The following is a 549,404-nucleotide window of genomic DNA, read 5'->3' on the forward strand; positions in this document are numbered from 1 at the left end:
CAAATAAGATATAGTCCAAAACTTCTAGAGGGCACCAGGTTGCCTACCCGTAAAGGACGCTTAGGCAGTGTGCCTATGTGCTTACATGATGGGAGCTGTAGTTCCAATCATCTGGAAGGCACTGGGCTGTCTACCCCTGGCATATTGCAGGTAGCGTATAGCCATCGTGAGTAGTTGGACAATGGTAGTCTCCTCCGTGAAGGTTTAATCCCCTTTTAAGCCTGCCCAAGTTGGTGGCCAGGACTCCCATCTTGTGGTAGCCATTCATTGCCATAGTTTAACTATGTGCAGGTTCAGCAAGGTGGCTGCATCGTGTGCCCCTTAGACCATGTGCTGAGAGGCTGTCAATCACTGGACCAGTGGAGGCTGGTGGCTCTGATTTCGGTGGGGCTATAAATCCATCCTGGGTTTCAGTCAGAACCAGCCAGACTTCTAAAGGCGCTATCCAAGGTGCTGGACCCCATAGGTTCAGAGCACCTTGGATGGCTCCTTTAGACGTCTGGCTGCTTCTGACTGAAACCCAGGATGGATTCATAGCCCCACTAAAATCGGAGCCACCAGCGTCCACTGGACCGGACCTTGGCTGAACGGGAGCTGCGGTCTGCCTAAGCAGCCACCCAGCCTTGTCAGCCTGCGCAGGGGCTGAGGAGGCTCCGCCCCCGTCCAGCCACAGCAGAGACTCGGGAAAACGCTCAAGTTGGGCAGGAGGCTGAGGGGAGCGGAAAGTCATTCGCCGTTGGCTGTACGAGAGCGTCAATCACAAATTCGCGCACAGGTTTCCTATTGGAAGAGAGTGGAGAGCCAATTGAGGGCTGGCTCCGCCCATTCGAGCGGATGACGACGCCTCCAGAAACGGGAGGGGGCGGTGCTTCGGCTGCCGGCGAGGGAAGCTGTTGTTCCTTCCGGCTGCGCGCGGAGGGTTGTCGCTTTCGCCTCTGTGAGTAACGGGGCCCTGGGCGGAGCTAATCGGGGGGGGCGGCGGCGGCGGCGGCGGCGGCGGCGTTCCGCGTGCGCGGTGTGTAGTGTGCGTCAGTCAGTCAGTCAGCTAAACTGAGGGGAAGGGGGTGGTTGCTTGGTTGCTGTGGGACACCGCGAAAGTGGAAGGTGTGTAAAAGTCCGCCACGGGAGAGCCCATGGCCACAAGTTCCTGCGTCAAAGGTCCGTTGTTTCTTGAGCGTCGCTATGGACCGGCTATGGAGGGCTCGCTCGCTCTTGTCACCCGGGAGACTTGCTTTCCGACAGCCACTTCTTGGAGTCGTGTACTAGTTCTCTGAGCCAGCCCTCGTGGCTTCCCGTATGTACAAAACAATGGGGAAATGTTCAACGACTTATAATCGAGGAACTGGTGCAGTGGCTAAAATGTTGGACTGGGAGTCGGGAGATCCGGGTTTTAATCCCCACTTGGCCGTGGAAACCCACTGGGTGATTATGGGCCAGTCGCAGACTCTCAGCCCAACCCACCTCACAGGGTTGTTGTTGTGAGCATAAAGTGGAGAGGAGGAGGATTTTATGTACGCCGCCTAGGGTTCCTTGGAGGAAAAAAGGCGGGATAGAAATGTAATAAATTAATAAATAAACTCAAAAGGTCACATAGTCCTGTTTTGCATGGTTTCACGGGAATGAACAAAATACATACTGAATGCCCCACATTTTAAAAAAGCCTTAGTCCACCCATCCCTGCAGCTGTCAAGAGGCAGTATTTTAAGTGCCATCCTAAACCTACTTTTATGCTACAATCCAACTGAATTCAGTGGGGCTTACTTCCTAGTAAGTTACTTTAGGACTGCAGTTTTAGCTCATTTGCAAAATGTGTGGGCTCGGAATTTAGTCCCATTAATTCCAGTGGGGTTTATTTCGAGTTATTGTGGTTTTGCGGGTTACTTTAATGCTAGTTACTTTACTGTGTAATTGTAAATATGTTTACTTGGTAGCAAATCCTGCTGTGTTAAGTGAGATTTAGATGTACTTTCTTACCCAAGAGCTCCACTTAATTAAATGCGGCTTACTTCTGAATGGGTGCTATGGGATTGTACTGTCAGTTTATGCTGTTTGTAGCTCAATACTGTATCCATGTTTATTCAGAAGTGATTGCCAAGTGACATTTATTCTCGATTGAATGTGCGTAGGCTTTGGTTTTAGGCTGCATCCTATACACATGAGTGATATTAAACCTTGATTTTCTGTAATCTTACTATTGAGTAAAGTTGCACAGGATCAAGCTTAAAACAAGACTATGGCCTAATGTCTCTTAAATCACTGGCCCTGTTCAGACAACACACTAAAGTGATGGTTAAGCATTTTGAACTAAACATTACGGCTTAGCCATGAATCATGACTTAGTGTGTTGTGTGACCCATTCCTAACTATGGTGGTTACATAACCACACTTTAAATACGCTCACTAACCACTTAATAAAAAAGGTTTAGGGACCTAATAATGGCTTAGGTTGTCTGAACAGGCCCAGGGCAATAACATGGCAATTATGGTGTGGTACTAGATGTACCTTCAAAGTATTCCCTGCCCTCCTCTTTAATGGAAAAGTAGAATGTCAAACTGTTTTAGGAACAGTGTGTACTTTCTGTGTGTTCTCTATTTTTGTGTATAGATTAACCATGTACAATGATCTCACTTCTGCGAAAAAGTGTTGGCAAAGAAAAGGGGGAAAAACCCAATTGGGTAGGAATGTATTATAGATCCATTTGTCAGTACCAAAAAGATGGAGAATTCAGGTAAACAAAATAGAGCGAAAGTGTCAAAAATTACATACCTAGATCCCTTTTCCCAGGTTGTGGCTGTTTTAAACTACTTATACGGTAATTGGGAAATCTATCCCTATTTTCAGTGTTGTGCCAAATCCACCCTACTGACCATGTGAAGATTCCACCTCTGACTGTCCCTTTTATTTCAGGTTGAAAGAATGCTGTGGGGGCGTTCCACCAACCCAGGCTCTTAATTTTCCCTATGTAAGTAAATTCTTTCCTCATTCATTCTGAGAGGGAGATTTTTCTTGTTTGAGTAGATCATTTGAATAGAATTAGTTTTGAAAGTTAGATGTTAATGTATTTTGAGGTAAATCCGAATTCTGCTTAACGGTGTGATTACAGTATAGAGGACGTGGAAAAATAGAATGAATTTTACTTTGGATCAAGTAGTGGACCTGGACGATGAGTTTTTGTTATTTTCTAGTTTATGTGTTAAATGCAATTTACCCACTTCGGCTGAATGACAGTACTTGCAATAGCAACACTTGCTGGAATCTAGGTTTGGTCTGGCTACTTTTACAGTTTTGTTTTGTTGTTGTTTATTCGTTCAGTCGTTTCCGACTCTTTGTGACTTCATGGACCAGCCCACGCCAGAGCTTTCTGTCGGCTGTCGCCACCCCCAGCTTCCCCAAGGTCAAGTCTGTCACCTCCAGAATATCATCCATCCATCTTGCCCTTGGTCGGCCCCTCTTCCTTTTGCCTTCCACTTTCCCTGGCATCAGCCTCTTCTCCAGGGTATCCTGTCTTCTCATTATGTGGCCAAAGTACTTCAGTTTTGCCTTTAATGCCATTCCCTCAAGTGAGCAGTCTGGCTTTATTTCCTGGAGTATGGACTGGTTTGATCTTCTTGCAGTCCACGGCACTCTCAGAATTTTCCTCCAACACCACAGTTCAAAAGCATCTATCTTCCTTCGCTTAGCCTTCCTTATGGTCCAGCTCTTTTATGGTCCAGTTTTAGAACCCCCATTATTGTTGGAAACACTCAACCCACAATCCATGTATATAAATACTTGGTATCAGTAAATACGTGTGATAGTCAGGGTCTAAGACAGGAATGGAATAGAGAATTGAGAACATCCTAGTTTGCTAAATCTGAAGTTTCTATGGATTTTAGGCTACACCTCATTCAGCAAAAAAATCTTGTTTTGGGTTTATTGGACTCCACAATGCTTTTTTTAACAAGGCCTTGTCTAATTGTTGGAGATGTAATGCACCTAATATTTCTTTTATTCAAAGGTTTTGGCAATGCCTAATAGTTGCCTCCTTTTGGGAGGATACAGATAAATTTTGTATTTGCACAGTCTTTAATATTGAATGATGTGCATGTCTTCCTAAACTATTTACCGGTTTCTTGGAGGTTAACGTAAGATCAGCGCAAATGGATTTTCCAAGCTCTTATGGATAGCCAAAAGACTTACATTATTATGTTGGAAGGATCAGTGTTCACCCCCCATAATGCAATGGACTGAGGATCTAACAACGCTATCAGCATTTGAACGAGTGGTATATACGCGCCACTCACAAGTGGATAAATATATGGATAGTTGGTCTGCTTTTCTTGAAACCGATGCATAATTTCCCTCCACTTTCTTTTAAAGAATGTTGGACTTGATGGCTTATATTTTTCTATTTATATGCATGTAATTTTTGTTCTTTTTTCATTTTCTTTTTTTACAAATTGTTTTCTGTTAGTTTTGTTAAATTCACAATAAAAGGAAAAAAGATTAATAAAACCCCCCAATGTGATTAATAATGCAGTTCTACCAAATTCCAGATGATGGCCAATATGGGCCTTCTAAATGTAAATAAAATCCAGTAGGGGCATGATGGAGGAGATAGTCCAATACCTTCTAAAAGTATTCCTGCTTACATTTAGCGCTCCTGATGATTGTGAAGAAAAAAACTAGAATAATGTAAGGCTTTTTGTAGAGGAAAGTAGAAAGGATGACTACTACTAATAAATTCTAAGCTTTTCCTCATATTCCATGTGCTTCGGTTTTGGTTGTTGTTGATAGGAGTATGACATACTACTTTGCTTTTTGTTTTAGACGTTTTGCTATGAGTAATCCAAAGATAAAGAAGAACAATGTCCTAGAGGTTACGTTTGTGGCAGATGAAGATGTTCTGAAGCACATTTCTGAGAGTGCAGGTATGGATAGCTTGCATGTAGAAACTGCCTTATTTTAATATTAAAATGTGGTACTAGGTTTCAGTACTTGGGATTTCCCTAAAAATGTAATGAGTGACCTTCAGTTGCCTTAAATGCCTTTAAAGGCTGTAATCCTAGGCACACTTACCTTGGGGGTAAAGCCCATTGAGTTGAATGAGTCTTACTTCTGAATAGACATGGAAAGAATTGCGCTGTGAGTTACTTAATTTTAAGAACAACCATGACCGCTTTTTTTCTTTCAGAATATATGTCACATTACGTACCCCAAGATTTGAGTTGGTTTGGAAATAGACCAAGACTCTCAGTATTTCATTTGTTTCTTGAAGGAGTTGACTAGACTTTCCCCCATTGATGGTGATATCCTATGAGGTCAGGATAGCCTTTTTGTAGTATTTAGAAATCTTAGGATTGCAAGTTAATAATAATGAAAACTACATTAGTGGGGAAGCCTTTCTTTAAGGGCCATTTTCTCTTAGTTCTGCTACCTTGTCTTCAGGTACCTATAACAACCAAATCCTCCCCATAGTACCAACCTTCAGAACTTTTGGTTGTCTGTTCTTAATTTAAAAAATCCTTATGGATTTAAGTAGCTCCCTTAGTATTTTGGTAACTATTTCAGTGTTCTGTTAATTTAGGGTGACCATATGGAAAGGAAGACAGGACTCCAGTATCTTTAACAGTTGTATTGAAAGGAGAATTTCAGCAGGTGTCATTTGCATGCATGCAGCACTTGGTGAAATTTCCCCTTCATCACAACAGATAAAGCTGCAGGAGCTATGCTGGAGAGACCAGATACAAAAGAGGGCAGTGCTCCTGCAGCTTTAACTGTTGTGATGAAGAGGGAACTTCACCAGGTGCTGCATGCTTGCAAATAACACCTGCTGAAATTCCCCTTTCAATACAACTGTTAAAGATACAGGAGCCCTGTCCTCCTTTCCATATGGTCACCCTACAACGTGAACTGAACTGAATAAAGACTAAATAGAAAAGAATGTATCAGTATAGTGGAGTTTACTCCTGAGTAAATAATTATGCTGTTAAATATATATCCAGAGCGGGATGGGGAACATGATTTTCATCGAACCAGGAGAATGGTTTATGGTTTTTGTTTTGTTTTACTTTAAACTTTATTGTTGCACTTCCAGGTCCTAAGGTTCGGAAGAACAAAGCTTCACATACGCTTGATGTAAAAAGATGGGTGAAAAACACAGAAAACAGCTCAGATGATGAGGTCCAGGATAATTTTGAAGAGCAAGATTATGTGTCTGTCCTTGGCATAGATGCTCAAGGTATTTATGTTAGAAATATCTCATTTTGGGAAAGCCATCACTGCTGCAGCCATAATCATGTGGAAATTTGCTAAGAAATTACTGTTTAATATTGATATCAAGACATTATTGTAAGGGTTGTTCCACTCATTTTCATGTTTAAGTTTAAGCATTGTTTGCACATTTAATAAATAAAATATTTTAATAAGTTATTTGCTTCTCAGCAGATAATTGTTATGTCCTGCCTCCAAACTTGCCTCTTTTGGGGATGTGTGTGTGTGTGTTTTAGAGTCTTTGAGAAATGGATCCAGTGCCGGTGGAGGTGATGTCTTCTCGTTCCAAACGCCAAAACGTTCTAACAAGATGGCAGAGATGGGTATGTGTTCTGTTCTGTTTTAGTCTTTGTACTCTTCACATCATTTATATCCACATGACTTCCTATTCTATTAAAAACTTAATATGAAAGTAAGTCTTTTTGATACTGTACATCCAAAGTCTGTTGGTGCTGTTGAGTATCAAAATCCTGGGATATGAGCATGATTTAAGCCACAGTCCTGAGAACCACATGACTAATCTTGTGGGGCTACTAGTGAGGCTTTTGACTTCTACTTCAGAACAGCAGCATTTCCCTTCTCATGGCAAGCTGCTTCTAAAACTTAGGAGAGTTTCAAAAAGAATTGTGTTTCAGCATGGTAGACGTTGAAGTTCAAATTTTTAAAAGACAGAAGCCGAACTTGATGTATATAAGCCTTTAGTATCTCTAAATACATCTGTACTTTGCTTTTTTAAAACATGCTTGTGGCCACCTCCTTCTGGTTATCTTGGTCTTTTCCGGATATTTATATTTTACTGCTTGCATTGTCTTTGATACTGTATCCTGGTTTCACCTCTTGCACTGTAATTGCTTGTAGATACTGAATGTTGAAGTTGTTTTAACCTTGTATGTTACAATGTTTGACCTATTCTGTATATCGTATTAGTGTCTTGTGAACGTGCTTCTTTAATCCGGTATATCTCTCTGTTCAAAAGCCTGTGAGCTGGCTCACAAACCAGGAAGGAATGTAAAACATGACAGCCTGAAGAATCTTGAAAAGGAAGCAAGCACTCCTACAAGCAGCAAGAGTAAGTTTTACTGAAATAACTTAAAAGTTATCGAAAAGGTGCATTGTTACTTGACTCAAGGAAATGTGAAATTTGTTTCTTTTCTTTTTTTTTTTAAAATCAAATTCTAATGAAATTATGCATAGTACATCCCTTCTGGGGTTGTATTTAGGATTTCTATTGATAGAGTCATTCTGAAATAGGGAAGGAGAATTAGCTAATGAAATGTTAGGAGGGGAGTAGAAGCAAAGGGAGAAGGATACAGGGTTTGGGGAAGAAACACAAATGTGCTGAGTGAAGAAGTCCTATTTCTTGATCAATGGGTGCCTGAGACAGAATTCGTCTGGCTTGTAAATGTTTCGCAGCATTTGCCTGCACTTTTTTTTTAGTCATAGCTATGTGATTGGGCATCTAGCTGTTTGAAATGAAAGTCAGGGTCTTGGAACTCCATATTTGAGTTATACGTGGTATTTATAGCATGATGATTGCTATGCAGATTCCTAAGACTTCAGTCCCATTCCAACAACGTGCTTTTCCAGTTGCAGAATGATATTCTACTACAGTTCCCATCACTCAATTATTGAATGAATGTTGAGTGAATGGCTCAGAAAAAGGGATTGCATGCCAATGATTCCAGGAAAAACACTGTCTGGCTGTTCCTGTAGGTGTGTAATTTCTTGTCTGAGCTAGCTGTATATAGACATAAATCTATACAGACATTATGTCTCTGTATAAATATACACAGGTATTCAGCTTGAGGGGATAATATATTATTTGAAGGGATCAGATAAGACTCAAGAAGTATTTGTGGGCTAGCACATGCTTGTTCAGAAGAGACTCTAAAAGTAGACCTGTCATGGCAGAAAACTCCCAGTGCTAGATACAGAATTATAGTTCTAATATAATTCTGTTAATAGTACCATATAACTTGGTCCCAGGTTATTATATGTAAAGAGACAATGATGAATTTGTTAGCCACATAGAAAAATGAGCAGATTGTCTCAAGTTCAAACTATCTGCAATTTGCTCTGAGATGTGCAGTAAGATGTCTGATGCTAGTTGAGGAAGTAGAATTTATTTACTTATCTACTGCATTTCTATACCGCCCAATAGCTGAAGCTCTCTGGGCGGTTCTGAGAAATTAAAACCATAAAATGCAACTAAAGTGTAAAATTTCAACCACAATATAAAAGTACAACCAGAATAAAACTGAGCAGCAATGGAGACATATAAAATACATATTTAAAATAGCAAGTTAAAAGACTAGGATGGAAAGATGTTAAAATACTGGGAAAATAAAAAGGTCTTCACCTGGCGTCGGAAAGAGTATAACGTAGGTGCCAGGCAACCCTCCCTTGGGAGCTCATTCCACAGTCGGGGTGCCACAGCAGAAAAGGCCCTTGTCCTGGTAGCCACCCGTCTCACTTCCTTTGGCAGGGACTCGTGGAGAAGGACTCCAGAAGATGATTTTAGGGCCCAGGCAGGTACATAGGGGAGCAAATGTTTGTGGGTACTGGTAATTTGTGATACAGCCTTTGTTTAATTTTCAGAATACTCTGCTTCAAGCAAAGGCCAGGAAGAGGTGAGTGGCAATTTTGGGTTTTTAAAAACAACAACCATTGCGCTTCAGAAAGAGAGAAGGAAGATTTTTCCCTTTCTATTTAGAATCATGTCTACTGAGGTGATATAGTGCCATAGAGGGCTATTAGAGGTTGCTTTGCACATTTTGCATTGGCTCTGTTATCTAGTAAAATGCTTAGTAAAATGCCAAATATGTTGAATCGTTTGCTTCCAGTTGCTATTGATCCTAGAGTGGTATTCGGTAAACACTACTGCTTTAGTTTTGATCCTTTTTTTTTAGTAACTCATAATATCAATAATATATTTAATCTAGAGTAAAGGATTATAATCCAGGGATTGGCGTCAACTAGCAAAAGAACAGATGTATCTTTGTGATAAGATACGCATCATATATTGCAGCAGAATAGGCTTGTCTTCTATACTGTTACTTTGATTTAGCGATGATCTTGCAGGGTAGTTGAAGTCAGAGGATTTAAGTGAAATGTTACCTCAGAACTGACCACCAGCTTGGATTTGCCATGACCCAGCAATTCTATATGAGCTGCCCAAGTCTTAAAATCATTGTCTGCACTTGCTCCATTTTTAACAGATTTCCAGTAGGCAGTTACCAAAGACATGGCCTAATCTAGAACAGCCAATCTAGACAGTGCCAAAAATACTCTAGGCCAAGTAATATGAGATTCCGCAACTAGATTCTGCAAATTAATTCTGTTTTTGAATTTAAACGATTATCTGATTAGAAAGCAGAATGTTGAAACAGACGAGATTTCGATTGAAAATAAGATATAATATGCTTGCTGTTGTTAACAGAGCCAAAAGAATGAGTGTGTGTCAACGACACCTTATAGACTCAGAAAAAGAATTACAGGTAAGGGGAAACATTTGCAGTCAACTCCTGTTAACGTAGTGGTGACATTTTATAACAGGTGAATTCGTTCTTATATCCTGTCTCTTCAATTCCAGTATTAAAAGTGTTTCCATAAGGGATCTTTTCACATTCCCTTCTTGGAGCTTTAATGCTAAATCCAAAGTATGTAAAAGCAATATCTCATGCAGGCACCATCTTGTGTTCGAGATTTTGCAGTTCTTCGCTCAAATGAACTGTTACCCAAGCTGGCTTCATTGTGTAGGTTACCAGTGAGGACCATGGGTGCAATGGTGCTTGCAATTGTGTTGAATTAGTACATTGAAACTTAAGGAAATTCTATATTGACTTCCCCTCCAATGGGTTGATAGAGATGTGAAGGCCCAGAAAAATCCTGGAAAAATTCAGGAAAAAACCTGAAACACACACACTGGGGGGTGGGGGGGAGGGGGGAAGCGTTTTTACATCTCTAGGTGTCTGTCCAGGAAGCTGTTGCCCAGGGAGTAGGGGGGTGGATCTGTTCCTTTAGATCAGCCTTCCTCAACCTGGGGTGCTCCAGATGTGTTGGACTACAACTCCCAGAATGCCCCAGTCAGCTCTGGCTGGGGCATTCTGGGAGATGCAGTCCAACACATCTGGAGCGCCCCAGGTTGAGGAAGGCTGCTTTAGATCATAGTCTGACTTTAAAGACCAAGTGCAGCTAGTAATACAACTTTCTCAAATGGGTTAGATTAATTGAAGTAGACTAATTCTACAGTGTTTGCCTGTTGAGTATTTTAACTTTAGACTGAAACTGGGTCAGTTGTGGCTGGGTTTGACTACATTATAGCAGATTTCTTGTATCTATTTAGTCATTTGCCACGTCGCCATGTGCAACAAGTGTACTGCAGTTGATAGCAGTGTCTCTTTTTTTTCCTGCTGGATCAATCCAGCTGGATCAGACCAAAGGCCTTTCTAGTCCACCGTCCTGTTTCCCACAGTGGCCAACCAGACGCAACTTGTATTCTTGACTGCCTCTTAACAAACTTTTCCTTTTCAGCATCAACCATGTGCTCTGATAGTGAAAGTGATTATTCTGCTTCATGCTCTGAAGAAGAAGAAGAAGAAGAAGAGGAGGACAGTTGCAGAGAAACTGCTGATGGAGCTCTCCATCCAGAAATGCCGGCTACAACCCAAACAACAAATGCTTCGGTTAACAAAGAAACACCAGCTAAGAAACTGAAGAAAGGCACTCCTGTAAGCATGATTACAGTCTTTTTCCATAGCAAACTAAATAAGGAATAATGTCTTTTAAAGGCAGATATATGTTTTACTAGCTTGGACCAAGCTGAATAATAATAATAATAATAATAATAATGATGTATTTCTTACCCGCCTCTCCATTTTGATCGAGGCAGGGAACAACAGTAAATATAAAATACATAAAACTGAATTAAAACATAATATACATTGTGAAAACATCCTAAAATCATTTAAAAAACATTCTAAAATTACACTGGATAGGCCTGCCGGAAGAGATCAATCTTAATAGCTTTCTTAAATGCTGATAGACTGTTAAGTTAACTCTGCAAATAATTTCACTATATCCCTTTTGAAAAGCATACACTGGAAATACCTGTTCTGCAGTGTCTCTTTCGGCCTGTCAAGTCATGGGGTATTAGCCAAGATTTACACACAAAATATTCAAATGAAATCCTAGATATCTTTACTCATAAGTAAGTCCTACGTAGGGTTGGCGCAAGCATTCAGCTGGGTCTGTGAGGGCAGTGGAGCCCTTTGTGTTCGACCCTCACGGACCCAGCCAAACGCACCCAGCGTAGGGGAGGACCCACATCCAAGCCCTCATGAATGTCTGCAAGCGCTCAGGTACAGAAGCACCCTGGGAAAGCGTGCTTTCCAGAGCCTCTGGAAAGTGGGCAATTCCCCTGGGCAGGCTAATGATGGCCATCTTTAGCGTGCCCGGGGAATTGCTCACTTTCTTTGGCTCTGGAATGCACGCTTTCCCCCCACTGCTCCAATTGGGGCCTCAAAGGCCCCGATTAGAGCAGTGGGGACAGGAAGTCATGCTTTCCAGTACCTCTGGAAAGTGTGCAATTCCCCCAGCCATGCTAATAGTGGCTGCCATTAGTGTGGCCGGGGAAAATGCGCACTCTCCAGAAACGTGCAGCCCCCTCTCCGAGCCAATGGCGGCCTTAAAGACCCTCAACGCAAGGACACCCTTGCATTTAATAATTCCATTGGTGCAGGAGGGAGGAAAAAGCACAATTTACGGAGCGTGTCCACGAGCAGGGGTGCGAGCACTCCTGGGGCAGGCCCCGGCTGAGCTCACTCAACACTAGCCCCGCTATGTCTAATGAGGAATTATTTCTTGGTAGACGACCTCTACACGTTTACCTGGGAGTAGCTTCCATTGGATAAGGCTTTGTTCTGGTTTACTCTATCTGTCTACGATGAGATTTGTCATATTTTTTGTAAGGCATTTTTTGACTAAGGCATAAAAATGATAGTAGGACAGGGGTTGCTGAGTTTTGTCTTAGCTTTCTCAAATGTATTTAAACAACAACACTCTTGGCCCCTTCCAAAAAGGAATTGAGACCAAAAATGTTGCATTCTTCATTCTGACGAAATTCAGGTAAAAATTAAATAAATTGGAGAATATATCAAGCGGTCGATTTTTTTCTAAAAACGTTTAGTACATATGCAAAGATAACAGGAAGACAAGTAGGCTTTCTCATATCATAGTGCATTAGATATGAAGGCATTATTCATGCTAAAGAATCAAAACTTTAATTTGACTTCTGAGCACTTAGAAGGTGATTTCTTTTCCCCTTCCATCTTTTTCATCCTATTAGACTTTGTTCTGCTTTTGCAGAATCAGTTCTGCACTTCTTTAGTCATCAGCCTAGATTCACAACCCATTATTTTGGCAACAAGAGAGACGGTCTTTTCGGTGGTGGCTCCCTTAGTTATAGGATGGTCTCTCTGACGAGGTTATCTTTCCAGTACCAGGTTAAAACTGCCCTCTTCTCTCAGGCATTTGGCAGCGTACAAACAGTTTTAAATTAGGCATTGGATTATCTTTGCCTGATGGGTTAACAAATTGTTTTTAGATTACGTTGTCTATGTGTGTCATCTTTTTAATATGTTTTTATGTAAAAGCCTTTCTTTTTGTACTTTGTATAATGTGTTTTAATGGTTTTTATTTTTTTATGAATTGCCCAGTGACCTTCAGCTATGGGGGGTGGCATAGATACGTAATAAATGAAATGAAATTATTTTGTTCCCCAGTTAAATGTATACAGAATGATGCTTGTTTGTGTGTGTCTTTTCTCAGAGCAATTTGGTGGAAGAATATTTTGAAGCACACAGCAGTTCCAAAGTTTTAACCTCTGACCGAACACTTCAGAAGCTGCAGAAAAAAAAATTGGATCAGGTGCAGTATGTGCCAGGAAGGGGCTGTTTGTACTAGAATTTTCTCTTGAGGTCATTGTCAAGGAATCTGCTAGCAATTGTCACTAGGCTTCTTCTTGGTAGGGCCAGGTGGTTGTGGGTGAGGGAGGACGCATGAAAGAAGACACAGACACCAGAGCATTGGGTATAACTAGGGCCTCTTTTATTGAATAATTCTGTTAATCCAAACCTCCCCGGATCTGAGTGTGACAGTGCGGGAATCTCACATCTACTCAGGCCTACTGCCTGCCAAAGGGCGAGCCACTCTCCAGGCAAGAAGCCGTTTCACCAGCTCCCTGCCTGTACGACACTCTGAGAGTGTGGAGAGACCATCCCACTGCACCCCCCGCCCACTGCCATAAGGGACAGTGGGTAGATGCAGTCAGTATGGTCTCCAACTGCACACCATAGCCTGACTCGCAAGCCGCACAACCCCGAGGAGCAGGTCCTCTGGCTATGCAGCTCACCGCCAAGGGTGCCAGTGGGCTCACCGTCCCTGTCTTAGGTTTAGATTCCCGCACCTTCCTGCTCACAAATTAACCTACTTATATCCCAGATCGCCCTAACGCTCCTAGTATGAAGTAGGCGAAAACCACATTGTGGGAAAAATTCCTACTTAACCCTCCTTCCAAAAGGAGCAGCTGGCTAATCCCAAACTAGGAACGGGCGGGAGGGAGGGAGCCGAAAAACCAAAAGAGGCCGAGCCTCGGGCGGTGCGGCTTTTATAGCCGCAGCACCGCCCTAAGCACACGAGGCTCGCACCCGGAGCCACGTGAGTTCTTGCTCCTTTCCAGCCCCTCCCAACCCACAACCGTTGCTTTCCCGCCCAAACTTTCAGGTTGGGCGGGAAGCATATTTTTGTAGTTATAACTCCTTTTGCCTTACTAGTGTTGTTACAGCTTGAGTTTTAAAATGCTGCCAATAGAGAGGAAAAAATTGGAAGAAAAAGGCTAACATCAGGTGTATGTAATGTGTATTGTCAGTTTTAGAACAGTTCAGCAGGCTTCTGCTCCATTTCTCCTTTTTTTTTTTATTAAATTTTTATTTTCTACAATACTTAAACATACACCATTACAATTAAAGAAAACAACATACTACATAAATGTTGATTAACATTAATATCGTATCTATATAACATAATCAAACTTAACATATACGTGCACCCCCCCACCTCGGGATCTCATTCCTGATTCCAAAATCTCATACTTTCTTCGGCTGGCGGTTTCCCACTTCCCTTAGAAAACACAAATATTAGGAACTGTTTCCAGATTCCTTCAAAATAATTTGTTTTAGCTATACCTCTTCTCAATTTAATATTACAAGTCAATTTATCATTAATAGCTATATCCCAAACTTCTTTGTACCATTCTTCAATACAATAATCTCCTTGAATCTTCCAGTTCCTAGCTACAATCAATCTTGCTGCAGTCAGCAAATTCGTTATCAATTCCTTAATTTCTTTTTTACATTTTAAATCTTCAAATAGTGACAGTAATGCAACTTTTGGTGTTCGTTCTATCTTCATTCCCACAATTTCTTCAATCTCCAAAAACACCATCTTCCACAATTTTTGTACATATTTGCATTCCTACCACATATGTAAATACGTTCCTTTTCCCCCACATCCTCTCCAACAATTTGCTGAGTGCTGATTTTTTATCTTATTTAATCTAACCGGGGTTAGGTACCACCTCCATATAATTTTAAAGTAATTCTCTTTTATTCTCACTGACATATTTCTCAACGCTCTTAGAAACTGCTCCATTTCTAAGCACAATTGAAAGTGCTGGTTTTAATTCTTAGACCCCTAAATGGCTTTGGGGATCTAGATATTTTAGGATTATTTTCCTGTACATGAACCTTTTTGATAATAGGGACGTGTAATTTTGGGAATTGAAAACACTAGCATTGGGGTGAGTGGGATGAGGGGAATAGACACTTTGGGCAAATTGAAATATATGCTATACCTCCTTACCACACCTAAATGAACTTTATTACTTTTAACAACATAAAATGCATAATTTGTAATTTAGGGTAGCAATCCTATAGGATTGTTTGGTTACTGGGCTTTGAGTTCGAGACAAAGCCGCTCCCCTCCTCTTCATAGCTGGCGTGATTTTGGCTACATCTCCATGCTCAGAAATGGAGCATAGAGACGAAGAAATGGGTGGGGAGGAGACTGGGGCTGCAGCTATATGACTTTCCCTATGGCCACCCCAGCCTCCTTCCCTCCCCCTCCGCAGTGCCACTGCTAGACAGGCAAAACCGCCCATCTAGCAAAAATGCATGGCAGTTGGGGAACAGAGCCAAAGATGGCCTCTGTGTACCATCTCCCCTGCACTGAACACATGTCAACCTCTGGGTTTAGAGGCTGCTGACTATCCTCATAGGATGCCCTTAGTTAACTGTAACATTGTTCTATTTGGCATATTTATTACCTTTACAGAGCAATCCTTTGCACGATTACTCAAAAGATCTATTCTTACTTTAGTGGAGCTTATTCCCAGGTAAGCGCACAAAGGATTTTAGCCTCAAAAGTATAAATATGTTTGTATAAATGTAGCAGTGTGTCTGTCTACAGTCATTTGAGGAGAGAGGGGAAAAGGTTGACTATGACAGAGATGCAGGATACTTGCTTTCAGTATCTCTAAAGATATCCGTGGAGGATGGCCAGGATCAGATCCTTCTAATTGCCCCATAAATGTCCATATTCATACAAAAAGAAACGCCTTGGGTGCGAGAACATGCTGCAGAAAAAAAAGCGGTATTGCAGGAATCGAATCATAGACTTTAAAATAGTAGATTATTTCATTATGCAACACCCTCTGGATCGTCTAAATCAGTGGTTCTCAACCTTCCTAATGCCGCGACCCTTTAATACAGTTCCTCATGTTGTGGTGACCCCCAACCATAAAATTATTTTCGTTCTTCTCTACACGATCCATCGTCATGGGATGGTTTGCTAATGAAAATAATACATAACAATAGCTTTAATAATACAAAAGATGATACATGACATAGTTCAGTCAATACAGTTTCCTAAGACCATCGGAAATATGTGTTTTCCGATGGTCTTAGGCGACCCCTGTGAAAGGGTCATTCGACCCCCAAAGGGGTCCCGACCCACAGGTTGAGAACCGCTGGTCTAAATCAACAGTAGCCATAGTGTTAGCCAAGAAATTAGGTGTCAGTTGTCATAGCATGTTTCAAGACCCTGGTGGGTCATAGCTGTATTAGAAAAGTTAATCCAACAAACGTCTTCTTAAAAGACAAACAAAATCAGATACCTTCTTTTCAGCGTGGCAAAAGTTTATTTTACAAGTAAGTAGACACTGGAAGAACACCACCATCACTCTCTGTCCATTTGTGGAAAAATACAAGAAACAGCATTTTTTTAAAAAAAGTTACATGGAGGGGGAGTTGGTGGAAATTTCCTCCCTTCCGTTTGTGGAGGCCTCCCCTGGATCAAAATCCTTCCTCAAACAGAAGGGCAGCATTGGACGCAACCTATTGTAATTAAGAGTTTTCTGAGTATATAATTAATTAGATGTATATTGAATAATTTCCCTCAGTCCTTCATCCTGCCTAATGACTCATTCTTTCCCTTCTTGATCCAGGAGTCCCTGCAAAATCTCTTGAACAAAGTACCAGTTGCATTTGAAGCTGAACGTGAAGAGTTAACTAAGCAACACGAATCTCTCTTTTACAAATGGATGTTGCATTTGCAGTAAGTATCCCATAGGTTTCTGTAAGAATCTGCAATATACAGTGTTCTACCAGAACAAATTGGAATTGCAATTAAGTAATTGTTTCATGGATAGGCTGGAAATAGTTCTCATCGGAAAAACATGCATTTTCTTCATATGATACAGTTAACATATTTTCTGGAATTGAGGTCTTCATAAACAAGAACCTCATGCAGAGGGTGATGTAAATGCCTCCTATCCTATTTTTTAAACAGAAAGGAAGTTGTCATGTACTAAACATTTCTAAAGGTTCTGTATAACAGAATAATATATGGGATGAAACAGATCGCACAAGTCCATTGATGTCACTCCCCTTTAAAAGAATGTCGGGATTCAGCCTTTTACACCACCTAGGTCATAGAACGCCATTCTTCTAAAGACTGTGACCTAGGTGGTGTAAAAGGCTGAATCCCGACATTCTTTTAAAGGGGAGTGACGTCTTATATCTTATATCACACATGTGTGAGAATTGTAAAGTTAGCCCCAGTAAACCTGCAGGGACTAAACAGCAGCCCGTTGAAACACGTTTGGCCTCTTTCTTTGAAGTTTTAGACACACTGTGATCTGTGCAATATGCTATTGTACTTTTAATGTGATATTATTGTTAATCTTTATTTTAATTTTTTGTGCATTAAATATTATGGTTTCATTGTATATATACCCTTAACTTTTGGTTGAGCACTGTGTTTTTGTTTGTTAAGGACTACACCTTTTTTTTTGTTATCTGTGATTCTGCAGACCTTAAGTGTGCAAATGTTGGATAAAGCATCACTGTGTAGTGACAAAAGATAGTGGCCTGGCGTGGATTGTTTAGAAAAGTCCTGAATAGCATATGATCTGGGGCAGGGGGTGGAAGCATCCCCTCTCTGCTTTTTTGTGGCCTGCCAAGGGATGGGTTTATCAGCCATTAAGTATGGTTCATCCAGTAGCTAAGAGAAGTAGCCTTGGTGACTGCTCAGAAGCCTTACATGCTATATTTAGCATTGCTAAACACACACACACACACACTCCTTTGAGCCCAAATAAAAATGGCACTGGAGGCAGAACACTTTTAGCAGTATATCAGCCTCCCAGTTTAAAAAAATCTTAAGCTATCAAATAAAAATTGGAACACAAGGAGCCTGGTAGGTCCCAATGGAGGTATCTGTGAGCCTGTTGGTGTCCACGGACTCCATGTTGATCAATGAATCATCTTTTAAGTTATTGAACAATGAGTCATCTTGTTTTAAGAAAGCTGGGCTGTAATATGTAACAACCTATTGCTGTAGTTTAAGTGGATTTTGCAGTTACTAATTTCCAGATAGTGGGCAAGGAACCACCAATAGAGAAGGTTCATGCAACTTGACTGAGAGTCTTAAGGAAGTGCTGCCAGAGTGACAAGGAGATGCATCCCTCTCCCATTCAGTGATTGTTAATTCTTACTTATTACCCCTGATTGGCAGGTAGGTGTATGTTAATCTATTCATTTTACTGCCTCCAACTTCAGTAGAATAACAATTTCTCCCTATTTTGGAATGGCTTAATAGTGGCCAATGTTACCTATTACAGTTTAGGTATATGCTTGCAGTGGCTTGAGTTGTAAATTCTCCGTTGGAAAGCAGGATTGATAATGCATGAATGAATGGATGAAAGGGCCAAAGAACACATTTGGTAGCAAACACAGAATTCCCAATCTTGGGTGTGCTACTGATGTGCAAATTGCTGGTGCTGTGTTGGTGTTGCACAGGGGAGCAACAGCAGGAAGGGTAGGGTTGCCTAAGCTCCCCCCCCCAAAAAAATTTTCCTTTGCAATTGCTCCGCTTTTCCGTACTTAACAAGCAAACATGTTTGAACTCCAGCTTGATGAAAAGTCGTTGTGGGAAGGGGTTGCAAAGGACAAGTAGCAGGGGAAGGGATAAGTACCCTCACCTTGCAGCCACCATTTTTCCCCTACAAATGTCTCTGCTCCCTCTCCCTCTCCTGCTTTGCATGTGGGTAGCAATCATGAATACCATGTTGCCACTGAGCATGTAATTCTGGATTTACAGGACTGGAAAGTGACCAGAGTTTCTCCAAAGGTACTAAATTTAAAATATCATCATCATTATCATCGTTACTGTTTAGGAATAAAGACATAAATAAAAAGTTATGTTGACAAAAAACAAATGTAAATATAAAAAAACCTTTCAGTACGCTGACTTATAATCTTCATGGACATGTTCTTTCTTTTTTTCAGCCTGGGGTTCAACATTGTGCTATATGGTCTAGGTTCAAAAAGAGATCTGTTGGAGAATTTTCGCATTTCTCTTCTTCAGGATTCTGCTCACATCGTTGTGAATGGGTTCTTCCCCAGCATCACTGTGAAATCAGTAAGCTAAAAGAGAAATATGAGCATGCATTCATTTGAAGAAGGGATGGGGAATCTCAAACCCATGTGCCTAATCTGGCCTCTGGAGCCTCCTTGTATTCCTGGAGGAGGGGGGAGGAATTTGGCCCCCACATGAAAATTGTTTCCCATCTCCAGATTCATTGAATAGATTTTCCAATTTGACTACAACTGTGGCTGGTAATTTAGAAGTTCAATTTATAGGAAAGGGAAAGCTTCTATAAGCAAATTGCATTAGTTTGGAACTGGGAGAAACTACATGGGTTTATACTGTAATTGAATGCTTATGAAAGCAGCTGTATGTGTGTGTTTTTCCCCCCAGTGCCTATTGCTTTCAGTGAAGGAATTTTGTAATGTGTTTGAGTAGATTTCATAGTCAGAGGTTTATTTTTAGGCTAGGCTAGCTCTCTTTTAAGAACCATGCTTTTAAAAAAAAAAAGTATTAAAGGAAGATGGTGACCTGTCAATTTTCTGTGTCAGATTCTGAATTCCTTAACAGAGGAGGTGTTGGATCATGTGGGTACTTTTCGCAGCCCCCAGGATCAGTTGGACTTTATTATGAAACGATTTAAAGAAGGTAAAGTAGATGGGCAGATACCTTGTAAGTGTGGACTCCATGTTAAAATAGCGTGGATGAGTTTAGCGGCAGGCTGATTTTCATTCATTCATTCGTTCTTTCATTCATTTATTAATTTAAAAATGTATATCTTGCCTATTCCCTGAGAGGCAATTCAAGGTAGATAACAGACTATCAGCAATATTTAAGACAATTTTCAAAACCAAAAATAATAAACAATAAAATGAACAGTTTGTAAAGACAGTAGTTAACGCTAAGGGCTAAAACCACTCTTGAAACACATTTTTAATCAAATGCCTTTTTGGAGATGGTGTGGCTGTCTGTTTGGGGCTTGAGTCCTGGTGAGAAATTGCTGGCTCAGACCCTCCCCCCCAGATTCCAGTCCACGGATCCCGGGGCTTGATTGACTTGTCGCGTGACAAGTTGGGCAAGCTTGCGGTTTTCTGCCGCCCGGCAACCCCTCGGTAGGAGTCCCACACCTGTTGCCAAGCCCTTTCAAGGAGAAAACAAGGGCTTGGCAACTGGTGTGGGAACAGGAACTGTTCCCACATCTGGCAAGCCCTTGTGCTCTCCTTCTTTGCAGTGTGCAGCTTGCGGCCGAGAGGGAAGCTGTGAGTGGCATGCAGGGCGGACAAAGATGAGTTCGCCCATACCTGTTTCCTACAGTGCCACATTTTTACATACCACTTAAACAAGCACAGTATCTGTGCCTGAGAAATCTCTGTTGGCAGAGCATCCCACAACATGGGCACAACAGCAGAGAAGGCTCTAGAGCTGGGATGGGGAATATGTGGCCCTCTGGATGTTGTTGGATTGCAAGTCCCATCAACCTCACCAATTGCTATGCGGATTAGGGCTGATGGAGGTTGCAGTTCACCAACATTTGGAGGGCCATCGGTTCCTCACCCTTGCTCTGGAGCTTGTGACTACCCGCTTTGCTTCATGATGATGGGAGATCTTGAAGTAGTGACTCAGATAATGATCAGAGTATCCATGGAGGAATATATGGAAGAAGGCAATCTTTGAGTTACTCAAGCCAATTGGGGCTTTAAAGATTAACACCAGCACCTTGATTTGAGCCAGGAAACAAACTCAACTAAAACAAGTTGCACACCTACTTCCGAATTGGTAATCTACCAACCAATGGTACGTTTGTCTTGTCAGGATTAATTTTCAGTTTAATGTATATTCCCAATATATTCAATGCAATGTTGCTAATGATGTTTTGTGTGTGTGTGTGTGGGTAATTCAGCCTAAATGCACTAGAAAATTATAGATCATGGGATTGCTTCAGTAGGCTTTGAGGCATTGTCAGAGGTCTACAGATTGTGGATGGGCTTTGTAGCCAGGCCTTATTCTTCACTTGCCAGCTGTGAAGTCCAAAACCACCATGATCTTGCAACAATATTATATGCATATCTCATTACAAATATTGTATGATGGAGATATATAAATCAGGCTGTAATCCTATAGCAGTTTATGTAGGAATAAGTCTCATTGAAATCAATGTCACTTACTTTTGAGTAAAGATGCGTAGGATTGCATTCTTGGGCTTTATATAGGTCATTTATCATGTGAAGTTTCTTCTTTACTTTAACCTGTGATTTATTCCACAGTGTTTGACAGGTTTCCCCCCTTTCAAATGTTTTGAACTATTCTTTCCCCCTTGCACACAACTAAATGTTTTATATATATTCAAATATTAAACAGTATTTATGTTATTGTTTTCAAAATGTGGATTATGGCCAGTGAGGTGCCTATTTTGATCTTATGTTTACGAAATTTTACACAAAAATGTAGAAAGAATTAGTGGTTTTTCAAGCCAATGCCTTAGGAAGGTGGCACCTTGGATGATAACCAATGATGTCTGTTTCTGTCAGTGGAATGTGAAGGGAGTGATTCATCCTGCACACCTTCAAGATCTGATCCAGAGGGTTGGTGGCCGGCCAGAGCAGATCTAGAGGTTATGGGGAGCTGCAATGGTGAGGAGAGAAGAAGAAAGTCCACTCTTACAGAAGTCCACTCATGCAAAGTTGGATTTTGCCTTTTCAGAGACTAAACTTCTTTGTGGCATGACTGCAGTCTGAAGCGTACTTACCTCAGAATGAACTTCATTTCTTCTTACTTTTGAGTACATAGGTTCAACTTGTATAATACATTGAGTTTTATAAAGAACCTTCATCCAACTGAAAGGCAACAGTCAGCTTTTAAATTAGGAATGCAAACACTCTTAAAAAGAACTGTTACCATTTCAACTGCAAGCTGAAGTAGGAGCCCAAACAAAGAAAAGGATAGAGAATCACACTTCTGCTTGATTTGTTTTCTCACTCCCTCTTTTATTTCTAGAGGGGAAGCTGTGTTAAACTGTTGCAGTGAAAACAACAAAGGCTAAGGTACGCTGCCTTGGGCTCTTGGAGGAAAGGCAGGATATAAATGTAACAAATAAAATAAATAATTCAATCTGAATGCCTTTTCATCTTTATTTGAAAGTTCAGAATATATGATTGTTCAGTTGTTGTTGTTGTTGTTGTTATTGTTATTATTATTATCATTATTATTATTATATTTTTATCCCGCCTTTTGCCCAATACAGGGCCTCAAGGCGGTCTTACAAAGTTTAAAACATACATTATAAAAACCTAGGAAAAGAAATGTAAAACAAAACAAAAACAAAACCTTTAAAATACACGGCAAAATTACAAGTCCTTAACATAGATGGAGGACCAAATTACTCTCCAAAGGCCTGCTGAAACAAACAAGTTTTTGCCTGCTTCCAAAAGCCCATCAAGGAGGGAGCCAGTCTAGCTTCCCCAGGAAGAGAGTTCCAAAGCACTGGAGCAGCCACCGAGAAGGCCCTCTCCCATGTTCTCACCAAGCGTGCCTGTGAAGATGGTGGGACTGAAAGAAGGGCTTCTCCAGAAGATCTCAAAGCACGGGCAGGCTCATAAGGGAGAATACGTTCTTTCAGTTTTCCCAGGCACTTACAATAAAGATTGATTGGTCTGAATGCTTCCATCATTGGAGATGATGAGCAGCCACAAAGAGTTTGTCAGCATTGGATTGTTCATAAGACTACAACTGGGAGCCTTCCTTGACACTGTATTTTTGACCTTTGTTAATACTTCATTTCCTTTGCCAGATCCTTCCTTGGAACTCTATCTGCTCATCCATAACCTAGACAGCCAGATGCTGAGAGGAGACAAAAGCCAACAAATCCTGGGACAATTGTCATCCCTCCCCAACATCTACCTCATAGCCTCTATTGATCATATTAATGCACCACTCAGTGAGTTTTTAAGCATTTCAGATATGTGTGTGTGTGTGTGTGTGTGCGTAAAATTCATCTTAAAGTCCAGGCAGTAGTAACATCTGCCCTTGTACAAGTGTAATGCAGATGTTACTATTGATAGGCCTTTAAGATGAATGGGTGCAGATGTCATTCTTAACCATTGTTACATATTACGTCTGAAACTGAGCTTGCCCGCAAATCGTGGTTTGTTTTGGTCTGACAAAGCAGGCTGACAAACCAGTTTGACAATGGTTTGCAAAACACAGTTTGTGCTAACTATGGTTCCTGTTATATCTGAATTCTCAAACAATTTACAAACCTTAGTAAAAACCAATGCCACACCATTGAGATGGAAATAGCTCCACCTTAAGAGGCTGTTCCACTTTAGAAACAGGAATGAACTTTTACAAAGTTGAGTACTGAGCAGATGGGAACCAAAAGCAGGCAAATAGCTCTTAAACAGCCTTCCCCCAAACTATTGGCCATGCTGGCCGAAGATGGTGGAAGTTGTAGTCCAGTCCATCTGGTGGGTATCAGGTTGGGGAAGGTTGCTCTAAGCCACAGTTTGCCTGTTGTATGCCCGGAAGCTCAAATTAATTTCCCTTTTCAGATGACATGCTAAGCCACGGTGGTTAATCATTTTGAACTAAACATTATGGCTTAGTGTGTCATGTGAACCATTCCTAAACATGGTGGTTACATAACCACGGTTTAAACACACTCACCATTTGCTGCAAAAGTGTTAGCAGTCTCACCATGGCTTAGTGTGTCATCTGAGTAGGCCCATGGTGTGAGTTCTAAACTATTGTTAGCACAAACTGGGATTTCACGTTACATCTGAACTCTGGCCCATAGTATTAATTTTATTACAATACACTCTAAAACAGATCATAGTTGGACTCCTTGACCCTTCAGTAAAAGCCACAGAGAATTCAAATAAATGTAGTAGATGCTGTACAAAGCCAGGATGTTACTGTAGCCTGGTGATATTGGGTGTAGGCCCTATAGCCCTACTTTCACCTTTCTTGCATGCAAGTTCAACATGACCTCCTCTCATTAGAATTGAATTTTATATTTTTTAATAATTAATTGTATTTGTCATCTTCTCTTGTAGTGTGGGATCAGGCGAAACAAAGCATGTATAATTGGCTATGGTATGAAACAACCACTTACAGTCCTTACATAGAAGAAACATCCTATGAGAACTCCCTCTTGATACAGCAGTCTGGGTCTTTGGCTCTGAGCTCCCTCACACATGTTCTCCGTAGTCTCACTCCTAATGCAAGGTAAGACATTCTTGTCAAGAGCATGGAATATATTGGAAACCGATGAGCCCTTTTCTACATTACAAACAGAAATAAGACACCTGAATGCTGCATTTCCTTGGTGCCTCAGAATTAATGTATTTTAATTCTGTCACAACACAAAATTCAAATTATATTTGTCCCAACATATCTGATGTAGACCACACATCTTTCCCTGTAATATCATAGATCATATCTTAATCATGTTCTTTACAAATTATCTTTTCCTCCCCTTTGTTCGCTTACAGAGGAATTGTTTAAACATACACGGTGCTCACAGAGTGCACACACAAAATAATTGGATGAATTCGCAAGTCCAAATTGGCATGACTGAATTTTTAAAACATCCCTCAGGAGAGAATTCAAATTTTGGAAACTACCACTTGGTTAAAAATCTGGATTTTCAACAAAGATTTAAAGAGGGCAGAGCAGGGACATTTATGCAGCAGGGAGTTTATTCTGATGCTGAGTAGAATTGCAAAAGAAACTGCAAGACCCAAGAACTGCGAAATAATTTGAAAAGTGCCCATGTATGGATATAACCCTTTTTATTTTCCTCCCATTTTGGTTGATAAAAATAAGTTCATTTCTGGTCTTGTTTAAATACATTTATTGGGTTCTTTTTCTCCTCAGGGGAATTTTCAGGCTTCTGGTGGAGTATCAGTTAGAAAATAAGGATAACCCCTCATACCCAGGTAACTAATGTACCAGTTGTCATGAATTTTCATTTCTTCTTCCTGGAGGCCAAAGAACCAATGAGCTAGTGATGCTCAGACAAGAATTTTGTCAAGGGCATGGATTCTGAACATGGTGCCTATTCGTATGGAATTTCTCTTTTACGGCAGGCAATTTAGTAGCCTTGGTATAGAACAATCTCTGATATCCCTCCATTCACTCCCAATTTAGCGGTAAGCCATAATTTGCCATTACAATCAAAACACAATAAGAACTGGATTTGTAATTCTGGTTTGTGAGAAAACTATTGTTTGGACAAGCCTTGGTTTGTATGGTTAGCTACTGAACCAGAAGTGAGAAGAGAAATCGGACTCACTGAGTGCATATAAATCCCTGTGGTCTGTTGTAACTTTCAAGATGAATTTGAACATGGTGCCTTGATTTGCATTCTGATGCTTTTTTCTCTCTCTAGTCCTAGATTACATTTGATGAAAAAAGTCTTAAGATGTTTTGATAATCTTCCCTAGGCACTGTAGTGAGAAGGCAACTCTGCTCTTCAGTTGAGCAAGTCTTTATTTTTTTTAATGCTAGGTGTTTTTCGGCTTCTCTTCCCCTATAGGGCTTTCCTTCCAAGATTTCTACCAACAGTGTCGGGAGGCCTTTCTGGTCAATAGCAACCTAACTCTTCGAGCTCAGCTCACAGAATTCAGGGATCACAAGCTCATTCGGACCAAGAGGGTGAGCGAAGTGCTGTTGTGTGTTTGACGTGTTAACATGGCTGACTAACCATGTTTCTGCTGTGAAAGAAACTGGGACGAATGACTCTGGCTCCATGGCAAATGTCAGTAGATCTACCAATAGATTTGTGTGTGTTTTAAAATCAAGATAGAAATACAATTTGTGTAATACGTATTCCATTCAGATAAGCCAAATGTTGCTGATTCTCTGTGCAACTTGCATCCAAAGCTAGGAGGGTAAGCTGTTTTCTACAAATTTCTGATAGGATATTTGTTCATGTGCTTCTAATTTGAGGAAACAAATTGTTATCAGTATATTGAAACTCTCCTTCCTGCATAAAAATATTTCCCATACTTATGCCCCAGATGAACTAATCTCCATGATGTTCTTGTTTTCAGGGTTCTGATGGAGTCGAATATTTATTAATTCCTGTGGATAATGGGACCTTGACTGACTTTTTACAAGAAAATAATGACATTTGAGGGCTTTCAAGCATCTAATGGCAACTGTTCTCAGGAGCTGCTGGAATACTTCCTTCAGTGTAGCCAATTTTCAGGTCTCAGGAGTCTTATCTACCTGTAATGATGGAATAAAGTGTTGTGTAAGCAAAGCCAACTTTTAGATCCGTCTAGATCTGCTCAGGTTTCCATTTGTATGATGCCTTCCTCCTGTCTATTTCTTTACAAAGAAAACGTCACCCATTGATAGTAATGTGCCTTCTGCTCGAAAAGAACTAATTTGAGAACTTTGTTGAAAAAGAAATAAGTTGTTCTTGTAGAAAACTTAGCTCTTTTCCACAATGGATGAATGTTATTGGTCTTTAAAGGTGGGTGCTGTGAGATTGAGTGATTGGGGCAGAGAACTTCTTGAACTAGAGTAAAGCAAGTTATAAATATCAGAGATCCAAGATTGTGGCTAGTTTATTAAAATGTCAGTTTTAATTGGGCACAAGGGAGGCTTTCTCCCTAGAATACAAGCCATCGTAAAGTTTAAATCTAAACTGGCAACAGTTTCAATAAAAGTGGTTAATTTTTAACACCAACTTTCTTAATGACATTAGAAATTATGATACATGTTTTTAAACACTGAATAAAAATCGTATGTAGTTGTAAAATAGTTGTTTTTGTTTGGTTTTATTATGTCATATCAATAACCAACACTGTTTACTAGTCCTAGGGAAGACCTATTCTTGAAACTTTGAAAGAAATGAACAACCAAGCATGAATGCATTAAGCAAAGCAATATAGAAACAGAAAAGTTTCCTGTAGCAGATAGTTTTATTATATACCTATTGCAGGAGGCAGGGCTGTGACTGAGAAAGTGTGGTTACATGCATCCTGCAATGCAGCCCAGTATTGTTAGTCCTAGCTGGCGGAAGTTGTGTGTGTTAAAGTAGTGTATGACAATTCTGCAGTGTCATCCAGTTTTTTGGTGTTTTAGGGAAATGCAGAAGAGTTGTGAACTAATTGTAGCAGCAGTGCAATTTCTTAATGGTTAGAGCCAGCTGTTGTGATATTCACCCAAATTACAACCACTGCTACGCAGCTTTGCCCTCCCCACTGGAAAAAATCCAAAAATCATCTTATTATATTTCCCTTTCTTGATACTGCTGGGGGAGTCTGCTCATGTCTGCTTCCGGTTGTTCACCATTTGAAGTGTGGCTGGGGATCATACTTAAGTAACATAAACTGGAAAATCAGTAGAATCATAGAATAGTAGAGTTGGAAGGGGCCTACAAGGCCATCGAGTCCAACCCCCTGCTCAATGCAGGAATCCACCCTAAAGCATCCCTGACAATGGCTGTCCAGCTGCCTCTTGAAGGCCTCTAGTGTGGGAGAGGCCATGACCTCCCTAGGTAACTGGTTCCATTGTCGTACTGCTCTAACAGTCAGGAAATTTTTCCTGATGTTCATCTGGCTCCCTGTAACCTGAGCCCATTATTCCATGTCCTGCACTCTGGGAGGATCAAGAAGAGATCCTGGCCCTCATCTGTGTGACAACATTCAAGTATTTGAAGAGTGCCATCATGTCTTCCCTCAATCTTCTCTTTTCCAGACTAAACATGCCCAATTCTTTCAGTTTCTCTTCATAGGGCTTTGTTTCCAGACCCCGATCATCCTCGTTGCCCTCCTCTGAACATGCTCTTCTTAGTCTGTGCTAAGTCTGTGCTTCTCCTTGCACTGTGCAGGGGTCCAACATCTTTTTGGAGATTCAGGGGAACCGGTTATCGTGCTTGGTGCTGCGCAGGAATTCCAGGGCCTCTGGCTAATCCACAGGTCTATAAAGGAGCCTAGTTCAACCTTGCTCCAGAAATGCACCCTAACCCTCAGCTGATGCTTCTCTCCCTCCAACTTGGACAGAGCCCCAGATGCTGCAAGAGCAGGTGCCTGCAATGGCTGCACAGAGGGATCCTGTGAGGGGTAGTGAGGACTTTGCATCGGCCTCCTCCATGGGATCCATGGTGCTGTTTGGGGATCAAATGGCTCCAGAAACCAAACCTGGGGATTCCTAAAGTACTTATTTCTGGGCTGAATAATTCCCCCCACACACACCACCATGGCAAAGTTATTACAGGGGGGGGAGTATAGATTAGGGTTTGGGGGACAATGGTGGGAACATTTCACCAAAAAGGGGTGGGTTAATTTTGGTCTCTAGTCATTGCACAAATGATGTTTTACAGATGGCAACATGTTAAGGCATTGCAAAGGTGCTTTTTTCATTGAACAGTGGTCTGGGAAATAGTGCAGTAGTGGGGTGGAGGGCTGGCCCCCTAAAGACACTGCTGAATCTGGCAGGATAACAAGCTCTTTCAAGGTCGCTGTGCAGATGACACATAGGTGGCTCACATGGGCAACAAAAAACTTTGCAAACAAGTGAAACTGTGAAAGAGCATGAGGAGTTAAGGGAGGAGACTGCTAAGGAAAGCGGGAGAGTGCAGGGTTTTTTTGCTGCTCTTGCCAAGCTGCTCTGTAGATTATCACCATAACCCACAATGAAATTGCTGTCTGGGTTCAGATGGATGTCAACCCATCGGGGATAAACTAACCCCTAGAACAAGCTAGGGGATGTCAGAACAGTTTGTTGCCCAAAAATAAGCCACCCTGTGGGAAGCGTCCCATGTTCAGATGACATGATAACCCGCTGTGGCTTGTCACCCATGATAGGTTGTCGTTTCGTGCGAACCTAGTCACTAGGTTCAAATTCACCCTCCTGTGGTTGGCCTTGGACTAAACACTAAAGGACCCCATAGAGTTGTTGTGGTAACATAGGAAAATGCCACATCTGCTGCTCAAAAGTATAAATCTGAAAAATGCAAGTGTTCAGAATTATATGAAATAAAAATAAACACCCCAACACATCATTTTCTCCACTGTATAAAGAAAGTCAAGTTTTGAAAATAGGTTTGTCAGCCAGCTGTTTATTCATTTCCAGGCAGGTTGTCACCAACATTTCAGAAATCAGACGGTATCCTTCTAGCCCATTTTTCCTCTTGTCTTTGTTATATGTCAGGATACCTTTTGGTGTTCTGGACTTTGTGCAGTGGCCTTTGTCTTCTTCTATGCCACCTGAAGGGGGTCCCGATCTCTCTCAGAAACTACGACATAGATCTTGTCCCCCAGGTGTGCAGCCAGCACTTGTTGCAGCTCCACCAGAAAGCCTCGTTCAGTGTTGCTGTGTTCACACAAAATCACCGTTATCCCCTTGGAAACTGCATCCAGTACATCATGGTGGGACATCTCTCCTACCAATACAATCCGGATGAGACAGTTATGAGAGGATCTGAGGCACATCACTCGTAATTCATTAAGACAGAGAAGAGTCAATAGTCTTGTGTTGTTTTTATCTTATTTAAGTGGTTCTGGGAACCTTTTTGGTTGAAGGGTGGGGTCAAACTGCTTAAAATCCATAAAGTAAATAAATAGCTGTAGTGACATGAAAATGTATAAAGTACAGAAAGTTCTTGGCTCAGCTCAGCCAAGTGGAGTGCCAATGCTAAACAGTGGAGTTTTACTGCATTCAATATATTTTACTACACATAGTGGTTAGAGAGATGAACTGGGACTCGGGAGACCGGATTCTAGTCCCCATTTGGCCATGAAACTCTTTGGGTGACTTTGGCCCAGGCACTGACTCCCAGCCTATCCTACTTCCTAGGCTTGTTGTGAGGATAAAATGGAGAGGAGGAAGATGGTGTTCCTTGGACAAAAAAGGGCAGGATATACATGTAATAATAAATTAAAAAGTAAGAGAAATACAGCCACATTTCCCATCCATCACTGGGCACGCAGCCTGAGGAGGTATTGCAGGAAACACAAGGCCTTGGGCCTGCCTCTCAAATCCCCATTCCATTCTCTGTGTCCGTGCCACGCAAGTCACTTTGGTGTCCACTTTTGTGCCCTTTCTCCCAGACCTAAACTAGGCAGGTAAACAAGTTTTTTCCCCTGTATGTTTTACTGGCTGCTGATTTTTCTTTTAATACGAAAAAGAAAAGCTGTTTGTGCAAGAGAAGGGTTTTTCAAATTGATGGTTCATTCAGACAAGTCTAGCCACTGAATGGTACTGTGCAGTTACGTAAAGTCACGTGCCTCCCACATTGATCCGGCCATTATTTACACCCGATGTTTCCCCTTCTAGATCCCAGGACAGCTAAAACAGGTTGTTGTTTTTAGCAGGCAGCTTTCAAACATTATGTTGTTTAATACACATTTTTACCTGTGAGATAGAGATCACTTTCTGTGCCACGCAAAACACTAGATCCTGAACCAGCACAAAGCGCCACCACCTTCACCTGGGACTCTACAAAACAGGAATCGCTATAGTTAAACGCTGCCATATGTAGCCCTCTTTGCCTGTCAGGGCTGCATATTGCAGTTGGCATGGGTTTAGGAGCCATATGCAGGGGAGCATGGCCTGGGGTCCCCCTCAGATTCTCCCTGACCCCACATACGTCTCCACCCCCAGCAGCACTTTGTGACCTATGAGAAGCGCAATTTTAATAAGTCGACCGTGTGATCATGTCTGTCATTGGGGACTGTCGTCCCCAACACGATCACTCTTCCCACTCAACCTGCCAGCCGTTTGACAGGATGGGGAGATGATATACACGAGTGGAATAATTTCTGCAGGCTCTCCAAGACAACTGTGCTTAGTTTGGTCCCCACGATCTCCATTGAGAGGAACTCTTATAGAAAAGCCGGGACAGAGCTTCCTATGCCCGAGGCAGAGAACAGCTGCCTGTCAGAATGGACAATATTGTGCTAGAGCAGCCTTCCTCAACCTGGGGCGCTCCAGATGTGTTAGACTACAACTCCCAGAATGCCCCAGCCAGCTGGCTGGGGCATTCTGGGAGTTGTAGTCCAACACATCTGGAGCGCCCCAGGTTGAAGAAGGCTGTGCTAGAGAGACCAACGGTCCAATTTAACGTAAAGCAGCAGGCTATAGCACAGAGGAAAGATCATGTGAACAAATGAGTCCTTAAAGAAACGTATTAGCTATATAGATACACGTTTTTCTATCACCTTTGCCATTATGGGAAAGAATTCTAATAGTTTTTCTTTTAAGCTGACAAAAAAACCCTGTCCAATTCAGAAAACATTTCAGTTCGCTCCACCTTTGAATTATATTTAAAAAAATAGAGAAGTTTGGTTGCTGATCAACTCTGAAGCAGTTCCAGCCACTGTAAACTAGTTTTATCCATTTCACTCCAGAACAGATCAAATTGATTCATGCCACTGAATTCAATGGGAGTTGCTTCTGAGTTGAGTACTCTTAGAATTAAAAAAAAGTATGCCCAAGAATGGATTCTCCAGCTTTAGAGGAGTAAGAGGTATTAAAACAAATTACCAGAATAAACTACCATACTCATCTCCTCCTGCTTCAGAATTCAAGCACTGAACCATTTTTGGGAAGGAAATAGGACAAGTCTGTTGCCAATATCTGTCTCAGGTCATGAGAAAATACAATAAATACTGTACCTAAGGATTTCCCTGCTCCAAGAGCTAGGCGAACATGAGACAGTTTTAAGTGGCTTTTCACTTGCTCAATCAGGACAGATAAAGAAACCGGCTCCTTCAGGGTGCATAAGCGTCCCATTCCAGTATCTTCAAGTAGAGGCTAAGAAGAGGCAGAGATTAAAGAGTTACTGTGGAAGTGCTTAGACACGTGTAGCTCCTTCATTCAACAAGTGATGGATGTCCATAACAGTCAGTTTCCATAGATGATACTCTATATTAGCTATTTGTCATTGCTTTCCACCCCTTTAAAACCCACCTACCATTTGTGCTAAGAACTGTTGCATTTGGCTGCCAAACCTTTGCATAATTACTTAAAAGCAAGCCTAAGTAAACATGCAAGGTGAACATGCTTACTTCCAAGTAAATATTTATTAGTTTACCATATTTATATACCACTCCCCACTGAAAATTTCGGAGTGGTGTACAAGATAAAATGAAAATAAAAACAGAATAAAACACTTAAAACATGTTTAACTCTCCCATAATTCTGAGAATCTCAGGCCCAGTTGATATAGTTTTAAGTTCCTCCACAATGGGGCTGTTCAGACAACACACTAACCCACAGTCAATGGTTGAGTGGGGTTGTTGTTGAATTGTGAGTTCTGAACATCTGCAGGGTGGCTTGTTAACCACGCAGTGTGGCTTATTTTCTTGAACAAGCCACCTTGAGAACCCATGGTTTGTTGTTGGGTTTTTAAGGGTGTAAACAAGCCAGATTGCATGGTTAATGACCTACCCTTCAGACATTCAGACAACCCTAACCCACGTTTCACAAACAACCTTATTAGCATGTTGTCTGAATAGCATGTCTCAATTTGTCTTCAATCATGTTTGTCCTTGATCGTACTCAACTTGTCTCTGGATATTGTCATAGTTTCCCACCCACCATTTCTCTTACTGCAGTAGTATTTTCCCCAAGCCAATAATCTAGTGAGAATCACTGCTGGTAAAGCTGCCATTGTAGCCAATATCTTTCAGCTAGAAAGGGAGCAGTTCCAGGTTGACACCGTCATTCTGTCCCCTTACACCACTGTATCTTGGTTATTTTACTTTTCACAGCTTTTGGGTAGACCCCTTTCTCGAACACAACTTATGCCAAAGACATACATCTGTACAGATGTGCTTTACCTTCTGTAATGATACGATTTCAGTCTTTTGGAAGAGAAGGCTGTTCTGGGAAAGTAAGGCCATCACTTGCAACAAGGCTTGCTGGGTACAGTTCAAGCTGACTCGTGTCTGCTCTTCTCCCTCAACCCTTGGAAAAATTATGATGTTTTTTTAAATTAACATTTGTTCTGATCTATTATGCTTAGAGTGAACAACATGAAAATGTTAGGTCTAGTTCTCTCGAGTATGGGTGGGCAATTTGAGACTTTCCAGATGTTTTGGTCTAAAACTTCCTCAGCCCTCACCAACAGTGACGGATAATGTGACTCTGTTCAGATGACACTCTAAGCCAGTGGTCTTCAACTGGCCCAGACCCACCTTGGACTCCCAACCTGCAACATGGGACCCACGTTCATAATTTCACAATTGCCCAATATGGTGGTAATAGTTTTGCTGGGACCCATCTGGACTGATCTTGCAACCCATTTTTGGGCCGCGACCACTAGGTTGAAGACCAGTGCTCTAAGCAACACATGTTGCTTACAAGATATTATGATAAACCAAGCCGATCAGAAATGTCTCTGAATTGGATACTGAATTAAGGCGCAATCCTATTCAGCTGGGAGTTTGTAGAACTTTTTTCTGTCTATACATGCATAGGATTGCACCTTTACTGAATTAAGCCAGCTGTTTAAGCCTATGTATGATATTTAAGAATATGTTACTTCATACTGTCTTTACTATTCAAATTAAGAATCAGAGATGGGCTTCCTTCTACATTATGAAATCATGTACCTTTGTTTTTGCGTGCTCCTAACTTTCAGTTATGCCACAGAGATTTCCTGGTAAAATGCTGCCTGCTCACAACTATCCTCTTAATATGAATACACACACCCAACTTAAAATATGAGTGCCTGATATTTTGGCTACCTGAAATTTGTCAGCAAGAAAGAAAAAAAGCCTTTGGTAGCCTCCAACCATACCTGACAGGGTGAGTTGTGATGAGCGACACCTCTGACATCTCACGCAAGCTGGACAAAACTGCTTCTAGGTTTTCTGCAGAGCAGGCACTAAATTCAACCCGGTAAGACCCCTCTGTAGGGTGAGCAGAAGCGACAGCAGGTTGCAGAGGAACAGAGCTGCAGGCACCTTAGACAAACAAAGCAACACCTTCAACGATGCACACAACACACCTGGCAAAGATTTAGGTTCCCAACAACCACAGTAAATGACATTTTTACCTGTGCCATTTAAAAAACAAATAGATTGGTTCCATTTCTTTACAGTAATTCGTTTGCATCAGCGCTATATATAAGTATCTGAAGTGTTTTATACGCCTAAACAAATAGCAGGCATGATTAAGAGTGCAATATTATGCCCTTTTAGGGAAGAGAGAAAAACAACCTCCCAGGGTTTCCCAGACAGCCATGCAAGACTTTTCCATCTAAATATCAACCTGCCTGATCACTGAGGGCATGCTCCTAGTGGTTCCACATAGACCTACTGTTCAATTGGAGTCCACCAGGGGAAGAGCCTTCAGTGTGGTGGCCCCATTCCACTGGAATTCCCTGCCTGGGGAGGTCATGCAGGCACCAATGTTGTATTCCTCCCGGCGCCTCCTGAAAACATCGTTGTTCCAGGAAGCCTTCCATTAATGACCACCCCTGGTTTTATTTGCACTTTGTTTATTTTAAAAATGTACTTTTTATATGTTTTATTCTTTTTTTTTCAATTTCTCCAACACTCTGAAATTCTTGAATGGGGAGCGGAATATAAATATTGTAAATAAATAAATAAATAAATAAAACATCCACAGGATTGTACCTTAAATGATTAATCATGATTAAAAACAGCCAGTTAGTGTTGCACTTTAGAGTGTTGGACTGGGACTCAAGAGGCAGCTGGACAACCATCTGTCAGGGATGGTTTAAGGTGGATTCCTGCACTGAGCAGAGGGTTGGACTCGATGACCTTATAGGTCCCTTCCAACTCTACTATTCTATGATTCTAGTCCCTACTCTGCCACAATGCTCACTGGATGACTTTGGCCCCGTTCAGACAACACGCTAAACCATGCTGCTTAACCACAAAATGGTTAACGGAATGCATTAACCATTTTGTGGTTAAGCAGCATGGTTTAGCGTGTTGTCTGAACGGGGCCACAGAGTTAGTCACTGACTCTCAGTGGCACCTATCTTACAGGGTTGATGTGAGAATAAAAGGAAGCAGGGAAGAATCAAGAATCCTTGAAGGAAAGGTGGGGGATATAAATTAACATACAAAAATAAATAATATTAAATGCCAAATAAAGCAGTTAGTTACAGCCTTGGAAGTATGTCCACAAAACTTAGTAGCCCACTTTTTTTAAAAAAAAATCACTAGCTTGCAGTGGGCTGGCACAGCAGGGGCTGAGGGTTACATTCCTCCAGTAGCAGCCTCCTGCATTTTCAGGGCAAGGAGAAGAGTGTTTCCTTCCCCAGGTAGCTCTCTTCAGTTCTATGCTGGGTTCAGAGCAGAGACAGAGCACTCCACACCATCCCTCCTCCAGCAGTGTTCATTTACACATATCTTTAAGTTACCTACATGGAATTCCTTTTCACCTGTCAGGCTAGTGCCTAAATACAATGCTCAATTTGTATCACTTAAAGGTATGTGTAAAGGAAGACTTGCTGGTCAGATCCTTACTAACTTTCTCTATTGTGTGCTTGTGATCTTTTTACATGCAGTGCGTTTTGGATACAAAAGAACATTCAGGCATGCAATTGATCTCCATCCCTACATAGTGTAGAACAGTACAGAAGAGCTGTACCATATGCTTTCTCCAAGGAGACGTAGATCAAATGGTGGTTGGACATATTTCTAATTCTTAGGCAGCAGCGCTTTAGAGAATATAAATTCCTAGATGTCAAGAGCACATAGGAATTTTTCAGAGGTTTGCGTAGACGTAACCTACCACAATCCAAACTATTGGAGGAAAGGGGGAACTTTGTGTACCGAAATGGATGGGTGTGTGTGATCCCAGTCCCTTAAGCCTGGTTTTCTCATCTGTTTTCTGCTTTCAATGTCCTGCTCTCACCTTTTCTCTACAAGGCAGATATATGGTTTCCCTGACCCAGCCATCCATTTGTGACAACAAAATGAAGACCAGTGGTCTTTCCTAAATTTGCATTTTGTTGGTGTTCTGCATGGAATTTAGAAGGGAAACTGTGGATTCTGTTCTTTATTAGCATGGACCTTATTATTTTTGCATCAACCCAGGGGCTCAGTCCCAGGGGCTTCCTAGCCGGTTCCCAGCAAAGCCCTTCGGCCCCAATGATATCCTTCCTGGCGCTCCAGAGACAATCAGCTGCTTTCTCCAGGGAAGCACCCAGCACTTTTCAACAACAGAAAACAGCAACTTTAAAACATTAGGAAGACCAGAAGCATAAACTTTTAAAACACAAGTGCGATTTTTTTGCTTTTCTTGACATTTGCTTTGTGCCAATTCATAATTCTTGAAACGTATTTTATTTATATCTTCAAACAGGAATGTCTTACCAAGTCCCTTGGCAAGCCATTTATTGACTCCATGAGGTACAGCATCATAGGCTGTATGGGGAGAATAAATGCCAACTCTGTTTTCCAGAGCTCGGATCACCAGACGCTCTTTCCAGGTTTTCCAGGTTATGCGTTTAAGGGGCTGGAAAATGGGTGGGTGGTAGGAAAGAATGAGACCTGCTTTCTTCTGCAACGCCTCCTCCATCACTTCCTCTGTTAGGTCATTGGTCAGAAACAGGGTACTGACGGTATGGGGAGGACTCGGCTCAACCAGCAGCCCCACATTGTCCCAACTTTCAGCCAGCGAGAGTGAAGCAAAATTATTTAGGGAAGAAACCAGAAGTTTGAGATCCATGAAGGATCGCAAAGTCAAACCAATCACAGGCTCTACACGCAAGAGGCGACGTGGGATCAACTTCAGGCAGGACAGTTGCATTCAGATTTCTAAAGAACCCAAAAGGCAAAAACAATTAGGAATATCGAGATGAAACATGCAATGCAGAAACAATTTGAAGTTGGCTGGTTGAAACTAACGATAGAATCCATCATGAAATTTAGTAAATACTACATTGCACTTGCTGCCCTCATAACAACATTCACACTTTTAACAAAGTAGCAATTTCTGAAGTCTTTTTTTTTGTAGTAGAGGAAGAATGCATCCCCCAATGCAAATTTATTATCTCCCAGTTACTCTATCACTACATTCCCTCTTCAATCATATTGTTTCAAAAACACTGGTAGATGTAAAAGCTGTTAACGCTGGGAAATATTAGAGCTACTTTAAAAAACCTCAACAGGTTTAAATACAAAATAAATCACAAGAGATCAAAATTCGAGATGTATTTTCTCTCACACAATAATGCTTGAGAAGTAGCCTATGAAGTGCCCAATAACTGCCACACACGTTATGTTAAACACCCCCCCACACACACACATAGATTAGAATTATTGGTTATTTCCCCAAATTTGGAAATTTCCCTCCTGGATTTTGTGAAAAATACAACAATCAAGGATGCAAACAAATGTACACTCAGCTGTAAATCCCACTGAACTCAATGGACTTTCTGAATAAACACACATAGGATTGGATAACTGATCCATTCTAGAATTAACTCCCTTCCCATTTATAGTTACAGAAGAACAACACAAGGGATTTAGAGATGGAGAAGTTCTATGATCACTTCCCCCTAACTGAAAGTATGGACCACGGGCACAGGGAGACTAAGAAGGCATGTGTAAGCAATAATTTAAAACAACAACTATACAGTAGGAGGCCTTTCAGTTTCTATTTTATCAAATTTCTGGCTAGAAGAAAGAAGTTTGATAAAATAGAAACTAAAATGTGTCGTTCAGTAGTTCCGCCCTCCATTACCTGTAGTCCAAAATATCTGGAGGACACCAATTCCCAGTATTCTTGACCACTGTGTGGGGCTGATGGGAGTTGAAGTATCTGCAGGGCACCAAGTTGGGAAAGGCTGCACTAGTTCCTCTGCCCTCCATTTCCAATACCGAGATAAAAGCAACACCACAGTAGAGGTTTGTGTAAGCACTTCATATGCTCTAAAACACTATGTACACACGTGCACACACTATATATGAAGTGCTCCTCGAACATTATCTCTATAATGTATATGTACACACATACGGATTACGGAGGGAGACTACTACACATATATTCCAAACAGTCCGGAAATATTGTGCTACTAAATCTGGATCCATGCTAGACTTATTACTTAATTGTATTTTAGTTCCCTCCAACCCATCGCCTTGTGCAGCCCCTTTTTATGCATCTTTCCTGGGAATCCAACGGGAATTACTTCCAAGTACGGGTGGATAAGCTTGCAATCTTCTAGTTCATACTATTTTATAAAGATCAGTTATAAAATAAAGGAGTATCTCCCCCACACACCCCTTCCAGCTTTTTCTTTCCATTCTACCCAACAACCAGCATTTTTTTGCAGGGTTCATTTTGCCCCCACCGGGGAAAAATAGCCATCTTGCCACTAAGGACTCTTAACAGTGCAATCCTATACGTGTCTACTCAGAAATAAATCCCACTGATTTCAATAGGGATTACTCCCAGGTAAATGCAGATTTTCTTAACAAGCCGCTCTCCAGATATTTTGAACTTCAACTCCCATCAGCCCTATCCAACATAGCCAATGAGCAGGACTGCTGGGAGTTGTAGCCAAATAAATAAATAAAAATCTGATGGGCACTAGGTTGAGGATATAGGATTGCAGCCCACGGGTTATATAATCCTACTTAGAGCAGACCCATTGAAATGAAAGGAAGAGAGTTTAGACTAAGGTTGCGTACAACCCTAAATTGGCGCGCGATGTTTGCAACTCTCACCGCCAATTCCTGCTCGGGGCCTCGCCGCTCCTCCTCTTTCGGCGTCGGCGTCCGGGGCCGGAAAGAAACCCTTCGGGAGCAGACCGCGTAGATTCGAGGGCCGGGCGAGCGAGCTTTCGTCGCTCTGTGGCGGCGGCGAGGAGGTAAAGGCCACGTTGGGCCTCAAGACGCAAAAGTGTCCCCGGGTCTCGTCGCCTTTGCTGGCTTCTTAACAAAGCCTTTAATGGTTAAGTTCACTAAGATGGCACATTGTTTTAACTGTTTTAATGCTTTTAAATTGGTTCGTGGTTTAATTTGTTTTTGCTGTGTATGTTTATTTTCTACTGTATTTATTTATTACATTTCTACACCGCCCAATAGCCGGAGCTCTCTAGACGGTTTTATCTCTGTATGCTTTTATCTGTACGCCACCCTGAGATCCTAATGATATGGGGCGGGATACAAATGTTTTAAATAAATAAATAAAATTATGCTTATTTGCACAGAAAACGTTTCCCCCTGTCCCCCCTCCCTCGGTCCCGCCACCCCTTCGTTACACTTAGCGGGTGGGGGTGTTAAAACGTCCTCCTCCATCCCTGGAAGCAAAACAAAGCTCGGGTTGCTGTCTGTAGCAATACACGAGGAAGGGAGCTAGTTGTAGAGTAGACATGATAAGCACCAGGCGGGTTTATATGAGTCTATGGCAGCCTTCCCTAATCTGGTGCCCTGTAGATGTTTTGGACTTCAACTCCCATCAGCCCAAGCCACCGTATTCAGGAATGTTGGGAGTTGGAATCCAAAATGGCTGGTGGGCGGGCTCGAGCACTGTGGTTCAGATATTCCTGCAATAGAGAGGTGGGCCAATACTATTTTATACTGCAAGTGTGTGTGTGCCGTTTTTAATATTCCCCGCATTATTAAAAAGAAAACAAAATCAATTCTGTAATTTGAAACAAGAACAGCACCATACCCTTCTGCTCCACTCATAATTTTTCTATGACTGTGTTTTATGGGCGCTGCTTTTAAGGAGTAATTGTATGCATGTTTAGACAGAAAAAAGCACTATAAGTTTCAGTATTCTCCAGTTAGCCATGCTGGGTGTTGTAGGACTTTTTCTTCCTAAGCATGCATAGGATTTCGGCTTTTGTTTGTGAAGATTCATCTTCCTCGGTTTGTTGATATGCTGTATCTCTGCTGCTTTCCACAGTGTTGTTTTGTAAGAAACCTTCAGACCAGTCTGCTGCCTGTTCCTAGCCAACACAGATGGTGAGGCTGGTTGCTTGGATATCTTCTTATGCAACTGCTTGCAAGATATTTCTTGGAAACTAGGTAGCTGTCCACCCACAAATATTCCCCCAGTTTAATATCATGCCAGTGCTTCCTTGTGTCAATGCTTCTCAATAAGTAACTCTTACAACAGCCCTGTAAGGTAGACTGGTGGGGCAGAGGAAAGGACACATTTTAGTAACTTGTCAGACTTCTTTCTTACGCCACAACAAGCAAATGAACTGAAAGACCACCTAGTAAGTTCATGGCAGAAGTGAGATTTGTTCTGTATCTCTAGCTGGCCCCCGTGCCACTGCCCAGGCTGTTCTATGTAATGCAGGAAGCTTTCCACTTCATTGGCATCTCGTAAAACATTATATACATCACAAAAGGGAGTCTGCCTTTTTTTTAATATAGAGTCACTGATGCTCCATCTCTCTCTTTTATTTATTTGTATTTATTTTATTTATTATTGCATTTATATCCCGCCTTTTTTCCTCTAAGGAACCCAAGGCAGCATACATAATCCTCCTCCTCCTCTCCATTTTATCCTCACAACAACCCTGTGAGGTGGGTTGGGCTGAGAGTCTGGGACTGGCCCAAAGTCACCCAGTGAACTTCCGTGGCCGAGTGGTGACTAGAACCTGGATCTCCCGACTCCCAGTCTGACACTTTAGCCACTACTCCACACTGGCTCATATTTTTGCTACGTGAACATGCAATTCTTAAATTAGTTGTGATTAATTTGTCGCATTGATTTCAATGTGTTGGATCCAGGTTTAGGCACATGCTGACAAAAGTGGACTTCCCTGCCCCCTCCTCCCTATTGTAGCCCCTCCACCCCCCGAAAATGCCACACAGAGGGTCAGAGGACCCTGCTGAATGATCACCAAAGATTTAGCAGAGGCATCTTCTGTGAATAGAGTTCTTCTGTCTGTGGAAGGCAGATCCTGAATCCAGTCCATTGGGTGTATTCTACATGTGACTAAGGGCGTTACTAGACGAGGCTCTAGCGCGCGTTACCTTCCGCAGTCACGTCGAGGCTTCCAGATGACGTTCACGAGGATCCGCCGTTATCCTGCGGCGAAGCCTCTTTCTCCCGACTTTAAAAAAGTGAGTTTTAGGGCGCCTTTTCCTGCCGTCCCGCGGTAATTTGGAGTACGTGTGGGAGGATGTGAGGTCACTGCGGTCCGCACTGGGCAGGAAAAGGCGTGCTAAGGGGGAGTGGTCAGCGGCTTCGGTCAAGCCGCCTCCGCCATTTGCGCGCAGTCTGCCAGCTGGGGCAGCGCGGCGGAGCGTCTTTTTTTTTTTACTCACCCACTGATAGTTTGCGCAGGAACGGAGGAACGGAAAAGTGGCTAGTGTGCTGCTGGGGTGTGTGGGGGATGGGTGGGGGATGTGCGCCTGTTCTAGTGGTTTTTTTTTATTTCCCCAGTGACAGTTTGCGCAGGACCGGAGGACCGGAAAAGTGGCTGGTGACTCCTTGCGGTGGGCAGCTACCGTGGCCGCATAATGGCGGTGCTGTACGCTGCCTGTTAGTGTGGGTACCAGGCTGGCAGAGGGCAGAGCTGTTTGTGGGCTGCTGCCATGGCTACGGCCAGATGTGGGTTGGCTCCTTGGGATGGGGCAGAGGGCACAGAGGCGATCATCGCCGCCGACACCTCAGAGGCATGATGGGAGATGTAGGCACAGAGTAGCCATGCAGACGATTGACCTCGGGTCATATGACACCCGCCACGACCCCCATCAGGAAGTGAGCGCATCAATGTTGACCCTCAACAGCACTTCAGCTGGCACTGGCACTGCCGCCGTGGAAGGCACTGCGGCGGCATCGCTGACGGCTGCGCAAGTTTGCGGTCTTTCGGACGTGCGCAAACCGTGCAGCGAGCGAAAAAAAAAGCCGCGGCAATCAGGCCGGTGTGGCTGCGCAACCGTGCTCGCGGCGGCGGCGGCACAACCGGCGCAAACTTCCGCCACAAATCGAAGGCAGGTGTGGAGCATGAGGCGTCACGGCTGAACGGGAAAAGCCGCTTTCACCGCTCCTCAACGACGGAACACCCGGTAGGTCTAGCAACGCCCCAAGTCTGGATCCATCCTATTGTATGCATCTATCCTGAGCTGGACATTGGAGGTGAGGGTGGGTGGAGGGAAGCTAATTAGATATAAAAATACTTTACATGGGAAAGGAATGCTAAATACAGAGCGTTTAGACATTTCAGTCTCTCTGCATTTTAAGATTGAGCACTTTTGTTTGTGCTGATCTGCTTCCACTAAAGGCCAACTATTCTGGCTTGGCTTATGTCTATTTGGCTGCTTTTTTTTTTGCGGGGAGGTGTTCTAGAAATAAAATAGTTTAATTCTTCTCTTTCCCCCTCCCCAGGCTGTGACACTTCACACTGATGTGGGAGATATTAAAATAGAACTCTTCTGTGAACGGACACCCAAGGCTTGTGAAGTAAGTATAGAAACATCAAAAGGGTTAACTGAAATCATTTGTTTGTAATGCAAGCAGCCTCTTCTCCTGTTCAGATTTTACAAACCAAATTGTAGTAGGGGTGTAGTTAGTAAAACTTCCTTGGAGCCCACTAGATGAGCCTTCCGCAATCTGATACCCTCCAGATGTTTTGGACTTCAGCTCCCATCAGCCCCAGACAGCATGGCCAATGGTCAGGAATGCTGGGAGTTTTAGTCCACAACACCTGGAGGGCACCTGGAGGTTGGGGAAGGCTGAATTAGACTAAGCACCTCCTTAATAGGCATTCTATGGTAATTGACAAAGGTGTTTATTTACTACATCATTTCTTTACTGCCTAATAGCCAAAGCTCTCTGGGTGGTTCACAAAAATTAAAACCACAAAATACAGGATAAAATACAATATAAAATATAATAGCTTAAAACTACAATATAAAAGTGCAAGCAGAGTAAAACCTAGCAACAGCCCAATGCCTTTTATATTTGCTAATCTAGCTTCCTTTGTGGGATTCTCTGTTTTCATAGTAGTTTAACTAGATAAAATAAACTGTCTCTGGCTAGTTCTGACTTTTTGTGGCTCTGCATTGAATATCACTTTCTATCCATTTTAATTTCCCATTTTTATTTGCATGGTAGTGTCACTTTGTATTGCTAAGGTACTACTGGCAGCACGCAGTCACCTTTTCTAAAAGAGTTTCACTGCACTCCAAACATAATGCAAGATGACTATTACTATCTAACATATAGAAATGTAAGACGAAAGGAAGGTATGATCCTAGGTATCTCTGGTTCACCATATACAGTATACTAGAGAGTTCATTATCTTTTTTTAAATCACTAGTATTTATTATTAACATTTTTCCTTCTCCCTCCTAATCCTCTTTGCTTTTGTGCTGTGACTTTTAGATTGTAAGCCTACAGACAGGGACTGTCTTATTTCTTATATTTGTAAGCTGCCTTGGGAGCCTTTTTGGCTAAAGGGTGGGATAAAAATGCTATAATAAATGAACGAATAAAACAATAAACATTTGTATACTGTCTTATCTACTATAAAGCCATCAAGGTAATGTACAACAACAACAAAAATCAGATCACTTCTTAGAACTTAATAACACAGATGTGCCTCTAAATTGTAATAAATAAATCCTATATAGAATAACAAAAGTAGAATAATTCACTCCACTATGTAAAATATATTCCTCTAACAACACTGCTCATAGCCTATTAGCATTCCTTGTAATGTTCTGCAGCTTATTTCCAAATTAATTTGATTGACCTTTGTCACTTTCAAATGCATTCTGTCTTCCAAGTGACAAGGTTCTGAGACCAGTGAGGTTTACCTTATTGACTGAGGTGTAGATCTGATTAACCACAGCTTCCCATCTTCTCCAGACCAGGAATTATGATTAATCTTAACTATAGTTAGTTTAAATAAGATTCAGAAATTACGGTTTGAAGTTGTCTTATATGAAACTAATCATAGTTAGTGTTAACTACGGTTTCTCTGTCTGACCAAGATAACAAACCACAGTTAACCAGAAGCTTCCAGTCTTTCTCCTCAGTGCAGGAGGACAGGAGGAGCATGTGAACCAAGGAGGAGGCTGGGCTTGTTCATGTTTCGCTAAATCATAGCATGACGTCCATATGCAGCCATTATGTCTACACAGGGCCTTGGAATGTGTACGTCTCTAACATATTGGTTATTGCTGCTGGTTTCCTTTTTTTAAATTAGAATTCTGTTTCTATCTCTAGAATTTTCTGGCTCTCTGTGCTAGTAACTACTACAATGGCTGTATTTTTCATCGGAATATCAAAGGCTTTATGGTCCAGACAGGAGATCCAGCAGGTAATTCCGTCTGTTAAAGTTAGATCTCTTAAACCAAGGGCACACAACCTTTTTTGGCCCCAAGGGTCACATGTGATGCATGCACATACATACGCACACATTTACGCATGCATATCCACACATACACATGTATGCCCATCCTCACAATCCTGATATAGATTGCTCTTTCTTCACTGCTAGCAGTACCAAGAAAAGAACAATCTGTGTGAGGATCACTGGGAGAGTGATGCAATTTCCCCCCAAATAATTAGTTGCTAGCTTGAATTTTAAAAGGTATTATGTCATTAAGGCAAATCAAGGCAACAGGCTATATCACTGTCATAATACTTTGCATTTCCATAGAGTTTTAGTGTACAAACCACTTCATGCACACTGGCTGAATTCAGACCTCACATTTCCATTCCTCCAGTTCATTGGCACCAGCCCTGTGCTGTCACATGTGTTGCTTGATACATTACTCCTTGGTCTGATGAAACCATTGTTTGCTTTCGTTGCTTATAGGGAGTAGATTTCAAGAATAGTGGCTTGTCTAAGGGTAGTGAGTTAATGATGGAAGGGAGATTTGAATAGCTAAGGTGCAATCCTGTGCATGTTTTGACTGGCTGGGAAATGCTGGGAGCTATAAGACTTTTTGTCTAAACATCATAGGGTTGTGCCCTCGGTCTCTCAAGCACTTCTGAATCACTCATATGCAACAGTGCTGTGAGACTGATGAGTAAACACTCATCTGCAGTCATCCACAGAGCAGCAAAACTTATCAGGAAATGTCAGTGGCGTGGATTCTATTGTAGTTTCTCCGATTTTGTTATGCTTTTGCATTGGCTCAATACACTGCTGTCCAGCCTAGTGATTCAGAACATCCTGGTACTGTTATTTGGGGGAAAGGAGTGGTTAATTTCACTGGCTATTTTGATAAAATGTTGCTGTCTGAAACAGCAAATATCTCTAGTTTCTCATTCTGCCAATTTGGTGTTTTGTTGTCAGTGCTATCCGGATGTCTCCTTTGTGCTGCCTTGTTGTATGGATAAAATCCTTTGCCCACACACAGGCTGGGAACTTTTCAGATGAAAGTGTGGTTCCTTTAAAATCAGCGGTAATCTTTGGTGGTTAGTACTTAGTAACTATAACAAGTTCTAAACTGTCTGAAAATTGCCAACCAAGAAGAAATCTAGGGGGCTGGGGCATTGTTTGAAGGCGCATGATTCAGGAACCTGGCTGAATTTAAGCAAATCTACAGGGGAGTCCACCTGGAAACACTACATACACCACTTTGAGTTCAGTGATGATAGACTGTAAAGTTATTAGTTTATTAAATGAATAGTTTCTGGAATGAAGGCATAATTTAATTTAATCCTATGTCCTTTCATCTTTCTTCCGCCGCCCCCAGCTCGTATGCCCTGCAACATGGTCACATTGCTATTAAACAAGTGCTGCTCAAGCGTCCATGTTTTTAATAACTTTTCAGCTCCTTGCTAAACTTAAAGTGGTGATATGTTTCTGGGCATGCTTTCTTTAAATTAAACAAACAAACAATTATTGTCTGTCTTCTTTAAGATCTTGTGGACTACTGAGACCTGGGGCTCATCTACACCAAGGAGGATATTCCACTATGAAAGCGGTATATAAAAGGCAGGAGCCACACTACTGCTTTATAGCGGTATTGAAGTGCACGGACAACTGTTGGGGCCCATTGACACATACCATACACCGCTTTCATACCCCTTTTATAGTGCTATATCCTGCTTGGTGTAGATGTGTCATGGGTCCCAACAGTTGTCAGTGCACTTCAGTACCACTGTAAAGCAGTAGTGTAGATCTTGCAGTGCACTTCAATACCGCTATAAAGCAGTAGTGTGGCTCCTACCTTTTATATACTGCTTTCATGCTGCTTTCATAGTGGAATATCCTCCTCAGTGTAGATGAGCCCCTGGTTGCTGATTGACGAAACATTCATATGTGAATCAAATGAAAACGTTGAGATGGCTGCTCGTGGCATCATCTAGCTTGTGGCACCGACTAGATGCATCTCTGTCATTAAATTCGGATCTACAGAAGTCCCCAGGTTTTGGATATTCATGGTTGCCATCGCATCTATGAATGATAGCTAGTAAGCCAAGCCAAAATCTATAGATTTGTGTAGATCAGATTGTAAAGGCACAGAAGGATCTAGTAGGTCCCAGGTCTTCTCTACATTTAGTGAAAATCCTGCAGCCTTACCGAGGCTTTCTCTTCTGGAATCTTCATGCTTTAACGATCAACAAAATACATGCGCTTCCTCCCCCGCCCCCGATTTTGGCTGATTCCCTCTCAGATGTTTCAGAGATACCGCCAGCAGATGGCAATGTTTTATCATGCGATTCGGGTTTATCACTTCATTTTTGGTGATTTTTTAAATGGCGGATTAGCCCTTGAAAACAACATGAGAGGCACTGGAGGATGACGTCGTGTAAAGGACCTGCGAACATCTGTGAGTGAACAATCACGAGTGCATGATCACTGCCTCATGCAGAGATGCTCCTAGTGTGCTATATTATGTTATAAGCACTCCTCTCAAACTTTTCAATCAAGAACTAGCCTCAGTAGTTTCCAAGAACTTAAAAAGTCTTCTAGCATGTTCAGAGAACTTGGGGATAAGTGTGGTGTCTTCTCTGATTTACACTGAGATTTGGAGAGAGAGGAAACAGCAGGAGCCTGTTGGACTGCTCAGAAGATTTTTTTTTGTTTTCTTACCTTTTTTCTAATCCCAGCACAAGTGAGAGAAGACTTCTCCACTTTGCTGAGTCTTTGCAGTTTTCTGAGAACTTGGGGAAGATGGTCTTTTTGTGCTGGACGTGGAGAAGGGTCACCACTGGTGACATGGTGGCTGGATTTGGAGCCTGGCTAATGTATCTAACTACTTCACTCCCCACCCTGGTTCTTTCAGGCTCTGGAAAAGGAGGAAATAGCATTTGGGGCAGAAAATTTGAAGACGAATACAGTGAATACTTAAAGGTATGTTTTTTCCGCTATCCATTGCAGTTTCTTGAATTTGTTGTACATCGCCTTGAAGAGGAAATCACTCTGAGCTTAAGGCAACTGTGTGCCTATTGCAGATCGGGTTGCTCACCTTTTCTCCCCCTCTCTGGTGAAAGGGTTGTGCCCCCCTGGCACGGTGCATTGCAGCCTTCTCCAACATGGTGCCCTCCAGATGTGTTGGAATGCAAATCCCATAATCCCCCAGCCACTATGTTGGCTGGGAGGATTATGGAAGTTGCAGTCCAACACATGTGGAAGTCACCAAGTTGGAGAAGTCTGGTATAATGGGAATTGGATAGATTTGTTATCGCAAGGCTGGGTAGATGATTTAAAGCCTTCAAGGGGTTGTTGTTAGCATATAAAGCCCTTGGGACCAGGTTAACTTAGGGACTTTTTCACTCCTTATGTCCCTGCCCAATTATTAGATGGAGCACTTCTGAGGGTGCCCCAAGCTCCTTAGGTTCATCTTAGGAGCACTTCTGTTAGAGCATTAAATGTTGCAGCACGCACCCTCTGGAACACTTTATTATTTGATATTAGATAGGCCTCCACAGTTCAGACATCTTCTTAAAACTCATCCCTTTACAGAAGCTTTCCCTGAAGTGTGCCTTAGCCACAGAACTTGCACTACATGGGAACATAGGAATCTGCATTATACATTGGTCCATCTAGCTCAGTATTGTTGGCACTGACTTCCAGCATCTCTCCAGGGTTTCAGGCAAGATTCTTTCCTAGCCCTACCTGGAGATGCTCTACCGCCTCCCAAATAAACTAGCTAGCTACCTGTTAGCTTCTAGACTTAATTGAAGGTCCTGGTACCAACTTTTAAAGGTCTCCAAGGCCTGAGACCTGCATAACTTTATGACTGGCTCTCCTGAAATACAACCTCCCTCCCCTGAGCCAGTTAAGATCTGCTTTGGATACCTTACACCATGTCAGAGCTGGGAAAGGGTAGCAACACACACTACCATGCCAGGAACCTGATTCATGGACATATAAATATGTTGCCTGGATTTGATTTACTTTATGGTTCCTAACCAAAGGGGGACTCAAGGAAGCAAAAAAAAAAAACCCTATTAAAATGAGGAGTTGCTCCATTAGTGCCTGAGCTGTGACAGCTCAAAATGATAATAGTCCCAAACTGCTCATATTGAGGTATGAGGATAGAGTATAAATCAAAAGGATATTTTTGTCTGGCAAAGTAAGCAAACAAACCCAGAGATGGAGCAGGGCCAGATAATGTAGTTTAATGTTATTAGAGGCAATATGCTATGTACACCAGTTGCTGGGGAACATGGGTGGGATGGTGCTATTACACTGATGTCCTGCTTGTGGGTTTCCTGTGGGCAGCTGGTTGGTCGCTGTGTGAACAGAATGCTGGGTTAGATGGATCCGTGGTCTGATGCAGCACGGCTTTCTTATATTCTAATGTTCTTAATGTTTTACATTGCCTTGAGACCATCTGGTAAAAGACAGGATAGGGATGCTATAATTCTTTTTTAAAAAATGAGGGTGAGGGTTTTTTTCTTTTGTGTTTCCCCCCCTTATTTATCTGTTTCTCTTTTAGCACAGTGTTCGTGGAGTTGTTTCCATGGCAAATAATGGTCCAAATACAAATGGATCTCAGTTCTTCATCACCTATGGCAAACAGCCACATCTAGACATGAAATATACAGTGTTTGGGAAGTAAGTAATACATTGTTGAACCTGATAATGTGAATAATAGGAAGATAGCATTTAACAGCTTTCCTGAACCTAGTGACCTCCTTATGTTTGGGACTACAAGTCCCATCATCCTTAACTGTTAAACATGCAGGCTGGACTTATAGGGACTGTGGTTTAAAATATCAGGGGGGCACATAGAGTTGGAAGGAGACTTATGGGCAATCTAGTTCAACCTTTCTACTTCATGCAGGGAATCCAGACCTACAACCACCCCAATAGATGGCTGTCTATCCCAATCAAAATGAGAATCAGGGTTGTTTGGAGTGGGGGCATGTGCCATGTGCCCCCAGCTCTTTTGAGCTGCACATCATCGTTAATACAAACCTGCTTTTTCCCCGAGCTCAGTAGCCTTGCATTGACTGGAAGACCTGTTGACTCACTTGCTCCACAGACAAATAGAGGTGTAGTCTAAAGGCAGCAGCCTTTTAATCTGTAGGGGGACACTGCAACATTTCCTTCCCCGCTCTTATTTTTTTTGTCACTCCCTGCCTTTCTACTCTCCCCAATCCCATTATACCTGCCTATAGCATCTAATGGAAAAGCCCAATATAAAGGCATCTGCGACGGCACCGACCTTATACAGAAGGCCTTGCCTAGCACACCCTCCTCAAGCCAAGCACTACCACTTGAACAACCTGAGGGTAGGGTAAAACACAACCTTTTCCTCATATGAGAGGGTAAAGGCTAGAATCTGGAAAGGTTTTACTGTGTATGTAATAAACTGAAATATATGGTTTTATGATAGTAACTGTAGAGCAGGTGATAAAGCCAAGCAGATGTGTGGTTTGAGGTAACAAAATAAAATATTTAGTTTTGTTTAACAGATCTTAGTTACTTTAAATGCAAGTTAACCTGCTTAATCTACTAGTTCTAAATTCAAAACAGTAATCTTAAGTCTCCTAAAATCTTATCTCCATTCACTCTCCACACCACTGGACACTCCAAACTAACAAACCCTAACTCCTTAACTAACCCAAAATCTCCTCAGCCAACCTATTTATACTCCTCCCTCCCCTTCTCTCACAGCATCATCAGCCACACCCACTTAGTCAAACATTCGCTAGACCAGAGCTTTCCAAACTTTTCATGTTGGTGACACACTTTTTAGACATGCATCATTTTGCGACACAGTAATTCAGTTTTACTAGCAAACCGAAGGTTAAACTGACTCCTTATAAGAGATACGGACACATACATAAATTGTAATAACGAAATGTATGGGGACACAACATATCTCACGAAAACCTTTCATTTATATTTTTAAAAATATATGATTTGCAAGATAATAAACATACATTTCCAAGACTTTTCACATTGAACCAATTTTGTCGAGCTGCGATCGAGCAGCGGTTGAGACAGTCTTCTTTAAAAAAAACTGGACCCATGGAATTTCTTGAATGCGTCACTTCAGGTGCAGCCGTGTCACCGGAAGTGACGCGGAATCAGCTGTTTCGACCCGATTATGCATACTGCACATGCGCAGTACCTGTATGATCCCTCGACCATGGTGTGCATACACGGATACGAAGGAAGGGGCATATACTAGTGCACCATACTAATTGGCACCTTTGCTGCGTAAAAATGCATGCAAGTTGGTATTGCTTATTCCACATAGACTCAGAGGTTTCTTGTTACGTTCGCGTGACACACCTACACACTAACGTGTCGCGACACACAGTTTGGAAAGCTCTGCACTAGACATACAAACTCAGACGTACCTAAGGGACAGACAGGTGGTATCGCCACAGCAACATATGTTTAATAGCTAACAAAGATATATATATATGGGCTGTAGATAGGAAACTACCCAGATTACAGTGCCAGAAAAAACACTATGCTTTCCATATAACGTGTAGTTCTTAATGGGACCAAGAAACTGGCAAAAAGTATTATTCTAATGTATTTGCTGCTTTACCCTGCTTTGAATATTCCATGTAAGAGCTTCAGAATTACATGCAAGTTAGATCTTTTTATTTTAAGCTTTGCATCTTACATGCCCAGGCCTGGGAGCTTGTTTGAATTGGAAGGGTAAAGGACAGAAAAGGCTCACTGTGAAATATTGATATTTCATACGGTGTCTCATTTTACTTATTTAGGATTGAAGCCTTAATATTCTCTTCATAACGGTAGAAATGACTATATAGGGAATCTAAGTCCTAAGGCTGTATTTGATACAAATCCTTCTAGGTTGCTGAGCATTTGTAATCTAAAATGTGTGCCTTTCTGTGCAGGTTCTCATGACTATTCCATTTTTCTCTCCTAGAGTTATTGATGGCTTGGATACCCTGGATGAGTTGGAGAAACTGCCAGTGAATGAAAAAACGTTCCGCCCCCTTAATGACGTCCACATTAAAGATGTTACAATTCATGCTAATCCTTTTGCATAAAAGCTGCAATGTGGCACCGTAGATTCCTGAAGGACTGGTTCAAATGAACTCCTGATGGGGGACAAACGGAATTAAGGACTTCCCAGGCTTTTCTAATTTGCACATTCCACCGGAGAGAAAAGCCAAATTCTAACATGTGAAATTGTTTAATAAAGGTGGGGATGGGGGGCAGGCATATTGTAGAAATAAATATATTTTTAATATTTTTAATCAAAGTCTGTTTTTCTTGTTGAGGTCTTGATATATTAGCTACTCCTTTGATATACATTGATCTGGTTTGCACAAACAAAATAAGCCACTGTAGCCCCTTCATCCAGCCATGCCACCTGCCCAGGCCGTAATTGTGGAAATTGTGCTGGCGCGCTCTGCAATTTAAATACGCTGTGGTGACTTATTTTGATTGTGTGTATTTGGACCATTACATGCAGACTGCCTCCTCTGTTTCCTTTTCAAGACTTGAAGTGGTTGACAATTGCTTCCAATGGGTTAAAGGTCTCACAGCAGAATTGCAATCCCACCCCCGTAAGTGCCTGCACCATGGGCATCTGCCTCATTTATGTGAGTTGACACCTAAGCTAATATCATAATAAAAACAAAACAGTAAAAGGCTAAATAAAGGCTTAATAAATCCAGGTAGGATGAGGCTAGGGCTGTGATTATAGCAATGGTGCCATGGAGGTGGCGATTCTCCATTTCCCTATGGGCTGTTTTTGCATTTAAAAACAAATCATGCTGATCCATGAGTAAAAAAAAAAAAAATCCAGGCAAACAACCCAAATCCGTAGTTAGGCAATAGGTTTATTGGGACCATTCAAAATACCTCATAAGATTGTGCAAGATTTTGAGTTCACATAGACGAGTGCAGCTGGGTTGTTTTTTTCCATGTGCCTTGGAAAATACCATTTAACTGTTCAGAGTGGAATTAAACCCACACAGGAAAATAGTTTCCTACCACCTGGTTATATCTTGAAGGTTCCATATACTGTATGACCCAACTAGTAGGACTTAGGTCAGCCTTCCCCAACCAGGTTCCCTGCAAAAGTGTTGGGACTTCTAGAAACCACCAGCCAGATTCTGGCAATTGTAGCCCAACATATCTGAAGGGTAGTAGATCAGAGAAAGCTGACTTAGGTAATACTATACAATTTGGTTTCAATAGCCTTTTTTACCTAGTTCACTGTCAAGGTTTTTCAAGGCACTGACAAAGAGAGCAGTGAGACACTAGCAACAGCTTTATTGTCCGCAGCGAGACAGAGTTAGCACAGGTGTGGGCAACTCCAAAAGGAGAGGAGAGGGCCCCAAAAGCAGTTATGGCAGACTTTTATACTGTGTGGTAAACAATCTCTTTTCTGTGAGAACTAACGAAATACAATTATGAACTCGGATTAGAAGCCTGTATTCCATTGTTGTTTTTAGATAAGTCCCTGAGCGTGCCTGTCAGTTCTTTTTAGTATACACTGTTTCTACACAGAGCATTATGATTTCAGATACATTAATCAACATAGTAAATTCCATTTCAAGTTCTTTCAAGTACAACACAACCTCCATTTTTACTTCCTCTCACATGCACTACGTAACAAACAAAGTCTTTGCGCATCCTATGTGCAAAGAGTTTGTCCTTTCTAGTGTCCTGCATGTCTTATCAACAAGTTCAGCACATTCCTTTCTCACTCCATTTCTCTACAACAAGAAGTTATTCTCCATTGTATCCCGTTGCTACCACATCACCTATAATTAATTTCTAATGTAAAAACTGTGATGCTTTCTTTTTATTTCTACTCTCTGCTTAAGAATGTTTCGGCCAGGGCAAGAAAGGTCTGAGGTGCAACCAGCACTTGGGTCAGCATTTGGTTTCTTTGTCCCATGAAGACCCTGTTTAGATGACACGCTAAGCCATGGTGGTTAAGCACTTATGATTTAGCTTGTCATGTGAACCATGACTTAGCATGTTGTGTGAAGGAACCATTCCTAACAATGGTGGCTACATAGCCAGTTTAAACATCATTACTAACCATTTGCTGCAAAAGGGTTAGCAGCTTAACCACGACTTAGTGTGTTGTCTGAAAAGCCAATGCTAGGTATTTTGTGATGCTTGCAACAGCAATGGCTCATTCAGTCTGCAATTACCATTTTGAAATTGAGTGTACTACAGACATTATGGTCACAAGATCCTGCCTAATCTTTGAACTTTTCTGTTTCCTCCCCCATCCCTTCTCTTGTACCATCCATCTAACTTGATGAAGAGTTCTGGAGAACTTAAAAGCTTGCACAGTCTTTTGTGGCATTTTGATTGGTTGTTTTAATAAAGATTGCTGGATTTTGGATTTCCCTTCTGGATTTTTCCCATCTAAATTACCATACAGGTGTCCCTTGTTTTTTCCGTGTTTCTCTTCCAAGGAAAAATTCGGATTCAAAACATATATCACGTTGCAGTAAAAGGTCACTTTAACAGTCAGTGGAGGCTGGTGGCTCCTATGTCAGTGGGGCAGTGAACCCGCTCTGGAATTCTAAAGGAGGTATCGAAAGTTTTGAACCCTATTCCCAAAATGGGTTCCGCACCTAGAATTGCTCCTTTAGAGTTCTGATTGGCTCTGACTGAAACCCAGAGCGGATGCATTGCCCCACTGACCCAAGAGCCATCAGCCTCCACTGCTAGTGGTCGAATTCTCCGCTCGGGCCCCTTCCCAGGCTGTACAGCTGTGCCGCGGTCTTAAGTGAAATCGGAACCTTCTAAGCTAGCCTAGATTTCGTTACGTAGATCTATGGTGGAGAATTCGCGGCACATTGCGTCACTCGAGGGCTGGGTCATAGCTGCGCATGCGCATCCTATGTGACGACCTTTATTTTTCCAGAAGGTTCTTGTCCGGCGCCATTTTGTCGCGGCAAACATTGTAGCGGCGGTTGCTGGGAGAAGACCGAGAGAGCGGTAGCTGAGAGAGAGCCTGCGAAGTGGCGACGACTCCGAAAGGAGCCGTAAGTCTGCGGCGGGGTTATATCGGGGGCGGTGGGAGTGTGGAGGACGGAGAGGGGATGTTAGTGCCGTGAGTGCCTCAGGTAATAGCTTGTCTCTGCTGAAGTAAGGGGGAAAGGCCTCCGGCTGGACGGGTCTCTCTCCCCCCCCCCTGTGCTTTTCCCTGTCTGGAGGGGAGGGGGGCAAAATGTCGTCAACTCGACGTCCCTCGTTGGCTTATGAGCCGAACTTCCTCTGCCCGTCCGCCATGTTCTCCGAATTCCTTTGCTGCGTCCAGATGGTGAGGAAATGGCTTCGGTGCCCCCTCCCCCCACCTTTGGTGCTATCGCTGCCAAGATGCGGCCCTGTCTCTCTCCCTCCCAGGGGACTGTTAGTAGGGTGGCGGCTTCGCGGGGACCCTGGAGATCGACTGTGCTTGTGTGCCACTCCCGCCCGAGCCTTGTCTCCTTGCTCCCCTCCCAATTGCATGTGCTTTGTTTGTGCGCTCTCTGATTAGACGCGTCGAGGGAGAGAGTGTGGAGCTGGGGCTCGAGGTAGGATTTTAGCGTTGTTGCTCGCCTTACACTATTTTGTTTTTAAAAGGTTATCCTATTCATTTGAGAGTACGGGGGGGAATATGCCGTGAAGGGGTGGGCAGACTTGAGGCTCGCGGGATCTACTCTGTTTTTTCCCTGGAACCCCAAGAACCATTACAGCCTGGTAAAATTAAAGAATTCTGCGCCCAGGAATTCGGTTTGGTTCATAGTCCTTCCACGCAAAAAACCCACTTACGGTTATTCCAAGTTTACTTCGTATCAGTAGAGAATTCATTGTTACTATTGTTATGCAGTTGGAAATCAGAAAACCTTGCTGATCTGCTGAAAATTGCCCAGATATCTACGATCCAGATTTAACCTTCTGCTCACCCCATATGTAATGCAATATAGTAACTTTTTTAACGTGTTATAAATGTTATTTTATTTTTGGTATTTTGGATCTAACAAATGTGAGTGACTTGAGCACTGAATCATGGAGATGTGGAATATAAATGCTTTTAGTAATTTGGTAAACCATGATTTTAAGCATATAGCTTGTAGTCCCAGAGCCAGGCAGGATTTATTTACCTCAGCGAGTGCAAAAGCTTAGTGAATATTTTTTATTTTGCCCACCCCTGTCCTAAAAAGAACTAATTTAGCATGTTTATTTTACTTTTAATTAGTAGTAAACAAGGCTATGAAAAAACTGTTATTTTTTTTGTTCTAATACACTACAAGTACTTGATTTGAAATATTTAAAGGGGGAAATTAAAGCAACTAATAGTGATACCTATAGCTCAGAAAATGAGTCTGATTAAATTTCATGCATATTCATTGAATCTTGGGGGGCCCTTTTTCTCAGTTCTTTTTATGGTAATGGTTGCTTTATGTCTTGACACTGGAGGACTAGTGAAGACATAAATAATTTTCTTTGTTACTAATGGTGGTTTCTTCTGTTGTTTTTTAAAATTGTTTTTTGCCTGCTCCTTATAAACTTGCTGAACCAAAGAGGTTCCTTACAGTTCAGGTGTTCCTAACACTTCAAGGAGGTTTTCGCTCCATTTGTTATCAAATAAAAGTAAATTTGTAATAATTGTTTGAATACACTGTACTTTTAATATATCAAATGTAATAATTTTATTCCAAACCAACTTGGACATAATTACATTTTATGTTCCTAAAGTAACAAAGTGACTTTCAATCTGTAAAAAGTGCTAATATTGCATTATTTCAATTTCCCCTAAAATTTCCGTTTCCTCCTGAATAAAACTGTCGTCCGTCCGTCCCCATGGCTTCAAAATTACCGGGAATTTTACTTCTCAAGTAATTACAAAAGGTATTTCTCATTAAATTTGAAACATTTTAGGAAAAAAATAATCTCTGTAGCATAAACGGGCGAGAGGTTATGCATATTTAAATGTGGCAACTACATAATAGCGTAGCAGCCATATTGGTGATGTCATCACGCAGCCCCCACCACTGGAATTTTGTAAGACTCACTTTTCTGAGACACTTACATAAGTAAACAAAGAAAATCACTAAGCTTTTGCACTCTTTGGGTGAATAAATCCTGGTCTGGCTCTGGGACTATTGAAGATATATTTGGCAGGGCTAAGTAGCATTATGGATAGTGAAGAGAAAATGAAAACAGGAAGTAAGGGGATGATCCCCGAAGAGAAGAAATCCAACTTTGAAAATCACAAGCAAGAAGGGTTTTTTTGTTTGCTGATTTGATTGCTAAATAGTTTTTCTACTGAAAATCATTACATAAAACACAACCACTAAAAGAGTAGTAAAGTTAAATGGCACAGCAACATGTTTAAAGTTTTTACAGCCCATCTAAAGCAGGTAGAGAGGGAAGCTGTTGGATCCCCCCAGGGAGAGTGTTCTGGAAGATGTCCTACCACCACCAAAAAGGTTCTGTCTCTTGTGCTTAGCAATTGCATTTCCAGAGCCCAGGGGCATAAGAGGCTGATCTTAAAGCTTGGACAGGCTGACATAGATGAAGGTGGTCCATAAGCTAGAGAGAAAAGAAGGGGACTCAAAGCAATGATGTGAGCAGAAACGTTTCCAGTGCTTTATTTTTCCACGGAAAATGTTTTATAGGTTCATTTGTTAAAAAAAATAAAGAAAGAATGTAAGCCATTATTAGTTAAGCTTGGCAGTTTCAAAGTCATAATTGTTTTTCAGGTGATTATCCTTAACAAGTATGCAAGAGAATACATATATGTCATTGAAATACATATGTCCCAGAGCGAAATGGAACTAATAAATAGCGACAGTGAAACTTGAGGTGCCCTAGCAACCTTAGTGGAAGAGAGTTGAACTTTGTTGAACTAGATTATTGGTTGTCAGCATATCATGCACAGTTCTTTGGGTTGCTAAAATTAGTTTGTCAATAGTTTGCTTTAAGTGTGCTTTACTAAAGTGTGCTTTAATTCCCCCCTTTAAATATTTCAAATCAAGTACTTGTGGTGTATTAGGTCAAAAACCCCAGTTTTTTCATACCCTTGTTTACTAATTAAAAGTAAAATAAACATGCTAAATTATTTCTGTTTAGGACAGGGGTGGGCAACTTGTGGCCCTCCAAATGTTTTGGTCTGCAGCTGCCATCAACTCTAGTCAGGATAGCCAGTGGATGATGGGACTTGTAGAGCAAAATCTCAGGAGGACCACAAGTTGCTTGTCCCTGCTGTAGGGCATCAGGACATTTTCCAGTACAAACAGAACATTTTCCTATGAATATTCACCTAATTTTTAAAACAACCTGAAAATTTCCCTATGCAAATGATCCCATGCAAATGTAACGTCATTTACATTGGAAATTTGTGCAGTTCCAAACTTATCTGAAAAAACACATCACTGACTCAAGCCCATAGCCATTGTCTATTTTCATTTGTCTTGCTAGACCTCTATGGTCTTCATTTGATGTCCTTCTCTGCATTGCCCGTTATCTCAAAAGATATGATTGGTGGCTATTAAGGAAAGGGTGTTTTATTCATGGTAACCCCAACTGTAGAATGCTCTCTTCAGTGAGACTTGCTGGGTGCCTCATATAGAAGAGTATACTTTTAAAATCAGTGAAACATTGCTTCCATCGAATGCATTCAAGATCTAGATGTTAGATAGTTGAACAGTAGTCACTCAGATTAATCCCTTTCTATTTGTGGGATTATACTTGGTCTTGTAGGCTTATGTTTGGCGTATATACAAGAGGTAATAGCTTTTAGAAGTTGAAATCATAAGGTGTAAACATCCAATAATATATATTACTAAAGCATAGTCATGTTAAAACTGTCAGACATGCAAATTGCTCAAATACGTTGGCAGGTTTACTATCTACTATATGGAGGATGGTAAAGTGTAGTGTTTTTGCATTTGTATTAGTGCCTCTTACACAGAATTGGGTGGTAATACTGATGGAGTGGAGAGTAAGAGTAGCAGTGTTCATGGTGCTTATCGGATGTGTGAAATGGAGATTGCAATTGCTGTGTTTTGTTGGGGATCATAGCTAATAGTGTGACATTGTTCTATGAAGTTATGTCTTCCAAATATGTGCGGTCACTTACATAAGCATGTGGTATCATTCAGCTTCTCTGGCATTATTGGTTATGCTTAGGCTGTCATAGTGGTTCTGAATATAATTACTAAGTATATTGAGGCATTAAGTAGAGCAAAATGTAGTTGATCAAGTTTTGCAGATAAAAAATGGCCCCTAAGGAGGAAAAAAGTTAAGTGGAGAGAGTTAAATCCTACATTAGAACCATGTGTTTAAAATATGCAAGCTTTCAATGAAGATTTCTGTATTATGCAAAAAATTTACACACTGCATTATGAATACTGGTTGGACCTAATACTGCCCCTATGCTTTTTAGCACATTCTATGTTTCAGTGTGGAGCCTCATTCAGAAACTACACTTGGCTGTGGTAGAGTTGAAGTTATTTTTCACCATGATTAGTATATTTTGCTACAACACCTAGTAGAGCTTGAATAGGAGGGTTTTGTGTGTATTTTCAGGAAAGTAGGTACAGATGTGCTGAAACTGCTCTATGTCTGTTCTCTGCATTGCATACTCATCTATACTGAAATAGTTACTATTGACTTTCTGTGTTATATATTCATAATTGTATATGTATGTATTACAGATGCGGTATTCCAAACGAACAGACTATTCTGATTGGGATGAAAAACAATGTTGGGATCCCAAAAAAGGCAGCAGCCATCATAAGAGAAAAAGACCATCCTACAGCAGTGCACATGAGAGCAAGCGCTGTAAATATAATCACACCCAAACTTACGATAGGTATGTCATTTTCTTCCCTTAAGTTTATATCTCAAATGTTAACTTTGAGTTCATTAAAAATAACTTAAGACTTCAATTCCTTTATGTGTATTTTGAAATCAGGCATAAGTTTCATGAATGACAACTGCAGTATTCTGCATTACAGTGAGTGGTGTGTGTTCTCTCCCCCCCCCCCAGCCTTTATTCAGATGCCAGCTCCTTACATGAAAGAGATCACCATGAACGATGCTATGTAGAAGAATACAGAAACAACTATAGTCAACTGTCTGAAACCAGGCACCATTGCAGAGACAATGAAAATGGTTATCACAATCACAGTAGCAAGTCATCGGGTCATAGCGGCAGAAGCAGCTACAAAAGAAAACACAAGACTCATCATAGTAAATCACATCATTCACACACGGTATGTATGATTTAGAAACTGAATATGATTATAAATGTTTGTATAATTTGGATAAAATTAACACACAGAGGAGTCGGAGATATATTTTAGCCGAGAATTATGTGATTCTTTGTTAGATCTTGTGTTCCAGAAATGGGGTAGTATTTTGCAGAATGATTAGCATTACTTGTTTATTAGACAATATTCCACTGATTTTTTAAAAATGCCTAAATTAGACATCTGTTGAAAGTATAGTCAAGATGCACCGTGGTGTATTTTCCTCTTAGGAAAATCAATGACTGCAAATTATATTTGTCTTTTATTGCTTTTCTGAGATAAGACTTATTAAAAATATAAAAATGAAGTGGAATAAATGCCTTATGAACAAATATGGATGCGTATTTAAATATTAGATGTTAAATTGTTTTTATGGGTGTAACCCTCTCACCTTTATGGAATAGACAGACAAGGGAGACATCCCAAATCAGCAAGCGTAATCTTGTATGGAAACTGGTTTCTGTGCACAGATCTGCCCTACCAGGCTAGTAGATTTCTCCTCATGGGTGGGATTTGCATGTTTAGTACACTTGGATCATCAGTTGATGGACTTGGAGCAATGTTTCTCTTCCCCACTCTCCACAAGTGATCACCACTGTCAGAGCTGATGGTGCTGATCATCTGTTGAGCAAGGGAGGTGTCTCTACAAACACAGCAGTGAGTTTCACATAACTGGGTTTGGGTTCAAATGTATAATGCACAGAGCTCTTCGACTGAAGTGGTGACTATGTAGTTAAGAACGTTTTGTGAATTCTGACATTACTCATACAGCCTTTAATTAATTAGATGCAGGATGTACTTCAAACATTTTAAACGTTTTAAACCAGCAAGACTTCTTTGTAGGCCAGTAAATTCCAACACTTGTCATGTAACAGCATTAAGCAGAAGAAATTTTAATTGCAAATATTAAAATATGATTCTTCTAGTGAACCTTATTTTTGAAAGCATATATATTGTGTGTTGTTGCGTTGCCACTTGAAGTACCTTATCTGAAAATCTGTTCCTTGCCATGTTTTTCTCCTGTAACCTAAACTATGTGCCCTGTGAAATTCTGGGGAATTTGAAATTGTTCCTGCCAACCGTTTGTGGCCTGGCGCGTATCTGAATGCCTGAATATCTCCCTGCTGAATGAATTTCGTATTCTGCCCTGAATTCACTCGGGTTTATTGATTGGCTGGATGATCTTGGTGCCGCGCACTTGCCGTTACCAGAGGAATCACCGAAGGAAAAGATCGAGGAGTGTAGAGGATGATGAGGAGGGTCACCTGATCTGTCAGAGTGGAGACGTACTAAGTGCAAGATGTATAGAATATTTTTCAAAACTTATTCACTTTTCCGATAGAATAATTTCTTTTAGATAAGAAGTCAGGAGTCTTTGGAAGTCCTTTTCTTTCTTTGGTTTTTGTTATGTGTTTTTTCTTTGGGGGGTTATTTTTACATAGAAGTTAAAACTTAATTGGAACTTCCTGCATAATAAACAAAGCTAATCTAGAATGAGATAGGCATAATTGTCTTGAAGAGTTGTCCAATTAAATATTTTAAAGATGTCTAGTTACACTTTTTACATAGCGGCACAGCCTAGAACATAGCATGGTGTGTTGAATAATGAAAATTTGTCACTGCTTGTATAACTGATTTCCCCTCCTGTTTTAGATGAAATTGTCAGTACTCTTGGTGAAGGTGCTTTTGGAAAAGTTGTGGAATGCATTGATCACAAAGCGTAAGTAATAACTTTTCTATAAATGTCTGCACTGCAGCAATCTCCAGTTCATGGGATTGTGAAGTCTTATTTTTGTTCTTTGCTGCGCATTATAACTGGAACTCGCTACCATAACACCTATGTGGTGCCACATCTCCTCAAATCCTTCCAGAAAATCCACCTTCTATGAACCTTTTGGCTTAACCCCTTAGTTCTCTTCTCCCTTGACTTGAAGCAAAGGGGCATTAACTATATGGACTGCATTTGCACATATTTGTCCCCCTTTTCTCTCACTGAAGTTTAGGTTGTAAGTTCCCTGGATGGGGCTTGTCCTGTTTTGTTACTTGTAGGGTATGTATATTGATTGTGCTGGAGGAATAATAATAAAACCCGGACCTGCAATAAAACGTTGCAATGTGGAACATTCCTGTTGAGGATACTCCCTTCTCACTATGGGTTCATCTACACCAAGCAGGATATTCCACTATGAAAGCAGTATATAAAAGGCAGGAGCCACACTACTGCTTTATAGCGATATTGAAGTGCACGGACAACTGTTGGGGCCCATTGACACATACTATATACTGCTTGGTTTAGATGAGTCCCTGGTTTCCCACATTTCAGCATGCTAGATCTTCCTTGGCCTGCTTTGGTGTCTGTGTGTGGGGGAGGGGGATTGTAAAGATTTTTTTTGTACTTCTGCAAACTCTGAGGTTTCTCTACTCTGCAGATATGTCACTTTTGAGCACGGGTATTGTTTTGGCCACATAAAGAGCAGCACTGGGAGCAGTTGGGATTACTATTTGTATATACAAATGCCATGATTTTCCTTGAAAGCAGTGTTCATTTTATTAAGTCTATTTCTTGGGGTTCAGTAAGGGTTTTCATTCAAGATAATTTGGTAAAAATACTGTTAGGCAAAATACTTACTAAACTGAGTATAAAAAATGTAATAGTTTTGAGTTGTATCCAACCAGAACTACCAGCAAAACAGAAACCACTGGCATAATGGTTCCCTACCTTCTTCAGCCTAACCCCATTACATTTGCTCCAGAGGCCTGATGGGCCCTCCAGAGCAAATCAGGAATGCAGGCAGGCAGCTGTCTGGGGGAGAGCATGGGGGAAGTACTGTCATGTGAGCGGAAGCTTGCTCATGTTGGATTTAATCCCTTATGTGTTCATTATTGGTTCTTAGTAACTTTTAAGGCAAATAAAACTAGTTATTCATTTATTGTGAGAGAACTATATTGCTACTCCATGAAGTACACTGATCTTCAAAACTTTTATTTTTTCAGAGGCGGTAGACATGTAGCTGTAAAAATAGTAAAAAATGTTGATAGATACTCAGAAGCAGCTCGTTCAGAAATACAAGTGTTGGAGCACTTAAACACATCAGATCCAAATAGCACATTGTAAGTATACAGTAATGTGATGTACTTAGAAGTATTGGCATGTTTTTTGTGACTGCCTTTCAAGAAAATGTTAAGATTTAAAACTAAACTGTGGACATTAAATGGTGTACTAAATACTTCCTGTCTTTATCTCATTTTGAATTTAGATTTGTATGCTTCTCAGTTGTTTTTACACATAGCCCTCTATTTTGTGACATTTTCTGAATGACATTATTGTAATTTACAGTCGCTGTGTCCAGATGTTGGAATGGTTTGAACACCATGGCCATGTTTGCATTGTGTTTGAACTGCTGGGACTTAGTACCTATGACTTTATTAAAGAAAACAGTTTCCTGCCATTCAGACTTGACCACATCAGACGAATGGCATACCAGATTTGCAAATCTGTAAACTGTAAGTACATATATCACATACTCTAATTCAATTTCTATGCTGTCTCTAAGGCTAAAAGAAACTATTTAAGGAAAAATATAATGTAGTATATCTGTCTACTTGTTTTACAAAAGAAAAATCTTATCTGATATTGGCCCCACAGTCTGAAAAGCAAGTAAATATTAATAATATGAAAAACTGCCCTAAATTAGAAAGTCTGTCAGCACTTTTGGCTCCAACTTTGATGGGAGGAATAGAGTGACAATTGAGCAATAACTATTGGAGTAATTTGATGGTTTTTCTTTACAGTTTTGCATTTAAACCAACTAACTCATACAGATCTGAAGCCTGAAAACATACTATTTGTGAAGTCTGAATACACAGAAGAATATAATCCCAAACTGGTAAATCTAATCTCTTACATTTAAAAAAGTTTTTACGGTTGGTTCTTTTTGCTAATTTGCATAGTAATGTAGGGTATATTTCAGAAACGTGATGAGCGCACCCTGAAAAATCCAGATATCAAAGTGGTTGATTTTGGAAGTGCAACATATGACTATGAACATCACAGTACTCTTGTTTCTACAAGGCATTACAGAGCTCCTGAAGTTATTTTGGGTGAGTAATAAAGATTTCAATTTAGTTCAGAAAATCACTGTACTTGAACAAAGATTCTAGCGGCACCTTAAGAACTTAACAAATTTATTCTTGATATAAGTTTTGGTTATCTATAGCATACTTCATCAGAAGCTTGGAAGTATTTTGTGTTATTTTTAGTACCTGCATTAACTTCATCTTTATGTTAGAATTGGTGTTCCGAGGCAAACTATTTTGACTCTTCATTTGTAAAAATATTTCGAGCATACTTATATTTTCTAAGTTCAGCTTGAAATCAATAACATCTAAAATTTGATGAATAAAAAGCCTACATAGTCTAGATTTTTCAATGTTGCTAATTAAGTATAATAGCTTTTTTCCCCCTCCTCACAGCCTTGGGATGGTCACAACCATGTGATGTCTGGAGTATTGGCTGTATTCTCATTGAATATTATCTTGGATTCACAGTATTTCCGGTATGTGCTTACAAAATAAAAGGTTTATAAGGACAGTGGTGATGATTCTTATTGAAAAGACACAATTGGCTTTTTTGATAAAATTTCTGTCACACATTAGTGCTGGGTTACAGCTAGTGTAAAGTTGGGATTTAATGCATTACCTGATAATTAAATTTATATTTAATTGAGTTATATTAATTATGAATTGAATTAAATTTTACTTTATCTGGCAGTGTGTATTTGAACTTTACTTTTGTGTAAAGGTTTTCGGCTTCAGGTCTGCACCAGGACTTTGACCCTTCTTCAAATGGCAGACCTAAGTGTCGCTTTTGAAATTGACTAAATCAAGCTCCAGAGAAAGCAGTTGTTGAGAATATGGGAGTCCAAAGCCCTGGGTGGTGTGCACAATCTATGTCTGTTCAGTGGCAGTAGAGTCCCACTAAGTTGCAGGAACTGTAGAGAGCAGTTGTTTTGCTAGAATAGTTTGTTTGCCCCCTCCTGCAAAAATGAGCTTGCTTTCCTCAAAGCTGTCAGAGTAACCAGAAAACAGCACATGCTCCAACAATTGGCTTTATCTACTGAATAACTTTTCATTTCGTGGAATTTATCAAGACCGTTCTGTGTGTTTTTCTTTAGACACATGACAGTAAAGAGCACCTGGCAATGATGGAAAAGTTACTGGGGCCATTACCAATTCACATGGTCCAGAAAACGAGGTAAACAGTTCAAACCTTTTTCTTCTCAGGCACCCTAATCTCCCAAAGTATAGTTGTTCAGGCAGTCTCTTCACTGGTAAATACTGTTGTTTAGTTTAAATAAAAATTTATTGCTCTATAGTTTTCACTATATAATCTTGAAAATATTATGAAGCCATGCTTGTGACAACTAAGTAGAATAGACTGGGAATGCATTGGGTTGTTTGGTAGCATTTTGTTGCCTCATTTTAGAGGGAAATTGAACTCTTACATAATGTCAATTCTGGTTGCATATAGTTCAAAAATGCCAGTACAGCTCTTCAGTCTGCCACTCTTAAAATTCCCTTCAAGTAATTTAACTTTGTACATGTCTAGAAAACGCAAGTACTTCCACCATGACCAGTTGGATTGGGATGAACAGAGTTCTGCCGGCAGATATGTTTCAAGGCGTTGTAAGCCACTGAAGGTAAGACATGTCACTGCATGAACAGAGAGAAGCCTCGCCTACACCTGATTTGTTTAGAGTTAGAGGGTGATAACTCCTTTTGTTCTTTCCATCCCCAGGAATTCATGCAATGCCATGATTCTGACCATGTACACCTATTCGATCTCATACAGAAAATGTTGGAGTACGACCCTGCCAAACGAATTACGCTTACAGAAGCCTTGGAGCATCCCTTCTTTTCCTCGTTAAAGGAGAAGTTTTAAATAACTATAGTTCTCTGTGTTATTAAAGACTGTGTCAGTCAAAAAAACAAATGAGTTTTCATAAATATTTATTTTGTAATTAGCTTTGTAAATTTCTTTTCATATTGTCTTGTTCAATTAATAGCTCTTGAAATAAAAAAGTTTGTGAGTAGTGTTTGTTAATGCTTTAATAATTCCCTTTTTAGTATTGCATATAAACAAAGCTATTCTATACTCTTTTTTAAAAAGCCTCTACGACCCGGCATGCAGCCAAAGATAGGGGATGGTGGGAGGTGCAATTGGAGAGGCAGGAGCTTAGTTTTACATTATTAATAATGATGTATGAATTGTTGGATCTAATAATTAATGCGATTGTTGCTCCCACAGTGCTGTAAACCTTCATAATGGTGTTGGGTTTATATTGCACTTCAACTAAAAGTAAAATTTTAAAATACCTTGTATTAGGAGGCAACAAGGCCTCGCCAACTTCTATCATAAAAACAGCCTTTGCAACCTTAAACTGCATAGATCTGTTAATGTTTGTGCTAAAGATTCCTGGCCATTAGTGCAAGTGGGGAGGTCCCTTCCTCACAATCACATGGTAGGAAGGGACTGAACAACTCACCCTAAATGTAGGGGCTATGAAGGAAAGAAGGTCTCTGAAACCCTTTCCCATTAGCCACACTTAACAAGGGAGGCAGGCAGCACGATGAGGCTGAGTCTGCAGGGTGTCTTCCTCAAATGGGTAGCGGTCAATCCATCTCCCTCTATATTTATGGGGAATCCTCTACTCTGGATTTTCTTAAATCAAGGTGGCAGTGTGCCAGATTCCCCCCCCCAAATCATTCTGTGATTTGTTTTCCTCTTTTCTTTTCTTTACTTTACAAAGTCAGAGTGAATATATATGCAAGGCCCTCACCAAGTAACCCGAGCCTTTACCACCACTTTGTTGTTAGCTCCTTGAAATGCAAAGAAGTTGGAAGAAAAACATGGGCTCTTGATTCATGTCCAGCAGGAAGTACTTATTTCCAAGCGGAAGAGTTTTAGTCATTTCCCTTTAAGAAACCTCTGCTCTGGGGCCCCCAGGAGTACCATTGGGTACACACTCTTAATACCTACCAAGGTCCCATCATCCCATTTAAAAAGCAACCAGGTAGCTGCAAAGTGCCTGAGCCACAGAGTGAGGATGACAATGCAAGCTTTTGGCCCATGCACTGAAATGTTTTAAAGAAAAATCAATGCACTTACCACACTGAGGTTTTAATCTATTGCACTGGTCTATCGTGCAGTTTTGACTACCTGCAGCAGAAAGACTCAAAACTAGATGTGCAACAAGACAGTAGCTTTGCCTTAGTATCTACTTCCAACTAAAGGAGACCACATGACCTAAGCATTGTTTACACCACTTATTCCCAGTTGACTTTCTTCATCACTAGAGAACAGAATTGATAATTTTCCTCATCCACCAAGGCCCACTTCAGACTTTTCTGTATTGCATATACATAAGGTATGGAGAAGCCTTGGCCATCTCATATGTACAAAGACAAGCGTAGCACATATATATGCATGTACAATGCATATTTAGCAAGTTTACTTTCATCTCTTTTCAGTAAGGGAATGTCCTGGAAAGGTAGCATCTCACTGCACATAAGTTCCTGAATATGGTGGCATGCCACACGGCATATACGCTATTATTAGGAGGCCAGCTATGAATTGATATTTTCTTTTCAGGGTATAATTTTGGGATTGATCTAAAATGCAGGTGTTAATTATGACTATTTTACATATTAAATACTTGAGCTAGAATCTTCAGAAAGTATTCTAGCCCACTGTAGTGTTGCTCAGTATTAAAACTAATCACTGCAAGTGTGAGGTTTTTTTTGTATAAATTACTTCACCATATTTCCACAAAGAGCAAGGAAAAACTGTTATACTGAAAAGCAAAATAGATATTGTAAAAGAGAATGTGCATACCTAATAGGTTTAGTCTCTGCCTAAGACTGTACAAGAATACCAGAACCAGGAAGCTGAAAGCAAGGGGCTGATAGTGTGATGACTTCAAAATCCATCACTCTTGTTCTGAGTCTAGTATCTTTCACACAAAATCACACAAATATGGCCTCTTGACTTTGGATACTTGTACAGTTTAATTTGCAAACAGAATTTTTATAACAAATTTCATTTTCCAAATCATGTCTACTTGTAAACTTTTATAGAAAACCCAGGGATAAAATGAATTTTAAGTTGTGGAAGGCCTTAAATTATGTTACAGTAGAAAATACAGGAGGTAGAATGTAACTGAAAGGACTAATGCAATGTTAGAATCAAATCTATAGCTCCTGTAAGCTACTAACACATGGTTTTAAAAACCTAATTTCAGTGCTTTCTAATGACCATAGAAAACACAAACATAAATTTGCCATGAGAGCCCTTATATCATGCTTGATACAGGGAGGTAGGATGTAAGAATTAGAAGGACACGAGACATGACGTTTTATCTACAGCTCCTGTTTGCTTTACTGTTGACTGCTTGACAACTTAGTCACCTTCTTCAGTTTCAGACTCAGACTCTGAAATAAATAAAAAAGTATTTCATCATGACAATATGTTCAAAATTCTAGTTTCTTATAACAATCATCAAATTATGTTAGGCTAACTTACCTTCTTCAGCATTCTTGAGCCATTCTACGAACTTTTTCATTTGTTCCAGAAAGACACTCTTTCCTTTGGCAACGTGTGCATCTTTATACCATTTCAGGATGGGTTCTTCACTTAACACCTCAGCTGTTGAAAACAAAAGTGCTGTCAGCACATGAAGCCTTTTTGTCACTTCATACAGTATAGCTTGGCAAATGGATGTGAAGTCTCTTTGTGCATTTTCTAGCATAGAAGTGTGTGAATGCAAATGCACACTACTGGCTCAAAGACATTGTATATGTTGTGCATCCTAATGAGGCTTGATATTACGCAAGTTAACAGTAAGGTATCCAATAACTCAGATAAGCCACTTAGCTATCAAAATAAAAACCTTTCCCTTCCTAGATTAAAAAAAACTGCTGGAAGACACTACTGTAGCCTTTGCTAAAGGCAGATAATACACAATTGGAGCAAACCTATCCAGCATTATGAAATGTATTTAAGCAGATGTAGTATGTTAAGACTAAGGCATGCTCCTTTGGCAACAGCTATTTGAATATGCTCATTATTTGAACACATTTACTATCTTCAGGAGAAAAATTATAACACGTTGCTAAACTGGGAGGTGTTTTTTACCTGAACTGTTGGTCCTTCAATAAGCTATAATGCTTAAATGTCTCACCAGTCTGGTGTAGCATAGGGCAAACAGACTGAGCTGCGAATCATGGAGCCCTTGGTTAAAATTTTGCTTCTGCCATGAATTTACCAGGTTGCCTTAGGCAAGATGTTCTTAGACTCTGATTTGCCCAACAGGGCTGTTGAAAGGATTACAGCTAGATTTTGTGAAGTGATTTGAATACTTGAAACTGCTTTACAATGATTTTATTATCTATTAAGTTATTTTTTTATCAATCACACACCTCAGTTTTCCCCACTGCACTGGAACTATGCATACAAGAGTCCATTCATTTCATTGTAAGCAAGTAGGCAGTTCAATTTAGAATGTAAAACTGCCAAACAAGCAAGCAAATGTGGAATAGTATAAGTGGAGTTGCCCATAGTTACCTTCTCCCTTGCCTTTAGTTACCCCATAAAGAGCTGTAACTTTTAAAAATCTAGATTTTGCAAAGCTTTATAGGATAAATACCTCATATGCCATTAGTGGAACCACAATGAAGATGCCAAAGAGAAAAAATATCTTCATGTGTTAACAAACTGAGGGGGAAATTATTATATTTATTTGCATCCTGCCTTTTGCCCAATACTGGGCCTCAAGGCGGCCTGAAATGTTCGAACTGCTCAAAAAAGCCCACCACACACACACACACACACAGAATCCTGGACAATTTATATTTCATGCTACATCCTTATCTGGACAGACACAGGCTAACTACATTATCCATGCTGATAACTTCTCATTTGGATTACTGCAATGGGGCTGCCTTTGAAAACTGTCTGGAAACTCCTGCTGGTGCAAAATAGGGCAGCAAGATTACTAATGGGGACTGGCCAACGTGACCATATCAAGGCAGTACTTTTCCATCTTCACCAGCTGCCAGTCCCATTTCTGGGCCCAATTCAAAATGCTGGTATTAACATTCAAAGTCCTGGTACTGTATTTTAAATTTTGGCATTGTTGCCAGGTTCTATTGGGTTATTTTATTTTATACTCTACTTTTAAATTGTATTTTATTGTGTTGTATTATATTAATTGTTATGAATGGCCTATAGAGCTTTGGCTATTGGACCCTATAGTAATAAATGAGTAAATAATATATAACACAATAAATGTTCTGCAAGACATTAACCAGCCAGAGCAAACTCAGTAGACTGAACAAAGCTGATGACCAGGGACAAAGTGATTAAAAAGTAGGCTAAAAGTATTGTGACTTTAAACAGATCAGTTACTGTAGTGGCTTATTAAGTACTAGCTACTTAAATTCTGGTGTTGCCCCACCAACCTGTACAGGAATAAATGAGTGGCATCTGCAGCTTTCTGCCTACAGATAGAGGCTGTTAAGCATCAGAAGCAACAGCTTACATTTTGAGTTCCAGTGGTATCACATGTTTAGTCAGGCACCCATGTGTGTTCAATTGATTCAATTACCTTTGTAGAAGAGCACCACTATTTTCTGGAAGGCTTTCATGAAGTGGATGTTGTCATAACAGTACTCCTGAATCTTGAGCAACAGAGTCAGTTCGGACTGACCTTGGGTTGTAAAGGCAGCAAGAAGAGGGCTGTATTGCTGTGAAAATTACAAGAACAGTTACATACATGAAAGCCACTATTTAAGCCAAGGAACAGCTTCCAAAGAAAATACTGTAGGCCATTTCCCACTTCAAGGTGAAGCAGTGAACTCCAAATGAGTTTCATCTAAGCAAAAAGTTTAGGTAATGAACATTTTGGTACACCATTGTAGCAGCAACATTTAGCCTCCCTGTATGCCAGATATAAAATGGATTGCCTCTATTTTAACTACCACCCGTTGCTAAACCTTATTTCAACCCAAACATCAATAGGAAGGGAACCAGTTTAACCCTTGCACCTGTAGTCTCCCCCACAAACCCCTTCATTTTCTGCTATATAGCTGAATGGCTGCCCTTTCCTTGCGATGGGAAAGACTAAAGCACTGTACATGGTTTTTGTTATGGGGAGAGGAAAAACTAGCTTTCCATTTTGATACTAGATGACTCACCAACTGTTGACCAAATCCCCTAGTTAAGATGCAACACCAAACCACTAGTGATACGTGAATGAGCCTTTGAAGACCTTTGGGTGTGCGCTATGCACCCCACCCTCCCATCTTGGTGTGCTAGGTCAGAAAAATGGCACTATTGGGGGTGTTGGGAGCCCTGATGCAAGGAGAGAAGTGTGTGAGTCTGAGAGCCCTTTCATATTCATTCCTGTGAGAGGAGTTCTACGGATAAAATTCAGGAGCCAGGCCAGGATCTAATAAAATGGTGGGCTGGTTCAGACAATATGCCAAACCACATGTGCATATATAGATATAAACAAGCAATGCAGCGCAAATGATTCAGGCAACCTCTAGGACCTCTCCCCCACTCCCTGCCAGTCATATCGAGTGGTTTGCTAGCATTACATATAAAACAAACCTGTCGTCTCTCAATCCACATAACTATTAGTTGAGCTGCTTGCTCATGTCTCAAGTATACTGTCAGGAAGATGCTTAACCAATAGCTAAGGTGCTACTAGCAAAGAACTGGCTAGGTGACACAGTTAGATATACACCAGTTAATTGGCTTAAAATGTGATGTATTAGAAGTTATACGTTCAATCTGTTGCACAACAAGATAGCCCACCATGGGTTATTTAACCCACACTGAGGGTGTGGTGCTTGCAGCTACCATTTTAAACGTGCAATCCCTACGTCAGGGTTGTCGTCTCATGCAAACCTGGCAAACATAGGTTAGGTGAAGAGTAAACAAGACAGCTTAACAATTAAACACTCAAATAATTTATGGTCTGTTTTAGGGTTATGTGAGGTTTGTTTAGCCCTCACACAACCCTTGCTTGCTGAGTTTGCATGACATGACAACTCCTGAGTGGTGGTTGGATATGCAATATGGTGCCCCTGGGCACTGCAGCTCATCATGGGTTGTCCAAACTCGAGCACTGTAACATTTAACTTGTTGATAAAGGGCATATACGCTTCCAAATTCTGCTGCCAGAAAGCATCTTTTTTATGAAAGAAAAAGGCACAAGGAAGAATGTCTGAGTGTCATTATTTAAGGGAACTCCTCTGAGAACCAAGTTTCAGTTATCACCGACCTAACTGCAGTACCCCACCGCACCACATTCTCTTTTACAAAGATTTAATGAGCATTAATATTTTCAGAGATCCAGGAGTTCAGCATTTTAAAAAGAAAAAAAAATGAGCCTTAAATTGTATTCAGGCTGCATTTTAAACAGGTTTACTTTGAATAAAGCATAAGCCTTTATTAAATTAGGAGAATCTCATACAGAATCAATTAGAAAAATCTAGATCTCATTTTTACACAGCCTGTTTTCTGCCTGTTAAGATCAGTAGCACACTATTATATAGTACAGTATTTCACACAAATACCGATAATATATGCTTCTTTATATCAGGGGGATTGGACCTCTTTCAGCCTGAGAGCCGAACTCAGTTTTGGTGAAGCTCCTGGGGGCCAAATTCCAGTGGTAGGTGGGACCAAAGTGACAGAAATACCATATTTTAGCATAAACCTCTTAACGCCAGTAACTAAGCCTTAAGACACACGTTTTAACCTTTTAAAATGGGGAAAAGCATGTGCAAAAGCCAAGGGACCACCAAATAATCGTTGGTTGAGGGAAGGTCAAATTTGGCCTGCAGGTCCAAGGTTCAACACACTCTTGGGTGTACATAACTAACTAACGCGCAAATACCTTCAAGTGCTTGATGGCTTGTTCTGCTACTAGCTCCTCTTTTTTGTTCCATTCCACAGTGCTCATTACACTAGACCAGATGATGCCTATCACGGTCTGTTCTGATATGTTGTTTTTCTTCATTTCTTCCTTGACATACAAGATGATCTAGACAAGCAATTGTAGTGAATTTTAATCTCTCACATGTATTGACAAGCTTTGTTTTCAAATACAGCTTACCTCAGCCTAGAAAACAGCTTTGTTTGACAATAAGTAACTATTTCAGAATATCATATTGGATATATTTCCTACAGAACACTTGCCAAAGTTGAACACACCAACTGTGGATATTAAACACAATATATGCCTAATGCAGTAGTTACAAATTCTTAGGAAGCAGGGTGGACCAGGTTAGCTGTGCCACAAGCCCTTGTCAAGAAAATAAAGATGACCAAGACTTCCTTTTGAACTCAGTAAGCCTTCATGTTATCTGCTTGTGCTAATGAAACACATCCTTGTAAAAAGTACATGAGTGCTACTGTAGGCTCAACCAGCAAGTATAAACACACCATCACCAAGGGCAGGGCCAGTACACAGACAGTTTAGCCTTCTGCTTCAGCCAGAAATAATATGGTGCAACAGCAGCATACATCCTTCCTGCCCATCACACAGATGAGTGCCTAACTACACAGAAGCTCATTTGGACTGCGCAAAAACAAGTATATACATGATTGGGCCCAATATGGAACATCTGCTTCACACTGTGGTGCACTCCGTCCTGGCCTCCTTGGAAGAAATATGTGGCTCCAAGTGTGATAAACACAATTGTATTATTTATAATACAGTGAGAAAACTAGTCTTGACAGTACATTTGTGTGTGCGTATTCAACTGTTCTTTGCTTGTGTTCCTAATCTTAACTTTCGTTAATGCTCGCATAAATAATATGCCTGCAATGATCTTAAAGACTTAGGACAGAAGTAGGAAAACCTTGTTTGGATATTTGCTACCCTAATTTGCTAAACATCAATAATTTAGATTACATGGACATTTGAACGAAGTTAACCAGCCAGACACATTTAGTATGTCTTAAGACTGTAACAGCAAAATTCATACATCACTTGAGCCAGTTAGGAAGTCATGCTTTTCTTGCTTAACATCAGGTACTTCTGTCATTTAAGTCACTAAACCCAGTTAAGATCTTATGTTGACAAGCTATGGACAGAGATGGCAAGTGTACTTACATCCTTAAATGGATCCCCACGTGACATCTGCTCTTGAAGTTCTTTCTGCAGTTCTTTACGAGCACCTATGCACTGCTGGTTCCGGACATACTCAGATAGCTCCTTCAATCCTGCATCAGTGAAGTATTTTGTGAAGTGTTCAAGGCTTTGCTTGTTGGCTGGAAAGAGTTCCTGAAACATTTATATCGATTATTTGCAGACTGCACTATGTATCTGAAATTGTTCCATTTTCAACATTAAAAAGGGGGCCATCTTATTTACTTACCATCAGCCTGTTATCCATGTTGACTTTACGAAGGCTAGCAGCCACTGCATTGATGTCTTTTTCATTTATCCATGATTTAAACAGTTTTACTGCAAAGGCTGCTGAAACACCTGCATGAAGAGTTGCATGGTTATTACTGAGAAGTGGGGCCATGCTTAATCCTGTTCTTTTACATGCTTCCCAAGTCCTGTTCCCAAACTGCTAGACGATTTTGATAATGAACCTGAGCTCCATACACAATCACTTACTGAAGACTGTATTCAAGATTACATGTAACTCTAATGAAGCTGTGTGAAGACTGCACTGGAGTATAAGTTTGGAGGTTCTGGCTTATAACCAGAACAAGAGCAGTTAGTTATAGCGGTCATTAGGGGATTTGGAGCTAAATGCCATCAATACGCTGATGACACGCAGCTCTATCTCCCTGTGACAACTGAATCAGGTGAGGCTGTGCAGGTCCTGGACCAGTGCCTAGACTCAGTAATGGGCTGGATAAGGGCCAATAAACTGAGACTGAATCCTGGCAAGACGGAAGCCCTGTGGGTGAGTGGTTCCCGAGTCCGGGAGACAGGCTCATTGCCTGTTCTGGATGGGGTTGCACTGCCTCTGAAAGAACAGGTTCGTAGTTTGGGGGTACTCTTAGACCCATTTCTGTCGTTGGAGGCTCAAGTAGCTGCCACAGCTCGGAGTGCCTTTTACCATCTTCGGTTGGTTCGCCAACTACGGCCTCTCCTGGACAGGGATAGCTTGGCCATGGTGGTACAGGCATCGGTAACCTCAAGATTGGATTACTGCAACGCGCTCTATGTGGGGCTGCCCTTGAAGCTGCTCTGGAAGCTGGAGCTAGTGCAGAATGCTGCAGTTCGGCTGTTGTCTGGATCTGCCCCTTTCCAGCATGTAACTCCTCTGCTGAGGGAACTGCACTGGCTGCCTATTCGCTACCGGGCCAGGTTGAAGGTTCTTGTACTTGTGTACAAAGCCCTAAACAACTTGGGACCAGGATACCTGAGAGAGCGCCTTCTCCCTTACCAACCTGCCCGGTCACTGAGGTCATCCGAGGGCCTGCTCCTGGTGGTTCCACCTAGATCCATCCTCCGATTGGAGTCCACCAAGGGAAGAGCCTTCAGCGTGGTGGCTCCCCTCCTGTGGAATTCCCTGCCTCTGGAGGTCAGGCAGGCGCCGACCTTGTACTCCTTTAGGCGCCTCCTGAAGACATCTTTATTCCAAGAAGCCTTTCTCTAACATGCAGCCTTGGATTACTGTTATTGCTTCTTTTAAATTTTGTTTTAACTGTTTTTATTCATTTTACATTGTACACCGCTCCAAAATTTTTCAATGGGGAGCAGTATATAAATATTCTAAATAAATAAATAAATATATTATGCTAGTAAAAGAATTACAAGAGTTGGGATTATTCTGCTAGCAGATGCACAGCCAACATCAGAGCAAGCACTAGTGCAAGCAACACCTAGTATAATGAAGTTGTACAGTGATTTGTGCAACCGCTTGCACAATCGGAAGCAAAGTATTTGACTTGACTCTCGAACAAGGACAGAAACATGGTTTCTGCAAGCAGTAGCTTTGTGCTAGCAAAATGATACTCCTGGACACAACCCAGAATTTCTTATCTAGCACAGATAAGAAACCAACCAAGAATCTTAAAACTTAGATGGAATGTAAATAAAGCTTTGGATATGTTGGTCAAAGGAATACACTCAAACTAGGAAGTGGGGCAGGACCTCGGTGAGAAAGCAAAACCCTCTTGGCTCCTAAGGCCATTCTTCTCATGCCCTCTCTACATTCCCATTTGCTTCTTTCCAAGTTCCCACATTACTTGAAAATCTGAATCTTAGAAGCAATTTTAGGTTTAATTCAAATTTATAATCTGTATTAAGACTATGGATGGAATCTAATGAAGTTTTCTGTTGACAGAACTGCTTCCATCTGTGGAAAGGGGGCTATTTTCCAGTCTCCTCTGGAGCCCTTCCCCTACACCCTCATAACCTGCTCTATGGATTGGGGCTCTCTAGAGCAAGTTTTCTGAAGGGAAGGGGGACCACAGGAGAGAAAGCCCTGTTGAGCTTGCAGCCTTCCACCTGACTGATGATGCATTGTGCTATACAGCACCAAGCATTCTATGTTGTCATGCAGAGGTCAACACTGGTTTCAGAGCAGATTGTTCCAGGGAATCCTTCTCCTAACCAGATTAATACAATTACCTTCTTTAACTAGATTCTCATTATATAAGCTGTTGAGAATTGACGCGTTAAGTGTCCCATTGGCCAGAAGAATACCCGTCAGCATGGCCAATTTATTCCGCTCAGACTCTGAAAAACCTTTCAAGAATAGCAGCAACTGCAAGAGGAAACACAATTTAATCAACACTGTGAAACAAGCAAGGCACTGAAATAATTTGTGGACGCTATTATGCTATGTAGATCAGCCTTCTCCAACTTCGTGGACTACAATCCCCATCATCCTCAGCACAAGCCAAGCAGGCTGGGGTTGATGATAATTTTAGTCTAGCACATCTGGAAGACACTAGGTTGGGGAAGGATGACTGCAAGGAATTTATTCCTAGAAGCAACAAGAGACCACCACAGGGAGGCCTCATTAAAATGAATGAAAATCTTATGCTAAGTACTTAAATAGCCACTCCTCTGGGTGCCAGTGAACAACAATATTCTCCAAGCAATCAGAAAAGGAAACATTTATGAACTGAATGAAAGTAGATACTTTTTCCAGGAAAATACATAACTAGAAGAAGTACATGAGAGCAGGCAGACTAGTAAAGTATTTTAGTAACAAGAAACTTGTGGATGTATTTTCAAGACTATGATGCAAAAAACTAATCCTAACTTTCAATACCTTTTTGACTTCATCCTCAAAGCCTTTTTCCAGGTATTTGTAACGCCTGATCAGCTTGTTAAAGACCTAAAAACAAATATTAGTGATTAGCTTATAGAAAATAAAGTACTCAAACAGCAGTTCTTTATAAATGCCACTCCCCTTTTCAAGCTATTATATTAAGAAAGATAAAAACCAACCTGAGCAAATGCTTGCATTGTTTCTAGGTCTTCTTGTGCAGCGAACACACAGACATCTGTGTGCATCATGTCATCTGCCAATGTACCACCTGGGGCTATTAAGAAAACGGTATTTAGATTACAAGAAAAATTACTACCATCTGAGACTCAAGTCATTTAGTCTGCAAGCGAAAGCCATTTAGATTTCAGGGACAAATGGACCAGGACCAATATCATTCCCGTTTCTAATAATTAAGAACCCCATATTTTACAGGCAGGTTAACTTTAAAGGAGTACACTGAATGCCAACTGGTAGCTTTGCTCAGGCCAAATCTGTCCTGGGCCATCAGTTGCTAATAGCTACCCAACATTATCAATTATGTATTTTGTTTAGCACATCACAACCACTGTCAAATATTACATATACTAATGAGAAGTAAAATGCCGTTGCCTTTGGTGATATAAATGCTGCATAAGCAGTAGCAACTGAGACAGAACTGTGACCAATGCACATTTACAGTTGCGTTTGTAAACTCAAGGGCTAATCAAAGGACACTTACCCAGCATTCCGCCAGCCACCAGAATGTCAAAGAGTGTCTCTGCATAGCGGCGATAATCAAGTTTTGCTCCAGAAGCATCAAGGAATTTTGCTACTGCTTCCAAGTCACTGCCAGTTTCATTTAAGCCTTGAATAATACAGTCCTGAAACTGAGTGGGGTCAAACCTCTCTTTTTCATCTGCAATAAATAAAGAGTACTGTAAATGTTTTTGAATAGAAAATCAGAATACAATGTGGATATATTCAATTCAACTGAGGATCTAGTGGATTGAAAGAAGGTCCAGGCAGGAAACCTTTCTTCCCTTAAAATATAATTTGAAAGACTGAGCTGAAATTACAAAATAGCGTGCCAAATTGTGCTGATTCTCTAAACAGCAGAAGTGGGCAGCAGAGGCCTGCTGGGGAGTAACACTTCCTTTGTAAGTGTGGACTTACCATCAAGTGGTATAGCCACACAGCACCCAAAGAAATGCAACACAGTTTTGCATACGCGCATCTATTTCAGCACAATGGGATGCAATGTGCAGCTGACTTAGATGCTACAAATTCAACCACTGTCATTTAACGTGTGCACCGGGGAAGCAAATTACATGGAAAATGGCTGAAGGAATAGTAAGCCTATGCTGCCCAGGCCAGTTTAAAATTACTGCAGAGATATCTATAAACTTTGGAAAAACCAATCAGGCCGCTTAAAAGCTGTTGTACTCCTGTTTTCCTTTCTGCAATATATATTGTTCTGAATACTTAGATTCAATGAAAAACTTTCCGTAAAAACACTGTGGTTCCTATTCAACGCAGTTACCAAAACAAAAAGCTAATACAAAGTTTATCAACCAAAATGAAATGGCTCCATTTGGGTCTTTGGCATAAACCTTTGATACTCCTACATGCCATCAGCACATTAAAACCAATTGTCTAATCGTACTGCCCAATGTTCAGGTTCTGGAAGTCAAGAACAGCACTCATGACTAAGCAAGCACTAAGCTCTGTTTCAGCTAACTCTCACTCCAAGTTTAAGAATTATTTCTACCTCTACATCACTTGCAACTCATTATATTCTGATCCCCCACCAACTCTGGAAAATAACCCCCTCCCTCGAAAGCCTCACAGGAGCTCTCTAAACTCAGCTATAAAGAAAGCTGCTAACTTCATGGGCTTGACTACTCAAATATGATGCTCTCTTCCATAAGAGCTTTGAATAACCAGCCTCCCAGTTTCAGGTAAGTCACTGATCTTTACCAGAACACAAGAGGATCTGTTGTTGTTAACACTAATGCAAAATAGAAACAAAACTGGAGGAAAGGTACAGCAAAATTATTCTTGACAGAAGAGTTTTACCACTCTTAGGAATCACAGCAATTTCTTAAACCAAGAATATTTGAAGACAGTAGTTAGTTACAACTGAAATCTTAATTTCTGATTTAAATTACTACCAGGCTAAAATAGGCCAAATTTGTAATAATACTCATGGGAATTACTAAGCCATTACTAATTCATTGCTACTCAAATTCTGAAAAGATAGCAAAGAAGCAAATTCTACTGAATTGAGTTCCAAGTAATCCAAGAATTTGGGGGCATGTCCTCTTTGAACCCTTAAGATAATGAACATTTGTTACCTAGGGACAATACCGAAGTACTATGTTATGTGAGCTCATATGGCAAACCACATTTAAACAGCAATACGAATTTGAGAAAAAATTCCCAACCCGAAGTAGATCCATTCGCATGGGGAAAACTTCAGTCTGCATCAGAAAATGTCCTGATGCCCTAGAGTAGGGGTGGACAACTTGTGGCCCTCCAGATGTTTTGGCCTACAACTCCCATCATCCTTCACTATTGGCTATGCTGGCTAGAGTTGATGGAAAAGATAGGCGAAAATGTCTGGAGCGCCAGAAGTTGCTCACCCCTGCCCTAGAGAGATCTAATCTGGCATCTTTATTATACTCATATTTAGTAAACAAAGCAAAGAAAAGCACCCCATGCTAATTTTTAGTCCGAATACCCAAATATTTCACCTGAAATATTTGAGGAAAAACATTAAAGCACTCAAAGGGATTCAAATGCTATATTATGTAAGGTTTTTTTTAGATTGGAATACTTGCATAAATTTAAAGACAATAATATATACTTCCCTTGCATCGGCTAAATTTAACAAGAACAAATAGGTACTGAAAGTGGTTAATACACTAAGGGCAATTCTTTGCTTGTTTAGAAAAAGTGTCCTGAACTCCCAGCATTCCTCAGCCAGCCAGGGGAATGTTGAGAGTTGTAGGACTTCTTGCTGTCAAAACATGCATAAGATTGGACCCTAATTAATTTTATTAAACCCAAGAACAGTGCATTATATACTGGCAAACATTTATATATTTCAACAGTGTTCAACCCTGTTCCACTAAGGTCGCTGTCACTATTTATTAGCTCATTTCACTATGAAACATGTATATTCCAATGACATATACATATTCTCTTGCACACTAGAAAAATATTAATTATAACTCTGAAACTGCCAAGCTTACCTAAATATTGAATTTGCAATTTATTTTCACTAATAAATGTATAAAACAGAATTTTCTCCCTGGAAAAATAAAGCACTGGAAACATTTCCATTCCACACCACTGGATTAAAGCAGAAGAAAACACTACTACAGACCTATTCCTATTCCCAAATTCCATTTCCACCTACTAACCATCTGTCTGTTCACTGGAATTCCTCCCTTTACACTCAATAGACACATTTCTCAGTCATTTGAGCTTCAACAGTAAATAATTAGACTACTCTAAAATATCTGTATCATATATAAGCTGATACGGTTAAACGACTGTTAATCAATTTTCAGTTTAGAATATCATATCAGCTTAAGATTGCTGTTTTTATGCTTTCAATTTTTTGTATATTTTTTAATGTTCACTGTTTTTAGCTATTGTAAACCGCCCACAGAGCTTCGGCTATGGGGCAGTATATAAATGTAATAAATAAGATAAAAGCTAGAATGCCCATCACCACAAAAAGCAAAACTGTAGATGGATTACAGTAGCAATATCAAATAGATTTTTAAATATTTCTGCTAATCTAAATATCAGAACTTGGGTAGCTGCAATCACTTTTTCTAATGTTATGCTGGTATGAAAGTTTCATATGCTACATCTTAAGTCATGTGAAGCTACATCTTAAGTCTTGATCCCAAGTTATTTAATCATTGAAGAAAAATTGCATCAGAATTATATTTTAAATAATCAACCTTCAGTTTAAAATATCTAATCGGCTTAAGCTACACTTCCCTCCCCACAATGTGCTTAGTAAATGCCCTGACTTCTATTGAAGCGACAGTAATTATGCTTAACATAATGACAACCTAAAAGATTGTGTTCCTGTGCATTCCAGCATGCGACATGACCAGTGCTATGCACCATGTGGAAAGACTATATATAATAAGACCCTCTGCAAGTCTGGACACTTAGTTCCCATGTTTGAAAGCTCAGAATGACCTGCTTATAATGCCAAATCTATATTTAATAAAATCTCTCCCCAAATCCTCTAGCCAGGTGTCGAATCTCCATGGAATTTGGAACTATGGATGTAACTTCGGAATGAAATGCTTCCTGAAAGTATACTCCTTTTGAGTATAATCTATGGTTGACCCCAAATCCTCCAGTACCTCTCTCCTACTCCAACTTCATGTTTAACAGACTCTGTTCACCTGAGTGTGTTTTTTCTTTCTTTCCTTACAAGAAGATCCAGTGAATTTCATTAACACTACCAGAATGAAGCCAAAGGGGTAGGTGGCACTTAGGCTACCAAGTCCCTGGCAAATCAGCCTCTCCTTTCCCAAAAACTGCTTTGTTGAAGTGTGAAAGAGGAATAAAAACTCATTCATTTCCTCAAATGTTTTTCTATTAACTTTTGTAAATTTAATGAACAAAGCGTGCGCAACCTCAAAAAGTGAAAACATTACTTTCCAGATAAATCTATGAGTGTGTTCTTGACTGATTCAAAATCCATGACTGGGAGGCAGGGGATAACAGATTCACTGAATCATTAGCTTTAAATGTATATGTAATTTTCTACCTAAAAATCTAGGTAGAATAAACAAATTTTATTGTTTCAAGTGTCGGCCACGTGAAGGGAACAAATAAATTGCAAAGAAATTAATACTGTTACTATCACTATGCACATGTAAGCCACAACTGCCCTAGCAGGAAAAAAGATTCAGCGATCAAGAATCAGTCCTGACGGCTCTTCTCCAGCCATCGATGCAGCTTCCTATGCTTGGCACTGTGCATGTGCACATAATGCAGGCTGCTTGCTCCAAGCCAAATTTTCACAAACTCAGTCACATTCAGACGACACTTTAGGCAACGGAGGGGGGAACAGGCAACACTCAGTACGTTATGCTGCCTGTACTCCCCAGGTGACATGTTGTCCCACCCACCCTTGAGTGGCTGGAACTCCGACTGGAACTTCCGGCTGGCTGTTGCTCCTCCTCCCAGGGCTTATCCCACCAGGCATTGCAAGTTCTGCTGGCTGTAGAGGAGAGGCTGGGGCACTTTCGGCCACTCCTGCTGTAGGACTCTATGGGCTTCTGAATAGCGCACTCAACACGTGAAATTAAGCAACGGAGCCTGCCATGTGACACAATAAGCAATGGGTCTCCGGATAAGCAATGGAGCAGCCTGATGTTTTTCTCCATTGCTTAATTCAAAAAAATAGTACACCATCAGTTGTCTGCTTTCCGATAAACAACGCAACAGGCCACTGCCTATCAACCGTTGCTTATTGTGTTGTTCGAACCCACCCTCTCTCTCTCTCTCAGGTATCCATTTGTACTAAATTTTAAAAAATAAGCAAGCAGACACTTGATTAGGCTTACCTCTTTTCCTAGTTTTAAAACGCTGGCCTGATAGCGTTGGCTTTTGCTGCTTTTGATTATTCATAAAAGACACCCTGTGGAAAGAAAGAAATTCAAGATGTATCAGTTAAGTAGATGATCCCCTAAGAGTTGGAGGAGAGTTCACTTAAAGCATCTGCTAGCTATTGGAAACACAATAAAAACACATCATAATGCTTTCCTATAACACAAGAGAAATATATGAGGGTTTGTTTTTAGTTCAAGTATTTTTTTTTCTATTTTGATACGCAAGCTAAGATAATATATATTTGAAAACTGATACTGAGATACACAACTATACTTATATAGTGAATAGTAACTATGGACTTGAAACCACTAATTTATGTAGTAGCCAGAATGGCAGCAGGCTCATTGCAGGAAGACTCAGAACTGCCACATCTAAAGTTGGTTTGAATTAAAGAATTCATTTTAGACCAGAGTGGGCGTTTGGAAGATCTCACCCTCATTTCCGACTGGGAAAGAAGCCATCTGCTTATTTTTCATAGAACTGTACTTCCCTGGAGAAGCATAACATCCACTACAAGTATACAGAGTTCCAGTTCTTTTGTCTTCCACTGACACTCTGGGCTTTTGGCTAAGAACACAGACCGTATTAACTTATCGTTGGGAATCACCTTTCCTCTCAGTCTTATTATGATATATACTATAGCAAAGCTGAAAGGCAGTGTGACCTAGCATTTTGTGTACTTCTCATTGTGGGATTGGAAAGATAAAGTGGCCAAATCTTTATGGATAGAAGACTATGTATACTAAGTGTATTAAAGTCTTTTCTTAATTTATCCTGTCTTTGATATCTCCCTTAAGTTTCTCTTCTATCAGAATTCATTGGACAAGTCAGCCTTCAAACCGTGATTCCCCATTAGCAACCTGGAAGAAAGAGATCAATGAAAATGTGTAGAGGGAGCTTTTTAACCAATGGTTGGTTATTTGGCTGAAATAACCAATTCAAATAACCAGCACGTTGCAGAGTCGGCTATTTGAACCACCACTGGTTATCATGTTGCATGGAGGAAAACCATTGGTTATTTCCTAGGCCACTGTTCGTTGGTTATTTTGTCAGCCACAGAGTCGCAAGCCAAGAGCGGTCAAAGCAGCAATGGCCACTCTAGTCCAGCAGGTAGGATAGATTTTTGGCAACAATAGCTGATGGGATACTAGCAGGAGAATTGAGGGGGGAGAGAGGGCGGGGGATGATTGAGTCAACTAAGCGTGGACTAATAGTCAACTCAGTGCTGATCCTAATCCACACCAGGGCTTATTTATTATCTTGTGTGGGGAGTACCTCTAGATAAACAATTGTTGATTTGATTGTTACCCCACTGTTGACTACTGTGTGTTCTGAACACAGCCATTAAGTTTTCCCCTTCCTCCCTGCATTTTACAAGAGAATTTTCTTCTCCCTTTCCTGACTGGTTCTAACCCATTTGTCCAAATATACAAATTGGGCCAACTGTGGTTAGAGCAAACAAGGAATTGCTTCCAAACCATGATCAAAAGTGATACCTTGGAGATAAGATTGTGTGAGAATGGAACTTAACAGTTTTCAGTTGTTAGAACTGAACAGCCTGGGGCAGCACTATTACCACCATGCCACAGATTTTAGGGCCAAGGCCAAGAGATTTATACTTAGCAAGGCCTAAAAATGAAATGAGAAGTGAACTTAACTTTGAATCTGGTGACCTCCAGCTTCAGAATTTGTGTTTTTTTTACTACTCTGCACCAGTATAAGATCAAGTGAAGCCAGGATTTCAGTTTCACTATCCACCCAACACTTTTGGGATAAAAGTAAAAGACAACTCAATCTAAGTCATTAATACTCTATAGTAGCTTCCCCACCTAAAGCCCTCCAGTTGTTTGAACTATAACTTCCAGCATTCCTGACTACTGGCCACGCTGACTAGGGCTGATGGGAGTTGAAGTTCAAAACATCTGGAGGGCATCAGGCTGGGGAATGCTGCTCTACAGTATATCCCATATCGCAAAAGGACTGGATCAAGATAATTATGAGTGGATTTCCTTTGTCCTACTGCTACTTCAATCTATAATTATAGGTAATAAGCGAGGATCTTAATTGGATTTTGCACACTGCAAATAGACAAGCTGAATATGCTAATGATTCAGAATTAACACAAAATACAAAAGACAGCCATAATGGCAAACCTCACAGGAGGAAGAGGAGGGCTGGAAGGTAGGCAGCAAAATGTATGGCTATGCTTACCCAGGAATACATCAAAGATCAAATTGCAAAAGAGGTGTATTTTAAATGGGCATCTGCTCTCCTCCCCCCCCCCCCCAGGCTGAAATCCTATGTACATATCCCTGGGGGACATATGCAGGGGGACTATATTCTGGGTAAATATGCTTAGATTAAATGGGCATCTGCTCTCCTCCCCCCACCAGGCTGAAATCCTATGTACATATCCCTGGGGGACATATGCAGGGGGACTATATTCTGGGTAAATATGCTTAGATATATGTGCACGTGAAGAAACACAAAGTGGGGCAAAATGTTCTCCTGCCAGAGTTTCCACATCTCAGGATATGACCTGAAATTTTAAGGCCAGGCCAAAAATTCTCAAATTAGAACATTTGAGCTAAGGGGTGTTTGGTGGCAATAGAGGGAGTGAAACGCTTTCTCCTCTTTCATATATAGGGGTCAGGCTTGGAGAGAGCCAAAACTCAGCAGTGCTCCCAGAGCACTCTTGGCTATTAGCAGCCATTCCTTCCCCACAAACACACCTTGGAGCAATGCTACATGGCCATTTCAGGACAATCTTGGGAAAGCAAAATGAAAGCTGACAGGAGCACCAGTGAGTATCTTTTTCCCAACCCTCAAAACCACGAAAAAACTGGGTTTTTTTTTTTTAAAGCCCATTAACGGAAGTGGCAAGTTTCAGCCCAATGCTATTTCAGGGTTTCAGCCTCCTTCTAAGAGTCTCCAGAGACGCCCTGATAGGGGAAGAGTGGTTGTTTTTCACCCAGCTCATTGTAATACCTAAAACTTCCGCCTTTCCCTACCATGTCCTTTCTGGCCGGGGCGGGGAGAGGAGGAATGTCTGATAAGGAGTCACGAACACTGACAGTATATAAATACACACACATACATGTATATATACACACTGGAGGGAGGCGAATAACCCTTTTCTAGAATTCAGCTTGTACGGAGATTCCCCCCCCCCCATTTTAAAATCTAGTCACCATCAGTTTCCTCCCCGCCCTAGACCCAGTGAGCCTAAGGCGACTTGGCAACTCTTTTCCCTCCCCTCCCTAAAAAAAAAGGGGGGGCGAGAGGCCGGCTGTGTTGGGCTCTTCCCTTCTTCTTCCTTCCCCCAAGAGGCTCCGCCTCGTGTAGGTACCTCATCCGGAGAAGGGAGAGGGGGGGAATAAATAAAATAAGAGCAGACTCGCCCCCGCCCGCCCCTTCTCTCCTCGCGGCCGACCCACCGAGCCCTCCGGGCGGAGGCGACCGCTGGAAGCAACGGCCAAGGGAAGGAAGGAAGGGAAGGGGGAGGGAGTCTCCCGCAAGCGCCGCCTCAACCAGGCTCGAGTCCCGCGCTGCCCCTCCCGGTCGCCGCCTCGTTGTCGTCCTCCTCCTCCGTGTCCCCCTCCCTCTCCCGCGGCGTCACCCGCTAACAGAGGCCGCTGCTTTGTTACTCGCGAGGTCAGGCCAGGCCGCGCCACGGGGGAGGGGGGGGGAGCAGGCCCTGCCAGCGCGGCCGTTACAGCCCGGCCTCGCTCCACCCGCACCGCCCAGTCGCCCGCACCGCCGCGACGCGTTCCCCCGCCCCTCCCCGCGCCTTCCATCCAGCCACCCATCTCGAGCCTCACCGACTTTTAAGGCAGGAAAGGAACGTCCAAGGAGCACGAGCTTTAACGGCGACGCGAGGAGGAGGACGGAGAGGCGGTCTGAGGCGGTTGTAGCTTAAGTCTCCTCCTCCTCACGCAAGGAGTGGAAACAACGCGAGAGCACGCACGGGCCCCGCCCAGCTGGGAGAAACCATCCTCTGCCAACCGTTCACGCGACCGGGAGGGAGAGAAGAGAAGTGGATCGTGTGGCCACCGTGCATGTGGCACGGGGGAAATAACGCTGGCTGGGTACACGCGAAACTGTCTCTTCTTCCTTCGCAGCGGAAGGCTCCGGCGCTCGCTTCACGTATAACGATGCAGTGGGGAAAAATGTTTGACGGGGCTCCCCTTAAATTCCTTTTGGAAATGGGTTCGACCGGATCTCCTTTCCTCTCCCCCCCCCACCCCGACAACGTCATGTGGCTGGAACAAATCCTCAAAAGAACCCCCTCCCCGGCAAATGGATGCGCCCAGCTTCGTACCCGAAGTATCTCGTGGCGCAATCGATTCAGCTGGAGTAGGGGAGTAGCATGACTGGAAAGTTCAGCTGCTTTTTGCCGTAGTCCTAAGAAAGTACAGAATGAACGGGTGTGTGTGTGTGTGTTTTTGTTTCTCCCCCGCGTCCGTCTGTTTTTCATGTGTCGTTAGAGTGGAAATAATGACAGCTTGCAAAAGAAAAAAAGGGAGAAATCCAGGATGTTATCGTTGCTGTGATTTCGCCCCTTTCCATACCCACCCCGCAAAATAAATAAATAAATAAATAAATAAATAAATAAATAAAAAAAGGCGGAAGCTCGTGCTTTCGTTAAACTGAGGCCTTGCAGTTTGTGTGTAAAAATAATAGCCTCATGCTTCCTCCAATGGGACTAGGCGTATAGCAAGTTCTGTGTTGCAGATGTGGTGTGACATCCCCTGATTGCGCAGGTGGGGCTGAGATTGGGTTACAGCCGCTGTGCAATGTGGTCCAGTGCTAGTAGACCTGCTGCTGCCAATTAGCTGGTTATATTTTTCAGTTGGCCACCTCCTATTTCACTGTGGTGCAATATTATCACATAACATAAGAATTACTGTCGCTATTTTCAAAGCATGGCTGTGTTTGCCTATTGCAGCAAAAACAGTCTTGTGGCATCTGAAAAACTAGCAAATTTATTCTGGCAAAAGCTTTCATTAGCTATAAACCACTTCATCAGATTCATGGTGTATTCTAGAAAATTTCAGGTTTATATATGATCAGTGAGGGATCAGGTGAGAGAATTGTAAAACAGTGAAGGCAGAAGGAGGCACTTAATTTCCTTCTGGCCTCACAGTTTACCGTTTGTTAGTTTTTAAAGTGCTACAAGACTCTGAAGAAATACTGTGTATGGCAACTTACCTTTTGCATTTTTGATAGCGTAATGAAATACAAGTTAATTTGCTCCTTAGCTCTCCAGCAGCCAGGGGCAAGCCTAGCAGTAAAGCAAAACGTTTTGTACCAGCTGCATCACTACAGGCATCTTCAAACAGAAATACAAGCACTCACCAGTTCTAAAGGGCACTGACTAGTGGTGGGAGAGTGTCAGAATAGGACCAGGGAGGCCCAGACTCAAATTTTCACTAATGGAACTCATTTGGTGATATTGACTCAGTCATATACTCTCAGAGTAGACACATTGACAGGGGAGATGCGGTGAACATTGTTTACCTGGACTTCCGAAAGGGGAGAGGTCCTTTTATGTATCAGTAACGGGTTAAAGAACTGAAAGCTGAGAGTAGAAATAAGTGGTGAATTCTCCCAATGGAGGGAAGTAAATAGTGGGGCCGCTGTAAAGAAGGCAAACTCCATGTTAGGCATTATAAGAAAAGCAATTGAGAATAAAACATGCTGTAGGGCATCTTTATTTCAAGTGAATCAACATCTTCAGTCAACAGAACCTGGATTCTCTTAGACCGGAAACTATACCCAACGCTCTTCATAAACACCACTAAGGCCATAGCTAGACCTAAGGTTTATCCCTGGAGCGTCCTGGGGTCAAACCTGTTCATCTAGGTGACACACAGGGGATCCAGTGCTCAGGCAGGGGCGAACCCTGGATGATCCCAGGATAAACCTTAGGTCTACCTGTGGCCTAAGATCCTGTTCAAAAGTCATGTTAAACCATGGTGGTTAAGCCCTATTTGCTAATAAAAAAAGCCTTAATCCCCATGGTTTAAGGTCTTCTGAACAGGGCCTAAGGCATCACTAATAATCCTCCTTCTATACAAAATCCTTTTCCTCCACTCTAGCTGGGATCCAATCTACATGTTAAATGCTGTTGTTGCTTATCTTGAAATTGGCTGAGTTCAAACAACATGCTAATCAACGGGGGGGGGGGTGTAATAAGAAGTGGTTAATACGCTAAAGGCAATTCTTTGCTTGTCCTTTGCTTGGTCATGAACTCCCAGCATTCCTCAGCCAAAAATTGAAGTCTCCTCCCATGTATTCTCAGTCAATTCCAGATCAGCCAGCAGGGGAAAATCGGTTCCCTTAATGGTCCAGGGTGCCTTCGTGTACAAGTGCACCCATTGCCATGCCTGTGCACTGGTTCCAAGGTGCTTCCACAACCCAAAATCGAGATTCAACTCTTCAAGGACTTTCTTCCCAGAATCGTGGTTGGTGGTGGTGGGAACAAACGTTCAGGAGGGTAACATTTACATCAGCTGCTGGGGAACATGGGAGGGAGGGTGCTGTTGCATCGTGTCCTGCTTTGATGGTCCCTGATCGACAGCTGGTTGGTCACTGTGTGAACAGTGTTGGACTTGGTGGACCCTCGGTCTGATCCAGCATGGCTCTTCTGTTCTTAAAGGTTCTTTCGCTCCAGATAGGGCCACAGCTGGCATCCCAGCCTAAGCTGGTAGAATGCACTCCAGGACACTGCAGCCAGCTGGGCTTCCCCAGTTAGCACAGAGCCCAGGAGGGCCCCCAGACTGCACACTTGGTCTTTTAGGAGGAGTGCAACCCCATCTAAGACCAGTTGTAAACCTCCATCCGAAATTGTTGGTTTTCCAACCTACTGTTTTCCGTCTTGTCTGGATTAAGTTTCAGCTTGTTCACCTTCATCCATCCCAAAACAGCCTCCAGAGGTCAAGAGTTCCAGAGCCTCCCTGGGAAGTGCAGATGGAAACGAGAGGTAGAGCTGAGTATCATCTGCATTCTGAGGACACTTCAGCCCAAATCTCCTGATGACTTTTCCAGTGGTTTCATGTAGATGTTATAAAGCATGGGGGACACAATAGAACCTCACAGCACCCCACAAGAGTGCTGTTAGCCATGGGGTGGAACCAAAATCCCCCCAGCACCACCTTCTGAGACTGCTCCTCCACAAAAGGCTGGAACCACGTTAAAGCCATGCTTCCCATGCCTACTCCAGGTAAACGCTCCATGGTTGATGGTATAGAAAGCCACTGAGAGATCCAGAAGAACCAACAGGGTTGCACTCCCCTCATCCATTCCCCCTCATAAGTCATCAACCAGGGTGACCAAGGCTGTTCCTGTCCCATAACAGACCTGCAATCTGATTGGAATGCATTTAGATAATCCGTTTCATCCCAAACGGCTTGGAGTTGGGAGGCCACAATGTGCTCCAGCACCTTGGCCAAGGAAGGCAAATCTGACAGAGGGTGATAGTTATCTGAAACCATAGGACCTAAATTTGGTTTCTTCAACAAGAGCTTCACCACAGCTTCTTTTAAAGTTGCGGGACCTCACCAGACTTCAAGGAGGCATTTCCAACCTCAGAGGTCCAGATATTCAACGCAGCTCCGGCAGTTTTCAAAAGCAGAGAGGGACAAGGATCTAAAAGGCACATAGTAGGCCTCAGTCCTCAAAGCAGTTTGTCCACATCCTCAGGTTGCACAAGCTGAAAGGTATCCATAACATGACTGGATGGTGCACCAGCCCCATCCGTTTCAGACTTGGTCAAGACCATGGGGAACATGGGTGGCAGGGTGCTGTTCCACCATATCCTGCTTTGTTGGTCCCTGGTCAACAACTGGTTGGCCACTGTGAACAGAGGTCTGGACTAGATGGACCTTCAGTCTGATCCAGCATGGTAATTCTTATGTTCTTATGCTCTTAAGTTGGCATGAATATGAGTGATGTTCAGAGCAGGTCTTTGAGGGTTCAAGTTGTTGTGCTCCAAAGCCTACACCTAAGAGTCTTTAACCGCATGCAAGAGCTCGGCTGGATGACACTCAGCAGATGCAATGGTGGCAGAGAAGTAGGATTTCTGCACCGCCATCAACACCACGGAATAAGATTGCAAAGAGATTCTTACCTGTGTTCAATCGTATTTGTTCCAAGTCTTCTGCCATTTGTGCTCTAATCATCAACATTTCATCCTCTCAGCTCGTCATAGTACCAAGGAGCTGACACAGTTCTACGACTAGGTTGAGGAGGTTTGGGAGTATCAATAGCCCAGGTAATCTTTTAATTCCTAGTGGTGACCAGGACTTCAGCAGGAGTTCCTGGTGCCTGCCTGCAGGAAAATCCCCAAGGGACCCCCACAATGCCTCTGGATTCATCAACCTGTGGTGGTAGAGCATCAAATTTGGTCCCCCAACTTTGCAGTGGACACAGGTGGCCTGAAGGTCAAAATTGATCAGATGATGATTTGTCCATGCCAAAGGAGTCACTACAAGCTCCCTCACCCACAGATCATTTTCTCCCAATCCAGCACAAAAGAGCAGGTCCAAAGCATGTCCTGCCACATGTGTTGGGCAAGATTAGGGTGACCATATGAAAAGGAGGACAAGACTCCTGTATCTTTAACAGTTGCATAGAAAAGGGAATTTCAGCAGGTATCATTTGTGTATATGGAGAACCTGGTGAAATTTCCTTTACATCACAGCAATTAAAGGTGCAGGAGCTATGCTAGAGTGACCAGATTTAAAAGAGGGCAGGGCACCTGCAACTTTAACTGGTGTGATGAAGAGGAAATTTCACCAGGTTCCCCATATATACAAATGACACCTGCTGAAATTCCCTTTTCAATGCAACTGTTAAAGATACAAGAGCCCTGTCCTCCTTTCCATATGGTCACCCTAGGCAAGATATTATCTTAGACAGGACTGTAGTTGATATAACTGCCATGAAAACCTCAGCTGCTCCTGACAAAGTAGCCTCAGCATGAATATTAAAGTCCCCCAAGGCCATAAGCCTCATGACCACCTCCATCAGCTCAGGCAGGGAGACCGTTGGGTAGCAGGGAGGGGGGTACCCCAACAGAATCCCTGTCCAATCTCAGGCGCCCCACAGCAGGTACAGACATTCAAAACAGATCCACTGTTGGATGGGGCATCTCACCAGGGGGATTTCATGGCTAAGGAGGATTTGAACCCTGCTCTCTCACATCCTGGCCCGAAAAAAATGCTCTGAGTCTGTAACAAAACTGGGCAGGTTTGTAAGGAAGAAGGCACTTGTTCAGGTACCCAGCCCCCAAATCTTTTAGGGCTTTGTGCGCTAGGACTAGAACCTTAAACCTGACCGGTAGTGAATTGACAGCTGGGACAGAACCCTCAGCAAAAAAATATCCAAAATCATACTTGGTTGATACCTTGATTAGGATCTTCCAAGACTGCACTCTTTCCAGAACTCTCCATCAGGGTATGTTGGAAGAAACAATTTTTTTAAAAAGTCTGCAAATATGACCAGCTGCTGTGGGAATGAGATGGGAGTTCTAAAATGGGGTTTGGCAGTTTGAAGGAATTGTGGCCACAGACACAGATCTTTTAAATGAATATTTTTGCTTTGCTTTGAATAATTAAGAGCACAATTTAATGTTGCATAAAGTGGGGTGGGGGCTTGGAAGTCATTACATGTGAGGAGCGGCTCCTGCCTCCACCACCTTTCAAGTCCTCACGGTTTCCTTGAAGGAAGGAGGCCTTGAAGGCTTCTCCCCTCCTTGCAAAGAGGGGTTGGAGGCCAAGCCAGTAAAGGGGGGGGGAATCAGCCCTTGATGGCACAACCAAATAATTTGGATACATAACAATAGGGTGACCATATGAAAAGGAGGACAGGGCTCCTGTATTTTTAGCAGTTGCATAGAAAAGGGAATTTATTATTATTATTATTATTATTATTTATTTATATAGCACCATCAATGTACATGGTGCTGTACAGAGTAAAACAGTAAATAGCAAGACTCATTTGTATGCATGTCGCGCCTGGTGAAATTTCTTCTTCATCACAACAGTTAAAGCTGCAGGAGCTATACTGCAGCTATACTGTGACCAGATTTAAAAGAGGGCAGGGCACCTGCAGCTTTAACTGGTGTGATGAAGAGGAAATTTCACCAGGTTCCCCATATATACAAATGACACCTGCTGAAATGCCCTTTTCAATACAACTGTTAAAGATACAGGAGCCCTGTCCTCCTTTTCATACAGGCACCTTACTAACAAGCACGACCCAAAAAGCTAAATTGTCAGAGCTGAAAAAGACACAAGGGAAAAGATGGCGATACTACTAATCCACACTACGAGTTCTGGCCTTGACGTGCTCCCAGTTCAGAGGGGACTGTTCATCTTACCATGGTTCTCAGCTGCCTCTCTCCCCTCTCCTCCAGAGGCAGCAGGGAAATGGGTTTTTTTAATACAATATTGCGACTCCTTTTTAGAGACATTCAGCAGAGTTAAAACAAAAGCATAACAGAACGAGAGCTTGACCACACCACCGGCACGCGCAAAGCTAGCTTAGAAAAGCAAACAAAACACTCTCCTTTGGGAAAAGGTAGAAACATGGTTTACTCATGAGTATTCTTGCATTTACAACAGGCAGGAAAAGCTTAGCATTGGTTCAGTCCATTTCCACAACACAGAGAAGTAGAGACAGAGACTGAGTTCGGACAACATGCTGGAGGGGTGGGGTTAATAGGAACAGAATGGAGGGGGAGGGTAATAGGAACAGAACCACTGATTAGCGTGTCATCCGAACTCCGCCAGAGAAAAAGACCGGGTGAGGAACAGGAAGTAGGAAACAGGAAGCCACATATAGGCCATAGAGTCCTTAGACTAGCAAGGCCCACACATTTACTAGCTAAAGGCCCAACTGTCCCCTTCCTGGGACTTGCAGGCGAGGTTGTAAATGTTCCCCAAATCTCTTTGGGGAAGTCAGGGAGTAGGCAAAAGAAGCCATCAGCTCCGTCTTCTCCAGGAGGCTAAGCAGGCTAGAAAGGATGAAACCAACAGCTCCTTCTGGCTGGGCCAGGAGGTCTCCCAACTAGGGACTTGGAAGGGGCTAGAACAAGGAGGAAGGCGAGGGCAGGCCGGGCACCAAGGCTTAATGTGGATTTCTGGTGGCCTGAACTGAGTGCCTCGCAGAGAGAGGGAGGGAATCCAAACAGAGTCTTTGGGGCGCCTGGAGTGCGGCTGCAGTGCGCCCCGAAATCGATGCTGTAGACGGTACCTTAACTGTTCCAAGAGGAGGAGGAGGAGGAGGCCCCGCATCGCCCCTCACGGGGACGGGGTGAAGAGTTGCTGGGCCCGGCGGCTTCGCCGGGGAATCGGCTGCGTCCTTGGCGCCGCCCACCTGCCCGCCGGCCTCCTGTTGCCGGCGAAAGAGCCACCCGGGCCCACCTGTGTCGGAGAGCTTGGCGGAAGAAGCCGCTGCCGGCTTCTTCCGCCGAGCTCTATGACCCAGGTGGCTCTTTCGCCGGCAACAGGAGGCCGGCGGGCAGGTGGGCAGCACCAAGGACGCAGCCGATTCCCCGACGAAGCCGCCGGGCCCAGCAACTCTTCACCCCGTCCCCACGAGGGGCGATGCGGGGCCGCCGCCTCCGCCTCTTCTTGGAACGGTTAAGGTACTGTCTACAGCATCAATTTCGGGGCGCACTGCAGCCACACTCCAGGCGCCCCGAAGACTGTGTGTGGATTTGCCCAGAGAAGGGACTTCACACCTCATTTCTCACTTTCCCCTTTCTCTCTTTTCGACCGAGGAAGCTGCAGGACTGCAAAGGTCCATTCAGCTTGGAGGGGGAGGAGCAGCTCCCAAGGAGGGTCTGTACCACCTGCAGGCCCTCCACGGCTGTGCTGCTGCCAGAGGTGCCAAGTCCATCCGCTGGGGCTGAAACCTCCGGAGCAAATGAGACCGTTTTGTTAGACTCAATAGGAGAGATACAGCAAGTTTGAGCGTTAGAGAGAGTTCGAGTGAGTTATTGGTCAGTTTTAGAGTTAGTCGGTTTTGTTAGGATTAGTTAGAAAGTTATAGATCATTATTAGGATAAGTTTAAAGGTTAGATACAGTTAGAACAAGTTAGAGGATTACAGTTAGTTCTATCGTTTTTAGAGGGACTTAGAAAGTTAGAGATAGTTGTTAGACTAAGTGAGTTAGTGGAAGGGAGAGTTGGGGCGTGGAAGGAGACATGGCGTCCTTCAAGATGGGAGTACGATTTTTATATTCTGCTTCTCAACCTAGAGGGACTCTCCTTCCCTTTTCCTGGCCAGGTTAAGATATGGAGTTATACAATAGAGGATTATAAGGGCTTTGGGGGTCACAGGGCTTTTTCCCTGGCTCTGTTTCAGAACTCCTGCAGCTGCCCCAGAGTGGGGCTGGAAGGGTTTTCGTAATCCTACCTTAGAGCCCAGGGTAGCCTCTGTCAGCCATCCATCCTTTAGCACACAAGCCATACAGCCAGGGTAGTGTTGAACACTGCCTGGTGTCCCCTTTCCTCACTTTCCCCCTTCTCTCTTTTAGGCTGAGGAAGCTGCGAGCCTTGTTCCAGCCAGACAAGGTCCATCCTGCTGTTAGCAAGGAGAGCAGCTCCCACGGGGGCTCTGTAATGCCTGCAGCCCCCGCAAGGCCCTTCTGGTGGCCCTGCTGCTGCTGCCAGAAGAGCCGAGTCCATCCGCTGGGGCTGAAACCTTCGGAGCAGGGGGTGGCCCTGGACCCGTGCTCCCTGCGCCGGAGGCTGGAGGCGATGGACAGGAAGGCTGGAGTGGAGGGTTCAGGTGAGGTGACGCCCAGGGCTCAGGGGGAGTGCTGGGGGAAGAAGGAGGCATGCTGGGAGGCCAAAGGCCTCAGAGGAAGCTGCAGCCTGTCTTTGGAAGATGGAAAGACTCACGTGTTCCTTCTTCTATCACGTTCACAGGCACCATGGATTCCACCACCTGCCTACCTCCAGTCCACGGTGATAAAGACTTTGCCCAGCTGCTGGACGCCATCACGGGGTTCACCCAGCAACTGAGAACTGGAGAACAGGTACATGTAGCTTAGTGACGCTGGTGGCTGGTCCCTCCAGGGGCTGCTAGGGCAGAGGGCGTAGTCACCCCTGGAGAGTGGGATGGAGGCCACTGCATCGCCTCTTTTCCCGACCCTCCACGAAAGGTGAGATGCCTGGAAACAGCATTGCGAGGGGTGGAGAGGGGGTGGCACCGTCCTCCTAACCTTAGAGACACCCAGACCCCAGGAGATTCCACAGCAGGCAGCAGCCCAGAGCATCTACAAGGGACACCCTGACAGGAAGGCCCAGCAACCTCCTTCCCTAGCTAACATTCTTGCCCATTTCTAGAATTTTGACAGCAAGGTCACCTTCCTCCGTGCCTTAATCCCATTGAGCAGGGTCGTCCGAAAAATGGCCCTGGGACTTCCCTACTCCAAGGAGGAACTGGCCCAGGCAGTCATGGTGAGTGAGATGCAGGACCCACCGTCCCGTGGGGAGATTGGGGGGATTTCCCTCCTGGGGCTTGAGAGGACTGGGACCCTCACCTTTTCCCTTTTGACCCCCCCCAGGTGGCGATGCAGTCCCAGGCAGGAGAAGCTCTCCCACCCTTTATTTTATCCTGCAGCATGAACGCCATATACAATCTCAGGTAACACGGTGGCTTGTGGGATCTGCGCCTGCTCACAAACTGGTCTCCTTAAGCTCGCTCAGGGTTTCTTTTGTGAAGGGGGGAGGGGCGATTTTGGCCGGAGAGTTTCCGGAGTTGTACGTCATTTTTTCTGTCTCAATATAAATAGAATTGGGCCCAAATAGTATCTATTTTTTAAAATGACTTTAGTTGACGTTGGATGAGGTTCTGAGCCCATCCACCTGGCTTCCTGTCCTGAGGGTGGGCCAGGGATAGAGAGGCTTCAGATGCAGGCACCTCCTCCCCCCTTCTCCCAATCCTCCAGGCTGCCCCCTTTCCGCCCTCCCAATTCTCTTCCGAAGTTGCTCTTGCTCAGAAACTGGAGCCGTGGCAGTGGTTTCCATGGGGGCTGGGACGGAGACGGGTGGGAAGATCCTGTGATCTAGGGGGGATCCGCACGTCGTACCCAGAGCGCTTCTATGCGACCCCAGTGCACCCCAAAAACAATAGTCTAGCTTGCCTGTAAAAGAAACGAGGAAGAGAAGTCCTTGCTGGCGCCAGCGCTCTCCGCCCCGCCTTCTTTCACCGAGCTCTCCTCGCCGGCTGGCGGCAAGGCCTTCTCTTCCTCGTTTCTTTTACAGGCAAGTTAGACGATCGTTTTTGGGGTGCACTGGGGTCGCATAGAAGCGCTCTGGGTACGACGTGCGGATCCCCTCCAGGTCCACTCCTCCACGCCCATAGCTCCTCTGAAGGGAAGAGGGGTGGAAATCCAGGTCTGATGGGGAGATGCTCCAGTCTCTTGATCGTTTTAGCTGCCCTTTTCTGCCTTTTTCCCAGCTCTACAGTATATTTTCTAGGTGTGGTGACCAAAACTGCACACCGTCTTCAAAGTGTGATGGCACCATAGATTTGGATCAAGGCAATAAGTTAATGGTCGTGGTGACCGGCAGCCATCCTGGAAGGCCCCCCGTAACGATACGGCTGGGGGAGGGTTATTTCCAACAGAGGCTCTTGGACCAGCCTGAACAACAGCTCCACCCTCTCTCACCAGAACTGATTCCTTTTCCTTTTCTTCACCCAGCCAAATCGGACCAGCCTTCAGCCAGGAGATGGAGACCCAGATCCTTCGGTTGGCTCTCCACGAGGTTCTCAGCCAGCCCAGGGATGGAGCAGCCCCTTGGCATCAGGTAAAACCTGGACCAATGCATTAGTGCTGGGACAAAGGCCGTTTCCTGGCCCTGTGGTGGCTGATCCTTCCTTGAACTGAAGTTGCGGAGATCTGCTTTATACTCAGGGGAGCAGATGTATGTTCTGCAGGGCAGGCGGGACGGGGGGGTCCACGTTCCTTTCCTGCAGCATCTGTCCATGGAATTGTTTCTGGAAGGAGGGTTCCTTAGAGAAAGGGAGTTATAGGGCATCCTATGGGTCAGGGGAAGGCAAAACCTTGAGGCCTGCAGGCCCATCTGGTGCTCCTTTGACCTAAACCGAGAAGGGGAAAGGGGCTCCAGGCCAAAACGGGGCAGGAGGGAGGAGGCCTTCTTGCCCACGGTTCCTTGGTGTGGCGTGAGCTCGTTCCACTCTCAGGCCGTCTTTCATCAGGGCCCGCTGTCCCCTACCTCTGTTGAAGACAAAGGGACAGTGTTGCTCCAGTGGCTTTGTAGAGGAGGAGGGAGGGGGATTTATGGGCACCCATTGGTGCCACGTTGCTGACCCCTACTGTAGCCTATTCAGCGACATGTCTCCTTGGCGGGGGAGGTCCTTTGGTGTCCACACCCTACTGTAATGCTCTCTTTCTTTTCAGCGCCTCTTCAAACCTTACGGTTTTGAGATGGCGCAGCGGATGCTGAGAGGGTTGCTGACCGGGGAGCCAACCGTGGGCCACCTCCTCTATATCTTGGAGGTGAGTGGGGATGCAGCTGGGATTTCATTTTTGCTTGCAAGACACGTGAGGAAGCCCAGCTTGAAGGTCTGAATCAGAGCGGGCAGATCCTGCAAGCATTTTGAGCGGTTGCTTCCTTCCACAGCACATCCACTACTGGATTCGATCGAGGGATCTAGTGGAGCGGTGGAGGGCCCTAAGTGCTGCCAGCAACCTGATCCACTTTGCCCTGGGGCTCCAAGAATTGGATGTGAGCATCCCCACCTGCTGGCATGGCTGGAGCCCTGGACTGGGACTCTAGGAGACTCCAAAGAAGTGGACTCAGGCTGCTCTTGGAGGGAAAAGCATCATTTCCTCCTTACAATTGGGAGCAGGGAGAAGGGCAGAACCCAAATCAGGGCCACCGGAGGGGGAGGCAACACATTACAGCTCTCCCATCCCAATGCCAGGGGCCCGTTGGAGCTTCCGCTGAGGGCCTGTCGTCCTTGCAGATTTATAGGATGGAGCCCCATTGAGGCAAAAGGTCAAACTGAGAGAAAAACCCACCTTGTTTTCTTTCCCTCCAGATGTCTGGAGACCGCCCAGTCCTTGGCCGCCTCATGGCCGAGGTCAGAGGCCTCGTCCATGACGAGAGGGAGGAGCTCCAGGAGCAGGCCAAGGAGGAGGTCTGCGCCTATGAAGAGCTCCTCCTTCTCCAGAGGGGTAAGTCGGCTGGGAAGAATGGCCATGCGGGGGGAGGCTCCTTGCTGATTTCCATGGGGTGATAAAGGAAAGGGGGAACCACGGCCTTCCCTGTCCCAAGACAATTCATTAGTTCCCCCCCCTCCTCAGCTCTCCACGTCCTCCCATTTTGGGAGGAGAGATTCCCCCACTAAGGCTAAACAACGTCTTTCACTGATCCCAGTGATATGTCCTTAGTGAAACGCCCCCGAGCACCGTAGCTTTTAAACGTGACCTCTGCTCCTCTCACTTCTGTTCTCTTCCATCCAGATGCCGCCATCATTGCAGACCTTGAGAACACACCGATGCAGACGAATTTGGGGCCGGCACGAGCGCTCTTGAACTGGCGTCGCTGCAACAACCGCCTTGTACTGCCGGACATTGAACGGGGGAGCCTGGTGGTGATGTCACAGGGCTATCACCCTTCGGGGAGCCTTTTCTGGAAACCACCCGGTCCTTGGGAGGCTTGTGGTGGAATTGGGAGCGCTCCTCAACGACGGGCGAGAGAGGAGCAGGACAAGGCAGCCCCCAGGCCCTATGATCAGCTCCTTCTTCTGCAGAGGGGTAAGGAGGCTCGGAAGGCTGAAACCAGCAGCCGCTCCTGGCTGGGCCAGGGGTCATCCCCAATGGGGACTGGAAGCCTCCCTTCTCACCAAGCCCATGTGGTGTCTCTCTGCTAGGGCTCAGCATCTCCGAGGACCCCTGGAGCAGAAGAGCAAATGGAGGCGAAGGAGTTGACGGGTTCTGGAGCCAAGGGCCGAGTGGGCGAGGTGAGGGTCACCCTCCAGGGCGGCCGTCAATATGGCTGCAGGGCGATGCTGCAGAGACGTCTCTTGCTCTTCTCCCGTTAGATTGGTGCGGAAGGGACTAGATGAGGCCGGGAGTGCAGGGCAGGCCAGTGTCCAGGCTCAGCTGGATGGGGCACGTGCAGAGGGCCGCCTCACAGCCAAGAAAGGGTTTGTCATCCGAGTAATTGCAGTGGCGGGGAGCTTCTCTCAGGTGGGGGCAGCAGCGTTCAGAGGAGATCTTGGGGTTGCCGCCTCTCCTGAAGGAGAAAATGGCCGCACTTCAGTTTGTGTGTCTTCCCAAGCACTGATCCGAGGGACGCTGATCGAAATGCCCTCCGTGACGTTTTCACCAATGAAAGTGACGGAGCAGATCCTCACAGTCACCTTCCTAAATGGAAAGCGCAGAGATCCATTTTATGCTCAGGGTGGGGGGCAGATGTCTGTGCCCCAGGGAAGGCAGGAAGGGGCACAAACCCATGGAACTGGACCCAGAAGGAAGGGGGTTATCATGGCTTTCTCTAGGCTGGGGGTAGGCAAAGCCTTGAAGCACATTAGATGCTTTGAGACAATGTCCCCAGCATAACTGGTGCGGTAAGCTGTTCAGAGCTCCCCCTTCCCTGGATCCTCCTGTTTCTCCCCCAACCACCACCACCACTTGCCCCTCCAGTGACTAGAACAGAGGTGGGCCATGAGTTCCCCTCCCACATTCGGGCCGGAAGGAAGGAAGGAAGGGACCTTTTTGGCCCAAGGTCCCTTTGCGCATCAAGCGCTTCTTCCCTTCTCCAGCCCCTTTCCAGCTGGGCCCCCTTTCCTCCACCTCTTGGACAGCTGAAGGAACAACATTGCCCCATTGCTGTCATCAGAGGTGGGGCGGGGGAAGGCTGCCTCGTGGGCATCCGTGGGGTGGTGGTGTCTTGGGGGCCACGTTGCTGACCCCCTGCGATCACCTATTGCCTGTCCGGCAGCCTTGGCAGCGGGGATCCCTCAGCATCTACACGCTGGCCTAAAGACCTCCTTCCTGTCTGTATGTCTTCAAACCCTCCTGACAGGGGAGGCAACCGTGAGCCACCTCCAGTCCTTATTGGCAGTGAATGGGGGAAGGAGGTTTATCCTGCAGGGAAGAATCTGAGGGAGAGCCTGTCACGCAGCCTGCAGCAGGACAAGCGGACATGGGCTGATGGATACCCAGCCAGAGAGAATCGGGGGTCAGGGGGAGCCCGCATTCAGGTCACTGTGGCAGGGCCAGGGGTTAAAGCCCCCTAACGCCCCCTCCCACAATGCCGGGGTCCCATTGCTGAGCGTGATTCCTGCACTGTCTGCCTTCCGCATTTGCACTCGAGGGAACACCGTGTGATCAGGGCAAGGTGTCATTTGCAACTCTAAGGCACCCGGGTCTGTAGTTCCCCAGCTGGCCACGGGGCCTTGGCTTTCGTTTCATCCCATTTTCATTGCCTTCCAAATGCAAACAGGACAGCATCCTGTTTGGGCCTGCTCCATATAGCCCCGAAGCGGAGAAGGCGGAGGGCCTGCCCTCCCTGTGGATTTACCTGCGCATCAATGGAAGCAAACAGAGGAACGGATAGAGCAATGTGGGTCGAGCTCCATCTTGTTTTCCTTCCCACTAGGTATCTCCAGAGGCCACCCATTCACGTCATGGCTGCAGGACAAGAGCTCTGTCGTCAGGCCGAGGAAGACCTCAGCTCCGTTCCTCAGCTCCTTCGAAGGCCAGTAAGGATGACACCAGCAGCAAGGGGGGTGCGTGGCAGGAGCAGCAGTTGCCGCCGGCTCCTGGCTCTCTGCCTGTTGAGATTGGAAGCGATAGCAGTGGTAGCAAGAGGAGGACGATCAGGAGCAGCTGCTGAGAGGGTAGACTGCCTGAGGGAGAGGAGCCACGGAGGGGGCCTTTCCTACGGCCCTCCGAAAACTGGAGCCAGCCCTGGTTGAGGGTGTCTGTTGAAGAGAAACGGGTGAGAAGACGTGAATTGGCTTGCTTGGTCTTGGGGGTGGGCGGATGGGGTGTCATGGAATATAGGCCTCAGGGGAAGCCTGGGGCTAAGGTGCTGGATCTCTGCAGGATTCCGGGGGGGGGGGGTTCTGGGAGAGGAAAAGGAGAAAGGGCCCCCTCTTGCCCTGCCTACTTACTCCCTGGAAACCTCCCTCTCCTGACAGAAAGCAGTAAAGGGCTCAGATCTGCTGCTGCCAGCCAGCCCCACACCTCATCGCAGAGGCAGGGAGGAAGGGGCAGCTCCCGGGGGAGGGAGTGGTGAAGCCGTGGCTGGAGGCTGACACGGCAGACCGGCTGCGCTCTCGGCCTCTAACTGCTCTAACTGTCTCTCCGCAACGGCCAGGGACCTCTTTGCATTTGGAACGCTCCGTCAGCTCCGCCCTTTAAAGGTGTATCGCTCAACCCACACGCTATTAGACTCAATTTATATTGAAGTGGGAAACTGCCCAGGAAGGCCAACACAGTCACATTGGACTTCAAAAGAGGAAACTTCTCTAAAATGAGGGAACTGATGGAAAGGAAGTTGAAAGGGGGAGTCAAGAGGGTTGAATCCCTTCCAAAAGCACCATAACTTTCCGAAAGGGTATGAAATGGTCCTTTTTAGCCCAGCCAATAACAGTTATCTGGTCTCCTGAGTGCTGCAGTCTTCCAATGATGCCTGTGGCCATGTTTTTTGAAACCCAGTTTTGGAAGGTAAAGCGCTGCAGAGTTGCTAGGCGTGATGGCTCTATCTTGTTTTGTGGACTGGAGGCAGTAGATCTCTCAATAGCAGGAGCTGGGAAAAGGCAGCAGGAGGGTGCTGTGGGTCCCATGTACTTCCTTTACTTATGAGATGGCTGAGGAGTGTCCTGTCTTTCATGGTGGAATCCTCTTTCTGACAGCCTGTAGCCTCCCTGGCTTCCCACATTTCCCACCCAGAGGAATTGATTCCTCTCCTAGGGCTTTTTAGATCAGGAAATGCAGGCAGGGGTAGAAAAAAAATCTCCAGATTTTCGGCTTCAACTCACAGCTTTCTTGACCATCAGCCATGCTGGCAGGGGCTTCTGGGAGCTGATGTCCAAAATAGCTGGAGTTCTGCCAGCTGTCTGGGCCACCTGTTTTACCATGAACCTGCCCAGGGAAGAGGCCGTGCAGGAGAGTCCCTTTCGGGGGTGGCACACAGAGGCCTCTTGGCCAGGCAAGCGCAGAGGTGTTTTCTCCTGGGCTGCTCCCAGATTGTGGAACCGTTTCTCTCGAGAACTAGGACTGGCCACCACTTGGGCCTTTGGGGCCTTTTGGAGGGGCAAAAATATCAGGATGCTCTTAAGAATCAAGGGCCCGGAAACAGGACTAAAGATGAACAAAAGACGTCCGATACATGACTGAGAAGGAGCCTGCTCCAAGGCAGCATGAATTGCAGGACACGAACAAGGAGGCACAAATGTTTGGCTCCCGACATGAACCTACTCGTACACTGCGCTCAACATCTAAGGTCCTCCTCTGAGTGCCTACTCCGAGGGAAGCTTGGAGGATGGCAACAAGAGAGAGGGCCTTATCAGTGGTGACCCTCAACCATGGAATTATCTTCCTGATGAGGCTTGCCTGGTGCCAACACTGTTACCTTTCAGGTGTCAGGTCAAGACTTTTCTATTCTCCCAGACATTTAACAGCTTTTAACAACGCTAAGTTTGTTTTCTAACGAACTGTTGTTTTGAAATGGATACTATTGTTTTTATACTGTTGTTTTTATGTTTCTGATAGTTTTTAAATTTTGCATACTTTTTAAATGTTTACTGTTTTTAACTTTTGTAAACCGCCCAGAGAGCTTCAGCTATGGGGCAGTATATAAATGTAACAAATAAATAAATATAGGCCTAGAAGCCATGTTTGGTGTTTTGGTAGTCAAGCTGGGTGGGAAGGAGGACTTTCCCTTGGAGCAATAGCCTGAGATGCAGGATGGCCATCCTTCTCAATGGTCAAGCGCTGACCCCAGGATGCTCATGCCACCAGCTACATGCCAGTCGTAGAGATTTCTGGTGGCCGAAGCTCAGTGCATGGTATAGCGTGAGACGGACCTGCACAGGCCCGTTTCTCACTTTGCCCCTTCTCTCTTTTAGGCTGAGGAAGCTGCGAGCCTTGCTCCGGCCGGGCAAGGTCCATCCTGCCGTTAGCAAGGAGAGCAGCTCCCACGGGGGCTCTGTAAAGCCCGCAGCTCCCGCAAGGCCCTTCTGGTGTCCCTGCTGCTGCTGCTGCCAGAAGAGCCGAGTCCATCCGCTGGGGCTGAAACCTTCGGAGCAGGGGGTGGCCCTGGACCCCTGCTCCCTGCGCCGGAGGCTGTTTGAACTGAGCTGGCAAAGGACATCTTGCAAAGGGCTGCCTTTCCCCTAGGAGCAAGAACTGCCAGTGCCACCCCTCAACTCATGGTTGCTCCCAGGAGTTCAAAGCGAGCCTGGAAAGTGCGTTGTTTTCCAGATGTTGGGAGTCGTTGGCCTGGGAATGGCAGGAGGCGAAAGGTTGAGGGCCGTGCAGCTGAAGAAGGGGATGGAGATGGAGAGGTCAAGACGGAGGTGCCAGGCGATCCTGCGACAGCGGATGAGATCCCAGCGCCCGCTGTCAGATGCTCATCTCGACCCAATGAACGCATGCCAGATCAACGCCTCCCCTGCCTTGCAAGGTCGGGACCACCCAATGAACCCTTCACTTGGGAAGAGATTAAGGAAATGCATAGGCTGAAGCCAGCCGGTGGAGGGAAGCAGCCCAAAAGGAAAGCGAGGCCCTGTACAAGAGCGAGGTGGCCATCCTAACTACTGCACAAGCAAGAAAGCCAGGAGATTCAAATGGGTCTCCGAGAGGAAGGAAAGTGCAGAAGGTGAAATGGAGCAATGCAGGGCGATACTAGCGGCCAAATGTTTTTCTGCAGAAGGATGGCAAAGACTTTGATGAAACCTTCAGAATATTGCATCCCAAAACCACATTTTAAAAAATCTACACAAGATCAGTTGCTGCCTTAACTTTTGAACTAAAATCTATTGATTTTTAAAAAAGGACACGTTAAGGTTTTGAGGCCTTTACCCTAGGGAGGTCATGCAGCACATTCAAGCTGGAGAAAAGGAAATGGAATAGTGGTTGTTGAGGGAGGGACATCCCAGAGTTGGAACCCATGGTTGTTTAGCCACAGCAGGAGTGAATGGATAGGGAGCCAGTGTGCTCACTCACATCCCATTCATTCATTAAACAAACAAACCCTGTGTTGTTGTGAAGTCTGAACCAGGTCTATACATAGTTGTCCAGTGTTATTATTTCCATACTGTAATTTCACAGAGGTTGATTCTGAGAGATAATAACTTATGACAGCCCCTCAATGCAGTTGTGCCCTTCAGTGGAGACCATCCCATTGTCTCCACAGTACAGATTGAGTGTGGAGGTGGTGTCATGACTGAAAGATGGCAGGTTTATGACAATCCTGTTGATATCCATATATTGTAGGTTAGGGATTGGTAGTTAAAACCACCCTATATTATGATATCCATTTTTCAGTTGGAGGCAGATATTCTAATAAAAGGCTTTAAGAATTGCCAGTCAGTTCAATCTTTATTAGTTAAATATAGTGCCACACAGATGCAGATAACTCCACAGTAATACCTTGCAGGATAGTTATGTCTGTATGCAGACAGACAAAAGAACAGTTACATAGGATATTCAGATATTTCACAGAAACTTATTTTGCTTTGGTAAGAGTACCCATGTTCTAAATCACCTGCAATCATCATACATTTGTGCTGAAAATAATCAGGATTGTTAAATAACAGCTTGAAATGCATTTTTGGAAGGTTCTGTGCCTGCACTTGGTCATTTCTATTGATTGATGTTTTCTGTTTGCAGCAAAATATATCCCCCATGAAACATACCTTAGTTGCTGTAAAGGTAGACTGCTAAGTCTATCACACCCTCAAAACCCAAAGCCAACCTTCACCTGCATGCACCAGCTGACCCATTGTACCTGTGCCTCCCTAGTAGAGTTTGATGAGAGCTAAATAATACTGGGAGCCAAGGAGCAAAGCCCTATGCATGTTTCGTTAGAAAAAGTCCTATTAAGTCCAATGGCACTTACTGCAATGTATGTGTATAGGAGGGGTGGGGGGCATGTGGCCCTCCAGATGTTTTGGGGACTGCAACTCCTGTCAGCCAACATATCAAATGGTGAGGGATGATGGGCATGGTAGTCCAACAACATCTGGAGGGCCTCACATTCCCCATTCCTGGTGCATCTAGAACATTCCACAATAAATGTAGCAGCTCAGTCAACAGCTTTTACATGAGTGCCTTGTACACAACAATCAGTTTATAGCATTTTATATAGCTATAAAGACATCAACATATTTGCCAAACCTCAGTTTAGTACTTCATTTCCCACTCCTATACCAAGTGTACATCTGCAGAAATTCATAGGCAACTGATAACGAAGGATTTATCCTAGCATATATAAAAACACTTTTAAAATTGTGTAGTACAGCTGAAATGAATACCTTTGTCCAACAGTGTTCTGTGATTAGACTGTGATTGTTCCTTTGATTAGGCTTGGAATCATAAATTAACAGCTTACTAACGCTGTAATCGTACACACATTCACCCTGGAGTAAAACCCACTGTAAGGCAATCAGCATCTTAGAATTTAAGAAGAAAAAACAGAACATTAGTCTACTTGAATAGCCCATGGCTTGTATGTGCCAGGTTTGTCCTTTGGTATCTAAAAAAACAAAAATAAGAGAGAAAGAGAAATATGTTAATGTGTAATTGAATATTAGGAAATAAAAGAAAATCAAATGATATTGAACATCCAAAACCATTATCTTATCCCAATTCCTCACATACATTGTCTGCTAAGTTTGCTGATGACATCAAATGCCATGGTTTCTATGAATGGAAGGAGCCATTCCATTCCATTCCATTCCATTCACAGAATTCCAAGTCTATGGTCTTTCCTCTGCCACTGACTTGCTAAGTGATACTGGGCATTTCAAGTCTTTGGCCCCGGTCAGAAGACACCTTAAAGCACGGTTTTAAACATGGTGGTTAAGCCAGAAAAACAGGCGGTGTTCAGAAGACACCTTAAACCATGGCTTTATTCACCACGGTTAAAGTCATGGTTTAAGGTGTCTTCTGAATGCAGCCTGGCTTTCTGCCTTAACCACCATGGTTAAAGCCATGGTTTAAGGAGTCTTCTGAACAGGGCCTTTGTCTTTTTTTGTTTTTGCCCTGTGCAGACTTGTCTTGTACTGATACAGACAGGATGAAAGGACAGAATTAATGGAAGAGAGGGTTACCCCCACGCCCTCAACAGGTCTTTACCATTTCTGTAAAGTGATCGGCACAGGCCATGCGAATCCTCTCTATGTTCAGAGGACTGTCCAGTGTGAAAGCGCCATTTAAGCCTCTTTCCTTCCGAGCAGCTGCCACCGCATCCCTTATGGCAAAAAACACAGAGGACGCCAGGAACAATCCAGCCTCCCCCACACCCTGTAGTAAGATGAAGACAAAAACAAGCATTTGTTTTGCTATTTCTTAAAACTCCTAAGTGAATGAATATTGTTTGCATTTATCCCCAAGTCAGCCGTATTTTTCTCTTGCCCCCTACTTCAGCATGATCACCAACAGAAGGCACTGAGTATAGATATGGGCTCTGTGAACAATTTTTTAAAAGTATGGGGAAGAGACTGGAATATTGAAATGAAAGAGGAGGAATGGTCTTATTTATTTATTTATTACATTTATATCCCACCTTTTTTCCTCCAAGGAACCCAAGGTGGTGTACATAATCCTCCTCCTCTCCATGTTATCCTCACAACAACCCTGTGAGGTGGGTTGGGCTGAGAGTCTGTGACTGGCCCAAAGTCACCCAGTGGGTTTCCATGGCTGAGTGGGGACTAGAACCCGGATCTCCCGACTCCCAGTCCTACACCTTAGCCACTACACCACACTGAACTTTATCTTTGGATGCAATAAGTCCATATCAGCCATGGTATCGCACCCCTTTGAAGATTTCTTATATGTCTAGGAACAGTTCTTCTAAATGCTGGCAGGGATGTGATATGGTGGGGTCTTTCCGATTTTTGGGTCTCGGATATTTGGGACCAAGTCTTTTTGGAAATTTCAAACATAATGGGAACAACTATAACTAAATCTTCAGAACTAGCACTTCCAAACTTATTCCATGGCCAACATAAAAGCCTATTACATAAGGAACTGATGGGATATCTATTAATAGCAGCACGAGTGCTTATTGCCAGATACTGGAAAGATTTACAAGGAATCTCAATAAATGGTACAATAAGGCATGAGGAGTAGCGCTAGTAGAAAAACTGACTCAAAATTTACATATAGCAAAAGGACCAAAAATAAATAAAAATCAGATACATTTGCTGCTGAGTGGGGGACTTTTATTACATATATGAATAAAGATAGTAATACGCATCTAGTCCCAAAAGCCTTCAGAAATATTTGGTTCGCTTAAGATATAATCATTCCTTTAAATACAGCGTCCATGTTTATATATTGGCATGTGTATATCCCCCTAAGATTTTTGTTTTATCTTTCATGACCATGTTTTGTATTAAATCTCCATATGTTGGTTGGATTACTGTGGAATATTGATGTTTTCTCTCCCCACTTTTTCTTTCTTCTTTTTTCTTTTCTCTTTTGTTTCTCTCTCTGCGTGTGTATATATTTTCTGGGTTGTTTTTATTGTATTTCATGTATATTGTCAAAAAAATATTTGAAAATTAAAAAAGAAGATACTTTTGGTTCAGATACCACAATACAAGCTATAATACTACAGCCCAGCCAGTAGCATGGGCCATTTGCCCTCTCTTAATTTCTTAGGCTGCAGCCCTATATACACATACTTGAAGTAAGTCCCGTTAAACTCAATGAAGTTTACTTCTCAATAGACACATATAGGATTGCACTGTTTATTTTCTTAGAGTGCTATACAACACTATTGGTATTTGCATCATATTAGTCAATGGGGAATTTTACTGCAGTAATTTATCTTTCAGCAGCATAATATGTGAACTGTTTTTATTTGTAAGCCACTGTGGTTTGATTTTGTCATAGAAAGGCAGGATATAAATGCCTCAATTTAAAAAAAAATGTGGTTATTTACTAGTAGTTGTATTAAAGCTCAACATAATTAAAGCAATCTTAAAAGCTAACATTTTACAGGTACATAAACCTACCCATACACATCTAAGGTCCTCCTCTGAGTGCCTACTCCGAGGGAAGCTCGGAGGGTGGCAACAAGGGAGAGGGCCTTTTCAGTGGTGAAATGATCTCCTTGATGAGGCTCGCCTGGCGCTAACACTGTTATCTTTCAGGTGCCAGGTCAAGACTTTTCTCTTCTCCCACACACTTAAAAGCATTTAGCAACACTAAGTTTGTTTTTTAACAGGCCCCAGAATTGTTGTTTTTAAATGGATACTGTTGTTTTTATCCTGTTGTTTTTATGTTTCTTTAAATTTTGTATATCTTTTTAATGTTTACTGTTTTTAACTTTTGTGAACCGCCCAGAGAGCTTCGGCTGTGGGGCGGTATATAAATGTAATAAATAAATAAAATAAATAAATAAATTAGATGTTACAGAGAGGAACAGAGGGCATGCCAAGCAGCTGCCACTTTAAGTACAACGTCTAGTAGGGCACTAAGGCAGAATTTATATTACCCATTCCAACCACCACCACTCAGTCACAGGATGGCCTTTAGTCACCTTCTGCTAAATGGGCATGTATGCACTCCTGGATCACAAATTGTTCTGCTCCATCAGGAAATCTGTAATCTGCCCTGGGTGACAGCTCAGGCAAGGACGCATGACGTGGGGTAAGTGGCTGGACCATGTTTGGAACTAAGGTCAGCGATCCTGGAGCTAGAGAACTAACACATTCTGGGGACAACTGGCAAGCTTTTATATTCAGGCCAGGAGAGTCTTTCTGGAAACTCCGCCCCCTGAGGTGCGGCATCTGGTTGTTAAAGGGCCACCAGCCTTATTCTGTAAGTGTTTGCTTCTCTTAGGGAGGGTTGGTCACTTCTCAGGGTGTCCCTGTTCATTAGAGGAGTCTGAGGTCCACTCCTTGAGTCTGGGAAATCGCACCTCCTGGGCATTGCAGCGATACGATATGAGATCTGAGGCAGTGGGGTTTAGAAGGACAGGGGACTGGTTTTGGTGCCTCTCCAGAGTCACTGTCACTGGAGCCTTCAGTCTCACAGGGGTCTGGGTCATGACGTAAATGAGTTCAACATGTGATCAGTTCCCAGGTGAGCCCATCTCAAACATTTTAAAATAAATAAAGAGCTTCTTTGAAAAGCTTCCTTTGTTTCTGTAAATATTTCCAATTCCAGTAGAATTTCTCACTTGTAACAGGAATTGTCTCTACTCTTGATGCCTTTACTTTACCATGAATGTTTAATTGTGTCTCACGCAGATTCAATGTAATCCGACCAGTCTTTATAGGTTATCCAAACATCTCACCCATTTACCTTGGAGGAGTAGATTGCAATTGGGTTTCTTGAGTTTGGCAGCAAGTAGGTTCTAAGCTGTTCTGGGACATCACAGACAGCAGGGATTTTATACGTGTCCGGACCCAGTGTGTACTCCTGTCCCTCTGGGGAGAATTTTAGTTCCTCTAGTGTATAAAGTCCAACTCCCTGAAGAAAGGCACCTTCAATCTGAGGGAATAAAAATACATGGTTTCCATTTTTCCTATGTTTCTGCTAGGAGATCAAGCTTTTATAATTCTAGTAGAGGCTGCAATCCTATCCATATTTACCTGGGAGTATGTTTTATTGAACTAAATTGTGGAGTAGGCACGCATAGAAAGTGATATTGAGCTGGTCCTTTTCCTTCTGTTGCATAGTGGTGAACCTGGCTTTATAATTAAATACAGTCCTTTATTTGGACAAACATCGACCTGGTTCACATGATCACTATAGTTTAAACAAACCATGGCAGATCGTTTAAGCTATGGCGTGTGTTGGTAGGTGCCAGGCGCCCACCCGGCCACAGCTAGCTGTGTCATCTGAACCTGGGGAGCATGGCTTGTTGGAAGGGGAAACAACCCTCAAATAACCCAAGAATAGTCCATGGGTTTTTGAGGGTTGTTTCCCCCTCCAACAAGCCATACCACCCAGGTTGAGACAATGTGACAAACTGTGCCTGGGATGGTAATTAGACAAATGGGACCTAGTACACACCACAGCTTGAACATGTCACCGTAGCTCGTTTAAGCTGTGGTGATCATGCGAACTGGACCACACTCTCCTTTTGATCTGTCAGAATTGACTGACATCTGGGATGCATCCAGATGGACCATTCTCAGTGCTAGTATTCAAAAGACATTGTGTAGTTACCCCATACCCGTGTATTACAAATGAAGATGATGATGTCTGGACACCTCATGAAATTCTGTGAATGTGGCAGGGCACTTCCACTATAAAAGCTTTATCTGAAAACCCCCTAAGTCAGGGCAAATGTTATAGCAACATACTCAAAATATTGATATGAAGTCACCTCACACTAGTTTGGAAGTCCCTTCTTAGCCAACCCACAAAATCCCAAGACTTGCCAAACCTAAGAATTTTTCCACAACATTATTTTTTCTTGCAGTAAATGCGTATTTGCTTTCCATTTATACCCCGGGCATTCAACTGCCCTACACACCTATACCAATTTGTGAAAGTTATTTACTCCACCCTATCTTTACCATTTAAAATTTCTTTGGCAGTTCAGTTCCATCACAGGATCAATCATCTAGCCATACTTAGTGAATACCAGCAAACTTCTTTGTGCTCTGCCATACTGCCCTTTCTAAACCTTTATTATTATTATTATTATTATTATTATTATTATTAGACTATATACTTCATCTCTTTTTCACTGGAGCATACAATTATTATTTTTTAAAAGGAGCATGAAGGTGGTTGTTTTTTATCTCCCTGAAGCAAATCTATCTTCCCTTCCCATTAAATGCAGGCAGGATGAATTACACTCTCGTTTGCAGGAGTAGGCAAGGCTTCCCCAAGCTGGACCTTAACATGTTTTAGGCCACTTCTCCCATCAGCCTCAGCCAGCATGACCAATGAGGTGGAGTGATGGGAGTTGTAGTCCATAACATCTGGAGGGCACCCTGTTGGGGAAGGTTATACTTTCCCTGACAGTCTGGCATGGCAAAAACAGGGCCTCTACCTTAAACATCCATTCCTATAAATACTACTGCACGGACTGGGCTGCTCCCCTTCGGATCCTAAACATGCAGGATTTTTTGTCCATAGTTCTCAGCGAGTCCATGTCTGCAGGAGCCAATCTCAGCTGCTGCTATTGGCCCACCCAAGCATTACATCTGCTGTCAAGTTGCCAGTACTAATTTTGCTGTAACTTCAGGCTGGGGTGGGGTGGGGTGAGGGAGCAGCATCTCAGGCCCGCAGGCCAAATCCACCCCTTCTGGTTCCCAATCTAGCCCTCTTGGCCACGCCCCCTCTCTTGACCTCACTTCCTTTCCACTGACCACTGATTGCTAGGTGGTTTCACAGCTTTGGCATGTCCCCCCCCATTGTAATGATGGGATGTATTCTGGCTCTTTGGCCCCAACCCCTTTGACCTTCAGCTCCCCCCACCCCTGGAAAGAGGCCCCCGAGAGCTTCAGTTTTGGCCCTCAGGCTGAAAATGTTTTGACACCCCTACCTCAGGCTCCAGGGCCGGGTAAAGCTGGTAGTAGGCCCAGGCCAGATGGGAAATGTAGGCTCTATTTCAAACTGCTCATTAAGAATTTTTAAATCAGTTCTAAAAACATATGAACCAAAAAGATTTATAAAAAAAGGTAATGGCAAGCACTTGTATCGAAGATGTATATAAGACATCACTTCTTCACATTCAGAAATGCTTTATGTGCTTTTCTTTGGGCAAATTCATCATCAACAACAGAAAAATCAAGCAACTTTGCCCAGGGGGACTCAGAGTAGGCCCTCCTCAAAATCGTAGGCCCATGCCAATTGGCCCCACTGCCCCCCACCCCCGCCCAGCCCTGTCAGGCCCTTCACCCACCCACCCTACCTCACTCTTCATCAGAAGCAAAATGCACACATGCACCAAAGCAGAACTAGGAAAGAAAAAGTGTAGAGAGGATCCGGAAACACAAGATCACGTGGTATGACAACACGTTCTTGAATATTTATTGTGGACACCATAGCACAAGAGCACTATTATAGCAACATGGAAAGAAAAATGCCTTGAAGATCTTTTAAACAGGTGATGCTGTAAATATTTTCTATTTTCTCTTTGCAATCATGAGGACTGGAAACTTGTTCTTACATTCCTCTATGTTCAGTGGTGCAACTGCCTGAATATAATTACACTAGCAATTCATAGGGATTAATTAGGATGACCATATGAAAAGGAGGAAAGGGCTCCTGTATCTTTAACAGTTGCATAGAAAAGGGAATTTCAGCAGGTGTTATTTGTATATATGGAGAATCTGGTGAAATTCCCTCTTCATCACACCAGTTAAAGCTGCAGGAGCTGTACTAGAGTGACCACTTTAAAAGAAGGCAGGGCACCTGCAACTTTAACTGCTGTGATGAAGAGGAAATTTCACCAGGTTCTCTATATATACAAATGACACCTGCAGACATTCCCTTTTCAATACAACTGTTAAAGATACAGGAGCCCTGTCCTCCTTTTCATATGGTCACCTTAGATTAATGTGGTGGGGGTGGGGGACGCTACCTATTTTCAATGAAGCTGTCAGGCTTTCATTTTGCAGTATGGATATAATGGCCCCGTTCAGAGAACACGCTAAACCATGCTGCTTAACCACAAATGGTTAACCATTTTGTGGTTAAGAAGCATGGTTTAGAGTATTGTCTGAATGGAGCCAATATATGCTAAACAGGCCACATTAAAATCTGTGCTGGGAAAGAGCAACCCCCTTGACATAGGTAGGACCAACCTTCTGTCAGGGATGCTTTAGGATGGATTCCTGCATTGAGCAGGGGGTTGGAATTGATGGCCTTATAGGCCCCTTCCATTCCAACTCTACTATTCTATGACTGCTTCAGCAGTGCCATAAACGGGGATACAAATCAGCCATAAATCTGGTGTATATTGTTTGGGTTTGCAATGAAAGTAATGTATGCAAATCAGATGCTAATGGAGGTTTTCCAGCTCCCTCCCTCTCCCCCTTGCACATTCCCTCCCCCATTGTAAAAGACCAAAATGCTTCACCTAAGGCTTCATTATTGGCAGTAAATGCTTTAAGCTAAAACCGGCTGGTATTCTTGGTATTTGGGGCATAGCCCTTTTGCCTTTGGCCCCACTCACCAGCGGAATCGGAACCTGAGAGTTTCTCTGAAACTGAATTTGGCACAAAGGCTGAAGGTTGCATTAGGTGGGAGTAGAAAATCGCACTTTTGACACTGGAGCAAGGTTTACGGGAGGAAGCACTCTAGGAATAAAATGCAAATGGGGCTTCACGTCTTTGATTTTTGTGGAAGGTCGTGAGCTACTTGCTTGCAGCTGGAATAATGCCCGGGTTCAAAATTCCTGGTACATACCTGTCCTATGTCGATACCTGGATTGATGCTGAAACAGGCATCCATGACAATGTCTGTTCGGATGTTCTGTTGCACAAATAAAGCTGTCATCAGTACATCTTTTTTATAACCAATTAAGAAGAAGAAGAAATTAGGACTATGGATCCCCAAACCCATAATATAATAATGATGTACCTACAATCAGCACCAAGAGGGGATCTACACGTCGTACCGAAGGCGCTTGCGTGCGCCTCCAGTGCGCACCCAAAAGCCTTCAGTACGACGTGTAGATCCCCTCCCAGTCTCAAAACGAATCCTAGCACATTTGAAAATATTTCAGGAATCCTGAGTTGGACGGAGACCCAACTTTTGAAGTCCCTGAATATGGGTGTATCGGCTGATTTCCTAGGCTGACAGGAAAAAGACAGCTTTGGGGCTGGGAGGAGATAAAATTAGAAGACTGATATTTTTATGGTGATACTCAATCTATTTCTTGCATATGGAAGCTTCCAGGTCTATTATGTTCAAGATAGTCCAGAGTTAAAATATAGGAAGAATCATATTCCAAGCAGCATCATACAAGGAGAAGCCATACATTAGTGCAGAGGTGGGAAACAGTTTTTGGAGGGTGGGGGGGATGACCCCTAACTAGCATTGGCATTGCTGCCACCACCACCATCTCCATTGCTACCACCACCACCTGCCCACCCATTGCCGCTCCGGTGTCATCTGCCCACCCCGTTGCTGCCGCCCTGCCCTCTGACTCACTCTGAGGAGGTCAGGCTCTCTGAAGAACCAACAAGAGAGAAAGGCACTAAGAATACCAAAAAACGTACAAAAAGAATCCAGAAGAGAAAACATTGTTAAGTGCCAGAAAAAGCTTTAATGAGCCTGATGTGTTTCAAAAAGAGATTTCCTTCCTCCAAGGCCACTAGCATATCTTAAAAAGCCTTGCTAATGCTTCCTCTTTCGAAACTGCTTGAGCGTCTCGGCCAGAGAAAGCAGCCAGCACAGCTTTCCAGAGCCAGGCCTTTTTGAAAGGGTGTCCCTGGAGCTTGCCCACAGTTCATAGATTTGCTCTACCCTGTGGGGGTATGATGACAATGCCTGGCTCCAGATCAGAGATCAATGCTTTATGTGTGTATGTTCTGTGTTTTAAATTTTTAAATTTTGTATACTTGCTTTTATCTCAATTTTAGAATTTCTGTAAAGCACCCAGAGAGCTCTGGCTATGGGGGCAGTATATAAGTGTAATCAATCAATAAATCAGACCTTTTCCCTTCTCCAGTACTGAGAGCCACTTCTCTCAGGGCTAGTACAGGGGAAAGGGCTACCTCTGATCAACAGCAGAGGTGAAGTATGCCATTTCTCCCTGCCTAGCACTGAAAGCGGTTCTCTCAGTGCTGGGCAGCAGAGAAAATATCTTAAACCCTTTTCCTGTTCCAGCACTAAGAAAGGGAGCCATTCGTGCTGGGCAGGGGGAAAAAATGCCCCACCTTCAGTTGGTCTGCCTGGCTCCAAAGTGTCTGAACACAGGGAAAGAGAACCACCAAACCACCTAGAGGGTGTCTATACACTCTGTTAACTCCATAGTGGCTGCGCAGTGGCGCTGTGTTGTTTAAATGACGCAGACACCAACTCACAGCCATATCGGGATCCACCACCCCCCCCCAAATCTGCGCCATTTCAAAGTGCTGATTTACAGTGACTTTTACCTTTGTTCTGAGTTATCCAGTGGGCATTGCAAAAAAGCTCAAATTGGCTACTGAAGGTGGCAGAGAAAGAGTGGCTGAGTCTTTTGTGGTTGTTGACGGGAAAGCGCAGGAACGCAGGGTAGGTGGTGGGCTTTTCTGGCCGGACAGCTCATGCTCCCTCTGGCCCCATTGAGTTTTATCGATTTAGCCTCGCAGCAGAGATGCTGTGGGCTTTTGAGCTGATCCCCTTCCAAAACGGTGTTGTATAGACAACAACAACAACAACAATGCACACACACACCCGTAACCTATGAATTGGCAAAGAGGTAGAGATGCTCACTTCTTACCTTATGGTCACCTGTCAGGCAGTCAATCTCAGTCTCAGAACACGAAGCACCAAAAACAAAGTATGGCAATGGATGACCTTCTCCTTTCTCCCAGTCCATATAGGTGACATATCCTCTAATGAGAGAGAGAGAGAGAGAGAGTCCTTTAGATGTTAGATTTCAGCTTTAGTACAGCATTCCCAAGCAGGCCCAGAAAGGACTGAAATACTTGAATGCTCTTAACTTCTCCAGCATAGGATGGGAAGTCATAAGAACCTAAGAAGTGCCCTGATGCTGGATCAGACCAAGGGCCCATCTAGTCCAACACTCTGTTCACACAGTGGCCAACCAGCCACCGGCCAGGGATGAACAAGCAGGACATGGGGCAACAGCACCCACCTGCCCATGTTCCCCAGCAACTGGTGCACACAGGCTTACTGCTTCAAATACTGGAGATAGCACCCAACCATCAGGGCTAGTAGCCATTGATAGTCTTTGCCTCCAGGAATTTATCCAACCCCCTTTTAAAGCCATCCAGATTGGTGGCCATCACCACATCTTAGGAAACTTGTTGGTGGATGGACAACCCACTGACACAACAGGTGGCTTTGTACTCTATTAAATAGTTCAGCAGCTGAACCCTAGCAATTGCTGGAGTAACCGTCAGATCGGGTCCGAACACGCAGGACTCCTTATACTTCAAACCACAATAAACAACTAGCAATTGCACATCCAGTTTATAAATGTTAAAACATTTTTTTTAAATAAACAAACAGGTTTTAAAATGTGAAAATAAACCACCAGTTTTAGTCACAAAAATGAATATGTGGCAATGCTATTTTTAAACTGCCAGAACCAATCAGGGGCAGACCAAAAACAACTCTCAGAGATGAATAAAGATTAATTTTCAGCTTCTATGTCGAGCAACCAATCAAGCCGCATTAATAAATGTAATTGCTTATTTTATCTTGTCCTTTACATTGATATCCAGTTTCAACAGATCAATAAACTCTTTAATCTTTCTCCTTTGGATGCTCTGTTAATTGCCCAAACAGAGATCTTAATTAAGGCTACTCTGCCAGCAAGTTTCTTCCTCATATGAACGGACCATGGACTCTAGCACATTATTATTATTATTATTATTATTATTATTATTATTATTATTTATTTATATAGCACCATCAATGTACATGGTGCTGTACAGAGTAAAACAGTAAATAGCAAGACTCTGCCGCATAGGCTTACAATCTAATAAAATCATAGTAAAACAATAAGGAGGGGAAGAGAATGCCAACAGGTACAGGGTAGGGTAAGCAGGCACAGGGTAGGGAAAAACTAACAGTAGAAAGTAACAGTAGAAGTCTGCACAACATCAAGTTTTAAAAGCTTTAGGAAAAAGAAAAGTTTTTAGTTGAGCTTTAAAAGCTGTGGTTGAACTTGTAGTTCTCAAATGTTCTGGAAGAGCGTTCCAGGCGTAAGGGGCAGCAGACGAAAATGGACGAAGCCGAGCAAGGGAAGTAGAGGCCCTTGGGCAGGCGAGAAACATGGCATCAGAGGAGCGAAGAGCACGAGCGGGGCAATAGTGTGAGATGAGAGAGGAGAGATAGGAAGGAGCTAGACCGTGAAAAGCTTTGAAGGTTAACAGGAGAAATGATTCACTCTGCTCAATACCAGATATTTCTTCTACCTTTTCAGGAAAGGTCTTCCAGTTTCACCAATGCAAAAAGAAGTACATTCTAAACACTCGATTTTGTTGTTGTTGTTGTTGTTGTTATTATTATTATTATTATTATTATTAATAATAATAATAATTTACATTTCCATAGCCGAAGCTCTCTGGGTGGCTTACAAAGATTAAAACACAGAACATTAAAAACAGATATACAAAATTTAAAACCATAAAAGCATAAAAACAGATTACATACAATTTCCATCTATTTCGGGTCAGTTAAAAACTCAACATTCGCTGTTAAAAGCCTGGGAAGAGAGAAAAGTCTTGAACTGGCTCTGAAAAGATTATAATGTTGGCGCCAGGCGAGCCTCATCGGGGAGATCATTCCATAATTTGGGAGCCACCACTGAAAAGGCCCTCTCTCTTGTTGCCATCCTTTGAGCTTCGCTTGGAGTAGGCACCTGGAGGAGGACCTTAGAAGATGTTGAGCATAGTGTATGGGTAGGTAGGACCTTTAACTGCACACTTTATCTTCAACACAAATCACCCAGCATTTCTTATCATACAACCAAATCTTCACAAGATTTTTCAATGTTACCAGGGTTACAAACACCATTAGCATTGATATTACAACAGTCAATGTTCTTCTGGGCTTCCCATACAAATCCATCAGCCACAAAGCAGGTAGTCCTTTGAATACCTCACACCCCTGACTGCTAAAATGGCAGCCTGTAATCTGCCAATTTTACTGCCTTTCACTTTGATTCCTCAGAGTATTTAATCATGGCTACCACAACAGCTTCCTGAAATATATTCTTTACAACTTGCCTTTTCACAAGCACAGGGTGTGCAGAACTACTATTCAACAGTATGCCCCTTTTCATAGGTTTCCTATATGACCTTATTTCTAAGGGCTCATCTACACCAAGCAGGATATTCCACTATGAAAGCGGTCTATAAAAGGCAGGAGCCACACTACTGCTTTATAGCGATATTGAAGTGCTCTGCAGGATCTACACTACTGCTTTATAGTGGTGTTGAAGTGCACTGACAACTGTTGGGGCCCAGGACACATCTACACCATGCAGGATATTCCACTATGAAAGCGGTATGAAAGCGATATATAGTATGTGTCAATGGGCCCCAACAGTTGTCAGTGCCCTTCAATACAACTATAAAGCAGTAGTGTAGATCCTGCAAGGCACTTCAATACCGCTATAAAGCAGTAGTGTGGCTCCTGCCTTTTATAGACCGCTTTCATAGTGGAATATCCTGCTTGGTGTAGATGAGCCCTAAGTGTCCATTACAAATCCTTAATTCCACATCCAAATAGGGAAACCAACCAACTTCATTTGGCTGTTCCTGTGTTAACTTTATACTTTCATACAGGATAAAATGGAGAGGAGGAGGACCAGGTCAGCCACCTTGGGTTCCTTGCAAGAGGGGGGAAAAAGGGATATAAATATAATAAATAAATAAATAAATAAATATTACCTATCCCATTCATTGCATCAAGCTCTTTATCTGCTTCTATCGCTGTATGCGTTATAATTATATCATCTATACAAGATGACGTCACAATCATTACACCCGTTTTTCCATTAATGCAAATAATGGGCACCTGAGGAAAACAGTGTAGCCCCTTGTCCCAAAATATAAATGTGGTTGGCATTGTACAGCATCCCGGGTTTGGGATTTACTTTAAATCACACAATCCAAATCCATCATCTGTGATACCCAAAACGACTTATGAAATGAGAATTGATTCCTTACTTGAAGTAGCCGGTAGCTGAGAGGCTGATGCTTTCTTCATACGCTTTTTCAATCTGCAAGAGGCACATTGTGAAATGGCATTTCTGGAAGATTTTTTTTTTAAAATGTGACAATATATTTTTACATAAAATGAAACAAAATGGGGAGCATTTAATGGAGAAAAAGGTGGAAGAAGCAGTGGGAAAACCCTGTGCCTGTTTACACTTCCCTGTGCCTGTTTGCATTCTCCTTCCCTCCTTATTGTTTACTACAACTTATTAGATTGTAAGCCTATGCGGCAGGGTCTTGCTATTTACTGTGTTATCTGTACAGCACCATGTACATTGATGGTGCTATATAAATAAATAATAATAATAATAAGGAAGGCCAGGAGTGGAATGTGATGATGTCTGGACATCCCACCTTCCAATACAATTCTGTGAATAAACCAGGGTAGTCATGTGATAAAGCCTCATGTGGAAGCACCCACACCGTTGCACAGTGGCTTCTTGTGGTGGCCTCTGTCCAGGCCTAAGGTATTAACCCTATAAGCATCCCACCTAGGAAGAAGCAGGTGTCTTCTTTGTCCTGTGAAACCAGTTATGAAAACAGCTAGACAGCAGTTATGTGGCCCACATAAGGGCAGCCCCCACTGATCTTACAGTCTATCACACTGCTGGGCAGGAAACCCACAAAGAGCTTCATCCCACATACCTGTTTCCCTCGAATTATCCCCTACAGTGCTAAGCTGTCGCCGTTGCTGTTGTTGTTGCTACCGGGCGGCTAGATCCTTTGCATACCAGGAAATGGGTTTAAGGGGGGAAATGTAAAAAAAAATCATAAAAAATCAACAGATGACCCAATCTGATTCAAATTTGGTATGCTTAAAACTCTCCTTAATATCTATTATTGTGCCAATTTTGATGTCTTTATCTTTAAAGCTTATGCAGATGTAAGCATTTGTTTATTTTTTCTTCAAATCCTGCTCCTGCGCCCCAGTGGCCGATCGGAAAACAACAAATTATACACTCGAAAACTAGTAGCAAAATATTGCACTCCTTTTGGTTAAGAAGCGCAATTAAAGCAGGACGCCTGGGAGTACTTCACAATAAAAGCAGATTATAACCTGGAAAACTTCGGAGTCCTTTGCATGCAATTTGCAGTGATTGCACAGTGTAACGCTGGTGTGATAAAGCATAAAGGCTAACATCTTTATGTTTAGAATCCAGGGCTGCTTTCAGATGAGGCTTTCATTGTGCATTCACATTTATCCATGGAATTTTACAGAGGGGTCCAGACAATGTTCCCTTCTGTTCGTAACCCCCAAACCCCATGCCTTTTCATTGATAGTGCTAAGAGCCCTCTGTTGGAAGCACCCTAGATTGCTGAGGTTGCATGTTTGTTGGGTGTCCAAAACGTAGTAAGGGCACTCCTACAATGGGCTCACTAATAAAATTATGTAAGTCCACCTGTACCAAGTTAGGCAGCAACAGGAAGTACAACGTAGAAGAGGCACTTCCTGTTATGTAGATTCTGAGCTGCTATCATTGTTTTGGTGTGATGTTAATTCTGATTCCAGTGCCTATCCTAATAGTATGTATGTTTAGACTAGAAGACATTGGAATTTCCCTGAATATGTGATGCAAATAAGATCATAATTGAGTGTTAAAATAGAAACGGTGCCGGGTGGGGGAGGGAACAGGGTAGAGGGATAAAAGGTGAAGCTTGAAAAGAAAGTACTTTTGTTAAAAATCTTGGTTGAAAGAAAAGTTTACTGTATTTTGTAAGTTTGTTTGTATATACAGTATATTGGAAACTTGATAAAAATATATAATACTTTGAAAAAATATATAGAAACGGTGCCTACCCAGTCCTCCCATTTGCCCTCCGGATTTTCTTTTATTATTGGCTCTAGACGCTTCCGGAGAATTTGGCAAGCATTCTGTGGAAACAGGTGGAAACAGAAAACAGGACAAATGACTAAGCAATGATAAAAGCAACTTTAGTTTTAAATTGTTCTTTTAATGATTGTACTGTGGGATTGCCATCCCAGTAGGGCTCCTGTGTCTTTAATGTTGATCTGCTTGTCATGCAAGAATTCAACAGGTGGAGCTCTTCCCAGCGCAGAGCAGTAATGATGCCAAACATATTTTTAGTGTCATGTGTGACAACACACCAAGATGTGCCACAGAAGACTGCGATGCTGCTCACTGGACATTCATTATACAATAAAAGTAAGCTGAGCTTATGTTTACAATGAGGAAAAAAACAGCTCATAGAATCACAGAATCATAGAATAGTATTTATTTATTTATTTATTTATTTATTTATTAATTACATTTTTATATCGCCCAATAGCCGAAGCTCTCTGGGCGGTTCACAAAAATTAAAACCACAGTAAAACACCCAACAGGTTAAAACACAATTACGAAATACAATATAAAAAGCGCAACCAGGATAAAACCACACAGCAAAGTTGATATAAGATTAAAATACAGTTAAAACAGTAAAATTTAAATTTAAGTTAAAATTAAGTGTTAAAATACTGAGTGAATAAAAAGGTCTTCAGCTGGCGACGAAAGCAGTACAGTGTAGGCGCCAGGCGGACCTCTCTGGGGAGCTCGTTCCACAACCGGGGTGCCACAGCGGAGAAAGCCCTCCTCCTAGTAGCCACCTGCCTCACTTCCTTTGGCAGGGGCTCACGGAGAAGGGCCCCTGTAGATGATCTTAAGGTCCGGGTAGGTACATATGGGAGGAGGCGTTCCTTCAGATAATCTGGCCCCAAACCGTTTAGGGCTTTAAATGTCAATACCAGCACTTTGAATTGGGCCCGGACCTGGACTGGCAGCCAATGAAGTTGTAAAAGGACTGGCGTAATGTGATCTCGCCGGCCAGTCCCTGTTAATAACCTTGCTGCCCTGTTTTGCACCAGTTGAAGTTTCCGGACCGTTTTCAAAGGCAGCCCCACGTATAACGCATTGCAGTAATCCAAACGAGAGGTTATCAGAGCATGGATAACTGTAGCTAAGCTATCTCTGTCCAGATAAGGGCGCAGCTGGTATATCAGCCTAAGCTGATAAAAGGTGCTCTTTGCCACTGAGTTCACCTGTGCCTCAAGTGACAGTTCTGGATCCAAGAGCACCCCCAAACTACGGACTCGATCCTTTAGGGGGAGTGCAACCCCGTCCAGGACAGGGCAAACATCACCTCTCCGGACAGAAGAACCACCCGCTAACAGTACCTCCGTCTTGTCTGGATTGAGTTTCAGTTTATTAGCCCTCATCCAGTAGAGTTGGAAAAGGCCTACAAGGCCATCGAGTCCAACCCCCTGCTCAATGCAGGAATCCACCTTAAAGCACCCCTGACAGATGGTTGTCCAGCTGCCTCTTGAATGCCTCCAGTGTGGGAGAGCCCACAACCTCCCTAGGTCATTGGTTCCATTGTCATACTGTCTAACCGTCAGGAGGTTTTTCCTGATGTCCAGCCGGAATCTAGCTTCCTGTAACTTGAGCCCATTATTCTGTGTCCTGCACTCTGGGATGACCGAGAAGAGATCCTGGCCCTCCTCTGTGTGACAACCTTTCAAGTATTTCAAGAGTGCCATCATGTCTCCCCTCAATCTCCTCTTCCCCAAGCTAAATATGCCCAATTGTTTCAGTCTCTCCTCGTAGGGCTTTGTTTCCAGACCCCTGATCATCCTTGTTGCCCTCCTCTGAACACGCTCCAGCTTATCTGCATCCTTCTTGAAGTGTGGTGCCCAGAACTGGACACAATACTCAAGATGAGGCCTAACCAGTGCCGAACACAGGGGAACCAGTACCTTGCGCGTTAATGGAAGCTATACTTCTATTAATGCATCTCAAAATAGCATTTGCTTTTTTTGTGGCCCCATCACACTTTTGGCTCATATTCAGCTTGTGATCTACAACAATTCCAAAATGGTTCTCAGAACATGCGTTCAGCCACTGAGCTATGGTCCCTCCCTGATGGGAGCAGACAGTGGAAGCCTGGAAAGATACAATGTTACTTTGATGGTGGAAAGTGTCACACCTTGTATTTTGGCCTGTCGTGCTGCTGTGAAAGGCACAGCAACCCTGCTAGACAAAGGTGGCAGGTGCATAGCTCAGCGGTAGAGCGCAGGCTTCAATTTCTGGGAGGGCTAGGAAAGACTCCTGCCTGAAACCCTGGAGACCCATTGCTGCCAGCCAATAATATTGGGCTAGATGGTTCAAATATAAGGCAGTTTCCTATGTTCCTAGGTTAGGGTGACCCTATGGAAAGGAGGACAGGGCTCCTGTATCTTTAACAGTTGCATAGAAAAGGGAATTTCAGCAGGTGTCATTTGTATATATGGAGAACCAGGTGAAATTTCCTCTTTATCACACCAGTTAAACCTGCCCTCTTTTAAATCTGGTCACTCTAGTATAGCTCCTGCACCTTTAACTGTGGTGATGAAGAGGGAATTTCACCAGGTTCTCCATATATACAAATGACACCTGCTGAAGTTCCCTTTTCAATACAACTGTTAAAGATACAGGAGCCCTGGCCTCCTTTTCATAGGGTCACCCTATATCCCAGGTGGCAGCCCTGGCTTTGGGATTTTCCATGATGCCCACAAACCAGCTAGAGAAAGAACAGAAACATACAAAGAGAAAAAGTTCCGTCACATTTCAATGGGATTTAAAACAGCAGCCAAACAGAAGCACTCTAACCTGGACAGCTTTCCCGTTGCATTCTGTGCCAACTGATCCTGAGGTGACAACTGCATTGGGTATTGAGGCTGTAGTTGTTTCGTAAGGGTGTAAATAAGACAAGGGTATCTTTAATTCATGGCTGGCAATCTATTTGTTTAGAAAACAAAGATATTACCATTACTAAAACGAGTTGCAGTACATTCTCAAGCTGAAAGGGAAAATAACATTTGTGATTACCATTAACACATATATAACTTGTTAGAAAATACAACTGGAACTTATCTGCATCTGTAAATGCAGATCCCAAATGAATAACAGATACACAATTGCACTGATAAAACAGTCGAGCTTTGCTTCGTATGCAGGTATTAGAATGTTTTTGTCTTAAGTTACCTGTAACATCTTAGTGTAAAGTCCTTGTCCCAGTTCACATCCACCATGAGAAACCAGCACTGACCCATCTAGATAGATATGAACCAGAGCTAAAGCCTACCGAAAAATAGAAATGATTAATCTTCATCCATGAAATCAAATCATGCTATAATGTGATATAGGATTGGAGTTCCCAACACAGGGCCTGTGGGCACCATAGCACCCATGAACACCTCCAGTGGTGTCCACGAAGAGGTCCCCAATGTGGTGCCCGTGCGAACCCACAAAACCATTTGATTTATATGTTTCTCTCATTGCTATAATTATGAGCTCTATCACACCAGCGTTATACTGTGTAATCACTGCGAATTGCATGCAAAGGACTCCAATATTTTCTGCCTTATCATCTGCTCTTACAATGAAGTACTCCCATGTGTCCTGCTTTGATTGCACTTTATCCCCCCCCCAAAAGCTACGTATTTTGGACCACGGAAAGTGTGATTCTTTTGTTGTCCTCCAAGCAGCCACTGAGGGCGCAGAAGGATGATGAGAGCAGAGTCGCCCAGCCGCCTCTTTCGGCAGCCCCCAAGTGAGCGCTGTGGAGCCCTCCATACTGAAAAGTAAGCATTCTGGCACTCAGGAAGGCACTTACTTTTGAGTAAACTTGCTAACAGCTCAATCCTATCCCTGCCAGTCACAGAAATAGTAAGCTCTTTTGAAGTTGCATTTGCTAGTGGGTGGGTGGGTGAGTAAAAGCGTGCATAGAAAAAGTAGAGGGACCCTGAGGGAGCTTCTCTCCTTTTTTCACCCCCGCCCTCCCCGTAAAGAGATTGTCTTGCCAGCGCGAAGTTTCCTTCCTCTCCCTCCTCCGCCGCCGCCGCCACCAGGGCAGAGGTGGATGTATAATGATGGTGTGGTGGAGCTAACAACAACAACAACGACAGCTTTCATACACTATGGGATAATTCGAGGGAAATGGGTAGGTGTGATGAAGCTCTAAGTCTACTTTTTTAGAAGTCTATTTCTAGAATATCAAAAACTTACTTGGTGATAATGTGTTTCAGGAAATCCAACTGAAAACTTCATGGGAATGATTGCAATACCCTTCTTCTTCCAGTAGCTTTGTTTGTTGAACTCCTCAGCTGCTTTTCGCCTTCTGTAATAATCAGACCTCTCCAGGCATTTTTTCCAACATACAACCAGATTTCTGGAGTCAAACTCTTCTTTATAGGGAGTTTCAGCAACATTTTTGTACATGTTCATCTCTCTGACCTTCAGGGAAACCACACAAGATACTGTTAGTTGTTCCAAATTCTTAATGAGCCATCATATATATAATGATTACGCATCCCGTGAAGAAGGTTTGCAATCAAAAAGGGTTGATTCAATAACCACTAGATAAGGCTGCCCCCTCTAACAGCTTTTGGACAGGCAAAAAATCAACAGATCAAGTTGCCCATCACTCATGCTGGAAAAAAATACATGATGTCATGCAGCAGCTAAAGCACAGGAGTCATGTCAACTGGGGAAAATGATGGCAACCTTACATCTGGGCTGGAATAGTATATGTAGATATGGATCCAAAGGGACCCATGGTCAGAGAATGATGGTAGGATCAGCCAGAGCTGGCCCAAGACATCTCGTTGCTTGAAGTGAAAGACAAAATGGTGCTCCAGATTCCATGTACAGAAACAGAAGCCAACCGGACTGGCAGTTGAATCTTATTTCAACATTTGTTGAAGAGTTTGCTGCATAGTACTACAGAAAACACAAACCTAGCACTCAACTCCTGGGTTTTAATGATGAATTTATATTTTTTATATATATTTTTCTAAACAAAATGGCCTCAGAAGGGTATGGTTCCCACTACACTAAAATGGTTCCCACTACATCTTCCACTACAACTGACCAAAAAAGTAGCATACAATTAATGTTGGAGTTTGAATTACATTTTTTTAAAAAAGTTTGAAGGTAGTTGTAAATAAAAGTTGTTTCCCTTCTTCCCTTCTTCAATCTTTGCATTTCCAGCCTCGCAGGTAAGAACCAGACAGGGAAGAGGCTTAGTTAGGCCAGAGCTCACCTAGCTACTTAGACAGAGACATTAAGTCCTAGGGGACCCATATAGTGTTCCAATGCCTGTGTGGGGATTCCTTTTCAGGTGATCTCCTACCTGCAGGCTCCCACTATTTTTCATTGCATGTAGGGGTGACGTCAGCATCTGGCAGCCTTGGGCAGCTGCCAGAACCCCAGTCCCCAACCTAGTGCCGCTCTGGGGCACTGTGGGAGATTAAAAGCATTGCTAGACCCAGTGCTGCCACTACACATAGTTAAGCCCACTAAGGTAGAGCCAGTGTGGTGCAGTGGTTAGAGTGTTGGACTGGGAGTCGGGAGATCCGGGTTCCACCCATGGAAACCCACTGGGTGACTTTGGGCCAGTCACAGACTCTCAGCCCAACCTACCTCACAGGGTTGTTGTTGTGAGGATAAAAATGGAGAGGAGGGGGAGGATTATGTAGGCCGTCTTGGGTTCCTTGGAGGAAAAAAGGCGGGATATAAATGCAACAAATGAATAAATAATAAATAAGATATGTGTCAATGGGCCCCAACAGTTGTCAGTGCCCTTCAATACCGCTATGAAGCAGTCGTGTGGCTCCTGCCTCTTATATACCACTTTCATACCACTTTCACAGTGCAATATCCTGCTTTCTGTAGATGAGCCCATAGTGTGCATAAGCTCCTTCCGCGCAATCGGTCTCCATCCTGCTGCTCTCTGAAGCTGCTGGTTTTCCACAGGGGATTCCTCCCCCACACCCCGCTTGCCTCTCTTAATTTTTTTGGCCACCTTGAGGCCCAGTATTGGGCAAAAGGTGGGATACTACTACTACTACTACTACTACTACTACTACTACTAAGGTCCACTGATGGAGGAGGAAGGGACCCCTGAATTGAGGAGCTGGCCCTGCCTGATTGCATAGACTCAATCACCAAGACTCAATCACCAAGGATGTGCAGAATTGCTGGCCTTGTTCAAAAGACAACAATGCCAGCAACACCTTGTTAAAGCTGTAAAGCCAAAACAAGACAAATTGGCTGTGCCAATATTTATAGTTCCAAACGTGTTTCGAGAACATCTCTTTATCAAGGGCAATTCTTATTTCATTCACAATTTCCAAATACGTAATTCCAAATGAGAATTGCCTGCTTCTAGTTCACACATGGAAGGTTAAACCCCTGGTGCAGATGACCTTTTTGTCTTAGTTCAAAAGCCCTGAAGAGTAGCCTATAAGAAAGGCCTTTTTCTAAGTACAAGTAGCTAAAGTACAAGACAGCCTTGAAGGACAAGCTGTCACTACCAATATCAGAACTTTTCAGGAATCTGTATTTGAATCTGAATTATTCTAAAGCTGCCCCTCAGTGCCCCTAATCTAGAGAAAGTGAGTTGACCTTTATTTCCATTGAAAACAACTTTCCCTGTACTTCAGCCAGATAAATATGAAACATTTCACTGGAAAAAGTTAGTTTAAGCATGCCCCGGATTGTGCAACTAATATGGATTATGCCTGCAAGCCAAAGTTTTACCACCTGGGGGAGCATAAACATCATTTAAATATAAAGATGGAAATGTCCTGGGCTGCTTCCAAAGGAAGCATTTATTGTGAAATCACGTCCACAGAATTTTACTGGGGGTCCAGACAATGACACCTTCAAATTTGTATCTTCCCTATGTTTTATGACTGCTTCTTCCATCTTTTTTCTTAACAGGAAAAAAAAAACATTAAGAAAGGAAAGATGAATAGTCGCACAATGCCTTTTAATTGTAAGTGATAGAAGCCCTCTGTATGGAAGCAGCCCTGATTAAAATAAATTTGCCTGCTGAAGGATGATGAACAGAAAAGAATATCCCAAAAGTTGAAGAACGGTTATTAAGCGGTATATAAATTCTCCAAATAAATATATAAAGGTGTGCCCTGCCGTTTATTTTTGCTCTTGGATTTGTCATGAGTTTGGGGTGTGTGACCATTTGAGGAACACGGAGTTCCCAATCCTGTTTTCCCTCATAACGCTAAGTGGGTGGGTGTTTATCCCCTACAAAGACCTCTCTCGTAGGACTTCCCCTGCTCTAGCCAGAAAGCAAGACTGGAACTAAGCCAATTTGGCTGTGGGCATGGTGGGAGAAATGGGCTTGGGGCAGAGAACTGGTAGGCACATGAAAGGGTTCAATAGCACCCCTCCTTTCAGCCAAATTTGCCCCTGCAAGTGGAAGCTTGCATACTGGTTGATATTGGTTGTTGGGAATATGGAGTTACCAAGATAAGGTGTGGTTCTCTGCTAACATTATGACAGAGGCCACGATTGATCTTCCTATTGACACTTTATTTATTTATTTATTTATTTATTTATTTATCTATTACATTTTTATACCGCCCAATAGCTGAAGCTCTCTGGGCGGTTCACAAAAATTAAAACCACGAAGAACATAATAAAACAACCAACAATGTGAAAACAGTTTGTCAAAAATATGTGATAATTCATTTTATACCCCTTAAAATGTTTCCTTCATTTTCATACAATAAAAGCCTTTAGCAGCTCCATACAAACTATGAATCTGAACATTCTGGGTCTGACTACAATACAAAATCAACAGATAAAAATGCAAAAACCCAGAGAGAGCAAGGAAAAAAACACCACCTGATTCTGATGTGTGTTCAACAGTTTATTGAACTCATGTTCCATTTGTTTAAAGCACTGGGCGCCCATAAGAATCTGTGTTGTTGTTTTTCTTGCTGATTATAAGGACAAGATTTTCATTTTCTTTTTTAAGAAAAAGAGTTAATACGATTTTATACATTCCACTGGTTTGATAAAGTTAACTATTCCTCTGGATTTTTAAAACACGGATTCCCCCCCCCCCACACACACAGCTGAGAGTGTAGAAAATGGAGGATCTGTTGAATAAAAGAACCAACGTAAAGAGGCAATCGGGTATACTCATATATGGTATACTCATATATTTACCTCGTCATGTGGCAAGCCAAGGTGATCTGCCACAGCTGTTACCCATGTTTCTGCACAAAGACCTGCCTGTGGGAATCCAAACCCTCGAAATGCAGTGTTTGATGGCAAATTGGTCTTGCAGGCCCTTCCACGGGTTCGGAAGTTGGGGATGTCATATGCGTTTGGGCACTTCAGCACAATATATTCGATTACCTAATGCACAGATAGATAATAAGCTTCTTAACTAGTCTGTGTCTCATGGAATCTGCAAAAAAGAACTGCAAAAACCCATGAATTGTGCACACCTGAACTGTATTCGGGAGTTGAAAAGCAGCCTCATCTTATCATCCAAGTGGGCATTGCATAGCCCACCCCAACAAAGCAGTCTTGCATATGGGGTGAAGGCCTACATTCCCAAATCAGGAATTCATTATTTAATGAGAGGAAATTCTTCACATCCCGTGGTCTCAAAGTCTTAAAGTGCAAATCCACTTACTTATGCCACTGAATGCAGGGGAGATTTACTTCTTTTGGACTAGGCTATAAGTCTTGTAATCAGGGCTACTTCACGTTGTGTTGGTAACTTCGAAAAGCTATTTGCTATATCATGCTGGAGTCATGGGCAAACCGAGTGCCTGCCTAAGTTATGCCTAAGGATGTTTCACACAGGGCAGGAGACAAACATGTGTTTTTATGGATGCCTATGTGGGGCATGGTGCTAAGCTGGAGAGTGGCTATGAGGGGAGGAGCTAAGAAGCTGAACCACAACCAAATAATTCCTTGGTTTGCATCTCATCTCGCCATGCAGTTACTGTGTAGCCTTAGACAAGCCAGTCACAGCTCCTCTGCAATATGGAGTAATAATACTGGCCTACCTTATGGAGTTCTTAGTCAGGGCTACAACTGGATAGGCCATGGGAAGCACTTCAAACATTCCACACGTGATGGTCAAGGGCCACAGCTCAGTGGCAGAGTGCAGGGACTGCTTGCAGAAGGCCCAAGGGTGCAATCTCTGGCTTCTCCAGCAAAGACTCCTGTGTCCATCCTGCTCCTGGGAAGCTGCTGACCATCAGTGTATGCAGACTTCAGACTTGCCAGATCTACTTTGTTTTTGACAACCCCCCCCAAAAAAATCTACCAACCAAAGCCTGGGGCAAACATATAGGGTGCCTCTGAGCACATTTTGAACCCAGGAATTTGTTTTCAGTATCAGAACTAAATCAGCTCAAAAGTTCTCTCCTGGTTACTCCAGGCTTGCTTCATTTCAACAGCTTAATTTCACTGCCCAAAGCCATTTTGTTATTGCTGCTGTTCAACAATTTGGACTCAGAACCCCTTGCTGATCATCCAGAGATGCTGATCCACCTTCTGCTTACCCTTGGTGAAGACAGTTCCGAGCTATATGATGGACCACTGGTGTGATCTAGTGTAAGGCAGCTTCTTCTATTTTCAAGAGCTTTCAATCTAAGGCAGTGATGACCCTGGAGACAATGCGTGATGCTGCATGGTCTCCAAGGGGGGATCTACACTACTGCTTTAAAGCGCTTTAAAGCACTTTATAACAGTTTTGACAACTGTTGGGGCCCAGGACACACTGCATATACAGTTTTCAAAATGTTTTCAAAGTGCTTTAAAGCGCTTTAAAAGCAGTAGTGTAGATCCCCCCAGGTTTAGGGTCCACATGCAAATGTATCCATGCACGTGCGCACACCCACACCAAGTGAACCGTATGAGGTTATCTCAAGGGTGAGGGGGTGGAGAGTACAGGCAGTAGGGGATTCTGTGGCAGTGGGGTTTTCAGGGTAGGTTTTGGAAGCTGCAATAAAGGCCTTGGGGGGCTGCATTTCGGCCTTTAGGTTGTGCATCCATGATATAAGAGATTCTAGCTATATTAGACCAAATGAAAAGACATTCATTTCCAAAAACTAAGAATTACACAAACTATTAAAGATTGCGCTGTGTGTTCTGAAAGAAAGTATCCAAGCTACAGATGCATTTTTGCATCAAATAGTAAAAATGAATAAATTACTCTTCAGCCATTAGCTAAGAATGAGTACAATTTCATTTCATTTTCCATCCATGAATCCACTGCAACTAAGAATCTTACCAGTTCAGACTCATCCAGTGTACAACCACCATTTGTGTAGAACTCAAGGTCAACAGCTGTGATTTTACCATCATTCATGAATCCTACCTAAAGATACAAAAGCATAGAAATTTGACATATTAAGCTCATCCTTCAATCTTTGAACTCTATGGGAATGTTTCTATGAGCTCCCCCTCCCCCCCAAAAAGGCAGACTTTACTGCATTATTAAGCTCCTCTTTATCACATTTAACACATAGTTTAAGAGCCTGTCTCAGAATACTTATGTCATAAGGTACAAAAGTTTTGATTATCTGGATATCTTACTGAAGTTGTGGCATCTCCAAAACTGCTGGTCTTACATGCAGCTGCTGGGACATTTAGAAGATGGCAGCCCCTCCAAACATGTACATTGGGTGCTATATAAATAAATAAATAAATAAATAAATAATAATAATAAACACTCCAGCAGTCGTGCTTAAGACAGGCGTTTTTCAAGACCCCACAACTTTTGTAAGGTATCCGGATGGTCAAAACTTTTGTACGTTTTGTTGTAAGTATTTTGACATGAGCTCTTGGACTTCATCGCGTCCGAAGGAGCTTTCTCACAAAGCCCATAACGATAAAGCCCATAACGATAAATCTGATCCACCCCAAATAGTTCATCTCGGGATCTAAGGAATGATGCCATACAAAAAAAAAAGTAAATAAATTCAAATCAAGGATAAAAAGAAGAAAAGGAAGAAAAAACACAGGATAACTTAACATTACCTCTGATCTGAGTAAGCACATTAGTTGACTAGTATAGGCATAGCAATCCTCTGGTGCCTGGGTGTGGGTGTGGGTGAAATCTGGTGCAGAGTGACCACCTTTTCCTAAGCCCTGCTGGCTTGTTGCGGTCAGAGTGCGAGATGGAAGGGTGCCTTTTAGTTAGGGTTTTTGGCCTGTTTCTGCTTCCTCTCATTGTGGTCAACGAGAGGGAATTAACTATGCCATCTTTAAGGCTGGCATAGTTAAGGGCTCCTTTTGGGGGTATGTCAGGGGAACCCAGGGGCTTAGGATGTTCAGTCACCCCCTGACATGCCCCCCAAATGCCCTGCTTCCCTCCCTCACATAATGTTGGTATAACCCTGCCAACGGGACACCTATGTCCACATCTGATGGAGCCTCATCCAGCCTTTGACCAGATTTAGGACTGTGCCCTTAGTAGAGACATCTTTCAGTAAATATTTTAGCAGTCTTAACTTAATTTTATCATATGTCTTGATTGAAATTATGCTAAAAATCACGCAGCCAATGGGCAGGACATGATTCTGACATCACGAATTAGAAAAATGGAGGCAGGAGCCACGACCCGGTGATCCGAAACAGGCTTGGCATGCAGAAGATTCAGCTCCTGGCATCTCGGGTGCCAGAGCTACAAGCACCTCCCGACACCCTGGAGATTCACTGCCACTCATTTACTTATGGCGTTTATATAGGCTGCCCAATAACTGTACTTTGGGATGAAAGGATCCTTTTGGGGTAGCGAGAAAGAGAAATATTAAGGACTTCACACAGTAGACATGCAAATTCCAGCATGGGGGACTCATGATGGAAGCAGAGCTCAGTGGAATCAGTATTGCTCACTTTATATTTTCCCCAAACAGGATGTCGACCTCCAGGTATGATCATGTCATCATCTCGCTCCATGATAAAACGAACTGGACGGCCAGTTCTAAATCAAAACAAACAAAGACTTCTATTACCTTCAAGGTGAGCTGCTAAGAGTAATAAAGCACAGATGCTGAGATGTATTGAGTTATAAATATGCCTGCTCTATCCCAAGTTGTAAGGATATTGCCACACTGGGCCCATTCAGAAGACACCTAAAACCACAGCTTTAACCATGGTGGTTAAGCCAGAAAACCGGGCTATGTTCAGAAGACATCGTAAACCATGGCTTTAACCATGGTAAATAAGCCTTTTTGCTTTATTCACCATGGTTAAAGCCATGGTTTAAGGTGTCTTCTGAATACAGCCTGGCTTTCTGACTTAACCACTGTGGTTAACGCCATGGTTTAAGATGTCTTCTGAACAGGGCCACTTTCTGTTCATTTGAGGTAGGCCACCACTCCCCTCAGCCTTTACTGTCTGCTTGCATTTCCTTTGTGCAAGCTTATATTCTTTCTGTTCCCCTGTCCTGCATTGTTTGCAGCAGACTCTGAATAAAGGGACTAACCAAAAAGCAAGTTAATGATGCAGACAAATGCTCACGTACACAGATTTCAGTCCAACGGTGTTCAGTCTAAGGCAAGAGTGGTTAAGATAGCAGGCAGAGTCAAAACACAATGAGGCAGTCAGATACTACACAGTTGAGAAACAGGGTCAGGAAGGAGTCCAGGCGTCAGGAGCATGGAGCATCAATCACATGGCAAGGTCCAGGAGGTAAGGTAGAAAACACTGGGGTGGGAAGAATGTCGTTTCCAGCTCTGGCTCGGCAGAGCCTTCTGAGCCCTACCCAGGGTTCAGCCACATTATTATTATTATTATTATTATTTATTTATTTATATAGCACCATCGATGTACATGGTGCTGTACAGATAACACAGTAAATAGCAAGACCCTGCCGCATAGGCTTACAATCTAATAAACATTACACTAGGGCTCTCTGGTCAGAGCTCTACTCATAAGGAGTGGCTTTCTCCTGAGGAGTCCTTTTTCGCAAGTGGGCACTGCTTTGCCTGGCCATGGACTGAGCCTGTACCCTCAGGCACCAGAATGTTCAGGGTCTGGGTGGTGGCTCAGCATTCCCCTCTGACCTGGAAGCAGAACTTTCCACCTTTTGAAAACCGCTCTCCTGAGGGCCCAGAACTGCTTTGGGCTGCCCCAGGATCCCTGAAGTGTTTTGTTCCCCAGAGACATTTGGTTCCAATGGCAAGACTTCCATTTTCTGAAGGAAGTCTTCTCATCTCTAATAGCTTCCTTGGCAGTATGTGTTTACTATGCTGGTGACCTCTTGGCCTTTGTGCTACCTTTCCTGATTTGCATTAAGAAGCTGTTGTCCATTCTCTTTGGAAGCTAGGGCACATCTTTAAAACTGAAATGCAAGAGATTTCATACTTGAGCTGGACATAAAATCATAGATACTGGTTACACTTACTTGTGTGCAGCCACTGCTGCTGCTGAGGCAAAAAATGAAGGTTTTGATGACTTTCCCCCAAAAGCTCCTCCAACTCGTCGTGTGTGGCACATGACCCTATTGGACTGAACATCCAACACTTTCGCCACTAATTGCTGTAAGAAAGCATTCCCAGATATTTGTCCATATCATTTACACATGCTCACTCCAGCTCTGCACATTTAATTTTACCTTTCTGCAGTTCTTGTACATACTCATTGCCTCACATTACCTTTTGCAAGCTCTCATTGCACAATTTCATCTCTACATCCATAGGGATATATCTGGATATATATGCCATGTATACAGCACAGTGTATCTGGATACAGTGGGCTACATCTAATGATATGCAAGTCAACGTCCACTTGTGCAATGGAATGTCCCATTCCTCTCCTCTCCACCCTCCCTAAATCTGTTATGAAGTGCCTATTTGTCTTTGTACAAGCTCAGCATTTCAGAAAACTCATCCTTCCTCAGGGGCTACCTGGGGCCTGTCTTGACAATGGCGCACTGGCACTGTGAGCCCCCCAAACCCCATGGTTTCGCTCCTCTGGAGTTGCGCCATGCTATCCCCATGTGCAGGAGTGAGTGCGGGGTTTATATGGATCATCATGGGATGGGGGGGAAACGCCACTGTTGCCTGTCCCTCCCTGGCTTTGCTGAGAACTTTCCTCCAGTAAAAGGGAGTCTCTTCTCCCCATTCCAGAAGCAGTGCAGGAGCGTTCCAGTGGCCATTCAGCTCACTGGCCTGCCAGCCCACCCCCTCCTCCCTGCCTGGGCAGTCAGCAACCAATCAGGGGTCACCATCCTTCCAGCCACACCTCCACTGCGACCCAAAGCATGGTGACAGATGCCGACGTGTTGTCCTCATTGCGCTCTGGACAAAAAAGTCTGGGTAAATCCCCAACTTTTTTGCTTCTGGGAGAAGCCCCAGGATGCTTGTGCAGTGGCTTCTGCATCATAGAATTGACGCTGCACCACCGCGCACCCACCCCGAGGCTTTCATCACGTATAGACAACCCCATGCATTAGTCAAATAAATTCCTTACCACTGCAAATCATTAAGTACATGGACGTTTCCTCCTTTCCCCGTTCCCACCACCACCACCACTGTTGTCTGACCAAACAGGTTTTGCAGATTTTTGAAACGCTATTTCCCAAACACCACTGTTTGACCCCTCCAGCCTTAGGCTCATCCCAGTCATTAAAAATTAGGAAAGCGTGGAGGCAAAAGGATCTTGATTTACCTTGGAAGAGATTAAAGCAGAACCTGTTACAACATATTTTGACCAGATGCTGAACAGCAGTGAATGATATTCCTTTGTTATACATTATCCTCCTCTTTAGTCATTAAATTTTGGATTGAAGGGTAACAGAAGTCATTTTAAACAAACAAACATTCAGGGCTGCCTTTAATGATAGTTTGGAAATTGCAAGTGGCTGCCGGAATGCTGACCGGTGCCCGTATAATGAGGGCTGGTGTGAGGAGTTGGCATCGTTGGGCAGCTACCAAGGCACATCCAGAGGAGGAGGCCCACGGCCAGTCCCTGAAGCCCTGTCACTCCTGCTTCCCGTCTTTGCTGTCACTGCCTCCCTCCCTAAGGGTGTATGGGCAAGCAGTAACAAGGGCAAAGAGGAGAAGCAGCCTCCCCGTGACTTGCCGTCTTCCTCTGGGCAGCGGTGCAAATTGAGCCCAGTAGGGTGGGAGAGATGCATGGTTGTGACAGTGGCAAGGATGTTAGGGACCCACTGATGGCATCCTGCCCAATGGGCAACCGAGTGTGGAGCTGGCATGGCATATCACTTTGATCTTAGACCAGGGGTGGGGAGCCTCTTTCAGCCTGAGGGCTGAATTCAGTTTCAGAGAAGCTCTCAAGGGCCACATTCCGGTGGGAGCAAAAATATATTTTAAAAAATGCCATCATATTGTTTTATTGCTGCTTTCTACACAGTTTTATTGCTGCTTTCTACATAGTTTTATTGCTGCTTTCGACATAGTTTTATTGCTGCTTTCTACAACTTGGTCCCCCTCCAGATGTTTTGCACTTCAACTCCCAGAAGCCCCAGCCAACATGGCCAATGGTCAGGAATGCTCGGAGCTGTAGTTGAGAACATCTGGACTGCGCCAAGTTGGGGAATGCTGTTTTGTTGGATTAACTAAACTTTTGAGAATGTGTTTTGATGTGTTTAATTGCCTTATCGTATCTGGTTGTTGTTGTTTTTAACTTTTTTGTAAACCGGTTGGTGACAAACACTGTAGAAATATGGAGTACACATTCAACTCATATTTATATAGTTATTGTTATCATTAACATTGTTAACAACCAATTACTTCCAGTTTAGGACCTTTTGGTATCAGCGGGTTGTGGGTCATCTGTTAGATGGCTGGTGCTAAAACCATGGCAAAGAGTTCCCCTTCTGGTTGTCAAAGATCTGAGTCCTGCCCTCACCTGTACTTTCGCAGGATCCTGGGTAGATGAATAGACATCCATTTCGTTATCCTCTTTCCTCGGAATGACAAACACACTGTCTGTTTCTAGGTAAAAATGTTCCTGCCCTCCAATGTGGATCTCTCCTGTTAAAAAACAATTGCATCCAACACCACGATTTGTACCTCATCATACTGCACACTCCCTCCCATGTCTCACCCTGTAGCCTTGGGGCTGTCTACATGCAGGAAAAGCCCTGCAGTGGCTGTGAATATTGTAAAGGAAAGTAGGTAGACTGTACTGGGTACAGGCACATGGGTGATGTAGTGTGGGAAGAAGGTTTTTTTAAAAAATTAACTTTTATGGCACCGTAAACGTCAGGGACAAAGGGCTGGGGGCAGCACCTGGCAAAGGGAGGGTAGCATGATGGAGGCTGGTGCCGAAAGTACCGGACCTTCTCTGTCAAATGGCCTTTAGTGAACGGCCAGGCCAAGGGAGGTGTGAAACCGGGCTGAAGAACAAAGCCGAGGAGGGAAGGGGGGAAGAGCCAAGGAGAATTATAAGGCGGCGGGGGGGGGGGGGGCTTCCCTAGGCCCGGGTTGTCAGCGGCTGGCAGAGGATATGCAAGAACGAGAGAGGTGCGCTGGGCCCAGCGTAAGTTAAGCACGTTAAGTTTTTATTATTTTAGCCATTACTGGGTTCTTATGCTATGCATGCTTTTATGATGTTTTAGTAGCTGTATTCCCATGTATCAGCCCTACCCTTAGTCTAAATAAAAGTCTTATACCTCACTTCGGTGAGCTTCTGGCGTCTTTGTCCTGGGCCCGTGCTAAATCCGGTGAAAGCTGGCCAAGGAACGCAGCCTACCTTCCCTTGCAAATATGACCCAGCCACAACTTTGCAGCCAAGGTGGTGGTGGGGCTTTCACATGAAGCTGTGCATTGAAAAAGTCGGGGACTTATCCCAACTTGTTCAATGGGAGCGAGGTCAGTACAGCTCTTCCGCCGTTTGTCGTCGCTCCAGGGCCTATCTGGAGCCAGTCCCTGGTGGAAGGTGACCAGTGATTGGGGTAGGGTATGGGTGGGGGGAGTTGCCAACCCAGCAGGCACGTGATGTGGACCTTGGGACCAAAAAGGTTATGCACCCATGATGTAAATAGATCGACCGGATCTGCCCCGTAGGGGGCTTTGCTGCCATGTCTTTAGAGACCATCCAGTGCTGATAGCACCTTACCTTCAATGACATTGTCAGCAGTCCGAAACGCATTTTTAACGTTTCCTTTTTCTACTTTCCTTTCTTCTGTGAGGTATGAATTATGCTTAATTGCCTCCTGTGATATAAGGCAAGATTTAGCATTCAGTCCTCAAAGGACATTGAAAACACGATATTAGCAGCCGCAGCAGCCCCACCACCATTTTTGTGATTCTTTAAGATGCGTTGATATCCTTTCTTAACTGCAGCGAGGAGCTGGGACCCGCGCACGGAGCACAGCACTCTTCAGGAGCACTGCGCCCATGGGGTGTGTGGTGGGGGGAGCAGGGATTTTTTTTTTTAAAAAAAAAACCCTCTTACCTATTGCACATGATGCTTCATTCCAACAGCTAAGACCAAACGGGAGGGAAATGCCACCCAAAATTTTACAAACAAGTTGCTAAGTTTTACCTTAATGGTCAGAATCAGTTCCAGGTCTTGATACTCGATTTTCACTTTTCGCCTGGCTCTCTTTGCATGTTCATAGGTCTCCGCAACCACACCGCAGATGATGTGTCCAATGTATATTACCTGCATGAGACCCAACAGGCATAAACGGAGGGGATTTCATCATGCAGGACAGCGCCAGCATGGTTTTGCTCTGCCCCGATACATTTTGTCCTAAGGGTGTGCTTTTCAAACCAAGTTCTAGGGATGGTTGTTTGGAAGTTTCTCAAGAGGTCTGTAGTGAGGAGGTCAGTAAAGGCAAGCAAACGTTGCTGAACTACAGCATGCCTACCAGTTAGCCAGATGCATGAATTGCCGGAAGAGAGGAAATGCATCACCCAAAAAGAGGGCAAAGGAAGACGTGGGTATTCATACGTTTGGCATATACTAATCATATGTATAGATGGAAATAATAATTGCTACGATTTATACGATACAATAGTGGAAAAGACTGTGCTGTCTAAGTGCTCACTGTCTTCTGTCCAGGCAGGGCCGGGCAAAGCTGGTAATAGGCCTGGGCCAGATAGGAAATGTAGGCCCCATTTTAAACTGCTCATTAAGTATTTTTAATCAGTTCTAAATACATAAGAACTAGAATGATTTTTTTTTAAAAGGTAATGGCAAGCACTTTTATTCAAGATGTATATAAGACATCACTTCTTCACATTCAGAAATACTTTAAATGCTTTTCTTTGGGCAAATTCATCATCATCAACAACAGAAATATCAAGCAACTTGATATTCAGAGTAGGACCCCTCAAAATCATAGGCCCAAGCCAACTGGCCCCACTGGCACCCCCTCTGCCTAGCCCTGTATCCAGGAGCTCACCGTGGAAGAACAGCTTCAAGGCTCCAGTTGTTCTCCCTTCTTTAAATCAGACTTGGACTGAACAGTCCTTCAAATAGAGGACTGTAAAGCAGGACATGGCCACCCTACAACCACAACAGACCTTCCTCTTAAATATACATCTGCAGGGTGTTGGGCATGTTCTAATATGCAGTCCCAGTTTATGAGAGGCAATAGTAATTCCTGACCAGGGCCTCATTTGAACAGAATGTACACCCTAGAACAGAGTTCTCTGCAATGCACGATAGACAAGTTGACATACAAGAGGCTCCCAAATAAAAACCATGCTTGTGTGAAGTTAATACCATGATCAGAAATGTACCTGTTTAAATGGGAAATTTCCACCCAGGAGCAGAGAAATTACTCTGGTTTTAAGTTAGTTGCTGTTTTTAAAGGCTGCATATATTTTAGGTAAAAATAAGTATAGGAAGACTGAGAAACAAATATTTGACTTTTGAACAGTTCTTCTTAATACCTGACAGACAACAATTGAATATTTGTTTTGTGAGGTAAAGTTTGATTATACAGAGTAGTGGTTAAGAGCTTGTGAATTTGGAAGTCCACAATTCAAATCTCATTCCTGCCATGAACTCAATAGCAAGGTTGGCACTACCATTAGGCAGGGCAAGTGAAGAGGCCATGTTGGGAGGCGTCGGCAAAAGTGTTGGAGGACAGAGCTATATGTGCCACACAGCCTGCCCTACACCCTCTAAGCTAGCCTGCTGCCATCAGGTGCACTGAAGGAGGCTGTCCCATCACCAGTGCTGAAGAAAGATTCAATTATCAGTCTGGTTTGGTTTTAGACATGGAATAGAAGCGGTGCTATCTTGTTCTTTGCCTCAGGCAGAAAAACATCTTAACCCGACCATGCTGAATACGTGACTTTAAGCATCTCAGCCCCTCCATGTGGTATGTTGGGATAATGTAATATTGACCTACCTTACAGAGTTAGCCTCAGGATTTCTAACTGCCGGATTCTATCTCTAAGGTTAGTAGCTTAGTGGTATGTGGCTTAAACACTCTAAAGAAATATATAGATGCTAATTAATAAGTATTCAAGTACAGGATAAGAATAAATGTGTCCTTGACAGAGAAAAAGTAGATTTCAGACACAATCCTATACCTCGCTACCTCAGAGTAATTCCTGTTAAATTTAATGGGACTTACTTCAGAGTAGATGTGTATAGGATTGTCCTGTTAGAAGGGAAAAAAACAAAAAAACAAGAAGTACCTCATCTTCAGCAAACACTTCCTCTTTGCCATCACCATTTTCCCCTGGAATATCATCAGCTGTTACTACAGCAACTACCCCTGGTTCATTCAAGGCCTCTGATACATCAATGGATCTGGGAAGGAAAACAAACAAACCCCAGAAACATTACAATATGGGCCACAACCAAAGATGAACCCTTGAATTCATGTGCCTATTTGTGTTTATCTATTACAAACACCCAAGGACAAAAATAAACACAAACTTTCCCCAAGCTAATTGGTGAGAGGTGACTGTGACACAGCTTTGTATCATCTTACCCAAGGGCTGTCTATATGTGAGGAAAGCCCCACAATGGCTGTCAATCTGTGCTGCATAGTTATATGATGCAGTTGTAGCTTCGCAGCCACTGAGGGGCTTTCCCGTGAAACTGTGCTTTGAAAAAGTCGGTGACTTACCCTGACTTTTTCATTGGGAGCAAGGTCAATACGGCTCTTCCGCCAACTGATGGCGTTCCAGGGCCAATCTGGTGAGCAGTTCTGGTGGAAGATGACCACCAATTGGTTGCCTTCCACCAAGAAGAGGGTGGGGGTGGCGGCACCGGTACCCGGATAACTGCTGGAAACCCCATGCTCCCTACTTGGCATTGGGATTACCCAATGCCACCCTGGGTGAGTAAAACCAGGGGTTTTGGAGGGAGGTGTCACCAACTCAGTGTCGTGAAGACAGCCCCCCAATACCTACATTAATGGGAACCCTCTGAATCCTCCTAACCAGAGTGAAATTCTAACTCAGGAAGAAGGTAGGCCCCCACATATGATATGATATAGGATCCTTCCCTCACCATTAAATAATGTACTTGCCTCTTCTTCATTAAAGTGAATGGACCACCAATTCAGAAATATAACCCAATGCATTCACTGTGTTCACACGTAATGACCATTCATTCATTGTTTAACCCCTGAATTGTCAGAGTCATGCACAAGCAAATATGCTGCCTCTCCACACTCGTTACATCGGCTGTGCATCCGCTTTGGAAAACAACCTAGGAATGTTACCCCATTCTTGAGTTGTTAGTCATCACGTCCAAAACCAGCACTTTGGGTTGTTGAGGGTTAAACAATCCAAAATTTGAACCTATGGTTTGTTGTTGGGTTAGAACTCTGGGTTGCTTAACCCTTAACAGACCAGAGTGCTGCATTTGGATGTTGCAGCTAACAAGCCAGGGATAGTTGTTAGCCGTCTCCAAAGAAGAGGTGGCAGGCACAGCCTAGACAATTCATGAGTTAAATAGCATGTACACCCTATCAAACTGTGGCTCCTTGGGAACATCATTCAGTGTTAAGCACCCAGGCCAAAAGACATGTCAAATAAAAAAGTCAAAACATCTGAGGCATTCTTAGGCCTGCTGTAGTTTATTTAATGGTCTGTAAATACACACACACACACTCACGAACTTGTTGAATTGTTTATAGTTGTCACTGATGTTTTAGTTGTTTTATGAAGTGGTTGTATTTTAATGGAAAATAGTTTTTGGGCACAGTCCTATCTTAATGATTGTAAACATCTGAACTTGGGGGCTTAAGATCACCCAAAGCAGAGGGGGAGGAGTAGAAGAGGCACTTCCTGTCCTCCTGCTCTGAATTTTCGCTAGACGGGCTTTTTTGCCCATCTAGCTGGGGAGTTTCGGAGGGAAAGGAAGGAGGCTGGAGAGGCCTCAGGATAGCTCATATCCTGGACTCTCCAGTCTTCTTTCCTCCCTACCCACTGAAACACCCCCTTTCCTCATCCTCATCATGTTCCCAACCTCTAAGAATGAATGCTTGTCTTTGGAGAGCAGCTGGTGCAATTCTTTCCATGCCAGTTGCGATGAGGAGGGGAAGGGACTTGAAATGCTGATTTCCCCCTCCGAGTTTGGAGCATTTTCTCTGACCTCAGATCTGGGAATTCAAAATATTCTATGGTCCCTCAGACGCTGACTAAGGCCCATAGGATTGCTCCCTTAGCTATTTTAAATTCTGTTGTAAGTCACCTTGAGTCTTTTTTGGGCAAGTCAGCCAAAAAATAATAATCATCTTTTGATTAAAAAAAATTAAACTAAAAATTAATTGTCTAAATATTTATTTTTCCTGCTAACACAAATAAAAGGCTAAATGTAGAGACCCCAAGACAATAATCACAAGGTAGGCTGGGCCCACCTTTGAAATGACTGAATTCTACCCCAGCTGTCCTAACCAATACAGAGAGGCAGGAGATACGGGTAGGTCTGGTACAGAAGCTTTGAGGCCTGGATGCACTGAGTAAGTACAGCCAGTGGCACCAAATTGTATTCTCCTCTGATATAAAACAACTGGGGACGTACTGAGCCTCCTTGACCTACATTTCATTTGTAACCATTCCTTCATGCTTGTCCCAGCCCACCCCCGAAACAAAACAAAACAAAAATTTGAGACATCTTCTCAAGCGGAGAAAAATATGCCCCCCTGCGGACAGCTGAATTGCTCTCTCACACCCAAGGGCTCCCTTTTCTTACTTACAGAATCTTTGCATGGGCTCGCGTGCTAGTGACCACAGCCATGAAGAGCTGTCCGTCCGCTGGAGCAATGTCGTCAATATAAACAGCTTCACCAGTGGCATGCTTAATACCAGATTGGTGCATGACGGGGCGCCCCACTGGGTCTTGAGCAGGCTGATGAGGGTCTACGTCCTGTCACATAACAGAGAGTCATTCATTTTATAGAAAGTTCATTAGATTACTGGGGAGTGTGACTCAATATTACTCAGAAATTCCTACTGAAATTCTACAGTGACAACAAATTGAGGGCTCCATCACACCAGCAATTTATCACACTCTCAACATACCTTGTGTGTGTTTTTGCAGCACAGTACTCACATGATGTCGTCCCTGTCCTGCGCTAATCTCGCCTCTTCCCCTCCTTTTTTTGTCTTATTTTGGAACGGGGAAAGTCTGTTTTTCCTCCCTCCTTGCGCATTAAAGCCACTCCTTTGTCCAGTGTATTGCTGCCCTTGCGCTATATCGGACCATCCCCTTTTTGTTGGGGTCATGTGTATTGGAGGGCGGTCCCACTGACAAAAGAGGAAGGAGGGAGGGGCAGTTCTCCGTTGCACTGCTCAACCATGAAGGGGGAAGGAGAGAAGGCTGAACACCTCGCAGAACAGGCAAGGTCATATCAGAAAAATGTATTAGAAAGGGGATTTAAATCCAGGGCTGTTTCCAAACAGGTGGCTTCTAACGCAAATAAATCAAAGCCAATTGCAAGTGTAATTACACTTGACTTTGCACACTATCAGAATAAGCACCTAGTGTGGAAGCAGCCCAGACCTACTGGTTCCCTAACTAATCATCTATCCTTTATCTCATGGCTGGTAAACTCAAGTATTCCTTTTACACAAATGCTGGTAAATTCATCACTTTGAAAACAAGATGTTTCTTTTGAAAATAAGCCATATTTGGCATTAGCTTTATTAAATATATAAAACTGTTTCATTGCCGTTCTGAGTCAGGGCATCATCAGATGGGGGGGATTTTCACATTCCCCTACCATCACTATGGTCTCCAGCTGCTGTCCCACAATAGCTATGAACTCTTTATTATTTATTATTTATTATTATTTATTTATATAGCACCATCAATGTACATGGTGCTGTACAGAGTAAAACAGTAAATCGCAAGACCCTGCCGCATAGGCTTACAATCTAATAAATCATAGTAAAGCAATAAGGAGGGGAAGAGAATGTAAACAGGCACTGGGTAGGGTAAACAGGCACAGGGTAGGGTAAAACTAACAGTGTAAAGTCCAAACAACATCAAGTTTTAAAAGCTTTAGGAAAAAGAAAAGTTTTTAGCTGAGCTTTAAAAGCTGCGATTGAACTTGTGGATCTCAGATGTTCTGGAAGAGCGTTCCAGGCGTAAGGGGCAGCAGAGGAAAATGGACGAAGCCGAGCAAGGGAAGTAGAGACCCTTGGGCAGGCGAGAAACATGGCATCAGAGGAGCGAAGAGGACGAGCGGGGCAATAGTGTGAGATGAGAGAGGAGAGATAGGAAGGAGCTAGACCGTGACAAGCTTTATAGGTCGACAGGAGAAGTTTATATTGGATTCTGAAGTGAATTGGAAGCCAATGAAGAGATTTCAGAAGTGGAGTTACATGGTCAGAGCGGCGAGCCAGGAAGATGATCTTAGCAGCAGAGTGGTGGACAGAAACCAGTGGACTGATGTGAGAAGAAGGAAGGCCAGAGAGAAGAAGGTTGCAGTAGTTCAACCGAGAAATAACCAGTGCATGAACAAGCGTCTTGGCAGAAGAGATAGACAGAAATGAAGGAGAGAAAGTAGCAGCATCAATGACTACATGGCCCATTCAGTGGGCATTTTTATTGCGCTGCTTTGTTTTTTAAAAAAGTAAGTCGGATTTTCTGGGTGTCTTTTTGCAACAGAAAACTGAACGGAAGGAATGGGAGGCATGCGGGAGGTGGATGGCGTCATCTAAAGGACACGCGAAAACCTTTGAATGGGCAGTAACGAGCGTGCGATAAAGCACTTGTCTGATAACGCTCTCAGTCCTCATTGTTTTCCTGTGTGGTGTTACAGAAATACACATTCAAGGTTGCTTGCTTTATTCTAATACGAATATTATCCTTCAGGATCGTGCTCATAAATCCTCACAGGACTTCTCTTCAGCTATTTCCCAGAGAAGCATGAAATGAATGACAGTACTATGATCACATGAAAGGCCCCAGTTACTGCACTTCTGTCTATTCATACAGACATCCTCTGCTAGTAAACTGTATAATCTATACCATGAAGACTTGAAGTTACATGTAACGCCATAGGGAACATATCCTTGCTCTAGCAGTGTGAAGTATCAGCCCCTGTCACCCTGAAAGGAAAGGAAAGGAACCTCTCATGCAAGCACTTGAGTCATTGCTGACTCCTAGAGGGACGCCTGCTTTCACTGACGTTTTCTTGGCAGACTTTGTAGCGGGGTGGTTTGCCATTGCCTTCCCCAGTCGTGGTTCCCTTTCCCCCAGCTAGCTGGGTACTCATTTTACCGACTTCGGAAGGATGGAAGGCTGAGTTGACCTGAGCCAGCTGCCTGAGAACCAGCTTCTGCTGAGATCGAACTCAGGCCGTGGGGAGAGTTTCGGCTGCAGTAACTGCCGCTTACCACTCTGCGCCACACGAGGCTCTGTCACCCTGAAAGCCACAGGTCTTTAGGTTGACTGCTACTGGGGTGGCTTTCCCCGACCTGGTGCCTCCAGATGTTTGAGACTACAGCCAGCAGTCCCAGCCAGTAGGGCTGATGCCCAGGGATGATGGGTGCTGGAGTCTAAAACATCTGGAGGAAACCAGATTCTTTAATCGTCTCTGAGGGGGAATCTTTTGGGTGGGAATTGCCTTCTTATCCATGGATGCGCTACTGCCAAACATGCACAATTTTGTAGATACGTCTACATGGGAGCACATACTCCCTGTGGTAATAAAAGCCAATGATTTCTGTAGTAAGAGAAGGGTGACTTAATATGATAGCACTTAATTAATGTCAGTTAAGAAAGATAACACTAATGTTATATGTGGAAAAAATGCTATGAAGAAAAACGTACTAACCTGGTATATTTGCATGCCCTGGGGTGGTTTCTCAATGAACTCACCTAAGGCACTCACATATTTCTTTGGCAAGTCAGGATACTTGGATGGATACTAAAGGAAGATAATTCAAGATCTTGTTTTATATATTATACCAACATTTTTAAGGCTGAATTTTGTGGAGAGCATCGCAGGTCCCAAAACAGAATGGCTGTGTTCAGATGTAACATTAAACCATGGTTTAGATTTATGAAAATGAGCTCAGCCTCACCACAGCTCACACACTCCCCATTCCCCTCTCCTCCTCTGGTAAACTAGTGAAGAGAAGACTGGGAGCTTTTGCTTCCATTTTAGCTTAATCACAGTTTATTGTCTTCTCCAAACCCTAAACTGTGGTTAATCTTAACTATAGTTAGTGAAAACGAGCCAGTTTCATGAACTATCGTTTGAAGTTGTCTTGTTTCCATTTACCACAGTTGATTAACCACAGTTTGTTTGGGATTGGACAACACAGCAAGCTGTAGTTATCTAAAATGGAAGTGGAAACTTCTGATCTCGTTCTCACTGACATGCAAGAGCCGGAGAGGGGAGTGGAAGGAACATGTGAACCTGGGTGGAAGTTAAGCTCATTCTTGTATTGTATACTGTTACACCAGCCCCATATGAGCTTGCTTTCAGTTATTGAAAGTAATCATTGCGAGTGGATAAGGGGGAAATAAAGAGACAAGACACACAGATATGGTATCAAATTGGGCCACATTTATTCAATTAGATCTGCAAAGGACTAACTGGGTGGGCAGCTAAACTCAGCCAGCAACTAGCTGGGCTGTTATCGGGTGAAAACATTCCATTCCTGTCCAGATTGCCACTGACAGGACGGCCCCTTTTGGGGAGGGGAGGCCTTCCCGTGTTACTCCCTCCCGGTCCATAAAACACCAGATGAATGAGGTGAGTTGGCTGGTGTGGCTCACCTATCACCATGACGGTGCCCCAGAATGCACACCATCCCTGAATTCCCTCATCGTGCCCGCCCACCAGCCTGACTGAAAATTGTGACCGATTAACCTAAGGAAACAACAAACTTCAAATTAGCCTAAGATGCTCCTGCCCCACTTACATTGGGCCCGTTCAGAAGACACCTTAAACCACAACTTTAACCATGGTGGTTAAGCCAGAAAGCCGTGCTGTGCTCAGAAGACACCTTAAACCATGGCTTTAACCATGGTGAAAAAGGCAAAAGGCCTTATTCACTCTGGTTAAAGCTGTGGTTTAAGCTGTCTTTTGAACACAGCCTGGCTTTTTTGCTTAACCACCATGGTTAATGCTGTGGTTTAAGGTGTCTTCTGAATGGGGCCAGTGTGGAGTAGGCAAAAAGTCTCCCAGCCAGCCAATAAGACTAAGAGCCAAAAATTCCTACTTGGTCCCCAAAAGGATGACCAACAGAAGGCCCAAACTGCATACAGGGACGGGAGGGAGGGAGGGAGCCCCAAGGATTAATCTGTCCCTGCATATCCCTTCCACAGCTGGTGGCACCACTTTGCCTCCACCAATGGGGGTAAGCCAAGTGTCCCGTTCTTTCCCCTCAACGCAACGGCCCCTCGCCTAGGCAAGCTAGACACGTGGGGGTGGCATTTGTGAGGGGATGAAGGGGAAATAAAGAGACGAGACACATAGTTATGGTATCTCACAAAGGCAGGGCTGATCCACACAGAGCAGCTCTCCATATCACCTGACCTTTGAGGAACTGAGTGAACAGACAATGAGGACAAACCAAGAGCAGCCATCTTTCCACTCGGCTATGCAAGATGACTGTTATTTATTACCTTGTTCTTTAAACCTTGTAGCACTTCCAGATAGAATCTGAAGAAGAAGCCGACAAGCAGCGTGCGTCTGTACTCCACTTTCCCACCTACGGCTGAGGGGGAGAGGATGATTTCTTCAAGAATTAGCCTGCAAGCTTCATCCAGCATCTGCTCATTCCAGTTACTAGGGGAAAGTGATACAGCCAAGCACTCTTATTTTAGGAAAGTGTAAATATAGACAGAGTTTTGATAGGTGGAGATTAACCTCTCCAACTGCACATATCGAAGTCAAGAACATTCCAGCTTTACAGGTTATTTATTTATTTTAAATATATTTTATACCCTGCCTGCCCACATATACAAACAAATGGCACTCAAGGCAGGAAAAATGGCACTCAAGGTTAGGATAGCCAGCAATGGTGGTGCTCTTTTGGATCCCGTCAACAGAGCAGGGCTCCTGAAGTTTTATCTGTGTGATGAAGAGGGGATTTCACCAGGTGCTGCATGCATAGAAATGGCACCTGCTGAAATTCCCTTTTCCATACAACTGCTAAAGATACAGGAGCCCTGTCCTCCTTTCCATAGGGGTCACCCTATTTTCATGGGATCTGCATAGGCCACGACTTGACTTATTTGGAATAATGAATTAGGGATATTAGAGTAATTTAATCCCAAATGGGTAAGGTTATTTGAGTATGGAAGATTTTGCCTCAGTTTAGAGAATTATACTACATGGCACATAACCCAGTGATTCTCTGGGTCCACAAAATCGTTAAATAAAAACGCTTGACAGAAAATGGATTTTTAGCAAATTAAATCATTCTCTGAAATCTTATTGCAGATTCATATACATGGAAGTTGACATTCCCCCTTCTCTCCCTTCCCTATGAACTTTAGTGTGTTTGTCGTGTCCGTCTGTCCGTCCCCCCCGCCAGAACAACATGCTGAGCTTTTAGGAAGCCCTTTTGAAATGAGGAAGACATTTGCGCAGTCCACCTTAACCCTCAGCTCTTTTAAAAGAGTGTTTATGACAGACAAACGATTGTTAAAAGCGGGAATGCCGCTCCTCCCTATGGAAGGAGTTCATTGTCCAGCCAAGAGTCAATGTGAGATGAACAAGCAGGTAAGATTCCAAAAAAACCCGCCGCATTTATTTGATGCAGTTGCCTCAAGCCCTTATAAGCAAGGAAGTATGAGCCCCCTTCTGTGGTTACAGCAGTTATTTTATACACGTTTGATCTCTCAAGGCTCAATCTTGTTGCTTTCTCTTTCAAGGCATGGCGACGTGCCAAGATTTCTCGGTGGAGAAATGATATTTCTAGCTTTCGCTTAGCAACCACAAGACCACGCTCAACCTTCTGCTTGCTGTAGCTGTTTTTCAGCTACGCACTTTGAACTACTTTTATGTAGAGTTAAATTGAAAGTTATTTTCCCATCGGTTATAGGTGACCGACATCTGTGTAGTTCAAAGACTTAGTTACATTTTCCCACAATCCGATGCTGATTGTATCTGTTCCCGCAGCAGAACTGAAGCCAATAATAAGACAGATCTCCCCCTGCCCCGAAGCGTCTGATCTGGGGTGGGTGGGGTGTCTACGATGCTGCTTTGCAACTGATTCCCTTGTTCCTGGGGCAGGAACAATAAATGCAGACAGCAGGAGGGAGTGCTGATTATCCGGTCAAATGACTGCAGCACCAGTGGTTCTTTGGCTCTTCAAGCCCATTCCCTGTCCCCTGCCCTGTCTTCCTGCACTTACCCTGGGCTTACCCTGAGAAAAAGCAGTTTCGGGTCTAGTAGCCTGATGTGGCTGCGAGTTGGCGGCATATAAACAACGGAGCACCACTGCGCAGCCATGACGGTGAAAATATACCACATAGACTTACCCCTGAAAGGTTGGGGAATCCTCTGGAGCATATTTGGGGGCATGCAGGGAGAGGCAGAGTGAGGAGAACAAGGAGAAATCCTGTTGTGCGAGTGGAAATCTGCTTGTGTGATGTTGGATGGGCCCTCATTTGTACGTACAGAGTTTCATCTTCCTAGCTTGTTTGGAAGATGGTTAGAAATAATCTATATCCTGCTTCCCGACCCCTCCCCGACCCTCCTTAAGTAGTAGCTGTTTCGATATAATGCCAAACTCTACCATCATCATCATCTTACCTTCCTATGAGCTTCTGAGAGGTGACCCTTGCGCTCAGTGTTGTACAGCCAATGCCTCCATAAAAAATAGCCAGGTCCTCAATGACATCAGTGCCCGGCTGGAAAAGGACTTTCATGGAGGAAGTTGTCACCGAAAATGCATTTTTCCGACGCTCAGCCTGTCGGAAGGCTGACACAAATTCATCCTGGCAGGACCAAGAGGGTGAAATCTGGTTATTCCCACTCTGCACTAGTACTGCTTCACTGAATTGCTTTCCAAAAAAAACAGGTGAAGCTTTAAAGCAAATCCACACATGAAGACATTCTTATCTAGAAGATGCTTCCAAGTTGGAAACAGGGCCAAACTACAAGTGACATTATTCATGGTTCTTAAAGAAGAAAAAGCAGCCTGCATGGGATTGGGGCAGATTACTTGCAGGCCCGTGGCAACATAGCTTTTTTTCTGCAGAAGATGAAGAGCAGCGATGCCTGCTCCCGACTGCACATCCTCAAAATCTGTTCTGAAGGGGGGGACCCTCTGGACCAGATCTGGGAGGTGTGGGGTTTGCAGGGGGGAAGGGAAAGTCCCATTGCGTGAGTGGAAGTCTGTTCTTGTGTTGTTGGATCATGCCCTAGGCATTGATTCCTCATCTTCTGTGCGCCTTTCTCTCTCTCACTAGACAACACTTGTGCCACTTCCTAAAAAAAGTTGACGACTTCCAGCTGTCCTTTCAGTCTTGCTGTAAGCAAATGAGAGGCGCAACGCCTGTAATATCACACATTCAAACATGGGACATTCAGCCATCTGAGCTATCATTGTCTAGAGAGAGACTTTTTTTTAAAAAAAAAGAATATTATTATTTTATTTAAATTACTTATATGACTCTTGTTATCATAAGATATTGTAAGTGGGTTACATAAAAATACATAAAATGCAATATAAAAATATGTATTTTTCCAGGTGGACAAATACTGCATTCTTGGACATACGTTGCGTGTCGTTTATGTACCTGCATGGTCTGATTTTATGGTGGGATTTTGATGCAGAAATCTTTCCCAAACAAAGAATACCGTGATGAAGAAAGCAACTTGAGGTTTGGGTTGAAGGGAGAGGAGAAGCACACTTACTTCCTTTGTGAATGGTATAAAAACTGAGACGATAACCTCATTTGGAGCAAGGTCTGCCTGAGGCTCTCGTGCAAGGAATTCATCATTCAGTGGAATCTGTCGTGTTCCATCTGATAGAACAAAAAAGACCCTTTAGAGAACGTGCTTTACCGATACAGATGAGATCTTATCTACCCCGAGTAACAGAAAAAAGACAGCAGGACATATACTCTGTATCTATATGAGATCTACACAGTTAGACCCCCGTAGGTCTATGATATTGATTGACCCAACAGAAGCACTTGTACAAAGGGTGCTGGCAATGAATTCTTCTAGCTGTTCCAGATTAGTAAACTGTGACCTCTGCTTCTAGTGTGGTCAAGGCAAGATCAAACGTGGGCAGGATCTACACTACTGCTTTAAAACGGTTTATAACAGTAGTGACAACTGTTGGGTCCCAGGACACACTCCATTTACAGTTTTCAAACCATTCTCAAAGTGTCATATCCTGCTTGGTGTAGATCTGGCCCTGCATGCTTGTCACAGTGGAGGCCCTCTTGACTTTTGCCATTTGATAAATACAAAGGAATTTTACTTACTTATTATTTACTGTTTTTCAGTCCTAGTGACAGTTCTAGGTACAACCTGAAACTATCACAACACTTGTTAGAGCTTGATTTGAATGTCTACAGCCTCCTCCACACTCCATCTTAAGTCTATGATGAAGTGCAGACTCCATGGTTTCAACGCCAGCTAGGTTTCTCCTCCTCCACTACTGCTACCATCACCACCCCTTTGGCTTTGTTTGCCACCTAGCTTGAAGAAAAGGTCTGAAGAAATGAAAAGCTTGCACACTATTTTTTAATTATTATTATTTTATTTTACCTTTAAGTTGGCCTAATAAAGGCATTACCCTAGTACGGATTTTAGAGTTCATTTGTTATAACATTATCCTGGATTTTATGGAGAAAGAGTTAGTTGGTATGTTTTTCTTCTCCTCACTCTCTCCAAAATTCTACGGGGGCGGATCTACACTACTGCTTTTAAAGCGCTTTGAAAATGTTTTGAAACCTGTATATGCAGTGTGTCCTGGGCCCCAACAGTTGTCAAAACAGTTATAAAGCACTTTAAAGCAGTAGTGTAGATTCCCCCTAGGAGGACATCAAGAGGAAGGAAAGCAAGGACATTACAATCTCTAATGCCTTCTAGGATTAAGATTTGGGTTTGCAGGCTAGTTTTCCACATTTGGGGGAAATTGCAGGGGTCAGCATACCAGGAGTGCAATGGATGAGCCTCACCATGGGAAAACCACCTTTGTGATCATGGTGTCTCCCTTGCCATGTCCCCCCGCCCATCCTACACTGGAACTATTGTCACTACACAGCCAGGTGATCACTCACGTGCATCACCTTCCAGTTTATTTTTTCCATGGATGCACCTCAATCCACCAAAGATGACCCACTCAGAATGGAAACAGGTTACCATGTGCAAATAGCCTTTCTGGTTGAATACTGTGCTAGCAGAGATGTGGAGGTGGGGGGGACGAGGGAGGGAAGCCATAATCTAGCACTCTCAAGATTTTTGACCTTGATTCAGGGATCCAAACATGAAGAAATGGTGTGTGCACCCGTTACTGAACAGATCTGTCAGCTCTGACATTGATGATCACCTGTTTGGGTACAGGGCAGCTTGAGAAGCTGAGTTCTCCCTCCCCCTTAATGGGGAGTGACGAATTGTGGGGGTGAGCAGGCTGGCAGCAAAGCAAGAAAGCCTGGTAAATAACAGCTGTGCAGCGCCTGCTTCCTAGGAGGGGGCTCCTGAGCCAAACAACGTGATGATGGGATGGGGCCAGAGGGCAGACCCAGAAGAGTGAGATTTCTCCTTTGTTCTGCCTCCAGGGCCTGAGGCCTCAGGCTCCCACACTGGCGCTCCTTCCTGGCACCTGCATGGCAAGCAGCGCCAAAGTGGAGCTGCTGCTGGCTCCGGGATGAGCACCAGGGAGGGGGGAGGAACGGGGCAGCTGGCTCTCCTCCCTATGCCTGCCCTGTTCCTCTCCCCCTGTTTTTTTTTAATCTGTAGATGTGAAGGTTCACATCTACAGATTAAAATAATAATAATTTAAAAAAACCTGGGGCAGGGGGGAAGCAACAGGGCAGCCAGAAGAGAGGGACGCGCAGTCCCTGAACTGGCCTGTGGCGACCAATAAGAGGGCGCCATCAGCTGTGGCACGCCTCCGCATAATAATAATAATAATAATAATAATAATAATAATAATAATAATATATTTATTTATTTCTTACCCGCCTCTCCCTTTGGATCGAGGTGGGGCACAACATTAGAACAGGAATCAATATATCTTAAAAAATTCTTGATTTTACATTGATCTGGATAGGCCTGCCAGAAAAGGCTAGTCTTTAAAGCTGCCTTAAAATCACATAGAGTTAATTTTACGAACCTCTTCCGGCAGGCCATTCCACAATCTGGGGGCGACAGAAGAAAAGGTCCTCTGGGAAACTGATGTCAGCCTAGTTTTAGCTGACTGAAGTAAGTTCAGCCCAGAGGACCTGAGTGTGCGGGGCGGACTGTATGGGAGAAGGCGATCCCGCAGGTAACCTGGACCCAAACCATTTAGGGCTTTACAGGTAATAACCAACACTTTGTACTTCGCTGGAAACTAATTGGCAGCCAGTAGAGTGATTTTAATGTTGGGGTAATATGCTCACCTCTAGATGTACCGGTGACCAGCCTGGCTGCCATATTTTGAACTAGTTGAAGTTTCTGGACTAGGCACAAATGTAGCCCTATGTAGAGTGCATTGCAGAAGTCAAGCCTTGAGATTACCAGTGCATGCACTACTGCCTTTAGGTAAGTGCCCAACCTTTTTAAAGTGGCGTTTAGGGGGTTTGCCCCGGGATGGCTTCAGGATAGTGGCTGCATCATTTAGATGACCTGCCGCCACTCTGAATCCACTCCAGGGCAAACCTCTCATCTAGACAGGATCCAGTTCAACCTGAGGCTCCCAAAGGCAACCTCTTATGCGGCTCCAGGATTGCAGTTGCTAACTTAACCCACTACCAGTAGTAAGATACCTTGCAGTGGCAGAAGTAGTGGCCAGTTAATGGGGCTGGGAAGGAATTTTACCTGCACGCTAATTGGCAAAGACCGTGCAGGGGTTTTGCCTTCCCCATGGCAAGATTAATTCCATTGTAAACAAGTTCATCTGGACTATCAGTAATTTTTTTGTGGATGCTCCATTTGATAACATTTGTCACAGCTTACGTAGGTGTGAAAGGCATTGGGCTGGATCCACTGGTGAGCGGGATTGGGCTCCCTGCTCCCCCACATTGAGGATTCCCATAAGGGATCTCAGGGACATGGCGCCAAGACCAGACCAGCATGGTAGCAGAAAGGGGTTCACATTAGCAGTCTGCTGGCCCTTCCAATCACCACCAGTGCTCCTGGCATGCGGGCCAGAGGAATTGGTCAGCAGGCAGGCTGGGCGATTACAGGATCCACGCCCTATGCCACCGCCAAGCCTATTCAAGTGAGTCAAAGTTGTGGCCAATTTATGATCCCAGCTATGCCTGAGTCTACTTGTTCTCATCCCTCAGCCAGCCGGACCCAATTTGGTGTTGCCCACACAGTCACAACTGGCCTGTAGCCAATTGATTATACAGAAATGCCAGCTTTATCTACTGAAATGCCTCGTTTATATCTGCAATTGTTATTTCAATTTTATCTGTCTACACCCTTCAGACATGTACATAACAGGGAGTGTTGCCTTTTACCTATGGATGCCAGATTGAGAATAGTTTTCCCAGCTGCCAATACAGGGTTCAGATCCCAGGCTGATCCTCTGCTTACAATGTGACCTCCTAAAGACTAAGAGAAAATATCAAAGACAATACCATTTATAGCTCTCTTGAGTTTTGTTTTGTGCACATCTTGTGAAATAAGAGAAATAGATTTATTCAACAATAACTGAAGTTTAAATACTTTAAAACGACCACACCTGTATCTTGGCATGAAAGAGAATTCAAAAAATCAACATCTCTTCAATCTAGGCTATCTCCTATTTCCCTCACTTTTTCAAAGCTAGATGTTTAGTGACACCTTTCTGTGTATTTTTGCCTTCCTGCCCTGATATCATTCTACTTCAAACAGGGGTATCTGTATGCTGTGGAGGGTTGTGGGGAGGACCCAGTATTTATGCCTCATACATTTTCTTATCCAAGTGTTTCATTCCTTCTTTGTTCATTTGCTTAGTCATTACTATAATTGTGGCTATGCTAGGATGGATACCTGCAGTAAAGTTAAGCATTATAAAAACCTAATTGATTTAAATAGGAAAACAAGGGGATAAACTGGACCTGACACAGAAATTCCGTGTCTCTTTTCCCTAACGTTTAAATATGAAAAACAGACTTGAAAGGCTGACATCTGGAACGGAAGAATGATTTGCATACATGTGTTGGGGGTGAGCAACTTCTCCTCCTGCCCCTTTCCAGCTAAAAAACACATGCACGCTGCTTTTCTCCCCATGGGGGAAAAGATGGATGAATAAAATGAATACGACATAAAGGTTCTGATATTTGACTGGACTGTGTAATTTGGCATGAATGAGGCTCCTGAGACTTTCCCATTGCTCCTTGTAAGGTCTCTCAATATCAAAGAGTCCCAACTACCAGGTTCAAACATGTTGATTGGGACTTACAGGATTGTGTCCAGTCCTCATACTTGGAATGGGCACCATGAGCATGGTCAGATGCTTCTCCAGCATAAGTTGGGGGAGATGAGAGTGAGGAATTAGACAATGTTAGGGATAGAACTGAGTCCCATTGACAAGTGTCTCCTTGTTTTCTCCCACAAACGTTCTGTTATTGCCAAACATTGCCCTTGAGTGATGTGTCTGGCAGTTCTCGGGTATGGAGGAGGAAGCCCCTGGGGGATGCTTAGCAAGACTATCAAGGCAGTTGATAGGGAAAAATGTGCCTGGGTGAACCCTACTACCATGTTCTCCAAAGGTAACTCTAGAGTCTGGAATGGAAGGCAGGCCTGTGAAGACAATTATACAAGGTAATCTATTCCTTGGGAAAAGCAATCGTGTGGAAAACCTACAGCCAAATTCCTGATCTGTTCTCCAGCGAGAGTTCTCAGTTGTTTCAACAGAGTATGGTAAATCTTTGTCGTCTCCACTGGGAGGTCTGGGACCACGTTTAATAAGAAGTCTCTCAGCTGGGCCAAGTGGGTGGCTGCACCTATCACGATGCCTGGAACAAAATTATTTTCAGTAGAGGAAAAACACAACTGGCACTTTTAGTAAGAGTCACAATCTGCAGCCACAGCTGGTGTTAGGACTAGCATGTGCCAGATAGACAAAGTTAGAAATGTACATTCATGAAACATCTTCTAAATAATATAAATGAGAAAAATAGTATCCATATGTGTGTGTGTGCTATCTATCTATCTATCTATCTATCTATCTATCTATCTATCTATCTATCATGATCCTAGTTCAGCCAAAGGGAGTCATGGCTACATTCTGTTGAAACTTGTAACCATGAAATTCAATAGGACAATGCTTTTCCTTCCCATGATCTAAGAATTATTGCCTCTCCCTGGGGCTATCTTTACACAGGGAAAGCCTATGAATCTGTGTGGCATCAGTAATACGATGCAGGTGCAGCTTCACTTCCACCTTGGGGCTTCCCTGCAAAGCTGTAGATTGAAAAAGTTGGGGACTTATGCCGACTTTTAAAATGGGAGAGAGGTCAGTATGGTTTTTCTGCTATCTGATGTAGCTCTAGGGCCAATCCGGGAGGCAGTCCCTGGCGGAAGGCGACCAGCGGTTGGTCGCCTTCCACAAGGAAGATGTCAGGGGAGCAGCTCCAGTACCCAGATGGCTGCAGGAAACCCCACACTCCCTTCTCAGCGCTGGGATTACCTGACACCACCCCAGGAGAGAGAAACTGCAGGGATTTGGATGGAGGTGGAGCCAACCCAGCACTGTGAAGACAGATGCCCCCTCTCTCTGTCTGTGTTCAGACCTCACAATAGCCCATGAAGAGTCAATAAGCTACTCACAGTAGCTTCTTTTTTAAATAGCCCATGACCCCCCCATGCACGATCAGACTAATAAACTACTGTGAGTAATCCGACTCACCCCGCTGCCCCCTGTCCTGTTGCAGTCCTCCTGCCTGAAAAGTGGCACTGTTTCCTCTCTGAAGCGCTGGACATTTGCAGGATTGGGACAAAGCTTCATACACAACCTCCCCCAGTCAGGAGGGACCCGACCCACCATCAAATTCCTGTGTATTTACTCCAGAGGAGCAAAAATCCCAAGTGCTCCCTGAAGAGGGAAGTGACTAGAAAACCTTGGGAGTTTGCAGAATTGGGACCAAGCCTTATACCCTGCCTTCTCTACCTAAGGGGGCACTATGAAAACCCAGTGCTAACTGTGAAAGCAATGAACAGCCCAGGTGCACCAAAAAGTGGGAGAAGTCTGGGGTGTTACGGGATTGGGACCAAACCTAGCCTTTCTTCTTTACACTGCTGGCTTGGTCCCTTTAATGCGTTCCTAAGCAGTAAGAGCTTTATCACACCAGCGTTATACTGTGCGATCACTGCAAATTGCGTGCAAAGGACTCCGAAGTTTTCCAGGTTATAATCTGCTTTTATTGTGAAGTACTCCCAGGCATCCTGCTTTAATTGCGCTTCTTAACCAAAAGGAGTGCAATATTTTGCTACTAGTTTTCGAGCGTATCATTTGTTGCTTTCTGAGTGGCCACTGGGGCGCAGGAGCAGGATTTGAAAAAAAAATTAAACAAATGCTTACATCTGCATAAGCTTTAAAGATAAAGACATCAAAATTGGCACATACCAAATTTGAATCGGATTGGGTCATCTGTTGATTTTTTAATGATTTTTTTTTACATTTCCCCCTTAAACCCATTTCCTGGTATGCAAAGGATCTTGCTGCCTGATAGCAACTACAACGGCGACAGCTTAGCGCTGTAGGGGATAATTCGAGGGAAACAGGTATGTGGGATGAAGCTCTAAGCCAGCAAAGAGCAGAGTGGCAGCTGTTTTGACCACTCTTGCCACACAGCACTGTAGCCAGCCCAAACAACCCATGCTGACTGCCACACAACATGATAGCCCATGATGGGATAAACAACCCTCTCTGCAGACCATAGGTTATCAGAGTGGATTATTTTGCCAAATAAAAGGCTCCCACCAGATGAAACGATAGCCCATGATGGGTTAATTAAATCATTGTGGATTAATTAACCTATCATGGGTTGTTGTGATGTCCGAACCCAGTCTCTCTCTCTCTCTGTCTCTCTAATTTGTTCTCATTTTAGTTCATTCTTCTGTACAGGTTATTGTCAACTAAAGTACTAAAACAGTGATCCCAAATAATCTCCCTAGTGGCTTCTTAGGTACATTTGAGACCTACCATTGTCTCCAACATTGGTAACATGCAGTTCCGGAACTCTAACAGGATGAATGAGAAGTGGATAACAAATACCCAGAACTTTCATATCGAGCCCTAATGGAGACAAATGAACAAAAGATGTCAGAAAGCTAAGCCAAAACTAGATGCAAGGCAAGAGAAGTAGCATCTTCAAGTGTGGGCTGTTCTGGAAGCTGTAAAATGTAGTCAAGGTAGAATTCAGGTGGGAAAGCAGCAGGCGTGTGTGTATGTGTGTGTGTGTTTCCGCCCTTCCGTCCCCTTCCGTCCCCCAAACCAAGCCTGCTTTCCCCCTGCAATTACTCTCCCTGCTGCTGTTTGATGCAACCCGCCTTTGAAAACACAGGGTTAGCACCATCACATCTACTCCCACCTTTAGAGTGATATTGTAGATTTCTAGAACCATTAGCAGGATTGCATCTATTTGGTGCATCTGTGAGTCAAGTATTTAAGAATGAAATAATAACAACAACAACAACAACAACAACAACAACAACAACAATAATAATAATAATTTTATTTGTTACCCGCCTCTCCCTCTGGATCGAGGCGGGGCACAACACAAATGCAACATCATACAACTAATTAAAACATTTTAAACCAATACGTCACTAAAAGCAGCACATCATTAAAAGGCAATTTTAAAATTCAAGTGGGTAGGCCTGCCAGAAGGGATCAGTCTTTATGGCTTTTGTAAATTCCGGAAGACTATTAAGTTGACGAATCTCTCCCGGCAAGCCATTCCACAAACTGGGAGTGGCAGAAGAAAAGGTCCTCTGGGTAATAGTTGTAAGCCTTGTTTTTGTTGGCTGGAGTAAATTCTTCCCAGAGGACCTGAGTGAGCGGGGTGGATTGTATGAGAGAAGGCGATCCTGCAGGTAGCCTGGACCTAAACCATGTAGAACTTTAAAGGTGATAACCAACACTTTATACTTCGCCCGGAAACTAATTGGCAGCCAGTGAAGAGATTTTAAAACTGGTGTAATGTCGTTACCCCTAGGTGTACCGGTGACCAGCCTGGCTGCCATATTTTGAACTAGTTGAAGTTTCCAGACTAGGCACAAATGTAGCCCTATGTAGAGCGCATTGCAGAAGTCAAGCCTCGAAGTTACCAGCACTTGCACTACCGTCTTTAGGTCTTCCGACTCTAGGAAGGAAGGGGCGCAGCTGGTGTATCAGCTGAAGCTGATATATACTGTTGTCATGCCCCTCAGACAAGGTGGGGAATCACATTTTTAAATGGCCCCGTACATTATATTAAAAACAAAAACAAAATACCTCCCACTCCAGGTCATAAACTAGCACAGAAGCTGTAGAATCTTTCTCACTGAAGTGCTAGTTTTGTATGTGTAGGGAGTTTGGAGATAGTTGTTTTGTTTACCTAGGAAGTATTCAGAAATAATATTCCATGCTGCCTGTCTGTAGTATAGTCCAATCTACCAGCTGTGGGCTCATTCTGCTGCGTTGGTAAGTCTGTCCTTAGTCAAATGACATCATCAAAGCTAGCCGGAGGTGTTTTGTATGATCAGTGAAAGGTCAATGCATTGATAACTGCTATGTCAGGCTTCTATTTCCAGTGATGTCATTGTCACAGAGCCAAATGACTACATGTAGCTTTAGCTATATCTATCCACGCCCATATACACATAGCAAAGGTTTAGTGCTCAGCGACGAGCTTCTTCTCACCTAAGCTTTCAATGGCTTCCATTACAGAGGTCCCATTACACTGGGGACGCCCACTGCTGATCATGTGACCCCCATTTACTTACCTACACTTGTGTTCCCTATAACAACAGGTGCATTGGGATAGTTGGCTTTTAGATCAAGAAGTTCTCGTAGAGACACAGGAGAAATCCATGTAGTCCTCTCTCCATTGAAAACCAGAGTTCGTCCTTTGCTTTCTTCAGCTATTCGCTGTGAGGAAAAACAAGACTGATGATACATCATACGTTGATTTCACACAATGAATATGTTGATTTCACTCAAGGAGAACCAAATACTCATTAAGAACTCATCATACCACACACCTAAACAATATCTTTTATATATATATAAAAATGTTAAGATATTTTGTAAGAAAGGGTAATTTTTTAAAAAATGTTTGTTTATTCCGCCCCACACAATCTTGGTGAGATTATATTTACTGCGATGAAATCTTCATGAATTCCTATCCTAAAAAAGATTTTCAGCCTGAGGAGCCAAAATAACTTGACTGGTCTTGGGATCTCAGGGGAGGGGCTTCATTTGCTGCTCTGCCTCAGGCAGCAAAATATCTTGGGCCAGTCCTGGTTTAAACCTGCCCATTGTCTGTTTCAAATTCTCTCCCCTCCCAAGGCAGCTTTCTTCTCAGCCAGGCTCCAAGATTGGAAATCGGAGTGTTTTCATGGGAGAATTGGCATGTGTCAGAAAGTATAAACTCCCCTCCATCCCATCTGCTAATCCTTATCCCAAAATGCCCCCCCCCCCCATTCACTAGTTTTTCTGGTGTAACATGTAGTTTTATCTACAACCTCCCAAAATCAATACAAAACAGACAAGTTCTCTTTTCAAAAATTCTGCCAGAAAACTACAGGGTCCTTCACAATAAGCATAGTTAAAAGATTGATCTCCTACCATTAGTTCAGGAGGAAATATATAATCCTGGGTTGGGTCCTTAGGACGGTATTCTTCTGGTTTGCATAGACCGGAACACATCTAAAGGGGTAAATATTTTAAATAAATGTTTGCTATTAACATTTATAGGAAGTGGAAAACCAGGATTTAATATTTCTAGAATGACCCATCCATACACCCAGATAACTGTGTGTGTTCAGATGTATGCATCACTTGCAGGGACTATCACATTGACCATCATGCCAGAGAAGAGAGCTTTTGCCATGTACCATCTAGGCCAAAGAGTGCTTCATCGTATTCCTGTCAAGAAGCCTTCTTCAACTTGGTGCCCTCCAGATGCATTGAACTAGAGCCAGTGTGGGTGTAGTGGCTAGAGTGTTGGACTGGGAGTCAGGAGATCTGGGTTCTAGTCCCCATTCGACCATGGAAGCTCACTGGGTGACTTTGGCCCATCACAGACTCTCACCCCAGCCTCCCTCACAGAGAAGTTGTTGTGAGGATAAAATGGAGAGGAGGGGGATTATATACACTGCCTTGGATTCCTTGGAAGAAAAAAAGGAGGGATATAAATGCAATAAAATAAAATAAACTACAACGTCATAATTCCCAGCTAGTAAGTGTGCTGTAGATGACAGTAGTTGTAGTCAAACACATCTGGAGGGCACCAAGATGTTGAAGGCTGCTATTAACACCTGTGACTGAGGACTGGGCTTGAGAATATGGCCTTACTCCGCCCCTGCTTCTGCCTAGGCTAGAAGTTGACTTTCTCTCCCTGTAAGGGGTTACTATGTTTTGATATCAAGATGTTGATTTCTAAATTATGTATCTATTATGAAAATGTTTTGCATTTTTTAAATAGTAAGAAGCTATATATAACCATGCAGTACGTGTGTGTTTTAATTGCTATTTTATTGCTTTTTATATTTTAATATTTTATTGCTTTTAATATTTTATGTATTTTATTGTTGTAAGCCGCTTTGTGAGGGCCTTTGTCCTGAAAGGCAGCCAAGAAATGTTTTAAATAAATATATCAATATATAAACCACATGGCAGGGCTGGAGCCCACCTTCACACCACACTGATTGGCCAAGCAGAGCTGTCTGTCATCCCACTGGTAGAGGGGCTGCCTGTTTGGCACAGGGGAAATTAATTGCTATTAAAACCCAAACTTTAAACGTCTTTGAAGTTTTAAATTTTTCTGCACATGTACACCACTCAAGCTTCAGTTTAAAATAAAAATGAGCAAAATTGCTCTGGTAGAACTCTAGTTATAAGCCTTACACTACCATATTCTTATATAAGATAATTATTCAACTATTATATACGTTGCATTATTTACCACTTTTTTTTGTTTATCTCTCTTTTTAGTCAATTACTTGTTTCAGTATTTGAGGTGTAGTTCCACTATCCGTCTGTCTGCTATGCAATTACATGCTTTCTCCCAACACAAACAGAAACACATACACACACACACACACACACTTTTTCATTCCAAGGGTAATAACACAACATTTGCTATTGAACAATACATGTTTTAGTAAGGGCACCAATATGTAACTAGCCTTCCCCAGCTCTGTGCCTCTCAGATGCATTGGACTACAACTCCCATCCCAGCCAGCATGACCAGTGGTTAGGGATGGTGGGGGTTGTAGTCCAACACATCTGAAGAGGGACAGGTTGGGGAAGACAGACTAAGGCCAGATCTACACTAAGCAGTATATGACACTTTGAAAACGTTTTGAAGACTGTATATAGAGTGTGTCCTGGGCCCCAACAGTTGTCACTACTGTTATAAACCATTTTAAAGCAGTAGTGTAGATCCTGTCCTAGATACTACAAACCCAGGGCCCAGAGAAGAAGGGGTTACATGACCATGGAGCTATTATAAAGAATGACATTCATAATTCAGCAAAAGTTTAAAAAAAAAAAAAAGCCTAGAGGTCAGCTGCTAGTTTATGGAGGCACAAACTGTCACACTCAACTCCTTATTGCCTGAAAAAATGGAGCCTACATAGCACTCCAGGCAATATACCTGAAACAACTGGCTAAATAGGTGTGCAATGTGCCTCAAATTGGCATTTTCTCCTTGATCTCTTTGAATAATGTTAATCCCTATATTAAAACAAAATAAGCAAAACTTCTTACAAAGTGGTACACTGCTAACTCAGGGTTCTGTCAGCCAAGATTAGCTACCAAAATCAGCAAACACCTCAATACTTAGGCAGGTTTTAGGAAAATAGCTTCATCTGCAATCCTCTACTAGGGCGTGGAGTGCATATTTTACTTTAAGACAAAACCCCCCAAGAGAGTTCAATTAAAATATTCTCACAATAGACATTTGCCATTACTAAATACAAATGTAATATTTGTCAGGACATGCCTTATTCAATACATCTTTACCTTCCCAAGCAATGTTTTGGCATAAGACTTATGGCAAAAGACTTCCTTGGAAAGCAAATTTGCTTTTGAAAACACTTTTTCAACTGTTGCAGTATAGTTACTGTACACGTGTCCATTGTGGTTCAGAGGTGATCTAATAAGGTTTTACTTGAGTAACAAGGTAGCCTAGCTCAGCCACTTCTTCTCCTGGAAATAATGCTTGGGTTTTTAAGTGTTTCAAGGCTAAAATAATTAAACCAAAGTGCTGGAAGGGACCTCGGAGGTAATCTATTCCAACAGCCTTCTCATTTCAGGATGCAGCTACAACATCCCTCAGAGATGGGTATTCATCCTCTGCTTAAATACTTCCAGAGAAGGACCTTGGTGTGACATTTGGATGACTTTAAAAGGGGGCTGGATAAATTCCTGGAGGAGAAGGCTATCAATGGCTACTAGTCCTGATGGCTAAGTGCAACCTCCAGTATCAGAGGCAGTAAGCCTGTGTGACCCAGCTGCTGGAAAACATGGGCGAGAGGGTGCTGTTGCACCATGTCCTGCTTTGTGGGTCCCACTGGCATCAGGTTACAAATGTTCATTCATGTTGAAATTATATTGCTGTAATTTACCCGGTTTCCTTTCCTAGACGATGGATCGTCTTTGTCACTTTCCTTCTCTTCCTCACCTTCTTTATCCATGCAACATTTCCCACTCCCTGCCAACGGGCAGCATTCCTAAACAAACAAACAAAAAAACTCATTCAGTAATACTATGGTTACAATTAGCAAATAATGTATTGGGGGTTTAAAGTGGTAATTTTAGAGACACACCTACTTAGGAGTAAATGTTATTGAACAGAGTGAGAAATATTTAAAAGTAAACATGCATAGGATTGGGTTGTTAAAATACACGTCTGGATGTTCTCTCTCTCTCTCTCTCTCTTTTATAGTTAATGATTTTTTAAACAGTTCAACTTTCATTTTTTAAAAATAAATGGTTTGATTATGCAATTCCACCAAAAAGGCCAATCCCCTCTCATGATCAGCCATCGCCTTGTGCTAATGTAAAGTAGCTGAGACAGTAATACATGTGTTTATAAGCATACTCAGTGTGTAAGGGCTCTGCCTGTCTATTTACTCTCTGAAACAGGGCTGGGGAACCTTTTGCCCATGGGCTACATATGGTGTGCGGCAGTTCCCCATCCAGGCGCTGCCCTTGTCTATAGCTAGAGATAAAGGGATTTTCTTAAATGCAGCCGGGTGTCTGGGAGGCATTTCTAAGAGGGAGTCACTGCTAGAGAGGAGAGGGTTAACCCTTCCCTGCCCAACCCTGTTGCAGCCCCCCCACCCCCATGCCCCTCCGCCGTCATATTTGGGTTTTTTGAAAGCCTTAATGGCAACAATGAAGTGTTTTTAAAAGCCTGATTGCAGTGCGAGTATGAGTTTGTATGTGAATGAATGTGCATTCCGTGCACATTCAGGGAAATGATGTCTATGCTCTCTGCTTCACCAGAAGTGTGTAGTGTGGGTAAGTAATTTATTGGTGTGTGTGCATGTGCGTGTATGTGAGTGTGTGTGCATGTGAATGATTTAGCATCTGTGTGTGAATGGTGTGTGAGAATGAAATGGCCACAGCTGCTTTGGGCTCTGGCCACACCCATTACTAGCATATGCCCCTGCCCCCCCACCCACCCACCCCGGAGGTTTCCCAGGCTACGTTGTGGCCCTTGAGCCAGAAAAGGCAGCCCACCCCTGCTTTAGGGTACTAGCCACTTTTGCAAATGTCATCTAAGTACTTGCTTGTCCTCCAGTAAATGAACATCTTTGGCCATGTTAATGCATTGATACATCCATTTGTTTCCCTTACCGGAGAGAAAGCACTGAAGCTGTCAATTATAGGCCTGTATCCAGTGCAACGGCACAAATTACCTGAAAGAAATGATCAGGCACAGAGATAAATATATTTAATCTAAAGTTTTCTAAATCGTCTGAACCACAGACTTCAGTTCTGGACTGCTGAGTCTTCACATACTCCTAATATTTGGATGATAGTTTGGATTCATTTCCAGACCTGCTCTTGATGCTTCAGTGGAAAGAAAACAAATGCCACCCCGTCACCTGAATTCAAAACGAACTTTATTATGAACTTATTCTTCAGGGTCCAACATATTGAGTTAAGTGCATAGAACTGCAATAGGAACGTCGTCTATATTGCATGTCCTAATAACTCATCATCAACCAGCTAAGTATACTGGTAGCAGAGTTCAGTGGGATGAGAGGATATTATTGAATAACACCATGTTGCATGCATGATGCAGAATGGTGCCTCCGGGAAAGATAATAATATCTGGATTTGGTTCTCTTAGAATCCGTGGGCCAATTCAAATATTTCCATGTCACAAAGAAAAGAACCAGAACTGAGTCTGTGTGGCAGACAGCAAGTTCTGACAGCACAATCTAATGTTTGAATTGGGGTTACTACTCGCTTTCAGCCACTTGCCTGGTCACCTGTGAGTGCATGTAGGAATTACACCCAATAGACTGGACAAGTGAGCTTTTGTAAACTGGAAGATATTTACTGCATGTGCCAGTGCATCACACATAGTTATCAGGAGTGTAAGGGCAGGTGGGCTAATTCTGCATTTTGTAGATTGGTCCCTTGTGTGGGCTAATGTGCAAGGCTGACTTACCATAGGAGTCGGAACTATACCATAGGAGTTGGGTGGAACATCTCATCCATCCATACCAGCAAAGGGAAGAAGCTATAGCTCAAAGTCAGAGCACATGTTTTGCATGCAGAAGGTCTCAGGGTCAATCCCTGGAATCTTCAGGTAGAACAGAAAAACATCCTGCCTGAGACCCTGGAGAACTGCTGCCAGTCAGTGTCAACAATCCTGGACTAGATGGACTAATAATAGTCTGATTCAGTATAAGGCAGCTACCTACATACCTTTAAAGTAGGGTGACCCTATGAAAAGGAGGACAGGGCTCCTGTATCTTTAACAGTTGTGTAGAAAAGGGAATTTCAGCAGGTGTCATTTGTATGCATGCAGTATCTGGTGAAATTCCCTTTTCATCACAACAGTTAAAGCTGCAGGAGCCCCACCCTCTTTTGTATCTGGCGAAGAGGGCAGGACTCCTGCAGCCCTGTCCTCCTTTTCATATGGTCACCCTACTTTAAAGTGTGCAACCTCTCTTGCTCCCATTCTCTTCAAACACAAGAGCAAAAAAATGACTGGAATTTGGGAGCTCTGCTCCTAAGTAGCCAGTTTATCTGAATATGTTTTATTTGGTTTCTTTACCAGCCAGCTTTAAAAGAAGAAAGCACAGCCTTTTGGGAGGAAAGCCAACCTACCGTCCAGGGCTGCAGCTATCTGCTCCATGCTGGGTTCGGGATGATTTCGTAACAGGGAATACATGGACATCACCATTCCAGGAGTGCAGAAGCCACACTGGGAGCCATAACACTTTGCAAGCCTTTCCTGGAAGGAAAACACATATCTAAATGGAAGTCTGTTTTATGGTTGTCTCTCTCCTTTTCCCTTCCCTGCTTGAAATAGTGTGGGGTGGAAAGATCACCTGTCTGCCTATCCTTCCTTCTTGTGCTTCCTTTCCCTTCCCTTCTTTGCCATATGTTGGTCACTGCTATGACAGTGACCTTGGCACTAGGAACCTTGAGAAATGTCATTGCAGCAGCCGCAACCACAACAACCAGATAAGGAGAGGGAAGGCGTGGATGGGAAGGAAGTAAATTGGTGTGGGAGAGAGTTAGGAATTATTCTCCAAACTGGATTATAACCCAGGCCTGAGAAGAACTATGGGGTCATAATGCTAGGAGGCATATCATAAGAACTGCCCAAAATGAGGCCTCCCCTTGACACAAAAACCAGTGTTTCCAGAACTCCTGCTCAAGTTCAACCCAGGATATTTTCCATTGCTCCTGTTTGTCCAGCAAGGCCCCCTTTCAGTCCACCAATTCCTGGGTTCTGTGCCGTCTCTGAGCCACAACAAATCTTGCATATGGCAGCATGGAGGAGCTGCTTTTGGACATGTCCCAAGAAAAGGCTCATCATCTGAGTAACTGGGATGGTGGGGATCTCCTCTCAGGAGGGCACAGCAGTGTTCTGAGAAGATGTTGGGTAGAGTGACCATAGGAAAAGGAGGACAGGGCTCCTGTATTTTAAACAGTTGCATAGAAAAGGGAGTTTCAGCAGGTGTCCTTTGTATGCATGCAGCACCTGGTGAAATCCCCTCTTCATCACAATAGTTAAAACTGCAGGAGCTATACTAGATTGACTGGATTCAAAAGAGGGCAGGGCTCCTGCAGCTTGAACTGCTGTGATGAAGAGGTAATTTCAACAGGGGCTGCATCCATACAGAGGACACCTGCTGAAATTCCCTTTTCTATACAACAGTTAAAGATACAGGATCCCTGTCCTCCTTTTCATAGGGTCACTCTATCAACTCAAACTGCAGGCGGCCATTATAAGTTGCCAAATTTTATATTGCAAAGCCTGGAATTAATGAACTTTGGCCACATAGCTGACTTGTTTCATGGCCTTTTACTCTTACCTGAATAGGATTGAGCTTGGTTTTGGTGGTCCCCACTCCTTCCACAGTGGTTACTGCAGCACCATACAACGCGCATAACGGAAGCAGACAAGAATTGGCTGGATAATGCCTTTGGAATGTAAAGGAGAATTCTGGTGCCTAATTCCAATCTGCGGCGTCTATCAGAACCCAATCCAATATGCTGCCTGGGGCATCAGAATTCAAAGGCATCGGGCTATTCTGGAAAGTCCTCCAGAGGAGAATACAACTGACAATCCCCGTGACGGAACATCAGGAAAAGAGGGTGTGAATTAAGGGGCAGGCATATCCCACCACGCACTCATGATTGTACCCCCTTTCCCATTCAGTAATGAATCAGGCAAAAGGAGCTGCACTGCAGTCAAGAAAGCCACTGTGATCACAACCACACAGCCTGCTGCAGACAACAAGATGTACAGGGTGGGTGGGAAGAAGCCAAATTACTTTTTACCTGAAATAGCTTGAGCAGGCCCTTGATGTTCTGAAGAGAAACCTGTTGTCATACAGGTTCCCAGGGCCGGTGCCAGACTATTTTGTGCCCTAGGCAAGGTGACCTACTTTCACACACAACCCACCCACCCCACCAAAATGCCAACTTTGATTTTTAAGAACATATGTTTCCTGGCAAAAATAAGAAGCACAAAACTTGAAACTGCTAAATTTATTTTAAAGTGCAAGAAATATGTCATGCCAATTATAGCAAACAAATTGGAAAGGAACGTCTATGGGTCGAAAATGCATTATTTAATAGGAATATCACCTCAAAATCATCCCCCCCAATTCACATACACGCGCACACACACACAGTCAGCATCACTCACTCCAAACAAACACACGCATGAACACATGCATTCACTCAAAGACCCCATGCACCCCATTCACCCATACATCCTCTCTCCTTCTCTCTTCCGGGCGCGTTCCGGAAGTCCGAACGTGGAGCCGCCCCACCCCAACCCCAGCGTCCCTGGCTTCGCTTCGGCTGGGCGGGCGCGGGGCGCCATCTCACCCGCCCAGGCCCAGCTGAATCCTCGGGCCGGCTCACAGCCAACGCGCACGAGTGCTGCGCTGTGCCCGGCGCCCCTCTTAACTTGGCACTCTAGGCGGCTGCCTGAGTGGCCTCTATGGTAGCACCGGCCCTGCAGGTTTCAGATACTGAGAAGCAATTTTTTCATCTCTGGCTGAGTCTGGACGACACGCTAATCAACCAGGGGGTGCGGGGGGGGGGGGAACGCGGCGGCGGATAGGAACAAAATGGAAAACAACCGTGGATTAGCATGTCGTCCGAACTCAGCCTCTCTCTAACAATTCTCAGCATCCATATCAAACTACAATTCCCAGGATTCTTTGTGAGGAAAAGGAGCAGGAAAAGCCACATCAGGTGATTGTTTTTAAAGCTAAGTGGTGGTGTAGATGCCATTTCTGAAGGATACCGTATCTTCTTGGAGTCTGGGTTGTAGGTAGAGATCATCACTGTGCAGGCCCCACAGCCTCCAATTCCACAGCCATACTTCGTTCCTGTGAGACAGACTTACAGCATATTGTTAAGGAAAACAAATGTTGCCTCCTGTTTCATATTTGAATGGTCTTTTTCCATATCATCTTCCTCATTCCTTTTTATCTTCATTGGGATGGAGAGAAAATAAAGGAACAGAAGGCTCTTTACCAAACTGCTGTAGGAAGGCACCGCAAACATTTCCAGTGGAAAGTTGTCGCTCCTATGTCAAGAAGGCAATAAATCCACTCTAGCATGCATGACCAATATGGAAAGGAGGACAGGGCTCCTGTATCTTCATCACAACAGTTAAAGCTGCAGCAGTTTTTGTATTTGGTCACTCTAGTATAGATCCTGCAGCTTTTACTGTTGTGCTGAAGAGGGAATTTCACCAGGTGCTGCAGGCATAAGAATGACAGCTCTTGAAATTCCCCTTTCTGTGCAACTGTTAAAGATACAGGAGCTCTGTCCTCCTTTTCATATGGTCACCTTATGATAATATTATCTGGATAGATTTTACTCATTCATTTATTCATTCCTTTATTTGATTTATGTTCCACCTTTTCAACAATCATAAAAACATTTTTTTAAAGGAAAGAAAAAGAAAAAAATGTACTGAAAATAGGAATAAAGCAAATACATTCAAAACGCAGATAAAAACACACCAAAAATTACAGAATAAAAATAGCACCCAACCCAAGAGTTTTACATAATCAAAGCTTTATTTACACAATGGTTTGAAGCTGTTTTGGTTACTAAGGTAACATAAATAAGTAGGACTTTTATGCAATGCAAAAGCAAACAACAACAACTTTGAAGGATACGCCCCTTTCTCAGGTAATTAAGCAGCAATTCTTCAGGATCAGCACACCTTTCTATCACCTGCATTAGAAATGAAACAAGATACTGCAATGTACTTTGCCTAAGAGGATTATGTTCTTGATGGTGGGGATTAATACCACATGCTTGTGGGTTTATTTCAGTTTCTCCTGTTCAGGCACAGGATTACAGACTTTTGCCTATTACCATACATTTGACACCTGAATAACCAGGTAGGAGAGAATTGTGTGTGGAAGTCCCTTGGACTGCAGACCTTCAAACAGCGATAATGCCATCAATATAAGAAGGGCCTGCAACAAAATGTCACAGTATGGAGTGCTCTTGTTCATGGTTCCAGCCAGCCATGCCCTCTTCCAGGATACTCCATTTCAAACCCCACCCTACCCCAAACATACTATTCATTCTGTTCCCAATGAACATGTTGTTGTTGTTATTTATATACCACCTCATAGTCGAAGCTCTCTGGGCGGTTTACATGTTTAGTCCTCACTGAGCTGGGTTTTTCTTTGTTTGCCTCTGTAGGTGCTATTTATTTATTTTCATTAGTTTAATGGTTTATACTTCTGCAAAACATGAGGGCTTGCTCACCCTCCAAGCCTACTAATATATTCCTTTTCTGCATAGGGGAGTGCTGCTTTGGTACAAAACGACTGGTCTGGCACAGAGCCCCAAACACAGATGATAGAAGGAATGATTAGAAGATCCCTTCAAGCTAAGTCACCACTCTTAAAAAGGGGTAGCATCCCAACTGATGTACAAGAATGGAGCATCAGATTTTTTATTTTTAAATTAAATACTGGGGATTTTTCATGCATGATACTATACGCACATTTCAGCCTCGCCCACAAATGTTCTTATGTATGCTACAGAACAGGAGAGAGGCGTTTCTAAGAGCTCCATCAGACGAGCATTTTATTACACTCTCGTTGCTGGGTACTCACAGATTTTTGCGGGTCCCTCTCATGACGTCGTCTGCCTCCCAAGTACCTCCCACTCCTTCTAGCCTTCTTCACGCAACAAAAAAACACCCCAGTAAGTCCAACTTATTTTTAAAGGTGGAAGTTGCCGCTGTCTCCTGCTGGATGCAGAAGCAGCAGGATCAAAACGGCCCACTGAACGGCCCACATGAACATTGTTTACCTCCTCTTCCAAAAGTGGAAGTAATGAGGGACAAATGTGCGAGTGGAGAAGCAATGGTATAAGCAAAGGTGATTTTCCTCCGTGTGGTGGCGCTCTAAATGTGATGTACATTATAGCTTGAAGGTTTTACATTTAAATGACGAATATGGTAAAACAAAAAACATACTGTTAACCTTGGTGCAAGACAGAGGACTGTGGCAAATGTTCACGATCTCAGAGCGACAAATCTCATGCAGCTGGCTGAGCTATGATTCATAGGCTTTGACAGTTTATCCTACAGAATACTTGCAGAGTAACACATTTAGCTGAGCATTCCTGGGTGTGAACTTCTAGATACTCCCCTAGATAATCACCCATGCATTTGCATCAAATTAGATGAAATTCTGGAAGACACATGATCAACCTTCTGATGGCATTTTTGGCCCCCTGAATTGAAGCTGGGTGGGGTGAGGGTGAGACAGGTAGCTGTGAATCCGACTGGATTTTGGCAGGAATGTTTAATCCTTTCCCTTTGAACCCTGCCAGCTGTGTGAGGGGGCGAGATCTTACTGCTAACATTTATACTTTACTGGTGTCTTTTGCAGTGGAGCGGGCCTATCAAAGGCTTGTCTTTGGCACACATCGTGGACTTTTTTTTAGTTAGGAATGACTGTATAGATGTAAACATTTATTATTCTTGTAATAAGCTATCATCTGAACAAATACATTCTCTAACTTTTTCAAATTATGAATGCACACTGATTTATTTATTTATTATTGCATTTATATCCCGTCTTTTTTCCTCCAAGGAACCCAAGGCGGCATACATAATCCTCCTCCTCCTCCTCCTCCTCCTCCTCTCCATTTTAACCTCACAACAACAACCCTGTGAGGTGGGTTGGGCTGAGAGTGTGTGACTGGCCCAAAGTCACCCAGTGGGTTTCCATGGCTAAGTGGGGACTAGGACCTGGATCTTCTGACTCCCAGTCCAACACTCTAGCCACTACACCACACTGGCTCTCATTTACTAGATTTTGCTGTGTGAAGACTGACTGAGGCTACGGTGAAGGCATCACTTCTGAACTCAAGACAAGAGTAAGCACCATTCTGGTAAGATCAAAACAAATGCATGCCTGCTTACTATAAACAATCGTAGCCAGGGTGGTAAACTTCTATGTTCATCTTCGACTGATTGGGGCTGGTGTTTCCTGGGAATTTCTGATCCTGCATATTTTGATATGCTTTTGTATTTTTGTTGTATTAGAATTCAATAAAAACATAAATAGCAAAAAACGAGCACCCACTTACTGGTCGGCAGGCACACACTCCAACACAACACACAATGTGACCAGGGAGGGGTTGTAGCTAAGTGATAGGGCACATGCTTTGCATGGAAAAGGTCCCAAGTTCTGTCCCTGTCATCTTCAGGTAGGACTAGGAAAGGCCCCTGTCTGAAACCTTGGAGATCTGCTGCCAGTTAGTGCAAACAATAATGAGCAAGAAAAACCAATCGTTTGCCTTAGTAGAATGCAGCTTACTGACAGATGCTTTGAGTTGAGTCTTTTATTGTGCCATTGCTGTATGTCATTTCACAAATTTTATGGGGGTCTAGATGAAGCTGTCTTCCACTCTCATAACCTTCCCGTGCTCTTCCATCTTTTTTGTTATTGCAGAAAATCCATTAAGGAAACAGAGCTGAAACACCTGCACAATGCCTATTTATTGGTAGCAGTAGGGACGCTCTGTCTGGAAGCACCCTAATTTCTTATGTCATGTGGGCATGGAATAATTACTCTTATGCATGACAGGGAAGAGGGAAAGAATTCTATTGGGGATACTTTTCAGCAGTACCCCTATCTAAAGTGTAATGTATTGTTCTGCCATAAGAAGGAATCTGAACTTAAGGGTTAATTGTTTCTACTACTACTTTCTATTACTACTATTTAAGTCTAATGATCTCTACTACTCTCATGTCCTTTTCTTTCTGGAAAGACTATGATAAGATTAGATACAAAATATACAAAATACAGCCAGTTAACTGTAAACCCCACTAATTTCAACAGGACGGCTAATAAACTGCTTACCTTTTGCCCATTGGAAACAGTGGTTTACAGTATGGATGCTATACTACACATATAGTTGAAAATATACAAAACATAATTTTATTTATTTATTTATTTATTACATTTCTATACCGCCCAATAGCCGGAGCTCTCTGGGCGGTTCACAAAAATTAAAAACATTCAACGTATAAAACAACAGTATAAAACCATACTATAAGATACAATATAAAAGCTCAACCAGATAAAAACAGCAGCAGTGCAAAATTACAATTTTAAAACACCAAGTTAAAATTTATTTATAGACTGTTAAAATGCTGGGAGAATAAAAAGGTCTTTACTTGGCGTCTAAAAGCATATAACTGCTACAAGCAGGCCAAGTAGCTAGGAAATCTGGCAAAAGCATATTATTTTCCCTGCTTCCCTCTCTACATTAAATGTTAGATTACATATATGGGGCACTGTCCAACAGTGTCATTCCGCAAACTTCAGTTCATACAACACTGTTATTGTTACACCATCATTGAGAAAAGTCTTGTCTGGAGGGAAAATTCCACCGAATGGTGGAGTGTATTTTGAAAAACACTCCACCCCGAATCTCCACTCTGTGCAGAGGACAGTTCCTGCACAACCGTAGTGTTCCATGTTGTTTGGAGGGCTCCATGGAGTTTCCTGTTCAGTGGAGTTTCCCCAGTGGCCATAGAATTCCCTTGCAACAGCAGCAAAAGGAGGCAGTGCTGCTCTAGGAAAGCCACTGGGATTTTTTTTAAAAAAAACTGCAATAGCTGATGGGATACCATTGAGAGGAGAGAGGGTGGAGGAACTGTCAATCAAATGCTGGCTGAGTTCGGACGACACGCTGTGTGGGCGTAATAGGAACAGAATGGGAAACAACTGTTGATTAGTGTGTCGTCTGACCTCAGCTGCTGGGTTGACTTTTACTCCACTCCACAGGAGGCCACATCCACACAACGGTGGAGTGGGAACACGTTGTGTGGTGAGTAACCCCCACAAACTCCACCATTGAGTGGAGTTTTCCCACTGAGTTGAGAAAAGTGGTGTGTGAGCACTATCAGAACTCTGCTGAATATTTCCATTGTGCAAGCGGTTGCCCATTAGATGTGCACAACTGATCATGCAATGAGTTGTGCCAGTGGAATACTCAAGAAATGAACAACGGCTTGTACAAGAGTTATGTGCAACCCGTTGCACGATGTAATGCACAACTGCTTGTGCAAGCACACTTGTGCAATTGTAACTTTAACAGGATTCTCCTCTTGTTCATAGTTTGAAATCTAGTTTCTGCTAGCGCAACATCATTTGTGTTAATGGAATGACACAGTTGGTTACGGCCCATGATCTACATGGGAAGGGAAAGTTAAGGGAAATGTCATTTGACTAGATTTCTTAGAGAAACTTTCAGCTAATGACTTTTCCATCTCAGATTGTTACAGGGCAATAAGGGCCAAAACAGACATTACTTTAATTTTTATTCTATAGTTGGTGCAGGAACCCCAAATCTGGATCAGGACCCTAGTGAGGAGGGGACAGGAGGGCTTTAACCCTTTCCTCTATTGCTATAGGCCCAATCCAAAAAGGGTGCCTTGCACCCGCAATTTATATTGCAAAATCGTAATCCATAAAGGAAACAACTTAATTAGTTTATTGTCAGAGCATATTCCCACCTTATTTACAGTTTTAAAACTTTGGTGAATTTGTGCCAAGATGTTACTACGTCAGACAAAACTATATCTGAAACTCTTGAGTTTATTTCAAACAACATTGGCTTGACTCTCCATTCCTATGCATTTTAACCAGAACTGAGCATTCAAACACTTCTGGATGTGTTTGCACATCTTAGCCCAGGTATATAACATCTTAGCCCAGATGTTTTTCTTTGGCTGGGAATGGTTCCTGATGGTTAATAATGCACCTACAAAAAGTCTCAGCTACTAACAATGACATGCTAAAATGCCAAAAGTCTCAGAGAAAATATGTACAAAGTTAATCAATTTGCATGATCAGGAATAACTTCTAAAATATATTACTAGCCTTGTTTGTGTATGTGGGAATCCCCCCCCCCCCTAAATTAAAAACAACATCAGAGCACACCAAATTACTAAAGAAAAAAAAATCCTTACCTTCTTGCCATTCACAAAAAATATGAGCTCATCTGATTGGGGACAAGCCATTCTGTCTTGACAGCTGTCTAAGAGGATACTAGACACCAGCAAAGAAGTATTGATGTTTTAGTTGCTTTCAGCACTAGATTAAATCTTCTGTCTGTGTTTCTCAGATGCAAGTGACACATGTAATTAGTAAAAAGGAGGAGCCAGAACCGAGCATTTCAAATCCCATTGCATGTTATATTTCTTCCTCTTCAGACGTATATGACATTTATTTGGTTGGAAAAATATAAAACTGTTTGGAGGTTGCTAAAGTTCCTATACCTAATGTTAATGTGTGTCTTTCATCACACTTTTGTTCATACATGCATGTATACACACGTACTCAACTGATGCACCTTTTGGGTGATTTTGGGCTTAAAGTCACAGTGTGCCATGGAGAGATAATCCTTTCCAACGGGTGGGGAATGGGTGGACCTCCAGGCTGCATAGCCAATGGTGAGGATGATGGGAATTGCAGTCCAACAACTGCCACATGTTCCCCATAAGTCTCCTTGTTTCGCAACTATAATAGTGTGGTGGTGTAAATTAGCAATAAACCACAAACTTAACTAAAACTAATATGTATTTTATTACAATGTGAGCAAACAGACTCAGCTTTGCATGGATGGGAATAGGAGTGGTGGCACCAGAAGAAAAATGGGGGTGGGGAGCAAAGGAGGGACAATATATATTCCTAGGTGAGATGTGAAAAATACAGTATATTTCACTTTTTCTGAAAGAAAAATACAGTATATTTCACGTTAAAACTAAACATTATTTCTGAAAAAAACTTAAAGGGTTACTTTAGGCCTACACATTGGAGGGGAAATTAATTTTAATTTTGAAAAATATTAATTTGTCTTTAGAGTTTTTCTTTTTTACTTTTACACACCTCATATATAAATAATAAATTAATTCTTTCTCCTGCTTGCCAGATATTCCCTGTTTCTCCTTAGTGGATTGCCACTGGTCTAGTAGCATCTTGAAGACTATCAAAGAACAAAATAGGTTTAAGGAAACTGATTAGGAACAATGTGCCAAATTCAAGTGGAGCTATACCTATTGAAATAAAATCATGTGTCCATAGAAAATATATATTTAATCATAAAACAAATATATACACTTAAAATTGGAACAAAATGGTCCACAAAAATACAACAAACAATAATCCCAAACGCGTTTTGACCCACAAGGTCTTCATCAGTGGGGATTTTTTTTAATACAGATTTTAAAACTTGTTTAAAAAACCTTTTTTATGCCCCAAATACATGAACTTCCACTTGAATTTGGCACATTGTTTCTAATCTGTTTCCTTAAGCCTATTTTGTTCTTTGGTTTGCTTTTGGTTTAAGACAACACTTTTTAAAAATCAGATTTATCTTGAAGAGTATGTCAGTAGCTGCAAAATGCATAGCCTTTGTTGGTTCAAGGGCTGCATTTGAACTGCATTTGAAGAGAGGGAGAATGGAGCAGGCAGAGACCATCAGAGCCTGCCTCAGTTGGAACCCCCCACCCCCCAGGGCTAACACCTTCACCCTGTGTGGAAGAAGAAGGAGCTGTTGATCTGCCCTTCCATTGGGAGATGAGAAGACGGAGCAGGGCCTTCCCACCAGCCTGAACAGTCTCCTTAATTTCTTTTTGTTTTCTCCCTCTTCCCTCCCCATCCCCTTTTCCTTGTGTGTCATGTCTTTTTTAGAATGTAAGCCTGAGGGCAGGGACTGTCTTCTTTACTGATCAATTGTAAGCTGCTCCAAGAGCCTTTTTGGCAGAGGTGTGGAATAAAAATACTCTAAATAAATAAACTGTAGAAGAGCTACAGAGATGTTAATACAGTATATGCATGCACTTGTATGTGTGAAAAGTGCCTTTCCTTCCAACAATGTGGGGGGGACTGGGGTGGGAAGTTCCTTGTTTGGGGAGGCACTTGTCGGCGTGTGTCCCCCCCCTCCCCCGGTCATGATGCTCTGGGACATGAATACAGCAAAGGCTGCGACCAACTTACAAAGGGGAACATCAGGGCCTGCTCCATTTGGACTGCCGTCCCCACAAACACCTACCAAACATAGCCAACTGACGTCAGCTTCAGTGCGGGTAGGCGCATCAGATGCTGGCTTCTGCTCAAATCAAGATCGCGTGGGGTTTGTTTTTGAGCAAGTGGTTCTTGCTATATCCGTTGTATTTTATATATATTGTAAGCCACTTTGAGGACTCTAGTCAAAAAGTGGGCTATAAATCTAATAAATAAATAAACTTATACCTGGCAGAGTTGGAGACATTGTGCCTGGCCTGTCTGAGAAAAGCCATGCCTGCTGTCACCCTGAGGCATGGACCCTCCCATGTGATAAAGAAATCTAAATTCACAGAAACCTGTTTCCCATGGGAAAATGCATAAGCAGAACACAAAAGGCACAAATGCCTCACATTCTGTGCTGGAACCCTACAATCACAACACTCTTCTGGCACTCTTGACTTACGCCTCATATTATGCAGGCAGGAAGAGTTCATCTTCTTCTTTGTCTGAACAGTCAGTTCCCCTTTCTGATCAACTCTGTTATTTACAAAGAGAAATCTTGGCACCGGTTATCGCTGTAGTTTCTAGGAGTGAATTGTTCATGTTAAATAGTTTAGTTTGCAAGTATATTAGAATGTAATATAGCTGCAGGGGCTGTGCTAGAGTGGCCAGATATAAAAGAGGGCAGGGCTCCTGCAGATTTAACTGTTGTGATGAAGAGGGAATTTCATCAGGTGCTGCATGCATACAAAGGACACCTGCTAAAATTCCCTTTTCTATGCAACTGTTAAAGATACAGGAGCCCTGTCCTCCTTTTCATATGGCCACCCTAGGTGATGCTGAATTTAGCCACTGTACTTCTTTACCTCTCCCCTCTCATTTGGGATATTGTGGAAGATTAAAACAGGCTGCTGTGAAGTAGCCAATGAGTGAAACAGCGCCACCGCTGGGGTGGGAGGACTGCAGCAGGATAGGGGCAGGGGGATGACTCAGACTACTGACAGTAGTTTATTTGTCTGAACTTGTGGGGGATAACAGTAGCTTATTTTCAGAATAAGCTACTGTGAGTAGCTTATTAACCCATCATGGCTTAAAATGGCATCTGTACACTACACTTTGTAGTGTTATTGGGGGTGGTTTTGTTAGTGGATGAATGATTTTAATTGTAGTGAGCCACCCTGAGAGATGCATGGGTACGAGAGAGACAGGATATTCATTTCCATATAAATAAGTTAAAACATAAAGCAAGAACGAACTCTTCACCTGCCTGAAGCAGGATATGGTATGTGTCAATGGGCCCCAACAGTTGTCAGTGCACTACAATACCGCTATAAAGCAATAGTGTGGCTCCTGCCTCTTATATACCACTTTCATACCATGCAATATCCTGTTTGGTGTATATTAGGCCCAGGACATCCAAGTTCAGCCTAGTTACCCTATTCAGTTTTACACAAACCACCCATGACAAGAGAGCTTAGGAACCTAGACGTTTGCTTCAGTTTTGCACACTGTCCCAGCCTGGTATAGAACAGGCCTAACCTAGACCCCCTTCTGTTCTCCGTGTTCTCAAACAAACAAAGGCACACCTCCCTCCAAACCCATGGTTTCATGCTGGAATTGCCTTCGCCAGGCAAAATGTTTTCTTGTCCCTTTTTTCCGTCTGAAAATAAACCAGTTTTGTACAGGATAGTAAAGGGCAAATCAAGTGATTTGGTCTTGGCACAAGAGGCCATAAAATAGAAAGCATTGAGTCATATTACTTACAGGCCTTATTACTAGTATACTTAATATATTTAAATTCATGCTACATTTTATGGTGTTTTGACAAGGCACTTAATCAAACAGAAGCTCACCTCTCTGACGTTTAACATAGTAACACATTATCTCCTAAAATCTCACATGAAGGAATTTGGCAACTACCCATGTGAAGTGAATTACTGCTTTTATTATTCAATTCTTGATATTCTGGGAAGGCAGCTAATCTTAATGCATGTACCTTAGCAGTTTACAGAAGGCAATGCATTTTACAAACACTGAAGGGTGTAATCCTATTACTTCTGCACTCGATCGTAAGCCTCTGAACTCGAAGGTTTACGATCATCCATTACATCCTCCCACTCTCCATTTTTGCTAGATGGGCTTTTTTGCCCTTCTAGCTGGGGCATTTCTAAGGGGGAGGGAAGGAGGCTGAAGAGACCTTGGGGTAGCTCTTATCCTGGCCTCTCCAGTCTCCTCCCCTTCCTTACTGGAACAGCTTCTTTACCGTTCGGGCTATTCTTTCTGCGCTGGCTGTGAAGGGGGTGAGAGGAGAGTTTGAATGTGGATTACCCCTTCCAAGGTTGGAGTTCTGTCTCTGACCCGTGGAACTGGGAATATGAAATATCCTATCGAGCCTAAGAGGCTGTCCAGGATCCCTAGGATTGCTCCCCCTGATGCACAACAGTATTCTCCTTTGCATACATGTTGTAGCTTTTTTTTTTAAAAAAATCAGTCAGCAATGACTGAATAATACTGTCCTATATTCTAATTTTTTTGGCTGAATCCTGAGCTATCACATACCATTGCAGAGTACAAGATCTGATGAAATCTTAACCAAAGGCCAACACCAAAGTAAGCTACTGTGATTTATTCCATCACGGATCATATCCAAAGGAAATAAGGTGGAAAGTGAATCAATCTGAAATTGCAGGAAATGGTTACTGAACATGTTTAAACTGTAGTTATGTAGCCACCATGGTTCACACGACATGCTAAGCCATAATGTTTAGCTCAAAATACTTAACCACTATGGCTTAGTGTGTCATCTGAACAAAGTCTCATGCACAGAATCAAATACAGGAGGTGGCTGTCCAGCGACACAGATCCCAGACATGGGGGGTGGGAGGGGGGAGGAAGCATAGTAACACCAAGACACAAGAGATTTGTGTGCACTAGACATTGCTGAGGCAGAGGAGCTCTAAATGTGGTTGTTGTGTTCAGTAGCTGCAATATTTTTTTCCGTAACCTTTCATTCTGCCCTGAAAAGCAGAGGGGACTATGAAGGGAACAGGTAGAAGACGGATGGAAAGGTGGGTAGAGACAGTGGGAAACTGAGGTGACAATTAAAAAAGGAGGGATTCAGGAAATAGGAACTAAGGAGCAGAGAGGATGCTGTTGTCCTGGGCAAATGAGCGGTTTATTTATTGCACTTCTATACTGCCTTTCTGAAGCCAACCAAGGCAGCTTACAAAATTATCAGAAAATAAAAAAAACTTAACAAAGTAAAAACACAGCAAAAGATTTTAAACACCCTTAAAATCCACAACAATTGAAAAGACAAGTTAAAATGATGTCTCTTGACCCCCTTCATAAACACACAGAGAGGGGGACCAGACAAGGGTTCAAAGGCATTGTGTACCAAAGTTTGGAAGCAACCGAGGAGAAAGCCCTTGTACCAGAGAAGTGGGCCTTTGTCATCAAAAGAGCCTCTAAATAATTGAGAGCCTCCAAATAACCTTAATAACTGAGCAGGTTCAGACTGAAAAAGAAGGCTCTTCAGATAGCCAGGCCCTGAGCTGTTTGGAGCTTTAAAGATTAAAACCAGCACTTTGAATTGAGTCCAGAAAACAACTGGCAAGGAGTGCTGATCTTTCAGTACGGGGGTGATGTGATCATGATGGTTTTATACTTTATATAATGTATTTTAATGGTTTTTAGTTTTTGTGAACAGCCCAGAGAGCTTTGGGTATGGGGTGGTATAGAAATATAATAAATGAAATGATGCCATGCACCAGTGAGCAACCTTACTGTGATATAAATAAGGCATGGAAAACTATTGCCAGATCAGGCTGTTAGGAAGTTAGGGAGGCAGGAGATCAGTGGATGTTGAAAGGGCCACCAGGTCCCAGGAGCAGAATAGGTTAGAACTAGGTTTCTAGAGATATAGGTGAGTGAATTTCATATATTGATTGGAAATAACCTCATTGCTAGGTCTTTGAACTATCAAATAATCTGAAAAGAAGTAGGAAAGAGAATCCCATGCAAATTAATATGAAGCCAGTAACGCTGCTTCCCATGAGAAAGCAAGAATTTAACTAAAATGAAGTGCATGTGTTGATTAAGCACTGGGAGATGTTGATAGATGGCATTTTCTCCATGTTCTTGGTTTTCATTCAAAGGGGGTTGACCCAAGAAACCCTTGCCTTGTTTTCATCCTTTGGGATCTGGGAAAATGAACAAATTGTAAATGGGGTGATCAGTTCGGAAGAGGCCATTGACAAGGCTTACTGCTAAATAATCTTCAATTTCTATGAAACAGACTCAGGAGGTTCGCTGCTGCAGGCTGGAGATGTGGGGTACCATTAAAAGCAGCAGGTTGGGAGACCAACTGTTCTGATGCATGGGGTACAATCTATTGGGATGTTTTCCTGTGATAGTCTCAACAAAATACACAGGAATTGGGCAAGAGCATTATTTTGCCAATCATTTCGATGCGATTTGTGCAAGAGAACTTTCCAGTTGATGGTGCCTTATGTTAATTATTGGAAGAGAGGGGAGAATGCTATTTGCATTTCCAGCTCAGGGACAAAATATTTTGGCCTGGCTCTACCAATACACAAAATATTTTTTTCATCTCAGGCACAAAATGTTTTGGCCTGGCTCTGCCAATACACAAAATATTTTTTTCATGTATTAATTAATCATATGCTTTGCGGCTGTATATTGTAAAATATGCAAGTACAAACTAGCAACAAAAATCATTCAATTAAAAATAGCTTAGGGGAGAGGGAGAGAGAGAGAGAGAGAGGTTTTTTTAAAAAAAGCAACCTTAACTTATTGCAGTTATTCCAAAGTACGATCACCGGAGTTTTAAATGCCACATTCCTTTTTCCTGGGCAACAGTCCACCAATTTTGACTGTCCTAATGCAGGAAAAAGCACTCAGGCATGGATTAATTTGTTTTGTTGGAAGGCAGAATTTAAACCTATTTCGACAATGTCTATTGATTATGGTCACAGACCAGCAAAATCGATATAAAGCATACAAAAGATAGATAAAAAGTGACATGAAAACAAAACACAGCTTTGTAAAGTTCCATCTCTTAAGAGGATTGCAACGTTCCCTCCCCCCTAATTTGCACTGATATCACGAGCCATGCGGTGGCTTTGCCCCCTCGATTGACACATTCACATCAGTTTCTTAGAACCTGTGGAGCTCGTCAGAAGCTGCAAGCCGCCTTAAAGATAACCTCCTCTATAAGGTCATAAATATATCGAACCTCCTGTGAATCCTGTTAACTGTAATTTGATTCCTTATGTAACGTCTGTGTTTTATTAGTTGCAAAAGTTGAAATATTTTCTATGTACTCATTGATAATATTGTAAACCTGTGATTTAAAACTGAATAAAAATAATATTTTAAAAAGGCAACCTCATAGTGAAGACACAACAGCACAAAGGAAACTGCCCAGAGTGCTTCGGCTATTTGTTGTTTATTCGTTCAGTGGAGTGGTATAAAAATGTAATAATTGAAATAATAACAAAAAAAGAATGAATTTTAAGAGTGCATATGAGGAGAAATCCCCTGGAATTTCTAATCAACCCAGAGGATGTGCCAATATGCATCAATGAGGGCACCGAAATTCCCGAGTCACAAACTAGTGGATGAGACTTAACTGACTTTCCATCACTAGGACAGTCCTAAAAAAAGCTTTTCCTAAAGCTTTTAAAACTTGATTTTGTTCTGACTTTATACTGTTAGTTTTACCCTACCCAGTGCCTGTTTACCCTACCCTGTGCCTGTTTGCTTTCTCTTCCCCTCCTTATTGTTTTATTATGGTTTTATTAGAATGTAAGCCTATGTGGCAGGGTCTTGCTATTTACTGTTTTACTCTGTACAGCACCATGTACATTGATGGTGCTATATAAATAAATAAATAAATAAATAAATAAATAAATAATAATAATAAGGACAGAAAGAAAAGTCACAGCAAGTCCAATTTTCTTCTCCCATCCAGTGAGGACGGACACTTAGGAATGAGATGTTCAAAAGCAGTCAAGCATTCCTGAGAGGGTCAGAGGCTTTCTGGACCCTCTCAACATTTGCGCTTAGATCACTGCATTGACACTGCCTTTCTAAAGAATGCTTTGGCAAGGACTTCGCATTCAATTTTGTAGAGATTCCCAAATGAATGCAATGGGATTGGTGACTCTTCCTGCTAATAACTGAATGGAGCACTCATAGAGAAAGCAGCAGAAAATATCTCTGAGCTCAAAGAACAACCTCCCTTGGTCCTTTAGACTATCTTAACCAGTATCCATTGCACCAAGGTAGACCTTCCCCAAGGAAGATTCCTTGTAGGACCAGAGTTTTGCCATCTTTGGCTTGAAACAGTTAAGTTCTACGATGTGTAAATCTGGATCGTATTCTGTGTACATTTACTTTGTTTTTTCCTTCTTGTGCACTGGCATCCGGAAGATCTGGGGATCAGGAGAAAATAATGGTATCTATGGTAGGAGCTAAACCAATATTAAATGTCACTCTTTTCTTTCATAGGCAACAGATGTTATGCATAGCCTACGTAGTACTTATGAGAACAAGGAATGCCCCATATTTGCTTAAAGTATTAAAGTAAAATACAGGGAGTCCATAACCTAACTAAATTCAACAGCACCATCCCACTGGGAAAGTCTGGACATGAAGATGCTGAAGATGACAAGGCCCCTGGGGTGGCTAAAATGACTGGACTGGAGACCACATTTGCTTCTTTCTTACAGCTGGATCTTCTTCTATGCCTTTCTGCTGGATGTCAAAGATAACTGCACTGTTTCAGAGACTTCCCAGTGGTCTGGTAGATTTATTTAGTAGACCCTCTCTCCTCTCTGCAAGGCTACTGTGATCTCCAAAGTGTTGGGAAGGTATTTCAGACCTGGGTTCAAGACTGGATCGTGAACAGGAGATTTGTTATTATTGGGAGCCTCTGTGGCTTGGTTATGGTCATCTCAATGATGTTAGCAGAACCAGGCTCTTCTGGCCCATGACGCAACGAAGACAGCCTCATCTCTTTCAAGGTGAATCTATGTAGCTCAAGTAACCAACAGTGAAGTATGCAGGCGGTTCCTTGCTTAGATTCCCATTAGGGGAACCAGGTGAAACACTTCACCAATTTCTTGTTTATCAGATACGCCACAAGGTCAATTAGGCAAGGTCTGATAACTTGCAATAACCTAGTTAATTGATCTTGTGCCAGGGGCTGCTGTGCTTTATTCATACCTGTCCTGCTAAGACAAACTGATTTGTGAGGAAAATGTTGATGTGCTCTGCTGAGATGAAACATTCTCTCTCTATCTAAGAAAATAATGACTGCCTCTTCCTGTAGGTCCTTGACTTGGTTGCTGTCATGTCTAGCCCTGCTCCCCTTAGGTTGGGGGAAGGAGTTTCAGGCAATCAATCACAATTAGAGGAGATGGTGCCAGAAACAGGCCCGGCTATACCAGCGGGGGAGGCGGCTCTCATGGGCTCTTCACCAACTGGAAATGAACCTTCTCCAGAGCTTATCTCCTCAAGGGTAAACAACACAGTCAATGGGAAATCAGAAGTCACGAAGCGTCTACTGAACGAATAAACAACAACACAGAGAGGCTAGCCAATCCTAGAGTGCGCTGCAGATTAAAACGGGCAGAGCTAAAGGAAGGTGAGAGAAAGTTAACCCAGCTAGCCTCTTGCCAACAGCTTCTCCAGAACCAGTCTCCCTGAAGTTAAAGGCTTTCTGTTCTTCTTCTTGAAAGGACAATTGTCTCGCTTAGTTTGCATAGTTTTGCCTAGAGGAAAGTTCCTAGAGATTAGACTCTCTTCAGGTAGGAAGAGATGTTTATTGCTTGAATAATAATGCTTTGTGGATTACTTGGCAGACTTCTTTATCGTCTCCCAATAAGGCAGGAGTTCTTGAGAAACACAACAGTTGCCTTCTTCCCTACATCCTTGTTCATCCAAATGAGAATTGTGTTTGCTCTGTAGACATGTCTTCAAAACTCAGAGGGCAAGGCCTTGAGCCTTGGACACTGATGATGATTGAGGGGAGACATGATAGCAGCCTTCAAATACTTAAAAGGTTGTCACACAGAGGAGGGCCAGGATCCTCCCAGAGTGCAGGACACGGAATAACGGGCTCAAGTTAAAGGAAGCCAGATTCCGGCTAGACATCAGGAAAAACTTCTTGACTGTTAGAGCAGTGCGACGGTGGAATCAGTTACCTAGGGAGGTTGTGGGCTCTCCCACACTAGAGGCATTCAAGAGGCAGCTGGACAACCATCTGTCAGGGATGCTTTAGGGTGGATTCCTGCATTGAGCAGGGGATTGGACTCAATGGCCTTGTAGGCCCCTTCCAACTCTGCTATTCTATGATTCTATGATTCTATGTTTCTGATGGTGACCACTTCCCCACAATCCTTTTCTGAGGTGTTCTGTGTGCACAAATACAGGAAAAATTCCAGGCATCCACGTCCCCACAAGTGGAGTTAGGAGATTACACAATGCTGGCCAGGAGATTTTCTAGCTCCTTCTACTTTCTCAAAGTAGCTGGATACAATCTTTATTTCTGCACGTGGCCCTGGCAGGAGTTTCTGAACATAAACAGGAGTTCTTGTGTTCATCAAAAGTAATGTTTGTAATCTTGACACGCTTTAGATCAAAAGCTCAGCTTCTCTTTGTTTATTTCTTGTAAAGATAGAGGAAGCCAGATTTCATTAGGAGCTAGGTTCAGCCCTCAAGCATTGTTAAGCTGAAGTTATGTCAACCATTATAGTTTCACTCTCACCAAGCCAAAAACTGGTGAGAGTTTTGGAAAGAATCAGCTATTGAGGATGTGCCCTAAAGGCCCTCTTTAAGACATTTAAGGCCCAGGGGGACAAAAGTAACCTTGGCCTATAGAAATGTTTGAGGTGGAAGCCAGATTTCAAGGGCCATTGCTTCATTGGAACTCCATAGGTCTCAGAAGATTTTAAGAATTGTTTTCTGATTTAAAAGCATAGGACTGCCTTTCTCCACTGGATAAAGGAGGAACAGGCACCATAAATGCTGAAATGCTTTGAAAGAAGCAAATATCTTTACCATTTCAGTAAACTGGTCAGTACAGGCCATTCGAATGCGTTCAGGAGTCAGAGGACTGTTCAGCTCAAAGTCCTCAGGCAATTCTCTTTCTTTCCTCACGGCAGTCACTGCATCCCATATTGCGAAAAACACGGAGCACCCCAGGAAAACTGCTGATTCACCAATACCCTGTTAAAAAAAAAAGACCAAGAGACAAAAGCAGTGAAAGCACTTTTGTTTTTGAAGCAAGTTCAAAGTGGAGGGCATTTTACACAAAACCTTGCGGAGAGCGCTTCACCTACACATGACATGAGTCTCTTTTCCCTTTAGGTTCTGTGGGAGAAAGACCCGGCACGTAGTATATATATATTCTTAGAGCATGATGGGGAGCCTCCATGGAATCACTCTGGAAGTGAGTGGGGCCCTGTATGGAGGCGCTATCTGTATGAAGTGGCACCTCCATGCAGCTGATATGAGACACTGCAGGCACCTACTTATTGTAGATAGTGTCCATGATGTATGATATGTTCCTAACCCCTCTCTGAGCTCAAAGTCAGGGTCAGCTCCAGGTCTGAGGGGTGGTGGTGGCTCAGTATAGAGTCCTCTAGTGGGCAAGTGACCCTGTCTTCCTCAAGAGGGATGGTGGTAGCAGGAGCAGCAGGCCTCTGAAGAAGTGCCGGGTGGCCACCACTCTAACTGCCCATAGTGTCCCAGGATCACATAGCCTTGCTCTGAGCCATTGTGGGGAATTCCAAGGTGACAGGGCCAGCATTCATCAGGGCTCTGGAAAAGGAGGCAAGGGCAGCATTGTGTTATCTAAAACAAAAACATGAGAACAAAAAATCAACTAGACCAGAAGTTGACTGCAATCTAATCTAGTGAAATGCAACCCATCCCTAGGAATTAGGCTTTTTCTCTCACAGTGAGGCCCTTCCACTTTCCCACTGTCCTGGATTTTAGGAAATAGCTGGTCTGGCTTTATTAGATTGGCTGGGAAGACTATGAAAACAATGCTAATCCACCCCTCTTAAAACAATATGAGATGTCTTATTATGAAATGCAAACGCTAAATATTAATGATGAATAATTAAGAATTTGAGAATGAAAATAACGAAGAAGTAGTAATTATGTTAAAGAGAAAACACAGGTTCCCAAGCAGGTTCATAATGAATTCTGGGTAACTAGCATAAACATAATGGTCAAGATGACCTGGATGGTATCTAAAGGAAAAAAAGTGCTAATTTAAAACCTTATCATTTGAACCCAAATGTTATTTGAGTAAAGTAAGACCATAACATTCCAGGTCAAATGTGTACCTGGTCAATAGGGTAAAGTTTTCGTTTATAGAATGCCGTGATGACACGTCTCCAAAATATGCCCCTCACCAAGACAGACTACGCAAAGGGAATATCTGTCTGTGGGGGGAAGCTTGCTCCCACAATGAACACACTTTCTGAATGGGGCCTTAACAGCCATACACCCTCAGGCAGATCTGCAACCAAAGATTGCCACAAAAGAAAATACACACAAATAAAGGAAAACGAAAAAACCCCAAATAAGGAAATACGAGAAGAAAGAAAGGTTAGAATAAAAGAATTTTCCTCAAAAACACGTGGAACAGTAGGAAGCCCCTTCATGCGTGTGCTGCCACAATGGCTGTTGACGAAGAACTGAGGGACTGGGCAGGAACCTGTTAGGACATGCGCGCAGTAGATGCAGGGAAGTTTTCCCGTCAAAAATATTTCTTCAGCTATTTGAAGCAAGGCTCCGAGCAGGCGTAGAGCCCATATGTGTGATGCATAGAGACCACACTGAAGAACTCTCCTTTTTAAGGTATTAAGACTAGAAGTCTAAGAACTAGAAATGTTTAAGGAATTGTATTTCTTCTTAAGCTATTAAGATCTAAAGACCTTTAGCAATGCTAGATTTTGATGTGATGCTATAAATATATGTCTAATAAAAATGAAAAACGGATCCAAAAAGATTTTCCTGTACTAATTCTTCTTAGTAAAAAAACTAGATTGCAACCTACCAAACAATCTTAGGAATACACTTTATTCAGAAGTATTTTTTCAGCTATAGGGGTTAAGACGGCTAACTGCTCCCAAAACACTGAACTCTAGACAGATAGTTCAAACAAAGTCAAAACTGTAACAACACATCCTGCCTTCCGTTATATTTGTAGTGTTGTCATGCTACCAATTTTGGATCAGAAGAAGATCCATGGTGGATGGTTCTTTCACAATGGTACAGAAATTATTAGCAATGTACAGCCTGAGCCACTGATTATGAAGCTCCCAGCTCTATAGTCAACCAGCAGTCCTAATTTAGATCTACTGTTGCCCAGAGGACTTCGGCCTAGACCACGGAAACCTACCTGAGTTCAAATCCCTGCTCATACATTTAGCTCTCTGGATGACTTTGGGCCAGTCGCTCTCTGCCAGGGCAACCTTACTGGCTTATTGTGGAGATAAAATTCAGGAACACCCCCCCCCCCCCCAAACCCGGATGATATCTCAAGCACCTGGGAGGAAGCGTAGGATAGAAATGTTGCTATCATAAATGCGCCCTTTCCAGGAAAATATGTTTGGGCCTAGCTGATGCACTTCAGAATTGAGATCCACAGCTTCACACTGGATTCTTGTTGCACAGCTGAGAATACAACGTGAAGCTGCAGATCTCAGTCTAAGGGAAAGCTACTAGCTCAAGAAGATTGTTTTAGCAAGAGTAGTACTGTTTGTATCAATGCCAATGTCACGTACCGGCAAATCCCGGCCGCGATTATGGACGCTTTAATGCTGTTGGTCCCAATGGTGCTTATGCATGAATGACTGTGGGATGGATTACAGCCCGTGTTTAACAACACAGTAACATGATATTCAGAGTTTGAAACGTTAGTGGCTTATTCGCTCATATCATTTCCCCACTAACAGGTTCGTGGTGTTTACTTCAATAATTTGGTTCACTATGGATTACACAGAGAAAAGGGCTGCACCTTAGTTTTTATTTCCTTACCTTGGATGAATAGATTGCTGTTGTGTGTTGGGAAGACGCCAGCAGGGAGACACTGAACTGTTCTGGGATATCACAAACTGCAGGAATTTTATACTGATCTGGACCCCGTGTGTAAAGAACTCCCTCCGGAGAGTAATTGAGTTCCTCTGTTGTGTAAAGCCCAAGACCCTGAACAAAGGCACCTTCAATCTGACAAGAGAGAATGTAATTTACAGTGAGATTCCCAAATACGTTGCTGTACAATACAATTTAATGAAATAAAAGTGCTTACTGACGCCACCCTTTCTGGAAGCACTGTTAGCTTTTTAAATCAGTCTTTTTATTATCATAATCAAACAAACATACAAAACATAAAAAATAGTGCAGTCTACCATAGAACTGAAAAACAATATACATACATAAAAACATTGCATAGACACTTGCACACTGACTCTCAGCACTGTATAAATAAATGCCTCGTTTCCCACAAATATCTCTATTCTTTGTTTTCCTTCTCTCAATTCCACCATCTAAGTAAATGCAGACATTTGTGCAAAAAGCAGCTGCACCTTAATTATCCATTTCTATACTGTTAGACTTTGGAACTGCATTAATTTTTAGTTATCAATAATTTGTATTAATTTGTAGTTATCAAAAATTGTGGGATTAATAGATGATGGTGATATATTTATGAATTCTGAGTAGCAAAATTTTATTCTAGTGCAGATTGTGCTGTTTTTAGAACAGGGCACTTATTCACTGCAGGCTCTTTCCTAAAATGTTATTGTATGGCCTTTGCAAATCAGAGACTGTGGATTCTTTTGTATAGTTTAACCACAAAAATAAATGTAAGAAGAAATTCTGAAGACATACCTGACCTATATCCAGTGCAGGATTGATGCTGCGTCCAATATCCATAACAATATCTGTTTTGATGTTCTGTCAATGAAATGCAAATTGTATGGCTATATTAAATTCAGAGTAATTGAAGCATGGGGAGATTAACCTGCCCTTTTAGAAATGACATCCATATGATGAAAAAAAAAACAGTGCTAGCTAGGAATGCTGGTGCTGCATAGGGACTAAGGACCAAACAACATAGCAAGTTTCCCACCAATAAATAGCCAGTATGGAGCCCCAATCTGGATCAGGGCCCTTTCATGGGTTAACTCCCCCCACAAGAGCTTGATCAGTCCTCCTGCACTGGCATTTTGTGAAAAACCAACCACCATGCACTCAAAACCAGAACTACACAGCTAAAGGAACATGTAGCTTGAACTAGGCAGACCTATGCAATGTAGTTCTAATGTGGTGTAGCGAAGTAGTGTAATATAGTTCTAACATAGGCCCTTCTACACCTAAGGATTATCCCAGGAAAATGGAGGGATCGTCCCTGCCTGCTCCTGGGATCCCCTGTGTGTCATTTGCATGCACAGGGATGACCCCGGGATGATTCCGGGGGAAAAAGGCAGGTATAGAAACGGCCATAGCTCTAACCTAGCGTAGCAGGATGGTGTAGTTCTAACATAATGTAGTATAGTAGTTGCAGTGTAGTTCTTATGTGTGGATCTATGAAGCTAAAGTAATTTGTAGTTTGGCTGTAAGAGTCAACTGAAAAGGTCCTTGGTTTTGAATCATCTTTTAATCTTAGATGCCTAAGATTAAAGAGATAAAATATGCAAAGTGAGCTGCTTTGTCTTTATGTGATGCACTCTTATTATCTTTCAGTGGAAATACACATTATGGGTGCTTGAAGATGAGAATTTTTATCTTGCAGTCATCCTGCTTCATTCACAGAATTTTACATCCAGATGTCCTCAACTTTAATTTGTAGCTCTCCCATGTTTTTCCACTCTGTCTTTTTTATTTTTCCTTATCTATATATATAAAACCCCAGAGGCCTCCTCCAAGCCACTTATGCAAATAGGAGAGAAGGCAGAGGCAGTGGATTGGCCTACTGGTTGGTGATGTCACAATGACATCGCCAACCAGTAGGCCAATCCACTGCCTCTGCCTTCTCTCCTATTTGCATGTTCTCTCCTATTTGCACTTATAGGCCAATCCACTGCCTCTGCATTCTCTCCTATTTGCATGTTTAAAAATTTTGAGCTCACAGGGCCTTCTATGGAAGTTCCAAGAAAAATAACTGCCATCTAGGGAAGTTCCAAAATAGAAGGCCAGAGGGCGCCTCCAAGCCACTTCTAGATTTTGCCCTCTGGCGCCATCTAGCGACTTTTCTCAGAACTGCGGCCTTCCATGGAAGTTCCAAGTTCCGAAGAAAGGTAACTGCCAGGAGCTTCCGGCCTAGCTGAGGGGCCAAAACCCACTCACCTCCTCACCAGACTACTCCTCTACACCTGTTGTATGATGGGCTTTTTTGCTAGTCTGAAATAATCTGCTAAAGAGGAGAAGATGGAATAGCTGCACTACACATTTTGATTAGTAGCAGTAGGAGCCCTCTGCCTGGAAGCACATCCCATTCAGTGGGACAATTCATGTGGGAATGGAGTCATAAACATTAATGTCAAAATAAAACGTTGTCTGGTCCTGTCCACAATCAGAGTATTCTTCTACATGCATACAGCAAGAGAATTGTTAATTACGTTGCACTTTCTCCCATAGAATAAGGCAGTTTAAGAACAGGCCTTTTCTCTGTTAGCCCAGTAAAGTCACCCAGTGCTAACACGGCCATTGTTTTAGCACCAGGCATATTTCTTTTCCCAGGCATTTGGATGTTCCAGCTTAATTGTTGTGGGGTACTTTTGTGGTGTTCATTCTATGCTTGTGGTGGGGGCAGGGGAAAGATTTGTGTATTGTGGATGAACACTTTTTGTACTGTATTGGTTTTATATTATGTTTTTATGGTGTTTAATTTTACTTGTATTATTGTGATTATTATGGTTTATATTGATATTCCCTATTATATTAATTATAGATCTCTGTGTGTGTGTGTGTGTGTGTAAGTTGCTTCGAAACTGCTTTTTGTGATGGGAAGCAACACCAAGTGCTCTGCAACCCATCAAGCCATTCACATTAAATGGAGCTTTTTCTGTGCCTCATGATCGAGAACCCAGCAGCCTGCTCTTGCCCAAGCTTCTGCATGTGGCTTTGGGGTCCTGCTTCCGTACAGAATATCTGGGAACTGAGGCTGTTGAATACTGCAACGGGACTGCCAAAAAAGGTAGCCTTTTAAAGCAAACAGCTTGTCCAGTTGCAGAAGAACAGGAGATTCAATTTCATCTCCATGAGATGCAACTTGCTCGTCCTTCACAATCAGCACAGGATTTCTGGCCCCATGTCTAATACGCTGCAGCTTGTAGAAGCTAACATGATCAGTATCAGTTTGTCATGTCCCTGGGCTCAGAGGCTCAGCATCACCTCAAAGAGGACTCTGAACTGACCAGCCATGAGTCACCCTACCCACTTTAGGGAGACCCCTTCACATCCTCTTACATACCTTCCCAGCCTGAGATCATAGCCATCCCTGCAATCTCAGTCTCCAAGGAGGACTCTCCCACAGATTCTCCTTTCTCTCAGTCGTGCAAGAGCCTGAGGCTACAGAAATAGCCATGGACCTTTTAAGAACTGCAGCCAGCCTCCAGCAGGGTTGGAGCCTCTGAAATTCTGGTGCTACCAGCAATCTTAAACTTCAGTTACTTGCCATCCTTTTGCTGGGACAGCAGCTCTCTTTCCGAGGGAATATTCCAGTATGGTATCCAAGGTCCTGACAATGCTCTACCTCTGGGGTCTCCAACATGGTGTCTGTGGATCATGGCACCTCCCAGGCTCCCTGACACTCCTCACTTGTATTTTATTTCCAGCACCTTCTTTATTTGGGTTCAAAAGAATGGCTTTGTGTCTTAGCCCCCACCTCGGCCTTGTATTTACGTTTTTGGGCAGATTATTTTCATTTTAGTCGCACCAGTTTGCCTTCTGAGAAATTAGTGTTTTATGGCCCAAGATATTAGTTATTATACGAATGGGCAAGCCCACCTATGGCAGCCGTTTTGTGAGAGCATTCACAACATTCTCTCAAAATTCACAATGTGCCTGCTGGCCCAAAAAGGCTCTACTGATGTGTTACAGAACAATCTGTGAGTGCTTGTGTTGAAGGCTGGGCCTTCATCCTAGCCAGGGCAGAGTTCATGAATCATGACAGTCTTTGACAAGTTATGCAGAAAGTCAGTTGTGTTTTCCGCCCCCCATCCTAAGTAATGCCCACTAGTTACCTTGTGATCTCCAGTCAGACAGTCTATTTCAACTTCTGTGCAGGCAGCTCCATAAACAAAATATTCAAATGGATGACCTTCCCCTTTCTCCCAATCCATGTTTGCTTCATAGCCCCTAGAAGAAGCAATCAAGTGCATTTGTGAATAGTACACAATACTTTTATCTCTGGAAATGGCAATAAAGCAGGCAAGGGAAATGGAGACTCTAAATTAATAAGCTGAAGCCTCAATTGGCACAGACTCCAATCATGACAATAGAGTGACACTATGAATGCAATCCTACACATTTACCTGGGAGTAAGTCTCACTGAACTCAATGGGACTTCCTTCCCAATAGAGGTGCATAAGACTGCACTGTCATTTTGCTTTGTTAAAGCAGCATGGCGGGGTGGGCAAATGATAGACTGGGTAGATCTTTGGACAATTTACCACAGATAGGCAAGGATTTCTGTCTTCCAACAGTTTAACAAATAGTAAGTAAAATTGAAATTTAAGTTTACTATGGCTAGTCTTGTGCTAATTGCTTCTTTCTCTTCTTGCCAGTGCAGTGAAATAGGAGTATTCATTGGTTGCCTTTGACCACTACTCTTGCTGAAAAGGCATGAAGAAAAGCAACTAGGTAGAATTCTCAGCTCCGTGCTAAGTTTTCTTGTAGAGTTGGATTGACAAGTGAGGAACTCTAGTTGTCCTGCCCTCGCATAAAATCCAGTGCACTGGCAAAGGAGGTTTGAGAGTACAATGTCACTGGGATCAGATACTTCTTTGCTTAGCCTACTCTTGAACCCTGAATGAATGCATGCCTTGAATTCCATGCCTTTGGAACCTGGGTCTTAAAGCCCATATGACTGGGCTTGGAGACCCAGTTTCTGGCTCCTGATTGGATTATAGGAGTTTATTTGAACTTGGGCTCACTAAGAACTCTGATCTATGGACTCTTGTGAGGTGCCTGGGTTTGTGTCCTGATCAAATACAGGAGTTTGCTGTTTCTTTAACACAGGTTTGGCTGCTGGCCTGGTATCTCAAGAAAGCTGGGCCTGACAGCTATATCATATACTGGATGTCATTACCAGTTTTACATTCGTTCCTAATGGAACCAGAATTCGCCACTGGTATAAATGTAATGTTGGCCTGGGTGATCTGAGCCAGAAAAGCTTTTTCAAAAAACAAAATAAATCTACAAAAGACTTCTGACTGATTGGCAGCACTTTTAACTAAACAAAACATAAGGATAAAGACTGCTGTCCCTCTACGTGGGCTTTTGCAGAATGCGAGACGATAGGCCCCGGTTCCAAGGAGCTTACAATCTAAAAGTCATGATCACATATTTGACCTGTGGTGCTAATAATATCTTCCATACGGACCTGCACCCTCAAGGCCATTTGCAATGTGGCCCTTAAATCTGAGAAGTTTACATGATGGCTCAAATTGTTAGCTTAGTCATTCATGTTCCAGGAAGATCTCAGTTATCTTGTTCTGTCATGTGACAATAATCCCCTCTGGGCGTTCACTACTTAAAGTTAATCATGAGTTAACATTTAGTACCTGAAATAACCTGTAGCAGACAGGTTAATACTTTGCTCAAAAGCTTCTTTAGCCTGTAAAAGAAACAAGCACATTCAGTTCCAAAAATCATGTTGTATAAAAATGCTAACATGATGATGCCCAAGCAATATATATATATATTTTATTGCAGCACATATATCTCCAAACTAAAACAGAAAAGGGGAAGAAAGTACACCTACCTAGGTTTCTTCTACCAATATATATTAGCAGTGCTATGCATGTTTACTCAGAAGTAAATCTCACTCAAGTTTGGTGTGGTTGTCACATTAACAACAAAAAAGCAAACAAAGTAACTGTATCTATAATTAAACACACACGCACACACACACACTTAACGGTAAATGCCAGAAATTCTGTGAATATCAATAGCTATGAATATCTGAGGAGGCCAGGGAGAAATGCCAGAATTGGTAAACTCCAAGAATTGCCATAAACCTTAGAATAAGTATCAAATTTGATTGTGATATCTTACCTTTATTGGTAAATGTAGATTTTTACCATGCCATGCTGGTAAAGATCCCCAGCAAGCCTGATTCTCTACATGGGTGAATCTCAATAATTCCCAAGTTCCTTTGATCTATTCTTTCCTTAGTGTTATAATTTGCTATAGCCTGGGAAAAGTTCAGATTATATGCTTTTTAGACCTTTGTAATTAGTTTCATTTTACTGTATTTCAGACATGTAATGCTTTCATTAAATACTTCCACCAACTTTGGCATCTTCCCACCTTCACAGTATCCTGCTGTCTAATTCTAGACATATTCTACATTTTTTTGGTTGCAGACTTTTCGGTTGAAATCCTATGCACTTAAACCACACTGAAGAGTGCTTCCAGATGAGGCATTTATACTGTGGAATTGCCATGTCCCATTCCCAGAATTTGCAGGGTGTCCAGACAACTTTGACTTCAATTTAAGGAAAGCTGAGTGAAGGAAGATAGATGCTTTTGAACTGTGGTGTTGGAGGAAAATTCTGAGAGTGCCTTGGACTGCAAGAAGATCAAACCAGTCCATACTCCAGGAAATAAAGCCAGACTGCTCACTTGAGGGAATGCTATTAAAGGCAAAACTGAAGTACTTTGGCCACATAATGAGAAGACAGGATACCCTGGAGAAGAGGCTGATGCTAGGGAAAGTGGAAGGCAAAAGGAAGAGGGGCCGACCAAGGGCAAGATGGATGGATGATATTCTGGAGGTGACAGACTTGACCTTGGGGAAGCTGGGGGTGGCGACAGCCGACAGAAAGCTCTGGCATGGGCTGGTCCATGAAGTCACGAAGAGTCGGAAATGACTGAACGAATAAACAACAAATTTTCCCACCACCTGGTAGATGGAGTAGTTTTACAACACCTTTTGGTTTTTAGTGATAGGAGCCTTCTCTCTGGAAGCACTTTTGTAGGATTGCACTATTTATCACAGAGCACAGTATAGATTATCTAGAAAAGTATAGCAGTTGGAGAAAACTTTGGTCATCTATGGAAATGCCCTATTAAACATTGGCATTTACTGTTACTTTAGCTGAGAAGGGGTGTTGTTGTATGATTGACACTTTCCCCAGCAGCCCCTTAAAATTACTGGTAAATATTTACACTCACCAGTAAATGTAACATTTATAGAAGAAATTTAAAGGCAATATCTATTGAAAGGCTTTAGGCATATACTTTACTGAAAACTGTGAACAGTTATTCAAGCTGATATTGTTTTAGTGGTTTTAATGGAAATCATATAAAATGTGGTATGAATTTCTCATTGGCTAGTGTGGAAAAAGAAATGAATAGGGAACCACAGGTATGGCTCTAAAGAGGAAAAAATAAGAAATCGTGAGGTGGGGGGTGGGAAATCACACTGCATAACTTTTATATACATGCAGCCTGATCCCATGCATGTTTACTCAGACTTATGTCCCAATGGGGCTTATTCCTGGGTTAAGTGTGCTGACGGTTACGGCCTTAACCAGCATAATGAAAAAGAATTCAACCCAACACATGACTGCATTCTGTTCTTTGCAGAGTAGTTCATAAGCTACAACAGTAGCCCTTGAGCTCTTTTTATTATTACTTTTACACAACAGATGTAATAAATATTTAAATTGGAAGCTATTTTTAATTTGCTAATGTCTTTTCTCCTCTGCATCGATTAAAGTGATATTTGTATGCTAATGATTCCTGTAAATATTTCCAGTTGGCTGAATGATAAAATTGAATTTGGCGTGTACTTCGAAAGTCTTTTAGGCCCTAGTTCTTACAGAAGAGGTAAAAGAGCAAGCTCAGGGATGGAGGCAGAATCGAACCAACATGGGGGTTGTGATTGACAAATGTGGGGAGAATCTCCTTAATAGTTTCCTTGCTCGTTACGGCAGGAGTAGAGGCATCAGCGGTTAGAAACACACCATGGGGCATCTCAGCAGATGTTTGCACTGGCCACGGGATACTTCTCAAAAACCTAATGTGCTGAACTGCCTTTTGTTTTGCAGGCTTGTGGACGGTTCGCTTTCCTGTTGGTGCCTTGGTTGACCACAGCCAAGGACAGACAGGAGTAGAAAAGGGGGAAAGAATTTGGGTAAAGAAGAGTAGTGGAGACATTTGTTTTTGTTCAAATAGAAGAATTTTGCAGCAGAAATAATAACAGATGAACAAAACCACACAGTTTGGGGTAGGCCACCTAATGCCCACCAGATGTTTTGGACTACAACTCCCATCATCCTGATCATTGCCCATGCTGGCCAGAACTTGTGAGTGGTTGCAGTCCAAAACATCTGGTGGGCACCAAGTTGCCTATGCCTGTCTTACATCTTAGAGCTCTGTCCTGGGTGAAAGGCAGGAATGATCTGGGATCGATACTGTTGATTCTGTCTCAATCTTAATTGCAGGATGGAATTGGGGGAGGAGCCCAAGATCACCAGCACTAATGCCAAGATCTTTGTGATGTGATACCTGGGTGTAGGGGGGAGTTAACCCGTTGCTGGATGCCTCCCTACCACAAATTTGAAAGACTGGTCATTGCTAGACGAGGGTTTAGCCCAGGCTGATACCTGGGCTCACCCCTGTGCATCCAAATGACGTACAGGGGATCCCGGGGTCAGCCCGGGCTAAACCCTCCCTTGACCTGGGATAACCGGATCCACTTGTGGCCCGGTATTTCCGCAGCCCTGGGTTGTGGAAGGTCTAGCTGGTTCCGCGGCTTTTCCTGGCTACGCGGCTTACTCACGAGTAGCCAGGAGAAGCTGCGCAATGGGCACAGCGCTCCATAGGAGCGCTGTGCCCATTGGGCTGGGGGGGAATCTTGGGGGGGGAGAGATGGGGGTCGGGGGGGGAGATGGGGGCCAGGGGGGCAAGAGCAGACCCAGCAGGAGAGATGGGGGGGAAGAGCGGAGCCAGGGTGGGGAGATCGCGGCTGGGGGGATCGGAGATTGCAGCCAGGGGGGCGGAGGGGGCATCGGACATGGCGAGTGGGGGGAGGTGAGAGCGAGCGAGCGGGGGGGCAGACGGGCGAGCAAACGGGGGACGGGCGAGTGAGTGGGGGCGGATGGGTGAGTGGGCGGGGGGTGCATCAGACATTGTGTGTGGGGAAAATGGGGGCAGGGGGGGAGCAGGGAACCTTTTTTTAAAAAAAGATTTACCTTATCGTTGGTGCGCTCCTGCACACATGGCCCCTTTAATTTTTTAAAAAAATGGCCGACATGACAGGGCTTTCCTTTACCCTGTTGCGTGTCACGTGTAGACTGGGGCAATGGCCTGTGCTAGCTGCAACGCGGGCTCGCCCCTGCTCCCCACCGGATTAACAGGTAGGTCTAGCAAGGACCTCTATCTACACAGAAAACTAGATGTCAGGAAGAAGGCCAGCCATCTTCCTGACATGCTAGTTTTCTATGCACAGGAAAATGTTTCTGTATGGAGGAGAATTTCACAATCTGAGCCCTCATCAGACACAGGTTGACCACCTCAGTTCTAGTTAAACCACACCTGGTGCTCAGTACCTGAGATGTCTGTATCATTTTCCCCAGGGGAGCACAGCAGCTGGTGGGCACCGCAATTTTAAAGTCCAAAAGCCACTGAAGGGGAAAAGCTAAGAGCCTTCCCACCACCATTTCTCGTCTTCTACATATTTTAGACTGCATTTTGTAAAATAAAATAAAAATGGATTGGCGAGAAGCACCGTGTGACTAAATGTCACATGTGGTTCAGACCTGAGACTCAGGTGTCAGCTCTTCTTGAAACTGCTGCCACAGGCAACACATTGCTTCATTATTGCGAGTCACACACAAATCACTGGTTAATTTCCAAGAACAGAAGCATTACTTTTCATCTTCTCAAAGTCAGCACATCTGTGTAACAAAGCTCAGGGCAGAACTTACCCTAATTAGACTGAAAGTCAACATACAACACTTCAAACAGGAGAACAAGCTGTTGGCTTCTCGTGTTTTGGATTAGAAACTTTGTTAAAGTTTCTACTGAGGAGGTCCATGGGCTTCAATTAGAGCTCACAAGTAGATCTAATTTGGTCTTCTCCTTCTTCCTTTAAGCACCCAGTTTCCAGTCCACACCCAATGATGTTTGGAAAACGGATTATTTTGGAAAATGCCACCCACTTTATCAAGTAAAAGTTATTTGTGAAAGCCAAGCTCTGCTAACTGCCCAGTGAGCTGTTGACCCTTTCCCTTGTATCTGCTGGATGGAATGGGAGACTGCGTACCTCCTCTAAGATGACCTAAGAGTTTTGTGTTTCTCTACTTGAAGTAGCCTATCAACTTAAACATTGTTACTACCATTTCAGACTTAGGCCAACTGATGTCTATCAATAGTTTTGGCAAATGTAGCATCTATATATCTCAAGGATTAAGGCTCATGGGATCTGCCCTAAATATCAATAGACAAGCAGGATTTGTTACTGCACGTATGGAAAGAAACAATAATACACGCTAGGGTGACCATATGAAAAGGAGGACAGGGCTCCTGTATCTTTAACAGTTGCATAGAAAAGGGAATTTCAGCAGGTGTCGTTTTTATGCATGCGGCACCTGGTGAAATCCCCTCTTCATCACAGCAGTTCAAGCTGCAGGAGCCCTGCCCTCTTTTGTATCTGATCAAGAGGGCAGGGCTCCTGCAGTTTTAACTCTTGTGATGAAGAGGGGATTTCACGAGGTGCTGCATGCATACAAATGACACCTGCTGAAATTCCCTTTTCTATGCAAATGTTAAAAGATACTGGAGCCCTGTCCTCCTTTTCACATAGTCACCCTAAATACATGTATGATATTGTGTAGGACATGGGATTGACACTTGTGGCATGCTGAGGAATGAAGGGGCTAACAGCCAGCCAGTTGCTGGAGATGTTCAGCAATAGAAAGTAGTTTTGCAATTGGGAATGAGGTGCACTTTCTTCTCCAAGAGCTGTCTAGTTCTAAGTTAGAACCAGATTAAAAAATGGAGTCCTTTAGTCTTAAGAAGAGACCTTGCATCCTGCCTCCAATAGCGGGCAGCCAGATGCTTCTGGGAAGTCTACAGAACGACATGAAAGTGAAAGTCCTCATCGGGCATTCGCCTCCAAGCAAATGGTATGCAGAAGAAAATTGTCTCTGAACACAGAGATCCCATTTAGCTAACTTGGCTAATACCCAAAGCCAGGTTCTCCATACAACTGTCTCACCTCATTTAAAAGCCATCTAACACTGTGACCCCTGATCATCCGTTGCCACATCATGTGGCAAGGAGTTCCATACATACATATAAATGTTGCATCATGCTAAGGCAGGCAGCAGAATTTTGTGCTGCAGAAGTGAGGAAGTGGATAAAAGGGTTTGCACAATAATGCTGCAGTCTAGTGATGGTTAAGCAATTGAGAATATTACATCTGATAGGTCCTGGGTGTTTTGGTTGCAATCAGCCAAAAAAAAAAAAAAAAAGTCAACAAGAGAGTTTGGAGACTTCTATAAAAACCCAAAGCTACTTTTCTCTAAACATTCTGTTCTTACCGATAAGCAGAGTATCGTAGGAACAACCAGGGTTCTTAGAATCACAGAATAGTAGAGTTGGAAGGGGCCTAAAAGGCCATCGAGTCCAACCCCCTGCTCAATGCAGGAATCCACCTTACAGCATACTTGACAGATGATTGTCCAGCTGCCTCTTGAATGCCTCTAGTGTGGGAGAGCCCACAACCTCCCTAGGTAACTGGTTCCATTGTCGTACTGCTCTAACAGTCAGGAAGGTCTTGTATAACTTCCAGTCAAAAAGCATTGTGCAGCTATTCCATTTTTTCCTCCTTAACAGAAGAAAAGATGGAGGGAAGTGGTAGAAGAACATGGAAAGATTCCAAGTGAGTGAACGCGTGGAGTTTGGCATGTGCGATTCCACTCCCACTTCTCCGTGTGTTTATATAAGGTCTGAAAGGGGCTGCAGGGAGCAGCACAATTGGAAACCACTAAGCCCACCCATTGCAGGAGCAGCTAGAAAGAAAACATCCCCCTTTGAGACAAGATGGCTGGGCTGCCCTGCAGGATCATCAAGGACACCCAGGGCTTGCTGGCAGAACCTGTTCCTGGAATAAAGGCTGAGCCACATGAAAGGATTCCCCCTTTGAGGGTCGGGCATTTAAACTTGAACTATTCCTTCCAGAAGAATACCCAATGGCATCTCCGAAAGTACATTGCATGGCCAAAAATTATCATCCTAACGTAGACAAAGTGGGAAGAATATGTTTAGATATTTTGAAAGATAAATGGTCTACAGCTTTGCAGATTCGTACAGTTCTGCTATCAATCCAGGCTTTGGTAAGCGCTCCCAACCGAGTACAGATGATCCACTAGTGAATGATGAAGCTGAGCAGTGGAAGACCAATAAAGCCCAAGCCATACAAACAGCTAGAGCATGGACAAGGCTATATGCCATGAATAATATTTAAAATGTACTCTGAATCAGTGTGCATCACTTTTTCCTGTCCTGCCAAGACCTCTTCCTTTTTGTTTGCAATTAATGGACACAGTCTTAGAAAACATTACAGAATAAAAGCCAGTCATCGGTTCTTTAGTGATTTAAATGCAACTAGCAAATCGGTGTCTTGTCCTAATTCACTCCTGTTCCACCTGAGCAGAGGCTAGAAGTATCATCGGGATTGTTTGTGAACTTGTTTAAAAGCAGTAGCACATCTCTGCTTTTAATAAGTATTTCCCATCATGAGTTAAGTGTAAGCACTGTGAATGAAAGTAGTCAGGGTTAGCTGCAGGGATTTTTGTTCTAATTATGTGGGTTCTTTCTCCCCCCCCTTTTTTTTTTATGGTGATGCTAATAGCATTGGTTAAAGCAGCAAACCTGTTAAACTCTAGAATATGCCCTCTAGCCAAGTCTAACTTAGACGCTCTAGACTAGGGTGACCATATGAAAAGGAGGACAGGGCTCCTGTATCTTTAACAGTTGTATTGAAAAGGAAATTTCAGCAGGTGTTATTTGTATATATGGGGAACCTGGAGAAATTTCCTCTGCCTCACAACAGTTAAAGCTGCAGGTGCCCTGCCCTCTTTTAAATCTGGTCACTCTAGTATAGCTCCTGCACCTTTAACGGTTGTGATGAAGAGGGAATTTCACCAGGTTCTCCATATATACAAAGGACACCTGCTGAAATTCCCTTTTCTATGCAACTGTTAAAGATACAGGAGCCCTGTCCTCCTTTTCATATGGTCACCCTACTCTAGACAGACAAGCTTGGTTGTTTGAACAAAAATGGGAACATTAAACCTCCATGCACTAATAATATTGTGGTTCTGCTGTCGAGTGTAAAAACCCTCCCTTCAAGGAAAAAAGCTTGTGACCATTTTGTATGGCTTGTCTGGAAAATCTTCTGTAAATCTTCTGTTTTAGTAAAATATTTTGTTATTCTACTTTGCCTTTGTTTGGTTCATTTTTTAAAAAAGCCATCATGTTAAAATGTAAATAACTCAAGGGAGCATATTTTGATCATGTTTCTAACTTCTGTATCTCAAAACTTATTTTTCTGACCCTACTTCTTTGCTTTGTCCATCTTCTGATCTCTCTGCTTTCAGTGCAGCCAGGGTAATGCCAGCTTGCCATGGGGAATATCTTTCTTGCAGTTCAAGGGGACAAAACTGAGGTCCATAGTTATCTGCCCATCATACCTGTTCTAGCATCATTTGGGGTTTCTATAGAATGTGGTTGCATGTATTGTGCTCTTATGTAAGATAAAGATTATCTATTAAAGGCACATTTTCAACATCCCCCCTTTGTGCCACTGCAAATAGAGCTCCGTGTAAACATCTAGACAAAAGCATGACAACATTTATGAAACAATCAACTTACAAAACCAAACAAGCAAGTCGTGTATGAACTCGGGGCTTTTCAGCACATTCTTCAAACCTAAGCTGGCCACTTTTATCGTGCTCAGATAGGTTAGGCAGGTTAAAACAGGAGTTTATGTCCTGGCTCAAAATGTCATATGTAACTAAGCAACTAGCCCTTCATAGAGTTCAAATGTTGTTTTCAGTTATGTAATTTGACAAATGACTCTTACCCATTCTTTCCAGGTGCCTTTGGGGTTCTGACAAATGATGGGTTCAAGACGGTTCAGAAGGGTCTGGCAAGCATCCTGATGAAATTGGGAAGAACAGAGAGAAGAAAAGGAAAGTTGCTGTATAAAACATTTTAAAGATCCCTTTGTCATACTGCTGAGTTACTTATACCACAGAGGCATTATGCATTAGTCTAGCTTTTCCCAACCAGGTGCCCTCCAGATGGACTACAACTTCCACCATCCCTGCCCATCGGCCATGTGGGCTGGGACTGATGGGAGGTGTAGTCCAAAACATCTGGAAGGCTGCTTTAGTCCATGGCACAGGCAAGAAGTCATTTCAGCAGATAATCTAGAGTAGGGTGACCATAGGAAAAGGAGGACAGGGCTCCTGTATCTTTAACAGTTGCATAGAAAAGGGAATGTCATTTGTATATATGGAGAACCTGGTGAAATTCCTTCTTCATCACAACAGTTAAAGGGTGCAGGAGCTATTCTAGAGTGACCAGATTTAAAAGAGGGCAGGGCACCTGCAGCTTTAACGGTTGTGATGAAGAGGGAATGTCACCATGTTCTCCATATATACAAATGACAACTGCTGAAATTTCCTTTTCAATACAATTGTTAAAGGTACAGGAGCCCTGTCCTCCTTTTCATAGGGTCACCCTAATCTAGAGGCCCCAGTCAATTGCACAGTAGACCTGCAATGCTTCCTTCTTGGAGGCTTTGACTTTGCAATCCAAACCTCGCTAAAGGCTTCTTCCTCGGAAGTGGAGTGAATGACTCTTTGAAACTCCCTCCATATTCCAGCTTTGTACGTATCATCTCTCCAAAATACAATGTTGCTGTGTAAGTTAACCCCAAACAGCTCTGTGACATAAAATAAGATATGGCTTAGTGATAATAAGAACTCCGTTTTCCATTTTCGAAGGCTGCAGTCCTAAACACACTTACAGGAAAGTCAAAGTCTACTGAAATCAATAGGAATTTCTTCCAAGTATCTGTATTTAAGAAACCAGCGGTGCTTTCTTCTGAGTCAACATGTATAGGATTTTTGTACATCACTTCCAATAATATTCTTTCACAAACCCAGTACATTAATTGTTATTGTTGTTGTCGTCGTCATCATGCAGAAGCCACCCAACCCAAATGAATATGTTGCAAGAAGACAGAACCTTTGACCCTTATCATTAACTAGAAGATTAGCACCACACTTTACCTTGACTGCCATTCCATTAACATCGGTTCCCAAAGAGCCTACTGAACCACATGCATTAGGAATGGTTGTCGTACTTGTTTCGCAGAAGTGAATATTTGACATTGGCATTTGTAATTCTCTGCTAGCAACCTAGGATGAGAAATGAAATGGATTCATATTCTGTGTTAAGTTTAGTGATTTGGATCATAACTGTCGGAGCTGGAAAAAAGGGCTTCAGCTTTAGCTCCTCCACAATGGCCACCATATGCAACCATAGAGAAGTCAGAGCTCATTTTCTTGTACAAATGTATCACTCATTCTGCATATTTATTTATTTAACAATATTGATGAATTGCTTACATTAAAAAGTTCTAAGCAATATACACAATGATCCTGCTCAAACATAACAGCCATGAGTTAAACAAAGCCAAGTTAACCCAAGAACAAACCATGGATGAACCTGGGGCTGTTTAACCCGCGAACAACCCCAAGTGCCCCAGTTCAAACGTCATGGAAGCAAGCTACGAATGCCACATTCATATGTTGTTCCAGGAAATTGGAAGCAGCTTGTGCATTGCAAGTGGCCCCTCATTTAATTAACCCACAAATTGCCACCAAATGCTGCCACTGCATCTGAAGAAGCCCAGTATAAAATTAAGCCCCAAGATTATTGAAGTAGCAATAATTTGGTGGGCCAAGGGTAAGGACAATGTGTGTGACATCAGGGTCTAGATGTATGTGCCCATCACTTGTAGAAGCAGTGGGAGAAATCCCACGCACAGAAACTTATATCCACACCTGGATATTTGCCCTTGTTCGGTTAGGATGTATATTCACACATATTTTATATTTACTGCAAGCCCACAAATACCTTCCTGTTATGGGGTGACATACAAATGTCATAAATAAATAAATAAATGTATTTGGAAATGCCTGGCCTAGATTTTGAGCTGCTGGGACAACACTTCTATATAGCAGGATCATAAAAATAGGATGTTTTGGAATTGTCGCACAGCCATACTTTGCAGATTCTGATAGCACATACTGCCTTATTGGACCCCTTCCCCTAAATGGCACTAATTGTTCAGCAGTTATAACATTCATCCATAATATGAAGCACTGTGGAAGAGTTTTGTAATTGAGACAAAAATGATTAGTACATTTTGCAGGAGATTATAGCTATGATGAAAAATCCAATTTTGCTGGGTTACACGGGAGGTTCTTACTGGGCAAATGTTTTTATTCTACTGACCCTTGATATCAGTTGGGAGAAGTTAATGAAAGTGAATAATTCATCTATTATGACAAAATGTTGGTTTTTTACCCTCTACATCCCTTTCTTCACATTAAACGGACGAAACAGGTTCTGAGATAAGCATCTTAAGACAAGATGAGCAATAATTTGCAAGGATTGGACCCAGCATCTCTGCAGCAGCTTCTCAAGAGGGCAAAGGAATAGACTCAGTCCGATGAGGAAGAGGCAGAAGTGGTGGAAGAGTTACTAATGTTTCAAGAGATACAGCAGAGAGACAGTGGAAGAGAGGAATCTTTCCAGATTGATTTTTCACTCATTAAGCTCCCCCCACCCTCCCATCCACACTGCCCATCCCAAACACCATGTAGCAATTCACACCTTTTTACAATTGAGTAGTACCTGGAACATAGAATTATGGAAGACTGACACAACAGTATCATGAATTTCCCCCCAATACTCTTGGGGTGAAGGGTTAAAGGACTTTAAAGCTCCACCTCAATGCATTCCACTGTTGCTGTAAAGTTGAAGGAATGGATGGAAAGGAAACAAATCTCATTAAAATTATTTGTAATACACACAGATATACATGAGATAGATACGGTTCCTAGTACCTGGATCATTTTGGTGTGAAGTCCTTGTCCCATTTCTACACCACCATGAGTCAGCAGCACAGACCCATCAGTATATAAATGAACCAGAGCAGCAGCCTACAAAATAAATAAATAGAGCACACTCATTGATGCACACTGCATTAAAGACGAGCAAAAGTATTGTGGGGAAGCTTACCTAGCTTGATAGAGATTTGGTTTATTTGAATGAAGATCTAAACATAAAGAATGATAAAACAAACCTTTACGGCACAGGCATAGAATTCCTTCTGCAGGCTGCTGCATCACACACTAGCATAGCCAGGGCTGGTCCTCCCATTAGGCAGAGTGAGGAGGCCGCCTGAGATGGTATATTCTGTTGTTGTGTGTGTCTTGGGCAGGGAAGCCATTGCATCAGAGGACAGAGCTTTGTGCGTTATTTAGCCTGCTCTGTGGCTGACAACAAAAACGGAATACTTCCACAATTGGGGGGGGGGGGAAGGAGAAAGGGACTGAAAGAAGATTTATTTGTAGGCCCAACAAATTTTGGAAGATTTTTGGAAGGTTTTTCTTCTGGGGCCCCTATGGTGTGCACTGGGCCTGCAAATAAATCTTTCAGCATCTGGGGTTTTCTCCTTCCTCCTGCCCCCCATTGCGCTGGTGGATCATGATCCTAGTGTAACTGCTATGTTGGTCATCCACCACCAACACAAGGAGCACAGATAAATATAATGATTTGCATAAATAAAATAAATGGAGCCCAGTAGCAATGCTCTGCCTGCCCAGGCAGTCAGTCCTATCCGGACAATGACAAAATATTATGCCCACAAAAGTGCAAAAGGGGTGACATAAATAAAAGCACACCCATAGGTGAAAATGGAAGAGCCCCACATGTCATCTTCTCTTTCTCCTTACTAGTTTCCACATTCCTCTGTTGTGAATGTGACCGACTCTGTTGCCTATCGCAGCACACCAGAGGGAGTAAACAAGCCCTCGTAAGGGAACACAGCGCATATGTCAACACATGGGGCTATTTAGTTTTGCCCCCATATCTAAAGCAGGGTTGGGCAGAAGGCAGGTATAAAGATGTGTTCAACTTCAACTCACGTAAGTCCCTGCGTGCATGGCCAGTGGTGAGGAATGCTGGGAGCTGAAGTCCAAAACATCTGGAGATCTACCTTCTGCTCACCATTGGGCTAGAGAACTGTGGGCATGTAACTGTGAACTTTGGGGAAAGGGAGGACTTTGCAAAACAACTAATGGCCAACACACGTGCATACACCCACACTCCAAAGTAGGAAGGGCAGGTGAAGAATACTTGTTGCCTCTTTGCAGAATGTTTACTTGTGGAAGCTGCAAGACTTCAGGTGGAAATCCTACCAGGAATCTCCGCTTCACCCTTACAACTGGGGCTGCAAGGGCAAAGAACCCCACAAAAGTTAGCAAGTGAGGATGGAACCATCAAGGAAGGGGAAGATCAGGACACAGAGCAAGACTCCTGAACCTCTTCTATCCCTCTTCCCACTGGGAAAGAAAAAAGACAGAGGGCAGAGCGTTCAAGCATCCATGGCCCCATTGTCCCCTGCTACTGGGTGAAATTGCATGCTGGCTTAACCATCCTCCCTTCCTTCACAGACTGTAGCAGTTGCTCTCACACACAAGATGCAGGAGAAGTATGCAGTGGATCCCACTGAATCCAACCCACCTACTGTAGAGGCGCTTCCATCATGTAACTGTTAGGGGTATGGATAAAATTTAATATAATTATTATAATGGATTTCAGATTAGTTTAATCTGAATATGGCCCTACAGCTGCCCAGGCTTGTAGCTAGCCTAAAAGTGCTGGGGCGGGTGGTGCCCAAAAAAAGTAGGTGGGGGGACGATGGCAGTTTGTTGGGTTAACAGGCCTTTGAAAGACTAATCTGTAAACTGTTTTTTAATGACTTGTTTATAAAAAAAATAAAGTAGGGAGGGCAGAGAAAATTTAGTGGGAGGAAACCTCCCCCAGCCCAGCTCACCCTTGGCTCCTGGTCCACAGTTGCTGTTTATCTTAGATTTCCTGATTCCTGTCAACACGATATTGTTGGAAATGCAGCACTTCCTGATGATCTCTGGCTTTGAGTGAAGAAACATGACTGATTGACTAGCCCCACGACCGGGCAGTCATTAAACCACACACAGTCACAAGGGATATTCCTCACTCCCACTTGCTGCAGACCACGAGCAAGCTCACCGGCACCAGCCATAAGTAGTGTGGCTATGTGAGGTTGCCCCTTTTTGTTCTCGCAGAGGTCCTATGCCTTTGAAATTGTTTTGTCAGACTGTAATGTAATACTCAGAGACAAAGAGCTCCTTCAGACCGAGGGAGAACGCATTCCCTTACTGTGGCTCTGCTTCCTGCTTCCCTTCCGCTTTTGCAACGAGCTGTAATTGCACGAGGAAGAGAGCAGCGACCACGTGGCTTGTACAGCCTCAATACAGTTTGAATGGGACAGTGCCCCCTAGTGGGCATTTTATAGTACAACTTTGCCTGCACACAGCAGGAAATATCAATATATCCCAGAAGAGTCGGGTTTCCTGAGGATTTTATTTTTAGTGCTAAAACTGGAAAATGGAACGGGAGATGCACAGCTGACAGCGTCATTGGAACGACCCGTGAACATCCGTGAGTGGCCAGTAACGAGCGTGCTGTAAAACGCTCATTTAAAGATGCTCATACCCAGCCAGAGGATGCAGTGACGTACAAAGTGATATTTGTAGTTGGCATGTGGATGGATATGATGAAACTGACCTGACCTAGGAAGCGTGTACCGAAACCAACTGGGAACTTCATGGGAATAATGGCAAGCCCTTTTTTCTTCCAGTAATTTTGCTTGTTGAACTCATCCACAATCGGTCTCCTGGTGTGATATGCAGACTTTGCCATACATTCTTTCCAGCACTGGAGGAGATTCTCTGGCTTGAGCTCCTGTTTATAAGGTGTCCGTTCATTTTCTTTGTACATGTTTAGTTCCCTAATCTGGAAGACAAGTATTACAATAAACTTTAATAGAGCACCACATTTACAATGAGCTTTCAAACCCTAAAAGTATTTACATAAAGTCAAACACTTTAGAGTTATTTCTAGGTCTAAGTGTGGAATTTGGTAAAGGATCTATTTATTTATTTCTATTTAAAGCTTTTTCTCTCGCTATTTTTTTTTATGTTCCTCTTCCACCAAAAAGGCTCCGACAGCAACTTACATATAATCAATTTGTTAAAAAAAAGAAAGAAAAACATATCACAGCCATATATGGTGCATTGCGGTCTACAGCCAAGGCAACAACCTGGGATACTGCTAGATCATATCTTATTTGCTACTTTTGGCTCTTGCTTTTCCATAAAATATGCCCAGAGCATATGATAAAGCAAGTATTACACTGGCATTTATATACACATGAGGCAATAATGTTCCAGATGCCCCCAAAATATGTTTTAGACCTGCAAAAGTGTTAAAACATATTTTATTATATGATATGGATCTAGACATTTAATAGCGCACCATTTTCAACAAAGGCTTACATTTATATCTTCTAAGATCCTGTCAGTTTCTCATGGCACATTCCAGCTGTAAGGGACAGCCTCTGCACTCTATAGGGCTCCTACAAGCTTTCTTTGTGCCTATGCTCAGTGAAGCATCAGCAATAACTGATGGTCAACTTCAGCCCCATGAAACAGAGAGGACCATTAAACTATCCATGGTAACAAAATCATTGTTGAGATTGAGTTCCAACCCTGCCACTAGGTGGCCAAAGTGAAAGACTCTAGTTACATTTCTCTCAGGCCAGTACTGTGGTCTGTCACAACTTTTCTCACTCTAGGCTTCTGGCAAGTCCAAGAGCCCTGTATCAAGTCCAGAGACTGTGTTTGACCAGCCTGTGTTTGTCTCAGGCCCAGTTGGCCTTTTCTCCTCAGAAGGCTGTGTTCTTCCTTCCCTCACGCCCAGCTTCTTCCTCCTCCTGGTAATACCTAAGTCAGAAACGGGGAGCCGATTTCGGTCCAAGGGCTGAACGGGCTCTAGACAAATGCTTTAGGAGCCTGCCGTGCTACAGTGGGCAGGGCCCCAATCTAAGTAGCCCGGGCCACCACCATTGTTGGTATGGCTCCCAACACACTTGCGTCCATCCCCCCCCCACAAACACACACACATTCATAGACACATGCATACAAACACTCACACATGGGACACCCTCAGTCATACACTGACACACACACAGTCATGTGCACAGACATGCACACACAGGATGGAGCCTGCACTTTTTCTGCGCCTCAAGCCGTGGCTGAGTTGTGTGTTGGCTTTGCTGCCCCTCCCCTTCCCCAGTTGGGAAGGAGGAAGGAAGGGCAAAGTGGACTCAGTAGGTGCCTCAAAGAGACGCTCCCTGAGGTACCACTTGAGTCCCAACTGGGCTTCCGTCTCCCTCCCTTTTCTTTACTGGGGAAGGCAACAGAGGAGCAAGGCTGACTGAGCCCCAGCCTCAAGGACCGCCCCATGGGGCTGAAGCTCAGTTGCTCTCTCACTGGGGGGGGGGGGCCTCTGGGGAGGGGGGAGGAGCCTCACTCAATGCCTCCGCTGACTGAATGGGGCAGCCTGACAGATGGGAGGCTCCCCAGCCCTGACTTTGGGAGTTATATCCTATTTCTCAAAACCCGCTTGGTAACGTTGCACACCCTTTTATTTCCTCTAAAACTTTCAGGATCATGTACATTCAATTCCTCTTCTTCTCACACAAACACCCACCCACCAATACCTGTGCAGGTGATAAACCACATCTGGCTGCGACGCGTGTTACCCAGGCTTCAGCAACCAGACCTCCTTGTGGGAAACCGAAGCCTCGGAATGCGGTGTTGGATGGCAAGTTTGTCTTACAAGCACGGGCGTGGCACCGCACGTTTGGAACCTTGTAAGCGTTATCCACTTTCATCAGGAGCGTCTCTGTAACCTTCATTACGGAAACACGAACAGCTGAACATTAGAACAATCCACCTTCTCACATTAGAATTAGCTCCTAACTGAACTCTGGAAATTGTTGTCTGTGTTTACTTGGACTGCTTGGGCAACATGGGCCCTGTCTTGACCGCTCTCGCCTTTGTGCTCCTTCCTGGCATCTGCACGGGAAGGAGCGCAAGTGTGGAGTTGCCACCACTGCTGCCACTGCCAGCGCTCTGAGCACTGCGGAGGGGGGTGGGGTGGAGGAATGATGCAGCCAGAGAGAGAGGAAGAGAGGGGACACGCGCCGTCCGAACCAGCTCTCCTCCCCCTGACCTCCCTCTGGCTGCCCCATTCCTTTCCCACCCCTATTTATTTATTTATTTATTTAATCTGTAAATACAAAGCTTCGCATTTACAGATTAAAAATAAAAAACTATGGTGGGAGAGGAACAGGGCAGTCAGAGGGGGAGGAAGAGAGGGACACACTGCACCAGGGCCCGATGCTCCTGCCTCGGACCTCCTTCTGGCTGCCCCGTTCCCCCTCCCAGTTTTGAAATTTATTAAAAAATGCCTTTTATATACCGCTTTCATACTGCTTTCATAGTGCAATATCCTGCTTGGTGTAGATTAGGCCCTGGCCATAGCCTTCTCCCACTGTGGTGAAATTAATAAATAAAAAATAAAAAAATGAATTGTATTTCTATTGAAATAACAGTATTTCACAATTTTCATGTACGTGTATATATATAGCATATATATGTGTATATAGCATATGTAAGTTTTATGAAAAGATGTGTCCTCTTTTGTCCTGTTGTTGGCAACATCTACGTGGCAAACCCTAATGACGAGCAATAAAACGCCTCTCCAAACCAGGGCAATTTTGCAAACTGTAAAAAAAAAGTTGCGTTTTATTATTAATATATGCGCTTAATGCATGGTTCAGAGGCTAAGCGCGCTAAATGTGATTTGTGGCAAACCAATACAGGAGAAAACAGGTAGCACTTAAAATCCCCTGCAGAAACAACCACCCTCCTTCAATAATGGAGGGAGAGGAAACTGAACTACTGAAGCTGGATTGATGCTAATGCAAATTATAGCACTAAGAGAAAAAGGGGGTGGGTTTTCTTTAACCATCTGGAAAAGTCCCTACATCAGCCTTCCTCAACCTGGGGCGCTCCAGATGTGTTGGACTGCATTTCCCAGAATGCCCCAGCCAGCTGGCTGGGGCATTCTGGGAGTTGTAGTCCAACACATCTGGAGTGCCCCAGGTTGAGGAAGGCTGCCCTACATAGTCTGCATTCATCATGAAATGATGTTACGAAAGGACATGCAAAATCCGCCCTTTCTCTTTTGTTTTCATAGGTAGGTGGGATTTACTCTCTCTCTCTTTCTTTTTCTACTGTATGACTTGAAAAATCAGCCAGGCTAAGAAGCACTCACCAGAACAGAGTCATCAGGGGTGCATCCTCCATTAATGTATATGTCAATATCTGTAGCCAGGATTCTGCCATTATTCATGAAACCAACCTAAATTAGATCAATGCAAGGGCAGTTTAACGCTGAGCATTTTTTTCAAACCAATACTGACAGTAGAATCATAGAATCATAGAGTTGGAAGGGGCCTATAAGGCCATCGAGTCCAGCCCCCTGCTCAAGGCAAGAATCTACCTTAAAGCATCCCTGACAGGTGGCTGTCTACTCTTTAAACTGTACTACAGTAGAATGATGAACAGGGCTGTTGAACCTCTTTCAGTCCGAGGGCTTCTCAATCTCAGAGAAGCCCTTTGGGGCAGGGGTGAAGGCAAAAGGATGCAGGGTCAAAAATACCAGAAACAGCAAAAAACACCCACAGATTTCAGCTAAAAGCTCTTACAGCCAGTAATTTAGCATCAGGACAGGTATTTCAAACTTTTAGAATGGCGGGTGAGAGGGGGATGCACAAAAGGCAGGAAACCACCAAATGATCAGTGGTTGAAGGGAAAGGGGCGGGGCCAATGGAAGGGTGGGGCCATTTGGGGAACCCCAGAGGGCTGGACTGGGGGCCCAGATGAGCCAGATTTTGCTTTCAAGCCTGAGGTTCAACATCCCTGATGAAGACGATATAAACCTTGGGGTTGTGGGGAAGGATATCTGAAGTTTAAAAAAGAAAAAGAAAAAAGGACAGCAGGAAGACAATATCGGCCCAGAGTATAATTTAGAGAAACTGAATAAAGGCCTTTGCGGGGGTGGGGGTGGGGGAGGTATATGGAAAAAAAGAGTTGCCCTCCTCCTTCACGCCAGCAGGGACAACCAGCATAGGACTGTATTCCCCCTCATAAAATTTACAAATGCTCTCTGTTTACATAGCTACATAGCCATTTAGAAACGGTTAAAAGCATTAAAAGAGTGGATAAGATATTAGAAGCACAGGACTTTTTAACTTAAAAGCAACCTAACCCTTCCTGGTGCTGATGCTTACAGCTCAGCCTGACAAGTCTTTCCATAATGAACCATTTGTGGTTGGAAGTTGAAGCCCTTCAGAATGTCTTATATATGTACTTATATACTGTAAAGCTTATAGAGTAGTTTATGAGTCCCGAATTACCATATTTTGCTATTGGTTTAAGCATTGTTTTAAAATTTAACTGTGGGTCCTCTGACATTAATGACAAATAATCCACATAAAGGTGGGTTTTTTGGTCATTTATCATTTTACCCTTTAATGTTGAATTGTTTCTTATGATGATTCTACAGAAAATGCAAATAGTAAAAAGGAAGGACAGCCTTGCTTTATTCCTATTTTTATTTCAATGGACTTATTTTGTTTTTGATAAATTTAATGCTCATATCCATGTTTTCGTAGGTTTCAAGTAAAAATCCCCACTTCAACTTATCAAATGCTTTTGATGCGTCCAAGGACGCTATGATTATTTGTTTGGTGGGATTCTGTTTGCCGTAGTGGATAATATTTAACCATCAGTGTATCGGATCAGTGATACTTCTTAACGAAACAAAATTATGCAGGATGTATATAGTTTGGAGGCAAATTGTTTAATCTACTAGCAAGAATACTCATAAAGGTTTTGCATCCTGATTTAGTATAGAGAGATTGGTCAGTATGAATCCTCTGCAGCTTTGCCTGGCTTAGGTAGTAAAATTACTTGAGATAGCTTCCAGGATTCCATTATGGGGTTATCATTAAGTATTGGATTAAATAGGATAAGCAGAAAGTATGATAGTTGCTCTTCAAAGCATGTATAAACATTTCCATTGAAAGCTTTTGTCTTTGGTGCTTTTTGGTATATGTAAATTTTTATCCTGTTTTTTATCTTGTATTTTTATCTTGTATTTTATTATTTTATGAATTGTTGTAAACTGCCCAAAATGTTGCTATGCACCTTTTGTATCCAAGTTCAGAAAGTAAAGTAGGAAGCATTTCCAACTCACAAGTTTATTCTACCGCTTACTTTGTATTTGCCAAAGAGAGGATGCCGGCCTGCAATAGTTAACATGTCCGTGCCTCTGTCTAGAATGCAGCGAACGGCATGGCCTGTCCTAAAGCAAGACACAACAGAAAAGGGAAGGGAAGTAAAAAGTTTTCTCAGTGTGACAGCAGATACCTACTCTCATTTTACAAAGGATGGAGGCTCAATCCAGGAGCCAATTCCAGGAGCTGCTGGGGCTGGCAAAACTCAAGGGGTTGCCACTGCAATACCAAGTAACCATCAAACAGGTTGAATGAGAGAGAAATCAGAATCATAGAATAGTAGAGTTGGAAGGGGCCTACAAGGCCATCAAGTCCAACTCTGTGCTCAGTAGAGGAATCCACCTCAAAGCATACCCGACAGATGGTTGTCCAGCTGACTCTTGAAGGCCTCTAGGGTGGGAGAGCCCACAACCTCCCTAGGTCATTGGTTCCATTGTCATACTGCTCTAACAGTTAGGAAGTTTTTCCTGATGTCCAGCCGGAATCTGGCTTCCTGTCACTTGAGCCAATTATTCTGTGTCCTGCACTCTGGGATGAGGTCAGCAGAGAAAAGTGTGTTGAAGTTCAAAACAAGCAGCCCAAACTGATAGTATTGAGAGTGGACATGTGAAGCGGAAGGGAGAAGGAGAGAGAGAACCCTGCAAAGGAGATGGGGTGGCTGGGAATGGAGGCTACTTGAAGTAAAGTAACCAAACAAGCCAAAGAAAGAGAGAACACAGGGAAGAAAATGGAAGAAACACACAGCCTCTCCAATGGCTTGTAGTTAATCTCTTCTAATCAGCTACGGAAGTATCAAGAATATCCCATCACGCTTTTTCGTGGTACGAAAAAAAGCAATCCTCTTAAAATTTACAGCTGGGTTTCTGTTTGTTTTTTGCTACTTTATCTTCAATACATCCAAGAATGAGCCTTAAACCATAGCAGAGTAGCCCTCTCCACCAATAAAATCTCTTGTTTCCCCACAGAAATCAGAAATGGTGGCTCCAAGACCAAGCCACCGTCTTTTTTTCAAGAGATATATTACTTGTACAGGAGCTCATCGGTTTGGACTAGCAGAGAGGGGGAGGGAAGCGTTCTTACCACAGTTGTCCTGACATGACATATTTCCATGAGTAACTATACCACCCCTTCCCCAATCAGGTGCCTCCAGGTATGTTGAACTACAACTCCCATTACCTCCAGCCAGCATTGGCTATTGGGATGTTAGGAACTGTGGTCTAAAATATGTGGCAGGCACCAGATTCCGAAAGGCTGTACCATGCTGTTTCCTCAAGAGACAAATGACTTTTAAATTCATCAAGTGTTTTAGGACTATTTCCCTCCTGGCATTTAACTCCTATAAGCTCATTCCATCCGATACGATTTTAAGTACTAAAATATAGAAATCTGGTGTTCATTTTTAATAAATGAAAAGAAAGGGAAAGGATCCACCAATCTAAAGTTAAGTGCACTATGGTATGTTGTACATATACCAAAAGCCTCAATATGATTTATCTAAGTCAGCACTCATATAATAAATATTTAATAGACATTAGGCAAACATTTAATGAACATTTAGCAAACATTTAACAAACATTTAAAGAACAATGTGATTCACGCACATTGTTCTTTAAATGTTTGCTAAATGTTCATTAAATGTTTGCCAAATGTCTATTAAATATTTATTATATGAGCGCTGACTTAGATAAATCATATTGAGGCTTTTGGTATGTGTACAACACACTGGGCTTCCCAGGCATAGTGCACGTAACTTTAGGAGTGTTAGTGGATGCTTTCCCTTTCTTTTCATTCTTTCAGTGAGGGTTCCTCCTCTTTTTATTTTAAAAAAATGCCTTGTTGACTGAATATGTCTGAAGGAGGAATTGATATTTCAGCCACCTAATCCACTATTTGATTCGTCTTCATTTCCTCCCGTATTCCACTGGTCCAAGAGAGAGTTTCCTGGATAGCGACACATTCAAACTTACTTGTTGGCCGCCACGGCTGTAATACATGCCAGCAGAGCGGTTTTCAGCAGTTTTCCTCCGAAAGCACCTCCAATCCGCTTTACATGACACATGATTCGATTGTCTGGAACGCCTAAACAGGAGGCCACCATTTCCTGCACAAAACCAAGTATTTTATTATGACAATCCAATTAAAAGAAGATAGACTTTTCTCACATTTGGCATAATACATAGAATTTTTAAAAAGAAAGAAAAGAAAAGGCGTTCCCCCCGCCCCGCCATTTTTTTTAAAAAAATCAAGGGCCTACAGAAATAGTTCTTAGAATTGTTGCTGTTTTACCTATCATGGTAAATTTTCTGAGCACAATAAGGTCCAAGTTAGCATTTTGGTATGGATTATTTTCATTTATAAAAGTATCTGTGCAGCATGTTTTTCTAGCCACTGAAAACATTTTATATACAATAATCCTTATTATTTATTTATTTGTTGCATTTTTATTCCGCCCAATAGCCGAAGCTCCCTGGGCGGTTCATAAAAATTAAAACCATTCAAAGTATAAAACAAACAGTATAAAAACATGATATAAAATACAATATAAAAGCACAACCAGGATAAAATCAGCAGCGGTGCAGAAATACCAATTTAAAATACAAATTTAAAACAGCAAAGTTAAAATTAAATTGATAGACTGTTAAAATGCTGAGAGAATAAAAAGGCGTCTGAAAGAATATAGTGTAGATGCCAGGCAAACCTCCTTAGGGAGCTCATTCCACAGCCGGGGTGCCACAGCAGAGAAGGCCCTCCTCCTGGTAGCCACCTGCCTTACTTCCTTTGGCAGGGGCTCACGGAGAAGGGCCCCTGAGGATGGCGTTAAGTATGCCAGTGTTATTATGACTCTATTACAGCAGGATGGATGTGGTGGGAATTGAGTCTGAGTCATGGATACTGGACCAAAGGTGTAAACCTACCCCCCTTCTTTGGCTTAATCATCACCATCCGCTCCAATCTTAATTTAAAAGGGAGCCTTCCATGGCTGAAAGATGCTCAAACGTAACCCTTTTTAGGTCTCTAAGGGAAAGGTGCCCCAGAGAGATGGGGGCACCCCAAAGAACACCTTTCTATATAAACCAGTATGTCCCAAACTCTCAGGGTTTTCTTATGTAACAGAATGTAACACAACAGTGATCTTCTTACTTTACACTGCTGGCATGGGAACTCTCTTGCATGAGGTTCCTTCACACACTGATGCAGTAAACGTGAAAAGCCCTGGACCACGTCAATTGCACCCATTCAGCAGCCCACATCCCGCTAGTCTCCCAATGTTTAGGAGGCAACGTAACACAAGTAGGGGCCCATAAATGGAGGGAGTGATTCCATAGGTATGTTGGGCCCAAGAAATCTAGGGCTCGTTAGGAGGTGGGGGAAATGGTCAAGTTTATTATTACAATTATTTTATTGTACAACAGCAGAAATAATCACATGGCTTTGCAGTCAGAAGCAATAAAGATTTCAAAGTCTTTGTTGAGATATTGTTCACATTGGAAGCCCTTTGTTATTTACATTTAATTGAAATGTAGGGTTTTAAAACACAAAGAACAGTGTGGAGTTCTGTGCAAAATGCTTTGAAAGTGCTCTCCTAACCTGAATACATGCTGGATGCTGGACTGATGCGTATACATCCATTTCTTTATCTTCTCCTTTGGGAACAGCAAGGATACTCTGGGTTTCCATGTAAAAGTGTGACTGTCCCCCAATAGAGATTTCGCCTGTTTCAAAAAAAGAGAACATCTTAAATCAATCTTTCTCAAAGGAAAGAGCCTCACCTGCCTTTGATGGTGGAAGGAAGGCAGATGAGAAGCTTATACGATGCTGCTGCAATCACACACACACACACACACACACACACACACACACACACACACACACCCTGGAGCTTTCTGCTGAAGCGGTGGAGAAAAAAAGTCGGGGACTTACCCCCACTTTTTTCTCTGGAGCGAGGTGAGGACGTGCAAGACGGCATCAAGATGGCCCTAAAGTTTTGCTCCGGAGGCGTGGCCGGCGGGTACCCAGGGGAAGGCGACCTGCGATTGGTTCCTTCCACCAGGAAGGGGGGTGGGGGCAGCTCTGGGCCCTGGATGGGCCCTGGATTACCCGACACCACCCCCAGGAGAGGGAAAGCATGAGGTTTTCAAGGGTCATGGCGCCAACCTGGCACCGTGAGGACACCTCCATCCCACCCCCCCTATCTGCATCTGATTCTTCCAGAGTATCACAGATAAGATGAAAAGAAGGATGGAATCAAGAAGGATGGAAAACTGGCTTATGTTCAGTACCTCCTGTAGGCCATTCTCACTCCTTGTTAGCACTGGCAAATGACATTTGTGTGAAGCCGACTTTTATAGAGCTCAAGGAGAGATTCATAAAGCTGTACAAGAAGAAAGCTCATCTTCATCATTACCTACACATTGATGGAATGGAACAGAGCTGTTTCTCTGAAGCCCTTTCATCTTTGTCAGATTTAACAGAGGACTATAATCAGCTAGATGCTGCTAACTGTGGACCTGCAGTAAATCCACCAAGACTGAAGATAGCAGTTTAACAATTGAGGAGCTTGGTAAAAAGATATCCGCAAACTATACACATACAATCCAGCCCATGTTGAACCTTCTTAAGTAGAACTGAAAAACAACAACATCCTAAGAACACATCCCAGTCACATCCCATTCTTAAAAGGTTGTTCTTTGCAATGATTGGGATAAATGTCATTCTCAAAGATGCTGTGTGGCAATTGGCTAACAGTTTCTCATATATCATATTGCACAGATGCTGGATTGTATATATATCATGGAAATAGAAGGATATTACAGTACCCTGTTACAGTATACCTCTCCTCATATTTAGTTGTTTTAAATGGATACCGTTGTTTTTATACTGTTGCTTTTATGTTTTTGATGTTTTTAAAATTTTGTATACTTTTTAATGTTCACTGTTTTTAACTTTTATAAACCGCCCAGAGAGCTTCAGCTATGGGGCGGTATATAAATTAAATAAATAAAAGCATATGGACATGTCATGACAAATATGGAAGACAGGGATTTAATAGACTCAGAATGATCAGAATGATACAGGCCCAGTTCATATGTAATGCTAAACCATGAGTCTCTTGTGTGCTCTTCGTTCTCTCTCCTCTTCCTACACGGCTGAGGGAGGATTTAACCATGATTCAGTTTCACTTTCTTCGATGCCTGCTTTTTTTGTTATGTACAAACTAGGAGGCAAGTGTTGTTGTTGTTTTAAAAAACCCTAATCAATTGCTAAATAAGCCTCCTGAAACCATGAGTTGTTTGGTTGACTTGTTTAACAAACTAGAGTTTATTTTAAGCCACCATTCTTGATTGGGATGCAACAACAAGCCAGGAATTGTAGAAGCTGAAATGGAATCCTGTTTGAGTTGTATGAGAGGAGGAGAAAGGCAGGTGAGGGGCATGCATGAGCCCGAACTTTCATAAAATCATAGAATCATAGAATAGTAGAGTTGGAAGGGGCCTATAAGGCCATTGAGTCCAATTCCCTGCTCACTGCATGAATCCACTTTAAAACATACCTGACAGATGGCTGTCCTCTTGAATGCCTCTAGTGTGGGAGAGCCCACTAGTATTAGTATCTAGACATCAAAGATGATGTGCTTTATAGTCTGGCTTCGTTCCTACATTGTTGTAGACACTATTTTTGCTAAGGCTTGTAGTGGTTTGCCCACATAGTGCTAAATTATGGTTTAGAGTTACATGCAAATGAAGCCATCATGTTAGTCCACTCTCAGAAAGCAAGATTTAGTCTTGGTCTGGTGGCTGAAAGTCCCATAAGTAATGGGACAGTTCTCCTGTTTACAGGGTAATCTTTATTCTGAGTTAGATTAATGGAAAAAGCTGAGTATCCAATAGAATTCAATGATTCAGAGAAGCAGGGGAAATGGTAGAAAGAAGCTACTTCAGGATAGATCACTGTCTGTACACAGGGAAAGCCCTGTGGTAGCTGTGGATCTTCGCTGCGTCAGTTATACGACGCAGCCACAGCGGGGCTTTCCTGCGAAGCTGTGGATTGAAAAAGTCATTGGCCCCGTAGCGATCTCAGCATGGCTCTTCCGCTGTTTGACATCGCTCTGGGGCCAATCCAGGGGTGGTCCCTGGTGGAAGGCAACTGGCGATTAGTCACCTTCCACCAGAAAGAGAGCAGGGTGGCAGCTCCGGTACCTAGATGGCTGCCCAAAACCCCGCACTCCCTCCTTGGCATTGGGATTACCCAAAACCACCCTGGGAGAGGAAAACTGCAGGGTTTTGGAGGGAGGCGGTGCCAACCCGGCAATGTGAAGAGAGCCCACATACAATCTTCTTTTACAAGGGACTCAGAAATCTGTTTTTGTAATTCCGCATCTACTCAACTGCATCACTCAGCCTACATTGATGGGTCTCACACACCCCATTCACAAGCATCATCAAATGTTAATTTTTGCAATCTTAGAAATGTGAAGCCTAATATTTCCTAGCATCAAGAGGCCACATCAGTTAGAGAAGAGTTCCAGTATTGCATCTCCCCATGGCAAAAATTATGATGAGCAACTATTAATGTCAACTTTTAATACTTTATATGTACACAGAAATTAACTGTACACAGAAATTACAAAAATGCATGTCCATGAGTTCATTTGGGTTAAACACCAACCTCATTAGGAACTACAGTTCAAATGTAATGAACAGCTGTTTCTGACATTATATGTTGAATTATCCATATTCATGAGTTTTAGAGAGAAAAAGGTTGTCACTGTGCATGTGTGTTGTGCAGTCATAGTGTGCTGGAGAGCAGGGTGGAACTCCAGTGATGGGATGTACATTCCTCAATTTTCACAGTAATATTTCAACCCAGCAATTTACCTTCAAGTATGTGATCAGCTGCTTTAAATGCTTCATCCACATTTCCTTGTTCCAGTTTTCGTTGTGGTTCAAAGAATGAATTGTGCTCTATCGCCTCCTACAGTACCAGAAGATACACACACAAGTAGCTCAGCACCCCACATGTTTTCTTCCTTATTTTTTATAATGTAAACAAACCCTAGGATCCCATGATATTTAAACTGGTATAAAAGCTGTTATAAATTTGTAACACAGGTATGCCCAAAGTCTATCACATAATAAAATGAGTTGAGTTCAGGCCCATGTAACTCTTGTGATTTCAATGAGATTAAATCACATAAAGCAAACTTAACTCAGTTTGGACTGACTAAGGGCCTTGCTAGACCTGCTGGATAAGCCGGCAGGGAGGAGGGGCGACGGCGCGCTAGAGGTAGTGCGCGCCGTCGCTGGCTTCTGGACCTGCGACGCAACGGGGCAACGGGAAGCCCCGTAGCGTTGGCCATTTTTTTTTTTTTTGGTTTAAACGGGCCATGTGCGCTGGAGAGCCGCCAGACAAGGTAAGTGGTTTTTTTTAAAAAAAATTAAGCCCCCCCACTCCCCCTGCCCCCCCACAATTCCTGATCCCTCCCCTGCCCGCTTGGCCATCCTCCCCCCATGCCCAATGCCCTGTCCCCCGCTCTTCTTCCCTCGCCACCTTGCCATCCCCGATGCCCGCTCTCCTTCCCTCGCCACCTTGCCATCCCCGATGCCCGCTCTCCTTCCCTCGCTGCCTTGCCATCACCGATGCCCGGCCTTCTCCCCCCACTCCCCTGCCGGGTCCGGCCTTCCCCCCTGCCCGTCTCCTCCCCCGGCCCGATGGGCACAGCGCTCATATGAGCGCTGTGCCCAGTCCGTGGCTTTTCCCAGCTACTCGCAAGTAAGTGAGCAGCTGCAAAAAGCCACGGACCCTGCTAGACGTTCCGCAGCCCCAGCCTGAGGCCGGGGCTGCGGAAAAACCAGGCCATAAGCGAATTCGCTTATGCCGGGTTAAGGGAGGTTTTAGCACGGCCTGATCCCGGATTCTCCTGTGCGTCATCTGGATGCACAGAAGGGAAACCGGGCCTCACACCGTGCTAAGGCCTCGTCTAGCAACGGCCTAAGAGCATCATCAAACAGGGGAGGGGAAAATCACGGTTCCTTACTGTCGCTTCTCCGCCCCCTGCTCCTATCCCACAATACTTTCTCTTTCTTCCTTGAGAAGGAAGAGGAAGTAAACAAAGACCATGAGGCCCATTCAGGGGCAATTTTTATCATGCCGCTTTTCCTGCACACAGGAGGAAATGGTGGCACATTCTGTTTCCCAAGAGAAGTCGTATTTTGGGGGGTCCATTTTGTGATGGAAAGAAGGCAAGAAAGACCGGGAAGCGCATGGGAGGCTGATGGTGGTGTCTAAAGGATGTGTGAAAAACCGTGAGTGGGCAGAAGCAAGCGTGCGATAAAACGCTCGTCTGATGAACCCCCAAGATACCCATAATTTTTACGAGTAATAAAACCACTACAGACAAACTGCTGAAATACACAGACAAGAGCAGCAAGAAGGAACAGGCTGTTCTCCACCTCTATAGTCAGGATCACAGGCTCTTGCAGTTCATATTCTATCTTCACTTTTGCTGCAGCTCGTTTAGCATGAACTTCTGAATCTGCTACCACCGCACAGACAATCTGACCCACACAGGTCACCTGAAAAATGCAAGAAACCAGTAGCTTAATTTTTTCCTTACGCTTGTTCTACAGAAAACCAATGAAACTAGGACCACACACAGACACAAGTCACCATGATTTCTTAAAGGGTATATCCTATCCTCCACACCAGCACAAATCTGCAACTCAATTTGCAATTCTTCCTTGTGTTGTATTTGTAATTGTTGTGCTTTTGTCAATTGGGCAAATTAAAAATATTTCAGTAACAATATAACTTTTAAAATAATACCCTGCAAATTAAGCCAAATCAAGAAACTGCAAAGTATAAAAGTAGGGCGAGAAAAGGGGATGGCCTGTAATAAAATCTTAAGGCAAATCAATTAACACTTAAAACACTAAAACAAAAATCACTTGCATGTATGTACACTATGCAGAATTAAGCCAATTCCTGGTCAAAACCATAAAAACGGAGAAGGAAATCAAATTGCCCATGACCAAAAGTGGCTTACCTTTTCTCTGGCAAATATAATGTCTGGGACACCATAGTTATAGAACTCATTCGTGGCAGGGACGTCCTGAACGGAAACGATATCAACTACACCTGACATCTTGAGGGCTTCTGAAGCATCGATTGTTCTGGGGAAACAGTATAAGGCAGTTCATTATCTTACACAGCTTCATCAGTGCAGGTTGCTGGGGAGAAAAGGAGGTGAATGTTAGAATAGGAATGTGGTAGGCAAAGGGGACATTGGGCTGAGGGAGGCAACTGGGACCCTGAAGTGGGGATGTGGAGCTGAGACTATGGAATGGAGGCAGGAGCTGCTGAAGGATGTGGCGGTGGGCGACAGTGTTCTGTACCATCCTTAGATTTGACAAGTATGTAGCTAATAAGTGTGTAGCCAACAAGTCATCATTTGACTTTGGTGGGTTTGCTAAATCTATTTACCTGCTATTAAGCACCTTTGAACTCTGGGGCATTTACATCTGGGTAAACCTCATGGTTTGTGTCTGTGATGGGATGCTCAAACTACCTTCATGATGAGGGTGGAACAGGAAGCACCTCTGCTCTTCCGTAACATCAGAAGTGAAAACCATGTCCTTATGACTTGGGTCTAGGTTATCTGAAAGACTGTATTCTCTCTTACGAGCCTGCCCGTGCTTTGAGATCTTCTGGGGAAGCCCTTCTTTCAGTCCCACGACTATCACAGGCGCGCCTGGTGGGAACACGGGAGAGGGCCTTCTCGGTGGCTGCTCCAGTGCTCTGGAATTCTCTTCCCAGGGAAGCTAAACTGGCTCCCTCCTCGATGTGCTTTTGGAGGCAGGCAAAAACTTTTTTGTTCCGGCAGTGCTAAGGACTTTTAAAATTGTCATGTACTTCAAATGTTTTAATATTGGAATATATTTTTAATGTTTGTATATTTCTATTCATAGGTTTTAAAATGTGTATGTTTAAAAAAATTAAGGCTGTCTTGAGGCCTAGTATTGGGCAAAAGGCGAGATACTACTACTACTACTACTATCTTGTCTCTGGGCTTCCTGTTGCAGAAGCTCCAAACTAAGGTTAAGGGAGAGAGGGTTCCAGGAACCTGTCTGGTAAGCAGCATTCCTCAAAGCACAAAGGATTAACCTTCCAACACTACTTAGAAAAAGAATTTGCCAAGCAGTGCTACGTACACAATCTTTGCATGGGCTCTAGAACTGGTTACGAGAGCCAAGAAGAGTTCTTCATCCACAGCACGAATGTCATCGCAATAAATAGCTTCCCCTGTGGCGTGCTTAATACCGTCCTGGTTCATGATTGCACGTCCTACTGGATCTTGGGCAGGTTGAGCTGGCGCCACGGACTTTTCAGTGCAAGTGTGACCACGTTATAAAACAAAACCAAAACAAAAGGAAACAGTCAAGATGCCCGTTGGTTTTAGCCTCTTTTTTTTTTCATTTGCAAGCTTTCTCCGCCTTTCTACAACAAATAATTGCAGTGATGATTACATATATATTGCACATTAAAATGTTAGAAAGCAAGATAATGGCTTATTAGTGCTTTCTTCAGAGGCATGACCACAGACTCTACTGATGTCAGGATCTGCACTGAAAGCACGTGATGAAGCAACCTTACTGAATCTAAGCAACGCTAGGTCTGAGCATTGCCTGGAAGGGATGCTGCTATTATTATTATTATTATTATTATTATTATTATTATTATTATTATTATTATTATTATTTCCTACCCGCCTCTCCATTTTGATCGAGGTGGGGAACAACAGTAAGTATAAAATACATAAAATACTGATTAAAAATATAGTATACATTGTTAAAACATCCTAAAAAAATCCTAAAAGCATCCTAAAATTCCACTGGATAGGCCTGCCGGAAGAGATCAGTCTTTATAGCTTTCTTAAATGCTAAAAGACTGTTAAGTTGACAAATCTCCTCCAGCAGGCCATTCCACAGTCTGGGAGCAGCAGAAGAGAAGGTCCTCTGGGTAATACCTGTCAGCCTAACTTTGGCAGACTGAAGTAGATTCTTCCCAGAGGACCTGAGTGTGTGGGGCGGATTGTATGGGAGAAGGCAATCCTGCAGGTAGCCTGGACCCAAACCATGTAGGGCTTTAAAGGTGATAACCAACCCTTTATACCTCGCCCGGAAACTAATTGGGAGCCAGTGAAGAGATTTTAAAACTGGTGTAATGTTGTCACCCCTAGGTGTACTGGTGACCAGAGCTATCTGAGAACCCCATGCTTGCCACCTTGACTGCGTTCAGACAATCGCCGCGAGGGAAGCAACCATTGTGGCTGCTCCCCCTGCCCTCATGTATGCGACTGCCATTTGCATTATTCCCCACAACGGAGCACGGGTTGGCATGTCACCCAAACACCAACACCAACCAAAATCCTTGTTTTGAACAGAGACATCAATAATGCCTCTCTGGAACTCTATGCTGCTGCATATTTGTAAGTTTAATAGTAAAATTTCCCATTTCATGCCTCACCAGAAAGGAAATAGATGACTAATCTATCGAGGCTGAGCAGACAAAGCTGAAATATCTAGATAGATCATATAGTAAGCTAAATTGAATTTAACATTTGGGGAAGTCTAATCCTGAATTCATTGAACCTCCTCAAACCCATAATTTTAAGAGAATGCCATCTGTGTAATAATAAGGAACTACTCAAGTAAAATGCTACTGACCTGGTATTTTTGCATACTCTGGGGCATTTTGGTATGGAAATGTTCAAGGGCACTTGCATAATTCTCTGGGATATCAGGATACCGATTGGGATACTGAAAGAAGGTGATTTAGTCACATTTTTTTTAAAAATGAAACATTTAAATTTAATTAAAAAGCAATCGTAAATTAAAAATACGCATGCATTATTAAATATAATTAGTTGACCTTCTATAACAGTTCTTGAATTTTAAAAAGAGTAAGAACATAAGAAAACATGATGCTTGATTTCTCCACCATATAGGCATAGTGGAAGCAATATGTAGCCTTCAGGACTAGTACACATACTGTATATCATGCTCCTATTTCATTTATTGGTTTGATCAATTTATATCCTTCCTTTCTTCCAAGGAGCCCAAAGTGGTGTACATGCTCTTCCTCCTCTCCGTTTTACCCTAACAAAAACCTGTGAGGTAGGTTAGGTTGAGAGTCAGTGACTGGCCCAATGTCACCCAGTGAACTTCACGACCAGGTGTAGACGAGAACCCGGATCTCCCCAATCCCATTCCAGCATTCTAAACCACTACGTCACACCGCCTTTCATTTATATACAGTGGGTAGTATCCAACACTGCACCATCAGTCTAATATTGTAGATCACAAGCTGAATATGAGCCAGCAGTGTGATGTAGCTGCAAAAAAAAAGCAAATGCTATTTTGGGCTGCATTAATAGAAGTATAGCTTCCAAATCATGCGAGGTACTGCTTCCCCTCTATTCAGCACTGGTTAGGCCTCATCATGAGTATTGCGTCCAGTTCTGGCCTCCTCACTTCAAGAAGGATGTCAACAAGCTGGAGCGTGTTCAGAGGAGGGCAACCAGGATGATCAGGGGTCTGGAAACAAAGCCTTATGAGGAGAGACTGAAAGAGCTGGGCATGTTTTGTCTGGAGAAGAGAAGATTGGGGGGAGACTTGATAGCACTCTTCAAATACTTAAAAGGTTGTCACACAGAGGAGGGCCAGGATCTCTTCTTGATCATCCCAGAGTGCAGGACATGGAATAACGGGCTCAAGTTACAGGAAGCCAGATTGCAGCTGGACATCAGGAAAAACTTCCTGACTGTTAGAGCAGTACGACAATGGAACCAATTACCCAGGGAGGTCGTGGCCTCTCCCACACTAGAGGCATTCAAGAGGCAGCTGGACAGCTATCTGTCAGGTATGATTTAAGGTAGATTCCTGCAATGAGCAGGGGGTTGAACTTGATGGCCTTGTAGGCCCCTTCCAACTCTACTATTCTATGATTCTATGATTCTATGTCATGCCAGCAAAAAGCCAGCCCAATACCAATAGTACATGCTGGCACAACAGGTCTTCCAGGGAAAACAACTGAACCAGCAAACACCACTGACATTGCGCCAGAGATAGTCCACACTATCGCAAAGTCAACCATGCCTGGGGCAGTGTAGCATTGAATGCTGCTCAGTAGCTTGACTCTCAAAATGGAGTTTTGGCCTTTTTAAAACAGAGCTTAATAATGTCAAGCTGGCTAAACCTTAATGTTATATCATGAGAAATTATTGGAGATGTTTCCTAGTGATATACTGTAGTTTAGTAACTTTGACATTGACCCTTAGAGGCAAAGCAGTTGGTTTAGTTTAGTTTCTGTTTGTTAGCTGTGATGCTGAGGAATGACAGGACTCAGAAGGAGTCTTATTTTGGCTCTAATAAAGTTTTCAACTCCGTTTCCACTGGATGTTTCTGGAATTACTGTACTTAGAAATCAAGTCCAATATATGTGGCCCTATGTTTTGAAGACAATGGATAGATAGTAATGGACAGGGTTGTTGTTTTTATGTGTGATTATTATTTTAATTGTTTTTATAATTTATTCCTTTGCACATAATAAAAGAGTTAAACTGAAATCACAGAACTCACTGGCCCCATTCAGAAGACTCTTTAAACGAGAGCTTTAACAATGGTGGTTAAGCCAGAAAGACAGGCTGTGTTCAGAAGACACCTTAAACTATGGCTTTAACCACAGTGAATAAGGCTTTCTGGCTTAACCACTGTGGTTAAAGCCATGGTTTAAGGTGTCTCCTGAATTGGGCCATTCCCTTCTTTTACTTTCTTGCCATTTGATTCTATCAGAGAAGCCTACCAAATTACTAAGGGGCGTTTTCATAACTTTGCTCTAAGTTTTGTAAGTATGGTCATTCAGTTTGCTGATACATCTCTGCTCAGAATTAATCAAGTATATGTCAGTATGCCATTTGATTGTGGAGATAAATAAATAAATACCCAAACAACACTCCCCCAATAAATAAATTGTCATAAATTCAAACAATTTGGTTTTAAACAGTTGGTGGATCAACCTGCTAACATACAACTGCAAAACACAGAAACGCATGCAAACCAACAGAGCAAAATATTACCATGATCTTCAATGACTGCAGCACCTCCAGGTAGAATTTGAAGATGAAACTAACAATAAGAGTTCTTTTGTACTCTACTTTGCCACCCAACGCGGAGCTTGGGAGGATTTCTTTGAGTACTGATTTGCAAGCTTCATCCAACATCTGCTCATCCCATGGTCTGGCAAAATAAATACATTCACTATACAAGTGTGACAGTCACAAGACTAATAGTAGTTGTATTAGTAAGAACCTTACTTTTGTTTTATCATGGTATCACAGTGCTTAAATATATGGTTTTGATCTTGGGAGTTATTCCAACTAGTTGGCTTGGTAAAAGAAGAATGAGGCCCCAGTACAGCAAAAGTGTACTTGATTTTAAATGGACAAAGACATTCATACTGCAGGAAACTGTCACTGTAAGTTATATGTCATGAAATTTTGTCATGACCATTTACCTGAAACACATTTAATCCTTCTTACAGAACTTTTTCTTTTGTATTTAATTCTTCTCCTCCTTCCATCCCAATAAAAAATCTGCATTCTTCCCAAGATCCAGGACTTCTTTGACACATGAACCCTGCTATAACCTCCGTAAAAATAGCAGTTTGATAATGACTGGTCAAGAGGTGAAATTTATCATTAATCATTACTGGCTAGTCTGAAACAATCTCCTGTGGCAAGGAGATGACTCAACATCCACATTACTTCTCCAACTATTCAATGGAGTGCAAGCAAATCAACCCTACTGGTGCAATTCTTGGGCTTATCGAATCTAATGAGGTCCCTAAACAGTAAAAAATAACTACATTTGTGGGTATGAGAACTCACAGCTTATCCAGATGGTTCCTACTTGGGAAAAGCCAAAATTGGAGGGTGGGAAGCCAGAATCAGGATGAGTCTTTGGTCTAAAGATTGTCAAGCCTACAGGAAATCGTATATTACCTCCCAACGAGCATCTGGCTCGTTTTTGTTGCGGCAACTGTGGTGGGGCCAATTCCTCCATAAAAGATGCTGAAGTCCTGGATGATGTTGCAGCCTTGTTCAAAAAGGACCCTCATCCCTGCATTAACAATAGGTAAAGCGTTTTCCCGCCGTGTGGCCTGTCGGAATACTGATACAAACTCACCCTGAGGGTTGGGGAAAATAAAGCAGAGAATGAGCAGGGTCATAATATTTTGAAATACAATCTTTTATTCCAGGACATTCAACAACTTCCGGGTGTTATTGTTTATTTTGAAAGCTACACCCTGTTAAAAAAACTATGCTTATGTTTCATAGCCACAACACAACCAACATTATAAAAGCCCATCACAACTGTGTAGAAATTGAGATGTTAATGTTGTTTTGAAATGTTGCATTCCAACACATTACAAATAAAGTACTCTTTCCCAAATATCTATTGGATTATGTGTTCAGCCTTCTACAAGACTTGGACATTTTCTCATCAAAGTTACATTCCATACCCTAAATGAACCAGTTTTCCAGTGTGGGGTGGCTGCTTTGCCATTTAAGTTTAATTACCTTTAATTAAGCTGTCAATCCTTCCCTCACTGGCTTTGCAAAATGCCCCTGGCTCATACCTCCCAACACTTCATGGACAGGCAAGCCTGTGCTAAATACAAGAGATAGTGATATCTTGTATTCATAGCACTACAACAGACTAAGACGACCTTAACAACTACCTTTTCCAGGCTCCCTTTGGCTTCATTTTTTTTTTTTAATTTTAAATCTTTCTTCACTACCTTTCGGGACAAAAGTCCTCCCAAGGCAGTGTAAAACAATAAAACCGATACCATATTAAAAACGCAATAAAACAGTCATAAAAACAACAAAACAAGCAAGAAAAACAGCAACAACAGCAATCATATCAGAAGGACAGAGTCAAATGATATATTTTGAAGACCTCGTTAAAAGCCTGCAATGGTGGAGAATGGCAGACCCCCAATGGCAACTTATTCCATAGGTGTGGGGCACTGCAGAGAAGACCCTTTCACATGTGGTTAGATGGAAGCCCACCTCCTACCAAGAACCCTTGGGGTAACAGGTTCCTTGGTGGTGGGTGGGTTTTCCCCCCCCCCCCACTCCTTCACGCTGATGAGACATTGGATATAACTTTTTAAGTTGAGAGTTTTGCTAATTTATTTATCTAAATACACTTGCATGGTAATCTGAATGGTTTTAATCAGGGTTAAATGCATGTTTCAGGAAGTTGAACTCTAATTGACTAAAAAAATGAAAATAAAGAATTATTTCTCTAATTCTTCTCAGGGTTATTTTTAGTCTTCACTGAAAAGGTTGAATTCCTCTCATATCACTCTCAGACTCTCAGAGAACCTTCTAGTTTCTGAAATAAGGGGGCTGTCTTGAAGATGGTGCATTGGTGCCATGAGCCCCCAAAACTCAGCGGTTTCGCTCCTGCGGGGCTGCGCCACGTTATCCCCACACGCAGGATCAAGCGCGGGGTTCATATGGATCATCATCGGGGAGGGGGGAGCTGCCACCGCAGCTGCCTTTCCAAAAGGGAGACTTTTCTCCCTACTCCAGAGGCAGCGCAGGGGCGTTCCGGCAGACACTCAGCTTGCCTGCCCGCCCCTCTACCCTGCCTGGGTGGATGGCGACCAATCAGGGGTCGCCATTCGCCTGGCCACGCCTCTGTTGCAACCCCAGAGCACAGTAACAGATGGCTATGCGCTGTCCTCACTGCACTCTAGACAAAAAAGTTGGGTTAAATCTCCAATTTTTGTTTTGGAGCTTCGGGGGGAAGCCCCGGGGTGGGTGCGTGGTGGCTTCTGCTTCATATAATTGATGCCACGCCACAGTGCACCCACTCTGGGGCTTTTATCATGTATAGACAACCCCAAGGCTGGGAGACTCGGGCATTCACTCTTGAAGCAATAGGTGTTGCCTCTGGCAATCCCGTCATAATAGCACCACTTTGCCCTTCCATTCTTTCTGTAAGACACAGGGGTGGGGAACCTGTGGCCTTCCAGATGTTGTTGGACTCCAACTCCCATCACTCCCAGCTAACATGGGGTGATGGGAGTTGTAGTCCAACAACTTCTGGAGTTGATGGGAGCTGAAGTCCAACAATATTTGGGGGTCCACAGGTTCCCACTCCTGCTTTAACATCGTGAATGCATTGTGTCGAAGCCACAAACCAATGCAAACATCATAAAATTTGTATTGTTGCTTGACTATGCAAGTTGTGGATTGTGATCTAATTTGTTTTTACATTTTAACTGTTCCTAGAGAAAGAAACAACAACAAAAAGAGTACTTACCTTCCTAGAATATGGAATTTGGAGAGACACTAGGACCTCCTCTGGTTCAAGAATATTTTTTCCAAATCCATCAGCAAAAAGGTGACTCAAAGGAATCTGTCGTAGTCTCCCTAACAGAGAAAATTAACATCCATACAAATGAATGCCAAGCAGTTCAGAGAAAACCCTGCGTGATCCTTTGCGGTTACTGGTGTGGGCTTTTTGGACTAGTTTTGCATGTGAACTGGCAATGTAGACTGAAGAAATTCAAAGCAATTGCAGTGTTTTCTTCCTGAGCTTACAAGAGTAACTGATTCTCTACAACCATTAAAGATGAATGGCAGAGCCAATTTCTATATCATTAAAAAAATGAGTATGTTTTGTGGAATCTCTCTAACTCACCCCTGCTTTTTAATATATATCTAAGAGTGAAAGGATGGCTAGCAAACAGCCTGGTTTGAAAGAAGGTATGAGAACGCCAGAAATGCTTTCATGCGCTTTCCAGTCGCATGAAGTGTGAATTACACATGCGACATCACAGGTAAGCAACTCAAGCTAAGTCTGTCTCCTGAGGCTCATCTGTCTTTTTAAAAGTAACGTGAGAAGCATTGCTAAAGGCCAAACTACACATTACAATAAATGCACCTTTGCACGGGTGCGCACCTGCTATTGTTGTTTTCCTTTTCAAAATAGCAACTACGGGGCACTTGAAACAGATCAGAACTACATGTGAAGGGGGTTCAACCCTTCCCCCCCACAATGTGCTCCTAATGAAACATCCTACCATCAAAAGCTGCAGTTTACCTCAGGAAGGAAGCTGCTATCGGCACCAATGACATTTCTCTAGTAGGTTAAACATGGAGCAGTTAATTCAGCTAGCAAATAAATAAGGTTATCTAAGGCCCTTTCTACACCTAAGGATTATCCCAGGAAAATGGAGGGATCATCCCTGCCTGCTCCCGGGGTCCGCTGTGTGTCATTTGGATGCACAGGGATGATCCTGGGACGATCCCAGGAAAAAAGGCAGGTGTAGAAACAACCTATGCCTATCTAAGCCTTTGGAGCAGCTACCCACAACCCAGCGCCTTCCAGATGTTGGGTACTTCAACTTCAATCAGCCCTAGCTAGACTAGTCAATGATCAGGAATACAGGTAGTTGTAGAGCGTCATCAGATGAGCATTTTATGGCACGCTCACAATTGGCCACTCACGGATCTTCATGGGACATTTTGATGACACAGTGATCTTCCCATGCATCTCCCACTCCTTCTGTCGTGTTTCGTGCTTCAAAATACCACCCAGAAAGTCCGATTCTTCTGGCCTTGTGCAGGAAAGGCTGTGCCATAAAAATGCCAACTGAATGGGCCATGTGGTCCTTGCTTGCTTCCTCTTTCTTCCCCGTGTGAAGAAAGAGGAAGCTGCTTGTCCCAATTGTGGAACAGAAGCAGGAGGCAAAGAGACAGTAGGGAAATGTGATTTCCCCCAACTGATGATCCTTGTAGTCCAAAACATCTGGAGGGCACCAGGTTGAGGAAGGCTGCTTTAGAGTGAAATAGAATTTTAGTCCTCCCTGGCAGATCTGCTAATTGGTCAAACAATAACCTTACAGCGGTCCCATTCAGAAGACACCTTAAACCATGGCTTTAACCATGGTGGTTAAGCCAGAAAACCAGGCTGTGTTCAGAAGACACCTTAAACCATGGCTTTGACGATGGTGAACAAAGCTTTTTGCTTTATTCATTGTGGTTAAAGACATGGTTTAAGGTGTCTTCTGAACACAGCCTAGTTTTCTTGTTTAACCACTGTAGTTAAAGCCATGGTTTAAGGTGTCTTCTGAATGGGGCCAGTTATTTGCTAAGAAAAGGATTCTAGTGAAAGGAACAGAAGTAATTTGGAGGAAAGATTTAACTATGGCCACAGCTAGACCTAAGGTTTATCCTGGGATCATCTAGGGTTCGCCCCTACCTGAGCACTGGATCCCCTGTGTGTCACCTAGAAGAACTGTTTTGACTCCTGGACGATCCAGGGATAAGTCTAGCTATGGCCTAAGGCTACAATCATATACTGTCGTATCTGGAAGTATGCTCCATTGAATTCAATCAGGTTTACTTCTGAGTAGACCTGTATAGAATTGTGCAGCACTGCTCATACTCTTGCAGGTACAAGGAAGGAAGGAAGGAAGGGAGGATGGTATATCCTCTAAAGGAACAATCATAGTCGTGACTGTACTCCCAGCTCCCCCAAGGGCATAGCTTGTAATTGGCTTTCTAAAGCTCTACAGTGGGTTCCAAGCATATATTTAAAAACAAGATCTGGATGGTCTGGATCATATTTAACAACGGTAAATTACATACTGAGAATGTTTTTGATCCTACCTTGCGATGCCACATTGAGAATACAGTTGCCAGCTGCTAGAATAGGATTGATGTCCGATGTCGAACTTCTGCTTATGATATTTCCTCCAAGAGACTATAAAAATGGGGTGGGGGGCAATAACACAATTTGAATACAGCAGAGTAAATGCATACTAAATCAGACTTAAATTAAATTAGAAATTTCCAAAGACACACATAGCCCTACACTGGTAAACCTCACCTAAGGTAAATTTATAAAACTGTTCCAGGGCACTCAAAATGTATTCATACGATGGGTTTAAAAAATAAATAGGGCCATAGCTAGACCTAAGGTTTATCCCTGGATCATCCAGGGGTCAAACCTGTTCATCTAGGTGACACACAGGGGATCCAGTGCTCAGGCAGGGGCAAACCCTGGATGATCCCAGGATAAACCTTAGGTCTAGCTGTGGCCTAAATCTGGGTGAGATCCAGAGAACGGCTAGAAGAGTTTCAGCTTGTGCAAAGGGAGAGCTTCCTGCCTCCTTCTTCCAGAGCAGCCTCTTGCAAGTAACCCTAAGCGCTGCTTCTGTGGTATGGAGGGTGGGATCCAGGGGGCGGCACCAGGGGTTCAGCAGAATTGCAGAGGACCCAGCTGTTGCATGACTTCCTGGAACCCACTACCCCTATTCAATGTATTATTCATTGTAGGCCTTAGCTAGACCTAAGGTTTATCCCAGGATCGTCCCGGGGTCGTCCCTGCCTGCTCCCGGGATCCCCTGTGTGTCACTTACATGAACAGGGATGACCCCGGGATAAACCTTAGGTCTAGCTAAGGCCGTAGTATATTTGGAAGTGAGTTCTAGATATTATAATAAAAATAAAGTAAAGGCTTGTAAGTTGCAGTCATTTTAAGCTCCATCACATCTAGGTTGAAACGCGCAGCTCCCGTCGCTTTTCTGTCGTCGCTCCAACGTTGCTTCTTGAAAACAGGAAGTAACGAGGCCCAATTAGTCCGGCAGGAGAGAGCAGCAACCGGACTTTTTCTGGGTTTTTTTAGCGGCGCAAGGAAGGCTAGAAGGGGCGGAGGATGCGTGAGAGGCAGATGACGTCATGTGACCAATCCATGACTGCCCAGTAATGAGCGTGCAGTAAAACGCTCATCGGATGGAACTTTTTGCTGTGGTTGTTAAAACCTGAGAATTCATGGATAACAAATATGGTAAGATCACTTTATATTTGTTTAAGGAAGGCATACCAGAAAATGTTCATAGCATGAAATCTGGAAATTATTTGTGGATTACTTGGGTAAGGTGTGTGCTGTCTATTTTTCAGATTTATGTAATGATTTGGCATTAATTTTAAAACTAATAAAACATATATAAAAGTTGCTAACTGAGAAACACATGCTTCTGTAATACTGCCATGACAATAACCTTACACATATTTATCTGAGAGTAAGTGTTACTGAACTCAATGAAACTTACTTCTGAGTAAAGTTTGGGAGTATATGGGAGTAAATCCCATTGAATTTTGTTGGATTTATGTCTGAGTAAACATGCATAGGATTGAGCTGTAAGCAGCTACTGTTCACCATGGCCACAGCTAGACCTAAGGTTTATCCTGGGATCATCCAGGGTTCACCCCTGCTATAGATGAGCACTGGATCCCCTATGTGTGACCTAGATGAACAGGTTTGATCCCTGGACGATCCAGGGATAAACCTTAGGTCTAGCTATGGCCCATGTGTTTGCAGGATGTACATACACAAATAACAGTAGTTTCAGCTGTCAATTTGTTATTCTAGTTAAAGAAACATACAGCCACATTCCGGATTTGCTGTCCACCTAAGGTTTTTAACTGTTGCAAGAGTGCACAGAATATCTTGGTTTTCTCTACTGGAAGTTCTGACACAGCATTTGTCAGAATGTCTTTCATGATGGTCAGGGTACAGCTTGCTCCAAGTATTAGTCCTGAAAAGAGTGAAACATTAGAATCACTTTAAAGACATGGGTTTCAGTTTTATACAGATTATACCCCTTCACATCTTTACATTAGTAATAAGCCAGCAGGAGGGGGGAAATGTTTTACTATGATTACTAATTTAAGCTATCTCAGTTTCACCTTATCTTTATGTATCTATATAAGGTGTACAGAATTAAACCTGAATTGCAAAATAATTGTGCAAAATCAGGAGTAGCAATAGTCATAGGCATTCGGATTGATTAATGGCAACCAAGTATTAAAATCAGTGACCACTGACATTAAGGGGATTTACTTTCAGTAATTCAGAATTGAGGTTCATTTGTTTATGTCTTAATTTAAAAGATGTATAGGCTCTCTTTAAGGATAAAACCCCCTTAAATAGCACTGGAGAATAGGGACCTGTGTAGCTATAACAGCACTTCTATTGGTAATTACGGCACTAAGGCAAAGTTAGTCTCCAACTAACCCTAAATATACTTACTTGCAAGTAAGCAGCAGAGCATTTGAGTAATGAGCTGTAATGGGGAATTAGGCTATAAATGGCTACTAGTCAGGAGAGCTACATGCTACTTTCAGTATCAGAGGCACGATGCCACTGAATGTCAGTTGCTGGGGAAGATGAGCAGGAAGGTGCTTTTGCACTCATGCTCTGCTTATCAGCTTCCCATAAGGCATCTGGTTGGCCACTGTGTTAACAGAATGCTGGATTAGATGGGTTCTTGCTCTGATCCAGCATGGCTCTACTTATCTTCTTATCTTCTTGTAGGGTGACCATATGGAAAGGAGGACAAGGCTCCTGTATCTTTAACAGTTGTATTGAAAAGGGAATTTCAGCAGGTGTCATTCGTATGTATGCAGCACCTGGTGAAATCTCCTCTTCATCACAGTAGTTAAAGCTGTAGAAGCTATACTAGATTGACCGGATACAAAAGAGGATAGGGATCCTGCAGCTTTAACTGTTGTGACGAAGAGGCAATTTCACTAGGTGCTACATGCATAGACATGACACCTACTGAAATTCCCTTTTTAATACAACTCTTAAAGATACAGCAGCCCTGTCCTCCTTTTCATATGGTCACCCTACTTCTTGTTTTTATGTGGCATACTGAGGACTGTACATTTTGCCAGAGCATTGAGAGTTGGGACAGGGTTTGAAGGCAGTATTCTTTCAAAAAAATTAAGGGTGCTGGCAGACAGTGTGTTAGCACTGGTCACAGGGGGCTCTTTGCCCAAAGTGTGATTCCAATTTCACAGAGTGCTTTATGCACATACATAACATACGGTGACCCTATGAAAAGCAGGACAGGGCTCCTGTATCTTTATTAACAGTTGTATTGAAAAGGGAATTTCAGCAGGTGTCATTTGTATATCTGGGGAACCTGGTGAAATTCCCTCTTCATCACCACAGTTAAAGCTGCAGGTGCCCTGCCCTCTTTTAAATCTGGTCGCAGTATAGCTGCAGTATAGCTCCTTTAGCTTTAACTGTTGTGATGAAGAGGAAATTTGTAAATTGTTGTAAACCGCCCAGAGAGCTTCGGCTGTGGGGCGGTATATAAATGTAATAAAATAAATAAATAAATAAATAAATAAAATTTCACCAGGTGCTGCATGCATACAAAGGACACCTGCTGAAATTCCCTTTTCTATGCAGCTGTAAAAGATACAAGAGCCCTGTCCTCCTTTTTATATGGTCACCCTACATAACAGCAAGTTGAACGCTGGTTCAACCATCCAACTTGCTCCTCCCCCTCATGTTTCTTTGGGGCAGAGGTTGTAAAGAAGTGTGTGTGTGTGTATGTGTGTGTGCGCGCGCGCGCGCCCATATATGCTTCTTATAAAAAAAAGTTTGTCAAATTAAAACAAAAAAAGATTGAGGGAGATATGTTGGAATGCCCTGCACTATCCACTAGATACAGTTCACAGAGCGTTTCCCCCAACTCCTTGCCCAGGTTCAGACTAATCCATGCTGAAAACTTTCATAGCTGTTTTTCCAGAGCTCATCCTGGGACAAAGAGGTATTATTCTATTGAGCTTCTTCAAACTGTTCCCGCTCCTCTCAAATTGTTACGTCTGACAAGTGAGACCCAAAGGGAAGGATAAAGTTTACTAACCATCCTCTGTCTGTTCCGCCACATGCAGATCCAGTACTCTAGTGGGCGAAATGATAAGTGGATGGAATACACCTTTAAATTTCATATCAGGTCCTAAGCGATAGAAGATAACAGTGAAATTGAAGTGTGCCTGATTGCCATTTAAATACTGAATTTTTCTACACAAAGCATTTATTGTGCACTTTTGATTCCTAACACACACAGTTGTTTATGGGTTGTTTAGATGATCTCATAACCCTCCAGTTTGCTTCTGTTTTTTAAGAGCACTTTCCCAGTGTTTTCTTTCTTTCTTTTTTTTAGAGCGGGGCTTTATTTCTGAAAGCAAAAGACCTAATTGTGTAATTGCATTATTATTCCGCTACACGGAATATACCTGCAGATTATGTAGTGGAAAAATTCTGTGTAGGGTTCAGATCTCAATTCTGCGACGAAATCAAAAGCAGATACAGGCCTTAGCTAGACCTAAGGTTTATCCCGGGATCGTCCCGAGGTCATCCCTGCCTGATCCTTGGATCCCCTGTGTGTCATTTAGATGCACAGGGATGACCCCAGGACGATCCCGGGATAAACATTAGGTCTAGCTAAGGCCACAGTGATTAACAGCCTCATGTACAAAAGCTCACTCTCCTTTGAAATTAATTATCTTTGTTTATTAAAAAAAATTGTGAACTACTTTGCTAACTCTCAAAGTGGACATACAATATTTGTAAGCTAGTAACAATCTATTAAAAATGTTTGAAATGTGGAAAATTTAGTTTGAACTGGGGGTTGACTTTCAATAGATCATAGGGAGGAGTGTTTCTGCCAGGCATGAAATTAAACTCTACGTACATACCCACACAAGTATTCCCTACGACAAGAGGTGCCTGGGGGTACTTGACTTTCAGTGTCAGAAGTTCCTTTAGATTTACAGGAGAAATCCATGTAGCTCTTTCCCCACGGAAAACAAGAGTTTGTACTGCCTGATTTTCAGCTATTTTCTGAAGGAAAAACAAAGCAGATTCACAGTTTAGATTATGAGCACTCACATTCCAGAAAGTGTCCCTGTCAGGTTTCCACTTATGGGTTTCACGACTGGGAAATAAATACCTCATTAAAGAACTACTCACTTCTGGTTGGAGCTGCCAGTTCCTCAACCAGAGACAGTGGCCCTACCTTTACACGCTCTGAAATTCTGATGCAGCATCTTTTACATTTCCTTGCCCAGCTCTTCCACTAGTTTGCCTTTCCCATATGCTTGCCAGGAGGCAAAATCCAAAGCTTGCTGTCCGGAACAAGTGGGACAGGAGGGTGGATGAGGGGACTTTGTCTTGGTATATATAAAGGGATCGGCTTCAGTCGCAATTCACTGAACTGTGCTGGATTGTGGCCACTGCCTTCAGCTGGGAACTTGGCAATCCTACTTGTCCAACAATGCTCTTGTGAAATTTGGACAGAGGTTATGAGCTTTACTTCAAACAGAAGGCTGGAATGCTTACTTGCATGCGGATCTGCTAACAGTGAGATATACTTGTGAAGGAAGATTCCAGCCTTCTGTTTCAGACCCTCCTTGCCGATGCCTTCTGGTCTAGTCAATTTCACTTCTAATGGAGACAGAGGGAACTAGTGGTCCTCCCTTTAGAAGTGAAGTATGACTAGAACTGAAGGTTGATGCTATCCAGGAATTGTTTCTCTCAGTGGGACGCCCCAAGACATGTTGTTGCCTGAGATGCAGAGCAAGATGGCGCCCCTCCTAGTCCATATAGAGAGGCTGAGAGCATTCGGCACACCCAGCTCCGCCATTCAACACCTTGTTGCTGCTTGCTCACTGCTCCACCTGGTGCCTGCTTGCTCAAACAAAGGCTACAGGGCAGCAGCGGCACTAGCAGCAGGATCCATGTGCGTGATCACGTGAGCAGAGCAAGTGGGATTGTGCGGACTGGGCTGGCAAGCAAGCAAAATTTACCACCATCAGAGCACTAGCTCAGGTGGATAGAGATGGCAGCGGAAGCTGATGGCCCCAACACATCTGCTGCCTGAGGTACCCACCGCTCTCCACCTAATGGCCTTGACTCTTTATTCCAAAAAGCTATTTTGAGAAGGCAAGCTGGTATACAAACTGTATAAAGCATTTTGAACAGATCAAAGACATGTTAGGAGTTTCACATAACGAGACGGGAGGACTTTACTGCATTTGTTTTTGAGCTTCCTCGACTTAAAGGGCATGTCTACACCTCCCAGCGTTCCGGGAGGGAGGCGGGAGGATCTCGTGATATTCTTCTCATGAGAGCCTTCCCTTTGTCTACACGCGTGCACGACATCCCGGGAGGAAGGAGGGATGTTGTGCCTGCCATGTTCTTGTTTTCTTTTTTTTCAACAGAGATGAGTGCACTTGCGCTCCAACAAACTGTAAGTAAAACAACAACACTCACTCCCGCTACCCCCACCCCTGATGGGCTAGGAGCGCCTGAAGAGCTCCGTGCCCCATTCCCAGTTCCCATCTCCTTGCATTTACTTGCGAGGAGGTGGGACAAAGCTGGGATGGGCGGCCACACACCTCCTGTGGTCTCAGGATGATCCCAAGACCGCGGGAAGAATCGGGTTAAAAGTGTTTCCAGATATCCTGGGGAAATGGAGGGATCATTTGTCCCTTCTCCCGGGATCCCCTATGCGTGATGTGGATGCACAGGGATAATCCAAGGATAATCCCCAGATAAAGACTAGTGTAGACATGCCCTAAGATTTTGCAGATAATTCCAAAGATCGGTAAAGCGCCACAGGAAATATGAAAGATCTCTGTAGCTATGAAATTTGTTTTTCCAAAGAGTCTTAGGACTCATTAATATAAACTTTTTGGTATGCAGAACAGTAGGGAAGCTATTTGTTAGGAAATCCAGTGCTGGCAAAGCATGTGTCCACTTGCTTCAGTGCATGTCAAAATTATATCTTACCAACTCAGCCTATCTTCAGGAGATTTGTTTTAGTAAGGTAGGTTGAAATGGAGACACACAGTAAAAGTGAGATGATGACCTCATCACAGATTTAATGTTCACCACTCATCCAGTAGCCACATCTCAACACACGGAAATGATAGTGGAAATTGCCCCTAAGCCTTAAGCCTATGCAATATGTATGATGATTCTTCTTACTATGAGTTCTGGTGGAAATATTAGTTCTTGGGTGGGATCCAAGGGCTGGAATTCTTCTGCAGAAAACAGTCTTGTGCAGATCTTAAAAATTAAAAAGAAAAAAAATCAGCACACAGATAGCGAGAGTAGTTCATTTGAAATGAAAAAAAGTAGAATAAAAAAGAGTGGGTGTTTTTAAGTCTAAATTTTAAGCTGAATGCAATTCAGGTTTGGCCTTGGAAAATTGGCATTTGTCACTATGACTAACTGCTACTGTGACCAGCTATCATCCAGTAGGAGGGGGGCGGTTCTTTCAACAATATAGTGGCAGGAAAAAGCTCTAAAAGTGTGGCTAGCTCAACTATTTATTTTTCCTCTTTTCCTTTCCCCTCTCCTGGATCCCTCTTGTCCTGTTTCTCAAAAACCTCTTTGCCTTCTTCGGAGTCAATAATGAGACCTGTTAAGTAATCCACAAAGCTTTATTTACGCAATAAACATCTCTTCTCACCTGAAGAGAGTCTAATCTCCATGAACTTTCCCCCTAGACAAAACTATGCAAACTAAGCGAGACAATTGTCCTTTCAAGGAGAATGGAAAGCCTTTTCCCAAGACATGTTAACTTCAGAGAGACTAGTTCTGAGGCGGCTTCTGACACGATGCGAGCTAGGCCGACTTTCTCCCGCCTTCCTTTCGCTCCACCTGTTCTAGTCTGCAGCATACTCTAGGATCAGTTAACCTGCCTGTGCTCTTTCCTTCAGAAGAATGTTGGCTTCCCACTGACTGTGTATTGTTTGTCCTTGAGGAGAAAAGCTCTGGAGAGAGTTCACCACCAGCTGGTGAAGAGCCCGTGAGAGCTTTCTCCCCCACTGATACAGGCTGGCCTGTTCCTGGCACTGAGTCCTCTGATTCTGATTGATCACCTGAAACACCTTCTTCCAACCCAGGGGGAGCAGGGCTAGACACGACACCTCTCTTGTCTCCCACATATGAACTACACACCACCTAGACTTGCACCCAGAACATTTCCAGTGCCAAAGCTCAACCATGTAACATATAAAGCAGGGGTGGACAACTTATGACCCTCCAGATGTTTTTAGACCAAAACATCTGAGGGCCCCAAGTTTCCCAACTCTGACATAAAATGATGAAGAATGAAGTGCCTTTCACCATATGCAGAATGCTCCTCTTCCCATGCCAGATATGCCTCTGATCTCCTCTAATTCATTCATTTACTACAGTTCTATGCCACTCCATAGTCAAAACTCTCTGGGTGGTTCTCAACATGATAAAACATCCGAGCATTTAAAATGGTCTGGAACAGTTAAAAACAATTAATATTAAAACTACTAGAACCCGATAAAATATAAACATTAAAAAGTCCCATTGCAGGCTATCAAAGAGTGGCAAAAATGACCCACGGACCTTCCAAAGTTGCCCACCCCGATCTAAAATTTGAACAAATTTAGTGAACTGGGAGAATGCTAGACTTACGGAGCCAAGTTTTATGCAGTTTTGTGAGAGTTGGATTGATTGACAGCTGCCATTCAATTGGCCAATGGTCATTGAGTCACTAGGCAGAGGATGCCTAGGAAAGGGGCGATCGGTGCCAAAGATTTTAGGGCTTCATGACAATTCATTCAATGTTTGTTTCACTAATCAAGAAAAAAGTCAGAGCAAGTAACAATAGTGCGGAATTAATAACCAAAGGTGTTCAAACCATTGGGCTGGTTTGCATGATACATTAACCATAATTACCCTCGCTGGAAGTGACTTCTTGTGTCATCCAAACCAGGTGAGGGTGGCTTTTAAGGGTGGTTAACAAACCACCCAGAATCCATGGGCTGTTGTAGGGTTATGGGGTAGTGTTGGTGTTAATCATCCCAACAAGTTATATGTTGTCTCATTCCTGTTTTTTATTTGTACTTTTACAGTCCCTTGATGAAGGCCTAAAAAAACAAGGGCCCGAAACGCTTTTATATAATAAAATAATATTATAGTATCCTGGGACTTTTCTCCCTTTTTTCTGTTGAAAACAAGATATTATATAGTCTGATCCTGCAGGGTTCTTCCTATAGTCATATAATAGATAAGTATTATTATTATTTATTTATATAGCACCATCAATGTACATGTATACTATACAAAGTAACTTATTAGGTGTATAATAGAAGTAAAGAAAGATAGAGGCCTCATCTACACCAAGCAGGATATTGCACTATGAAAGTGGTATATAAAAGGCAGGAGCCACACCAAGCAGGATGTAGCGGTATGGAAGCGGTCTACTGTATGTGTCAATGGGCCCCAGCAGTTGTCAATGCACTTCAGCACAGCCATAAAGCAGTAGTGTGGCTCCTGCCTCTTATGTAGCACTTTCAGAGTGCAATATCCTGCTTGGTGTAGATGAGGCCAGAGACAGGGACTTATTATGCACTTATAACTTCTACTAATCAAGAAAAAAACTCTTGGTGGATTATCCAGGCTTGGAGAGAGTGGTTGGGTTTCCCCCTGTTATTATTTGGTGTTTTTTTTAATGTTTCTCTGTCTCTCGATTTTGTACATTATTACATTTCATTTTATATTAAGTATTTTGCCTTTTATAAAAACTGGAGAAATGGCTGATATTACAATTGCAAAGGCTAAGCAAAACACACTTTCTCTTATGCAAATACTGGAATCAAACGAAAAAGAAAGACGGAATGACTTAATCTGTAACTTACCTCTTTTTCCTCATTGGGCAGCAAAGGTAAGTGGTTTTCCTGATCCAGGCAACAACCCCCATTCTCTTTATTTTGGCAACAAAGTGATTCCTTTAAAAATAAATAAATCCTGTTTAACTATCTTTACAGCAATGTGGACATTAACCAAACAGGGAAAGACTTGATCTGAGAAAGCCTTGGATTGAGAATTTATTTTAGCTAATAATGGAACTCATTCCAAACCTACATTCAGGGATGTGTGTGTTATACTGCGCAAATACAAATTTCACATTCAACATCAGACTAGCTAGATGCATCTCTAGGCTACAGTAAAAGGCACACTGGGTCAGATCCAGACTGACAGTGCAATCCTAGATATGTCTACTCAGAAGTAGGCCCCACTGAGTTGAATGAGACTATGGACAGTGTGGACAGAATTGCAGTTTGAGTCAGGACTGCAGTTTGAGTAGACCCAATGAAATCAATAGGTCTTGACTAAGACCATAAAACTAAAGGATTAATTCAGCACTTCCAGCACCATCACAACAAAGGGTGGTGGCTCTAAAGTGCTGGAAGTATTCAGGATTGGTCCGGCTATTGGGCAGTATAGAAATGTAATAAAAATAAAAAAAGAAAAGAAAAGAAATGTAATAAATAAATAAATACATAAATAAAACGAAAAAGAAAGACGGAATGACTTAATCTGTAACTTACCTCTTTTTCCTCACTCGGCAGCAAAGGTAAGTGGTTTTCCTGATCCAGGCAACAATCCCCATTCTCTTTATTTTGGCAACAAAATGATTCCTTTAAAAATAAATAAATTCTGTTTAACTATCTTTACAGCAATGTGGACATTAGCCAAACAGGGAAAGACTTGATCTGAGAAAGCCTTGGATTGAGAATTTATTTTAGCTAATAATGGAACTCATTCCAAACCTACATTCAGGGATGTGTGTGTTATACTGCGCAAATACAAATTTCACATTCAACATCAGACTAGCTAGATGCATCTCTAGGCTACAGTAAAAGGCACACTGGGTCAGATCCAGACTGACAGTGCAATCCTAGATATGTCTACTCAGAAGTAGGCCCCACTGAGTTGAATGAGACTACGGACAGTGTGGACAGAATTGCAGTTTGAGTCAGAACTGCAGTTTGAGTAGACCCAATGAAATCAATAGGTCTTGACTAAGACCATAAAACTAAAGGATTAATTCATCCTGTCTGTCTCTTCTGCCAAGACTCTTGTTCATGCATTGGTTATTTCTTGGTTGGACTACTGCAACCTTCTTCTCACTGGCCTTCCTTCTTCTCACATCAGTCCATTGGTTTCTGTTCACCACTCTGCTGCTAAGATCATCTTCTTGGCTCGCCGCTCTGACCATGTTACTCCACTTCTGAAATCTCTTCATTGGCTTCCAATTCACTCCAGAATCCAATATAAACTTCTCCTGTTGACCTACAAAGCTTTTCACTGTCTAGCTCCTTCCTATCTTTCCTCTCTCGTCTCACACTATTGCCCCGCTCGTGCTCTTCGCTCCTCTGATGCCATGTTTCTCACCTGCCCAAGGGTCTCTACTTCCCTTGCTCGGCTTCGTCCATTTTCTTCGGCTGCCCCTTACGCCTGGAACACTCTTCCAGAACATTTGAGAACTACAAGTTCAATCGCAGCTTTTAAAGCTCAGCTAAAAACTTTTATTTTTCCTAAAGCTTTTAAAACTTGATTTTGTTCTGACTTTTATACTGCCTGTTTGGTGCATTCTCTTCCCCTCCTTATTGTTTTATTATGATTTTATTAGAATGTAAGCCTACGCGGCAGGGTCTTGCTATTTATTGTTTTACTCTGTACAGCACCATGTACATTGATGGTGCTATATAAATAAAAAATAATAATAATAATAATTCAGCACTTCCAGCACCACCCCAACAAAGGGTGGTGGCTCTAAAGCGCTGGAAGGATGCAGGATTGGGACCAAACCATACACAGTCTCCCCTCATTAGGAGGAACCTGAAGCAACATCAAGAGCCTGTGCAATTACCCAAAAGGAGTGACCCCCCCACCCCCAGGAGCACCAAAAAGGAGATGGCACAAATAAATCCTTGGAAGTTTGAAGGATCAGGACCAAGTATCATAGGCCCTTTCTACACCTAAGGATTATCCCAGGAAAATGGAGGGATCATCCCTGCCTGCTCCCAGGATCCTCTGTGTGTCATTTGGATGCACAGGGATGATCCTGGGATGATCCTGGGGGAAAAGGCAAGTGTGGAAACGGCCATACACAGCCTCCCCTAGTCAGGGGGCACCCGATGCACCATCAAAACCTTGCACGATTACACATAAAGGGGGGAAATCTCAGGTGCACCAAAAAGAGGATTCCGCAAATAAACCCTTGGAGGTTTGCAGGAATGGGACAAAATTTCACACACAGATACCTCTTGTAGAGAGGCACCCGACACAACCTCAGAACTCTCAACTGCCCATATTTTGCCCCCATAGCCATTTCTGGCATAGATCCCTTTAACTGCTCTTAATACCGTTGAAGTGCTACAGCGTAATTGCACATTTCCCCATAGACATTTGCACATTTCCCCCCATAGACACTGCTGAAATAGCTGTTTCCATTAGACAGAGTATGCTTGCGAAGAATAGAGTGATCTGAACCACTCTTGCTGCACAACTCCGTAGGCGAGCAAATTAACTCATAGTGTTCGACCGACGTTATGATGACCCACAGTGGGTTAAATAACCCACTCTGCAGACCATGGGTTATCAGAGTGGGTTATTTTAGCCAGAAAAGCCATTGTGGATAAGAAAAATACCCCACATGGCACGGTAACCCACGATGGATTAAATAACCCATCGTGAGTTATTGTGTCAATCGAACCCAATCTCTCTCTCTCTCTTTCGCACACACATATACCTACCTTACAGAAGGTTTTACAACCATCAATAATAGGCCTGTAACCAGTGCAGCGACATAAATTACCTAATTAAGAAATAAAATAGATTTGGTTATTCCTTTTAAGAGACGATGACCCAGACCTTACATTAGCCTTCTCAATGGGTTTAGCTTTTCAAAATGTTAACCTTTAATTTTATTTATTTATTCTACATGTTTTTACATTTCTGTTCAAAAAAATAAATCCAGGACCAGTTACAAAATACAAAAACAACAACAATGAAACATACTGCAATTTTAATTTGAAATAAATAACAAGTAAAGAAATTGCAGTTAAAAGCATCGTAGAACAAATAGATTCAGGAATAAAAAATGATCATGAATATATTTACCAGCTAGAGCTTCAGTCATTTGCTGTGATGTGGGTTCAACCTGGTTGCGCAGTAAAGCATAGATGGACATCACCATTCCAGGGGTGCAGAAGCCACACTGAGAGCCATGACTTTTAGCAATCCGTTCCTGGGACAATGAAACACTTGTTGCAGGATAACTAAATTCCCTTATCCAGAATAAAACAAAAACAAAAACAAAAACCCCAAAACCTCCTTTATGGTGGATGAAGCAGAAGATGAGATTGAACTGGAGATATAGGTTATTTATTTATTTATTTATTACATTTATACACCTCCCCATAGCCGAAGCTCTCTGGGCAGTTTACAGAAGTTAAAAACAGGGAACATTAAAAACAAATATACAAAAAATTAAAAGCATACAAACAGCAACATCATTTAAAACAACTGTTCTAGGGTCAGTTAAATAACTCAGCATATGTTGTTAACTGCCTGGGAGAAGAGAAAATTCTTAACCTGGCGCCAAAAAGATAACAATGTTGGCGCCAGGCGAGCCTCGTTGGGGAGATCATTCCATAATTGGGGGGCCACCACTGAAAAGGCCCTCTCCCTTGTTGCCATTCTCCGAGCTTCCCTTGGTGTAGGCACTCAGAGGAGGATCTTAGATGTAGAGCGCAGTGTATGGGTAGGTTCATGTCGGAAGAGGTTGCCGTAACTTGGTTTACTGTTCACAAAACTGCACAATAATCCCCCCACCCATGCATTACTGTGACATATTGCCACCAGCTGATTAGTATAAACCATGAGTCCAATAAACAGTATAAGTGCCTCAGGTAGTATAGACTGGATTAGAGGTAAAACCATGCCAAAGTACAGGAGGGCTACATATGTAATGCAGTGAAAACTACAGTAGGTCTGTCTGTCTCATACCCTGGACTTGACTTATTTATTTACTTATATTCTTTCCAGAGGCCTACCCATGCTAGTCTGTGACAGCAAAAACAAAGAGTCTTGTGGCACTTTAAAGAATAACAAATTTAGACTAACAAACTTCGGTGGACTGTCTGCAGTCCACTTTATCAGATGCATGAAGTAAACTGGTTGCATGGACTGGTCTGAAGTTGATGGTGGCATGAAATTGACTGAAGTTCTGGTGGAACTTTGCAAGGCCCTAAGGTGGCAGTTTATGAATTGCCAAAAAAAGAGGAAATGCATCACCAAAAAAAGGGCAAAAGATAAGAGAGTTTTGCATAAAATTTGAATGAGCAAATCTGCGGATAATTACTGTAATTTAAATAGATTCATCTCACTCGTGGGGAAGACTGTGACCATGTGACCTGAGTATCTGCTCAGTCTGCTGTCCATCTGTCCTTTGTTTAAAGGCTTGTCCTGTCCGACTCCATAAGATGGGAGAGAAGTAGGCAACTTCAAGGCCCCTGCGCTACCGTCTTATGGTTCTTTTTCTTTAAACTGGACCTGGGTGGGACAGCCCTTCAAACGCAGGAGCCCTTCAAACAGTTCTCTGGCAGCTGTTCAAAAAGAGAACAGTCTGCTGTAAATGAGGACCACCTTACCAGGGCCTCCTGTCCATCAAGGGAGCTAAGAGCTGCGAAAAGAGAAAGGCCAGTCTGAGAGGATTCTTCTGGAGGGAGATCTATAATCGGGAGCTATGGGATGTGGAGAACAGGATTGTGGGTTTCTAGGGATACTTCAGGCAGGCAGCAGAGCTTAATACCAGCAAGCTTCAGTCTGATCAGAGGGAACTTCAGCAAGTAATCCCTGAAACAGTATAATCAGAAATAGGAAGAATGCTGAGGAAGAATGCTGTAAAGCATCTGTTCTAGTTGTGAGGTATTGGGTGGGGGTGGAGTCTAGGGGAATTTGATTTGGTGGGGAAGCTATTGAGAGCTTATTAGCAGAGAAGATTCTCTTATTAGATATGGTAATGAAGGATATTTAATTTAAATGCATCTAGACATTCCCATTCTAAAAACTCTTAATATATTGTCGATAGTGGTGGTGCCAATTCCAAGCCTCTGGTTTAGTTATCAGGCTACTGTGGTATATAAGATACAAAGAGTTTATTTTGGTGGCAGGGGTTTTATGGTTAAAGTTTTTTTCAGCTTTCAATTTTTTTATTTCCACACAAAACCAGTTAAGAAACATACAGTACACAAGAAAGAAAGAAGAATTACAAAAACAACTACAACACATAAAAGAGAGAAAAAAATACAAGTTAAGATGAACTTCCGATTTTCACAACAACAACAAAAAGTGACCATATCTTCTCTTCCACCATAGTTACAGAAATCAGAATTCCCCTTTGTTTTATCTTACAATTTTCTTCTAAATCACTTAATCCACAGATAAACAAATCATTTTTACCAGTCCCTGCAAAAAGTCTACTAAAGGTTTCCATTCAGTTAAAAACCTAGATGTTGTCTTTTCTCTAATTATCGATGTAAGTTTTGCCATTTCTGCCAACTCCACCATCTTCAATAGCCATTCATCCGTAGTTGGCAATATAGAGCCTTTCCATTTTTGTGCATATAGTAACATCACTGCTGTTATTATATATAAGAATAGAGTTCCATGGCTCCTTTTCAGCTGATCATCTATTAGTCATGGTTAAAGGTTTTTGTACCTGAGACAGCCTTGGGCCGGGGAGTTCCATAGACACAAGTCTCAAAGTAATTGAAAAAGCAACAGCAGCAAAATAACCCACCGGCTGTTCCTCCACATTTTGTGTTAGCACTGGCAAAATGTGGACTTTTTCCTTGACAAGACCCCATAGGACTGTTGGGCATTTTGCCTTCAGAGCTTTATTTTTGCTCTTATGAGTGAATGGCTGGAGCTTCTGTACAATCTGAGCAGGAATAACCTACAAAAACTGGATGCTTTTCTGGTTTAGTGGGGAATGTGCCATGGCCTGCTATAGTACTAGGCAAGTACTGCTATAAGACCACTCGAATGGGATGGGCACATGCGCACCCATCTGAAGGTCTGGATGCAGACATCAACTGCACTGCACTCAGCCCTCTGCAAGGATTGTATTGTATCCCAAAATAAATATTCACACCATAAATTATCATTGAAATGTACATGGGGAAAAAAGCAACCCCGCCTTAGCACATAATAGCACACATCTTACCTGAACTGGATGAATCCTGGTTTTTGTATTTCCAATTCCTTCCACAGTAATGACTGCAACGCCATACAATGAACATATGGGAATCAAGCATGCATTGGCTGAGTAATGACTTGGGTTGTAAAGGAGAATATATTTATCAGCTATTATAAATATATATTTTATCACTATTATTTGTCATCGTTAAGTGTGCAACATCACTGTAAATATTAAAGCTAATGGATTAAATCCAACATCACATGATCGGCCTTCAGCTCAGGCAATGGGACTTTCCTTTGCCTCTCCTCACTTGCAACCCCCCCTCATGTGCTCCAAAATCTGCTCTGGAAGATCACCCAACTAGAAATGTAAAATTTCTGGAAATTTTGAAGCCATGTTAAAAAAAAATCCTGTTTCCCCCCCCACCCCAGAAAAACACACATGGGAATTTCAGGGGAAATCAGCAAAATGTTCTATAGCTGAAGGTAGAACTATGAGCTTCATCCCATGTACCTGCTTCCCTTGGATTATCCCCGTAGCACTAAGCTTTCGCCACTGTTGCTGTTTTGCTACCTGGCAACAGCGATCCTTTGCATACCAAGAAGTGAGTTGAAGGGGGGAAACGTAAAAAAATCATTAAAAATTCAATTCAAATTTGGTATACTTAAAGCTCTCCCTAATATCTATTGTGCCAATTTTGGTGTCTTTATCTTTAAAGCTTACGCAGATGTAAGCATTTGTTTAAAATCCTCCTCCTGCGCCCGGCAGCGGCTCGGAAGATACAGCTTGGAAGTTGGGGCTAAATATGGTGAATCGTTTGGCTTTATTGCACCATTAAGGCAGGATGCATGGGAGTACTTCACAATCAAAGCAGATTATAAGGTGGAAAACTTCTGAGTCTTTTGCATGCAGTTCGCAGTGATTGCACAGTATAACGTTGGTGTGATAAAGCTCTATATCTCAGTGGGTTGCTTTTTAAAATGTGAAATATTTCCTCAAATGCCTTGATCTTTGGAAAAGATTTAACTTCCATAATTTCCATTCAGTGATAATTTATTTAAAAAAAGGAAAGGAATGGAAGACGCATCAGTTGTGCATCTAGGCAATTTCTCACCTTGCAGAAGAGGGGAGCTCTAGATGGCCACGTCTATTACTTCATTCCTCTTTTCCCCTCCGCCATTCCATGCTTTACAACTGCTTCTACATTCCTGATATGTTAGAACAAGCAAGCAAAGAAACAAAGTTGTTTGCTAATCCTGTTATATAAAAGGAATATTCAGAACATGTGCATTTTAACTTGCTTAAATTGCAACACCACCATGATAAAATAGACTTTCTTCTGCTGCCCTGATGATAAGTACATTTAGTTAGGAATAAGCAAATTTTGTTGTAGAAAATGATAATATATTTTAAAATTAAAAATAATACAATGAGCACCTGTACTCATGTAGATGCCCGGTCAGCTGCCCCCTAACATTGTTTGTAAAATGAGAAAGGAAGCTGTAGTAAGCACAGTCCAGCTGCAGAAGACCTCAGCCTGCTCATGCTGACCCAGGCATTGACACCAGGTCTCTTTGCCACTGCCCCATGTCCTACCACTCTGGATAGTCATGGGGGGGGGGGGCTGTGAGGGTTTGGACCGAGGTCCAGCCGTAGCTGCAGCACTGAGAATCATAGGATATTTGCAGTGGCAATCAGGAACGTAACTCTGAAAACAGTCCCTTCTACCTGTTAGTCTGTAATATGATTACATGTCGCTTCATCTGTCACCTACATATAGCACATTTTACAAATTACTTTTTATTCTAAGGCTACCAAAATGTCCACCTTTATGACAGACTCTCTGGCCCATTCAGATCCACCTTAAACCATGGCTTTAACCACAGTGGTTAAGCCAGAAAGCTGGGCTGTGTTCAGAAGACACCTTAAACCACGGCTTTAAACATGGTGAATAAATCAAAAGGCCTTACTCACCATGGTTAAAGCCATGGTTTAAGGTGTCTTCTGAACAGGCCCATTCTCCATGTGTGTGTGCAGGGAAGGACATGTATACTGCAAGGAGCCTGGGGGTGCACTTCTGTGCACAGAGGCACATCACACTTCTCGGTGGGATTCCGGTCAGCCGGGACAGGACCACCTAGTGCCAGGTTGTCCTCTCACTGCAACTGTGAACCCAAGATCAATGTTTTACTTTCCCTCATAGAAATCATTTACTTATATAGGATAAACTAAAGAGGTATATTCTGGGACACTACTGGAGGGGGTAATTAAATCTGCTCTCTGACTCAGGCAACCCAGCCATTGAACATTAAGCCTGCTTCTATCTGTATAGTCACACAACTTCATCTGTATAGCCCTATCCTGGCTTTTGTTTCTTGGTCGTGCAAGAAGGGGATGGATTCTTGAGACCTGCCTTTAATACAGAGAGACATCATGGGACAGCTAGAACGGTTATTTCACCAACAGTATCCCTTATTCAAGAAACTTAATTGCAATATGTAGTAGACCAGCCTCCTTAAAAGGATACACAATCTTCTTAGTAATAGGATCATATCTCGATATCATCACAGTGCATGCGCCACAGCCACCTCCACCACAGCCATACTTGGTACCTGTGAGTCGGACTGAAAGTGCTGCAGTTAAGGACAAAAAAGGTTTCATACTGAAGCACACTTACACACTGGGGCATGGCTAGATGGGGCGATGTTCCGGGGATCGTCCCTGTGTGTCCACATGATGCACAGGGGATCCTGGGAGCAGGGAGGGATGATCCCTGTATTTCCCCGGGATATGGCCCTACACATTTTTCTTGCTTTTCTCCGTGGTCCCGGGATGATCCCGAGACTGCGGGATGTGTGGGCAGCCATCCTGGTATAGTCCCGGCTCCTCGCGAGTAAACGCGAGGAGCCGGGAACTGGGCACAGGGCACGGAGCTCTGCAAGCGCTCCATGCCCATCAGGGGTGGGAGGGAGCGGGGTCGGGGCTTTTTTAAAAACAGCAACAACACATCTTCCTTTGTGCTGTAGAGCTTGTGCGCTCCAGCTCCTGTTCCTTAAAAAAAAAATTGGCAGGCATGATGTCCTCTTCCTCCAGGGACGCTGCATGCTGCGTGTAGACGAAGGGGACGATCTCGTGATCATCATATCACAAGATCATCCCCCTCCACCCCCCTCGTCTGGCCATGCCCTGGGTGTGTGTTCTCATTCCACACTCATTTCAACCCAAAACACCATTGCTCCTGTGACAAGTTTGTCTCACCCCATCCACACAGCCTATTACAAGAAATATCAAAAGGTACAAGCATATTATTTCTTGAGGGTCCTTTTGGATCTGAAGAGAGGCTGCTGGAAAGTATGCAGTCAATATCTGGCTAAAGATCCAAAGCTGAGATGGGGCTTAGTCAGACTGTGGCTGGGCTGGGGGTATTTTGGTGGTCTCCATTGCTCCTTGCAGAAAAAAAGAATATAAGCCATTATAAACAAATCTACTTAATTTGCATAACTGCAGAATTTAGCTATTCTAGGTGTAAAACAGGCAGGGGCAACTTGTGGCCCTCCAGATGTTTTAGCCTACAAATGACATTGTCTCTCATTTATGGTGGCTAGTTACAGGCCAAAGCATCTGGAGAGTCACAAGTCCCGTCCCCCCCAACCGCCCTCGGTGCAGTATTTGGATTACCCTGAAGCATCAGTTCTGATTTTTAAAAGCCCAGATTACATACATTCATGTTGGTGAGTTATTTCAAGATTAGAAGGTTGAGGGTGCCTTCACAGATTCAGCTCTGGACACACGATCTCCAGGGTTGTTAGACTAACTGCATTTCTATCCTAACCTTCCTCCAAGATCAGCTCTCCATCCCCCATTATATCCTCACAACAACCCTGTGAGATAGATTAGGCTAAGGGACAATGCCTGGCCCAAGATCACCCACTGATCTTCATGGGATACCAGTAGCTTAGTGACAAGTGAAAGTGTATGCTTTCTAAACTAAGGCCACAGCTAGACCTAAGGTTTATCCTGGGATCATCCAGGGTTCGCCCTTGCGTGAGCACCGGATCCCCTGTGTGTCACCTAGATGAACAGGTTTGACCCCTGGATGATCCAGGGATAAACCTTAGGTCTAGCTATGGCCTAAGGATGCAATCTTACACACCCTGAACATAGCCCCATTGAACATAGTAAGACTTTCTATAGTGTAATCCTCCATTGCTGATTTGTGTTCATAAGACAAATTATAAGGCTGTTATAATTTGATTAGCTTCTTACTGGGGGACAGATTGCACCAGGTTTCTGAAAAAGTGGCCCAGTTTGCCTTCAGAGCAGCAATTTTAAGGAGAGAAATTTGCAATAAGCTGATCTGTATTGATGAGTAAGCCATTACAGTTGGGTTTTAACATTATTTTAAACTGATGTGTATTTTACTTTTGTTTCTATGTGTCCTGTTTTTTTGTCATGGCTTTTGCTACACAAAAATAAAATATCAAATTTTTTTTTTTTAAAAAAATGTCCATCCTACAGGCACCAGAAGCTGACAGTGTTCTGCTGAGGTCAGTAACAACTTGTCTTTAAAATGTAGCCATTTTAATGTTCTTTTAATGGTTTAAATGTTTTGTTGTCTTAATATGGTTTTATTTCGAATTATGTCTTTGTGTCTTATTGTTTTTATTTGTATTTTTGTGCACTGCCATAGTGGCATTTGTGGAAAGGGAATATAAAAAGATTATGAATAAAAATAACATAAAATGTAGACATTCTGCAACACTGATAGGACTTGAACTTGTTTATTCCCCCCCCCCCCCCCTGCATAGAAGGGAAAGCTCATCGGGTGGGAAAGAGAATTCAATCTCAAAAACAGTCAATGTGCAATGGATTAAGCAACCCCTCTTTCAGCTCTGCTACTGTAATCAAACATGCAGCCTCCCCTCCCTTCGGTTTTTAGACAGAGACATTAAGAGACTCATGGCCACTGTGTGAACAGAGTGCTGGACTAGATGGACCCTTGGTCTGATCCAGCATCAGGGCACTTCTTAGGTTCTTATGCCATGTGTAGTTGGGCGTGTGTGTGTGCAAGAGAAAGAGAGAAAAAGGACAGACAGAGTCAAAGGTGGACTAGATTCTGGGCTGTCACAAGCAGGAAAAGGATACGCCTCTTCCTCAGGAAAGACAGCAGCGTCTGCTCCGGATCAGCATTCTTCTCCACGATCTGCATTGGGAAGTGAAACACAAACTGTAAGGACCAAGTGCATCCTTTCAGGTGCATATTGATAATTACTCTATGTGAAAATAAAGACCCTTCTTTTCTCCCCCCCCACCCCGCCCGGAACATAACCTATAAATCTTCCATAAATGGCCAAGACAGGTATTTGGTCATGTTGACTATACTGTATATTTGATCAGTTCCATGTGAGGCCCCTGTGGTGTATATCCATAGCTTTGTTTCCAAAGTACGGGGCTGGTGTGATGTTCAGCTGCCTATTGTGCATTAAATGTAGATATTTGTCAAGTTATGGTTTATATTAGGCATAAAGTTCCAGGAAGTAAGTAACTCAATGTACTTACAATTTGTATTCACAGGTTGGTGTTCGTAAGGGGGGGTTGAAGGCCTGAGTGCTGATTGGATGGTGGTGGGGGAGTGCTTGGATTGGCTGTGTGAGAGTGGGAGGAGCTGGAGAAATGTAGCTCTTTATATAGAGAGTCTGAGCTGCTAGGAAGATAGTTAAGTAAGGGGTATGATATCAGACAGAAGTGTAGGATTCTGTGGGAGAAGTGTATATCATATGACAGTAAAGTGTATGATCTATGAGAGAAGTGGATGATTATATGAGAATAAAGATAGTTGAGTATATAGACAGTAGTATGCTATTGTAAGAAAGAACAGAAACCAATATGCTTAGAACCTTGTAATCATACACATTTCAACTAAGGAAACCAATAAGCTTATGTACATGCACTTATGTTAATACATTCTAATTACTTTCAAACAAGTGGTGTGGTCTGTGGAGGAGTGACTGAGGAGAAAACCGTTAATGGTGGCAGTGGAATGGGAAACTGAGGGCTAGGTTGCTGGGCTGTGGAGCTGTGGGGCCTGAAGAGTAAAGGCGAGACAGCAGCAGCAGCAGCAGCAGCAGGCCCAAACCCTCACACACGTCATCATTATGGAAGGATTGAAGTGGTCCTGGGTGCTAATAGTGTGGATAGTCCTGTCAGGTAGCTTGTGGGCATCTCAGGTGAAGCCAAGTTATCGCAGGTGTGCAGGAGGTCACAGCTGGCCCTACCGTTAGGCAGAGCAAGGCAGCCAACCTCAGGTAGCAAATGCTAGGTAGCAGTGGTGGCAGGTCTCCAGCTGTTCCTCCTGAGCCCTTTGAGCTTTCCCCTCTCTTGAAGGACAAATCTGTGTATGCTACAAGGCCTCTCCTAGGACCCCTTAATTGGGCTGATGCCTCAAGTACAGTGGAGGACAATATCCCATTGTCAGTGTTGGAAGCAGGGGGGATAAAAATAAATAATTTTTATTTAAAAAAAAAAAACAGATTTTTTAAATTTAAATTGGATTTTTTTTAATAAAATGCTTTTTGAGGGAAAATCTATCTAAAGATAGTTTTCTATTAAGATACATTATAGTCCAAAGGTTATTCATAATGAAATAAGGATTAGTTTTTAATTATGTAGCATGAGGCTGTATATTCATGCAATGTTTAGATTTTTTGGTAAATGAATTCCATTAATCCATTCACAATGTCATGCTCTTCCAGGGGGGGAGTCACATTATTAAATCGGGTCTTTCTGGAAGTAAGATCCAACTACCAGGGTAGTAGCGTTCTGTAGGTGAAAAGGGGAGGGCATGCCATCTTGTCCTTCACTGCAGGAAACAAAATGCCTTATGGTGGTAAAATGCATCTGACTTGTGTCATCCATGCCAATAACATATGAAATAGAAGCAAGCAAAGGAATCCTACAAATCAGAACTCTAAAAGAGTTATCCAAGGTGCATAGATTCAGCAACTTCGGTAACTCCTTTAGCGCTTTGATTGGTTCTGACTGAAACTCAGGGCAGATTCACAGCCCCACTGACATACAGCCAACAGCCTCCACTCCATTTTTGTGACCTTTTAAGTTTACACCAGTATGGAATTTGGAAGTTTTGCCTGACTTGTTACTCTAGCATGTTTGGAATACAAGAGCCTCGTTGGGATCTCCACTGAGAAGGGGAGGCGTTTTCCACTTGCCAAACATGGGAGAGCAGGAGGTATTTCTAAATCTTTCTTCTTGAGTGCAGGGGAGCTACTCGATCTCCACTTACCTTTTTGCCATTCACATAGAAAACCAGCTCATCTGAACCCCTTCCTGCTCGTTCTCCTGCTTCGGCTGTTGGAAACGGCATTGCAGGAACCAAACAGATACGAACCTCGGCCAGAGGGCACCAGCGGGTCCTAAGGAAGAGGAGGGACTGAGCATGAAAAAGGACACAACAAGCGCCAGAAATGTGAGGCGTGGCTTTGACGCTTCAATCTCTAGCCTCCTCCTTCTGCCGGAGGAGGAGGAACGGTGGGACGCTTTGCTCTCGGGGAGGAAAAAACAAAAACGAATCACCACACACCTGGCCCTGGAGCAGCGCGTTTATTTTTTTTTATTTTTTCATGAGCAGCACAGACTTTGTCACTGCGGAGGCATTCACGGTTTTCGGCATGCACACTTGCTTATTTAACCTGGCCCAGAATGTTTGATTTCTAAAACGTGATTGAGCTAAGAGGCAGATTCGCAGAAATAGCTCGCGTGCCCTTAAAGGCGTTTCTCCCTAGACATGTATCTGTTTACTCCGGAGTGAGCAGTGGAGGCTGGGAGCTCTAGTTTAGGTGGGGTTGTGAATCTATTCTAGGGGGCTATCTATACCTCTTCTAAGCTCTGCAGTGGCTGCGCAGTGGTGCTGGGTCAAAGCTGTGCTGTAAAAAAGTTGGGAATTTACCCCGACTTTTTTCTTCAAAGTGAGGTCACTACAGCCCTACCGTGCTTCGGGGTTGAGCTGGTGGATGGCAACCCCAATTGGTTGCCAGAAGCTGGGCAGAGTTGTGTTAATTAACTTCTCTGATTCTGCATCAATTCTCCCCAATTTATATCGGAAACTGCGCATTTGTGGAGGGAGCTCTTATCCTGTCCATCCCCAGTTTATAAAAGTAGAGATCTGCTGCGTTCCTGACCATTTGCTCTACTGGAGCAAAATTGGGGTGGGGGTGCTCTCATAGGGAGAGCACCACCCATTTCACCTCATTAGAGCAAACTGTCAAGGAATGCAGCAGATCTCTATTTTTATAAACTGGAGATGCACTGCTGTGCATCAGCAAGTAAAGGATAAGAGCTCCCCCCACAAATGTGCAGATTCTCTCTTCAGATCCTGCCCTGGATAACTTGGAATTTTTGCTTCTTCTCAGGATGGTGGGCATAACGCAGGGAGGAGGTGGGAGGTATTACTTCTGCCCTGCCCGCCCCCAAATTATGTTTTTCTGGGTTTTAGGGACAGCCATCTATGCCGTATAATACTGAAGGAGCAGAGCCAATTTCATCTAAGCGCAGAGAATAAGAGCAACGTGCTTTCCTCCCATGTTCAAGTTGAAGTCTAGATTACAGTCAGAACCAGCCAGAATGCTAAAGAAGCTATCCAAAGTCCTGAACCCACTCGGGGGGGGGGGGCAGTGTTAGACCTTGAATAGCTCCTTTAGCATTCTGGCTGGTTCTGTCTAAACCCAGAAAGTATTCACAGCCCCACTGAAATCAGAACTCCCAGCCCCCAATGATAGTGACAGAAATGTATTAAAATGCTTACTTCAAGACCCTCTTGTTTATTACTTCCAAGCTCCAAGAATATTTTAATGACCTGGCATTAAAAACAAAATTTATCCAAGTTAGGACCTGAGCTAGCCACCTAAAAAGCCTGGTACTTTATCAAGGATAGGGCAATCCTCAGAGCTGGCATCAAGACTAATTTCAGAAATGGGATAACTGCTCTAATTTTTCTTCTTCTCTCTAGCTTTCTATCTGCTGGCATTTTTAGGTCAAGCTAAATTATTCAGCAAATCCATTATGGGTTGAACTATAAAATAGGATTCAGTACTATAAAGGCAAAGTACATTTTACAAAATGTAAAATTAAACAAATGTTTTAAATTTAAACCTTCAGCACAGTTAAAACATTAGAGAAGTTTTGCTTAAATCTTTCTGACAATGTATGCCCATCCACTCTCCTTTGCAGCATTTGCCCATTTTCCTGGCCCAAGAGAGTCATACCATAGATGTAAGTTTGCATGTGTGTGTTTGCTTTCCTATGCACTTAAGCTGAAAATATTCATGAGATTTTCAGTATTGTGTCACCATACAGTTGTGCATTTGCCCTGTATATAGGTGCTATACACAATGCAACATCAAAGATATCCCATGTGGTACCTGGCTTTCATTGTTGCAAAAAGCTGGCAGTGGGGTAGAATTACATTTAGGACGTTTTCAGTTAAAGCTGCTTTTCATAGAGACTACTGGGCCTCCCATTTGTTGCTCATGAGATAACATTTCTCCAGCTAACACATCTGTCCTTGCAAAAATCACATTTCCCCTACATTGAAGTTGCTGTTGCCTGCTGCAATTGCAATCATAAGTATCAGGTAAATTGTGATTGTGGTGTGTCACGAGAACCAACTGGATGGTGCCTGTAAATCAGTAAGATTCATTTTATTTTAGAACATTCATATGCCACTTCCCAATTTAAAAATCCTGAAGTAGTTAACAACAAATTATAAAACAATATATCATTATAAACAGAACAACATTTAGTCAAGTTAATGACTGGGAAAAGCCAGGGTGAAAAATAAGTTTTAATAATTGTCAAAAGTACATTTTTGTCTTTCCTTCAGACGGTATGTGCTTTTTTGCTCTTCAATGCTGAAGAACACATTCACCTCAATGTTAGAAAACAACAACACTAGGCTATCCACTATCAATCAATCGAATTTATTACAGCCATAGATCAGCGGCTACCCACTATCACCTTGTTATGTGGGAACAGGAATATAGCGCCATTGGCACTGGATTAGCATTACCTATACTTGAGCACAGCCTTGTTTGGACTGTTAGGATAACTGTGATTTTTCAAAGAAAAATAGAAAACCTCTACTTGATATTCCTCTGAAATCTTTTATTATTCACTTACAAAAGACTTAAATAGCTTCCACCTTACATACAAGATATAACTTTTAATTCAACTCTGTTTTAATGTAGAAAATGCTATACAGGCTTTGAAGTTTACACTTACTGACAGAGGTTCATAACAAAAATGTTGTCTCAGACTTAGTCTTTCATTTATGAACATGGTAAAAGTGCAGGACAACAATCTCTTTCAAAAACAAAATGAGATCACTGGAATACAATAAGGAAGAATTTACGAAAATATGTTTTAAAAGCCAACTATTAATTTAAACAGTTGCATTTCTGTGAATCCTCTTTAGATTAATCTTGATTTACTTTTAAAATTTTGCTTATTTTTTACTTTGGAGATTGGAGAATTACAAAACCCTTTATCTGTGGACTCCTCTCCTCGCCTCAATTTGCTGCAAAACAAAAAAGGATGAAATTAACAATGCTATTAAAGGCTGTATCTAACATTGCTATTTCCCTGGCAAAAATGATGTTGTGTTAGCAGAAACCAAGTTCTGAACTATGTGCAAGGAAGAATACAGCTAAAGATCCACTTGTGCAACCATTTGAGGATCCTGGATTTACAAAGTGGTCTGCTAGCACTTGTGCAACTGCTTGTGCAATGGGAATAGGCATCTGACTCCACCTTTACAACAATTCATCCATTAATGGTTTGTTGGATTTAGACTTAAAATTGGAACTGAGGAGCATCTGTACAATATAACTTTCCCTGTACTTCTTGACATTCACAAAATTTCTAACATTTCTAACATTTGAAGCCCTAAAATACATTAAAAATTCTTTGTATTTTATAATAAAACTGCAATTCACTGGTGGTACTTCTAAAACTTTTTTCTCTGTTGTGGTGGTTTGACTTATTCATGCCAAGACTATTTTATATTAATGCCCAGACCATGAAATTAGGCAATATAGTCACTATGCCCTTAAATAGCTCAGATTTACAAGAAGCCCTCAAATAATCTATTTATGTTTAAAGCTATCACTGAGACTGTGCAATTCCAGAAAGCTGTAATAATGTTTGCTGGATGCTGTTTTTTCACTTCGCACAACAGCCTATTGTCCCTCTATAAGAGATCTGCATTTGGATCACTATTGCTGGGTAGACGTGTGTGGGTATATCCACACTAAAACATATGCCAGTTTTAGACCTGTCACAAGAATATAAGAAGAGCAATGCTGTATCAGACCAAAGGCCTATCTAGCCCAGAATTCTGTTCTTACACTGGCCAATCAGATGCCTTTGTGAAGCCCATAAGCACGACATGAGCAACATTTAGCATATTCCTACTGCTCATGTTCCCCACCAGTTGGTATTAAGAGGCATACCTCCTCTGATACTAAAGGTGATATATAACCATGACTAGTAACCATTGAAAGCCTTATCCTCCTAATTGTCTTGCCTTCCCCAAAAGAATCATAACTCTTTTAGAGATTCCTTGCCACACTTGCAAAAATTTCAACTCTGTAGCTTTTCTGAGGAGAGAAAATTGCTATTGGACTAGTTGAAATATGGGATATAGCAATGCCTGTATGTGTTTGTTTATATATAGATGTAACAATTGCAAAAAAAATAATTAAAAAAAATCAAATGTAAATTTGAAGAATTATTGGTATCAACACTTATGACTATGGAAATTGTTTCAATATACATTTAATTCTGTGGACTGCTAAAAAGTGTTTCAAAGTTGTTTCTGGGTTTCTTTTTTGAATTACTACATATTCATTTCAGTATAAATATGTACTTGATAAATAACAATGTCAAAATGTGATGTATAGCATACATGATATATCTTTCAATATAACAAAACAAGGAGAAAAATATCTTCAAAGCTATTGAATACTAACCTTTTGATGTTGGGTTCTTTGTAGCAAACTGTTGTTCGCCTGCGCCTAATCGGTGGTGTGAAATTTTCTTCTAAATCTTTTTTGGGTTTTGGAAGGGATTGTATCCTGATATTTGTCAGTTCTTGGAGAGGTTTACTCCCTGAGAATGCAACTACACTTGAATTACTTATCACCAATAATTCCGGAGGCATTTATCAACTATACTTTTCTGGAGATACAATGTAGTGAAGTGGACAGAGTGCCACACTTAAACTGGGGAGATCTGGGTTCAAATCTTGCTTGACCCTGACATTTGGTGACCTTGGGATAATCACCATCTCTTAGCCTAAAATATCTCACAAGGTTATTATGAGGATAAAATTGGTTGGACAATTGGGTGTTTGCTCTTTGGAGAGAAAGAATGAAAATGTAATGTTTAATTAACTTTTATCTTTAAAAGGCCTTGGTAGCTTGTAAACATACTTCAGTTCAGTTTAACAATATCAATTAATTAAAAGGCAGGTGATGAATCTACTAAAGGTCTATAATTGATTGATGGTCCTATCACACTGATATAGATAGATATCATTAGTTAGCCACCATATTTGAACTGAACTTTATGGACTTAAATACTGTAATGTTCCATGTTTGAGCTGCTTAAGTGAAGATAAATTCCAAATATTATCACCCAGACGTTGGTATCATAGAAGCATCATGTGTAATCACAAAGAGGGCGAATTCAAACAGGGAGATGCAGCCAATCAAAGCTTCTTTAGCACAGGCCAGCCAGTATTTACTAGTGCATGTCACCTTAACACTTTACAACATTTGCTGTGGAATCACTGCTACCACATGAGGGAGATACAAAGTTTCAAATTCTAGCAGGGTAGCTATCTTAAATCTGTCAGAGCAAATCCCAAAAGTATTGTGACATTGACTAACAGATTTACTGTTGTGTGGGATTTCACAGACTACAGCTCATTAGATGTATGAAGTGAGCTTCAACTTCTCTCCTTTCTGGAGAAGGCAGATCTGGCTACAGTGATCCATGCCTTAATCTCCTCTCATTTAGATTGTTGCAACCTGCTCTATATGAGGCTGCTCTTGGAGTGTGTTTAGAAACTGCAGCTAGTACAAAATGCAATAGCCAGATTACATTGTGGCATGCACTTTATTGATCATATTACACCAGTCTTCTATCAATTGCATTGGCTGTCAATATGTTTCTGAGCACAATTCAAGATGCTGGTGTTTACCTATATAGCCCTAAATGGCTTGGGGCCAGGATAAATGAAAGACCACCTCTTCCCATATGAATGTGTCTATAGTTTAAGATATTCAAATGCCTTTCTGTATGCCCCACCACCAAGATTAGGTTGGTGGGAATACAAGATGGGGCCTTCTACTGTGGTGTAGAACTCTCTCCCAAAGGAAGTTAGGCTGACACTTTCTTTGCCCAGTTTTAGGTGGGCTGTTTAAACTTTTTTTTATCTGCATGAGTATTTTTATTATTATTTTAAAGGAGCAATCCTATGACCCCTAGATAGAGTCGGACTCTTGGATCCGAGGTCGGAGACAGTGCTCCAACCTGAGACCCAGGAATCTGAGCTTCCCTCCCCTTTCCCCTCACTGCGGGCACAGAGCAACATTCGCATGGGAAACTCCTTGCCACATGAGTCCAGGCAGAGGAAAGTCCAAGAGTCAAAGGTCAAACTCACTCTGCTGGTACACTGAGCTGACAACAAAGACACACAACCCACTGTAAACAGGAGTTCAAGTCTATGAAAAGCCTCACAGTACTTTTCATGGCAAGTACTTAGTAATCCAAAATTCCAATTAGGAGGGACGATGTGCAGAGAGCCCCTAGTGTCGAAATGCCTTTTCTATATATAATGGAAAATATTTAGCTTGGGGGGGGGGAGGTTTCCTTAGCTTTGAGCCAAAGTAAAATGCTCCACCTCTATGCCAATTAGGGCTATACATACCAGTGTCTGGTACTGGTGTTCTGTTGCAAGAGTCTTCACAAATTCTGTTCACCTTCCCTTTAGAAACACAGTCATTTTTTTCTTGATAATTGTTTGGTAAAATTTGAGAGTTCTTCAGAATTGGAACATTTTTTGGAATTTTACAGAACCCAGTGGTTGTTTCAATATCCTCAGGAATAACTTCGTCTATGCTTTTATCTTGATCACATGAACAAACAACATAGGTCTTTCTGCATGTCTTTGAATCTACCTTTTTTGGAAATATTTCAGCAAAACATTCAGCTTCCTTTACAGAGCATGAAGTTGTAACATTCTGAACATCAAAATGTCTTTGTATGTTTTCAGTTGTCGTGTGGATATCACTATGTGCAATATTTTCATCTTGTAATTCTTGTTCCACAGAAGATTTTTTCTCATTAAGTGAGTTTGGGTATATAATATATGTCTTCCGGCTAGCTTTTGCAAAAATTTTCCTTTTATCACCATGTGAAAACTCTTCATTCATTTGAACTGTTTTTGGAGCAACTAAAACATGACTAGATCTCTCTATTGAACTGTACTGGCAAGTAACTTCTCTATTGTTATATCCGCTTTTTATATTGGCCTTCTGACCTTGTTTTTTCTGGCTATCAGATATGCATTCATGTGATCTAATTCCATTCAAATTTCTTCTTATATACTGCCCATTTCCCATTTCATAGTAATTTGATTTATTGATTTTGGAAGCAACAGGATAAGTATCCTCACTTATGTCTAAATCCTTTTTTGTAGCCGTTACATCAGAGATATCACTTTCTACTGGTGTCAAGCGTTCAATACAATGACCTTCTAAGTGTACTTTACTACTAGATGCACTAAAGCCTTGTTCTGGAGCCTGGTTGCCTGAATTGTCTACGGTTTCAGAAATTATATCTTTAATTTTTTCTGTTTGTAAAATATTAGTAGTTTGTAGCTGACACTTTAGGTCTACTGGATACATCTGTCTGTCATCCTTGTTCCTGTTCCTGGAATCTTCTACAACATTGTGTTCACTGGTGTCCTTCAATTTTGTTACCTGAAAATTTCTTTGAAACAATTCTTTTCTTTGTGGTAGATTTTTTTTAGATTCAATACTTCTGAGGTTTTTAACCTTTCTGTTACTTGGAACCTTTTCATTACTTTTTCTAGGTTTATTGTTGCATTTATTTTTTATCTGTTTTTCTGTATTTGAATATTTCACTTTTCTCAAATTTGCTGATATTTCATCAGCTTTAACTATATTAGCATTCTTTTCTTTGGCTTTTGATTTAATTATGAGTATCTCTCCTAGTTCACTAGCAGTCAGTTCCATGTCAGCATCATATAGAGTTTCTTCTGACTGTTGATCATTTATAAAACGTACCTTATTTATGTGAGCAAGCTCATTGCTAGATTGGGGAGATGATTCAGTGTGCGAAACACTATTCAGGGCTATCTGGTTACCTATCTCATTAGCCATGCAGACTTTGCCAGTGCCACAGTTCAACATGCTTTTTGGGTCTATTTTTGTATTAAAATTGTTGATAATAGTTTGAGCATTTGATATGCAAGATATCCCTTGTTTCTTCCTTTCAGTCACATATCCATGGAATGGAAGTGGACTATGATGTGCCTTTGAATGTCTTTTAATTGCTTCTACAGAAGATACATTATCAAGATCTGACATGAAGGTATTACTAGATACTTCCTCCACACATAACTGATTTTCTGCAAATAAAGCAAAATCAAGAAAACAACTTAAAATGTACAACTTAATTAATATTGCTTTGCTATGGATTATGCACGGCACTTTCAGTACTGATCATAAACTACCACTTGACCAGTTTGTAGGCCTTAGAAATATTGTCACTTCTTTGACATATCACTCCTTTCTGGGAGATATCTCATTGCTACACTATAGACACCCTTTCCAAAACCGTAATTCCTTCAGAAATTTTAAGAAAAGTTATGATTAAATCATTATATCTATTTACATTTCTGATAATATTGCCTCTCATATAACAGTAGATTTAAACCACTAAGAAAAATTAATTATCTACAATATAACACACAGTTCCCTTTAGACTGAGATTATAAATAGTTTTTGATTTTCTACACATATGTTACGGTCATTTCTTGCTTGATGATAACAGGTTAGAAGAATCTTTTAGGTCTCATCCCTACCCACTAATAAACATGTTGGTATGCTCACTCCAAATTCCCTGAGCAGTGAGAAGTTCCGGGGGATGCAGCACTCATCTAGGTTTGGAAAGAGATCACTAGAGGCTTATGGGATTTTGTAACGTTTGAGTTTATTTACAAATATACTGGTTGAGCATAGGTGGAAGCACAGCTTAATGCTCCAACAGCCAGCCAAATACTACTGCCCTGCATCAGATTTCCAAAGGGAAGCTGACACCACCCACAAAGGCATTTGATCTGTCCCTGCCTCTTTCTTTAGCTTGCCCCCTCCCTTTAGGTGGAAGGGGGAATAAGTCATCTTCTGCAACCATCTCCTAACTTTCTTGAATCATTTACTTGTATTTTCCCTAACAACTTTGCCATTGACTTTGCCACTCCAGCATTACTTCTGGCTCCATTAACCCTCTCTGTCCAAACATTATGAGGTCCCTCATGGAGATCAGAATTGCAGCAGACAGCAATAAAATGGATCAGTGGAGAATGAAGAGCATTCTATTCCTCATTCCCAGGTGGATAAAAGTAGAAAGTAATCATCATGGGAAGTAATGAGAAGCCTGCACTCTCTCTTGTTCTGCCCTTTCTCTGCAGTCTAAATTCTGCATCCTCAAGCCCTGTTTTCGCCACAGAACCGTAATAGCAACTAGAGATGGGTATCAGTATAATAAAGGAAAATAGTATTTTCCCTTTCTGTAATATGTTTTTTCTATTCTTCAATTGGTGAATGACAACATTAGAGAGTCATAAATGGAAAGATTATGGACAAGTTGGGTTTGTAATATATAGAAATGCTCAAGGATGAATTCTCTCAGGCTACCAAAGGGGGCAATAAAGAAAACTACACACTGTGGTAAAGAAAGCACTGAAGGCTGAATAAAAGAGGTTGTTGTGACAAAGACAAGATTGTGTCAGCCTGTTTGTGAGTAGCCAGAGATAGAACAGGGTGATATTTGATACTAAGAAGATTGCCCTAAAAGCAGCATAATCACTGCATGTCCAGGAGAGCATGATTATTAATAATTTACATCAACATACACCTGTATAACTAACACTGTTAAGAATTTTTTACATATATTATGGACACCTGAATAAACCTAGACATCTGATACTGAAATCATGTTATTTCAATTGTTCTGCAGCCAACTTCTGATCTATAGACAGCATGTGTGAAAGCATCCTATCTGTTTAGTAGTTAAAAAATATAGTTGAAAAAATATATTTGGGGTAAAACGATTAGTAATTTCTGCATAACATGCTGGTGTGTCCAAACTTGTATTTTGTCTTTCTCTCTTATTCTAAAGGGACATGTGCATTTTCTACCTTTTAGTGCAAAAATCTAACACTGAATAATGAAGTGAATAGGATTAAAATAAATATAATAAAATAAATAAATTAAAATAAATACCTTCTGAAAATGTATTTGAGATAAATACAGTTTCCATTTTATTACCTTCACTTGGTTTTGGCATTTTCTCAGAAACTAGTAACTCAATATTGATTTGATCTGCTGCAATTTCTTTTGATGGTACAGGTATCTGTTTAATAAGTTCATCTACTTCACATACAGATATGTTATTTTGCTTTTTTCCATCATGTTCTGTAATATAAGGAGCACTCTCAAGTTGCCCAATAGATCTTTAAAAAAATATTATGAAAGAGAAACGTTTTAAGAGTGAATAATATCCCTTAATATAAAAATAAGTAGAAAACAAGATCTGATTGTAAAATGGTTAGTGTTTGAGGTTACACTAAAAAAAGAGCAAAGACTGCCGAGAGAGCTTCGGCTATGGGGTGGTATATAAATGTAATAAAATAAATAAAAAATATATAGGTAATATTGCAAGCTGCCTCATAACTATGAGAATATAAAGGTAGTGGGTTTTTTTATTTAGGCAAAAATCACAGTCTTTTAATTTGTTTTATTTTATTCCAATATGATATGAAGGAATAATTGAGAAAACTATTCCAAAGTATAAAATACATGGAAATAATGAACAGCACATACTGGTATAAATTGTGGCTTTTGCAGGAAAAATACACAAAAGTGATTGAATAGAAAGAATCCGACCCTCACTGTCAGGTATTTTCCCAGCAAAGACTGCAAACCTGCATATAGACTAGTTGAATCCTATTTACCTCAGTAGTATTTTAATAGTTAAACTGTAGATAGGCTTGCAACCAATTTGTGGTGACTACTTAGGAACATAGGTACTTTTTTCTGAATACAATACATAAACTCTTCATCAGGCTTGGATTGCAGCACTGTTCTAGCATTGATATTTTTTAAAAAAAAACCTTTGAAAGATTTCTTAAAGTTTTACATTATAATTTAGTTTAATGAAGAAACTCAAGTTATTACCTAATATAGTGGCCAGAAGTCTCAGACTGATGACCAAAACTGTTGCATTGGTCTCCTTCCAATGCTACAGGTTTTAGAAGTTTGGGAACATGCTATTTAAAAGGGAAAAACAGAATACAATAAATTCGGGCTTTGGAGCAGGGGTTGGCAATGTAACACCTGCAGATGTATAGCACCCACCAAATCCCCCGAGTGTGCCTGCAATCACCATGCTTTCCCCTATCTGTATTAAAGTCAGTTGACTGATCTTGCTTGATAGACTTCAATAGAGGTGCGGAAAAGGATGCCTTGTTGAAAAATGGCTGGGGAGAGAAAAAAAGATGAAAATCCATAGGGGGCAAGAAAACGGAAAATCCAGAAAAGAGGGTGCTTCCTACGGGCAGAGTATTAGGACTTTGAAGAAAAACATTAATTATATAATGAAAAGCTCAACCATAGCAGGTATCAACCAGGCAATATATGTTATGTACAAGCCAAGAAAGTATTTGCTCACAAAATATAATTTAATTATATGTAGATCTTGTGTACTCAATTGAACAACATTTATAATAGAAAATGCTCATTCTGAAGAATTGTAAAGTGCTTTAATTCACGCACCATTATTTTGTACACAAGGTATAATTTTACTTATAGAAAAGCATCAACTATTTTGTACAGCACAGTATTATGTATGTCTTGAATCTATCATTATTTATGTCTATCTAAATATGTCAATACTGGATAGGACTTCCACCATTCTGAGTCACTAGCATGACTCTTGTCTTGTACTTTCATTAGATCTCAAAGCAATTCCAGAGCTAACTTCTGGAAAATCAGAGAAAAATTAATATTGATAAGAAAATTATTGTATTTATAGTAAAACATGGCAAGCTATTAAAAAAACGAACACAGAGATATAATAGTTATCCCCCATTCAATTTAACATACCTCAGAAATGGTGCTCAATTCAATTGCAGATAAAAGGTTATTATTCAGGAATGCTTCTATTTCAATGAGGGTTTTATTCTGTGTTTAAAATATATATTAAAAATGTTAAATATAAACAACTTTACACAGCCAAAGAGAACTAGAACATTTTAAAAATATTCTTATTGTTAGGACAAACAAAGGCCTTAGCTAGACCTAAGGTTTATCCCAGGATCGTCCCAGGGTCATCTCTGTTCATGTAAATGACACACAGGGGATCTCAGGAGCAGGCAGGGACGACCCCGGGACTATCCTGGGATAAACCTTAGGTCTAGCTAAGGCCAAAGAATCAATTTTGAGAACTAATGTTAGATTAGTTCTCAAAATGTTAGATTAGTTCTCACATTATGCTGGGAGTGGAGATACACCATTGCTGCAACAGCAAAACATCTTCTGTATTCAATATGTGCTCAGCACAGGAGTGGAAGGCAGAAAACTAGCAAGTACAAAATGGTGTACAAATTACAGACACCCTGATAGCATCCCTGCAAACTCTGCCAATGCCAGTCATTCACGGTCCGTGCTGCAACCAACACCCACATGCCTCCGACATGCAGAGGGAGCCAAAGATCGTAAGATGAGGGAAGACATACCCCAGCATCAACATGAAAGATGACACCACAGTGCCCCAATTCAATCAGCTCCAGTGGTACAGCCAGCAATGCCCTCAACACAATAGAAATCTCCAAGTAAGCTTCTTATTCCAACAAAGGCTGACAGTGAACTGAGGACTTGAGTCCCTCTCAACCCCCTGCCCCAGCATGAATCCTTTAAAGGTCAACCCCCTGGTCTGAAGGCAAGCATGGTGACTGAGGAAGCCATTGAAGTGAAGACTGATATATTTATTTTTAATATTTTCCCTTTCCATTAAAGTTGATAGGTGTAACATTGTCCTGTTGGTGGGGTTATATCCATGAATTGAAGGAGTCAGTGTTACCCTTCAATGGTCCCCTAGACCTGTTTCCACCCTGTTTCAGCTGTTCTGGTGTATCTTCACTAGCATAACGACTCCGCTGATAGTGTATTCTGTCACCTTATTTGAGTTCTGCCAGTGTATCTGTCGTGCCAATGGCATATCTGGCATCCTGCCAGCATAGAGGCTTTCCCCTCAATCCCATAGCCTTTCAGTCATCAGAACTTGAGTACAGGATTGCACCTTAAATCACCTGCATATAACTACATTTTGTGGTAGTCTGGCAAGGAGATACAGTTAATCTTAAAAAAAACAAAAAATAAACCTCAAATTATTTATTCTGATAATTTTAAACTTTTGAAAATGGGTTACTAGCAACCATAGCATTTTTTAGACCATACCAGACAATTTAACTTTTGGCAAAGTAAGACGTTCTGCAAGTGCAGCTCATCCACTTCTTCTTGTAATAACAGGTTTACATTTTTCAGCCTCCGAGAATTTTCTTTCTCTGCACTGAGGGCCATGGCCAATGCCTTATTATTGTGTTTCAGAGAAGCCTTATACAACGAGGAGTTGTCTGCATAAAATAAAAAGACAAAATAACAATTTTGGACATTAAAAACACACAAAGTACACCAGTGTCTTCTATGAAAAAAAGCCTCTATTTGAATTTGTATTTTTTGTGTTCTGATCATATAACACATACTCCTAGACACTGCTGAGCCACATAATATTAAATCAGACATAAAAATTGGACAATTCAAAAACTATTCTTGCTTCAACATCAAAAATTGTGCAGAGAGGATATTATACTAAGGGCCTTGCTAGACCTACCTGATAATCCGGTGGGGAGTAGGGGCGAGGCCACGCTGCAGCTAGCGCAGGCCGTTGCCCCTACCTAGACGTAACACGGTAAGGGAAAGCCCTGTCATGTTGGCCATTTTTTTTATCTTAAAGGGGCCATGTGCACAGGAGCGTACCAACGAAACGATAAGTCTTTTTTTAAAAAATAAAATAAAATAAAGGGTTCTCCGCTCCTCCTGCCCCCGATTTCCCCCAATGTCTGATGCCCCCCTGCCCGCTCACTCACCCGTCCGCCCCGCTCACCATGTCCACCCCCTGCTCGCCCGCCCGCCGCTCACTCACCCGTCTGCCCCCCGCTCGCTATGTCCGATGCCCCCTCCGCCCCCAATCTCCTTGCCCTGGCCCCATTCTTCTTCCCCCCCATCCTCGATCTCCTTGCCCTGGCCCCGTTCTTCTTCCCCCCCATCCGCCATGTCTGATGGTCCCCTGCCCACTCACTCGCCATGCCCGCCTGATCACCCGCCCGCCCGATCACCCGCCTGCCATGTCCGATGCCCCCTCTGCGCCCCCGTCTGTGTTCTCCCCACCCTGGCTCCGCTCTTCCCCCCCATCTCTCCCGCCGGGTCTGCTCCTCCCCCCCAGCCCCCATCTACCCCGTGATTTTACCCCCCCCCCAGCACAGCACTCTTATGGAGCGCTGTGCCCAGTGTGCGGCTTCTCCTGGCTACTCACGAGTAAGTGAGCAGCCAGGAAGTGCCACGGAACCAGCTAGACCTTCCGCAGCCCTGGACTCAGCCCGGGGCTGCGGAAAAAACCGGGCCACAGGTCCAGGTCAAGGGAGGGTTTAGCCCGGCCTGACCCCAGGATCCCCTGTGCATCATCTGCAAGCACAGCAGGGAGCCCGGGCCTCGCACCGGGCTAAACCCTCGTCTAGCAATGGCCTAAGAGACCTTGGGTTGGATTCAGACTTAGGCCTTAGCTAGACCTAAGGTTTATCCCGGGATCATCCTGGGGTCATCCCTGCCTGCTCCCGGGATCCCCTGTGTGTCATTTAGATGCACAGGGATGACCTCGGGACGATCCTGGGATAAACCTTAGGTCTACCTAAGGCCTTAGTCAAGTTTTGAGTAGATCCATTTAAATAAACAGAATCACTAATTTAAGTCCCATGAAATGGATCTGATCTAAATATTACCAAGTCCGGATCCAATCCAATGTCTCTTAGCATAATATTCTCTCTACACATTTTTTTATGTTGGAGCAAGAGTAGTTTTGGAATTGGGATTCATGTCTCCCATTGAAGCATGTCTTATCTTGGATGCACCCCCAATATATTTTGTTTTCTAATCTTCATATGTCCCTTATGCATATACGATAATTCCTTGCTGTTATCAATATAACTTTGGCTATGGAGCAAAGCTTTGGCTATCGGGCAGTATAGAAATGTAATAAATAAATTTATTAAATAAATAAATATGAATTCTGAGAGAGTTTAGCCCAGCAAAATGTATAGATGCTATGAAAAATAACCTTTAACATGAATGGAAAGTATTATGCTAAGAAAGAATTGCTTATTCTCATTTGAGCCTTATGGAATTGACTAAATTCATCTTTTGATGCAAATGGAAACGGTTACATCTGGTGCCACAGTTGTTGTTACTATTGGTTAATAGGAACAACTCTGCATACTACCAGTCACTCGGGGTGGGGGAAAGAGAATGTATTGTATCAAAGCCGCTTGTTCATCCCCCTTGTTGTCCTGTAACTTCATCAGTTCCTTTTGCCTACTCCCTCCCCTTCCTCTTCCTCTTTGCAACATATGCTGTCTACCTAGGGGGAGCAACTAAGTATATCTCATGCCTTTGCTTACTTAAACTCACTCACCTAACTGGCTGTAATGTGTATTTATTTCCTGTAATATCAAATGCAGTGTTACCACACTTTCTTTGAATAAGGCAACTCTGTTGTAAGCCACACCAGATTTTCCAACAGTTACAGGTGACTGGTTGCTTGTGGCTACAGCCAGAGATTCCCATTCTTTCTCCAAGAAACATAAGAGTAGCATTACATTGAGGTTATCCTATTTCATTTACATTATGCTATAAAGTAGATTAGGCGAAGAGATTATGACTGGGCCAACATCATACATATGATTTCAAATAAAGGCTAAGGGAGTATGATTGGGCAACATTAAACAGTATGATTTCGTTTCATGGGGAATTTATTCTTTTCCTTCTTTGTGTACACATACTTTTGCAAATAGATTACACTAGGTATAAAAAGTGGTGTTACTGAGGAAGTCCACAAGTATATATTTTTGTATGACATTCTTATAATTTAATTAACTCACTTATTATCTTAGTTTTGATTTTAGATGCAAAAGACGTATTTAGCTTTGTAATTTTTAGAGCACCATTCTTCTTCTCCTTCACACGTCTTTTAATATCTCCAAAAGTAAAAAATGAAGACGCTTCAGAGATTTTATCACTTTCCATTTTAAAGGAGTTGGCTTATTATCCAGTAGAAACCTGAAAATGGATATATATAAATGCTTGTTTTTCCTGGCAATTTTTAGTTGCATGGCGTCTCTTATGGTTATTGGTCTGTATTATTCAGTCTAGGTGTATTCATGTTTGTAAACATGATAATCCAATATACGTCGCTAACAGCATTTCCTTAACGATTCAATCTGTTTCAAATTCAAAGTCATTTTGAAAGATATTCTTGAGTTTATAGAAAAAATGTGCATTGCTTATTGTTTTAATAACATTTGTATCCCAGCCTCTGTACTGCTCAGAGAAGTAATTCATAGAAGTCATCCCATTTTATTTGCTTAACAATCCTGTGAGGTAGAGTAGGCTAAGAGCCATATGAAATTAGATATTAGAAATCTTGTCTTTAAATTTGTTTTAAAAAGCCAACATGAGGAGCCCTAATTGGATTGGGATTATTTCACTGAAGAAGTGTTTAACTGTTCCTCCTAGGGTAACCTTATGAAGGACAGAGCCGTGCCCTCTTTTGTATCTGGTCCAAATACAAAAGAGGGCAGGGCTCCTGCAGCTTTAACTGTTGTGAAGGGGAAATACAAATGACACCTGCTGTAATTCCCTTTTCTACAAAATCGTTAAAGATACAGGAGCCCTGTCCTTCTTTCCATATGCAGGGCCGGGCAAAGCTGGTAGTAGGCCCAGGCCAGATGGGAAATGTGGGCCTTATTTCAAACTGCTCATTAAGTATTTTTTAATCAGTTCTAAATACATATAAACTAGAACAATTTATAAAAAAGGTAATGGGAAGCACTTTTGTTCAAGATGTATATAAGACATCACTTCTTCACATTCAGAAATGCTTTACGTGCTTTTCTTAGGGCAAATTCATCATCAACAACAGAAAAATCAAGCAACTTTGCCCAGGGGGACTCAAGAGTAGGCCCCCTCAAAATCGTAGGCCCATGCCAACTGGCCCCACTGCCCACCCTTCTGCCCAGCACTTGTCCATATGTTCACCCTACTTTAAGGAAAGATGGGATTTAAATGAACTAAAATGAAATTAATGCAGTAAGTAGTAAGTTCCTTAAAACTTTCGTATGATATGGATGCCACTTGCAAGCAACCCATGCAATTTGCACAACAAATTGTGATTGTGTCAACTTTTTATGCTCTTTCTTGCTGCTAGGTTGGTTGTTATATATCACAACTTTCTTAATGTATATACCCTTATCTTGAACCTGCCAGAATCACCACACAGAGAATTTAATATTCAATGTCATATCCTGGAAAGTGGATTTTAAAATGTTTGGGATTCAGCCTCACTGGAACCAGAATGCATTTCCCCTTCACCCCAATCTCCCATGAACGGAGCAGGCTTGCTTTGTTTTTCTAAGGGGCAACTGGCTTTCACCCACTTTGCCACAGTATAAATCTATATTTCAGCTGAGATTTGAAATATTACATGGCTCAGGGGCTTGGAGCTGGGACCTTTGAAATACTCTGGAACTATATTTTCGATTAACATTTCCCCTTTCCCCATGGATTCTGGCAAACCAAATCAGGTTCTGGGAGTGAATCCTGACTCAAATTAAGTCCCTGCACATATGAGATTATTAACTGCTACTTTAATTTTGTTTTACGTGTCACTAGAATAGTACTTCTCCAAATTCCCTTATTTTTAAAGCTATGCACAAATCAAGGGCAGTCATATAAAAGCTGTGAGCCCTATTCACAACTTCCGCCAATGAAACGGGAACTGCAATGTGCAAATTAGGGGAATTATTTTCGAGCCTCTTTTTAATTATTTCCAGGACGATATGGTGCGGTGTGTATTATAAACCTTGCTAGGGAAAGAAGTGAGGAAGTGCTAACACTTTTTTCCCCCCTGACTGAAGGGATAAGGCGAGATCGAAACTTTCCCAGTCAAGAGAAAAGGGACGAGAGGTTACAAACTATCATCACTCCTCAACCAGAACACCTTCAATTAGCTCGACCCCCGTCCCCAATCACCACCACCACCAGTCTGAGGAACCAGGCCACCCTCTTTCTCTCCAGCTCCCGGCAAGCTCGTATTCCCGCCAAAGAGGCAGAGGAGATAGTTGATTGGACCAGCCGGCGCTCCCAGCCGGAACCGTTAAACTGTGGCACCAGGAGGGCGGCGCGAGCAGCGCTTTCTCGCCAAGAGTTGCAACTCAACGGAAACGTACCCCGCAGTTGGCATGCGTAAGCAGGTTGCGCAATTCGAGAAATGGGTAGAAAGGTTTTGCAGTCTGATACGCATGTTTACTCAAAAATAAGCCCCATAGAGTTCAATGGGACGTACCCCCCCCAAATGTATACGTGGGGACAGCAGTTTTAGTGCTTTTCTTTCTTTCCCTTTCTCGCCTTAACAGGTGCCGGCGTTTCAGTCTGCCTGGAAGGCTTCTCTTGCACGGAAATATGGAAAGGCAAGGCAATTAAAACGGCTCTGGAGCCAAAAACCTAGGCTGAACATATGAAAAGGAGGGCAGGGCTCCTGTATCTTTAACAGTTGTATTGAAAAGAATTTTCTCTTCGTCACAAAAGTTAAAGCTGCAGGTGCCTTGCCCTCTTTTAAATCTGGTCACTCTAGTATAGCTCCTGCAGCTTTAACTGTTGTGATGAAGAGGAAATTTCACCAGGTTCTCCATATATACAAATGACACCTGCTGAATATCATTTGTATATATGGAGGTTGCATAGAAAACTTCCCGTTTCTATGCAACCGTTAAAGATACAGGAGCCCTATCCTCCTTTTCATATGGTCACCCTACAAATACCTGAAAGAACTCTTCCAGTAGTAGCCTGCCCGTGCTTTAAGATATGCTGGAAGGTGCTCCTCAAAAGTACTTTCTCCACATTATTGTCTATTTTGTTGTTTTATTTGTGGTATTTACTGCTGAAAATAATAAAATCCCTCAGTGGTCCACAAGTGCTAAAAAGAGAGAGCCTTTTCTGCTTTGGCTCCCCGCTCCTGTAACTCTCCTAGAAGGAAGAGGGACGCTGATTTTGCTGTCTTTGGGGGTTTAGGTAAAATAACCTTTTTGTTCAGACATTTTAACTGGTTAGTTTGTCCATTTATATTTTACTGCTTCAAAAATGGTTATTACTAATAAAAGTTTGAAGCAGTACAAGAAATACCATCCTACTTGTGAAATTCCACAATCCTACTTTAAATGGTTTGCTTCAAATCAAGAAGCAGCAATGAACGGGACATACTAAAACAAAGGACAATGCTTGCCCATAGGGAAACCATACTTGCCCATAGAGAAACCATACTTGCCCATAGGGATGCATTGAAAAGGGCTTGTCCATACGGAAACATAGGACAGAATTCTCCATAGAGAAACCATACTTGCCCATAGGGATTCATTGCAAATCCCTTGCCCATAGAAAACAATGGGACAGAATTCTCCATAGAAAAACCATACTTGCCCATAGGGATTCATTGCAAATCGCTTGCCCATAGGGATCCATGGGACAGAATTCTCCATAGAAAAACCATACTTGCCCATAGGGATTCATTGCAAATCCCTTGCCCATAGGGATCCATGGGACAGAATTCTCCATAGAAAAACCATACTTGCCCATAGGGATTCATTGCAAATCGCTTGCCCATAGGGATCCATGGGACAGACTTCTCCATAGAAAAACCATACTTGCCCATAGGGATTCATTGCAAATCCCTTGCCCATAGGGATCCATGGGACAGACTTCTCCATAGAAAAACCATACTTGCCCATAGGGATTCATTGCAAATCCCTTGCCCATAGGGAAACATAGGAAAGAATTCTCCATACAAAAACCATACTTGCCCATAGGGATTCATTGCAAATCGCTTGCCCATAGGGATCCATGGGACAGACTTCTCCATAGAAAAACCATACTTGCCCATAGGGATTCATTGCAAATCCCTTGCCCATAGGGAAACATAGGAAAGAATTCTCCATAGAAAAACCATACTTGCCCATAGGGATTCATTGCAAACCGCTTGCCCATAGGGAAACATAGGAAAGAATTCTCCATAGAAAAACCATACTTGCCCATAGGGATTCATTGCAAATCCCTTGCCCATAGGGATCCATGGGACAGACTTCTCCATAGAAAAACCATACTTGCCCATAGGGATTCATTGCAAATCGCTTGCCCATAGGGATCCATGGGACAGACTTCTCCATAGAAAAACCATACTTGCCCATAGGGATTCATTGCAAATCCCTTGCCCATAGGGAAACATAGGAAAGAATTCTCCATAGAAAAACCATACTTGCCCATAGGGATTCATTGCAAATCGCTTGCCCATAGGGATCCATGGGACAGACTTCTCCATAGAAAAACCATACTTGCCCATAGGGATTCATTGCAAATCCCTTGCCCATAGGGATCCATGGGACAGACTTCTCCATAGAAAAACCATACTTGCCCATAGGGATTCATTGCAAATCGCTTGCCCATAGAGAAACATAGGAAAGAATTCTCCATAGAAAAACCATACTTGCCCATAGGGATCCAATGCAAACCGCTTGCCCATAGAAAACAATGGGACAGAATTAGCCATAGAAAAACCATACTTGCCCATAGGGATTCATTGCAAATCGCTTGCCCATAGGGAAACATAGGAAAGAATTCTCCATAGAAAAACCATACTTGCCCATAGGGATTCATTGCAAACCGCTTGCCCATAGGGAAACATAGGAAAGAATTCTCCATAGAAAAACCATACTTGCCCATAGGGATTCATTGCAAATCCCTTGCCCATAGGGATCCATGGGACAGACTTCTCCATAGAAAAACCATACTTGCCCATAGGGATTCATTGCAAATCCCTTGCCCATAGGGAAACATAGGAAAGAATTCTCCATAGAAAAACCATACTTGCCCATAGGGATTCATTGCAAATCCCTTGCCCATAGGGATCCATGGGACAGACTTCTCCATAGAGAAACCATACTTGCCCATAGGGATTCATTGCAAATCCCTTGCCCATAGTGATCCATGGGACAGACTTCTCCATAGAAAAACCATACTTGCCCATAGGGATTCATTGCAAATCGCTTGCCCATAGGGATCCATGGGACAGACTTCTCCATAGAAAAACCATACTTGCCCATAGGGATTCATTGCAAATCGCTTGCCCATAGGGAAACATAGGAAAGAATTCTCCATAGAAAAACCATACTTGCCCATAGGGATTCATTGCAAATCGCTTGCCCATAGGGAAACATAGGAAAGAATTCTCCATAGAAAAACCATACTTGCCCATAGGGATTCATTGCAAATCCCTTGCCCATAGGGATCCATGGGACAGACTTCTCCATAGAAAAACCATACTTGCCCATAGGGATTCATTGCAAATCCCTTGCCCATAGGGATCCATGGGACAGACTTCTCCATAGAAAAACCATACTTGCCCATAGGGATTCATTGCAAACCGCTTGCCCATAGGGAAACATAGGAAAGAATTCTCCATAGAAAAACCATACTTGCCCATAGGGATTCATTGCAAATCCCTTGCCCATAGGGATCCATGGGACAGACTTCTCCATAGAAAAACCATACTTGCCCATAGGGATTCATTGCAAATCCCTTGCCCATAGGGATCCATGGGACAGACTTCTCCATAGAAAAACCATACTTGCCCATAGGGATTCATTGCAAATCCCTTGCCCATAGGGAAACATAGGAAAGAATTCTCCATAGAAAAACCATACTTGCCCATAGGGATTCATTGCAAACCGCTTGCCCATAGGGAAACATAGGAAAGAATTCTCCATAGAGAAACCATACTTGCCCATAGGGATTCATTGCAAATCGCTTGTCCATAGGGAAATATAGGACAGAATTCTCCATAAACCATACTTGCCCATACGGATCCATTGCAAAGCGCTTGTCCATAGGGAATGATAGGACGGAATTCTCCATAGAGAAACCATAGTTGCCCATAGGGATCCATTGCAAACTTTTTGCCCCATACCCCTGGGAAGAGGTGGAGACTGACTCTCAAATCTTTGGGAGAAATTTAGAGAAAAGCATTGACATCACCGCTCATTAGAAGTCGAAGTGATGCTGCCTCTCTTGCGGGAAACACATAACACAAGAAAGTATTTCGGGATGATGGCTGTACTTGCCAGAAACATTCTTTTAACAAAAGATGACCTTACATACTAATTACTGTTTTTAAAAACAGGGGTGCAGGTTGGAGTTCAACAATAGGACCGCATTGCATGTCCATTGCCAGGTATCATTCTTGCCATGTAACGTTTGTATTGTCCTCAACCCCAATTCCTTTGTCTTTATCCCATCTTTGCTTGAGATGGGGGGATGAAGACACCTTTATTTTTTTTGCTGCCTAAAAATGGAGTCAGTATAATATGGAGTCGCAAGAGAGCTACTTTGTAACAAGGAAGTGAAGGCATCCTGGGAAACTGCAGAGCAATGGAGAGTTGTTTATTGGGTTGTTCCATAGATTGTGCTACATTCCGTATTGTTTTACTATGTTTTACTATGATTTTATTTTATTAGATTGTAAGCCTATGAGGCACAGTCTTGGTATTTACTGTTTACTCTGTACAGCACCATGTACATTGATGGTGCTATATAAATAAATAAATAAATAAATATTAATAATCCAGGGTTATACAAACAAATCAAATGTTTATTACACTAAAGCCCCTCCAACAGCTTAACAGAGATCTAAACAGGCAACCACACCTTGTTTCCCCAGAGTTCCAGTTGGTTTCTCTTAAAGAGGCAGTAACACATTTTTGTGAACCGCCCAGAGAGCTTCGGCTATTGGGCGGTATAAAAATGTTAAAACAACAACAACAACAAAAAACAGGGACGGTGTAAAAGCCGGAACGGAACGGAACAGGCCGGAACAGCCCCATTATATTAAAAAAACATACCCAAAACAGTGGCATGTGTTAGCAACACTTGAGAACAATATTTTAGGACTAAAACCATACCAATATTATATCACTATAAACCCCAAAACACCCAAAACGACGTCCGGAACAGAATGGGATGGCCGGAACGGCCACTAGGGAACGAGCGATATCAACCAAACTCACCAGACATGCATAACTAAATGGCAGGGATGCAATAAGCCCCAAAAGTTGCCCCGAAACCACGTTCAGACACCTGTTCTGGGCAAAAACACGTGTTGCGCAAAATAGGCCGTAACGGCAGCTTCCCAACTAGGAAAGTAAACCAAACTCACCAGATGCACATGACAAGGTGGGACAAATATAGAAAGCTCCAAAAGTTGCCCCCAAACCACGTTCAGATACCCGTTCCGGGCAAAAACGCGTACTGCGCAAAACGGGCTGTAACGGCAGCTTCCCAATGAGGTAAGTGAACCAAACTCACTGATCACATGACTAGGTGGGACAAATATAGAAAGCTCCAAAAGTTGCCCCCAAACCACGTTCAGATACCCGTTCCGGGTGAAAACGCGTATTGCGCAAAATGGGCCGTGAGTTTGGTTCACTTACCTCATTGGGAAGCTGTCGTTACGGCCCATTGCAAGTATGGTTTTTCTATGGAGAATTCTGTCCCATGGATCCCTATGGGCAAGGGATTTGCAATGAATCCCTATGGGCAAGTATGGTTTTTCTATGGAGAATTCTTTCCTATGTTTCCCTATGGGCAAGCGGTTTGCAATGAATCCCTATGGGCAAGTATGGTTTTTCTATGGAGAAGTCTGTCCCATGGATCCCTATGGGCAAGGGATTTGCAATGAATCCCTATGGGCAAGTATGGTTTTTCTATGGAGAAGTCTGTCCCATGGATCCCTATGGGCAAGCGATTTGCAATGAATCCCTATGGGCAAGTATGGTTTTTCTATGGAGAATTCTTTCCTATGTTTCCCTATGGGCAAGCGGTTTGCAATGAATCCCTATGGGCAAGTATGGTTTTTCTATGGAGAATTCTGTCCCATGGATCCCTATGGGCAAGGGATTTGCAATGAATCCCTATGGGCAAGTATGGTTTTTCTATGGAGAAGTCTGTCCCATGGATCCCTATGGGCAAGGGATTTGCAATGAATCCCTATGGGCAAGTATGGTTTTTCTATGGAGAAGTCTGTCCCATGGATCCCTATGGGCAAGCGATTTGCAATGAATCCCTATGGGCAAGTATGGTTTTTCTATGGAGAAGTCTGTCCCATGGATCCCTATGGGCAAGGGATTTGCAATGAATCCCTATGGGCAAGTATGGTTTTTCTATGGAGAAGTCTGTCCCATGGATCCCTATGGGCAAGCGATTTGCAATGAATCCCTATGGGCAAGTATGGTTTTTCTATGGAGAATTCTTTCCTATGTTTCCCTATGGGCAAGGGATTTGCAATGAATCCCTATGGGCAAGTATGGTTTTTCTATGGAGAAGTCTGTCCCATGGATCCCTATGGGCAAGGGATTTGCAATGAATCCCTATGGGCAAGTATGGTTTTTCTATGGAGAAGTCTGTCCCATGGATCCCTATGGGCAAGGGATTTGCAATGAATCCCTATGGGCAAGTATGGTTTTTCTATGGAGAAGTCTGTCCCATGGATCCCTATGGGCAAGCGATTTGCAATGAATCCCTATGGGCAAGTATGGTTTTTCTATGGAGAATTCTTTCCTATGTTTCCCTATGGGCAAGGAATTTGCAATGAATCCCTATGGGCAAGTATGGTTTTTCTATGGAGAAGTCTGTCCCATGGATCCCTATGGGCAAGGGATTTGCAATGAATCCCTATGGGCAAGTATGGTTTTTCTATGGAGAAGTCTGTCCCATGGATCCCTATGGGCAAGGGATTTGCAATGAATCCCTATGGGCAAGTATGGTTTTTCTATGGAGAAGTCTGTCCCATGGATCCCTATGGGCAAGGGATTTGCAATGAATCCCTATGGGCAAGTATGGTTTTTCTATGGAGAATTCTTTCCTATGTTTCCCTATGGGCAAGCGGTTTGCAATGAATCCCTATGGGCAAGTATGGTTTTTCTATGGAGAATTCTTTCCTATGTTTCCCTATGGGCAAGCGATTTGCAATGAATCCCTATGGGCAAGTATGGTTTTTCTATGTTGAAGTCTGTCCCATGGATCCCTATGGGCAAGGGATTTGCAATGAATCCCTATGGGCAAGTATGGTTTTTCTATGGAGAAGTCTGTCCCATGGATCCCTATGGGCAAGCGATTTGCAATGAATCCCTATGGGCAAGTATGGTTTTTCTATGGAGAAGTCTGTCCCATGGATCCCTATGGGCAAGGGATTTGCAATGAATCCCTATGGGCAAGTATGGTTTTTCTATGGAGAAGTCTGTCCCATGGATCCCTATGGGCAAGCGATTTGCAATGAATCCCTATGGGCAAGTATGGTTTTTGTATGGAGAATTCTTTCCTATGTTTCCCTATGGGCAAGGGATTTGCAATGAATCCCTATGGGCAAGTATGGTTTTTCTATGGAGAAGTCTGTCCCATGGATCCCTATGGGCAAGGGATTTGCAATGAATCCCAATGGGCAAGTATGGTTTTTCTATGGAGAAGTCTGTCCCATGGATCCCTATGGGCAAGGGATTTGCAATGAATCCCTATGGGCAAGTATGGTTTTTCTATGGAGAATTCTTTCCTATGTTTCCCTATGGGCAAGCGATTTGCAATGAATCCCTATGGACAAGTACGGTTTTTCTATAGAGAAGTCTGTCCCATGGATCCCTATGGGCAAGCGATTTGCAATGAATCCCTATGGGCAAGTATGGTTTTTCTATGGAGAATTCTGTCCCATGGATCCCTATGGGCAAGGGATTTGCAATGAATCCCTATGGGCAAGTATGGTTTTTCTATGGAGAAGTCTGTCCCATGGATCCCTATGGGCAAGGGATTTGCAATGAATCCCTATGGGCAAGTATGGTTTTTCTATGGAGAAGTCTGTCCCATGGATCCCTATGGGCAAGCGCTTTGCAATGGATCCGTATGGGCAAGTATGGTTTATGGAGAATTCTGTCCTATATTTCCCTATGGACAAGCGATTTGCAATGAATCCCTATGGGCAAGTATGGTTTCTCTATGGAGAATTCTTTCCTATGTTTCCCCATGGGCAAGCGATTTGCAATGAATCCCTATGGGCAAGTATGGTTTTTCTATGGAGAAGTCTGTCCCATGGATCCCTATGGGCAAGCGATTTGCAATGAATCCCTATGGGCAAGTATGGTTTTTCTATGGAGAATTCTTTCCTATGTTTCCCTATGGGCAAGCGATTTGCAATGAATCCCTATGGGCAAGTATGGTTTTTCTATGGAGAAGTCTGTCCCATGGATATATATGGGCAAGCGATTTGCAATGAATCCCTACGGGCAAGTATGGTTTTTCTATGGAGAAGTCTGTCCCATGGATCCCTATGGGCAAGGGATTTGCAATGAATCCCTATGGGCAAGTATGGTTTTTCTATGGAGAATTCTTTCCTATGTTTCCCTATGGGCAAGGGATTTGCAATGAATCCCTATGGGCAAGTATGGTTTTTCTATGGAGAAGTCTGTCCCATGGATCCCTATGGGCAAGTATGGTTTTTCTATGGAGAATTCTTTCCTATGTTTCCCTATGGGCAAGCGGTTTGCAATGAATCCCTATGGGCAAGTATGGTTTTTCTATGGAGAAGTCTTTCCTATGTTTCCCTATGGGCAAGCGATTTGCAATGAATCCCTATGGGCAAGTATGGTTTTTCTATGGAGAAGTCTGTCCCATGGATCCCTATGGGCAAGCGATTTGCAATGAATCCCTATGGGCAAGTATGGTTTTTCTATGGAGAAGTCTGTCCCATGGATCCCTATGGGCAAGCGATTTGCAATGAATCCCTATGGGCAAGTATGGTTTTTCTATGGAGAATTCTGTCCCATGGATCCCTATGGGCAAGCGATTTGCAATGAATCCCTATGGGCAAGTATGGTTTTTCTATGTAGAAGTCTGTCCCATGGATCCCTATGGGCAAGGGATTTGCAATGAATCCCTATGGGCAAGTATGGTTTTTCTATGGAGAAGTCTGTCCCATGGATCCCTAGGGGCAAGGGATTTGCAATGAATCCCTATGGGCAAGTATGGTTTTTCTATGGAGAAGTCTGTCCCATGGATCCCTATGGGCAAGGGATTTGCAATGAATCCCTATGGGCAAGTATGGTTTTTCTATGGAGAAGTCTGTCCCATGGATCCCTATGGGCAAGGGATTTGCAATGAATCCCTATGGGCAAGTATGGTTTTTCTATGGAGAATTCTTTCCTATGTTTCCCTATGGGCAAGCAGTTTGCAATGAATCCCTATGGGCAAGTATGGTTTTTCTATGGAGAAGTCTGTCCCATGGATCCCTATGGGCAAGTATGGTTTTTCTATGGAGAATTCTTTCCTATGTTTCCCTATGGGCAAGCGGTTTGCAATGAATCCCTATGGGCAAGTATGGTTTTTCTATGGAGAAGTCTTTCCTATGTTTCCCTATGGGCAAGCGGTTTGCAATGAATCCCTATGGGCAAGTATGGTTTTTCTATGGAGAATTCTGTCCCATTGTTTTCTATGGGCAAGGGATTTGCAATGAATCCCTATGGGCAAGTATGGTTTCTCTATGGAGAATTCTGTCCTATGTTTCCCTATGGACAAGCCCTTTTCAATGCATCCCTATGGGCAAGTATGGTTTCTCTATGGGCAAGTATGGTTTCCCTATGGGCAAGCATTGTCCTTTGTTTTAGTACGTCCCGCAATGAACAAGTAAAAGGAGATGATGATGATGATGATAATAATAATAATACAATTCTTACCCACCTCTCCCTCTGGATCGAGGCGGGGAACAACATTAAATACAAAATACATAAATTGTTAGCTAACTTCCATTATATAAATAAACAAAAACCACATACCTTTATACATTAACAAAAAGTACCAGTTTATGAGATTCTGCAGTTGCTCAGAGAAACGTATGCCTAATTTAACAGGAAGACAAAACTTCTCTGTCCGCTCTTAGGCAACTGATAAATTCATGATCTAGTAATGTATTTCCACTAATTTTGTAGATACATCTTTGGTTTATCTACAAAATAAGGGGAGGACCTTATCAACCTATGAAGGGAATATGAATGGGCTGCTGAGGAAGGAGAGCACGTGGTAGAGGAAAGTATCGTGTTGTCAAGACATTTAAAGGGGGAAATGATTTTTATTGGAAGTGTTTCAACCAGCAGTAGTTTAATCCCAACAGTCTCGATATGGTGGGTAGCCTATTGTCGAAGTAATCAATACATCTTAGCGTTCCAGAAGCCTCGATTGCATTATAATGTCCTACATATTTTTTTCCTGTTTTGAAAGTGGACCCAGGGGTCAGAAACACACGTTTCAATTTCAAACAGTGAATTATGTCATTCAATAATATTTGAGGGAGGTGTGCTTGTGTCAGCACTATTACCTTGAGCAGGCCCTGGCAATAACCTGCTCAAGCTCCCAGTTATTAATGCTGCAATCAAATGCATAATTACGGGTGTGTATTCCATTAAACCCAATGAGATTTTTTAAAACTTCTGAGACTGAACACGTTCAGAGGATTGCACTGACTGCATCAGAGCTGGGGACAAAAGCTCAAGTAACCTTGACAACTGGTACAGGACCAGAAAGAAAAACTCTCCCCGGTTTGTCAAGTGCCGCTTTTTCAATGGCTTTTGTGTCTGTGCTGTGCGCTGTAACGACAGGCGCTACTTCGCCCTCGCTTGTATCCAGCCCGGGCGAGATCTCCTCCTCCTCTCTCAACAAGGCGGTGCTAAAGAAGCCAACAGCCCCCCCCTCGGGATTGGAAATGGCGGAGCCCAGGTTGCGCGAGGCTGCGAGCGAGAGGAGGCGGCGTTTCTTGTCGCTCCCCGCGGTCGGTAGGCGGAGCCGGCCTCGCGCTGAGAAGGTAACGGACAACTTGAGCGGCGTCACTGGCGTCGTCGTAGTTGCGGCCGCCGCCGCCGCTCCCTCCTTGCTCCCCGGGTCTCTCCTTCCTCAAGATGCGCCGATCCGTTACCGGCGGCGCCTCTTGGCTCACCCTTACCTCGCCGCCTTTTTCTGCCGGTTACACAAGGCTAGGGCAGGAGGAGGAAGCGGCCGGTTTAGGCCTTCTCCCGCCTTCTCTCTATTTTCTCGTTCGGGTGCTTCGCTCTGGCTTCTCACCTGCTACCGGTATCGGTTCAGAAATAATGGCAGCGCCAGGAAGTCATTTCTTATTGAGGGGAGGAGAGAAGACGGTGGCCCTTTGCACCACAAGTTGTGACCTGGTGGGATGGAGGCGGGTTGACAAGAGAGAGGGTCTTCCTGCAGGAAAGGCGCTTTGCTCAGGCAGTCATACGCTTACTTGCTTTGGAATCTGGTGTCCTTTAACTCAGCAGGACTTCTGAATAATCATGCCCAGGATGGGGCGGCAAATATGTGCAAAACTTGTCACCCTTCCATTCTATACGATGCACCATGGAGTTCTTCATGCCCAGTTAACACCCAACCCCTGTCTGTTTTGTTTTGCTTAATATCTAATTTTATTATTTATTTATTTAGAATATTTATATACCGCTCCCCATATCTAATGTAACAGATAGTATGGCAGAAACATGGGGTGTTTATGGATGAGGCTTTTTAAAATTATTATTATTATTATTATTATTGCAGTCTGTCTACCTCATTCACATAATGTTATGGGTGTCCAGGGGTGCTTCCAGATGTGGTTTTTATAACACCATCACCTCGCCACATTCAGAGAAGTTTTCAGGGGTCCAGATGTCATCTTCTACTTGTAACCTTTTGTGTTTTATCGCTTCTATCTTTGTCCTTAAGAGAGAAAATTTGTTAAGGTGAACATAACAGGATACCTGTGCAATGCCTTCTAATGGCAAATGCAGCTTAGTGTAAGCAAGTTCAAAGTGATGTACGTTGGGGAAGAAAAGCCCCAACTTCAGGTACATACTGATGAAATTTGACCTAGTAGTATAAGAGAGGGAGGAAAATGTTTCCCTATCCACTTTCTACACACCAGGCATGATTTTGTACACCTCTATTATGCCCCCCTTTACCTCTTTACTAAGCTAAACAGTCCCAAACGTAACGTTTCCTTGTAGGGGTTGCTACAACCTCTTGATCAATTTAATTGTCCTTTTCTGCACTTTTCCCAACTTTACAATATCCTTTTATAGGTGTGGTGAAAACAACTGTACACAGAATTTCAAGTGTGGTTGCGCCATAGATTTGTATTAGGGGAGTGTGATATTGGCAGTTTTGTTTTCAATTTCTTTTTTAATTATGCCTAACATGGAATTTGCCTTTTTCACAGGAGCTGCACACCAGGTCGACGTTTTCATTGAGCAGTCCATCACAACCCCAAGATCTCCTTCTTGATCAGTCAGTGCTAGCTCAGAAAAGGGCAACTAAAATGATCAAGGGGCTGGAGCAGGAAAGGTTACGTTTGGGACTGTTTAGCTTAGACAAGATGTGAGTAAAGTGAGACATGATAGAGGGGGTACAAAATTATGCCTGGTATGGAGAAAGTGGGTAGGGAGACATTTTTCTCCCTCTCTCGTAATCCTGGAACCAGGGGTCATTCCATGAAGCTGATTAGTGGGAGGCATGTGATGGATAAGAGCTCCAGCTATTGGGCGGTATAGAAATGTAATAAATAAATAAATAAATAAATAAATAAATAAATAAGAGGAAGTACTTCTTCACAGAGCACATAGATAAAATTAAGGAAGTCACTACTGTAAAAGGGGGTTGGACAGACTCATGGAGGAGGAGGCTAAAAATAGCTACTTGTCCCTGATGGCTATCTCTAGTATCCGAAGCAATATGAGGAACATGGGTGAGAGAGTGCTGTTGTGCTCATGTCCTGCTTGATGGTTTCCTGTGGACAGCTGGTTGGCCAGTGTGTGAACAGAATGTTGGACTAGATGGACCTTGGTCTGATCCAACATGGCTTTTATGTTCCTGCTAGCGATAGGAGCCCTATGTCTGGAAGCACACCAGGTGTCATCTTTCATTTGTAACCCTTCTGTGTTTTCCCACTTTCTTCTCTTTTTCTAACCACAGAAAATCTATTTAAGAGGGAAAGATCGCATACCAGCACAGTGTATTTAGATTGGTAGCAGTGGGAGCTATCTGTCTGGAAGCACCATTTTTTATTTATTAAAAGAATTTATAAACCACCCTTTATCCTTGGATATGCCAAGGTGGTGTGCAAATATGATTATAAATAGTCATGTAAATACAGTTTACAGTTTACAGCTCCAAAGTGTTCTCTCTGTGTGAATTTTAAGTTGGTGCTGATAAAGGTATTATACTACTGATGTTTTTGGAGTTTTGCTCAGAGATAGGAACTTCACAGGAACATCAGGAACTGCTTTCTGTTGAATCAGACCAGTGGCTCCATTTAGCCCAGTATTGTTGACACTGACTGGCAGCAGCTCGCCAGGGCTTTAGGCAGGAATTTTTCCAGACCTACCTGGAAATGCCAGGGTTGAACCTAGGACCTTCTGCATGCCCAGTATGTGCTCTGCCACTGAGCCACTGCTCCCTTTTTTCTGCATAGCACCATCTTACTCTGCGTGTTTATTCAGAAGTGAATCCTGCTAAATTCAATTGGCATTATTCCCAAGTAAGGAAATGTGCATGGTATTGCAGTCTAAATTTCCAGCAACTCAGAGCGCTTCCAGATGGATGGCTCCTAGTGCTCTCAATCAGAAGACCTTGTGAAGCTTTTTTGTCTGTTTCTTGATAACTGATGTTGTGTGTGTGTGTGTGTGGGGGGGAGATGGAAGAAGCAGTGGGAAAACACAGGAGGGATACAAATGGAAAATGATATCTGGAAGGACCCCCCATAAAATTTTGTGAATGAGGCAGGGTGATAATACAATAAGCGCCTCATCTGGAAGCACCTTCAGTGCTTAAATTCCCCTCCCCTCCCCGAAGAATTCCAGGTTAGCACCACCAGATTCTTTACTGGCATTTCCTAGGGCCATAAGAATGCTCTGCTCTTTCTAGAGCCATGTTAACTGTCCTTGCACAGCAGTATCAAGAGCATACCTTTTGAGTATTTCTGCAAATTGGAACACTAATAGTTTTTCTTATTTACTGTCCTTACATCTAATTTTACAACTATTACAGGTTTGAAAGTAGAGAGTCCAGTCAACATCGTTGGTTGTAAATGTGATGGAAGACAGCAAGAGTGAAGAGATGATAGATATTATTCACCTTAATGTTGGAGGTTGTACATATACTGCTAGGCGTGAATCTTTATGCCGTTTTAAGGAATCAATGTTAGCATCTATGTTCAGTGGACGATTTCCTCTAAAAATGGATAACTCAGGTAAAAGCTTCGTAAATTGTAAATAGCTTAAACTTGAAGTCCTATTGTAGACTGTTCATCAGAGGAAAAATCATAAATTTAATTGTCGCTGTGGAAAGAATTAGCTTCCTTATTTTTTTTAGCTTTTGATACTGTTGTATTAGTTAAAATTCATGAACAGGTTTTCTTAATTTATGTAAGTCTAAAAGAGGGAAGTCTGAGAGAGAAGACCAGGCTTTTTTTAAAAAAATATATGTTATTGCACTGTTAATTGGCAGTGGCAGACTACCATACTGGGATACATTTGCATGATGAATAGAAAGATTGGCTGTAGTTACAATAAATGACACCCTTATCAAAATATATTTTAAGAGATCAAAGGTATTTTGAACTGGAGAACTATTCTGGTGTAGTGGTTAGAGTATTGGGCTAAAACTGGACAGACCTGAGTTCAGATCTCCATTCAGCCATCAAGTTCAATAGGTGACTTTGGACCTCTCTCTCTCTCTCTGTGTAACCTGTTTCACGTGCTGTTGTGAGAATAAAAAGATAAGAACTGTGTATGTTGCCTTGAGCTCCTTGGAGAAAAGGTAGACATGTAAGAAACCAACATTTTTTATTTGCCTTTTCAGGGGCATGCCTTATTGATCGAGATGGCAACCTCTTTAAGTACCTCTTAGATTATCTTCATGGAGAAGTTCGGCTTCCAGAAGACAAACAAACACGAATTGCACTGCAGGAAGAAGCTGATTATTTTGGCATTCCTTACCCTTACAATCTTGCTGATCACTTGGCTAATGAAATGGAGACTTATTCTTTAAGATTTAATATAGAACTTAAAAAGGTCTTGGAATTTTCTTACACTATTAAATTAATTTGTGTGTCTCAAAATTTGATAGAGGGACAAGTAGTCCTGGCTCTAATGCTGGAATACATACCTCCTCTACCCTCGTACTGGGGTTGGGATATTACTCCATGGCCACAACTATTGTCTCTAGGCTGCACGGACAAGATGAGAAGAGTAGCTAGTATGCGAATAACTGTTTAAAATGCTAGAGTTAATGTTGTTACAGCCAGCAGTGTCCTCAGTCCAGTAGTGTAAAATGCTTCTACTTTGTTTTTCAGAGTAGAAGCATTAAGACTGCAGTCCAGTGCATATTTGCTTGGGGGTAAATACTACTGATCTCAGTGGAATGTATGAGTAAACAGGCAGAAGATTAGGCTGTATGCCTTTTTGGTACTCTTTAAAAACCCCAAATATGGAAAGTATATCAGTTACTATATAATTATGTTGTTCAAATTTGTGGTATATATCTGTTTCTCTTTTTTCCCCCAGGCACTCATTGGTTTTTGTGACTCTTATGGCTTAATATGCACTAAGCCTACAGTTTGGGTCTTACACTATCTCAGCAGTTCTGGTGCAAGTTGTGAGAGTAGAATAATTGGCGTGTATGCCACAAAAGCAGATGGAACAACTTCAATTGAAAAGGAATTGGGAGGAAGAATTCATAGTAAAAATATTTACAAGAGGTGAGAATCTTCACAGCCAGTATCCACCGCAGGCGGCCTACAAGTGCCAGTCATGTTGAACTAGCAGGAATAGGAAGCTAGTCCTTCATAGTGCAACCCCAGAAACTAGCTCAAACTATGGCTTCCGGAACAGAGCAAGTCAGCAGAGTTCCCTTCTGTGAGCTCTGCTGACTTGTCCTGTTACTGAAGTACTTGTTTAGGCTAGTTTCTGGTTGTGCTATAAAGCGCTAGGTTCTAGTTGCACTAGTGGTTGTTACTGCTAGTGCAAGGGCAGTATGGCTACTGCCTCATATTATTGTGATTTAATTAACTTGTGAAAGCCTTGTATTTTCTTTCTTAAGGATAATATCAGATTTGTAAAGACCCCTGTGCACACCTCTGTCTAGCATATCCTTGGAGTTCACAGGTGTTACAGATTGCCTTAAGCTGCAGTCTTATACCCACTTACTTGGGAGTAAGCACCATTGAACTTCACGAGCTTTACTTCTGAGTAGATTGGTCTAGGATTGCACTGTTAATTAAATTCATGTAATTAGTATGATATTCAATACTCTGGGTTTTAACTGATTGTAAGAAAAAGGAAAGACCAGGAACATCTCAATACATCTCTTCCAGAAAATGAATTTAACAGTTACTCACTGGAATATGTTAAGCAACTAAAGACTCATTTGGATATTTATAAGAATTTTTTATTTCACCCCAAACCAGTTCAGCTCTATCTATTTTGTATTTTGTTAGTTGAGAGTGTTCTTTTAACCTTGGTACAAAAGATCAAGTAAAGGGAAAATTAAAATACCACATTTGCAATCTACAAACCATTTGAATTTGATCAACATTCTTGTTTCAAGTCAGTGGCTATAATCTAGTGCAGAAATAGCTGTGTGTGGTCTAAATGAAATCACTAAAGCTTAAGTGGACTGAGACTAACCCTAGTGTAGTTATCTTAACTTTGGCAGAATGATTTATGAATTGCTGTAAAACTTCCCATATAATTTTAGAAAAAATGTACTTTCATTTTTTCTTTATAAAGTAACATTCTACAGTGGTGGCCAGTTACACAAATGCTGTGGTGTATATGTATGTATATGCACGCACGCACACACACAAACACAGTGTAACCATTTACAGCCATAGTAGTAAGTGTCCATAGTCACATGATTCTTTTAGAATGAAAGGATATATTTATTTCTTTACATTTATATACCGCTTTATCTTCTAAAAAGCCATCAAAGCACTGTACAAAATTAAATCCAATAAAACCAAGAACATTAAAAAATTACAATTATTTATTTTAAAAGACTAAATTGAAAAGATGCATCTTCATACATTTTTAAAGGGTATGGGTGAGGGGGCCAGCTGTAGTTCTTGAGGGAGTTCATTCCATAGTTTGGGGACAATTCAGGAAAAAGCCCTTTCATGTGTGCCTGACGAACAGGCCTCTGAATAATGGTGCCCTCAAAAGGGCCTGCCCTGCATATCTTAATATGCAGGCAGGTTCATAGTAAGACAGGTGGTCCAAGACAGTCAGGTCTTAAGCCATTTAGGACTCTAAAGGATAAAACATTTAATTCTGCCCCAAAAGCAATTGGTACCTAGTGCAGGCCTTTCAGGACAAGTTTCATATAATAGCGAAACTGTACACCGGTTAGCAGTCTAACAGCTGCATTTTTCACCAAGTGTAGCTTCCAGAACATTATTCAGGGATAGTCCAATGTAGAGTGCATTGCATTTGTCTAAATGTGATGCCTCATGTTCATACGAAGCTGGAGAAATAGCGTATTGCATTTTAAATGTAAATATTTTTAGACTTTAGCAGATCTCTTTTTCTATTTGCAAAGTAACATGTTTTTTATTTTTCTATCGTTTTCTCTAGAGAGGCTGGAAACAATGTCCAATACATCTGGAGTTATTATTCCGTTACCGAATTGAAAAAGTTGATGGATGCCTTTGAGTCATGGGAAGGGAGAGGTACATTGTTTTTAGATGGTATTTTCCATAAAGAATATATTTATTCTGAATTAGGTGTCAGCTAGGAAAGGATTGCTAGAATATTACTTTATCTGTACAGCACCATGTACATTGATGGTGCTATATAAATAAATAAATAAATAAATAATAATAATAATAATAATAATAATAATAATAATAATAATGTTTTCTATTACCTTTCCACCACGTAAGGGGAAGAGATTGTCCAATATAGCTGTGTTCGGTGGGAAATCTTGAGCTTGGCAGTCCTGTACTATGGAAGTATTAACCTATTTAAAAATCTATGCTCTGCCTGCTAGCCCTATAGGCTCTTAAAGAGGTTGACATAATATTTTAATTTGCCTTATAGTTCTATAGGAACTAGGATAGATGAACATTTGCAGACAGATGTTTTTGGAATATTGCCTTTAAAACTGCAATACATTTTCACCACTGGTGGTTGATTTTAGTTGGTCTGGGAACAAAGCATATAAATCTGCCTCCTATCCTACCCTAAATAAATCTAGGTTCCTTATAATTAAGAATATTGAAGGCAAATGAGAAATGCATAGTAGTATCACATACTTCTGGGGAGAGTTTTGTCTGGAACGTGTTTGGCCCTTTGTGTGTCATGTATGTCAATTTAAAGTTAAATGAAGAAGAGTTTGTGAATTTTGAAAATTTACACGAGATTACTTTCAGATTAATTATTTTGTCCTTTACTGGAACTGACATGACACCACTTCAGATATGTTTTGTGAGAGAGGAATAAAGGATTGTAAAGGAAAAAAATAGTTCTGAAGTAGGAAAAATGATTCAGAATGGAGTTGTTGCATCCTAACGATGAGATCACCAAAGACAGCATCATAGTTGATCACTTGAAAGATATGTGGAGACCAAAAAAGCTAGTTGGTTGCTGGCCGACTTTAGGGTGATATTGGTTACTTGGATCCATTTCAATTGGTTTTTATGCCTGCTTTTGGGATGGGAATTGCCAGGAGAAAGACAAGGGTAGTGTGTCCCTGTTGGTTCTCCTAGACCTCTCTCAGCAGCTATCGATACCATCGACTGCCGGTGTCCTTCTGGGAAGACAGTTTCAACTGAAAGTTGGAGGCACTGTTTTACAGTGGTTCTGCTCCTAGTTTGATGGCCAGTTCCAGAAAGTGGTGCTGGGTGAATATAGTTCTGTGTCTGTTGTGGCATCCCTCAGAGCTCAGTGTGGTCTGGCATGTTTTTAACATCTTCATGAAACATCTGGGAGATGTAGTCTGGAGAGAAGGAGGGAAGTGTCATCAATATGCAGATAACTCCCAACTCTGTTTTTCCTTTTCATCAAATGCTCATGAGGCAGTGACTATCCTGAAGTAGTGCTTGGCCTCATTAATTGTCTGGCTGAAGGTCAATAAACTGACAATCCAGACAAGATGGAGGTTCTGTTAGTATGGGGTTCGTCTGTCCAGTTAAATAGCATTAACTTGCTCTAAAGTAGTAGAATGTTTGTACTCTTGGGGTGCTTATAGATCCAGATCTGTCACTTGAGGCTTCAGTAACATGAGGTGCCTTTACCTTTGGCTGATATGCCAGCTACAACCCTACCTGGATAGAGATAGCCTAGCTACAGTTATCCATGCGCTGATAATCTCCTGTCTAGATTATTGCAATGTGTTATATGTGGGACTACCTCTGAAGATGGTCTGGAAACTTCAGTTCATGCAGAATAGAGCAGGGAGGCTGCTTACTGGGACTGGCTTTTTTCCTTTAAAATATTACTCCAGTGCTGCGTTAATTTCACTGGTTGTCGGTCAGTTTCTGCACCAGATTCAAAGTGTTGGTAGTGTGGTGACCTTTAAAATCCTAAACAGCTTAGGATCACTCTACCTGAAGGAGCACCTTCTCCTGTATGTTCCTGCTCAATTGCTAATATCATCTTCAGAGGCACTTGCCTGGGTGCCAGTCCCACAGTGGTGCACTGTGTGGCTACCAGGGAAAGAGCCTTCTCTGTAGTCCCTCCACCCTGTATATGGAATGCCCTCCCCAGGGAGAGCTGCCTGGCATCTTCACTGTGTCTATTTAGATGCCAGTTTAAGATTCTTTTTTAAGCAAGCATTTAATCTGTTGCTTTATTAATTTTACTGATGGTTCTCAATGCTTTAAATATTTATAATGTTTAATACTGTATTATTTTGTACTTGTATTATTATTTCTATTTGGTTATTTTTGTTTGGTTTTATGATTGTAAACCACCCCTGGGGCATTTGCCAGTTGGATGGTATAAAAATACTTATTATTATTATTATTATTATTATTATTATTATTATTCATCAACAACAACAACTGTGATCCCTGGCATATGAGTGAGTTTTGTTAAAACAGTTCCCAAATATGACATATTGTTTGTTTATTTATTTATTTATTTATTACATTTCTATACCGCCCTATAGCCGGAGCTCTCTGGGCGGTTCACAATTTTTTTGCCCCTCTATCAATATGTCTTAAATATTGTCAAATAATTTATTTGAAATTACAAGGTGTCAGTTATTGGCGAGTACCACAGGAACTGATAGAATGTTGGACTCTTGAGGAACGTCCTTTGAAAGGAACTGTGGAAAACATGTCTCCAGTTTGTAAAAGGTATGCCCCTTTAATCATGATTCGTTTGCTTGTAGAAGATTCTATGTATAGCAGAAACTGCTTTTGTGCTTGTTTTTAAAAATAGTATTAACTCCCCCTACATAGAAGGAATATCCATGGAAAATGAAAAGATTATGTAGACAAGCATATTAGAAAGAATATCTATGGAAAATGAAAAGATTATGTAGATAAGCGTATTACAAAGTCAGATATATGACTAACAATAAAATAAAGGTTAAGTACAATGCGAAAAAGCTAATCTGAAAATTACAATCTCACAAATGATAAGGGCTTCATCTACAAATGAATGACATACAACAGGAAAACATTAAAATTGTAACAATACAATCCACACAAATTTATATGATGGTCCATTTGTTATCTATTACATAGACCAATTCCAAGCCTATTTTATAACAACTTAATCATGAACATAAGACAGGATAATTGAAAATAGCCTGTAATTAATATTGGATAATAAGATGATTTCTCTGCTATTTGTGCCAAATATAATTGGTTCCCACCAGTATGTTGTCCTGGTTCTTCTTTTTGATGGCTGAACATGCAATTAAATAATTACTTCAAATGCATATATATATATATATATATATATATATATATATATTTAAAATATAGTGGAATAAAAAGAATATTGCATCCAGATGAGTGAAGAAGGCATTCTCGATTGTATCATTGTTATGGTCTGCACAGAATTCTCCAATGTACAAGATTCAGTTAAACTCTTTTATTTACAGGCGAATAATAGACCTTTCTGAAGAGGAAGAAAGTCAACTGAGCAGTAGATCAAGTCGAAAACCAATTGAATTTTCTGGTCCCTCAACAAGTACTCACATCAAAGTTAAAAATTCTGCTTCTTTAAAAATAGCAGTAAGTCCTATGTCTTCCCATTCCCAGATTACTCTTAAGCGACCTTGTGGAGACAGGTGTTTCCCATGCAAAGAAGTTTCGAAAACTCTCTCTGAAGAGTCCACACCATTGACTAAAAGCTCTCGAGCATCTCTTAGGAGCACTGAAAATGGAGTAGTCTGTCGAATGACCCTGAAGGCCCCATTGTCCAAGAAATCTGCAACCAATCGTGTCGTAAAACTCAAGCGGACTCCACTCTATAATGAATTACTAACTCAGCACCCTTCATTGGTACTAAGCAAGATAGCTGAGCAGCAGGATCCACTGGCTGCAGTTGCCTCCACATCTACATCCCAGAAGTTAAGCAAGGAGGAATTTGGGCTCTCAGTGGAAAGTGTCGGTGTTGAAAATCATTTGCAAAATAGCCCAGTTGAAGGATGAAGCATGATATTTATATATTGACGGAGGTATTGCTCACTATCTTCCAAAGGCAGAACTTCTGACCTTCTAAAATAAGACAAATAGAAGTGTCATGTTACAGAGGGAAAATTGGGAAAGGGAAAATTGGGGAAGTTATTTAACCTTTTTATTAATAAGCTGTATGAAAAGTATGCTTTTCCCACAACATGCGGGATACACGGATACATGGAAGTTTTTTTTTTAATGGTTATAGTTTGGTCACTTATTACATATATAGATCAAACGTGGGATGGTAGTCATTTTAGAACAGAGTTTATGCCAGGATCTGTGTGCTCTGTGCTTTAAAAAAGAAGTCCAAATTTTGTCATTGATATAATTTGTGTATAATTTACTCTGCAATTATTTTTGTGTAATTTATTCTTCAACTAATTGTGGACAGCAGTAAGGGGCTATAGAAGGCAGTGAATCCTCTTCCCTCTGAGCGCTTGAATACTTACTCAGTGTTTCTGACGACTCAGTTTTCAACAGGCATTGTCCACATATTTTCAAGCATATCTTTGTGTATTCTAGAGTTCAAAAGCTGCTTTAAAAAAAAAAAAAAAAAGTAGAAGCTTAGATTCCTGGATTATGCGGGCAATGCTATATTCTTTTGCTTTTCTATGCTTCCATGAAATTATAGTGTACATGCAGCAGTGCAATTATGTATTTAAAATGTTAAAATAGAAATAACTTCAAGGTCTGTCTAGCCTGCAAGTACAACAGTGAACTTCATTGTAGCAATATGTCTTATATATTTTTGCCCCTGCCATTCCTCAGTGGCCTTGGTGAGCATCTCTTTGTAGTCTTCTTAAAGCTCCAATCCCTTAGTCTTTGCTGCCAATGCCCAGTTCATGTCAGAATTTTCCATTTTCTATTCCAAATCCTTTCAACTTTGTTTCCATCTTGAAATGTGATGATTAGAATGCTAGTGATCCTTTCCTAGGGTCAAATATTACAGTATTGCTGTTCAAGCAGCTGTTAATGACAACCTCTTTCTGACACATTTCCCCCTCCCTCTTCAGTTTAGCATTTCACGCACAGTAATTTAAAATAGTAGTCTATTGCTTCAAATTATAAAGAATATTTTAATTCTTAATTGTTTGATAGTTTCCCAAGTGTTTGCAATTGCAGATTTGATGAGTTACACTTTCCAATTCATTAGGGGGATTGGCTTTAGGATAGACTGTGGAATGTCACTTGTTATTTCCTTTAACACATACTCACATCCACACACACCAGTTGCCGTGAAATAATTATTTAGTACTTCTTCAGTATGATGTTTCCAGCCTGTTGGCTAAAAGCCCTGTGCAAAGTGAAACAAGCTTGCTGAGAACATGTTTGTTAACAGTTCTAGCTCATAAGCTGTCTGCAACATGTGCACGTAGTCCCACTAGTCCCTTGAGAACTGGTCTCCCTATTATTATTTTTTTGAAGTGATTCATGCCAACTATTGCGAAGAACTAAATCAACTGTGGGCTGGTGCCTTCACAGTATCAGTTCTGCTAAAGAGTACACCAACAGTGCATAACTAGCAGCACCCATTTTCTTAGGTTTCTTTGCCATTGTACATGTGTTGACAATGAATGTTGAGAAGTGGTGACCCACAAAAAATTGTGGGGTGAATGTGTCAAATTCATTTGTAACTTTTATCTATAACACTTTTATTTATTGCATTTATATCCTGCCTTTTTTCATCCAAGGAACCTCCTCCTCTCCATTTTATCCCTGTGAGGTAGATTGGGCTAAGAGTCTGTGACTGGCCCAAAGTCACCCAGTGGGTTTCCATAGAACCCAGATCTCTCAACTCCCAGTCCAACACTTTAGCCACCACACCGAAACTTTATCCTCACAACATGCATGCACATACACATATTTTATAAACTTTTTACACAATAAAAATTCCACAACTACTTAATTCCACAACTACTTAAACCCAAAACTATACCAAATAAAAACAGCAGAGCCTAACACATTGAGTATCAAAGACCGAACAACAAAATGTTTTCACTTACTTTTGGAAAGAAAGCAAAGATGGAACCATGTGAATCACTTAATGAAGGGCATGCCAAAATCCCAAAGCTGCAAATGAAGGCTGTGCCTGTGGAGGCTTTCTCCAGGTGTGTTGGAATCTTTAAGAGGGCCTCATTGGTATCTCTTCATTAGTGGGAGGCAGTATTCCTAGAAATGATGAAGACCCTGGCCATTGAGTGCCTTAAAGATTGAACTGGACCCATGAACTAATCAGTAGCTTCTACAGCTATTTAAAATATATGAGAAAATCAATAATTGAGCTACTAGACAGCTCCTGTTGACATTTCTGAGCAGTCTTGGGCAGCCCCAGCTAGATTGCTTTACAGTCGTCCAACATGAAAGGAAGCAAAGCATGAATGACAGTGCCAGGCTCATCTTCCAGGAGCAGGTGTAGCTCATGCTAATGAAAAGCATTTTGGGGCCCAGCTGCAACCTGGGTACTCGGAAGCAATGTTGGTTCTAGCAGTAATGAAATTATAAATCTAGCATTATGTAAGAGCATAGTTCCATCCCAAAGACACATTTTCCTAGCCAATTGATCTACTGAGTTCCCCCACAAATAATTTTGTTTTACTGGTGCTACATTCTTTTACCTTCAATGATGAGACATTAACCTGATTCTGACTGAAAGTAACTCCATTAATCCTCTAGTGTTTCGGGAGTCCCTTGATTTTGCATTGAGCGCTCTTGAGTTCATGAGTAATCCTAAAATGATCATTTAAATAAATCTAAAGGTGCTAATAAAATCATATTTAATAAAGTCTATTACTTAACAAGAAATATGTTTTTGTAAATTTTTGTCTTAAGGGGTAAATAATTTCTCTTTTTCCCAAATTAGGTAAACTGTTAACTAAAAGAGATCAAGAAATTTAGAACAAAGTTCATCTTCTTGATGGGCCAATATCTTGCTGTTGAGCTCTTCTGTCTAGAGTAGTTCATAATGTTTAGAGAAGTTTCATTTTCACACTATGGCATGATCTATAACATGCCTTTACGAACAGTGCAATCCTGATCCCCATTTGGTTCAGTGGGATTTCATCCCAGGTAAGTGTTTATGAGCTCATTAGACAATTGTTACTACTGTTTAAAACACAGGCAGGAGTGAGACTGGGCAGGGAGGAAGGAACAATACAGGACATAGTCTAAGTGTAGCATTATTTAGATTCTAAAATTAATTTCCTATGCAGTGGAGTTCTCGTTCTCTCTCTCTCTCTCTCTCTCATACTCACACACACACACACACACACTATGACAAGGATTCTAAATGTAATGTTCAGGATGAGAAAATTATTTGCATGTGATTTAGCATGGGTTAAACAGCCTTGTTAGCGCTCATCAGAAGATCCCAATCATGTGGCTCTAATTGAATTAGCAATGGTGGATTGTGAAAACAAACTATTTCATATGATAAGCACATCATAAACTATTAGAATGTAAGCCTATGCGGCAGAGTCTTGCTATTTACTGTTTTACTCTGTACAGCACCATGTACATTGATGGTGCTATATAAATAAATAATAATAATAATAATAATAATAATAATAATAATAATAACTCCAGTTGGAGGTTTATAACTGAGGTTGCACTTCCTTTAAAAGACCAAATGCACAGTCTAGGAGTTCTCTAAGGACTCGAAGCTAACTGGGAAATCCCAGTTGTCCACAGTGGCCAAAGAGTCTGTTTTACCTGCTTAGTCTGGCACACCAGCTGCAGCCCTATCCGGAGGACAGACCTTGCCTCAGTTATCCATGCTCTAATGACATCCAGGCTGGACTACTGTAATGCGCTGTACGTGGGGCTGCCTTTGAACACTTGAATGTGGCCGCCCGAGAGTTATTGGGGTCAAGGCAATTTGATCACATAATGCCTGTACAGAGCTAACGCCATTTCTGAGCCTGATTCAAAGTGCTGTTTTGACCTTTAAAGCCTTAAATGGTTTGGGACCAAGTTACTTGAAGGATCACTCTCACCGATATGTATTTATTACATTTATATACCGCCCCACAGCCGAAGCTCTGTGGGCGGTTCACAAAATTTAAAAACAGTAAACATTAAAAAGGTATACAAAATTTAAAAACCATCAGAAATATAAAAACAACAGTATCCATTTAAAAACAATTCTCGGGTCTGTTAAAAAACTTAGCGTTGTTAAATACTGTTAAATGCATGGGAGAAAAGAAAAGTCTTGACCTGGCACCAGAAAGATAACAGTGTTGGCGCCTGGTGAGCCTCATCAGGGAGATCATTCCACAGTTGGGGGGCCACCACCGAAAAGGCCCTCTCCCTTGTTGCCACCCTCCGAGCTTCCCTCGGAGTAGGCACTCGAAGGAGAACCTTAGATGTTGAGTGCAGTGTAAGGGTAGGTTCATTTCGGGAGAGGTGTTCCATCAGGTATTGCGGTCCCAAGCCATGTAGGGCTTTATAGGTTAAAACCAGCACCTTGAATTGGGCTCGGAAACATATAGGCAGCCAATGCAAGTGGACCAGAATCGGTGTTATATGCTCAAACCTCCCTGTTCCAGCTATCAATCTGGCCGCTGCATTTTGCACAAGCTGCAGCTTCCGAACCGTCTTCAAAGGCTGCCCCATGTTTACGTGCACAGGTACATTCTCTTCAAAGTCTAAACACAATCACCACAGACTCTTGGGATCTCGACATAGTAAAAAATGGGTACCGTATCGAATTTATCTCCCTACCTCAATTAGGCTTTGTAAAGGTTACAACTCTATCAAACGTACTCGCCACGGAAACTTCTAACCTACTCCACAAAGGGGCAATAGAACGAGTCACCACCAACCCCCATACTGGCGGGTTTTTCTCCCGATATTTCACAGTTTCCAAACGAGATGGAGGACTTCGTCCCATTTTAGACCTTTGCCACCTAAACAAGTTTATCCAACCCAAGAAATTCAGGCTCAACACATTGGGAACAATACTCCCCCTCCTTCGCCAGGGTACCTGGTTTGCATCAAAAGACCTACAAGACGCGTATTTCCACATCCAAATACACCAGACATATCGAAAGTACCTTCGCTTCTCAATCAGTCCGGACATATTCCAACTCACCGTACTCCCATTCGGCCTTTCATCCGCACCGAGAGTCTTCACAAAGTGCATGGCCCCAGTATGCGCATTTCTTCGAACCAAGGCATCGAAGTCTACCCGTATTTGGACGACTGGACACTCCAACTGTTAGACGCGCTTGGCCTATGCATCAACATCGAGAAATCCATTCTTCAACCTGCTCAAACGATTCAATTTATAGGGGCACAGCTAGATGCACGAAACGGAAGAGCTTATCTTCCTCACAACAGGGCCACCAAACTCAGTTCCATGGCGACACTAATATACAAAAACAGACAGATGACAGACCACACTATCCAGACATTACTAGGATATTATTATTATTATTATTATTATTATTATTATTATTATATTTATTTGTATCCCGCCTTTTGCCCAATGCTGGGCCTCAAGGCGGCCTTACAAAGTTTAAAATATACATGCGGGGGGAGGATAATAAAACCATAAATAATTTAAAATACACAAAATTATGAGACATTAACGTAGATAGAGGGCTGGATTATTCTCCAAAGGCCTGCCCGGGAGGATCAAAAGGGGTGGTATGCCCAGGCAGCCTGAGCCCGTGAAATCGGCCAAATTACTTTGGGAGTGGGAGGGCCCTCTAGTGGTCAAGCAGCACCTGGGGAATGTAGATTATTTGTTAACCTATCCTAAGACAAACCGACAGCCTAACGTGTTTCTTGTAGATATGTTAAAATGTTCTATTAATCGACAAGCCTTTGTGTGCGGACTGCAGGGGGAAGTGGAGGGGTCTTTGGACTGGTTGGAGAAGGTAGAATGGGTGGTTTTGTCATCCTCCCTGTCGGTTGTACAGCCAGCTGAGCAGAGGCGGGTGTGGGAAGAATTTCAGGTTTTGTTCTCCAACCGCCCGGGGTGGACATCCCAAGCTAAACCTTTCATTTATACGAGAGATCCTCCCCCCATTTGGTCCCTACCCTATTGGGCGGTTAGGCAACTCGCTCCTGACAGGGAGCGGGAGCTGCAAGAAATGCTAGATGAAGGGGCGGCAGAGAAGTCAGCTTTTGGGACTCATAGAGGGTTGTTTGAGTTTACAGTTTCACCTTTTAGGAGATTTATAGATGGGTTATTAGATGAGTTAAGGGTTTTTGCCTGTGCCTCTTTAGATGATTCGGCTATATCCTCCCAGGTGTGGGAGGAGCACCTCTCCCTGGTTTGGCAAGTGCTGCAGCGAATTCAGGGAGCTAACTTGACCATAAAAGCGTCAAAATACCATCTTGGATTGGAGGAGCGAGTGCCCTTGAGGCAGGGGGGGGGCTAGCTCCGCAGCTGCATCTGGTGGTGTATTAGTTACAACTAGAAAGCGCCTTGTCAACCATAGAAGAAAGAGTGTCTGGTTATTGTCTGGGCCCTGGCAAGTCTCAGGTAGATCATTCCCCTTTGGGTTAGGTGTCCCAGACTTATGGAAGGTTGGAGAATTAGATCTAAAGTAGTTAAGATTCAAGATGAGGATCTTGAGGGATTATCCCTCAAGACTCATCTTCTAAAAGGGGGCGTGTGAAGGACCAAGGGGGGTGGGGAGTGTTGTTGAGTTGTGAATTATACCAACTTCCTTGTCCATCAGTAAATTTGTTTTTGAAATGCATCTGTTTTCCTGTTGAATAGTAAACTATGCCTTCCTGCTAGGTAGTAAACCATAGTGGTGATAGTAGATCAAGAATAGTTTGATATGTTTATGGGAGGTATCTGGCCAGCCTGTTGTGCATGGTCCCGCCGGCGCCAAGACCCAGTTGACATGTGGGAAAAGGTGGGAGTTAAACTTCCCGAGGTCAGGCAAAGGTTTCACACCTGCGGGCTATCTCCTGCCCAGGCTAATTGGCCTTTGTGTGAGAAGAAAGAGCAAGCACCCTCATCAAGGGAGCAAAAGATAAAAAGGCTGATTGGATTAAGTTGGGGCAGGTCTTCAGCCTGGAGGCATGGACGTGTGCCGCTGCCCAGCTCGGGAGCTGAGAGCGGGTTAGAGATTTGTTTGTTGTGTAGAGTCTGGTTTTCTAAAGGCGAGTTTTGGTCGCTTTGACTGGAGGCAGGAGGGGAAGTGGAGAGACTGCCTGTTCTTTTCTGGAAGGATTTGTGGGTGGTTCTGCCTGATATCTATTTACTTTATTTTTTCCCTTCCTCTGCTTTCTTGTATTATTCTTTTTATTGGCATTTTTTTGTAGCTGCTACTGGCCAAGCTCCTATTTAGTACTTGTGTTTCCACAATAAACTTTTATCTTGGTTATTTTGGGTGTCTGTGTGCTTTTATTCCAAAGCGGTACTGGTTCTGTGGTACGGAAGTTGGGGGAAACACCCCAGAGGGACCCTTGGGAAGGACTGATTGACTCAGACTTCCTTTACAATCGCTACCGTCCTTCTTCTCGAATCCGACGTCTAACCTGGAAAAACAATTGCATTTATTAGACGTACGGAGAGCACTAGCCTTTTACAGAGCACGGATGCAACCCTTTAGGAATACCCAAAGGCTATTTGTCTGCTACGGAAAACCTAAGAGAGGTTCTCTAGTCTCAACACAACGCATTGCCACATGGATCCGTGAAACAATATAGCTCTCGTACCAGATAGCCAAAGCAGATCCACCGATCCACCTCAAAGCGCATTCCACCCGAGGAATAGCTACTTCCATCGCATTCGCCAAAGGCATTCCTCTCTCAGAGTTATGCAGAGCAGCCACATGGACGTCACATTCCACATTCATAAAAAATTACAAACTTGATATCCACGCCAGATCCGACGCACGCTTCGGAAGAGCTGTACTCTCATCTGTCTTATAATGGGACACCTCACCCACCACCGGTAAGTCAGCTCGCTAATCACCCCATTAAGTGTGATGCAGAGAGACCATGAAAAAGAAATGCAGGTTGCTTACCTGTAACTGTAGTTCTTTGAGTGGTCATCTGTGCATTCACACTACCCCCCCACCGTCCCCACTTCGGTGTCAGTAATCTGTCAATACCGAGGATGGGTTCTCCCGAAGCCCGGGATCGCATGCGGTCTCGAGGAACTGAGGGAGTGGGCGGGAACAACATATATATACCACACGACGGTGGGGGAGGAGTTCCCGCCCAAAAAAGATTCTCAGCTATTAGAAGTCCGACGAAGGCTCCGCGCAGATGCAGAGCCCCATTAAGTGTGAATGCACAGATGACCACTCAAAGAACTACAGTTACAGGTAAGCAACCTGAATATTCTGTTTGTCTTAGCTACCAACCTTGTTCAAAAAGATCACACAGATTATCTATTAAAACCTGTCGGTGTCGTTTTCAAGTAGATGTTTGCTGCAGCTGACATGGGGGCTGGTTTACTTTCTGGGGTTGCCTGAAAAAGAGGTTCCTGGGGAGACATGGATGCCACAAGGACGTCAGTAAAAGAAATGGTTTTCTGATGCACAAATTATGGAAAGACTTAAAATAGACAAGAAAAACCATGGATTTGAACAAATAATGAACATGTTACTGCAAAGATGTATAATCTGTTAAGACATGAGATGGAAGATGAATGAGTAAAAGATTGTATAATAAAATGGGCACAGAATATTGGACATCTTAATGGAAGAAAGGGAAAATATGTGGGGAAAGGGTTTAAAATGTACATTATGTGCAAAGCTTAAAGAGAATTTTTATCAGATGATGTATAGATGGTATATGTCACCTGTAAGGCTAGCAAAAATGTTTAAAGGGGCTTCAAGTAAGTGTTGGAAATGTAAAAAAAAGAAGGAACCTTTTATCATCTTTGGTGTACTTGTAAAAAAGCCAAGACATTTTGGACTCAGATACATTCTTTAATTAAAAAAATATTAAAGACAAATATATAAATGAAACCGGAAGCTTTCTTACTTGGACTAATGGATAAACAAACAAAAGAAAAGGGGGGAACTTTGTTCTTGTATATGGTGACGGCTGCAAGATTGCTATTCGCACAGAACTGGAACGACCCAGCAATACCGACAATGGAGGAATGGATGTTGAAGGTGTTGGAACTTGCAGATACTACACTTGATCTTAGCCAAAAGGCCTACCCATGTAATGATCATCAGCCTTTGATCGTACAGTTGGGATACGTTAAAAAAGCTTTGGAAAACAATGGAAATAAAACTGCAATCCGAAGTTCAAGCAGCTATGTATGCCGTCGAAGATGGGCAAACGTGGACTTAAGAGCCTTGGAAGACCTATGGCACTCTGCGAATCTTCAGGTCCTGAGAAACACGCTGCTCAGGTCTAATGACCCAGAGATAGTAATAGATTCCTTCGCCCAGATCACAGCGGCAACTGAGCCACTGCTACTACAGAAAGTCTACCTAAAAACACAGAGGCTAAAGGCGGGTAACCCATGGTTTGACGGGGCCTGCAGACAACTCAAAATGGAAATTAACAAACAACATAAACTTCTAAGAGATATGGATATAGTCCCGCTACCCCCTTCCTACCTGGCACTGCGTAAGGACTACAAAATGCTAGTCAGAGATAAGAAGCGGGAATATATTAGTACGAAATGGGCAGAACTGTCTTCAGCACTTGAAAGCAACGACAGCTTCAGATTCTGGCACCTTATCTCAACTATAAGACATTCTGAGACCCCCACTATGGATACCGCTATTACTACTCAGGAATGGGAACTCCACTTCCGATTGCTCCTTTATGACGAGTCTGCCTGCTTACCCCCTCTGCAGGAGGAAGATCTGCTGTCGAATAGCTGGGCCCCCGTCACCTGTGAAGAAGTAGCCGCCCTGATAAGAAAGCTAAAGAGGGGTAAGGTCCCGGGGAGGAACAGTATCCCACCAGACTTCCTGTTGGACTACCCTCACTGGTGGATACCAGTGTTGGCAGCCCTATTTACTACAATCGACAGATTTGGCAAATTTCCCAAAGATTGGTCAGTGGCAATAGTGGTGCCCATTTATAAAAAAGGGAGCAGGTCAGAGCCTAAAAATTATCACCCCATTACCCTGCTGGATATTTCCAGCAAACTATACGCAAGACATCTTCTTGATAAGTTGGAATTGTGGGTGGCCGATGAAAACCTCCTGGCCGAAGAACAAGCAAGTTTTCAAAGTGGCAGATCTACAATAGACCACTGCTTCTTACTAAAACATCTAGTTGGGAAATATACAGCCCCTCTTTATCACTCACTTTTCGCAGCATTTGTAGATTTTAAAGCGGCTTTTGACTCTATACACCGTCCCCGCCTTTGGCAGAGGCTATCACTCTTAAACATTGACCAGAGGCTACTCAGGAGAATACAGGGGCTGCACCAAAACTCTAGCTTATGCGTGAGATCCTCCGCGGACGGTGATCTATCAGACCCCATCCCTACCAATAAAGGAGTTTGCCAGGGATGCCTGCTAGCTCCCCTTTTATTCAATCTATATTTAAATAATATTGTCCCTACCCTAACTAGTCATGACTTCTTCCCACCCCGCCTAAAGGATAGGAACATTTCGGTGCTATTGTATGCAGACGACGCTGTTCTCCTATCACATACGCAAGTGGGGATGCGCAGGATGTTGAGAGTGCTAAGCGTATATTGCAAGAAGGAAGCTCTTCAGGTTAATCATGATAAAACCAAAATTTTAGTTTTTGGGAAAAGGAGGAAAGTATATCATTGGCAGTTAGACAGTCACCCTCTTGATCAGGTGAATAAACATAAATACTTAGGTGTAACTTTTCAAAGCTCCGGATCCTGGTCTGAGCATTTGGGTGCAGCAGCCTCAGCGGCCAATGTAACAGCTAATGCCATTTTTCACTTCGCAGCTGGAGCGGGGGGACAGTGGATAGCACCACTGTTACAACTGCTTAAAAGCAAACTACTCCCTCAGATTCTGTATGGAGCTCCCATTTGGGCCCATGGAGATATCACACCATTAGCAGTAGTACAGCACAAATTTCTATCCAGGACCCTTGGAGTTCCTAGATCCACATCTAAGGATATTGTCCGACTGGAAACTGCATGTCTGTCAATCCATACATTGATTCTAAAAGCAGCTATATCCTTCTGGTTAAAGATAGTGTTTCACCTGGCCGCTCCGTTGGTGCTGTCCACATATGACGATATGGGGAAGGATTCATGGGCAGACAGGATGAGACACTCCATCTCCAAATTGGGTTTCTCGCAAGCATTCCTCCTTACGAGGGGGTTTGACAGGGCCAAGGATGAGATTGCTAGAAGGCCGTATGACTGTGATATTCAGTCATCTATGGCAGCGGTCGAAGTGAGCCGCTCAAATGGGCTCTGTAAGAGTATCATTACTGCTCCGGGAAAGGCTCCCCTATATTTTACTTCTGGAATGCCACAAGAGCTGAGATGGCTATTTACTCGGTGCAGGTTAAATTCCCTCCTGCTGATGGAGGTGAAGGCACGCTTTAAAAATCACCCTAGCACCAATGTAGATTGCCCAGCAGGTTGCCCTAAAGCCGAGGATATAATTCATTTCCTAGCTGAGTGCCCAAGGTATGCGGAGCTGAGGAAACAATATCTTGAGCCTTTAATTCCCAGGTTTAATTTCATGACTTCTAAAGGTGTAGTCCTTACTCTTTTGGCTGGTACAGACTATTATATATCTTTTAGGACTGCCAAATTTGTACACCGGGCGATGGAGGCCCGGAAACTACTGATTGTCTCAAACGATTAATTTTAATATCCAATACTATATGTTGGTTAACATTGTAAATATAACCTGGACGATTGTTATCCTAGTTACTCTTATTTGCAGCACTTCCGCTGGCTTGTGGCAAGCTCGCGGTGGGTATGTTATTGTTTTATCTGTTTGCGAATGGCCCAGGTGGCTAATATGCAATAAAGTTAGTAGTAGGAACTTGCAGAGATGGCAAAACTTACAGCGATAATGAGGGAAATGTCAACAGCCATGTTTATGTTGGAATGGAAACCCTCTGATAGAATATTTGAAAGAGACAGAGAAAAATGTTGTATTTGTTGGTGGATTTTGAATAAGATGGGGAAAGGGAGGAAAGAAGTATCCAATGTGTAAATTGTGTAATTAAGGGGCATTTCTGGCAGGAAGAGGGCAAAAGAAAATTTTACCCTAACCTCTCCCTTAAATGTTTTTTAGTGCAATTGTAGTTGTTATATGCATTTCTGTTGGTATGCATTATGTGTGTATGTATTATTTGTGATGATTGTTTACTTGTTGCTGGAAAAATAAAAATTATTTTTTTAAAAAAAACCTTCAGTAAAAGAAACCCCAAAATCGGTAGTGTTGTGTTGATTGCTAGACCAGCCTTCCTTTCTCAACCTGGTCCCCTCCAGGCGTATGGAACTGCAGATTCCCATAATTTCCAGCCAGCATGGTCAATGGCTCTGCTGTCTGGGGATTATGGGAATTGCAGTCCAACACATCGAAGGACACCAGGTTGGGAAAAGGATGAGTTAGATCTTCACGCTTAGTGTTCCAGGAAATAGCAACGAACAAGTGCAGCATGCTGATTCCTGCAGCAGTGTAATGTCCTTACACTATGACACTGATTATAGCTTCTTTCCAGAATTGTTATTCTGTCTCACAGGAGGCTGTGCTGGAATGTCTGCGGGCTCTAACCAGTGCAAATAATTAGGGATTGGCTTTAAGTATTACACTTGGCCTTATTGGCATCCTTGTGAAACCCTTTGGGATTTATTTTTCTCCTGATCACTGAATCTAGAAGGAGAATGCAAGCGCGTGCACGCACACACACACACTAACTATTCGGTCACTTCTTATAAAAGGAGATGCATTTATTTATTTATTTAGTCGGCATGGAGGGATAGGCATAGTTTCTTCTCCTTCCCACGAAAGGAAAAGCCTCTCTAGTAAAAGGAAGAATATTTACAAATGTCTTTCTGTAACCAATTAAACTATCAAAGGCCAAATCTATGCATGTGGTATTGGTCACATTCAAGAGTATATTTGAAGCAGTTTGGGTGTCAAAAGAAATGCATTCCTTTTTCAAACAAGTGAAACAATTACCTGACCCAGGGCCTTGCTAGACCTACCTGAAAATCCGGCGGGGAGTCAGGGCGAGGGTGCGCTACAGCTAGCGCGTGCGTCGCCCTTTTCCACATGTAAGACGCGACGGGGCAAGGGGAAGCCCTGTCGCGTCTGCCATTTTATGGAGATCTTAAAGGGCCATGTGCGCAGGAGCACACCGCCGGAAAGGTAAGTGATTTTTTTTAAAAAAATAAAAGCCCCCCTGCTCCCCCTGCCCCTGATTCCCCCAATGCCTGATGCCCCCCGCCCGCTCACCCGTCCTCCCCCCATGCCCGATCCCCTGTCCCCCCCATGCCCGTGCCCATACTTCCCCCGCCCACATCCCCCGTCCACCATGCCCGAGCTCCTGCCCATCCTTCTTCCCCCGCTCTCTCCTGCCGGGTCAGCCTTTTCCCCGGCCCCTATCTCCCCCCCCCCCCGGCCCGATGGGCACAGGGCTCCTATGAGCGCTGTGCCCAGTCCATGGCTTCTCCCAGCTACTCGAGCAGCCGAAAAAAGCCACGGACCCTGCTAGACCTTCCGCAGCCCCGGCCTCCGCTTATGCCGGGTTAAAGGAAGGAATCTGGATGGACAGGAGGGAGACCGGGCCTCACACCGGGCTAACGCCTGGTCTAGCAACAGCCCCAGTTAGGACATCAACTGGATTCATCTCTAGGCTGCCACTGCATTACAATATCCCCCCCCCCCTGTAGAAGGGAGTTCATGTCCAATTCAGCCAAAGCAAAGCCCTTTTCAAGCCCATTGATTTCAGCGGAGGAGAATCAAACAAAGATCATGCCCACAACTTTTTAGTGTTATTAGAATCAACACTACATATATAATAATGCCTTTTTATAAACAGGTCTGGGACCTGATTGTATGTCTGTTACTCAGATGTAGGCCACACTGAGTTCAGTGGGATTATTCTCATGTAACCATATATAGCACTGCAACCCTTCTTCTCACAGATAACTTATAGGTGTGGGTCTGTTTTCATGTGTATTGTACGTATTTCAGAACAGAGCACATACACAATAAATCATAATCACCCCTGCTGTGACCAAATTCTGTTGAAAACGAAATGCATATGTTAAACAAATGATTCAGAAAAGTAAACATACTTTTATTTCTGGAAGACAGGAGATTAAATACTGCTAAACCTGCATAGCAGTGGGTTATATATCTTCTAGCGTAGGTTATCATGGATGAGAGCCGACATCGTCAATGCTATGGCTCTTCTGCATTTTCCTAGGGTTGCTACTTTAGATACTTTCCCTCTACTCCTTACAAGGGCGCTGTCTCCTGGTTTTACCTGCAAAAATCAACCCAACATTTTACAGGTAGAAGTGAAAAATCAAACTCTTTCACTCTGAAAATCAGTTTCACATCAGAAAATTAAACCACAATGATAAAACATGCTGTGTCCCATCAGATCAGGGCCCTGGCTAGTGTGACCATGTGTAAAAGAGAACAGTCCTCTTTTTGAAGGACTGCCAGAGGACTGTCCTCTGTCTAGTTGACAGATGGCCCAGTCCAAGTTCAGTTTAAAGGCCAAGAACCATCAGAAGGGAGCACAGGATCCTTGTAGCTGTCCAGCAATAGCACCTGGATGGCCGGCAGAGCAAGTTACACAACTCACCTGGGCACAGTAAGGGTTGTCACAGGAATCTGCAACGGAATCAAATGAGTTTGGAATTCTATGAATCTGACCTGAAGATTCTGCATCAGACGGGCTTTTCTTGAGTCATGCGGATTCCACAGACATGTGGTACACATTGTTCTACTTTCTGGAATTTTACACCAATTTGGTCATAGAAAATCACATAAGACTAAAAAAAAAAAAAAAAACAGCCGAAAATGCGCATTTCCCTTATAGGCTAAAGCATGAAAATACGCATTTGGGGGGAGGATTTGCATGTTTTTGCAAGCACAAACTTGTGCAAATTTGGGAAATTCATAAAAATCCAATTCTGTCAATAAGCAGATGATGGAATGAAAAGCACCCGATAATCCACAAAACACAGATGGAAAGGATTTGACCAGATCAATACATCTCTAGGCAAAGTCTTCCAGACAGTGGTCAGATGAACAGTATTTATATTCAAATTCTAGTAGTTATTTTTAAGTTAATAAATTACCACATGCCAATTTTATGCAAGTTGGTGTCCAATTTCGTCCTGTTTTTTGGTGATGCATTTCCTTGCTTTTGGTGACTCGAACCTTATCACAATGATTTTTACTATGTCTGCATTGATGCGCTCATACTGGTGCTGCTAATTCTGGCATTAATATTATATAAAAAAGAGGGGTTATTATCTAGAAATAGTCATATTGGCAACCTTTAAAAAACTATCTGACTGCTTGTATTTGTATTGTATCCTGCCTCGATCTAGAGGGAGAGGTGGGTAAGAAATAATTGTAGTAGTAGTAGTAGTAGTTCATTTTACACTATCTAAAAAGATGTTCCAGTGGCAGCGCTGACTGATTGGTTTACTATCATAAACCAATGCTTGCATGGCAGCTGATTTGCTGTTGAATTTCCCTGCATGCTACTTACGCTGTACAAGCATTGGTTTATACTTTGGGGCACATCCAGTGTCACATGAGTGGACTCCCATTTGCACAGAGGGATTCCCCACCCTTTCCTCATCTCTGCACCCCGCCCCCCAGGGCCCTCAAAATGTGCTCTGCAGAGCAGATTTGTGGGAAGGGAGGCGGTTGAGGAGCTGCAAGGAGGAAAGAGAATCCATCCTGTCAACAGTATCTGTTCTCCTGGTGGAGGGACAACATTGGCTTTCATCCATTTTTAACTTTAAGTGTTCAACAATAAATCAGTAATAAACCTGGGCACAAGAGTTCAGCAACACGGAGAAGAGGAAGGGAAAAGGAAGCAGTCAGTTTTTTGTTTCTTGTAATTAGACTACCCTTAATTGAATTGTTCCTTGTTCGAAGCAGAAAAGGACATTTTCTCCATGGCAAGGCTGACCTAATTCAAGATAGGCAATTTGCAGAATGGCCAAGGGTCCTACTTGACAGTTCTCTACTTCGGAGAACTGGCAGTTTGTATTTGAAGGTGTCCTCTATTTGTTGAGCTGACCAGTCCAAGCCTGATTTAAACTCAAACAACCATAAGAAGGGAGAGCACAGAGGGAAATGGAAAAACAAGGAGGTCGAGCTTTGGATCCCAAACCATAAAGACTAAGTGGAGCTACCGCATATTAATTCAGATGAATGGCAAAATCTAACTGTTGGTTATGCCAACACTGATTGTCAATGACTGTCCCATGTCAGAGGGGCAAACCTGTACGATGGGATCCTTGAGCTGGTGCCACGTAGCCTGTCCCTGTCCCAACTGCCTCTGGTAGATACCCGCTGGCCAGAGCATGCGGGCAACCTCTCCAGGTCAGTCCCTGCACTGGGTGTAGCTGCTGTCTGTTGTCTTCTTATGGAGCCTTCTTTAGCAGGCCTTTCTTAGCTACTCAGATATCTTCAGCGTTATTTGTATACTATCTTTCCTCCCACTTTTCCTTCACTCTTTTAATGAATTATTTCCAGTAGAGTTTCGGTGCACTCCAGTGGCTACATGTAGACATTGCATGTATATTCCTATTACCAGAAAATCATCCTCAGCCTTTTACCCTTCCTTTCCATCCATGTGTTTGGGTCTCTAGGGTCCTTTCTACACCTAAGGGTTAGCCCAGGAAAACGGAGGGATCGTCCATGCCTGCTCCCAGGATCCCGTGTGGCATTTGGATGCACAGGATTGATCCCGGGACGTTTCCGGGCTATAGGGCTGGTGCAGACGTGCCCCAAGTAATCTCTACATCTGGAGGAAAGAAGGGATGATGATATTTACAGTTCATATGAGTCTTGATCACAACGTCTTTCTTGGATACTGATGCGGCAATCAACTGCTGCAGCCAGTGCTTTCTACTTGGTCCCAACTAACTATCCTCAGTAAAGTAAAACACAATTAATTAATTAATTAATAAATTAATTAAGATATGATTTTGGGAGGGCAGTTGGAAGTTTGAATTACAAGAGTGCTTGCCTCTGAGCAGTTAGTTATGCACAGAAAGCCCGGCTTGTGCTGACTTCTGAGTGAATCAGCCCTGCCTAGGCTGGGATTGGGGAATGCTAACAGAAAGTTCAGCCCTTTGGCCTCCCCTGCTATGCCTTTGACACACAGACACACCGATCTTTCCCAGACTGGAATACAGTCCTCAGCCTGAAAAAGGCTCCCCGCTCTGGCTCTCAACTAAGGGCGCAGGTAGGGATGCACGGATGGTGTAAACTCCGTTCTGTCTCCATTTTGTGGATTGTCAGGCGCCTTTTGTTCTGTCATCCGCCCATCGATGGGATCGGATTTAATTCTCCCCCCCAAATTCATGCAAATGTACAAATATGCCCCTGTGAAAAAGTGCAAGCCCCCCCCTATTCATTTTCACACTTTAACCTATTGGAGAAATGCACATTTTCAGCTGTATTTCTTTTTAATTCTGTGTATTTTTCTATTACTAAAGGTGCACAAACTTCCAGAAAGTTAGGAAAATGGTCCACAAGTCCGTGGAAACCACCCGACTGGGAAAAAGTATTCTCAGTTCCTCTGCCATCAGAAATGCATTTGTAGGGGAAGTGAGAGAGGGCCTTCTTTGTGGTGGCTCCCAGACGTTGGAACTCAATGCTTCTGGAGGCTAGGCTGGCCCGGTTTCTATTGATTTTAGCAGCGTAGCTGGAAATCCCTGCTGACCTAGCAAAAACCACCCAGAGATCTACCAGTAGATCCTGATTTCACTTCTTTCCAACCCTGTGATTAGCTGTGGCTCAATATTTTGGCACAGAAACAGCTTTGGTCACCCTGTATGATGACCTATGTCGGGAGAAAGACAGGGGGAGTGTGACTCTGTTGATTCTCCTTGATCTCTCAGTGGCTTTTGATACCATCGACCATGGTATCCTTCTGGAACGACTGGCTGAGTTGGGAGTGGAAGGCACTGCATTCCAGTGGTTCCGCTCCTACTTGGCGGGTCGGCTCCAGAAGGTGGTGCTTGGGGAACATTGCTCAGCCCCGTGGACTCTCCAGTATGGGGTTCCGCAGGGGTCAGTCTTGTCCCCCATGCTGTTTAACATGTATGTGAAACCACTGGGTGTGGTCATCCGGAGTTTTGGAGTGCGTTGTCATCAGTACTCTGATGACACGCAGCTCTACTTCTTTTCTTCTTCATCAGGTGAAGCTGTGGATATGCTGAACCGGTGCCTGGCTGCAACAATGGACTGGATGAGGGCTAATAAACTGAAATTCAATCCAGACAAGACTGAGATGCTGGTGGTGGATGGTTCTTTTGACCGGATGGGGGGTGTTCAACTGGTTCTGGATGGGGTTGCACTCCCCGTGAAGGAGCAGGTTCATAGCTTGGGGGTTCTCCTAGAACCATCTCTGTCACTTGAGGCTCAGGTGGCCTCAGTGGAACGGAGTGCTTTCTACCAACTCTGGTTGGTGGCCCAGCTACGCCCCTATCTGGACAGGGATAACCTAGCTTCTGTTGGCCATACTCTGGTAACCTCCAAATTAGATTACTGCAATGCCCTCTACATGGGGCAGCCTTTGGAGACGGTCCGGAAGCTGCAGCTTGTGCAAAATGCAGCGGCCAGATTGGTAGCTGGAACAGGGAGGTTTGAGCATGTAACACCGATTCTGGCCCGCTTGCATTGGCTGCCTATACGTTTCCGAGCCCAATTCAAGGTGCTGGTTTTAACCTATAAAGCCCTACATGGCTTGGGACCACAATACCTGATGGAACGCCTCTCCCGACATGAACCTACCCGTACACTGCGCTCAACATCTAAGGTCCTCCTCCGAGTGCCTACTCCAAGGGAAGCTCGGAGGATGGCAACAAGGGAGAGGGCCTTTTCAGTGGTGGCCCCCCGACTGTGGAATGATCTCACTGATGAGGCTTGCCTGGCGCCAACATTGTTATCTTTTCGACGCCAGGTCAAGATTTTTCTCTTCTCCCAGGCATTTTTAACAGCATTTAACAACGTTAAGTTTGTTTTTAATGGACCCCACAATTGTTGTTTTTAAATGGATACTGTTGTTTTTATACTGTTTTTATGTGTGTGTGTGTGTTTTTAAATTGTATACTTTTAATGTTTACTATTTTTAAATGTTGTAAACCGCCCAGAGAGCTTCGGCTGTGGGGCGGTATATAAATGTAATTAAATAAATAAATAAATAAATAAATATAAAGCTTCGGCAGGGCCTTGCTATTTACTGTTTTACTCTGTACAGCACCATGTACATTGATGGTGCTATATAAATAAATAAATAAATAAATAATAATAATAATAATAATAATAATAAATCACAGTGTTCCTTTTTGGCTGCTGAAGTTTACATGTATCTCTTAAAACTGATATTTCAGTTCAGGAACTTTACCTACTTTTGTATAGTCTCCCAGACACCCCCACTCCTCTCCCCACAACCTCGCTTGCATTTCCCTCATGCTTGTAATTGTTCTTCATATTTCAGGTAACGGTTTTATGAGGAGAGTTATTCCAAGTGCAATACTTTTAAAATTTGCTTTATTAAGTGATCATTGACCTAACATTAAAACCAAATCAAGGAGTTAACGAGTTTAAGCAAAAGTTATCTTTCTTAATTAATAATATTATAAATATTTTTATTCTTCATAATCCTTAGATCTGAGAATGGCAAGTGGCAGTAAGGGCCGAGGCACCTCATGGCGTCACCCAGAAATTCTCAATTTGCTTGACATATGGGGGGAAGAAAAACTTCAGGAGCAACTGAGGGCAACCCATCGGAACATTGATTCATTTGAAGTCATAGCACAGGAACTACAAAAGAGGGGGCACAACCGAACAGCTGTAGAGTGCAGGAGGAAACGCAAAGCTTTGAGACTAGACTATCGTAGAGTGATCATGCACAATGCAAAGTCAGGGAACAATGCAACCACATGTCCCTACTTCTCACAGCTACACAGCATTCTCAGGGGTGATGCTACAATGAGACCTAAGCGTGTAGTGTCAAGTTTAGAAATTAGAAGGACCATGCCGTCATCAGGCAGCAGCAGCAACTCATCCGGAAGTTCATCGAACATCAGTTATGGGTCCTCACAGGAAGAAAATGTGCCTCTGGAAACGGTGAATACTGAAGACCTTTACAATGGTGAATATTTTTTTTGTTAATATTATATTTCTCCCTTACCTACAGGAGAAGTGTGTATTAAGTATTGCTTTTTTTTACTACTCACAGATGAACAGGTCAGCATGGATTCGGATCCAAATATGAGCTGCACAGTGACAGTTCAAGAGCAAGCACCGATTACTGTGGAGCAAGGTTTGGATCTGTTAAAGATGGGCTGACAATGTTTTGGGTTTTGAACCTGTTTTCCCCGGGGTAGCATTGGCTACGAGTAATCATATGTTTTCCAATGCAATAATCATTTAATAATGCTGTTACTTTTTATTACTGTGTTTTTAAAAAAACATTCTAATGTAGAATATTAACATTGTAACTATTTATATTCCTCAATTTTGGAAAGAGAAACTGAGTTCATCTTTTTCAACTTATATTCACAGAAACAGCCTCAACCAGCAGCACTGCAGCTGGTGCACAACAGCAAGCATCCCAGCACCCTGGAACTGGTAAATCTAACATTATACCATCCATCATATTTTATGTTCTAGAAATTAATATTCTAAGTCATGATAATGTCAACAACCACTACCTCTAACTTCAATTCCTTTTTTTTTTCTTATCAGACACAGGTGTTCCAAATACACAGGCCACTTTGTCGCCTGCCACAAGGCTTGCGATGATTAGAAATCGAAAAACCCGACGTACAGCAAATGATATTGCTGAACGGTTAATGCAGCACTCTTCGTCAGAAAGTGCCAAAACAAGAGCAATGATGCAGGAAGATTCAAGTTTTTTTAATGATTTCTTACGCAAGTCCTTGGACTCAGATGAGGAATACAAACGCGACAGGAAGATGCTGATAAACTCTATTGCACATCACTCATCTATTTGGGAACGCCTGGTTGATAAAATTCAGTGTTGTATTCAAATGTCCCTAAAAAGTTTCCTTCCTCCTTTTCAAAATGCTCTTTGAATCCCTGAAAAGGAAAAGACAATGGGGAAAGCTGGTAGAGATTCCAAGGTTTGTTTGTTTAAAATAAAAATGAAAAAAGCCTTTCGACAAATATCAGCATATTTACTTTGACGAAAACAAAATAAAATCTACCCATCTACAGGACCGCCTCTCCATGCAAGAAAGCAGGGAAATTCTGACAAAGATAAGGAAAAGTTACTCACATAGACAGAGAACTTTTTAGGAGCACTGTTTATATCTCCTATTGGCGAAATGGCCTTTGAAATATGTTCCAAGGCTACAGCAGCTGGGAAGATGGCTTAGGACAATTTGATGACTACGTAGCCTTGAGATCCGTCCATGGCCCAGCAATTCCCAGGGGAATTCTCCCACTGAAAAACCAAACATTCTGTGATTATCAGGAAAGACTGAAAGCCTGTCTGGAGAATTCAGAAAGAAAAAAAGGGCTTCGATATGAACTACTCTTTGAACCAAGTAACTAATTCTTGACACCCATGATTGGGATGATGGACAGGGGGAGTTGTTTATCCATACTTTGGCTGTCAAGACCAGAGCTAGAAGATAAAGGGTTGCATCCAGACTAAGGCCTTAGCTAGACATAAGATTTATCCTGGGGTCGTCCCTGCCTGCTCCCAGGATCCCTTGTAGATGCACAGGGATGACCCTGGGACGATCCCGGGATAAACCTGAGGTCTAGCTAAGGCCTATGTTAGATGAACTTCTATCCCATTGAAATCAAGGGCACTTCACTGAAGTTGCAAATATATCCGTTCATTAATTTCAGTGGGATGTAAATTCAACTAAAGTAATCTGGATCCAACCCCAAAAGCCTGGACAGCTTTAGCCAATTTTCACAGCAGATAATAGCATATTATTCATTATGTTAATTATATTCTGATTTGACTACAATCCAAAACTTGGTGCCTTTTTCCATGTGCCACTGGAACATCCTGGTGTGAGCAGTTTTCTCACTAACTGCAGCATTGGGGCAGTTATTTGCACACATCTGGAGAGCTTCTCTCCCTCCTTGCCCCCCCCCCATCCCAGCATTCAAATTAATGAGTATGTTCTGGTGTGCATAAAGATAACCTGGTTTGGCTATTTCTATTTTTGTTGTTCAAGTATGATGGCGTGCCTGCCCCAGTGCACCTCTTCACATTTCTTGAACTTCGTTGTTTCCACAGCAGTCTTCATTCAACAATTCCTTTATATACATGCCTGCTCCTTTCAGGATTGTGGGCTCGAGATATGTGTGTGTGTGTGGACAAGGAGGCCGCCGGCAGGGGGGCCAACAACAACCCCCTCCTTCAAAAGGGCCCCAGCCCAGTTAGAATACGCCCCCTCATAACCTTGTTAAATCAATAACCACACAAACAAGATGCAGCTCTGTTAGAAACCGGTTTCAAGGAAGGCTTTCACATCCCCTACAACGGGACAAGAAAAGCGTCCTTCGCTAGCAATCTCAACTCTGTCAACGCAATGGAATCTTTAGTCAGGGAGAAAATCGACAAAGAAATAGCAGCTGGAAGAGTGGCAGGCCCTTATAAACGCCCCCCCCCCGCTTCCCAACCTCAAAGTTTCCCCATTAGGCATCGTGCCAAAAAAGTGCCCCGGTGAATACAGGTTGATACATAATCTTTCCTTTCCCAAAGGTGACTCCGTCAATGATTATATCCCTGAGCAATTATGTCCAGTGCGCTATGCCTCATTTGACTCAGCTGTCAAAATGATTCGCAGTAATGGCCAAGGAGCCCTTATGGGAAAGTGCGAGATTAAATCAGCATTTCGGATCCTCCCAATTCACCCGGAAGACTTTAACCTACTAGGTTTTCACTTCCAGGGGCATTTTTACGTGGACAAAAATCTGCCAATGGGCGTGTCCGTCGCGTGCGCCCTGTTCGAGAAATTTAGCTCGTTCCTCGAATGGGCGTTGCACGTAAGAACCGGATTTAAAAATGCCACTCATTACCTAAATGATTTTTTCTTCGTTGGCCCACCTAACAACCTCTGCGCATATACTATGCACGAATTCAAGCTCCTTACAGAGCATCTAGGTGTCCCTTTAGCGCAGGAAAAAACGGAAGGGCCTACAACATCCTTAACCTTTCTAGGCATTGAATTGGACTCCATTACACAATGCTGCAGACTCCCCCAAGATAAATTACAATCCTTACGCCAAAGATTGAGACAATTAACTCAGGCAAGAAAGGTGACCCTACGCCAATTACAAGAAGTAATCGGCCACCTTAACTTCGCCTGCAGAGTCATCGCCCCAGGCAGGGCCTTCATGCGTCGCCTATGCGACGCCATGACTGGCCTCAAACGCCCCTTTCATCGAGTCCGAGTTACCGAAGCCATGTGCGAAGACTTACTCACTTGGCAAACATTCCTATCAGATTTTAACGGCATCTCATTTTGGAGGCAAGACTTACTCATTGAGGCCGAGATGCAGATCCATTTGGATGCATCCGGTACTTTAGGTTTCGGGGTGATCTGGGGAGACAGATGGTGCGCCGAGCAATGGCCCACGGAATGGCAGCTCTCAAACATCTCCAAAGATTTGACTTTCCTTGAGTTCTTCCCGATTTTTGTTGCGGCCCACATTTGGTCAGCTGAACTGTCTAATTCCGTGGTCCACTTCTGGTGCGACAACCAAGCAACCGTCCAAGTCATCAACACTCTCACATCCCGAAACCCACGTGTCATGCACCTTGTACAGGCTTTCACGCTGCACTGTCTGCGCAACAAGATACTATTTCGCGCACGCCACATACCGGGTTTGGATAACTCCATAGCCGACGCTTTACCGCGACAGCAGGTGCAGAGATTCCGGGACTTTGCGCCACGGGCACGACAACAGCCGGAATGCATGCCACCCAGCCTATGAGACATTGGCAACAGTAAGTTGAGCGTGCAGTCTGGCAGTCCATAGCTCCTAGCACTAAGTCAGCATACCTGCGGGCAGGTAAGGAGTTTCAAGCATTTAGAGAAGCTAGGTGGCACACCCCAGCATGGCCCATCCCGGTGGAGCACATTCTCGAATTCTGTGTGGCGGCCCGTAATAAAGGCCTGTCCACAAGGACAATAGCAGGCAAGTTAGCCGCCCTAGCATTTTTATCCAAGATGCAAGGCGTGGCGGACAACACAGCTGACTTCCGGGTGAGACAGGCCCTGAAAGGCTGGTCTAGAACTTCGCCACAGCCACATGACAATCGACTCCCAATCACCCCTGAAATATTACTCAAGCTAAAAGCACAATGGCTCCTCCTTTGCAACTCACCTTCTGAGGCAGCTCTATTCCATGCAGTAGCTACGACGGCATTCTTTGGTGCCTTCCGCATATCCGAGCTACTGGCCTCTTCCAAACACGACACTTCAGAGAGCTCTACAATACAGCGATATTACCCTCTCAAACCAAAGGTCACCATCCGGTTGAGAAGATCCAAAATGGACCAACATGGCAAGGGGGTCGACATAACCCTCAACCAGGCGCCCGTCCCAGACATTTGCCCAGTAGCTGCCCTACACACATACATCACCTTGCGAGGTAACACCGAAGGCAAACTATTCCGCCATATTAACCCCACACCATTGACCAAATTCCAATTTTGGTCCATCACTAAAAAAGCCCTTAATTCCTTAGGATTACAGGACTCATACTTCGGCACCCATTAGAATAGGGGCTGCTTCCCCTGCAGCATCCCTGGAGTTACCACAGAACACTATCCAAAGCATTGGTAGATGGCGATCCATGACGTTCCGCTCTTATATTAGACAAATACCCCAGTAATGGCTCTCCCATGTTACACGGCTAACGATCTTGTCTATTTTAGATCACTGGGGAAGCCAGTCGCTCACTCGCCAAGCTCCGGCATGCGTGATCATTTGCGGCCACATCATGGTCTTCTGGGCTGGCAGCCGGGCAGCCGCTTCTTCCTTCGGAACTCAGCTGGGCCTGGGCCAGTCTGCTATTGTACAGTGGCTGGGCAGACGCGGGATGCGGTGGGAACGATTGCTGCCCACGTTATTTCAAGAACCGATGGCTAACGCATCGCCCAAAGTCCTCATAATACACCTCGGAGGGAACGACTTTGGGCTGCTAAAGGGCAAAGCCCTTATATTACAAGCCATAGCTGATTTCAAGATCATCCGGCAGCGCTGGCCGGGCGTAATCATCATGTGGTCGTGCGTGCTGCCCAGGTTCACATGGCGATCAGGCTGCACCGTCAAAGCGATGGAACGGGCGCGGCGATGCATGAATAGCGAGATCTTCCAAGATTTACTTAAACATGGAGCCTTTAGCATCCAGCACCCCACAATCACATTAACCCAGAGGGAGCTTTACAGACAGGACGGCGTACACCTGTCCAACTTAGGCAATGATCTATTCCTACATGGTCTGCAAAGGGCCCTGAGGGGCATATTCCTAGGTGTGTGTGGGGGGAGCGACTAAGCAAGTGGCTTGACGCCCCCCGTGGCAGGTAGGGACGGGCATCCACAGGGAACTGAACGGCGGGCATTCATAGGCACTGTTACAGTGATAGGTGACTCCTGAGGGCTCCCAGTGTTGAGCCTTGTGACCGGGCTGGGGGATAAGGATCACCTTTGAAGCCGACCTCTCTCACCCACCTTGAGCCAAAGGGGCATGGGTTGGGGGTGATAAGGGAAAGCCTCCCTACCCCATCAGGGGATGGACAGCAGGGCGGCGAGAAACAGAGCACCACCCGCTAGGCCAAGAAAGCTCGCCCCTCTGCATAGAAGGTCTGCTTGCAGGCTTGACTGGATGCCCGACAGGAACCCTTTGCAGATCTTGAATAAAAGTGGCCCAGTTTAAATCCAATATATGGTGTCGTCTCTCATTTCTTGCGTCCGCCCCACAATGCTGTATGTTGTCCTATTTTTACACATTAAGGATTCCTTCCATCCATCTTCCTATGACAATCAGTGGTTATCGTGATGTGTGAATGTAAAGGAAATCACATAGGCCTAAAGAAGATATACCATGAAGCTGTTTGGTGGGAGATCCAGGACAAATAAAAGGAAGTACTACCTCACACAGCGCATAGCCAAATTTGGGAATTCACTACCACAAGATGTAGTGATGGCCACCAATCTGGATGGCTTCAAAAGGGGGTTGGATAAATTCCCGGAAGAGAAGGCTATGAATGGCTACTAGTTGCTGGGGAACATGGATGTGGGGGTGCTGTTGCGCCATGACCTGCTTTGTGGGTCCCTGGTCGACAGCTGACTGGCCACTGTGTGAATAGAGTGCTGGACTAGATGGACCCTCGGTCTGATCCAGCAGGGCTCTTTTTCTGTTCTTCAGGTTTGGGCAGATAAATATTCATGCACCCAATCCAACCACTATCCGGAGATCTCCTCATACTTCCGCTGTCACTTCCTGCCTCCCCCCATCACAATGCTCTTTCCCTTTCCCTTTTAAGGCCCCCATTTCTGTGTCTCTGTTCCCTGGGGCTGTGCTGTTTCTCTTGCACTCCTCCCTGACTCATATCCTCCTAAGGGGGATCTACACTATTGCTTTTAAAGCGCTTTAAAGCACTTTGAAAACGTTTTGAAACCTGTATATGCAGTGTGTCCTGGCCCCCAACAGTTGTCAAAACTGTTATAAAGTGCTTTAAAGCAGTAGTGTAGATCCCCCCCAAGTCTCAAAGTTTCACCCCCACTAGCAACAGACCACATCAGATAAGCTCGTGAGGTGGCCTTTGAATATTTGGATATATTTTGGGTATTTTTTTCCTGCTTGCCCCATGACGAATGCCCCAAACGACGAAAGGGAACATGGGCTGAGAAAGGCAGGAATGTGATCCGTTCCGAATGAGTTGTTTTATCCTGGCCGTACCTGCGGACCTCTGGGCGAAGTCCTTGTGAAGACCTCTGGCATAACCCTTAGGCGTAGAAAGGGCCCTGATGGCAGCTATGCAAACACCCCCCAAATCTTGCAACGTATAGAACTCATGTGGCTGATTTCTCTTCCCCTGCTCACATGACCAGTCAGGGGGATACAGGATGACTTGAGGAAAGGAAAGGGAATAGCAGTGGCAGGCTCTGCGCCCAGATTCCATCCATCCAGCGGCCCTTCTCCACAGAACCTACCCATGGACTTCCTGGGAAATAAAAAGCAGAGGTCCCAATCCCATGGAAGGAGTCAGGAACCCAGGTGGGGAAGCTCTTTCAGCCCAAAGGCTGGATTAAATTTCACAGAGGCTGTGAGGGCCACATTCCAGGGCTGGGCAGGGCAGAAGGCAAAGGGGGCGGAGCCCAAAATGCCCAGGAAAATATCAGCAAACTCTAGCTTAAAGCTCCTCCTGCCAGTAACTAAGCCATACGGGAGATAGTTCAACTTTCTCGATTGAGGGGAAAACTGCACAGAAGCTGGGAAACCGCAAAACGATTGGCGGTTGTGGAAAGGAGGAGGAGCGGGGGGCGGAACTTGGCAGCCATGGAGTTGGCAGGGATCTTCTGATTCTCTAACCGGTCTTGCCGGGAAAGAACAATTATCTCCTTATTAAAGGGTATAAATTTTTAAACAACACGATGGAAAAGGACTATGAATGTTAACCGATTAATTTGCTTGTGTCAGAAAAGCTGGAGAGAGATAAGGTGAGGCTGGCTGGAAGGTTTTTATGCGGCTGCGAAAGTGAAACCTGACTGCTGTATTTGGCTGTTGCGACGATAGTTAAAGCAGTGAAGGGTTTGTTTTTGTTAGACGCGGACTTGATTTATAGTGAGTCTCACTTCTTATCTCCTAATACAAAGTGGAAAGACTGTAGAATTGGCTCTATAAAGAGGAAAGAAATGCAGATGAAGCTTGTTGCAGTTAACATCGGCTGTGAGTGAAGGGGGGGCAACGGAAGTGGAGTGATAGCAGCGTTCGGTGAGGGGGTGAACTGTTTACGATCTGTGGATTGTTGATGACTTGTTGAGGCCCCCTCTAGTGAATGCTGTGTTGATATCGGAGGTTAATTTCCCCCCCTGAGAAGAAAGAGTGATTAATATGCAGAAAACAAGCTAATAGATATGAACTGCTAACAAAGAGAGCCGAAGCTAAAGATTTATACCCTATGTCTAACATCAAGAAAAGATTTAAGAAAGAGTGGAAAAGGTTAAATATACAGAAAAAGCGACCAAGCAACCATAACCTCTCCCATTTGGAAGGTTCAGTCTCTGAAGGAGAGCAGGAAGACGAAGACACAGGCCCAGTTTTTTTAGACACAGAGCCAAAAAAAAAAAAAACATGGCTGAAGGAGGAAAAGCAACTGGCAGTCAGCCACCCTCTTTAGTGGCAATTAAAGCTGCAATTGCAGAGAATAACACAGTCATTTTTTAAAAAATGGATCAGCAAATGGATATTTTTAGACAACAAATGCGTGTGCTGGCTGATAAGACAATGGAGAATTCAAAACCCATTGAGGAACTTGAGACAAAAGCTGATTTGAACCAGAAGAAGCAAGAGGCTTTTGAAAAATCAACAAATATTCAATTTAAAGATTATGAATTAAGACTGATAGCCTTGGAGGATCAATCTCGTCGCTCATCAATTCGAATAAAACAGCTAAAGCAAACACAAGAAGATCTAAGAGAAATCATTCTGAATTGGTTCAAAGAGCTGATGCCTGACCTACAAATAGATGGATCGGATATAGATCGAGTTCCCCCATATTTTCCCCCAGTTCATCATACATACTCCAGGATAGATTATATGTTTGTTTCAAAAGATTTTGCAACGAAGATTTGTAAAATGGAAATGGGGGTAATAAAAGTAACTGATCATGCTTTGTTAAGTTTAGAATTTGCAGTTAAGAAGAACTATAAAGAGGCATATAGATGGAAGTTGAATACAAAAATATTGAAATATAATAAAGTGGTAGAGAAAATTCAGAAGGAATTGTCAGAGTCATGGGAAATTAATGAAAAGGGAGGAACAGCTGGGTCAGTCGTTTGGGACACCATGAAGGCTGTAGTAAGAGGAATTTGTATTAGAGAGATGTGTAGCTTAAAAAGACAACAACGTGCAGAGCAGGAAAAGTTAGAGATAGGAATTAGAAATCTGGAGGAAGAATATTGGCAAAGTAAAAATAAATATAAATTAGTAGAAATACAAGCTAAGAAGAAACAATTAGAAAATTTAAATTTAGAGGAGGTTCAAAAGAATTTAATATATACGAAAAGGGAATATTTCGAAAATAGTAATAAGAATTCTAGGTTGCTTGCCAGACTCACACAAAAAGAAAAAGGGAGGAATGGGATAGAAGTATTGAAGGACAATCCAGGGAATTATTGTCATATAATGAAAGATAAAATAAAAATTTTCCAGGAATTTTATCAGGAACTATATAAGGGTAAAGAAATTCAACAAGAAAAGGTGGAGGAATATATTGGAAGGTTTATAAAGAACAGAATAAAACCAGAATATAAAAAGCTAATGGAGAAGGTAATAACTCAAAGAGAAGTTGAAGATGTAATTGATAAGTTGAAAGTTGGTAAATCACCGGGAGCAGATGGTTTAGGACCAGAATATTATAAAGTTTTCAAAGAATTTTTAGTTCCAAAATTGCTGAAACTTTATAATATGATACCTGAATCATGGGAACACTCATTGATAATTTTAATTCCAAAACCAGAGACCTGACTAGTCCTGATTCTTACAGACCTATCTCGTTAATAAATCAGGATGCCAAAATTTTTTCATCTATTATGGCTAAACGGTTAAATAAATTTATATCAGAATACATAGGAGAAGATCAATGTGGATTTGTAGCAGGAAGGCAGATGCATAGTTTAGTGGGAAGAGTTTTAAATGTAATAAATGTAATAAAAAAATCAAATATTAAGGCAGGAATTATGGCATTGGATAGTTTTAAGGCCTTTGATTGTGTGAGCTGGCAGGCATTAAAGATTATTGTAGATAAATTGGGATTTGGAAATAAATTTAAAAATATAATAGAACAGTTATATTCCCAAAATACAGCTGTAGTGGTGGTAAACGATGGACTCACTGAAAAGATACGACTAGCCAGAGGTACAAGACAAGGATGTCCGCTCTCGCCGGTCCTGTTTGTAATGGTTATGGAAGTATTGGCGAAGGCACTAAGGGAGGATGAAGAGTTAGAAGGAATTGGAGAGGCAAGGGAAATAAAGTTAAATATGTTTGCGGATGACACTTTATTGACCATTAAGAACCCAATAAGAAAAATAGAAAGAATCAAATATCAGTTGAGGGAATTTGAAGAAATTACAGGGTTAAGAATAAATTGGTCTAAATCAGAGATGATGCTATTTAATTATACTAAGAAGGAAGAAAAGGAATGGGAACATAAGGGAATAGAAATGAGAGTTAAGGAGGAGATTAAATATTTGGGAATCAAAATTACAAAAAATTTAGAGAATCTTGAAAAGGAGAATTTAATGAGGTTAAAGAAAGAGGTATTAGAGAAATTGGAGAAATATAAAAGATTAAATTTATCTTGGTTTGGAAGAATAGCTTTAATAAAAATGAAGATTTTAGCTAAAATTAATTTTGTGTTTAGGATGCTACCAATAAAAATATCAGAAACCGAGATAAAAAGTTGGCAAAATATTATTAATAAATATTGTAATGGAGAAAAGAGAGTAAGAGTGAATAAAAATAATTGGTATCTAAGCCAAAAAAAGGGTGGATTGTGTCTCCCAAATATAAAATTATATTACACAGCAAATAGATTAAGACATATTGTAGAAGCAATTATAGGAGTAGGAGATTTACATTGGATGGAAGAAAAAACTATAAGTAATGTAGAGATGAGTTTGGATAATGTCTTTTTTAAAGATGGAGGGAGAAAGTGGGGTGGAAGTATAGATAATCCACTCCTGAGGACTCAATGGGAAATTTGGAGTAAATTTAAAGGGAAGCTGCTTCCCAGCAACTCTCCCTTAGCACCGATAATAATGTTAAAGAATTTCCCAGAGGATCTGAAGGGTAGATTATGTAAAATATTAAAAGAGAAAAGTAAAATAAAACTAAAGGATTGGTTAAGAGATATAAAAACAAGAGAGGATATGGAAAAATTGTTAAAGGAGAAAAAATTATCTTGGTTAGAATATGGGCAATTAGAACAATGGAACAAAAAGTGGATTAAAGATAATAGAGTTTGCAGAAAGATGACGAAGTTTGAAGAGTTAATAGTAAATAAGGAAAAAGGTAAAGGAGGTAGTATAGTTTTAAAAGGGTTAATGAGTGAAATATATAAAATATTGTTAGAAAAGGAGTTTAGAGAGAACTCAGAGAAAATGGTATGGGAGTCAGATTTGAAGGTACAAATAGGGCGACAGAGATGGGAGGGACTATGGAAACAAAGAGTGTTGAGAAGTTTGTCAGTGAGAATAAAGGAGAATTATTTTAAAATTTTGTGGAGGTGGTACCTAACCTCTATTAGATTGAATAAGATAAATGATCAGCATTCAGCAAATTGTTGGAGAGGTTGTGGGGAAAAAGGAACGTATTTACATATGTGGTGGGAATGCAAATATGTACAAAGATTATGGAAGATGGTGTTTTCAGAAACTGAAGATATAGTGGGAATGAAAATAGAACAAACACCAAAGATTGCATTACTGTCACTATTTGAAGATATAAAGTGTGGAAAAGAAACTATAGAGTTGATATCGAGTTTGCTGGTTGCAGCACGATTGATGGTAGCCAGGAACTGGAAGATTCAAAGGGAATATTCTATTGAAGAATGGTATAAAGAAGTATGGGATATAGCCATTAATGATAAATTGACATGTAATATTAAGTGGAGAAAAGGCGTAACTAAAATAAATGAGTTTGAAGGAATCTGGAAACAGTTCCTAATATTCGTGTTTACTAAGGGAAGTGGGAAACCGCCAGCAGAACAAACGATAAGATTTTGGACTCAGGAATAGATCCCGAGGTGGGGGGTGCACTTTTATGTTAAGAATGATTATGTTGTAGTATGATAATGTATAGGTAATATTTATTCAACATATATGTACTCAACATTTATTCAATATGTATGTAGCAGTTGTTTGATGTTTTCTTTTTATTATGATTATTATTGTAATGTTGTATGTTTATATAGTGTAGAAAATAAAAAAACAATAAAAAAAGGAAAGGGGGAGGAGCCATCTGGGGAAGCAAAGGCCTGAGGTTCCCCTCCCCTGATCTATATGTACATTAAGGAGCCATAGAGGTCAGGACAGGGCCTGCTACCGCAATCCCCTTCTCTGTCCTCCGTGCTGTCACTGACCTCTGTTTGGGCCTATGAGCAAGGCTAATGCCTGTGACACGTCAGTAAAATAATTCTACTAATGGAACACTTGCCTTGTGTCATTTTGGCTTACCCACTGATGGCTTATAGCTATGACTTTGAGCCCCGTTTCAAAAACCTTGCCACAGCCCATTACAAGAATGTTTGCCAGTTCTTTAAAATGGGTAGCTGGGTATCAACCCTGTAGTTAAAAAAAAGAAAAGGCAAAGACAAAAAGAATTGAACTTCATGTACTTCATGTCCTCACCTTCTGTGTCTCCCAGTGTCCACTGACACTTCCAAAGGCATCAACATAACTCTGGCGCACAGCAACGATCTCACGAATTTCGTTTGGGAGATGGTGCTGAACATGAACCGCCTCATTCTGGCGACTATACAGAAATGAGCAAAGACAGTCCATGTAACCAAAACATCCCTTAAGCCAAGACTAAACAGTTCACCTGGGCTCAGCACTTCAGGTAGCAGGTGAGGGATTGCAGGACCAAGAGGCCCAGCACAACAGAAGATCCTTCTCATAAAAAAAGGAAAGAATGAGGCTTGCCATGGAGACTATGAGGCTGGGATGCCAAATTCCCGACATCTACTTTTTGAGCTACAGGAAACTATGTACAACATACACAGAAAGAGCATTCCGTCGCACAGTTCCCTCCCACACACACCTGCAGTCTTAGGCCGTTTTTGCACCAGCCTGAAAATGCGGGCTGGTCACGGCCAAGTCCCTGTGCATCCAAATAATGCACAGGGACTCCCGGGAGGAAACAGGGATGAGAACGGGTTCTCCCAGGGATAAGTACTCCCTGGGAAAATTCAATTCTTCCCACGGTCTCAGGATTGTCCCAAGACCGCAGGACGTGGCTGCCTGTCCCGGCCTCTTCCCTCCTCCCCATGAGTAGCGGGGAGCAGTAGAGGGAAGGAATTGGGCCGGGAGGAATCGGGGGTGGGGGGGAGCGGGGTCAGGGCTTTTTAAAAAAACCACACTCATTTTTTTTTGGAGCGCACATGCGCTCAGCTCCTTTAAAAAATAAATTAAAAATGGCAGGCGCGACACCCTCCTTCATCTCGGGATGTTGCGCCCGCATGTGGACTAAGGGGAGGATCTCCTGAGCAGAGTATCATGAGATCCTCCCTCCCTCCCTCCGGCCTTGGGTGATACAGTCCAAAACAGTTCTATTCCTTGATGAACTGCTTACAAAGGCTAGTAATATAGGGGCAGGTGCATACCTCCCGTGAGACTTTGTATCTATAATCCCAAATCTAGACCTGAAAGTATTCCACGTAAAATGAGATCTTTCCTCAAGACCCAATCATTTGAAGGCCCTGTCAAAACCTGATGGCATGACTAGCCATTACTTACTTCAAACTTTGTGACACCCCTCATCGTAAGTGAGGGAAAAGGAAAATAGAAACCTGGGTGGTTGTTTTTCTTCATTCAGTTTCCACAGGAAGGAGGTCAGTGTTAAAATATTCTTTCCGTGTACAGCCTGCCACAGATAGCAGACACAATCTCTCTTTCTCCTATATTTTAGCAAGGTTGCCATTGATGGTATCCAGAACATTGTACATTCTGAGTCACAAGCAAGGACCTGAGTAGCATCTATAAGAGGGGAGTATCAAGAGTGTCTTTCTTAATGAGAAAAAAGTATGTATTTATGAACATTTAGCAAAGCGCAGTGGATCTCATTGAAGACTGTCTACATTTAAGCTTCGTGAAACCTAGACGGAACCAACTTTCTCCTTGCTGTGGTCATTCCAAGCCCACGTGCCATGAGTTTACGGGTATCACAGTTCAAAATGGACCCAGGCCTTACAGGTTCTGGTTTTTCCTTCTGATAATCTCACACAAGAAAGAAAATCCATCTGTTTGTGTGTGTGGTTGTGCCTGGGCTTGAATAATTTAGCCTTTTGACTGTGTCTCATTTTGCAAACAACAATGTGGAATACATTAACTGGGGTATATCCTTTTACCTCAGCTGTCTCTTCATCATCTGAATGAAAGTATCAGAGGGGGTAGACAAGTCAGGCACAAATCCTAGAAGGAAACATGAACCGCATTAATGAAATTCTGAGTCAAATCAGAAAATCCATACACCTCATGTCATTGAGTTGTTCCTATTCTAATTGATAGCAGGATTGAAAATATATTTACACACAGAACCGAGCGGTTCTTGTAGAGCACGGTTATGAAAACGTAGGCCCAGAGGCCAAATCTTGGCCTTGGGTAGTCCAAATCCAGCCCTCTGAGGTTCTCTAGAAGGCTATGACCCCTTCCCCTGGCAGCACCTACGTGTTCCCCCACCCCAATTGCTGGCTGTTAGGTAGTTTCCTGGCATTTCTGATTGAAATGCCTCCTCTCAGGCCTAGTTACTGACAGTAAGAGCTTTAAGCTACAATACGTTGACATTTTCTGGATTTTTGACTCCAACAGTTTTGCCTTTGGCTCCACCCCCTTTTGCTTTTGGCCTCACCCATTGTTGGCAAGTGACCCTCAAAAGCTTCTCCAAAATTGAATTTGCTCTCAGGGTGAAAGAATTTCCACAACTAACGTTAAACCGTAGTTTAGTGTTACAAACGTAATGACTAAGCCATTGCTATGCAAACCTCCAGCCAGCTTCTAAGGACGCTGGGTGCTGTTTGGTGTCTTAACAGAAAACCACTGAATGACCTTACCGGGGACCATTCCATGTCATCTAATGAGAGTTTCTCATGAAGGTAAATTAGAAGAAACCAATCCCATACTGCTGAGCAGGGCCGCATCCAGGGTAGGCGTAGCTGGGGACCTCCCAAGGGCCCACACCCAGCAGGGGCGCATTGCACAAGGGTCCCCTGGACTGGCTTCTCCTCTTTCCCATTGCAACCTGCTTGCCCCCCCGCCTCTCCCTCTGGATCAGACAATGGTGGAGGTGAGAAAGAGGAGCAACAGAGATGCCACTCCTTATCTGCTCATTGGCTCTCTGGCTGTTATGCAAGCGAGGGCCAGCAATGATGAGAAGGAGTGTGAGGAGCAAGAGCAGCTGGTAACAAAGGGAAAGTAAACTCAGGGAATGTCTACATGATGGGTTATCTTGGGGATCGGCCCGGGATCATCCCTGTGCATCCACATGACGCACAGGGGATCCTGGGGGCAGCGAGGGATGATCCCTCCTTTTCCTCGAGATATGGCCCTACACATTTCCCCCGACTTTTCCTGCGGTCTCTGGATGATCCTCACGAGCTCCGTACCCATCGGGGGTGGGGTGGGGGGAGCGGGAGGTTTTGTTTTTTTTAAAAAAAACCTCATGTTTGCGACGGAGTGCTCCTGCGCTCTTTTTCGATTAAAAAACAAAATGGCGGGCGCGACATCCTCTTCCTCCCGGGACATCACGCGCCACTTGTAGACACGCTGGGACAATCCCGGAAGCAGGTGAGTCTGGCATCGTCCCACTTCCCTCCCCCTACACCGTATGGTGTGGACATGCCCTCACTGGGGAAGTGGGCCAGGGGTGTGTTGCACAAGGGCCCTCAGAAACTAGAACCAGCATTGCTGCTGGGCTTTTAAGAGAACCACATCGGTTACAATGAGCCCCATTTACGAGTCAAGGTCCCAAAGGATTCCTGGTTTCAGTAGCCTTAATCCTCACCCCTATTTTGTTATGCAGGGGGCGGGGGCAGGGTGTTTCGCTTCCACAGATAATGTAAGTAAAATCAAAAATGTGTTTAGACTGGATCTTTGAAGAACTCACTGCAAGAGACGCCCAACATGAATATCAGTGTCAGAAAAGCCAACTTCTTGATAGGCCTTGGATGTTCCTCTAAGGAAAGACAAACAAATCCAAATAGAAATGATTGTCGTAGAGAATTCGTCAGTTATCGTAAATGAAAATGGTCAATTCCCCAATGAGGCAAACATTAGCAGCTTGTCATAGAGAGAATCGTGTGTGCTTTCTGCTTGCTGACAACATGGCTGCTATTGCAAGATGGGAAATCAGTAGGGAATTCAAAAAACCTATGGCTTTTGGATTCCTTAGTTTAAAAAAGCATATCTATCTATCTATCTATCATGGCTGAGGAGAAAATGTTTAGCAGAAAGAAAGGCGTGGTTCTTGTCATCCCCACCACTGCTTCCTTTGTTGTCAGAATTAGGCTGGACACTCCGAACCAATTCAGATGGGGTTATGTTCCGGGATGTCCCCACAATCAAATTCCTGCATCTATCAGAATTTTTTACTCTACTTTCTGGATGTGGTATGAAGCTCTCTGCGTTTAAGTTCAAGACAGCTGGAACATGCAGCTGTAGATGTCAAAAAATAATAATAATGTAGCAGCTACTGAATTCATTACCCCCTTCCCACATCTGATGCAAGGTACGGCACACCTAACCAATTCTGTTACCTTTTCCTAAGGAAAGTATATTCAGATTCCAACACACCTGGGTCAAGCACTTCCTGCTCTGGCCACAGGATGATGTAAGTTTCTATGGATGGGGGACGTTGATCCTGCAAGTTCATACCTATTGGAGACAGGTGATATTGTTAACCCAGGATGCATCACAAGATTATTTTTAGAATTATGTAAGACCAAGAACATATTGTGAATATTTTTTTTAAAAAATGTGAACACTGAATAAATACAATAACATGGGAAAGAAATGCTAAAAGGGAAAGGTTTGATATGACATCTTCAAAAGCCCTGGAAGTTGGTCCATAAAACCATGAGAAGAGCCCTGCTGGATCAGACCATCTGGTCCAGCGTTCTGTTCACAAGGGGGCCAACCAGCGGCCCATGGGAAACCCACAAGCAGGGACACAAGTACAATAGCACCCTCCTACCCATGTTCCCCAGCTACTGATGTGCATAGGCCTCCTGCCTCCGATACTGGAAGTAACACACAGCCATCAGCCAAGAACTTGTCCAGCCCCCTTTTAAAGCCATCCAAATTGGTGGCCATCACCATGTCTTGTGGTAGTGAGGTTCCATAGTTTAAATATGCACTGTGAGAACTTATTTATTTACTCAATTTATACCCACGTCTATAGAAAGTACTTTATATAAAAGTACTTCCTTTTCCATGTCCAGCATCTCCCACCAATTAGCTTCATGGGATGATCCCAGTTTCTAGGATTATGAGACAGGGAGAAAAATGTCTCCCTCTCCACTTTCTCCCCACCAAGTATAATTTCATATGTTTCTATCATTATATAGGGTGACCCTATGAAAAGGAGGACAGGGCTCCTGAATCTTTACAATTGTATTGAAAAGGGAATTGCTGCAGGTGTCAATTGTAGATATGGAGAACCTGGTGAAATTTCCTCTTCATCACCACAGTTAAAGTGGCAGGTGCCCTGCCCTCTGGTCACTCTAGTATAGCTCCTGCAGCTATACTGTGGTGTGGCACCATAAAATAGTACTTGCTTCAATGAACTGGATTTCTATAGAAATCTAAACACAAATTAAAGACAGAAGCACTTTCAGAGCACTTTCAGACATAAACCAGGGCAATAAATTATGAGAGCTCCCGTGTACCTCCTCATGCGTGTTTCTCTGTAGTTAATCGTTCGTAGAATTTGGAGGCTGGCAAGTCTTTCACTCCGTCTTTCCATTCTTCACACATTGCAGTTTTTATAAAGAAAGATTGATCAGGTGTTATCCAAAGAAAATCAGGAAGCCGATAAAAGTCCCGACCCAATGATTCATACTTTAACATCACATGGCCTTCCACCTATCAGGTGATATTATATATATATAACTCATTTCGCCGGCAGCAGGATGCCGGCGGGGAGGTGAGCGGCGGCGGCCGGATTCCCCAGTGAAGCCACCGAGGCCGGAAACTTTTCGCCCCGTCCCCGCGATGGGGGCCGCTGCCTCCTCCTCCGCCTCCAGGATCTACACAATGAGTTTTGGGGCGCACTGGAGGCGCACGCAAGCGCCTTCAGGATGCTATCTAGATCTGCCCAGAGACTGCATTGGCTCACTGGTTCACAGTTCTCATTTCTTCCATCTCCTCTTTTCAAAGAATCCTTTGCAAGATGTTTTGAAAGATTCCTGGTGTGGCACCATAAAATAGTACTTGCTTCAATGAACTGGATTTCTACAGAAATCTAAACACAAATTAAAGACAGAAGCACTTTCAGAGCACTTTCAGACATAAACCAGGGCAATAAATTATGAGAGCTCCCGTGTACCTCCTCACGCGTGTTTCTCTGTAGTTAATCGTTCGTAGAATTTGGAGGCTGGCAAGTCTTTCACTCCGTCTTTCCATTCTTCACACATTGCAGTTTTTATAAAGAAAGATTGATCAGGTGTTATCCAAAGAAAATCAGGAAGCCGATAAAAGTCCCGACCCAATGATTCATACTTTAACATCACATGGCCTTCCACCTATCAGGTGATATTATATATATATAACTCATTTCGCCGGCAGCAGGATGCCGGCGGGGAGGTGAGCGGCGGCGGCCGGATTCCCCAGTGAAGCCACCGAGGCCGGAAACTTTTCGCCCCGTCCCCGCGATGGGGGCCGCTGCCTCCTCCTCCACCTCCAGGATCTACACAATGAGTTTTGGGGCGCACTGGAGGCGCACGCAAGCGCCTTCAGGATGCTATCTAGATCTGCCCAGAGACTGCATTGGCTCACTGGTTCACAGTTCTCATTTCTTCCATCTCCTCTTTTCAAAGAATCCTTTGCAAGATGTTTTGAAAGATTCCTGGTGTGGCACCATAAAATAGTACTTGCTTCAATGAACTGGATTTCTACAGAAATCTAAACACAAATTAAAGACAGAAGCACTTTCAGAGCACTTTCAGACATAAACCAGGGCAATAAATTATGAGAGCTCCCGTGTACCTCCTCACGCGTGTTTCTCTGTAGTTAATCGTTCGTAGAATTTGGAGGCTGGCAAGTCTTTCACTCCGTCTTTCCATTCTTCACACATTGCAGTTTTTATAAAGAAAGATTGATCAGGTGTTATCCAAAGAAAATCAGGAAGCCGATAAAAGTCCCGACCCATTATATATATATAACTCATTTCACCAGTAGCAGGACGCCGGCGGGGAGGTGAGCGGCGGCGGCCGGATTTCCCAGTGAAGCCGCCAAGGCTGGAAACTTTTCGCCCCGTCCCTGCGATGGGGGCCGCTGCCACCTCCTCCTCCTCCGCCTCCAGGATCTACACAATGAGTTTCGGAGCACACTGGAGGCGCACGCAAGCGCCTTCAGGACGCTGTCTAGATCTGCCCAGAGACTGCATTGGCTCACTGGTTCACAGTTCTCATTTCTTCCACCTCCTCCTGTCAAAGAATCCTTTGCAAGATGTTTTGAAAGATTCCTGGTGTGGCACCATAAAATAGTACTTGCTTCAATGAACTGGATTTCTACAGAAATCTAAACACAAATTAAAGACAGAAGCACTTTCAGAGCACTTTCAGACATAAACCAGGGCAATAAATTATGAGAGCTCCCGTGTACCTCCTCACGCGTGTTTCTCTGTAGTTAATCGTTTGTAGAATTTGGAGGCTGGCAAGTCTTTCACTCCGTCTTTCCATTCTTCACACATTGCAGTTTTTATAAAGAAAGATTGATCAGGTGTTATCCAAAGAAAATCAGGAAGCCGATAAAAGTCCCGACCCAATGATTCATACTTTAACATCACATGGCCTTCCACAGATCAGGTGATATTATATATATGTACTTGCAGCTATAAAGGGTGGTACTCGGACAGTTAAAATAACCTACTTTATGTATTTTATGATTATTGTTGTTCCCCGCCTTGATCCAATTGGAGATGCAGGTAACAAATTATTATTATTATTATTATTATTATTATTATTATTATCATCATCATCATCATCATGCCATTTTCCTGTTAGGACACAAATGCTCGAATGAGGTCCAGCTGATACGTTACTGCTGCCATGTGATACAGACACTAGCGCCATGCGGATGACTGAAACCTAGCTCCAGTCAAAATATGTGCAGTGGACAGTGGGGTCACCACAGTGTGATGCATCCCTTCACCTATATGCACTGATTGTGCTTTGTGAACCGAGCCCCCCAACACACAAGCTGTATGCCTGGGGTCTCCCACATGGTGCCCATGGATGCCAATGGGGCCCAGGACTTGTGGTGCCCATCAGGCTAGCTTTTATTTCTGAAAATTTGTTCATGTAAATGTATATGTATCTATGAAAGATAGAAAGACTAACAACAGTGGATGTTAAATATATATATATTAAGCTAAACGTTCCAGCTTCAATTGTGCTGTTAAATGGATGATGGTGAGGCTGATGATGATACATTTATTTCTTACCTGCCTCTTCATTTGGATCAAGGCAGGGAACAACAATAAGCATAAAACACACAAAACTGAATTAAAAACTTAGTACACATTATTAAAACATCCTAAAATCATCCTAAAATTCCCCTGGATAGGCCTGCCGGAATCTATCAGTCTTTATAGCTTTCTTAAATGCTAAAAGAATTTTAAGTTCACGAGTCATCTCTGTCGACCATGAGTGAGTGAAGCTGGGGGCTCACCACCAAACACGTGGACTGTGCGTGAGTCTCTGGATCCCAGAAGGGAGGAGAGACGTATTGAACACAGCGACCCCACTGTGAGCAAATGTCTCAAGAGGAAGGAGGAGACATTTTCCACCCATATCTGCCCCCTTTCAGTGTCAGCAAGGGAAGCCTGAAGGGTTTGCACTTGGCGGTGGTGCAGGGGGCAGTGGCAGGGACTCCTGCCATCAGTGCTCACCATTGCTGCCGCCACCGTGTGCTTTGCGCTTTCCTTGTTCATGTCAGCGTTGGTAAGGAAGCACAAGGGGTTTGCGCCACGGCTAAGGGTCAAGAAAACTGTGAGTTGAAGCGGAAAGATCTGGAGATCTTTTTTCTACCCCTGCATGCATTTCCTGATCTAAAAAGTCCTAGGAGAGGTGGGAAATGTGGGGAGCCAGGGAGGCTACAGGCTGTCAGAGAGAGGATTGTACAATGAAAGACAGGTCGCTCCTCAGCCATCTCATAAGTAAGGGAAGCACATGAACTCTTAACTAAACCCATGGGAATTTCACTGAAAGTATTTCTCCTCTGAAGTTCTTTTCCAAAATATTTCCCCTGCCTATCAAATTGATGAGAACAGTTGGAATTTCCATGAGAGACTGTTTCAGCACAGCACTAGGACCAGAGGACAGGCAAGCCATCTATTCCCTTTCCTACACTGGACAATCTGTGGCACATGGGTCACAGCACCCTTGCGCTGCTGTTTCCTAGCTCCTGCTATTGAGAGATATGCTGCCTCCAGTCCAGAAAACGAGAGAGAGAGAGAGAGAGAGCCATCACGACAGACAGGCAGCTCTGCAGCACTTTACCTTCCAAAACTGGGTTTCAAAAAACATGGCCACTGAGGGTAGGCATCATTGGAAGACTGCAGGACTCAGGAGACCAGATAACTGTTATTAGCTGGGCTAAAAAGGACCATTTCATACTCTTTCGGAAAGTTGGACGTTTATCCATCGGTTAGCAATGATACTTTTTTTTGTTTTCCTTCTTTATTGTTGTACTTTTTTAAATAACCGTCCCCGTCCTGGTGCCCTCCAGATATTTTGGCCCAGAACTACTGAATCCTGGGTATTGGCTATGCTGGCAGGGGCTGATGGGAGTTAAAGTCCAAAATATTTGGCGGACACCAGCAGTGTTCAAGATTTCTCTGGCTATATGGCTTGCATGCTCAAGGATGGCTGGCTGACAGTAGATACCCTGGGCTCTAAGGTAGGATTAAAAAACAAAACCTTCCAGCACCCTGGGTCAGCTGCAATAGTTCTGAAACAGAGACAGGGGGGGAAAGCCCTTTGACCTCAAGCCCTTATAATTCTAGATATAGATACACACACACAAACACACATTTATACGGTAGAAATATAGATCTTAGCCTGGCCATGAGAGAGGAGGGAAACTCTGTCTATCTCTGTGTCTGTTTCTCCTCTTTCTCTCCTTACTACCCCACAAAGACCAACTTTCCCCAGAAACCGCTGAAGGCCTTCAAGGAGGATGACCTGTCACAATAGAGGGCATGTCCCTGTTGCTTAGCAACCTTCCTCAGCCAGGGGCATTGGTGGCTTTTTTGGTGGGGTGTGTGTGTAATGATTTCACAAAGGTGCACAATATTTGGCTGGCCTCCTTAGCCGGGCCTGTTTTGGGGCCATGTGGACTACTGGACATGTTGTCTGCTCAGAGGGAGCTTCTCCAAGTGAAACCCTCCAACCAGCCGTGGAGCTGACTGGGTGCCTTCCTTGCAGGGCAGGTGGTCATGTGGCTTTTGGGACTCACGTGGGATGAATTTGACAACCTCTTCCTTAGAGGTCTGAGGTTCAGAACCTCTTAACAGTATCAGCTGCAGCAAAGCTCTGTCTTCACACTCCTGCCTCCTAGTTTCTTTCAGTCCTTCCAAGCTGCCATCAAGCCCTTTGGAAAACCCCAAATAAATAATCGTTTTCCCTGAAGGACAAAAGATTCCTTCTGTGAATTAACTTGCTGCTTCATCGTTCATGTTGTCTCTAGTGCTGGTGCCCATGTCCTGCTTGAAAGACTGCCTTCACCCGTATCAACCTGCTCACCTGTTACGATCAGCAAGAGAGGCCTTCTCCTTGGCTCACTTGAGAGAGTACTTGAGCAGAAGTGGGAGGCCTGCTCTGCAGTGGCCCCACATCTCTGGAATTCCCCCCTCTTTTTATTGTGAATATCAACAAAAGAGAACAAAAAATGCATCATGAAAATGGGGGGGGGGCAGACATCCATTCATTATGTAAATAGGATTGTCATAATTTTCCATTATGTGTACCATTCATTAAAAAAAAGGGGGGAGTTATGCAAAGGTTTCAAGAAAAGCAGACCAGATATCCGTGATGACCCTCCAAGGGCAAGACACAGTGTGTGTGAACTGGGCACGTCCACATGCCCTAGGGGACCTCATCCCCTTGCACCACATCTATTCAGTTGTTCGATGGAGCTGGAAAAAAAGATGGAAGGATGATATCTTGTCCTAGATGAAAGTCTGATACCACCTTAGGTAGGAATGCCACGTCGGGGTGGAGCACTGCCTTGTCCTTATGGAATACTAGATAAGGTGAATCTATTCTTAGCGCAGTTAGTTCACCCGCCCTTCTAGCTGACGTAATTGCCACCAAAAAGGCTAATTTGAAAGACAAAAGTCTGAGATCGGTAGTTGCAAGTGGTTCAAAGGGGGATTTTGTGAGAGCATGAAGGACCACAGACAAACTCCATGCAGGGACTATAGATCTAGACATCCCAGATGTGTTACGTAGGCCCTTCAGGAAACTTTTCACGAGTGGGTGAGATGAAAGAGGGTAGACGTTTGTATGTCTTTGATATGCCGCAATGGCTGATAAATAGACCCTTATGGAGGTAAGTTTAAGTCCAGATTGATGGAGAGAATATAGGAACTCCAGGACCTGAGGTACTGAGGCTGTCAGTGGTTGAAAATTTTTATTTTGGGCGAAGAGTGAAAAACTCTTCCACTTAGCTAAATAGGAACGGCGTGTAGCTGGTTTTCTGGATTCAGTTATTATTTGACGTATCGGTTCAGGTAAGGAGGAGTAATCTAACGTATGATCCTCCAGGCAGTTAATCGTGTTGTTTGAACATTCGGGTGCCTGATTTGTCCTTGGTGTGTTGTCAGGAGATCTGGCAGTTGAGGCAGTTTGCGATACCGGTCGGATAGGAGAAGTAGCTTGGTGAACCATGGTTGGCGGGGCCACCAAGGGGCTATACCGCCCACACCGCTATGAACAGGACTCACGTCGATACCGTGATTACCCGCCTACAGCTTACCGACGCATCTCTCCTTCGCCACCGAGACACGGACACCGAGCGGACATGGCTCCGTATCGACATGCCTCACCGTCACCACCTAGACATAGGCGCCGTACCGAGACCGAGACATCTCGATACCGACGAACACCACCACCATCGGGACCGAGACAACGCACATCGACACACTCGATACCGAGCCGCCCGTTATCGCCATGCGCAGACACAAACCTCGCTTTACGGCATACTGAGCGCGACTCCCCTACCGACGATGACTACCAATCTGATTCGTTATCAGCCCTTTCGATCACGCCCTCAACTCCGTCACCGGATGCAGATGTAGCATCAAAAGAGCCGCCCTCCCCACCTGAAGACGTTGTAAGTTTTGCAGAGCATATTCTCCGCATGGCCAGAACGTTAGGTCTAGAATCCCAACAGCAGATCGAAAGACCCAAAGACCCAGTCTTCGATGCTGTGACTGCTGAAAATCCTACACTGGTTTCTATACCATACTTACCAACCTTACTAGAGACAGCGCAACTAGCATGGACTAATCCATCATCCATGATCCCAGCCTCTAAACGTCTGGAAAACATGTACAAAGTACAGGAAGGGGACGTTCCCTTCCTTATGAAACACCCTGCACCCAACTCTATCATCGTTGAGTCGTCACAGGGACGGTCACAAAGAATACATGCCTCCCCTGTGGATAAAGAAGGTCGAAGACTCGACCTCATGGGACGAAGAGTATACACTTCTGCATCGCTCACCATGAGAGTAGCGAATTACCAAGCAGCTATGGCTCGCTATCAGTTATTTTTATGGGAGAAGGTAGGGTCTCTATGCGATGAACTTCCAGATGACCGCAGAGACCTGGCCAGAATTTTTCAGGCTGAGGCTTCTAATATGGCAAAACACCAAATACATTCTGCAAGGCACCAGACTGACTGTGGCACCAGAACTATGATGGCTGCTATTGCCCTTCGCAGACATGCCTGGCTCAGGTCCACAACCTTGTCGCAAGAGGCACGTTCAAGAATAGAAGACCTTCCCTTTGACGGGGTTGGTCTCTTCCATGCTAAGACGGACGAAACTATGGATTCCGTCCAAAAAGCCAGAACAACTGCAAAAAAGATGGGCTTAACCCCTTTACAACAATTTCCCAGGCAACGTCGCTGGTACCGTCAACAGTACCAACCTCAGACACGTTTCTTGCAGGACCGCCCCTTTCGACAACAACAGCAACAGTCACAACAACCTAGACGACCCCATTACTCAACTGGGAAATTTCCCTCATATCGCAAACGTCAGGACTTCCAAAAAACTAAGCGTCTTTGACTGCCAGCATCAAACTCACGATTCAACGACGGTCCACTTCGACGGTCACCTTTCCAACTTCTTTCACGCCTGGGAAGAGATCACAACAGACAAATGGGTACTCAAAATAATACAGACAGGCTATTCAATCGAATTCGATACCCTCCCTCCTTTCTCTGGAATAAAGTTGACAACTCCATCCACAGTGCTCAAAAACGAGGTCAATGCTCTATTGCAAAAAGGAGCAATCAGACACCTATCTCAAAACGAAATACTCGGGGGGTTTTACTCCCGATATTTCACAGTTCCCAAAAAAGATGGTGGCCTCAGACCCATATTAGACCTCAGAGATGTAAACTTCTTTATAACAACCCAAAAGTTCAGAATGGTCACCCTCTCATCCATCATTCCGCTTCTCTCACAAGGAGACTGGTTCGTCACCATAGACCTCAGGGATGCCTATTTTCACATCTCGATACGAGAGGACAGTCAGCCTTACCTCCGCTTCGCAATAGGGAAAAACTTTTACCAATTCCTAGTACTTCCCTTTGGCTTGGCCACAGCACCAAGAGTATTTACAAAATGTATGGCGACCGTATGCGCACACCTCAGAACTCTAGCCATACAGGTCTATCCATACATAGACGACTGGCTCTTGGTCGCCAAAACGCATCATCAGCTCCAACAACATCTCTCTACGACGTTGCGAATATTGTTCAACCTTGGCCTATGTGTGAACACAGAAAAGTCTGTCCTTCAACCCACGCGCACCATCAGATTCATCGGCATAAAATTAGATTCCGTGCACAGCAGGGCGTCTCTTCCCATACAAAGAGCCATAACGCTATCATCCCTTGCCAAAAGGTTGCGAAGATGCACCACAGCATCCGCTCACCAGATCCAAAAACTGTTAGGTTATATGTCAGCAACAACAGCCGTCCTCTTTTTCGCAAGACTCCACATGAGGGACCTCCAACAATGGTTCATTCGCAATTTCAACAACCAATTAGACGATCAACGCACCACACTTCAAATTCCTCACAAAATAAAGGCTTCCCTATTTTGGTGGGAAAATATACACAACCTCACAGAAGGAGTTCCCTTCAAAAAGCCGCATACAACCAAAACAGTAACCACAGATGCCTCACTCTCCGGCTGGGGAGCGCACTGTGGTCCACTCAAGGTACAAGCTCTATGGACAAAGTCAGAAGCAATGAACCACATCAACTACCTAGAGCTCCTAGCAATAGAAAAGGCCTTGAAATCCTTCGTAATGACTCTACAACATCAGCACATCACAGTAGAATCAGACAACACCACAGCTGTCTTTTACTTAAACAAACAAGGAGGAACACGGTCCAGCCGTCTCCTTCACCTCACCAAGAGGATATGGACCTGGTGCATCAGACACCACATTCATATCACAGCCATACACGTAGCCGGACTAGACAACACAGTGGCCGACCTGCTAAGCCGCACGTCACCAAACACCCACGAGTGGATGCTTCATCGCGACATCGTCAACAGCCTGTTTACTCAATGGGGACGCCCTACGATAGACCTCTTCGCTACAGACGACAATGCAGTGTGTGCACAATTCTGCAGCCGCGCCGGCAACAGCCCAAACTCTATAGGAGATGCATTCACCATCAAGTGGGAGGGAACTCTATTCTACATTTTCCCCCCCATTCCACTCATTACCAGAGTCCTGCTTAGTATATGATTTCAGGTTGTGTTTGTGCATTTGGTGGGGCTACTGTTTTAAAAAACACTGGGAAAAGTCCATTCAGACTAAGAAAGAGGAGTTTCCCAGTATCCCAAGTTACTAGTATCCCGTTTTGCATATCCCCTCCTCCAACTTTGGGATCGTGTGATCATGAACCTGCCTCTCAGCACTTCAAATAGGTACCTCTCCCACTTTTTACCCGATTTAGAAAAAATATAGCACGCGAACCGCACCACAGAGAGCTGAGAGTAGGCTCAAAATGACCCCCATCTACGACTCTCTAAGCACATCAACTTTCAGAAAGATAGCTTAAAAAACAACACAGTTATCCACTATTCTTTTCCGCAATGCAATCCTATGGGCGAAATTTTCCAAAATGGCGGTCGGAGCGCTCCGCGAAAAGAGAAGCGCTCCGCCTATGGGCGCTTCTTCGCCATGCTTCTAAGGGTCCGCGGTCCGCTTCTACTCCGCCTCTGAGCAAGGCGGAGCAGGCCAACTTGCTTCTGATTCTCCGATTCTAATCGGCGGAGCACATCCCTAGATTAATCCAGTTTCAGTGGGGAAGAATATGTTGTAACTTTGAATTACAGCCTTCTTCTGGCACACGAATCTGGGCTTACATCAGATTTAGGGGGGAAATAGTGTTCAGGAGACACTGTATGATTAGTCAGAACTGCTACTACAGATGTGTGACCTTGTGGCATGCAAGTAAAAAGCTTCTTCTTTTTAAACTATCTGACCACTTTTTAAAAACTAGTCCCAGGATATTACGTGCTTCCTTCCTTCATGATGTCATTTTCTGTACAAAAGAGAAAGAGGTGCCTATGAATGACTATGTTGCTCCAGCTCTTCAAAGCCTTCTTCACAAGCACTGACTGGTGGGAGAAGTTCGTGCTGAAGTCTGGAACAATGCTCAATGGATTGAAAACTTCCTACCCTCTTCAAGATAGTTGCAGAACTTGCGCCCCTTCTGCAAAGAAAAGTTATGCAGATGTGGATAGCAGTTGCAGTCTCGAAAGGAGTAGCAGTCTCAAAAAGAGTAGCAATCGCAATACGAAAGTTGGTGAACCCAGGCATTTACAAAAACACCACATAACTGTTTGGAGTTAAGGCCAACAGTTGCAGAGAATTTCGTTGAAGTCTGCTTTGCGTTGGAGCCCAAACTATTAAGTCACACCATTTACTAGGGTGTCTGCACCACTCGTAAGTGGTATCAGCCAGTACACAAAATGATGAGGCAGATGAATGACGCGGATATAAGACAGTTTTAGTTTATGGGCACACCATAGTGTTAGTTTAAAAGATAGATGAGAAACTGCACTGCACGTGCATGGATTACCAAAAATTAAACAAGCTAACACATTTAGATGCACCCCCTTGAGCCCACTTAGAAGAAGCTCTAGGACCTCTAGACTCCACTAAATGGTATTCTATGCTAAATCCAGCCAGCGGATATTGGCAAATTTCTATGGCACCTGAAGATCCAATCCCTACGCAGATGTATTAATTTCTTTGCATAGCCTTCGGCTTGGTTAATGACGCTGCCACCTTCTCCCATATGATGTTTAGAAGATCTACATTTTGAAACCATTGCCCTATCTTTCAGGGATATAGTAGCATTATAGTAGTTATGTCTTAAGGAGTTGTTTAACCCTTAAATTCATCTTTTTGCATTACTACAACAATCCATTTTCTCATTGCTAACTTTAATCATGTTAAATTATTCTACTGTATAGTGTTGCAGAAAGACCACAAAGTGGCTGTAATAATTTTTCGAATTACGCTGCTAGATGACTCTGTATGCTCTAAAAAATTCAGTTGTAGAATTTGATCTGCAGGGTGTTGCATGTGACAGTTCGTGAAGATTTTGATATTTGTTTGTTGTTACTATCCGTAATAAGGGGAAATAAAAATATTTATACATTTCAAATAGGTAAGACTACCAATGTTTACACAGGTTCATAAAATCAATTAAATGTTTTGTTGTAGAAATACAATATGCATTGACCAAGGTTTTAGGTTATGTACTACTTAGCGATGTATTTCTGCAACAAAATAATGTGTTGCCTTTTTTTGTTATTTATTATTTTGATTCAGGATGGCTAATAAAAATATAATGTCTGATAAGGAGTTAGAAGAGTATTTGAATTTTCATATGGCTATGAATCTGAAGATGGGTTAGAAGATTGCGAGGATGATCTCGATTTGGATCCTATCCCACCTATGAGAGACTGTTGTGAAGATGTAGAAATGGAGCTTGTTGATTCTGAATCAGATCCGCCAATCATAATGGACATTGATCCAGAGACAGAACTTCATCAGTGCTCTTTAGTTCCCCATCTCAACTTCTGTCATTGTAAATATACCACCAAAATCACAGAATTGGTAACGCCCTCTGATCAACAAAATTATTCTCTAAAACACTTCACCACCTGTAACAGTTCCTTTGTCATCTATGCCATCCAGTGCAAATGCCCCAAAATCTATGTAGGCAAAACCATCAGACCTCTAAAAAATATGTATAGGGGAGGCACCTTAGCAGCATAAAAAAAACCACAGGCCAGGTGCACCATTAACCCATCATTTTGCAGAAGAACATTCCCACACAGACATAAAATTTTGGGCTCTGAATAAGCTAAACACAAATAATGAGAAACAACTACTAAGGAGGGAGATAGAATGGATTATTAAATTAAATACTGTAAAACCTAAAGGTTTAAACGAAGATTTGGAACTGCTTCCATTAGTGTGTTTCAAGCAAATTACTTTAATTACAGCAGCCCTGCCCCAACACAATGACCTTAGCATTTTTCCACTAAGACAACATCTGATAAAAGCAAAAGTGTACAAAGATATATGATGGCTCTGAAGACCAAACTTTTCAGTCACCACTAATAATCAATGAAAGACACTTTGTTGTTAAGAACTCTGCAGACTACTTCCTACAAGTAAGATTTGCCATATATTCTTTTGTTAAAATATGTTGTGTATGTATGTATTGAAATAGAATATAGGGTACTTTGTCCTCATATATCAAATTTAAAAAAGTTTTAAACGTATTTCATATGTACCGAGCGAGCCCCTTGTGGCCATATGTTAATTTTTCAATTACAATGTTTTTTTTACTATGTGTTGTTCCTTTCATGTTTTACAATATGTATTTTAATTGCTTACAGCCCCCTGAAGAAGGCTGAAACACGTTGGGCTTCTCAACCTAAAATAAAAAAAATAGTGTTTGATATTACCCAATGATTGTTTGCTTATAATGAATGAATATGTATATCTATTTTATAAGAAATTAAAATTTGAAGTATCTGCTTTTGTAAGAAAATCAGTAAGTCGGTGGAAAATTCGAAATGGAGCCTGGGCCTGAACGAGGCCAGGCCGATGAGCCGACACCTTTGGAAGACAACAAGAGCACGCCGAGGACTTTGCCAACGGCCAGGGCAAGCCAAGAAGGAGCTGTTCCAAAACATGTAGGAAGCAGAGTTCCCAGCTCCTTGAGGAACTTGCACAAGGGGTCCAGGAGACTGGCCTTCCAAGTAGCTAACAAGGTTATGAGAAAAGCTCCCCAGGAGGAAGAGGATTGGAGTGACATGGAGGACGAGGACCAGAGTAAGCCAAAGCTAATAAATTCTTAGCCAGGGCAAAAGAGAATTCCTGTAGAAAAGTGTCGGATAATTACAAGATTTGGACTTGCTATCTCTAGCCAACACCCCCCACGGCTTATGCTCGTACATGGCGACTCTTAATGACCGTATATCTGAGGAAGCAGTATGAAACGGGACGCTTATCCGGATTCCTGTTATAGAAATAATTTGGTCTATTGTAACAACATCAATGTAGGGACTTTAAAAACAGTATTTTTGTTACCAATGTAATGTTTGCAAAGTCACTATTGACTCCCTATTCTATGTTGTTTGATTGAACTGCTTTATAATTGTTATTAAATAAAATAAGTCACTGTTTGGAAATTTGATATAAATGTGGTTTGATTCAACTGTTATACAGTTGTGTGCCTAGGGCCACTTCTTACCATTTATAAAACATTGTAGACCGAACAACAGCCCGTGTCGAAAAGAGTCTACAAGCTAAAAAGAAACAAGGATCCACACAGTATGTTCTACAAAAAGATGTAAGAAAAGCTAACATTGGCCCGTATGGTCCCAGAGGAACAGGTATAAAATGCCAGAATGCAAAGGGTATTCCCCAAGCAATGTGTGAAAAGTTTGGTGAAATTTTGTTATAATAAAATTGTTTCCAAAAAAATTAATATATAAGATAATTTGTGTAACGGACTTACTACACGGTGTTGTAAAACTACAATTATAACTTTGTCTAATAAAATCATTAAACATCAATTTTTAAATTATTTCCCCCATAATATGTAGTTTAAATATAAATATAACAATATTTTTGTGTTTTAAAATTAATGCATTTAAGGGTTAAATATAAATCTTTGCATTGGTTTCAAACTCTGTTCCTAGGATACAATTGAATATTCCCCAGGAATTACTGTTTTTTTCCCTATGCTGTCCAGCACAAATATACAAATGCTTGTAGGGCAAAGAGAACTGCTTTCAGAGTAGTGTCAGAATTAGGGGTGTGCACGGACCCCCCGCTCCGCTTCACTTCCATATCCGCGATTTTCGGATCGGGCCGCTTCGCCCCGCCCCCGCTCCGCCCATTTCCGCTCCGCTCGGAGCTCCAGATCTGGATCGGAGCTCCGTTACCCCCCCCCCCATAGGGTTGCATTGAAAGCTAAAAAAGTAAACAACTTTTTTTCTGTTCAAGTGATCCGATTCCCTCTCGCGTCTTTATTAATCTTATCCCCGCTATTCTCCCGTCCTTGCTTCACATCATTAATTCTTCTCTGTCCTCTGGTTCATTTCCTTCTGCTTTTAAACATGCTACAGTCTCTCCCATTCTCAAAAAACCCACTCTTGATCGACTATCACTGTCTAACTACCGACCTGTCTCCCTCCTGCCCTTTGTCTCAAAGATCCTGGAACGTCTGGTCTACTCTCGTTGTCTTGACTTTCTCTCTAATAACTCTGCTCTGGATCCCTTTCAATCTGGCTTCCGTCCTTTGCATTCCACTGAAACAGCCCTTACCAAGATCACCAATGATCTCCTTACTGCCAAGTCTAAAGGCCATTATTCCATTCTTATTCTCCTTGATCTAACCGCAGCCTTTGACACGGTTGATCACGATCTTCTCTTAGATTCCCTCCATGACCTTGGACTCTGTGGCTCTGTCTATAACTGGTTCGCCTCCTATCTAGAGGGTCGCTCTTTCAGCGTGTCGGCTAACGGCAGCTCGTCCTCCTCTTTTCCCCTTTCAGTTGGGGTTCCGCAAGGCTCGGTGCTTGGCCCGTTGTTGTTCTCTCTATACATGCTGCCCTTGGGCAAGCTTATTCAATCTCACGGCCTCCAATATCACCTGTATGCCGATGATACACAATTATATCTTTCATCTCCGGAACTTTCTCCAGATGTTCACGATCGTATCTCAGCATGTCTTTCAGATATCTCAGCCTGGCTGCTTCATCGTCGTTTGAAACTTAACATGGCAAAGACTGAATTGCTTGTTTTTCCTCCTAAACCTTCTCCTCACCTCTCATTCTCTCTTACTGTCAACGATGTCACGCTTACTCCGGTCAAGGAAGCTCGTAGTCTTGGCTTTATATTTGACTCCTCGCTCTCCTTTACTCCTCACATCGAGGCTGTAGCTAAATCCTGTCGTTTCTTCCTATATAATATTGCCAGGATTCGACCATTTTTGTCTGTCTCTTCTGCCAAGACTCTCGTTCACGCACTGGTTATCTCTCGGCTGGACTACTGCAACCTTCTTCTCTCTGGCCTTCCTTCGTCTCACATCAGTCCGCTGGTCTCTGTCCACCACTCTGCCGCTAAGATCATCTTCCTGGCCCGCCGCTCTGACCATGTCACTCCACTTCTGAAATCTCTTCATTGGCTTCCAATTCACTCCAGAATCCAATATAAACTTCTCCTGCTGACCTTCAAGGCTCTTCACGGTCTAGCTCCTCCCTATCTCTCCTCTCTCATCTCACACTATCGCCCCGCCCGGGCTCTCCGCTCCTCTGATGCCATGCTTCTCGCCTGCCCAAGGACCTCCACTTCCCTTACTCGGCTTCGTCCTTTTTCTTCTGCTGCCCCTTACGCCTGGAACGCACTTCCAGAACACTTGAGAACTACAAACTCAATCACTGCTTTTAAAACTCAGCTAAAAACTTTTCTTTTCCCTATAGCCTTCAAATATTGAGTTTGTTCTGACTCTATACTATTAGCTTTACCCTACCCGGTGCCTGTTTACACTTCCCTGTGCCTGTTTGCATTCTCCTTCCCTCTTTATTGTTAACTACAACTTATTAGATTGTAAGCCTATGCGGCAGGGTCTTGCTATGTACTGTGTTATCTGTACAGCACCATGTACATTGATGGTGCTATATAAATAAATAATAATAATAATAATAATAATAGAAACCTCACGTTTGGCACCATGACACCTCATGGACGTATACACACGCACGCCAAGTTTCAAGGCAATCCCATCATCCCCTGATTTTTGGGGAATTTTTGAAAATCAGGCACCCCATTCAGATCCCTTGGGATAGCTCCGTGAATTTGCATGTTAGAAACCTCAAACTTGGCACCATGACAGCTTATCCATGTGTCCACATGGACGCCCAGACTCAAGGCAGTCCCATTATCCCCTGATTTTTGGCGTGGCTCTAACCACTAACGCACCACCCATAACCCTAATTCACACCCCTTTCGATAGCTCCGTCAATTTGCACGTTAGAAACCTCAAACTCGGCACCATGATAGCTTATCCACATGTCCACATGGACGCCAAGTTTCAAGGCAATCCCATCATCCCCTGATTTTGGGGGAATTTTTGAAAATCGGGCACCCCATTCAGACCCTTTGGGATAGCTCCGTCAATTTGCACGTTAGAAACCTCAAACTTGGCACCATGACAGCTTATCCATGTGTCCACATGGACGCCCAGACTCAAGACAATCCCATCATCCCCTGATTTTTGGCGCGGCTTAAACTTTTTAACTCACCCCAAATCAAGCCCCATTCTACAACTACGTCAATTTGCACGTTAGAAACCTATCCTTTGGTCCCATGACAGCTTACCCATGTGTCCACATGGATGCCAAGTTTCAAGCCAATCCCATCATCCCCTGATGTTAGGGGAAGTTTTGAAAATCGGACACTCCAGTATGTCAGGGATTTAAAGTTGTAATGCAGACAGCTCAATGGGGCCAGTTTAAAAGAAATCCCAACATGCCATGAGATAACCCTAAATCTTCTTCCACATTTGAAAAATGGATTATTGAACTTGATGAAGTCTAAGTGAGCGCAGGAAGGACTTCTCCCGAGTCAAAGCAAGACACATACACCATCCCTGCAATGGTGAGGGAGAAGGGAGGGAAGGCAGACAGGCAGGTAGCACTAACGCATAGCAAACCAACCCGTAAGCGGGCGCAAGGAGCAAGTGAGGCAAAGATGGCTGGTTGTTTCTTTCTAAGCCAGCAGTTACGCATTGAGGGGCACAGAGGAGGACGACTGGGAGCAAGCGTGCCGGAGGGTGCTGGGCACGAACTGCAAAGCCCATCTCCCAGGCACCAGGCGGGCAGAGAGGCAGGCAGAGCAGGCGAGGAGTCAGTCCTGGCAGATGCCCCACCACAGCAGCACCCCGGGGGAGGCGGGCAGACAGACAGGCAGGCTGCGGGCATTTCTGGGGGCACAAGAAAGTGAGGCCAGGATGGCTGGTTTCTAAGCCAGCACTGCAGTTAGTCACGCATTGCAAACGCAAACCATCCCAGCGAGTCGGTCACCGAGGAGGACAGGCTAGCAGAGGGGCAGGCAGAGTGACATGTCATAGATCTAGTATTGGGGAGGAGTCAGTCCCGGCCGATGCCCCACCACAGTAGCACCCTGGGTGGTCGTTGGAAAACGCCATCTTGTGGGTCCATACTTCACCCACCCCATGTCCTGCAGGGTTGCCTGCCTAACCCTTGTGGGGATGGGAGATGGAGAGCTTAGAGTGGCAGTGCCAGCAGCAGCAGCCGCCTTCGGCTTTCCCCTGGAACCAGTTGCCTTGCCCGCCTCTTTCCCCAGCAAGATCGCCTGGTGCTGCCTCTGAAGATGCATCTTCATGCTGCTGGTTCCATAATGCCCTGTCGATAAACCCCTGCTTAGGGTGAGTTTGCAGTGGCGACAGACAGCAAAGCGGGGATCCGCTCCCACCTCAAAGTGGTCCCACGCTATACTTGTCTTTCGCTTCCGGGGTGACACCAATTGCCCGCCTGAGCTCTCTGGTGTTGCCACAGAAACAGGGGTGGCAGCGGAAGAGGGGTGGGATGAGACTAGGGAGAGAGCCTCGGCCTGCTGCTGCTCCTCCTCAGCCCCCACATCCTGGAGGACCACCGCCTCCCCCTCCACTGTGCTGAGGACCTCGTCTAGGTCCATCAGCGGGCTCGTGGGCTCAAAGGATAATGAAGGAGTTGGGGATACTCCTCCTCCTCCTCTAATGGCACTGCTGCCACATGCCTCTTGCAAAGGGGCACTTTTCCCATTCCCACCCTCAAAAAGAGAACGCCGGGCACAAGTTGCAGAAGAGAGTGCCTCTGCCTTCTGCTTGTCCTGCTTCTGTTGCCGGGCAGCCAGCCAAGGAGTTGCCCGTTTGATTTTCACAGCAGGAGAGGCAGCCTGCTGCTTACTGCTGGTAGCCTGAGCCTTGCTGCTTTCAGCACGCCTGCTCCCTCTTCTCATGATGACTAATATCTACTACTACTACTATGTATAAAAAGAATAAAATATTAATACTACTAAGAATATGTATAAGAATATAAGAATATGTTTAAGAATATTACTAATAAATGTAGGGAAATGGGACAAGAAGTGTGTGTATGCTTTCCCCAAAATGCTCAATCTGTGGCTGTTGCACTTCACAAAAGCAGTGCACACACAGCACATTCACAGTCCAAGTTACACAGAGAAGAAAAAGAATATTTTTTTTTGGTATATAGATAGAAGGAAGATCAAACACAATCAGGCTTTAAGAGAGGGGAGGGGGGAACAACCAACCAACCAAACACACACTCCAAAATTTAAAAATAAAGTTTATATTAAATCAAAGTAAGGGAAAAACACAGAGCAAACTAAGCTAAAAGTCAGAAAGAAGCAAACAAACACACATGCCAAGCTAAAATCCTAATCTATCTCCAAAGTACACAGCAGCAGCTCTAAGTAGACCCTCTCCCAACGAACGCAAAACCCACAAGAGGCTGAGAGCTCTCTGACTGTGAGGGTGACTCTGGCTTAGTCCCCGCCTCAAACGCTGGGATTGGAGGATGCTGCTGCATGAGGTGATCAATTCTCATCAGGATTGGGAGTTGAATGTGCCTGTCATCGCTTCAAATAAACCCCGCCGCACTGCAGCCGGTTTACCCTACCATTTGTATTGTAAATGTACCCGATTTTAAAAAAAATATAGCACGCGACCCGCACGACGCAGAGAGCTGAGAGTAGTCTCAAAATGACCCCCATCCACGACTCTCTGAGCACAAGAATTTTCAGAACGATAGTTTCAAAAACAACCCAGTTATCCGTGATTCTTTTCTGCAATGCAATCCTATGGGCGAAATGTTTCAAGATGGCGATCGGAGCGGTCCGCCTGAAAGAGGAGCTCCGAAAAATGGCCGCTTCTCTTCGCCTTGCTTCTAGGGGTCCGCGGTCCGCTTCTACTCCGCCTCTGGGCAAGGCGGAGCAGGCCAATTCGCTACTGCTTCTACGCTTCTAATCGGAGCGGAGCACATGCCTAGTCAGAATCCTCCGGCCAAAAGGAGACTATTACTTAAGAGCTATCAGCTTATAACGCACAGAAAACCAGTGTTACAAAGCCTTAAGGAGTTGCATAGGAAAAGAGGGAGAAGAGGACAAGGCTATTTGTAAAATCATTAGTCATAGCTGCAAGGGAACATTTAAAGTTCCCTTAAAGAAAAAAAGAGATCAATTTATTATATTTATTACATTTATATACCACATAATAGCATAAAGTAACTGCTATCTGGGCAGATCGCAACAGCTATAACCACAGAATACAGCATAGAATGTTGTCTTAAAAAAATTAAACTAGAGTAGAAAACTAAAATAATATATGTATAAAACCAAATTAAAAGCACAGTGGGTCTAATAATCCAGAGTTTTATGCATCTGTTCCCTGAAACATTTTCACACTTACATGAAACTCTAGCAACACCCTGTTATTCAGGTTTAGGCACGTTAAAATAGCCATCCAAATCTGCATCCAGATATTAAAATAGAGACTGTTTAGAAGAGAGTGTATGGAAAAAAGGTTAGGTTTTTCATGTCTAAGTAATCATATAGGGATGTTTCTCACAAATCCCAAAAGACGTAGATGGAGTCACCATGTGAGGACTTTAACTCTACTAGAAAGGTTTAAAATACCAAGAAGAAAGCGAAAGGTGAGGGGGAAAACATTCAAATAGCAAATAAGTAGAAGATATATATCCAATACTATACAGAGCTCATATAGCAATGGACCATTCATCTTGACTCATGATTGTATCATACTCTTTCTCACTGTATTCATACTGGTGCATTCAACTAAGTCAATCTCTTTGAGCAGTTTGAAATGGGGCCTACATCTGGCCCAGGCCTATTACCAACTTTGTGCGGCCCTGTGAGTGGGGTTTAAATAGGGGTGAGTCGGATAGTTAATAGAACAGTTGGGGTTTAGAACCAGAGGTATATTTAACACTTACAGCAGCTTTGTCTACTAGCATAAAAACTATGCTGTTTGTTTTATTCTTTTGTAAAGGCAGAATCACATGCATAAACAAGCATCAGTGAAGCCCTGCCTTCAGTATTTTTTTTAAAAAAAGCAACAACAAAAAAGCCAGACTGATGCAAAAAGCAATGAACAGAATTATGTTTTCTGAACAGAGCGGTGCCCCACTACCAGCAGACTCATTCACAGGAGCAGGGTGTGCCCTGATGGTCCCCCATTACAAATTAGAATGTGCCAGGTGGGGGTGGGTGGGTGCAGAGCTTTTTCAGTTCCTGGCCCCCGGGCAGTTTGGTGGACTGGTGGCTTGTTCAATTTTACTTTTTTAATTTTTACTTTTAATCAACTGTAACTGCTTTTACATCATTGTATTCATTGTGCTATTCTACTTTGCTGGTCTTGTGACCGTAATAAACTACTACTACATTTTAATGTGGATTCCGAGTGTTTAAAATTCTAAGCTTCCTTGTATTTAACCTGCTAAACCATTTAAACAGTTTTATGCTTCTATATTGTTGTAAAGCACCACTATGCCAGAAATCATGAGGTGACGTAACATTTTAATAAAAATAAGTAAATAATCTGTTTGGAGACGTAGTGTGTAATTATATCCCATCCACTCTGAAAACTGAAATTATTGTGCAAATTATGGAACTATGGTTTGTTCTTCAGCTATTAATATGTTGTCTAATTATAAAATAAAGTATTTATTAATGAAATAGCCACAATTAAACAGCAGTTACAAGTACTTCAAAGTCACATTTCAGCCGCGAGCATTTATATAATTTACAGCCCATCCCTTTTGGTGTTGGTTTTTAATCGTCTTAATCAATTACAGTTGCTTTGTTTTCTTTGACTGCTGCTGAGTATTATTTTATATAGTTAGCAAAAAGGTGGGGTATAGGAATTATTTTAACAAAGCGAGATGAAGGTGAACATTTGAATTATGATTTCTCCTCTAGACCTTCTGAGGATTTTTTAGTCCTTGATACTTAAATATTTGCCCAAGAAATAAAGCTTTTAAGAAACATCCAAGAACTACCTTTAGGTACATGTCTTTTACTTTCACATTTAGCGTGTGAGCAGGGATGAGAACGCCTTCCATTTTGGGGAGTATGTATACCAGACAGAGAATGAGTTCTTGAATTGTACAGCACATAGTCTAGAATTTTTCAGGTGGCAGTTCCCTGTAAGTTGAATATTAAGGTAGACATGGAATGCTTTTCTAACCACATACATGTACTGCTTCCCTCTCACTGCTGCAGCCATAGCTGCACATCTAGATATTAAGTATTGTTAATGCATTTTCAATTGCTGCAATTTTATATTTAGCTCAAGTGTGAGACTGCATGCTCTTATTAGAGTTGAGTGTGCAAGCATTTTGGAGAAACTGTTCATCGTTTTCCCAAAAAAAGTCACAAGCCACCAGTGCAGAAGAGACAATAGATGAATAGAACACAAGCATAAAAAGGCTTTCAATATGGAGAAATAAACTTTGGTCTATTGCCTTGCCAGAAAAACTAACATGGCAGGCCATAGTGGCTTGACCTGAAAAATAAAAAGGTGTTTTTTTTAATGAGAATTGGTAGACTTCCATAAATTTTGCCAGTAATATAATTAAGATGTTAACACTAACATGGCTCATGCTAGAAAGCTGCATAGGAATGAATGGAAGAGCCTAATTAATTTGGTTAACAATGAAGATGAAATATCAAAGTTTAGTACAAACTTCAAAACCCCTAATAATTAGAAAAAATATCCTTGATTTTAGGTTCAGTTTACCCAATGATTGTTTGAATATAATGAACGAATATGTATATCTATTTTATAAGAAATTAAAATTTGAAGTATCTTTTGTAAAAAAATATGAATAATCTTTTTGAGAAACTAGAAATAGGGAGTGCCCCGTTTTTATTTAAGCACTAAGAAGTGCCCATTCTCATTTTATATGTTAAAAAGTGCCACAAATGCGCCTCTCCAAAACCACTATAATCAACTAAGCTTTACTTCAAACACGCAGCATATAAACCCCTACAAAAAACAGAAATAATAATGTATCTGCGTGGCAGCCATAACACCCGCCAACCCAATATTCCCACCCATCCCCATGAAAAGCATAAGCCGGAATGCTAGGCCACCGCGGCTGCCTCGCCTTAAATAGGAAACGGAACGCATGCGCTGTTGATCGCAACGTGGCTCTTCTCATGAGCAGCGTGGCGTCGTTCTAGCCCTTGGCATATCGATAGTAAAGAGCCAACCTAATCTGCATTGGAGCGGGGCGGGGGTTTCCCCTCAATTTTAGGCAAATAATTTTAGACAAATAATACCAAATAAGGATGTCGAGGTTGTGTGAATGTTTTCTATCGCTATACACAGTTCTAGCTAGCCAAGAGTTAATTGCTAAATCGCGGTTGGCTTCAGCCAGCGTAGAAATTTAAAAAGTGAAAGGTACACACTCCCCTCCTTTCCGGATTCTCTTTGAAAGTTCCTATGAGTGAGGCCGGAGCATAGCAGAGAGACACTCTATCCTCCCGCTCAATCTCTATGGTACCAGGTTCGGCTTTATCGGCCTGGGTAGGTGCAATCGGAAACCGGAAGTATAGAGTAACCCTTTAAGTTTCCTTCACCCATGACAAAGAGAGCGGAACGGTTTTTTTTTATTCTGGAAATGAGAGGGGCCTGCTATAGAGTTCTAGGAAGCGCTTGGCTAGAGCGGTAGCGGCGTCCCGTCCTTTCCTGGAGGGCGGGGGCAAAGGTTGGAGGTCGGCGGGTCAGAAAAAGATGGTGGCGCGCGAGCAGCTCCGTTGCGGTGGCAGCTGGCTGAGCGGGAGCCGCGCGGTCTTTTCTGCGGATTCTAAGTGAGTGGCGGCCCCGGGGACGAGGGTGGTTGGGGGCAGCTTAAGAACCGGTCACCTGAAGAAGTTATAACTGCAAACAGAAAGGCTGGTAAACGCACACGCGCGCACGTGTGGAACCGTTACGCCTGCCTCTTTTGCGTCGCATAGTGTCGGGTTCTCTTGGTGCAACCCCGTGCGCACTTACATGGGATGGTGCTATATAAATAAATAAATTAATAATAATAATAATAATAATAATAGAGTAAGCCCTATTAAACTCCTTTGCATTTTTCTTCTGAGTAGATATAGATGGCATTGCGCTGCTAGCGTCTCTTTCGCAATGCTGTCCAATACATGTCTGTGCAGATGTTAGCCCCAGTGAGGTCTGTGGTCTTGCTCCTAGGTAAGCGGATATAGAATTGCAGCCTTAGATACACGTTCCTGTCTGCTTTTTCGTGGCTCGAACTGAGTTAATGGCTGGGTAGGGAGAGAAAGTAGGTTCTGTTATACGACGCCGTTTTCCACGGGGGTGGGAGGGTAGGTGTTGATGTCAGTAATTTATAGGGTGAAAGTGCAGGATTATTTGAGGTTCCGGCGAGCAAGCATCTCCTGATACAAAACCGATGATTAAATTATCAGAATCATTCTGATGATTACATTATGCCTTTGGCCTCTGTGGAATGACGGAAAAAACGTGTTTGTTTTCTGTGAGATGAATGTGTTTAAGGGCACCGTGCTATGTATTTTAGACAGAAAACAAAATCCTGCAACTGGCTGACTGGGGAATGCTGGAAGTCGTTGGACTTTTTTCTGTTTAAACATGCTAGGATTGTGCCCTAAACCATATAAATAACCAAGCAATGCAAGTCATCTCTTATTATTATTTTTGCCTCTTTTCCTCCTCCTTCCAACATATGTCATCCCCACCTATCACAATTTTGAATAGTAAAGTCCTTTTGTTGCTTGTTTCATAAGGACATAAGAGGAGCCCTGCAGGATCAGACCAAGGGTCCATTTAATGCAGTACTCTGTTCACACAGCGGCCAACCAGCTGTTGATGAGGGACCCACAAGCAGGACATGGTGCAGCAGCACCCTCCCACCTTCCTTCCCCAGCAACTGGTGTATAAATATTATTTCTATTGAGGTTTATATAAAAGTAAGCATTTGGGCTTATTATAACCAGTATAACAGGATAAACACCAGGATCATTTTTTTAATTATTATTTTAAAAACTATTTCTTATGGGTTTGCTTTCATATTAGACACCCAAGGCACCTTGGATCTAATACAATATTTAAATGGATGCACAAAGACTAAACTGTGTGTAATAAACTTCTGGGTTTATCGTAGTTAACATACGTTGTCTCTGTAGCATACTATGAATGCCTCTTCATTCACTTCTTGTAAATTTCATTGTTTTTAGGTACCTCTTGTGTGCTTCCGGTGACTATGTAAAAGTCTACAGCACGGCTACAGAAGAATGTATACATGTCCTACAGGGTCACAGCAACTTTGTCACAGGAATCCAGTTGAATCCCCAAAATCATCTGCAGGTTATTACAATTTTGTTAATAAGGTTAACTGTCTTCAACAGACAGTTTGTGTCCCAAAACCTGTAAAGGTCTATGAGTGGTGTTTTTCTTATACTGTGCATGAGTACTAATTAGCAGTCCAGAAGGTCTGTGTTTACTTCTTGATCAAGTGGCTGACCCAGCTGAAAATGCTGGTGAAGGCCTTTAAAAACCTGTGTGGTCAGAAGCCTACATCCTTTAAAGCAGGGGATGGGAGACTGTGGCCTTCTTAAGGATGATGGACTTATCTCCCATCATCCCAGGCCACTGACTTTGCTGGCTGAGGCTGATGGGAAGTGGAGTTCAAGAACGTGCAGAGGGCCACAAGCTCTTCACCCCTGCCTGAGAGAGCATCTTGTCTCCCTGTCCCTTTCCATTCAGACCTGTAGGGGTTAGCGCTGTTACGTATCTTGTCCTTTATGAGATACAGAAATGAGAACTATAGGACTCAGAGCTGTACCTTCTTCAGGTAGCACCCACCTAGTGGTAAAGCTGTCTACATCTTTGGTGCTATTTTGGTGCTTAGTTAAAATGTTGTTCTCCCAAAAAACATTTCTTCCTAGTTAAGGACAGTTGAGTCTAGTATCTACATGTTGACTCTATGTCAAAAATTTATTTTTGACTCTTACGTTATACTGGCTGACTTGGATTGTTGCTGTATTTCTGGAATATTTTTATGGTAATTGGTTTTACTCGTTCGTACATGTTGCTTGTGTGCCTTTTTTTTGGCAGAGAATATGGTATATGCTACTTTAACTAAATAATGAGAACGACCACACTTTCTTACTATTTTTATCACATCACAGAAATAGTCAGCAATACCGGGAATCTGTATACTGTACATGTATGCCAAAATAGAAGGTTATGGATGACTTGAATATATATATATTTTTCCTCAACAGCTCTATTCATGGTCTCTAGATGGCACCATTAAGCTTTGGGATTTTATGGACGGAATTCTAATCAAGGTTGGCTGAATTATTTTTTGCAGCAGTTCATGAACTTTATTGTTCTCAGTGGATGAGTTGAACAGCACGCATACTGTTAAATACAATCACTCTGATTTGTGATGTTTTTTGTGTGCAGACCTGGATATGTTCTGTCGCTGGCATAAGAGCTGTATCCTGGCTGATGCAAGTCGGTGACTGCATGTGTAGAGTAATCCAGTAGATTGTATCCAATGTTAGTCCTGCTAGATAATCCTATGGGACTTAAATTGGATTAATATCGGATACAACCCTATGTATGTGTATTATTATTGTTGTTGTTGTTATTATTATTATTATTTATTTATATAGCACCATCAATGTACATGGTGCTGTACAGAGTACAGTGTATTCTGCGGACCTTATTCCTGGAAAGTGTGTATAGAATTGCAACCTGACTGTGTTGTAAAGGTACAACTGATGAATGGATCTTTTTAAGCATATGGGCTATGGTGGTTTAATTTCTGTCTCAACTCTAAAGAGTGTCTAATTAGTTGCAAAGACGAATTTTCTTTATTTTATTTAAGAGACCTACACTTCACCTTTTAACAGAACCTTACAAAATATAACCATATGATTACAAAAACCCATCTATTTATAAACATTAAAACACACAGGGAGAACTTTGAGCCATTCGTGTGTGTTTTTTAAAGAACAAAGCAACCAGGATCTCACTTTCTCTTCCCATCCTTATATCAGATGTTACTTCAGACTTTTTAACGGCTAATGTTTCTTTTATTGATTCAAAATTGAGTTTAGCTACATGTACTACTTTAACCATAAGCATGACTGATAAACCCAATTTCCCTTGTGCTAATTAGGTTGGTTGCCTAAACTAAAACTTTTCTTTCATCAGCATCAATTTTCAGCTTAGTTTAAAGTTGAACTTTATTAGATTGCTTTGGTGTGTTCTTTCTCTTCCAGACATTTGTCGTTGGGTTCAAAGTCTTTGCATTGTATGCACTTCCAAGCTTTGAAAGTTCAGTATATCTTATTATTCCAAAGGATAATGATGAAAGATCAGGTATGGCATAAACAATGTTCTTTTCTTTTATAGGGCTTGTTGGGTTTTTTGTGACCCCTCTTTGAGACTTCTATTGTAGAATGGAAAGGCAAAATAAATACAAATTTCCTTTTGCAGCGTGTGTTCGTAAAAGTTTTGCACTTTTAAAAGTGGGGCAAGGGAAGCCGTAGCTTTGTTAGCTTCCAGGGATTGATTATATATTTATTTTAGGGATTTATGCCCTATCCTTCCGTCAGATTCCCAGAAACTTTCATAACGCCCTGCTGTGGTTTCCAGAAGGGCAGTCATGTTTGTCTGCTGCAGCAAGAACAACGAAGAATCTTGTGGCGCTTGAAGACTAACACATTTATTATAACGTTAATGTATTGTGGCATAAGCTTTCATGGGATCTCGTTCACTAAAGCTGCCGCTATAATAAATGTACTCAAGGTGTCACAAGATTCCTTCTTGTTTCATTCCCCTCACCACCCCTGGGAATACTCCCATCTCTATTTTTCAAGTTTGGAGAGGTAGCCGGCTAGGTTCTCTCCATGCCGGCTACATGGGGGAGGAGATGGGGAGCGTGGTTTCCTGGCCTTGGGCTCCGAGCCCTGTCACTGAGCTCGGAGCCAAACGATCCTACGCATCTGGGGTACATAGCCTTGCTCTTAATTTCTGTAAAACACGCTAAAGAGACTTTAAACAAGATATTACTTTGGAGTTGGGGAATTGAAATCCATCGCAGAAAGAGAAAAAATAGTTGGAGGATTGAGAGATGTCCTTTTTGCTATTTAGAATTTGAGACCCAATCCTAGGAATTGCTGTTCTGGCTGATAAGGATTTATGGTTACGGGGATGGATATTAACTGCCGTATCAGCACAATCTCTGGTATGTGCTGACACTGGCAAGCCAACGCTAGTTTTATGCTAGTGCAGAAAGGTCAGCTGATGCTACTATGCCCACGCACAGAAACCAAAATGGCATGGCACAACTTGTGCAAAAAGGGAACAAGCCACACTGCACTGTGAAGGTATTTAACTCTTGATTATCACTTTAGGCGTTTTAGTCTTTTGTTTTCTGCAGTTTTAAATCTGTTACAGTATTTTAAATCTTCACACCGCCGCTAGGTTTTATTTTGGTTTTTATTTTATGCTCTAGTTTTAAATTTTTATATTGTATTTTCTAATGTATTTTGTGGTTTTAATTGTTGTGAACTGCCCAGACATCTCTGGCTGTTGGGTGATACAGAAATGTAATACAGAAATAAATTATGAGTGCAATTTCTCAGCGCTGAGGCCGTATAGAAATGTAATAAAGCATCATCATCATCCTGATAGCGTGGTTGAACTGAAATGTATGTGCACTGGCCACGTTCAGCTGAGAAAAGCTTGTCTTAATAAAGCAGGATATGAATGAGCTTTATGAAGGTGCACATAGCTCTTTTATTTATTTATTTATTTATTACATTTTTATACCGCCCAATAGCCGAAGCTCTCTGGGCGGTTCACAAAAATTAAAACCATCATAAAACAACCAACAGGTTAAAAGCACAAATACAAAATACAGTATAAAAAACACAACCAGGATAAAACCACGCAGCAAAATTGATAGAAGGTTAAAATACAGAGTTAAAACAGTATAATTTAAATTTAAGTTAAAATTAAGTGTTAAAATACTGAGTGAATCAAAAGGTCTTCAGCTGGCGACGAAAGCAGTACAGTGTAGGCGCCAGGCGGACCTCTCTGGGGAGCTCATTCCACATCCGGGGTGCCACAGCGGAGAAAGCCCTCCTCCTAGTAGCCACCTGCCTCACTTCCTTTGGCAGGGGCTCACGGAGAAGGACACCTGTAGATGATCTTAAAGTCCGGGTAGGTACATATGGGAGGAGGCGTTCCTTCAAATAACCTGGCCCCAAACCGTTTAGGGCTTTGAATGTCAATACTAGGGTGACCATATGAAAAGGAGGACAGGGCTCCTGTATCTTTAACAATTGTATTGAAAAGGGAATTTCAGCAGGTGTCATTTGTATGCATGTCGCACCTGGTGAAATTTCCTCTTCATCACAACAGTTAAAGCTACAGGAGCTATACTGCAGTTATACTGTGACCAGATTTAAAAGAGGGCAGAGCACCTGCAGCTTTAACTGTGGTGATGAAGAGGGAATTTCACCAGGTTCTCCATATATACAAATGACACCTGCTGAAATTCCCTTTTCAATACAACTGTTAAAGATACAGGAGCCCTGTCCTCCTTTTCATATGGTCACCCTAGTCAATACCAGCACTTTGAATCGGGCCCGGACCTGGACTGGCAGCCAATGAAGTTGTAAAAGGACTGGCGTAATGTGATCTCGCCGGCCAGTCCCTGTTAGTAAATGGGCTGCCCTGTTTTGTACCAGCTGAAGCTTCCGGACCGTTTTCAAAGGCAGCCCCACGTATAACGCATTGCAGTAATCCAAACGAGAGGTTATCAGAGCATGGATAACTGTAGCTAGGCTATCTCTGTCCAGATAAGGGTGCAGTTGGTATATCAGCCTAAGCTGATAAAAGGTGCTCTTTGCCACTGAGTTCACCTGTGCCTCAAGTGACAGTTCTGGATCCAAGAGCACCCCCAAACTACGGACCCGATCCTTTAGGGAGAGTGCAACCCCATCCAGGACAGGGCAAACATCACCTCGCCGGACAAATGAACCACCCGCTAACGGTACCTCCGTCTTGTCTGGATTGAGTCTCAGTTTTTTAGCCCTCATCCAGTCCGTTACCTGTTGGGGGAAATAAGTATTGTTGTACAAATTCCTCCGCAGCTCGCAAATAAACGCAAGCGTGAGTTTTGAATCTTCAACGCAGTTTATTTAGAGAAGTTTCTTCAAAACAAAACAACCAGGCTTGTAGCAGCAAATTATAACAAAGCAATTGTCTCACCATAAATCAAAGTAAGCATAACAGCTTTATGGTTCTCCTTGACAAAAGTTGGCTTTGCAGCAAAACAGCATACTCCTTTCTCTGGCAGCGGCAGCAGCAGCTTACGCCATACCCTCAAACCTCCACTGGCTGACTGCATATTGCGGTGAAAGAGCGAGCCTTTTACTCCCTTCACTAAGTCACCAACAGGTGTGCTGAACTTGCAAGTCTTTGCCAATAATCTGCCTTAATTACTGTTAAGGTTAACACGAAAACTTGACATTACCGTGCCCAGGCACTGGTTCAGAACAGCCACTGCCTCACCTGGGTTTGATGAAAAGGAAAGGTAGAGCTGGGTATCATCCGCATATTGATGACACCTCAGTCCACATCTCCGGATAACCTCCCCCAGCGACTTCATGTATATGTTAAACAGCATAGGGGATAAGATAGAGCCCTGCGGAACTCCATGGCTTAGGAGCCACGGCACAGAGCAATAATCCCCCAGCACCACCTTCTGGAATCGGCCATCCAAGTAGGAGCAGAACCACTGCAACACAGTACCTCCAACTCCCAACTCAGACAACCTATCTAGAAGGATACCATGGTCGATGGTATCGAAGGCCGCTGAGAGGTCCAGGAGAATCAACAGGGTCGCACTCCCCCTGTCTCTCTCCCGACAGAGGTCATCCCACAGGGTGACCAAGGCAGTTTCCGTTCCAAAACCAGGCCTGAAACCCGATTGAAATGGATCTAGATAATCCGTTTCATTCAAGAGTGCCTGGAGTTGTCCTGCAACCACCCGCTCAAGCACCTTGCCCAGGAAAGAGATATTAGCCACCAGCCTGTAGTTGTTAACATCCTCCGGGTCCAGATTAGGCTTCTTCAGGAGTGGTCTAATTACCGCCTCTTTTAAAGAGGCCAGCACCACTCCCTCTCTCAAGGAGGCATTTGCAACCTCCTGGGCCCAGCCGGTGATCCCCTCCTTATTTGATGTAATGAGCCACGAGGGGCAAGGGTCAAGCACACAGGTGGTCGACCGGACTTGGCCAAGCACCTTGTCCACATCCTCGGGCCTCAATAACTGAAACTCATCCAATAAAACTGAGCCGGACGGCACTCTGAACGCCTCTACTGGTGGTGCTGCATTAAGTGTGGTGTCCAATTCATGACGAATCTGAGCGACTTTATCTTCAAAGTGCCGTGCAAACTCGTCACAGCGTGCTACCGAGGGTTCAACTATCTCACGCCCTGGCCCAGAGTGTAACAGGCCACAAACCACCCGGAAAAGCTCCGCCGGACGACACTGAGAAGACGCAATGCTGGTGGGAAAGAACTGCCTCTTTGCCACCAGGAGGGCAGAGCTGGGTGAGAGCAACCCCCCCCCCCCAGTTCACCCACCCAGGTCTCAGTGATGCATACCAGGTCAGCCCCCTCATCCACAATCAGATCATGGATGAGGGAGAGTTTATTCTGGACTGACCTGGTGTTCAGCAGCAGCAGCACCAGACCCGGGAGCAAGCTGATAAGGCCGCCAGGGACTATCCGGTTGGGGTAGGAACCAGAAGAGGGAATAGCTGTAAGGAATCTATCCCCTCTTCTCCTCATCTGGCCTGTTCCTCCCCTAGCACCATACCTCCCCCTGTTTTATATACTGAGATATAAAACAGCGTTTTCCAGTACATTCAGTTTCTTCATTCACAACACAGCTTATCACGACACGTACATCTCCAAGTTCAGACATGATTAAAATTACAACTCTTTATATACACTTTCATATCTACATGACTCATGCAATTGTCCAATTATTCAATTAGCTGAGTCTTCACTTCTTATCTGGGACCTTTCCAGATTCTTCATGAGTCACCAGCACCTGTCAGGGCTTTATGCCCAAGTCCAAGTCCACCAGGGCTGTAACTAATCTGTGGATAAATTTTGTACCTCGACAAGATAGAGCCCTCCAATTCTCTATTCCAATCCAGTCTTAAACTATGGGTATCATATTTACTTACTGCTACTAAATACTTACATATATATATATATATATATATATATATATATATATATACGGGTTGTACATTGATGTGTCCGTTCAGCTGTTATAAGTGTTTCTAACAGTGTTGGAGGCTCTGAAGCTGTAAAAGCAACTGGACCAAACCTAGATTCCAGCAGGTGTTGCAATTGCAAGTATTGCCCTTGAGCCGTAGCAGGTGAATTATAGCGAACACACAAGTCTGAAAAGGACAAAAGCCCGTCGTCTGAGCCTATGAATTGATCCAAAGTAAAAATCATCTTATCCGTCCATGTGCTCCACAGAAATGCTTTCCTTCCAATTCTTAAATCTGGGTTTCCCCATATAGTCAATTATGCATGAGAGAATTGATCAAACTGTACTTGACATGATATTATATGCCATGTCTCTCTAGGCGCCAAAATTGTAAGGGGTGTGTGTCCCTTATTCTGATATGACGAGGACCGAGTGCTATCCATTTGGGAAGAAGTTCTAACCCTAAGGCTTCCAGAACTGACCGTGGTGGCAGTTCTGAGGCAGCAGAAGGAGGCCAAACATTAGTCCAAGCCACTAGGTAAGCCCGATGATACAAAGGTAGGTCTGGAAAACCAAGCCCACTTTCCTTCATTGGAAGCTGCATCCGTTTCAAAGATGTTCGTGGTGGGGAAGAATAAATTGCCATCTGGTGCTCCTCCATCCCCCCCCCCCGTCACATCAGGCTTTTAGGAAAGCTTTGGAAACCTCTGCCTGGAACTTAATGCCACCCGTTTAGAGAGAGGAACCAGACAAGGAGATTCCCAAACTTACCAAGATGAAAGATCCAGTCTAGGCAGGAAAGACCCAAATGCCCTGGATCCATCCATCAGTCAAGAGAACCTCATGCAAGCAAGAACCCCAGCAGGGGAAATCAGCCGGGCCCAAACTGCACCTGAATGCCCACTTACAGCTAGGGTGACCATATGACAGGGAAAACCTGGAATTGTCAGGATTTTTGGTAACAAATCTGGGAAGGCTGGGAAATTAGAAAATTTGAAGAAAAATCCGGATTTTCCCCATCTTCCACAGCCAAAGGGCAGCTCTGCTTTAATGGGAATTAACAAAAATACTTATAACTCCATCATTTTTAAAGATAAAGACATGAAACTTGGCATAATTGTAGCTCTTAGGCAGTACTTTAGCCATACCAAATTTGAAACAGCTCCATTGATCCGTTGATTTTTTAGGAATTTTTTTAAAAATTGAGGTTTTAAAATTATTTTTAAAACCATCATTTTTAAAGATAAAGAGATGAAACTTGGCACCATGATAGCATTTAGGTAGGGCTTTAGCCATACTAAATTTGAAACAAATCCATTGTTCCATTGATTTTTTTTTAGGAATTTTTTAAAATGAGGTTTTAAAATTATTTTTTAAAACCATAATTTTTAAAGATAAAGAGATGAAACTTGGCACCATGATAGCATTTAGGAAGGGGTTTAGCCATACCAAATTTGAAACAGATCCGTTGATTTTTAAAGATTTTTTTTAAATTGAGGTTTTAAAGTTATTTTTTAAACCGTCATTTTTGAAGATAAAGAGATGCAACCGCTTCCCTTCCACTTCACTTTGTACACTTGTGATCTAGGCTCTGTCTGCACTGCTGGGATGCAGTGCAGAACATTTGAAGTGCATGTCAGTGAAAAATAGATAGATTGCAGTTTTGGCTGGCTGGCATATCTCTTAGAGACAGAGTTGGACTGAAGACACAACTCAGAGATGGCTGTAGCTGAGCCCTGAGAGGCTGCTGTGTCTCAGAGTCCAGTGTTGGTGCAGGCAGAGGTGGCTGGCGTTGGAGTTTTTTTTTTTAAAAAAAGAGTCACCGGATGCGACCAAGCTCTAAGCTGTCACCCTACCCCCAGCCACAGGGTACAAGTGCACAGCCTGGCTGGACCGTTGGGAGACTTTGGCAGAGAGAGGGGGTGGAGGATTATTTCAAGCTGGAGATGTTGGCTGGTTGGCATAAAGCAGAGAGAGGCTGAAGGCAATGCTGATGCACCTATAGCTTGGCCCTGAGGCTGGCCTGCCACCCAGAGTGTTTTAAGAGTGCATCAGAGTTGAGTGGTTGTGCAGGAGGAGAGGAGGTGCAGGTGGCTGGTGGCAGAAGTTTTTAAGGTATTGGGCAAAAAGTGGGATAATAATAATAATAATAATAGTAGTAGTAGTAGTAGTAGTCACCAGACATGTCCAAGCAATAACCTGCAATAAGCAATGTCCCAAGCCACAAGTGTGCAGCCTAGCTGGACCATTGGGAGACTTTGGCAGAGAGAGAGAATCAGACAGACAGAGAGATTGTTTGAGGCTGGAGGCTTTGGTTTGTCTGCAATGACTTCGAGTGAGAGACAACAGAGGCTGCACAGACAACCCAGAGTCATCTCTTGTAACTTAGCCCCATGGTGCTGGCATGCAACGCAGGGCATTAGGAAGAGAGTCTCAGAGTCGCATGTTTGTGCAGGAAGTAGACAGGAGTTCGAAGTCTGGATGTGCGAAGTGGTGCCAACGCACAAGCCTTGACAAGCTAATGTATGTAAGTGAGAGTGTGGATGGGCCCAGTAGTGTTCACTGCCACAACACCCACCCTAATGTTAGAGTACAGAAACTTGTGACACTCATACACAAGCTTTTCTTTAAAAAATGAAATTTAAAAATAAAAAAGCCAGCTATCCGGCCGGCCAGTAGCAAACCCCGTTAACAACAGCAGCAGCTTGCAACGAGTGAGGATACAGTCAGAAAAGATACTTGAGGGAAGGGGAGAATGTATCACACAGAGTATAGCAAAAGCTTCAAAGTACAGCAAAAGCTACAAAAGTAGGAGTGAGTGAAGTTAATTTCAGGTACATTAAACATCTCACCTGTTCTTTATTTCAGTGATTATAACATTAAGATGTTATGTAGAACAGATTTGTCTTTAATATGTGCTGTAAAATCAGACATGAGACCAAGGCTATGTTCGGGTGGGCACACCCCCTTGGGGGCTGACCATGTTGTCCTCCTTTTTGGTTTCCAATATACGGTCACCCTACTTACAGCTCATCCTCTAGTTCTGGCCTGGAAGACACTGATCCCCCTTCTCTTCCTTTTCCCTCCGCTCCCCTTCCCTTCCCTTGTGTGTCATAATAACCATGTAGCTGGTAACCCAAAGGGCCGGGCCGGTCTCACTTCCTGTTGCTGATATCAGCCACTTTGGGAGACTGTAATCGTTGGGATAAAGCTGCAATAATCAACCAATACATAGGTGCTGTGATACCTATGATACAGCACGGTGTGAAAATGTAGTAAATCAATAATTTCAAGATAAGCAACGACAGCGCTTCACATGTAGATTGGATCCCAGCTGGAATGGAGGAAAAGGGTGTTGTATAGAATGTCCCAGCGAGAGATTTCAGTGAGCTTCCTTATTGCTCGGTTTGACTCCCAAACCTCTGCAACATGTAACACGTGGTTCAAATATGAAAGGAAGAGCGTTATTATTATACCCTGTTCGGAAGACACCTTAAACGACAGGGATGAAGGCTTTTTTGTTAACAAATAAGGCTTAGCCACCATGGTTTAAGGCGTCTTTTGAACAGGGCCTTTGTGGTGTTTGCGAGAGCATCACATACAGTTTCCAGTCTAAGAGAATCCAAATGAGCCAGCGTTTGAAACGGGGCGCTTGATTTAGTATGCATGAGCCAACATTGCCATGCATGTGCGTTAATGCCCAGATGCTTCCGATACCCCAAATAGAGGGTTAGCTCTAAAAGTACTCCTTTCCCAGTGCAGCGACATCTGCACTGGGAAAAAACCTCTGTCGTTGCAATTGGTTCCCTAGAACAGCCTTCCTCAACCTGGGGCGCTCCAGATGTGTTGGACTGCTGGGAGTTGTAGTCCAACACATCTGGAGCGCCCCAGGTTGAGGAAGGCTGCCCTAGAATATGACTTCCTACGATTTCTTTCAGTACTTCTTAAGCCTCCGCTTGCTTCCGGGATTCAGGAGTGGTGCTGCCTCCTTCCTTTCCCTCCATGTTACAGGCACGGCCCTGTGCTCACCCGTGAAACGACGGAGCTGGCTTTGCCTTAGGAACCAGTAGCTGCAACACTACTCCCTGTGAAGACTGGATGTACAAATTGTGCGGGAGTAATGGTAAAATTTCAAAACGATGTTTTGCAAAACATTGTCCTCCTTCCCCCCCCCCAAAAATGTGGAATAAGAGGCTCTTTAATTCTCCCTCCTGATAGATTTCCGTTGGGTTTTTTTCCTAGCACCCTCCCTTATTTATATTTGTGTGTTCCTTCACAGCGCCAGGCTCTGCAATGTTTGATTTCTGCAAATTTACTCCCTATGCTGCTTTCCCAGAATCAAAGCACTTCACAACAGCCATTAATGTATTATCGTTTTAATAGAAGAATTTATAGGATGGAGCCCCATTGAGGCAAAGAGATGAACTGAGAGAAAAACCCACCTTGTTTTCTTTCCTTCCAGATGTCTGGAGACCGCCCAGTCCTCGGCCACCTCATGGCCGAGGTCAGAGGCCTCGTCCATGATGAGAGGGAGGAGCTCCAGGAACAGCCCTCTCTGCAATCCTCTGTGTCCTCCAGAATAGCAGCCCCTGGATAGAAAAGAAGAACGGTCAGGCCAGCGTTATGGGATTTCTGCAGTGGCCTTGGTAGACTGGAAAGCTACGTTTTGGGTGAGCGCTTTCGTCACGGCATCTTACAGGGACCAAGGTAACAGGTGGATTCGTCTAATTCGGGGAATCTCACTCCTCAGACTTGGAGGATTTGGGGCCTTCAGCAATGAATGAAATGTCTTATGTCAGGGAAAGGGACTATATATTCCTTCTATATAGTTTTAACCTCATATGTCACAGCACAGAGCCTCTTTCATGTCCCCACCACATTTGATAAACTGCCAGTGTTTGGTGTTACATTGGCCATCTTCCAGTCCTCTGGTCCAGAGGCTGAGCTTAGGGACATGTTGCATATTGGGGTTAGAAAATCAGCAATTTCATATTGCTGATCTTCCATTTTCTGAAGGAAGCCTTCTTTCCTACAACGGCTTCTTCTTCATGGCTTGTTAGCCATGCTGGTGACCTCTGGGGCGTGGTGCTTCCCTGCCCAACCTGCAGTACACATTTTAGCTGGGTTTCTCTTATGGTGCTTTTGAATAACCTCCACACATAGGGAAGGGATTCAACCCTCTTGACTCCCCCTTTCAACTTCCTTTCCATCAGTTCCCTCATTTTAGAGAAGTTTCCTCTTTTGAAGTCCAATGTGACTGTGTTGGCCTTCCTGGGCAGTTTCCCACTTAAATATAAATTGAGTCTAATAGCGTGTAGGTTGAGCGATACACCTTTAAAGGGCGGAGCTGACGGAGCGTTCCAAATGCAAAGAGGTCCCTGGCCATTGGGGAGAGACAGAGCAGTCAGAGGCCGAGAGCGCAGCTGGTCGGCCGTGTCAGCCTCCAACCACGGCTTCACCACTCCCTCCCCCGGGAGCTGCCCCTTCCTCCCTCCCTCTGCGATGAGGTGTGGGGCTGGCTGCCAGCAGCAGATCTGAGCCCTTTACTGGTTTCTGTCAGGAGAGGGAGGTTTCCAGGGAGTAAGTAGGCAGGGCAAGAGGGGGCCCTTTCTCCTTTCCCTCTCCCAGAAACCCCCCGGAATCCTGCAGAAATCCAGCACCTTAGCCCCAGGCTTCCCCTGAGGCCTATATTCCATGACACCCCATCCGCCCACCCCCAAGACCAAGCAAGCCAATTCACGTCTTCTCACCTCTTTCTCTTCAACAGACACCCTCAACCAGGGCTGGCTCCAGTTTTCGGAGGGCCGTAGGAAAGGCCCCCTCCGTGGCTCCTCTCCCTCAGGCAGTCTACCCTCTCAGCAGCTGCTCCTGATCGTCCTCCTCTTGCTACCACTGCTATCGCTTCCAATCTCAACAGGCAGAGAGCCAGGAGCCGGCGGCAACTGCTGCTCCTGCCACGCACCCCCCTTACTGCTGGTGTCATCCTTACTGGCCTTCGAAGGAGCTGAGGAACGGAGCTGAGGTCTTCCTCGGCCTGACGACAGAGCTCTTGTCCTGCAGCCATGACGTGAATGGGTGGTCTCCGGAGATATCTAGTGGGAAGGAAAACAAGATGGAGCTCGACCCACATTGCTCTATCCGTTCCTCTGTTTGCTTCCATTGATGCGCAGGTAAATCCACAGGGAGGGCAGGCCCTCCGCCTTCTCCGCTTTGGGGCTATATGGAGCAGGCCCAAACAGGATGCTGTCCTGTTTGCATTCGGAAGGCAATGAAAATGGGATGAAACGAAAGCCAAGGCCCCGTGGCCAGCTGGGGAACTACAGACCCGGGTGCCTTAGAGTTGCAAATGACACCTTGCCCTGATCACACGGTGTTCCCTCGAGTGCAAATGCGGAAGGCAGACAGTGCAGGAATCACGCTCAGCAATGGGACCCCGGCATTGTGGGAGGGGGCGTTAGGGGGCTTTAACCCCTGGCCCTGCCACAGTGACCTGAATGCGGGCTCCCCCTGACCCCCGATTCTCTCTGGCTGGGTATCCATCAGCCCATATCCGCTTGTCCTGCTGCAGGCTGCGTGACAGGCTCTCCCCTCAGATTCTTCCCTGCAGGATAAACCTCCTTCCCCCATTCACTGCCAGTAAGGACTGGAGGTGGCTCACGGTTGCCTCCCCTGTCAGGAGGGTTTGAAGACATACAGACAGGAAGGAGGTCTTTAGGCCAGCGTGTAGATGCTGAGGGATCCCCGCTGCCAAGGCTGCCGGACAGGCAATAGGTGATCGCAGGGGGTCAGCAACGTCCCCAAGACACCACCACCCCACGGATGCCCACGAGGCAGCCTTCCCCCGCCCCACCTCTGATGACAGCAATGGGGCAATGTTATTCCTTCAGCTGTCCAAGAGGTGGAGGAAAGGGGGCCCAGCTGGAAAGGGGCTGGAGAAGGGAAGAAGCGCTTGATGCGCAAAGGGACCTTGGGCCAAAAAGGTCCCTTCCTTCCTTCCGGCCCGAATGTGGGAGGGGAACTCATGGCCCACCTCTGTTCTAGTCACTGGAGGGGCAAGTGGTGGTGGTGGTTGGGGGAGAAACAGGAGGATCCAGGGAAGGGGGAGCTCTGAACAGCTTACCACACCAGTTATGCTGGGGACATTGTCTCAAAGCGTCAAATGCGCTTCAAGGCTTTGCCTATCCCCAGCCCCCTTCCTTCTGGGTCCAGTTCCATGGGTTTGTGCCCCTTCCTGCCTTCCCTGGGGCACAGACATCTGCCCCCCACCCCGAGCATAAAATGGATCTCTGCGCTTTCCATTTAGGAAGGTGACTGTGAGGATCTGCTCCGTCACTTTCATTGGTGAAAATGTCACGGAGGGCATTTCGATCAGCGTCCCTCAGATCAGTGCTTGGGAAGACACACAAACTGAAGTGCGGCCATTTTCTCCTTCAGGAGAGGCGACAACCCCAAGATCTCCTCTGAACGCTGCTGCCCCCACCTGAGAGAAGCTCCCCGCCACTGCAATTACTCGGATGACAAACCCTTTCTTGGCTGTGAGGCGGCCCTCTGCACGTGCCCCATCCAGCTGAGCCTGGACACTGGCCTGCCCTGCACTCCTGGCCTCATCTAGTCCCTTCCGCACCAATCTAACTGGGGAAGAGCAAGAGATGTCTCTGCAGCATTGCCCTGCAGCCATGTTGACGGCCGCCCTGGAGGGTGACCCTCACCTCGCCCACTCGGCCCTTGGCTCCAGAACCCGTCAACTCCTTCGCCTCCATTTGCTCTTCTGCTCCAGGGGTCCTCGGAGATGCTGAGCCCTAGCAGAGAGACACCACATGGGCTTGGTGAGAAGGGAGGCTTCCAGTCCCCATTGGGGATGACCCCTGGCCCAGCCAGGAGCGGCTGCTGGTTTCAGCCTTCCGAGCCTCCTTACCCCTCTGCAGAAGAAGGAGCTGATCATAGGGCCTGGGGGCTGCCTTGTCCTGCTCCTCTCTCGCCCATCGTTGAGGAGCGCTGGCAGCACTTAAGGCCCTCCACCGCTCCACTAGATCCCTGGACCGGATCCAGTAGTGGATGTGCTGTGGAAAGAAGGAGCAGCTCAAAATGCTTGCAGGATCTTCCCGCTCTGATTCAGACCTTCAAACTGGGAGAGGATCCACACTTAAGCTTTGGGACGCCCTGACGGTGCATTGGGGCGTCCCGAAATCGATGATGTGAACCCTACCTTAAGCGTTGCAAGAAGAGGCGGCGGTGGAGGAGGAGGAGGAGGCCCCTCGCGGGGACGGGATGAAGAGTGAAACGCACCTGGCGCCTTCGCCGGGCAATCAGCTGCCGCCCACCTACCCGCCGGCCTCCTTTTGCCGGCGAAAGAGTCACCCGGGGCCCACCCGGGTCGGAGAGCTTTGCGGAAGAAGCCGCCGCCGGCTTCCGCCGAGCTCTATGACCCGGGCAGAAGCTGGCGGCAGCTTCTTCCGCGAAGCTCTCCGACCCAGGTGGGCCCCGGGTGACTCTTTCGCCGGCAAAAGGAGGCTGGCGGGTAGGTGGGCGGCAGCTGATTGCCCGGCGAAGGCGCCGGGTGCGTTTTACTCTTCATCCCGTCCTCGTGAGGGGCCGCCTCCTCCTCCTCCTCCGCCACCGCCTCTTCTTGCAACGCTTAAGGTAGGGTTCACATCATCGATTTCGGGACGCCCCAATGCGTGCCTGTCCCAGTGCACCTCTTCACATTTCTTTTCATTTCTTGAACTTCGTTGTTTCCACAGCAGTCTTCATGTAACAATTCCTTTATATGCATGCCTGCTCCTTTCAGGATTGTGGGCTCAAGATATGTGTGTGTGTCTTTTATGGAAACAAATAAGAATCAGTGCTGAATGTGTACAACTAAAATGTGCAACCCCATACATACAGCAACAACTTGAATGCAGTGATCCTGAGAACATGGGAAGGAGACATGCCGTGCAAATTCTAGACATGTCTACTCAGAAGGAAGTCCCACTGAGTCCAGTGAGCCCTCCATCCATGTGAGTGTGCTTAGGTTTGCACTCTTACGTGATATCTATGGTATTGTGAAGTTGGTGGCACTGTCCAATACCACACACAACACCTGACCTCCCCGCTTCATCAACTTAACCGTCTTTTAGCATTTAAGAAAGCTATGAAGACTGTTCCCTTCCAGCAGGCCTATCCAGTGGAATTTTAGGATGCCTTTAGTATGTTTTAGGATGGTTTAACAATGTATGCTATGTTTTTCATCAGTATTTTATGTATTTTATACTTACTGTTGTTCCACGCCTCGATCCAAATGGAGAGGCAGGTAAGAAATTAAATTATTATCATCATCATCATCATCATCATCATTTAGACCAGCCTTCCTCAACCTGGGTGCTCCAGATGTGTTGGATTGCATCTCCCAGAATGCCCCAGCCAACAGCTGGATGAGGCATTCTGGGAGTTGTAGTCCAACACATCTGGAGTGCCCCAGGTTGAGGAAGGCTGATCTAGACAGACAGACAGGAGCTGTACAATGTCACACACAATCCCCTCTTTCCCCCTTATGCCCAAACATATCGTATCTACTTGGGCACACACACTTTCTAATAATAACAACAACAGAGGAGGGGGACTGCAGCAGCGACGAAGTTAAAGCACATTGGTCAAAACTGGTGAAGAGAAATCTAGTGCCTCTTTAATGAAGAGTGAGCTTTCACATGAAGCACTGGAGCATCAGTTAAGAACAATGTGGGACAGGCAATGGGACAGGGTGAACTTACAGCGAGAATACACAATTATGCCATTATTATACTGCATTTTTCTGTTCACTTCACCAACAGGCTCATTCTCCAAAAACACAAAATCCATAGATGCATGTGTCATTGGGATGGTCCCAATTGCGCAGGATCTTCAAGAGTAGATATTTAAATTGATATGAATTTGCTCCCTGAAAACAAAATAAAGGAGGTAGGGGAGAGAGAGACACAAATAGAAGATTACTGTTTGCCTCCTTTACGCTATGTATTGTCTTCTCATCTCTGTCTCCCACCATTGTTGTGTATTTGAATACAGGACATATAAGTATTAAAATGTATACAGAAGTCTTAAAGAAGTCTTAAAATGTATACAGCAACATGTATACAGAAAACCTCCATCAGATTCAAAGCAATTTTGAAAATTAGAATAAGAGCCCGAGGGTGGAGGTTAGGAATTGAGTTAAGAATTGAGTTAATGTGAGTTAAGAATTGAGTTAATGTGAGTTAAGAATTAAGAAGTAGAATGTATAGCTAAGAAATAAGAGGAATGTGTATATGTTTTATTATGTGTTGTTGTTAAATTATTATTTTTTAAAAAAACTAAAAATAAATGTTACTTTCTGATACATTGACTGTCTCACTTGTTCTTTATTTCAGTGATTTAACATTAACATGTTACAGTATATAGAACAGGTTTGTCTTAATTGTGAAGTGTAGAATTAGATATGTGACCAAGGCTGTGCCCACCTTGGGGATGGTCATGTCAAGATGGGCACGCCTTGGGGGCAGGGCATGTTGGGGTGGTCACGCCTCCTTGAGGGCGGCCATATTTTCCTCCTTTTTGGTGAGCCCGGCGGTGGCGGACCAAGGCAGGCAAGACAGAGGCAGCAAGGGACAACGTGGCGGGGCAAGGCCGGAAGAGAGGGCTGGCAGCAGCACAGGGACCAGGCTAGCGGAAGGAAGGAGGAGGACATCGAACGGCCACAGACCAGGCAGCAGCAGGACACGAGGTGCGCACGGAGGAGGCAGCTGCAACGTGGGAAAAGGTAGGCCGGGGCAAGGCCACCATCCTCCTTAACTTGGCATGGGGGTGGTGAGGAGGGGGGGGGAGAGGCTTGGACGTAGGGCTAGGGGGGAGGCTAGAGCTTGAGTGGGGGGGGGGCTTCATTGCTTCAGCCACTTTAAAACTGGCTATTTGCAAGTTTTCAAGACGTCCCTGAAAAAAAATAACCTTGATGATAGTGGATGGTGATGGTAATGTTAATAATGCTTCTCTTTCTCTTGGTGATGCTGATAATGGATGGTGATGATAATAATAATGCATATAAAAATGCAATAAATAAATAAATGTGATCGAGGCCACACCCCCTTGGGGGCCGGACATGTTGAGTTGGCTCCGCCTTGGGGGTGGGCATGTTGGGGTGGCCACGCCTCCTGTGGGCGGCCATTTTGTCCTCCTTTTTGGTTTCCAAAATATGGTCACCCTAGTTTTTTGTGTCTTAGAAGAATTTGATTTAACAATGCAGCTTCAGTAGCAACTTAGGCATATGCCATGAATTTCCCAGCAGAGGGCACTCTGTGCCTGGATTCTCTCTGGTTCAGAATGTGGCTGATCTCAGGACCATCCCTTAAAATCCAGAGATCTGCGACCACATCAAGTCTTCCTACACCCACCGCACACTTGCCTGTAATGAATCCTAGTGCCCGGCCAAAAATGCCTCCACTTCCAGTACTCCCCACCATATGTGTGAACAGTATGGGGCTATTACCATAATATTATTACAATAGTGGACACTGCCCAAATTAAAAGATGTTTAACGGGTTTGTTTTGTAACTTAGAGCTCAAGGGGATGGAGTGTTCCTCTGGTCTTCCTCTGGCCCTTCAGGTGGACGTTTCGGAGAGTGTTTTTTTTTGAGTGGTGGAGACGGGGTTAATGCTAAGTAACAAGAAGATACAGGACAAGCCAGTGCTAGCAGCATGCCTTGGGATGGGTTGGCACTCCAGCGCACACATGCTTTACTATGGATTCGTTGTACATGCAGAGCGATGGGAGATCACCAACCTGTGCTGAGATACTAGCTCTTGGAGACTGGGGGATATGCAAGGTGAGCTGAATGAGTGCCTCCTCCCTCTGCCACCAATCCCATTCAGGCAGTGCTTTAAGTTTTCTATTCATGTGTTTTGATGTTTTAGAGGTTGGGTATCTCCATCTGAAACAGAAGAAACTAAACACTACCCATCAGCAGCACCCCTGTCACTAGCAAGATGGTGCATCATCATCATCATCATCATCATCATCATCATCATCATCATCATCATATTTCTTACCCGCCCCTCCCATTGGATTGAGGCAGGGAACAACAATAAGCATAAAATACATAAAATACTGATTAAAAACATGGTATACACGGTTTAAAAGCATCCTAAAAACATACTAAAATATCCTAAAATTCTACTGGATAGGCCGGCCAGAAGAGATCAGTCTTGATAGCTTTCTTGAATGCTGATGAGTCTCCTCTGGCAGGCTATTCCACAGTCTGGGAGCAGCAGAAGAGAAGGTCCTCTGGGTAATACCCGTCAGCGTGGTTTTGGTTGACGTTAGTAGATTCTTCCCAGAGGACCTGAGTATGCGGGGCAGATTGTACGGGAGAAGGAGATCCCGCAGGTAGCCTGGACCCAAACCATGTAGGGCTTTAAAGGGTTAGGGTTAGGAAGCACCCTTGACACTGGAGAGGACAAACCTCCTGTCCAACGTGAAGTTTGGAGCGGTGCGTGTGCATGAATGGTTCTGTAAGTTTGCCACACAATCGCAAAGTCAGGAAGAATCTGCTCTGACTTCTCTTTAAATATTAACGTCTGTCTCTGCCTTGATTTACATTTCACACCAAAGGATACTTTGGGGCTTTGGAAGTAGGAGGTAGGTGTAACATGATTAGTGGAACTGAAGTCAAGGACAACAGGTTCCCAGGGGGAAACTATTCAAGGGAACAGCACCTAGCCTCATGGCAGCTTCCACTTTCAGTTTTGAATAAAGCACGAGTTACAGGCCTAGCTGTTGTTGCATCCTTCTATTTACACTTTAAACATGGTGGCAGCGGATGGACTTTGAATTCTCAAAAATATAGCAATTAGAAGCTTGAAGCTATGGAATTTGGTCTGAAGCCTCCTGCATCTCTAGATCTCGCAGACAGCAACCTTGCACAGCGCTGGGCCCGATGGAAGGAAGAGTTCAAGCTGTACACAGATTTGACTGTGGAAGAAGAGGACACAACAAGGAAAGGAAAGCTTTTGTTTTATCTCTTAGGGGAACAGGGAAGAGAGGTGTGCACCACTCTAAAGCTGAGCACAGATTCTACCCTGACAGCAGTTCTGGGAGCCCTAGATGCCTATTGTTCCCCCAAACAAAATGAAACAGTTGAGCGGCACAAATTTTTCACCAGAGAGCAAGCAGAAGGTGAAAGCATTGACTCCTATGTCACTGCCTTGCGCACACTAGCTGCAACTTGCAATTTTGAAAATTTGACGGATTCTTTGATTAGGGATAGGATAGTCTGTGGCACTTGGGACCACTCTCTGCGAGAGCGACTTCTCAGAGAAGCTGATCTCAAACTAGATTGATGCTTAGACATGGGGCGTGCAGCAGAAGCCTCACGAGAAAGAGTGAAGGCCCTGGAAGGTCCTGCACATTCTGAAATACATGCACTGAGTCAAAAGTTGAAGAAGAAAGCAATTACCCTACACTCCAGTGTGAGATGCATTTACTGTGGGAGGCAGCACGAGAGAATAAAGGAAAAGTGTCCGGCATTAGGACAGCGCTGCAGGGAATGTGGCAAACTGAATCACTTCAGCAGTATGTGCAAAAGCAAAAGGAAGCCCACTAGAGACACAGTCAGACTTGTCCAGGAAGACGGTGGCACATCAGACAGTAGTGATGACATTATGTCCCTCTCCCTGAGTCTACAAAAAAGTCAGGTGCGGGCTGTTGCTTCACAAAGGAAAAGAACCACATCACAAGCTGCAGTCTATGCAACAATGCTAGTGGGACAACAGCCAGTGCGTTTCCAGCTAGATAGTGGGGCCTCTTGCAATGTGATCCCACAAAGTGAATTGGAACCCAACACACCTATCAAACAGAGCAGACGCACATTAATTATGTACAATGACAGCACAATGCAGCCTATAGGAAAATGCAACATTATACTAACTAACCCCCAAAATGAGAAGAAGTACCAGCTGACTTTTGTGGTTGTGGAAGGAGACAAGCATAAACCCTTGTTGGGGTACACTGCTATAAAGGCCATGGATCTGATCAAGGTTCAGCACCAGAATTTTATAGCTCCAGTTGAAGAAGCAAGAAGGGCTCACCCATGGACAATGGAGAGAATTTTAAACTCATATGGGGATGTTTTCAGGGGTGAAGGTTGTCTGGAAGGTGAGCTGCGACTTGAGATAGACACAGCAGTGGAACCAGTATGCCTGCTGCCCTTTACCATCCAGTACGAGAGCAACTTGAAAAATTGCAAAGCAGAGGCATCATAGCACCAGTAGAAACTAATACTTCCTGGGTAAGCACCATGCTAGTGATAAAAAAGCCATCAGGCAAACTTCGCATTTGCATTGACCCAAAGCCACTGAACCAAGCACTGAAGAGATGTCACTACCCACTACCAACAATAGACGACGTGTTGCCTGAACTTTCAAAAGCTCGAATCTTTACAGTCTGTGATGTAAAGAATGGATTTTGGCATGTTAGATTGGATGAGGAATCCAGTATGCTTACTACTTTTGCAACACCCTTTGGTCGATTCAGATGGCTTCGAATGCCAATGGGAATCAGTCCAGCTCCCGAACTGTTTCAGAGGAGACTATCCCAAGCACTGGAAGGACTTCCTGGGGTGAAAATAATAGCAGATGACATACTCATAGTAGCTGAAGGGTCTAATGACTCAGAAGCTGAGCAGGACCATGATAAGAAATTAAAAGCCTTTCTACAGCGATGCAAAGAAAAAAACATTAAACTGAATGCTGAAAAGATGTGACTGAAACAGAAAGAGGTGACATATATTGGACATGTCTTAACAGCAGAGGGACTGAAAGCAGACCCCCGCAAGATTGAGGCAATCCGAGACATGCCAGCCCCAGTAGATGTAAAAGCAGTGCAACGCATCATTGGAATGATCAATTTTCTAGCCATGTTTTGCCCTCATTTGGCTACAGTTGCAGAACCAATGCGACAACTTACTAGGCCGGATGTAGCATGGGAATGGGGAACTCCCCAACAGCAAGCATTTGATTTGGTGAAACAAATGATTGCCAATGCTCCAGTATTGCAATATTATCAGCCCGGACAACCACTAACACTACAGTGTGATGCATCTGAGAAAGGCCCCGGGGCAGTCCTCTTACAGGACCATCCAATTGCTTATGCAAGCAGAGCACTATCACAGACTGAGCAGGGTTATGCCCAGATAGAGAAAGAGCTCTGAGCAGTGGTTTTTGGAGTGGAGCGATTCCGTCAATATACCTATGGACAAGCAGTCAGAGTGATATCAGACCACAAACCACTTGAGACAATAGTAACAAAACCTCTTCTGAGTGCTCCAAAAAGATTACAGCGCATGCTCATGCGCCTACAGCGCTACGATGTCGAGATCAAATATTGCCCAGGTCGATTACTGGTGTTAGCAGATACCCTTAGCAGAGCCTATTGTTGGTTCTGTTTGGTAAAATTCCTCTCAGGACACAGAGAGATTAGCAAAGTATACAACGGAATCAGGTAGACTTCAGAGAAACGAGATACAGCCAGGAACACACAAACCACAGGAACAAGTATTTCTTCAGCAGTAGTTTACTGAGGTATAAATTTAGAGATCTTATTTACAGTTATGTACAAACATACTCACAGACCGTCACTTCATCACACAGGAGAGGTACAGATATGCTCACACAGGAGACCTTTATACAGAGCACTATCTGCCTCTTTCAATTTACAACTTAATTGACTATCAATCACTCTTGACAGGTCGTTGACCAATTAACCAATTATCACTTTGACCTTTAAGAGCAACTGATGCAATTCCAGGCAATAGCAGCTTCCAGCTGGGCTAAACAGAAAATACGGATATTTAAAAATAAATACCCGGACACCTATATACCCAACAGCAGTGACTTTGGAGGAGACCCAGACATTGAATCCATCAACATGTTGCACTATCTCCCAATTTCAACAACTAAGTGCAATGAAATTAAAGAAGCCATTGAAAAAGATATCCAGCTACAGGCAGTCAAAGAAGCAATTATGAAAGGATGGCCTGAGGACAAGAGTCAGGTACTATCAGGAGCAGAACTATATTTCCTAATCAAAGATGAGCTCAGTGTACAGGATGGGATTGTCTTTCGAGGACAGAGAGCAGTTGTTCCAGCTTCCTTGCGCAAGGAAGTCGTGCAAAAAATACATTCATCACACCTGGGTATTGACAGCTGTCTTAGGAGGGCCAGAGACTGTGTTTACTGGCCAGGAATGAACTCACAACTTTGATCCTTGATAGAGGGATGTGAGACATGCCGATCATGCGATAATAGACAACAGAAAGAGACTCTTCTACCACATGAGTTACCCATCAGACCATGGGAAAAGATTGGAATTGACTTGTTTACTTTCAGGGAGAAGCAGTATCTAGTTACAGTTGATTATTACTCCAATTTCTGGGAGGTTGATGCTCTCTCAGACACAAGAAGCAAGGCAGTCATTGCTAAACTGAAGGCGCATTTTGCAAGGTATGGCATCCCTGACACAGTATTTTCAGACAATGGACCTCAGTTTGCATCGGAGGATTTTTGTTCATTTGCAAAGAACTGGGAGTTTGATCACCACACATCCTCTCCAGCATACCCACAAAGTAATGGCAAGGTGGAATCTGCTGTCAAAACAGATAAAAACTTGCTACATAAAGCAGTGTTATCAGGCTCTGATCCGTGGTTAGCCTTCCTGGCACATAGGAATACTCCATCACAGGGTTGCCAGACTAGTCCAGCACAAGCATTGATGGGCCGTCGAATTAAAACCTTATTGCCAATGAGAGGAGACCTTCTTCAGCCAGCAAGAGTGGATCAACGCAGAGAAGAAATGGCCAACAATCAGAAACGTCAAGCATCTCTGTATAATAGGGCAGCAAAGGACCTACCACCTATAAGACCAGGCACCTCTGTTAATATACAACCAACAGCTATGAACCAGAAGGAATGGACAAAAGGTATGGTGAGAGGTGAAGTAGCACCCAGGTCATATGAAGTGGTTACACAAGAAGGGCAAGTGATCCGCAGAAACAGAAAGCATTTACGTTCCACAAGACAGAACACCCAGGGGCATCCGGTAGACAAACAGATGCCATCAAGGAATGAAGAAAATGAGACTTACCCAGAAGTGAATGCAACAGAGAAGGAAGAGGATCCCCAAAGAGAACCAGACACAGAAACCACAAGAGGATACTCTCAGTATGGTCGACTTTTGAAAAGACCACAGCACCTCCAAGACTATGCAACTTAGCAAGCCTCTATCTTAAGCTTTAGGAAATTATATTAATAACCACTGGGAGGAAGTTGGGTTGTAGTTCAGTAGTTCATGTTTCAGGTTAAAAGTATTTGTAAAATAGGGAAGGTGTAATATGATTAGTGGAACTGAAGTCAAGGACAACAGGTTCCCAGGGGGAAACTATTCAAGGGAACAGCACCTAGCCTCATGGCAGCTTCCACTTTCAGTTTTGAATAAAGCACGAGTTACAGGCCTAGCTGTTGTTGCATCCTTCTATTTACACTTTAAACAGTAGGGATATAAAATATATGTGGAGTGCCTGCCCACGGTCTGCTATGCAGCCACTGCGTGCTTGGCAAGGGCTACAGTCTCTCAGATAGCATGAAATCATGCTAGACAAGATCCAGGTTTAGCGTGGAGATTGCTAATTTGGGCTGGCTTCCCGCTGTTCTGGAAAGGCCAAGAGCTGTCTGTCCCCTCCATATGGAGAACCTGGCCTACAGTGCGACTGAGAGTTGGCTGCTTTGAAGGGCTTCACAGGAAACCACATAAATGGCATCTTTCTTGCTTCAGATCTGTTGTCTGTTTTCTATCCGTAAGAATTCTGTATTCTAAACTAGAGTTTTGCTGGTTTAGGCATTCACATGAATAAAAACAAACTCAAATGAGGAGGTGGCGGGGGTGGGGTGGGAAACACATCTTATTTTTATGAATGCATATTCTAATGGAGACTGGGGCCGTTGCTAGACGAGGGTTTAGCCCGGGCTGATACCCGGGCTCACCCCTGTGCATGCAGATGACGCACAGGGGATCCCGGGGTAAGCCGGGCTAAACCCTCCCTTGGCCCGGGATAACCGGCACCGGTTGTAGCCCAGGGCTACGGAAGATCTAGCCTGTTCTGCGGCTTTTCTCGGCTACGTGGCTTATTTGCGAGTAGCTGGGAGAAGCTGTGTACTGGGCGTTGTGCCCATCGGGCCGGAGGGGGAAAATCTCGGGGGGGGGGAGGGAGATCGAGGCATGGGGAGGGAAGTCACGGGGGGGAGAGATGGGGACCGGGGGTGGGGAAGAGCAGAGCCAGGGTGGGGAGATCGTGGCCGGGGAGCAGGAAAGGCCAATAAACTGAGACTGAATCCTGGCAAGACGGAAGCCCTGTGGGTGAGTGGTTCCCGAGTCCAGGAGACAAACTCATTGCCTGTTCTGGATGGGGTTGTACTGCCTCTGAAAGAACAGGTTCGTAATTGGAGTACTCTTAGACCCATTTCTGTCGTTGGAGGCTCAAGTAGCCGCCATGGCTCGGAGTGCCTTTTACCATCTTCGGTTGGTTCGCCAACTACGGCCTCTCCTGGACAGGGATAGCTTGACCACGGTGGTACAGACATTGGTAACCTCAAGATTGGATTACTGCAACGCGCTCTATGTGGGGCTGCCCTTGAAGCTGCTCCGGAAGCTGGAGCTAATGCAGAATGCTGCAGCTCGGCTGTTGTCTGGAGCTGCCCCTTTCCAGCATGTACCTCCTCTGCTGAGGGAACTGCACTGGCTGCCTATTTGCTACCGAGCCAGGTTTAAGGTTCTTGTACTTGTGTACAAAGCCCTAAACAACTTGGGATCAGGATACCTGAGAGAGCGCCTTCTCCCTTACCAACCTGCCCAGTCACTGAGGTCATCCGAGGGCCTGCTCCTGGTGGTTCCACCTAGATCCATCCTCCAATTGGAATCCACCAGGGGAAGAGCCTTCAGCGTGGTGGCGCCCCTCCTGTGGAATTCCCTGCCTTTGGAAGTCAGGCAGGCTCCGACCTTGTACTCCTTTCGGTGCCTCCTGAAAGCATCTTTATTCCAAGAATATTCCTTTCTTTAACATGCAGCCTTGGATTTCTGATTTTTGCTTCTTTTTAAATTTTGCTTTAAATATTCTAAATATTCTAAATTCTAAATAAATATTCTAAATAAATAAATGTTCTAAATAAATATTCTAAATAAATAAATAAAATAAATAAATTATGGGATCCAAGAAAGCTGATTCAGGATATTTGCAAAAAGAAAGAAAGAATAAAAGCTATTTAGTTGTTTAGGTTTCAGAGGACTTTAAGGGGAAAATAGCTTGAATATTATTAATCAACAGTAACAAAAGTCAAGAAACCAGGATCTCCCTTTACTTTTTTGTTTACTAAATTCAATAATCTGATTTTACTGGCTGAGCCATATAGAACAATTTACAGGCCAATTGTATTCATGTCTACTCAGAACTAAATCCCACTAAATCCAATGGGAGTGTGTAAAGGAATGCATCCTAAAATACCTGAACTTACATCACTTTAGACTTCCATCCTATACTCATTGACCTGGAAATAAGTCCCACTGAATTCAGTGGGATACTTCTGAGTAGACCTGTCTAGGATTGCACGGTCAAGCACTTTTACATTGCACTGATTTCACTAGGGGAGATTTCGGCAAATGCTTAACTTTCTTGGGAGTTGGAAGTGCTTGACTTTGGCAGGGTTCTGCCATTAGTGTCCCACGGACAAAAAGAAGATTCTGTGTGTCTTAGCTACCAACCTTGTTCCAAAAGATCGCACAGATCATCTACTAAAACCAGTCGGTGTCGTTTTCAAGTAGATGTTTGCTGCAGCCGACATGGGGGCTGGTTTACTTTCTGGGGCTGCCTGAAGAAGAGGTTCATGGGGAGACATGGATGCCACAAGAATGTCAGTAAAAGACATGGTTTACTGATGCACACATTATGGAAAGACTTAAAATAGACAAGAAAAACCATGGATTTGAACAAATAAAATCTGAATTTGAAATATCATTATGTACAAATGATGAACATGTTATTGCAAAGATGTATAATCCGTTAAGACATGAGATGGAAGATGAATGAGTAAAAGATTAATAAAATGGGCACAGAATATTGGACATCTTAATGGAAGAATGGGAAAATATGTGGGGAAAGGGTTTGAAATGTACATTATGTGCAAAGCTTAAAGAGAATTTGTATCAGATGATGGATAGATGGTATATGTCACCTGTAAGGCTAGCAAAAATGTTTAAAGGGGCTTCAAGTAAGTGTTGGAAATGTAAAAAAAAGAAGGAACCTTTTATCATCTTTGGTGTACTTGTAAAAAAGCCAAGACATTTTGGACTCAGATACATTCTTTAATTCGAAAAATATTAAAGACAAATATATAAATGAAACCGGAAGCTTTCTTACTTGGACTAATAGATAAACAAACAAAAGAAAAGGGGGAACTTTGTTCTTGTATATGGTGACGGCTGCAAGATTGCTATTCGCACAGAACTGGAAAGACCCAGCAATATCGACAATGGAGGAATGGATGTTGAAGGTGTTGCAACTTGCAGAGATGGCAAAACTTACAGCGAGAATACACAATTATGCCATTTTTCTGTTCACTTCAACAGGCTCATTCTTCGAAAACACAAAATCCATAAATGCATGTGTTGTTGGGATGGTCCCAATTGCGCAGGATCTTCAAGAGTAGATATTTAAATTGATATGAATTTGCTCCCTGAAAACAAAATAAAGGAGGTAGAGAGACACAAATAGAAGATTACTGTTTGCCTCCTTTACGCTATGTATTGTTGTCTTCTCATCTCTGCCTCCCACCATTGTTGTGTATTTGAATACAGGACATATAAGTAGGATATGTTAGGCTGCTTTTTAATAAAATCTGCAGAAGAAACCATTGGCTGTAAATCGGGTAGTGGGACCTGTCCCTGCCCTGCCAGCTTTGCTTACAAATAGCCTCATTTATAAGAAGCAAAGACACGGAGCCAGGAATTGGCATGCCTGTGCAACCCAGGTCCCTTAGAGCTGACTTTGAAACTCAACTTTCGGCTGGCTTATTTCTGGCAATTGCCCGCTGGGGACAAAGGGACCGGATTTCTATGCTACGTTCTTGACCAGTGATAGAGAGTAAGAAGAATCCAGCCCTTTGAGAAGGGCAGAAAATGTTGCTTTCAAGATCCCTACCTCTAAAATCACATCTGGTGCCCGTGAGTAATCCCTGCAGAACCCCAGCCAGCAAACCTGTGCTCCCGTGTTGAAGCTTTTGCTGGATTTCACGACTGAGGCACCTACAGATATTTGTGCACAAAACAAGGAGATCGTTCCATCCAGAATTAGTAGGAGGCACACAGAACTGAGACAGAACAAGATGCCCAGAGTTGGCCGGTGCGAAATAAGTAGCAAGCAGGCAGGCATGAGTCTGGGTTTCAAACAGCCCCAAATGGTCATTGATTTCCTTACTTCCATTCCCTACCCCCAAATAAATGGACATATTGATTCAACAGAATGCTGTATGTTGTCCTATTTTTACACATTAAGGATTCCTTCCATCCATCTTCCTATGTCAATCAGTGGTTATCGTGATGTGCGAATGTAAAGGAAATCACATAGGCCTAAAGAAGATATACCTTAAAGGTACACCATAGGCCTAAAGAAGATATCTATGCCAAGATACTACTAAGGCATGGCAGAGCAATGTGACTGTACTGTATTAATAAGGAAGCAGCCTAGATTTTGTACACCCTGGAGGTGTACAAAATCATGCAAAGTGAGGAGAATGGGGTTAGGGAGAACTTTTTCTCCTTCTCTCAAAATACTAGGACCTGGGATCATGCCACGAAGCTGTTTGGTGGGAGATCCAGGACAAATAAAAGGAAGTACTTCTTCACACAGTGCATAGTTACATTTGGGAATTCACTACCACAAGATGTAGTGTTGGCCACCAATCTGGATGGCTTCAAAAGGGGGTTGGATAAATTCCCGGAAGAGAAGGCTATGAATGGCTACTAGTTGCTGGGGAACATGGATGTGGGGGTGCTGTTGCGCCATGACCTGCTTTGTGGGTCCTTGGTCGACAGCTGACTGGCCACTGTGTGAATAGAGTGCTGGACTAGATGGACCCTCGGTCTGATCCAGCAGGGCTCTTTTTCTGTTCTTCAGGTTTGGGCAGATAAATATTCATGCACCCAATCCAACCACTATCCGGAGATCTCCTCATACTTCCGCTGTCACTTCCTGCCTCCCCCCCCCCATGTCACAATGCTCTTTCCCTTTCCCTTTTAAGGCCCCCATTTCGGTCTCTCTGTTCCCTGGGGCTGTGCTGTTTCTCTTGCACTCCTCCCTGACTCATATCCTCCTAGGGGGGATCTACACTATTGCTTTTAAAGTGCTTTAAAGCACTTTGAAAACGTTTTGAAACCTGTATATGCAGTGTGTCCTGGCCCCCAACAGTTGTCAAAACTGTTATAAAGCGCTTTAAAGCAGTAGTGTAGATCCCCCCCAAGTCTCAAAGTTTCACCCCCACTAGCAACAGACCACACCAGATAAGCTCGTGAGGTGGCCTCATTGAATATTTGAATATATTTTGGGTATTTTTTTCCTGCTTGCCCCATGACGAATGCCCCAAATGACGAAAGGGAACATGGGCTGAGAAAGGCAGGAATGTGATCCGTTCCGAATGAGTTGCTTTATCCTGGCCTTACCTGTGGACCTCTGGGTGAAGTCCTCTTTCTGGATCTGGGTGCTTTGCTTGAACAGATGCTGTCCCGGAAATACAAAGTGCAGAGGTAAGACCGAGGGCCTGTCTACACCAGCGCTATATCCCAGGATCCCGGGAGTAGGCAGGGATGACCCCTCCACTTTCCTGGGATAACCCTTAGGCGTAGAAAGGGCCCTGATGGCAGCTATGCAAACACCCCCCAAATCTTGCAGCGTATAGAACTCATGTGGCTGATTTCTCTTCCCCTGCTCACATGACCAGTCAGGGGGATACAGGATGACTTGAGGAGAGGAAAGGGAATAGCAGTGGCAGGCTCTGCGCCCAGATTCCATCCATCCAGCGGCCCTTCTCCACAGAACCTACCCATGGACTTCCTGGGAAATAAAAAGCAGAGGTCCCAATCCCATGGAAGGAGTCGGGAACCCAGGTGGGGAAGCTCTTTCAGCCCAAAGGCTGGATTAAATTTCACAGAGGCTCTTGAGGGCCACATTCCAGGGCTGGGCAGGGCAGAAGGCAGAAGGTGTCCTCACCTTCTGTGTCTCCCAGTGTCCACCAACAAAACTCTTGATCACAGCAACGTTCTCATGGACAGCAGGAATTTTGTTTTGGAGATGGTTCTGAAGGGCCTCATTCTGGCGACTATACAGAAATGAGCAAAGACAGTCCATTTAACCAAAATATCCCTTAAGCCGAGACTAAACAGTTCACCTGGGCTAAGCACTTCAGGTAGCAGGTGAGGGATTGCAGGACCAAGAGGCCCAGCACAACAGAAGATCCTTCTCATAAAAAAAGAAAGAATGAGGCATGCCATGGAGACTATGAGGCTGGGATGCCAAATTCCCGACATCTACTTTTTGAGCTACAGGAAACTATGTACAACATACACAGAAAGAGCATTCCGTCGCACAGTTCCCTCCCACACACACCTGCCGTCTTAGGCCGTTTTTGCACCAGCCCGAAAATGCGGGCTGGTCACGGCCGAGTCCCTGTGCATCCAAATAATGCACAGGGACTCCTGGGAGGAAACAGGGATGAGAACAAAGGGAAAGTAAACTCAGGGCATGTCTACATGATGGGTTATCTTGGGGATCGGCCCGGGATCATCCCTGTGCATCCACATGACGCACAGGGGATCCTGGGGGCAGCGAGGGATGATCCCTCCTTTTCCTCGAGATATGGCCCTACACATTTCCCCCAACTTTTCCTGCGGTCTCTGGATGATCCTCACGAGCTCCGTACCCATCGGGGGTGGGGTGGGGGGAGCGGGAGGTTTTGTTTTTTTAAAAAAAATACCTCATGTTTGCGACGGAGGGCTCCTGCGCTCTTTTTCGATTAAAAACCAAAATGGCGGGTGCGACATCCTCTTCCTCCCGGGACGTCACGCGCCGCTTGTAGACACGCTGGGACAATCCTGGAAGCAGGTGAGTCTGGCATCGTCCCACTTCGCTCCCCCTACACCCTATGGTGTGGACATGCCCTCACTGGGGAAGGGGGCCAGGGGTGTGTTGCCCAAGGGCCCTTAGAAACGGGAACCAGCATTGCTGCTGGGCTTTTAAGAGAACCACATCGGTTACAATGAGCCCCATTTACGAGTCAAGGTCCCAAAGGATTCCTGGTTTCAGTAGCCTTAATCCTCATCCCTATTTTGTTATGCAGGGGGCGGGGGCAGGGTGTTTCTCTTCCACAGATAATGTAAGTAAAATCAAAAATGTGTTTAGACTGGATCTTTGAGGAACTCACCGCAAGAGATGCACAATATGAATATCAGCGTCAGTAAAGCCAACTTCTGGATAGGCCTTGGATTTTCCTCTAAGGAAAGACAAACAAATCCAAATAGAAATTGTTGTCGTAGAGAATTCCTCGGTTATCGTAAATGAAAATGGTCAATTCCCCAATGAGGCAAACATTAGCAGCTTGTCATAGAGAGAATCGTGTGTGCTTTCTGCTTGCTGACAACATGGCTGCTATTGCAAGATGGGAAATCAATAAGGAATTTTAAAAAACACAACTATGGCTTTTGGATTCCTTAGTTTAAAAAAGCATATCTATCTATCTATCATCGATCTATCATCGATCTATCATTGATCTATCATGGCTGAGGAGAAAATGTTTAGCAGAAAGAAAGGCGTTGTTCTTGTCATCCCCACCACTGCTTCCTTTGTTGTCAGAATTAGGCTGGACACTCCGAACCAATTCAGATGGGGTTATGTTCCGGGATGTCCCCACAATCAAATTCCTGCATCTACCAGAATTTATTACTCTACTTTCTGGATGTGGTGTGAAGCTCTCTGCGTTTAAGTTCAAGACAGCTGGAACATGCAGCTGTAGATGTCAAATAATAATAATAATGTAGCAGCTACTGAATTCATTACCCCCTTCCCACATGTGATGCAAGGTACGGCACACCTAACCAATTCTGTTACCTTTTCCTAAGGAAAGTATATTCAGATTCCAACACACCTAGTTCAAGCACTTCCTGCTCCTGCCACAGGATGATGTTAGTTGGGGGACGTTGATCCTGCAAGTTCATACCTATTGGAGACAGGTGACATTGTTAACCCAGGATGCATCACAGGATTATTTTTAGAATTATGGAAGACCAAGAACATATTGTGAATATTTTTTTAAAAAATGTGGACATTGAATAAATACAATAACATGGGAAAGAAATGCTAAAAGGGAAAGGTTTGATATGACATCTTCAAAAGCCCTGGAAGTTGGTCCATAAAACCATGAGAAGAGCCCTGCTGGATCAGACCCAGGTCCATCTGGTCCAGCGTTCTGTTCACAAGGGGGCCAACCAGCGGCCCATGGGAAATCCACAAGCAGGGACACAAGTACAATAGCACCCTCCTACCCATGTTCCCCAGCTACTGATGTGCATAGGCCTCCTGCCTCCGATACTGGAAGTAACACACAGCCATCAGCCAAGAACTTGTCCAGCCCCCTTTTAAAGCCATCCAAATGGGTGGCCATCACCATGTCTTGTGGTAGTGAGTTCCATAGTTTAAATATGCACTGTGAGAAGAAGTACTTACTTATTTATTTACTCAATTTATACCCACGTCTATAGAAAGTACTTTATATAAAAGTACTTCCTTTTGCATGTCCGGAATCTCCCACCAATTGGCTTCATGGGATGATCCCAGTTTCTAGGATTATGAGACAGGGAGAAAAATGTCTCCCTCTCCACTTTCTCCCCACCAAGTATAATTTCATATGTTTCTATCATTATATAGGGTGATCCTATGAAAAGGAGGACAGGGCTCCTGTATCTTTACAGTTGCATAGAAAAGGGGATTTCCGCAGGTGTCATTTGTATATATGGAGAACTTGGTGAAATTCCCTCTTCATCACCACAGTTAAAGTGGCAGGTGCCCTGCCCTCTTTTAAATCTGGTCACTCTGGTATAGCTCCTGCAGCTTTAACTGTGGTGATGAAGAGGGAATTTCACCAGGTCCTCCATATATACAAATGACCCCTGCTGAAATCCCCTTCTCTGTGCAACTGCTAAAGATACAGGAGCCCTGTCCTCCTTTCCATAGGGTCACCCTACATTACGCATCCAGTATGAATCAGTGGCACCTGATTGTTTCCTCAGCCGCTGCTAGAGATGTCCATCATTAGAAAATCCATCGGGTCCTTTTGGGGTCCAACGGATCCCTACTGCCTACTCAGAATCCAGGAAATTTTCTTGGCCTGGGGGGAGGGGATTTCACGAAAAAGAATTTGGATGCATTTCTCTTTACAAAAACCCTCTGCCAGCTGGGCCAACTACTTATTTGTCCTTGCATTTGTTGTGCGAGAGCCAGAAGTTCATGTGTAACATTATTAACCAAACCATAGATAGAAGGTCCATGGTTTGCTTTCCACTCCTACTTGCAGTGGGAGCAATCTGGCTTGTTCCCAATAGCCTAGAATTTAAAAACATTCTGGGTTATCATGACATGAACAACATAGGCTGCATGATGGAGGGTTTTATATCCTTCAGTGGAGGCAGTGGGGTGGGCTTGGAAACACAGGGATTGAGCTCAGATTTGGAAGGCACTATTAAAACCCAGGAGCAGTCTACGCTTGCAAAAAGCACGGAAAATCTAACCTACCCGGAAAAAACGCGGCGAAAGCATCCGATGCCAGGCCCCGCCGAGCCCAGACCATTATGCAGCAATATTACAAGGGTCTCTCCGTGCAATTTATGCCCTCCAAGAAGAGAGGCCCCCACAGATCCTCCTGTCCTTTCGGTGCCAGCTATGACTTTGGTGGCATGAGGAGCGGGAGAGACAGACTGACAAATGTCACGCATTTTCATCTTGCATTTTTCACTAAAGGTGCTTCTCCCCACCCCCTCCCCAAATACGGGCAAAAGTTGCTTGTGAAAAATATTTCCATCATGGTACTGATGTTTTTTCCTTAACCACAATAATCTTAGCCAATATCTCGCTTTGTACTTTGAAGACTTTGCTCAGTATATTCAAGATTGTTTTTCTCATAATAATGCTGCTTATAGCTAGCCAGTACTTAGTAAAACAATCAAATTGGTGTTGCAAAATAAACTTTAGGAGGATGTCAATATAGATGTCATGTCTTTGTTACTGTCTAATTTGTTGTTTGTCAGGACTAAGGGGAAAATACTGGCATCCCTATTGTTGATCTGCAGTCAAGATGGTTGTGCTCATATCAAATTGTTTTGACTCTTTCCATATTAGGTGGAATCCAAGTTGTTTTAGTTGTCTTAGTTCTGTTTAATGTCACCTAATTTCATCGCCTGAGTGATCTTCAAGATCAGACATAAACAAACATTTGTCATAAACAAACTAGCTAACAAACTAGATATTGATATTTTTTCTGTGCTGTGTCATTTGTATAAGTTTGGGTAAGATGCTTGTTTCTTCAATTTGAAATTTATATAAGTAACACAGTCTGGTTTTCCAGCTTCTTGCATCCTTTTCTTATGATTCTCCCCGCCCCCATACACTAAAAATTGAAGGTGGCTCAGTCTCGCATTCAAATATGTGCTTCCCTTTCTTTAAAAGCAATCTATGGAGGGAGAAAACGAGACAGAGGAACTGCATTTTCCTATGACCTGCTGGTTCGTTCCGCCAGAGTGAAACATGGAGTGCACTATATTTTTCCTTTCCTTTTGTCCTTTTCTTTGTTTAGTTGTTCCCTCCCATTGCTTTTAATGGAAAGGAAATGAACTACACCAATGATGGCCCACAGGGCTTGAAAAGTTTGAATTGCATGCAAAGGACTCAGAAGTTTTCCACCTTATAATCTGCTTTGATTGTCAAGTACTCCCATGCATCCTGTTTAATTGTGTTTCAAAGGGAAAAGTTTCACCATATTTAGCCACTGCTTTCTGAGCGTATCTTCCAAGCTGCCGCTGGGGCGCAGGAGCAGGATTTTAAACAAATGCTTACATCTGCGCAAGCTTTAGACCCCCAAACTGGCACACTAATAGATATTAGGGAGCGCTTTAAGCATACCAAATTTGAATTGAATTGGGTCATCCGCTGATTTTTTAATGATTTTTTTTTACATTTCCCCCCTTAACCTCACTTCCTGGTATGCAAAGGATTGCTGTCGCCCGGTAGCAACAACAGCAGCAACGGCGAAAGCTTAGCGCTACGGGGATAATCTGAGGGAAGCAGGTACGTGGGATGAAGCTAAGAGCTGCCCTTCCTTTCCACTCCATTCCCATATAAACTGTTGGGCTGCAGGGAAGTTATCGCACGTACACATTTGTCCTGGATTCCCCTCGAATTATCTTATTCCGGTTATGTTGCGTTTATATAGTGCATAACACCGTGCAAACGTACACATGTGTGCTTTTACAAAGCAAGCCTATTTACATGGGAAGAGAGCAGCCAAATGCCCGTGCCCATGACCCCTGCTGGCCGCCTCCTAAACCAGGGCAGCCCAGTCAGGGCTGTTGCTGCCCTTCACTATCCAAAGCGCTTGCGGGGACTGGACCGGGAACGAGGAGATGAGACCAAGGAGAATGAGCTCGCCTCTGCTGCTTCTGTCTCCGCCTCCCCCCATGAAGAATGTAGAGGAGGAGGGGAGGAAGAAGCTGCCGGAGCTTTAGGCACAGGTTTTCAAAGCTTTCCTAAGAGTCTGATGTGACGGGGCATGGAGGACCCCCAGATGGCAACTTATTCTTCCCCACCTCGAATATCTTTGAAACGGATGCAGCTTCCAATGAAGGAAAGTGGCCTTGGTTTTCCAGACCTACCTTTGTATCATCGGGCTTACCTAGTGGCTTGGACTAATGTTTGGCCTCCTTCTGCTGCCTCAGAACTGCCACCACGGTCAGTTCTGGAAGCCTTAGGGTTAGAACTTCTTCCCAAATGGATAGCACTCGGTCCTCGTCATATCAGAATAAGTGACACACACACCCTTACAATTTTGGCGGCTAGAGAGACATGGCATATAATATCACGTCAATTACAGTTTGATCCATTCTCTCATGCAAAATTGACTACATGGGGAAACGCAGATTTAAGAATTGGAAGGAAAGCATTTCTGTGGAGCACATGGACAGATAAGATGATTTTTACTTTGGATCAATTCATAGGCTCAGATGACAGGTTTTTGTCCTTTTCAGACTTGTGTGTTCGCTATAATTCACCTGCTATGGCTCAAGGGCAATACTTGCAATTGCAACACCTGCTGGAATCTAGGTTTGGTCCAGTTGCTATTATTATTATTATTTATTTATTTATTTATTTATATAGCACCATCAATGTACATGGTGCTGTACAGAGTAAAACAGTAAATAGCAAGGCCCTGCCGCATAGGCTTAGAAACACTTATAACTGCTGAGCTGAACTGACATATCAATGTACAACCCATAAATTATACACAAACACACACACACACACACACACTATATATATATATATATATATATATATATATGTATTTAGTAGCAGTAAATAAATACGTAAGATACCCATAGTTTAAGACTGGATTGGAATAGAGAATTGGAGTGCTCTATCTTGCCTAATCAGTGGACGGTTGCCCTAGCATCTGTATCTGAAGCTTCCATGAATCTCAGGTTACGTCTTATTCAGCAAAACATTTTGTTTCGGGTTTATTGGACTCCACAACGATTTTTCAATAAAGGTTTGTCTAATTTGTACAATCGTTGGAAATTTAATGCATCTAATGCTTCTTTAACTCATATGGGTTGGAAATGCCCCATAGTTGCCCCTTTTGGGGAGGAGGTTATAATAAGGATGAACTTTGTTCTGAAACAAGCTATAATACGGAACAATGTGCAGGCCCTCCTAACCTACTGGCTTCTGGGGAGTTAACAGACGGTCAGCGCAGATGGATCTTCAGAGCCCTTATGGCAGCCAAAAGACTTATCACATTGGAAGGACAAACCCACACCTACCATCATGCAATGGATTGAGGACCTAATAACTATCAATTTTTGAAGGGGTGTTAAATAGACGCAACTTGCAAGTGGATAAATACACGGATATCTGGTCTGCTTTTCTTGAAACCTTTGCATAACTCCCCCCTTTTTTTTAATGAATGGTACACATAATGGAAAATTATGACAATCCTATTTACATAATGAATGGGTGTCCGCCCCCCCTTTTCATGATGCATTTTTTGTTCTCTTTTGTTGATAACTTATTTCTTCGATTGTAAGACGCACACTAATTTCAGTACCACCAACAGGAAAAAAACCCTAAGACACACCCGCGATTCTAAGACGCACCCCATTTTTAGAGATGTTTATATGGGGAAAAAAGTGCGTCTTAGAATCGAAGAAATAGGGTCTTCACAATAAAAAGAGGGGGGAATTCCAGGGATGTGGGGCCACTGCAGAGCAGGCCTCCCACTTCTGCTCAAGTACTCTCTCAAGTGAGCCAAGGAGAAGGCTTCTCTTGCTGATCGTAACAGGTGAGCAGGTTGATACGGGTGAAGGCAGTCTTTTAAGCAGGACATGGGCACCAGCACTAGAGACAACATGAACTATGAAGCAGCAAGTTAATTCACAGAAGGAATCTTTTGTCCTTCAGGGAAAACTATTATTTATTTTAGGCATGTGCTCCGCTCCGATTAGAAGCGTAGAAGCAGGAGCGAATTGGCCTGCTCCGCCTTGCCCAGAGGCGGAGTAGAAGCGGACAGCGGACCCCTAGAAGCAAGGCGAAGAGAAGCGGCCATTTTCAGAGCGCTCCGGTTTCCGCGGTCCACTCCGATCGCCATCTTGAAACATTTCGCTCATAGGATTGCATTGCAGAAAAGAAAGGGGGATAACTGTGTTGTTTTTGATGCTATCTTTCTGAAAATTCTTGTGCTTAGAGAGTCATGGATGGGGGTCATTTTGAGCCTACTCTCAGCTCTCTGCATGGTGCGGTTCACGTCCTATATATTTTTTTAAATCGGGTAAACAAATAGGGACAGTGAGCAAAACGGTGGTTTTTTGTTTTCTTTGAAGCGATGACAGGCACATTCAACTCCCAATCCTGATGAGAATTGATCACCTCATGAAGCATCCTCCAATCCCAGCGTTCGAGGGGGGGACTAAGGCAGAGGCACCCTCAGAGCTTTGAGCTCTCAGCGTCTTGTGGGTTTGGCGTTCGTGGAGAGAGGAGCTACTTTAGTTAGGTGCTGCTGCTGTGTTTGGAGATAGATTAGGATTTAGCTTGGCGTGTGTGTGTGTGTGTGTTTGTTTGCTTCTTTCTGACTTTTTGCTTAGTTTGCCCTGTGTTTTTCCCTTACTTTGATTTAATATAAACTTTATTTTTAAATTTTGGAGTGTGTGTTTGTTTGTTTGGTTGTTCCCCCCTCCCATCTCTTAAAGCCTGACTGTCTTTCATCTTCCTTCTTCCTTCTATATACAAAAAAATACAAAAAAAAATACCAAAAAAAATTATTCTCTATTTCTTCTCTGGTACTTGGACTGTGTGTGTGACTGTGTTATTGTGTGAGTGTGCTGTGTGCACTGTTTGTGAAGTGCAACAGCCACAGATTGAGCATTTCAAATCCTGTTTGGGCAAAGCATACACACACTTCTTGTCCCATTTCCCTACATATAGTATATTCTTATACATATTATTATTAATATTAATATTATATTCTTATAGATATTATTAGTAGTATTAGTATATTCTTATAGATATTATTAGTAGTATTAGTATAATATCATCATGAGAAGAGGGAGCAGGCGCATGTCTTTGGCGGGGCATGCTGAAAGCAGCAAGGCTCAGGCTGGCACCAGCAGTAAGCAGCAGGCTGCCTCTCCTGCTGTTAAAATCAAACGGGCAACTCCTTGGCTGGCTGCTCCGCAACAGAAGCAGGAGAAGCAGCAGGCAGAAGCAGTCTCTTCTGCAACTTGTGCCCGGCGTTCTCTTTTTGAGGGTGGGAATGGGAAAAGTGCCCGTTTGCAAGAGGCAGGTGGCAGGAGTGCCATTAGAGGAGGAGGAGGAGGAGTATCCCCAACTCCTTCATTATCCTTTGAGCCCACAAGCCCGCTGATGGACCTGTCTCCAGACCTCCTAGACAAGGTCCTTAGCACAGTGGAGGGGCAGGAGGAGGCGGTGGTCCTCCAGGATGTGGGGGCTGAGGAGGAGCAGCAGCAGGCCGAGGCTCTCTCCCCAGTCTCATCCCACCCCTCTTCCGCTGCCACCCCTGTTTCTGTGGCAACACCAGAGAGCTCAGGCGGGCAATTGGTGTCACCACGGAAGCGAAAGACAAGTATAGTGTGGGAACACTTTGAGGTGGGAGCGGATCCCCACTTTGCTGTCTGTCGCCACTGCAAACTCACCCTAAGCAGGGGTTCATCTACAGGGCATTATGGAACCAGCAGCATGAAAATGCATCTTCAGAGGCAGCACCAGTCGATCTTGCTGGGGAAAGAGGCGGGCACTTCCAAGGCGACTGATTCCAGGGGAAAGCCGAAGGCTGCTGCTGGTGGTGGTGGTGGTGGTGGTGGTGGCACTGCCACTCTAAGCTCTCCATCTCCCATCCCCACGAGGGTTAGGCAGGCAACCCTGCAGGACATGGGGTGGGGGAAGTATGGACTCACAAGATGGCATTTTCCAACGCCCACTCAGATCACCACCTGCATCGGTGAGATGGTGGCATTGGACGACCAACCATTCAGCCTCGTCGACAACGCAGGCTTCAAGAGGCTGATGGCGCTTGTGGTGCCATACTATAAGCTGCCGTGTCGCACCACCCTGAGCAGGCGGGTGGTGCCTTCCCTGTACCGTTCCTGCAGGGAGTTAGTGCTGGGTCGTCTGTGCCAGGCAGAGGCACGAATGGTGCACTTCACCTCGGACATTTGGTCCAGCGAGGGCGGAGTGCACGCTCACCTGTCCCTGATGGCTCACTGGTGGGCAGGTGTGGGGCAGGAAGCATCCAGCACTAGAGGGACTGGCAAGGAGGGCTACTGCTGGGCCCTCCTCCATTCGCAAGTGATGGACCAGTCCCACACGGCAGGGGAGATTACGGAGGCCATGAACCGCATGGTGGATGGGTGGCTAGCTGGGCAGAAGCTCACCCGCGGTTACATGGTCACGGACGGGGGAGCCAACATGGTGAAGGCGGTGCACGACGGCAGATTCGAGGGCGTCCGCTGCATCGTGCACGTCTTGAACCTAATGGTGAGGGATGGCCTTGGGATGGGCAGCAAGGCCAACCTTGGTCCCCTGTCCAGTATCCGTAACCTCCTGGAGAGCTGCAGAAAGGTGGCAGGGCATTTCCACCACAGCGTGAAGGGCAGTCGCTTGCTGCGGGAGAAGCAGGAGGAGTTGAATCTCCCACAGCATAGGCTAGTGCAAGACGTGGTGACACACTGAAACTCCACCTACCTCATGCTGGAGCGTATGGTGGAGCAACAGCGTGCCATCCACGACTTGTTCAGGGTCAGGGACATGGGCGTCCACCCAGCCCTGGGCAAGCAGCAGTGGGACGCCATGCCCAGCTGGTGGTGGTCCTCAAGCCGTTCCTTGAGGCCACCGAGACCCTGAGCACTAGCTCTGCCCTCCTCAGCCAGGTGATCCCTGTATGCAGGCATCTCCAGAAACAGATGGGCGAGTTTCTGGAGTACAAGGATCCCGTCACCGGCAGGCGCTTCAAGCCCGAGGTACGCGAAGCGGTGACTAGGCTGAGGGACAGCCTGACGCGGAGGCTGGAGCCCATCCAAACAGAGAGGGTCCACATGTTGGCAGCCATGTGCGACCCTCGTGTGAAGGATGGGCTTTGTGGGCCAAATACCAGGCAGCACTGGGTGGAAATGCTGGTGGGTGAAGTGCGGGCGGCACGGGCCAAGAGGGTGGGGCAGAGTGAGGCAGAGGAGCAGGCCACCACTCCCCGCAGCGGCAGCAGCAGCAGCAGCACCAGCAGCAGCCTCACCTGCATCCCTCCCAGCAGGAGCACAGGCCAGGGGTTTTGGGCACAGGCTCTGCACGCCGTGGTTGGGCAGAGACCCTCCCCAGCCACCGGCCAGGATGATGCTGCAACCACCATGCAGCGTTACCTGGCAGAGCCCATGGAGGACTGCTCCATGGATCCCCTGGCCTACTGGTCATACCGCCGCCAGATTTGGCCGGACCTGGTGTGGGTGGCCAGTGATCGACTGAGCTGCCCACCCACCAGTGTTCCAAGCAAGAGGGTGTTCTCTATGGCGGGCGACATAGTGACCCCTCACTGCTCTCGCTTGGAGCCGGACTTGGTGGAGCAGCTGGTCTTTCTGAAGGGCAATCTACCCCTGCTGGGATACCCCACCCTCAAGCCCTCGTGGGAGTGACAGGCAGGCAGGCTCCCCTCCCTTTAATTCCACCCCTCCTTCGGATGGCAGGCAGACTACAGTTCAGGCCAGCAGGCTTTTTCTTTTTATTATTTTCTTTTTATTATTATTTTTATTATTATTACCATTAATTCATTATTTAGTGGTTTCTAAAGTGCAAATTGACGGAGCTATCGAAAGAGGTGTGAATGGGATTCCCCAAAAATCAGGGGATGATGGGATTGCCTTGAAACTTGGCATCCATGTGGACACATGGATAAGCTATCATGGTGCCAAGGTTGAGGTTTCTAACCTGCAAATTGACATAGTTGTAGAATGGGACAATTTGGGGTGAGTTAAGCCCCGCCAAAAATCAGGGGATGATGGGATTGCCTTGAGTCTCGGCGTCCATGTGGACACATGGATAAGCTTTCATGGTGCCAAGTTTGAGGTTTCTAACATGCAAATTGACGGAGCTATCAAAAGGGGTGTGAATGGGGTGCCCGATTTTGAAAAATTCCCCAAAAATCAGGGAATGATAGGATTGCCTTGAAACTTGGCATCCATGTGGACACGTGGATAAGCTATCATGGTGCCAAGTTTGAGGTTTCTAACGTGCAAATTGATGGAGCTATAGAAAGGGGTGTGAATGGGGTGCCCGACTTTCAAAAATTCCCCAAAAATCAGGGGATGATGGGATTCCCTTGAAACTTGGCGTGCGTGTGTATACGTCCATGAGGTGTCATGGTGCCAAACTTGAGGTTTCTAACTTTAACAGAAAAAAACTTGTATACTTTTTTAGCTTTCAATGCAACCCTATGGGGGGGAAAACGGAGCTCCGATCCGGATCCGGAGCTCCTCAGCGGAACGGAGTGAACATAGGCGGAGCGGGGATGGAGTGAAGCGGCCCGATCCGCAAAATGCGGATCTGGAAGAAAAGCGGAGCGGGGGGTCCGTGCACACCCCTAATTTATTTGGGGTTTTCCAAAATGCTTGATGGCAGTTTGAAACAGTCGCCTGCCCAGCCGACGAGCCACGTGTGTTTCCAAAACAAACGCAGAGAAACCCCCGGCTTAAGACCCGCCTTTCTACCTCATCCAATCGGGCCTCTCCTATGACGGAGAGACGAAGGCGGGTCTTAAGCCGGGGGTTTCCTTGTTTGGGAAACGTGCCACTCTCGGGCTTCTATTGGAGCGTCTCCTCCATGGAGACGCCCTAATAGAAGCCCCGAGACCGGCGCGTTTCCCAAACAAGGAAACCCCCGGCTTTAAGACCCGCCCACCTCATTCATCCGGGTCTCTCCTATGACATCGACATCATAGGAGAGACCCAATTGGATGAGGTGGGCGGGTCTTAAGCCGGGTGTTTCCGCGTTTGAGAAACACGCGGTTTAAGGCTCCCCCGGCTTCTGTTGGGGCCTCTCCTTGGTCACCATGGTGATGACGTCCAAGGAGAGGCCCCGATAGAAGCCGGGGGAGCCTTTTTTCCTGGGCAAGGGGGGGGGGAAGGCCATTTCCGGCCAGATGGGGATTCCCCCCCTATTTCTGGTCATGTTCGGGCAGATCTGGATGGTTGGTCACCGTACCCAACTGTCCAGCCAGGCTGTACACTTGTACCCTGTGGCTGGGGGTAGGGTGACAGCTTAGAGCTTGGTTGCATCCGGTGACTCTTTTTTTTAAAAAAAAACTCCAACGCCAGCCACCTCTGCCTGCACCAACACTGGATTCTGAGACACTCTTAAAAAGACTCTGTGTGGCACAGCAGCCTCTTAGGGCTCAGCTACAGCCATCTCTGAGTTGTGTCTTCAGTCCAACTCTGTCTCTAAGAGATATGCCAGCCAGCCAAAATTGCAATGTATCTATTTTTCACTGACATGCACTTCAAATGTTCTGCATTGCATCCCAGCAATGCAGACAGAGCCTAGCTCACAAGTGTACAAAGTGAAGTGGAAGGGAAGCGGTTGCATCTCTTTATCTTTAAAAATGACGGTTTTAAAAATAATAACTTTAAAACCTCAATTTTTAAAAAAAATCTATAAAAATCAACGGATCTGTTTCAAATTTGGTATGGCTAAACCCCTTCCTAAAAGCTATCATGGTGCCAAGTTTCATCTCTTTATCTTTAAAAATGGTTTTAAAAATAATTTTAAAACCTCAATTTTTAAAAGAATCCTAAAAAATCAACGGGTCAAATTTTTTCAAATTTGGTATTCCTAAAGCCCTACCTAAATGCTATCATGGTGCCAAGTTTCATCTCTTTATCTTTAAAAATTATGGTTTTAAAAAATAATAATTTTAAAACCTCATTTTAAAAAATTCCTTAAAAAAATCAATGGAATCAATTTGTTTCAAATTTAGTATGGCTAACGCCCTACCTAAAAGCTATCGTGGTGCCAAGTTTCATCTCTTTATCTTTAAAAATGATGGTTTTAAAAATAATTTTAAAACCTCAATTTTTAAAAAAATTCCTAAAAAATCAAGGGATCAATGGAGCTGTTTCCAATTTGGTATGGCTAAAGCACTGCCTAAGAGCTACAATTATGCCAAGTTTCATGTCTTTATCTTTAAAAATGATGGAGTTATAAGTATTTTTGTTAATTCCCATTAAAGCAGAGCTGCCCTTTGGCTGTGGAAGATGGGAAAAATCCGGATTTTTCTTCAAATTTTCTAATTTCCCAGCCTTCCCAGATTTGTTACCAAAAATCCTGACAAATCCAGGTTTTCCCTGTCATATGGTCACCCTAGCTGTAAGTGGGCATTCAGGTGCAGTTTGGGCCCGGCTGATTTCCCCTGCTGGGGTTCTTGCTTGCATGAGGTTCCCTTGACTGATGGATGGATCCAGGGCATTTGGGTCTTTCCTGCCTAGACTGGATCTTTCACCTTGGTAAGTTTGGGAATCTCCTTGTCTGGTTCCTCTCTCTAAACGGGTGGCATAAAGTTCCAGGCAGAGGTTTCCAAGGCTTTCCTAAAAGCCTGATGTGACCGGGGGGGGGGGATGGAGGAGCACCAGATGGCAATTTATTCTTCCCCACCACAAATATCTTTGAAACGGATGCAGCTTCCAATGAAGGAAAGTGGCCTTGGTTTTCCAGACCTACCTTTGTATCATCGGGCTTACCTATTGGCTTGTATAATTCTTCTGCTCCCTCAGAACTACCACCATGGCCAGTTCTGGAAGCCGTAGGGTTAGAACTTCTTCCCAAATGGATAGCACTCGTTTCTTGTCATATCAGAATAAGTGACACACACCCATTACAATTTTGGCGCCTAGAGAGACATGGCATATAATATCATGTCAAGTACAGTTTGATCAATTCTCTCATGCATAATTGACTATATGGGGAAACCCAGATTTAAGAATTGGAAGGAAAGCATTTCTGTGGAGCACATGGACGGATAAGATGATTTTTACTTTGGATCAATTCATAGGCTCAGACGACGGGCTTTTGTCCTTTTCAGACTTGTGTGTTCGCTATAATTCACCTGCTACGGCTCAATAGCAATACTTGCAATTGCAACACCTGCTGGAATCTAGGTTTGGTCCAGTTGCTTTTACAGCTTCAGAGCCTCCAACACTGTTAGAAACACTTATAACAGCTGAACGGACACATCAATGTACAACCCGTATATATATATATATATATATATATATATATATATATATATATGTAAGTATTTAGTAGCAGTAAGTAAATATGATACCCATAGTTTAAGACTGGATTGGAATAGAGAATTGGAGTGCTCTATCTTGTTGAGGTACAAAATTTATCCACAGATTAGTTACAGCCCTGGTGGACTTGGACTTGGGCGTAAAGCCATGACAGGTGCTGGTGACTCATGAAGAATCTGGAAAGGTCACAGATAAGAAGTGAAGATTCAGCTAATTGAATAATTGGACAATTGCATGAGTCATGTAGATATGAAAATGTATATAAAGAGTTGTAATTTTAATCATGTCTGAACTTGGAGATGTACGTGTCGTGATAAGCTGTGTTGTGAATGAAGAAACTGAATGTACTGGAAAACGCTGTTTTATATCTCAGTAAAATTCTGTACTGAAGTGAGACTCTGGTGTGAGTATTTCTTTAAACAAAGTTTTTCTAAACTCTGCTAGGTTGAGATTCCCAACATATCTTGCCTAATCAGTGGACAGTTGCCCTAGCATCAGTATCTGAAGCTTCTGTGGATCTCAGGTTACGTCTTATTCAGCAAAACATTTTGTTTCGGGTTTATTGGACTCTACAACACCTTTTCAATAAGGGTTTGTCTAATTTGCACAATCGTTGGAGATTTAATGCATCTAATGCTTCTATAACTCATATGGGTTGGAAATGCCCCATAGTTGCCCCTTTTCGGGAGGAGGTTATTATAAGGATGAACTTTGTACTGAAACACTCTATAATACGGAACAATGTGCAGGTCCTCCTAAATTACCTACTGGCTTCTTCGAAGTTAACACACAGTCAGCACAGATGGATCTTCAGAGACAAAAGACTTATCACATTGGAAGGACAAATCCACACCTCCCATCATGCAATGGATCAAGGACCTAATAACTATCAATTTTTGAAGGGGTGTTAAATAGACACAACTTGCAAGTGGATAAATACACGGATATCTGGTCTGCTTTTCTTGAAACCTTTGCATAACTCCCCATCCCCTTTTTCAATGAATGGTACACACATGATGGAAAATGGTGATAATCGTATATACGTAATGAATGGGTGTCCGCCCCCGCCCCATTTTCATGATGTATTTTGTTCTGTTTTGTTGATATTCACACACAAAAAGGGAATTCCAGAGATCTGGGGCCACTGCAGAGCAGGCCTCCCACTTCCACTCAAGTACTCCCACAGGTGGGCCAAGGATAAGGCCTCTCTTGCTGATCATAACAGGTGAGCAGGTTGATACGGGTGAAGGCAGTCTTTCGAGTAACCTCCTAAGCAGGACATGGGCACCAGCACTAGAGACCACATGTACTATGAAGCAAGTAAATTCAAGGAAGGAATCTTTTGTCCTTCAGGGGAAACTATTATTTATTTGGGGTTTTCAAAAGTGCTAGATGGCAGCTTGGAAGGACTGAAAGAAACTGGGGGGCAGGAGTGTAAAGACAGAGCCTTTCTGCAGCTGATACTGTTAAGAAGTTCTGAACCTCAGACCTCTAAGGAAGAGGTTGTCAAATTCATCCCAGGAGAGTCAGGTGAGTCCCAAAAGCCACATGACCACCTGCCCTGCAAGGAAGGCACCCAGTCAGCTCCACGGCTGGTTGGAGGGTTTCACTTGGAGTAGCTCCCTCTGAGCAGACAACATGTCCAGTAGTCCACATGGCCCCAAAACAGGCCCGGCTAAGGAGGCCAGTCAAATATTGTGCACCTTTGTGAAATCATTACACACACACCCCACCAAAAAAGCCACCAATGCCCCTGGCTGAGGAAGGCTGCTAAGCAACAGGGACATGTCATCCATTGTGACAGGTCCCCCTCCTTGAAGGCCTTTCTCTTGGGAAAGTTGGTCTTTGTGGGGTAGTAAGGAGAGAGAGGGGACAGACTCAGAGAGACAGACACAGAGATAGACAGACAGACAGAGAGAGAGAGAGAGAGAGAGGAGAGAGAGAGAGAGAGAGAGAGCAAGAGAGAGAGAGCAAGAGAGAGTTGTTAGTGAGACAGAGCGAGTTTGAGAATTAGAGTTGGAGTGTGTTTGTTTTAGAGTTAGTGACTTTTATTTTAAAAAGTTAAACATCAATTTTGCATCCTTCAAAGTGTGAGTATGATTTTTACATTCTGCTTCTCAGTTTAATGGGACTTTTCCTCCTCTCTCATGGCCAGGCTAAGATCTATATTTCTACTGTATAAATGTGTGTTTGTGTGTGTGTATCTATATCTAGAATTATAAGGGCTTGAGGTCAAAGGGCTCTCCCCCCCCCGCCTCTGTTTCCGAACTATTGCAGCTGACCCAGGGTGGGGCTGGAAGGTTTTGTTTTTTAATCCTACCTTAGAGCCCCGGGTACCCACTGTCAGCCAGTCATCCTTGAGCATGCAAGCCATATAGCCAGAGAAATCTTGAATACTGCTTGTGTCCGCCAAATATTTTGGACTTCAACTCCCATCAGCCCCTGCCAGCATAGCCAATACCCAGGATTCAGTAGTTCTGGGCCAAAATATCTGGAGGGCACCAGGACGGGGACGGTTATTTAAAAAAGTACAGCAATAAAGAAGGAAAACAACAAAAAATAGTACCATTGCTAACCGATGGATAAACTTCCAACTTTCCAAAAGAGTATGAAATGGTCCTTTTTAGCCCAACTAATAACAGTTATCTGGTCTCCTGAGTGCTGCAGTCTTCCAATGATGCCGGTGGCCATGTTTTTTGAAACCCAGTTTTGGAAGGTAAAGTGCTGCAGAGCTGCCTGTCTGTCGTGATGGCTCTCTCTCTCTCGTTTTCTGGAGGCAGCATATCTCTCAATAGCAGGAGCTAGGAAACAGCAGAGCGAGGGTGCTGTGGGACCCATGTGCCACAGATTGTCCAGTGTAGGAAAGGGAATAGATGGCTTGCCTGTCCTCTGGTCCTAGTGCTGTGCTGAAACTGTCTCTCATGGAAATTCCAACTGTTCTCATCAATTTGATAGGCAGGGGAAATATTTTGGAAAAGAACTTCAGAGGAGAAATACTTTCAGTGAAATTCCCATGGGTTTAGTTAAGAGTTCTTGTGCTTCCCTTACTTATGGGATGGCTGAGGAGTGACCTGTCTTTCATTGTACAATCCTCTCTCTGACAGCCTGTAGCCTCCCTGGCTCCCCACATTTCCCACCTCTCCTAGGACTTTTTAGATCAGGAAATGCAGGCAGATCTCCAGATCTTTCCGCTTCAACTCACAGCTTTCTTGACCCTTAGCCGTGCTGGCAGGGGCTTCTGGGAGCTGACGTCCAAAATAGCTGGAGTTCTGCCAGCTGTCTGGGCCACCTGTTTTACCATGAACCTGCCCAGGGAAGAGGCCGTGCAGGAGAGTCCCTTTCGGGGGTGGCACACAGAGGCCTCTTGGCCAGGCAAGCGCAGAGGTGTTTTCTCCTGGGCTGCTCCCAGATTGTGGAACCATTTCTCTCGAGAACTAGGACGGGCCACCGCTTGAATTGCAGGACACGAACCGGGAGGCACAAAAGTTTGGCTACAGGACTAGAAGCCCTGTTTGGTGTTTTGATAGTCAAGTTGGGTGGGAAGGAGGACTTTCCCTCGGAGCGATAGCCCGAGATGCAGGACAGCCATCCTTCTCAATGGTCAAGCGCTCACCCCAAGATGCCCATGCCACCCACTGCATGCCAGTCGTAGAGATTTCTGGTGGCCTAAGCTCAGTGCACGGTATAGCGCAGCCTTCCTCAACCTGGGGCGCTCCAGATGTGTTGGACTACAACTCCCTGAATGGCTGGGGCATTCTGGGAGATGCAGTCCAACACATCTGGAGCGCCCCAGGTTGAGGAAGGCTGGTATAGCGTGAGACCGACCTGCCACAGGGCATTTCTCACTTCCCCCCTTCTCTAAGGTACTAAGGATAAACAGAGATGCCAAACAGAAAGGGTTGCTTCATAGGAGCATTTCAATCATCTGATTCATCGGCACTTGTTTAATGCACATTGAAAGATGTTCAACAAATCCCCCTCGGGTGTTGCAGGGGCGGGGTTGTCTCTGGCGGCCATGGCCCTTGCATTTGACAAGTGTGAGAGGAGATTTTGTATGTGTATTGATCCTAGGCCAATCAGGATCTCTCTCCGTGTGGAGGATCTCTATGTATGTTTGTTCATAGGTGTATTTGGTAGGGACCTAGGAGAATTTCCTCCCTGTTCACAAGTCAGGCAAACATGTCTCATTCGTAACCCTGACTGCAAACACAAACAGGAGCATCATTCTCTGGAAAATTTCCTGAGCTTGCATTCATGTTCAAAAATCTGCAAAGAGTTCATTTGAACCCGAATTCTTCTCTACACATCGCATTAAAAAAATTGTTAGTTAAAGCTGCACTTAAACAAGATATTTGCAACCTAGGACCACACCAGTGCAAATCAGCGTGCAGCATTACCTGCAGTGACCTCCAGGAAACCACTTCTTTTAGGAGCAGAGTTTCTAACAAAAATTATTGCTTTAGGCAATCGGTAACATACACTTCCACTAATGTGGTTTCTTTAACTGAACGTAAAAGAAATTAAATGGGAGGTCATATGCAATATGTAAGGAAAACTACGTAGGACCTAAGAGCAAGATTCCAAAACCACAAATCGGTGATTCTTAGTCAAACTGAAGCAGCCTTTTGCTAAGGCTAGGGTGACCCTATGAAAAGCAGGACAGGGCTCCTGTATCTTTAACAGTTGCATAGAAAAGGGAATTTCAGCAGGTGCCATTTGTATACATGGAAAACCTGGTGAAATTCCCTCTTCATCACCACAGTTAAAGCTGCAGGAGCTATGCTAGAGCGACCAGATTTAAAAGAGGGCAGGGCTCCTGCAGCTTTAACTGTGGTGATGAAGAGGGAATGTCACCATGTTCTCCATATATACAAATGACACCTGCTGAAATCCCCTTTTCTATGCAACTGTAGATACAGGAGCCCTGGCCTCCTTTTCATATGGTCACCCTAGCTAAGGCATTTCCTAAATCTGTCTCCAAACACAGCAGCAGCACCTAACTAAACTAGCTCCTCTCTCCACGAACGCCAAAACCCACAAGACGCTAAGAGCTCAAAGCTCTGAGGGTACCTCTGCCTTAGTCCCCCCTCGAATGCTGGGATTGGAGGATGCTTCATGAGGTGATCAATTCTCATCAGGATTGGGAGTTGAATGTGCCTGTCATCGCTTCAAAAACAAACAAACCGCCGCTTTGCCCGCTGTCCCTATGTTTGTTTACCCGATTTTAAAAAATATATAGCACGCGAACCGCACCACGCAGAGAGCTGAGAGTAGGCTCAAAATGACCCCCATCCACGACTCTCTAACTGTTGTGATGAAGAGGGAATGTCACCATGTTCTCCATATATACAAATGACACCTGCTGAAATTCCCTTTTCTATGCAACTGTTACAGATACAGGAGCCCTGCCCTCCTTTTCATAGGGTCACCCTAGCTAAGGCATTTCAGCTGAGCTGCACGTAGTTTTTCTAATTTACAGTTGATTCCAACAGAAGAAACAAAAGACACTAACATGCTTGACAAAAGGGAAAACTTCTGGATCTGCAAACTCAGTCCAAAAAGCCTTAATCTGGAAGACAATTTGTGAGCATTATACCAGTCATGCCTCTGTAGGGATGGTGGAGGAATCTGTCTGTGGGTGGTGGTGGTGGTGGTGGTGGTGGTGGGTGAAATCTGCCAAACCTTTGGTGGCCATGGACTTCTGCCAACAACAACACCGTGCGCAAACCCCTTGTGCTTCCTTACCAACGCTGACATGAACAAGGAAAGCGCAAAGCACACGGTGGTGGCAGCAGTGGTGAGCACTGATGGCAGGAGTCCCTGCCACTGCCCCCTGCTGCCGCCGGCACCACCGCCAAGTGCAAACCCTTCAGGCTTCCCTTGCTGACACTGCAGGGGGCAGATATGGGTGGAAAATGTCTCCTCCTTCTTCCTGAGACATTTGCTCACAGTGGGGTCGCTGTGTTCAAGACGTCTCTCCTCCCTTCTGGGATCCAGAGACTCATGCACAGTCCACGTGTTCTGGTGGTGAGCCCCCAGCTTCGCTCACTCATGGTCGACGGAGGTGACTCGGGAACTTAAAATTCTTTTAGCATTTAAGAAAGCTATAAAGACTGATAGATTCCGGCAGGCCTATCCAGTGGAATTTTAGGATGTTTCTAGGATGTTTTAATAATGTATGCTAAGTTTTTAATTCCGTTTTGTGTGTTCTATGCTTATTGTTGTTCCCTGCCTTGATCCAAATGAAGAGGCAGGTAAGAAATAAATGTATCATCATCAGCCTCACCATCATCCATTTAACAGCACAATTGAAGCTGGAACGTTTAGCTTAATCTATATATTTTTAACATCCACTGTTGTTAGTCTTTCTATCTTTCATAGATACATACACATTTACATGAACAAATTTTCAGAAATAAAAGCTAGCCTGATGGGCACCACAAGATGAGTCCTGGGCCCCATTGGCATCCATGGGCACCATGTGGGAGACCCCAGGCATACAGCTTGTGTGTTGGGGGGCTCGGTTCACAAAGCACAATCAGTGCATATAGGGGAAGGGATGCATCACACTGTGGTGACCCCACTGTCCACTGCACATATTTTGACTGGAGCTAGGTTTCAGTCATCCGCATGGCGCTAGTGTCTGTATCACATGGCAGCAGTAACGTATCAGCTGGACCTCATTCAAGCATTTGTGTCCTAACAGGAAAATGGCATGATGATGATGATGATGATGATAATAATAATAATAATAATAATAATAATAATAATAATAATAATAATTTGTTACCTGCATCTCCAATTGGATCAAGGCGGGGAACAACAATAATCATAAAATACATAAAGTAGGTTATTTTAGCTGTCCGAGTGCCACCCTTTATATCTGCAAGTACATATATATATATATATATATATATATATATATATATATATAATCACCTGATCTGTGGAAGGCCATGTGATGTTAAAGTATGAATCATTGGGTCGGGACTTTTATCGGCTTCCTGATTTTCTTTGGATAACACCTGATCAATCTTTCTTTATAAAAACTGCAATGTGTGAAGAATGGAAAGACGGAGTGAAAGACTTGCCAGCCTCCAAATGATACGAACAATTTGCTACAAAGAAACACGTGTGAGGAGGTACACGGGAGCTCTCATAATTTATTGCACTGGTTTATGTAAGAATATCATTGTGCTGCTGTAGACACACTTTCATTTCACAGTACGGAGAATCTGTTCATGTTCTTTTGAGTGCTCTGAAAGTGCTTCTGTCTTTAATTTGTGTTTAGATTTCTGTAGAAATCCAGTTCATTGAAGCAAGTACTATTTTATGGTGCCACACCAGGAATCTTTCAAAACATCTTGCAAAGGATTCTTTGACAGGAGGAGATGGAAGAAATGAGAACTGTGAACCAGTGAGCCAATGCAGTCTCTGGGCAGATCTAGACAGCGTCCTGAAGGCGCTTGCGTGCGCCTCCAGTGCGCCCCGAAACTCATTGTGTAGATCCTGGAGGCGGAGGAGGAGGCAGCGGCCCCCATCGCGGGGACGGGGCGAAAAGTTTCCGGCCTCGGCGGCTTCGCTGGGGAATCTGGCCGCCGCCGCCACCCACCTCCCCGCCGGCCTCCTGCTGCCGGCGAAATGAGTTTCGGGGCGCAATGGAGGCAGAGGCAAGCGCCTTCAGGACGCTGTCTAGATCCACCCTCTGTTAACGTTACCAGGGAGGATCTATACTACTGCTTTAAAGCGCTTTATAACAGTTTTGACAACTGTTGGGGCCCAGGACACACTGCATATACAGGTTTCAAAACGTTTTCAAAGCGCTTTAAAGCGCTTTAAAAGCAGGAGTGTAGATCCCCCCCCCAGGGCTGAATCAGCATCTTCTGCTATCGTTAGAGGGTCCTCCGGATGTCCTTGGACTCCAATTCTCATCAGCCCCAGCCAGCATGCCCAATGCTCAGGGACTGTGGGAGTTTTAGTCCAACAGATAACTGGAGCGCCACAGGGCCCCCACTTCTACTTTAAATCATGTGAGCACCCACAGGGATCCATAGGGATGCTTCATAAATACGCCAGGCAGCTTCTTAAGGGTGACTTCCTTGGGGATGCATGAGGATTCCTTTTGGGCGGTAAAAACTTTCTGGTTTTTCCGCCCAGTTTGACCCTGCTGGATTTTGTTCCATTTCCTCCCACTGGCACTGATTGGGTCTGTAGTGACTCAAGCCAATATGTGGATTCTTGGGTTTGTAATGGCAGCAGTTGGCACAAATTGAATTTTTTAAAGTGTGTGGATCTTGAAATTTTCCCCAAAGGGGTCATTTTTGTTCCTTTGTTAATCCCACCCGTCTCTTACAAGAACACAGATTCAGCTGACTGAAACCTATAGTCTTGCCATGTCAATTTCCTTGTATATTTCAGCTGTCAACAGGAGCACCAAAGCGGAGTAATATACAAGGAAATTCACAAGGCAAAACTGTACATTGGCTAATTTGTTCGTGGTTGTGAAGGACCAGGGGGGGAATGTAATTGTAAGACAAAGGAGGAACCCATTTGTGCAATTCAGAAATACCGAAAAACAAAAATAGCGAGGAAATGTGTGCAAATTTAGAGGCTGGGAAGTAAATGGAAAGGAAATTCTCCCAGCCGCAATTTACTTCCCTACCTCTAAATTTGCACAAGTTTCCCCTCCATTTACTTCCCAACTTCTACATTTGCGCAAATGTCAGGACCTGAAAAAAATGCACAAAGCATTCCTGGAATTGAAAAAAACCTGCAACAGTCCGCTGCTGCTTACAATAATGGAAACACTGTGGAAGTCCACTGGGCTCAAATGGAACGGGGCTTTGTGGGTCTTCAACCAAGGTCTCCTGCTTCTACACAGAAAAACGTACCCTTCTTCAGCTGGAAGGCTTCTTCATATCAATGCTAGTAGTGGAGCTTCAGCAATGGTAAAGCTTTAGTAATTGTGAAACTTCAGTAGTCGAGGAGCTTCAGTGCCCTCTATATGGGAGATCAGGGTTGCACAGCCTTAGAAGAAAAGCAGCTGGCTGGGAAGTTGGGCCTTGCCTGGCCAACGGACCCTTGTCCAGTTTACTGACTCCCAGATTCCAGGTTATTATGTCTGGATTTGGCTGTTTAGATTGCAACGAGCTATGACAGTTTGCTCCATGTTTATTGTCCCATGGAGTTGAACAAATGGCAATGCAGTGTTTCCCGCATGGGAGTTGCTTTGAGGCTATTCCGCATATGGATTTCCTTCAGGTTTTGCTAATACAGGATCCTATCTGGAAGCCAGTCAATCACCTTATCTGTCTCTCAGCCAGTTCACATGATCAGGCAGCCCACCATGGCATACTTAAGCCACGATGGGCTGCAGTGCACGAAGGCGGCCATTTTGATTAATGAAGTCACAATCACAGCCTGTTGCGTTGTCTGAACCTGGTGAGGATGGGTTGTTGGCATGGTTAACAAACCACCCACAACCCTAAAACAACCCGTGGTTTCCGAGATGGGGAATCTACACTACTGCTTTTAAAGCGCTTTAAAGCACTTTGAAAACTGTATATGCAGTGTATCCTGGGCCCCAACAGTTGTCAAACCTGTTATAACGCGCTTTAAAGCAGTAGTGTAGATCCTGCCCAGGCGAACCCAGTCTCTTTTTCACTCTCTGTCTTGCCAATGGCGCTTCTAACCTTCAACATGCCCTCCGCAAGGACTTTGGAACTGTCTAGCTTTGCTTCAGTTGGGCTTGTGTAGAACCTGCACTCTAAAGGGTTAGCAGTAGATGGCCTTGGTGTGCTCTCTGGCCACACAAATCGTCTCTCTTGTGTTCTCTTCTCTTCTCTTCTCTTATCAGGCTCTTCAATAAAATACGAAAAAAGCACCATAGAGTTCCTGAAATAAACCGGGAGCAGAGGGAATTGATGCAGCCTTGCTGTAGTGAGTGTGTTCAGAAGCCAAGTGACGCGAGGCCTTGGTTTAACTTGCCTATTCACACGTCGTTCAGCATAGTTTAGGGTGACCGCCTGGAAAGGAGGACAGGTCTTCTGTATCTTTGACAGTTGCATAGAAAAGGGGATTTCAGCAGGTGCCATTTGTATGCATGCAGTACCTCGTGAAATTCCCTCTTCATCACAACAGTTAAAGCTGCGGGAGCTATGCTAGCGTGACCAGGTACAAAAGAGGGCAGGGCTCCATCAACTTTGTGATGAAGAGGGAATTTCACCAGGTGCTCAGGCATACAAATGGCACCTGCTGAAATTCCCTTTTGAGTGCAACTGTTAAAGATATAGGAGCCCTGTCCTCCTTCCTGTACGGTCACCCTAGCGTAGTTCACTTTGTTTGTTTGTAACACAGGCTCTGTCCCTTGGACACTGAGATATAAGCGTGAAGGTTTGTATCCATATTCCGGACACAATCCTACGTTCTTTGATCAAACATGAGCTCACTCACCCACCCACCCCCCACCCACCCACCCCATTTTTAAGTTGAGGAGGAAAGTGTAGGATGTACTGTAAAACAATATCTGCTTTGCTGGTAGAGAAATTAAAATTAGCGATGGTATTCATGTTCACGATGCAATTCTACCTTCCAAATCTGAGCTCAATCCCTGTGTTTCCAAGCCCACCCCAGTGCCTCCACTGAAGGATATAAAACCCTCCATCATGCAGCCTATGTTGTTCATGTCATGATAACCCAGAACGTTTTTAAATTCTAGGCTATTGGGAACAAGCCAGATTGCTCCCACTGCAAGTAGGAGTGGAAAGCAAACCATGGACCTTCTATCTATGGTTTGGTTAATAATGTTACACATGAACTTCTGGCTCTCGCACAACAAATGCAAGGACAAATAAGTAGCTGGCCCAGCTGGCAGAGGGTTTTTGTAAAGAGAAATGCATCCAAATTCTTTTTCGTGAAATCCCCTCCCCCCAGGCCAAGAAAATTTCCTGGATTCTGAGTAGGCAGTAGGGATCCGTTGGACCCCAAAAGGACCCGGTGGATTTTCTAATGATGGACATCTCTAGCAGCGGCTGAGGAAACAATCAGGTGCCACTGATTCATACTGGATGCGTAATGTAGGGTGACCCTATGGAAAGGAGGACAGGGCTCCTGTATCTTTAGCAGTTGCATAGAGAAGGGAATTTCAGCAGGGGTCATTTGTATATATGGAGGACCTGGTGAAATTCCCTCTTCATCACCACAGTTAAAGCTGCAGGAGCTATACCAGAGTGACCAGATTTAAAAGAGGGCAGGGCACCTGCCACTTTAACTGTGGTGATGAAGAGGAAACTTCACCAGGTTCTCCATATATACAATTGACACCTGCAGCAATTCCCTTTTCAATACAACTGTAAAGATGCAGGAGCCCTGTCCTCCTTTTCATAGGGCCACCCTATATAATGACAGAAACATATGAAATTATCCTTGGTGGGGAGAAAGTGGAGAGGGAGACATTTTTCTCCCTGTCTCATAATCCTAGAAACTGGGATCATCCCATGAAGCCAATTGGTGGGAGATTCCGGACATGCAAAAGTAAGTACTTTTATATAAAGTACTTTCTATAGACGTGGGTATAAATTGAGTAAATAAATAAGTAAGTACTTCTTCTCACAGTGCATATTTAAACTATGGAACTCACTACCACAAGACATGGTGATGGCCACCCATTTGGATGGCTTTAAAAGGGGGCTGGACAAGTTCTTGGCTGATGGCTGTGTGTTACTTCCAGTATCGGAGGCAGGAGGCCTATGCACATCAGTAGCTGGGGAACATGGGTAGGAGGGTGCTATTGTACTCGTGTCCCTGCTTGTGGATTTCCCATGGGCCGCTGGTTGGCCCCCTTGTGAACAGAACGCTGGACCAGATGGACCTGGGTCTGATCCAGCAGGGCTCTTCTCATGGTTTTATGGACCAACTTCCAGGGCTTTTGAAGATGTCATATCAAACTTTTCCCTTTTAGCATTTCTTTCCCATGTTGTTGTATTTATTCAATGTTCACATTTTTTAAAAAAATATTCACAATATGTTCTTGGTCTTCCATAATTCTAAAAATAATCCTGTGATGCATCCTGGGTTAACAATGTCACCTGTCTCCAATAGGTATGAACTTGCAGGATCAACGTCCCCCAACTAACAACATCCTGTGGCAGGAGCAGGAACTGCTTGAACCAGGTGTGTTGGAATCTGTTTATTTATTTATTTCTTACATTTTTATACCGCTCAATAGCCGAAGCTCTCTGGGCGGTTCACAAAAATTAAAACCATCATAAAACAACCAACAGGTTAAAAGCACAAAATCTGAATATACTTTCCTTAGGAAAAGGTAACAGAATTGGTTAGGTGTGCCGTACCTTGCATCACATGTGGGAAGGGGGTAATGCATTCAGTAGCTGCTACATTATTTTTTTTTTTTGACATCTACAGCTGCATGTTCCAGCTGTCTTGAACTTAAACGCAGAGAGCTTCACACCACATCCAGAAAGTAGAGTAATAAATTCTGATAGATGCAGGAATTTGATTGTGGGGACATCCCGGAACATAACCCCATCTGAATTGGTTCAGAGTGTCCAGCCTAATTCTGACAACAAAGGAAGCAGTGGTGGGGATGACAAGAACCACGCCTTTCTTTCTGCTAAACATTTTCTCCTCAGCCATGATAGATAGATAGATATGCTTTTTTAAACTAAGGAATCCAAAAGGTTTTTTGAATTCCCTACTGATTTCCCATCTTTCAATAGCAGCCATGTTGTCAGCAAGCAGAAAGCACACACGATTCTCTCTATGACAAGCTGCTAATGTTTGCCTCATTGGGGAATTGACCATTTTCATTTACGATAACTGACGAATTCTCTACGACAACAATTTCTATTTGGATTTGTTTGTCTTTCCTTAGAGGAACATCCAAGGCCTATCAAGATGTTGGCTTTACTGACGCTGATATTCATGTTGGGCGTCTCTTGCGGTGAGTTCCTCAAAGATCCAGTCTAAACACATTTTTGATTTTACTTACATTATCTGTGGAAGAGAAACACCCTGCCCCCGCCCCCTGCATAACAAAATAGGGATGAGGATTAAGGCTACTGAAACCAGGAATCCTTTGGGACCTTGACTCGTAAATGGGGCTCATTGTAACCGATGTGGTTCTCTTAAAAGCCCAGCAGCAATGCTGGTTCCAGTTTCTGAGGGCCCTTGGGCAACACACCCCTGGCCCCCTTCCCCAGTGAGGGCATGTCCACACCATACGGTGTAGGGGGAGGGAAGTGGGACGATGCCAGACTCACCTGCTTCCGGGATTGTCCCAGGGTGTCTACAAGTGGCGCGTGACGTCCCGGGAGGAAGAGGATGTCGCGCCCGCCATTTTGGTTTTTAATCGAAAAAGAGCGCAGGAGCCCTCCGTCGCAAACATGAGGTGTTTTTTTAAAAAAAACAAAACCTCCCGCTCCCCCCACCCCACCCCCGATGGGTACGGAGCTCGTGAGGATCATCCAGAGACCGCAGGAAAAGTCTGGGAAAATGTGTAGGGCCATATCTCGAGGAAAAGGAGGGATCATCCCTCGCTGCCCCCAGGATCCCCTGTGCGTCATGTGGATGCACAGGGATGATCCCAGGCCGATCCCCAAGATAACCCAGCATGTAGACATGCCCTGAGTTTACTTTCCCTTTGTTACCAGCTGCTCTTGCTCCTCACGCTCCTTCTCATCATTGCTGGCCCTCGCTTGCATAACAGCCAGAGAGCCAATGAGCAGATAGGGAGTGGCATCTCTGCTGCTCCTCTTTCTCACCTCCACCATTGTCTGATCCAGAGGGATAGGCGGGGGGGGGGGCAAGCAGGTTGCAATGGGAAAGAGGAGAAGCCAGTCCAGGGGACCCTTGTACAATGCGCCCCTGCTGGGTGTGGGCCCTTGGGAGGTCCCCAGCTATGCCTACCCTGGATGCGGCCCTGCTCAGCAGTATGGGATTGGTTTCTTCTAATTTACCTTCATGAGAAACTCTCATTAGATGACATGGAATGGTCCCCGGTAAGGTCATTCAGTGGTTTTCTGTTAAGACACCAAACAGCACCCAGCGTCCTTAGAAGCTGGCGGGAGGTTTGCATAGCAATGGCTTAGTCATTACGTTTGTAACACTAAACTACGGTTTAGCGTTAGTTGTGGAAATTCTTTCACCCTGAGAGCAAATTCAATTTTGGAGAAGCTTTTGAGGGTCACTTGCCAACAATGGGTGGGGCCAAAAGCAAAACTATTGGAGACAAAAATCCAGAAAACTTCAACATATTGTAGCTTAAAGCTCTTACTGTCAGTAACTAGGCCTGAGAGGAGGCATTTCAATCAGAAATGCCAGGAAACTACCTAACAGCCAGCAATTGGGACTCAGAATTTCATTAATGCAGTTCATGTTTCCTTCTAGGATTTGTGCTTGACTTGTCTGCCCTCTCTGATACCTTCATTCAGGTGATGAAGAGACAGCTGAGGTAAAAGGATATAACCCAGTTAATGTATTCCACATTGTTGTTTGCAAAATGAAACACAGTCAAAAGGCTAAATTATTCAAGCCCAGGCAGAACCACACACACAAACAGATGGATTTTCTTTCTTGTGTGAGATTATCAGAAGGAAAAACCAGAACCTGTAAGGCCTGGGTCCATTTTGAACTGTGATACCTGTAAACTCATGGCATGTGGGCTTGGAATGACCACAGCAAGGAGAAAGTTGGTTCCGTCTAGGTTTCACGAAGCTTAAATGTAGACAGTCTTCAATGAAATCCACTGCGCTTTGCTAAATGTTCATAACTATATATTTTTTTCTCATTAAGAAAGAGACACCCTTGATAATCCCCTCTTATAGATGCTACTCGGGTCCTTGCTTGTGACTCAGAATGTACAATGTTCTGGATACCATCAATGGCAACCTTGCTAAAATATAGGAGAAAGAGAGATTGATGTGTCTGCTATCTGTGGCAGGCTGTACACGGAAAGAATATTTTAACACTGTCCTCCTTCCTGTGGAAACTGAATGAAGAAAAACAACCACCCAGGTTTCTATTTCCCTTTTCCCTCACTTATGATGAGGGGTGTCACAAAGTTTGAGGTAAGTAATGGCTAAGCAAGGCAAGTCATGCCATCAGGTTTTGACAGGGCCTTCAAATGATTGGGTCTTGAGGAAAGATCTCATTTTACGTGGAATACTTTCAGGTCTAGATTTGGGACTATAGATACAAAGTCTCGCGGGAGGTGAATCCTGAATTTCTTCATCTGTTCTGGAGATGCCCTGTGGTATGCCCCTGCCCCTATATTACTAGCCTTTGTAAGCAGTTCATCAAGGAATAGAACTGTTTTGGACTGTATCACCCAAGGCCAGAAGGAGGGAGGCAGGATCTCATGATACTCTGATCAGGAGATCCTCCCCTTAGTCCACATGCGGGCGCGACATCCCGAGATGAAGGAGGGTGTCGCGCCTGCCATTTTTAATTTATTTTTTAAAGGAGCTGAGCGCATGTGCGCTTCAACAAAAAGTGAGTGTGGGGTTTTTAAAAAGCCCTGACCCCGCTCCCCCCACCCCCGATTCCTCCCGGCCCAGTTCCTTCCCTCTACTGCTCCCCGCTACTCATGGGGAGGAGGGAAGAAGCCGGGACAGGCAGCCACACGTCCCGCGGTCTTGGGACAATCCCGAGATCGTGGGAAGAATTGAATTTTCCCAGGGAGTACTTATCCCTGGGAGAACCCGTTCTCATCCCTGTTTCCTCCCAGGAGTCCCTGTGCATTATTTGGATGCACAGGGACTCGGCCGTGACCAGCCCGCATTTTCGGGCTGGTGCAAAAACGGCCTAAGACTGCAGGTGTGTGTGGGAGGGAACTGTGCGACGGAATGCTCTTTCTGTGTATGTTGTACATAGTTTCCTGTAGTTCAAAAAGTAGATGTCGGGAATTTGGCATCCCAGCCTCATAGTCTCCATGGCAAGCCTCATTCTTTTCTTTTTCTATGAGAAGGATCTTCTGTTGTGCTGGGCCTCTTGGTCCTGCAATCCCTCACCTGCTACCTCAAGTGCTGAGCCCAGGTGAACTGTTTAGTCTCGGCTTAAGGGATATTTTGGTTACATGGACTGTCTTTGCTCATTTCTGTATAGTCGCCAGAATGAGGCGGTTCATGTTCAGCACCATCTCCCAAACAAAATTCGTGAGAACGTTGCTGTGCCCCAGAATTATGCTGATGCATTTGGAAGAGTCAGAGGACACTGGGAGACACGGAAGGTGAGGACATGAAGTACATGAAGTTCAATTCTTTTTGTCTTTGCCTTTTCTTTTTTTTTAACTACAGGGTTGATACCCAGCTACCCATTTTAAAGAACTGGCAAACATTCTTGTAATGGGCTGTGGCAAGGTTTTTGAAACGGGGCTCAAAGTCATAGCTATAAGCCACCAGTGGGTAAGCCAAAATGACACAAGGCAAGTGTTCCATTAGTAGAATTATTTTACTGACGTGTCACAGGCATTAGCCTTGCTCATAGGACCAAACAGAGGTCAGTGACAGCATGGAGGACAGAGAAGGGGATTGCGGTAGCAGGCCCTGTCCTGACCTCTATGGCTCCTTCATGTTCATATAGACCAGGGGAGGGGAACCTCAGGCCTTTGCTTCCCCAGACGGCTCCTCCCCCTTTCCACAACCGCCAATCGTTTTGCGGTTTCCCAGCTTCTGTGCAGTTTTCCCCTCAATCGAGAAAGTTGAACTATCTCCCGTATGGCTTAGTTACTGGCAGGAGGAGCTTTAAGCTAGAGTTTGCTGATATTTTCCTGGGCATTTTGGGCTCCGCCCCCTTTGCCTTCTGCCCTGCCCAGCCCTGGAATGTGGCCCTCAAGAGCCTCTGTGAAATTTAATCCAGCCTTTGGGCTGAAAGAGCTTCCCCACCTGGGTTCCCGACTCCTTCCATGGGATTGGGACCTCTGCTTTTTATTTCCCAGGAAGTCCATGGGTAGGTTCTGTGGAGAAGGGCCGCTGGATGGATGGAATCTGGGCGCAGAGCCTGCCACTGCTATTCCCTTTCCTTTCCTCAAGTCATCCTGTATCCCCCTGACTGGTCATGTGAGCAGGGGAAGAGAAATCAGCCACATGAGTTCTATATGCTGCAAGATTTGGGGGGTGTTTGCATAGCTGCCATCAGGGCCCTTTCTACGCCTAAGGGTTATCCCAGGAAAGTGGAGGGGTCATCCCTGCCTCCTCCCGGGATCCCCTGTGTGGCATTTGGATGCACAGGGACGATCCTGGGATATAGCGCTGGTGTAGACAGGCCCTCGGTCTTACCTCTGCACTTTGTATTTCCGGGACAGCTGTTCAAGCCAAGCACCCAGATCCAGAAAGAGGACTTCGCCCAGAGGTCCGCAGGTAAGGCCAGGATAAAACAACTCATTCAGAACGGATCACATTCCTGCCTTTCTCAGCCCATGTTCCCTTTCGTCGTTTGGGGCATTCGTCATGGGGCAAGCAGGAAAAAAATACCCAAAATATATTCAAATATTCAATGAGGCCACCTCACGAGCTTATCTGGTGTGGTCTGTTGCTAGTGGGGGTGAAACTTTGAGACTTGGGGGGGATCTACACTACTGCTTTAAAGCGCTTTAAAAGCAATAGTGTAGATCCCCCCTAGGAGGATATGAGTCAGGGAGGAGTGCAAGAGAAACAGCACAGCCCCAGGGAACAGAGACACAGAAATGGGGGCCTTAAAAGGGAAAGGGAAAGAGCATTGTGACAGGGGGGAGGCAGGAAGTGACAGTGGAAGTATGAGGAGATCTCCGGATAGTGGTTGGATTGGGTGCATGAATATTTATCTGCCCAAACCTGAAGAACAGAAAAAGAGCCCTGCTGGATCAGACCGAGGGTCCATCTAGTCCAGCACTCTATTCACACAGTGGCCAGTCTGCTGTCGACCAGGGACCCACAAAGCAGGTCATGGCGCAACAGCACCCCCACATCCATGTTCCCCAGCAACTAGTAGCCATTCATAGCCTTCTCTTCCGGGAATTTATCCAACCCCCTTTTGAAGCCATCCAGATTGGTGGCCATCACTACATCTTGTGGTAGTGAATTCCCAAATTTGGCTATGCGCTGTGTGAGGTAGTACTTCCTTTTATTTGTCCTGGATCTCCCACCAAACAGCTTCGTGGCATGATCCCAGGTCCTAGTATTTTGTACACCTCCAGGGTGTACAAAATCTAGGCTGCTTTCTTATTAATACAGTACAGTCACATTGCTCTGCCATGCCTTAGTAGTATCTTGGCATAGATATCTTCTTTAGGCCTATGGTGTACCTTTAAGGTATATCTTCTTTAGGCCTATGTGATTTCCTTTACATTCACACATCACGATAACCACTGATTGACATAGGAAGATGGATGGAAGGAATCCTTAATGTGTAAAAATAGGACAACATACAGCATTCTGTTGAATCAATATGTCCGTTTATTTGGGGGTAGGGAATGGAAGTAAGGAAATCAATGACCATTTGGGGCTGTTTGAAAGCCAGACTCATGCCTGCTTGCTACTTATTTCGCACCGGCCAACTCTGGGCATCTTGTTCTGTCTCAGTTCTGTGTGCCTCCTACTAATTCTGGATGGAACGATCTCCTTGTTTTGTGCACAAATATCTGTAGGTGCCTCAGTCGTGAAATCCAGCAAAAGCTTCAACACGGGAGCACAGGTTTGCTGGCTGGGGTTCTGCAGGGATTACTCATGGGCACCAGATGTGATTTTAGAGGTAGGGATCTTGAAAGCAACATTTTCTGCCCTTCTCAAAGGGCTGGATTCTTCTTACTCTCTATCACTGGTCAAGAACGTAGCATAGAAATCCGGTCCCTTTGTCCCCAGCGGGCAATTGCCAGAAATAAGCCAGCCGAAGGCTGAGGTTCAAAGTCAGCTCTAAGGGACCTGGGTTGCACAGGTATGCCAGTTCCTGGCTCCGTGTCTTTGCTTCTTATAAATGAGGCTATTTGTAAGCAAAGCTGGCAGGACAGGTACAGGTCCCACTACCCGATTTACAGCCAATGGTTTCTTCTGCAGGTTTTATTAAAAAGCAGCCTAACATAAAAGACCCAAGTCTATGGGTGTATTATATGCACCAGCTCATTTTTGCTCTACCTGTCGTGAGAAACTGGTGCCGTTATACACCCTGTCCCATTGCCTGTCCCATATTGTTCCTGACTGATGCTCCAGTGCTTCATGTGAAAGCTCACTCTTCATTCAAGAGGCACTAGATTTCTCTTCACCAGTTTGGACCAATGTGCCTTAACTTCGTCGCTGCCGCAGTCCCCCTCCTCTGTTGTTGTTATTATTAGAAAGTGTGTGTGCCCAAGTCGATACGATATGTTTGGGCATCAGGGGGAAAGAGGGGATTGTGGGTGACATTGTACAGCTCCTGTCTGTCTGTCTAGATCAGCCTTCCTCAACCTGGGGCGCTCCAGATGTGTTGGACTACAACTCCCAGAATGCCTCAGCCAGCTCTGCTGGCTGGGGCATTCTGGGAGATGCAATCCAACACATCTGGAGCGCCCAGGTTGAGGAAGGCTGGTCTAGATGATGATGATGATGATGATAATTTAATTTCTTACCTGCCTCTCCATTTGGATCGAGGCGTGGAACAACAGTAAGTATAAAATACATAAAATACTGATGAAAAACATAGCATACATTGTTAAACCATCCTAAAACATACTAAAGGCATCCTAAAATTCCACTGGATAGGCCTGCTGGAAGGGAACAGTCTTCATAGCTTTCTTAAATGCTAAAAGACGGTTAAGTTGATGAAGCGGGGAGGTCAGGTGTTGTGTGTGGTATTGGACAGTGCCACCAACTTCACAATACCGTAGATATCACGTAAGAGTGCAAACCTAAGCACACTGACATGGAAGGAGGGCTCACTGGACTCAGTGGGACTTCCTTCTGAGTAGACATGTCTAGAATTTGCACGGCATGTCTCCTTCCCACGTTCTCAGGATCACTGCATTCAAGTTGTTGCTGTATGTATGGGGTTGCACATTTTAGTTGTACACATTCAGCACTGATTCTTATTTGTTTCCATAAAAGACACACACACACACACACACACACACACACACACACACACACATATCTCGAGCCCACAATCCTGAAAGGAGCAGGCATGTATATAAAGGAATTGTTGCATGAAAACTGCTGTGGAAACAACAAAGTTCAAGAAATGAAAAGAAATGTGAAGAGGTGCACTGGGGCAGGCACACCATCATACTTGAACAACAAAAATAGAAATAGCCAAACCAGGTTATCTTTATGCACACCAGAACATACTCATTAATTTGAATGCTGGGATGGGAGGGGGCAAGGAGGGAGAGAAGCTCTCCAGATGTGTGCAAATAACTGCCCCAATGCTGCAGTTAGTGAGAAAACTGCTCACACCAGGATGTTCCAGTGGCACATGGAAAAAGGCACCAAGTTTTGGATTGTAGTCAAATCAGATTAACATAATGAATAATATGCTATTATCTGCTGTGAAAATTGGCTAAAGCTGTCCAGACTTTTGGGGTTGGATCCAGATTACTTTAGTTGAACTTACATCCCACTGGAATTAATGAAAGGATATATTTGCAACTTCAGTGAAGTGCCCTTGATTTCAATGGGATAGAAGTTCATCTAACATAGGCCTTAGCTAGACCTCAGGTTTATCCCGGGATCGTCCCAGGGTCATCCCTGTGCATCTACAAGGGATCCTGGGAGCAGGCAGGGACGACCCCAGGATAAATCTTATGTCTAGCTAAGGCCTTAGTCTGGATGCAACCCTTTATCTTCTAGCTCTGGTCTTGACAGCCAAAGTATGGATAAACAACTCCCCCTGTCCGTCATCCCAATCATGGGTGTCAAGAATTAGTTACTTGGTTCAAAGAGTAGTTCATATCGAAGCCCTTTTTTTTCTTTCTGAATTCTCCAGACAGGCTTTCAGTGTTTCCTGATAATCACAGAATGTTTGGTTTTTCAGCGGGAGAATTCCTCTGGGAATTGCTGGGCCATGGACGGATCTCAAGGCTACGTAGTCATCCAATTGTCCCAAGCCATCTTCCCAGCTGCTGTAGCCTTGGAACATATTTCAAAGGCCATTTCGCCAATAGGAGATATAAGCAGTGCTCCTAAAAAGTTCTCTGTCTATGTGAGTAACTTTTCCTTATCTTTGTCAGAATTTCCCCGCTTTCTTGCATTGAGAGGCGGTCCAGTAGATGGGTAGATTTTATTTTGTTTTCTTCAAAGTAAATATGCTGATATTTGTCGAAAGGCTTTTTTCATTTTTATTTTAAACAAACAAACCTTGGAATTTCTACCAGCTTTCCCCATTGTCTTTTCCTTTTCAGGGATTCAAAGAGGATTTTGAAAAGGAGGAAGGAAACTTTTTAGGAACATTTGAATACAAGACTGATGGTTTCCCTATGCAAATCTTCAAGCTGGAGGTATGGTGCAGAATACAGGAACAATGGATTACACCAGGGAGCATGAAGTCTGGGAATGATGGGAGGTGTAGTCCAAGACTTCTGGAGGGTGTCGGTTGGGGAAGGCTGACTTATGCAAACCCTTTATCACCCATTCATATGTAGTGACTTTTCCTGGAGGTCTGAGTGAAAGCCATAGCCTCTGTGTTTCATTATGAGTTCAGCTGCTACTTTATCATGGCATGGCAAACAATCCAAAAATATAATTTGTGATTAGTCTAAATTTAGGATGCCTTTTTTAATTGGTTTGACCAGTAAAACTAGGTACTATTATTATTAGTATTAGTATTAGTATTACTACAATAATAACGATAAAGAACAAAGAAAAAAACCTATTTAATACAATAATCTAATAATGATATTAATAACAATAACAACAACAATAATAACCATAATAATAAAAATAATAATAATAAAAGGTGCAACCATCCCCTTGGGACCATTATTCTGCACTCCAAAATTGTAACACATCTTGTGACGGTTTACACCCTTTCCCTTTCCCTAATACAAATTTGACAAATGGTTTCCAAATCTCCTCAAAATTGTTCCGCTTTAATATTCCTTTCTTAACTTTCATACACCCCGTTAGCCTATCATTAATAGCAATATCCCAGACTTCTTTATACCATTCTTCTATTTTATATTCTCTTTGTTCTTTCCAAATCCTGGCAATTATCAGTCTAGCTGCTGTTAGTAAATTAGTTATTAATTCTTTCCTATTTTGCGTACATTGGTCCCCTTCATATATTGATAACAATGCTATCTTTGGGCCTATTTCTACCTTCCGTCCCATTCTTTCATTTATTTCTTTAAATACCATTTCCCAAAACTTCTGAATATTTTTACAATCCCACCACATATGAAAATACGTACCTATTTCCTGACACCCTCTCTAACAATTTACTGAATATTTCTTATCTATCTGGTGTAATCTTACTGGTGTTAAATACCACCTCCATACTAATTGGTAGTAATTTTCTTTTATTCTTGTCGACATACTCTTTAATATACGTTGACTCCATATCTTCCCCCACTCTTGACCACTTAACTGTCCTACCATATCTTGGTCCCATATCATTTTAATATGTTCTTGTTTTTCCGTACTCATTAGTATCTTATACACCACACTCATTATACCCTACCAACTAACTTTCCATTTTTGTTTTCTCTTTGTAAAATCAACCTTTCCATTTCTGTACACTCTCTACACTCTATATTTTCCTCTTTCCACTTTTTTTGTCCATTGTTCTAGTTGTGGTGCCTCCATCCAAGCATTTCGCCTCTCTCTTACTAACTCTTTTATTTTGTCTTTGTCCATTTCCTTCATCCAATCTTTTAATTTATTTATTCCCTTTTCCCTTAAATCTTTCTCCAATTCTTTCTTTAAATTCTCTGGGAAATTCCCCATCATCACCACTGGCGTTAGGGGTGATATCTTTGGCATTAATTTTTCTTTCTATTTGGCCCAAATCTCTATTATATTTTTCATCAGGGGGTTCTCTATTCCCCCCATTTCTTTTTTTTAAAAGTTATTTAAAAAATGTTCTCCAACCTATACTTCTTCTCTTGCGTCTCCCATTCTAACCATTCCAAATCTTTATTTCCTATCATCCCCTCTATCACATATCGTAATTGATTTGCAATGTAATACCACTTTATATTAGGGAGACCCAATCCTCCCGCTTTTGGAGATTCATACCATATCTTCTTATTGATCCTTGCTTTCTTATCCCCATTACTATAATTATTAACTACCGTTTGCCAATATATCACTTCTGCCTCCGACACTTTAATTGGTAACATTCTAAACAAAAAGTTAATCTTTGGTATGATCTTCATTTTTATAATTGCTATTCTTCCAAACCATGATAATCTTATTTTCCTAAATTCCTTCATCTTTTTCTTAATCTCTTGTTTCAGCCCTTCAAAAATTTTCTCTCCCAAATCCTTTAAATCCTCAGTTATATATACTCCCAAATATTTAATAGACCTCCTCACTTTAATCTTTACATTTCTATTTATCCCCTCCTGTATCTGTTCCTTATTATAGTTAAATAACATCATTTCTGATTTAGGCCAATTAATCTGTAGCCCTCTCATTCCTCCAAACGCCTTCAGATGTTGTTTAACCCTTTCCATTCTCTCCAAAGGCTCCTCTATAGTTAATAAAGTATCATTCACAAACAAACTTATTTTGGTTTTCTCTCTACTTCCTATCCTTTGGTACTTTCATCTTTTCTAATTATTATTGCCAATGTTTCTATTACTAATGCAAATAAAATCGGGGAAAGGGGACATCCTTGCCGTGTACCTCGGGTTAGGAAAATTAGCTCTGTCAACCCATCATTTACCTGTACCCATGCGCTATGTTTTTGATATAACTTGTTTATCATACCTTTAAATCTCTCACCAAATCCCAATATTTCTATTATCATTTTTAGCGTTGGCCATTCCATGCAATCAAAGGCTTTAAAAATATCTAAGGCTATCAACCCCACTTTAAATTTATTTCTCCCAATTATATCTATTGTATTAAGTACCCTTCCAATTAAATTAGACATCTGTCTTCCTGCTACAAACCCGCACTGGTCTCTTTCAATATAATTAGCTATAAACTTATTCATCCTTTTAGCCATAATTGCTGTCAATATTTTTGTGTCTTGTGTTTATATCATCTCCTTGCTATCCTCCTTACATGTCCTGTATTCAAATACATGGCAATGGTGGGAGACAGAGGTGAGAAGACAACAATACATAGCGTAAAGGAGGCAAACAGTAATCTTCTATTTGTGTCTCTCTCTCCCCCACCTCCTTTATTTTATTTCCAGGAAGAAAATTTAGACCTATTTAAGTATCTACGCTTGACGATATTGAGCAATTGGGACCATCCCGACTACACATGTGTATACGGGTTTCATGTATTTCGTAGATAAGGTACTGTCATGCCCTGCTTGGATGCAGAGCCAGAAGATGAGGAGTTGGAAGAAGCAGGGCCCAGCATCAGCCCAGGAGGTGTGGAGTCGGGACGGGCAGAGACTCCTGCGAAGGTACAGGGGGAAAGGCCGGGCACAAGTGTGCAGGCTGGGACCTCTGCCAGCTCAGAGGGCTCAGAGCCAGCAGAGACCGCTGAGAATCTGCAGGGTTCAGAGGACGAAACAAACAAACCTGGCGTCAGTCAGCTGCGGGCTGAAAAGGAAACCAGGCGGCGGTCACGCCGCCTTTACCAAAAACGCCAGGCAATTAAGGAACAGCTGAAAGACCGTGACTCAGCACTCTGACTCAGCATAAATACGCAGCTGTTGATCCAGTTAGCTTTGTCAGAGATTAACTGAGCTTTCTGGCGAAAGCCTCTGTTCCTGAATCTCTTGACCCCGTGCCTTGCTTCTTGTATCCTGGTTCCTGATTCCTGCCTTGACTCCTGGACCCCATGACTACGTCTATCTGCTCTGGACTCCTGTTTGACCTCGGACTGGTTTGTGACTACGCTTGCCTGTTCTTGCCCTCTGGCCTTTTGGACTGTTGTTTGGACTTTGTTGAATGCTGGCTGCGCTGACCCTGGACTGGACTCTCGACTATCTGCTTTGCCAATTCCCTAGACTTCGGACCGGACACTCACTCCTCTGTAAGCCATCATCCTGAACTGTTGCTTTACTTTGCTTTTTGAGTTAACTTCAAATCAGAGCACTCCTCCTCTGACTGCCTGTGTTCTATAAATAAACTAAACTGTTGCATGGTTACCAGTGTCCATCATTTGTCTTTGTCAGCCTGTTGGCGGCTTTCCTGGACAGGTACAAGGTGAATTGGAATACCAGCAAACATTCATATGTCTGAGAAAACTATCAATAGTAATAGACATGTGATGGCTTCAGATGATGTGCTTTCTTACTGCTGCTGTATAAGGCGATTTGCCCTGGCTTCAGAAATTAAGTTTAAATTGCTGTAAGCTAAATTGGAGCCAGAGGAGAATAAGGCCAGACTTACACCAAGCAGGATGTAGCACTGTGAAAACATTATATGGAATGAGTCCTGGGCCCCAGCAGCAAATAGAGGACACCTTCAAATACAAACTGCCAGTTCTCCGAAGTAGAGAACTGTAAAGTAGGACCCTTGGCCATTCTGCAAATTGCCTATCTTGAATTAGGTCAGCCTTGCCATGGAGAAAATGTCCTTTTCTGCTTCGAACAAGGAACAATTCAATTAAGGGTAGTCTAATTACGAGAAACAAAAAACTGACTGTTTCCTTTTCCCTTCCTCTTCTCCCTGTTGCTGAACTCTTGTGCCCAGGTTTATTACTGATTTATTGTTGAACACTTAAAGTTAAAAATGGATGAAAGCCAATGTTGTCCCTCCACCAGGAGAACAGATACTGTTGACAGGATGGATTCTCTTTCCTCCTTGCAGCTCCTCAACCGCCTCCCTTCCCACAAATCTGCTCTGCAGAGCACATTTTGAGGGCCCGGGGGGGGGGTGCAGAGATGAGGAAAGGGTGGGGAATCCCTCTGTGCAAATGGGAGTCCACTCATGTGACACTGGATGTGCCCCAAAGTATAAACCAATGCTTGTACAGCGTAAGTAGCATGCAGGGAAATTCAACAGCAAATCAGCTGCCATGCAAGCATTGGTTTATGATAGAACAACACCATTAGCGCTGCCACTGGAACATCTTTTTAGATAGTGTAAAATGAACTACTACTACTACTACTACAATTATTTCTTACCCACCTCTCCCTCTAGATCGAGGCAGGATACAACACAAATACAAGCAGTCAGATAGTTTTTTTAAAGGTTGCCAATATGACTATTTCTAGATAATAACCCCTCTTTTTTATATAATATTAATGCCGGAATTAGCAGCACCAGTATGAGCGCATCAATGCAGACATAGTAAAAATCATTATGATAAGGTTCGGGTCACCAAAAGCAAGGAAATGCATCACCAAAAAACAGGACGAAATTGGACACCAACTTGCATAAAATTGGCATGTGGTAATTTATTAACTTAAAAATAACTACTAGAATTTGAATATAAATACTGTTCATCTGACCACTGTCTGGAAGACTTTGCCTAGAGTTGTATTGATCTGGTCAAATCCTTTCCATCTGTGTTTTGTGGATTATCGGGTGCTTTTCATTCCATCATCTGCTCATTGACAGAATTGGATTTTTATGAATTTCCCAAATTTGCACAAGTTTGTGCTTGCAAAAACATGCAAATTCTCCCCCCAAATGCGTATTTTCATGCTTTAGCCTATAAGGGAAATGCGCATTTTTGGCTGGTTTTTTTTTTTTTTTTTTTTAATCTTATGTGATTTTCTATGACCAAATTGGTGTAAAATTCCAGAAAGTAGAACAATGTGTACCACATGTCTGTGGAATCCGCACGACTCAAGAAAAGCCTGTCTGCTGCAGAATCTTCAGGTCAGATTCATAGAATTCCAAACTCATTTGATTCCGTTGCAGATTCCTGTGACAACCCTTACTGTGCCCAGGTGAGTTGTGTAACTTGCTCTGCCGGCCATCCAGGTGCTATTGCTGGACAGCTACAAGGATCCTGTGCTCCCTTCTGATGGTTCTTGGCCTAAAAACTGAACTTGGACTGGGCCATCTGTCAACTAGACAGAGGACAGTCCTCTGGCAGTCCTTCAAAAAGAGGACTGTTCTCTTTTACACATGGTCACACTAGCCAGGGCCCTGATCTGATGGGACACAGCATGTTTTATCATTGTGGTTTAATTTTCTGATGTGAAACTGATTTTCAGAGTGAAAGAGTTCGATTTTTCACTTCTACCTGTAAAATGTTGGGTTGATTTTTGCAGGTAAAACCAGGGACGGCGCCCTTGTAAGGAGTAGAGGGAAAGTATCTAAAGTAGCAACCCTAGGAAAATGCAGAAGAGCCATAGCATTGACGGCGTGGGCTCTCATCCATGATAACCTACGTTAGAAGATATATAACCCACTGCTATGCAGGTTTAGCAGTAGTGTTGTTCCTATATATTTAATCTCCTGTCTTGCAGAAATAAAAGTATGTTTACTTTTCTGAATCATTTGTTTAACATATGCATTTTGTTTTCAACAGAATTTGGTCACAGCAGGGGTGATTATGATTTATTGTGTATGTGCTCTGTTCTGAAATACGTACGATACACATGAAAACAGACCCACACCTATTAGTTATCTGTGAGAAGAAGGGTTGCAGTGCTATATATATGGTTACATGAGAATAATCCCACTGAACTCAGTGTGGCCTACATCTGAGTAACAGACATACAATCAGGTCCCAGACCTGTTTATAAAAAGGCATTATTATATATGTAGTGTTGATTCTAATAACACTAAAAAGTTGTGGGCATGATCTTTGTTTGATTCTCCTCCGCTGAAATCAATGGGGTTGAAAAGGGCTTTGCTTTGGCTGAATTTGACATGAACTCCCTTCTAGTGTGTGGGGGGGATATTGTAATGCAGTGGCAGCCTAGAGATGAATCCAGTTGATGTCCTAACTGGGGCTGTTGCTAGACCAGGCGTTAGCCCGGTGTGAGGCTCGGTCTCCCTCCTGTCCATCCAGATGACGCACAGGGGATTCCTTCCTTAACCCGGCATAAGCGGAGGCCGGGGCTGCGGAAGGTCTAGCAGGGTCCATGGCTTTTTCCGGCTGCTCGAGTAGCTGGGAGAAGCCATGGACTGGGCACAGCGCTCATAGGAGCCCTGTGCCCATCGGGCCGGGGGGGGGGGGTAATCACGGGGGGGGGGGGGGAGATAGGGGCCGGGGAAAAGGCTGACCTGGCAGGAGAGAGCGGGGGAAGAAGGATGGGCAGGAGCTCGGGCATGATGGGCGGGGGAAGTATGGGCATGGGGGGGACAGGGGATCGGGCATGGGGGGGACAGGGGATCGGGCATGGGGGGAGGACGGGTGAGCGAGCGGGCGGGGGGCATCAGGCATTGGGGGAAGCAGGGGCAGGGGGAGCAAGGGGGCCTTTATTTTTTTAAAAAAAATCACTTACCTTTCCGGCGGTGTGCTCCTGCGCACATGGCCCTTTAAGATCTCCATAAAATGGCAGACGCGACAGGGCTTCCCCTTGCCCCGTCGCGTCTTACATGTGGAAAAGGGCGACGCACGCGCTAGCTGTAGCGCACCCTCACCCTGACTCCCCGCCGGATTTTCAGGTAGGTCTAGCAAGGCCCTGGGTCAGGTAATTGTTTCACTTGTTTGAAAAAGGAATGCATTTCTTTTGACACCCAAACTGCTTCAAATATACTCTTGAATGTGACCAATACCACATGCATAGATTTGGCCTTTGATAGTTTAATTGGTTACAGAAACACATTTGTAAATATTCTTCCTTTTACTAGAGAGGCTTTTCCTTTCGTGGGAAGGAGAAGAAACTATGCCTATCCCTCCATGCCGACTAAATAAATAAATAAATGCATCTCCTTTTATAAGAAGTGACCGAATAGTTAGTGTGTGTGTGTGCGTGCACGCGCTTGCATTCTCCTTCTAGATTCAGTGATCAGGAGAAAAATAAATCCCAAAGGGTTTCACAAGGATGCCAATAAGGCCAAGTGTAATACTTAAAGCCAATCCCTAATTATTTGCACTGGTTAGAGCCCGCAGACATTCCAGCACAGCCTCCTGTGAGACAGAATAACAATTCTGGAAAGAAGCTATAATCAGTGTCATAGTGTAAGGACATTACACTGCTGCAGGAATCAGCATGCTGCACTTGTTCATTGCTATTTCCTGAAACACTAAGCGTGAAGATCTAACTCATCCTTTTCCCAACCTGGTGTCCTTCGATGTGTTGGACTGCAATTCCCATAATCCCCAGACAGCAGAGCCATTGACCATGCTGGCTGGAAATTATGGGAATCTGCAGTTCCATACGCCTGGAGGGGACCAGGTTGAGAAAGGAAGGCTGGTCTAGCCATCAACACAACACCACCGATTTTGGGGTTTCTTTTACTGAAGGTTTTTTTAAAAAAATATTTTTTATTTTTCCAGCAACAAGTAAACAATCATCACAAATAATACATATACACATAATGCATACCAACAGAAATGCATATAACAACTACAATTGCACTAAAAAACATTTAAGGGAGAGGTTAGGGTAAAAATTTCTTTTGCCCTCTTCCTGCCAGAAATGCCCCTTAATTTCTTAATTACACAATTTACACATTGGATACTTCTTTCCTCCCTTTCCCCATCTTATTCAAAATCCACCAACAAATACAACATTTTTCTCTGTCTCTTTCAAATATTCTATCAGAGGGTTTCCATTCCAACATAAACATGGCTGTTGACATTTCCCTCATTATCGCTGTAAGTTTTGCCATCTCTGCAAGTTCCTACTACTAACTTTATTGCATATTAGCCACCTGGGCCATTCGCAAACAGATAAAACAATAACATACCCACCGCGAGCTTGCCACAAGCCAGCGGAAGTGCTGCAAATAAGAGTAACTAGGATAACAATCGTCCAGGTTATATTTACAATGTTAACCAACATATAGTATTGGATATTAAAATTAATCGTTTGAGACAATCAGTAGTTTCCGGGCCTCCATCGCCCGGTGTACAAATTTGGCAGTCCTAAAAGATATATAATAGTCTGTACCAGCCAAAAGAGTAAGGACTACACCTTTAGAAGTCATGAAATTAAACCTGGGAATTAAAGGCTCAAGATATTGTTTCCTCAGCTCCGCATACCTTGGGCACTCAGCTAGGAAATGAATTATATCCTCGGCTTTAGGGCAACCTGCTGGGCAATCTACATTGGTGCTAGGGTGATTTTTAAAGAGTGCCTTCACCTCCATCAGCAGGAGGGAATTTAACCTGCACCGAGTAAATAGCCATCTCAGCTCTTGTGGCATTCCAGAAGTTAAATATAGGGGAGCCTTTCCCGGAGCAGTAATGATACTCTTATAGAGCCCATTTGAGCGGCTCACTTCGACCGCTGCCATAGATGACTGAATATCACAGTCATACGGCCTTCTAGCAATCTCATCCTTGGCCCCGTCAAACCCCCTCGTAAGGAGGAATGCTTGCGAGAAACCCAATTTGGAGATGGAGTGTCTCATCCTGTCTGCCCATGAATCCTTCCCCATATCGTCATATGTGGACAGCACCAACGGAGGGGCCAGGTGAAACACTATCTTTAACCAGAAGGATATAGCTGCTTTTAGAATCAATGTATGGATTGAGAGACATGCAGTTTCCAGTCGGACAATATCCTTAGATGTGGATCTAGGAACTCCAAGGGTCCTGGATAGAAATTTGTGCTGTACTACTGCTAATGGTGTGATATCTCCATGGGCCCAAATGGGAGCTCCATACAGAATCTGAGGGAGTAGTTTGCTTTTAAGCAGTTGTAACAGTGGTGCTATCCACTGTCCTCCTGCTCCAGCTGCGAAGCGAAAAATGGCATTAGCTGTTACAATGGCCGCTGAGGCTGCTGCACCCAAATGCTCAGACCAGGATCCGGAGCTTTGAAGAGTTACACCTAAGTATTTATGTTTATTCACCTGATCAAGAGGGTGACTGTCTAACTGCCAATGATATACTTTCCTCCTTTTCCCAAAAACTAAAATTTTGGTTTTATCATGATTAACCTGAAGAGCTTCCTTCTTGCAATATACGCTTAGCGCTCTCAACATCCTGCGCATCCCCACTTGTGTATGTGATAGGAGAACAGCGTCGTCTGCATACAATAGCACCGAAATGTTCCTATCCTTTAGGCGGGGTGGGAAGAAGTCATGACTAGTTAGGGTAGGGACAATATTATTTAAATATAGATTGAATAAAAGAGGAGCTAGCAGGCATCCCTGGCGAACTCCTTTATTGGTAGGGATGGGGTCTGATAGATCACCGTCCGCGGAGGATCTCACGCATAAGCTAGAGTTTTGGTGCAGCCCCTGTATTCTCCTGAGTAGCCTCTGGTCAATGTTTAAGAGTGATAGCCTCTGCCAAAGGCGGGGACGGTGTATAGAGTCAAAAGCCGCTTTAAAATCTACAAATGCTGCGAAACGTGAGTGATAAGGAGGGGCTGTATATTTCCCAACTAGATGTTTTAGTAAGAAGCAGTGGTCTATTGTAGATCTGCCACTTTGAAAACCTGCTTGTTCTTCGGCCAGGAGGTTTTCATCGGCCACCCACAATTCCAACTTATCAAGAAGATGTCTTGCGTATAGTTTGCTGGAAATATCCAGCAGGCTAATGGGGCGATAATTTTTAGGCTCTGACCTGCTCCCTTTTTTATAAATGGGCACCACTATTGCCACTGACCAATCTTTGGGAAATTTGCCAAATCTGTCGATTGTAGTAAATAGGGCTGCCAACACTGGTATCCACCAGTGAGGGTAGTCCAACAGGAAGTCTGGTGGGATACTGTTCCTCCCCGGGGCCTTACCCCTCTTTAGCTTTCTTATCAGGGCGGCTACTTCTTCACAGGTGACGGGGGCCCAGCTATTCGACAGCAGATCTTCCTCCTGCAGAGGGGGTAAGCAGGCAGACTCGTCATAAAGGAGCAATCAGAAGTGGAGTTCCCATTCCTGAGTGGTAATAGCGGTATCCATAGTGGGGGTCTCAGAATGTCTTATAGTTGAGATAAGGTGCCAGAATCTGAAGCTGTCGTTGCTTTCAAGTGCTGAAGACAGTTCTGCCCATTTCGTACTAATATATTCCCGCTTCTTATCTCTGACTAGCATTTTGTAGTCCTTACGCAGTGCCAGGTAGGAAGGGGGTAGCGGGACTATATCCATATCTCTTAGAAGTTTATGTTGTTTGTTAATTTCCCTTTTGAGTTGTCTGCAGGCCCCGTCAAACCATGGGTTACCCGCCTTTAGCCTCTGTTTTTTTAGGTAGACTTTCTGTAGTAGCAGTGGCTCAGTTGCCACTGTGATCTGGGCGAAGGAATCTATTACTATCTCTGGGTCATTAGAACTGAGCAGCGTGTTTCTCAGGACCTGAAGATTTGCAGAGTGCCATAGGTCTTCCAAGGCTCTTAAGTCCACGTTTGCCCATCTTCGACGGCATACATAGCTGCTTGAACTTCGGATTGCAGTTTTATTTCCATTGTTTTCCAAAGCTTTTTTAACGTATCCCAACTGTACGATCAAAGGCTGATGATCATTACATGGGTAGGCCTTTTGGCTAAGATCAAGTGTAGTATCTGCAAGTTCCAACACCTTCAACATCCATTCCTCCATTGTCGGTATTGCTGGGTCTTTCCAGTTCTGTGCGAATAGCAATCTTGCAGCCGTCACCATATACAAGAACAAAGTTCCCCCCTTTTCTTTTGTTTGTTTATCCATTAGTCCAAGTAAGAAAGCTTCCGGTTTCATTTATATATTTGTCTTTAATATTTTTTGAATTAAAGAATGTATCTGAGTCCAAAATGTCTTGGCTTTTTTACAAGTACACCAAAGATGATAAAAGGTTCCTTCTTTTTTTTTACATTTCCAATACTTACTTGAAGCCCCTTTAAACATTTTTGCTAGCCTTACAGGTGACATATACCATATATACATCATCTGATAAAAATTCTCTTTAAGCTTTGCACATAATGTAAATTTTAAACCCTTTCCCCACATATTTTCCCATTCTTCCATTAAGATGTCCAATATTCTGTGCCCATTTTATTATACAATCTTTTACTCATTCATCTTCCATCTCATGTCTTAACAGATTATACATCTTTGCAATAACATGTTCATCATTTGTACATAATGATATTTCAAATTCAGATTTTATTTAGCTGAGAATCTTTTTTGGGCGGAAACTCCTCCCCCACCGTCGTGTGGTATATATATGATGTTCCCGCCCACTCCCTCAGTTCCTCGAGACCGCATGCGATCCCGGGCTTCGGGAGAACCTATCCTCGGTATTGACAGATTACTGACACCGAAGTGGGGACGGTGGGGGGGGGTAGTGTGAATGCACAGATGACCACTCAGAGAACTACAGTTGCAGATAAGCAACCTGCATTTCTTTTTCATGGTCTCTGTGCATCACACTTAATGGGGTGATTAGCGAGCTGACTTACCGGTGGTGGGTGAGGTGTCCCATTATAAGACAGATGAGAGTACAGCTCTTCCGAAGCGTGCGTCGGATCTGGCGTGGATATCAAGTTTGTAATGTTTTATGAATGTGGAATGTGACGTCCATGTGGCTGCTCTGCATAACTCTGAGAGAGGAATGCCTTTGGCGAATGCGATGGAAGTAGCTATTCCTCGGGTGGAATGCGCTTTGAGGTGGATCGGTGGATCTGTTTTGGCTATCTGGTACAAGAGCTGTATTGTTTCACGGATCCATGTGGCAATGCGTTGTGTTGAGACTGGAGAACCTCTCTTAGGTTTTCCGTAGCAGACAAATAGCCTTTGGGTATTCCTAAAGGGTTGCGTCCGTGCTCTGTAAAAGGCTAGTACTCTCCGTACGTCTAATAAATGCAATTGTTTTTCCAGGTTAGATGTCAGATTCGAGAAGAAGGATGGTAGCGATATGGGCTCGTTGATGTGAAAGTCTGATGCCACTTGTGGAAGGAAGGAGATGTCTGGACGAAGGGAAACGGAGTCCTTGTGAAAGATAAGGTAAGGTTGGTCCACTCTTAATGCGGTGAGTTCACTAACTCGCCTAGCTGAAGTTATGGCTATGAGAAGTGCAACTTTCCATGAGAGGAGTTTGAGTGAACAAGTCGCCATTGGTTCGAAGGGCTTTGACATAAGGGCCCTTAGAACTAGTTTCAGATCCCACGGGGGGGATTGAATCCTCTGAGGTGGTACGAGGTTTTTCAGACCTTTTAGGAAAGTTCTAGAAAGGGGGTGCGAAAATAGTGTGTACCCTTGGTTGGTTGGGCGCGCGTCAGATATAGCTGCGAGGTAGACTTTAATTGAAGATGGTTTAAGTCCTTTGTTGAACAGACTTGTTAAGAATTGGAGTACGTCGGTGACGGGACCGTGGTGTGGGTCGAGTCCGTTGTCGGTTGCATAACGAAGGAAACTTTTCCATTTGGCTGAATATGAATGTCTAGTTGATGGACGTTTGGATGCTTGCAATATTTGTTGGATTTGGTTGTTGATGAGGCTGGTGTCTACGTCTGTTGTATTCTCCACGCGGTTAGTTTCAGAGTCTTTAGATCTGGGTGATGAACCCTGCCCGCATTGAGTGATATGAGGTTGTTTTGTAGTGGTAGATGTGTATAGTGACCCTGCGCCAGCCGGAGGAGTGTGTGGAACCATGCTTGTCGAGGCCATCATGGTGCAATGATTATGGCATTGGTTCGTTCCCTGTTGACCTTGGCCATTACTCTTGTCAGTAATGGGAAGGGTGGAAATAGGTAGAATAGCGTCCCCGACCAGTGGAGGGAGAAAGCATCCCCGAGCGATGCATGATGAGCTCCCCTGGAACAGAATTTTTTGCAAGCCGTGTTCTGTGGCGAGGTAAAGAGGTCTCTTGTGGGGTGTCCCCACTTGCTGAATATGTCCAGATGAATGGAGTGTGCAAGTTCCCATTTGTGGGATGTTGTGTTGGAGCGGCTCAGTGCATCTGCAAGGGTGTTGGATGTGCCTGCAATGTGTACTGCAGTAATCCGTATGTTGCCTCCGATGCTGTCGAAATGGGTTCTATAACCAGTGGGGGTAGTGGTGTCTGTACCAATATTTGAATTGGAGAGTCGAGTAAAGCCGGTGGCGGTGGTGGAGTATTCCGTATTGGACTCCGATGTTTTGTCTTATCCTTTTTCTTCTTAAATTGGTTTTCAGAGCTCCCTAACTGCGGTTTGTGCCGTCGACACTCCTGATGTAGGAGGGTTCATGGGCGGATTTAGAGAGGTAGACGCTGAAGAGTCTTCCATGGCGGCCATATTAGGCGGTCTGTTGGAATCGACTGCAAGGAGAGCCTTTTGCCAGAGAAGAGCTTTTAATCTATCTGCTCTGTTTTTTCGGGCCTGTCTAGAAAAAGACACGCAGTGTCTGCAAGTCTCAATTACGTGGCCCTCTCCGAGGCACAAGAGGCAAAGTTTGTGTCCGTCGGAGGGAAGCAATTTACTGCCGCATTGGATGCATTTTGTAAATGGGGCCTTAGAGGCCATGCGCCTGTAGGCGCGTGGCGGAGGAAAAACCGCCAACTAAAAAAACTGAATTGTTCTTCTTCTCTCTCACTCTCTTTTTTTTTTAGGAGAAAAAACGAAGAATAATAGAAGGAGAGAAGACTGGAAGAAGGAATGATGATCTCAGCAAGGTGAGTATGTAACTCGAGTCGCGACGAGGCAGTAGCATCGGCGGTCAAAGAGGAACTGAGGGAGTGGGCGGGAACATCATATATATACCACACGATGGTGGGGGAGGAGTTCCCGCCCAAAAAAGATTCTCAGGTATTAGAAGTCTGATGAAGGCTCCGCGCAGGCGCAGAGCCCCATTAAGTGTGATGCACAGAGACCACGAAAAAGAACTTATCTTTGTCAGTGGGACACTAATGGCAGAACCCTGCCAAAGTCAAGCACTTTCAACTCCCAAGAAAATTAAGCATTTGCTGAAATCTCCCCTAGTGAAATCAGTGCAATGTAAAAGTGCTTAACTGTGCAATCCTAGACATGTCTACTCAGAAGTATCCCACTGAATTCAGTGGGACTTATTTCCAGGTCAATGAGTATAGGATTGCAGTCTAAAGTGATGTAAGTTCAGGTATTTTAGGATGCATTCCTTTACACACTCCCATTGGATTTAGTGGGATTTAGTTCTGAGAGACATGAATACAATTGGCCTGTAAATTGTTCTATATGGTTTATACAGTAAAATCAGATTATTGAATTTAGTAAACAAAAAAGTAAAGGGAGATCCTGGTTTCTTGACTTTTGTTACTGTTGATTAATAATATTCAAGCTATTTTCCCCTTAAAGTCCTCTGAAACCTAAACAACTAAATAGCTTTTATTCTTTCTTTTTGCAAATATCCTGATTCAGCTTTCTTGGATCCCATAATTTATTTATTTTATTTATTTATTTAGAATATTTATATACTGCTCCCCATTGAAAAATTTCAGAGCCGTGTACAAGGTAAAATTAAAATAAAAACAGAATAAAACAGTTAAAGCAAAATTTAAAAAGAAGCAAAAATCAGAAATCCAAGGCTGCATGTTAAAGAAAGGCTTCTTGGAATAAAGATGCTTTCAGGAGGCACCGAAAGGAGTACAAGGTCGGAGCCTGCCTGACCTCCAAAGGCAGGGAATTCCACAGGAGGGGCGCCACCACGCTGAAGGCTCTTCCCCTGGTGGATTCCAATCGGAGGATGGATCTAGGTGGAACCACCAGGAGCAGGCCCTCAGATGACCTCAGTGACCGGGCAGGTTGGTAAGGGAGAAGGCGCTCTCTCAGGTATCCTGATCCCAAGTTGTTTAGGGCTTTGTACACAAGTACAAGAACCTTAAACCTGGCCCGGTAGCAAATAGGCAGCCAGTGCAGTTCCCTCAGCAGAGGAGTTACGTGCTGGAAAGGGGCAGCTCCAGACAACAGCCGAGCTGCAGCATTCTGCACTAGCTCCAGCTTCCGGAGCAGCTTCAAGGACAGCCCCACATAGAGCGCGTTGCAGTAATCCAATCTTGAGGTTACCAATGTCTGTACCACCGTGGTCAAGCTATCCCTGTCCAGGAGAGGCCGTAGTTGGCGAACCAACCGAAGATGGTAAAAGGCACTCCGAGCTGTGGCGGCTACTTGAGCCTCCAACGACAGAAATGGGTCTAAGAGTACCCCCAAATTACGAACCTGTTCTTTCAAAGGCAGAGCAACCCCATCCAGAACAGGCAATGAGCCTGTCTCCTGGACTCGGGAACCACTCACCCACAGGGCTTCCGTCTTGCCAGGATTCAGTCTCAGTTTATTGGCCTTTATTGGCCTATTATCAGTTTATAATAACAGATGGACCGTGAGACTGTTTACTGTTCCTACCCACAAACTTCCTGTTAGTAAATGCCTATATTATTTCTGAAACAGAAAAATGACAAAGGAGTATTCCAGTTGATTACTGATGAATCAATGCCAGAGCAGCTCTTTTTAAAAAGTAGGTTTTCTAAACAAGGTCACTTCTTGCCGCTGCGTTAAATGATTTTGTCAACAGCTCAGCAAGACTCAAAAGGCATGCTAAACGGCCTCAACAAATGCATGGCAAAACAATACATTGTTTGGGTTATCCTTGTCCAACCTGGTGCCCTGCAGTTGTATTGGGCTTCAGCTTCCATAATTCCCAGCCAGTATGGCCAATGGCCATGTTGGCTGGCAATTATGGGAGGTGCAGTCCACGTCCAGCACATCTGGAGAGCACCAGGTTGGGGAAGGCTGCTTTGAGTTAAGGCTACCAAAACAATCATGTGAAATGGGATAGAACAACTTTAAAAATGGTATACCTGGGAGCGTGGACTTCTGCCTGTTATCTAAAGAGCTACACACACATATACAAACACAGGAAATGTTTAAAGGAGGATCTAAATAAAGGAGCTCCAAAATGTGTCCATCAATTGGCCTCAAAAGTCTTACACCAGAAATACATTTGTTAGACATGTAGCCCAATCCGAACGCTGTTGATTCAAAAGTCAACCCTGCTGATTTCTTGTTATACTCACTGGTAAGGATGCTTAGGATTAGAGCTTAATGCTGTGGAACAGATGAGTTGGAGCCATTCAGTTTTAGATGTGTCTAACTGGACAGCAGAGGCAGAGAGCAATCTGCTACAGCCTTCTTCTCACTGCCTCCCCATTTCCCTGCATCATTCACATCGTTTTCACACTGCGGCGGATGTTAAATGCCTGTAAATATCCTGTTTTATGTGTGCAGAGGGCTGATCCCTCGGGTGGCACTTATTTGCACAACTGCATCCAGAACCATTTTCTTTTTCCTGCCTAGACAAGAGAAGTATACTTTATTTTTTAAATAGATTTTAAAGCCAAAACCTATCTGATTCTGCTGTCTCTTTTAACATTGTGCCTCAGAGTCTCATTGGGCCTGTTCAGGCAACACACTTAGCCATGGTCAGGCCACTAACCCTTTTGCAGCAAACGTTAGTGAGCATGTTTAAACCATGGTTATATAGCTGACATGGTTAGGAAGGGTTCACAAGACACGCTAAGTCATATTGTTTATCTCAAAACACTTAACCATCATGGTTTAGCGTGTTATCTGAATAGGGCCATAATTAATATTACTTAATTAGTTTAGACTTTTAAGAGAATGTACCTGTGCACGTAAACATGGGGCAGCCTTTGAAGACGGTTCGGAAGCTGCAGCTTGTGCAAAATGCAGCGGCCAGATTGATAGCTGGAACAGGGAGGTTTGAGCATATAACACCGATTCTGGTCCACTTGCATTGGCTGCCTATATGTTTCCGAGCCCAATTCAAGGTGCTGGTTTTAACCTATAAAGCCCTACATGGCTTGGGACCGCAATACCTGATGGAACGCCTCTCCCGACATGAACCTACCCTTACACTGCACTCAACATCTAAGGTTCTCCTTCGAGTGCCTACTCCGAGGGAAGCTCGGAGGGTGGCAACAAGGGAGAGGGCCTTTTTGGTGGTGGCCCCCCAACTGTGGAATGATCTCCCTGATGAGGCTCACCAGGCGCCAACACTGTTATCTTTCTGGTGCCAGGTCAAGACTTTTCTTTTCTCCCATGCGTTTAACAGTATTTAACAACGCTAAGTTTTTTTAACAGACCCGAGAATTGTTGTTTTTAAATGGATACTGTTGTTTTTATGTTTCTGATGGTTTTTAAATTTTGTATACCTTTTTAATGTTTACTGTTTTTAACTTTTGTGAACCGCCCAGAGAGCTTCGGCTGTGGGGCGGTATATAAATGTAATAAATACATATTGGTGAGAGTGATCCTTCAAGTAACTTGGTCCCAAACCATTTAAGGCTTTAAAGGTCAAAACAGCACTTTGAATCAGGCTCAGAAATGGCGTTGGCTCAGTACAGGCATTATGTGATCAAATTGCCTTGACCCCAATAACTCTCGGGCGGCCACATTCAAGTGTTCAAAGGCAGCCCCACGTACAGCGCATTACAGTAGTCCAGCCTGGATGTCATTAGAGCATGGATAACTGAGGCAAGGTCTGTCCTCCAGATAGGGCTGCAGCTGGTGTGCCAGACTAAGCAGGTAAAACACACTCTTTGGCCACTGTGGACAACTGGGATTTCCCAGTTAGCTTCGAGTCCTTAGAGAACTCCTAGACTGTGCATTTGGTCTTTTAAAGGAAGTGCAACCCCAGTTATAAACCTCCAACTGGAGTAGTTTATGATGTGCTTATCATATGAAATAGTTTGTTTTCACAATCCACCATTGCTAATTCAATTAGAGCCACATGATTGGGATCTCCTGATGAGAGCTAACAAGGCTGTTTAACCCATGCTAAATCACATGCAAATAATTTTCTCATCCTGAACATTACATTTAGAATCCTTGTCATAGTGTGTGTGTGTGCGAGTATGAGAGAGAGAGAGAGAGAGAGAGAGAGAGAACGAGAACTCCACTGCATAGGAAATTAATTTTAGAATCTAAATAATGCTACACTTAGACTATGTCCTGTATTGTTCCTTCCTCCCTGCCCAGTCTCACTCCTGCCTGTGTTTTAAACAGTAGTAACAATTGTCTAATGAGCTCATAAACACTTACCTGGGATGAAATCCCACTGAACCAAATGGGGATCAGGATTGCACTGTTCGTAAAGGCATGTTATAGATCATGCCATAGTGTGAAAATGAAACTTCTCTAAACATTATGAACTACTCTAGACAGAAGAGCTCAACAGCAAGATATTGGCCCATCAAGAAGATGAACTTTGTTCTATAGTTCTTGATCTCTTTTAGTTAACAGTTTACCTAATTTGGGAAAAAGAGAAATTATTTACCCCTTAAGACAAAAATTTACAAAAACATATTTCTTGTTAAGTAATAGACTTTATTAAATATGATTTTATTAGCACCTTTAGATTTATTTAAATGATCGTTTTAGGATTACTCATGAACTCAAGAGCGCTCAATGCAAATCAAGGGACTCCCGAAACACTAGAGGATTAATGGAGTTACTTTCAGTCAGAATCAGGTTAATGTCTCATCATTGAAGGTAAAAGAATGTAGCACCAGTAAAACACAATTATTTGTGGGGGAACTCAGTAGATCAATTGGCTAGGAAAATGTGTCTTTGGGATGGAACTATGCTCTTACATAATGCTAGATTTATAATTTCATTACTGCTAGAACCAACATTGCTTATGAGTACCCAGGTTGCAGCTGGGCCCCAAAATGTTTTTCATTAGCATGAGCTACACCTGCTCCTGGAAGATGAGCCTGGCACTGTCATTCACGCTTTGCTTCCTTTCATATTGGACTACTGTAAAGCAATCTAGCTGGGGCTGCCCAAGACTGCTCAGAAATTTCAACAGGAGCTATCTAGTAGCTCAATTATTGATTTTCTCATATATTTTAAATAGCTGTAGAAGCTACTGATTAGTTCATGGGTCCAGTTCAATCTTTAAGGCACTCAATGGCCAGGGTCTTCATCATTTCTAGGAATACTGCCTCCCACTAATGAAGAGATACCAATGAGGCCCTCTTAAAGATTCCAACACACCTGGAGAAAGCCTCCACAGGCACAGCCTTCATTTGCAGCTTTGGGATTTTGGCATGCCCTTCATTAAGTGATTCACATGGTTCCATCTTTGCTTTCTTTCCAAAAGTAAGTGAAAACATTTTGTTGTTCGGTCTTTGATACTCAATGTGTTAGGCTCTGCTGTTTTTATTTGGTATAGTTTTGGGTTTAAGTAGTTGTGGAATTAAGTAGTTGTGGAATTTTTATTGTGTAAAAAGCTTATAAAATATGTGTATGTGCATGCATGTTGTGAGGATAAAGTTTCGGTGTGGTGGCTAAAGTGTTGGACTGGGAGTTGAGAGATCTGGGTTCTATGGAAACCCACTGGGTGACTTTGGGCCAGTCACAGACTACCTCACAGGGATAAAATGGAGAGGAGGAGGTTCCTTGGATGAAAAAAGGCAGGATATAAATGCAATAAATAAAAGTGTTATAGATAAAAGTTACAAATGAATTTGACACATTCACCCCACAATTTTTTGTGGGTCGCCACTTCTCAACATTCATTGTCAACACATGTACAACGGCAAAGAAACCTAAGAAAATGGGTGCTGCTAGTTATGCACTGTTGGTGTACTCTTTAGCAGAACTGATACTGTGAAGGCACCAGCCCACAGTTGATTTAGTTCTTCGCAATAGTTGGCATGAATCACTTCAAAAAATAAAAAAAAATAGGGAGACCAGTCCTCAAGGGACTAGTGGGACTACGTGCACAGGTTGCAGACAGCTTATGAGCTAGAACTGTTAACAAACATGTTCTCAGCAAGCTTGTTTCACTTTGCACAGGGCTTTTAGCCAACAGGCTGGAAACATCATACTGAAGAAGTACTAAATAATTATTTCACGGCAACTGGTGTGTGTGGATGTGAGTATGTGTTAAAGGAAATAACAAGTGACATTCCACAGTCTATCCTAAAGCCAATCCCCCTAATGAATTGGAAAGTGTAACTCATCAAATCTGCAATTGCAAACACTTGGGAAACTATCAAACAATTAAGAATTAAAATATTCTTTATAATTTGAAGCAATAGACTACTCATTTAAATTACTGTGCGTGAAATGCTAAACTGAAGAGGGAGGGGGAAATGTGTCAGAAAGTGGTTGCCATTAACAGCTGCTTGAACAGCAATACTGTAATATTTGACCCTAGGAAAGGATCACTAGCATTCTAATCATCACATTTCAAGATGGAAACAAAGTTGAGAGGATTTGGAATAGAAAATGGAAAATTCTGACATGAACTGGGCATTGGCAGCAAAGACTAAGGGATTGAAGCTTTAAGAAGACTACAAAGAGATGCTCACCAAGGCCACTGAGGAATGGCAGGGGCAAAAATATATAAGACATATTGCTACAATGAAGTTCACTGTTGTACTTGCAGGCTAGACAGACCTTTAAGTTATTTCTATTTTAACATTTTAAATATATATTTGCACTGCTGCATGTACACTGTAATTTCATGGAAGCATAGAAAAGCAAAAGAATATAGCATTGCCCGCATAATCCAGGAATCTAAGCTTCTACTTTTTTTGTTTTTTTTTTAAAAAAGCAGCTTTTGAACTCTAGAATACACAAAGATATGCTTGAAAATATGTGGACAATGCCTGTTGAAAACTGAGTCGTCAGAAATACTGAGTAAGAATTCAAGCGCTCAGAGGGAAGAGGATTCACTGCCTTCTATAGCCCCTTACTGCTGTCCACAATTAGTTGAAGAATAAATTACACAAAAATAATTGCAGAGTAAATTATACACAAATTATATCAATGATAAAATTTGGACTTCTTTTTTAAAGCATAGAGTACACAGATCCTGGCATAAACTCTGTTCTAAAATGACTACCATCCCACGTTTGATCTATATATGTAATGTGACCAAACTATAACCATTAAAAAAAAACCTTCCACGTATCCGTGTATCCCGCATGTTGTGGGAAAAGCATACTTTTCATACAGCTTATTAATAAAAAGGTTAAATAACTTCCCCAATTTTCCCTTTCCCAATTTTCCCTCTGTAACATGACACTTCTATTTGTCTTATTTTAGAAGGTCGGAAGTTCTGCCTTTGGAAGATAGTGAGCAATACCTCCGTCAATATATAAATATCATGCTTCATCCTTCAACTGGGCTATTTTGCAAATGATTTTCAACACCGACACTTTCCACTGAGAGCCCAAATTCCTCCTTGCTTAACTTCTGGGATGTAGATGTGGAGGCAACTGCAGCCAGTGGATCCTGCTGCTCAGCTATCTTGCTTAGTACCAATGAAGGGTGCTGAGTTAGTAATTCATTATAGAGTGGAGTCCGCTTGAGTTTTACGACACGATTGGTTGCAGATTTCTTGGACAATGGGGCCTTCAGGGTCATTCGACAGACTACTCCATTTTCAGTGCTCCTAAGAGATGCTCGAGAGCTTTTAGTCAATGGTGTGGACTCTTCAGAGAGAGTTTTCGAAACTTCTTTGCATGGGAAACACCTGTCTCCACAAGGTCGCTTAAGAGTAATCTGGGAATGGGAAGACATAGGACTTACTGCTATTTTTAAAGAAGCAGAGTTTTTAACTTTGATGTGAGTACTTGTTGAGGGACCAGAAAATTCAACAGGTTTTCGACTTGATCTACTGCTCAGTTGACTTTCTTCCTCTTCAGAAAGGTCTATTATTCGCCTGTAAATAAAAGAGTTTAACTGAATCTCGTACATTGGAGAATTCTGTGCAGACCATAACAATGATACAATCGAGAATGCCTTCTTCACTCACCTGGATGCAATATTATTTTTATTCCACTATATTTTAAATATATATATATATATATATATATATATATATATATATATGCATTTGAAGTAATTATTTAATTGCATGTTCAGCCATCAAAAAGAAGAACCAGGACAACATACTGGTGGGAACCAGTTATATTTGGCACAAATAGCAGAGAAATCATCTTATTATCCAATATTAATTACAGGCTATTTTCAATTATCGTATGTTCATGATTAAGTTGTTATAAAATAGGCTTGGAATTGGTCTATGTAATAGATAACAAATGGACCATGATATAAATTTGTGTGGATTGTATTGTTACAATTTTAATGTTTTCCTGTTGTATGTCATTCATTTGTAGATGAATCCCTTATCATTTGTGAGATTGTAATTTTCAGATTAGCTTTTTCGCATTGTACTTAATCTTTTATTGTTAGTCATATATCCGACTTTGTAATACGCTTGTCTACATAATCTTTTCATTTTCCATAGATATTCTTTCTAATATGCTTGTCTACATAATCTTTTCATTTCCATGGATATTCTTTCTATGTAGGGGGAGTTAATACTATTTTTAAAAACAAGCACAAAAGCAGTTTCTGCTATACATGGAATCTTCTACAAGCAAACGAATCATGATTAAAGGGGCGTACCTTTTACAAAATGGAGACATGTTTTCCACAGTTCCTTTCAAAGGACGTTCCTCAAGAGTCCAACAGGATAGATAGATCATATATTTGTCTCAAAAGGTTTTGCAACTAAGATTTGTAAAATGGAAATGGGGGTAATAAAGGTAACTGACCACGCATTGTTAAGTTTAGAATTTGCAATTAAGAAGAATTATAAAGAGGCGTACAGGTGGAAAATGAACACAAAAATATTGAAATATAATAAAGTGGTAGAAAAAATTCAGAGGGAATTGTCAGAGTCCTGGGAAATTAATGAAAAGGAAGGAACAGCTGGGTCAGTCGTCTGGGACACCATGAAGGCTGTAGTAAAAGGAATCTGTATTAGAGAAATGGGTAATTTAAAAAGACAACAGCATGCAGAGCAGGTGTTAGGATTGCACCCGAGGAAGCCTCCTCAGATGAAGAGGAGGCAAACTTACAAGTAGTAGAGGGTGTCTCCTCCCCCACAGCCAGACCAGAGACCGGTGCACAGTTGGAAGGGAGTCGTGCAATGGAGGAGGATGCAGGCCCCGTGGAGGAGCCACGGGTCAGTCAGTCAATCCCTCTGCCTGCCTCTCCTGAGGCTGAGTCAGAGACGGAGGTGGTTCAACCACCCAGCCCCCGCGAAAGGAGACGTAGGAAAAGGGCAGAACAAAGGCAGGGGATCAGGCGAAGTACGCGCCTGCAGAACAGGCACGGAGAAAACGCTGAGCTGTAGTAAGGGGAATGAGGAACAGCTGGGAGCTGGGTGGGGTCATGCTGGCAGGGCTTGAAAAGGGGAAATCTGACCGCTGGTCCACTGTAGCAAACACCTTTCGTTCCTCCGGTTGCTACTGTGCCCCATGCCTTACCGTTTGTCTGTGACTTTGGTTTCCTGACCTGGACTGGCTTGATTGACTCTGCTTGAACGTTTATCCCTGGCATTTTGGACGACTGACTTGGCTCTTGATATCGGACTGGACTTGACCTTCGCTTGCTCTTGGCTCCTTGACCCCAGCACCCTCTGTTTGGTTCTTCGACCCGGATCGGTAGGCTTGCACTTCAGAACTTGTCTCTGGCTAGAACTATTGGACTTTACTTAAAGGACTGTGTTTTTCTTAAACTGCAGCAGTTCCCTCCTGCATTCTTGGCCAGAGATTTATGGCTGGGTAATTGGCAATAAAACACTAAAGCAATAAAGCATTCAGCAGAACGCCTTGACTCGTGGCTGGTCATTGAAAGCAGGAGAAGCTAGAGATAGAAATTAGAAGTTTGGAGGAAGAATATTGGCAGGGTAAAAATAAATATAAATTATTAGAAATACAAGCTAAGAAGAAACAATTAGAAAATTTAAATTTAGAGGAGGTTCAAAAAAATTTAATGTACGTGAAAAGGGAGTATTTTGAAAATAGCAATAAGAATTCTAGATTGCTTGCCAGACTCACACAAAAGGAAAAAGGGGATAGGAGCATTGAAGGATAATCAATTATTGTAATACAATGAAGGATAAAATAAAAAAAATTCAGAAATTTTATCAGGAATTATATAAGGGTAAAGAAATTCAAAAAAAGAAGTTGGAGGATTATATAGGAAGGTATATAAAGAAGGGAATAAAAATAGTACATAAAGAGCAAATGGAGAAGGTAATAACTCAAAGAGAAGTTGAAGATGTAATTGATAATTTGAAAGTGGGTAAATCACCGGGAGCAGATGGCTTAGGACCAGAATATTATAAAGTTTTTAAGGAGTTATTAATTCCGAAATTATTGAAACTTTATAACACTACATTATTAGGAGAGAAGATACCAGAATCATGGGAACATTCATTGATAATATTAATTCCAAAACCAGACAAAGATTTGACTATCCCCGATTCATATAGACCTATTTCATTAATAAATCAGGATGCAAAATTTTTTTCATCTATTTTGGCTAAACGGTTAAATAAATTTATATCAGAATATATAGGAGAAGATCAATGTGGATTTGTGGCGGGGAGGCAGATGCATAGTTTAGTGGGAAGAGTTTTAAATGTAATACATGCGATAAAAAAATCAAAGATTAAGGCAGGAATTTTGGCATTGGATATTTTTAAGGCTTTTGATTGTGTGAGCTGGCAGGCATTAAAGATTATTTTAGATAAAATGGGATTTGGAAATAAATTTAAAACTATAATAGAACAGTTATATTCCCAAAATACAGCTGTAGTGGTGGTAAACGATGGACTCACTGAAAAAATACGACTAGCCAGAGGTACAAGACAAGGATGTCCGCTCTCGCCGGTCCTGTTTGTAATGGTTATGGAAGTATTGGCGAATGCAATAAGAGATGATGGAGAGATAGAAGGAATTGGAGATGTAAGGGAAATAAAATTGAACATGTTTGCGGATGATACCCTATTGATTATTAAGAATCCAATAAGAAAAATAGATAGAATTAAACAACAATTGAGAGAATTTGAAGAAGTTACAGGATTAAGAATAAATTGGTCCAAATCAGAGATGATTTTGTTTAATTATACTAAGAAGGAAGAAAAGGAATGGGAACGTAAGGGAATAGAAATGAGAGTTAAGGAACAGATTAGATATTTGGGAATTAAAATTACAAAAAACTTAGATAATTTAGAAAAGGAGAATTTAATGAGGTTAAAAAAAGAGGTATTAGAAAAATTGGAAAAATATAAAAGATTAAATCTATCTTGGTTTGGAAGAATAGCATTAAAAAAAACTAAGATTTTAGCTAAGATAAATTTTGTGTTTAGGATGTTACCAATAAAAATTTCAGAAGCTGAGATAAAAAGTTGGCAAAATATTATTAACAAATATTGTAACGGAGATAAGAAAGCGAGGGTAAATAAGAATAAATGGTATTTAAGCCAAAAAAAGGGAGGATTGGGTCTTCCAAATATAAAATTATACTATGCAGCAAATAGGTTAAGACATATTGTAGAAGCAATTATAGGAGTAGGAGATTTAGATTGGATGGAGGATAAAACTACAATGTAATGTAGAGATGAGTTTGGAAAATGTTTTTTTTTAAGGAAGGAGGGAGAAAGTGGGTTGAAAGTATAGATAATCCACTCCTGAGGTTTCAATGGGAAATTTGGAGTAAATTTAAAGGGAAGCTGCTTCCGAGCAACTCTCCCTTGTCACCGGTAATAATGTTAAAGAATTTCCCAGAGGAACTGAAGGGTAGATTAGGTAAAATATTAAAAGAGAAAAACAAAATGAAATTAAAGGATTGGTTAAGAGATATAAATACAAGAGAAGATATGGAAGAGCTGTTAAAGGAGAAAAAATTATCTTGGTTAGAGTTTAGGCAATTAGAACAATGGAATAAAAAGTGGATTAAAGAAAATAGAGTTTGTAGAGAAATGACGAAGTTTGAGGAGTTAATAGTAAATAAGGAAAAAGGTAAAGGAGGAAGCATAGTCTTAAAAGGGTTAATGAGCGAAATATATAAAATATTGTTAGAAAAGGGGCTAATGGATAGCTGAGGAAAAATGGTATGGGAGACAGATTTGAAAGTACAAATAGGGCGACAGAGCTGGGAGGGACTGTGGAAACAAAGAGTGTTGAGAAGTATGTCAGTGAGAATAAAAGAGAATTATTTTAAAATTTTGTGGAGGTGGTACCTAACCCCGATTAGATTGAATAAGATAAATAATCAGCATTCAGCAAATTGTTGGAGAGGTTGTGGGGAAAAAGGAACGTATTTACATATGTGGTGGGAATGCAAATATGTACAAAGATTATGGAAGAAGGTGTTTTTTGAAATTGAAGAAATAGTGGGAATGAAAATAGAACAAACACCAAAAATTGCATTACTGTCACTATTTGAAGATTTAAAATGTGGAAAAGAAATTAAAGAATTGATATCGAGTTTGCTGACTGCAGCACGATTGATGGTAGCTAGGAACTGGAAGATTCAGGGGGAATATTCTATTGAAGAATGGTATAAAGAAGTTTGGGATATAGCTATTAATGATAAATTGACTTGTGATATTAAGTGGAGGAAAGGTATAACGAAAATAAATGAGTTTGAAGGAATTTGGAAACAGTTCCTAATATTCGTGTTTTCTAAGGGAAGTGGGAAACCGCCAGATTTTGGAAGCAGGAATAGATCCCGAGGTGGAGGGTGCACTTATATGTTAAGAAAGAATATATTTGTAATGATAGGATAGGTTATAGTTAATATTTACTCAATATATATGTACTCAACATTTATTTAATGTATGTAGTATGTTGTGTTGTTGTTTCTTTTTTGTAAGATGTTTATTTTGTGTTTTAAAATAAAAAAATTAAATTAAAAAAAAAAAGAGTCCAACATTCTATCAGTTCCTGTGGTACTCGCCAATAACTGACACCTTGTAATTTCAAATAAATTATTTGGCAATATTTAAGACATATTGATAGAGGGGCAAAAAAATTGTGAACCGCCCAGAGAGCTCCGGCTATTGGGCGGTATAGAAATGTAATAAATAAATAAACAAACAATATGTCATATTTGGGAACTGTTTTAACAAAACTCACTCATATGCCAGGGATCACAGTTGTTGTTGTTGATGATGATGATGATTAATAATAATAATAATAATAAGAAGTATTTTTATACCATCCAACTGGCAAATGCCCCTGGGGCGGTTTACAATCAAAAAACCAAACAAAAATAACCAAATAGAAATAATAATACAATACAAGTACAAAATAATACAGTATTAAACATTATAAATATTTAAGCATTGAGAACCACCAGTAAAATTAATAAAGCAACAGATTAAAAATTAAATGCTTGCTTAAAGAAGAATCTTAAACTGGCATCTAAATAGACACAGTGAAGATGCCAGGCAGCTCTCCCTGGGGAGGGCATTCCATATACAGGGTGGAGGGACTACAGAGAAGGCTCTTTCCCTGGTAGCCACACAGTGCACCACTGTGGGACTGGCACCCAGACAAGTGCATCTGAAGATGATATTAGCAATTGAGCAGGAACATACAGGAGAAGGTGCTCCTTCAGGTAGAGTGATCCTAAGCTGTTTAGGATTTTAAAGGTCACCACACTACCAACACTTTGAATCTGGTGCAGAAACTAACCGACAACCAGTGAAATTAAGGCAGCACTGGAGTAATATTTTAAAGGAAAAAAGCCAGTCCCAGTAAGCAGCCTCCCTGCCCTATTCTGCACTAACTGAAGTTTCCAGACCATCTTCAGAGGTAGTCCCACATATAACACATTGCAATAATCTAGACAGGAGATTATCAGCGCATGGATAACTGTAGCTAGGCTATCTCTATCCAGGTAGGGTTGTAGCTGGCATATCAGCCAAAGGTAAAGGCACCTCATGTTACTGAAGCCTCAAGTGACAGATCTGGATCTATAAGCACCCCAAGATTACAAACATTCTACTACTTTAGAGCAAGTTAATGCCATTTAACTGGACAGACGAACCCCATACTAACAGAACCTCCATCTTGTCTGGATTGTCAGTTTATTGACCTTCAGCCAGACAATTAATGAGGCCAAGCACTACTTCAGGATAGTCACTGCCTCATGAGCATTTGATGAAAAGGAAAAACAGAGTTGGGAGTTATCTGCATATTGATGACACTTCCCTCCTTCTCTCCAGACTACATCTCCCAGATGTTTCATGAAGATGTTAAAAACATGCCAGACCACACTGAGCTCTGAGGGATGCCACAACAGACACAGAACTATATCCACCCAGCACCACTTTCTGGAACTGGCCATCAAACTAGGAGCAGAACCACCGTAAAACAGTGCCTCCAACTTTCAGTTGAAACTGTCTTCCCAGAAGGACACCGGCAGTCAATGGTATCGATAGCTGCTGAGAGAGGTCTAGGAGAACCAACAGGGACACACTACCCTTGTCTTTCTCCTGGCAATTCCCATCCCAAAAGCAGGCATAAAAACCAATTGAAATGGATCCAAGTAACCAATATCACCCTAAAGTCGGCCAGCAACCAACTAGCTCTTTTGGTCACCACATATCTTTCAAGTGATCAACTATGATGCTGTCTTTGGTGATCTCATCGTTAGGATGCAACAACTCCATTCTGAAGCATTTTTCCTACTTCAGAACTATTTTTTTCCTTTACCATCCTTTATTCCTCTCTCACAAAACATGTCTGAAGTGGTGTCATGTCAGTTCCAGTAAAGGACAAAATAATTAATCTGAAAGTAATCTCGTGTAAATTTTCAAAATTCACAAACTCTTCTTCATTTAACTTTAAATTGACATACATGACACACAAAGGGCCAAACACGTTCCAGACAAAACTCTCCCCAGAAGTATGTGATACTACTATGCATTTCTCATTTGCCTTCAATATTCTTAATTATAAGGAACCTAGATTTAATTTAGGGTAGGAGGCAGATTTATATGCTTTGTTCCCAGACCAACTAAAATCAACCACCAGTGGTGAAAATGTATTGCAGTTTTAAAGGCAATATTCCAAAAACATCTGTCTGCAAATGTTCATCTATCCTAGTTCCTATAGAACTATGAGGCAAATTAAAATATGTCAACCTCTTTAAGAGCCTATAGGGCTAGCAGGCAGAGCATAGATTTTTAAATAGGTTAATATTTCCATAGTACAGGACTGCCAAGCTCAAGATTTCCCACCGAACACAGCTATATTGGACAATCTCTTTCCCTTACGTGGTGGAAAGGTAATAGAAAACATATTCTAGCAATCCTTCCCTAGCTGACACCTAATTCAGAATAAATATATTCTTTATGGAAAATACCATCTAAAAACAATGTACCTCTCCCTTCCTATGACTCAAAGGCATCCATCAACTTTTTCAATTCAGTAACGGAACAATAACTCCAGATGTATTGGACATTGTTTCCAGCCTCTCTAGAGAAAACGATAGAAAAATAAAAAACATGTTACTTTGCAAATAGAAAAAGAGATCTGCTAAAGTCTAAAAATATTTACATTTAAAATGCAATACGCTATTTCTCCAGCTTCGTATGAACATGAGGCATCACATTTAGACAAATGCAATGCACTCTACATTGGACTACCCCTGAATAATGTTCTGGAAGCTACACTTGGTGAAAAATGCAGCTGTTAGACTGCTAACCGGTGTACAGTTTCGCTATTATATGAAACTTGTCCTGAAAGGCCTGCACTAGGTACCAACTGCTTTGGGGGCAGAATTCAGTGTTTTATCCTTTAGAGCCCTAAATGGCTTAAGACCTGACTATCTAAAGGACCACCTGTCTTGCCATGAACCTGCCTGCATATTAAGATATGCAGGGCAGGCCCTTTTGAGGGCACCATTATTCAGAGGCCTGTTCGTCAGGCACACATGAAAGGGCTTTTTCCTGAATTGTCTCCAAACTATGGAATGAACTCCCTCAAGAACTACAGCTGGCCCCCTCACCCATACCCTTTAAAATGTATGAAGATGCATCTTTTCAATTTAGTCTTTTAAAATGTATAATTGTAATTTTTTAATGTTCTTGGTTTTGTTGGATTTAATTTTGTACAGTGCCTTGATGTCTTTTTAGAAGATAAAGTGGCATATAAATGTAAAGAAATAAATATATCCTTTCATTCTAAAAGAATCATGTGACTATGGACACTTACTATTATGGCTGTAAATGGTGTCCACACTGTGTGTGTTTGTGTGTGTGCGTGAATGCGTGCATATACATACATATACACCACAGCATTTGTGTAACTGGTCACTGCTGTAGAATGTCACTTTATAAAGAAAAAATGAAAGTACATTTTTCCTAAAATTATATGGGAAGTTTTACAGCAATTCATAAATCATTCTGCCAAAGTTAAGATAACTACACTAGGGTTAGTCTCAGTCCACTTCAGTTTTAGTGATTTCATTTAGACCACACACAGCTATCTCTGCACTAGATTATAGCCACTGACTTGAAACAAGAATGTTGATCAAATTCAAATGGTTTGTAGATTGCAAATGTGGTATTTTAATTTCCCCTTTACTTGATTTTTTTGTACCAAGGTTAAAAGAACACTCTTAACTAACAAAGTACAAAATAGATAGAACTGAACTGGGCCAGTTCTACTAGGGTGACCATATTTGGGAAACCAAAAAAGAGGACACCTAGTGTGTGTGTGGGGAAGCAGCTTTCTGAGTCCTGCAGAAAGTACTTTATTCCCCTGCCACCTTAAAGAACCCAATTGGAGTGGAGGAGGGGAAAGGATTTCATTCTGCACCACCACCATCCACTCCAATTGGGGCCTTTTCTATAATGTCCACGAATGACCCACTTTCCCCTTTAAGACCTCAATTGGAGCTCGGGGTGGGGGAATGATGTGCCTCAAGAAAGCATGTCATTCCCTCCTGCCATGCTAATGGCAGCCTTAAAGGGGAAGGTGTGTCATTCCAGGACATTATTGAAAATTATAGAAAATCCCCCCTGACACCATGGAAAGAACAAAAACCAGGACAAATCCGGGGAAATCCTGACAGTTGGTCACCCTAAGTTCTACACTAGTCTTATAACGTTGCGCCCACTGCCTGCCTCATTTCTAGCCGGCAAAGCAGAGCGAGGCATAAGCACACACAAAACTCCCTCCCTCCCAAAACATCTTAACTCAAGTTCCAGGGAATTGCCTGAGCGCACAGGAGCCACCTTTGCTGAAGCTAAGCAGGGACGGCTCTGGTAAGGATTTGGATGGGAGATCACACTGAAAGCTTTTTACAGCTGCTGCTGGTCATGAGTTTTGGACTTTGGACCCTTGTTAATTTTCCTGCAGGGAGCTACAGCTCCTTTGCAAAGAGAGGGGAAATGTTTTTTTAAAAAAATCATTGTCAGTGACTGCACAGTATAAGGCTGGTGTGATTTATCTGCTGTAGCAGATAAGATAGCAAACGGGGCAAGGAAGGAGAACAGGAAGTCGGCGGAGCAAACTCAGCAGGAGTCTGAGAAAGGGACAGGAGAATTACGGTAGAACAGGGCACATGGAGCTGCAGCCACGCTGGAACTAAGAAACAGAAACTGTAAGTACCACTGATTTACAACGTAGGAGACCCGGGTCATGTGACACTATGCGTCACAGTAACCCATTAAAAACGTTATAATAACACCAGTGTAGATTCCCACCTGGTTTGGGGTGAAATAAAAAACATTCTTATAAATATCCAAATGAGTCTTTAATTCTTAACATATTCCAGTGAGTAACTGTTAAATTCATTTTCTGGAAGAGATGTATTGAGATGTTCCTGGTCTTTCCTTTTTCTTACAATCAGTTAAGACCCAGAGTATTGACTATCATACTAATTACATGAATATAATTAACAGTGCAATCCTAGACCAATCTACTCAAAAGTAAAGCTCATGAAGTTCAATGGTGCTTACTCCCAAGTAAGTGGGTATAAGACTGCAGCTTAAGGCAATCTGTAACACCTGTGAACTCCAAGGATATGCTAGACAGAGGTGTGCACAGGGGTCTTTACAAATCTGATATTATTCTTAAGAAAGAAAATACAAGGCTTTCACAAGTTAATTAAATCACAATAATATGAGGCAGTAGCCATACTGCCCTTGCACTAGCAGTAACAACCACTAGTGCAACTAGAACCTAGCGCTTTATAGCACAACCAGAAACTAGCCTAAACAAGTACTTCAGTAACAGGGCAAGTCAGCAGAGCTTACAGAAGGGAACTCTGCTGACTTGCTCTGTTCCGGAAGCCATAGTTTGAGCTAGTTTCTGGGGTTGCACTATGAAGGACTAGCTTCCTATTCCTGCTAGTTCAACATGACTGGCACTTGTAGGCCGCCTGCGGTGGATACTGGCTGTGAAGATTCTCACCTCTTGTAAATATTTTTACTATGAATTCTTCCTCCCAATTCCTTTTCAATTGAAGTTGTTCCATCTGCTTTTGTGGCATACACGCCAATTATTCTACTCTCACAACTTGCACCAGAACTGCTGAGATAGTGTAAGACCCAAACTGTAGGCTTAGTGCATATTAAGCCATAAGAGTCACAAAAACCAATGAGTGCCTGGGGGAAAAAAGAGAAACAGATATATACCACAAATTTGAACCACATAATTATATAGTAACCGATATACTTTCCATATTTGGGGTTTTTAAAGAGTACCAAAAAAGGCATACAGCCTAGTCTTCTGCCTGTTTACTCATACATTCCACTGAGATCAGTAGTATTTACCCCCAAGCAAATATGCACTGGACTGCAGTCTTAATGCTTCTACTCTGAAAAACAGAGTAGAAGCATTTTACACGACTGGACTGAGGACACTGCTGGCTGTAACAACATTAACTCTAGCATTTTAAACAGTTATTCGCATACTAGCTACTCTTCTCATCTTGTCCGTGCAGCCTAGAGACAATAGTTGTGGCCATGGAGTAATATCCCAACCCCAGTACGAGGGTAGAGGAGGTATGTATTCCAGCATTAGAGCCAGGACTACTTGTCCCTCTATCAAATTTTGAGACACACAAATTAATTTAATAGTGTAAGAAAATTCCAAGACCTTTTTAAGTTCTATATTAAATCTTAAAGAATAAGTCTCCATTTCATTAGCCAAGTGATCAGCAAGATTGTAAGGGTAAGGAATGCCAAAATAATCAGCTTCTTCCTGCAGTGCAATTCGTGTTTGTTTGTCTTCTGGAAGCCGAACTTCTCCATGAAGATAATCTAAGAGGTACTTAAAGAGGTTGCCATCTCGATCAATAAGGCATGCCCCTGAAAAGGCAAATAAAAAATGTTGGTTTCTTACATGTCTACCTTTTCTCCAAGGAGCTCAAGGCAACATACACAGTTCTTATCTTTTTATTCTCACAACAACACGTGAAACAGGTTACACACACACACAGAGAGAGAGAGAGAGAGAGAGAGAGAGAGAGAGAGAGAGAGAGGTCCAAAGTCACCTATTGAACTTGATCGCTGAATGGAGATCTGAACTCAGGTCTGTCCAGTTTTAGCCCAATACTCTAACCACTACACCAGAATAGTTCTCCAGTTCAAAATACCTTTGATCTCTTAAAATATATTTTGATAAGGGTGTCATTTATTGTAACTACAGCCAATCTTTCTATTCATCATGCAACCATCCCAGTATGGTAGTCTGCCACTGCCAATTAACAGTGCAATAACATATTTTTTTTTTAAAAAAAGCCTCGTCTTCTCTCTCAGACTTCCCTCTTTTAGACTTACATAAATTAAGAAAACCTGTTCATGAATTTTAACTAATACAACAGTTATTAATGCAAGAAAAATCATTTGAAATGGGGGGGGGAGAGAGAGAGAGACAGAGAAGGAAAAAAGGGAGAAAGCTCTGTGTGATTCCTGCTTATGAACACCAAAAATCCTATTTTTGGTGTTCATAAGGAAGGATAATACTTTCTGCCTTCTCTGTCAACCCTGTGTTGCCAGCTGAATTACTGAGGAAGGGCACATGTACGGCTTTCTCATTGTTTACCTGGCTTTTCTTTTCTTCGGGATCTTCATTTTTTTTAAAAAAAGAAAAAGGCATGGTAATAAATTAAAGCCTTTTTAGTTGAGTAAATCATCTGCTCCTTTACTGGTTGTATATATATATTTGCATATTACAGAAACTAGGGCCCTAAGGTTTTGATTGTTTAAAACATGCTGTGCACTTTGCTATCTTTGTGTGCCCTTTAAATTATTTAGGCTGCGATCTTATACCCATTTACCTGGAAGTAAACTCAATACAGTGAACTCAATTGAGCTTACTTCTGAGTAGGATTATGTTACACTGGCTAGTCATAACTACAAAGTTAACTAGAATTAACTTGAACTTCATATCGACTATCCATTTAAAATTGCTAATGTATAAAATGACTGACTTGTGGATTGTGATATAGTGGGGCTAGAGTGTTGGACTGAGAGTTGGGAGATCTGGGTTCTAGTCCCCATTCAGCTATGGAAACTCACTGGGTGACTTTGGGCCAGTCATAGAGTCTCAACCCAGCCTACCTCACAGGGTTGTTGTTAGGATAAAATGGAGAGGAGGATTATGTACTCCACCTTGGGTTCCTTGGAGGAAAAATGGTGGGATATTACAGGAATCACAGTCGTGATTCCTGTAGTTAAGGGCTGTCAGTAAAACAAGCATTCCGCCATGTTAAATGGAATTGCTGGGGGGTGGGTCAACCTAGCAGCCTAAAATAAAAAATATTTCAGGAATCTTTCTGAAACACGGTACTGCCAGAAAGAAATGCTGGCTTTACATTCCCTGCGCGTTTCAGGGAGATTCCTGCAATATTGAGGGCTGGGTGGGAGTTTAAACCAGAAAATGGGGGGGCAGTATGTCTGTCCAGATCTGCTTCGTTTTACTGGTTGGCAACCTTTTTTTGCTCACTTATAGCACCAAATTGGGACCCTTACCTTCCAATCCATTGATGGGATTGTGTTCCCCTGTCCTCCTCATTGATGGAATGGCCTTTCTTTTTAAAATATCTGCTTCCGTTGATTTTTTATTAATTTATTTGCGTCCAATGTTAGCCTATGGGACTCCGATAAGCTCACGCATGCACCTCAGGTTCCAAGGAGGGAGGGGGGAGAAGGGAGTGAGTGGGAGAGAGTCTGGGAGCAAGCAAGGCCATCCTCTGGGGGGGCAGGGCCTCCTTCTAGCACCCGGGCCTGCAGCCGCGCAAGGAGTTCACCTCAGCTGGGCCCAGGCTTCCTCCCAGCGTCTCCGCCCCCTCCCTCCCTCGATGGGCCCTTGTACTTTGCCTGCAAGATCGTGCAGAGCAAGTACAAGGCCCCATCGACGCTGAGGGAGGGGGCTGTGGGACGCATTCTGGGACTTCCTGGAAGCGCCCCCCCCACTCCCTGCCTAGGCCGAGGGGAAGAAGAAGAAGAAGAAGAAGAAGAAGAAGAAGAAGAAGAAGAAGAAGAAGAAGAAGAAGAAGAAGAAGAAAGCTGCAAGCAAGCAGGAAAAGAAGCAATTAGAAGGTAAGACTGAGGGGGGGGGGTCGGTGGGGGGGATGGTGGCTAGGTGAATGTAGGGGGCTGGCTGCTTAAGAGCTTTATTGCACCAGCGCTATACCTTGCAATCACTGCAAATTGCATGCAAAGGACTCAGAAGTTTTCCACCTTAAAATCAGCTTTATTGTGAAGTACTCTCATGCATCCTGCTTTAATTGTGCTTAATTTGCAAAAAAAATTGCCATTTCCCCCTTAAACACATGGTGGTTTGCAAAGGATTGCTGCAAAACAACAATGTCTAAAGCTGGTAGTTCTGTGCTGCAGCAGCAGTAGCAAGACAACTGCAAAAGCAGGTACATGGGTGCTGGTGTGAACTGTATTTAGCTTGCACGCTTGAAAATTGTACAGATTCCAGCCTTTGAAGTGTTAATCTCGAAGTCTTACTGGGGGAGTTTGGGTGTGTGTATGGATAAAACTCTGTCAAAATATTTCTCTTAAGACATTGTCAGGGATGTCTGTCAGGGATGCTTTAGGGTGGATTCCTGCATTGAGCGGGGGAGGGGGGGTTTGGACTCAATGGCCTTGTAGGCCCCTTCCAACTCTGCTATTCTATGGTTCTGTGTGTCTAGATATTAATTTTAAACAGTTTTAGGCTATTTGCAGTTCCATCCTTTTCTATTATAAGTAAAATGATTCAGACTTTCTTTTAAAAACAAACAAAAGCAGGCATTAGTTTGCAGCAGAAATGTCAGTATTTAGAATCATAGAATAGCAGAGTTGGAAGGGGCCTACAAGGCCATCGAGTCCAACCCCCTGCTCAATGCAGGAATATAGTGGCAGTTTCTTTCTTTTCCACTGGAGATTGTATTAGAACCTCATCTTTGCTTAGGTGAAGGAAAAGCAATTAAGTTAAAATAATTTATTTATTTATTTAAGAACTTAAATTTTAACTGTGGCAATATTATTCCTTCAGGAAACATTACTTCATAGACCACCGTGATCCTTCTAGACTCCCTTTGCAGCCTTTTTTATTTTAAAGATTAAAAAAAGGCTGTTTCTCTAAGGTTTGAGAAGGCTTTCTTTAAAATACAGTCTTTCTTTAAAAATAGGACACTTTAGACATGTTTGAGCTCTATAGAGGAACCATAGTTGTCCATAGGAATCCATGGCAAAGCGCTCTTTGTGATCTGAGGAACTGAGTAAGGGAACCCTGGAGACAATTTAGACTGACCAAAACCCTATTCCCCCTTCTGAAGAGGTCTGGATCACATCTCTAGAAGCAGGCTTATCCGCTTCCTAGAATTTGGGATTGTAAAGATTACCCCCTGATTAATTTATTTGTTTATTTATTGTATTTACATACTGCCCCATGGCCAAAGCTCTCTGGGCAGTTTACAAAAGTTAATGAGCTCTTCATTCTGAAACATGTTGGGCATAATAATAATTAAAATACATTGAAAATATTTTCTCTTTTTGCATCCTGTTACTGGAAGCATCACTGGGGTAGATGAAGAAATACTCTTAAGTCCATAAGGGTGTAATCTTATGCATGTTGAGAGGGGGTGAGGCCTACAACTGCCAGCATGCCCCAACCCGTAAGACTGGCTGAGGAATGCTGGGAGTTGTAGGATTTTTACTTTTCTGTCTAAAAATGCATAGGATTGCACCATTGGGCCAGGTTCAGATATTATTTAAACCTTATATTCAAGTAATGAGGTAAATGTATTGTAAACCACCCAGAGAGCTTTGTCTATGGGGAGGTATATAAATGTAATAATAAATAATGATTTATTGCTAGTTTTGCAAAAAAAAATTCATGTCAACTTTTTATCATGGGATGTCTGGATCACATTGTCAATGGAATAAGTTTCTAGGTGTTCAGCTATACATTGGGGCACTGAATAGCTGCTGAGAATAAGTTTGATACAATTCTGAAAGTTACTGTACCGTTTCCACCCTTATAAATAAACGAACAAAACTGTCATAGCCCCCTGAATCACAGCAGTTCATTTTTAATCATAGAATAGTAGAGTTGGAAGGGGCCTATAAGGCCATCGAGTCCAACCCCTGCTCAATGCAGGAATCCACCCTAAAGCATACGTTACAGATGGTTCTCCAGCTGCCTGTTGAAGGCCTCTAGTGTGGGAGAGGCCACAACCTCCCTAAGTAACTGGTTCCATCAATCTTCTCTTCTCCAGGTTAAACATGCCCAGTTGTTTCAGTCTCTTCATGGAGTTTCGTTTCCAAACCCCTGATCATCCTGGGTGCCCTCCTCTGAACCTCTCCAGCTTGTCTCCATCATTCTTACTATATCAGCTATATTGGAACATTGAGAGAAAATGGCTGCCTCCTCTAGCAAATATTGTCAGTGTCTTTTCGCGGGTGGGTTACTCTAAAGCCTCCGCCTCCAACCCCAGCGTCCTGGCTTCGAGGCCTGGAGCGGGCGGTGAGTGAAGGGAGGTAAGTGAGCGCACGGCGGGCGAGGGAGTGCAAGCTGCAGAAGCCCTGACCTCTTTTGTATCTGATTACTCTAGTATAGCTCCTGCAGCTTGCACTGTTGGGATGAAAAGGGAATTTCACCAGGTGTCATTTGTATATATGGAGAACCTGGTGAAATCCCCTCTTCATCACAACAGTGCAAGCTGCAGAAGCCCTGACCTCTTTTGTATCTGATTACTCTAGTATAGCTCTTGCAGCTTGCACTGTTGTGATGAAAAGGGAATTTCAGCAGGTGTCATTTGTATATATGGAGAACCTGGTGAAATTCCCTCTTCATCACAACAGTGAAAGCTGCAGGAGCCATACTACAGTGACCACATTTAAAAGAGGGCAGGGCTTTCGTCATCCTTTACAAAAAGCCATGAAATTCAATGAACAAAAAACCTACGGTTTATAAAACAACGTTAACGCCGTACACTTTTCCACCAAGCACCAAAAAGCGGGGAAATTGGGAGTTAAGGCTCGCCAGCCTTAACACCACATCCTCCCTAAGGAGGCAGAAAGTACCAGTGAAATTCACATTCTGCCAAAGCATATAAACCATGAGGACAGGATGGAGAATAGGATATGCAGAGGTGACTGTGGGGTTGTGGAAAACTGATGACGAACAACTTAGAGCCACCTACTTCTTTTTTTGTTTAGAGCAGCCCTTCCCCAACCTGGTGCCCTCCAAAGGCTTTCTATCTTTCATAGATACATATACATTTACATGAACAAATTTTCAGAAATAAAAGCTAGCCTGATGGGCACCACAAGATGAGTCCTGGGCCCCATTGGCATCCATGGGCACCATGTGGGAGACCCCAGGCATACAGCTTGTGTGTTGGGGGGCTCGGTTCACAAAGCACAATCAGTGCATATAGGTGAAGGGATGCATCACACTGTGGTGACCCCACTGTCCACTGCACATATTTTGACTGGAGCTAGGTTTCAGTCATCCGCATGGCGCTAGTGTCTGTATCACATGGCAGCAGTAACGTATCAGCTGGACCTCATTCGAGCATTTGTGTCCTAACAGGAAAATGGCATGATAATAATAATAATAATAATAATAATAATAATAATAATAATAATAATAATAATAATTTGTTACCTGCATCGCCAATTGGATCAAGGCGGGAAACAACAATAATCATAAAATACATAAAGTAGGTTATTTTAGCTGTCCGAGTGCCACCCTTTATAGCTGCAAATACATATATATAAAATCACTTGATCTGTGGAAGGCCATGTGATGAAAGTATGAACCATTGGGTCGGGACTTTTATCGGCTCTCTGATTTTCTTTGGATAACACCTGATCAATCTTTCTTTATAAAAACTGCAGTGTGTGAATATGGAAAGACGGAGTGAAAGACTTGCCAGGCGGAGTGAAAGAGAGAAACACGCGTGAGGAGGTACACGGGAGCTCTAAGGGCTTTGGGGGTCAAAGGGCTTTTTCCCTGGCTCTGTTTCAGAACTCCTGCAGCTGACCCAGAGTGGGGCTGGAAGGGTTTTCATAATCCTACCTTAGAGCCCGGGGTAGCCTCTGTCAGCCATCCATCCTTTAGCGCACAAGCCATACAGCCAGGGCAGTGTTAAACTCTGCCTGGTGTCCCCATTCCTCACTTTCCCCCTTCTCTCTTTTAGGCTGAGGAAGCTGCGAGCCTTGTTCCAGCCAGAGAAGGTCCACCCTGCCGGAGGCAAGGAGAGCAGCTCCCACAGGGGCTCTGTAATGCCTGCAGCCCCCGCAAGGCCCTTCTGGTGGCCCTGCTGCTGCCGGAAGAGCCGAGTCCATCCGCTGGGGCTGAAACCTTCGGAGCAGGGGTTGGCCCTGGACCCCTGCTCCCTGCACCGGAGGCTGGAGGCGATGGACAGGAAGGCTGGAGTGGAGCCTCGTCTTCTCTCTCAGACTTCCCTCTTTTAGACTTACATAAATTAAGAAAACCTGTTCATGAATTTTAACTAATACAACAGTTATTAATGCAAGAAAAATCATTTGAAATGGGGGGGGGGGAGAGAGAGAGACAGAGAAGGAAAAAAGGGAGAAAGCTCTGTGTGATTCCTGCTTATGAACACCAAAAATCCTATTTTTGGTGTTCATAAGGAAGGATAATACTTTCTGCCTTCTCTGTCAACCCTGTGTTGCCAGCTGAATTACTGAGGAAGGGCACATGTACGGCTTTCTCATTGTTTACCTGGCTTTTCTTTTCTTCGGGATCTTCATTTTTTTTAAAAAAAGAAAAAGGCATGGTAATAAATTAAAGCCTTTTTAGTTGAGTAAATCATCTGCTCCTTTACTGGTTGTATATATATATTTGCATATTACAGAAACTAGGGCCCTAAGGTTTTGATTGTTTAAAACATGCTGTGCACTTTGCTATCTTTGTGTGCCCTTTAAATTATTTAGGCTGCGATCTTATACCCATTTACCTGGAAGTAAACTCAATACAGTGAACTCAATTGAGCTTACTTCTGAGTAGGATTATGTTACACTGGCTAGTCATAACTACAAAGTTAACTAGAATTAACTTGAACTTCATATCGACTATCCATTTAATATTGCTAATGTATAAAATGACTGACTTGTGGATTGTGATATAGTGGGGCTAGAGTGTTGGACTGAGAGTTGGGAGATCTGGGTTCTAGTCCCCATTCAGCTATGGAAACTCACTGGGTGACTTTGGGCCAGTCATAGAGTCTCAACCCAGCCTACCTCACAGGGTTGTTGTTAGGATAAAATGGAGAGGAGGATTATGTACTCCACCTTGGGTTCCTTGGAGGAAAAATGGTGGGATATAAATGTAATAAATAAAATGTAAACTCTGTAATCTTGTAACTTGTAGTCAGATGTTTTGATAGTATTATAGGGTTTGGTAGAAACTCACCACTGAGGCTCTATGGTGGGTGCTTATCAGTTTTCCCAATAGTGTACAGCTAAAAATCTGAAAAAGGCTATGCCTGGAGCAAGACCTTTAATAGAAATTTAGTTGTGAAAATCTAGTTTACATTACATCTCAAAATGTTAGAATGTTTTAAAAGAAAGCCGCTCTTTCTTGCTTAATATTAAATCACACTGAATAGGTCCGGGAAAAGATTGTGACAGTGAGCGAATCGTTTTCTCTCTCTTTTCCTCACCTTTTCAACTCCCTGAATACTACACACGATGAAATGTCACATATTTCATACTGGGGTTTCAATAGAATAAGTCCTATTAAACACAGTGAGGCTTGCGTTTGATTAGACATGCATGAGGTTTCACTTCATCAGGCTGCATTGGGTAGGAAAAAATGATTCTGAGTGCTAAAAGTTGAAATTGCAAGCAAACTTCATTGATAATATTTAGATATTTTCCCAGTCCTTGTGCTTTGGATTTGGCTAGAAATCAGTTTAAGGCACAACCCTATGCATGCTGCCTACGGAATGCTGGGAGTTGTAGGATTTTTCTCTCTCTCTCCACATACACACCATTGCACCTTTTGCCTGTCTGTCTAATCTTTCTTTACCATGTATTTTCCATTTTCTGTTTAGTCTAGCACTGGTGTAGCACCTCCTAACCACAGTGTCCTTTGGCTATTTTTTTTTCTAATCCAGGAACTGGTGGTGTTTTTTAGAAAAATGGAAAATAACAGATTTTCTTTTTTATTGATCTTTTATGAGGACAGCAAAAAGAACTACCACAAAGAAATCTGTACAGCAACTAAAAATACATGTTAATTTCAGGTACATTGAATGTATCACTTGTTCTTTATTTCAGTGATTTTAACATTAACATATTATGTAGAACAGGTTTGTCTTAATTGTGAGCTGTAGAATCAGCTTAATTGTGAGCTGTTGTAAACCGCTCAGAGAGCTTAGGCTATTGGGCAGTATATAAATGTAATAAATAAATACATAAATGTGACCAGGCCACGCCCCCTTGGAGGCTGGTCATGTTGGGGTGGGCACGCCTCGAGGGCCGGCCATGATGTCCTCCTTTTTGGTTTACAAAATATGGTCACCCTATCGTGAACTTAAAATTCTTTTAGCATTTAAGAAAGCTATAAAGACTGATAGATTCCGGCAGGCCTATCCAGGGGAATTTTAGGATGTTTTAATAATGTATACTAAGTTTTTAATTCAGTTTTGTGTGTTTTATGCTTATTATTGTTCCCTGCCTTGATCCAAATGAAGAGGCAGGTAAGAAATAAATGTATCATCATCAGCCTCATCATCATCCATTTAACAGCACAATTGAAGCTGGAACGTTTAGCTTAATATATATATTTTTAACATCCACTGTTGTTAGTCTTTCTATCTTTCATAGATACATATACATTTACATGAACAAATTTTCAGAAATAAAAGCTAGCCTGATGGGCACCACAAGATGAGTCCTGGGCCCCATTGGCATCCATGGGCACCATGTGGGAGACCCCAGGCATACAGCTTGTGTGTTGGGGGGCTCGGTTCACAAAGCACAATCAGTGCATATAGGTGAAGGGATGCATCACACTGTGGTGACCCCACTGTCCACTGCACATATTTTGACTGGAGCTAGGTTTCAGTCATCCGCATGGCGCTAGTGTCTGTATCACATGGCAGCAGTAACGTATCAGCTGGACCTCATTCGAGCATTTGTGTCCTAACAGGAAAATGGCATGATAATAATAATAATAATAATAATTTGTTACCTGCATCGCCAATTGGATCAAGGCGGGAAACAACAATAATCATAAAATACATAAAGTAGGTTATTTAGCTGTCCGAGTGCCACCCTTTATAGCTGCAAATACATATATATAAAATCACTTGATCTGTGGAAGGCCATGTGATGAAAGTATGAACCATTGGGTCGGGACTTTTATCGGCTCTCTGATTTTCTTTGGATAACACCTGATCAATCTTTCTTTATAAAAACTGCAGTGCGTGAATATGGAAAGACGGAGTGAAAGACTTGCCAGGCGGAGTGAAAGAGAGAAACACGCGTGAGGAGGTACACGGGAGCTCTAAGGGCTTTGGGGGTCAAAGGGCTTTTTCCCTGGCTCTGTTTCAGAACTCCTGAAGCTGACCCAGAGTGGGGCTGGAAGGGTTTTCATAATCCTACCTTAGAGCCCGGGGTAGCCTCTGTCAGCCATCCATCCTTTAGCGCACAAGCCATACAGCCAGGGCAGTGTTGAACTCTGCCTGGTGTCCCCATTCCTCACTTTCCTCCTTCTCTCTTTTAGGCTGAGGAAGCTGCGAGCCTTGTTCCAGCCAGAGAAGGTCCACCCTGCCGGAGGCAAGGAGAGCAGCTCCCACAGGGGCTCTGTAATGCCTGCAGCCCCCGCAAGGCCCTTCTGGTGGCCCTGCTGCTGCTGCTGCCGGAAGAGCCGAATCCATCCGCTGGGGCTGAAACCTTCGGAGCAGGGGTTGGCCCTGGACCCCTGCTCCCTGCACCGGAGGCTGGAGGCGATGGACAGGAAGGCTGGAGTGGAGGGTTCAGGTGAGGTGACGGCCAGGGCTCAGGGGGAGTGCTGGGGGAAGAAGGAGGCATGCTAGGAGGCAAAAGGCCTCAGAGGAAGCAGCAGCCTGTCTCTGGAAGACAGAAAGACACACGTGTTCCTTCTTCTATCACATTCACAGGCACCATGGATTCCACCACCTGCCTACCTCCGGTCCACGGTGATAAAGACTTTGCCTAGCTGCTGGACGCCATCACGGGGTTCACCCAGCAACTGAGAACTGGAGAACAGGTACATGTAGCTTAGTGACGCTGGTGGATGGTCCCTCCAGGGGCTGCTAGGGCAGAGGGGGTAGTCCCCCCTGGAGAGTGGGATGGAGGCCACTGCATCGCCTCTTTTCCCGACCCTCCACGAAAGGTGAGATGCCTGGAAACAGCATTGCGAGGGGTGGAGAGGGGGTGGCACCGTCCTCCTAACCTTAGAGACACCCAGACCCCAGGGGGATTCCACAGCAGGCAGCAGCCCAGAGCATCTACAAGGGACACTCTGACAAGAAGGCCCAGCAACCTCCTTCCCTAGCTAACGTTCTTGTTCATTTCTAGAATTTTGACAGCAAGGTCACCTTCCTCCATGCCTTAATCCCATTGAGCAGGGTCATCCGAAAAATGGCCCTGGGACTTCCCTACTCCAAGGAGGAACTGGCCCAGGCAGTCCTGGTGAGTGAGATGCAGGACCCACCGTCCCGTGGGGAGATTGGGGGGATTTTCTTCCTGGGGCTTGAGAAGACTGGGACCCTCACCTTTTCCCTTTTGACCTCCCCCAGGTGGCGATGCAGTCCCAGGCAGGAGAAGCTCTCCCACCCTTTATTTTATCCTGCAGCATGAACGCCATATACAATCTCAGGTAACACGGTGGCTTGTGGGATCTGCGCCTGCTCACAAACTGGTCTCCTTAAGCTCGCTCAGGGTGGGTTGTGCGCTAAAGGATTGTGCGCTAAAGGATAGATGGCTGACAGAGGCTACCCTGGGCTCTAAGGTAGGATTACGAAAACCCTTCCAGCCCCACTCTGGGTCAGCTGCAGGAGTTCTGAAACAGAGCCAGGGAAAAAGCCCTTTGACCTTTCTCTCTTTTAGGCTGAGGAAGCTGCGAGCCTTGTTCCAGCCAGAGAAGGTCCACCCTGCCAGAGGCAAGGAGAGAAGCTCCCACAGGGGCTCTGTAATGCCTGCAGCCCCCGCAAGGCCCTTCTGGTGGCCCTGCTGCTGCTGCTGCCGGAAGAGCCGAGTCCATCCGCAGGGGCTGAAACCTTCGGAGCAGGGGGTGGCCCTGGACCCCTGCTCCCTGCACCGGAGGCTGGAGGCGATGGACAGGAAGGCTGGAGTGGAGGGTTCAGGTGAGGTGACGGCCAGGGCTCAGGGGGAGTGCTGGGGGAAGAAGGAGGCATGCTAGGAGGCAAAAGGCCTCAGAGGAAGCAGCAGCCTGTCTCTGGAAGACAGAAAGACACACGTGTTCCTTCTTCTATCACATTCACAGGCACCATGGATTCCACCACCTGCCTACCTCCGGTCCACGGTGATAAAGACTTTGCCTAGCTGCTGGACGCCATCACGGGGTTCACCCAGCAACTGAGAACTGGAGAACAGGTACATGTAGCTTAGTGACGCTGGTGGATGGTCCCTCCAGGGGCTGCTAGGGCAGAGGGGGTAGTCCCCCCTGGAGAGTGGGATGGAGGCCACTGCATCGCCTCTTTTCCCGACCCTCCACGAAAGGTGAGATGCCTGGAAACAGCATTGCGAGGGGTGGAGAGGGGGTGGCACCGTCCTCCTAACCTTAGAGACACCCAGACCCCAGGGGGATTCCACAGCAGGCAGCAGCCCAGAGCATCTACAAGGGACACTCTGACAAGAAGGCCCAGCAACCTCCTTCCCTAGCTAACATTCTTGTTCATTTCTAGAATTTTGACAGCAAGGTCACCTTCCTCCATGCCTTAATCCCATTGAGCAGGGTCATCCGAAAAATGGCCCTGGGACTTCCCTACTCCAAGGAGGAACTGGCCCAGGCAGTCCTGGTGAGTGAGATGCAGGACCCACCGTCCCGTGGGGAGATTGGGGGGATTTTCTTCCTGGGGCTTGAGAAGACTGGGACCCTCACCTTTTCCCTTTTGACCTCCCCCAGGTGGCGATGCAGTCCCAGGCAGGAGAAGCTCTCCCACCCTTTATTTTATCCTGCAGCATGAACGCCATATACAATCTCAGGTAACACGGTGGCTTGTGGGATCTGCGCCTGCTCACAAACTGGTCTCCTTAAGCTCGCTCAGGGTGGGTTGTGCGCTAAAGGATTGTGCGCTAAAGGATAGATGGCTGACAGAGGCTACCCTGGGCTCTAAGGTAGGATTACGAAAACCCTTCCAGCCCCACTCTGGGTCAGCTGCAGGAGTTCTGAAACAGAGCCAGGGAAAAAGCCCTTTGACCTTTCTCTCTTTTAGGCTGAGGAAGCTGCGAGCCTTGTTCCAGCCAGAGAAGGTCCACCCTGCCAGAGGCAAGGAGAGAAGCTCCCACAGGGGCTCTGTAATGCCTGCAGCCCCCGCAAGGCCCTTCTGGTGGCCCTGCTGCTGCTGCTGCCGGAAGAGCCGAGTCCATCCGCAGGGGCTGAAACCTTCGGAGCAGGGGGTGGCCCTGGACCCCTGCTCCCTGCACCGGAGGCTGGAGGCGATGGACAGGAAGGCTGGAGTGGAGGGTTCAGGTGAGGTGACGCCCAGGGCTCAGGGGGAGTGCTGGGGGAAGAAGGAGGCATGCTAGGAGGCAAAAGGCCTCAGAGGAAGCAGCAGCCTGTCTCTGGAAGACAGAAAGACACACGTGTTCCTTCTTCTATCACGTTCACAGGCACCATGGATTCCACCACCTGCCTACCTCCGGTCCACGGTGATAAAGACTTTGCCTAGCTGCTGGACGCCATCACGGGGTTCACCCAGCAACTGAGAACTGGAGAACAGGTACATGTAGCTTAGTGACGCTGGTGGATGGTCCCTCCAGGGGCTGCTAGGGCAGAGGGCGTAGTCCCCCCTGGAGAGTGGGATGGAGGCCACTGCATCGCCTCTTTTCCCGACCCTCCACGAAAGGTGAGATGCCTGGAAACAGCATTGCGAGGGGTGGAGAGGGGGTGGCACCGTCCTCCTAACCTTAGAGACACCCAGACCCCAGGGGGATTCCACAGCAGGCAGCAGCCCAGAGCATCTACAAGGGACACTCTGACAAGAAGGCCCAGCAACCTCCTTCCCTAGCTAACATTCTTGTTCATTTCTAGAATTTTGACAGCAAGGTCACCTTCCTCCATGCCTTAATCCCATTGAGCAGGGTCGTCCGAAAAATGGCCCTGGGACTTCCCTACTCCAAGGAGGAACTGGCCCAGGCAGTCCTGGTGAGTGAGATGCAGGACCCACCGTCCCGTGGGGAGATTGGGGGGATTTTCCTCCTGGGGCTTGAGAAGACTGGGACCCTCACCTTTTCCCTTTTGACCTCCCCCAGGTGGTGAGGCAGTCCCAGGCAGGAGAAGCTCTCCCACCCTTTATTTTATCCTGCAGCATGAACGCCATATACAATCTCAGGTAACACGGTGGCTTGTGGGATCTGCGCCTGCTCACAAACTGGTCTCCTTAAGCTCGCTCAGGGTGGGTTGTGCGCTAAAGGATTGTGCGCTAAAGGATAGATGGCTGACAGAAGCTACCCTGGGCTCTAAGGTAGGATTACGAAAACCCTTCCAGCCCCACTCTGGGTCAGCTGCAGGAGTTCTGAAACAGAGCCAGGGAAAAAGCCCTTTGACCTTTCTCTCTTTTAGGCTGAGGAAGCTGCGAGCCTTGTTCCAGCCAGAGAAGGTCCACCCTGCCAGAGGCAAGGAGAGAAGCTCCCACAGGGGCTCTGTAATGCCTGCAGCCCCCGCAAGGCCCTTCTGGTGGCCCTGCTGCTGCTGCTGCCGGAAGAGCCGAGTCCATCCGCTGGGGCTGAAACCTTCGGAGCAGGGGGTGGCCCTGGACCCCTGCTCCCTGCACCGGAGGCTGGAGGCGATGGACAGGAAGGCTGGAGTGGAGGGTTCAGGTGAGGTGACGCCCAGGGCTCATGGGGAGTGCTGGGGGAAGAAGGAGGCATGCTAGGAGGCAAAAGGCCTCAGAGGAAGCAGCAGCCTGTCTCTGGAAGACAGAAAGACACACGTGTTCCTTCTTCTATCACGTTCACAGGCACCATGGATTCCACCACCTGCCTACCTCCGGTCCACGGTGATAAAGACTTTGCCTAGCTGCTGGACGCCATCACGGGGTTCACCCAGCAACTGAGAACTGGAGAACAGGTACATGTAGCTTAGTGACGCTGGTGGATGGTCCCTCCAGGGGCTGCTAGGGCAGAGGGCGTAGTCCCCCCTGGAGAGTGGGATGGAGGCCACTGCATCGCCTCTTTTCCCGACCCTCCACGAAAGGTGAGATGCCTGGAAACAGCATTGCGAGGGGTGGAGAGGGGGTGGCACCGTCCTCCTAACCTTAGAGACACCCAGACCCCAGGGGGATTCCACAGCAGGCAGCAGCCCAGAGCATCTACAAGGGACACTCTGACAAGAAGGCCCAGCAACCTCCTTCCCTAGCTAACATTCTTGTTCATTTCTAGAATTTTGACAGCAAGGTCACCTTCCTCCATGCCTTAATCCCATTGAGCAGGGTCATCCGAAAAATGGCCCTGGGACTTCCCTACTCCAAGGAGGAACTGGCCCAGGCAGTCCTGGTGAGTGAGATGCAGGACCCACCGTCCCGTGGGGAGATTGGGGGGATTTTCTTCCTGGGGCTTGAGAAGACTGGGACCCTCACCTTTTCCCTTTTGACCTCCCCCAGGTGGTGAGGCAGTCCCAGGCAGGAGAAGCTCTCCCACCCTTTATTTTATCCTGCAGCATGAACGCCATATACAATCTCAGGTAACACGGTGGCTTGTGGGATCTGCGCCTGCTCACAAACTGGTCTCCTTAAGCTCGCTCAGGGTGGGTTGTGCGCTAAAGGATTGTGCGCTAAAGGATAGATGGCTGACAGAGGCTACCCTGGGCTCTAAGGTAGGATTACGAAAACCCTTCCAGCCCCACTCTGGGTCAGCTGCAGGAGTTCTGAAACAGAGCCAGGGAAAAAGCCCTTTGACCTTTCTCTCTTTTAGGCTGAGGAAGCTGCGAGCCTTGTTCCAGCCAGAGAAGGTCCACCCTGCCAGAGGCAAGGAGAGAAGCTCCCACAGGGGCTCTGTAATGCCTGCAGCCCCCGCAAGGCCCTTCTGGTGGCCCTGCTGCTGCTGCTGCCGGAAGAGCCGAGTCCATCCGCTGGGGCTGAAACCTTCGGAGCAGGGGGTGGCCCTGGACCCCTGCTCCCTGCACCGGAGGCTGGAGGCGATGGACAGGAAGGCTGGAGTGGAGGGTTCAGGTGAGGTGACGCCCAGGGCTCATGGGGAGTGCTGGGGGAAGAAGGAGGCATGCTAGGAGGCAAAAGGCCTCAGAGGAAGCAGCAGCCTGTCTCTGGAAGACAGAAAGACACACGTGTTCCTTCTTCTATCACGTTCACAGGCACCATGGATTCCACCACCTGCCTACCTCCGGTCCACGGTGATAAAGACTTTGCCTAGCTGCTGGACGCCATCACGGGGTTCACCCAGCAACTGAGAACTGGAGAACAGGTACATGTAGCTTAGTGACGCTGGTGGATGGTCCCTCCAGGGGCTGCTAGGGCAGAGGGGGTAGTCCCCCCTGGAGAGTGGGATGGAGGCCACTGCATCGCCTCTTTTCCCGACCCTCCACGAAAGGTGAGATGCCTGGAAACAGCATTGCGAGGGGTGGAGAGGGGGTGGCACCGTCCTCCTAACCTTAGAGACACCCAGACCCCAGGGGGATTCCACAGCAGGCAGCAGCCCAGAGCATCTACAAGGGACACTCTGACAAGAAGGCCCAGCAACCTCCTTCCCTAGCTAACATTCTTGTTCATTTCTAGAATTTTGACAGCAAGGTCACCTTCCTCCATGCCTTAATCCCATTGAGCAGGGTCATCCGAAAAATGGCCCTGGGACTTCCCTACTCCAAGGAGGAACTGGCCCAGGCAGTCCTGGTGAGTGAGATGCAGGACCCACCGTCCCGTGGGGAGATTGGGGGGATTTTCTTCCTGGGGCTTGAGAAGACTGGGACCCTCACCTTTTCCCTTTTGACCTCCCCCAGGTGGCGATGCAGTCCCAGGCAGGAGAAGCTCTCCCACCCTTTATTTTATCCTGCAGCATGAACGCCATATACAATCTCAGGTAACACGGTGGCTTGTGGGATCTGCGCCTGCTCACAAACTGGTCTCCTTAAGCTCGCTCAGGGTGGGTTGTGCGCTAAAGGATTGTGCGCTAAAGGATAGATGGCTGACAGAGGCTACCCTGGGCTCTAAGGTAGGATTACGAAAACCCTTCCAGCCCCACTCTGGGTCAGCTGCAGGAGTTCTGAAACAGAGCCAGGGAAAAAGCCCTTTGACCTTTCTCTCTTTTAGGCTGAGGAAGCTGCGAGCCTTGTTCCAGCCAGAGAAGGTCCACCCTGCCAGAGGCAAGGAGAGAAGCTCCCACAGGGGCTCTGTAATGCCTGCAGCCCCCGCAAGGCCCTTCTGGTGGCCCTGCTGCTGCTGCTGCCGGAAGAGCCGAGTCCATCCGCAGGGGCTGAAACCTTCGGAGCAGGGGGTGGCCCTGGACCCCTGCTCCCTGCACCGGAGGCTGGAGGCGATGGACAGGAAGGCTGGAGTGGAGGGTTCAGGTGAGGTGACGCCCAGGGCTCATGGGGAGTGCTGGGGGAAGAAGGAGGCATGCTAGGAGGCAAAAGGCCTCAGAGGAAGCAGCAGCCTGTCTCTGGAAGACAGAAAGACACACGTGTTCCTTCTTCTATCACGTTCACAGGCACCATGGATTCCACCACCTGCCTACCTCCGGTCCACGGTGATAAAGACTTTGCCTAGCTGCTGGACGCCATCACGGGGTTCACCCAGCAACTGAGAACTGGAGAACAGGTACATGTAGCTTAGTGACGCTGGTGGATGGTCCCTCCAGGGGCTGCTAGGGCAGAGGGGGTAGTCCCCCCTGGAGAGTGGGATGGAGGCCACTGCATCGCCTCTTTTCCCGACCCTCCACGAAAGGTGAGATGCCTGGAAACAGCATTGCGAGGGGTGGAGAGGGGGTGGCACCGTCCTCCTAACCTTAGAGACACCCAGACCCCAGGGGGATTCCACAGCAGGCAGCAGCCCAGAGCATCTACAAGGGACACTCTGACAAGAAGGCCCAGCAACCTCCTTCCCTAGCTAACATTCTTGTTCATTTCTAGAATTTTGACAGCAAGGTCACCTTCCTCCATGCCTTAATCCCATTGAGCAGGGTCATCCGAAAAATGGCCCTGGGACTTCCCTACTCCAAGGAGGAACTGGCCCAGGCAGTCCTGGTGAGTGAGATGCAGGACCCACCGTCCCGTGGGGAGATTGGGGGGATTTTCTTCCTGGGGCTTGAGAAGACTGGGACCCTCACCTTTTCCCTTTTGACCTCCCCCAGGTGGCGATGCAGTCCCAGGCAGGAGAAGCTCTCCCACCCTTTATTTTATCCTGCAGCATGAACGCCATATACAATCTCAGGTAACACGGTGGCTTGTGGGATCTGCGCCTGCTCACAAACTGGTCTCCTTAAGCTCGCTCAGGGTGGGTTGTGCGCTAAAGGATTGTGCGCTAAAGGATAGATGGCTGACAGAGGCTACCCTGGGCTCTAAGGTAGGATTACGAAAACCCTTCCAGCCCCACTCTGGGTCAGCTGCAGGAGTTCTGAAACAGAGCCAGGGAAAAAGCCCTTTGACCTTTCTCTCTTTTAGGCTGAGGAAGCTGCGAGCCTTGTTCCAGCCAGAGAAGGTCCACCCTGCCAGAGGCAAGGAGAGAAGCTCCCACAGGGGCTCTGTAATGCCTGCAGCCCCCGCAAGGCCCTTCTGGTGGCCCTGCTGCTGCTGCTGCCGGAAGAGCCGAGTCCATCCGCAGGGGCTGAAACCTTCGGAGCAGGGGGTGGCCCTGGACCCCTGCTCCCTGCACCGGAGGCTGGAGGCGATGGACAGGAAGGCTGGAGTGGAGGGTTCAGGTGAGGTGACGCCCAGGGCTCATGGGGAGTGCTGGGGGAAGAAGGAGGCATGCTAGGAGGCAAAAGGCCTCAGAGGAAGCAGCAGCCTGTCTCTGGAAGACAGAAAGACACACGTGTTCCTTCTTCTATCACGTTCACAGGCACCATGGATTCCACCACCTGCCTACCTCCGGTCCACGGTGATAAAGACTTTGCCTAGCTGCTGGACGCCATCACGGGGTTCACCCAGCAACTGAGAACTGGAGAACAGGTACATGTAGCTTAGTGACGCTGGTGGATGGTCCCTCCAGGGGCTGCTAGGGCAGAGGGGGTAGTCCCCCCTGGAGAGTGGGATGGAGGCCACTGCATCGCCTCTTTTCCCGACCCTCCACGAAAGGTGAGATGCCTGGAAACAGCATTGCGAGGGGTGGAGAGGGGGTGGCACCGTCCTCCTAACCTTAGAGACACCCAGACCCCAGGGGGATTCCACAGCAGGCAGCAGCCCAGAGCATCTACAAGGGACACTCTGACAAGAAGGCCCAGCAACCTCCTTCCCTAGCTAACATTCTTGTTCATTTCTAGAATTTTGACAGCAAGGTCACCTTCCTCCATGCCTTAATGCCATTGAGCAGGGTCATCCGAAAAATGGCCCTGGGACTTCCCTACTCCAAGGAGGAACTGGCCCAGGCAGTCCTGGTGAGTGAGATGCAGGACCCACCGTCCCGTGGGGAGATTGGGGGGATTTTCTTCCTGGGGCTTGAGAAGACTGGGACCCTCACCTTTTCCCTTTTGACCTCCCCCAGGTGGCGATGCAGTCCCAGGCAGGAGAAGCTCTCCCACCCTTTATTTTATCCTGCAGCATGAACGCCATATACAATCTCAGGTAACACGGTGGCTTCTGGGATCTGCGCCTGCTCACAAACTGGTCTCCTTAAGCTCGCTCAGGGTGGGTTGTGCGCTAAAGGATTGTGCGCTAAAGGATAGATGGCTGACAGAGGCTACCCTGGGCTCTAAGGTAGGATTACGAAAACCCTTCCAGCCCCACTCTGGGTCAGCTGCAGGAGTTCTGAAACAGAGCCAGGGAAAAAGCCCTTTGACCTTTCTCTCTTTTAGGCTGAGGAAGCTGCGAGCCTTGTTCCAGCCAGAGAAGGTCCACCCTGCCAGAGGCAAGGAGAGAAGCTCCCACAGGGGCTCTGTAATGCCTGCAGCCCCCGCAAGGCCCTTCTGGTGGCCCTGCTGCTGCTGCTGCCGGAAGAGCCGAGTCCATCCGCTGGGGCTGAAACCTTCGGAGCAGGGGGTGGCCCTGGACCCCTGCTCCCTGCACCGGAGGCTGGAGGCGATGGACAGGAAGGCTGGAGTGGAGGGTTCAGGTGAGGTGACGCCCAGGGCTCATGGGGAGTGCTGGGGGAAGAAGGAGGCATGCTAGGAGGCAAAAGGCCTCAGAGGAAGCAGCAGCCTGTCTCTGGAAGACAGAAAGACACACGTGTTCCTTCTTCTATCACATTCACAGGCACCATGGATTCCACCACCTGCCTACCTCCGGTCCACGGTGATAAAGACTTTGCCTAGCTGCTGGACGCCATCACGGGGTTCACCCAGCAACTGAGAACTGGAGAACAGGTACATGTAGCTTAGTGACGCTGGTGGCTGGTCCCTCCAGGGGCTGCTAGGGCAGAGGGCGTAGTCCCCCCTGGAGAGTGGGATGGAGGCCACTGCATCGCCTCTTTTCCCGACCCTCCACGAAAGGTGAGATGCCTGGAAACAGCATTGCGAGGGGTGGAGAGGGGGTGGCACCGTCCTCCTAACCTTAGAGACACCCAGACCCCAGGGGGATTCCACAGCAGGCAGCAGCCCAGAGCATCTACAAGGGACACTCTGACAAGAAGGCCCAGCAACCTCCTTCCCTAGCTAACATTCTTGTTCATTTCTAGAATTTTGACAGCAAGGTCACCTTCCTCCATGCCTTAATGCCATTGAGCAGGGTCATCCGAAAAATGGCCCTGGGACTTCCCTACTCCAAGGAGGAACTGGCCCAGGCAGTCCTGGTGAGTGAGATGCAGGACCCACCGTCCCGTGGGGAGATTGGGGGGATTTTCTTCCTGGGGCTTGAGAAGACTGGGACCCTCACCTTTTCCCTTTTGACCTCCCCCAGGTGGCGATGCAGTCCCAGGCAGGAGAAGCTCTCCCACCCTTTATTTTATCCTGCAGCATGAACGCCATATACAATCTCAGGTAACACGGTGGCTTGTGGGATCTGCGCCTGCTCACAAACTGGTCTCCTTAAGCTCGCTCAGGGTGGGTTGTGCGCTAAAGGATTGTGCGCTAAAGGATAGATGGCTGACAGAGGCTACCCTGGGCTCTAAGGTAGGATTACGAAAACCCTTCCAGCCCCACTCTGGGTCAGCTGCAGGAGTTCTGAAACAGAGCCAGGGAAAAAGCCCTTTGACCTTTCTCTCTTTTAGGCTGAGGAAGCTGCGAGCCTTGTTCCAGCCAGAGAAGGTCCACCCTGCCAGAGGCAAGGAGAGAAGCTCCCACAGGGGCTCTGTAATGCCTGCAGCCCCCGCAAGGCCCTTCTGGTGGCCCTGCTGCTGCTGCTGCCGGAAGAGCCGAGTCCATCCGCTGGGGTTGAAACCTTCGGAGCAGGGGGTGGCCCTGGACCCCTGCTCCCTGCACCGGAGGCTGGAGGCGATGGACAGGAAGGCTGGAGTGGAGGGTTCAGGTGAGGTGACGCCCAGGGCTCAGGGGGAGTGCTGGGGGAAGAAGGAGGCATGCTAGGAGGCAAAAGGCCTCAGAGGAAGCAGCAGCCTGTCTCTGGAAGACAGAAAGACACACGTGTTCCTTCTTCTATCACGTTCACAGGCACCATGGATTCCACCACCTGCCTACCTCCGGTCCACGGTGATAAAGACTTTGCCCAGCTGCTGGATGCCATCACGGGGTTCACCCAGCAACTGAGAACTGGAGAACAGGTACATGTAGCTTAGTGACGCTGGTGGATGGTCCCTCCAGGGGCTGCTAGGGCAGAGGGCGTAGTCCCCCCTGGAGAGTGGGATGGAGGCCACTGCATCGCCTCTTTTCCCGACCCTCCACGAAAGGTGAGATGCCTGGAAACAGCATTGCGAGGGGTGGAGAGGGGGTGGCACCGTCCTCCTAACCTTAGAGACACCCAGACCCCAGGGGGATTCCACAGCAGGCAGCAGCCCAGAGCATCTACAAGGGACACTCTGACAAGAAGGCCCAGCAACCTCCTTCCCTAGCTAACATTCTTGTTTATTTCTAGAATTTTGACAGCAAGGTCACCTTCCTCCATGCATTAATCCCATTGAGCAGGGTCGTCCGAAAAATGGCCCTGGGACTTCCCTACTCCAAGGAGGAACTGGCCCAGGCAGTCATGATGAGTGAGATGCAGGACCCACCGTCCCGTGGGGAGATTGGGGGGATTTTCCTCCTGGGGCTTGAGAGGACTGGGACCCTCACCTTTTCCCTTTTGACCTCCCCCAGGTGGCGATGCAGTCCCAGGCAGGAGAAGCTCTCCCACCCTTTATTTTATACTGCAGCATGAACGCCATATACAATCTCAGGTAACACGGTGGCTTGTGGGATCTGCGCCTGCTCACAAACTGGTCTCCTTAAGCTCGCTCAGGGTTTCTTTTGTGAAGGGGGGAGGGGCAATTTTGGCCGGAGAGTTTCCGGAGTTGTAAGTCATTTTTTCTGTCTCGACATAAATAGAATTGGGCCCAAATAGTATCTATTTTTTAAAATGACTTTAGTTGACGTTGGATGAGGTTCTGAGCCCATCCCCCTGGCTTCCTGTTCTGGGGGTGGGCCAGAGATAGAGAGGCTTCAGATGCAGGCACCTCCTCCCCCCTCCTCCCAATCCTCCAGGCTGCCCCCTTTCCGCCCTCCCAATTCTCTTCCGAAGTTGCTCTTGCTCAGAAACTGGAGCCGTGGCAGTGGTTTCCATGGGGGCTGGGACGGAGGCGGGTGGGAAGGTCCCGTGATCAGGTCCACTCCTCCACGCCCATAGCTCCTCTGAAGGGGAGAGGGGTGGAAATCCAGGTCTGATGGGGAGATGCTCCAGTCTCTTGATCATTTTAGCTGCCCTTTTCTGCCTTTTTCCCAGCTCTACAGTATATTTTCTAGGTGTGGTGGCCAAAACTGCACACCGTCTTCAAAGTGTGATGGCACTATAGATTTGGATCAAGGCAATAAGTTAGTTGTCGGGGTGATGGGCAGCCATCCTGGAAGGTCCCCCGTAACGATACGGCTGGGGGAGGGTTATTTCCAACAGAGGCTCTTGGACCAGCCTGAACAACAGCTCCTCCCTCTCTCACCAGAACTGATTCCTTTTCCTTTTCTCCACCCAGCCAAATCGGACCAGCCTTCAGGCAGGAGGTGGAGACCCAGATCCTGCCGTTGGCTCTGCATGAGGTTCTCAGCCAGCCCAGGGATGGAGCAGCCCCTCGGCATCAGGTAAAACCTGGCCCAATGCATTAGTGCTGGGACAAAGGCCGTTTCCTGGCCCTGTGGTGGCTGATCCTTCCTTGAACTGAAGTTGCGGAGATCTGCTTTATACTCAGGGGAGCAGATGTATGTTCTGCAGGGCAGGTGGGACAGGGGGGTCCACGTTCCTTTCCTGCAGCATCTGTCCATGGAATTGTTTCTGGAAGGAGGGTTCCTTAGGGAAAGGGAGCTATAGGGCATCCTATGGGTCAGGGGAAGGCAAAACCTTGAATCCTGCAGGCCCATCTGGCGCTCCTTTCACCTGAACCGAGAAGGGGAAAGGGGCTCCAGGCCAAAACGGGGCAGGAGGGAGGCCTTCTTGCCCAAGGTTCCTTGGTGTGGCGTGAGCTCGTTCCACTCTCAGGCCGTCTTTCATCAGGGCCCGCTGTCCCCTACCTCTGTTGAAGAAAAAAGGGACAGTGTTGCTCCAGTGGCTTTGTAGAGGAGGAGGGAGGGGGATTTATGGGCACCCATTGGTGCCACGTTGCTGACCGCTACTGTAGCCTATTCAGCGACATGTCTCCTTGGCGGGGGAGGTCCTTTGGTGTCCACACCCTGCTGTAATGCTCTCTTTCTTTTCAGCGCCTCTTCAAACCTTATGGTTTTGAGATGGCGCAGCGGATGCTGAGAGGGTTGCTGACCGGGGAGCTGGGCCACCTCCTCTATATCTTGGAGGTGAGTGGGGATGCAGCTGGGATTTCGTTTTTGCTCACAAGACACGTGAGGAAGCCCAGGGCAGATCCACACTTAAGCTTTGGGACGCCCTGACGGCGCATTGGGGCGTCCTGAAATCGATGATGTGAACCCTACCTTAAGCATTGCAAGAAGAGGAGGCGGCCCCTCGCAGGGACGGGATAAAGAGAAAACCGCGCCCGGCGCCTTCGCCGGGCCATCAGCTGCCGCCCACCTACCCGCCGGCTTCCTTTTGCCGGCGAAAGAGTCACCCGGGGCGCACCCAGGTCAGAGAGCTTCGCGGAAGAAGCTTCCGCCCGGGTCATAGAGCTCTTGGAGGGAAAAACATCATTTCCTCCTTACAATTGGGAGCAGGGAGAAGGGCAGAACCCAAATCAGGGCCACCGGAGGGGGAGGCAACGCATTACAGCTCTCCCATCCCAATGCCAGGGGCCTGTTGGAGCTTCCGCTGAGGGCCTGTCGTCCTTGTGGATTTATAGGACGGAGCCCCATTGAGGCAAAGGGATGAACTGAGAGAAAAACCCACCTTGTTTTCTTTCTCTCCAGATGTCTGGAGACCGCCCAGTCCTCGGCCGCCTCATGGCCGAGGTCAGAGGCCTCGTCCATGATGAGAGGGAGGAGCTCCAGGAGCAGGCCAAGGAGGCGGTCTGCGCCTATGAAGACTCCTCCTTCTCCAGAGGGGTAAGTCGGCTGGGAAGAATGGCCATGCGGGGGGAGGCTCCTTGCTGATTTCCATGGGGTGATAAAGGAAAGGGGGAACCACGGCCTTCCCTGTCCCAAGACAGTTCATTAGTCCCCCCCCCCCAGCTCTCCACGTCCTCCCAGTTTGGGAGGAGAGATTCCCCCACTAAGGCTAAACAACGTCTTTCACTGATCCCAGAGATATGTCCTTAGTGAAACGCCCCCGAGCACCGTAGCTTTTAAACGTGACCTCTGCTCCTCTCACTTCTGTTCTCTTCCATCCAGATGCCGCCATCATTGCAGACCTTGAGAACACACCGATGCAGACGAATTTGGGGCCGGCACGAGCGCTCTTGAACTGGCGTGGCTGCAACAACCGCCTTGTACTGCCGGACATTGAACGGGGGAGCCTGGTGGTGATGTCACAGTGCTATCACCCTTCGGGGAGCCTTTTCTGGAAACCACCCGGTCCTTGGGAGGCTTGTGGTGGAATTGGGAGCGCTCCTCAACGACGGGCGAGAGAGGAGCAGGACAAGGCAGCCCCCAGGCCCTATGATCAGCTCCTTCTTCTGCAGAGGGGTAAGGAGGCTCGGAAGGCTGAAACCAGCAGCCGCTCCTGGCTGGGCCAGGGGTCATCCCCAATGGGGACTGGAAGCCTCCCTTCTCACCAAGCCCATGTGGTGTCTCTCTGCTGGGGCTCAACATCTCCGAGGACCCCTGGCGCAGGAGAGCAAATGGAGGCGAAGGAGTTGAACCAAATTCTTGCTGTCAGTGAGAACATTGCTGTGCGCCAGAATTATGCTGATGCCTTTGGAAGAGTCAGAGGACACTGGGAGACACAGAAGGTGAGGACATGAAGTACATGAAGTTCAATTCTTTTTGTCTTTGCCTTTTCTTTTTTTTAACTACAGGGTTGATACCCACTTACCCATTTTAAAGAACTGGCAAACATTCTTGTAATGGGCTGTGGCAAGGTTTTTGAAATGGGGCTCAAAGCCATAGCTATAAGCCACCAGTGGGTAAGCCAAAATGACACAAGGCAAGTGTTCCATTAGTAGAATTATTTTACTGACGTGTCACAGGCATTAGCTCCTCAACGACGGGCGAGAGAGGAGCAGGACAAGGCAGCCCCCAGGTCCTATGATCAGCTCCTTCTTCTGCAGAGGGGTAAGGAGGCTCGGAAGGCTGAAACCAGCAGCCGCTCCTGGCTGGGCCAGGGGTCATCCCCAATGGGGACTGGAAGCCTCCCTTCTCACCAAGCCCATGTGGTGTCTCTCTGCTAGGGCTCAGCATCTCCGAGGACCCCTGGAGCAGGAGAGCAAATGGAGGCGAAGGAGTTGACGGGTTCTGGAGCCAAGGGCTGAGTGGGCGAGGTGAGGATCACCCTCCAGGGCGGCCGTCAATATGGCTGCAGGGCGATGCTGCAGAGACATCTCTTGCTCTTCTCCCGTTAGATTGGTGCGGAAGGGACTAGATGAGGCCGGGAGTGCAGGGCAGGCCAGTGTCCAGGCTCAGCTGGATGGGGCACGTGCAGAGGGCCGCCTCACAGCCAAGAAAGGGTTTGTCATCCGAGTAATTGCAGTGGCGGGGAGCTTCTCTCAGGTGGGGGCAGCAGCGTTCAGAGGAGATCTTGGGGTTGCCGCCTCTCCTGAAGGAGAAAATGGCCGCACTTCAGTTTGTGTGTCTTCCCAAGCACTGATCTGAGGGACGCTGATCGAAATGCCCTCCGTGACATTTTCACCAATGAAAGTGACGGAGCAGATCCTCACAGTCACCTTCCTAAATGGAAAGTGCAGAGATCCATTTTATGCTCAGGGTGGGGGGCAGATGTCTGTGCCCCAGGGAAGGCAGGAAGGGGCACAAACCCATGGAACTGGACCCAGAAAGAAGGGGGTTATCATGGCTTTCTCTAGGCTGGGGGTAGGCAAAGCCTTGAAGCGCATTTGATGCTTTGAGACAGTGTGCCCAGCATAACTGGTGCGGTAAGCTGTTCAGAGGTCCCCCTTCCCTGGATCCTCCTGTTTCTCCCCCAACCACCACCACCACTTGCCCCTCCAGTGACTAGAACAGAGGTGGGCCATGAGTTCCCCTCCCACATTCGGGCCGGAAGGAAGGAAGGAAGGGACCTTTTTGGCCCAAGGTCCCTTTGCGCATCAAGTGCTTCTTCCCTTCTCCAGCCCCTTTCCAGCTGGGCCCCCTTTCCTCCACCTCTTGGACAGCTGAAGGAACAACATTGCCCCATTGCTGTCATCAGAGGTGGGGCGGGGGAAGGCTGCCTCGTGGGCATCCGTGGGGTGGTGGTGTCTTGGGGGCCACGTTGCTGACCCCCTGCGATCACCTATTGCCTGTCCGGCAGCCTTGGCAGCGGGAATCCCTCAGCATCTACACGCTGGCCTAAAGACCTCCTTCCTGTCTGTATGTCCTCAAACCCTCCTGACAGGGGAGGCAACCGTGAGCCACCTCCAGTCCTTATTGGCAGTGAATGGGGGAAGGAGGTTTATCCTGCAGGGAAGAATCCGAGGGGAGAGCCTGTCACGCAGCCTGCAGCAGGACAAGCGGACATGGGCTGATGGATACCCAGCCAGAGAGAACCAGGGCTCAGGGGGAGCCCACATTCAGGCCACTGTGGCAGGGCCAGGGGTTAACGCCCCCTAACGCCCCCTCCCACAATGCCGGGGTCCCATTGCTGAGCGTGATTCCTGCACTGTCTGCCTTCCGCATTTGCACTCGAGGGAACACCGTGTGATCAGGGCAAGGTGTCATTTGCAACTCTAAGGCACCCGGGTCTGTAGTTCCCCAGCTGGCCACGGGGCCTTGGCTTTCGTTTCATCCCATTTTCATTGCCTTCCGAATGCAAACAGGACAGCATCCTGTTTGGGCCTGCTCCATATAGCCCCAAAGCGGAGAAGGCAGAGGGCCTGCCCTCCCTGTGGATTTACCTGCGCATCAATGGAAGCAAACAGAGGAACGGATAGAGCAATGTGGGTCGAGCTCCATCTTGTTTTCCTTCCCACTAGATATCTCCGGAGACCACCCATTCACGTCATGGCTGCAGGACAAGAGCTCTGTCGTCAGGCCGAGGAAGACCTCAGCTCCGTTCCTCAGCTCCTTCGAAGGCCAGTAAGGATGACACCAGCAGCAAGGGGGGTGCGTGGCAGGAGCACCAGTTGCCGCCGGCTCCTGGCTCTCTGCCTGTTGAGATTGGAAGCGATAGCAGTGGTAGCAAGAGGAGGACGATCAGGAGCAGCTGCTGAGAGGGTAGACTGCCTGAGGGAGAGGAGCCACGGAGGGGGCCTTTCCTACGGCCCTCCGAAAACTGGAGCCAGCCCTGGTTGAGGGTGTCTGTTGAAGAGAAACGGGTGAGAAGACGTGAATTGGCTTGCTTGGTCTTGGGGGTGGGCGGATGGGGTGTCATGGAATATAGGCCTCAGGGGAAGCCTGGGGCTAAGGTGCTGGATCTCTGCAGGATTCCGGGGGGTTTCTGGGAGAGGGAAAGGAGAAAGGGCCCCCTCTTGCCCTGCCTACTTACTCCCTGGAAACCTCCCTCTCCTGACAGAAACCAGTAAAGGGCTCAGATCTGCTGGCAGCCAGCCCCACACCTCATCGCAGAGGGAGGGAGGAAGGGGCAGCTCCCGGGGGAGGGAGTGGTGAAGGCTGGTTGGAGGCTGACACAGCAGACCGGCTGCACTCTCAGCCTCTAACTGCTCTAACTGTCGCTCCCCAACGGTCAGGGACCTCTTTGCATTTGGAACGCTCCGTCAGCTCCGCCCTTTAAAGGTGTATCGCTCAACCCACACGCTATTAGACTCCCAGGAAGGCCAACACAGTCACATTGGACTTCAAAAGAGGAAACTTCTCTAAAATGAGGGAACTGATGGAAAGGAAGTTGAAAGGGGGAGTCAAGAGGGTTGAATCCCTTCCCTATGTGTGGAGATTATTCAAAAGCACCATAAGAGAAACCCAGCTAAAATGTGTACTGCAGGTTGGGCAGGGAAGCACCACGTCCCAGAGGTCACCAGCATGGCTAACAAGCTGTGAAGAGGAAGCCATTGTAGGAAAGAAGGCTTCCTTCAGAAAATGGAAGATCAGCAATATGGAATTGCTGATTTTCTAACCCCAATATGCAACATGTCCCTAAGCTCAGCCTCTGGACCAGAGGACTGGAAGATGGCCAGTGTAACACCAAACACTGGCAGTTTATCAAATGTGGTGGGGACATGAAAGAGGCTCTGTGCTGTGACATATGAGGTTAAAACTATATAGAAGTAATATATAGTCCCTTTCCCTGACATAAGACATTTCATTCATTGCTGAAGGCCCCAAATCCTCCAAGTCTGAGGAGTGAGATTCCCCGAATTAGACGAATCCACCTGTTACCTTGGTCCCTGTAAGATGCCGTGACGAAAGCGCTCACCCAAAACGTAGCTTTCCAGTCTACCTAGGCCACTGCAGAAATCCCATAACGCTGGCCTGACCGTTCTTCTTTTCTATCCAGGGGCTGCTATTCTGGAGGACACGGAGGATTGCAGAGAGGGCGGAGAACGGGGGAGGGAGGACCCTCCGTCGCCTCTGAACTGCATGGAAGCTCGGCTGCACTGCGTGGGCCCCCTTGGAGGGCAGCAAGGCGAGGAGTCCTCGGGTGGATTAGCTGGGTCCATGCTTGTTTTCTACTTCTGGGTTTGGGGGGAGGGGGTCGGCCTGTCCATTCAGCTTTTGTACTTCTGTTGTATTCAGTCCAGATTATTTCATTGGAATACAGAATTTATCCTATATTTATTGAATGGTTGATTTTTGTCATATTTGAATAGAGAGCGATGTTTTGAAACCAATTCTTCTATTAAAACGATAATACATTAATGGCTGTTGTGAAGTGCTTTGATTCTGGGAAAGCAGCATAGGAGGTAAATTTGCAGAAATCAAACATTGCAGAGCCTGGCGCTGTGAAGGAACACACAAATATAAATAAGGGAGGGTGCTAGAAAAAAACCAACGGAAATCTATCAGGAGGGAGAATTAAAGAGCCTCTTATTCCACATTTTTTTTTGGGTGGGGGGGAAAGGAGGACAATGTTTTACAAAACATTGTTTTGAAATTTTACCATTACTCCCGCACAATTTGTACATCCAGTCTTCACAGGGAGTAGTGTTGCAGCTACTGGTTCCTCCACTGTAACCCCTCTTTGAGAAGCAACCTGTCACTTCAACTCATTGACTTCCCCTATGTGCAGAAGGTACTCCAGGAGTCCACCGATCTCCCGTAGCACAGCCACTTACTGCATACAGAGCAATTAAAGTTTTCTGAGAAGTGAGCGCTCACTTCAACTCCTCTTGTAGTGCGCCGAGTTGAGCACAGCCACTACGGTGGATGCGCAGCTGGCCGAGGCTCTCTCCCCGGTCTCGTCCTACCCCTCTTCCACTGTAACCCCTCTTTGAGAAGCAACCTGTCACTTTAATTCATTGACTTCACCTGTTGAGGGAGCTCCAGCAGTCGACCGGTCGACCTTTCAAGTTTAGGGTGAAGTGCATAGGAACAGTTTAAGTTTTCTGACTAGTGAGCTACCTCCCAGGAGGAGCACAGTCCAGGGGTATGGGCACAGGCTCCGTCTGCACGTCATGGTTGGGTTGGGCAGAGAACCGCCACAGCCACCAAGAAGAGGCGGAAAACTCCAGCACTCCACGGGTTGCCCTTTGGAGGGTGCTGGCTGAGGATGGATTTCTCCAGGTCATCCAACACCGATCCACATAGAGGTGGATCATCCAGCAACGTTAGTGCTCCCAGCCAAAGTGTGGTTGATTGCCTGCGTCATCTGCCACACTCAAAGTAACTGCTTCAATAAGCTATAACCTACCTGCCCATGCCTGCCTACCTGGGAGCCGTCCTTGTGAGGTAGCTGGATCTGCTGGGACTGACTCCCCCGCAGATCTATGGCTTACTTGTGCAAGGTACCAGCTTTTCGGGGCCCGCCAACCCATGCCTGCCTGCCTGCTCTCCCCCACCCAGGGTGCTACTGTGGTGGGGCATGTGCCGGGACTGAGTCCTCCCCAATACTAGATCTATGACATGTCTCTGCCTGCCCCTCTGCTAGCCTGTCCTCCTCCTCGTTGACTGACTTGCTGGGATGGTTTGCGTTTGCAATGCGTGACTAACTGCAGTGCTGGCTTAGAAACCAGCCATCCTTGCCTCACTTCCTTGTGCCCCCAGAAATGCCCGCAGCCTGCCTGCCTGCCTGCCCGCCCGGGGTGCTGCTGTGGTGGGGCATCTGCCAGGACTGACTCCTCGCCTGCTCTGCCTGCCTCTCAGTCGTCCTCCTCTGTGCCCCTAAATGCGTAACTTCTGGCTTAGAAAGAAACAACCAACCATCTTTGCCTCACTTCCTCCTTGCGCCAGCTTACAGGTTGGTTTGCTATGCGTTAGTGCTCAAGCCATCCTTGCGGCACTACAATGCATGCTGCCTCCCCTTCCCGCCTCGCAGGGATGGTGTCTTGCTTTGACTCAGGGGAGAAGTCCTTCCTGCGCTCACTTAGACTTTATCAAGTTCAAAAATCCATTTTTCAAGTGTTGAAGAAGATTTAGGGTTATCTCATGGCATGTTGGCATTTCCTTTCAACTGGCCCCATTGAGCTGTCTGCATTGCAACTTTAAATCCCTGACATACTGGAGTGTCCGATTTTCATAAATTCCCCAAAAATCAGGGGATGATGGGATTGCCTTGAAACTTGGCGTCCATGTGGACACATGGGTAAGCTGTCATGGGACCAAAGGATAGGTTTCTGACGTGCAAATTGACGTAGTTGTAGAATGGGACTTGATTTGGGGTGAGTTAAAAGGTTTAAGCTCCGCCAAAAGTCAAGGGATGATGGGATTGCCTTGAGTCTCGGCGTCCATGTGGACACATGGATAAGCTATCATGGTGACGAGTTTGAGGTTTTTAACGTGCAAATTGACGGAGCTATCGAAAGGGGTGTGAATGGGGGTGCCCGATTTTCAAAAATTCCCAAAAATCAGGGGATGATGGGATTGCCTTGAAACTTGGCGTGCATGTGTATACATCCATGGGGTGTCATAGTGCCAAACTTGAGATTTCTAACTTTAACAGAAAAAAAGTTGTATACCTTTTAAGCTTTCAATGCAAGCCTATTGGGGGGGTAAACGGAGCTCCGATGTGGAGCTCCGCAGTAGAGCGGAGCGGACATAGGCGGAGCGGAGCGGAGGCGGAGCGAAGCAGCCCGATCTGCAAAATGCAGATCTGGAAGAGAAGCAGAGCGGGGGGGTCCGTGCACACCCCTACTGATGACCCTCTAAGGGCAAGACACAGTGTGTGTGAACTGGGCACGTCCACATGCCCTAGGGGACCTCATCCCCTTGCACCACATCTATTCAGTTGTTCACCAAGGTTAGGGTGGGTAGCAGTGCTGTGTTCACCAAGGTTAGGGTGGGTAGCAGTGCTGTGTTTCCTATCTATTATTTATTTGCTTAGTATATGATTTCAGGTTGTGTTTGTGCATTTGGTGGGGCTACTGTTTTAAAAAACACTGGGAAAAGTCCATTCAGACTAAGAAAGAGGAGTTTCCCAGTATCCCAAGTTACTAGTATCCCATTTTGCATATCCCCTCCTCCAACTTTGGGATCGTGTGATCATGAATCTGCCTCTCAGCACTTCAAATAGGTACCTCTCCCACTTTTTACCCGATTTAGAAAAAATATAGCACACGAACCGCACCACAGAGAGCTGAGAGTAGGCTCAAAATGACCCCCATCCACGACTCTCTAAGCACACGAACTTTCAGAAAGATAGCTTAAAAAACAACACAGTTATCCACTATTCTTTTCCGCAATGCAATCCTATGGGCGAAATTTTCCAAAATGGCGGTCAGAGCGCTCCGCGAAAAGGGAAGCGCTCCGCCTATGGGCGCTTCTTCGCCATGCTTCTAAGGGTCTGCGGTCCGCTTCTACTCTGCCTCTGAGCAAGGCGGAGCAGGCCAACTTGTTTCTGATTCTCCGATTCTAATCGGAGCGGAGCACATCCCTAGTATTAATCCAGTTTCAATGGGGAAGAATACGTTGTAACTTTGAATTACAACCTTCTTCTGGTACACGAATCTGGGCTTACATCAGATTTAGGGGGGAAATAGTGTTCAGGAGACATTGTATGATTAGTCAGAACTGCTACTACAGATGTGTGACCTTGTGGCATGCAAGTAAAAAGCTTCTTCTTTTTAAACTATCTGACCACTTTTTAAAAACTAGTCCCAGGATATTACGTGCTTCCTTCCTTCATGATGTCATTTTCTGTACAAAAGAGAAAGAGGTGCCTATGAATGACTATGTTGCTCCAGCTCTTCAAAGCCTTCTTCACAAGCACTGACTGGTGGGAGAAGTTCGTGCTGAAGTCTGGAACAATGCTCAATGGATTGAAAACTTCCTACCCTCTTCAAGATAGTTGCAGAACTTGCGCCCCTTCTGCAAAGAAAAGTTATGCAGATGTGGATAGCAGTTGCAGTCTCGAAAGGAGTAGCAGTCTCAAAAAGAGTAGCAATCGCAATACGAAAGTTGGTGAACCCAGGCATTTACAAAAACACCACATAACTGTTTGGAGTTAAGGCCAACAGTTGCAGAGAATTTCTTTGAAGTCTGCTTTGCGTTGGAGCCCAAACTATTAAGTCACACCATTTACTAGGGTGTCTGCACCACTCGTAAGTGGTATCAGCCAGTACACAAAATGGTGAGGCAGATGAATGACGCGGATATAAGACAGTTTTAGTTTATGGGCACACCATAGTGTTAGTTTAAAAGATAGATGAGAAACTGCACTGCACGTGCATGGATTACCAAAAATTAAACAAGCTAACACATTTAGATGCACCCCCTTGAGCCCACTTAGAAGAAGCTCTAGGACCTCTAGACTCCACTAAATGGTATTCTATGCTAAATCCAGCCAGCGGATATTGGCAAATTTCTATGGCACCTGAAGATCCAATCCCTACGCAGATGTATTAATTTCTTTGCATAGCCTTCGGCTTGGTTAATGACGCTGCCACCTTCTCCCATATGATGTTTAGAAGATCTACATTTTGAAACCATTGCCCTATCTTTCAGGGATATAGTAGCATTATAGTAGTTATGTCTTAAGGAGTTGTTTAACCCTTAAATTCATCTTTTTGCATTACTACAACAATCCATTTTCTCATTGCTAACTTTAATCATGTTAAATTATTCTACTGTATAGTGTTGCAGAAAGACCACAAAGTGGCTGTAATAATTTTTCGAATTACGCTGCTAGATGACTCTGTATGCTCTAAAAAATTCAGTTGTAGAATTTGATCTGCAGGGTGTTGCATGTGACAGTTCGTGAAGATTTTGATATTTGTTTGTTGTTACTATCCGTAATAAGGGGAAATAAAAATATTTCTACATTTCAAATAGGTAAGACTACCAATCTTTACACAGGTTCATAAAATCAATTAAATGTTTTGTTGTAGAAATACAACAATATGCATTGACCAAGGTTTTAGGTTATGTACTACTTAGCGATGTACTTCTGCAACAAAATAATTTGTTGCCTTTTTTGTTATTTATTATTTTGATTCAGGATGGCTAATAAAAATATAATGTCTGATAAGGAGTTAGAAGAGTATTTGAATTTTCATATGGCTATGAATCTGAAGGTGGGTTAGAAGATTGTGAGGATGATCTCGATTTGGATCCTATCCCACCTATGAGAGACTGTTGTGAAGATGTAGAAATGGAGCTTGTTGATTCTGAATCAGATCCGCCAATCATAATGGACATTGATCCAGAGACAGAACTTCATCAGTGCTCTTTAGTTCCCCATCTCAACTTCTGTCATTGTAAATATACCACCAAAATCACAGAATTGGTAACGCCCTCTGATCAACAAAATTATTCTCTAAAACACTTCACCACCTGTAACAGTTCCTTTGTCATCTATGCCATCCAGTGCAAATGCCCCAAAATCTATGTAGGCAAAACCATCAGACCTCTAAAAAAATGTATAGGGGAGGCACCTTAGCAGCATAAAAAAGAAACAGGCCAGGTGCACCATTAACCCATCATTTTGCAGAAGAACATTCCCACACAGACTTAAAATTTTGGGCTCTGAGTAAGCTAAACACAAATAATGAGAAACAACTACTAAGGAGGGAGATAGAATGGATTATTAAATTAAATACTGTAAAACCTAAAAGTTTAAACGAAGATTTGGAACTGCTTCCATTAGTGTGTTTCAGCAAATTACTTTAATTACTTTCTTACTGTATTCATACTGTTGCATTCAACAAAGTCAATCTCTTTGAGCAGTTTGAAATGGGGCCTACATCTGGCCCAGGCCTATTACCAACTTTGTGCGGCCCTGTGAGTGGGGTTTAAATAGGGCTGACTTGGATAGTTAAAAGAACAGTTGGGGTTTAGAACCAGAGGTATATTTAACACTTACAGCAGCTTTGCCTACTAGCATAAAAGCTATGCTGTTTGGTTTATTCTTTTGTAAAGGCAGAATCACATGCATAAACAAACATCAGTGAAGCCCTGCCTTCAGTATTTTTTAAAAAAAAGCAACAAAAAAAAAGCCAGACTGATGCAAAAAGCTTCTGGAAAGAACAGCAATGAACAGAATTATGTTTTCTGAACAGAGCGGTGCCCCACTACCAGCAGACTCATTCACCAGAGCAGGGTGTGCCCTGATGGTCCCCCATTACAAATTAGAATGTGCCGGGGGGGGGGGGGGGCGGGGCGGTGCAGAGCTTTTTCAGTTCCTGGCCCCCGGGCAGTTTGGGGGACTGGTGGCTTGCTCAATTTTACTTTTTAAATTTTTACTTTTAATCAACTGTAACTGCTTTTACATCGTTGTATTCATAGTGCTATTCTACTTTGCTGGTCTTGTGACCGTAATAAACTACTACTACATTTTAATGTGGATTCCGAGTGTTTAAAATTCTAAGCTTCCTTGTATTTAACCTGCTAAACCATTTAAACAGTTTTATGCTTCTATATTGTTGTAAAGCACCACTATGCCAGAAATCGTGAGGTGACGTAACATTTTAATAAAAATAAATAAATAACCTGTTTGGAGACGTAGTGTGTAATTATGTCCCATCCACTCTGAAAACTGAAATTGTGCAAATTATGGAACTATGGTTTGTTCTTCAGCTATTAATATAGTGTCTAATTATAAAATAATAAAATATTTATTAATAAAATAGCCACAATTAAGCAGCAGTTACAAGTACTTCAAAGTCACATTTCAGCCGCAAGCATTTATATAATTTACAGCCCATCCCTTTTGGTGTTGATTTTTAATCGTTTTAATCAATTACAGTTGGTTTTGTTTTCTTTGACTGCTGCTGAGTATTATTTTATATAGTTAGCAAAAAGGTGGGGTATAGGAATTATTTTAACAAAGCAAGATGAAGGTGAACGTTTGAATTATGATTTCTCCACTAGCCCTTCTGAGAGGATTTTTTAGTCCTTGATACTTAAATATTTGCCCAAGAAATAAAGCTTTTAAGAAACATCCAAGAACTACCTTTAGGTACATGTCTTTTACTTTCACATTTAGCGTGTGAGCAGGGATGAGAACGCCTTCCATTTTTGGGAGTATGTATACCAGACAGAGAATGAGTTCTTGAATTGTACAGCACGTAGTCTAGAATTTTTCAGGTGGCCGTTCCCTGTAAGTTGATTATTAAGGTAGACATGGAATGCATTTCTAACCACATACATGTACTGCTTCCCTCTCACTGCTGCAGGCATAGCTGCACATCTAGATATTAAGTATTGTTAATGCATTTTCAATTGCTGCAATTTTATATTTAGCTCAAGTGTGAGACTGCATGCTCTTATTAGAGTTGAGTGTGCAAGCATTTTGGAGAAACTGTTCATCGTTTTCCCAAAAAAAGTCACAAGCCACCAGTGCAGAAGAGACAATAGATGAATAGAACACAAGCATAAAAAGGCTTTCAATATGGAGAAATAAACTTTGGTCTATTGCCTTGCCAGAAAAACTAACATGGCAGGCCATAGTGGCTTGACCTGAAAAATAAAAAGGTGGGTTTTTTTAATGAGAATTGGTAGACTTCCATAAATTTTGCCAGTAATATAATTAAGATGTTAACACTAACATGGTTCATGCTAGAAAGCTGCATAGGAATGAATGGAAGAGCCTAATTAATTTGGTTAACAATGAAGATATCAAAGTTTAGAACAGACTTCAAAACCCCTAATTAGAAAAAATATCCTTGATTTTAGGTTCCGTTTACTCAATGATTGTTTGAATATAATGAACGAATATGTATATCTATTTTATAAGAAATTAAAATTTGAAGTATCTTTTGTAAAAAATAATGAATAATCTTTTTGAGAAACTAGAAATAGGGAGTGCCCCGTTTTTATTTAAGCACAAAGAAGTGCCCATTCCCATTTTATACATTAAAAAGTGCCATAAATTCGCCTCTCCAAAACCACTATAATCAACTAAGCTTTACTTCAAACACGCAACATATAAGCCCCTACAAAAAACAGAAATAATAATGTATCTGCGTGGCAGCCATAACACCCGCCAACCTAATATTCCCACCCATCCCCATGTAAAGCATAAGCCGGAATGCTAGGCCAGTGCGGCTGCCTCGCCTTAAATAGGAAACGGAACGCATGCGCTGTTGATCGCAACGTGGCTCTTCTCATGAGCAGCGTGGCGTCGTTCTAGCCCTTGGCATATCGATAGTAAAGAGCCAACCTAATCTGCATTGGAGCGGGGCGGGGGTTTCCCCTCAATTTTAGGCAAATAATTTTAGACAAATAATACCAAATAAGGATGTCGAGGTTGTGTGACTGTTTTCTATCGCTATACACAGTTCTAGCTAGCCAAGAGTTAATTGCTAAATCGCGGTTGGCTTCAGCCAGCGTAGAAATTTAAAAAGTGAAAGGTACACACTCCCCTCCTTTCCGGATTCTCTTTGAAAGTTCCTATGAGTGAGGCCGGAGCATAGCAGGGAGACACTCTATCCTCCCGCTCAATCTCTATGGTACCAGGTTCGGCTTTATCGGCCTGGGTAGGTGCAATCGGAAACCGGAAGTATAGAGTAACCCTTTAAGTTTCCTTCACCCATGACAAAGAGAGCGGAACGGTTTTTTTTTATTCTGGAAATGAGAGGGGCCTGCTATAGAGTTCTAGGAAGCGCTTGGCTAGAGCGGTAGCGGCGTCCCGTCCTTTCCTGGAGGGCGGGGGCAAAGGTTGGAGGTCGGCGGGTCAGAAAAAGATGGTGGCGCGCGAGCAGCTCCGTTGCGGTGGCAGCTGGCTGAGCGGGAGCCGCGCGGTCTTTTCTGCGGATTCTAAGTGAGTGGCGGCCCCGGGGACGAGGGTGGTTGGGGGCAGCTTAAGAACCGGTCACCTGAAGAAGTTATAACTGCAAACAGACAGGCTGGTAAACGCACACGCGCGCACGTGTGGAACCGTTACGCCTGCCTCTTTTGCGTCGCATAGTGTCGGGTTCTCTTGGTGCAACCCCGTGCGCACTTACATGGGATGGTGCTATATAAATAAATAAATAAATAAATAATAATTATAATAATAGAGTAAGCCCTATTAAACTCCTTTGCATTTTTCTTCTGAGTAGATATAGATGGCATTGCGCTGCTAGCGTCTCTTTCGCAATGCTGTCCAATACATGTCTGTGCAGATGTTAGCCCCAGTGAGGTCTATGGTCTTGCTCCTAGGTAAGCGGATATAGAATTGCAGCCTTAGATACACGTTCCTGTCTGCTTTTTCGTGGCTCGAACTGAGTTAATGGCTGGGTAGGGAGAGAAAGTAGGTTCTGTTATACGACGCCGTTTTCCACGGGGGTGGGAGGGTAGGTGTTGATGTCAGTAATTTATAGGGTGAAAGTGCAGGATTATTTGAGGTTCCGGCGAGCAAGCATCTCCTGATACAAAACCGATGATTAAATTATCAGAATCATTCTGATGATTACATTATGCCTTTGGCCTCTGTGGAATGACGGAAAAAACGTGTTTGTTTTCTGTGAGATGAATGTGTTTAAGGGCACCGTGCTATGTATTTTAGACAGAAAACAAAATCCTGCAACTGGCTGACTGGGGAATGCTGGAAGTCGTTGGACTTTTTTCTGTTTAAACATGCTAAGATTGTGCCCTAAACCATATAAATAACCAAGCAATGCAAGTCATCTCTTATTATTATTTTTGCCTCTTTTCCTCCTCCTTCCAACATATGTCATCCCCACCTATCACAATTTTGAATAGTAAAGTCCTTTTGTTGCTTGTTTCATAAGGACATAAGAGGAGTCCTGCAGGATCAGACCAAGGGTCCATTTAATGCAGTACTCTGTTCACACAGCGGCCAACCAGCTGTTGATGAGGGACCCACAAGCAGGACATGGTGCAGCAGCACCCTCCCACCTTCCTTCCCCAGCAACTGGTGTATAAATATTATTTCTATTGAGGTTTATATAAAAATAAGCATTTGGGCTTATTATAACCAGTATAACAGGATAAACACCAGGATCATTTTTTTATTATTATTTTAAAAACTATTTCTTATGGGTTTGCTTTCATATTAGACACCCAAGGCACCTTGGATCTAATACAATATTTAAATGGATGCACAAAGACTAAACTGTGTGTAATAAACTTCTGGGTTTATCGTAGTTAACATACGTTGTCTCTGTAGCATACTATGAATGCCTCTTCATTCACTTCTTGTAAATTTCATTGTTTTTAGGTACCTCTTGTGTGCTTCCGGTGACTATGTAAAAGTCTACAGCACGGCTACAGAAGAATGTATACATGTCCTACAGGGTCACAGCAACTTTGTCACAGGAATCCAGTTGAATCCCCAAAATCATCTGCAGGTTATTACAATTTTGTTAATAAGGTTAACTGTCTTCAACAGACAATTTGTATCCCAAAACCTGTAAAGGTCTATGAGTGGTGTTTTTCTTACACTGTGCAGGAGTACTAATTAGCTGTCCAGAAGGTCTGTGTTTACTTCTTGATCAAGTGGCTGATCATAGCACCAAGGGAGCAAATTACTCCTATTCTGGATCAGCAGCATTGACTTCTTCATAGTTTCTGACCCAGCTGAAAATGCTGGTGAAGGCCTTTAAAAACCTGTGTGGTCAGAAGCCTACATCCCTTAAAGCAGGGGATGGGAGACTGTGGCTTTCTTAAGGATGATGGACTTATCTCCCATCATCCCAGGCCACTGACTTTGCTGGCTGAGGCTGATGGGAAGTGGAGTTCAAGAACGTGCAGAGGGCCACAAGCTCTTCACCCTTGCCTGAGAGAGCATCTTGTCTCCCTGTCCCTTTCCATTCAGACCTGTGGGGGTTAGCGCTGTTATGTATCTTGTCCTTTATGAGATACAGAAATGAGAACTATAGGACTCAGAGCTGTACCTTCTTCAGGTAGCACCCACCTAGTGGAATACTCTGTCACGTGGTAAAGCTGTCTACATCTTTGGTGCTATTTTGGTGCTTAGTTAAAATGTTGTTCTCCCAGAAAACATTTCTTCCTAGTTAAGGACAGTTGAGTCTAGTATCTACATGTTGACTCTATGTCAAAAATTTATTTTTGACTCTTACGTTATACTGGCTGACTTGGATTGTTGCTGTATTTCTGGAATATTTTTATGGTAATTGGTTTTACTCGTTCGTACATGTTGCTTGTGTGCCTTGTTTTTGGCAGAGAATATGGTATATGCTACTTTAACTAAATAATGAGAACGACCACACTTTCTTACTATTTTTATCACATCACAGAAATAGTCAGCAATACCGGGAATCTGTATGCTGTACATGTATGCCAAAATAGAAGGTTATGGATGACTTGAATATATTTTTTTTTCCTCAACAGCTCTATTCATGGTCTCTAGATGGCACCATTGAGCTTTGGGATTTTATGGACGGAATTCTAATCAAGGTTGGCTGAATTATTTTTTGCAGCAGTTCATGAACTTTATTGTTCTCAGTGGATGAGTTGAACAGCATGCATACTGTTAAATACAATCACTCTGATTTGTGATGTTTTTTGTGTGCAGACCTGGATATGTTCTGTCGCTGGCATAAGAGCTGCATCCTGGCTGATGCAAGTTGATCCGTTGATATTTTAGGATTCTTTTAAAAATTGAGGTTTTAAAATTATTTTTAAAACCATTTTTAAAGATAAAGAGATGAAACTTGGCACCATGATAGCTTTTAGGAAGGGGTTTAGCCATACCAAATTTGAAACAGATCCGTTGATTTTTAAAGATTTTTTTAAAATTGAGGTTTTAAAGTTCTTTTTTAAACCGTCATTTTTGAAGATAAAGAGATGCAACCGCTTCCCTTCCACTTCACTTTGTACACTTGTGATCTAGGCTCTGTCTGCACTGCTGGGATGCAATGCAGAACATTTGAAGTGCATGTCAGTGAAAAATAGATAGATTGCAGTTTTGGCTGGCTGGCATATCTCTTAGAGACAGAGTTGGACTGAAGACACAACTCAGAGATGGCTGTAGCTGAGCCCTGAGAGGCTGCTGTGTCTCAGAGTCCAGTGTTGGTGCAGGCATAGGTGGCTGGCGTTGGAGTTTTTTTAAAAACAAGGGTCACCGGATGCGACCAAGCTCTAAGCTGTCACCCTACCCCCAGCCACAGGGTACAAGTGCACAGCCTGGCTGGACCGTTGGGAGACTTTGGCAGAGAGAGGGGGTGGGGGATTATTTCAAGCTGGAGATGTTGGCTGGTTGGCATAAAACAGAGAGAGGCTGAAGGCAATGCTGATGCACCTATAGCTTGGCCCTGAGGCTGGCTTGCCACCCAGAGTGTTTTAAGAGTGCATCAGAGTTGAGTGGATGTGCAGGAGGAGAGGAGGTGCAGGTGGCTGGTGGCAGAAGTTTTGGGCAAAAAGTGGGATGATGATGATGATGATGATGATGATAATAATAATAATAATAATAGTAGTAGTAGTCACCAGACATGACCAAGCAATAACCTGCAATAAGCAATGTCCCAAGCCACAAGTGTGCAGCCTAGCTGGACCATTGGGAGACTTTGGCAGAGAGAGAGAATCAGACAGACAGAGAGATTGTTTGAGGCTGGAGGCTTTGGTTTGTCTGCAATGACTTAGAGTGAGAGACAACAGAGGCTGCACAGACAACCCAGAGTCATCTCTTGTAACTTAGCCCCATGGTGCTGGCATGCAACGCAGGGCATTAGGAAGAGAGTCTCAGAGTCACATGTTTGTGCAGGAAGTAGACAGGAGTTCAAAGTCTGGATGTGCGAAGTGGTGCCAACGCACAAGCCTTGACAAGCTAATGTATGTAAGTGAGAGTGTGAATGGGCCCAGTAGTGTTCACTGCCACAACACCCACCCTAATGTTAGAGTAGAGGAACTTGTGACAATCATACACAAGCTTTTCTTTAAAAAATGAAATTTAAAAATAAAAAAGCTAGCTATCCGGCCGGCCAGTAGCAAACCCCGTTAACAACAGCAGCAGCTTGCAACGAGTGAGGATACAGTCAGAAAAGATACTTGAGGGAAGGGGAGAATGTATCACACAGAGTATAGCAAAAGCTTCAAAGTACAGCAAAAGCTACAAAAGTAGGAGTGAGTGAAGTTAATTTCAGATACATTAAACGTCTCACCTGTTCTTTATTTCAGTGATTATAACATTAAGATGTTCTGTAGAACAGATTTGTCTTTAATATGTGCTGTAAAATCAGACATGAGACCAAGGCTATGTTCGGGTGGGCACACCCCCTTGGGGGCTGACCATGTTGTCCTCCTTTTTGGTTTCCAATATACGGTCACCCTACTTACAGCTCATCCTCTAGTTCTGGCCTGGAAGACACTGATCCCCCTTCTCTTCCTTTTCCTTCCGCTCCCCTTCCCTTCCCTTGTGTGTCATAATAACCATGTAGCTGGTAACCCAAAGGGCCGGGCCGGTCTCACTTCCTGTTGCTGATATCAGCCACTTTGGGAGACTGTAATCGTTGGGATAAAGCTGCAATAATCAACCAATACATAGGTGCTGTGATACCCATGATACAGCACGGTGTGAAAATGTAGTAAATCGATAATTTCAAGATAAGCAACGACAGCACTTCACATGTAGATTGGATCCCAGCTGGAATGGAGGAAAAGGGTGTTGTATAGAATGTCCCAGCGAGAGATTTCAGTGAGCTTCCTTATTGCTCGGTTTGACTCCCAAACCTCTGCAACATGTAACACGTGGTTCAAATATGAAAGGAAGAGCATTATTATTATACCCTGTTCGGAAGACACCTTAAACGACAGGGATGAAGGCTTTTTTGTTAACAAATAAGGCTTAGCCACCATGGTTTAAGGCGTCTTTTGAACAGGGCCTTTGTGGTGTTTGCGAGAGCATCACATACAGTTTCCAGTCTAAGAGAATCCAAATGAGCCAGCGTTTGAAACGGGGCGCTTGCTTTAGTATGCATGAGCCAACATTGCCATGCATGTGCGTTAATGCCCAGATGCTTCCGATACCCCAAATAGAGGGTTAGCTCTAAAAGTACTCCTTTCCCAGTGCAGCGACATCTGCACTGGGAAAAAACCTCTGTCGTTGCAATTGGTTCCCTAGAACAGCCTTCCTCAACCTGGGGTGCTCCAGATGTGTTGGACTGCTGGGAGTTGTAGTCCAACACATCTGGAGCGCCCCAGGTTGAGGAAGGCTGCCCTAGAATATGACTTCCTACGATTTCTTTCAGTACTTCTTAAGCCTCCGCTTGCTTCTGGGATTCAGGAGTGGTGCTGCCTCCTTCCTTTCCCTCCATGTTACAGGCACGGCCCTGTGCTCACCCGTGAAACGACGGAGCTGGCTTTGCCTTAGGAACCAGTAGCTGCAACACTACTCCCTGTGAAGACTGGATGTACAAATTGTGCGGGAGTAATGGTAAAATTTCAAAACGATGTTCTGTAAAATATTGTCCTCCTTTTCCCCCCCAAAAAAAGTGGAATAAGAGGCTCTTTAATTCTCCCTCCTGATAGATTTCCGTTGGGTTTTTTTCCTAGCACCCTCCCTTATTTATATTTGTGTGTTCCTTCACAGCGCCAGGCTCTGCAATGTTTGATTTCTGCAAATTTACTCCCTATGCTGCTTTCCCAGAATCAAAGCACTTCACATCAGCCATTAATGTATTATCGTTTTAATAGAAGAATTTATAGGATGGAGCCCCATTGAGGCAAAGGGATGAACTGAGAGAAAAACCCACCTTGTTTTCTTTCCTTCCAGATGTCTGGAGACCGCCCAGTCCTCGGCCACCTCATGGCCGAGGTCAGAGGCCTCGTCCATGATGAGAGGGAGGAGCTCCAGGAACAGCCCTCTCTGCAATCCTCTGTGTCCTCCAGAATAGCAGCCCCTGGATAGAAAAGAAGAACGGTCAGGCCAGCGTTATGGGATTTCTGCAGTGGCCTAGGTAGACTGGAAAGCTACGTTTTGGGTGAGCGCTTTCGTCACGGCATCTTACAGGGACCAAGGTAACAGGTGGATTCGTCTAATTCGGGGAATCTCACTCCTCAGACTTGGAGGATTTGGGGCTTTCAGCAATGAATGAAATGTCTTATGTCAGGGAAAGGGACTATATATTCCTTCTATATAGTTTTAACCTCATATGTCACAGCACAGAGCCTCTTTCATGTCCCCACCACATTTGATAAACTGCCAGTGTTTGGTGTTACATTGGCCATCTTCCAGTCCTCTGGTCCAGAGGCTGAGCTTAGGGACATGTTGCATATTGGGGTTAGAAAATCAGCAATTTCATATTGCTGATCTTCCATTTTCTGAAGGAAGCCTTCTTTCCTACAACGGCTTCCTCTTCATGGCTTGTTAGCCATGCTGGTGACCTCTGGGGCGTGGTGCTTCCCTGCCCAACCTGCAGTACACATTTTAGCTGGGTTTCTCTTATGGTGCTTTTGAATAACCTCCACACATAGGGAAGGGATTCAACCCTCTTGACTCCCCCTTTCAACTTCCTTTCCATCAGTTCCCTCATTTTAGAGAAGTTTCCTCTTTTGAAGTCCAATGTGACTGTGTTGGCCTTCCTGGGCAGTTTCCCACTTAAATATAAATTGAGTCTAATAGCGTGTAGGTTGAGCGATACACCTTTAAAGGGCGGAGCTGACGGAGCGTTCCAAATGCAAAGAGGTCCGTGGCCATTGGGGAGAGACAGAGCAGTCAGAGGCCGAGAGCGCAGCTGGTCGGCCGTGTCAGCCTCCAACCACGGCTTCACCACTCCCTCCCCCGGGAGCTGCCCCTTCCTCCCTCCCTCTGTGATGAGGTGTGGGGCTGGCTGCCAGCAGCAGATCTGAGCCCTTTACTGGTTTCTGTCAGGAGAGGGAGGTTTCCAGGGAGTAAGTAGGCAGGGCAAGAGGGGGCCCTTTCTCCTTTCCCTCTCCCAGAACCCCCCCGGAATCCTGCAGAAATCCAGCACCTTAGCCCCAGGCTTCCCCTGAGGCCTATATTCCATGACACCCCATCCGCCCACCCCCAAGACCAAGTAAGCCAATTCACGTCTTCTCACCTCTTTCTCTTCAACAGACACCCTCAACCAGGGCTGGCTCCAGTTTTCGGAGGGCCGTAGGAAAGGCCCCCTCCGTGGCTCCTCTCCCTCAGGCAGTCTACCCTCTCAGCAGCTGCTCCTGATCGTCCTCCTCTTGCTACCACTGCTATCGCTTCCAATCTCAACAGGCAGAGAGCCAGGAGCCGGCGGCAACTGGTGCTCCTGCCACGCACCCCCCTTACTGCTGGTGTCATCCTTACTGGCCTTCGAAGGAGCTGAGGAACGGAGCTGAGGTCTTCCTCGGCCTGACGACAGAGCTCTTGTCCTGCAGCCATGACGTGAATGGGTGGTCTCCGGAGATATCTAGTGGGAAGGAAAACAAGATGGAGCTCGACCCACATTGCTCTATCCGTTCCTCTGTTTGCTTCCATTGATGTGCAGGTAAATCCACAGGGAGGGCAGGCCCTCTGCCTTCTCCGCTTTGGGGCTATATGGAGCAGGCCCAAACAGGATGCTGTCCTGTTTGCATTCGGAAGGCAATGAAAATGGGATGAAACGAAAGCCAAGGCCCCGTGGCCAGCTGGGGAACTACAGACCCGGGTGCCTTAGAGTTGCAAATGACACCTTGCCCTGATCACACGGTGTTCCCTCGAGTGCAAATGCGGAAGGCAGACAGTGCAGGAATCACGCTCAGCAATGGGACCCCGGCATTGTGGGAGGGGGCGTTAGGGGGCTTTAACCCCTGGCCCTGCCACAGTGACCTGAATGCGGGCTCCCCCTGAGCCCCGATTCTCTCTGGCTGGGTATCCATCAGCCCATATCCGCTTGTCCTGCTGCAGGCTGCGTGACAGGCTCTCCCCTCGGATTCTTCCCTGCAGGATAAACCTCCTTCCCCCATTCACTGCCAATAAGGACTGGAGGTGGCTCACGGTTGCCTCCCCTGTCAGGAGGGTTTGAAGACATACAGACAGGAAGGAGGTCTTTAGGCCAGCGTGTAGATGCTGAGGGATCCCCGCTGCCAAGGCTGCCGGACAGGCAATAGGTGATCGCAGGGGGTCAGCAACGTGGCCCCCAAGACACCACCACCCCACGGATGCCCACGAGGCAGCCTTCCCCCGCCCCACCTCTGATGACAGCAATGGGGCAATGTTGTTCCTTCAGCTGTCCAAGAGGTGGAGGAAAGGGGGCCCAGCTGGAAAGGGGCTGGAGAAGGGAAGAAGCGCTTGATGCGCAAAGGGACCTTGGGCCAAAAAGGTCCCTTCCTTCCTTCCGGCCCGAATGTGGGAGGGGAACTCATGGCCCACCTCTGTTCTGGTCACTGGAGGGGCAAGTGGTGGTGGTGGTTGGGGGAGAAACAGGAGGATCCAGGGAAGGGGGAGCTCTGAACAGCTTACCGCACCAGTTATGCTGGGGACATTGTCTCAAAGCGTCAAATGCGCTTCAAGGCTTTGCCTACCCCCAGCCCCCTTCCTTCTGGGTCCAGTTCCATGGGTTTGTGCCCCTTCCTGCCTTCCCTGGGGCACAGACATCTGCCCCCCACCCTGAGCATAAAATGGATCTCTGCACTTTCCATTTAGGAAGGTGACTGTGAGGATCTGCTCCGTCACTTTCATTGGTGAAAATGTCACGGAGGGCATTTCGATCAGCGTCCCTCAGATCAGTGCTTGGGAAGACACACAAACTGAAGTGCGGCCATTTTCTCCTTCAGGAGAGGCGGCAACCCCAAGATCTCCTCTGAACGCTGCTGCCCCCACCTGAGAGAAGCTCCCCGCCACTGCAATTACTCGGATGACAAACCCTTTCTTGGCTGTGAGGCGGCCCTCTGCACGTGCCCCATCCAGCTGAGCCTGGACACTGGCCTGCCCTGCACTCCCGGCCTCATCTAGTCCCTTCCGCACCAATCTAACGGGAGAAGAGCAAGAGATGTCTCTGCAGCATCGCCCTGCAGCCATATTGACGGCCGCCCTGGAGGGTGATCCTCACCTCGCCCACTCAGCCCTTGGCTCCAGAACCCGTCAACTCCTTCGCCTCCATTTGCTCTCCTGCTCCAGGGGTCCTCGGAGATGCTGAGCCCTAGCAGAGAGACACCACATGGGCTTGGTGAGAAGGGAGGCTTCCAGTCCCCATTGGGAGCGGCCAGGAGCCCAGCCAGGAGCGGTTGCTGGTTTCAGCCTTCCGAGCCTCCTTACCCCTCTGCAGAAGAAGGAGCTGATCATAGGGCCTGGGGGCTGCCTTGTCCTGCTCCTCTCTCGCCCGTCGTTGAGGAGCGCTGGCAGCACTTAGGGCCCTCCACCGCTCCACTAGATCCCTGGACCGGATCCAGTAGTGGATGTGCTGTGGAAAGAAGGAGCAGCTCAAAATGCTTGCAGGATCTTCCCGCTCTGATCCAGACCTTCAAACTGGGAGAGGATCCACACTTAAGCTTTGGGACGCCCTGACGGTGCATTGGGGCGTCCCGAAATCGATGATGTGAACCCTACCTTAAGCGTTGCAAGAAGAGGCGGCGGTGGAGGAGGAGGAGGAGGCCCCTCGCGGGGACGGGATGAAGAGTGAAACGCACCTGGCGCCTTCGCCGGGCAATCAGCTGCCGCCCACCTACCCGCCGGCCTCCTTTTGCCGGCGAAAGAGTCACCCGGGGCCCACCCGGGTCGGAGAGCTTTGCGGAAGAAGCCGCCGCCGGCTTCCGCCGAGCTCTATGACCCGGGCAGAAGCTGGCGGCAGCTTCTTCCGCGAAGCTCTCCGACCCAGGTGGGCCCCGGGTGACTCTTTCGCCGGCAAAAGGAGGCTGGCGGGTAGGTGGGCGGCAGCTGATTGCCCGGCGAAGGCGCCGGGTGCGTTTTACTCTTCATCCCGTCCCCGCGAGGGGCCTCCTCCTCCTCCTCCGCCACCGCCTCTTCTTGCAACGCTTAAGGTAGGGTTCACATCATCGATTTCGGGACGCCCCAATGCGTGCCTGCCCCAGTGCACCTCTTCACATTTCTTTTCATTTCTTGAACTTCGTTGTTTCCACAGCAGTCTTCATGTAACAATTCCTTTATATGCATGCCTGCTCCTTTCAGGATTGTGGGCTCAAGATATGTGTGTGTGTCTTTTATGGAAACAAATAAGAATCAGTGCTGAATGTGTACAACTAAAATGTGCAACCCCATACATACAGCAACAACTTGAATGCAGTGATCCTGAGAACATGGGAAGGAGACATGCCGTGCAAATTCTAGACATGTTTACTCAGAAGGAAGTCCCACTGAGTCCAGTGAGCCCTCCATCCATGTGAGTGTGCTTAGGTTTGCACTCTTACGTGATATCTACGGTATTGTGAAGTTGGTGGCACTGTCCAATACCACACACAACACCTGACCTCCCCGCTTCATCAACTTAACCGTCTTTTAGCATTTAAGAAAGCTATGAAGACTGTTCCCTTCCAGCAGGCCTATCCTGTGGAATTTTAGGATGCCTTTAGTATGTTTTAGGATGGTTTAACAATGTATGCTATGTTTTTCATCAGTATTTTATGTATTTTATACTTACTGTTGTTCCACGCCTCGATCCAAATGGAGAGGCAGGTAAAAAATTAAATTATCATCATCATCATCATCATCATCATCATTTAGACCAGCCTTCCTCAACCTGGGTGCTCCAGATGTGTTGGATTGCGTCTCCCAGAATGCCCCAGCCAACAGCTGGATGAGGCATTCTGGGAGTTGTAGTCCAACACATCTGGAGTGCCCCAGGTTGAGGAAGGCTGATCTAGACAGACAGACAGGAGCTGTACAATGTCTCACACAATCCCCTCTTTCCCCCTTATGCCCAAACATATCGTATCTACTTGGGCACACACACTTTCTAATAATAATAACAACAACAGAGGAGGGGGACTGCAGCAGCGACGAAGTTAAAGCACATTGGTCCAAACTGGTGAAGAGAAATCTAGTGCCTCTTGAATGAAGAGTGAGCTTTCACATGAAGCACTGGAGCATCAGTCAAGAACAATGTGGGACAGGCAATGGGACAGGGTGAACTTACAGCGAGAATACGCAATTATGCCATTATTATACTGCATTTTTCTGTTCACTTCACCAACAGGCTCATTCTCCGAAAACACAAAATCCATAGATGCATGTGTCATTGGGATGGTCCCAATTGCGCAGGATCTTCAAGAGTAGATATTTAAATTGATATGAATTTGCTCCCTGAAAACAAAATAAAGGAGGTAGAGAGACACAAATAGAAGATTACTGTTTGCCTCCTTTACGCTATGTATTGTCTTCTCATCTCTGTCTCCCACCATTGTTGTGTATTTGAATACAGGACATATAAGTATTAAAATGTATACAGAAGTCTTAAAGAAGTCTTAAAATGTATACAGCAACATGTATACAGAAAACCTCCATCAGATTCAAAGCAATTTTGAAAATTAGAATAAGAGCCCGAGGGTGGAGGTTAGGAATTGAGTTAAGAATTGAGTTAATGTGAGTTAAGAATTGAGTTAATGTGAGTTAAGAATTAAGAAGTAGAATGTATAGCTAAGAAATAAGAGGAATGTGTATATGTTTTATTATGTGTTGTTGTTAAATTATTATTTTTTAAAAAAACTAAAAATAAATGTTACTTTCTGATACATTGACTGTCTCACTTGTTCTTTATTTCAGTGATTTAACATTAACATGTTACAGTATATAGAACAGGTTTGTCTTAATTGTGAAGTGTAGAATTAGATATGTGACCAAGGCTGTGCCCACCTTGGGGATGGTCATGTCAAGATGGGCACGCCTTGGGGGCAGGGCATGTTGGGGTGGTCACGCCTCCTTGAGGGCGGCCATATTTTCCTCCTTTTTGGCGAGCCCGGCGGTGGCGGACCAAGGCAGGCAAGACAGAGGCAGCAAGGGACAACGTGGCGGGGCAAGGCCGGAAGAGAGGGCTGGCAGCAGCACAGGGACCAGGCTAGCGGAAGGAAGGAGGAGGACATCGAACGGCCACAGACCAGGCAGCAGCAGGACACGAGGTGCGCACGGAGGAGGCAGCTGCAACGTGGGAAAAGGTAGGCCGGGGCAAGGCCACCATCCTCCTTAACTTGGCATGGGGGTGGTGAGGAGGAGGGGGGAGAGGCTTGGACGTAGGGCTAGGGTGGAGGCTAGAGCTTGAGTGGGGGGGGGCTTCATTGCTTCAGCCACTTTAAAACTGGCTATTTGCAAGTTTTCAAGACGTCCCTGAAAAAAAATAACCTTGATGATAGTGGATGGTGATGGTAATGTTAATAATGCTTCTCTTTCTCTTGGTGATGCTGATAATGGATGGTGATGATAATAATAATGCATATAAAAATGCAATAAATAAATAAATGTGACCGAGGCCACACCCCCTTGGGGGCCGGACATGTTGAGTTGGCTCCGCCTTGGGGGTGGGCATGTTGGGGTGGCCACGCCTCCTGTGGGCGGCCATTTTGTCCTCCTTTTTGGTTTCCAAAATATGGTCACCCTAGTTTTTTGTGTCTTAGAAGAATTTGATTTAACAATGCAGCTTCAGTAGCAACTTAGGCATATGCCATGAATTTCCCAGCAGAGGGCACTCTGTGCCTGGATTCTCTCTGGTTCAGAATGTGGCTGATCTCAGGACCATCCCTTAAAATCCAGAGATCTGCGACCACATCAAGTCTTCCTACACCCACCGCACACTTGCCTGTAATGAATCCTAGTGCCCGGCCAAAAATGCCTCCACTTCCAGTACTCCCCACCATATGTGTGAACAGTATGGGGCTATTACCATAATATTATTACAATAGTGGACACTGCCCAAATTAAAAGATGTTTAACGGGTTTGTTTTGTAACTTAGAGCTCAAAGGGATGGAGTGTTCCTCTGGTCTTCCTCTGGCCCTTCAGGTGGACGTTTCGGAGAGTGTTTTTTTTTTTGAGTGGTGGAGACAGGGTTAATGCTAAGTAACAAGAAGATACAGGACAAGCCAGTGCTAGCATCATGCCTTGGGATGGGTTGGCACTCCAGCGCACACATGCTTTACTATGGATTCGTTGTACATGCAGAGCGATGGGAGATCACCAGCCTGTGCTGAGATACTAGCTCTTGGAGACTGGGGGATATGCAAGGTGAGCTGAATGAGTGCCTCCTCCCTCTGCCACCAATCCCATTCAGGCAGTGCTTTAAGTTTTCTATTCATGTGTTTTGATGTTTTAGAGGTTGGGTATCTCCATCTGAAACAGAAGAAACTAAACACTACCCATCAGCAGCACCCCTGTCACTAGCAAGATGGTGCATCATCATCATCATCATCATCATCATCATCATCATCATCATCATCATATTTCTTACCCGCCCCTCCCATTGGATTGAGGCAGGGAACAACAATAAGCATAAAATACATAAAATACTGATTAAAAACATGGTATACACGGTTTAAAAGCATCCTAAAAACATACTAAAATATCCTAAAATTCTACTGGATAGGCCGGCCAGAAGAGATCAGTCTTGATAGCTTTCTTGAATGCTGATGAGTCTCCTCTGGCAGGCTATTCCACAGTCTGGGAGCAGCAGAAGAGAAGGTCCTCTGGGTAATACCCGTCAGCGTGGTTTTGGTTGACGTTAGTAGATTCTTCCCAGAGGACCTGAGTATGCGGGGCAGATTGTACGGGAGAAGGAGATCCCGCAGGTAGCCTGGACCCAAACCATGTAGGGCTTTAAAGGGTTAGGGTTAGGAAGCACCCTTGACACTGGAGAGGACAAACCTCCTGTCCAACGTGAAGTTTGGAGTGGTGCTGATCAAGGTTCAGCACCAGAATTTTATAGCTCCAGTTGAAGAAGCAAGAAGGGCTCACCCATGGACAATGGAGAGAATTTTAAACTCATATGGGGATGTTTTCAGGGGTGAAGGTTGTCTGGAAGGTGAGCTGCGACTTGAGATAGACATAGCAGTGGAACCAGTATGCCTGCCACGAAGAAAACTGCCTGCTGCCCTTTACCATCCAGTACGAGAGCAACTTGAAAAATTGCAAAGCAGAGGCATCATAGCACCAGTAGAATCTAATACTTCCTGGGTAAGCACCATGCTAGTGATAAAAAAGCCATCAGGCAAACTTCGCATTTGCATTGACCCAAAGCCACTGAACCAAGCACTGAAGAGAAGTCACTACCCACTACCAACAATAGACGACGTGTTGCCTGAACTTTCAAAAGCTCGAATCTTTACAGTCTGTGATGTAAAGAATGGATTTTGGCATGTTAGATTGGATGAGGAATCCAGTATGCTTACTACTTTTGCAACACCCTTTGGTCGATTCAGATGGCTTCGAATGCCAATGGGAATCAGTCCAGCTCCCGAACTGTTTCAGAGGAGACTATCCCAAGCACTGGAAGGACTTCCTGGGGTGAAAATAATAGCAGATGACATACTCATAGTAGGTGAAGGGTCTAATGACTCAGAAGCTGAGCAGGACCATAATAAGAAATTAAAAGCCTTTCTACAGCGATGCAAAGAAAAAAACATTAAACTGAATGCTGAAAAGATGCAACTGAAACAGAAAGAGGTGACATATATTGGACATGTCTTAACAGCAGAGGGACTGAAAGCAGACCCCCGCAAGATTGAGGCAATCCGAGACATGCCAGCCCCAGTAGATGTAAAAGCAGTGCAACGCATCATTGGAATGATCAATTTTCTAGCCAAGTTTTGCCCTCATTTGGCTACAGTTGCAGAACCAATGCGACAACTTACTAGGCCGGATGTAGAATGGGAATGGGGAACTCCCCAACAGCAAGCATTTGATTTGGTGAAACAAATGATTGCCAATGCTCCAGTATTGCAATATTATCAGCCCGGACAACCACTAACACTACAGTGTGATGCATCTGAGAAAGGCCTCGGGGCAGTCCTCTTACAGGACCATCCAATTGCTTATGCAAGCAGAGCACTATCACAGACTGAGCAGGGTTATGCCCAGATAGAGAAAGAGCTCTTAGCAGTGGTTTTTGGAGTGGAGCAATTCCGTCAATATACCTATGGACAAGCAGTCAGAGTGATATCAGACCACAAACCACTTGAGACAATAATAACAAAACCTCTTCTGAGTGCTCCAAAAAGATTACAGCGCATGCTCATGCGCCTACAGCGCTACGATGTCAAGGTCAAATACTGCCCAGGTCGATTGCTGGTGTTAGCAGATACCCTTAGCAGAGCCTATATACCCAACAGCAGTGACTTTGGAGGAGACCCAGACATTGAATCCATCAACATGTTGCACTATCTCCCAGTTTCAACAACTAAGTGCAATGAAATTAAAGAAGCCACTGGAAAAGATATCCAGCTACAGGCAGTCAAAGAAGCAATTATGAAAGGATGGCCTGAGGACAAGAGTCAGGTACTATCAGGAGCAGAACTATATTTCCTAATCAAAGATGAGCTCAGTGTACAGGATGGGATTGTCTTTCGAGGACAGAGAGCAGTTGTTCCAGCTTCCTTGCGCAAGGAAGTCGTGCAAAAAATACATTCATCACACCTGGGTATTGACAGCTGTCTTAGGAGGGCCAGAGAGTGTGTTTATTGGCCAGGAATGAACTCACAACTTTGATCCTTGATAGAGGGATGTGAGACATGCCGATCATGCGATAATAGACAACAGAAAGAGACTCTTCTACCACATGAGTTACCCATCAGACCATGGGAAAAGATTGGAATTGACTTGTTTACTTTCAGGGAGAAGCAGTATCTAGTTACAGTTGATTATTACTCCAATTTCTGGGAGGTTGATGCTCTCTCAGACACAAGAAGCAAGGCAGTCATTGCTAAACTGAAGGCGCATTTTGCAAGGTATGGCATCCCTGACACAGTATTTTCAGACAATGGACCTCAGTTTGCATCGGAGGATTTTTGCTCATTTGCAAAGAACTGGGAGTTTGATCACCACACATCCTCTCCAGCATACCCACAAAGTAATGGCAAGGTGGAATCTGCTGTCAAAACAGCTAAAAACTTGCTACATAAAGCAGTGTTATCAGGCTCTGATCCGTGGTTAGCCTTCCTGGCACATAGGAATACTTCATCACAGGGTTGCCAGACTAGTCCAGCACAAGCATTGATGGGCCGTCGAATTAAAACCTTATTGCCAATGAGAGGAGACCTTCTTCAGCCAGCAAGAGTGGATCAACGCAGAGAAGAAATGGCCAACAATCAGAAACGTCAAGCATCTCTGTATAATAGGGCAGCAAAGGACCTACCACCTATAAGACCAGGCACCTCTGTTAATATACAACCAACAGCTATGAACCAGAAGGAATGGACAAAAGGTATGGTGAGAGGTGAAGTAGCACCCAGGTCATATGAAGTAGGGGTGTGATCCGCTCCGATTAGGAGCGTAGAAGCAGTAGCGGATTGGCCTGCTCCGCCTTACCCAGAGGCGGAGTAGGAGCGGACCGCGGACCCCTAGAAGCAAGGCGAAGACAAGCGCCCATTTTCGGAGCGCTCCGGTTTCCGCGGAGCGCTCCGATCGCCATCTTGAAAACATTTCGCCATAGGATTGCATTGCGGCAAATAATCGCGGATAACTACATTCTTTTTGAAGCTATCGTTCTGGAAATTCTTGTGCTCAGAGAGTCGTGGATGGGGGTCATTTTGAGACCACTCTCACCTCTCTGCGTCGTGCGGGTCGCGTGCTATATTTTTTTGAAAATCGGGTCAACCGCGCGGCTCAAACGGCGTTTTCGGCTTTTCACCCATAGGATTGCATTGCGGGAAAGACTCGGGCATAACTGGGTTGGTTTTTAAGCTATCGTTCAGAAAATTCTTGTGCACAGAGAGTCGTGGATGGGGGTCATTTTGAGACTACTCTCACCTCTCTGCGTCGTGCGGGTCGCGCGCTAGAATTTTTTAAAAAATCGGCGGGAAAAATACCTTTTTCAAAGGGCTGAGGGGCAGAGTCAGCTCCCGGTCATGATCACATGATCCCAAAGTTAGAGGAGGGCATAGGCAAAACGGGTAACTTGGGATTCTGGGAAACTTCTTTCTTCATCTGAACGGACTTTTCCCAGTGTTTTTTAACACAGTAGCCCCACCAAATGCACAAACACAACCTGAAATCATATACTAAGCCAAGAATAAGAGATAGAAACACAGCACTGCTACCCACCCTAACTTTGGGGAACAACTGAAAAGATGTGGTGCAAGGGGATGAGCTCCCGTAGGGCATCTCATCGTGGACGTGCCCCCACTCTCTCCTGCACTGAAAGGCCATTAGAGCCTTCCAAAGAGAGTAAAACGGTGGAGCAATGCCTATCATGAGTCGAAGTGAGCGTTTACTTCTTAGTGGTGGAGCGATGCCTATTATGAGTTGAAGTGAGCGTTTACTTCTCAAGCTCAGAGCTGTTGGTGAAGCAATGGCTGTCTTGAGTTGAACTGGCAGCTACTTCCCCCTCCCCCGGGCATGTCCCCCTATTGCTGGTAAAAGACAGATATAGCCTTTTTTAAAAAATTCTTCTTGCTGTTTATTGAGCAACACTGCTGCTTTTAATTCCACCCCTCCTTTGTTTATTTATTTATTTATTCCATTTTATATGCATTACTGGCTTATCCTTGGCTCACTTCCTTATGCCCCCGAAATGCCAGCTGCATGCCTGCCTGCCTGCCTTCCCTCCCTCCCTCCTCCCCTGCCCACCTCGCAGGGAAGTTGTGTGTGTGTGTCTTTGACTCAGGGGAGAAGTCCTTCCTGCGCTCACTTGGAGTTTTGGAAGTTCCAAATTTTGCAGGTTTAAGCCCCGCCAAAAAACAGGGGATGATGGGACTGCCTTGAGTCTCGGCGTGCGGCGTATGTATCCCTGGATAAGCTGTCATGGTGGTGAGTTTGAGGGGTTTTTTTAACGTGCAAAATTGACAGAGCTATGGAAAGGGGTGTTGGATTTTCATAAATTCCCCAAAAATCAGGGGATGATGGGACTGCCTTGAGTCTCGGCATGCGTATGTATCCCTGGATAAGCTTTCATGGTGGCGTGTTTGAGGTTTCTAACGTGCAAATTGACGGAGCTATGGAAAGGGGTGTGAATGGGCTTCCCGATTTTCAAAAAGTCCCCAAAAATCAGGGGATGATGGGATTGCTTTGAAACTTGGCGTGCGTATGTATACCCCCATGAGGTGTCATGGTGCCAAACGTGAGGTTTCTAACTTGAACAGAAAAAAAGTTGTATAATTTTTTAGCTTTCAATGCAACCCTATGGGGGGGAAAAACGGAGCTCCGATCCGGATCGGAGCTCCGAGCGGACCGGAGCGGAAGTGGGCGGAGCGGCCCGATCCGGGAAATGGCGGATCTGCAAGTGAAGCGGAGCGGGGGGTCCGTGCACACCCCTAATATGAAGTGGTTACACAAGAAGGGCAAGTGATCTGCAGAAACAGAAAGCATTTACGTTCCACAAGACAGAACACCCAGGGGCATCCGGTAGACAAACAGATGCCATCAAGGAATGAAGAAAATGAGACTTACCCAGAAGTGAATGCAACAGAGAAGGAAGAGGATCCCCAAAGAGAACCAGACACAGAAACCACAAGAGGATACTCTCAGTATGGTCGACTTTTGAAAAGACCACAGCACCTCCAAGACTATGTAACTTAGCAAGCCTCTATCTTAAGCTTTAGGAAATTATATTAATAACCACTGGGAGGAAGTTGGGTTGTAGTTCAGTAGTTCATGTTTCAGGTTAAAAGTATTTGTAAAATAGGGAAGGTGTAATATGATTAGTGGAACTGAAGTCAAGGACAACAGGTTCCCAGGGGGAAACTATTCAAGGGAACAGCACCTAGCCTCATGGCAGCTTCCACTTTCAGTTTTGAATAAAGCACGAGTTACAGGCCTAGCTGTTGTTGCATCCTTCTATTTACACTTTAAACAGCAGGGATATAAAATATATGTGGAGTGCCTGCCCACGGTCTGCTATGCAGCCACTGCGTGCTTGGCAAGGGCTACAGTCTCTCAGATAGCATGAAATCATGCTAGACAAGATCCAGGTTTAGCGTGGAGATTGCTAATTTGGGCTGGCTTCCCGCTGTTCTGGAAAGGCCAAGAGCTGTCTGTCCCCTCCATATGGAGAACCTGGCCTACAGTGCGACTGAGAGTTGGCTGCTTTGAAGGGCTTCAGAGGAAACCACATAAATGGCATCTTTCTTGCTTCAGATCTGTCGTCTGTTTTCTATCCGTAAGAATTCTGTATTCTAAACTAGAGTTTTGCTGGTTTAGGCATTCACATGAATAAAAACAAACTCAAATGAGGAGGTGGCGGGGGTGGGGTGGGAAACACATCTTATTTTTATGAATGCATGTTCTAATGGAGACTGGGGCCGTTGCTAGACGAGGGTTTAGCCCGGGCTGATACCTGGGCTCACCCCTGTGCATGCAGATGACGCACAGGGGATCCCGGGGTAAGCCGGGCTAAACCCTCCCTTGGCCCTGGATAACCGGCACCAGTTGTAGCCCAGGGCTACGGAAGATCTAGCCTGTTCTGCGGCTTTTCTCGGCTACATGGCTTATTTGCGAGTAGCTGGGAGAAGCTGTGTACTGGGCGTTTTGCCCATCGGGCCGGAGGGGGAAAATCTCGGGGGGGGGGAGGGAGATTGAGGCCAGGAGAGGGAAGTCACGGGGGGGAGAGATGGGGACCAGGGGTGGGGAAGAGCAGAGCCAGGGTGGGGAGATCGTGGCCGGGGAGCAGGAAAGGCCAATAAACTGAGACTGAATCCTGGCAAGACGGAAGCCCTGTGGGTGAGTGGTTCCCGAGTCCAGGAGACAAGCTCATTGCCTGTTCTGGATGGGGTTGTACTGCCTCTGAAAGAACAGGTTCGTAATTTGGAGTACTCTTAGACCCATTTCTGTCGTTGGAGGCTCAAGTAGCCGCCATGGCTCGGAGTGCCTTTTACCATCTTCGGTTGGTTCGCCAACTACGGCCTCTCCTGGACAGGGATAGCTTGACCACGGTGGTACAGACATTGGTAACCTCAAGATTGGATTACTGCAACGCGCTCTATGTGGGGCTGCCCTTGAAGCTGCTCCGGAAGCTGGAGCTAGTGCAGAATGCTGCAGCTCGGCTGTTGTCTGGAGCTGCCCCTTTCCAGCATGTACCTCCTCTGCTGAGGGAACTGCACTGGCTGCCTATTTGCTACCGGGCCAGGTTTAAGGTTCTTGTACTTGTGTACAAAGCCCTAAACAACTTGGGATCAGGATACCTGAGAGAGCGCCTTCTCCCTTACCAACCTGCCCGGTCACTGAGGTCATCCGAGGGCCTGCTCCTGGTGGTTCCACCTAGATCCATCCTCCAATTGGAATCCACCAGGGGAAGAGCCTTCAGCGTGGTGGCGCCCCTCCTGTGGAATTCCCTGCCTTTGGAAGTCAGGCAGGCTCCGACCTTGTACTCCTTTCGGTGCCTCCTGAAAGCATCTTTATTCCAAGAATATTCCTTTCTTTAACATGCAGCCTTGGATTTCTGATTTTTGCTTCTTTTTAAATGTTGCTTTAAATATTCTAAATATTCTAAATTCTAAATAAATATTCTAAATAAATAAATAAAATAAATAAATTATGGGATCCAAGAAAGCTGATTCAGGATATTTGCAAAAAGAAAGAAAGAATAAAAGCTATTTAGTTGTTTAGGTTTCAGAGGACTTTAAGGGGAAAATAGCTTGAATATTATTAATAAACAGTAACAAAAGTCAAGAAACCAGGATCTCCCTTTACTTTTTTGTTTACTAAATTCAATAATCTGATTTTACTGGCTGAGCCATATAGAACAATTTACAGGCCAATCGTATTCATGTCTACTCAGAACTAAATCCCACTAAATCCAATGGGAGTGTGTAAAGGAATGCATCCTAAAATACCTGAACTTACATCACTTTAGACTGCCATCCTATACTCATTGACCTGGAAATAAGTCCCACTGAATTCAGTGGGACACTTCTGAGTAGACCTGTCTAGGATTGCACGGTCAAGCACTTTTACATTGCACTGATTTCACTAGGGGAGATTTCGGCAAATGCTTAACTTTCTTGGGAGTTGGAAGTGCTTGACTTTGGCAGGGTTCTGCCATTAGTGTCCCACGGACAAAAAGAAGATTCTGTGTGTCTTAGCTACCAACCTTGTTCCAAAAGATCGCACAGATCATCTACTAAAACCAGTCGGTGTCGTTTTCAAGTAGATGTTTGCTGCAACCGACATGGGGGCTGGTTTACTTTCTGGGGCTGCCTGAAGAAGAGGTTCATGGGGAGACATGGATGCCACAAGAACGTCAGTAAAAGACATGGTTTACTGATGCACACATTATGGAAAGACTTAAAATAGACAAGAAAAACCATGGATTTGAACAAATAAAATCTGAATTTGAAATATCATTATGTACAAATGATGAACATGTTATTGCAAAGATGTATAATCCGTTAAGACATGAGATGGAAGATGAATGAGTAAAAGATTGTATAATAAAATGGGCACAGAATATTGGACATCTTAATGGAAGAATGGGAAAATATGTGGGGAAAGGGTTTGAAATGTACATTATGTGCAAAGCTTAAAGAGAATTTTTATCAGATGATGTATAGATGGTATATGTCACCTGTAAGGCTAGCAAAAATGTTTAAAGGGGCTTCAAGTAAGTGTTGGAAATGTAAAAAAAAGAAGGAACCTTTTATCATCTTTGGTGTACTTGTAAAAAAGCCAAGACATTTTGGACTCAGATACATTCTTTAATTCAAAAAATATTAAAGACAAATATATAAATGAAACCGGAAGCTTTCTTACTTGGACTAATAGATAAACAAACAAAAGAAAAGGGGGGAACTTTGTTCTTGTATATGGTGACGGCTGCAAGATTGCTATTCGCACAGAACTGGAAAGACCCAGCAATACCGACAATGGAGGAATGGATGTTGAAGGTGTTGCAACTTGCAGAGATGGCAAAACTTACAGCGAGAATACACAATTATGCCATTTTTCTGTTCACTCTACCAACAGTCTCATTCTCCGTAAACACAAAATCCATAGATGCATGTGTAGTTGAGATGGTCCCAATTGCGCAGGATCTTCAAGAGTAAATATTTAAATTGATATGAATTTGCTCCCTGAAAACAAAATAAAGGAGGTAGGGGAGAGAGAGACACAAATAGAAGATTACTGTTTGCCTCCTTTACGCTATGTATTGTTGTCTTCTCATCTCTGCCTCCCACCATTGTTGTGTATTTGAATACAGGACATATAAGTAGGATAGCAAGGAGATGATATAAACACAACTGTTGGGCCCTATCTCAAACCAAGGCCTGGAGGACAGATGAGAAAAGAGCACTAGAGCTGGCTGAAAGTGCTAACTTGTGCATCCATGTAGATCATTTCTCCATCAGATTCAAGGAGTTCAAGGGTTTGGATGGACGGATTAGGCTATTTCCAGCCCGTGTCACTTTTGAGCATGTTCAGTCATAAGCTGGTTCTTTCCAGCTTCCACATTAATTGGAGATATATAGTGCCTCTGATGAATTCTGTGATTAGCCAGTTCACTGGTCAAACCCCGTCCATTCTTGATGCTCATCATTGCAGCGAGCCTGAATCATTGTTTTACGAATTCGGCACTAAGTCCGCAAATGATTTCAAGGTTTGGAGCATGCGCAGTCTGCATCTAAACAATGCCAACTCTGCACATACACTTGTGCCCATTTATCTGTTTTATCTGTTTAGATTGTTTGGAATTTGACTGTCATGTGTAATTGGGATGGTCCCAATTCATAGAATCATAGAATAGTAGAGATGGAAGGGGCCTATAAGGCCATCGAGTCCAACCCCTGCTCAGTGCAGGATACATTTTAAAGCATCCCTGACAGATGGCTGTCCAGCTGCCTCTTGAAGGCCTCTAGTGTGGGAGAGCCCACAACCTCCCTAGGCAATTGGTTCCATTGTTGTACTGCTCTAACAGTCAGGAAGGTTTTCCTGATGTCCAGCCGGAATCTGGCTTCCTGTAACTTGAGCCCATTATTCTGTGTCCTCCACTTTGGGAGGATCGAGAAGAAATCCTGGCCCTCCTCTGTGTGACAACCTTTCAAGTATTTGAAGAGTGCTATCATGTCTCCCCTCAATCTTCTCTTCTCCAGACTAAACATTGGATGAACATTAATTTAGAAATTAAATAATAATTATTATTTTTATTATTATCATCTAGACAGACAGACAGGAGCTGTACAATGTCACCCACAATCCCCTCTTTCCCCCCGATGCCCAAATATATCGTATCTACTTGGGCACACACACTTTCTAATAACAACAACAACAGAGGAGGGGGACTGCGGCAGCGACGAAGTTAAGGCACATTGGTCCAAACTGGTGAAGAGAAATCTAGTGCCTCTTGAATGAAGAGTGAGCTTTCACATGAAGCACTGGAGCATCAGTCAGGAACAATGTGGGACAGGCAATGGGACAGGGTGTATAACGGCACCAATTTCTCACGACAGGTAGAGCAAAAATGAGCTGGTGCATATAATACACCCATAGACTTGGGTCTTTTATGTTAGGCGGCTTTTTAATAAAACCTGCAGAAGAAACCATTGGCTGTAAATTGGGTAGTGGGACCTGTCCCTGTCCTGCCAGCTTTGCTTACAAATAGCCTCATTTATAAGAAGCAGAGACACGGAGCCAGGAATTGGCATGCCTGTGCAACCCAGGTCCCTTAGAGCTGACTTTGAAACTCAACCTTCGGCTGGCTTATTTCTGGCAATTGCCCGCTGGGGACAAAGGGACCGGATTTCTATGCTACGTTCTTGACCAGTGATAGAGAGTAAGAAGAATCCAGCCCTTTGAGAAGGGCAGAAAATGTTGCTTTCAAGATCCCTACCTCTAAAATCACATCTGGTGCCCGTGAGAAATCCCTGCAGAACCCCAGCCAGCAGACCTGTGCTCCCGCGTTGATGCTTTTGCTGGATTTCACGACTGAGGCACCTACAGATATTTGTGCACAAAACAAGGAGATCGTTCCATCCAGAATTAGTAGGAGGCACACAGAACTGAGACAGAACAAGATGCCCAGAGTTGGCCGGTGCGAAATAAGTAGCAAGCAGGCATGAGTCTGGGTTTCAAACAGCCCCAAATGGTCATTGATTTCCTTACTTCCATTCCCTACCCCCAAATAAACGGACATATTGATTCAACAGAATGCTGTATGTTGTCCTATTTTTACACATTAAGGATTCCTTCCATCCATCTTCCTATGTCAATCAGTGGTTATCGTGATGTGCGAATGTAAAGGAAATCACATAGGCCTAAAGAAGATATACCTTAAAGGTGCACCATAGGCCTAAAGAAGATATCTATGCCAAGATACTACTAAGGCATGGCAGAGCAATGTGACTGTACTGTATTAATAAGAAAGCAGCCTAGATTTTGTACACCCTGGAGGTGTACAAAATCATGCAAAGTGAGGAGAATGGGGTTAGGGAGACCTTTTTCTCCTTCTCTCAAAATACTAGGACCTGGGATCATGCCACGAAGCTGTTTGGTGGGAGATCCAGGACAAATAAAAGGAAGTACTACCTCACACAGCGCATAGCCAAATTTGGGAATTCACTACCACAAGATGTAGTGATGGCCACCAATCTGGATGGCTTCAAAAGGGGGTTGGATAAATTCCCGGAAGAGAAGGCTATGAATGGCTACTAGTTGCTGGGGAACATGGATGTGGGGGTGCTGTTGCGCCATGACCTGCTTTGTGGGTCCCTGGTCGACAGCAGACTGGCCACTGTGTGAATAGAGTGCTGGACTAGATGGACCCTCGGTCTGATCCAGCAGGGCTCTTTTTCTGTTCTTCAGGTTTGGGCAGATAAATATTCATGCACCCAATCCAACCACTATCCGGAGAACTCCTCATACTTCCACTGTCACTTCCTGCCTCCCCCCTGTCACAATGCTCTTTCCCTTTCCCTTTTAAGGCCCCCATTTCTGTGTCTCTGTTCCCTGGGGCTGTGCTGTTTCTCTTGCACTCCTCCCTGACTCATATCCTCCTAGGGGGGGATCTACACTATTGCTTTTAAAGCGCTTTAAAGCACTTTGAAAACGTTTTGAAACCTGTATATGCAGTGTGTCCTGGCCCCCAACAGTTGTCAAAACTGTTATAAAGCGCTTTAAAGCAGTAGTGTAGATCCCCCCCAAGTCTCAAAGTTTCACCCCCACTAGCAACAGACCACGCCAGATAAGCTCGTGAGGTGGCCTCATTGAATATTTGAATATATTTTGGGTATTTTTTTCCTGCTTGCCCCATGACGAATGCCCCAAACGACGAAAGGGAACATGGGCTGAGAAAGGCAGGAATGTGATCCGTTCTGAATGAGTTGTTTTATCCTGGCCTTACCTGCGGACCTCTGGGCGAAGTCCTCTTTCTGGATCTGGGTGCTTTGCTTGAACAGATGCTGTCCCGGAAATACAAAGTGCAGAGGTAAGACCGAGGGCCTGTCTACACCAGCGCTATATCCCAAGATCGTCCCTGTGCATCCAAATGCCACACAGGGGATCCCGGGAGGAGGCAGGGATGACCCCTCCACTTTCCTGGGATAACCCTTAGGCGTAGAAAGGGCCCTGATGGCAGCTATGCAAACACCCCCCAAATCTTGCAGCATATAGAACTCATGTGGCTGAATTCTCTTCCCCTGCTCACATGACCAGTCAGGGGGATACAGGATGACTTGAGGAAAGGAAAGGGAATAGCAGTGGCAGGCTCTGCGCCCAGATTCCATCCATCCAGCGGCCCTTCTCCACAGAACCTACCCATGGACTTCCTGGGAAATAAAAAGCAGAGGTCCCAATCCCATGGAAGGAGTCGGGAACCCAGGTGGGGAAGCTCTTTCAGCCCAAAGGCTGGATTAAATTTCACAGAGGCTCTTGAGGGCCACATTCCAGGGCTGGGCAGGGCAGAAGGCAAAGGGGGCGGAGCCCAAAATGCCCAGGAAAATATCAGCAAACTCTAGCTTAAAGCTCCTCCTGCCAGTAACTAAGCCATACGGGAGATAGTTCAACTTTCTCGATTGAGGGGAAAACTGCACAGAAGCTGGGAAACCGCAAAACGATTGGCGGTTGTGGAAAGGGGGAGGAGCCATCTGGGGAAGCAGAGGCCTGAGGTTCCCCTCCCCTGGTCTATATGAACATGAAGGAGCCATAGAGGTCAGGACAGGGCCTGCTACCGCAATCCCCTTCTCTGTCCTCCATGCTGTCACTGACCTCTGTTTGGTCCTATGAGCAAGGCTAATGCCTGTGACACGTCAGTAAAATAATTCTACTAATGGAACACTTGCCTTGTGTCATTTTGGCTTACCCACTGGTGGCTTATAGCTATGACTTTGAGCCCCGTTTCAAAAACCTTGCCACAGCCCATTACAAGAATGTTTGCCAGTTCTTTAAAATGGGTAGCTGGGTATCAACCCTGTAGTTAAAAAAAAGAAAAGGCAAAGACAAAAAGAATTGAACTTCATGTACTTCATGTCCTCACCTTCTGTGTCTCCCAGTGTCCACCAACAAAACTCTTGATCACAGCAACGTTCTCAGGGACAGCAGGAATTTCGTTTTGGAGATGGTTCTGAAGGGCCTCATTCTGGCGACTATACAGAAATGAGCAAAGACAGTCCATGTAACCAAAATATCCCTTAAGCCGAGACTAAACAGTTCACCTGGGCTCAGCACTTCAGGTAGCAGGTGAGGGATTGCAGGACCAAGAGGCCCAGCACAACAGAAGATCCTTCTCATAAAAAAAGGAAAGAATGAGGCTTGCCATGGAGACTATGAGGCTGGGATGCCAAATTCCCGACATCTACTTTTTGAGCTACAGGAAACTATGTACAACATACAAAGAAAGAGCATTCCGTCGCACAGTTCCCTCCCACACACACCTGCAGTCTTAGGCCGTTTTTGCACCAGCCCGAAAATGTGGGCTGGTCACGGCCGAGTCCCTGTGCATCCAAATAATGCACAGGGACTCCTGGGAGGAAACAGGGATGAGAACGGGTTCTCCAAGGGATAAGTACTCCCTGGGAAAATTCAATTCTTCCCACGATCTCGGGATTGTCCCAAGACCGCGGGACGTGTGGCTGCCTGTCCCGGCTTCTTCCCTCCTCCCCATGAGTAGCGGGGAGCAGTAGAGGGAAGGAACTGGGCCGGGAGGAATCGGGGGTGGAGTGGGGTCAGGGCTTTTAAAAAAACCCACACTCACTTTTTGTTGAAGTGCACATGCGCTCAGCTCCTTTAAAAAATAAATTAAAAATGGCAGGCGCGACACCCTCCTTCATCTCGGGATGTCGCGCCCGCATGTGGACTAAGGGGAGGATCTCCTGATCAGAGTATCATGAGATCCTCCTGCCCTCCTTCTGGCCTTGGGTGATACAGTCCAAAACAGTTCTATTCCTTGATGAACTGCTTACAAAGGCTAGTAATATAGGGGCAGGTGCATACCACAGGGCATCTCCAGAACAGATGAAGAAATTCAGGATTCACCTCCCGTGAGACTTTGTATCTATAGTCCCAAATCTAGACCTGAAAGTATTCCACGTAAAATGAGATCTTTCCTCAAGATCCAATCATTTGAAGGCCCTGTCAAAACCTGATGGCATGACTTGCCTTGCTTAGCCATTACTTACCTCAAACTTTGTGACACCCCTCATCATAAGTGAGGGAAAAGGAAAATAGAAACCTGGGTGGTTGTTTTTCTTCATTCAGTTTCCACAGGAAGGAGGTCAGTGTTAAAATATTCTTTCCGTGTACAGCCTGCCACAGATAGCAGACACATCAATCTCTCTTTCTCCTATATTTTAGCAAGGTTGCCATTGATGGTATCCAGAACATTGTACATTCTGAGTCACAAGCAAGGACCTGAGTAGCATCTATAAGAGGGGATTATCAAGGGTGTCTCTTTCTTAATGAGAAAAAATATATATTTATGAACATTTAGCAAAGCGCAGTGGATCTCATTGAAGACTGACTACATTTAAGCTTCGTGAAACCTAGACGGAACCAACTTTCTCCTTGCTGTAGTCATTCCAAGCCCACATGCCATGAGTTTACAGGTATCACCGTTCAAAATGCACCCAGGCCTTACAGGTTCTGGTTTTTCCTTCTGATAATCTCACACAAGAAAGAAAATCCATCTGTTTGTGTGTGTGGTTCTGCCTGGGCTTGAATAATTTAGCCTTTTGACTGTGTTTCATTTTGCAAACAACAATGTGGAATACATTAACTGGGTTACATCCTTTTACCTCAGCTGTCTCTTCATCACCTGAATGAAGGTATCAGAGAGGGCAGACAAGTCAAGCGCAAATCCTAGAAGGAAACATGAACCGCATTAATGAAATTCTGAGTCCCAATTGCTGTCTGTTAGGTAGTTTCCTGGCATTTCTGATTGAAATGCCCCCTCTCAGGCCTAGTTACTGACAGTAAGAGCTTTAAGCTACAATATGTTGAAGTTTTCTGGATTTTTGTCTCCAACAGTTTTGCTTTTGGCCCCACCCATTGTTGGCATGTGACCCTCAAAAGCTTCTCCAAAATTGAATTTGCCCTCAGGGTGAAAGAATTTCCACAACTAACACTAAACCGTAGTTTAGTGTTACAAATGTAATGACTAAGCCATTGCTATGCAAACCTCCAGCCAGCTTCTAAGGACGCTGGGTGCTGTTTGGTGTCTTAACAGAAAACCACTGAATGACCTTACCGGGGACCATTCCATGTCATCTAATGAGAGTTTCTCATGAAGGTAAATTAGAAGAAACCAATCCCATACTGCTGAGCAGGGCCGCATCCAGGGTAGGCATAGCTGGGGACCTCCCAAGGGCCCACACCCAGCAGGGGCGCATTGTACAAGGGTCCCCTGGACTGGCTTCTCCTCTTTCCCATTGCAACCTGCTTGCCCCCCCCCCCCCCGCCTCTCCCTCTGGATCAGACAATGGTGGAGGTGAGAAAGAGGAGCAGCAGAGATGCCACTCCCTATCTGCTCATTGGCTCTCTGGCTGTTATGCAAGCGAGGGCCAGCAATGATGAGAAGGAGCGTGAGGAGCAAGAGCAGCTGGTAACAAAGGGAAAGTAAACTCAGGGCATGTCTACATGATGGGTTATCTTGGGGATCGGCCCGGGATCATCCCTGTGCATCCACATGACGCACAGGGGATCCTGGGGGCAGCGAGGGATGATCCCTCCTTTTCCTCGAGATATGGCCCTACACATTTTCCCAGACTTTTCCTGCGGTCTCTGGATGATCCTCACGAGCTCCGTACCCATCGGGGGTGGGGTGGGGGGAGCGGGAGGTTTTTTTTTTAAAAAAAAAACCTCATGTTTGCGACGGAGTGCTCCTGTGCTCTTTTTCGATTAAAAACCAAAATGGCAGGCGCGACATCCTCTTCCTCCCGGGACGTCACGCGCCGCTTGTAGACACCCTGGGACAATCCCGGAAGCAGGTGAGTCTGGCATCGTCCCACTTCCCTCCCCCTACACCGTATGGTGTGGACATGCCCTCACTGGGGAAGTGGGCCAGGGGTGTGTTGCCCAAGGGCCCTCAGAAACTGGAACCAGCATTGCTGCTGGGCTTTTAAGAGAACCACATCGGTTACAATGAGACCCATTTACGAGTCAAGGTCCCAAAGGATTCCTGGTTTCAGTAGCCTTAATTCTCATCCCTATTTTGTTATGCAGGGGGCGGGGGCAGGGCATTATCTATTCCACAGATAATGTAAGTAAAATCAAAAATAAGTTTAGACTGGATCTTTGAGGAACTCACCGCAAGAGACGCTCAACATGAATATCAGCGTCAGTAAAGCCAACTTCTGGATAGGCCTTGGATTTTCCTCTAAGGAAAGACAAACAAATCCAATGGCTTTTGGATTCCTTAGTTTAAAAAAGCATATCTGTCTATCATCTGTCTATCTATCTATCTATCTATCTATCTATCTATCTATCTATCATCTATCTATCTATCATCTATCTATCTATCATCTATCTATCTATCTATCTATCTATCTATCATGGCTGAGGAGAAAATGTTTAGCAGAAAGAAAGGCGTGGTTCTTGTCATCCCCACCACTGCTTCCTTTGTTGTCAGAATTAGGCTGGACACTCCGAACCAATTCAGATGGGGTAATGTTCCGGGATGTCCCCACAATCAAATTCCTGCATCTACCAGAATTTATTACTCTACTTTCTGGATGTGGTGTGAAGCTCTCTGCGTTTAAGTTCAAGACAGCTGGAACATGCAGCTGTAGATGTCAAATAATAATAATAATGTAGCAGCTACTGAATTCATTACCCCCTTCCCACATGTGATGCAAGGTACGGCACACCTAACCAATTCTGTTACCTTTTCCTAAGGAAAGTATATTCAGATTCCAACACACCTGGGTCAAGCACTTCCTGCTCCTGCCACAGGATGATGTTAGTTGGGGGACGTTGATCCTGCAAGTTCATACCTATTGGAGACAGGTGACATTGTTAACCCAGGATGCATCACAGGATTATTTTTAGAATTATGTAAGACCAAGAACATATTGTGAATATTTTTTTTAAAAATGTGAACATTGAATAAATACAATAACATGAGAAAGAAATGCTAAAAGGGAAAGGTTTGATATGACATCTTCAAAAGCCCTGGAAGTTGGTCCATAAAACCATGAGAAGAGCCCTGCTGGATCAGACCCAGGTCCATCTGGTCCAGCGTTCTGTTCACAAGGGGGCCAACCAGCGGCCCATGGGAAACCCACAAGCAGGGACACGAGTACAATAGCACCCTCCTACCCATGTTCCCCAGCTACTGATGTGCATAGGCCTCCTGCCTCCGATACTGGAAGTAACACACAGCCATCAGCCAAGAACTTGTCCAGCCCCCTTTTAAAGCCATCCAAATTGGTGGCCATCACCATGTCTTGTGGTAGTGAGTTCCATAGTTGAAATATGCACTGTGAGAAGAAGTACTTACTTATTTATTTACTCAATTTATACCCACATCTATAGAAAGTACTTTATATAAAAGTACTTCCTTTTCCATGTCCGGAATCTCCCACCAATTGGCTTCATGGGATGATCCCAGTTTCTAGGATTATGAGACAGGGAGAAAAATGTCTCCCTCTCCACTTTCTCCCCACCAAGTATAATTTCATATGTTTCTGTCATTATATAGGGTGACCCTATGAAAAGGAGGACAGGGCTCCTGCATCTTTACAGTTGTATTGAAAAGGGAATTGCTGCAGGTGTCAATTGTATATATGGAGAACCTGGTGAAGTTTCCTCTTCATCACCACAGTTAAAGTGGCAGGTGCCCTGCCCTCTTTTAAATCTGGTCACTCTGGTATAGCTCCTGCAGCTTTAACTGTGGTGATGAAGAGGGAATTTCACCAGGTCCTCCATATATACAAATGACCCCTGCTGAAATTCCCTTCTCTATGCAACTGCTAAAGATACAGGAGCCCTGTCCTCCTTTTCATAGGGTCACCCTACATTACGCATCCAGTATGAATCAGTGGCACGTGATTGTTTCCTCAGCCGCTGCTAGAGTTGTCCATCATTAGAAAATCCACCGGGTCCTTTTGGGGTCCAACGGATCCCTACTGCCTACTCAGAATCCAGGAAATTTTCTTGGCCTGGGGGGAGGGGATTTCACGAAAAAGAATTTGGATGCATTTCTCTTTACAAAAACCCTCTGCCAGCTGGGCCAACTACTTATTTGTCCTTGCATTTGTTGTGCGAGAGCCAGAAGTTCATGTGTAACATTATTAACCAAACCATAGATAGAAGGTCCATGGTTTGCTTTCCACTCCTACTTGCAGTGGGAGCAATCTGGCTTGTTCCCAATAGCCTAGAATTTAAAAACGTTCTGGGTTATCATGACATGAACAACATAGGCTGCATGATGGAGGGTTTTATATCCTTCAGTGGAGGCAGTGGGGTGGGCTTGGAAACACAGGGATTGAGCTCAGATTTGGAAGGTAGAATTGCATCGTGAACATGAATACCATCGCTAATTTTAATTTCTCTACCAGCAAAGCAGACATTGTTTTACAGTACATCCTACACTTTCCTCCTCAACTTAAAAATGGGGTGGGTGGGTGAGTGAGCTCATGTTTGATCAAAGAACGTAGGATTGTGTCCGGAATATGGATACAAACCTTCACGCTTATATCTCAGTGTCCAAGGGACAGAGCCTGTGTTACAAACAAACAAAGTGAACTACGCTAGGGTGACCGTACAGGAAGGAGGACAGGGCTCCTATATCTTTAACAGTTGCACTGAAAAGGGAATTTCAGCAGGTGCCATTTGTATGCCTGAGCACCTGGTGAAATTCCCTCTTCATCACAAAGTTGATGGAGCCCTGCCCTCTTTTGTACCTGGTCACGCTAGCATAGCTCCCGCAGCTTTAACTGTTGTGATGAAGAGGGAATTTCACGAGCTACTGCATGCATACAAATGGCACCTGCTGAAATCCCCTTTTCTATGCAACTGTCAAAGATACAGAAGACCTGTCCTCCTTTCTAGGCGGTCACCCTAAACTATGCTGAACGACGTGTGAGTAGGCAAGTTAAACCAAGGCCTCGCGTCACTTGGCTTCTGAACACACTCACTACAGCAAGGCTGCATCAATTCCCTCTGCTCCCGGTTTATTTCAGGAACTCTATGGTGCTTTTTTCGTATTTTATTGAAGAGCCTGATAAGAGAAGAGAAGAGAAGAGAACACAAGAGAGACGATTTGTGTGGCCAGAGAGCACACCAAGGCCATCTACTGCTAACCCTTTAGAGTGCAGGTTCTACACAAGCCCAACTGAAGCAAAGCTAGACAGTTCCAAAGTCCTTGCGGAGGGCATGTTGAAGGTTAGAAGCGCCATTGGCAAGACAGAGAGTGAAAATGAGACTGGGTTCGCCTGGGCAGGATCTACACTACTGCTTTAAAGCGCGTTATAACAGGTTTGACAACTGTTGGGGCCCAGGATACACTGCATATACAGTTTTCAAAGTGCTTTAAAGCGCTTTAAAAGCAGTAGTGTAGATTCCCCATCTCGGAAACCACGGGTTGTTTTAGGGTTGTGGGTGGTTTGTTAACCATGCCAACAACCCATCCTCACCAGGTTCAGACAATGCAACAGGCTGTGATTGTGACTTCATTAATCAAAATGGCCGCCTTCGTGCACTGCAGCCCATCGTGGCTTAAGTATGCCATGGTGGGCTGCCTGATCATGTGAACTGGCTGATAAGGTGATTGACTGGCTTCCAGATAGGATCCTGTATTAGCAAAACCTGAAGGAAATCCATATGCGGAATAGCCTCAAAGCAACTCCCATGCGGGAAACACTGCATTGCCATTTGTTCAACTCCATGGGACAATAAACATGGAGCAAACTGTCATAGCTCGTTGCAATCTAAACAGCCAAACCCAGACGTAATAACCTGGAATCTGGGAGTCAGTAAACTGGACAAGGGTCCGTTGGCCAGGCAAGGCCCAACTTCCCAGCCAGCTGCTTTTCTTCTAAGGCTGTGCAACCCTGATCTCCCATATAGAGGGCACTGAAGCTCCTCGACTACTGAAGTTTCACAATTACTAAAGCTTTACCATTGCTGAAGCTCCACTACTAGCATTGATATGAAGAAGCCTTCCGGCTGAAGAAGGGTACGTTTTTCTGTGTAGAAGCAGGAGACCTTGGTTGAAGACCCACAAAGCCCCGTTCCATTTGAGCCCAGTGGACTTCCACAGTGTTTCCATTATTGTAAGCAGCAGCGGACTGTTGCAGGTTTTTTTCAATTCCAGGAATGCTTTGTGCATTTTTTTCAGGTCCTGACATTTGCGCAAATGTAGAAGCTGGGAAGTAAAGGGAGGGGAAACTTGTGCAAATTTAGAGGTAGGGAAGTAAATTGCAGCTGAGAGAATTTCCTTTCCATTTACTTCCCAGCCTCTAAATTTGCACACAATTCCTCGCTATTTTTGTTTTTCGGTATTTCTGAATTGCACAAACGGGTTCCTCCTTTGTCTTACAATTACATCCCCCCCCCCCCCCGGTCCTTCACAACCATGAACAAATTAGCCAATCTACAGTCTTGCCTTGTGAATTTCCTTGTATATTACTCCGCTTTGGTGCTCCTGTTGACAGCTGAAATAGACAAGGAAATTGACATGGCAAGACTATAGGGTTCAGACAGCTGAATCTGTGTTCTTGTAAGAGACAGGGGTGGGATTAACAAAGGAACAAAAATGACCCCTTTGGGGAAAATTTCAAGATCCACACACTTAAAAAAATTCAATTTGTGCCAACTGCTGCCATTACAAACCCAAGAATCCACCTATTGGCTTGAGTCACTACAGACCCAATCAGTGCCAGTGGGAGGAAATGGAACAAAATCCAGCAGGGTCAAACTGGGCGGAAAAACCAGAAAGTTTTTACCGCCCAAAAGGAATCCTCATGCATCCCCAAGGAAGTCACCCTTAAGAAGCTGCCTGGCGTATTTATGAAGCATCCCTATGGATCCCTGTGGGTGCTCACATGATTTAAAGCAGAAGTGGGGGCCCTGTGGCCCTCCAGTTATCTGTTGGCCTAAAACTTCCACAGTCCCTGAGGATTGGGCATGCTGGCTGGGGCTGATGAGAATCGGAGTCCAAGGACATCCGGAGGACCCTCTAATGATAGCAGAAGATGCTGATTCAGCCCTGGGGGGGATCTACACTCCTGCTTTTAAAGCGCTTTAAAGCGCTTTGAAAACGTTTTGAAACCTGTATATGCAGTGTGTCCTGGGCCCCAACAGTTGTCAAAACTGTTATAAAGCGCTTTAAAGCAGTAGTATAGATCCTCCCTGGTAACATTAACAGAGGGTGGATCTAGACAGCGTCCTGAAGGCGCTTGCCTGTGCCTCCAGTGCGCCCCGAAACTCATTTCGCCAGCAGCAGGAGGCCGGCTGGGAGGTGGGTGGCGGCGGCGGCCGGATTCCCCAGCGAAGCCGCCGAGGCCGGAAACTTTTCGCCCCGTCCCCGCGAGAGGTGATGGGGGCCGCTGCCTCCTCCTCCTCCCCCGCCTCCAGGATCTACACAATGAGTTTCGGGGCGCACTGGAGGCGCACGCAAGCGCCTTCAGGACGCTGCCTAGATCTGCCCAGAGACTGCATTGGCTCACTGGTTCACAGTTCTCATTTCTTCCATCTCCTCCTGTCAAAGAATCCTTTGCAAGATGTTTTGAAAAATTCCTGGTGTGGCACCATAAAATAGTACTTGCTTCAATGAACTGGATTTCTACAGAAATCTAAACACAAATTTAAGACAGAAGCACTTTCAGAGCACTCAAAAGAACATGAATAGATTCTCCGTACTCTGAAATGAAAGTGTGTCTACAGCAGCACAATGATATTCTTACATAAACCAGGGCAATAAATTATGAGAGCTCCCGTGTACCTCCTCACTCGTGTTTCTCTGTAGCAAATTGTTCGTATCATTTGGAGGCTTGCAAGTCTTTCACTCCGTCTTTCCATTCTTCACACATTGCAGTTTTTATAAAGAAAGATTGATCAGGTGTTATCCAAAGAAAATCAGGAAGCCGATAAAAGTCCCGACCCAATGATTCATACTTTAACATCACATGGCCTTCCACAGATCAGGTGATTTTATATATATGTACTTGCAGCTATAAAGGGTGGCACTCGGACAGCTAAAATAACCTACTTTATGTATTTTATGATTATTGTTGTTCCCCGCCTTGATCCAATTGGAGATGCAGGTAACAAATTATTATTATTATTATTATTATTATTATTATTATTATTATTATTATTATTATTATCATCATCATGCCATTTTCCTGTTAGGACACAAATGCTCGAATGAGGTCCAGCTGATACGTTACTGCTGCCATGCGATACAGACACTAGCGCCATGCGGATGACTGAAACCTAGCTCCAGTCAAAATATGTGCAGTGGACAGTGGGGTCACCACAGTGTGATGCATCCCTTCCCCTATATGCACTGATTGTGCTTTGTGAACCGAGCCCCCCAACACACAAGCTGTATGCCTGGGGTCTCCCACATGGTGCCCATGGATGCCAATGGGGCCCAGGACTCATCTTGTGGTGCCCATCAGGCTAGCTTTTATTTCTGAAAATTTGTTCATGTAAATGTATATGTATCTATGAAAGATAGAAAGACTAACAACAGTGGATGTTAAATATATATATATTAAGCTAAACGTTCCAGCTTCAATTGTGCTGTTAAATGGATGATGATGAGGCTGATGATGATACATTTATTTCTTACCTGCCTCTTCATTTGGATCAAGGCAGGGAACAAAAATAAGCATAGAACACACAAAACTGAATTAAAAACTTAGTATACATTATTAAAACATCCTAGAAACATCCTAAAATTCCACTGGATAGGCCTGCCGGAATCTATCAGTCTTTATAGCTTTCTTAAATGCTAAAAGAATTTTAAGTTCACGAGTCACCTCCGTCGACCACGAGTGAGCGAAGCTGGGGGCTCACCACCAGAACACGTGGACTGTGCGTGAGTCTCTGGATCCCAGAAGGGAGGAGAGACGTCTTGAACACAGCGACCCCACTGTGAGCAAATGTCTCAGGAGGAAGGAGGAGACATTTTCCACCCATATCTGCCCCCTTCCAGTGTCAGCAAGGGAAGCCTGAAGGGTTTGCACTTGGCGGTGGTGCTGGCGGCAGCAGGGGGCAGTGGCAGGGACTCCTGCCATCAGTGCTCACCACTGCTGCCGCCACCGTGTGCTTTGCGCTTTCCTTGTTCATGTCAGCGTTGGTAAGGAAGCACAAGGGGTTTGCGCACGGTGTTGTTGTTGGCAGAAGTCCATGGCCACCAAAGGTTTGGCAGATTTCACCCACCACCACCACCACCCACAGACAGATTCCTCCACCATCCCTACAGAGGCATGACTGGTATAATGCTCACAAATTGTCTTCCAGATTAAGGCTTTTTGGACTGAGTTTGTAGATCCAGAAGTTTTCCCTTTTGTCAAGCATGTTAGTGTCTTTTGTTTCTTCTGTTGGAATCAACTGTAAATTAGAAAAACTACGTGCAGCTCAGCTGAAATGCCTTAGCTAGGGTGACCCTATGAAAAGGAGGGCAGGGCTCCTGTATCTGTAACAGTTGCATAGAAAAGGGAATTTCAGCAGGTGTCATTTGTATATATGGAGAACCTGGTAACATTCCCTCTTCATCACCACAGTTAAAGCTGCAGGAGCCCTGCCCTCTTTTAAATCTGGTCGCTCTAGCATAGCTCCTGCAGCTTTAACTGTGGTGATGAAGAGGGAATTTATTATTATTATTATTATTATTATTATTATTATTATTATTATATATTATTATTTATTTATATAGCACCATCAATGTACATGGTGCTGTACAGATAACACAGTAAATAGCAAGACCCTGCCGCATAGGCTTACAATCTAATAATTCACCAATGGCACCTGCTGAAATTCCCTTTTCTACACAACTGTTAAAGATACAGGAGCCCTGTCCTGCTTTTCATAGGGTCACCGTAGCCTTAGCAAAAGGCTGCTTCAGTTTGACTAAGAATCACCGATTTGTGGTTTTGGAATCTTGCTCTTAGGTCCTACGTAGTTTTCCTTACATATTGCATATGACCTCCCATTTAATTTCTTTTATGTTCAGTTAAAGAAACCACATTAGTGGAAGTGTATGTTACCGATTGCCTAAAGCAATAATTTTTGTTAGAAACTCTGCTCCTAAAAGAAGTGGTTTCCTGGAGGTCACTGCAGGTAATGCTGCACGCTGATTTGCACTGGTGTGGTCCTAGGTTGCAAATATCTTGTTTAAGTGCAGCTTTAACTAACAATTTTTTTAATGCGATGCGTGGAGAAGAATTCGGGTTCAAATGAACTCTTTGCAGATTTTTGAACAATTTTCCAGAGAATGATGCTCCTGTTTGTGTTTGCAGTCAGGGTTGCGAATGAGACATGTTTGCCTGACTTGTGAACAGGGAGGAAATTCTCCTAGGTCCCTACCAAATACACCTATGAACAAACATACATAGAGATCCTCCACACGGAGAGAGATCCGGATTGGCCCAGGATCAATACACATACAAAATCTCCTCTCACACTTGTCAAATGCAAGGGCCATGGCCGCCAGAGGCAACCCCGCCCCTGCAACACCTGAGGGGGATTTGTTGAACATCTTTCAACGTGCATTAAACAAGTGCCGATGAATCAGATGATTGAAATGCTCCTATGAAGCAACCCTTTCTGTATGCAATCTCTGTTTATCCTTAGTACCTTAGAGAGGGGGGGAAGTGAGAAATGGGCCTGTGGCAGGTCCGTCTCACGCTATACCAGCTTTCCTCAACCTGGGGCGCTCCAGATGGGTTGGACTGCATCTCCCAGATTGCCCCAGCCATTCAGGGAGTTGTAGTCCAACACATCTGGAGCGCCCCAGGTTGAGGAAGGCTGCGCTATACCGTGCACTGAGCTTAGGCCACCAGAAATCTCTACGACTGGCATGCAGTGGGTGGCATGGGCATCTTGGGGTGAGCGATTGTCCAGTGTAGGAAAGGGAATAGATGGCTTGCCTGTCCTCTAGTCCTAGTGCTGTGCTGAAACTGTCTCTCATGGAAATTCCACAGGCATCATTGGAAGACTGCAGGACTCAGGAGACCAGATAACTGTTATTGGCTGGGCTAAAAAGGACCATTTCATACTCTTTTGGAAAGTTGGAAGTTTATCCATCGGTTAGCAATGGTACTATTTTTTGTTGTTTTCCTTCTTTATTGCTGTACTTTTTTAAATAAACGTCCCCGTCCTGGTGCCCTCCAGATATTTTGGCCCAGAACTACTGAATCCTGGGTATTGGCTATGCTGGCAGGGGCTGATGGGAGTTGAAGTCCAAAATATTTGGCGGACACCAGCAGTGTTCAAGATTTCTCTGGCTATATGGCTTGCATGCTCAAGGATGGCTGGCTGACAGTGGGGCTCTAAGGTAGGATTAAAAAACAAAACCTTCCAGCCCCACCCTGGGTCAGCTGCAATAGTTCGGAAACAGAGGCGGGGGGGGGAGAGCCCTTTGACCTCAAGCCCTTATAATTCTAGATATAGATACACACACACAAACACACATTTATACAGTAGAAATATAGATCTTAGCCTGGCCATGAGAGAGGAGGAAAAGTCCCATTAAACTGAGAAGCAGAATGTAAAAATCATACTCACATTTTGAAGGATGCAAAATTGATGTTTAACTTTTAAAAATAAAAGTCACTAACTCTAAAACAAACACACTCCAACTCTAATTCTCAAACTCGCTCTGTCTCACTAACAACTCTCTCTCTCTCTCTCTCTCTCTCTCTCTCTCTCTCTCTCTCTCTCTCTGTCTGTCTGTCTATCTCTGTGTCTGTCTCTCTGAGTCTGTCCTCTCTCTCTCCTTACTACCCCACAAAGACCAACTTTCCCAAGAGACCTTAAGGCCTTCAAGGAGGGGGACCTGTCACAATGGATGACATGTCCCTGTTGCTTAGCAGCCTTCCTCAGCCAGGGGCATTGGTGGCTTTTTTGGTGGGGTGTGGGTGTAATGATTTCACAAAGGTGCACAATATTTGACTGGCCTCCTTAGCCGGGCCTGTTTTGGGGCCATGTGGACTACTGGACATGTTGTCTGCTCAGAGGGAGCTTCTCCAAGTGAAACCCTCCAACCAGCCGTGGAGCTGACTGGGTGCCTTCCTTGCAGGGCAGGTGGTCATGTGGCTTTTGGGACTCACCTGACTCTCCTGGGATGAATTTGACAACCTCTTCCTTAGAGGTCTGAGGTTCAGAACTTCTTAACAGTATCAGCTGCAGAAAGGCTCTGTCTTCACACTCTTGCCCCCCAGTTTCTTTCTGTCCTTCCAAGCTGCCATCTAGCACTTTTGAAAACCCCAAATAAATAATAGTTTCCCCTGAAGGACAAAAGATTCCTTCCTTGAATTTACTTGCTTCATAGTACATGTGGTCTCTAGTGCTGGTGCCCATGTCCTGCTTAGGAGGTTACTCGAAAGACTGCCTTCACCCGTATCAACCTGCTCACCTGTTATGATCAGCAAGAGAGGCCTTATCCTTGGCCCACCTGTGGGAGTACTTGAGTGGAAGTGGGAGGCCTGCTCTGCAGTGGCCCCAGATCTCTGGAATTCCCTTTTTGTGTGTGAATATCAACAAAACAGAACAAAATACATCATGAAAATGGGGCGGGGGCTGACACCCATTCATTACGTATATAGGATTATCACCATTTTCCATCATGTGTACCATTCATTGAAAAAGGGGCTGGGGAGTTATGCAAAGGTTTCAAGAAAAGCAGACCAGATATCAGTGTATTTATCCACTTGCAAGTTGTGTCTATTTAACACCCCTTCAAAAATTGATAGTTATTAGGTCCTTGATCCATTGCATGATGGGAGGTGTGGATTTGTCCTTCCAATGTGATAAGTCTTTTGGCTCTGAAGATCCATCTGTGCTGACTGTGTGTTAACTTCGAAGAAGCCAGTAGGTAATTTAGGAGGACCTTCACATTGTTCCGTATTATAGAGTGTTTCAGTACAAAGTTCATCCTTATAATAACCTCCTCCCGAAAAGGGGCAACTATGGGGCATTTCCAACCCATATGAGTTATAGAAGCATTAGATGCATTAAATCTCCAACGATTGTGCAAATTAGACAAACCCTTATTGAAAAGGTGTTGTAGAGTCCAATAAACCCGAAACAAAATGTTTTGCTCAATAAGACGTAACCTGAGATCCACAGAAGCTTCAGATACTGATGCTAGGGCAACCGTCCACTGATTAGGCAAGATATGTTGGGAATCTCAACCTAGCAGAGTTTAGAAAAACTTTGTTTAAAGAAATACTCACACCAGAGTCTCACTTCAGTACAGAATTTTACTGAGATATAAAACAGCGTTTTCCAGTACATTCAGTTTCTTCATTCACAACACAGCTTATCACGATACGTACATCTCCAAGTTCAGACATGATTAAAATTACAACTCTTTATATACATTTTCATATCTACATGACTCATGCAATTGTCCAATTATTCAATTAGCTGAATCTTCACTTCTTATCTGTGACCTTTCCAGATTCTTCCTGAGTCACCAGCACCTGTCATGGCTTTATGCCCAAGTCCAAGTCCACCAGGGCTGTAACTAATCTGTGGATAAATTTTGTACCTCAACAAGATAGAGCCCTCCAATTCTCTATTCCAATCCAGTCTTAAACTATGGGTATCATATTTACTTACTGCTACTAAATACTTACATATATATATATATATATATATATATGGGTTGTACATTGATGTGTCAGTTCAGCTCAGCAGTTATAAGTGTTTCTAACAGTGTTGGAGGCTCTGAAGCTGTAAAAGCAACTGGACCAAACCTAGATTCCAGCAGGTGTTGCAATTGCAAGTATTGCTACTGAGCCGTAGCAGGTGAATTATAGCGAACACACAAGTCTGAAAAGGACAAAAGCCCGTCGTCTGAGCCTATGAATTGATCCAAAGTAAAAATCATCTTATCCGTCCATGTGCTCCACAGAAAAGCTTTCCTTCCAATTCTTAAATCTGGGTTTCCCCATATAGTCAATTATGCATGAGAGAATGGATCAAACTGTACTTGACATGATATTATATGCCATGTCTCTCTAGGCGCCAAAATTGTAAGGGGTGTGTGTCACTTATTCTGATATGACGAGAAACGAGTGCTATCCATTTGGGAAGAAGTTCTAACCCTACGGCTTCCAGAACTGGCCATGGTGGTAGTTCTGAGGGAGCAGAAGAATTATACAAGCCAATAGGCACATTATACAAGCCAATAGGTAAGCCCGATGATACAAAGGTAGGTCTGGAAAACCAAGCCCACTTTCCTTCATTGGAAGCTGCATCCGTTTCAAAGATATTCGTGGTGGGGAAGAATAAATTGCCATCTGGTGCTCCTCCATCCCCCCCCCCCCGGTCACATCAGGCTTTTAGGAAAGCTTTGGAAACCTCTGCCTGGAACTTAATGCCACCCGTTTAGAGAGAGGAACCAGACAAGGAGATTCCCAAACTTACCAAGGTGAAAGATCCAGTCTAGGCAGGAAAGACCCAAATGCCCTGGATCCATCCATCAGTCAAGGGAACCTCATGCAAGCAAGAACCCCAGCAGGGGAAATCAGCCGGGCCCAAACTGCACCTGAATGCCCACTTACAGCTAGGGTGACCATATGACAGGGAAAACCTGGAATTGTCAGGATTTTTGGTAACAAATCTGGGAAGGCTGGGAAATTAGAAAATTTGAAGAAAAATCCGGATTTTTCCCATCTTCCACAGCCAAAGGGCAGCTCTGCTTTAATGGGAATTAACAAAAATACTTATAACTCCATCATTTTTAAAGATAAAGACATGAAACTTGGCATAATTGTAGCTCTTAGGCAGTGCTTTAGCCATACCAAATTGGAAACAGCTCCATTGATCCCTTGATTTTTTAGGATTTTTTTTAAAAATTGAGGTTTTAAAATTATTTTTAAAACCATCATTTTTAAAGATAAAGAGATGAAACTTGGCACCATGATAGCTTTTAGGTAGGGCGTTAGCCATACTAAATTTGAAACAAATCCATTGTTCCATTGATTTTTTTTAGGAATTTTTTAAATTGAGGTTTTAAAATTATTATTTTTTAAAACCATAATTTTTAAAGATAAAGACATGAAACTTGGCACCATGATAGCATTTAGGTAGGGCTTTAGAAATACCAAATTTGAAAAAAAATTGATCTGTTGATTTTTTAGGATTCTTTTAAAAATTGAGGTTTTAAAATTATTTTTAAAACCATTTTTAAAGATAAAGAGATGAAACTTGGCACCATGATAGCTTTTAGGAAGGGGTTTAGCCATACCAAATTTGAAACAGATCCATTGATTTTTATAGATTTTTTTAAAAAATTGAGGTTTTAAAGTTATTATTTTTAAAACCGTCATTTTTAAAGATAAAGAGATGCAACCGCTTCCCTTCCACTTCACTTTGTACACTTGTGAGCTAGGCTCTGTCTGCATTGCTGGGATGCAATGCAGAACATTTGAAGTGCATGTCAGTGAAAAATAGATAGATTGCAATTTTGGCTGGCTGGCATATCTCTTAGAGACAGAGTTGGACTGAAGACACAACTCAGAGATGGCTGTAGCTGAGCCCTGAGAGGCTGCTGTGCCACACAGAGTCTTTTTAAGAGTGTCTCAGAGTCCAGTGTTGGTGCAGGCAGAGGTGGCTGGCGTTGGAGTTTTTTTTAAAAAAAAAGAGTCACCGGATGCGACCAAGCTCTAAGCTGTCACCCTACCCCCAGCCACAGGGTACAAGTGCACAGCCTGGCTGGACCGTTGGGTACAGTGACCAACCGTCCAGATCTGCCCGAACATGACCAGAAATAGGGGGGAATCCCCATCCGGCCGGAAATGGCCTTCCCCCCCCACCTTTGCCCGGGAAAAAAGGCTCCCCCGGCTTCTATCGGGGCCTCTCCTTGGACGTCGTCACCATGGCGACCAAGGAGAGGCCCCAATAGAAGCCGGGGGAGCCTTAAACCGCGTGTTTCTCAAACGCGGAAACACCCGGCTTAAGACCCGCCCACCTCATCCAATCGGGTCTCTCCTATGATGTCGACGTCATAGGAGAGGCCCGGATGAATGAGGTGGGCGGGTCTTAAAGCCGGGGGTTTCCTTGTTTGGGAAACGCGCCGGTCTCGGGGCTTCTATTAGGGCGTCTCCATGGAGGAGACGCTCCAATAGAAGCCCGAGAGTGGCACGTTTCCCAAACAAGGAAACCCCCAGCTTAAGACCCGCCTTTGTCTCTCCGTCATAGGAGAGGCCCGATTGGATGAGGTAGGAAGGCGGGTCTTAAGCCGGGGGTTTCTCTGCATTTGTTTTGGAAACACACGCGGCTCGTCGGCTGGGCAGGCGACTGTTTCAAACTGCCATCAAGCATTTTGGAAAACCCCAAATAAATTAGGGGTGTGCACGGACCCCCCGCTCCGCTTTTCTTCCAGATCTGCATTTTGCGGATCGGGCCGCTTCGCTCCAGCCCCGCTCCACCTATGTTCGCTCCGTTCCACTGAGGAGCTCCGGATCCGGATTGGAGCTCTGTTTCCCCCCCCATAGGGTTGCATTGAAAGCTAAAAAAGTATACAAGTTTTTTTCTGTTAAAGTTAGAAACCTCAAGTTTGGCACCATGACACCTCATGGACGTATACACACGCACGCCAAGTTTCAAGGGAATCCCATCATCCCCTGATTTTTGGGGAATTTTTGAAAGTTAGGCACCCCATTCACACCCCTTTCTATAGCTCTGTCAATTTGCAAGTTAGAAACCTCAAACTCAGCACCATGATAGCTTATCCGTGTGTCCACATGGATGCCAAGTTTCAAGGCAATCCCATCATCCCCTGATTTTTGGGGAATTTTTCAAAATCGGGCACCCCATTCACACCCCTTTTGATAGCTCCGTCAATTTGCATGTTAGAAACCTCAAACTCGGCACCATGAAAGCTTATCCATGTGTCCACATGGACGCTGAGACTCAAAGCAATCCCATCATCCCCTGATTTTTGGCGGGGCTTAACTCACCCCAAATTGTCCCATTCTACAACTATGTCAATTTGCAGGTTAGAAACCTCAACCTTGGCACCATGATAGCTTATCCATGTGTCCACATGGACGCCAAGTTTCAAGGCAATCCCATCATCCCCTGATTTTGGGGGAATTTATGAAAATTGGGCACCCCATTCACACCCCTTTTGATAGCTCCGTCAATTTGTATGTTAGAAACCTCAAACTTGGCACCATGAAAGCTAATCCATGTGTCCACATGGACGCTGAGACTCAAGGCAATCCAATCATCCCCTGATTTTTGGCGGGGCTTAAACCTTTTAACTCACCCCAAATCAAGTCCCATTTTAGAACTACGTCAATTTGCACGTCAGAAACCTATCCTTTGGTCCCATGACAACTTACCCATGTGTCCACATGGATGCCAAGTTTCAAGCCAATCCCATCATCCGTTACAACGGAAGAGGGGTGGGACGAGACTGGGGAGAGAGGCTCGGCCAGCTGCGCATCCACCGTAGTGTCTGTGCTCAACTCGGTGCACTACAAGAGGAGTTGAAGTGAGAGCTCACTTCTCAAAAAACTTAAACTGTCCTTACGCACTAAGTGGCTGTGCTACAGGAGATCGGTGGACTCCTGGAGTACCTCCCGCACATAGGGGAAGTCAATGTGTTGAAGTGACAGCTTGCTTCTCAAAATCAGCAGACTGGTCGAGTAGTCCATTTGATCCCTGAGCTCTCCAAAGGGCGACCCGTGGACTGCTGGAGTTAACCTCCCTCAATTGGGGAGTGAGTCCCAGCAGATCCAGCTACCTCACAAGGACGGCTCCCAGGCAGGCGGGCATGGGCAGGCAGGCAGGCAGGCAGGCTTGGGCTGGTGGGCACAAAGGAGCTGGTACCTTGCACAGGTATGCCATAGATCTCTGGGGGAGTGAGTCCCAGCAGATCCAGCTACCTCACTAGGATGGCTCCAGGGCAGGCGGGCAAGCAGGCAGGCAGGCAGGCGGGAAAAAGGAGCTACTAGTTATTGAAGCAGTTACTTTGAGTGTGGAAGATTTGTGTGCAGGCTTGGAGGATTAACATTGCTGCTGGATGCAAAGTGGAAGTGTCGGATGACATGGAAAAACCAAGCCTCAGCAAGAACCTTCCAAAGGGCAACACGTGGACTGCTGGAGTTTTCCTCCTGTTCCCATTGGCTGGGATGGGTCTCGGCTTCTCAAAGCCATGGCACTGCTGCGTATGCACTGCAGCTTCTCCTACGAGAGCTGTCCCACGGACAACCGGTGCATTACTGGAACTTAGCTTTTTCTCAGAGGGGAAGTCAATGAGTTGAAGTGAAAGGTTGCTTCTCAAAATCAGCAGACTGGTTGAGTAGTCCATTTGATCCCTGAGCTATCCAAAGGGCGACCCGTGGACTGCTGGAGTTTTCCTCCCTCAAATGGGGAAGTGAATGAGTTTAAGTGTGAGGTTACTTCAAAGCCATGAACGTTCCCGAGGAAGAGGGGGTTGGATGAGACTGCAGAGAGAGCCTTGGCCAGCTGCTGCTCCTCATCACCCACATCCTGGAGGACCACAGCCTCCACAGTAGTGGCTGTGCTGAAGTCAATGACTTCCATGAGTTGAAGTGAAAGGTTGCTTCTCAAAGGCGAGGACTCTCCTGTTTCATTTTCGCAGCGAGACAGGCAGCCGCAGTAACACACACAACCACACGCACAATGACAGCTTTTGCACAGAGGCTCATGAGTTGAAGTGACAGGTTGCTTCTCAAAACCATAGTTCTGGCTCAGGAGTACCTCTTCCACTCCCAGAGCACTCCAAAGGGCGACCCGTGGACTGCTGGAGTTTACCTCCCTCAATTGGAGAAGTGAATGAATGGAAGTGTCAGCTTGCTTCTCAAAGCCATGAACGTTACCGAGGAAGAGGGCTTAGATGAGACTTCCATGAGTGCAGTGTCAGTTCGCTTCTCAAAGCCAACACTAACTCATTGTGGTGAGTGAGGCGAGGACTAGCCCGTTTCATTTCCACAGCGAGAGAGGCAGCCCGGCTAGTGGTGGTGGTGCCAGGCATTGCCTTGGCCCCCCGCTTGCACCTCACCCAAACACGTGCAGTCAATCATGGAGTCTTTTGGAACTGGGTGGAAAACTATCCGGATGAGTTTACAAAGCTGTACCAGACGCCACAGAAATGAAATGAAATCGAGTGTGGTGCTTTGCCCTCACACAGTCACACACACACACACACACACACGGTGACAAACTCTGCCTACAGCTTTTGCAGAGGCTCATGATGCCCACCAGGCAGGAAGTATTCTCCTTTAGGGGAAGATTCAGCCTGGCAGTGCCTGCTACGTCTACTGTGGTAGTAAGGAAGAGATAGCCTGAATTTGACGTAGTGAACTGAATTGTAGAAAGACTACAGCCTGCCTGCCTGTATGTAACACGAAGAAGGCATGACCTTACTGAGAGAGACAAATCGAATGATTCAGAGTTCATGTTGTGAACTGAAACGCAGCCACTAAATAATGAATTAATGGTAATAATAATAAAAATAATAATAAAAAGAAAAAGCCTGCCTGCCTGAATTGTAGTCTGCCTGCCAACCGAAGGAGGGGTGGAATTAAAGGGAGGGGAGCCTGCCTGCCTGTCACTCCCACGAGGGCTTGAGGGTGGGGTATCCCAGCAGGGGTAGATTGCCCTTCAGAAAGACCAGCTGCTCCACCAAGTCCGTCTCCAAGCGAGAGCAGTGAGGGGTCACTATGTCGCCCGCCATAGAGAACACCCTCTCGCTTGGAACACTGGTGGGTGGGCAGCTCAGTCGATCGCTGGCCACCCGCGCCAGGTCCGGCCAAATCTGGCGGCGGGATGACCAGTAGGCCAGGGGGTCCGTGGAGCAGTCCTCCATGGGCTCTGCCAGGTAACGCTGCATGGCGGTTGCAGCGTCATCCTGGCCGGTGGCTGGGGAGGGTCTCTGCCCAACCACGGCGTGCAGAGCCTGTGCCCAAAACCCCTGGCCTGTGCTCCTGCTGGGAGGGATACAGGTGAGGCTGCTGCTGCTGCTGCTGCTGCCGCCACTGCGGGGAGTGGTGGCCTGCTCCTCTGCCTCACTCTGCCCCACCCTCTTGGCCCGTGCCGCACGCACTTCACCCACCAGCATTTCCACCCAGTGCTGCCTGCTATTTGGGCCACAAAGCCCATCCTTCACACGAGGGTCGCACATGGCTGCCAACATGTGGACCCTGTCTGTTTGGATGGGCTCCAGCCTCCGTGTCAGGCCATCCCTCAGCCTAGTCACCGCTTCACGTACCTCGGGCTCGAAGCGCCTGCCGGTGACGGGATCCTTGTACTCCAGAAACTCGCCCATCTGTTTCTGGAGATGCCTGCATACAGGAATCACCTGGCTGAGGAGGGCAGAGCTAGTGCTCAGGGTCTTGGTGGCCTCAAGGAACGGCTTGAGGACCGCCACCAGCTGGGACATGGTGTCCCACTGCTGCTTGCCCAGGGCTGGGTGGACGCCCATGTCCCTGACCCTGAATAAGTCGTGGATGGCACGCTGTTGCTCCACCATACCCTCCAGCATCAGGTAGGTGGAGTTCCAGCGTGTCACCACGTCTTGCACTAGCCTATGCTGCGGGAGATTCAACTCCTCCTGCTTCTCCCGCAGCAATCAACTGCCCTTAACGCTGTGTGGAAATGCCCTGCCACCTTTCTGCAGCTCTCCAGGAGGGTACGGATACTGGACAGGGAACCAAGGTTGGCCTTGCTGCCCATCCCAAGGCCATCCCTCACCATCAGGTTCAAGACGTGCACGATGCAGCGGACGCCCTCGAATCCGCCGTCGCGCACCGCCTTCACCATGTTGGCTCCCCATCTGTGACCATGTAACCGCGGGTGAGCTTCTGCCCAGCTAGCCACCCATCCACCATGCGGTTCATGGCCTCCGTAATCTCCCCTGCCGTGTGGGACTGGTCCATCACTTGCGTATGGAGGAGGGCCCAGCAGTAGCCCTCCTTGCCAGTCCCTCTAGTGCTGGATGCTTCCTGCCCCACGTCTGCCCACCAGTGAGCCGTCAGGGACAGGTAAGCGTGCACTCCGCCCTCGCTGGACCAAATGTCCGAGGTGAAGTGCTCCATCCGTGCCTCTGCCTGGCAGACGACCCAGCACTAACTCCCTGCAGGAACGGCACAGGGAAGGCACCACCC

General features: G+C 44.0%; 11 protein-coding genes, 1 long non-coding RNA gene and 1 pseudogene across 22 annotated transcripts; 8 read left to right on the forward strand and 5 right to left on the reverse strand.

Moving 5' to 3' along the window:
* Window positions 1–922: 922 nt before the first annotated feature.
* Window positions 923–27,005, forward strand: ORC2 (origin recognition complex subunit 2). Of its 2 annotated transcripts, none has more exons than XM_063116177.1 (18): window positions 923–937; window positions 2,909–2,963; window positions 4,811–4,911; window positions 6,078–6,221; window positions 6,490–6,576; window positions 7,230–7,322; window positions 8,852–8,883; window positions 9,693–9,750; window positions 10,787–10,983; window positions 13,082–13,180; window positions 16,815–16,924; window positions 19,159–19,291; window positions 19,789–19,885; window positions 23,025–23,171; window positions 24,289–24,460; window positions 25,112–25,173; window positions 25,773–25,891; window positions 26,290–27,005. In XM_063116177.1, the coding sequence occupies exons 3-18, from the start codon at window positions 4,821–4,823 to the stop codon at window positions 26,371–26,373; spliced, it is 1,725 nt and encodes a 574-aa protein (XP_062972247.1). In that variant the 5' UTR covers window positions 923–937; window positions 2,909–2,963; window positions 4,811–4,820; the 3' UTR covers window positions 26,374–27,005. The 2 variants fall into 2 exon arrangements, with proteins under 2 accessions (XP_062972247.1, XP_062972246.1); XM_063116176.1 differs by lacking the exon at window positions 923–937 and adding an exon at window positions 1,062–1,294.
* A 2,284-nt stretch (window positions 27,006–29,289) lies between these two features.
* On the reverse strand, window positions 29,290–159,963 carry NIF3L1 (NGG1 interacting factor 3 like 1). Of its 2 annotated transcripts, XM_063116189.1 has the most exons (7): window positions 159,946–159,963; window positions 36,550–36,993; window positions 33,996–34,161; window positions 33,034–33,160; window positions 31,867–32,005; window positions 30,605–30,688; window positions 29,290–29,633 (listed from the first exon to the last, which is right to left on the reverse strand). In XM_063116189.1, the coding sequence occupies exons 2-7, from the start codon at window positions 36,983–36,985 to the stop codon at window positions 29,449–29,451; spliced, it is 1,137 nt and encodes a 378-aa protein (XP_062972259.1). In that variant the 5' UTR covers window positions 36,986–36,993; window positions 159,946–159,963; the 3' UTR covers window positions 29,290–29,448. The 2 variants fall into 2 exon arrangements, with proteins under 2 accessions (XP_062972259.1, XP_062972260.1); XM_063116190.1 differs by lacking the exons at window positions 29,290–29,633; window positions 159,946–159,963 and adding an exon at window positions 29,724–29,802 and having other exon boundaries at window positions 30,612–30,688; window positions 36,550–37,031.
* On the forward strand, window positions 38,980–51,763 carry PPIL3 (peptidylprolyl isomerase like 3). 2 transcript variants are annotated; one of them, XM_063116191.1, is made up of 7 exons: window positions 38,980–39,130; window positions 40,091–40,149; window positions 42,530–42,604; window positions 44,375–44,468; window positions 47,392–47,459; window positions 49,051–49,169; window positions 51,472–51,763. In XM_063116191.1, exons 2-7 carry the CDS (start codon window positions 40,147–40,149, stop codon window positions 51,593–51,595), a joined length of 483 nt encoding a protein of 160 aa, XP_062972261.1. In that variant the 5' UTR covers window positions 38,980–39,130; window positions 40,091–40,146; the 3' UTR covers window positions 51,596–51,763. The 2 variants fall into 2 exon arrangements, with proteins under 2 accessions (XP_062972261.1, XP_062972263.1); XM_063116193.1 differs by having other exon boundaries at window positions 39,013–39,047.
* On the forward strand, window positions 54,458–65,916 carry CLK1 (CDC like kinase 1). The gene is made up of 13 exons (XM_063116181.1): window positions 54,458–54,568; window positions 59,228–59,385; window positions 59,563–59,788; window positions 61,036–61,126; window positions 61,478–61,544; window positions 62,819–62,935; window positions 63,162–63,328; window positions 63,617–63,711; window positions 63,796–63,925; window positions 64,298–64,380; window positions 64,999–65,078; window positions 65,433–65,523; window positions 65,622–65,916. Exons 2-13 carry the CDS (start codon window positions 59,228–59,230, stop codon window positions 65,763–65,765), a joined length of 1,449 nt encoding a protein of 482 aa, XP_062972251.1. The 5' UTR covers window positions 54,458–54,568; the 3' UTR covers window positions 65,766–65,916.
* Window positions 67,868–86,718, reverse strand: BZW1 (basic leucine zipper and W2 domains 1). 3 transcript variants are annotated; one of them, XM_063116167.1, is made up of 12 exons: window positions 86,600–86,718; window positions 82,729–82,802; window positions 77,862–78,038; window positions 77,323–77,417; window positions 77,144–77,209; window positions 76,495–76,630; window positions 74,276–74,385; window positions 74,011–74,181; window positions 72,790–72,936; window positions 70,489–70,627; window positions 68,406–68,528; window positions 67,868–68,314 (listed from the first exon to the last, which is right to left on the reverse strand). In XM_063116167.1, exons 2-12 carry the CDS (start codon window positions 82,790–82,792, stop codon window positions 68,283–68,285), a joined length of 1,260 nt encoding a protein of 419 aa, XP_062972237.1. In that variant the 5' UTR covers window positions 82,793–82,802; window positions 86,600–86,718; the 3' UTR covers window positions 67,868–68,282. The 3 variants fall into 3 exon arrangements, with proteins under 3 accessions (XP_062972237.1, XP_062972236.1, XP_062972238.1); XM_063116166.1 differs by having other exon boundaries at window positions 86,596–86,718; XM_063116168.1 differs by lacking the exons at window positions 77,323–77,417; window positions 82,729–82,802; window positions 86,600–86,718 and having other exon boundaries at window positions 77,856–77,939.
* LOC134392124 (aldehyde oxidase 3-like) lies at window positions 105,201–176,863 on the reverse strand. 2 transcript variants are annotated; one of them, XM_063116172.1, is made up of 35 exons: window positions 176,649–176,863; window positions 171,313–171,370; window positions 170,427–170,523; window positions 168,979–169,087; window positions 167,762–167,888; window positions 166,274–166,335; window positions 165,037–165,141; window positions 162,032–162,112; window positions 161,188–161,332; window positions 159,404–159,496; window positions 157,063–157,214; window positions 155,733–155,826; window positions 151,966–152,075; window positions 150,859–151,043; window positions 148,722–148,884; window positions 146,920–147,012; window positions 143,833–144,002; window positions 141,317–141,431; window positions 139,203–139,322; window positions 138,774–138,870; window positions 137,562–137,686; window positions 135,094–135,227; window positions 133,581–133,668; window positions 131,974–132,060; window positions 129,888–130,079; window positions 125,916–126,143; window positions 124,893–124,988; window positions 124,518–124,646; window positions 121,673–121,747; window positions 119,827–119,879; window positions 116,403–116,517; window positions 114,383–114,448; window positions 110,315–110,503; window positions 107,135–107,302; window positions 105,201–106,532 (listed from the first exon to the last, which is right to left on the reverse strand). In XM_063116172.1, exons 1-35 carry the CDS (start codon window positions 176,697–176,699, stop codon window positions 106,479–106,481), a joined length of 4,026 nt encoding a protein of 1,341 aa, XP_062972242.1. In that variant the 5' UTR covers window positions 176,700–176,863; the 3' UTR covers window positions 105,201–106,478. The 2 variants fall into 2 exon arrangements, with proteins under 2 accessions (XP_062972242.1, XP_062972243.1); XM_063116173.1 differs by lacking the exons at window positions 167,762–167,888; window positions 171,313–171,370; window positions 176,649–176,863 and having other exon boundaries at window positions 170,427–170,490.
* A 2,292-nt stretch (window positions 176,864–179,155) lies between these two features.
* Window positions 179,156–259,932, reverse strand: LOC134392123 (aldehyde oxidase-like). Of its 2 annotated transcripts, XR_010025029.1 has the most exons (37): window positions 259,812–259,932; window positions 257,657–257,714; window positions 255,039–255,135; window positions 252,536–252,644; window positions 249,427–249,553; window positions 249,060–249,121; window positions 246,849–246,938; window positions 246,156–246,245; window positions 243,460–243,540; window positions 241,167–241,311; window positions 240,332–240,424; window positions 238,056–238,207; window positions 236,277–236,370; window positions 233,923–234,032; window positions 231,585–231,769; window positions 230,661–230,820; window positions 228,250–228,342; window positions 226,735–226,904; window positions 225,570–225,696; window positions 224,977–225,099; window positions 223,402–223,498; window positions 220,115–220,239; window positions 218,494–218,627; window positions 216,507–216,594; window positions 214,501–214,587; window positions 212,879–213,070; window positions 210,883–211,110; window positions 208,116–208,211; window positions 206,271–206,399; window positions 205,055–205,129; window positions 196,518–196,570; window positions 194,976–195,090; window positions 191,620–191,685; window positions 190,768–190,956; window positions 187,774–187,941; window positions 181,246–182,888; window positions 179,156–179,270 (listed from the first exon to the last, which is right to left on the reverse strand). XR_010025029.1 is itself a non-coding variant. In XM_063116171.1 (36 exons), the coding sequence occupies exons 1-36, from the start codon at window positions 259,890–259,892 to the stop codon at window positions 182,838–182,840; spliced, it is 4,140 nt and encodes a 1,379-aa protein (XP_062972241.1). In that variant the 5' UTR covers window positions 259,893–259,932; the 3' UTR covers window positions 180,532–182,837. The 2 variants fall into 2 exon arrangements, 1 of the variants encoding a protein (XP_062972241.1); XM_063116171.1 differs by lacking the exon at window positions 179,156–179,270 and having other exon boundaries at window positions 180,532–182,888.
* On the forward strand, window positions 203,010–203,434 carry LOC134393524 (ubiquitin-conjugating enzyme E2 N-like; annotated as a pseudogene).
* Window positions 259,933–262,993: 3,061 nt separating the features above from the next.
* Window positions 262,994–276,249, reverse strand: SGO2 (shugoshin 2). Its single transcript, XM_063115888.1, has 9 exons — window positions 276,105–276,249; window positions 273,352–273,527; window positions 271,999–272,076; window positions 271,072–271,163; window positions 270,118–270,347; window positions 267,372–268,241; window positions 266,513–267,314; window positions 264,553–264,687; window positions 262,994–263,099 (listed from the first exon to the last, which is right to left on the reverse strand). Exons 1-9 carry the CDS (start codon window positions 276,247–276,249, stop codon window positions 262,994–262,996), a joined length of 2,634 nt encoding a protein of 877 aa, XP_062971958.1.
* A 12,849-nt stretch (window positions 276,250–289,098) lies between these two features.
* On the forward strand, window positions 289,099–300,584 carry KCTD18 (potassium channel tetramerization domain containing 18). 3 transcript variants are annotated; one of them, XM_063116199.1, is made up of 8 exons: window positions 289,099–289,159; window positions 290,564–290,721; window positions 292,390–292,591; window positions 293,203–293,414; window positions 293,907–294,100; window positions 295,974–296,068; window positions 298,597–298,699; window positions 299,455–300,584. In XM_063116199.1, exons 3-8 carry the CDS (start codon window positions 292,435–292,437, stop codon window positions 300,005–300,007), a joined length of 1,314 nt encoding a protein of 437 aa, XP_062972269.1. In that variant the 5' UTR covers window positions 289,099–289,159; window positions 290,564–290,721; window positions 292,390–292,434; the 3' UTR covers window positions 300,008–300,584. The 3 variants fall into 3 exon arrangements, with proteins under 3 accessions (XP_062972269.1, XP_062972267.1, XP_062972268.1); XM_063116198.1 differs by lacking the exon at window positions 289,099–289,159 and adding an exon at window positions 289,194–290,192; XM_063116197.1 differs by lacking the exon at window positions 290,564–290,721 and having other exon boundaries at window positions 289,101–289,159.
* A 60,407-nt stretch (window positions 300,585–360,991) lies between these two features.
* Window positions 360,992–365,619, forward strand: LOC134393525 (WD repeat-containing protein 75-like). The gene is made up of 5 exons (XM_063118566.1): window positions 360,992–361,074; window positions 362,479–362,608; window positions 363,529–363,594; window positions 364,537–364,636; window positions 365,411–365,619. Exons 1-5 carry the CDS (start codon window positions 360,998–361,000, stop codon window positions 365,428–365,430), a joined length of 393 nt encoding a protein of 130 aa, XP_062974636.1. The 5' UTR covers window positions 360,992–360,997; the 3' UTR covers window positions 365,431–365,619.
* Window positions 365,620–417,627: 52,008 nt separating this feature from the next.
* On the forward strand, window positions 417,628–420,724 carry LOC134393527 (uncharacterized). The gene is made up of 3 exons (XR_010025087.1): window positions 417,628–417,702; window positions 419,863–419,934; window positions 420,656–420,724. It is a non-coding gene; the product is annotated as an uncharacterized LOC134393527 (long non-coding RNA).
* A 79,655-nt stretch (window positions 420,725–500,379) lies between these two features.
* On the forward strand, window positions 500,380–506,526 carry LOC134393528 (WD repeat-containing protein 75-like). 2 transcript variants are annotated; one of them, XM_063118567.1, is made up of 4 exons: window positions 500,380–500,462; window positions 501,864–501,993; window positions 502,997–503,062; window positions 506,376–506,526. In XM_063118567.1, the coding sequence occupies exons 1-4, from the start codon at window positions 500,386–500,388 to the stop codon at window positions 506,508–506,510; spliced, it is 408 nt and encodes a 135-aa protein (XP_062974637.1). In that variant the 5' UTR covers window positions 500,380–500,385; the 3' UTR covers window positions 506,511–506,526. The 2 variants fall into 2 exon arrangements, with proteins under 2 accessions (XP_062974637.1, XP_062974638.1); XM_063118568.1 differs by lacking the exon at window positions 502,997–503,062.
* Window positions 506,527–549,404: the final 42,878 nt, after the last annotated feature.

Source organism: Elgaria multicarinata, chromosome 2, assembly GCF_023053635.1.
Source record: "Elgaria multicarinata webbii isolate HBS135686 ecotype San Diego chromosome 2, rElgMul1.1.pri, whole genome shotgun sequence".
Lineage (NCBI taxonomy): Eukaryota > Metazoa > Chordata > Lepidosauria > Squamata > Anguidae > Elgaria > Elgaria multicarinata.

Coding starts and splice junctions, on each gene's coding strand:
- LOC134393528 (XM_063118567.1), top strand. CDS start 500,386: ATGGTGGCGCGCGAGCAGCTCCGTTGCGGTGGCAGCTGGCTGAGCGGG. Junction 500,463..501,863: donor GTCTTTTCTGCGGATTCTAA/GTGAGTGGCGGC, acceptor CATTGTTTTTAG/GTACCTCTTGTGTGCTTCCG. Junction 501,994..502,996: donor ATCCCCAAAATCATCTGCAG/GTTATTACAATT, acceptor TTTCCTCAACAG/CTCTATTCATGGTCTCTAGA.
- LOC134392123 (XM_063116171.1), bottom strand. CDS start 259,892: ATGCCGTTTCCAACAGCCGAAGCAGGAGAACGAGCAGGAAGGGGTTCA. Junction 252,645..255,038: donor CCTATTACTAAGAAGATTGT/GTATCCTTTTAA, acceptor TTACAACCCAAG/TCATTACTCAGCCAATGCAT. Junction 190,957..191,619: donor CTGCACTGGATATAGGTCAG/GTATGTCTTCAG, acceptor CTCTCTTGTCAG/ATTGAAGGTGCCTTTGTTCA.
- ORC2 (XM_063116177.1), top strand. CDS start 4,821: ATGAGTAATCCAAAGATAAAGAAGAACAATGTCCTAGAGGTTACGTTT. Junction 13,181..16,814: donor AGAAAAAAAAATTGGATCAG/GTGCAGTATGTG, acceptor TTCTTGATCCAG/GAGTCCCTGCAAAATCTCTT. Junction 25,174..25,772: donor GGATAACCCCTCATACCCAG/GTAACTAATGTA, acceptor CTTCCCCTATAG/GGCTTTCCTTCCAAGATTTC.
- PPIL3 (XM_063116191.1), top strand. Junction 42,605..44,374: donor GGACACCCAAGGCTTGTGAA/GTAAGTATAGAA, acceptor TTCTATCTCTAG/AATTTTCTGGCTCTCTGTGC. Junction 49,170..51,471: donor AAATATACAGTGTTTGGGAA/GTAAGTAATACA, acceptor TTTCTCTCCTAG/AGTTATTGATGGCTTGGATA.
- CLK1 (XM_063116181.1), top strand. CDS start 59,228: ATGCGGTATTCCAAACGAACAGACTATTCTGATTGGGATGAAAAACAA. Junction 61,127..61,477: donor AGACGTACTAAGTGCAAGAT/GTATAGAATATT, acceptor CTCCTGTTTTAG/ATGAAATTGTCAGTACTCTT. Junction 61,545..62,818: donor GAATGCATTGATCACAAAGC/GTAAGTAATAAC, acceptor TTATTTTTTCAG/AGGCGGTAGACATGTAGCTG.
- NIF3L1 (XM_063116189.1), bottom strand. CDS start 36,985: ATGCAACTGTCCTGCCTGAAGTTGATCCCACGTCGCCTCTTGCGTGTA. Junction 34,162..36,549: donor ATGGCTTGCCAAGGGACTTG/GTAAGACATTCC, acceptor TGTTTGTCTAAG/GTGCCTGCAGCTCTGTTCCT. Junction 33,161..33,995: donor ATCACAACTCACCCTGTCAG/GTATGGTTGGAG, acceptor AATTTTTCCAAG/GGTTGAGGGAGAAGAGCAGA.
- BZW1 (XM_063116167.1), bottom strand. CDS start 82,792: ATGAATAATCAAAAGCAGCAAAAGCCAACGCTATCAGGCCAGCGTTTT. Junction 68,529..70,488: donor AGTGGTGCTCTTCTACAAAG/GTAATTGAATCA, acceptor TGTTTTCAACAG/CTGAGGTGTTAAGTGAAGAA. Junction 68,315..68,405: donor GCTCAAGAATGCTGAAGAAG/GTAAGTTAGCCT, acceptor TATTTATTTCAG/AGTCTGAGTCTGAAACTGAA.
- LOC134392124 (XM_063116172.1), bottom strand. CDS start 176,699: ATGGCTTGTCCCCAATCAGATGAGCTCATATTTTTTGTGAATGGCAAG. Junction 152,076..155,732: donor TCTCAATCTGGCATCCATAG/GTAAAAGGCAAC, acceptor TTGTTCTATCAG/ATGGAACACGACAGATTCCA. Junction 124,989..125,915: donor CTGAAACACATTATCACCAA/GTAAGTTTTTGA, acceptor ATTTTTCGGTAG/GCTTTAGCTCTGGTTCATAT.
- SGO2 (XM_063115888.1), bottom strand. CDS start 276,249: ATGGAAAGTGATAAAATCTCTGAAGCGTCTTCATTTTTTACTTTTGGA. Junction 271,164..271,998: donor AATTGAGCACCATTTCTGAG/GTATGTTAAATT, acceptor CCTTTTAAATAG/CATGTTCCCAAACTTCTAAA. Junction 268,242..270,117: donor CTCAAATACATTTTCAGAAG/GTATTTATTTTA, acceptor CTTTATTTGCAG/AAAATCAGTTATGTGTGGAG.
- LOC134393525 (XM_063118566.1), top strand. CDS start 360,998: ATGGTGGCGCGCGAGCAGCTCCGTTGCGGTGGCAGCTGGCTGAGCGGG. Junction 362,609..363,528: donor ATCCCCAAAATCATCTGCAG/GTTATTACAATT, acceptor TTTCCTCAACAG/CTCTATTCATGGTCTCTAGA. Junction 363,595..364,536: donor TGGACGGAATTCTAATCAAG/GTTGGCTGAATT, acceptor TTTCTCTTCCAG/ACATTTGTCGTTGGGTTCAA.
- KCTD18 (XM_063116199.1), top strand. CDS start 292,435: ATGGAAGACAGCAAGAGTGAAGAGATGATAGATATTATTCACCTTAAT. Junction 294,101..295,973: donor AGTAAAAATATTTACAAGAG/GTGAGAATCTTC, acceptor CGTTTTCTCTAG/AGAGGCTGGAAACAATGTCC. Junction 296,069..298,596: donor TGAGTCATGGGAAGGGAGAG/GTACATTGTTTT, acceptor TGAAATTACAAG/GTGTCAGTTATTGGCGAGTA.